This window comes from Carassius auratus, unplaced genomic scaffold, assembly GCF_003368295.1.
Source record: "Carassius auratus strain Wakin unplaced genomic scaffold, ASM336829v1 scaf_tig00017026, whole genome shotgun sequence".
Classification (NCBI taxonomy): domain Eukaryota; kingdom Metazoa; phylum Chordata; class Actinopteri; order Cypriniformes; family Cyprinidae; genus Carassius; species Carassius auratus.
The window spans coordinates 3,444-580,159 of record NW_020524730.1 but is presented as its reverse complement, the minus strand read 5'-3'; the positions used below and the strand labels follow the sequence as shown (position 1 = coordinate 580,159).

Genomic DNA, 576,716 nt, shown 5'->3' with positions numbered 1-576,716 from the left:
TCACATTGAGACCTCAGTGCACTCACAGGAGTAGGGTAAAACAACTTCAGTCACACTCCATTCTCTTTCGCTTTGTCTCACTTCCGCCCAGGGTTCACCGGGGTCAATTCGCGGATATAATACCTCTCTTTTTTCATCCCTGCCACAGATAGCCGCTCAGCTGCAGGTGCACAGAGGTGTGGAGATGTTCTCACATCTCTTTGATAAAGGGTAGTGCAGAACATTTAGCACGGTAGAGATACATGCAGATCCAGATAGCTTGCCTGTAGAGGAATCAGTCAGAGGGGTTACTAAATGATCTCGATTGATATGGAATGATGGGACATGATGTTTTTCCAAAGTGCTGATCACCAGACTTGCATCGGATTCTATTTGCTAGTATCATTTGTATACAGAAAAAAAAGAATGAAAAATTATGAACACACATCTTGCCAGTACATAGTAGAATAGCCTCAGAAGTTCAAGAGTGCAAACAATAACAGGTTTTCATCATATCTACCCAGCTGCCATTAAAGGGTTAGTTCACCCAAAAATGTTATCGAAATTTTACGAATCTCACTTACATTTTCTGTCATATGTGCGTGCACACCTGTGAAATATGCTAGTTTGTTTATGGGAGCAAAGGAAGCAAAGTTTCTATACTTTAGTAAAGGAAAACCAGTCTCCTCTTGGTTTATATTGAAATCCATTGACATTTTTCTTTGCAAATTCTCGGTTTGTACTTCTAACTCGTGACCAGCATTTTGTTTTGTTCTCTCTCCGCGTTCATCACTAATCATGCAATGGCCACGTACAACATACAACGACATCCGCCAGAACAGCTTCTGCATATGAAGTGAGATAAAAGTGAGATGAAAGTTATTAAGTTTGAAATATGGATATTTTTCTTACAAAAACACATGGATTCACTACAGAAGGCACATTTTATTAAGGCTGCATGAGCTTTATTTGATGACTTGTGGACTGTTCAACTGCAACACCCGCTGACTGCAATAATAGCGCTTGGAATGGTCAGGACAATTTTTAATATAACTCAGACTGGATTCATCTGACAGAAGAAAGTCATATACACCTAGAATGCTTTGCTTTCTCAGGCAAAATATAAATAAAAATAATAATTATCTTTTTTATAGCAGCATTTAAAGAACTCATGAACTAACTTTTTTTTTGTTTTTACTTTGTAATGTTCTCTGATATATATACTGTTATGAAGATTTTTACATAAAAAAACATCAAAATTTAGAAGTAATAGGCTATTTTCTGTACTGTTTTGACCCCCTTATTGGATCGCTCCATTTGAAAAGGGATTGTAGACTAGTAACTAAAGCCCCACTGCCTTGATTGGCTAACAGATGTGTATGTTTGACAGTCTACATTTAGGTTAAAAATGAATTAAATGAAAATGAAAATAAAAATCCTGCATCGAATTTTGTCTTATTTGTAATCAGATCCTCTGTAAAATGAAGTGAACAAAACATCAAGTTCTTACTGATTTGAGAAGACACCACACAATGTCTTGTCTTCTGAGCATCTTTATCGTTTGCTTTCTGCATAAACCTGCATTTGCCCCTCTTGTTATTTACATATATGTGTGAATCGGTGGGCGGGGCTAAACACACAGTGATGTAGTAGGCGTTGATCTTCTTCTGTGGAGGCAGTGTTTAGCCACACTATTACATCATAAAGTGGCACATTCCACAACCTGTCATTTTGGCAAATTGGCTTTATTAAAAGTTGTTTTTAGACTAAAATGAAAGTTTTGAGTTCTGAAATTACAGGATGTTTTGATAGTACAATGACCTCTCTTATATGTCAAAAGATCAAGGGAATTTAGATTTCCCAGTTCATCGCCCCTTTAAAATTTACTTATAGTTTGATACTTTTTACAGTTACTATACTCATTTATTATTATTTTGTATTATTTATTATGAATTACATATTTATGTATTCTTTTTAAGTATTTTTCCATATTTTATTTTATTTTCATGTCACTGTACTAACAAAGCAATGATAGGTTTTACCTTTATGGGCAATATAAAAAGTGCATAGTTGTGCCATGTCATCCGTAGCATTTAAGTTCAACATCCACAAACACTGAACAGGTTTTTGATATATTTTACCAATCATAATATAACCAATCATAAGGACTATGAAATGCAACTAGAAAAGGACAGTGTAATCTAACCAGACCAAAACCACTGTCCTCTCCTTTCATCCACTGTCTTTCAACTGGAGGCCATCTGATCCCTGGCCACAGCAAATTAAGGAAACCACTGGGGTGACCACAGATCCAAGCATTGTTTCCAAGGAAGAGATGTGGAGTTCTTCCATAGCAGGCTAATGAGGAGACGAGGGGGTATGTCTCAGGGAGATGGTTTATTTTATTTTAAGAAATGTTTCTTCTCATAGGATAGGAATTGGCCAGTCAGCCTTTTTGTTGCAAACAAAAAGTTTTAGTATCTTTATTTTGTTTTCCAATAAAACATCCGTTTTTTTATTTGTTTTTTAATATTGAGAAAAATATTTTGTTTTATTTTTATTATCTTTTTTTTTTTTATTATTCTATTTTATTAAAATGTGAGTTTATCATCTGAGTGGCCATGTTGTTACTCTCGGTGAGTGATACTTAAAGAGATAAAGTAGTTATAGTCAGAATTAAAAAAAATGCATGAGAAAGGTAACACATGGAGCAAAAGGCAAACCTGACCCAACAGGGATGAAAAAGAAAGATGAATATATGCCGAAATATTTCCAGACATATTTCCTCTAAGCTTCATTGTAAGATAAGCTGTTCTTTTCTCTGAAACGTGCACAGAGCTACTGTATTTCTAAAGAGAGAGGGGGGAAATTGCATAAAGAATGAGGGGAAGAGAAAAAAGCATGAGATATGTAGTCGTGTCTGCTACATAAAATATGAAGATCAAAAAGCCTAATCATACATTATGCAAAATACATTAAAAAAAAGAGTATTGTGAAGACTCATATTGCTTTTAGCAGGGACAGAAGAGGATGTGGAGTCTCATTGCCAACTGCCAGTGACTAAATATGAATGTTGCAAAGACAGAATTACGGAAAATCATGTTACTGCATGTCATTTTTGACCATTTTGAAGTTTGATGAGCTCCTAATAATATTTTCAAACTCATGGCTTACCAAGCTTTTGTGTGTGTGTGTGTGTGTGTGTGTGTGTGTGTGTATATATATCTTCCTGACTTCCTTTGAAACAGTGCCTCTCGGTGCCTTTCAACTTTGTCTATACGGTCAGCTGTACATTGCTCTTATAATCTCAAAGGAATGCAACTGTAATGCCATGAGAAATCACATACATTACACATAGACATATAGCTGTTCCTCCACTGAGTCTGTCACTTTAAATGACAAATGTGTCAAAATCCATCACATGCCAGACTTTTCTTTCTCATAGATTGTGCTTGGCTGCCATCAAGTGGTCTGTTAGGTCTCTGCCTGTGTCATTTTGCCTTTTTAAAATCATAAGATGTGGGTTTGTTTTCAATGAGCTATTTGACACGATTATTCACTTAGCTATCCCCTCTAACCCTCCTGCTTTGTTTTTTCCTGTCTCTTCCATCAGCCTGCAAAAACAATCATTCGTCTTTCAAGCCTTGGCCCTCAAAGCTAATGTCTTGTTCCTGGGCACCACTCCATCTTTTCCTTGGTAAAAAAGCTACATCAGGGTTGGATTCAGGCTACCGCATCAGTTTGTTTTGTGTCTGTGTGTGTGTGTGTGTGTGTGTGTTGTTTCTCACCGTAATGAATCATGCTAAACTCATAACTGTCAGAGTAGTCAGAGAAATTCATGAAATGGTAATCTGATCTCTAGGAATATGGAGAACTGATGAATGTGAGTCACAGGGTGCTGCTTCGAGTGTTATTTTATCCCCTCTGCATGCAAATATAGATTTGCTGGGGTGGGGGGTTCCTGAAATGTATGTTTGGATACCTGTCAACCTTATTTTAGAAATGCAATTAAACGTATTACTTAAAGTAAACGTCTTTTACACGTGGAGCAATACTGTTGGTATGCCAATTATTGTTCTCAAACGTAATATTGTCATCAAAAAAATTTAAATGTGTGTTAAACAAAAACTTCATCAAAAAATGTGATGTTCAATTAAAGCTAAAGTTAAGAAGCTTGAGTTCAACTAAATATGTACTTGTACCTCACGCATTAAAATGCATAGTGAGCATTATTTTAAAAATACTTGTAAAAAAAAAAAAACAATTCCAACCCAAAACCTTTGCATGATAGTGTATATCGCTGTACAGCAATATTCATTATAATAATGGCTTTTTATCCTGAAAATCCTGTAAATACAGTAATATTATACTAATAATCTCTATCCACCACTAAGGAGTCCTTGCCGACAAAAACTGTTTTTAAGTCCTGTTTGAAAGTACAATAATTTACTTAAATAATTCATCTTTATGAGCGGATCTAAATGAGTGATGAATGGTTTCATTGGTTTTGCTTCATAATCTACAGTAGATGAACATATGCATCCAGCACAGAGAGTTTGTATAGTGTATTTAAGATAGACTGTGCATCAAAGCAAGAACACCTTACCTTACCTGTGGTCATTGCTTGTTGAAATGACAATATGACTCATGGATCAGACAACTACAGCCCACAGCTGGCCACACTGTCTCTCTTTTAGCTGACGGTTGACTCGTCTCTCTCTGCCACTTGTCATGAATTGCTCTGGAGAACAGCTGAGCCTTCAGACACTGGACATATAACAAGAAGCAAAGTAAATTAAGCATTCAAGTGACAGAAACCGGACCACTCAAGCAACAATACCAAAACCGAAAGCAGATGTCATGCTCAGAATAAAGCTCTATTTCTGTCAGCGCTGGAAGTTGTTGTTGATGTTCGGGTTTTTTTTTTTGGGGGGGGGGGGGGCTCTCAATCAAATCTGAAAACATAATGTGAAAGAGATCTGCAAAAATGGATTAGGGTTTTTGTTGTTTGCTTAGGGTTTTTTTTTTTCAGCTGGGGACTCTTAAGAGCTCTCTCATGAATGCCGAATAGATGGGCGCTCATTGGAAAAGTGGTGTGCTTGTAAACAGATGCAGCACTTATGAGGCCTGGGCCAGGGAAGCGCAAAACGAGAAGTTACATGTCATTATGCAAAAGACGTCTCCTTAGGCTTTGAGCCTTCCCTCTCCTCTGGCTGCCAGCCGCTTAGTATCTGCTCTCTTATGTCTCTAGCATTCTCTCTCTCCTTCTATCTCTTTCTCTTAGCTCAGTGTCTTAAGTTCAGGGATGTTAGCTTCAGCTGTGTCCTCTTAATGTTGTTGGCTGCGCTTTATTTCGAGAAGCGGATGCCTTTCATCTCACCCACTCTAAAATGCCCTATGGGCTGAGAGGCGAATATAAAACATCATAAAAGCATATGTTAAATACATATTTTTTTATACATTCACAACTCAAAGACCATGTTATGCCTAAATAAAAATGATATGTGCAGCGTATGTTAACCTAAGCTGATGTAAGAAAATGGTAGTCAAAAGAACACCTGATGTGGAAATATTTACTGCCCTCTAGTTGTTGCAGAATGTATAGTCGTAGAGCAAAGAGCCTGGTTCACTGCCAATAATGCCCCTTGCAGTTTTTCTTTTTATGTGGTTGCTTAAATTTTACATTATAGGCAAAGTACAACAGATATAAAATCTCCCTTTAAAAACTGGACTTTTAAATTTACTGTATTTCGGCAAACACAATATACTTTCCTTTCAAATCGGCAGTTGCGGAAAACTGTCAGTTTTATCAATTTCAACAAAACTGAGAAACATAAACATGTCTTTTGGACAAATAAAACGTTACATCATTTGCTCACCAATGGATTTTTAGACTGAAGTGTGTGTGTGTGGTTTACTTGTGGACTATTGTGGTGTTTTTATCAGCTGTTTGAATGCTAATTCTGATTGCACACACTGCAGAGGATCCATTGGAGATATAATGCAACATTTCTTCAAATCTGTTCACATGAAGAAACAAACTCATATACAACTTTGATAGCCTGGGGCCTGATTCAATTTTTTAGCAAACTTTCATTTTTGGGTGAACTATTTCTTTTATGACTAAGACGCACTTTAAATAACGTTATTTGCTGTGATTGACATGCATTACAAAATTAAAACCTTATATGTCAAAATTAAAACCTTATATGTCAATCAGTTAATGTCCACAAATAAGGTACAAAACAAATGCTACTTTGGAACAGAGGAAAAAGTTTGAACATAAAAATGCCTGCTGTCTCAAAGACAGAATTACAGAATTACTTGCAAGCGACCCCTCTGTGAGGCTGTAGTAAGAACTAAACAGAGCTTGTGCAAACATTGCAATGTTTTATTTATTGATGTGTATATTACAGAACTGCTTACAGAAGGGCTTTAGTCTTGTGGGAATAGTGTGGCCAAGCAAACAAAAACATTTGTCTCTTGTCTCTTTTTTTTTGGCCCTCCACAGGGACCAAATGCCCCACTGTTGGTGGGACAATTCAAGCCACAAAGACTAAAGGAGTTTAAAGGGAGAGCAAATAAAAACAAAAAAGGTCAGGCTGGAGAAAAATATCCACACAAGGCATCAAGGTTTTACTCCCTCTTCCCACACAGAGGAACTTTACCCTCTAAAGGCAAGGAAAATAGGTAATCATCATCTCTGACTGAACCTATCTTGGCCACTATCCCCGTAGAACCATCACGAATGTCATATTTTTCAATAAACAATCAGTTTATATATAGAGTAACTTACTTTGTCAGATGAATTTCAAACAAAGGCACAGAAGAACTAACACACGTCTCTGTCCAACACAAAGCAGTGGTGTTTCATTCCTGAATGAACAGTTTTAGGGAATGATTCAGTGACTCACTCATAAAGGCAGTGGCTAAATGTGGAACAGTATAGTCTACTATCATAGTATTATTATTTTTCCGATGTAATATGTCAGAAGAGTTGTTATGCTTTTATGAATTTAGCCAGTCACTTTGCTTATGAATCTAGTGGTTTTGAACAAATTGGTTGAATGAGTGATTCAGTCTGGCGTGGCAATATAACCTGCAGAAAGTTTCATTGAAAAAACCCTACCACTAGATAAAATTCAATAAATCATTCAAAAACTAAATAAATTATAATAAGATTTAACTAAACTAATTTAAAGATAAATATTAAATAAATAAATAAATAAATAAATAAATAAAACATCTAAAAGTACAGTATTGCATTAACAAAAGAAACTAAATATTTTCCACATTTATAATATACATTTTTCAGACTATAAATTGGGTCTTTATACATAAAAATGTGTGACTTTTATGATTTGGAATGGGGTTCCGAGGGGATGAGGATGATATTTGGGGTCTAAAATATTGAAAAGCTTCATCCTAGATCAACTGTAATAATATTTAATTTTTAGGTTGACTGGTTTGCTTTATTCCATATTACTTATCTATGATATTTCTAAATATTATGCAATAACAGTTGCAGTGTCACTTTCAAGAAACAAGTAATCTTTTTTTTAAGATTTAAAGTTTGTGTGATGCTCTTTCTGAAGGGCTGAAGTCATTCAAATTACAGGCCAAACTTCCCGTCACAGAGTGGAAAGCAGAGGGATTGAATCTCATCTTGTGCTTCATTTTGTTTGTCTCTGAGGATTCTGAATAATGTGTCTCAACCCGTCCGCCTTACTGCATCACCAGGCCAAAATCCCACAGCTGCCGCTCCTCATCGTCTCCTCTCGTTCTCATCAAATGGAACTCATCTCAGAATCCAGAGCCAGACATCACTGGCTTCCATTTATAATTGGTTTTAAGCAGTTGGTCGAATCAAGTGAGAGGTTACATTTCAACAGGCAGACTGGATGTCTTGTGAGATGGGGAAGAGGGTCTTGTCTGAGCATGCAGATTGATGCTACATTTACATGATGTTCATTGACAGATGCAGTGATGGCGTAATCAATTATCGCTGACTAGAGCTGTGGATTGAAGTGTTCACACAGGCACAAGAAATGTGTTCCTGTTTCTCAAGATGATTATTTGAGCAGTGTTCCAATCATGTTTCTCAATATGTAAATAAATTTGGTGCGAGACTTCATTTGGTCCCAGACAGGTGCATCTAATCATTTTTTTTTTTTTTTTTTTTTTAAAGGTGTGTGTGTATATATATATATATATATATATATATATATATATATATATATATATCAACTACCATTTTCATTACTGAACCAAATTCTACTGTTTCCATAAAATGGATGGATGTATTTATACTTTTCTTTGACAAATCTACATTTAAGAATTTCTGATAAAGCCTTCAGAGAAGAAAGAACTAAGTATGCCAGAGGACGATAGATGAAAAGCTGGCAAAATCCTGGTAATTATTTGATAGCATTAATTTTTAAAGGTGTTACTACATTTGCTTATATTGCCAGTGCTATTATTGATGTTATAAGGTGACCTCTCCTCAGGCTGTGTTCAGTTTTCTGTGTTTTCTCTATCCACATTTGTAGCAGGCAGTTTTATCAGAGGCCCAGCTAGGCACTCCATGTCTGAGATAAGTTGCTCAAGCCCTGAGCCAATTTATGAAAAATTTCCAGTTCCAGACCTCAATGGTTTTACACCGGATTTCACTCAGTTTTCATCATACTCCAGATTTTAGGAGATTGTAATTGTCAAAAGGATTGAAATGATTTGATTGGAGGATTAGAGGATGGTGTTAGTCAGCTGCTTGAATTGAATACATTATGTGCACAATGTAATACATTTTTCACCCCAGAAAGGAATGTGACTGGTACCACAAACATGCCATTTAATCAAATCATAATCTAGTAAAATTTGCCTGATGACATCCCATGTGTTAGAAAACTGTTTGTGTAAGATATTGAAATTAGAACTTTCTGGTATATGTATATATACATAACTATGAGCTTATAGCTAGTTTTTGGTGGTCATCTCAAGCATCTTACTGATGTCTTCTACCTTTCTCTGCTAGATATTGTAGATTAAAATGGTATTTTGGAGGGACTCGAACTTGGTTCACTTGAAGCACCACTGCACTATATATCAAAGCATATATAAGAACCTTAAAAACCAGAAAAAACACCCTCAATGATGGTATGTATGTAACCTGGTGCAGAGGAATAACTGAAAATAAGTTTTTTGACCTGAAAAGTTTTATCTCTGTTCTCTGTGAGATTTTTATTTCTTTGCATTTAGATGAATTTGAAGTTTTGATTAGGAATCAAATTTTAAATCCTTTCTATGAAAGGCTTCACTTGTTTATTTTGAAGCTATGCCATCGACAGACTACCTGGAATTGTAAATATTTCAACCTATGATGTCTGGACTTTGCATCCCTGAACACCACATATACTAAAATAATCATTGGAAAAAAGGCTTCAGATGCCCAACACTGTGTGAATCTCAGTTCATGGTTTAATTATTAATTCTCTGTTCTGAACACTGGTATTTCTTCATTTTAAGTTGCTAATATCAAAAGAGGTGGCCTATCAATAAGGTACAAAACATTGAGTCAATGGGTTAGTTATGAATTAACATTAACTTAGATCAATAAATATTGCAGATATAAATACTGCATTATTATATTGTACGTCTTTTTTGTAAAGCTTGCAATATGCTTGGCCATGAAGCACAAGCAACATAAAATCCATTATACACCCACTGTGTATACTGCAAAAATCAAAGTGACGTTTTTATTGATTTCTCCAGTTTGAGCACTTGTTAAACATTAACAGTTAATCCGGATACATGTTTAGGTCTTGTGGGGTTTATAATTAAAAAAGAAAAACAGCAGCATTACTAACAGCAGTAAAGTCCCAACTGCAGCTGGTTTGTAATATTACAGCAGAGGTTTTTGAGTCTGTTACATGTGCAAGTTTTTTTCACGATTTGTAAGTTACCTGCTTTTGATTCTCTTACAGCTTATTGATAGAAGAAGACAGCTGGTGGAACAACATATTGCTTTTTCGAGATGAGCAAGGTATGTCGTCAAAAAATGTTCTTCATTTATCACCCAAAAAACATATCTTTTTTTATAGTTTATGTTTTGCTGGCCAGGTCATGGGGATTCATCACATCGTGATTCTGCTACTGGTCCTGTGTGCCTCACTGTCCACTTATGGTCAAACAGAAGAAGTAAAGGAGCGCTATAAGAAATTCCTCAGGCAGCATGTGTTTGGAGCCATGAATGTGCAGAGATGTGACAGTGAGATGCGTACGAGACGCATCACGGGATCCCCAAATGACAACAGCTGCAAAGAAGTCAACACTTTCATACTAGCAAATAACCACCAAGTTAGAGCAGTTTGTACCGGAGGAGGTACTCGACTCCCTGAAAACAGAGACTTGTATATGAGCAACAAGCCATTTCCTGTAGTTACATGTTCATTAATCAGTGGGGAGAGACACCCCAAATGTGAATACAGAGGACACAAGTCCACTCGAAAGATTGTTGTGGGGTGTGCAGGCGACTGGCCAACGCATTATGATGAAGGTGTCATTGTATAGATGTCATCCCAGGGAGCACATGTTAGGAGAAAATTGTTAGCTTAAATGCAATGTAAGTCGCTTTGGATAAAAGCGTCTGCTAAATGCATAAATTTAATTTTTAATTTTAATTTAAGTTGAACATATGCCTCTTATAGCTTCCTGTTAATTAATGTTCCTTTTAATAATTGTTAATTTTCAACAATGTTATTCATTTTACTGATAGTAATTTCTAGACATTAATGTTGAAATAGCTTATACATTGAACAGTAATGTAGCCTATATGAACTACGCTAAATAATTTTTTGACATAATTTGTTGAATTTATGTTATAGTAAAACAAAACTTTTAGCTATTTTTTTTCTGAGAAGCATATGCAGTAATAAAAATGGTTTGTTGTTTTTTTCTCCTTTTGTCAAACAGCACACATTTATATTTTATGAATGAAATACAATAAAATAAAATGTTGTCTTTGACTTTGAAATGTTATTCTTTATGTGAAGTAAACATTTGTGTTACCTGTAGAAAAAAGGTCCTCTAGCCTTAACTGTCTCCCTGACGGTCTTTAATCTTTCCTGACTCACCTTTAATTATTTTTACGTTATTTTTTCTGAAATGTAAAATATATTCCCTGTCATGAGCTAAACATTAAATCAAGTCCATTCGCACGTTATTCGAGTCTTTTATTTTGTAAGATAAAAATAAATCTGAACTTCCTGTTTGTGTTTGGAAAGCCAACGCTGGCTTCACGTCGCTACTGAACGCGGATCCAGACAGACAGCTGCTGCTGCTCACCTTCAAACTAACCAAAAATCGCACTTGTGAGCTCGTCTGAAAACCAGAAGAGATAAATGGACAGATTTCTGCTGAACGCGTCTTCTTAAAGGTCGTGTTACAGCACTGTTATGTATATATCTTTATAAAACAGTGGTGAGGTTGCTAACAGCTGATTGCTAGCTAGAGCTAGTAACGTTAGTGATCAGAACAGCACGAAACAGCATCACCATCATCATGATCTCCTCACATGCTGTGCTGATTATAGAACGGCTCAGCTCTTCTTCATTTGCGCTGTGATGCCTCTTAAATACGTTACCACTGTTAATATCATAACATAGATCTTACTAGCGCCTGTGAATGTTACAGCCAGTTTGGTTTAGATGTATGTCCATTGTCATTGGGGGCTTTTGTCAGTTTTACGTTAACGTTACCTCACTGAGCTGTTGTTTAGTTTTTTGACAGATGAGAAAATGGGCGTTTTGTATTATGATAGTTTACGTTAGATGGATTTACTTGTAACGTGAAAGTGACCCACTATTTCCTTGTCTTTATAGATGATGAATTGATGCATTTTTTTCATTAGGAAGGAGATGATGGTGATTGTGTGTTGATGCCCCAAACAAGAGGATCAGGACAGAGGGAGTGAGTTTATTGCCTTCCCTTGGTGGATATCTCACTGCTCTGGACATGATGGGCCCACGGCGAAAGGTCACCAGGACTCATAGTTTGGGCGGAGGAACATTTAGCTCTCTTGGACATGAGGAACCTAAAGACTATATCAACGAGCTCTCACATGAGGTGCTCTGCCACATATTCCGGTCAGTACAACACCACTAGTTAGTACAGAAGTTAGCAAATGTATTACCAGTGTGCTATGATTGTCAGTCCATTATCCTAAACATCTGTCTTAATTAGGATTCCAGAAATTTTTGACAGAACCTTCAAAGATCAACTCAACGGTGTATAGTTGGCTTGAATAATGATGCACAACTCCATCTCCCCACAGATACTTGCCCATGCAGGACATCATGTGTATGGAGTGTCTGTCACGGAAACTGCGGGAGGCGGTGACCCTGTACTTGCGGGTGGTGAAGGTTGTGGACCTTTGTGCCAGCCGGTGGTGGGAGTACATGCCCTCAGGTAGACAATATTCTTTATGCTCAAATTTTCAGATTTTTTTATAACTAAACCTGGTCTAAATGCATGGTCAGTAGGACAGAACTGCACCCGCTCAACGGATTTCACATCCCTCTACCCTGGAGACTTGTGTATTAAATGTTTTGATTAGACTTTCAGTGTACTACTCTCAGCTCTGTTTATGACTTATTACCTAGTACTATCCACTTCATTTAATACTTCTTACCATACTTAATCTAGTGGTTAAAAATGGTGTGTATATATATATATATATATATATATATATATATATATATATATATATATATATATATGTATAGAATGCTAGATGTCCGATACAGATTTATTTCTGTGATGACAAAGAGGAATTTTCAGCACCAATACTTTTAGTATCAAGACTAGAAATCATTCTAATAGGCTAATCAAGAAACATTTCTCATTATTATCAAAGTTGAAAACAGTTGTGATGCTTAATATTTTTGTAGAAACTGTTTTTTTTTTTTTTTTCAGGATACTTCCATGAATAGAAAGTTCAAAAGAACAGCATTTATTGAAACATAATTCTTTTGTAACATTATAAAGTCTTTACTGTCACTTTTTATTAATTTAATGCAAAAAAAAAAAAAAACTGACCCCAAGATTTTCAATAAGTGTATATTACCTGTATAAGAAGAATTTAGTGATGACAAAGGGGATGAACTATTTTATTTATATATATATATATATTAGTTGAAAACAGAAAGTGTTTATTACCCAGAGCTTTTGGTAGATATTTGCCAGTGCTAGTGATCTCTGGTTAGCCGATTAATAGGCATGGCATAGGGCTGGGTATTGATCCAGATGTCACGATTTCACTCCGATTTTGATTCACAAGCTCTCGATTTGATTCTCGGTTTATATATATATATATATATATATATATATATATATATATATATATATATATATATATATATATATATATATATAGATAGATAGATATATATATATTATTCTTTTTATACACATTCACTGAATATAGTTCTAATACAAATGCTATTCAGAAATGAACAGTTAATATCAGTTTACAATAATTCATTAAAAGAAAGGCCATAGGCCTATATTTTAAACCTTTCCTTTTTTGTTTTGTATAGGGTCCTTTTTTAAACCATCAAAAGGGCCATATAAAATGTTGTTCTTAATTTTTCTGGTAGTCAAATGAATGCATAAAACAATTTAATTTATCATACTCAAAAAAAAAAAAAAAAAAAAACTTATTTTTTGGCAAACAAAGTGCTGCACAACAGAGGTTTATTGTTAAAATAAAAAATAAAACAAATGTGATTATTCCTTTAATAATAAAGATTTGTTAATATTTATTAGTAGTATTAGTATATTAGTAGTTTATCCAAAAAATCATATTTGTTGTCCAGCTCCATATAATTGATCTACTCCTATGTAAACCTTTCTTGAAACAGTTTTGAAAGGTATTCCAAGTCACTGAATCAAATATTACCAGTCCTTAAGCTTTACAACACTTGACTCTGTCCTTTTTTTTTTTTTTTTTTTGGGCCTTAATTCAGTGGTGTGAATTGATGTGTGTAACTCAGGTTTCACAGACTCCAGTTTCCTCATGCTTATGAAGAAGATGCCTGATTTGGAGCAGCTCTATGGTCTTCATCCACGTTACCTTGAGAGAAGGAGGGTCAGAGGTTATGAGGCCTTCAGCATTCCTGGTGTTTTGGAGGCTCTACAGGCTTGTCCCAACCTTATAGTGAGTCTACGATATGAGATAGTTGTTTCAGTTTATAAAAATGTTTGTCAATGTCAACTAAGGTTGAAAATGAGGACAACATTTGCACTTCCAGGGTGTGGAGACATCTCATTTGGAGCTGGTGGAGGCGATATGGAACTACATGCCTCAGGTTCACATTCTAGGGAAGTTCAGGAACCGAAATGGAGCATTTCCTATTCCCTCAGAGAACAAGCTCACTATTCCAGCTGCAGCTAAAATCCAGACCCTCCATCTTGTTGGTGAGTGACAGTGCAAACCGTTTTCCACATCATCTTGGTCGTCTTGTCACAAACCTTTCTTTCTTCTAGGTGTCAATGTGCCGGAGATCCCTTGTCTGTCCATGCTCAGGCATCTGTACCTGAAATGGGTGCGCCTCACTAAGCCTCAGCCCTTCAAAGACTTTCTCTGTGTGAATTTGCGTACGTTTGTCATGAGGAACTGTGCCGGTCCCACTAATTCTCTGAAGTATGTGCCTCTCGTCACCGGTCTGGCCTCTGCCCGCAACCTTGAGCAGCTGGAGCTGGTCAGGGTGCCCTTCTTGGGTGGACTAGTTCAGCATGTTGTGGAGGATAGCTGGAGGTCAGGTGAGATGAACTTTTTGTCAGCTCCTTATAAATAGGAGTCATATTAAAACTGCTGAACTGAATACTGTAAAGTAAAATTTTTTTTTGGGACTGTTCAAGTTGTTCTTGCAATACCTATTTCTCATTGACTATGTGAATGTACGTATTTTGAACAAGAAAAAAAATTATGCAGCGGTGCACTACTAAAAGAAAGTTCCAGGTCTGTAGCGCATTGGCTAAAGTATGTCTCTTGTAGGAGGGTTCCGTAATTTGCACACAATTGTATTTGGTGCCTGTAAAAATGCACTTGAAGTGGATCTGGGCTACCTCATCATTACTGCTGCTCGCAGGTAAATCTGGGTTTAAACATTCAAAGGACATTCTAAACTTACATTGAATCCTTTATAGAATTAGAGATGTTGACAGAATCGACTCTGGTTCTCCAGGTTGCATGAAGTTCGAATCCAGCCTTCCTTAACCAAAGACGGGGTGTTCTCCGCACTGAAGATGGCTGAACTGGAGTTCCCCCAGTTTGAGACTTTGCACCTTGGATATGTCGATGAATTTCTGTTGCAGTGTAAGTCGTTGTTCGGAAAATGTCTGTCATTAATTACTCACCTTCATCTCATTCCAAACCTTTTGTTCATCTTCAAAACATATATTTTTTAATGAAACCTGAGCGATTTCTGTTCCTCCAATGACAGTCCATCTAAACCTTAAAGTTTCAGAAAGTTCACAAAGACCTCATGAAATTACATGTCAGGCAAGCTCGTTTGAGCATACATTTACCATATTTAATCTTCTTAATCTGAACTTTTTAAAGTGTTTTGGTTGAACAGACTTTCAATAGAGGAACAGATACCTTCTATATATATTCACTTGTGTTTCAAAGATGAACAACAGTCTTATGGGTTTGGGACAACATTAAGGTGAGTAAATGAGTAGACTTTAGATTTTTGGGTGAACTAACCCTTCATTTACCTGCAATAAAACATATTTCACACAGGTAACATGAGCCATGCTGAGTTAGTCAAATACGGTCTTGCTGATGTGATCGAGAATCCAGGAATCATCACAGACATAGGAATGAAGGCAGTTAATGAGGTGTTTACCTCCATCAAGTATCTGGTCATTTATAACTGTCCACATCTTCACAATCCACACAACTGGATCACAGGTAATATTAATGTATTTCCTGATTTCATAAAAGGGTAAAAAAAAAATTTCCATGAACTATTTCTATCAGCATTATCTGAAACATCTTCAAAAGTTGGCCGTTTTTTAATGCATGTTTTAGTACCAGATTTTAAATCTGACTAATTAGCTGCTCTTTGTTAAAGACCACTCCCGCTGGAGTCGATTGGTGGACCTCACTCTGGTGCGCTGTCATGCGATCAAGCTAGAGTCGTTCAGTCAGTTCATTGAGATGCTTCCCAGCCTGGAATTCATCTCTCTGGACCAGATGTTTCGTGAACCTCCCAAGGTAAGCTGTCGACCCATAAAAACAGAGCTGACGGAGTGATAGAAACTAGACCCCATCACTTATAGATATCTTTAACATTTGTAGTATACAGACAGTGAATTACACTGTGTACTTTTGAACAGTAAAGAAGCTGCGACATAAATTAATAAAAAGAAATAATAATAATATAGACTATAGGAGATGAAATGATGTGGAGCATGTTAACATTATTTGTTCTCCTCAGGGCTGTGCCCGTGTTGGACTCAGTGCAGGCACGGGTATCGGAGTATCGTCTGCCCTGGTCAGCAATCAGAATTCCAACAATGATAATGACAACAATAACAACAACAACCATCAGAACAATAATGATGCAAACATTCCACCAAATAACAACAACGACGAACAGGCTGAACATGTGCCTCAGCAGCACCACCATAGACCGGAGGGTACGTATATACATTACCATTCGATTTGGGGTCAGAAAGTTAAGGCTGGAGTAAAGGCTGCTGAAAAGTCTGCTTTGCCATCACAGGAATTAAATGACATTATAAAATATATTCGGATAGATGCAAATCAATGCAGCCTTGGTGCACACAAGAGATTACTTACAAAAACATTTACCAAAATCTAACCGACCACATACTTTTGAACGGTTGTGTACATCTAGTGTTTGACGGTTGTTTGGTTTACTGAAAGCATTGTGTTTACTTTTCTTCATGACTTCAATCAGAGATTCCTGATGTCGAGGGCATGGTGGCAGACAACATGGAGCCTGAGCCAGTTCTTGCGGCCTCCAACCCGGAGGAAGAGACCCAAGGTTCCAGCCAGGCTTCTAATCCTTCACTTGAACAGGATGAAGAACAGGCAGGTCAGAAGAAAGCTAGCAAATAATGGCAACAGATGGATTACGCCTGATGAGTAGCCATTACCAGTATTGCTCTTTCTTATGTGATTTAATTCAGGACCTAGTGGAGTTCAAACCGCAGTGAAGAAGCAATCGGTGGTGGTTTCAGACTCGGACAGTGAGGATGAGTATAGTCCAATCAGGACGCCAGCTGCCGCCCGCTCTCGAGGCCAGTACCCTGAGACGGAAGCCCAGGAGAAGAGCAGTACAGCTGTTAATCCACATGGTAGTTCACGTTTAAAATCTTCTGCATCAGTTCATAGTACATAAATGCGTTCAGGCACTTAAGGCTTTGTCTGCATGCTGATATGATTGTTACACTGTATTTTGGCAGGTAAAGGGAAAACTCCACTGCGTAGACGTGGACCGCAACCTCAGGAGCTCAGCTGTGAGAAAGGCTGCCAGGTGACCAGCGAGCAGATAAAGGCTGACATGAAGGCGGCCACTGAGACGGCTGAGCGTGGGGCCAGAGACAGAAACAGTGGGCCTGAGTCTGCTTCAGGCTACGATGCCGGTAGCTGTGTTTGCTCAATCCGCTGGAGGGAGGACTCGGCCAATCCGGATGACCAGGGTGGGATGGGTAGAGGGGAGGACGACATGGTGAGGACTCGCTGCACGTGCAGCAGGTCTCATCCCGGCTCTGAAAATAGGACTCGTGGTGGCCACAGCCTGCCAGTGGGAGGAGACAACCATAGATCAGAATGTCACAGCTCAGAGCAGAGAACAGGAGGAGAGGAGATGGAGGACAGGCACTCCGACGCTCCTCCCAGGACTCAGGGCTCATCTGAGGGACAAAGTGTAGAGTTTCCCAGGAGACCGGTCACTCGTGCCCGCAGCAGACTTTCCTCTGTGCCCCTGGTGTGTGAGTCAGGTAAGACGAGAGCAGAGGTTCCTCACAGTGGGATGTCAGCAATGGAAAAAAGGCACAATTGGACAAAGGCTGATCCTCGTGGTGTGGCATCTGTGCATAGTATAAAAGCAGTGTGAGGAATGCTGGGGGTCGTGATTATTTCACTGCTAGTCTATATTGGCAGTTATAGTGCAGTATATCTCCTTGTGATAAAGTGCCACCCCAATTTTTGACTCCTTGAATCTACAGTGCTGAGAAGATTAGCACATGTAGGAAATTAGACTCTTTCTAATGAGATGCATGTATGCATAAAACCACTAATCTTGTAGAATGTCTCATAAGTGTAGATTTGTTTATATCAGGAATCTCTAACCCTAATTAGAAAGACGCATTATTGAGTGTTGCAGCTTTAGTCTGAAGTATAAGGTGACTATTTTGTCTTGACTTGCTATATTGAATATTACAAATTACATACTTTAAAGTGCTTACATTGCATACTGCAGTTCAAAAGTATGGAATTGGTAAGATTTTTATTTAATGCTTTTGAAAGACTCTTATGCTCACCAAGGCTACAAAAATACATTAAAAACAGTAATGGAGTGAAAAAATGATTACAGTTTAAAATAACTGTTTTCAAATATAATGTATACATATTTTATTAATATTATCTATTCCTTTGTCAAAGCTGAATTTTGAACAGCTATTACTCAGGTCTTCGGTGTCACATAACACATCCTTCAGTCTCTAATATGTTGATTTGGTGATCAAGAAACATTTCTTATTATTATAAGTGTGGGAAATTGTGCTGTTTGATAGCTTTTAGTAGGATTCTTTAATTAATTAAAAAATAGCATTTATTTGAAAGGGACAACTTTGGTCTTTACTGTAAATTTAAACTGTCCTTACTTAATTATTATTATTTTTATTTTTTTTTACTTACTGACCCCAAACTTTTGAACGGGAATGTATTTACAAACTCCTATACTTTTGAAATTAATTTTAAATTATACTTGATAGAATTTTAATTTAGGGGTGAAATGTTATTTTATTATTTATGAACTGCGTGAGCTTCAAGCTTCAAAAGGGACTCAAAAGCACATAAGTGGTTCACCACCAGACCTTTGTGCTAAAACAGACAGAAATCTGTGTTGATGAGCACTGAGAATCTTGACATCCCTCATAACGCTTGTTTGTATTTTTGTGAGTACATAGCTATGTTCAATTCATGCACAAGTTCTTTTTTTGGAAGCAATAATCTATATTGCTTTGTTGCAAATTGTATGTTCATTTTTTTTCCTATGACAATCAGATAGTTAAATGAGATTTAACATAAAGATAAATTTGACCAATATTAAGACTTTTCATTTAATTTCTCATCACCTCTTGGTGTATCCAGAACTACCCAAAGCGAAACCTCGGGTTGTGGTTAAGAAGAAACGTATGGCAGACAAGTCCACCAGCACCAGTGACCCTGTGACTGAAGACGACCATGTGCAGGTGTCTTGTTCTTGTTCATGGTCTTGTTTCACTCAACTAAATGCTTTTTTAATGCACTTTCTTACAGATCAAAAATATTTTTCACATCATACAGGTGCTCGGCCTTAAATCTAAAAACCTAGTGGGAATCACACTTACAAACTGTGGCATCACAGACCTGGTCCTAAAGGAGTGCCCCAAAATGATGTTTGTCCATGGTGAGTTCATAGCAGGAAACGTTAACATAGACATAAGACTCAAACTGTATCACATCCTAATGTGTAATATGATCGTGTTTTCTCCAAGCGACGCGCTGTAGGGTGCTGAAACACTTGGTGGTTGAAAGTGCCCCCATAGTAAACCGCTTTGATTACGCACAATGTAAGAAGTTGGACATGAAGCAGGTGCTTGACCAGATCTTACGGATGCCGCCGGAGAGAAACCGTATCATCTACATGAGGCCTATGCAGCAGGTCAGCTGAGGTTGCCTTGGCAGCTACAATCAATTTGTTTCTGAATATTGTGTTGTGATAAAACCATTTCATGAGTATACAGCATTACTATTGATTGCATAAATACCACATTCAATAAAATATAGAAATGTGTTTATAATAAAGTTAGCTTTTCTTCCCATAATCAAGACAGGGCTCAACAGCAAAGCTGAATTTTTAAAAAAGATTGAAACTAAAAGACGATGCTTTGCAGAGTAACTGTTTTTATTATGTGGTCACTATTGCTTGGTCTGTTATTATTTTTGCTCAAGTAAATAAAAAAAAAAGAGACTAATTTAAAAAACCTTAAAAAATCTTACTGATCCCAAACTTATGAATGCAATATTATAAATGTATTGATCATACACATTTTTATGCTTTGCAAATGTGAACATTTAGATTATTATGATTTATTGTTTTAATTGTTTTAATAAATATGTAATCAAAATAACATTACCGTATTTTTCGGACTATAAGTCGCACCCGAGTATAAGTTGCATCTTTCAAAAAATACGTCATGATGAGGATAAAAACCTATAGAAGTCGCACTGGACTATAAGTTGGATTTATTTAGACCCAAGAACCAAGAGAAAACATTACCGTCTACAGCCACGAGAGGGCGCTCTATGTTTTCAGGGAGAGGCTACAGGAGCATTGAGCAGCATAGAGCGCCCTCTCGGGGCTGGAGACGGTAATGTTTTCTCTTGGTTAATTTATCTTGGTTCATGTCAAATAAATTTTGATAAATAAGTCGCACCTGTCTATAAGTCGCAGGACCAGCCAAACTATGAAAAAAAGTGTGACTTATAGTCCGGAAAATACGGAAGTTATCGATGGTGACAAGGATGAGGTTTTACAAAAAGGAAACTGCAAGAATAGTTTGTAAAGTAAAAATAAGTTGGAATGAAGAAGTCAATAATGTTTCACATCATGCATATGTTTTCCAGCAAACATGTGATTGGATTTATATATAGAGTTACATTACAGCTTTGTTTTTGAGCTGTGTAAATGGTATTTGAGGTATTTATAGCATGATATATTACAGTTACGTTCTTTTTAAACTCCAGATTGATTCTCTGGCTCTGGAAAAAAAGCTTTTCAGTGGACCGTATCCATACCATATTGCTATGATCCATGAGTTCAGCAACCCACCGAATGTCAGGAACAAAGTGCGCGTACGTAGCTGGATGGACACCATTGCCAACATTAGCCAGTGAGTGTACTACATTACCCATAATACATTACTGGTAAAACGAAGACTTCTCTAAACTTGTGTTTCTATCACTGTTCAGGAATACAAATATTTCTGTTTTACCGTTTGTTTTATTCTGATATATACTGGGAATACATTTTTTTAATGTTTATCGTCTTTATAATGCTATATTTAAAAAAGGAAGAATTTCAAAAAATATATATTTTTTGTGGCCTGTTACTTTACACTTACATAACAATCATGCCAGCTTTCTAAATGGCTCATCTGATTCCTGCTTTGTTCACCAGATGGCACTGTTTCATATCACTGTTAACCCAAAGACTCACAAGCTGTGTTTTTATCCTTTCACAAGAGAACTCATCAAGTATGAATTCTTTCCGGAGGCCACACGGACGGAACAGGATGTAAAGAAGTATCCCAGCTATCCCTGGGGCCGAGACATCTACACTTTAGAGGGTGAGAGGAAACAGATCAGGGTCCTTTGAGACTAGCTCCAAGTTCCCCTCACTTCCTCTGGAAACACAAATTATAGGATGTGTGAAAGAGAAGAGGGGGAAATTTACAGCATTTCCATTTCCCAAATCTCTTCCACAAAGTTAAATCGTCTTAAAGGATGAGAAAAGTTGCAGACTCCCATGATGTCGAATCCGTATATAAACGTTTACAAGATCCCTTTCAGTTTTAAAGGAATAATAAAATAATGGCATTCGATCTTTCCCACGCTCCTTTTTCTTTAGGAGTAATAGATGGGGCGCCGTATTCGATGATCACAGATTTCCCGTGGCTTCGCTCGTTACGCACAGCGGAGCCCAACAGTTATGCCCGATATGACTTTGAGGATGATGAAAGTAGTAAGTAACACACTTTCCATCATGAAAGAATAAAGTGCAGGTTTTAATATTCATCACAATACAATGAAATTCAAAAACAAATGCATCTTAGCTATAGGACAATTATAAACCCATGATTTTCCAATTATTTTCCGATTTATCTTTAGATTCTACAATTATATGAGTTATAGAATATATAATTTTTTTAGCTTGGTTAATATCATGTTTTTGAAAGAAGCTTGTTCACCAAGGCCGCGTTGATTTGTCAGAGTCTCTGAAATCGTTCTTTCTGTCAGCCACTATCTATGCACCGCGGCGTAAGGGACAGCTCTCGGCCGACATCTGCATGGAGACCATCGGTGAGGAGATCTCGGAGAGACGGCAGACACTTAAGGGTGTTTTCCAGCGTGTGGTGGTCGTTTTCATTCACTACTGCGATGTTCGGGGGGAACCGGTGGATGACGACTACATCTAGAACAAGTCCTGCTCAGCCGGAGGGCCTGGAGATGCTGGAGAGAAGTGTGGAGAGCTCTGCGACACTCTGCCAGCCTCTGACCACCTCTGTGTGAGAACAGAGAGGCATCTTAAACACAGCTTCAGTGTGGAATACCAAGGCTTTTCCAGTTGCCTTTATCTCTGAGTTGACTTGAAACCGAGAGTGATCGCTTTCGATCAGCCATCGTCTTTTTTTGGGAGTTGATTCTAGACGAATGAACTGAAGAGTAATGGTGTCACCGGGCTGCTTTGCTTGTGTTCATTACATGAAGGATGAATGGCGGCACACTTGCAGTAAAGGGGTTGATGGTGTCAGCAGTTGTTTTGTTGCACACATGGGAAAAGACTTGGAGAGCCTTGATAGGTGGCATATAAAATAACTTGTTTGATTTTTGGTGGAGACAGAAATATAGTTCTCGGTAGATTTTTGGTAGGCAGTAGAGTTGTTTTTGTTTTTCATACCTTTTGAGAACCCTTTGTTTTAATGATTTCATATTTTATTTGAGTTTTTCCCTCACCTTTTCCCCAGGCATTGGCCTATGTGTTTTTTGCTATTAACAGTGCTGTAAGTCAGTTTAACCCAGAACCTGGTGAAGAGATTAAATGTTTCTTGGCCCACGAGAGGAACGTGGCAGAATCGGTGAATAAATGTGGCTCGTTTTCCTCCCTGTGGTCTTCATAATGCTTAAAAAAAAAGTGGAACAAAGAATAGCTGAGAGTATTTTATGCACAAATATTTTTTTTGGTCTTTTCCCCTTAGTTGAACCCACTTTTTATTAAACTCCAGTAGAATAGTTTTTAATCAGAAGCACAGTGGATAAAGTTGCGAGGCATATCCCTTATTCATCTTTAGATGACTTGACGCACATGCTCTTTTCCTCACACACTCCCTCTCTTCATATGTTGAAGCATCTTCACAAATGCAGACCACAGACAACAATGTCAGCATTGCATGTTTCTGGATGGTTTCGTTCCTCTTCCTTACCTAATCCTTCACAAAGTTGCTTAACTGACAAAAAACCGACAAATGCAAATACTATAAAACTGCCTGCTTAGTGCAGAATAGAGTTCACCAACTTGTGTTTGTTATGAATGGTAAGGAAACTACTCTAATTAGAAGATCGCTGCTCTACTTTAAGTGTTTTTCTGGGTGACCCACTCTGCCATGTTCAAAAGCCAAGAAACTCCATGGATTGCATCTGCACCCAAGCTGAGCACTGCAGAAACTTCTCTACAAAGTGTGTGTACAGATATTCTGTATGTAAATGATTTGTTTTATATGTTTATATAAAAGAATAAATATTTCACTAAGACATTCTGTCATGACCGTTATTGTGTTTTTTTTTTCTTTTTTCTTGTATGTAGATAATAAACATGTATGTGTATATATTATATTTATTATAATACACAGACACATTATGTATATTTTACTTACACTATACATAACTGCAGTTCAAGCTTATAATAAACAGAACATTATGTCGCCTGCAGCTTTAAATGTTTGAGCTTTGGGTGGATTCTCCACTGGCAATGTTTTTATAGTTCATTAGGTAGAAATAATAATTTTTAGACTGATTTCAGTGATATTCTCAGTGTCCTTATAGCTGTGGACTCATTAAATTAGAACAATTGTTGAAATTGTAGTTGAAATTTCCAGCTTAAAAACTCTGATTGGCTTTCCATCTTAAAACTCTGAACACTTTAATGTTCATGTGAATGTTAATGTAGCTTTTGTTAGAGTAACGCAGTGAATAACTGAGTCATTCACTCAGTCCATTTGTTCAAAAACGGAGATAAATGGTATATTGAATGAACTAATAACAAAACTGAACATTTTAGTAACTAACCAGAATTGTATTAGGTTTAATAACAACAATTGTTATTGTTTACATGGTACAATTTCTGATAAGCTACTTTTTTATAGCTTGACACAAGTTTAATGATTTAAATTTAGTTCAGTGCTTGTGATTTGGTTCAATATTGACTCATTTGGATAAATATAGGTAGGCTACACAAGATAGGCATTCATTTTTCTCAAGACAAAACAAAAAAACGAATCAGGCCAGACATATAGGCTAATGTGTTTTTTTTATATATATTATAACAACAACAACAACTGTATTTAACATTGTTCATTAGCTAATAGCTGGAGATCATCCGTTTACGCGGTGCGTATGTATATACATTTTTCTACATTTTGAACACAAACAAAGTTGAGGACCGCAGCTCTGATTGGTTGTTTTCTTACCGGGAGCGGTCTGTAACTGCAAATGGAAATAGGGCCACTGGGAGGAGCCAGAGGAGCTTGAATTTTTCACAGATTATCTGTCTCATATTCTACTGTCAGGACATAATGACAGGTTTAACAAATATGTAAAAAATATATATTTACAAAAGTTACCTACTGCAGCTTTAATTGTGTTATTATTAAATTAAATTAAATTATATTAAATTATAGTAGTATAATTTGCAGCTGTTTGTCTGGATGTTACTCTGATTCCTCAGCCCTTTATTAAGATGACCTCCACCATGTTTTTATACAGAGCTCTATGTGGCTAATTATGAAAGTGAAGCAGCAGTCAGATTCAGAATTAGTCTGCAGTTATAGTGTGAGTCTCACATGCCTACAGTACAGCAGACTCGTGCATGTAAAATCCATTTCCATACTCAGACACGTGGCTGCGTTCAACAGCCCACAAGGCAAGAGAGGGGAGTTCGTCTATACACTTTTACTGTTGTATATGACCCATTCTGGATTTATTCTTGTCACATTGTTTACAGTGTGTCACTGACACCACAAAGGTGTTTAATGTTTCAGGTCATTTGTCGCTTAACACTGTATAAGCAGGAAGAAGAGAGATTTGTGGTTCGAGCAGAACCCCTCCTGTACTCAGTTCCTGTCTGAAGGGGCTGGCCAAACCTGCTTCATTTCCAAATGAAATCCGGCCAGTTTCACCAAGAGAAATCGATCTCAGTGGTGAAACAGACTTTTTCTTGTAGGACACATGTTAATCGGTCAATCAGAAACTGATTTTTTATTATACGTAATTAATTAATACCGATCGATCAGTTGATCCCTACAGGTGACAATATGTTTTTGTATTTTTCATTGTGCTACAAAAAATTCTTTATATTTCCTATATAATCAACATCTTTTAATCAGTAATCTTATATATTTTTCCATCATTTTATTTTGATTTCATTCGAAGTTAATAGGGTTGTAGTTCTTTCGTTCATTAAATCTAGTCTTGTAACTTCATCTTTTTGTAATATTGTGATTAATCTTTGTTGCAGGTTGGCTTGGTTCATAGCTTATAACTCTTTAAGAAAGACTCTTAAAAAAAAATCTCTAGTGGAAAAAATTAATAGGTAAAACATTTCCAGAACCAAGACAGCTGAAAAAGTGGACAGACACGTTTGCACACTATAGAACTAGATCTATTATCCTAAAGACAGATTCACCTATCAGAGAGGTCGCTGTTACCAAGGAAACAGAAATTGCAGCTGAAGAATGCTATGACAAATTGCAACATAATCAGGTCAGTCATCTTATATTCTCATAAAGCATATAATTACTTATTTGTACATACCTAAATCCTTAATTGCTTTGTTTTTAAATGTATAATCATCAAAGTCAATTTAAATTTGTAAAGCACCGTTTAAAATTATATTTTATCTTAGTTAATCTCCTGTCTGGAACCACACTTTTACTTTTGTCATCTTGTCCTTTGAATTGTCTCTTGTTGTTGTTCACAGTTCAAGTACACATCATTTGCTCCCTTTAAGACCCCCTAAAGCCCCTTACTCTATACCATACACTCTATTATATCTTGTAAAAGACAAGGGAGTTATTTTTACACTGTGACTTACTTCGATCATCTGTGCATGGATTGCATCTGGTCTCATTGAGTTTAATTTCCTGATGGAGTTTTCCCTCCTTTGTCCCGTTCCAACTAATTAAACTCCACTAAGATTTTTTTTTTTTTTTTTGCCAGCTTTGTTTGTTTTCCAGCCCTTCACATTCCTTCTCCTTCCTCGGTTAAGGGCAAAAGATGCAAGTGGTTGGTGACGTAATACATTCTCAAAGGGAGGACAAACATAGGGGTTAATGCACCGTGTTGAAATGTTAAGAGTCAAAGCCTTATAAAGAGAAAAAACTCCTCCAAGCTGAAAGCTTTATCATCTTCAGTGTGTTTGCAGATAGTTTTCAGAGAAAGAGAAGTGTAGCTAAGCTAGTCTTGTGTAAATAAAGGCCAAGTTGTAAATGTACAGTGGGATAAAAGTCAGACCACAATAAAAAGCTATCATTTTCATTGAAATCAGGAAATGCAGAATTTTAGGGGGGATTTTGAGTCCTTTAAAATGAAGCGAAGAGATATTTAACACTTTTGCTCTGTTTGGGCCTGAGAGATCCCAAGGACTTTTTTCAACAGTCCCAAAAAAATAAACATGAGGTATGCTTAATCTGACTTTTACTCATCTCCTGACAACTGCTTGTAAGTAACATTTCAATTTGATGATGTGCTTTAAATAGCTTCCATAAAATGTTTAGTGCCTTAGAGACCTCTAAAAACTAAAGCATGATGCAATTTTACGTAATAAAATTATCTGACTGGTGTACACACAGTAGAACAATAAAAAATCTCATTTTATTTTAACCCCCCAAGCTACGGTCGTTGTCTTTGGCTCATTTTAAATGTGTAATTTCTAGACCTGGAAAAAAAATCATGTAAGTGAATAAAATCTAAAAACTCCATGGGAATTTTTAGAATATATATATATATATATATATATATATATATATATATATATATATATATATATATATATATATATATATATATTCTTATTCAGTAAATCGTGAACAACTGGGAAAGTCATTGGAGTTTCAGAAATGGTTGTGAACACTTCTGTACATTTCTGCCAGATGCATTCAAATGATATGATGACATGATTAACCACTTACTCATCATATTTACATTTAATTAAATTGTATTAAATATATTTTTTAAAGTTAAAGGAAATGTATAGGAATTTAATCAAATTTGTGACAATTCATAAACCCATTTAACTGTAGGTAGTGCAAATAAATGTACAAGTGGTCTGAGACTTTTGAACCCACTGCACATAGAAACCCGTAAGATGCAGTGGTGTCCAATGTAGTGTAAACAGTGCTGCAGGACTACATGTAAAGAATGAGAACAGCCCACTGGTCTCCCTCAAACTCAGAGCACAGCTCCAGCTGTCAGACACTGGGAATCTATTGTTCTCCCTTTGCTGATACATCCTGCCATGTGTGCGCGCATGGCTTTTGTCATTTACCTCCCTGACTACGTGCTAAAGGATGTGCTGAACCTGCTCTGGTGGATATAAGTACAACCAAATGTGACAGGCCTGTTAAATTAGACACCTTGGCTGGCTCTTTTCCTTCAGGGCATGTGAAGGTAAAGCAAATGAATCTTGAGCGTGTAGAGATAATCCAATGTCTGTCATATGAGTATGGCCAAAGAACGGTGATCTACTGCAAGCTATTCCTGCGGTACAGAGAGGTCATTCAGAGGACAGCACCGGCATATGACTCTGATTGATAAACATGCATTTTGAACATTTAGCTTGACTTAAGGAAGGTTAATGTATACTTGATAGAAATGTCCATAAGGCAGTCAAAGTAATTAGCTTTCAGTGCATTTTTGCCAAATGTAAATGTAGATTTGAAATCTTATTTTGCGCTTCAATGCCCTTTTTGTTATCTCTGGGTCACTGCTTATGCACTAGCTTTCATAAATTGCCATCTAAGCATCAAAAGATACAAAAATAAACATGCATATTATGATAAAGACATGTCCTCTCTATCTATTTTGATTCAATGACTTGTTGTATCCTCTGAAGAGTGGATCATCCGACTCAGCTGAAATTTTTATGTTTGCAGTGGGCTCTGTGCCATCTCTCGAGATTGAAGTTGCTTGCCACTGAAATCTCACTGCCTTTTGTGATTACTTTGGGATAGTTTTGAAAAAATTAATTTATATTATGTAATATAATTATATAATCAATTGGTGGTTGCTAAAAAGTCTGACCCCGAACTTCTGAATGGTAGCCTATATATAATGTATATTGCCCACCAGGCAAAATCATTGTTATCTGAATATTACTTCGTATAACAAATGGTTCGGGATGAGTCACATGCTGAACCGCTTGCCTTAGCAAGGTCCACTAATTAAAGACACCAGGACATATTTTTCATGGAAATGGACTGTAAAATTGGTCTCAGAATTCCCAGTTGTTGCAATGGTTTCAAGATGTTTACTGTATTGTTAACTTCAAAGTTCAGAATCAGTCTGTCACAGTTTGTTAACTCGAGCAAGAGCCCCCTAAAAATACACATTAATGTAAACAATCTTGCAGACTGTATTCATCTTTGAGCTTTTTACGAGTCTCAACGAGTCATCTATCACTAGACCTAAACACATTGTTCTGTTCTTTGCTGTTTGGGATTAAAGTCCGTGGTGGAAAACAGCTTCAAAACAGAAACTTTTCTCAAAATTTATTTTCATTGTGTGTGTGTATATATATATATATATATATATATATATATATATATATATATATATATATATATATATGGAGTTAAAATTATGCATTTAGTTGCAAAAAGATAAAGCACTATAAAAAATAAGCTGTATTTAATTATACATTTTTCTTAACTCATGCCCTTTTTAAATGTATTTATTCAATTTTTATTCACTCGTCATTGTTTTATGTTTTTCAAAAACAAAAAAAAGAATTCAGACAACCAGGTTTGATATTTTAAAATGTTAGTGTGATAATGTATATTTGCTAATTGATAATGTAAAATGTAAAAATAGGGATTGCAAATTAATTGCTCACAAAAAAACAACAACATACATTGTTTACAACATACGTTATTTTTCAATAAAAAAAAACGTCTGCTTCTGCAGTACTTTTAGTTTTTTCAGCTATTTACATTATCATTTTGACTCCGTAAAGAGAATAAAACCCACACATGCATCCAGAGCTATTATTTAAATATCATAAAATAAATAAATCTAGCAAAGAGGGAAAATACACTGCTACGCTCCACTTGTATGACGCTCTTTATTTGGAGGAAAAGAACTCATCAGCCAGGCCATTAACGCTCAGGGCTGCCAAGCCACGAGGCACAGGTTGGCTGCTGTTTTTAAAAGCCCCCATTTCTCCAGATGTAAACAGAGAATCTTCCCCAAACATTGCCTTTTTAAGACTTCTCTGTGAGAGCTAAGGGGCGACCTCTTCTGCCACTCGCTGAAGCTAATGAAGGACTCACCGAACAATGGCTCTGACACCGTGTTGTCATGCAGTCCCCCCACCTCCTGTCTAAATTTAGTCTTTCCAGAGCATGGGTCTGGAGGAGACAGTCCCTCTAAACATTAGTCATTTGCAGCCTCCATTATGGACGAGGGTGAAAAGGGGCTCGAACCCTGATGGACATTTCACAGACAGACCTCCCTCTCTCTTTAGCCATATCCAATCTGCCTCTTTGACCTGTTGACCTCCTTGACTCGACGTGTCCAAGAGGAAAATTCATCTGGCGGTGAGCACGGCCCAAGGTCAAAGCTTTGTCTTGCTTTCCTTTATAATCGCTCTTATCTCTCCTCTCAGCAGATGTCTTGGTCCATTGATGCCGAGATGCGGTGTGAACAAATGTCTGGTTTGTGAAGGTCTGCTGCTTATATGTACACTTTTGCAATTAGAAAGGCGTCAGCATATGTAAGACAACACTGAGTATTACATTACAATTAAATAAATACAAAAACACACTGAAAGTATATCAGATCTGGCCATCTGAAAACCTCCACAGAAAAACACTAATTGGCTAATAGATTAATCATTAACACACACAGATTCCAGTTTATCCTTGTGGGTGTGTGATTTCATTAGCAAACGGTTTGTGTTGTCATTGGTCAGTGCAATGATGATCTCCAGAGCCGTATTATATTATTAGATTACAGTTTTCCCTAGGCCTGTTACACACAGAGTCCATCATCCTGAAGATGACCATTTCACTGCCATTAATCTTTGTTTCACAAAAGCAAAAACATACAGCAGCTTCATCTAAATATATATATATATATATATATATATATATATATATATTTTTTTTTTTTTTTTTTTTTTGTATAGATGAGCCCAGGATAAGGGTTCTGTCTTAGTAGGTTTTGAGTCAAAAGTCTAAATATGTGTTGCTCTAGCAGTGGTTTGGATGTTGGTTTTAAACTTTCTAAACTAGGATATTTATGGAAAAAAAATATATACATGAATTCTGTCCTCCAGACTAAAATGACAATACCAAATAATTTTTCAGTTACGAACTTGTATTGTTACAAATCCTTGATTTTGCAATGATGCCATAGAAGAACCTTTCAGTGAACACTTCCAAAAATGACCCATTCTTTACTTGAAGAACATTTTGATATAAAGAATCAGAATATAAAGTATGGATGTATGGATGGATGAAAAGGTGCCATGGATGTTAAAAGGTTATTGATGGAACCATTGATGCCTGTAAAGAAACTTTATTTTGTATTTGATAGACAAGTGAAAATAATTAAACTGACACTTGTGTTTTACATGTCCTGCTATTGGGGAATGAAAAGTTTAATTAACTGAAGGAAAAAAAAAAAGTATTTTTTTCTGGGCAATATCCATTGATATGTCCAATAGTGTTTTTAGAAATGATTTTAGGGTGTGTACAGTAATCAATAGAATAAAAACTGTGACATCTTGCTCTGGTTTTTAGTACACTGTGATATAATGTTTCAATTTTGGCTTGATATTTAGATTTTTCTAAATTTATTGTGACGTTTTATCTGGTTACAGATCGAACAGCCACCAACACAGAACGTCTTTGTGTGGAGACCCAGTTTTTGAGGCCAGCTGTGATTCTCCCTCTTTAAGGAAAGTAAACAAACCTCTTTCTTACTTTCTTTTTTTCTTCTTTTTTTTCTGTGACTTGTATGTGATTCCCAGCATTCTGTAAGCAAATGCTTTCCCATTTGGGGAAGCGCAGTGCTTTTGAGAGGAAGGTATTATCTTAAATAACTGTGTCTGTGCAGAGCCCGTGTGTTCCCAGGCAGGAATGGCAAGGAGCCGTCTGATGTTAATGGTTTCCACATGGACTCTCAGAGAGGCCGGCCAAGACTCCAGCACGGGCAGAAATCTCCAAATTTAGAAGAAATATGAAAATTGTCAAACGTGCCTTCCTTAGGCTGAGACGACGGGCCCGGCCCCCTAGCCTGAGCCCTCCCTCCCCATTACTTCTCATCCTCACACACCGCGGGTCACAGCTTGGGGTCACGGGGGCTGTTACACCAGCCAATCAGGGAGCTCGGGAGGTTTTCCCTGACATGCCGCTCTGATAGTAAGCCAGCCCCTTGCTTCATATAAGGAAAAAGAAAAGTCTTTGCTCCCCAAGCCGACCATGCTTCAAAAAGGAGCCTCGCACCGGGAACCCCCTTCAGATGGTGGAGCGCACGGCATCCATGGGAACAAAGCGGGGACCCCCTGTCGGCATCTCTGCCCATCCCGACCGACACCAAACATCCAGCACACTCCCACCCAATCAAATTGGCCAGGACCAGTGTGAACGATACTTCTTCTTCAAGACACAGACTGCGGTAAGTCTATCTCAACTTATCCTAAACATCCGACTCAGTTTGTGAAGTGAAATATACCTTACACAGCAAATTAATTTGTTGGTTGGTCATTGCTCATGTTGCTCATGAGATACTGAAAGATACAGTGCCAGGCTTTGACAGCAGGGTGACACTGAGATGATCCAGCTGGCTAAAAACGCTGATACAGTGACCGCTTCCCCTTCAGGTATTGAGAGCAATAGGGTGCCAGGAAACTATAATCAAATGTGGCTTTCCTGTAGGAGTGTACTTGTGAATCTAAGCTCAATCAAAGTCCTCTGATTAAGACAGGGTGGAATTACTCACGAAAACCCAGTTTTATGTTTTCAAACAGTATTGATGAATTGCAGATGACTTGCATTGTGTGCTGCAGGTTGAGGGTGTGCAAGGGAGTGTAACAGGAGAGTTCACCTGGGGATAGTGGGGAGAAATGTGAAATGACCTCACAGAGCACAGTCTCCAAAGCTTCATTGGGGAATGTGATCCGGCTGCTGATTAACTGGCCTTTGAACTTGACTTTGAACTTGAATTCTGTGAAATCAGATGATAAATTGATATAATCCAGACACTCAAGTCATTTTTGCTACATTTCATGTGCATTATTTGGCAAATATTATTTATGTTTAAAAAAAACAACTTAAATCTACTGCTTTCTGAAGGCAATGTCTCACTAAGTTCTTAGGCTACACCAAATGTCCACCATGTGCAGTGTTTCCTGTCGACCAAGCAGATGTGGCCAGCTGTTAGTAGGCTCAGGTCAGCGTTTAACTTTCCTAGTCCAGGGATGCCACTCCAGTGACCTACTGAAACACACTTTGTGTCTTTCACACACACACACACACATATACATTCCAACACACTCGAGCTGAATCTTAGCATGCCCATATAAAGTAAAAGACATGTTAATCTGCAACTTGAACACATCGCAGAAGTACTAATAGTTTGTTCCAATAACTTTAAAAGAACAGTTATGGCCCATCTTGGTATAACTTTAAGACTTTTTGATGACAGACTCTGAGAAAACTCAATATGGCTGCATTTAACAAACACTTGATTTTTCCATAATGTTTACAATAGCTGTGTGATTTAAAACCGGTAACCCTATTATCCGTCTAGACAACCCATTAGACCAAAAATGTGTCTGTGTGTGATGTTTCATGTTGCCACAGCTGAAATAAAATATGCAATACAATACAGTATATGTAATCGTATATAATACTTATTAAAATCTTAAAATTATATATTTACATACGATTGCATATATATAATTAGAACATTTATTAAATGTTTACTATAAAATACACAAGTAAACACACTCACTCTATCCATAATGTATTATTTGTACAAAAAAATGAATATTAATAATAAATAAAATAAAACAATATTATATATAATACACTTATAACTATTTATTGTAGCCCAAAATTGGAAAAACAATTCCTCATTAGCTATGAAACACTTCCTTTGTATTCACATTTGTTCACCTTATTGTTGCCCGTGCTGCTTATAGTCCAAAATATCATTACTATTCAGGATGGTTGAACTTATGTGTGTTGATGGACAGATGGACAGATTAGATAGAGGGATTGAGGGCCTTACTGAGCTGGGAGGGAAAGGAAGTGCATTATTTATTTTCTGAAGAGTCAAAAGTCTGGCAGCAACCAGAGCAGGGTGCGTTCACATGACCCTGTGGTGGCCTTGGTGCTTTGGCCTGTCCCTCGCATCACTTGCTCCCCTCCCCAAGACCCTGGGGACCCTAGTTCCCAGGGTCACTTTCACATGAACAGTGGGAAAAGGGAAAGAAGGGGGGTTAGGTGCTCACCAGGGACTACCCAAAGCCCATGTCCAACCTCTCATAAGGGTCCACACAGCCTCAGCCCCCTAAAAACACACAAGGAACCCCACAGTTAAGCTCTGAGGTGCTGATAGAGAGCGCTGTCCTGTCTGTCTGGGAGTGTTTTTCCACATATACACAACTCCACATTCCAATTACTTGTGTTTAAGGAATGCTTTAAGGGTTTGTCAGTTCCTTTTTGGGCCATAAAGCTCTCCTGCTGGGCCTTTGGCTTGTAAAAGGGGATGTTGGTTTTTATGATGTTTAGATGTACCTGAGAAATGCTAATGATCTCATATCTCTTGTCAAATGCAAATGTTTTCCCTTTCTTTTAACCTTGTCAAATGAATATTTCACATTTGTGGACGAAAGATGTGGCATATGAGAATAACATATCTTAGCAGAGAAAGTTTGTAGGTGAAGGCATCAGGCATAACACTGACCCAAGAAGTAACATGCTTGTTCGTCACAAACACAAAGCAATGCATAAATCGGCTTCTTTTGCTTTCTTCTCTTCTAAGTGCCACTACATACAGTAGCTAACATAATTTCTCAGAACTGAGTTTGAGAAATATGGCCTTGATATTCATGATATTTTGCATTTGATATAAAAAAAATAATAATAATAATAATACAAACCTGCAAACCTGTGACAGTAAAACTTAGTTAACTGTAAATTATTTTATCTAATATGAAAAAAATTACTGGACATCTATATAAAAGTCACTTTATTATTTACAGTAAAAACACATGTCCCTACATGACACATCACATTGAATTTTATTCAAATATTTATGTTTCTCCTTATTTATTTGATCAGTTATGTATATTAGTTTTTTTTTTTTTTTTTGTTACATTTTCTGCTATATTGTTCAAATTTGTTGCATTTATTTTATTTTATTTTATTTTGTGAGCTATTCTTCAAGAGGTGAAATAGTCTGCAAATTAATAATTATGGTGATTAATGTTGTCTCCATATTTTTTACAGTACATTTCTGGGAACAGCTGCAAATTTTTTCCCCTTTTCTTTTTTTTACAGTGTACATGAAATATTTATACATACATATATAGATAGATGAATGTTTGCATAGTTCATGTATAAGCCTGATCCTTGGAAGGGAGATTAGCTTTAAGAGCTAGACAGAGCAGAGAGAGGTAACAGGCGGGGTGCCCTCCCTCCCCTCCTTCACGTTTCCTGTCGTGATGATTTAAGGAGATGGGGAGAAATGAGAGGGAACCTTAAAAGGCAATGTTTAGGCATGCTCACTCTCTCCATTATCAAGCTGGAGTCTGAGTCTGTGTAAACACAGCATCTGCCTCATCTGTAGAGGTGAGCACTTTGGCACTAGTCTGGCCTGTCACTGTAATAACTCTCTCTTTCGCTCTTTTACCGTATCCCTCCTTCCCTCTCTCCTGATCACACACACACGTTTCCACAGATCACATGCCATTTCCATCAGCCCCACGATTCACTCTGATCCCACTGCATGGCTCACTGTTGTAGTATCTCAAGTGTGCTAGTATACCTTTGAATTTTTTATGTATTTAGTCATATTAAAAAAACTTCATTTATACACATTTAATATAAAAACTATTTTTTATCTATATTTATTTTATATTCATTTTTATTTATTTTAAATACTTCAGTAGCTACCAAGGCATTCTATCTTTTTGCCAGATTAAATGCCACAAGATGATTAATATTTTTTCTTAGAAAAGGTTTTGAGAAACCTGTCTCTGATAAATGTATTTTAAAAAAAACTATGGGGCTAACGGCTGGTTATTTGATTAACTGTAAATTACCATATACTGTTAAAGAGAGAGAGAGAGAAAGTTTTTTTCCCCGTTTCATGTTTAATCAGAGCAGGTTTTAAAGGTTCAGAAATGAACTGAATCCTAATAGTTCAATATTTTAGTTACTTTTGGAGTCTTTCAAAAAAAAAAAAAAAAAAAAAAAAAAAAATATATATATATATATATATATATACATATTTTATTGTATTTTGTTCCTGTGGCTCAGTGGTAGAACATTGCGTTAACAACACAAAAGGTTGTGGGTTCAATTCCCAGGAAACACACATACTGGTATAAATATATATGTATATATCTTTTTTTTACAAGTATATTAGCTTGTATTTTTATTTCAGTTACCAAAAATATATGTAGCGAACTAAAATGATATTAAAGATGTGTACACTATTAGTAATTTAAAGTGAACTTTAAAAAAAAAAACACATTCCCCTTTTTTTTTTTTTTTAAACAAAAAAAAAACAGCTGGCGTGCTGCGAAGTGTGTAAAGCTGTTAACACTTAGGCAATCTTAAGATCAGTACTGTAGACTTCTTCCTAAATGGCCAGGCTTTGTGTGTTTATCAGTGTTCATAGAAACTGAAGGCTATCTTGTGTGAGGTTCATCTCAGCATACAGCCAAACCCCCCAGAACTGCCTCATATAACACAGCATCCCAAGAAATCTGCGACAGCCTTTGCATGTCATATTAGAAATAACAGTTAACATACTTTGGGGGATTTTGAGAAAGTATCTTTACAAAAAAAATGAGGACATGTGGTACATGGGTTAACTATTGATTCACATATCCAGTCTTTTCCCATTGTAAGACAAATTTAACTCTTGGCTCCCAAGCAGAGCCTGAGAACTAGGATTTAACCAACAGGATGTGATGTTTATTATTGCGGTTAATTTAATAGGCAGTAGTTCAGTATGAGTTTCTCCATAAGCATAGAGCCTGGGAGGATGTGTCTGTTGAGTTTTCCTCACTTAGAATATTAACTGGCATATCCGGCTCCATAATATCTAACAGAAAGGATCACAACTGTCAAATATGAGACCCAAGGCCTCGGCTACACATACTCATGCAGATTTCCCTCAAAGTCATGATTGCCACTTAGTTTTCTGGCTTCTTCTGCACCTTTGGCTCCCTTTTGCCTTTTACGTCAGCCTCCCGCTGACTGTGACTAGAAAAGGGAATGTATGCAGGCAGAGCGACGGGGGGAGAGGAGGGCACACGGAGCGGTGACAAACTATCTGCTTCCACAATCACTGGCCGTAAGAGGCTGAAAGAGTGAATGTTTATCGAAAGCGCAGCTACATTTTCCATTATCCCAAAATAAAATCCCTTCAGAATTCCTTATATGGGCTGAGGGAGATTCCAGAAGGGGGATACGAGACAACCTAAAGCTCTCACTTGTTGGAAAAGACTCAGAAAAAGACTTAGGAATTTTCCCAATTTAAAAAAAAAAAAGACTTTCTGCTTTGATACTCCACAAATTCAGTTAAGCGGGATTTTTTGGCATTCTTAGCCTCCTAATCAAAGCCGCCTGAAGTCTTTTCACACAAAGTCAAATGAGAGATGTGTAGAAAATCTGTGACATTTTATCTCTTGGCTGAGCTATTCCATAGCATTGTTGCACATGACACTGGGATGTTAGAATTAGCAATCTGACATTATGCTGGAATTGCTGTTTATGAGATCCCATCTTTATTTCTCATTACAGAGTCTGCAGCGGGGAAACACAACATGCTGCAGGTGAGAAAATATTACCTTCCATATTACCCGTGAGATTTTATGTTATGGTAGCCCGTTTCCACTTTCAGTTTCTGCATAAAATATAATAATAATATAGAAATAAGATAATAATAATAACAACAACAAATGTAATTGCAACTTTCTATCTCAATATTTGATTTTCAATCTCGCCTTTATATTTCAAAATGTGACTTTATATCTCAAAAAAGTACATTTTATATCTCATTATTGTGACAGTATCTCACATTTGGGTATTTCACTATTTAATTTTTTTTTGTGACTGACAGTGCGACTTTATATCTCAAAAATTAAAACGTATAACTTCTTATTGTGATAATATCTCTCAATTGTGACTTTATATCTCACAATTATGATATCTTATACTATATACTATATCTTACAATGTGACTGTAAATCTTGCCGTCTGCCATCTCTGAATGTAAATTTTATGTTTCAATATTTTACATCTTGTAATTGTGACAATATCTGACATTTGTGGACTTTATGTCTCACAAATTTACTTTACATCTTGTAGTTGTGGCTATAACTGACTGTGTGGCTTTATCTTTTATATCAATATTCTTTTATATCTCAGAAATGTGACTATATCCCACAATTACATATTTTGTTACTTCCAATCTGCCAATTGTGACTTTATAGCTCATAATCTGACTTGTGACTACATCTCACAGTTGTGACTTCATATCTCACAACGTGACTATTTCTTATTTTCTTAAACTTCCCCTCACAATTAACATGTACTCTCAAATGGAAACAAGCCTCTATATAATCTACAGTACTTAAAAGAAAGACTGAGTGGAAGTTTTTCCTTTGTAGAACTCAGAAATAGGTCGCCGTGCTTCATTTCAGTCTATAAACAGCAACAAAGTGGAGCCAGACGTTCTTGTCAAGCGAGCCCTTGAGTGCTTTTCCAAAGGATTGTACTGTAAACTGTGAACAGTACCTCGTGGATAAGCTGCATATCTGTCTGTTAATGCTTGCTGCCCTCAACTCTCTCCATAAACCACAGCACTGCTGGAAAAGCCATTAGAGAGCTGTGTCAAAGAGAAGTGATGGAGAAGTGAAAACGATCCACAAAATATATAGAAAGAGCGCAAAGAGTTGCCTGTCTGTGAGAATGAGCTCAGCTCTGGGTGCCATAGAGTAGCATTTTGTGGTTTCCACACACCACAGCGTCAGACGGCAGCACATTCAGAGAGCTCACGGCACTGAAGCGATGACTTTCTGCTGTGCAGATGCCAGTGCGGTTTTTTTCAGATGATTGGGAAGGGTCCAGACTCTTTTAAACATATTCGAACCATGTCATCTGCTACTTTGAGAAGATAAAACACACACTGGGCTGGTTTCTGACGGGTTTATGAACCTTTTGCTACTTGAAGTATGTGTCAAATCAGCCTGTTTAACCACCTCTATTCAGTTGGGATTTTATAAGATGATGAAGGACGTCCCCTTGAAACCTGCGGACCGGTATGATTGAGACAGAGGAAGTGGTTGTGTATAAAGGGGTGTGGCCTCGCATTCTGCGGTACACTGTCTGGAGTGACTCAGGGGCACTATGGGAGACGGCTTCATTGATGTTGCCTTTGAACTTGAGTACAGATGTCCACTGCAGGAATAAACATCCTGTTCTGTAACCACCGATCTAGCAGAGCTAGTCTGTGCTGTATACCGCTGGGGGCAGAAAAGAGCTGGAAGTCGGAGCAAGTGTGCAGTTGTTTATTCAGTGGATTGGAGTCCCGCAGCTCCAAGGTTTTTCTTGGGTGCCGGCCACTTTCAGAGGCGAGAGCTCATGCTAAATATCCCGCTGTCAGGCTGGCAAGCTTATTTGTGTCTCAATCACTACATAAAGGCTTCCCGTTATCCTGGCTGGCATTTCAAAGCATAATGAATGGATTAAGACTAGAATAGAAGTGTGAGAGAACTAGAAAGGAGAAGCTGAGAGGTTTGTAGGGAGATCTGGGCATGTAGGTCAAAGCCATCGCCTGTACACCCACAACACGTTCCCAATCTCAAACATCCCATCAACTTGGGCCTAACAAATCCAGCCATCATATGAATTTCATCAATCTAAAAAGGGATAAAATACGAAATAAATACCATCTATGTGTAACTGAATATTCATCTTTTGCCCCTGATATTTAGGTTTAATAGCTGCAGGTCAGACAGGCTGGCTGGGTGACAAACTGAAGAATTCATTCAATCCTCCGGTTCTTTTTATGGGACTGAGTCACTTCCAATGTAATCAACAGGACGTAGGAGGTCACAGTCCATGTTGATCAAAGATGGTAAGATGGAACACACAAAAGGTGTCATGCATGATTCATCCCTGCCACAGTCCTCAGGCCCAAGGTGCAGTGCTGCATCTCTGGTCAACTGGGAGTCTGAGATGAAGCACTGTAGCTCGGGAGGAAGGACACTGCCTGCTAATAGACTGAACAAGATACCTTGTTTTTAACATAAAAAATTTGAGATTTCTATTTAATAAAATGCTCATTTATAATTAGTTGTAGATTAAGCATTATTCTTTAGCATTAGCATTATTTGATAGACCAGGTGTTGGTAATTCTAGGATTAAATGTACTTCTACTGTTGCCACTCTTCCGTCACAATGAATTCCATCATTTCCCCATTCCCGGGGTCCAGTTTTCCCAGGAATCCCTTGGGCAATCATAAGGGGGATTCCTGGAAATACTGTTCTTGGGGGTGGGGCTGGACAACTGAATTTATCAAATTATATTGTAGCTGTACTTTTAGCTGTAAGACATGTATTGCCATATACACTACCATTTTAAAGTTATTTTAATCGTTTTTTATGCTCTCCAATGCTACATTTATTGAATTAAAACAGTAATTTTGTAAAATATTATTACAATTTAAAATAACTGTTTTCTTCTCTAATATATTATTGTGATGGTAAAGCTGCATTTTCAGCAGCCATTACTAAAAGTCTTCAGTGTCACATGATCCTTCGTTCTTTTTAAAAATCATTCTAATATGCTTTTTTTGGTGCTACGGAAACACTTATTATTATCAGTGCTGAAAACAGCTGTGCCACTCAATATTTTTGTGAAATTGGTGATATATATATATTTTTTTTCAGGATCTTTGATTGACTAAAAAGTTCAAAAGCATTCACTTGACACTGAATTTTTTTGTCACATTATAAAAATCCTTACTGTCGCTTTTGATCAATTTAATGTTTATTTGCTGAATAAGATATAGTATATTTCTGCCCTTAACTTTGAATACTTATATTTCAAGTATGAGTTATAATTTACTTTACAGATTTAAATACAAATATTTTAAAGTGATCGTTTAAAAATAATAAATACATGAACCTCCTCCACAATGTTTCAATAAAAATATTGTTTATCACCTAAAAGTGTTGTAATTATTTATTCATCTAAAAGTGATGTTCTGACGATGATCTGTGTGTGTGTGTAAACTTTTTCCACTTTTATCATATGATATGAAAAAAGCAGAGTCACCACCTATTAGTGAAAATGTACAGAACATCAAACACTGTCCACAGGGGGGCGCCGTTTACATTGTAAGGCGGTTCAAAAGGAAACCGCTGCCCACACGTGGTGGCTCAGATTACAGGAATTTTACAGAAGTCTGACTGGAGCGATTTACATTTATCACATCAGACCTGCATTAGGAGAATATATGATAAACCTCAATCTGAGTGCATGTAAATGTTAACCAGAAGACAATTTGAACAGATAATCATCTGCAGAGAGAGCATTCATCAAGTAATACATTTTTGATAGTTTTATTATACCGTTATACTGTACTCAGATTTGAGCGACCGCCTGTATACACATGCTCCAGCGCAAATGTGCAGTGAGTCATTCAGGATTAAGTGGGCGGTGGATGCTCATACATTTACGTGAGATTTTTTTAAGTGTTCACCCATGCTGCTACTGAAATGTGTGACAGTCTGTGGGAGAAAAAGATCCACGCATTTTGACAAAGATCGAATGCAATTATATAGATTTTTAAGCAATAGTAAACAAGAAACAGTAAAGCGATTGTCATTCAAAACAACTCCCTCGTATGGGTCCTATCAAGGTATACTGAAATACATTAGTTGCATAAATGTTGATATGGTTTGCTTACATGCGAGGAGGGGGAAGGGAAAGGCACGAGGATCAGTGCTGAGCTGGACTGTGTCGTGTTCAGCCCAACAGCTGCCTGGTGGAATCCAGCCCTGTTGATTCTGAGCCTCTGAATCCACATCGACGGAGACGATGATACAAAGACAGCTGTGTGGGCTTCAGACAATAAGACTGTAAATAAGGGACAGCCTTTAACCATGTAGCTTTAAGGCTGAATCAAACTTTTCTGCATGTGTCTACATCAGCATTATTTTGGGTAACAGCACACTTGTATAAACCATAGCTACATAATCAAAAACAATAATAGATAGGACAGAAGTTAAAAAAAAAAAAAAAAAACACTAAGGAGAACAAAGAAATATGAATATGATTTTCTTATTATATGACTTTATGTTGTTTCCTTTTGGCCCAATATAGTGGATTGGCTGGGTATATTTGCTATTAATATAATAACTGAATATATACAATTATTTGGAGCAGTGTGTAAGTATTGTTTGCTTTATTTTACTTATGTATAATAACTGTTTTAGGAATTTAGGAATTATAAAAATAACTATAATATAGTTTATATCTGTTATTGTTATTTGTGGTTGGCAATGTAATATGTTTATTGTATAACAGTAAAAATGTCCTGTAAACATGCTGCTAAGGTCTTCTGTTTGTGGATTGCAGTTTAGCAATAAAAGTCTGACTCATGATTCTTTGCTCAAACAACCTGAAATTCCCAGAAGGCTAGTACACGTGACAAGAGAGCTTTAGAGGAATAATAAAAAAAATCCTGTTTCATAAATGATTATTGTGATCAGCATCAAGTATAGATCAGCGAATCTAATAGTTAAGCTGAGTGTAGCAAAATGTTTATAGATGATTTGGATGGAATGCCTCAATTTAATCAAACATCTAATCGGGTTATGGACAGATTTTGAAGGTGGAGTTTCATTACTTTCATGTGACCTGTTGTTGTATAAAACACTGACATGTGATTAAATAAGATTTATGGCTGTAAATGCTAGTACAAACTCTGACCTACAGTATGGTAATACAAATCTCTCCGTTCTGGCTCAGACTCGCACATATGACGCAGAGGAAGAGATCAGGGTGGAGAAACTTGTATGCCTGTCAATGCTGTGAAAATGTGACACACACACATTAACTGATTCATGTGATCATGGCTCACCGGGCATGCCAAGGTGTGTTCTTCCTGTTCCCTCCATTTTTTCTCATTCAAATGCCAACGTTCCCAGGGCCAAATGTCTTTCACCATCTGTTTAAACAAGACCACACACTGCCACTCCATTTGACATGAGAAATCCCATTCTGTGTGTATTTCTAGTGACACATAACAGAAAAAAAAATGCTGTTACGTTAAGAGGCAACCAATTGCCCAGCAAAAAAAAGAAAAAGAAAGAAAATTCCAGTTTCCATTATATGAAGTCAATGCTATTTATAGGCTAGTATGCTGATAAGCGTTCTTTTAATTGAATTTTCTTTCAATGCAACATTCTAGGAACGTTGATCTGTAACATTCCAAAAAAGTAAAAGTCCCAGGAAGCCATACTGAGAGAATGACCTCATCTCTACTACATGAAGACAAACTGGAAAAAACAAAACAAAAAAAAACATTCAACACGTCACTCTAAAAGCTGTGATGTTTAACTGGTTCACCATTAACCATTTTAGTTCATTTTACCCGTTCACACCAAGAGTGGTAACTATAAAGATAACTAAAGCCTAAATATAACGATATTAACATCCACACCAGCGAACGATATCTTCTGTAAACGCAAGCTCCTCTGTTTTTTTTGTTGTTTTTTTTTTTTTTTTTTTTTGTAATTCTCGCGCTCATAGCAGGATGGATTCCGATTGGCTGTCAATGTTCTTATCGTGATTCCAATCTTAAGTGATTCCAACGACATCATTTCTCTGTGCCTTTATTGTTATAGTTGTGGTGTGGACTCGGCTATTATTGAAAACGATTTTTTAGAACTATATCTTCATCGTTATCTTTATTTGTACTTTGTTAGAACGGGGCTTGACACTCACACTAGTCACTGCGGATATTCTGGAATTTAAATAGTATGTCATTATGAAAATTACACTGATTAACCACACAGTCGGGAAAAGTGAACAAAAAAAAAAAACACTTCACAGTCTGGTCCTTTCTTAGGGTCATTAAACAAGCCTAGGCTAGGGACTATCATGGGCCTTTCATTTTATGTATGATGAGTGGCTAATCCTTTAGCATGAATAATTCACACTCATTCAGCATTGTCTTCTGATGGTGTCTATGCAGTTGAAAGACAGTAACAATCTGCATGTTAAGTGTGCATTGCGAAATGTCAGTTTAAGATAGGGAGTGTCAGAAATGTGCGAGACTGTGAATGTCAGTGCCATATCTGTCTGAACGTGTCAAGGCGCCTACATTTCATTACAGTTTCACTAGACACACTAATTAAAACATTTTGACACCCTGTTCTTTATTTCTTTACCATTTTGTCTGCCAAAATAGCACTTTCTTCCTTTTTTGTGTGAATTAACTAACTGTATACCCTAAAGTGAAATAATGGTATTACAATGTTTGCTCTAATATTCTGAATTCTCCCTTTTCTCACAGCTCGAGTCTTTCCAGTAATTACATGTATTGTGAGCACCGGGGGTACCTGCAACACAATCCCTTCAGTCGGATAGCTCTGTGTTACAACACATTGATATTATTTCAGATGGATTGGCTTTCATTTACCCCTCGTAGTAAGCATACAATTACTGAACCCAGATCACCAGCTGACGCTCAAACAACAGGATGAAATGTGATCTTTTCCTGAAGATGTCTGTGTGTCACATAGGCTCATCGAAACCGGTGCAGTATCTCATTAATGCCACAAGGGGGCCACAAGGTTGACTAGGGAGGAACTATGTGTCACGTCGTTGCCTGAGGCGTTTACGGGATAAGCATAAGGCTATATATATTTATATATATGTTCTGAGCTGTCGCAGTTGGTTGTATGAACCAAATGTATAAACATATGGTGTAAAATATTAACAGTTTTGCATTATTGTGTCCCTCATGTAAATATTAACAATGTGACGTTTACGGTAATTGAAGACAAATCAACAAAAATCCAGAATAAACAAAAATTAATCTTGTATTGATTTAATGTGTGTCATTCTCGGTCACTAAAAAGCAGGAGTGTTTATTTTAAGGGTGTGTTCTCACTGATCAACAGGGTGCAGATGCCCTACAGGAGCCGTGTGTCATGCTGTATATGGACTGACCACTCCCAGCTCATCCAGTAGTTCTCAAGAGATTAATCTGATGTTTGGATGAGATTGAGTCTGTTGTAAATTCACCTCATGACACGCAGACATTTTCAAATCTTTATACGCTTACATTTACAGTAAGACATATAATTGTATCACTTATATCTGAAAAGGTTTGAGTGAGGTGATAGTAGAAATTTAGTTGTTACCCTAAATACAGAATATAAATTATTACATTCAGTGCTTTTTAAACGTTGATTTCATGATGCGTTCACAGTGGGATATTGAGGAACATTAGGAGAGCATAGATTACATCAGTACGGCCTGCGGTCACGTGACGCTTGACTCGTGCTGTGTAAGGACTCCACCTCCATAAAGGGAAGAGAAGCCTTCAGGCGAGCCTTCAGTGGGCAACAAGTCATTCATACTTTATGAACGAAGGCCGTCTTTGAATCAAGGCTATACAAATAGTTTAAATTAGGTATTAAGAATTTGCAGAATAAAAATTCGTACACGATCGTGTAAGGCAGTTAGGTTTAAATTTTGGGTTTGGACCTAAAAGGACTTTGACTAACATACTGGTGTTTGTGTTGAACAGGTTTGTTCTATGGGCCTTCCTACTCCCTCCCCCTGTGAGGCAGCAGCTGTTTTGTGCATGTGTTGATCTGAACTCCATTCCCTGCCCCCCTTTCCACTCATGTTCATTTCCCTCAAGTGTCCTATTTAAGTCTTTAGCCCTATTCTCAGCACATTTTAAACCACTTTGTCATTTAACTAAATAACAGGCAAGTTATGATTATGCTTTGATTTGAAACACCTACAGATGACTCGATAAGCAAAATAAAAATATAATTAAAATTCTTTATAATGTGTAATACATGAAAGGACTAATAATCCAGTGCTGAATATTTAAAAAGCATGTTTGAGGAAACTGAAGGAGCCATTTCTATGGTTTGTCAAAAAGAACAATCAATTTCCACAACTGCCATTTGAAGCCATTTTAATATTTACAGATATAAACCCTGGAAACTTAAAACACCACAAGCACCTAGAACTACCCACCAGCCCACACAAGAACTGCTTTCCTGGATGACAGCAATATCTTGAGATCATTTCCATAAAGATGTCCCTTTGAACACTTGAGACAAAAACATTCAAAGCTTTACATTTTTTGTGGAAAAAAAAAAAAAAAAAAATCTCGCCTTCTCATTTTAAAGCATTTTTTTAGATTTTTCAGTTTCAAAAACAAAAGTTTGATGCCTGGCCTGTTGTACTTCAACAATAAATGTGCAGACGAGACAGATACTTGAACAAATGGAAAGGGACGGGGGAAATCTTATCAGTAATTTAAGTTATTTGCATTCTTGTAAAATTAGAGACTGGGACAGCATTTCTGAGAAGACATTTTTAATTTATTCTGACATGCTAAAAGGGAATAAATTACACTTTTATAGAATGTCCAGCTGTAAAGTACTTGAAGCCGGTTCTGAGGGACAGTTTGGAGGCAAGGAAAACAACAAAAAGAAAAGAAAGCCAAGTTACTGGTGTGCATTTGTCCTGGCTAAAGGCTGAGGAAAACAAGGAAAATCAGATTTCTCTTGCCTCACAAGAACCAAAACTATATAGAAAAGAAACCCTCCAACATTTTCTTTCCAATAAAAAAAAAAAAAAGGAAAATGAGCAAAAAGACCGCTACCAAACAGCAGCGAAAAATTGTTGCAGAGAGAAAGTCCCAGAGATATTTTACACGAGGATCTGCTTCACCACAGGAAGCAGCGCAAAAAACAAAAAACACTTTCCCCAAACCGATTGATTCAATACAGGGAAAGACTATAAAAATGAAAAAAAGACATATACGCATAAAAAAAAATGGTAATGAGAATGGAGTGAGCACATTTTTCTCTCAAAAACAGAACATTAAGCCTATCATAGCAATTAATCGTACGAATGGTTACTTGCTCAATCAACATGAACATTTTTCCAAGAGAAAAAACCCAGATCAGATGCATACAATTTTCATCTAAGCAATTAACATACAGGTTTAGTTCAGAGTGATACCTAATTTGTAATGAATATGCTTCTGTGGAGTTTCTTTTATTTTTTAGACTTCAGAATACCAAGTACAATATAGTTAATGCAGCGTACTAAAGAGAAACCTAGTAGTCACTAGAATGTTTTTGTTTTTTTAAATCTTCACATTAGAAGCTCTCTAGCACATTCCAGCAGGCAGAATCGTAATTACCTTTTTAGAAAAGAAAAACAAAGCCCAATGTTTGCCTTTTTAATTATTTGGATACATTTGAAACAAAACAAAAAACATTTAATCTCAGTTGCTTCATTTTGCATTAGGAAAGAAAAAAAAAAAAAAAGATATTGAAGGACAAAAATCTGTCTCGGATGTCTCCATTCTGACAGAAGAGTGTCTGGGTTCGTGCCACGCTTGGTGATGAGAGGACGATGAGAAGGGAAAGGGGAACCAAAACTGCTCTGAAGGGCAACCGAGAATTCATGAAGGACCCCAAACAGCTTTCCTGAAGGAGAAAACTCGGGAAAATATTGGCATGTGCACAATTATATCCCCATTTTCTACGGTTTTCCATTTCAAAGGAGGAGGGGGGCGAAAAGTCTTTAGGGACAGGACAATAGAAAAGGCTACAGCTTCCAACTCCAAACCAAGCCTGCTCTCTGTGTGGATATAGTATATACATACCAATATATAGATATATGCAGAGCATCTTATCTATATATACCAATTACATATATAGTATATGGAACAAAAGTTCTTTAACAGGAAAAAGGTTGCCCACAGTGCCTGGCAGGTTCTGGTGAATTTGATCCTAGATGCCGGGGTGTGATTGGAAGGCAAATCCTGCTACGACCACTCTGCTCTGCTTCAATACATTGTCTTAATGCTTAGAAACCTGCAAGACAGGGAGACAGATAGATAGAGAGGAGAGGGTTAAAAGTTAGTGACACAGCTGAATGGGGTTGAGCTACTGTAATCAATGCGGCCAACCCCGTCAAAGCATTATTCAGTCCTGGAAGAGAGAAAGTGCAAAGTCATCAAGTCCCTCCCTGCGGTAAAGTCGAGACTTGCTGCAGAGAATCTCAGAAAAACATTCATGTCATCAAACTCATGGGGGCAGAGGGATAAATTCTTCATTACAACAGTCCAGGCTTACCATTTAGCTCACGACTGCATAAGCGCTGAACGGGTTTTCATGACAGCTAAGACTTGCCCTAGCCATGACTGATGAATGTACTCATTCAATTCTATAGCTGAATGACACCCTAACCAAGTCAACTGTTGCGTTAACAACCCCACGGTTAAATAAACCAAGGTCAGAGCAAAGAAGCTGTCCAAGAAGCCTTCATGTCAAAATAAATGTAAAGAACAAATAAAAGCATGACATGATTCACTTAAACTGTTTTTAAGGGTGATAGTGTCATCTACTAACTATTTAAAGGGATAGCTCATCCAAAAATTCTCTCACAGTACTTGGATGACACACATCAATCGGTCTAATCAGCGCTGCTTCAAGCTGTACACATGTAAGAAGTCTTCAGAGGAAGCATCAAGGCAGCACGTTACAGTGTTGCCAAGTCTGCGGTTTGAGTAACCCCTCCATAAAACATGTATTTTGCCCCCTGGAATACTGGTGGACCCCCTTTGAAACACGACTGGACTAGTTTTGAGTAGCAATTGGGTGAGTTTTCCGTGCTGGCAACCCAAGCACGGAAATGTTTGAAAGCATATAGAATATGAACAAACATTAAAACGGCACATTGAAATTACTCAAGCAGTAACAAGGTTAAGGTGCATTTTACTACTGAAGACTTCCACCTTAAAATAATACATAGGCCTATAATAAGGTAATATATATTCTTATTTACAGTCTTTCTAAAGCAGTGGTTCTCAAAGTGTGGGGTGCACAAGTACTGCAGGGGGCACGCGGGCCATCAGGAGAAAAAAATCAAAACCGTACACAGCTAAACGTAAATGGCTTCACTCACTGTGTCTTTACCGGGCACAACAGTTATCTCATCGTGCCGCAACAGCTGTACTTTACACTGGATGCAACAAAGCGACCATTGCAAATCATTGTAACTGTGTTAGTATGTCATAAATAGAACAAGGCATTGGTTTGGTCGTGTCGCTCCACACCACATCCAGTGTAGACAGCGTCATTGGTTCTACTGTATTTTGCTGCTCACGTCTGCTATATACATGGTGTTTAATGTCACTGGTGAGGAGAGAATCCTGTGTGTCCTATGCCTTAGCGGACCGCATGAAACCAACAATAAATCAATAAAAATTACATAACTTCTTTCTATGCTATTTTTCAATGTTTCAAGTAATCCAGATGTTTGTAGGTTTTTTTAAATAAAGCATTCATAATGTTTAGTGAAATTATTTGGCATGACCAAAAAAGTTTGACTAAACCACTGGTCTAAAGTTAACAGATGGTGTTTAAAAAGTGCAGTCCACATGTTTACATTGAATTTGAATGACCTGTAGTGTGGTAAAGCAACAGATTTGTTTTAATATTTCTACTTTAGCTTGTGTGATTTGTATATTAATGTTTACACCAGGCTTATTTGTCAATGCTTTATGTTGTCATGGAACATGCTTACAAATGTTGGAAGTTTAACAAATCAGTCTATATACTACTGTGATTGTAGCCGTTTCATAAAAATGTCATCCATATCAATTCATGCATTACCTAGTTTCATCGTAACATAGGCCTGGCCTACAGAAAAGGTCATTTTTATTTAATCTATCTAATATTGTGTTGGTCATACTATACAATGTTTTAGCTTGTCTTTGTTGAATAATACATAGCAAAGAGCTTAAATATTTTTTGCATATGTATAATAAAAAAATCAATTCGCAATTAGTTTTTCCAAAATCGTTTAGCCCTAGTTGTCACCCATTTATGTCACTGCTTGTGTCATAATGAAAAGATGATTCAAACTGGTTGCCAAGTAACCAGAGCTGACACTACTTCCAGAGTTACATTCATTTACCACAGCCTTGACATTTCTATGGACACTAATGGAACGTTTAAAAAGTAAAAAAAAAGAAAAAAACAAAAAAGGCAAGAAAACTAAATTAAATGCTTGACAAGTCTGCATTCACTGATCATGAGGACGTGTGCTGACGAAGCACTTTCAGGACAAATCTCACAATAATACAGCAGTGCAATCTCCAGACCTAACAAAGTTGCGCTGGCAACGAAGAAACCAACAATCCCAAGCAAATAAAGTTCTTTTAAGCTCAAACAATCCTGAGCGTCACCACTTAAATTCTTGGCTGTGGCTATTTAGCCCAAGGATTCTTAAAGGGATAGTACTGTATTTTTGAGCCAGTAAGATATGTAAATCTTTGAACGGGTGGAGTTCTCGCAATCCAAATGATTCAATCATATATCTGGTGCATCCTGGCTTTTGAAGGGGGGTGGGGGTGCAATCAAAATAAAACAGTGTGCACAAAGGATTAGGCCAATACCACCTCATCAGCAAATGCTATTCTTAGTCCAGCCACTTTTAACATCAGTTGTTCTCTGCCTTAATTCAGGATAAACCTTGAGTGTAAAACAGCCTTCCTGCTTTTCACAAAGCATTTGTGAACAAAGAACACGACTTGAACTATGGGATTGAAAAAAAGAAGAAAAAAAAAAAGCCATGTCTAACAGAGAGGAAACAGATTACAAAGCTCAGCTGGGAAAAGCTGCCTGTGTGGGTTGACGGCACAGTCCCTATATTAAACCCACTGTCCTCTGTGGCCATTTAGGCCTAAAGGGACAGAGAAAAAAATAAATCCTGTTCAGTTGATTAAATAGATGTTTACAGCATGACACTGCTTTAAATATCACAACTGTCAGAAATTTCAGGACTACTGTAAGCGCCAAAGGCAACCACTAGCTAGAATGATGTAGATGTTTAAAGCCACTGAGATGTATACCATTAATAATAAGAAACAAACAAAAAATGAAAAATGCTGTAGTCCAACTTTAACTGGGCACTGAAGCAAACGGCAGTGGAAGATTTACAGCAGCTTGTCCACTTAACTGTGCCCTTCTAAGTGTCAAGCCTGCACTGCATTAGATGCACAACAGATTTAGACTACATTAAAGCCTACACCATCTGACCAGGACTACTTATCGTTAATGTAGTGCAAAACAGACTCGATATGTTCGTTCCAACTCTACTCCAAGTCCATATACCTAGAATGGGCTATGCCTTTTGCTAGAAAGCAGATCCACAACTAGAATCACAAAAAACACATCACTGTTGAGTCAATGAACATAGAACAGTATTACAGTTCCCTCAACACCAAACACATAGAAAAGTACAGTAAGAGTCAATGAAGAGATGTGGAAATGGCATTGATCTTGGTTAGTCTTTTGTTAGAAATCACTCCCACGTATACATGTTTGTACTGAAGAGACCATTATAATCAAGACTAACAAGTGTTAGATCCAGGAATAATGATTGGGAGAAAACTGTCAAACAGAGCATCCCATTTAGAAAGGGGTTAATTAAAGGGATGGGTATCTGACATTCACAGAAATGATTATGAAGCCAACCCTTCGTCCCAGAGAAGAATAGACATCTTTTGGTAAAGTTAGTAGTCAAATTTCCCAAGGACGTCTTTGCTTTTGCAAGACATACCAATTGAATTTTTTTTTTTTTTTTTTGGGGTGCATCCTTGAACTAACACCGTTTCTTTGCATTTCATGAATGTTTTTGCGAGCAAATATTCCAAATCCACTATTGTTTTTACAAATGTAAGCAATTGGTGTCTCTGTTTTTGCACTGAAAACGTCGCTTGGCTGTTTGCTACTAACCTTTCATGTTACTCTTGGGTTTGTCAGTTTGCTTGCCTGTGGGGGTTTGTGCCGGTTGCCCCTGTCCCCCTGAGGAGGCCGCTTGCTGTGCTGCTTTCTGCTTCAGCATGGTCCAGTCAAATGTGTAGTCATACTGGTGGTTCAGAGTCCTGAAAGTGTTTAAGTGAGAGTGAGTATACCCATACAAATCAATTTATATATCACAAGTAATAAACAAGGTGTTCACAACTGACAAGATATGCCATTTTTTCCCTTCAGCCTCTACTAGTAAAACAAGTTGTGACTAGGGTGTGCCTATGCGATTCTGGGCCAGTTGGGAGTGTTGAGGTAACAAGAAACTGTCAGGCACCTGAAAAGAATGCGGAAAAGCTGACGCAGATACATGTAGTCAGGTGCCTCTTCAAACCGCAACCCACGGCAGTAGTTCAGGTACATGGCAAACTCTGCTGGGAAACCCTGGAGAAAGAGACAAATGCATGTAACGAAAGAACCAAATTACCAAGCTCCATAAATTTCATGTCAACCTGACCAATTTTTTAAAAATATATCATATAATAATGAATAGCACTAAGGAAAAAGGCTGTCTGAAATTTCAGTCTAGTAGGCTAGAAGCCAGGTGGATGATATACATATGATTAGAATTTCTTATAAGCAACTAGATGTTTGTACGTAGTTTATAAGCTGACAAACAAAATATAAACCTTTATACTCATTAAAAACACACAAAAGAATCTAAGTGGCTAAGCATCATATTGATAAAGTATTTTTAGCTGTACTGAATGCTCTGGAGATAACTAATGTGAATAATCATGGAGCCTAAGAACTGTACCATCACAACCTTTAAACGGAGCAGAGGTTTAGTAGCATGTATGCACATACGATGTATGAATGCAGACTTTTGAAAAGCCTTGCTGTGACGTGTAGAATTTCACATACCTTACACAACACCTCGACAGGGGTTGACATCTTTTTCTCACTAATCTTCTCATACTTCTGTTTCTTTGTGGCAGCCTGTGGGCAAAAATGAAAATGTTACACACTATGATCTGGTACTGGTTGTCCATCAGTCTGCAATCTCACAGTGCTAGCGGCCATAAATAACCCAGCTGAAAGCAGATTTAAATCACTTTTTTTAGGCACCACCTGTTATCCTGTTTTACACTGCCTACAGGGCTCCAGACAAAAATCAATTTAGGAGCCACTGGCTCCTATAAGAAACTAAATTAGACGGCAAATGATTTTTCTTAAGTACCACAGAATAAATGGGTTTAATTTATCCATTTAATTGTATTCAGTCAAACTGTCATGTGTTTATATCTCATCTTTTCTCATGTTAATTAGCATTTTAATAATAAACTATGGTTCACTTAAAGTGGAAACTAAACGTCTTTTACAACTTCAGAACAATATACAGTCAAAAATAATTGTTTATTACACAGAATCTGTACCAATATCACGGGCCATAATTATGTCTGCATCACTTGGTCATTGAGTATAGTTTGGGCTCCTCCTCAATACATCCTATATATGTTGTTACATGTCTTGCACACATCCAGACTGTTTATCTTCATTAATAACAGGCATTTATATAGGTGGTGTTAAATCTTATCTTTAGCTACTTGTATTCTTTCTTTATATTTTGGCAAAAGGTTTTTTTATTTTATTTTTTTTTCCTAGGTGACTAAAGAGCTCATGGACACCGTTAAATGTATTGTCCCCATGGCACTGTTTCCAAGCTTTACTAGTTTTCCAGAGCTTGAAACACGGATTACGTGAGATATTTCAGTAAGTTGTACTGTAGGCTCTTATTATATGCCTTTTGGTGTCCTTTCGTGTTTATTTCGTACTATAGTAGTAAACAGAAAGATATGATGGGTTCACGTGCTGCTTGAATTGAGGCGCTAAAGCGATCGCTCATGCCACATTAAAGAGCAACAAAAAGGAATTTGGCAGAATTTAAAAGTTGATACTTTGCCTATTAAAAGGTAAGTGCGCTACAAATAATAAGTTGTTCACGCATTAACAGAACACAGCATATGGACTAAAGATCTTGATGAGAAGCCATATCAGTATGGATTATAAACGAGAATTGTTAACGACATTGCTAACGTCCACACAGCTGACAGATTTACCTGTTGTAGTTTGTTCAAGTTGTACACGAAATAGACACTGCTTTTCTGCACTTTTACTTCACACGTCACAGTCATTTTCGATCTCTCTCACAACTGGAGCTTTAGCAGGTGTGCTGGTGTTCGGCAGAGATGAGGACGGTTTTTCCATTAAAACTTTGATGCGCATCGTCTCAGTTTATTACGTCAACATAAATGATGTGATCGCAAAACAGTCAAGAAAAAAGGCATTAAATGCAAATTTTTAAATCATTACATGTCAATTTGTAGTCGCCAGCTAAAATATCACTCGCAAATTAATATTTTCGATCGCAAATTTTAGGCACAGTCTGGAGCCCTGCTGCCAAGCAATTTTGGGTTCATTCTTTTAAGGTTTTTCCCTCCACAGTAATAAAAAGTTTGGTAATATTCATTAAGGAGGACGTTAAGGAGAATTCTCCTGCTCTAATTACATAAAGGCAGCATTTCTAAACATAATATAACCTACATTCAAACCACACAAAGTTGAAGTTACTGGCATGCTTAAAAAAAAAAAATCTATATATCAATGTTTCAAGAGCAAGTATGTTCAACGAAGCTGTCTCAGACATGCAGTGCGATCCCATCTAAAACCCAGCTATTATAAATAAACACCTACATTATCTGTACTGCTTACCTTCAGTCCCTGCCATGGCAGACTGGTTCTGTTGAAGTACATCAGCACATATCCTAGCGACTCCATGTCATCTCGGCGACTGTTAAGATGAAATAAAATGATTAAGAATCAAGACGGAAGGCTTTTAAACAAGTTTGAGGGCAACTTGTAAACCTTTAAAACGCAAAAATAGTGAATAGAAAATGAGCAGGGATGATTAAGTAAACGATTCCTGTATTTACTAGCTCACCACTGACATGCCACTCCTTTGTAAAGAGCAAGCAAACACAGCCCATCAATCACTTAATATTGCAAAATGTCACGATCAGGAATTTAAGGTGCTGCTTGTTATTCCAAAAGACTTCAGAGAGCTAAGGGGTCAGTAATTTTTATTTTAAGAAATTAAAACTTGCAAGTGTGCATTAAATTAAGTGAAAATACATTTTACAGAAAAATTCCAGTTTAATTTCAACAGCAAAAATGGTGTTCTTCTGAACGGTCAAAATATATGTTTTAAAACCATTACAAATTAGAGGTGGGAATCTTTAGGCACTTCATGATCCACTCCAATTCTGGAATTCATGATCTGATTCCAAAACTATTCTTGATCTTCATTTTTTCCTAATTAATGTTCTGTGCGAATAGAACTTTTGAACCAAAATAGCAGTTTCAATGCTTTGTGTTTATACCTGTAATCTCTATGTCAGTACTGCCATCTTAAAAATAGGCGTGTGAATCTTCACTGGTTTCACGATTTAATTACGATATTACTACGATATATTATTAACTCAATATCACACTGCGTCACATTTCTCGGTTTTCAATAGAACTGCACATGGCTACACTTTCATTTTATAATGAAATTTAATTAGTGCAAACTTTATTATATCAGCAGACTACTTTTTATTAACTATACTTATCTATTTCAAATAAACGTTCCAAATGTTTACAGACAATTGTCTAGTTATGGGGGTTTTCTTTTTTCCTCAGCATTACTGGTGACCTCATAGACAGCGGCAGCTTTAACAGTCTGCATTTACATTAATGCACAAATCCATTTCAATATCGGATGTTCTGTCCTGCTCTGAAAACATAACTGGCTGTATTTACAAGAATTTAATATAAAAGTATTTGGAGATGCAAGTGCATTTAACCGCAGCTGTGACTGAGCTTCAGGACAACCAAAAACAAAGTGCACGTGAAAGTCTGTCAGTGTGCGAGTTTCATGCATCTAATAGTACTGCATTCCAAATAACAAATTGTATATCTAGAGTAAACGTGGCGACTGGAAGCACACACTGTCAAGCAAATGCGCACGTCTCACAATACAAATTCTATGTAATGAAACCCACCTCTCTACCACGCACACATGCCATTTGTCAATTCAAATCAATTTAAACTTGAAGAATCGCGATGTAAACATATTTTTTCCCTCCCACCTCTATTTCAAATACTGCGAATAGAATAATTTGTCTGTAATTTGTAACATGGATTTGAGCACAATGGGCAAATTTTGAATAAATAGAGCAGGAGTGCTCACCTCTGCTCGATACCCAAGTGTGCGTTGATACTGGCATAGCGAGCTGTGCCTGTGAGATTTTTGTCTTCTCTGTAGGGTATGTGCTGTCGTGTCCTGTTGTCTCTGTATTTCTTGGCCAGACCAAAGTCGATGAGGAACAACTATACAAATAAATTGAAAAGAGAAGCACAAACAGACATTTAAATTTTAGAACGGACTTTAAACAAGAAACACACACACACTTGACTCCCAAAATTCATTTTTCATTTTCTTCCAACTTCCTCTTGTGAGTTGTCTGACCCATTACCTGGACCTAAGAACAAAAACTATACATTCAGTGGCTGTAATCAATGAAGCGATGGGGTCAGAGTCTACACAGAAAAATTAAGCTTACTGGGAAAGGGAACACCATATATATTCAAGCAGAGATGTAAGAGTCAGCTTTAAGAGCCTGCCAATGACTGAAATATCATTCTCATTAGTAGAACGCCACTCAGAACCTGTGTCCCACACACACACCTACAGGACTCAGCCCAGCGAAAGTGCGTCACCCAACCAGTTTTTCACTGAGGCAGCAGCCATATTGTAAAGTATCCACTCAGCCGTGCCACTGTTTTCTTGGCTCAACCAGGGATTTGAAACATATTTCCTCGTCAAGACAATTTGTTACGTCAACCATGCAAATTCCACTTCCATTAGAGGTCAAATCAGGAGAAAATACTAAAACCAAATCTTATTAGGCATTTACAAACATTTTATGATTTACCTCTTGCTCAATAACTTTAAAGTGTAAAAACAAAACCCTGAAGTGCTCCTTCCAGTACTGGAAAACAGCTGCGACAAATGTATCAAGAACCCACAATTTGAGATAAAGAGGCGTCTTAAAATGATGAAGAGTAAGCATTCAATAAGTGGCTTTCTGGCCAAACTGATTTAAACATTTTCAACTTATGTAAGAGCCCTTTCTCCTCTGAAATAGCCGGAGGTACAGGTACTTGTCCACCACTATAAAAACCCACACAAACATTTAATATTTTGCCATTTTAACTTCCTGTCAGTGCTCTGAAGAGGACTACAAATAGCAGTTTAAAAAAAACAGCTTAAAAGATCAACCCGGTCAATACCAAGCCACAATTTCCATGTGGCTTGTTGTGCAATTAGTTGCAGGCTAGCAACAATCTGCCAGTATGTTCCAACATTAGGTGGCTGATTCGGGAAAACAAGCCTTGGTGATACAAAGTGGTGTTGACAAATTGAAAAATGTGTGCTGCAAAAAGAACAATCACCCAATACAGTGTAACTAGGCCTGTACAGAGATCCCTTAAGCCATGTTTCCACCACAGGAACTTTACAGAGGAACTAGGGACTTTGGGCTGGTACTTTGTGTTTCCACCACAAGAGCCAGAAATTAAATAAAGAAAAAATGCCCCTCAGAAAGCCCCTGCTGGCGAGGTAGAACTTTTTCAAAGTTCTGGAACTTTCGGGGGCGGGACTTAGGTGCCAAATATGCTGATTGCGGGTAAATCCAAAACATGTGGGTAAATCTGACAGGTAATCTTTGGTGTCTATTCACTTTATCTATATGTTAAAATGAAAATAAAGAGAGGCAATTCATGTATTTTGTTTCATTTGTAATGGCTGTATATATATATATACACATTTCCCTGAACTAAGTACATCTCTGCAGCTATTAGGTTTAAATGAAAACTAAAGGAGGCAGTGGTATTTGATAGCCCATTTTTCCGGAAGTGTGCCGCGTGCACAAACTACATTGTAATCAATTGCTATCACGTCATTTGTGTGGAAGAGTATTTCGAAATCTGTGCGCAGAACACGGACAGTCGTTCAGCACTGGAAGTGCAGCGCTAAATGTCTGAAGCACAGATAGCAGGAAGCGATCAGCCGTTGTTGTACTGGCGCGCAAATAAGAGCACCTTTCCTGCGCGCACTAAAGCTGTGCTAGTGTATATGTATATATGTATATATATATATATATATATATTATATATATATATATATATATATATATATATATATATATATATATATATGTAAAACTTGCATGTACGTTTAAAAAAAGGCAGAAGTAAAACGTCAGGATGATTATTTTTATTTTACCTTAAAAATACATTTTAAAATCACCTGCTGTAGCACACTGAAAAAAGTGTTTCATTCATCCAAGTAAAACATTTTAGGTCACATCTATATTTTTTAACTTGAGACAATAGTTATTTATTTTCCATTGGCTCAAGTACAAAAATATAGATGTGAATCATTACCCTTTTTTTTTTTTTTTTTTTTTAATTGGATAAATGAAACACTTTGCATCTTTGTTTTATCCGCACCAACATTATTTGATTTTAACATTTTGGAATAATTTATTTATATAGCATAGCCTACATTATAATTCTCACTGGTAAAGCTTTTTTAATTTAAAACCAAATTTAAAAACTAAAACAAATACTGAATGCTGATTAAGAAACCTATTATTGAATGTGTGCTGATTGTGTTGTTTGGATTGTAGAACTATGCAGTTATATTGCCTTTAATTTCACATGGTTACAGTTGATCTTTTCATCTAAGGCCAGTTTTATGTAGTTTCATACCAATTCAAAAAACAAAAGCTAAATGTTGATGTCTATAAACATCTGTGTTTGTATTGAATGTAGGCTACTTAATGTGCAGTTACTGCCGTTAATTTCAGATGGTTACGGTTATTGTTTCAATAGCCAAAAGCCAGTTTGGCCTATTAAATACCAAATAAACATCTTGTTTATGCATACTTTCCTTCTTTCTTGTTTGTTACTTAAAAAAAAAAAAAAAAAAAAAAAAAACTGAAATCGGTATCGGCCATGAAAATCATGATCGTGCATCCCTAGTACATATACAGAAAGGGAAAATTGCAGTAGTCAAGGTGAGCTGACTGATGTCATCAAGTACTCTCCTGTTTGCAGAATTACCGGATTTGCATCGTCCCGGACATCACACTCCCGGGTCGAATGTGCAAAGTCTGAACTAACGAGGATGCAAGTGTGTACTTTGTATTGAGAAATGAGCGCAGACCTACTTCACCAGACTATCTGCCTAATCTTCACAGTACTTTAGACCGCGGTGGAAACGCAGAAAGCAACAGGTCTGGGGGGAAAATAGTTCCTGATGGAAAAAAAAGTTCCTGGTACAATTGTTCCGGGTAATTACGGTGAAAATGTGGCATTAAATCTGGATTAGAAGTTAAAAGGGTCACATGATGCAATTGAGCTTTCCTTTTTCTTTGGAGTGCTACAAGCTGTTAGGGCATAGATAAGATCCCTAAAATTGCAAAGACTAAAGTCTCAAACCCAAAGAGATATTCTTTATAAAAGTTCTCATCCATGGCCTCCTACAACGCCTCGTTTAATAACGCCTCCATGGAAAGATTTGCATAACATTGCCCAAATGTTCACGCAAAGAAAGGAACTTTGCTCTAGGCTAGTTAAGCCCCTTTCACACTGCCATTCTGGCAAATACAGGGGTAAAGTGTTCCGACAATTGTTCCTGGGTCGCTAGATTTTGCACTTTCACACTGCCAGTGATGACCCGGGATATGTGCATGCTTTCACACACAACCCGTAAAGATCCCGTAACGACACATGACATCAGGGCATGACGTGTAATGTACGAGTCGAAAACATTAGGCACGTTATACTTTCACTGAAGCAAGCGAATGATCTTGGCGTCAGCGCGGAAATTGAGGAACTAACTGATCTCTGCTTCATTACAGTTTGCACATTTTTTCATCGCGAACGTTGATCTTCCTTCAAAACAGCCGGTTAAAAGAGTTGCGCGATAACGCGCTTCATCACTTCGACACGGAATTAGATCTGGCTTTTGTTCACACAGCGCTCGTCCCGGGTTGAATCTGGCAATGTTACTAGTCCCCGACCCGGGTTCAAAGCGGGGAATCAATCCCGGGACGTGGTTGCTTTCACACAGAAGGCGACCCGGCAATATTCCGGCAATATGACGGGTCCGACGTGCAGTGTGAAAGGGGCTCTAGGTCCATGCAAAAACTTGTGAAGGATGCTATTATTGTGGCGTTCAACCATTTAGTGGCGTTTAGGCGATGCGTCATGCTTGTCATGTGACACAAAGCAGCCACAATAGATCTGTATGACACATGAATCGCTTTTATTTCGTTGTTCTTGTTTTTTTTTCCAAAATATTCACAAACAAGCTCATTGTATTATGAATGATATTCCGATTCTAAAATGTAAGTAAATCTATTTGGTAGCTTTAACACTTATATCGACCGTGTTAGTTGATCTATACAGGCTGATGGGTGCCCCCATGTTAGTTCACGCTAAATAGTAGCTATTCTAGTATTGGTACCTGGGCAAATTACAAATGGAAGTGATCATCCTTATCCCCTTGGAGTGGGGGACTTCGGAGTGAGCAGGGCACGTGCTTGCCATTAGGTAGTCGTTAGGAATGCACCTGGCAAAAGGAGTGACAAATTTCCACATCTTCAGCTGGGATGTTCACGTGACAAAAGCAATATACATTTTATTATTTTATTTGTTTTATATATATTAGTTTTATATATTATATAGTATTTTTAGTTTTACTTTTTAAAATATAAAACGTATGTTTATTTGCAACATTTATGACAGTAAAACAACGACATCTGCTGACGGACACATGCGTACCAAACCAAAAGACCTGTACCTAAACGGTTCGGTATGAATGTGTGTACCATTTGCACCCCAATTACTAATATAGAAGCAATCGTTATAATACTTTTCAATATACATTTTAATTCCTTTGTTTAATAGTTCTTTGATTATTAGACATATTCTGTCCATATATGACAGAACTGTTAATGACAACAGCGAACAAGGCGAATTATGAGCACTATGTGCTCAAGCACTGCCGTTCTCATAGCCGCCAAAAAAAAAAAAAAAAATCTCCTCAAACGCATCGGCCAAACAGAGAAACTTATTGCGCTTTTCAAAATATTGGTTGATGACTAATTATAAATCTGTAATTTTGTCCTCACTAGATGGAACAAATGCCTCATTTGTAATGGGTTTATTGGTTTTGCGTCGTTGCGCCGGGACACGGCATGACAGTATGGTAGGGCACGTAATATATTTCATCACACGCTTGAGGTATTTGCCCATCAAAATGCACTGGATAGCTGGCCAATGACACAAACCTCGCTTCTCAGAACGATGAGCATTTAAAAAAAAAACGCGTTTTAGAAAGGTGGGGCATAGAGGAGCAGTATGTGTGTGGAAAATAGTGGGGTTTTCTTTACCTTAAACCACAAACACATTGCATTACAGCAAATACACAAAATAAATGTTATTTTAAGCAACGTCATAAGACCCCTTTAAATCTTTAGTTCTGTTTAGCATGTGTGTCTGGTTTAATGCCAACAAACCCTAATGGTTATTGTTGAAAATCAAAATTAAAACGAAAAAAAAATTCCAAAAGGCAAAAAATAAAATAAAATCATCAAATCAAAAGAACTTTGGGCGATTATTAGGAGGTGGTTGTGGTTTCAGACCTGGTTTAATCCTGAGAAAGATGGGTCCTGAGAAGAACTAACAGCCAAGCTTCTTTTCCTCTTCCCCACTGGAGATTCTAAACACTGAACAGACAATAGAGGGTGCAGTGCATCAAACAGTATTGCTGACAACCGCACACGGCCAGCGCAGACAGGCAACACCAAGGCTCAGAAAAGAACGCGAGGAGCAGAGGGAGGGAAGAGAAAGCCTAAGGCAACCCTTCATCCAACAGCAAGCGTCCTAGCTCAAACTCAGAGGAGGCTCTGCTAATGGCAGACATCTTCCCATAAGCCCAGGATCAGATACTAGCCGATAGCTGTTGTTTTTTCAAACCATATATAATGCAGGGCCCACTTGCCTCATCTGTTCTCGAGCCATAGAGGCAAACTGTACATGGCACCTCTGGCCACCCAACCCAGTGATCTTTCTCTCATCTGTACTAATTGTTCCCAAGCCTGATTCTCTTTTTTGACTTTGCCAAGACTTTATCCATAAACATTCAGCTGCATTTAACACTAGCTGTGCCATACAGCATTTAACAGCTATGCCCACCTTAGCATGAGGTGAACTAGACAAATGGCACAACTAGGGTTAATTAAGAGCAAACTCTAAAGGTCATTCACTACAATGGGCACTAGTTTTAAAATTAGCTATGAGAAGCTTTGAGAACAAATGCAACCAACCAAAACTCAGCCCCACCCCTTTAAAACCCTGTGAAGGATAAATATTGCATTGTCTTTGACGGATCACTGGACCACCTACTTTGGCATGTAGAGAGGCCAAATCAGGTAGGGATGAAGCTCTGAAGAACAAAAAAAAAAGCATGCAGTTCAGGAGGTGAATGACTTAACCTGCATTTATTGCAAAAGCAGATTTAGTTTAGTTACAAAAGACAAGATGGGACATCTTCGGTGGAAGTGACATTTGAAACTTTAATATAGCAGCCAGGGTAAAGCAACAAACAAGCTATTAGTTAACAATGGTGCCAAGCTGAGTACAGTTATCCAGTGATAGAAGAGTGGGGGATTGTGCAAAAAGAATGTCAAGACTTTAAGTACGCTTCAAAACAAAGAATATCTGGGCCTGAACTTTAAAGTTCATCTAAGAAAATAATACTACAAGAAGAATTAACAATGGCTTCTCAAATTTCCATTTTTAGACTGACTCATGTGGAACTGATGTCACCTGTTGCCCTCCACCATTCATGGTAAAGACATCCACATGCTTTATTTTTTTCTCCAAGTTAAGATTGTTAATCTTGAAAAATGTTTTACTGGGGCTGGATTAAGAGTGGCAATGATCATACAAGAGATGTTAGCAGAGAGCAGTGAATAATGCGAGAGAATAGGCCTTTAATTACTCACTGAAAGAGAATCCCGAATCAGCAGAGCAACATCAAACAGAACTATCAAGGCTCTCAAGCCATGTTTTGTCCATGAGAAAGTCTCAATGTAACAGGAAACTTTAGTGATCTGCAGTCTTATTCGCAGTCAATCCTCCTTGTCACTTTTAAATCTTTAAAATGACTCTCTCTCACATAAATAGGGAAATGGTGAAAGTTTACCTTATTACAGTGACGGCCAATACCCATTAAAAAGTTGTCTGGCTTGATATCTCTGTGGATGAAATTTTTTGTGTGCACATACTCGATTCTGCTGATCATCTGTAAAAGCAAAACAACCAGGTTAAGATGGTGCCACAGCTCCATTCAATGTCTGTTAATAAAAGCCAGAGTTAACCATTAATTACCTGATCTGCAAGCATTAGGACAGTTTTCATTGTGAATCTGCGGGAACAGAAGTTAAAGAGATCCTCCAGACTTGGCCCCAGCAGGTCCATCACTAGGACATTATAGTCCTTTTCTTGGCCATACCACCTACAAGAAAAAAAACAAAAAAACAGCATCACATATCGATGAAAATCAACAGATGACAAGACTGCATGAAAATTATTACAAAAGCATGAAAAATTATGAACGCTATTCCTTTCAAAGAGCAGATCCTCAGTGATTCACAATACTGCTCAAGTGTACTAGATGAGATTTAGCGCAAGCAAATAATTAAATTAAAAACAGAGGTCGACCAATACCAATAGTGCTCAACCTTGACAGCAAACATACTACAGTCCTTTCCCTACTAATGCAGCATCTAGTCATGATATGAAAACATACATTATGAAATACTGTATACACACTATTCTGCTGTCGAAGTTTCAAATCCGCATTTGAAACATCCTGCTCCCTGGTTCTGTGCAGCTCGCAGCGTCACATGTAAAAAACAAGCAGCATTTGGCGTCAGTGATTCTGCCTCTAGAGGCTGCTCTCAGAATGTATAATGACAGCAGAAGCGGCAGCCGCTCAAGCACCGACCGGACCACAACCCAGAAAAAAAAAATGACTTTTCCGGACGATTAATCAGCTAAATTTATCAATCGGTCAACGTCTAATTAAAGCACCATTAAAAATGAAGAGAGCTGACTAAGTTATATTGAGTCAATAAAGCATGAATCTTATCAGTTAAGGAAGTGTTGCAGCTACATGGAACACCCCATGGATAATGGCATCGAATATATCCAGCTTAGTGACACGACTGCATTGTAGAGTCTGCAGTAACAACTATAACATGTTTCTTTTGTTGGCCGCTTCAGGCTATTGAGGCAGTGCTAAATTGTTAATGGTATTCAAAAAAATTAACTAGGTGGTTCTTACAAATACTTCAACTTTGACAACAAGGACTCAGATACACAACTTAGCAGGTGAAGGTTCAAAAGAGTTAGTTTAAGAATGAGCACACTGCTACACCAGTCGCCAACCTACCATCATGCTAGAGAGTCTCCTAAACAAAGAGCTATTGACAACACAAGGTGCAGCAGTAGAGTAGTGTTTGTTCAGTCATCTGTGCCAGCAAACCAACATCTACAATTTCACAAAGACAATAGAAAATGTACTTTGAACCACAGACTGCCTCCTAATCTTTGTGATGGTTATATCACAGAAGCAATGACATCCATGCTAACTGCCGGTATAAAAACTGAAAACTTTTGGTTTTGGGCTGCAGGGTGGTATGAATAATGATCTTTTGATTACATAAATTACAAGCCTCTCTGTGGGACACTCGTCCTCTTTTCAAAGCAAAACTAAGGGGAACGCTGAACAGTTTGCCTGAACATTTTAACTTTAATAAACTGCCTTGTATTTAACCACACAGAGGTAGGCCTATTGGTGTAAATATATATATATTTAGAGGGAGTAGACGCTTTCCTGTGATTGAGCTTACATAAAAGTCTTTTGAAGAATCCACAAAGCTCTTTTCTTTGATTAGCAAAGGCAGTGAGTGGTTTTGGGGAGAGAGGGGAGGGGATCTTGTATGGCAGGTTTTCCAAGATCTGGTAAACCAGCAACTGAAACAGTACTTTTATGCATATTTTCTACAGGAAACTTCAACTGATTCATTAAACCAGTTCAAGCCAAAGTGGCACAGAAAAAAATGTATAATAATTATAATGTATAATAATTATAATATATATATATATATATATATATATATATATATATATATATATATATATATATATATATATATATATATATATATATATATATATATATGCGTTCAATCCACATATTTTAGGAGGAGTAGATTTAATCTAAAAGAGAGTATAATATGGTATACTTTTAGTTGTAACTAATGGCTGCACCTGGACTTGTCCTTAAAGCGTTTGGTAAATCCATCCGTCCATGACAGGGGTTACCCAACTCTTAACCGCAGAGGGTTAAATAACTAGCTAAGGTCTAACGATTCAGACATCTGATCAGCCAAGGCTGCTGTCAGCATGAGATGCCATAGAAATGCACACCAAGTGCTATCTGTAATAGCAGTTCATTGATGGCAGAGGCAGGGCATTCACATGTATACAAATTACCTTCTGACAGCTGGATTAGTTTACTAAGTGATATATTACGATCTACAATGAAATTATAAACTAATGCGGCAACAAAATCATGGTTGATGAAGCATAGCATTTATTTTGCCTTTATGTAAAAAAGCAGATAAGAGCAAATTATTTGGTTTGAAATGTTGCGAGAAAATGAGGTGCAGTTACATTTACCGCTGTCCGGTGATATTTCACAGACAAATTCAAGTCATTTCAAAAGAAATACAAGCGATCAGGAATCTCACACGAGGACGAAACATTTCCCTGCTCAGGTTGGTCATGTGACTCAATATTGTGAAATAAATTAAATATGAATATGTAATACATATTATTAGAAACAAACTTTAATAGAAGTATTCACTAAATCAAATAGTGTTATTGATCATGTTATTTGTCACATTTAGTAGCCCAGACCCTTTTTGTGCCAGCAAGTAATGTAAGGCTTTTTCACCGTATGCAACCACATGTATATTTTAGACCTGTGGGCGAAACATTATACTTGTCATATAATGTAAAAAAATAAATAAATACAAAATGCATGATTGCCACAGTAATACAGGTTGAGCAGAGATGTGAGGGTCATGAGAGTTAAAAAAAAAAAAAAATGCAAGCTGATAGACTTATCTGTCAGGTTCTTTCCAGCTAATTAAAAATGAACTTATCTGACATTGCTTTTGGTTTCAATTCTACAGTTTAGATCTGCAATAAAAATAACATGTTGAAAGTTCAAGGGTTGGCAGCCTCTTTACAGCAAACTATCATGAAACTTATCCAAATGATATCCCAGAAAGAGGGTTAAAATGGTTGTTACATACCTGCACACTATCAATAGCATTTAATTATATTTAATACCATGCACACCACAAACACACAACACTACACGAGGAAATAGCAAAGACAAACCTACACACAAATACTGTAACACGTAGAGCACTTCTGCAGAATGTAAATAACGTCAAAAGTTTTACATTCAATGAGAACATGTAAAACATACGTGACAAACTCTACCTTTTCCGTGTCAAACGAAGACAGGGACTACGTTTTATTCAAATGTGCATCTAGAAACTGTTATTGGAAGCTACCGTATCAATTGTTAACTCGTTTATTAGTTATGTACTATAAAAACGACTCTTTAAAGATTTTTTGACAATAATAGCAGGCCTCGAATGGCTCAGTCACCTTGAGAGGAGAGCAGCAGCCCGCTAACGTTAGGCCCTGAAACTTGTTTTCCCTCATCCGCCATTTTCTGATCGAGAGGAGGACATGTTGAACAAACACAACAAAAGAGCAGCGGCCATTTCCCACTCGCTCCTTACTCAGTAGTCAGCAGCGCAGAAACACACATTTCGTGATCAAATCTCATTCATTACACTATGTTATACCACATAAGAGAGATCGCGTAACGTTTTTAAAGACATTATAAACGCCGATCTTCAGTCGACTCATAGAAAAGCCTAACGCTAATTAACGGGCTAACGTTAGTAGCCTGTCGACACGAGTGTTAAACTATATATATATATACCAGATCATACTAGTCCTGTTACCCCCAAATCAAATTCCATTATAATGTCACTTATAATCAGACGTCTGGACTCACCTTATGTGTGGGATTCCGACTCCTCCCTGGAGAATTTATACAACTTGCTTTCATACAGAAGTTGAGGATGTCTGGCTTTCTGTGATTCCAATTTCACAGCTACCTCCTGAAATATAAAAAAATAAGATCATTACTTATCTGCTACATATAGATGGTTTACAAAGCATTGGATGTTGGTTTAATATGTGATGGTACACTATCCTTTATAACTTGATCTGGGGAAACTATCTATTTCTATTAAAATCTGCAATAACATCGTGGATGTATAAACTGGACATATGTATAAGCCCTCAATATTTTTATCCCAGTTATTCAGCACATTCATTAAACACATTTCATCTTTACCTCTCCATTTGTGATGTTGATTGCCAAATAAATGTCACCAAAGGATCCCGATCCGATTTTCCGAACGAGCTTGTATTTCCCACCGACTATGAACTCGGCTTTAGAGCCACTGCTGCTGGCCATGTCCTAAAATCCGAGAAGTACTCTGAAACTGTGTGAACGGGGAGGTTTTCAGGCTGCCCTTTCTCTTCTTCAGTCCAACAGAAACAATGCTAGCTAGCCTAAAATCGGGTTATCCTCACTAGCGGTGTCCTTAACAACTCACAACGACGAAATTAAGGTGATAACGGACATTGGTTTCAATCATAGATTAGCAGTCTCGACATTTAAGGTAAAAAAACCAAAACAATTCCCCTGAGATTGTGGCTGTTTTTTCTCTCTTCAGCAATTCCCCGAATAGCTGACTAGCAGCTTAGCCCGAAAGGACACGGAGGAGTCGGTGTCCTCGACGCTCTCTTGGCTTTTAGAGGCGACTTTTCTTCTTAAAAACGCGCTTCCCAGCTTATTCGAACGTTCATCAAGGCAACCGGCGTTTTAACGTTGAAGAAATTGCGTGAGTCGCTGCTTTCTTTCTCAAAGCGCAACCCACTCAATTCGCCATCTTGTCCGTGTCGAGATGAACAGATTCTGCTGATCTGAAGAGAGGAGCGAGACCGCGCTAAAGCGCGCCGCCGGGGGCAGGGGAGGGGTTCACGCGTGATGTCAGTGGGGATGCGGGAACGCGCGACGAGAAACGCGAGGGTGCGCAGGGGAATTTGATGATGTTTATTGTGAAGTCAGTGTCCTAGTTATGTTATTTTAACTCAAAGTTTAATTTTTATACTCAAGGGCTATGACACCGAAATTATTGAAACAGTAATCATTTATTAGGTATTTTCTCACAGCATTTCCTTTATATTTGTATCACTCCACAGACTTGATATGTTCTCGCGATGATAGTGCACGGTAACGCGCGTCCTGAGCTCCATGGTTCACTGATGCCACCTAGTGAGACATAAAAGTTCAGCAGAAAAGTAAATTTAATCATCATGTGCTCCCCAGGATGATGTTTTTCTTCCAGAACACACATGATTTTAAAACAGAATTACATTTTATCTGTATGGAACAAAATATTGCATTAAAATAATAATGGTTACTAGATTTACCGCCCAAAATTTTGCCATGTCTTCAAAAAAAGACAACATCAGAGTGAGTAAATGATTTTGGAGGAACTATCCCTTTAAAGGTTTCCCTCATTCATGATATTGCACGCGTCCCTCTTAATTATAGTTTTAGTTCCTTTTGACTACTCTTCATAATTATTCGCTAATCTCTTGATGGAATGTGGACAACATAAGATTTAATGATCATGACTTCCTATAAAAACAACAAAAACATCCCAAACTGATAGGAGGCCATCAGTATATGGAGAGATTCATTAATATAATTAATCAAAAGCAGTGGTTTTCAAAGCGGTCCTGCGAGCACCCTCCAGCACTGCACAGTTTCTGTGTCTCCCAGTTTCTATCACAATATTAGAGACTGCAAAACCTGAAATGTCATATATAGGGAGACATACAAAATGTGAGGTGTTAGGGGTGCTTTTGCAGGACTGGTTTAACCACTAAAAATAATAGCAAATTAGCAATGATCAGTGCTTTTATACAGTCTATGAGCCCAACAAGGCATTTACTGACTAAAAACAATCCCAGGTAATGAGACATCATTTTCTGCAACAAACATTTTGCATTTAATAAAGACCTGTTAAAATGACATCTTTATTTATGGACAAGAGGTACTTTATTCTTTATGCAACAGCTTTCTATTGCTATTTCCGTTTAATAAAAAGCCAGTATAAATAGTAAGAAACAGAAGCAGTTTCTTTTTGAGTCACTTTATTGACAAAGTCGTCTCTAATCTAAAAACCATAACTAATGACCTTAGTCCCAACTGCCCTTAGTCATTTTTTGTGGACCACTGCATGAATGTCATCAGTCAGGTACTTTCTGGGTAGGCAAAAACAATGAGAGGGAGGGAGGAGTGTTGGTTGATTTCAAAAGCTATATAACTATAGATCCCTGGATACAAAGATACACCTGCTGAGTTTCCCCACTCTCAGCTCACATGACGACTGAGCAGTGGTTTTCAAAGCGGTCCTGCGAGCACCCTCCAGCACTGCACAGTTTCTGTGTCTCCCAGTTTCTATCACAATATTAGAGACTGCAAAACCTGAAATGTCAATATATAGGAGAGACATACAAAATGTGAGGTGTTAGGGGTGCTTTTGCAGGACTGGTTTAACAACTAAAAATAATAAGCAAATTAGCAATGATCAGTGCTTTTATACAGTCTATGAGCCCAACAAGGCATTTACTGACTAAAAACAATCCCAGGTAATGAGACATCATATTCTGCAACAAACATTTTGCACTTAATAAAAGACCTGTTAAAATGACATCTTTATTTATGGACAAGAGGTACTTTATTTCTTTATGCAACAGCTTTCTATTTGCTATTTCCGTTTAATAAAAAGCCATATTAAATAGTAAGAAACAGAAGCAGTTTCTTTTTGAGTCACTTTATTGACAAAGTCGTCTCTAATCTAAAACCACAAACTAATGACCTTAGTCCCAACTGCCCTTAGTCATTTTTGTGGACCACTGCATGAATGTCATCAGTCAGGTACTTTCTGTGTAGGCAAAAACAATGAGAGGGAGGGAGGGTGTTGGTTGATTTCAAAGCTATATAACTATAGATCCCTGGATACAAGATACACCTGCTGAGTTTCCCCACTCTCAGCTCACATGACGACTGACCATGAAAGTTGGCTATTCTGATCTGCGTTTCTGTTCTCATTTACCTCTCTGGTAAGTATCAAATTGGCATTTTATGTACATAAATATAATGAAATGTGAATATTGTGTATAATAATCTTAATTAAAACCAAATACAGATACACACTAGCAGACTACTATTGTTGATTAAAATACAGTACATCATGTGACACTTATTGAGAACTGAGATACTGTTAAGTGGGTCAGACTTTTCGCTGTTTTCAGAGAAAGAGAAAATACGGAGAGAAACAACCCAGATTCGATAAGTTGAATTGTTGTTATAAGGTTACTCTCCTTTATCCAGCCTGACCTTCTGACCAGAACCTATTATGAAGAATTGTAGGAACATATATCCCTTTAATCCATGCAAATACACCCAAGACATAAAAGAATGTTGAAATTACTTAAATGTGAATTTTTTAAAATTTTTATAAATATCATAAAAAGGAAAAAAAAGAGAAGCGTAAACGCGTAAAGGATATAAAATAGGTTGAAAAGAAAGTACAAAACTTACTTAACCGGGTTATTTTTTAAGACTTGTCTGGAATTTTAGCAGGCAACATTAGTGCCTTTCTTGCTTTATTTTTTCGAATATAATTTTGTCAATACTGTTTCCACAGTGGCAGAGGCACAACAGAGTGAGGTAAGTTAAAGGAACATTTTTTTTATTTTTTAAAGTTACCGGATTGCAGTAACTATTTTAAATTTTGAATGTCTTTGAAATAAGTCTCTTGTGCTCACCAAGGTTGCATTTATTTGATCAAAAATACAGTAAAAACATTAATATTACCATTACTCCAGTGTAAGATGATCAGTCAGAAATAATTCTAATATGCTGATGTTGTGCTCAAGAAATGTTTATTATTTTTTTATTAGTGTTAAAACAGTCATGCTGTGTAATATTTTTGTGGAAACCTTAATACAATGTTTTCAGGATTCTTCAATGAATATATATATATATATATATATATATATTTACATTTATTTGAAATATAATTTTTTTGTTACATAACTGTTTTACTGTCACGTTTGCTCAATTTAAAATGTCCTCGCTTAAAATCATTAATATCTTAAAAAATAAATCTTACTGACCCCAAACCTTTGAACAGTAGTGTATAATAAAGTAAGATGGTGGTAAAGTGTCATTATATATTTGGTTTGATCTTGGGAATCTCTCTGACATAATAGGACAACAATGTTCCTGATTTTGGATGTACTCGTGAGTACAATCCAGTGTGTGGAGATGATGGCGTCACATACTCCAATGAGTGCATGCTACACTGGGAGAACAAGTACGTGAACTGAACATTTGTGCTATGTAAATTCAACATTTTGAGAAGGGCTGGGGCAACAGATGTGAGAAATCTCAGGCTAAGCCCAGATGTCAGCTTTGAATCAATAACAAACCTCCCAAGGTTTAGTAAACAGCCCAGTTTTCATTATGAGGACAATGATCTATTATAAAAAAGCACAAGACAGTAAACATTCTTGACAGGAGTTCAAACAGAACTTATGCCTCTTTTTAACACGTCTTCTCTGTTTAGGATTCGTGGCAAGAATGTCAGCCTGAAGCACATAGGAAAGTGTGAGACTTCCTGAACTCACTGCTGTTACATCTATAGTATCCACAATGGCTTTTCATATAGATTACTGCAACAACCAGCATGATTTCCTATCATACATTAATCAGTATAATATGAAGACATATTCTATTGGAACCTTATCAGATATTGCTTTGCCTACATGTAATCACATGCAACTGAAGCATTTAAGAGCTCTATTTTATTAATACATGAATAAAAAAAGAATTTCAAATAAACCACATTCAATATCTAAATGTTCTTTCTTCTTTATGCTACATACAAATTATGGCTCTGTCCTGAAAAGGACAAAAGCAGAATTTTGTATGTGAGCAAACTTTTCCTGAAACTTAAGAAACCTAAAGATACTTAAAATATTTTATTATGTGGGTGAATGCGTTATTTAATTTTTTTTGCTTGCATCATTCAAAAATCCATTAAAATGCAATTTAAACATACACAGACTTGCACATATTTTCTATGATGTAACAGTTTTTGTTTTCTGAAATGAAATTAATTTGGACATTTTTGACCGACATAAAGTAAATATTGGAATGATACAACTGTCGTTATACTATAATCATCCGATCACAATTAGAATGTTTAAAAGCTGATTTAAAGTAAATAAAACCTGATAAATATGAAATAAAGAGAACACTTCTAAAGAAAACATTCTAGCACTGCAGCTGTAAAATTCTGATATTAATTTGGATTTAATGTTCCTGATTCAATTTTAAAATTATAGACATCTATAGCTTGGCTTCTTGATTGTTAATAGCAGGGTGAAGAAACTAAATGGCATGCCACATTCTTAATGGAGCAACCAGACAAAGCAATCATTCAGAACTCAATTATTTTATTAGTTCATTGTGTTCCAAAAAAGCAGCAACGGTTCCAAATTATACCAGTTGCATTTTTATCACCATAGAGTCCACAAGTGCCAGGATCTCCCCAAAGTAACCGTCCTGTTCCCCTAGGTCCTGCTCTGTGAGCACCAGTTCTTGGTACTGTTTTTGCAGTTCACTAAGAGAGGCTGTCAATGCGGGATTCTGTTTATATTGAGTCTGACATTGGGCCATCATGGCAAGCAGCGTGCGCAGAGCCTTCTCTCTGCAGTCATGCTCAGGTGATGCTAAAAGCTCAGGCACCAGGCTGCACCACCCCTGCTCCACCAACACGGGCAGCAGGGAAACTTCAGCATACTGCCGCAAACGTTCCTGGTGAGAGGAATCTGAAGTAAGGTCCATTCCCACCTGTGATATCAACTCCTACAACACAGAGTACAAGTGACTTTTAATGAGTTATTTATATACGGTATGAATTGTGAAATTAAAAATGGACTTGCATTTCAAACATGTTTTACCTTTTAAAAGTTTGGGGTTGGTAATATTTGTTAATGTTTCTTTTCTCGTATGCTTACTAAGGCTGCATTTGTGTGATCAAAAATACTGTTAAATATCACAATAATAAAAAAATTACTGTTACATAAAATTACTGTTTTCTGTCTCAATATAGAATTTCTTTATTGATGACAAAGCTGAATTTTCAGCAGCCATTACTCCAGTCTTCAGCATAACGCGATCCTTCAGAAATCATCCTCATAAGCTGATTTGGTGCTCGAGAAACATTTCTTCTTATTATTGCCAATGTTCAAAGTTCAAAATCTTTTGTAACATTATAAATGTCTTTACTATCACTGTTGATCACTTTTATGCATCATTGCTTCTTTTAAAAACAAAACACACACACACAAAAAAGAAAAAAAATCATACTGAATACAAACTTTTGAATGGTAGTGTAGCAAAGTATAAATTTGTAAACTAATATTAACCTTTTCAATGATCATATCATAGAGAACTGTGATGATTCTCACACGCAGGGATTCTGCCCCTGGTGTTTGAAACAGTTCGCTAAGCACCTGCACACCACCAAGCTTCAAAAAGTGACTTTGTGCAAATGGGAAGTGACGCAGCAATGAGGCCACAGCAAATAACACCTGTAATAAATCAGAATGTCATAGTTAATGATGCATTCATCTACATTAATATATGATAACGACAATTTAATTTACTATACATTACCAGCATAATGCCCATGGTTTCTGGTTGGTCATACCTTTTTCTTTACCATTGTTGGTCGCGGAGTTGCAAGCAATGTCAACAGTTTCTGTAAAGCGCCACCTTCTATTGCCTCAACTTGCACTGATGGATTACTAGAAAAATGTAGATGACAATAGATTGCGACGTCAATGTAAAGGTGCATTCACATTTCGCTAAATTTCACAGGCAAAAAAGGTCCATTGACTTGTACTCAATAGCCACTTTAAATCACGTGTAAGTAGCAGTTTTGATGAAGAAAATACCACTTACCTTGAAACAGCAGATCCAAGAACAAACGCAGCACTCATCTGGAGATGAATGTCTGTACTGTTTAAAGCATGTATAACCAGTTGCATTCCTCCCATGGACACCAAATTCTGGCCATTATCTACCTATCAGAAAAGATAAAATAAAATGGAATTCAGTGACTTTGAGATGCAGTGAAACGTATAAGACATTATGCTTCATAGTCGTAGCTGAGGCTTGACCTGATGCACAAGGTACTCCAATTCAAGGAGAGCAGTGACTTTTTCCTCAGTTGTGCTGTTAGTATTATTAAATTGGTTTAAAAGCCTTCTCATAGCTTGGACATCGGTCTCCATAAGCATGTCGAGTGCCTCCATGTCTTTTTTCAATTCTTCGATGGGGCGAAATTGGGCCCTCACTGCATCTTTGTCCTATAATCATACATCTTGATTAAATAAAATAATAAAAATAATAAATAGACAAAAAAGGAAAATGGTTAGAGAATAACTGAAATAAACATACTTGTTTTGTTTCCACAGGATCATCCATTCCTTCTTTAAACTTTTTCAAAGCCTCTTTTAACTCCTCAGCTGTAAATGAGGGGTTGTGTGTGTTCATCATCCCTTGCCTGCTCCACAGAGGAAAAATTAATCATAACTAGCTATATAATACATGCATTTATTTTAGAATAGCCTACTACATTCTTCTAAACAATATACCTATTTCCATCTCTCCAGTATTTGAGACCTTCCGCCTCTCCCATCTTGACCTCTCTTTGGCCAGTCTGAAGATTCAATCTGACATGAGAGCCTGCTGGAACTGCTTGACCTAAATTGAATTACAGATAACAAGGAATTGATCTGTTAATCATCTATTCATGCAAGGACACCTATGTCAGTCAGCGTGGGAATAAACACACCTGGTTTGAAAGTTTGCCACTTGTCTGTAGGTCTAAACACCTCCAGATCTTCAGAATCCTCATCCTCTAACAGTGTCTCTTCACCCTTGCTGTGATCATCAGAGCCCTCTTTGATAGATAGGGCTGTTGGTGACTGCGAAGCCAAATATAATAGTTATTAAAGTATACAATAATAAAATAAAAAAAATACTAAGATGCACGGCAGCAGCAGATCTCACCTTGTCATTGTGGGCACATATGAGATGAAGACCGACAAGCCAGAGAGCGATTGACAGTCCAAGTCGCCACTTCTTTTGTATATGTATGGGCATCATTATCTTGGATTTAGAAATCACAATATGCGCGCAGATAAATTATGAAAAACAATATGATAAACAATCACACGTCATCCAGCCGAAACTAAAATCCATTCCCAAACTTTTACGATACACGGTTGCTAAATTAATTCATCCTGGATTAGCCCGTTTATTTGTTATTTAAGTTGTTTACATGTCGAGTTTAACGACTGCACTATACGAAAAGAAACAACTAGAAACCAGCACGTGCATTTCCGCGGTCCATCTGGACGGAATACGTGAACCAATCAGAAAAATGCAAGTGTATGTTTTCGGAATACGTCATTCTTTCTGGTCGCGGTGATTGGCTAAAGGAAGACGTACCTTTTCATGACGCAATCAAAGGCAAATTAAACCTACCCCTTTTTTAAACAGAAATAAAGAGTCATTCAAATATTTTTTATATTACGTTTTTAAAATAGGACAGCTATAAATGTAATGTAAGCTTCTTGTTAATGATGTATATGTGGATTACACAAACAACAATAAAAATACTTTTTTTTCTGTTCATAGACAAATTAAGAAAAAAATAAATCAACGAGAAAATCATACACATAATATCTTAATGGTTATATAAACTAACCATTTTGCACAAATGGCTTATGTACTATAAATCAATCAGTCTCTTACAGTGAAAGGCAAAAACTGAAGACTATATCTGGTTCTTTTTGTTTGTTTGTAAACCACTATAAAACATAGAATAAGTACACAGCAAGCTGAGTACCAGCGGTTAATGAATTACTTATCAGGCTGCATTAATTTACTTTTTTTTTAACAGTCGAAAATAATTAATTAGATTTATAGACGTTATGAATACATGTATAAAGGTAAACTGTTTTACAAACCAGGTGCATAGACAGGACAAGCCACAAATCAAACAATGATGTAAATTATACACCTGTAAAATTCATACACAATATCTTTTTTTTTTTTTAAATATTACAAATATTGATAAAGGATTCACATTTTACAATAGCTGAACTACTGTTGAGCACACTCGTTCGCCATAGTTTTTTCTGAGTTAACATGAGTGGGTTGTTGGTACTTTTTTCCTCTTCCTTTCAGTTCTCCAGTTCTCCTCCTCGTCAATGCTTTGATGAGTTTGATCCTCATTCTTGCTATTGGAGTTGCTTACAGGAGACCTACAGGCAAATTATTCAGTTTGTGGTGGATCAAAATACAGAACTTAAGTGGTAAAATGTAAATGTCATAAACAACATTTAGTTAATTTTAACTACCATTATTGCTACGGTCACAGGAGTGTTTCTTTAAAAAGTAACATTTTAATTATTGCAAGTTAATGTAACTAAATAAAATTTAAAAAATGATTTATGAATTTAGCAGACGCTTCTATCCAAAGCCACTTAGAGTGCATTCAGGCTATACATTTTACCATGTGTTCCCAGGGAATCGAACCCCCAACCTTGCGCTTGTAACTAACATTACTACTGCAACATCGATTGATTCTTTAAAAATTTAAATTTTAATGTAACTGTCAAAAAGGTCTGACAGTTGAAGTGCAATAGGTTAACAACTATGTATTTATATTCCTTAAATATCAGGCTACATTTCACAATGAATTAACAGTCCTTAAACAGTTCTTAAAGTGTAGTCAATGAACTATTATCTCATGGGATTAAATGTCTTCGCGCTACAGGGTTCCTAAGAGGCAACGGTAGAGAGGGAAATGACGGTCGAGGAGTGAGTGTCTTCATAAAACCCAGGAAAAGGAAGATGGCAAAGACTGTAAAGTTGACACAGCGCAGCAGAAAGGAGAAGGGCTGGCATGCAGAGGTTGGCACTGACCTGGGCGCATCAGGAATGCAGACTGGGGGATCCTCAGAGATTCGGACAGACTTGTTTTCACGGGACATGACAGGGTTGAGTTCTGTGGGTTGTGCAGACTGCAGGGGGATCACAACCAGCTTCTTAATGGGATGACTAAGGGTTTTTTCTCTAGTATTTTCACTAGTGTCCATGGTTGCAATTTTCTCTTTGCTAGGTGCTGATTCTTCCTCTGGAACAGCTACGGGAAACTTCTCCCGGCGGCGTTTCTGTACTTGTGCTTTGTTCACCTCTGAATACATAACAATGGTATATTTATTAACAGTACATCATAGCAGCGCAAAGATGAATTACAGCAAGTATCCAATAGAGTGCAATAGTACCTGCCCACTTTTTCAGTGGCCTTGGTTCCAAAGTATTTTGCCCACATTTGTAAAAAGTGCATACACAAAGTACTAATATTTGTATTTTTCCCATGCAAAGTTTTAAGGAGTTATAGGACACAAAGCTGCTAACCATATCAGCTGAGCTAATCACATTACAACCTTTGATTTGAAGTGAAAAAAATAATAGAAAATTACAGACAAAAGAACAAGAACGTGTAATAAACATTTTTAATGAGGAATAAAAGTGTGTGTGTGTGTATATATATATATATACATATATATGTATATATAGTTTGACAGCACAGGCTAACTGACTACCACTTTTGCAATGTTTCATGTTTCATGGAAATGAGTGCTACTAGTTTTATTTTAGTAATTTGCTTGTCGTGATTGTAAATTGGTGGAGAGTTCTTTGCAGAATCATACCAATGATTAACATCCTAATAGATCACAGAAAGTCAGTCTTAGACTTAGATTTAAAAGGTTATTGTTAAAATCTATTTTTCTCTGGAGAAAGGGATTTTTTCTTACGGAACTGACTGTTGCACTCTACACAATTAACAGGTTTATGTAGAAAACTAAGGTTCAGAGATGGAGGGGAAAAAAATTACCATTAGGTGTATATTTCATCTTTAGTTCTTCAAGCTTGACTTTGTTTTAGTCACATTAGCATTAGTTAATAGTATTAATTTCTCAAACTGTAAAAATGTTTCATCTCTGTGATATGCTAAGCTCACCTTCGCTTTCTCCAGCTCTCTTACTTTCATCATCAAGCTTTCTATCTCATTGTTTTTGTCAGATAGCATGAATTGCAGTCGCTCAAGCTGTGCTGGGTCAGCCCTGTTGCCCTGGAGCTGCATAAGGGTGGCTATCTGCATCTAAAACAGCACACACAAGGAAAACGATAATGTGTAATTATTATTTTTTTACTTGGTGAGAGCATGCTGCTTTTGTAGAGACTCATGCTGTCGTTTCATGCTTTTCAGCTGCCGCTCCATCTCTGCTCTCTTGTCCTCTACCTGTGCAAATCCAAATATTTTGTGTCATGGCAAAAAAGCAATTTAAGTGTAACCTCTCAAAACATTTAGTAAATACAGTTTTATTATGAAGCACTACCGTGGAAATATTTGAGTAGCTTTCCAATATTAAAAACGTTTTTAGTTATTAAAAAAAAAGGTATTGCATTGGTATTATAAAACGTTATTCAGTTGCTCTTGAAATAAAGCTTTAGTTACAATGAAAACTCTTGGCAGACATAAATAGCCAAGTAGTAGAAATTATGCTTAATGCTGTACCTCAGAAAATAAAGAATTGCCTTTGCTGTTTGGATCTTGTGCCTGCTGCAACACCTGTTCCAGCTGGATTTGAAGGTCTTGGTTGGCTTCACAAGCTTTCTACATACAGCAGAATAAGAAATGTTAAAGGTGATGACGTCACGAAAATCTCACTTCCAGGTTTTAAGTGCTATATGAGGTCCCCGGTGCATCTACCAACCAATGAATGTGAAAAAGCTTAACCCAGTAACTTTGTTTTGGTAAGCCTTTTTCTGCAAGCGTCTCATAATAATATTACCGCAACTTAATCTGTAAGTTTGCACCCATGGCACCGTCATTCTGATTTCACAAGTGACAACGGTGGTACCAGTTCTAATGCCATGGTGAAAGTTTAAGCTAGACATCCTAATCATTCTGACTTTAGCTGCACAGACAAGCACAGAACACTGTTTGGAGTCCCAGCCTCAGAGGAGACAAGAGAGCAGAGGATTCATTGATTTATTTACTGTATATTGCTGCCTGCCACAAAGATCTAATATAAACATAGGATTTCTTTCCCAGCTGTTTACCTTCACTGACATAACCGACTGTTTTTGTAACTCCTGTGTAAATGAGAACTTAGTTTAGCACTCAGATGCTTGTGATGAATTGCATCGATTACAAAATTACAAAAACACATCAATTCACTACAGGAGGCATTTGTTAATCCCCCGGAGCCGTGTGAGATACTTTCTATTTGACTTCTTTGGACTGATGAACTGCAACACCCGCTGAGTGGCATTAAACAGCTTGAAAGATAAAGAAAATTTTTTATATAACTCCGACTGAATTTGTCTGAAAGAAGAAAGTCATATACACCTAGGATGACTTAAGGGTGAGTAAATTATGGCCTAATTTTCATTTTTAACCAAAATTGAAGGTTGTGATGACGATTTTGTTTCCTTACCATAATGTATTCTCTTCAAAATTCTTTATTTTCAATGAGTTGTGAATGTAAACTCCCATTAAGGAGTTTAACCATTTAAAGCGAATTTTATCTGAGAATATTATTAAATAAGGAAATCTATTCAGTGATTGGTCCATGCATATTTCGTCATCAAAATCTAATTTGTGGCACAGCGAAGTGTTGTGAATCAGCTCGAAGACAGACACTTAAGATTTAGTCCAAAACTTTGCTTAAATCATGACTGAGAAGCTTGATAACTAACTTTAAGAGCAGCTTTGAGCCAATTTTTTTTTTTTACACTTAATTTGATTCTTAGCTAGTCTCAGCCTCTGACTTCACCCCCACAGATCTTTGGCTGAACGTCTTATGCATATTGCACGCAAAAATACATCCGAGAGTTTTACACACCGGTCTGTTATTGTGAGAACATTTCCACGCCCCGAAGCGTGACCCTGAAATGAACGAACTGTGATTGGTTGTTTAACATGTCTGTCAAATGCCAAATGCCATACATTGCTACGCAAGGCTAATTCTTAGCAGGGATCTTGAGAGTGATTCTCAGAGGCTTGACAAATTCGTGCCCAGAATTCCATGCGTTCTACTTATCACTGCAAGACATAATTTTCAATATACAATACCATTCAAAAAATGTTTAGAGAAATTAATAATTATATCTGCACAAATGCATTAAATTGACCAAAATGTATCTAAAAATTGTTATGAAAAACAACGTGACACTGAAGACTGAAATAATGGCAGCTGAAAACTTTGCTGTCACAGGAATAAACTACATTTTAAAATATATTAAAATACAAAACAGTTATTTCAGTTGTTACAATATTTTACAATATTACTTTTTACTGTATTTTTTTAAATCAAATTAATGTAGCCTTGGTGAGCATAAGAGACTTTTTGTTTCATATTTTGTTTCATAAACATGTTTACTTGAAAATGCTTATAGACATGCCTCCAAAGCATTGTAGCAGGACACTGCCTCTCTCTCCCGCTCTTCCTTCTCCTCCGTTAGTCTCTCTAGTTGTCTCTGGAGGGTGGTGTTGCCCAAATGTAGTTGCTCTTCTTTGTATCGTGCCTCCTGAAGCTCCTGCTCCAAAGTCGCCTGCAAGACAAGGTCACTCTTCAGCACCAAGGGCACACTGACAGCACTGGGCGATAAAACGTTATCATATTCAGTCACAATAAAATTTAAGTCAATACCAATGACAAGCTCTAGACATTTTTACTCAACATGGATTAACTGATGCGAAGCGTCAATTCACAAGCTTTTCACAATTTAATTTGAGAAAAATATTAATAATGATAATATTTTTAAATAATATTATATAACCTAGGTAAAAAAAAAAAAATTACAGTTATTCATTCAATTACTTTTGTAAACATAAAACTAAATATTTTATTGTAAATTGTTTTCATTACATTTTAAAAGATTGATTATGGTAAACTGTTAAAGATGCATTAATTCATAATTAAAAAAAATTTTGAAGATACATTTTGTATTGAACCTTAAAACAGAATCCAGGAAAAAATAGAATGGAAAACGAAATTTAGATGAAAATAAAAAAAATGTCATGGGGCCCTAAAATAAAAGAAGCTATGTGGAGTTAAATTGTGGATAAATTATCATAGCAATAGCATTTTCTTCTCCTTTCCCCATTAATGGTAAATCAATTTTGTGATAAATATCGATATGATTGTGAGAATATTTTTGCCTATATTTCCCAGCCCTTCACACTGACATTCATTATTTCTTTGAAACCACTTTCTTCCATTCAAAATAAAAACTGGAAAGTACTCTACCATTGCTGATTCCATATCCATCTTCTGCATTTGCAGCTCAAGGATCTCGGAGGACATTGTTTCATGTGCACGTTCTGTGAGGACACGAAGTTCTTCAGTTCTGCTGTTCAGTGCTTCAGACTGCTGGTCCACCTTGTGTCTCATCTGCTTCTCAGCAAGTTGAGCCTCCTCTAAATTTGTCTTCGTTTTTTTCCAACTGCAAAGACATTTAATCAGCACCACAGATGAGATGAGATAACATTTTTTCAGGAAAATAAGATTATGCTGCAACCCAAGTTTTAGCTACTAGTGGTATCACCAAATGCAAAAATGTAAATTGTTTTCTAATAGGTTTCCCAAACACTCATTTCCAATTGTTAGAATTATTTGAACATTAAAAAAAATGATATATACCTGATAACTGATAAAACATGGAAGATGAATGTATTCTCTGGCAACTCCTGCTTTATACTGAAAACTAAACATAAAATTTCTGAACAGGAAAGTGGGCATATAAGCTGACCTTATTCTTTAAATCGCTGAGCTCAAGAGCATGGCTCCTCTCCAGCAGAGTTTGTTGCTGCTCCATTTTATGTTTCTGTCGGTTTCTGACGAGATCAAATTCTGATCGCAGGCTCTCCAGCATGCGGGCCTTTAGCTCAACATCCCTTTGTATTTCTCTTGTTCCAGGACCTGTTTTTGGAGAATTTTGCATATTTAAGGAATCATACACTGATTGACTGGACTGTCAGTCATCATACTGTGGAGATCAAACGCTGAAAACCAGTGCTGGATCGGTACCTCAATGACATTGGACATCTCGATTTGTTGTTCCTCCAATTTGTTGTGCAGATCCATTTTGTCATCCAAGAGTTGAAGTCCATACTGTCCAGCCCTCTGAAGAGTCTCTTCTCCTTCCTGCACCTTCAGCCGCAACACTTTAATCTCATCCTCTAGATCGACATCTGAATTCAGAGAGAGAGAGAAAATGTGATTATTAACCCATGTACAAGCATATGTAGACTTTTTCTCTCATATATGTATCTATTTGAGATCAGTAGAACTTTTAATCTGTGTAGTCTCTTTTGCTCATCATGGCTGTATTTATTTGATCAGAAATACAGAAAAAAAAAATGGTAACATTGTAAAATATCATATATTTTACAATTTCACATTATAAAAATAATGGTTTTCTATTTAATTATATAATTTATTTCTGTGGGGCAAAGCTGATTTTTCATCAACATTACTCCATCGGAAATCATTAAAATATGCTGATTTACTATAAATCCTTAAAATGCTTTTGGAACCTGTGACATTTTTCAGGATTATTTGATAAATAAAGATAAAAAGACCAGTGTTTATAAAAAAATAGTAAATAAAAAAATAAAAAATCTTTATAACAAGATTAGTCTTTTTCATAGTCTTTTTTTTTTAATCAATTTAACACATCCCTAAATGCTGTTCTTTTTAACTTTTATTCATCAAAGAACCTTGAAAAAAGTATCACAGGCTCAAAAATAAAATAATAATAATAAAATAATAATCATATGACACTGAAGACTTGAGGGATGGCTGATGAAATGCCAGCATTGTCATCACAGGAATGAATTACATTACAATATAAATTACATTATATTCAAATAGAAGACCATTATTTGAAATTGCCATAATAATTCACAAGATTACTGTATTTTTTCTGTATTTCTGATCAAATAAATACGGTCATGAAGAGAAATAAAAAAATAAAAAAAAAAACATTACAAATCTTCCTATCCCAAACTTTTGAGCAGCAGTGCGCGTGTGTATATATACAATGTATTTGTTTAAATAAAATAACCCCAGTCCAGCCCTATCTGTCAGCCTTCACTTTCATTGCGTCTTATTAGTCCAAAGAGTAGCACTGATTCTACTTTAGTTTTTTATTGAGGAAAGTCATAACTTACAGGTCTGGGATAACATGAAGGTGAGTAAAATATGATAGAATCTAATGTTTTGGTCAATAATAGCGTTAAACACATTAGTTGAGCTAACTGTGCAAACTTCGATCAAAAACATCGCGTGGCATTGGTAATAATAAGCATGGTTTTCTTAATGGAATGTCTAAGTGACAACTACTCAACAAAATACATGTTTAAATGTTTTTACCTTTAGATTAAAAAGTTGGCGATAGCAATGCTATATCTGAAGAATCTACTGCTTCCAATCGCTTTCTTGTTCGGGAACTCTCAAACGACTAGTTTGAATTCTGCAGCAGTCGTCAATCACGTATCGCGAGAAAACACGAGGCTTCCAATCCTTCAAAACACCCCGTCTCTGGTGCCACCCTGTGCTCGTACTGGTTATAACCAAACACTACAAAATATAAAAAGGATGTAAGGGAATGAAGTATTTATAATTACATCAACCATAGAACATTGAGAAAAAGAAGAAGATTGTTTTAAACTTCAGAAAGTATTGGGGTTGATGGAGTTACACATCAATAATCAACATCCAAGGGGATGGGGAGGTTGTCAACAGCTCTGAATTTATTGGCTTTCAGTTTCTGAATAAACTGAGTTTGCACTGAAAATGGCCCTGTGTACACCTAGTATTAACATCCCTCTCGGGCGGCCTGATCACAAACACTTAGCAGATTTGTAAAATATTAAATAGGTGTACCTTAGTGTCCCTACAGACAGTTAACCTAGTCATATTGCATATCTAAATTCTTTAGGTCAATTAAAAATATGCAAGTTAATATGAACAGCTTGAAATTCTCATCCCACACTTAGACGATGGTTGTGTTTTGCATATTAAAAGGTGAGAACACTCTCATACAAAGAAATTTTCTCCACCCATCAGTATTAAGGTGTAACCAAATATCTGTAAAGTGTTGTCTACAGACACTTCATCTGTTATGCAGATCTCGACTATCAGTTCCTTTTGCTCATGCTGAGTGGTAAGGTCATGCATCTGTCCCCTCAAAGAAAAACTGTTTTATTTTGCAAGCAAGTTTTGCATTGCGTTTTCACATTGACTGGAATATATATATATATATATATATTATGTATTTGTGTGCATTTAGGCCTGTAGCCTACATGAAAAATATAAAAAATGACAAGAAATAAATTCAGATTTGGTTTGTTTAACTATTTTATGTTACTACTATAATCAATAAAACATCATTTTCTTAGACAAATAAAGTTGCCATCACTGACTACTATATATTTAAATGACATTTAGTCAGTGCTAGAAATCAACCAGGTCTTGGGGCAAAATGTCAATAAGAGTTCGACAAATGCTCCAGGAAATGTCAAATGTAAATGCATAGTAAATCCCTGTCACATTTTTTTTGATGCATCCGAACCTCTAGTGACAGATATCTGTATTTGTTTTCTCAGAGGTCAGTGTTGTTGAATGTGCCATTTTCTAAACATGGGGCCCTTCAAAAAATAATTTGGGCTTTTACAAATGTCCGTGGTTAGCATTATGTGAAGAGACTATAACACATGGTCAAAATAATTTTACACAGCTGCTGCATACTAAAAGCTGTTTTATAGAAGACATAGACAAATATAAATATTTTAAAAGTTTATTTTGAAATAATTTTAACATTAAACATTTAATTTTACAGGTTAGAAAATCTAAAATTCAATGACATATGAATTTTTGACACACAAAGTCCCAAGAGCCCGCCTTTTTTTCCATCGATGGGGCGTGTCTTACTGCAGTAGAGATCATTGCGTCATGACGACAGTCGTTTTAAAAAAAAGGCCTTTTCTCAACAGTTGAGTCTTTACGGCGGTCCAGCACGGTATGTCAGGAATGGAGCAGCTTTGCAAACTTTTCGTTGGCGGCTTGAACGTCCAAACAACTAACGATGGCCTCCGTGCTCATTTTGAACAATACGGGTCACTGACGGACTGCGTGGTTGTCCAAAACGATCAACTTCAGCGGTCTCGTTGTTTCGGCTTCGTAACCTACTCCTCCGCAGAAGAGGCTGATGCAGCAATGGCCGCCAGGCCACATGTGGTAGACGGTAAAACCGTAGAGCTGAAGAGAGCCGTGGCTCGGGAAGACGCCGGGAAGCCCGAAGCTCTCGCCAAAGTCAAGAAGATATTCGTGGGGGGGCTAAAAGAAGACATCGAGGAGCAAACCCTCACCGATTATTTCTCTCAGTTCGGTATGATCGAGAAATCCGAGGTTATCACAGACAAAGACACCGGCAAGAAGCGTGGCTTCGGCTTCGTCCACTTCGAAGATAACGACTCGGCCGACAAAGCCGTCGTGCTCAAGTTCCACATGATCAACGGACACAAAGTGGAGGTGAAGAAAGCACTCACGAAACAAGAGATCCAGGCCGCCGGCGGAGCTCGGGGCGGCAGGGGGAGAGGAGGAGGAAGAGGTATGGGGCGGAATCAAAATGGCTTCGGTGGCGGGAGAGGAGGCTACGGCGGTGGCTATGGCGGAGGCTACGGCGGCAGTGATGGAGGCTACGGCGGTGGTGGCTATGGAAGCGGAGGCTATGGTGGAGGATACGGGGGCGGTTACGGAGGAGGCTACGGCGAACAGATGGGAGGCTATGGAGGTGGTAACGGTTACAGTGACTTTGGCAGCGGATACGGCCAGCAGTCCTCCGGCTACGGGCCCATGAAGAGTGGAAACACGTACGCCGGCAGAAGCGGAGCCCCTTACTCCCGTGGCGGCGGGGCTGGTTACGGCAGGGGTGGCTACGGAGGCTACTAAAGCGGGTTGGGAAAGACTCGGAAAGCTGTCCCCCTAGTATCTCTCTCGGTTTCCACGTTGGGCTCATTCACCCGGCCATGCAAGAGATGGCGGACACTGTGAAAAGCATACCTTAAAGACCTCAATTCTTCACAGGTAGGAAGAAGATCTCTTCCCAGAAACCTGACTTGCTCGACCAGCTTTAGTTTTAGGACGTGTTCTGTTATATAAATATATTGGATATCACTTTATTTTCCACGTTTTAGTCCATGCAGCAACGTTGGCCCTGGTTGTTTTCTTTTCTTTTTTCCTTTTTTTTTTTTTTTTTTTTTTTTTTTTTTTTAAGATGCGAATTTTTCGTAACCTATTTGTTTTAAAATTCAGTTTTGTTCAACAATGGCGATTTGTTGTCAACATGCATTCTCAGTAGACCTGTTTTCTATATAAACTGTTGCCTAGCATTGTCATGGGGGATTAACGCATGCAGTTCTGGAGTTTGTGTTCGTCTGTATTAACCCCAGCACGAGTTTTTCCAAACTAGTTTATCATGATGGGATAGATAAAGCCTACGTCATTTCTCTTTTGTAAACAAACCCAGCCCCACTCATCGAGTTCAATTCAACGCTGTATGAGCATCATTTACTTCAACATTCTCTTGTGTATTGTATATTATGTCATCAGATCAATCCAGTATTGTTTAACATTGATATGCAATTGTATGTTACTTTTTAAATAAAAGTTTCACAGCTTAATTATCCTTTCAGACGGCGTTTTGGCTGATAGACATTAACTACGTGGTTTCCATTACATCTGAGATAATAATAAAAGCCTTACACATGTAGTTGCATTATTAACAATTCCCCATATTCAGTGGTATATAAGCATATCTTTATAGTGTTCATGGTTTATTTACTTTTGATTCCCACATATAGGTGTTCTTTCAGTTATTCCAGTACTTCAAAATAGCTGTAGCAGTTTGTTTGTACAGGGAACCTGTTCAGTACCTGGGTTCGATTGTGATAGGACTGAAATATCTCATTAGGATATCATCCTGCGATCTAGGTATGTAATCAACCTGTCTTCACTACGTGTTGGTCAAGTATTGCAATTTTTAATAAATAGATTATATTTATTCCTTAAGTTGTCTTTTAAGTGGTCTTCATCCATAAGTCAAGAGGACTTTACATGAACGGGTGCGATTGAAGTTAGGTTTGTTACACCGCGGCTTATTAGGACCTTGTCTTGATTTGCCATTTAAAGGAATTTTTTTTTCTTTTTTTTTTTTTTTTTTTTTTTTTTTTTTTTTTTTTTTTGTTGTTGCATGACTAATCTGTTCTTTTCTTCCTTCTTCCCCAGGTGACCTTGGATGCTGGACTCTGCCCACATCAACTGTGGCCATGGAGTTTGGTTCTCCACGATCTACAGAGTAGTTATGATTAATAATGAAGGATTAGTGAAGTGGTCATGACATGGGATTTTTAATATCTTTTTTGTGTTTTATAAGTCTCTGTATACTTTTTAATAAAAATGTAGTTTAAATTACTGTGTGTGTGTGTGTGCGCCGTGAACGTTGACAGTGCGTTCTGAATGAAACGCCTACTTTACTACATTCAATCTGTTCGCGGTAGAAAAACAAACCACGCCCTCTGCTTTCCTCATTTTATACATACAAAGAAATACTATAATACTGAGTGTAACAAAGTATATTTTACTATAAAAATCGTTAATGGACTTAATCTTTTATTTTGTTTATCTTTTTATTCCCTAATGGGTTTATGTAGACTGCAGTTTTACTATATTTGTAGCCATTTCTAATGTTTAACACATCATGTGCATTGATTGTGTATTGATCACTACACTGACTAGTTTTTTTTACAATCGCGTTTTTTTCTGGGAGAGATGAAGAGACACCGTTAATACTTTTTTAAGTATGCGTATTATTAATATAGCAATTAACGTAATATTTAGGGTTAAAATAGAGAAAATGTAATGCCAAGGTTTAATCACTAGATGCATATGGCCGTTTATTAAATATAGCCTACATATATTTAGCTCTTCTGTAGTTGCTGTAAAGTGTTTTACAAGCCATGATAGCTTATTTTATTTTTTGCAGTGTATTTTAAGACATTATCAAACGCTTAATTTTTATAGGTTTTGCTTTTTATGTTGAATTTTAAAAAAGATTACTTGCATCCCATTATTATTTTATATATTTTTATTTTACATTTATGTAAGAAGTCAATATTAGTGAGTGTTAAAGAAGGCCAGCAAATACAGAATTTAACCCAATTAAAAATTTAAGTCTGCGTGAACTGGAAGTTGCTGCAAACTTTATTTCAGTGTAGTGCCATATTTCCATTTTCAACTGAATATTGAATAGAGGGCATGGATTTATTTTTGCGCTCCTCCCTTCTGTCTCTTAATCATAGCAACATTACGATTGAAGGGGTGTTTTTAAGGATATTCTGCTCAAGGCGTCAAACTGACGTCATCCATTCCAGAGCTGACGCGAATGTTCAGATTTTGATTAAAAATTATTAAAGATTATTAAAGATACTTTTTCAGCAGATTAATTTGCACGGATGAACTGATCACATCAAGACTTGCAATGTACGCTGGCAAAGTAAATAAAGTCAATTTTGATTTCATGCGGACTTTAAAATAAGTTTTTTTATTTTTTTTACTAAAAAGAACAAGGCAACCAACTGCATTCAGAGAAACTCTTGTATTCGTTTAATGGGAAGCCTTCACTGAAACTCATTCAACTTCCTACAGGGAGAGAAAGATTGCAGAAAGGCTAAAAACATAAAAATACTGACAACTAGCATCTGGTTATGATTATTAAGGTGTTTCTCATGTTATCTAAACTGCAAATAAAGCATAACTGCATATTATCTAAAACCTAAAAAAGACCTCTAACACTAGCTTGCGCTATTCTTTTTCTATTCTATCTTATTTATTTCTTTTTATTTATTATATTATTTAAAAGCCCTTGCTATGTGTACTGCTTTTAAGCTAACTGAGACTTGTTATTGCACTTGTATATAATTGCTCTCTTGTTGTTTTTGATTGCTTCCATTGTCCTCATTTGTAAGTCGCTTTGGATAAAAGCGTCTGCTAAATGATTAAATGTAAACATTAACTAGAAATGATATTTATTATAATTTAAAATTATTCTTTATAGAATATAACTACTGGTCAGAATTCCTAGAGGTAAACTAATGCGTTAAATTGCTATAACTGCTGTAATTTTCTTAACTTTTCGGCAAGTGTGCTTAAGAAATGAATGGGCTTCAATACTCGAACTATTGGCTGCTATACTTCCGCATTCCTCAGTCCCTATGGTGTCGCAACCTTTTTGTACAGTATGGTCGCAACTGTTTCTTAACGACTCTGGGTTTGATTTAAGTGCTTTACTTTGCAGCCAATCAGAGTTCACTACGTATGTGTTGACGCACACAAAAGGAACCGCCCCCGCGTTTCAAACACATTGAGTTCTTCCTTCCGTTGCATGTGATCTCAGTACGTCCATTGTAAGAAAATGACGAACCAGCTTTGTAAACTGTTTGTTGGAGGCCTTAACGTCCAAACGACCGACGAAGGCTTGCGGGCACATTTTGAACAGTATGGACAGCTGACCGACTGCGTCGTGGTGATGAACCAGCCGCTGCAGCGCTCTCGGTGTTTCGGCTTTGTTACGTACTCGAGCGTCGAGGAAGCGGATGCCGCCATGGCTGCTAGGCCTCATGTCGTAGACGGCAACAACGTGGATCTGAAGCGAGCGGTGGCACGGGAAGACGCAGGGAAACCAGAGGCACTAGCCAAGGTCAAGAAAATATTTGTTGGGGGACTGAGAGACGACATTGATGACGAACACCTCCAAGAGTATTTCTCCCAGTTCGGTACGCTCGAGAAGGCTCAGGTCATCACCGACAAAGACACCGGGAAAAAGCGAGGTTTCGGTTTCGTTTATTTTGAAGATAACGACTCCGCCGATAAAGCCGTCGTGATGAAGTTCCACGTGATCAGCGGACACAAAGTGGAGGTAAAGAAGGCGCTCACCAAGCAAGAGATGCAAGGTGCCGGCGGTCGTGGCGGCAGAGGAGGCCGAGGAATGGGCCGGGGAAGCGGCTACGGCGGCGGGGGAAGAGGAGGAGGTGGTTACTATGGTGACTACGGCTATCAGAACGGCGCATACGGTAATGATGGCAATTACGAAAACCAAAGTAGCTACGGAGGAGGCTATAGTGACCAGATGAGCGGTGGCTACGGCAACGGGAATGGCTACAGTGATTTCGGCGAGGGTTATGGACAGCAGGCTTCAGGTTATGGTGCTGTGAAAGCCGGCTATTCCAGCAGGAGCAGTGGGCCCTACCCACGCGGCGGTGGTGGTGGCGGCTTTGGAAGAGGTGGCTATGGTGGATATTAGAAGCACTAATGTGACTCTTTAAGCTGTGCGTCAACTTTTTATTTTTTTTTATTCTTTCGCGAACTATTTGGACACTGGACTTTCAAAACGAAATGTTTGGTATTGGGTTTAAATGAGTTGTTCTGTGCCATCACCAGTACCAGGCAGACATACATCGCATTGTTTTCCTTTGTTTAGGTCGAAGTGGTCATGTTTAAGCAAGTCAAGCCTGGTAAAACATCATGTAGGCTTCTGTTTGATTTTGTTCTAGGTTTATTGCCTGGCAATTGTTTGAGATGATACTCAGGGGTAAAGAAATTTAAGCAGCTCATTGTTTCACTTCATGTTTTTAAAATGTAACTTAATTTTTGTTTTATTGGTATTCCACTGTACCTATTGTAAAACTGTTTTTAAGTATTTAATTTTGACCCAGCAGTGGCCATTCAAGCCTTTTAACCATTAAAAGAGATCTTTCATAAATTTTGTCTGGTCCTTTTTGTGTCCAATTCTTGACGTTTATCATTTTTAAATGTGTCTTCTTGAGGTTTTGAGCTGTGTTTATAGCTCTTGGGCAAACAGGTTGTGTGTGTGTGTGTTTTTATTTTAACTATATGTAAGTCTGTAATGTGTGGGGAAAATTTAATCGACATGCAGTCATCAAGGAAACCCTTTTTTCTGTCATAAACCTTGATTTTTTACTCCGAATTAACCAAATTATTTTATTAGAACAGTGGGTCTGAATTCTCACAATATTTTTATTTATTTGCAGCCATGTTGAGTATGAGACCTCTTTCAAAAGTCTTGCCAATCCCAGACTTTTGGTAGTGTAGACAAGCACACAATTAGGTAGGTTAACATATGAGCTTTTCAGTGTGTTATGTTGGCTATGTGAATGAGAACTATTTTACAAATGAAATGTTTTCTCAAAATGGTCACCATTTTCTCCTAATGCCTTTTAGAATATCAGTTGTATTTTTGCATCTCAAAAGATGGTATTTCGAAACCAAGTTTAGCTGACAGCCAAACATTGATATAAATCCTCAATCTCATTTTATTAAACCCTATAGCTGAAGATGCAGATTAAAAGTGATTCTGAAATTCCTTGATAATTTGAGTGAAACTATGTAAAATAATAGCAGTTTAGTAAATGTTAAGCAGGAAAATATTTGCAAACAACACTACAATTTTGTAATCGTGTCAAATGCTCCATATCTTTGCAAATTAATTAATCTAAAGAGATGCTTTAACTTCACTTTAGCCTATTCACTAGCCTATTTTAAATGCAACTCATTTTAAGCCTTTGAAGAATTGACAAATTATGTCAATATAAATTTTTATGAAAAGTTTATTAAAAGAATATTGATGTCAGTACAGAAATAAAGAAAAGATCAACCACACAAAGACAAATGTATTTTATAAATGTAGACATGGTCTATGCACAAGTGCTTACCTGTGCATATCCACAGTTTTATTTTACATACATTTTGTAAGCACTATTGAAAGCAACTCTGAATCCAACTTTCCAAAAATGTAAAGGTAAGGGCAACAGTGTTTGACTATAAACATTTTTCATTTTACTTTTAGGTATCATAAATCTTTTTATAAGTTTTTATCTGACCCTGTTCCAATCAAATAATACCAGAGAAAAATCGCAGTGGTGGGGTACAACAATACAATGTACGAGAGATAAACAGCCTAATTAAGGGTTGTAATGTGTCGTTCTTTATCACTGGCAATAATACATGAACCCAGAGATATAACAAACCAAATATATACTTGTCATCACAAAATATTAATGTTGGGAGAAGAGTCAAATACATTTTGTTTTGTTTAGATTAGATTGGAACGGAGCTGTCATGTAGGGATATGAACACCTGATTAGCGCAGTGTTACTAGCTCCTCTGCGGACGTCGGGTGGATGGCAATGGTTCTGTCAAAGTCTTCTTTAGTAGCTCCCATGTTCACGGCCACAGCAAAACCCTGAAGCATCTCATCACAGCCAAAACCCTGCATATGGAGACCAACCACCTAAAAAGAAAAGTGACTCATTGAAAATGACTTAAATGTAACAGCAAACTGTTTATATAAAATTAAATATGACTCCAGATACTTCTTGATATTTTATGCTAATTTATGATCGATGGACTGATTAGGACCTCACCTTCTCATTTTTGCCAGCACAAACCAACTTCATGATGCACTGACTCTTTCGAGTGGTGATGGCATAATACATGGGGGTGAAAGAAGTGGTATAAACCTTCACACTCTCCTTTCCCCAGGTCTTGATCGCTTCATCTGCAAAACATGACATTTTTTAATATATATTTTGTAAGGGTAGCTCAAACTATTTGTTAAGTTGTCAGTCATTCTGTTTACTGAACAGACTTTAGGACATGTTCCATAAAGTCTTGGGGCCAAATTTACTAAAGATAAGCAGATAAGTGTCCACAATCCCATAAAAGCGCTGAGTGGAGTGTAAAGTTTTGACGGTGATAGAATGACAATTCACAAATTAAAGGATACAGATACAGCCAGATCAATTACATAATAAACAGTGAGATCTCTATGTAATCTACTTACAACACAGGTTCACAATGGGTTAAAATGGCTTTTTTTAGGTGTTAAATACCGTCATGGCACAAACATAAGTAAACTGACCACTGCAAACCTTTCTCAATCACCATGATTTATTTAAATACTCTCCTCCCATAAATTCTGCATCTGAAAGGGAAACACCTTCAAAAGCATATGCAATAATCAGCATATGCAGAAATACTTAGGTCCACACTTTTTCATCTCTAATGCTTTGTCAGCATGTCTAAAGTAAATCCTGACGGTAGTTTTTTTAAAAGCCAAACAAAGGTTTGTAAATCTGTCCCTTATTATCTTACATAAGAACTTATTGAATTATTATTTTATCATCAAAATGGCATCTAGGATATTTTAATCTAAAATGTTTTTGTCTGCAATTCCATGTGCCAATGCATATATACTATGGAAAATAAAGTAAATATGGGGAAGAGCTTGATAGAGCTAGATAGACAGACAGATAGATGTGGACCCCGTTGTAGCCAAATTTCTGTACGGAGAAAACATATCTGAAAACGGTAAATGTAAATTAGAAATGTTTCCTTGGCAACTGAAATAGTGTTTATGTTGAAGCTGAAAAAAAAAAATCAATATAGAAAGTAAAAAACAATATCAGATGGATATAGAAAAAAAAAATAAGTACAAAATCAAAAAACAAAAGTACAATCAAAATGGCAATCAAACTAAAAGATTAATACATAATATGAAGGTACTAAAATAATATAAATTATACTAAAATAATAATGCTACACATGGAGTCTGATCTTCAAGATATTGTAAGGAAGCATAATTCATACATAAGCTCACCTTCAGTTAGTCCCACTGTGCCAATAGGTGGGTGGCTGAACACAACAGTAGGGATATTATTATAATCGATTTTGGAGTCTGCTTTGCCCTCAAACAGCCGGTGAGCAAGCTTTCTGCCAGCAGCAATAGCAACTATCCATACAAACAAAAACAGGAAACAACAACAGCTTATGAGAAAAAAAAACTAAAAAACAAAACAGAATATACATTCACATTAAATGGTTGATAAACTATTATGTAATTAAAAAAGTGTGACAAATGGTAAGCATGTCCAATTTACTCTGACCAGTTGATGTCGCTAGAGTAACAAAAAATAAAAATGAAACTGCACAAAATCAACTTCCTCATGTGGGGATCGTCTGTTGTTTTAAACACAATGTGAAAGGTGTTATTTACATAAACAAACTGAATCACATGAAATTTGAATTGCACAACGCATCATGATCCTTTACATTTAATTAATAGTTTTAAGACCAAATCTCTTACTGAATGTGTGCTTATTGGATATTATGCCAAAAAAAGAGTACAGTGTGTAAAAATTTGCTGTTTTATTTGATGGATTCAACCAAAACACCCAGAAGATTTTAATGCATGTAAGAGCAAATTCTCCATAAGGATGTGATCCTGAAGTCATACCAGGTGTAAGAAGAGCTCTCCCGCAAACATCCCCAACTGCATAGACACCTGCACGAGTGGTGTTCTGGAACTCATCCACCACGATATGTCCCCTTTCATCAAGCTTCACACCCTGGATAGCAATACATCCAACTGTTATTCTTACTTTATCACCAACTGATACACTGTGAACAGAACACATGCATTAGTATCTGTGTAGCTTCTGCAGTTTAAAACAATATTCTGTTTTCAGTTGAACTTCATGAACAGCATCTGTGGCATGTTTCCATGATCCCTCAGTTTGTAAAAGGCAAAAATGGTGTACACAATGTGACAATGCATTACAGAGAGTTTTAAAAGCAGAAATGTACAGCTTTTTTTTTTTTTTTAAAGCATACTTAAATTTTTCTGTGCAAAAGGGGTAAAGAGTTGTCTAAATCTCCCAACCTTTCTAGGCACATAAACATCTAGTTATGCTTGAACAACAAATATTCAGATGTGTGCAGCACATTTTATGGAGGATTGTTTCCTGATCCTGGGAGAGAAGACTGAAATGCCGGCTGTTCTGACTCACAGTCTGTATGTACGTTTACATATTTAAAGGATTTAGCACTGATGATTCAAACTCTAGTTTTGAGCAAGCAGTGGTTCTCAATTCCCAGTCCACACGGCCCCCTGCTCTGCACATTTTTTATGTTTCTCTTATGCTTCGGACGTTTGTTCAATTCAAATGTAAGTGCCCTGCAAAGTGGACATCAAAGGATATTCCGCCATGATTCCAGTTTGAAACAAACGTATATTTTCCATTAAAAGTGCATTGAAGTGTGCGAGATCTGAATTTCAATTGTATTTATTTACAGAGGTATATGATGGGACACTGTGTGTGAAGATGTTGCACAGCGCAAATCTGTGAATTAATGTTCCGAAGTGAGATAATGATAAACTTAAACAGATTTTCCAGGGAGTAGTGAGCAATGAACAGTGTAAGGAAGGACCATGTCAATGGGAACACAGTTCATGCACAGAGCTCACTTCTAACGAGCTGATTATCTGAATTACATGTATTAACAAAGAGAGACATGCAAAATAGGGGGGTGCGAGGACTAAAATTGAGAACTGCTTCTGAAGAGTAGAGCTTGCTGTTTGTCGTTTCTCCGACCACAAATGCGGAAATGGTTTTATGTTTGCGCGATGTGATGCAACGCAACTCGTAAAAACACAGTATAAATCATTATAATACATAATTATGTCCCCACTGGATGTCTCTTTTTTTAATGGGTTTTACTGCATTTGTCTTGTAGTGCCGGTGTTATGACCAGGACACGCATCACAGTATGGTGAGGGGCGTAACATTTCCATCACACGACTGAGGCAATCGACAATTGCAAAGCACTGGATAGCTGGCCAATCAGAGCACACCTCGCTTTTCAGACCGATGAGCCTTGTAAAAAATTGCGGATTTCAGAAAGGCAGGGTAAAGAGGAGAAACAATAGTTTTTAAACAGTCTTTGAAAAATGTTATTTTTTACCTTAAAACACAGAAACACATTTCAATACACAAAATAATGTTATTTTTAGAAACATCATATGACCCCTTTTAATTCATAATCCTGTAATATTTCTTAAAGCTTCTTAGGTTTATTAATATTATTATTATTTTTTTACCAACAATATTTTACCAATCATATTACTAATGCTGATATTAATCATAAAAATAATTATATTAATCAAATTGAAATTAATTTTTACTATTGAACTGAGATTGAGGCCAGCGGTGTTGGGTTCCCTGCCAATAGCCCAGAGCAGACAGTCCACCTCAAGGATGGTGTCGCACTTCTCTTGTGCATCTTTGTCATCAGGATCTCTTGTCACCAGCTTAACAGAAAGGCCTTTATCAGTCTTCTGCACTGACTTAACCTGTGAAAACAGAATATTGGATATGCTGATAAAAAGGTGTGGTGGGGGGGGGTGGTATGCCAGCTACATAATATTACTCACTACTAGTTACCTGACTATTTTTCCGTAAGTCAATACCATGATTTTGCAATTCTTTGGTGCAATTTGAGCTTATCAAGGCATCAAAGTTCCTCAGTACCTTGAAAAGAAAGAACACAGACATTGCTTACTTTGGGATATATATGACAGTAGCATATAGCCAGGTGACAATAAACAGGGTTCTTACCCCTCCTTGTCGTATGATGATGGACGTTTTGGACCCAAGAGTGGAAAGGATACCAGCCATTTCCACAGCAATATATCCTGCCCCAACTATGACACTACGTCTAGATGGATACAGTGGTCGGTTATTTTAGGATAAGCTAAGAAAACACAATAATATAAGTAAAAATCAGCAATTAATCACTTACTTAGGGCAAGACTCAAGTTCAAAGAATCCATCACTGGTAATGCCTAAACTGGCTCCTGCAATAACATTGAAATTTACAAGATGTTTTAAGCAGATGCTGTCAAAGAAGTGATGAAAAAAAGTACAAAATCACATTAATACAAGTGCACTGAAAAGTAAAGCAGAATGAGGTAAAAAAAAAAAAAAATAATAATTGTTGTTGTAATGAACAAACATAAGATCACCTGGAACATCCTCCTCACTGACAATGGATGGGTGGCCGCCAGTGGCAATCAAGATATGAGGAGCTGTGAATTTCTTTCCATTAACTTCAACAGTAGGTTCAGGATCATCTGTGAACCTTGCATATCCATGAATGGACTCAATTTTGCCCTGTGTACAGCCATAAACCACTTTTAAAGGTCCTATTATGCATTTTCATTATGCTATTTAATTGTTCCCTCGAGGTCCAGTTAGTATAATCAGTTAGCAACATGCTTCTGGTGCTAATTTCTCCACACTGCTTCTGACAATTAAATATGACGTTTTCGTTTTTCATGCTTTTAAAATTTCTATGTAAAGCTTTCATAGTACAATGTAGAACTGGTACTATAAAGATCAAGAAAATGTAATTCATTATTTCAAAAAAAAATAATAATAAATCACATTTTGGTATAAAAGATTTTTTTACAAATTACTTCTCACTTCATATTTAATTTGCTGATTTAAATGTAACTTATTGCAACCTACCTTGTCAAGGTTGTTCCGGTAAATCTGATTCAGGCGACTAACGTAAGCATCCCTTTTGCGTTTAATGAGTCTGAAAATACACATACCCAAAGAGTGACCTCTGTTAATTTTAATTTAGCTTTATCATATCACTGAAATCCTGGTAGCTGAACTCTCTACAGCATAAACACACGTCTAGTCATGCAAACTATTCCACCTCGTGCCTTTGTGCCTGACAAAGCTTAAAGCAGTACTGATATTATATGCCACAAAAGGGAAGAAAAACAAATTCTGAAAGAGCCTGTGGGAACATGACTATCCTCAACTGTCACAAGAGTAAAAAAGTCCTTTCTGTAAAAAAAAACTACCACATCTCCTAACAGAAACAATAAACTCTATGGCAAGCTGTTATTACATGTATCCCTGTATCTTTACCGATGTTACCATTACTCACTTTTAATTACTATAAACTAACTTCTAGTAGAAAAAGAACTGGTACTTCTTTTTAATTATGATTATTCACTGGGATAATTTCTGGTAGAATAGGTACTTGAAATATGTAACATATTATAGAATAGGTAATAAAAATACATGCTAGTTAGAAGTGAATAGTTGATATGTAAAATTTTGAATACTTTGTTTTCAATGTGTATCTGTAGTAGGGCTGGCACGAATACCTTTTGTTGAGCTTCGAAGTTTTGGTAGTAATCAACACAGAATATTCAAAGCTTCGGTAGTAATCAACACCGAATATTCAAAGCTTCGGAGGGAGTGGCAGGACATATTCTTCTCTCTAATAAAGTCAGGAATCTCTGTGTATGTGTCTGTCTGTTTGCATTTATCATTATATCGAGAACCATTCATCCAAATGACGTCATGCAAGGCCGATGTGTTGCTGCGGACCCAAGGGAGTGAAGTGTCGCATCTTGGTGCAATATGGACATGCGACACGTTCAGATTTAATCACCTTTTAATAAACTACGGAATAGCGTGATCCAGAAACGGCATGCCTCACGTGATCAGGGCTTATATGCTCTGAAAACGGACACTGATTGGTTCATGAATTGGCAGCCAGTCTGCTTATCTTCAATGTGTTTATAACTAAACTATTAACATTTTGATGTGAACGAAATTTGGAAATAAATAATAAAATAATTAATGTAGAATATTTTTCCCCCCCATTTTGTTTAGATTTTGTGGTATTCACAAACATTGATTGTTTTAAAATGGAAAAACATTCAATGATTTAGAATCAGATTTAATAATAAATAATAACATAAGTTATAAATGGCTGCTAACTTAAAAATTGAGCAGTCAAATTGGCTTGGTTATATGAAAAGTACTAGTTACTATCAGAATCAAGAATATTATCTAATGAACCAACATCTGCAATAGCAGAGATATATTCTAGTCTATATTCTAGTCACTATTAAATTATAGTAGTTATACTAATAAATATACTAGCAATAAAAAAAGATACTAATTAATGCTATAAAATGCTATTTTTATTTAATAATTTGTTTATTTTAATAGAATACTTAATGTTGCAATGGCTTGCCATAATCCCACACACTCAACATTATACACAAAACCAAACAACTCAGAAGAAAACCCCCAAGAAAGTGTGATCTTACTTACTGCCAGTTGAAATGTGCTTTTGCTCCCTCAAATCCATAGTCTTCATGATCATGGAGATACTCTGCATGGGTGGATGTGTTCCACATAACCTGGAAGCATGCAAAATGAAAAACTTTATGAGCATTTATGGCAACACAACTCACATTATGCACATAACCAATTTAGTGTGTGTGTGTGTGGGGGGGGGGGGGGTGAATTACCTTTTTAGGAACACAACCGACATTCACCTGCACCAGAAGAGAAGTTGTTTAACACACCAAGTCAATAATATCACCAGACAAAAATGCACAGGTGCTGGTGTTGCATTAAACACGACACTTGCCAAAGCACCTCTGTTCATGTGACTAATGCAGTGGCCAATTACTGTATATAACTCGTCTAAAGAACACAATCTACATTGCTCTAAGGGGAATGTGGGTTTGCAGGAGCAGGATGATCTTTACTCACGCAGGTACCTCCGAGTTTGTGACTTTCGATCACGGCTGCAGTGGCACCGAGTTCAGCCGCCCTCCGCGCGCCGGCCAGCCCCCCGGATCCTCCGCCAATCACCAGGAAATCAAAGCGCGTTACGGATTCAGATGCCATGCTGCGAACGAAGAGTCTACGAGAAGATGACAGCGAACGTCCAAGAATAAGAAAAGACGCTACCAGTCGAGCCAGCGGGTTTAATATCTCCATAAGCCAACACCCCGTCCGACGCACTAGTTGAACTAATGGGAGGGACGTGAAAGCTTGTGCTTAGTCATTGTGAATTCACACAATAGTATGTAAATCCCAGAAGCAAGTTTGGACAATAGTCATCAGTTACCGATGTTTATTAATGTCCTTCACTATCAATCCCATCCCTAAACATCCCGGGTGCTGACCTTAATTTGAACTCACTTTGCGCCTAACCATGTTTAAACAGACAACAGTCTGCTTTATTTGATAATAGGAAATATTTCGCAAAAAGACATTACAGGTGAATTCACCAAACACTGAGAAACTCACCGATGAAGTGCAGCCGTTACATCTAACGTAGCGGAAAGCCTTGTGCATTACATTGTAAACATTACATATAACAAATTAAGTGTGGCTACTTGGAGGTGCTGAGTTCTAAACACGTTAGGCGTATCTCCTGCCCATCTTCGTATTCATACGGTGGTGTTCATAACGGATTGTGTCGGTGTAAACTGATTGCTGAAATCAGAATGAAAGCCACTAGACGCTGAGCTAAAATGCGCATGCGCGTTTCAACGTACTACGCTGCTGAACCTGTTTTTATACAGACTGAACAGAAAACACATGACAGAGGCGGCATTATATTAATACGCTGGAAGGGATAGAAATTAGTATACTGCTGAAAACCAGCTTTGCCAGCACAGGAATAAATTACTTTTAAAAATATATTTAAATAGAAGAAAAAAATATTTCACTGTGGTTTTGATAAAACAAATGCAGTATTGCCGAGTATGAGACTTCTTTCAGAAATGTAAAAAAATCTTACCGAGCATAAACATTTGAACAATCGTGTGTACTGTTAACTCTTTTAATGGGCACATCCAGAAAACATAACCATGTATTTGAATGCATGTATTTACAGTTTGTGGTTCCTTATGCCAATAATGAGAATGTTTAAGCTTTATAAAAACCTTTACCGGAAGACATCTGATGAATCAAAGAGAGTAAAGGAGGGAGGGAGAGCTTTCTGTACTGGCACTGATCATTCACATTGAAAGGCTTGAACACCCAATTTGTTAAACGTGAGAAGTCTTTACATGGCAGATAGCAGTCTTGCTCATAGTAGTGTTTAGCTATATATTATCATGTACAAAAACTCATCAGTTCACCAAAAAAAAAAGAAATCTCACTTTTCTCAAGTTCTTTTTTTCTCAAGAAAAGAACACAAAACTTGCCTTTACAAGTACCATGGTATCCACTAGTAGAAGCAAAACAAGAAGCCAGAAGACACTTGTATTTCTAATATTTATGATGACCGCTACAAATGAGAGAATAAATCTGAGTGATGTGTCATATTAAGGTACTTTATTAAACTGAATCAAAGTGGCAACAAGTCAGAAATCCTTTTTCTTTTCTTTTTTCTACTTAAATATTTTCTTTTGTTACACAAGGATCTTCAGCTGAGTGATATCACTGGTCATTTTCATAGTCTGCAAGATTCTTTCTTTTGCTCTGTTCATGAACACGATTGCCCCATGTGTAGGTCAGGTACATCAGAACCATGGCTGTAAATAGAGATACAGGTTTGTAGAAAAGGTTAGTCATACACAATATCTGCTTCAATTCATAGCTATAAAAAAAAATTATATATATATAAAAAAAAAAATTTGTAGTTTTTTTTTCAGACAGAGATGACTTACGTGGTGCAACCTTGAATACAGATGTTGTGAATCGTCTCCACACATTTGGGATTCCCTTAGAAAAGTAGTTGGGGAAAGCCCTCTGCTCAAAGGGAGAAATACTGTAGGTGATCACATGCCTTATCTTGGCCAAATCTCCGAAGTGACGACCCATTATGCCAAGAAAGCTGACCTGAAAGAAATTTAATTCAAGTTTCACTTTAGTAATGTTTTAAATAAAACATTAGACAACAGTAACATTTTACTGTCAGTAACTCAATCAATAAATGTAAAGAAATTTTATATTTGAACATTAAAATCGGCTGTATACGTTTTTAATAAAGTACAATAATAAATTAAATTGTTTATTTCTTATTTTAACAACACATAACAATATTACTGGTTTTACTATATTTTGGATTACGTTATCAAATATGTTACATTAACATTTTATAGCAATACACAGACATACTAATTAACACCAACAAGTATAATATCATGAAATTGAACAAAATATTATATTTCATACATTCAAAATATAAGCAAATTAATTACAGTTGATTTACAACCAAAGTTTATTTTTATCCTCTAAAATATTGATCCAAAAACAGTATAAAGTATCTATTATAATAATTAGTATGGTTGATTCTTTGTTGGATCCATTCAATAATTGAATTAATTAAAATACATGAATTGCAACAACATTTAGCTGCTGTAAGTTACATTAACAAATCCTGGCTTATGGTTAGACTATAAGAGTGTAAAATATCAAAAGTTACATAGAAACGTCCATTCAATTCAGTAAGTGGGAACAGCATAGATTAATAAAGCAGAACAGATAAATTCTGTTTTATTTCTCACGTCCCGTGGCTAGGCTAGCAGCTTTCTGTAAGACCTTGCTTGACATTGATCTCTTTCGTACTGTTTATGTTTACACATACATTTATACTGCACAAACATACATGCAATGGCTAAATTAAGATAACGTCAACATTTTTACCTCAACAAAGATAAAAATACAAGACAAAAAACGAAAAGATTTTCAGCTCACCAACCTCACTGCTCTTTTAACACCCTTGTAGCGCTGTGTGGATTCTAACCACTTCCGGGTGAAACCTGATGTCACATCCGTTTTCTCTTGGATTCATGTTTTCTCATTGGCGCGCCGCTGTACAGTTTCCTGGATATCGAGACACGTGAAGGTCAGCATAGCTCCAGAACAGCGTATATACAATAGTCAAATAGTACCGTTCAGTGATTCTCCCTAATGGATAATCAAGGAGTCACGGCAGACCCTCAGCTGCAGCAGTTTATCGCGGTCGAGTCTCAAAAGCAGCGGTTTCAGCAGTTAGTTCATCAGATGACAGAAGTGTGCTGGGTGAGTATGTATATGTGTGTGTGTGTGTGTGTGTGTGTATATGTATATGTATATGTGTGTGTATACATTACATTTACATTTATTCATTTAGCAGACGCTTTTATCCAAAGCGACTTACAGATGAAGACAGTGGAAGCAATCAAAAACAACAAAAAGAGCAATGATATATAAGTGCTATAACAAGTCTCAGTTAGGTTAACACAGTACATGTAGCATGGGATTTTAAATAATATAATAAATAAAAAGAAAACATAGAATAAAAAAAAGATTAGAGCAAGCTCTTTAGAGGTCTTTACACACACACACACACACATATATATATATTCATACTAAATGAAAAGAAAAATAGAATACAAAAATATTAGAAAGGTAGTTAGATTTTTAAAAAAATAGAATTAGAATATTGAGTGATAAAGTTAGAGGGTCAAATAAAGATGGAAGAGATGTGTTTTAAGCCGATTCTTGAAGATGGCTAAGGACTCAGCTGCTCGGATTGAGTTGGGAAGGTCATTCCACCAGGAGGGAACATTTAATTTAAAAGTCTGTAAAAGTTACTTTGTGTTTCTTTGGGATGGCACAATCAAGCAACATTCACTTGCAGAACGCAAGCTTCTAGAGGGCACATAAGTCTGAAGTAACAAATTTAGGTAAATGGGTGCAGAGCCAGTGGTAGTTTTGTAGGCAAACATCAATGCCTTGAATTTTATGCAAGCAGCTATTGGAAGCCAGTGCAAATTGATAAACAGAGGTGTGACGTGTATTCTTTTTGGCTCATTAAAAAATTAATCTTGCTGCCACGTTCTGAATTAATTGTAAAGGTTTGATAGAATTGGCTGGAAGATCTGCCAAGAGGGCATTGCAATAGTCCAGCCTGGACAGAACAAGAGCTTGATCTTCTTGATGTTGAATAAAGTAAATCTGCAGGATCGGACAGTTTTAGCAATGTGGTCTGAGAAAGTCAGCTGATCATCAATCATAACTCCAAGGCTTCTAGCTGTTTTTGAAGGAGTTATATATGTATATATATTTTTGAAATAGTTATTTACACACACAAACACACACAAAATACCTTTATCAGGGGTTGGTAAGATACACAGCTCACCAAATTTGGATATATTTGATCAGAAATGTATAAAAAAAAAAAAGAAATTTCAATGATGGCAAATTAACATTTTCAACAGCCATTACTCCTGTCTACAGTGTCACATGATCCTTCAGATAATATATATATATATATATATATATATATATATATATATATATATATATATATATATATATATATATGTGTATGTATATATATATATATATATATATATGTATATGTGTGTGTGTGTGTGTGTGTGTGTGTCATAGGATTTAACTTTGTAATAATTGGTATGAGATTGTATCCAGTTATGTACCTCAATCCAATCCAAAATGGATGAACCAGGTTACATGCCAGGTTACAATGCATCAAGCTCATCAGTTGTGGGTTTCTTTGGAGCTTAAAGTGTTTATCTTTGCAGGAGAAGTGCATGGATAAGCCTGGCCCGAAGCTTGACTCCAGGACAGAGGTGTGTTTTGTAAACTGTGTGGAACGATTCATCGATACAAGTCAATTCATCCTCAACAGACTAGAGCAAACTCAGAGGAGTAGAGGAACTTTCTCTGAGACCATGACAGACTAGTAGAACCACAACACCGCTTCATTCGGCCACTTACTGAGGCTTTGGCATGCCAACTTGAGAACTGTGAGGCAACGGATATCAACAGGATTCAGTTAATTTCTCAAAGATAAAGTGCCTCATTTTGCTTTTTTTATTATTATTGTAAAGTCCATATATTCAAAATCCAATGGATGCATGTTCTAGTCCAATAGCAAGCCCTGTTTACCGTCACCGTCGATATTGACATTTCCCAGTGCTAAGACTTTGGTATGAATTCAAGGAAACATCATGGAACATAATGTGAAAGGTCCCTTTGTACAGATCTGATCTGGAATTGAGGAGGTGGCTCTGCTTTCACTTTCTCTTCAACCTACAGAGCAAGTCAGCACTGCATTGTCTTACTTGGAAATCTTCAAGATCTGTAGCTTATTCAGTGTGTGTTGAAATGAGGACTTGAAATAAAATGATCAAATGCCTCCTGCAGTTCAATCATACGATATGTAAAATATCATAGGAGAAAGTGGAGTTAAAGTTAGATAACACTCAAGCTCCTTAAATACTAATGAAACCTCTTTAGTGTGCTATTTATAAAAAATTATACATATATGCACCACCTCAGAGGTCTAGCTGTTACTTTAGAAAAGATAAAGAAAGAAAATCACTTTCATCAAAACTTTTAAGTGGTAGAGTATAAGTAGTCAAGCAAAGTGTATAAAAAAACAGCTTTTATTGAACAGATGAAGCTTTAAATATTAACTTAATACATTCGAGATGCTTTATATGAATGTAATCCTATGTATATTCTAAACAAGGCTGGTTTAATCATAGAATAAATAATAAAACATTGATAAAGATGATGTAAAATAGGTTTTTAAACCGTATGCTGCTACTTCAAGGTTTTTTGTATTTACAAGAAGTGAATGGGCACAGCATTATTAGTGTGAAAATATCACCAATATAAAACTAACAGATGGAATGATAGAAATAGATATAACACCGTTACCTTCTATACTAAAAAAAACAAACTAATTCAAGTACTGTCACAGTATTGTTTTGCAAAGTATGCATGTACAGTACAGTATCAAATAGTAAAGCTGTATTACCCACAAGCATTATGTGTTTTTACTGATATAATGCTAGGTATTAAATGTGCCATTGCTCCTTTTGTCTGAACTCTCAGAAAAAAAGCTCTTTGCATTTCTTTCTTTAGTCAGTTTGCTCTCATCCATAGTAGTTCTCCCATCAGTTGGCAAAGCAATATATGGTTGGTTCCAAGTTCTTTCTTGAGGTCCATGGTGCAGATAGAAAGGTAGAGAGTCCAAGCTAAAGTTGATGTCCTTGAACGCATGAAGAAGAAAAATGCCAATGATGATGGTAAGAAAGCCACTAACAGTCCCAGCAGCCCCGTCAGCTGACATTTGAAGCCACTCTTTAAACAAGATGGCTGAACAAGCCATGACGGATGTGGTGAAGAAGACATAATAAATAGGTGTAACTAAAGAAGTGTTGAAGATGTCAAGGGCCTTATTAAGGTAGCTGATCTGGATACTGATGCAGATCACAAGGCATATGAGAAGGGCCCAGAACAGCGGTTCTTTCAGAACAGCCGTTCCAGCGAACAGCTCTTTGATCCCAATGCCGAGGCCTTTCACACAGGAAACAGACAACGAACCAATCACAGAGCAGATGAGGATGTACACTAGCACATTCTTCTGACCATAGCGAGGGGCGACAAACAAGATCAGGGCCAGGCTGCTGACAACAATGCAGACAGCAAAAGCGATGAATCCTGTGATACATGCAAATGAGACAACTCTAATGAAAAACAGCACATAACTCTCAGAATGCCTACTTTGTTTGTAAGTAAGACAGAAGAATACCTGGATCTTTGAGTTTCTCTGCCATTGCTGTCAAAGAAGCAACCTCTTCCTCTTGCGGAGCGTGGAGAACCATAACTGTGGAACCAAAGATGCACAGCAAACAGCCAATTTTCCCATGAATATTCAGCCGCTCACTCAGGAAGTATGATGAAAGCACAGCACTAACAACAAAAAATAAGGTTGTATATCCAGTCAGGTTTTAGACGAATAATTAATCTTCCTGTACAACCCTAAACATTAGATTTTTTAAAAAGATATTTACACTTATTTAGCAAGGATTAATTTATTTGATGGTAAAGACATTTATAATGTTGCTAAATATTTATATTTCAAATCCTGAAAAAAAAAGACATTTTCCACTATTGATAATAATATGAAATATGAAGGAATAATCAACATTGAGACTGGTGTAACGGCTGCTGAAAATTTAGTTTTTCCATCACATTAAAAAATATATTAATATAGAAAACAGTTGTTTTGAATAGAAATATTGTTTCACAGTTTTACTGTATTTTCGATCAAATAAGAGACCCCAAATGTTGTACACTGTGGTAAATTTACCTGACCAAAACGCTCAGTGCTCCCAGAGGTGTTACTAATGTGGCAGGAGCAAATGCATATGCTGCGAAATTTGCTATCTCACCTATTCCCACTGAGAAATCATATACATGACAAAGACAAAAGATTGTGCATATTATTGACATATTCAGATATTATTCAATATTTTCAATATTTTATTACTAAGATCTAATAATCATCATACACATCTGATTAATGTCAGTATTCTGTTTATGCCTTATAATTCAGTCCCACTAATTGCAAATAAATATATAAAATGATAATGTCATACTTGATATAAGCCCTGCCCACCACAACCATTCTTTCAGGTATGCATATCCACCTTGACCTGAATAATGAAGAGAACAGACCTGATTAGACTGCACATGAAAAAAACAGTCACAATGTCAAAGGCATATATATATATATATATATATATATATATATATATATATATATATATATATATATATATATATATATTAATCAATGCAATTCAAATACTGCCTATTAAAGTATTGTGGAATGGTAGGTTACTCTGCAAATTTTACTGACCCACCTGCTCTAGTAGAGCCCTTTTTGGACAGTCGTAAGAGGCCTTTCTTTTTCAGTATGAAACTGCCACCGATGAAGATTGTCGAGCTTACAGCAAGTGCCAAACCAATGTAGAAGTTAGAGCGGTTTGGAGCATCCATCTGAATAAAGTTGTCCATTAGACAAAAGTTACAGAAGTGGATATGTCTAAAAATCTAGTGAGCTGCCTACCTAGACGGCATTTTTTGGGCATCATAAGCGCAGCTGAGTAAGCTTACAATGCCCCAATATGATATCTATGTAGACAGCACAATCTACTTTAAAGCAGCCACAGAATAGAAAAGGAAGCGATTCAGATCATGTGATTCACGCCTGCCTTTCACATCGCCAGTTCTTCTAAACAATATTTTACTGTGGACTATTTCTCTATCTACGCTACGCATTTATAACTACAGGAAATACAGAATCATAACATTTTCAAAAAGGGAAAGCAAAAAAAAAAAAAAAAAAATTGGCTCTTTTTGATCGGCTCACTTAAGCTTTCATATATTTTACGCTAGCAAGTAGTGATGTTTCATGTTTCGGCACTTATTTACTTTAACATTAAAGACTACATTAAAGACTACATTAGCAATATACATTATATGAACACTAACAATGTAAATAATTGTTAAACTGAGTTACCTTGCATTCATATCGTCCTTCGGTGTCGTTTTAGTCTCGCGTAAACAAACTTCCTGGTGACTGTACCGCGGGTTGCCAGATGCTCTTGAATAACTTCAAACATTGTCAGTCCCCTGTCTGTCTGGACATTTTGGGGATGAAACTTTTGTTTATATGGTCCCTTCTTAAACAGATGCTACTTTATAGGTTTTTGTACATGATAACTAAATTGGAATTTGGTGGAACTGTGTAAAATTTCAGGTATATAAACATCAGTTGTCTCATTTGAAAAAAATCTGCAGTTTGTAATTTAAACAACAACAGTTATGTGATAATATAAATGTTGTAACGTGGAAATATGTGTTGAGATTAGTTTGGACCAGGCTAGGAGACCAGATGAGACTATTTTAGACTTTATTTAAAGTAGAGAACTTTGAATCAAAATAATGCTGGTTAATCAAACAAGTGTTTACTGACATCAATGTTGACAAATGCATGTAATTTTAAAGGAATATTAAAAGAGAGTGACAAAAAGCAGTGGAGCCAGAGGGATATTGAGAAACCACTCTCATTTTATTCAAGACACAGCTAGATTAAAAAGTGTAGTCTCTAATTAAATAGACATCAAATGTAAACCACAGAAGAGAAGGTGAAAAAAATATTTATATATATTTACACATCAAGACTGGAAGATTTCTTCTAGATCGTACTTTGTTTTACCTACGTTTACTTGATATATATATATATATATATATATATATATATATATATATATATATATATATATATATATATATATATACTCAATAAAAAAACAATACTCAGTCATTATTTATATGTACATGTAAATTACAGTCATCGATTTGTATTTGTATTTTTGTTGCTGCTGGTTATTATGAATAATTTTAATAATATTAAAGAGCAGCTATTTAGATATGAAATTTAGGAATTTCATAATATATCAAAGGTTTAAGGAAAATTTAAGTAGAGACATGAGACATGTTACATGAGAAATCACATTCCAATCTCCTTTTTTTTCTTGTAACATTGTAAACTCATACTAATTTATTTTATTGGGTTCCTTAGATGAAAGAATGTAAGTAGGTCATTCAAAACTGATAATGATAATGATTATTGCTATTCCATACACAAGACTATTGCATCTGAGGGGCTGGGTCCTTAATGTCCTTAAATGATGCACAGTAGTTGTGTCTATTACATATTGAAAAGCAAGTCCTTGATGGTCATGACCAGATCAATGAATGTGGGCCGCTCCTCTGGTCTCTACAACAAAAAACACAAAAAGAGAGAGAGAGAGTAGGCAAACTCTTTAATTATTTGACTTTTGTCATGTTTACACTGACAACATGTTTCAACATAGTATAAAACTGTGTACCTCGTGCCAACAGATGTTCATAATGGAATAAACTTTCTCATTGGCCAGTTGTGGGCGGTAAAGCCGATGACCTGCAGTAATTTTCTCTACTATCTCTGTGTTGTTCCACCGATCATATGGCATTCTGCCCAAAGTGTATACCTCCCACATCAAAACACCTGTCAGACAAACAATATAAGAGGAAATGAAACCATGATTTTGACAGAAGGTAAAGTTCTGCTGGAAATGCAGCGGTGACGCACCAAATGCCCAGATATCTGACTTGCTGCTGAACTTGCAGAAAAGGAGGACTTCAGGAGGTGACCAGCGAACTGGAAACTTTGAACCTACGGAGCTGGTGTATTCATCATCCAGAACATACCTGCAAGAAAAGCAGTCATTTTTATATAATAAGTCAGTGTATAGTAGTAGTAAGTTGTTCAAACACTGTTCTGGGCCATGCATAAAATTACCTGGACAATCCAAAATCAGTCACTTTAATGGTTCCATTTGAGTCTACTAAACAATTCCTGGCAGCCTATGAGCAAAAAATACAAATAAATTAAAATGACACATTTTACTGGTAAAATATCTCTTCCAGTTGGCAAGGAAGATTTTTGTGTCACACAAACCAGATCTCTGTGGATGTACTGATTGGCCTCCAAGTAGGCCATGCCCTCGCTGACATCTTTACACATCTCAAGGAGCAGAATACTCGATGGGTGCTGCAGAACATCCCGTAAGTAATTCAGCAGACATCCATTGGCGAGATATTCTGTGACTATGTAGATGGGCCTTTGTTTTGTGCAGACGCCATAGAGCTGCACCAGGTTTCCGTGACACAGTTTCCTAGTGTTGTACAGCAGAAAATAATAAATTATAGACATAAACATGATTGAAACAAATCAGAAATACAGTAAAAATGTAGTAATATTGTGAAATATTACAACAGTTTACTAACATTTCTGTTTGAATGTATTTTAAAATGTTGTGGCAAGGTTGAATTATCGGCAGCCATTCCTAAAGTCTTCAGTGTCACATAATCCTTCAAAAATCCTTCTAATATTAATTAATCTAATAATTTGGTGCCCAAGAAACACTTCTTATTATGATCAATGCTGAAAAAAAGTCATGCTACCCAATTTGTGGAAACCATGGCTCAATGTTTCAGGATTATTTGATGAATAGAAAGGTCAAAAGATCAGCATTTATGTGAACACTTCCTGTTTTTTTTTTGTTTTGTTTTTTTTACTGACACTTTTTTTTTCAACAATAGTGTATACTTACATCATGACCTTGGCCTCTTCGATGAAGTCATCTTCTGACATTGAGCCCTCTTTAACCATTTTGATGGCCACGTCATGACGGCCTTGCCATTTACCATATTTTACCACTCCAAACTGACCATTACCAAGCTCTCTGATAAATGTTAGCTGACGAGGATCGATCTCCCAACTTCCTGTAATGAAAAGTAGGAGACGAGGGCAATTTTAGCACACACTTTTAATCAAACCCATTTAGAGGGAACTGCCAGAAGCATACAGGCAAATATTTGCATTAAAATTTTTACATATGTGCATTTGGCAGATGCATTTATCACAAAACAACTTACACTGCATTCAAGGTATGCATTTTATCAGTTCATGCATTCCCTGGGAATCGAACCCATGATCATGACCAAACCCATGACAATTATAAACTCACCATAACCCAGACCAGCCGTACAGGGAGCATTCCGAGCCCGATCTGACACAATGTATTTTAGTCTGCTCACCAGACCTGAAACATATTTGATTTAATGAAATACTTTCACACCCATTTTACAGCCATTGTGTATTCACATGCAATCGGTTAAGGTGAGATTTACCTGCTGCATTATGCTGGTGGTAATTAATAAGTTCTGGGATACTGCTGAAATTGTGCTTCTCCGCTAAATAGAACTGGCCTTCTGCGGTGACGCATATGTTGTAGTGTCTGCAGCTGCCAGCAGTCTCCCTGGAGAGAGACAAGAAATGAAGTTCTCACAATAACTTAGGTTTCAATTGATATCTTCAATTGGTCTCACAGAAAACTTGAGAGACGAACAACACAGTGCCGTGACAATTTACACAGTGGGAAACCTGACCTGATAGGACTTATTCTAGTTTTGCATAGAGATTTACATCTCTCTTCCGTAGGGTCAGTTTTCCACTTTCATTTTGATAAGTTAACTGTGAAACAAATGTATAACTTGATCAGACTCACCCACCAGCCTTGGTGAACACAGAGACAGTGTATTTTCCAGTGAATCTGCCAGAGTCTCTCACCAAAAAACCACCATCTTTATTCTATTGTATATTAAACAGATATATAGAGTTAATTCAGGTCGGAAGTGTCAAAAATCATATATATATATATATATATATATATATATATATATATATATATATATATATATATATATATATATACACACACACACACACACACAGACACACAAAGTAACATAGATGCTTTTTTATAATCAAAGTGTTTATATACAGATTTTTATTTATTTATTTGTTTTGTGGATAAATTACATTGGGATTACAACCATGGCTCTATACTTACTTCTGTTCTCAGCAAATTCTCTGCCTGGCTGCGGTTTATGTTCTTACAGTACCAACTACAAGATAGAAAAACTGTTAAAATGTGGTTGAACTGTTTCTAAGGTTTAAAAAGTGTTCACCTCCTCAAAATAGCATAGACAGTAGTTGTCCATAATCTTGAATGAATACTTACTCATATTTCTCCAATCCGTTTAAGGCCTGAGCAATGTAGTTACTTGGGATGTATCCTTCATTTCTGTAAACAGTATAGGATATCAGTAATGCTTTTCATATCTGAAAGAACACAGCCCTGATTGCACAGCTAGTTCCACGTGACTAACTTTCGCCCACAGCCTCTAAAAGTTTCCCCAGATATGCAAATAATTCAACTTTGTTTTTATCAAATACATTCTCCAGTTGCACATTTAGACTATCTTAATGTCTACAATATATAGATCAAGCATTACTAATCATATGCTTAATCATTTTGCAGTCTCTTACCCATATTTATCTCTAGCTTTAAACCAATTGGGATCGCTGATTTCTAAGAGTGTGTATTCCTCATCCTTTCTCAGCTCCAAGTCTTGGGGAGTCATTGGTGCATACTCATATTCAGCTACAACAGTCATGCCCACACTGAAGTCTGGTGTGATCATGGGAGGCTGGGGGGGCAGAGGCCTGGGCGGCTTTTCCTAAAGCAGGAGAGTAACATAGATCAGTTTGACAGAGTAAATCGGATGGTATGTGATGCATATATTGTCAGGGATTGGATAGATTGGTAACTGACCTCCTCGGGTGTTGGTGGGAGAGGCTTCCTGAAATCACGATTCTTCGACCCCCTTTTGGAAAACCCTTTGAAGAAGGGTAAGAGACATTTATTGAAGAAATGCAAATGCTTTTTAAGTAGCATTAACTCTCAATACTGTGCCATACATAAGTGTTGAAATGATGAAGTAATGATACCTTTGTTGAATAGCGATGGAAATTTTAAAGAATCATGTGCCATTAACAATACTTTTTGCCCGTTTAGAGAATATATGTTTGAAAGAAAGACAATTCCATTTTGCAAAATGATGATGTTAATAAATACACTTTAGAAAAAACACACACAAAGCATACAGGTTTGGAGGGTGAGTAAATCGAGACTACCCCTTTAACTATAGATTAAAACAAAAACAAACCACAAAAATGTAGTAACATACTTAATACATAATACAACTCACAAAACACAGTAAAGTCCATTGTCAAAAAAGAACCGATTCATCAAAGTAATTTGTCCAGGAAACAGACTACGCAGATTGCAGTTATTATTTTTGAATCGCTTAAAAGAACCGACTCACACAGCTCACCAGACCCATCCATTCAGAAGTTAGTCCAAATTTGTTATATGTTTTTGAATCACCAAGAATAATTAGCTTGCAAGAGTCATTCATTAGGAATCGGAATGGACTGGTCACGCTGAGAAGTTTTTCTTTGTAGCTATATTCAGTGTGTGTTCCATCAAACATATATTGGAGGTAACAATGTGAGAGAACGTATGACATTTCAGAAAACTCAAATAATGAGAACGGAAATGAAAGGAACCAAATTTATTTTCACACTTAATATAACAGACCTCCATTTTTGGCCTCCAGCACCATGCAGCCCATTGCCTGCTTCATCTCCTGCTGGCAACACTTCCATATCCCATCCTCCCAGAAGCACGGGTGATACTTCTGCATAAGGTCCTTGTTGGATTGCACCACTTAAAGACAGGTACATTGGAAGTAATTTACATTGAATCATCACTTTGTTTTGCATAGGACTTGTATGGTGTGTTATGGGAAGCATTTATACTTGTCTTCTTATCTTTCCTATAATGTTAGCCCACATACAGTAGGCTTGTTAATTTGAATGGAATTTGTGATAATGACTTAAAACACATACTGACCATTTTTTAACTCGTTTATCCATTGCTTGCGAATTTGATCTGACTTAGCAAATACATAAAGAGGACCTTCATCATAGATTATCTGTGAGAGGGAAGAAAAATACATCACAATACAACGCTATATATGACGTTGGCCTATATATGGATCAACTTTTGCATTTCAAAGTAATCTACTATTGCCAAATGTTTCCTCTTTCTTTTGAAGTTTCATTTATTGGACAGTTTACAGTTTCTTTTTAGTGCAATTTTTGAAAGTTGCGAAGTTTGAACATATTTTCAATGCAAGTAATGTTATGTAAAGATTTATAAATACATATAGCTCACAATTTAAAAGTGTTAATTGTTTGAGAAACTGAAAACCACACATTTTTACTGTTTGATGTATTCATTTGCTGGTGCCCTTTCTTTTTGACAGTTGTCTTAGGATGGAAAACTCAAAGTAAAAAACAATATACGGTGCTTTTATCAGTCTGACAGTTTTACAGTGCCAGCACCTGTTTGTTAACATTTTTATAAGTTTTGTTGTTCCTTTGATTTTAGACTTTGAAGAGGAAAGGTTTCACTTCTGCTTCATTACTCTCAGCTTCTTTTCATGGTTGAAAGCCTGAGCAGTTTCTTCTTGCACTCTATCAGCCCAATCAGACATATTTCTACTAGCCTAAGTGATCTTGTTAGCCTATACTTACTAGTCAGCTAACGTTGAAACTTAGATACAGAGACACAGACTTCACTTCAACTTCACTTCAGCTCAACTTGAAAACTAAGACATGATGATGTACTGTACAATATATTAATAAGAGAAGTGGAAGTAACATGATAACTGTAAATACTGTACACCAACAATGCATAATAAATTGTTTAGAATTTTTCAAAAAGATCAAAGTTGAGTGTGTTCCCATTGAATTGGTGGAGAGGTATGATTTTGCTGAGACCCACCTGAAATGGATAAAGTCGGTCAGGAGGTGCGCTGTCTTCTGGTAAAACAACCTCCACACATCTGATCTTTTCAGTGTCCACATAACCTTTCAGGCCTTTCCTCTTCTAAACAGTCAGTAGGAGGATTATGTTATTAAAAGATGAAAATCACAAAATATTGGAAAAAACTTGTAAAGTATTGGAAATAACTTGCAATAGTAGTTTATATATATTAAAGGGTTAGTTTACCCAATAATCAAAATTATGTCATTAATAACTCACCCTCATGTTGTTTATCTTCGGAACACAGTTTTTAAGATATTTTAGATTTAGTCTGAGAGCTCTCAGTCCCTCCATTGAAGCTGTGTGTACGGTATACTGTCCATGTCCAGAAAGGTAAGAAAACATCATCAAAGTAGTCCATGTGACATCATAGGGTCAGTTAAAAAAATTTGAATCATTGAAAATACATTTTGGTCTAAAAATAGCAAAAACTATGACTTTATTCAGTATTGTTTTCTCTTCCGGTCTGTTGTGAGATTTTAAAACACATCCAATTTAGAGATATCCGGTTCGCAAACGAATCACTCGATGTAACCGGATCTTCTTGAACCAGTTCACCAAATCGAACTGAATCGTTTGAAACGGTTCACGTCTCCAATACGCATTAATCCACAAATGAATGAAGCTGTTAATTTTTTTTATGTGTAATGTGTAAAATAAACCAATATCCCGGAATAATTCATTTACTCAAACTGTACACTGACTGAATTGCTGTGAAGAGAGAACTGAAGATGAACACCGAGCTGAGCCAGATAACGACCAAAGACTGACTCGTTCTCGAGTCAAGAACCGTTTCTGTCAGACGTGTCTGATGCGAGAACCGTGGAGCTGATGATACTGCGCATGTGTGATTCAGCGTGAAGCAGACCGACACACAGAGCGTCTGAACTGAACTGATTCTTTTGGCGATTGATTCTGAACTGATTCTGTGCTATTGTTATGAGCGCGGGTAAACCGAAGGCTTGAATCAAGGGCAATCATCTCAAATGACATCATTACGTTGAGCGCAAAAGAACCGGTAAACCGTTTTCTTCAACCGGTTTATTGAATCGAACTGTCCGAAGAGCTACTGGTGATCCGAAAACCGATGCAACCGGTTCTTGACTCGAGAACGAGTCACCCTATTGTACGTTATCTAGCTTGGCTCGTTGTTCATCTTCATTTCTCTCTTCACAGCAGTTCAGTCAGTGTACTGTTTGAGTACATGCATTGCTCAGGGATATTGGTTTGTTTGAACTCAGAGGGAGTGTCAGCCACATTAAAAAAGTTAACAGCTTAAGACATTTGTGGATTAATGATTATTGGAGACGCGAAACGTTTTTAAACGATTCAGTTCGATTTGGTGAACTGGTTCAAGAAGATCCGGTTACATCGAATGATTCGTTCGCGAACAGGATATCACTAAATCGCATGTGTTTTGAAATCTCACAACAGACCGGAAGAGAAGACAATACTGAATAAAGTCGTAGTATTTGCCATTTTTGGACCAATTTTTTTTTTCAATGCTTCAAAAAATTCCAACTGACCCTCTGATGTCACATGGACTACTTTGATGATGTTTTTCTTACCTTTCTGGACATGGACAGTATACCGTACACACAGCTTCAATGGAGGGACTGAGAGCTCTCGGACTAAATCTAAAATATCTTAAACTGTGTTCCGAAGATGAACGGAGGTCTTACGGGTTTGGAACGACATGAGGGTGAGTTATTAATGACAGTATTTTGATTTTTGGGTGAACTAACCCTTTAAAGTAATGATGTAACACGGAGCAACAGATCTTTTCTTTGTATTGTGATGTACATTTGGGTGAAGTGGATTATCAGAGAAAAAAAAACAGTAGGACGGGGACTTTATTCTATCCATCAGGTTTTGATTGGACAGATGCAGATCTAAATGAGAGCTTGCAGTTGATTGTAGGAAATGGGCAGGGTTTAAGTAGATACATTTTTTTGAGAAATTAGAAACACATGCATGGCCAAATTATTCATTATAAATTCAATAAAATACATTTAGACAATAGGGTGAATTTCTAATACATGCCGACTTTAATGAATGCCTGCATCTATGTTATTTACCCAACATCTACTGTTAAGCTAAGAAAATGTCAAATTCATTCATACCCCTTTTTCAGCATCATAGTCGTAGTAGGATATCTTGTCCTGCGTGAGTACAAACAGCCTTTCTTTGAAGTTTAAAGGTGAGGTCTTCTTTTTCTGCTGGGACCGTTTTACAAAAATCTCCTCCAGAATGCTGTCTGGCATGTTCTTTTTTATCTGATGTGTACTAGAAGACAACCTTACATGTTAAACATGTTACATGTTTGATTTTGTTAGTTAACTTTGAGTGACTGGTTCGGGACTGAACTCTACATTGATATTGTTAAATATGGCATTCCTCTTTATGTTTAAAAAAAAAGCTGAAGGGAAATGATTTTTATATCCCCTGTAGTAAAACCAACTTCTATATCGAAATGTTAGTATCTAATGGTAGCGTGTTATGCTACATCCAGTTTTCCAACAGGTCTGATCTGGTCTAATGCTGAATATGGATCCATGCGGCTTTGCCTGATTAGGAATGGTTTGCATGAGTCCTGCTGTCAGTGTCAATGACGTCCTTTGTTGCCAATGTTTCCTCCTGTAGATCATCTGTTTCCTTTGAACACTTCTTCCTGCTCTTGTATATGATGTGAACCCACAACCTCACTCACCCTTTCTCTGCATATTAGCATCTCCCCATGTATCTTCACTATTTACATACCAAAACTGAATGTTCAAATCTTACTACCGAAAAGGCCTTAAAGGCCAAGGGGCCAAACGAACAATATCTTATCCAATAATGATACTGTAGGTTGAAATATATATGTAAACAATATTAAAAAAAAAGAAAAAAAATTTGGCCAAACAACACAAGGCCCCCACTGAATCCAGATAATTTATGAGAAAGAATGTGTTGAAGGGAAAAAAAAAAACATTTGTTAATCATTTAATGACTTTGTCAATGAATACGGCTTTTAGGTTTGTCTCTACAATACAAACCTAATGTAACTTCACACATTTACATGAATCAGTAAAGATTAGCTTACTAGGTTCCCTGTTTTTTGCTCAATATCTTCTTAATATACAAATACCTTTCTTGTATTCTGATTAAAATGTAAATATTAAAATACACGTTTTACTCCAGAGAAGCATTTGCTTAAGTTACCTGTATCTCAGTGTCCTTTAAAACACCATCTCAGTTAGTTCTGTTCCTCTTTACTTTCAGTGCCTCCGCAATAAGCTTCTCTCACATAGTCATTAAATGCTGAGTCGTCTGTGTTCTGTGGTAGAGAAACTGAACAGCCTATTTTAAACACCATGCAAGCATTTCCTGGTTTCTTCTTCTGCTACCAATGCCACTTGTGAACACCTTTAATAGCTTGTCGCAAAAAGTTCAACATGAAAACTGTGACAAGTATTAACATTATTGGCACAGTATGTTGCGACTGTCACTACCGTTTTAAACGTACACTTTTAAACACCAGGATGATAATGGTGTGGCTGTGGTATATCAGGACTGTTTTAGCAGCCTTGTTTACCATGAAAGCTCGACAGCTCATTCAAAGGGTAATGACTTATAAGACTTGACACAGGGAAGTTGCATCAATGTTGTACTGTGAGACAAAGGAAGGGGAAACACAGTTCGTATCGGCATCAGTAAGCAGTACGAGTCAGAAAATTACTGTTAAGGTTGTCTCTGTTTCACATCAGGGTTTCTTTCCAGGCAGATGTTGCACAAATGTAACAATTTGTTGATATATCAAATACTACCATAATGAAGAGCAAAACTTCCTATGATACTTAGTGGCAGGGCAGGTAGGTCTAAACCTTAGGCCAAATCGTAAAACATGTGGGTGTGACTGTTTTAAGCATGAAATAACTCATGCACACCCATTAATATACTCCCTGTGGTTAACAGATTATATAGTTGCTTAAATATTTGACTATTTGTGTTCATTGAAAGTAATGTTGAGCAACTGGAACCTTCTAGAGTGTCCTGTGTCTGTGTAAGGTTCCTGGATGATAATTATGTGAGTATCACTCATGTTTGGAGGTAGTGAACTCGGCAAAAGTTAGTCTGCCGCGTTAGACCACAATTTATCTATACCTCTGTGGTTTCTTACAAATGCATTTTTTTTCTCACTTGGCTAATATAAAGTCAAATGCAACAGTGCAAATATGTATTTCAGTATTTTAAGCAATATAATTCTTATTTTTAATTGTGCATAAGTTTTAACAAAGGAAAATCTAGAATAATATTTTCAACTTTAGTGTCAAACAGGAGTTAGCCTCCTAAATGCCACAGATGATGAGGAATATTACAGTAAATGTTATTCGATGGAATTTGAATTTGCATTACTTCACTGGGATCCACCAAAATGGACTCTTTTCATTGTGTGATGTACAAATGCAAAGCACTTTTTTCTGATTGTATCTTGTTGTGCATCCAGTCTTACAAACGTGATGTATACAAAGGTGTGTGTAGGAGTATGGACATTTGTTTAAATGTTTATACATGATCCAGTGTTAAAACAGGACTATAATCACCATAAACACTGAAGAGGACAGTTCCCTCAAATTATCAGAATATTTATTGTTAAATATGAGTTTTTAATGTCAGATTTCAAAACTTTTAAATGTATTCCATACATATCTTCCATGTTAGGTTACAATTCTAAAACACTGAACATTCTGGCTGAAAGAGGTGACATTGCTGCAGAATGTGTCTCGAAACTGAAAACTGTCTTATTCTTGTTCTTTTTGAAGCATCTGCTACATGAACTATAAATGCACTCTATATGTGACACTATTGAGTAAGTTAAATGAAAGTGTGAAGTAGACTACCCAGTGGAGAGGACAGTTTTCATGTGCAAATAGTTTCACTGTATGTTCATTATAAATTAATGCATATACACATAGACCTTTATTTCTCCCTTCTATGAGCCAGATTTGTATTTAGCATCAATCTAATCCAGTACAGCACTTTATGCAATTTATTAACAAATAATTAGTCATTTTATTGTAATAATCATATATTATTTTACTTATGCATTCTTATTTTTGTACATACATGTCTTTATGTTTGCTATTGTTAATATAACGTTGTCTATTTTGTGTTGTTCGTAGATAGTTTTACAAAATTTAATAAAAATAAAATGTCAAATGTTGGCATATTGATTTACCTGCATAACTGTAAATCAGGATGGCAAAACCGCATTTGTACAGACCAGAAACAGGAGCTTAAATTGATTAGTTTAGCCATTTATCATGGAGTCTCTCTTTCTCACTGTCACATTGTTAAAATCTCTATATAGCATGTTCCCATCTAGTAAATAACTTAAATTGTTTGCTTCATTTTGTCCCTTTGTATCTTTTAAGCAACAGCATTATTCTACATCACAGCTAATGGCAAATTACACTCTTAGTCCTTGACAGGGGATCCCCAGTCTTAAGTTATTAAAGAAATCTTACCTGAGGTCTGTTTCTTTCCGCTGTGACCTGGCACCACGATGAAACCAGTCTGACTGAGTGCAGGCTATTAAATTGTACTGTGAATGTGCTCAGCAGTGGTCAAAGCTCCACCCAACCACAGGACTCTTGTTACTCAGTTCCCCTTTTGCTTCCTGCTCATTTTCATACTGTCGTTCATGCATAGCTACTGTTAACAGTTTCACGCAACCTGGTAATACTCACATTTGCTGCCTGCAACTGACCTATTCTTACAGGTCAGTTTGGTATATTGTTTGAGAAGGCTGAATGTTTTTAATCCAAAGCCTACTCTACTCTTTTGATAAATATGACCATTACAGATGGTTTCTCAGTTGTTGTAGCACCAATTAAACCAACAAAATATAAAAACTTAATACACAACATTTGGATGTGATCAGTGTTGTTACGAATAAAATCAGTTTATTTACCTAATCAAAGGTTTGATTTCAGTGGACACCCTATTCATGCTTTCACATGCCAACCACTCCTATAAAACCCAAATACAAATACATTACTTACAAAATATGTAAAATGATGCAAAATTTAACAATGCCCAGATGGTTACTGGTTCAATTCATGTGACGAATGAAACCACTGACCAACAACGTAAACGAGTCATGTACCTCCAAAACAGATGATGGCGCTACTGCAATCTATTCAACAATGACTTTTTTTCTTTTTTTTAATAATACATGTCATAGTGAATCATATTTGTTATATTCATGACTCACTGTTATTAAAACAAACTCATAATTGAAAAGGCATTGTGCTACATTAATTATATATATATATATATATATATATATATATATATATATATATATATATATATATATATATATATATATATATATAGACACACACACACACACACACACACACACACACAGTTATATTTTAATTTTCTGAGATACTGAATTTGTGATTTTCCTTAGTTGTCAGTTATAATCATCAAAATTAAAAGAAATAAACATTTGAAATATATCAGTCTGTGTGTAATGAATGAATATAATATGCAAGTTTCACTTTTTGAATGGAATTAATAAAATAAATCAACTTAATGATAATTAGATTAATAGATAATTTGATGATAATTCGAATATCATCAAAAAGTTGATTTTATTAATTCCATTCAAAAAGTGAAACTTGCATATTATATTCATTCATTCATTACACACAGACTGATATATTTCAAATGTTTATTTCTTTTAATTTTGAGGATTATAACTGACAACTAAGGAAAATCACAAATTCAGTATCTCAGAAAATTTAAATATAACTTAAGACCAATACAAAGAAAGGATTCTTAGAAATCTTGGCCAACTGAAAAGTATGAACATGAAAAGTATGAGCATGTACAGCACTCGATACTTAGTTGGGGATCTTTTTGCCTGAATTACTGCAGCAATGCGGCGTGGCATGGAGTCGATCAGTCTGTGGCACTGCTCAGGTGTTATGAGAGCCCAGGTTGCTCTGATAGTGGCCTTCAGCTCTTCTGCATTGTTGGATCTAGCATATCACATTTTACCTTTCCCAATACCCCATAGATTTTCTATGGGGTTAAGGTCAGGCGAGTTTGTTGGCCAATTAAGAACAGGGATACCATGGTCCTTAAACCAGGTCCTGGAAGCTTTGACACTGTGTGCAGGTGCCAAGTCCTGTTGGAAAATGAAATCTGTATCTCCATAAAGTTGGTCAGCAGCAGGAAGCATGAAGTGCTCTAAAACTTCCTGGTATATGGCTGTGTTGACCTTGGACCTCAGAAAACACAGTGGACCAACACCAGCAGCTGACACGACACCGCAAGCCCATAACTGACTGTCGATACTTTACACTAGACCTCAAGCAATGTGGATTGTGTGCCTCTCCACTCTTCCTCCAGACTCTGGGACCCTGATTTCCAAAGGAAATGCAAAATTTACTTTCATCAGAGAACATAACTTTGGACTACTCAGCAGCAGTCCAGTCCTTTTTGAAGAGAGACGCTTCTGACGCTGTCTGTTGTTCAAGAGTGGCTTGACACAAGGAATCCGACAGCTGAAACCCATTTCTTGCATACATCTTTGTATAGTGGTTCTTGAAGCACTGACTCCAGCTGCAGGTTATCCCTAATGCTTGTAGAAAGAAAAGTGTACATCTTTTCCTTCCCTTTGCCCCTCTTTTAATGTACTTCGACACAGAGCTCTGTGAACAGCCAGCCTCTTTTGCAATGACCTTTTGTTTCTTGCCCTCCTTGTGCAAGGTGTCAATTGTCGTCTTTTAGACAACCGTCAATTCATTCTTCCCGATTGTGTAGCCTATAGAACTAGACTGAGAAACCATTTAAAGGCTTAGCAGGTGTTTTGAGTTAATTAACTGATTAGAGTGTGGCACCAGGTGTCTTCAATATTGAACCTTTTCACAATATTCTTATTTCCTGAGATACTGAATTTGGGATTTTCCTTAGTTGCCAGTTGTAAACATAAAAATTAAAAGAATTAAACATTTGAAATATATCAGTATGTGTGTAATGAATTAATATAATACACAAGTTTCACTTTTTGAATGGAATTAGTGAAATAAACCAGCTTTTTGATGATATTCTAATTATATGACCAGCACCTGTATATATCATTAAATGTTTTGTACTCGTTTGTGTCTATTTATCAAGATTGATTTCATTTCCACCACAGAATGTTTTCAAACACTATATAATTTGACATTTGTTGCTACAGAAAATCTTGTTATTGGTCAACTTGTGTTTAATGCCAATCTGAACAGTGTTTGTAAGAACAGGAGAAAGAGACTGAAGGGATGTATACATGAAATACAGCTTCAAAAGCATATTGATAAATAATGAGTGTAATGTGTCACATTGGGTCACATTATAGTAATGCAAAAGTAGCACGGATGCTTTATTTGATTTCAGATCAATTATATTCATTTCAGAACAAGACATAAGCTGCCAAATCTGTCAAATTCCTGAGGGTCTTTATGCATGTTAAAATAAGTTGTTTGGCAGTGCAACCTTTGAACACATTGAAAGTCTTCACTGTGAAGTGGACAGTTGATGGATGAATGTCATATGTTTCTGTAATACAATACACATTTAGTGAAATAAAAACATAGGTAATACAGGTGTGTAAAGTATGAACTAATTTCTTAGAGTTATAGTGCTTTGTGAAAGTTTTATGTACAGCAAAATTATATGTTACTACACATTTTGAATATTGATTCCTCAGCACTTAAAAAATAATAAACATAAAATACTATATATACACACATATATATATATATATATATATATATATATATATATATATATATATATATATATATATACTACAGCATTATTTAAAAGGAAAAAAAAGGTATTAACAAAAATATCATTAAGTTTAACTCTTAATTAGTGCAATAATACATTTCCCATTTCTTTGAAAAGTTTTGCTTTCCAAGTCATGTCAAAGGGTGTCATGAGGACTGCTCTTGATAGGGCTGACAGTGAGAAGTGTTGTGCCTGTAGGATTGACTTGTACCATCACCTCTGAAAACAGATTCTGGACACCTATTTCCTTGTACACAGGCAGGATCTGTGTTACATTGCACTTTGGGTTGCAGAGCTGCCAACTAGGCAGCATCGCTACAGAAATGATGAATCTGCGTGGACCACCAATCTCCTGTCTATTCATCACTGCCACGGCCAGCCTGTTGCCTGACAAGGGTCGTTCCCACACCTCAAAATTGTCACCCTGTGAACAAGATAAATATATTCCAGCTTGCTGACACGTACTGTAATGAAACAAAGGATAGGTTAAGACCGTCATTTGGAACTAAGTTGGGCTAAGATACTTTACCTTTAAGGTGCGATAGCCCTGCTTGCCCAGAGGATCCTGGTTGATGGCAATGATCTGTTTGTTTTGCAGCAGTTCTTTGGCTTTAGGACAAATGTTTCGCAGGTCGTTGGACATCAGAAGTGGGGCAGCCATGATAGCCCACAAGGCCATCTGAGTCTGCTGCTGATCGTGGCTCAGGCCGAAGTTCCCTATGATTAGCTTGAGGCGTCATAACCAGAAATATGATAAGATTAAAATCCATTCACATTAAGCTAATTTTAAATTACCCAGTGTGAACTTGCGATTTGAGAGTAAAATGATCAGATGAGATGCTTTATACCATGTCGGGATCATTCCATCCACCTGGTCCTGCCACAGGGACCAGGATCTTCTGATGATCAGCTGTCCAGTCCAGGATGCTCTTCACACTGCTCCACTGGTCGTAAATGTCTTCATAGCTACGCCAGTGGTTACAGGTCTTGCCAATTGCCTGATAGTCAGGCTGAAATATAAAATACACAAAACATATTTTAACTAAGCAACATTCAAGAAAACGATTTGTACTTTATAAACATTTTGTTTCCGAATTTTAATTGAAGGGATAGTACACCCAAAAATGAACATTCGGTCATTATTTACTTACCCATATTCTTCTGCTAAACACAACAGAAATATTTGTTTGTGTGCTAATAATACTCCGCACCAAAACATTCACTCTCACTTCCATTGTATAACCAAAAATACAATGCAGGTCAAAGGGATTTGAAAATGTTTGGTTACCAACATTGTTCTAAATATCTTTTTGTCTTTAAGAGTGAATGTTTTGGTGCTGAGTATTACACACCACACACACACACACATTTTTCTGTGTTCAGCAGGTTTGGAACAAAATAATGGTGAAAGAATATTACATTTTAGATGAACTATTCCTTTAACATAGCCATGTTGAATACGTCTCACCTGTTGATGTTGCCACTCATATAATGGCCATCCACAGGTGTAAACAATACTTCTGCCTGTCTGGTTTAGAGCTCTCGACATGTTTGTATAACCTGGGAAACATCAAAATAATGTAAAGCATTTCCTAGCAAAACTCAGCAAATCAAAACGTATCAGCATACTGCTGAGACTTGCATATTCACCTACCTTCACCCAGTTGATGCCAGTCAGGCATGAAGCATCCATCGAATTTTAACAGATCCACACCCCAGTCTGCAAACGTTTTAGCATCGATGTCATAGTAGCCCAAACTCCCAGGATAGCCTTCACATGTTCTTGTGCCAGAATCTGCATATATTCCCAGCTTCAGCCCTTTAGCATGGACCTTAGAGTACAATAAAACTTAAATATTCATTACAAGTGATATTACATTGGAACAGAATGTCGTTTTATTGTGATATCAGCACGACAACAGTAGGGGGCGCTATATAACTGACAAAAAGATTTGGAGAAGCCAAAATTATGACATATTTCTAAATGACAACAAAATATAATTTCTCAGTACTGTTATTGTTTGATGAAATGTTAAGTGTGTACTAATTTACATCTGAAATGAAAACACTTTCATTAAAGGAACAAAATGTACTGTACATAATCTTTTTTTCTTCTGCCATCGAACACAAAAATGAATTATTCAGTTACTCATTGACATTATTTAATTTAGTAATTATTTTAAATGTAATTTGGTAATTTAACTATTTATTTAATTTAGTAATTATTAAAAATATGTTTAACTGATTTAAATTATTAAATAAATTATTTATTTATTAACATTATTAATGATTAAAATATTTATATGGTTATTTTAATCATATGATTTAATATAGGTAAATTTTATTACTATTAATATATTTATCAAATTATTAGCAAAATATCAATCTTGCTTCTTTCCATACAGATAGTAACCAGAGCTATCAAGCCATTTTCTAAGATCACATGTTAGCTTTGTGTGAGGAATCCGTAAATTATTTTATTTTCCACTAAATATCATAAGGTATTCACATGACATGAGGGCTAGTACATGATGACAGAATTGTTTGGGAGAACAATCCTTTAAATTCTAGGCAATGCCACACATGAGCAAGCCTTTCGTGATGCCAACATATACTCACATAATCTGCCAGTTTTTTGATTCCACTAGGAAACCTCTTGGGATCAGCCTGTAGACGCCCCTGGGCGTCCCTCCTGTGTGAGGTCCAGCAATCATCAATGCACACAAACTCATATCCAGCATCCTTCCATCCTTCTTTTACCATCACATCTGCCATCTCCATGAATAGCTCCTCTCTGCCAGGACACACAAGGGCATGAGGAACAGGGCATCATGGTCGAACATCTGTCCACTGCACAGGGCAGATTGTCCGTGTGTGCAAGTGTGAAAAACAGCACTATACAAGACCCAAAAACGCCCTTTGCCCTCTTGCACACAGTATGAGAAGATCTCTATGTATGAAGAGAGAGACGCACGCTTTAGCAGTCACTGATTCAGGTGTATAGTTTTCTTCATCGCAAGCTTTAGCAGTCACTGATTCAGTTGTATAGTTTTCTTCTTCATCATTCTCTTACTTACCATGCCATTTTCTAATCTGACCATTTTCTGCATGAAAAGTTTTATGTAACTAGATTTTTGTAATTTTGACTCTATATACAACCATTTAGATTCTTATCCATACAACGTTTATTAGCATCACAGAAACATTTTTTAAATCCTAGTGGAAGCAACAATTATTTTTTGAATATGGATTTAGTTTAGTTTAGTTTTGTTGTTTCAGTCTCCAGGTCACGCGCTCACCTAATGCAGTTCTGAGGATCCGCGTCACAGTCGATGTTGCACATGAATCTCTCCCAGTGTAACCAGCCCATGGTGGGAGTTAAAGCCAGACCATTGTCCAGCGCCGAAGCTGGGACTAATGAAGACATAAACCAGATTAAGACTATATTTGAGACACTCATGTTTGTGCAGATGAATCAATGACTGAATCTGGGGCAACAAGTTGTTTCACTTCCGTGTTCACAGCATATCAGGCAGGCGCAAACATGCGCGCTCTTTGATCAGTGACGTCACGCGCACGCTCCAGTCAAAACAAATCCTAATCGTATCGTATGTATGATTTTACTGGCTGTATTTGTTGTTGATAGTGTTTTGTCTGGTAACGTTACATACTATGAGAAATGTATACATATGCGCGATTATGTGAGTAAACTAAGTATTGTACGCATTTCATCTGGACAGTGTAACGGTAACGTCCGTTTCCACGTGTTTCAAACTCGTGCAGTGTGCGCTTTTGGGATGTGTTATTGTAAAGTCTTATTGGGTTGCTTTTGGGTTGTGTTATTGTAAAGCTAAAAACATTTACGGTTTTTATTGTGGAAATCATATATATATATATATATATATATATATATATATATATATATATATATATATATATATATATATATATATATTGCATTTCTTTCCAAGCTTGGGCGTTAGGTAGAAATATAGACTGAAATGCTATTCACTCTGTGATTCACTCAGTCTTACCATAGTTTTATGCTGTGCACCTCCTCTTCTGATTTTGTTGAGTGCATTGAAAAGGTTGGCAGTTATAAAAGACAAAACTGACTGATCCTTATTACAGCGATAGCAGTTAAGAGTGAATACTTTACATCTTTGCTAATTTATTTTTCCAGCTATAATTTACCTTAATTTTTTTCACCGTAATCAGATTTTCAAAAATATATAGTTGTAGGAAAATAAAGATCTCTTGCAGAATGCACTTGTTATAGCATCTATGCAAAATGTATCACACAGTCCATAATCTGGCATGCCTTTAATATGAAATTCTGCATTTTCTTGCCGTCTGTGCCTGAAAATTAACTGTTTTGGGGAAACAAAGTCTGACCCTTTTTCCAGATGTCAAGAGTATAGGGCAGCAGTAATATCAACCTAAATGTTGTACCAAGTGGAGCAAGCATGGTAAAAACTATTTATCACTCACAGTAGTTTCTATCAAAGCCAAAGCAATGGTTCAAAGGCCTCCAAATGTCAGAGCTCAATTTTTCTTGGGCTTCTTGATGGATGGACCAGTCAGTGGGTCTGGTAACAAAACTGGTTTCAGTAGTGTGGCAGGATCCGGGTTTGCAACAGTGATAGATTCTCCCATTTTTTTGATGTTTGTTGTATTGCTTGGAAGCAACTGCCTATCTCCACCTCAGCTGTGTTTTTCAAAGGATGGATTGTGGTGGTCCACAGCCCGCTCATTTCTTCCTGGTGCACAAATGCCTATCCATCACATTCCATTTAGCCACTGCGCCATTTAATTGAACAGGTTGTCACCTCTGGCTTATGTATAGACATTTAATAAAATCACAGATAAAAATGGAAAGGAGTCAGGGATACCAGGAGGGATTGGTGGGAGGCTTTCCAGTCTGGTTTGTCATTTATTATCTTTTGTAAGATCACTTACCAGGATCTTTTGATAAAACAACCCGCCACAACTTTAGCAGATGAAATATATTTGATTTATTATGTTTGGGTGTAGAGAGCACTGGGAATTCCCAATTACCTTTTCAATGGCCTTTCCTGTGAATTTGTAATATTTCTGTGCTTGTTAAGCCATTAGTCTGGATGGAGCTGGTTATATCAAACTAATATTGGAATGGTTGCAATACCACCCCCCTCCGTAGTGCTCCTCTCCTTTATTAAGATGCCTGTCAAATGTGCAACTTGAGAAATTAATGTGTAACTTGAGAAATTATGGTCTTAATTATAATCTTAGTGTTGGGTTGCTTTGAAAAAAGTTTTCCAATAAATGTTTTGTTTTTTATTACTCTCAAACATAATTAACAATGATCTCATAGCAACTCCTTCATCTAGGAGTATGCAAGGCTGCGGTAAGAGAGCTTTAGTGTATTTTGAAAAAATCGATTTTAATATTGTGATCAATACATGATCCTGCTTGCAGTCCTCTAAAGCACTGTCTAGTGAGTGAAATGACCTTCTTGAACGGCATGATTACTACACTATAATAGTGTGGCCTTTTACAAACTTCTTTCTGTAAATGTATTGCTGCTTATTTGCTAAAAGTTTAGCTCTTTGTTGCATCACTTATATAATGTAGCTTTGTCTTAAAGGGATAGCTCACCCAAAAATGAAAATTCAGTCATTTACTCACTTCCATGTCATTGGGCCAAAAAGAGTGGAAACATCTTTCAAAATATCTTCAGTTTGGAACAATATGAGGGGGAATCAATGATGACAGAATTTTCATTTTTGGGGTAGAATAATTCCCTAATAGGTTTACTTACAGATTTGTTAAAAATTTATTTTTAAATAAGGTAATTCTGTATTTAATAATGTCTATCCAATTTCCAAATTTCCATTTTTATTTTATTTATTTTACTATGTTTAAGATGGGTATCTTTTCTTTTAGGATGGACCTCTTTAATGAAAATTGAAATTATAAACGCCATACTAAATGACCACAAAATAATCCTTCAGTTTATTGGTTTCTTAGACAATGGCCAATGCAAAATTTTTGAGAAAGTGTGAATTCCTCTCACCCCTGTCATGCAAAGATTTACACGGCACAGTTGACTTGTTAGATCAAATTGCCTAATCCAGGCTTCAGCATTCTGATGCTTTTCTCTTGTGCACTCCATTACTGATTGTCCATTACACAAAATGAAGCCAACACAATCTATTTCCTTTATGTTACACATGAGTGGCACACCTAGCAGCATGGGATCCACTTGCTGTTGGCTAAATTGGATCAAAATGAGTTTGCGTCCTGTTTGAACAAATCAATTAAGGGCATGTGTATGAAATGGCTCCTGCAGGACTTTATGCTGAAATAATTTTAAGTTCAAATTCGTAAAACCATAAAGCACTGCCTCTGAATGACTTTGGCACCAACATCTAATTATTGTTTTATAGGAACCATGGTTGTCATGTGCCTTGTAGGTTTTAGCAGAAAACCGTGGTGTGACCCGAAATGCTGACTGTGTGGGACTGCTAAATTCTTATTCTTATTATGTCACTTCTGCCGATAATTATGAGCAGCAATCTTGTGCAAAGTTGTCAGGGGAATTACCTACTTCTGGAAGTGTACGTCAACACAGCTTTTACCTTTTAGCTTCATTATGTGTTTTGCCTGATACAGTTTTCCTCACCTCAGACATTTACTGTCAAGATGCAGGAAACCTAATTAATCTAAAATCTAATTAAGTTTTGCCTAACATGATTATGGGATTTGTTCTGTTGTTTATGACCAAAACCTAGCTGCACACAAAAAGTAGACTAGATGTAGTGGAAATCTAATAATGAGAGCTGGGCAAATGCTTGACAGATAACTACCATATATTGTGTATTTATTTATTTACATTACAGAGCTGTGTCTGGAAAGACAAACCTAAGCTCTTCCGGCGTTTTTTTATGGCCAGCGGTTTAAATGAAACATTCCAGAGGGTTGTCAGGAATGCCTGTTTGGACAGCGTGCTGCTCTATGGGCGGCGAGCAGTAAATGATGGGGTGTAGGAACTCCTTCAGCTCGATGCTTCCCTCTGGATACGGCACGTCACTGGCCCCTGGACTGAAACGCCATCCGCCATGGGTGATGAGGCAAGCCTGAGCTGCTCCACCCCAGTTGTAATAAAGAGAGATGATGTGATTTTTATGATGGAGGCCCCAGCAAAGACAAATGTTGTTGATCGTGATAATGACAGCACTGGGAGTTGAGGGTGAAGGTGGAGAAATGGAGCATGAGCTCAATTCACTTGAGCCCCAGTTGTTCCTCCTTTCCATTTCTTTCCTCTATCTGCATCACATTCCTTCTCTCATCTATTTGCTTTCCTTTGGGTTTGGTATCTCCCTCCTCCACCCCTCTGCCACTCCCATAGGCTTACTACTTCCCCGTCCTTGATGGTCAACGGTTACCGTAGCAACAAGGGCTGTTCTGTCCCCATTAGAATATCAAAATTTTCTGTTAAATAAAGTAAAAAATGCAAATGATGGTATGCTGATGGTATGGATACACAAAACTGACTCTAGTTTGTGCAATACAGACATATATACCATATCTTCTGCCTGCTAATCATGGGTTTAGTACTAAGTATTATGTTTGGGTAAGTGATGAGATGGTGACTGCTTTGCACTTTTTATTTATTTTTTAATCATGAAAAGCTCAACAAATATTAGGGAAGCATGGTAAATATATAAATATATATATAGAGAGAGAGAGATTATTGACATCATCTAATGCTTATAAAGTTTATCTTTAAAGAACATTCATAATTTATAACCTTAATAATAATTTAATAAATGTCTATTTAGCAAAGCTAAATAAAATGATAAAACATGAACACTGTTTTAATGCCTAAATTCACTTGCATGTTCAAACTATTGATTTTAGTTTTTAGTGTTTTGTTAGTTTCAAATAATAAAATGAAAATAGTTCAAACAGAATTTTTACAGCAGTGCATGCCTAATCAATTCATATTTTCAAAACGTTGCAGAAACGTTGTTTCTCCTTAAAATATATTTGCACGCTCATCATGTCCAGCCATGTAAATCTGAATAACCAGCAAATTTCCAGTGCTCTTTTATTAAGGTTATGTTATATGATTATCCACTGAGAAACTGTTTTCTGTTGATATTGCAATAATCATGGTTTTAGTAAATTACCCCTGTTCAACAATGTGTTTTAATCATGTGTCTGAAATGCCTCTTTGAATGTAGAAAGTGCATTGTAAAGCTTCCCATAAATGATTCAGTCTGGTATTTTGTTTTTGTTGTAAAAATGATATATTGACATTTTGAGGGTACTTAAGACACTTTATGTGGCTTCTAGAACATTATTAAACATCATATTTCGACGTTATCTACCTACAACCGAAATGCAGTGTGCACTGTTGTGAAATGTAGTAAAAACATTTTATGATTGCTAGGCATCTTCCAGTCAAAATAGTATTCTGAAATGTATTGCTGTTGAGGAGATAAAAGCAGTATATCACAAACTGTGGTCTAAATCTCTGAACTGCCTCTGTTGTTGGTTTCTGCTTATTACCTAGATCTTGTGTATTGATTTTGTGCTGAAAAGCAAGGGAAATGCTCTGTAAGATTCCCTCAACACTATGAGTAAACAATGTCTGTCTGTTACTGAAGTAGCAAGCAAAGACAAAGTAAAAAACAAGCCTAACCTTAAGATGCATCAAAAATGGTCATTAATATGCTGCAGGTGACATTCTGAGAAATCCAATGTGATATTTAGCAGAAGGACTTACCCCTTTTAATTGCTATGGAGAAAGTGACCTTTTTATTTATCACTAGCCTGTTCTCTGTGGAGCCAATGGGGCAGCACAGAGGTTATTTCTTCTACAGACGTGTCCCTAGTAGACAGTGAAGACAACTTCACACTTGGCTTTTAGCATATGACATTATTTCAGACCTTGGAACAGGATATGATGTCACAAATATAAAAAATAGAAAAGTGTCAACAGGAATACATTTCTAGAATTTGTACCTAAAAATCAATTTTATTATTTTTCCATCTTTTTCTCTTTCTCTATTTCCTGCAATAAAAAAAAGATGTGGATACAAATTTCTCTCAGAAATTGTTAATAAATTTCATTTTTTTTTACAAAGAAACAGCAAATAGAACATTGAATTAAACTTGAAACTTTAAAATAGAAAGCTTGAAATATTTTCTTCTAACACTTACTCAAATGATCTTTGTTTTATTCACAATGTTGAAAAAATTCATCGAAGTAATTTTGTATCCTTTATAAATTCTACTTATTTTTTATTGACCTGTTATTTTTAACTGATACAATTACCTGCAAATCGTGCAGCTGTAAAGTTTAATAGAGCTACAAGGTCAATCTGTGACATTCAGGTGCTCCATTGGGTACATTTTTTATTTTTTTTTTTGCTCTACAAATTTGCAGGCCACCTGATGTCTTTGATCCAAGTTGCGTGAATTCATATGCATGCAAAGCGAATAGAGTGCAAAGTGAAGTCAGAGATTGTTTGCTTTTCGGAGGTGAGAGAGTCCGTATTACTAACTACTGGAGAAGGTGTTACAGTAAACTTGGATCACAAGTGCCTTAATAACAAGTCACATATAGCCTTGACATCACTGAATTTTATTCAGAGCTGTGCGACACTTAGTTGCCATTTACGGATACCATAGGAATAAATGAGAAGTGCCTTAAGCTGAATCCCAGCTGTCGCAAAAAGTCAGTTAATTCTCCTATAAAACAGTGTAAAAGTAATTAGCCAATAGGCTGTCGATTCATTAAATGCTAAGCTGTTTCCCTTTTAAAAACAATAGAGCCTCTCCTACATTGACATCCATTTAAATAAAGCGGCGTCTCCTTCTCTGCGTACTGCTAAAGCAGGAGTGTTAGCATTAGCCATTACGCTTTTTTGACTAAAGGTTGCAGGCTTGCCTTTGTGGCTTTGGTGTAGTGTGTGGCTGATAGATAGCTTCTTTTCACCATGATTTTTGTGGATAAAAGATACACATTAGACTCCTGCTCATCCATTGTCTTTTGTTTGTTTACACTGTGTGTGCGTGTGTGTGTGTGTGTGTGTGTGTGCATATATATAAAGTGGGATTTGCAGTAAGTATGTGTGCATGCCAGTTGTCATGGTGACAGACGGCCAGTGATGTCAGCTTGCAGTGCTGCACTGTGTGTTACAAGCAGATCCTGGCTTTACTTCGCCAACGGTAAAAAGTGAAAAGCTATTGCACTATAACCTGACTGCCTGTGAATCAGGAACATCAACCTCCTTCTCTCCACAGAAAGTCATTATTTCTCATCTCACACTGCTGACCTGCGGCACTGATTCAGTGTCAACACGGTGAAGGAATAGCACACATGTTGTCCTTTTCCAGCTGTCTCCAAGGCATTAAAGTGTGAAGGATGTCTAACGGGTGAGGAGAAAGAGCAAGGTGAAAAAAATCCTCTGCTTACCCTGAATGCATATGAAGAGAGGTTTTCTAAGGAGGAGTGAAGGAAAGGGAATAATTAAATGAATTATTCACCTAAATAAAACAAACACAAAAACACCACAGAATTTTTTTTCTTCATAAAACAGCAGTTCATAGTGATTAAAAGATGTAAATATCCTTCAAGGACAAAAACAAAAGCATTATAGAAGTAGTCCAAATGGTATGTTTTCTGAAGCTTTATGAGAAACAAACAACATGTGGTTTAAGTGATTATTTCCTGATAAAATTCCCCTCCAGCTCTCAAACCAAATATGGCAGTATGATACAAACTGGACGTCAGTAACTTTATACGTCATTGGTCTCATCAAATTTTGTTTGTTGTTGTTTGCCCTTTTTGGAGCTTGACAGCCTGTGGTCACAATAAACTGTTGTTTTGCTTTTTCTAAAAACCTATGTGAGGATACTTTCAAAACTTTTTTTGTTTATGTTCTGTGGAAATGACAGTGAGTACATAATAACAGATTTTTTTGTGTTTTGTGTCTTTTTTGCCTGTTCCTCCAGCTGAATGAACCAAAAAGATAAAGAAAAAAGAGGTTTGCAAAAGGCGCAATGGTCAGAGAGATAGCATTGTAAATGTTGCACACCTGAAGTGGAGGAAAACACTTCAAGTGGCAGAAGATGCATGCTTTCTTACTAGATATAGAAAGGAATCTCTACAGAAATGCACAAGGCAAAGCAATTAAAGAAATTGCCAGAGCCTCTTACTGTACTAACCGGTATATAATTTCCTATCATTTTCTCTGATAGCTCACCTCAGGCAGCCCCGCTTGAAATCATTAACACACAGGCAGAGAGAAAAGTTAGAGTGAAGGTAGAGATATAGAGAGAAAAGCAGGAATGGCATTAAGAGAGAAAGAAATGGTGAAGGGGAGGAGTAGTTGGCTCAGATCACTTAAAGCCACTCCACTTAATGTGAAGAAGACTTTTATGGGTGAACCGTTTTTTGTTTTATTTTCTCTGATCATTTATAACAGTTGTGTGAATTTGAAATGTCAACATGAATATGTGACGTTAAATATTATTCAAGTTACTGCTTTGGTTTTCTGTGTTTTTGCATTCCAGACACACTGTAAGCTATATTAGCAGGGCTATTAGCAGAGCTTTTTATTTTTATTTTTATTTTTTAATGAGTTGGCAAATCATTCATTCAACCAATTCGTTTAAATATGCTAATTCATTCATCGATGGATTTGTTTCTTACAAACATGCAGATGTTAAATGGTGGACTTTGGATTACTTGTGGATGTTTTTATCAGCTGTTTGGACTCTAAATCGGTTCTGATGAAGAAACTAATTGATCTACATCCTTGATGGCCTGAGAATGATTGTTTTTGGCAAAATTTAATTTTAGGGTGAACTATTCGTTAAATTTCATGTTTATTGAACTGTCTCACTCATAATTGTGCTGTTTTAATGAACATCAACACCAGTGTGTTTACTTGCCATGTGAAATATATATATATATATATATATATATATATATATATATATATATATATATATATATATATATATATATATATATATTGTCTGTTCCCCATCCCTCCTCTTCATCCTGCTACTTTCATTTTTAACAGGGCATAGTGTATTTTTAAAAATCTATATTCTATATCAAATATTGTCTTATTGTGTCCTCTGGGCTCCATCAATTACAGGGGCTTTTAAGGCACCCACCCTGGGGTTGGCTCTGACAGATGGGTGGCTGGCTGAGCAAGAAAAAAATACTTTCCTCTTTGTATACTTGATCTTGGACAACACCTGAAGCATACCTAGCTGTAGCTTCCAAAATTAGTTTTCATCTCCGTAATGGGGATGTCTCTTTCCCTGAAGACATGACTTGGCTCAAATAGTAAAAGTGAGAGCAGGAAAGAAACGGGAGGCTTGAATCAAACATCTTAAAATACTCTTTTACAGAATGTCATCACAGACTATGATTGCTTTTATATGTTTTTTATATAAGTGATAATATGCATGTTTTAACTTTGTATGGGTCGTAAAGCCTGTTGTTTTAATATAGATGTGACATTCACTGAGAAACAGACCTTGACAGAAGCCTTTATAAGGCTGTCAGGGGACATCTTAAGACAGAGTATCAGAGAAATAGGATCACTCCACAGCCCACACTGCACCCAGAGGCAAAGAAAGCCACATGACCACTTGTGAAAGGTACATTTCAATCCATTTTGACAAGCCTACTCATACAGAACACTTCACTTCATTCACTTCAAAAAACTACTCACAAAACTACTTGCAAATGCACTTTAAAAATGCTTTTCAAAAGTGGTTTGATGTAGTCTTTACTTGCTGATAATTGGACAATTGGTTTTATTTTTCTAATTTAATAAAATGGTGTTCATTAGAGATTTTATGCAGCATGACAATTTCATTGTAAAAAGTGAATTGAAGAATTAACATCAGATAATTTCAGAATGGCTTTGTATTTGTTTAGTGTAAAACCCAATGATCATGTTATCCAGCTGATTTGAGAAAGGTCCGCTTTACCAAAAGTAAGAATATCTGACCATCCAAAGGCTCACACGCTCAAAGCTCAAGTTTGCTTATTAATTAATTATTAATGGCTTTTTAAAAGTAATACAGTACCACAGATTTTCATCTTTTCTTTATTCGTGCACACCACTGTTCCAAGGTTTGGGGTTCCATTTCGAAAGAAATTAATACTTTACTCAGCAAGGACAAATTAAATTTATCACATTGTTGAATACATTTTATAATAATAAATAAGTAAAATGTATATTATACAGCATATTATTATAATCAGCATATTAGAATAATTTCTAAAGCATGTGAATGATTTAAAATTACATTTTAAAATATATTTGAAAAGAAAACAGTAATTTTAAATTGTACAATATTTCACAATATTGCTGTTTCTACTTGATCAAATAAATGCAGCCTTGGTGAGCATAGGAGACTTCTTTTGAAAACATTTTCTTTTGAAAACAAAAACCTTACCAACATTTGTTTGTTTACATTGCTTGGCTGTTATGTGTATTTAGGATCAAACATATTATTCAATCCCCCAAAATCTGATCTAGCTGAAAATGTAAATGAGAAAGTGCTTCCAACAATATTACTTTCCCCAAGGCTCTATTAACATTCTACTCAGATGTTGATTATTCCCTTGAGTTGGTGCAAGGACAGACCCAGGATAAGATCTGAACTTCCCATTCATCACTCCAACAGCCCTGCCCACTTCCCATGTTATTAACTGCTTACATGAAGATGAACAAGAAATGCAAAGACCTCAGTTGCTCTCCAGAGAATATGACTAATACGTTTGGCTTCTGCTTTGTGGCGATTTGAACTGCCTTCTTATAGGAGAGAGTGAGATGAACAGAATATTGTATTATTCATTTGTGGCCACACTTCCTTCATAACACCACATTTCGAATCAATAAATGTAGAGGAATATTGTTGCATTGATTTCTCTCAGGGATTTCCTTCATTGCATGTCTCACTGTTTTTCTGTCTCTCTTTCTCTTCATCCATCTCTCGTTTCCTCTCTTGCACACTCATTTTCCGAGGTCTCATTATTACCCGAAGTCTCAGGACACCTGCACAGATCAGATACGCAAGTTTGCAGAAGTAAATGATGTTAGCTTATGAATCCTTGGTGCTTATTGAGGGGAAGAGCCACGGAACAATCTCACGGCGGGTGTCTCTGTGAAATCCATTAGAGTTTCTGTATCTGTGATACAGGCAGCACTGGGGGAGATACACTGATTGAGGGGAGGGCAGGAGGAGTGTCATAAATCACAGACCTATTTTGTGTTTGTCAGTCATGGGCTGCAGATTTAGAAAATCTTCTTAAATCCTACAAAGGCACAGTTTGCCCCCTAAAAACCAAACCAAAGGTCTCCATTCAACAAAAGGGTTACAGCTGGAGGAAATGAAGAAAGTAGAAGGGTTGCTGCATGGGAAAAATATCCTTTCTTTATTTATCTTCTTTATTTCTTTCTTTCTCACTCATTCTATCCATCATGATCTGCGTGGACCCTCTCAGAGGCAGTAAATGCAGGTTCCCACCATGTTAACTCAGAAAGCCTCTCATGGAAAATGCACATTGTGACATACAATAGCCAATCTTTCTGACATTTGCCAATTGCCCCCAGATTTCCTCTTGGAAAAAAATCTACTTAAACTGTCAGCATGTGAGCAGGGCTTAAGCGAATATGTCAAGCCACCACATTCACTCAAACTGTGAAACCTTAAACTGTCCAAGGCTAGCTGCCATTTGAGTGGGGTGTTAGTTTGTATATGAATTAAAAAAAACATTCATATCATCAGGCTCACTTATGAGCGGAGGCTGAAATCTTGAAAGCAACACATTATAGCTTGATAGGACTCCTACATCTTTGCAGTTTGTGCAAAGCTGGATGGACTAGTTAGGAAGATTGGATTTCTGGACATTTTTAAACTGTGAAGTCAAGAAGAATACTGTTATATTTTTGCAATAGCTGTGAATTTCACCTATAACTATATTAACCATAGCAGAAAAAACAAATATCAAAGACAGGGAAATTTGTTAAACTCCATCTCCGGAGCTATATATAAAAAAAAAAGTTAAATGGAATTTTTTACATTTTAATTCTAGATATCTAACATTTACCAATGCATTGTTTGTGCATACATGGTTTTACCTTTATTTGGACTGGACAGGAGTTTAAGGAATTGGAAAGGACCATGAGCCATATCTGAATATCCAGTTGCATATCGTGATGTACAGATTGAACAAAAGTGAGAGTGATTACAAAAGAAAAATATGCAGGACATGAACTTTGTTCTGTTTACTGGTTGTTGATGGGATGTAGGCATATCTGAAAGTGAGCTTGCAGTTGGCTGAACAAATTGACCGGAAAAGACAGTCGTTTAACGGAAGATTGAGTTATGACATGACGTTCACAATAAGATCAATAAGACGCATTTAGAAAACAGGAAAGGGGAATGAAATAGGGTTGAATTTTTATTTCATGCTGACTTTAATGAGCATAATTGTCATTCTGTTTGGTCATTTGTGTTAGAAACCAGGGCAATCTGTTAACAAATGGGCCAGCATTAATCTGCATTTATCATTTCCTGCACAAAGCATTTTGTTTCCTTTTCCTCATGCTCGTCTGTACGTACGCTCACTTACCCATGGGAAACTAGTGTAGAGAGGACTAGATTAGTTACTCCTCAGACAAAGGGCTGTGCGCAGAGGTTGACGGCCTTAATTCATTGTCATTAGCAAAGAACGCAGAGTCTCTTTCAAACTCATTAGCTGATAAAAAACACCTTGTGATTCCTATTAAAATCCTCATCCATCCTTCTTCAGCACAACGGCTTTTCTCCTTCACCCTGCATCTCTGTGCATCCTCCAACAGTTCTCGGGACAGGATAATAAACGACTGCTTTTATGTTTGACTGAGGGACACATTTGAGGCAGGCAATAATCAAGAATGGCTGTGATGCGTGATACATGTCTCTGTTTGTTGACAATTAAAGCTCAGTGACAGAGCGTCACAAATCACCTGTTTCTTCCAGGCATTAGTTTAAGCAATTTAACACATGATGGAATGATTTGGATTTTCACATTTTCCAAATGGACTGATGAATGTTAATGAAAAATAACAGAAAGATTACCCTGAACAGAATTCGTAATCGGCCAATCCTGAAATAAATCCAAATGTAATACGTTTTTTTATGCTTTTGTGTGAAATTTGTCCAAAACAACTTCGACTTCCTGTTAGAATATCCATTTATTCAAATTCAAAAGACAGAAAGAAATACACATTTGTGCTGTCTGCAGTTAGTGAACAACTCTGCGTATATGTACACTTTATACAGTCATATATATTTAGAATCTCATTATTTACTAAAACAGTACACCGTTCCCCTGTAACTGTTCCCATGGATAATAAATCCCAGTCCTCCCCTTCACAGCCCATTAGTTTGGCATTTTAAGATGTAAAAAAACACATTTGTTTTGTGGTTTTGAAAAACATTCATTCAAGGATGCGCCTTGTGGTAAAATTCAAGTCAGTATATTCTATCCAACCGAGAATCTTTCAGCCAATAACTCAAACGAAGCCTATAAAGTGAGGACAGTAGCATTGGCTACTAGTGCAATCCACTCGAATGAAAATGTGAAAGTGAGGAGAGCCAGGTCCCCAACAGCAGCATTTGCATCTATGAGCCCTCTGTGCTCTGAGTGGGCACTTTAAAATCTTTTTGAAATCCAGAAGTCACACCTGAGCACATGGTTTTAGCACTGACGGTATTTCTTGGGTGAATGTGCCTTTGAAATACACTTCTAGTGTGAGTATGACAGCCAGTTTTGGGTTTAAATGAAGAGCTATAAGAAAAGAAAAGAAGCAGTAAGATGAACAAGTGGCGTAACCAGGAGAGGTGGAGTGATTACAGGCTGGCGTGGATGTCCTCATGTCGCAGCACTTTGTAGGTGATCCAGTAAAAGATGTTGAATATGAGGAAGCTGAGAGGAAAGACGGCTCTGGATATGGTGTCGATTCGCTTGGCTCGGTCCACAAAACGCTTCCGAATGGCCTCTCCGTCGTACAGCACTTGCACTGGGGGTGGAGGGGTGAATACGCTGGACCCATCCACAGTTGTCCCGTCTTTTGCTTGTAAGCAATGGCCCAGTCCGTACCCACGGAAGTAAAAGCCACGACTTTCCCGAACAAGATCTTCTTCCTTTAAGAAAAGAAAAGCATTTTTAGTGTTTTGCAGAGGCAGGCAACAAAGAAAATGTAATAACTACTACTCTTGCGGCACAATAAAGAGTGCCAGTCCATCACGGGAACTGCAGGGCACTTTTAAATAAAAGCACAAAAAAATGGTTGGCTCAGCTTTACTTATGCGTTTTAGAAAGCGCATACTGATTAAGATTTTATGGGGCAATATATTCCTAAATGCTGATACTGTATATAAAAAGTGTAATGTCAAGTGTACGTATAATATGCTTTCATGAAATTTAACAGTGCAGCTACATTTAGCCCCTTTTATGCAATATTTTAGATGTGATTTTCTTACTCTGAATTCTATCTTATTTCTGAGTACCAATATCTAAACATTGTTAAATCAAGATACATTTACTTACAAAGCAAAATTATATATTAAGTTTAGTTTTATCTATATTTGGTGAGTTTTTACTAAAAAAACAAAAACAAATCTGCCAATAGAGTAAGAAAACAGCAAGTTTATTTGTTTCTTAATTAAATGTTATTATCATACTCCATTGTTAGATTTTTTTTAAAGAATTAAAAATAAATTACTTATTTTTTAACTTAAAAATTACTTTAAAAAATTATTTTTGATATATATATTTTTTAATATCTTGTCATTTTTCTTCAAAAACACATTTATTTTAAATGAAGAATGTTTAGATGTTTGTACAAGAGAATATTTTTTTTTGCTGTGTAAAGGTTTTTTTTGTTTTTTTTTCTTTGCAGTAAGGGCTGTTCCCCTTACTTTGTAACACTTAGTCCTAGTTCTTTGCCTCTAAATCCATATAAATGAGTCATTTGGATCAGTTTATCTGTCAATCTATGACAAATTACCCCTTTCCTCAAGAGGATAAGAAGATTAAGTTCTCGTTTAGCTCTTCATTAAGTCCTCTGTTTGCACCTAAAAACAATCCGATCACGTGTCTAGGAATAATGATGTGTTTGGTTTTAGATAAAGACACCCTTTAAAGTGGCTGAATGTCATCTATGAACACTGTTTAGGTCAGTGCTTACCTTGAATAAATCTAAAAATGAATAATATTATAAATAATAATAAATTCATGTAAAATATGCAGTTAAACACTATTATATTTAAACTCTAAGAAAAAGAACAAGTGATCTTAGAATTTACAGTAAAATCCGTAAACTGACAATTCTGGAATTTTTATTTTATTTTCATTTTTTGTATGTATGTACATTATGATTTAGGTCACATCTTATGTTATTATTGTTTGTTGCATTATTTTAGTATCATTTGTATTACTGTGATGGTGTTTTGTATTTGTGGCCATCTTCCATATATTAGTATTTACCTTGAGGAAGGCTACTTGTGATGAACTTTATCATGTGGCTTTCTCTTTACCAGCTGTTTTTTGGTGGTTGTCACTGTATAATTAAGGGTAAAAACCAGAGTGTGGTAATACAGTAGGTTGGTATGTTACAGTCCAATAAGATAATTAAATATGCAATTTTTAACTGTAAATTTAGGTTCAATCTGTAAAAGCTATAATGATAAAGTGCTGGTAACCACAGCTGGAGGATTTTTTTTTTTTAACCTCACATTTTATAGATTATTTTGCTTGTGTATTTATTTGCTTCATTATTTCCATATTTGCTCAGGAGTAGGGGACCAACATCCGTAATTCATATGTGCTTAAAATAAAGGGGCTTGAATACATATATGCTGAAAGTCCAAGCTGTTTTTTACATAATAATGTGTTATTTAAATCTCTGTATGCATTTAAGGGCTATAAGGGAAGCGTGTGTACAGTAATGCCCCATTTTACACCTGGAATTAACATCCATTTCTATATTCAATCACAGCAGATGCGTTACTATCAGAAACCGATGACAATTTTAAGCAAACACTTGAAAAGTATGCTTATGTGAACTGGGCCAGTAGGACGGAGGCAGCTCTGGGTTTTTAGGACTCAGTGTTTGCCTGTGGGCAAATAAGATTGGGACACAGATGGTATTTTTACCCTGGCGCATGTGTTGCAATGCTGGTTGAATTTCTTGGAGCTGTTACCAGGAACCGTATAGAGTCAAAGCTTCCTGGCTACATTGCTCGATCCTTCATGAGGAAGAATGGCAGTGAGCATGGTGCATTGTGAAAGGTTTTGTTTCACAGATCCTGTTATATAATAGTTTGGAACATCTGTCTCGTTCTTTCTCTAAACTAACTTCTGGGGATCAATAGTGCACATCCATCTATCCATCAATCTGTCATTCTTATGTATCTTGCACAGTTCGGTGCATTTTCAAGCATCAAACAGTGCATAACACTTCTAGGCAGGCTGAGCAGACTAATTTTCATTAATATTGACAACTGTTTAAATACTTCAACAAGAATTTTAGAGACAACAGTTATCAAGCCGCTGCTCTCCAGCACCATCTTTGTTGCTAGGCAACACTGCTTGTGTGTGTGTATACTTCTTTGCAGGATGCTGAGGGACACTCCAATAAAGTGTACACTCAAGCTAAATCCAGCAATTATCTTTCAGACTCTTCAGAAAAACTTGATAAAGTTGTTAGACAAGTGGATAATGTTCCTGCTAATGTTTAAGACACATATATAGCTTAAAACTGAGTTGTGGATCAGGACGGTTAAATAATCAACTAGTTGCCCAGCAAAGGATTTGTCGATTATTGAGATCAGAGATCATCTATATATATATATATATATATATATATATATATATATATATATATATATATATATATATATTAGCAGTATATCTTTAGCTGTATATATATATATATATATATATATATATATATATATATATATATATATATATATATATATATATATATATATATATTAGCAGTATATCTTTAGCTGTTAGACAGTTTTCAAGGTAAAATTAGCATCTTTGCATTCCCTTTAAAGTGCTCCTACAGACTTACACAGCAGGATAGATGTCTTTTGCCATTGCGCCACATTTTGTTATTTTTTTAGGATGTGTGTCCAGTTAAAAATAGTTTTAACATCTTAAAAACACAAATAACACTAATATAATGGCAAAACCCTCTAAAGGCATTGCATGAATCTGAAACCAGTATAATTTTATGTCTAATAAGTGGAATAGTCATTCAGGCAACTGATTCATTTCCTGAAAATATGTGGTTTTGTGCACCCCTGAACCAGGCACCATCCTCTCAGCACCAATCTGTTTCTGTTTTCTTGAGCAGGAGCATGTGGCCTAATTTGTCTATAGTGTTATTAAGACAGGATAAAGCCAAGGATTTGTTGTATCGATTAATTCTGGCCAGTAGTTGGTCCATCAGCCTAACTGCTCTCTCAGCCAGTGACCCATGCATCGATACCACCCAGATTGATCATTCAGACCAAAGACTTTCTTGGCTGGAGAGAATAGGATGAAGAGTAAAGGCCGCCAGATCTCCAAGGCAGGAGGGGGAGGAGAACTCTTAAAGGCAGTTATTCTAATTTTTCTCTCATTATTGATTCAAATCTAATGAACACACTCGTAAATCTCCAGCACTGTGAGCTTGGACATGTGTATGTGTTTGACACACTTACTATTCTCTGCCTTCGATGCTTCTTGCGCAGCCTGATGAACTCCTTGTGTTGCCTTGAGACGAAGTTGACTGCTGCATACTCCAACAATGCAGCAAACACAAACAACAGACAAACGGCCATCCAGATGTCAATGGCCTTCACATAGGACACCTGAAAATCACAAGGTCAAACCAATATCAGTAGCTAATCAAATTGTTGACTGGATTTTTATATGATAGATATCATTTTATACCTTTTCACAGAAAACAACACACACCTTGAAGTGGACATTATTTAAATTGTTAAAGAATATTTCAAATTTCATACTTATAAGCAAATATATAATTATTAATTCATCTTTATTTATGTTCAATTTAATTAATGTTTAATTCATGCCTTATTTTTTTTCACTCAATGAGTCATCCTGTCATCGATCGCTGTGCTCTGCGTGTATTTGGTGCGTGCGCGTGCAAGTTGTTTGCGTCGGACATTAAGAGTGCCGCGAAATATAGAAGAATGCCGAAAGTTGGAACAGGGGTGTATTCCAAAAAGCAGGTTACTGTACAGTATGTGACATACAGTAACCTTGGCTTACCTTGTTGGTCTGATGCAGATCTTTTAATAGTGAAGATGTTTTGCTCTGGATTAGTACACTACAGACACTCAGCATTTGGTAGTATATAAATTATGTACAGTATGAAGAGCATGAAGAACCCAAGTATTTTTGTCTTTTTAATTTAAAGGAACAGTTCACCCAAAAATGAAAACCTTTGAATTATTAACCGAAATTGTCCTAAAATTGCATGACTATCTTGAAATTTGAAAGATTAATCCTGGCAACTCTTTACCACTAAAGTTAGGGCTGTTAAGCGCAAAATTTTGTTAAATTTTGTTCAATTTCACTAAACTGATGAGTCGTTCACGGGGCTTTTTGTGTAATTTTGCCAGACAACTTTGGCCAGTGTTGCCATCAATGGGCAACCAGGTGAGACACAGGGCACACGACCGATCTAAAGTATCCAGATAGAAATGTGTTACCCATTCTCAATGGGAAAGTGTCCAGTCAACATCGCTCAAAAAGTTGCCCTGTGTATCATCAGCCTAAGAATTGGTTTTATTTTTCATATATGACGTTGTGTTTAAGAACTGATTAATTTTGGTTATGTTACCTTGGGTAGAGAGGCTCGTGAACCGGAGCTTTGGGTGGTCATGGTCAGCACAGTAGTGATACCCAAGCCCACCCGAGCAGGGGCAGCATCCATGTTGATCCAGAAAGACACCCAAGACAAGATGACAATCAGCAGACTGGGGATGTACATCTGAATGAGATAGTAGCCCATCTGTCTCTCTAAGTGAAACTTCACCTCAATGCAGGTGAATTTACCTATGATATCACAAAGAGTTTCATAATAGATAAGTAAATATGTATGGCAATTTTTAATCCATTTTTTTTACACCTGATTAAGTACCTCTGGTTGGGAATTACTTCTGGAGTATATTTAATGATCATATTGCAGGTTTATGCTGTGGCGATAATTGATTCGCATGAAGGTCATAGTGAAACGTGTACCTGTGTTGTAGTGTTTAGTGCAGTATCCAAGATCTTTTTCCTCCTTTAGTAAAAACTGAGGAAGAGTCAAGTCATCCGCCACCTGCACAGGGCTATCAGAAAGCCACTCGAAGATCAGATCATTCATGGTGTAGCCAACTGTGAAAAAGAAAAGTGTGAATTGGCCCTGTCATGCTTTCTTTCTCATCCCATATTTTGTACACTGTGTAAAAGGTCATCTGGCAGACAACAAACCAAAGTGGTGGATGGATAGATTGTTGGTCTGATGCAGACCTTTTAATAGTGAAGATGTTTTGCTCTGGATTAGTACACTACAGACACTCAGCATTTGGTAGTATATAAATGATGTACAGTAAGACGAGCATGAAGAATTTAAGCAAATAAACTAACATATATATATATATATATATATATATATATATATATATATATATATATATATATATATATATATATATATATATATATATTATTGTTGTTGCTTTATTCATGCTACTTGCCTCAAGTTCTTCACATCCCCCATATCATTTCTAACAGCTCTGTAGTACACGGTGAGATTAGGGACCTATTAAAAATGCATGAGGCATGCAATAACAGTGTAGAATACTCGACAAATCTGAATAATATTGATGTCTATCAGAGACCCTTAGGGATTTACAAAGACATCTGTTATTCACAAACCTCCCGTCCCCTTTCGTCTTCAAAACAACAAACCCATGAAAAAAGGATGAAGACTGAAAGTCCTAGAATGTCATGGTGTCTTTGAAAAGTTTGGCGTGGTTCCGAACATTGTTTTCAAACTAGTATAAGGAATATGAATATTTTCTAAAAAGTGGATTTTTTTTTGTCTACTGCCTCAAATGTCTATATATATATAATATAAAATAAAATTTATATTTTAATTTATTTTTAAAACTTTATTTACTTTATTTTTAAAAATTTATTCATTCTAATTCTAATTTATTCATACTAATCTGTATGAATTAGCCACCTCGTAACATATGTATTTTGCTTTGAGATCGGGTTGGTTTAGCTCCAACCCTGAAAAAACCCTCACCATCTTACAGCCTTATGCTGTATCTCAGTGTGCCTACTTATACTATGCCATTAAAGTATCTACTCTTCTGGTGAAGAAAAAGTACATACTTTTGAGTGTTTAGTAGAAGATATCATACAAATGTGTCTTTAATGGACCACTCTGTCGCATAGTTACACTAAAGAATATTAGTATATAGAATACCCAAGACATGTCACTCACATAGTTTTGAATGGGGAAAAATGCAACGCTCAATATGGCCGCTCTAACGAAGAAAGCCCCGCCTTCTGAGTAAAAGAGCCAATCGCTAATCGGTAAAGTCATAGCGTCACTGCAGCTGCTGTTTGAAGTCCCAGTTGCTATAGAATGATGGTCTGAGATGTGCACTTAGGACTGCACATGCAAATTGGCTGGTCTAGCCTTAAAAATAAGCTTTTAATGCTATTAGAGCATAACATTTATGTTACAGTTGTTGTCAGATTTCACTAGTGATTTTCAAATCTGAAATTTAATCGTAAGCTTGGCGAACAGTTTTGGAGACTTTGATGTTTGCCCATTCATAGAGATGGGAGCTGCACATGCCCGAGAGTCATTTCAAAGATTGCCTCAGAGTTTGCCAAAGGGACTTTGGTTGCATGCACCCTGTAACTGTAAACTAGCCCTTCAGTCATCTTGTCACTGTTAGCATCCTCTAAAATGAAATATAACACAGATAACATAAAATATTTTTACCAGGTTAAATGTTGATTATTAGTACCTCAAACCCATTTATCTAAACATTGGTTGCGCACATCCGCCATGTTTTATTTTTATTTTTTTACACTTTTTATTTGTGTTTGAAAGTCTGAACCAAATCCTTCACCAAAGCACAATGGATTGTGGGCAATATTAGCCATTAAAGTGTGCATAGATCCACATTTCAAAAATCTACCTGAAATAGTAGACCATCTGGGGACAGCATACTATGCTTTGGGACACACTTATTTTAATCTAATACTATTTAGAATGGATAGTATGGACATTGAGACGCAGGGTTTGTAATCCTGAAGACATTGATTAGCTTGTTCAGTTGTGTTTGATTATAGCTGGAGCTAAACTCTGCAGCACAGCGGCTCTCTAGGCCTGAACTTGCCTACTATACCCCTGCTTTAATCTATACCTCTTGCCTTCAACTTCAGGGCTGCATCCGAAAACTCTAAAATGCTGCCTTCGGATGCAGCATTCCAAGGCAGAAAGGCATCAAGGTACATTCAAATCCAAGTTCTGCTTTACTTCCTGTCTTCGGAGGTACCTTCTTCTGATCAAATTTTGAAGGCAACATAGATGTATCCTTCGCTGCCTTTGATATCCCACAAATCTGTGTGTTCCATTCTGTGATGGTTGAGCTAAAGAAAAAAGATGGAGTCTGAAAGTTGCATTTGGTGGTCAGTTTTAACTAACTTTTTGCACTTTTGATGTTAGCTCTAGGGAGAAATCAGTATTTTAGGAATTAAATATTTGTTTAGTTAACACAAAAATTATTTATATTTCTTTGTAGATCATTTAAACCATAAAGCTGCCTCAGAAGTCTATCTGAAATCACGCTCATGATGTGCCTTCATGCAAAAACTCTGCCTGCAAAGTCATTGCCTCATACAAGGCAAGCCAGCTGCCTAAGTTTTCAGATGCAGCCCAGATTTCTGTACCAGGATGTGTCCTTTCCAGACAAGGTGATCCCACTCCTTAGCTGTGTCCTGACACTTGTCAAAACAGTTTTCAGTGGGCCCTTCTAAGCCCTAAAAAAGGTGCTCTTGTCTAATCAGAAATGATTATGCCCTCTGTAACTGCTTTGTTGGGCAGTAAACCTGCCTGTCTTCCTGTGTGTGTCACTTTCTGTCTGACCCTACTCCTTAGAGGAGGGCACTTTTAACTGCAGCCATGGAGGTGGGATTTTTCCACTCATATAATAATAAATTCTGTAGACATACAGAGGACACAGAAAGGACAGTAAAACACACTGTCTGGGTGTAGTACGCCCCCTAAATCTTTTAAAGCATATGAGTCACTGAATGTTGTATGAACATCAGGTACCGTCTGCCATCATGACACATAAATGGGGATTCAAATCAAATAATCCAACAACCAAATCCAGATGTCCAGCTAAGTGGCATCTGCAGTGCATTTCTGCATTACATGGATTCCTCATTTGGATCTTCTGATGGTTAGAAAGGGTTGTTCTTTTGTATCAGGGAGGTGGAATTAAAAGCCTCTCGGGCAGCTGAAGTGGGTCACATAATAAAGGTGAACAGAAAATGAAAGTTTCATTATTGATATCCTTTAAATTGGTCCCAGGAGTTAAGATGTTATCTGCTCTGAGGGCACTGGGGTGGTGAATAGTCTATTTCTTTTATCGAGGTAATAAGGAAAGACACTTTACGCACAATTTTAAAATGAGGATGCTGTGTGTCTACTTCCTCTTGCCGATTCTTCTTCGTTTTGTGCAGTGAAACATAGAAAACAGTTTTGAGTTATTCATTTTCTGCAGATTTATCATTTTTTTAAATACCATAATCCTTAAGGTTACCGGGTTTGTAAGTGGAAATAGACAAGTAGTGGATTGCAATTACCATATTAACAGAATTTGTTAATGGCATCTGTTCCTGGTATACACTAACATTCAGAAATAAAAAGGTAAAATTTAGCAGGGATGCATTAAATTGATCAAAAGTAAAAAATACATTTATATTATTACAAAAGTTATTTTGTTTTAAAGTATCGTTAAAGAAAACTAAAGTTGCGGTTTCCTTAAAGATATTAATTCATTTTAAAATATATTTGAAATTATATTACATTTTATGTACATTAAGTATATTTTTAAACACAAGTATTTTTGATCAAATAAATGCAGGCTTGATAAGCATAAGACATACACTTCTTTCAGAAACACTTCCGTTCCCAAAATGTGAAACTGTAATGTATATGTTCACCTTATGCAATCATTTTTAAGTATGTTAACTATTTTTCACCTTCATCGTGATTGCCATCAGTGCATACATTTAAACTCCATAGGCCCTATAATACACCCGGCGCAATGCGACGCAAGTGTGTTTGCTAGTTTCAGTCCGGTGCTGTTCGCATTTTCCCATCTAGCACCACGTCGTTTAATTAGCAAATGCATTTGCACCCATTTGTGCGCCCATGGGCGTGCTGGTCTAAAAAAGAGGTGTGTTCAGGCGCATTGCTATTTTAAGGAGCTGGAAATAAACTGCGCCATAGACCAACTCAAACCTGGTCTAAAATCTGGTGCAATGTGACTCTGATTGGTTTATTGCACATTATGCCCAAAAAACCCATTACTCATAAAGAGAATAGGGACAACCCGTTTAGACCATGCGCCCGGGCACGCCAATCATTTTTTCCTCATTAAAATAGCAAAAGTGGATTTGGACACGCCCTGAGTGCAACTGCGCTGTGCACTTTACACTTTGCATTTAGATTGTTAAAATAGGGCCCCATATCAGTGTCAGAAGAATTGAATTCTGCAAAGTGTGAAGAGGAAAAGGGCAAGGAAGAATAAGGGAAGGAGAGCGAGGAAGAGAAGTACAGAGTACTCACAACTTTCTAGCTGCATGGTACAGGTCTGAATGTCCATTGGGAAATTCTTCAAGTCCATGGGACAAGACAGGATGAGTGTTAGCCTGAGACGTAGAGCAAAACAGGAAAGCAGAAAGTGGGGAAGAATCAGAGTGAAACCAAAAAGGGCAAAAAAAAGCAGGTGTTAAATAGAGGATAGAGAAAGACCAAAGGAGTTTGCAAGGAAAAATCAAACATTTTAATTTGTCATTATTTACTATATCTCTATTTTTTAACAAATGTCTGACCAAGCTTTTTAATATAACTAAAGTGAATAAGAATGTGGCTATCAAGCTTCAAAATGACACAAAAACACTATAAAAATATCACAATAAATGGTCCATATGACTCATGCTTTATATTCCATGTATTCTCAAAGTCATTCAAGATTTTTATGGTTTGTTTATGAGCAAAGTGGTGATTTGTGAGAAAAAAAAAAAAAAAAATTCCTTTTGAGGGCAGAATTGTAATTTCAGAATGCACCAGTATTCAAAATCCCAATTTATGCTGTCTCTCTGAGAGTTCAGATCTGTATGGCTGGACACTTCATGCTTTTGATTTGTGATTGCAGAGTGAATCCCAAATGAGGCAGATCATTTCTGTTTCTGTTTTTGTATCATATGCCTTTTTGGTAATAGCCTAACTAACTAACTGCCCGGCAGTTTTTTTTTTTCTTTTATATTAATTTGTCATGCTGCTGACACATTAAGGAGTGGGAGGAGTATACACTATTAGAAAGTTTGGATAGAGGAAACAGTGTAATTACCTACTGTTATTAAGTGCCTCTGAGAAAGACAAAAGCCACGAGTGCTTTTTTGAAAAGCCAGTTTCTTTTGTGCTGTGATTACCCTAAATTCAATCCCCCAAATATCTATACTCACACACTGTGAGGTGGAGACCTTTTTAGGCTCAACACATGACATCTTTTTCCCCCATAGTTCCCAAAGAGCAGCCCTGGCATGTTTATTTGCAATTCCATCCATCCTTGGTATAAAATTAATAACATTTTAAATTCTTAGAACTTAGAACTAGAAAAAAGTTCTAGCTAGCTACACAATTCATCAAAATTAAATCGCAAAATCAACCGTCAAAATCACGATTATCAAGAAGCTGCTGTTGTCAAGCATATCTTTCAGTGAAGCACGGTTCTGTGATCAGTAGTATATTTTCATCCGAAGGCTAGAGGGCGCTTTCACTTGGAAACTACAAATACGCCTGCAGAAGAAATCAGGAAATCCCTACAGTGGTTGCTGAATAAATAGAAGATTTAACTGCTTTTATTAATTCAACATGAGTAACAAACACACAACTACGACAACATATGGTTTATCTGAATTTGTCTTATTACAATGTTTATTGTAATAAAGTATATAATAATGCAATGCTAATCGACATTTTTATGCAGCTTTTATCACTGCTTAGAATATTATGAAATATGTTGGGTGTTTTATTCGGTGTAAGAAGCCACTTCATCTCACTGAAGGATTTATTAAAAATACTCTGACAATGACGTTATGAAGTGAGTTTGGAGTAAAAACTTTATCAAATGTGGTATTTTCACATGATTTCAGATGAAACAGCATCTATTACACAGCCGTTCACTGAGAAGCTATGCAAACCACTTTCATAATCGTAGAATGACTTCTTCGATTTCATTATCGTGATCATATATCATCTGCGATTATGAACGTGATTTTGCATAGCTTGTCACTGAACTACGGCTCTGTATATTAAATGGTGCTCCATCTGAAAGCTGAGACCTACTACTGATTAGAGGTCTGCCACCCGGGTTCGGGTTAATGTTTAATGAATAGCTTCGGGTTCGGGTCGAGCTCGGGTTTATAGCTAAACTAAAACTATATGTGGTAGGCTGCACTGCTTTCACAACAATGACACCACAGCACGGAAACTTTTATTAGTAAAATAGGCTACTTACTCGCAAAGTTATATTTCTTTGCAATAAGGGGGTAAAAATGCTGTTTTTGAAGTAACTAAGCCTAATTGCTTGTATAAAGAGATGCTTAGACGCAGGTTCACACACAGGAAACTCTCTCTCTCTCTCTCTCTTTATTTCAAATAAATTATTTAAATAATTCAAATAAATGTGACAGTTTTATTTGTGACAGTTACAGTACTGCAGTACTCTGTCCAAATGCTAATGAGCTTTAACTGAGGAAATGACCATAATTTGCACGATGGAAGAATTATCGTCTTGTCGTATACAACCATTCACTTTAAATTATGTTACCAATGGACATGATGTTCATAAACTTTTATAACTGGTAAGTGTGATGGGGGGATTTCGGGGTTCGGGGTCTAAATTTAACCATGGCGCTTGGGTCGGGTCAGGTCGGGTCAGACGATCTTGGGTACGGGCCAGGTTTGGGTTTCAGTTTAAAGCCCATGCAGACCTCTTCTCCTGATTACAGAACTGGCTTTACTGACAAAATGTGCATGACAATCGCATTCGATTAATCATGCAAGCCTACTTAAAAGCTTGGCATTAATTGCCAAACCTTTTTAGTTTGTTTCTAGGCCACATGTCTCTCTTCTTACATACTGTAAATGTACTGTACTATGATTAATATTTGCTCAAACTCCATTGTGATCATTGTGCTATTAACCCCAACAGGCTGTGGCTTATGTCTTTAACATCAATTTTTGGAGGTATATTGTAATGCAAAAAATAAAAATCTATACCTCTTTTGCACTAATTCTTATAAATTCCCCTCTGTTCTCTTAAATATATGAGAGACTTCTCTGCTTACCTAATGCTGTATAGCACATTCCCATTCTGAAAGATCCTCAGCAGCTTGTTGTCTGTTGTGATTTCATGGAAGTTTGCACCTTTTTCATTAGCAAAGAACAAGTCAGGTTTCCATATGGAGTCCAGCATAGAAGGGTCCAGGTCTAGAGAAGCGTCAGGATATTCACTATAGGCCAGTCGAGGGTCATTCCACTGCTGGCGTAGAAAAACGTTAAGCCTATAATCCTGTAGGAAAAGAGGGGGGAAAAAAACCCTGTTCGGTTCTGAAATCTTAGGTCAGTTTCTGGATTCGATTATTATTAATGTACATTTTTTTTGTATTAGTTGTTATTTATAGTGTTTTAATTGCAAACCTTAGAGGCTGAATCAGATATGCTCTAAACATGCAAGTGAATAACTTGTTCTCCCTTGACATTAATTTCTGTTGGAAGTCCTCCATTTCCAATGTTCAAATCCCAGGTTAACGGACTAACAGACCATTAAAAATGGCAATTTGCAACGATCAACTGAAACATTCTGCTGACAGAGACATTTAGTGCTAAGCACAGGCTTTAGCGGATGGGTATATCACCTTTTAATTTTTTCCCCTTCAAGATCCTTGCCGTTCTCTCAATTTTTCGTTTTAATTGCATGTTGGACAGTTCATTATCAGCACATCAGCTGACCCACTGGACTCTAAACTTCTAAGTGATGAGCTCCTCGAGGCAAGGAGAAATCAAGAAACTGACTAAAATCCACTCAGTAATATAATTGTAACAGAGCATACTGCCTGAAAGAATAGAGAGAAAGAGAAGGAATTCTCCTCTGCATTTTTAGTTCAAGGTCCGAGTAGCCTAAAAAGATAAGTGCAATGCTGAATCTTTGATATGAAACAAAACTGAATCAGTGTGATTACATACCATAGTTGTCTCAGTAATGGATCCAAAGCTGTTGATGAAAATATTACAGGTGACATTTACTGGGGGTCCTGTTAAAATAAAAGAGAGAAGTTTCTTACGTTTGGACTAACATTTACGGTACTTTTGTATTGAGAAGTTTGGAGAAAGAGTGAAACATAGAGCAAAGGGGGATTTAAAGGGGTAGTTCACCCAAAAATAAAAAAAGGAAATTCCGTCATGATTTACCTATCCAGTTTTCTACCTACAAAAAGTAAAAATGTAGCTAAATGTTTACTCTTATCTTATTCATATAACAAAAGAAAATGCTGATGATCAATTGTCACTCTCAAAAAATTACAAAAAAGCACCATAAAAGCCAGGATAAAAGTAGTCCATGTGAATTCTGGGCTATATGCAAAGTCTTCAGAAAGCACATGCTAGGTTGTTGTGACGTTTTTTTGGAGGCTCTCCATGCTGCTTCGCCAAAGATAGGCGCCTCACCTATTTTTGATGGACACCGCATTCAAGCTGCACAGTACAGTATATACAAAATAAAAGTAAAAAAATTCAGTCAATTTCAAAATAAACACCCTGTGCAGACTCTCGATCATGTTTTACATCACTATATCCTTGCCAGGAGGCCAGAAATGGTATTTAAAATATAGATTTTAGACGACTATAGACAGCTACAAATCTTTTATCCTTGTCATTCATTAGTCCGGAATTTAGGTGTTCTTTTTGACAGTGATCTCAGGTTTGAGAGACAAATTTCTTCTGTCGTTAAGTCTTGTTTCTATAGTTGAAAGTGAAAACATTTCTGTCCACTCGTGATCTCGAAAAGCTCATTCATGCATTTATATTTACAAGACTAGATTACTGCAATGCGCTTTACGTCGGCATAAATAAGTCACTGATTAAACGTTTACAACTAGTTCAAAACGCCGCTGTGAGACTTTTGACGGGTACTCGTAAGCGAGACCATATTACCCCAGTATTGAGCTCTTTAAATTGGCTACCGATTGACTACAGAATACATTTTAAAATTTTAATTTATGTTCATAAATCACTGCATGGTATGGCTCCGTTGTACCTGGCAAATCTTATTGAGAAATATGCACCAAAATGGTCCTTGAGGTCAGTTGACCAGCTGATTTAACGACTCCTAGAACAATGCTGAGAAGTGGAGATCGAGCTTTTGTAGCGATAGCTCCTAAACTCTAGAATGATCTACCCCTTTCTATCAGATTGGAATGTATATTTACTGTTTTTAAACATAAGCTTAAAGAATACCTCCTGGCTCTAGCATTCAATGTGGTATAGTAGTTGCTTTTGTAGCTTATCAAACTGAGGGGTTTATTTCATTATTTATATATGGTGTTAATAATGTATGTTTTTATGATTGCTTATGTGTTTGTACAGCACTTTGTTCAATGACAAGTTGTGTAAAAGTGCTTAATAAATAAATAAGCGAAAATAAGGATAAGGCATAACTGGACTCTTAAGTGTTTTAACTTTAAATTCTACAGCACAACAAAGTAGGACATAAACACAACAATGAACAGAATTAAACCTGACAAAACATAAATATTTCGCCAACTTAGCCATGTTAAAAGACAAATAATCAAGACAATCAATGTCGAATAGGCAAATCATGTCGTCTCATGAAACTTGTCGCTTTGTATCTGAAATGCTCCTGGTGTGGTCCTGGCACTACATGGAGGACAGAACAAAACCTTGTCTGAGCTATAAAATGCTGCAGACACATGTAATGTACATAAGGGGTAACATCTCCTTTTGTTGTTCACAGAAAAACAAAATATATCAATATAAAACAGCAGTAAGTAAATTATGACAAAAGTTTTTGGATGAACTGCAGTTTCTCTTTAATAATAACAACAGAACACCTTTAGAAGAGCATTCCTGTTTTCCTTAATGTATTTGGAGTAATACACAGTCAGGTCACTGGGTTCTTTCTATTGTCACCTCATTTAAGTTTCCAGGTGCCACTACTGTCAAGCTGCTACCAGTTTCACAAGTTTTGTTGTACTATATATTCAGAGAAATCCTGTTTGTTTTAGTTCTGTCACACCTTTGAAGTTGGGTCTGATGCGAGCGTCATAGCCGGAGGTTCTTCCCATCAGCTTGTCCAGAAAGTCAGATGGGGACATTGGTTTCGGGGCTGGCCTGCTGGAGGACTTTATCTCCTCTTTACAGGAGCCCAGTCTGCCAGAGATATAAAAAAGTGAAGAAGAAGGGGAGTAAAAAAGAAGCAAGAAATAGAAAGGTGAGGAAAAGGACAACAGATACAGTCAGTGATATTGACAGAGAAGACTGTCATGAACGGTTTTTACACATCTTTCCACATCTTTAACTGGTGGAACTAGCACACCAATATCCTTATATATCTTATATTTGTGACCTGCAATACTGGTCTATTCATCAGGGAATACAGAAGCATAATGCATTAAACATATGTTCTTCATGCTGTGTTTTTACACAAGCCTGTCACAGTTATCATGGCAAAGAAAAACAGAAGCCCCTAAAATCCCTAGGCAGGGGGAAGCATTGTGTCTGACAGACTGATGGCTCAATTGAAATTCTGGGAATGTGACAGTTGAGGGAGATGACTTTGATTCCAGTTCCAGCGGGACTCAGACTGTGCCTGACAGACCTGCCAGGTCGGAGCAAGTGGATCCCAGAGGCTGGAGTCTTGAATTCAAAGGGATTTTTTTTTTTTTTTTTTTTTTTTTCAGAAGTGTTTTCTCCTTGACTCAGTTTTAAGCAGATCAGTCATAACCCCAGTCCCCAGCACGTGAGATAGAAGGGCTATCAGACTCCCTGTCTCTTCCCAATGATAAACTTTCTGGTCAGTGAGTCTTTCTCATAACTTTTACCACAGAAAATGTGGAGTGAATTTTAGTTGAAGTGTAGGTGGAGTGTAGAAGTGTAACCAGTTCTTTCCCAAAGCCCTAAAAGATACAAATCTCTCTTGGAGTGAGACAAAAGTCCAATATGGGGTTTAAATTTGCCTCACAGGCTCCAAGGCTTCCTCATCATCCAGTTTAGCTCTTGTTTATCCGAAATAGAGGAAAAAGACTGCTAAATGAATCACCCCCACTTTTTAAATGTGGTCCAACTGCCTCAGAAAATATGGCTTTTTGCCTACATTCCCACTTCAGCAGGGTTTATGACGAGATCGGGCTAGAACAGAACATGCATTTTTAAAGATTCGCAGGAGAGGGAGGCAGCAATCAAGTTTGTTTCTCAGCCTTGAGTGTCTGACTCACGTTTGCATCCAAGGACCATCAGCATCAGATTGTATTTATAAAGCCCACAGCCCCACGGCTGCTACAGCAACTGTGCCAAGTTCATATTCAAGTCTTTCTGAACTTTGGAAGCTTCATTCCACTGAGATCTTTACAGGTTTTCTCTTTCTTGCTTTTTCTTGCACTAGGAGAGAAACCATATGTTTTGCTTTATCTCTTCTTCTCTCTCTTTCTCTGTCTCACCTAAACAATCAATGTTCTTCTTAACACCACAGTGTATTACGGACAGTGGATTACATTCTAATCCCCAGTGAAATGGTTTATAAATATGTGGCTAAGGCTCACAAAACACATGGCACAGGTCCATTGCTTGTGTTGGGTGTAATCCATGGTTTCTGTTGTTTTGGTTATCTAGTATTAAGCACCACTTCAAATATTATGAAGAGATTATGCATTCACAATTGAAATGCACAAACTTGTCATTTCAGGCCAGTGTTAAAGGGGTCAATGGATGCTACATGCACTTTTGCAAGTTATTTGGACTTAAATGTGTGTTGGCAGTGTGTGTAGATGACCAACCTATAATAATAAAAACCACCCAGTGTTTTTTTTATCTACTAAAATCTTTACCCCTTTATCAAATCAAGCCGATCTTATATGCCTTTCTTTGTGACGTCACACAGACAGGCCCCTCCCATAGTTTGATTGACAGTAGCGTTTCAGCACAGACTGGACTGCCATTTTACCTTAAACTCACCCTGAAAAACCCGATAAAAATGTTTTTTTATACACTTGCATTGAGAAATTTAACCAAATTATGTTACAGACTTTTAATTAAGACCCTAAAGAATCATATCAATTTGTGGAAAATGGGCATCCGATGACACCTTTAAGACTGTCTATCAGGGGTGCCCAAACTCAGTCCTGGAGGGCCGGTGTCCTGCAGAGTTGAGATCCAACCCCAATTAGATACACCTGGACCAGCTAATCAAGCTCTTACTAGGCATATTATAAACATCCCGGTAGGTGTGTTGAGGCAAGTTAGAGCTAAACTTTGCAGGACACCAGCCCTCAAGCACAATTGTGAAGCTGTGGTGGGTGTAGTGGTATTATAGTATATATGCTCTCCATTTGCAATAGTAAAATGAAAGGTTTTAATTATGTAAAGTGGTACAGTCCAGATCCATCCATGGGCGAAAAGAAGCAGTTATGGCCAATATACATACCTTATTTATAGAGATCAAATGTATGTATGTGTGTGTGTGTGTATATATATATATATATATATATATATATATTTTTTTTTTTTTTACTAAGAGCATTCTTTTGTCAACAAAATTACAGAGGTGGTAAATTGGCAGTATATAAAACCATGAACATTATTTGACAAAAAAATTAATAAAAAATAGCTATGAATTATTAAATAAAGCATTTCCTCCAAATGGTTAATTTCTTCCAGGTACTGCAGGGTAAACCATCAATTTTAAACATTTTCCTTTATGGGTTATGACTTTATCATGTGCATCAAGATAAAACTTTAGAGTGGGATAGTGCATGATAATTTTATATATATATATATATATATATATATATATATATATATATATATATATATATATATATATATATATATATATATATTTTTTTTTTTTGCATGGGCATATATTTATATTTATATTTATTTATATTTGCAAGCATCCCGCTTACCCTTTGGCATGACACATAATGTGTGGCTATTTTGTTAGTCATGTTATTCTTCTCATTTTTGGTTGATAGCAGACTTCCTGAAATATAATTAGGAGGAATTTTTTTTATTTTATTTTATTTTTTGATGGAAGTAAAAAGTGGCACCACTTTCCCAACACTTTCTAATTATAATTTGAACTTTTTTATAAAATAATTTTGCATAAGTGTTTTATCAGTATTTTAAAATTAAAACAATGTTTCAATTATTTTGTTATAATTATAGTTGTCTTTGCATGCTCTGTAATGATTTGTCTGAAATATGATTTCCTCTGACAGCTTGGAAAAAAACATTCAGGGCTACATGTAGGGAAGAACACTGAAAGACAAATTCCTATGACAGTTATGCCTTTAGTCTGCATGAAATATTGACATAAAACAAAAAAAAAGATCTCATGTAACACAATTTCCCAGGTTGGCAATTATTTCTTGTATTGAATGAACATTTAACCGAATATGCTAGCTCAGACTGATAAAACAGAAAGTGGATGAGTTGATGTGAGTGGTGTAATAAAGCAGTCTGTCAACAGTGTTGAATTAAAAAGTAATTAATGATCTTCTATGATTGACTTGCTGCCCTGTGAAACTGTAATTGTATGAAGGTATTGCTTTGTTTGATTCTAGAGATGCACAGTGCCTGTCTGTTGAATCTTACACACTGTAGCTACTTTTACAATATTTTGTCTTTTTATTTTGTGGAAAGATTCATGACTGGATTTCTCCCCCCATGAGTTCTTAGTCATCAGAAACCGTTTCAGACGGTGAATACATCAGCATAATGTATCAAAGCATGCTTCATTTTTCAACGACAATGCAGAAAAGTTTTGAAGGTGGTACAGTTTAAGATGAGAATAAAATTCACCTCTCTGAACTTTTCAGAGGAGTATGGGAAATAACTGGGGGGATGTTAAATGAGACCGATCTAAGCTTGTTTCATTCTGGGCTGTTGACTTCAACTGGGTGATGACCACAACATTTTATTTGATTACTGTACGCCTCGAGACATGGCTGACCTCTTCTTCAGTCATCATGAATTTATAATAACTGCCTTATACCATTCCGCATCCATACCCATAAGACAGAACTGTTATCAGCGGAGCAATCAAGTCATGTGCATCTGTCAACTGTGCAGAAGCATGAGAGCTACTCATCAAAACATACATGAGTGGAGTGTTCCTGAGGTGTGGGATACAAATGTGAGGAAGTTGCTTAGGGGATTCCCAGGACAGCAGCTTATAAACACAGATCTGCTGTGGTAGAGATGACATTAGAACCTAGAAACATCAAGACGGAAACTTTTTTTAATCAAATAAATGGTCTGGAAAAAAAGCTAAAAATGAATGAGGAAAAAACAGCAATAAACTGAACATAATGTTAAGTGTTTGCCTCTCGTCTGACAGGGAACGGCATCTGTCGGCCTGCTCATAAGGCCATTGGGGTTGCTGGTAATGGTGCCACAGGATGCTTTACAGGGGTACAAGAGGCTTGTTTAATGAAAGCTTGGGCTTTTTCTTGGATCAATGAGATGCTAGTAAGGGACTTTTAATGAGCCTGACCTTTCAGGGCCCGATACCGCAGTCTGATCCCTGAGCCCCTGTCTGAGGAATGACAAGAATATTTATTCCTTGCTCAACACTAGCTCTGATATTTTCTCTTGTTTTATCACCATTCGGAAATTAATCATGCTATTGCTTCAAAATTACATTTAAAATGCTTTTGCCTTTTGACAGTTTTATGTTTCTAATGAAGAAACAAAAAAACAAAAAAAGCCATAAACTGTTTTTAAGCAGAAAACATTGACTTTGTCATGATTTCCAATGTGATCCATTTATTTGATTAAACAACACAAATTATATAACGGTTCTTTTGACATTATAATATGACAGATTTCTGTTTATTACAGACTTCTGTCAAGTTATTTCAATAAGGCTTGTGAAATTAATGTGCAGATTTTTATGTGAACTATCCCATTAACACGCAATATATATGAACACATTGAAAGTCCACTGATATTCATTTAAAGATTCATTGACCAGCTTTGTTATCTCATATGCCTGCAGATCTCAGACAGCCTGTAAAGTGAGTCAGGTTTGTAGCTTTAAGCCCACAGACAAAAGCAGCCCTACAGTTTCAAATTGAATTAATAAAATCATGGATACATTTAGGGTCAGTCCGAAAGGGCTGTCCATTAGAGCCAATAGGACATTATGAAGTTTATCCTTTCTCCATCTCACTCATTATGGTCCCAGAATTGTAAAAAGGATAGCAATAATATGAGGGTGAGTAGTGTATTTTTTAAACCAGTTTGTCATGGAAACAGGGACTTTTACAAAGATAACACTGCTGTAAACCACTGAAAAGATGTTAGGTTTAAGGTTTAATTGGAAACAGGTTTCATTGGGAAGTATTGAATCTGCTATGTTTTGCATTGCTATGCTGGTTCACCTGCCAAACCATACTATCCATTATGGGATTTAATTTCCTACTGCTACTCATGATAATCACAGTCCCAGCATATACTTTACACATGACTTGCAAACATGCTGCTAATTGCTTTTCATTAGGGAGCCAGTCATCAGAAAGCATATTAATTTTCAAGGTTGCCACCAAAAGCAGGGGAAATGATAGTCATTAGACACTCATGGATGGATGTCCATATTTTTAAAGCTATTAGCATAATATGAGATAGAGTTTAACAAGTCATGCAAGCTGCCATCAAAATAGACTTCTGATAATTTCCTTAAACACTTGAACTCAAGCATATTGTACACATTTGGATCTTCATGTTTTTAAGTGCTTTATTTCTGTAATTTCAAAAACACTCAATTTCAGTATCTCTATTTTATTTGGTACCCCCTCCTCCTTGCTTCATTATTAGTGTCTGTTGAAACGTCATTGTTCTAAACTAGATCTATGATGTGTGCAAAAGCAACTATACAAGTGGAAATGTATATTTCACAGGCTTATTTCAAGTATAAAACTCAGTTCATAACTTTATTAAAAGTCAAGCTCAGCTGAAACTCCTCAGCCCACAGATTACACATTTTAATTCATAATGCAGTCTTTAACCTTGGGGGAGGCTGTCTCTGACATCTCAGAAGAACCATTCGATTAGATCTTCTTTCAATGCTAAATTTATTCTCTGTTGATGAAAACCTTGAGAAATGCACTTAATGCCGTGATGGGCTCATTTTTTTATTTTTTTTATCTGATCTTCCACTTTGTCCCTAGCCACCTTTCTCACCAGAATCATGATTTGTTTAAAGTGTGGTTTAGTTGTAGCTTTCCCAAGTTTTTTTCCATATAAATAATAAATCTGTCTGTTGCAGCCTTTAATTTTCTCTTGTTGATCACAAAAAGGAAATAATGGGATGATTTGAATAGATATTTGAATGTGAAATTGAATGCACAATTCATCTTCAGTCTTAAAAAAAATATATATATACATAATTGGCGGTAAAGTACTGTATGTAGTGAAAAAAAGTCATCAGTGTTGCTTGGTTACATAAAGCCCCATAGTATCAATTAATAGAATAGGCTTTGCTGTGCAAGTAATTTCTGTGAAAACCACTCGTCTGATTGTTTATTCACCAAGGTTGTTATTTACATTAATTATAATCAAACAGTAACATGGCTAATTGGTACTTCATCTCACAAATGAGCCCACATGCTTTTCCAACTTAATTGGTAGACATACAAACAAACAAAGATACAAATACATTGCCATTTAGATACAGCACCATTAAAAAAGTAAAATGTAAAAGAAAAGTTCTAGGTATATATTGCCTTCTCAGCCTTCTGAGCCTTCTGATTCACAAAATCAGATTAACCCTTCCAAGAGGGTCCCACAGGGCCATCTTTCTCACCAGGGACCATGGATGACATTTCAGGATCGTCAATCTGCCATTCAGTATTTCAGACCTTTCCTTTTTCAGAGTGTTCATTACACATTTTTATTGAAACTGATGTTCTAGTTTAAAAAAATCAGACCCTTCTGAAAACGCCAGTGTTTGTTAGCTATGTTCTAAAACCTTGTTAGCAGCCCAGCTTCCAAATGCCATCTATCATTTATTAAGTTGTTTTGCAACCTTAAACAAGATCAGGTAAGACAGTATACTGTACACTATTATTCAAAATTTTGGATAAAAATGTATTTTTATTTTTGGAAAAATGCTTTTGAAAGAAGTCTCTTATGCTCAAAAAAGCCACATTTAATCTGAAATGCAGTAAAAACAGTAATATTGAGAAATATTCCAATTTAAAATAGCAATGTGAAAGTCTTTATTGTCAGTCTTTATTGTTCTGAAAAGTATTGATTTCTTTTAAAATAAGTTTAATTTCTGGGGGGAATTTTTTTTTTTAAACAACATGTATGTGCTATGCATTTACTAAGAATCTCAGAAAGTGCTTAATTTTTCTGAAACCTAAATGGAAACTGTTCCACTGTCTCCAATGCAAAGACGTCACCACAGAGAAGAAGGGACGTCACCCCAGAGGAACACTCCCGTGATTTTTCTCTGTGTGACCATTCAGGTTAATGAAATGAGAGTTCAGAGAAATTGGGCTGGAATTCAGAAGTGACAGGGAAATGAAGGCCAGGAAACTGACGCGTTTAATGAGTGAAGCTGAGTAGCAGCGCAGAGTCGCTCTCTGCTTCTATCCTCTTTGACAGACAATGCTGTTTCCTGCATATACCCAAAAACCCATCTCACATATGAACATATGTACAGTAATTGTCTAATTAGGACCTGCAGCATGCTAACAGAGGATGATAAATGTGGTCCATTAAATGCCTATGCTGTATGAATATGGATGGACATGTCAGTTCTCATCAGGTGCTGGAATATTTCCACAGACTTAAACCAGTCTCTAAACACCCGGTCTGCTTCTTGTTGTTTCACACATTTATCTGCTACACTCTGTAGCTTGCTCAAATAATGAGGCCCTCCCGTCTGTGCCCCTCAGGGGCTGTGGAGTGCTTGCAGTTGTGCTGGGTAGTTCACAGCTCTTCTTCCTGTTTTCACTAGCTCTCCCTCAGGTGGTCCTGACTCATTCTACCTTCACATGGCTTCAACAACACTCCACCTGTCTGTGAAGTCTGTACTAGGGGTCTGGTGCCGATTTGGGCAGAAAAGTGTGTGTAGAGGTCACTCACTGCATTTTAGAGCCTCCAGCTGTTCCTTCCCTCACTGTCAGTGTTTGCTTCTGCTTTGCATTAGAGAGATTGTGTGGGTTGTGTTTAGGCATACGGCTTCCATTCTATCTAGGAGTCTGGGAGAGTAACTCTTTGAGGTCCTGTAGTACGCTCAACATTGCTATTCAACATTTATTTCAAAAATATTTTTTTCCTTTTGAACATATGCATTGTAGATTTTCGATACTTTTGATACTGTATGGTAATATGATGATTGTTTTATATAAAAATAAAAGGGGGGACATTTTAAAATATAAATATATTGAGTATTTTTGCTGGGATCACATAAGTATAAATCCTTTGTCAACTCAAACGTTGAAAAATGCATGCAGTCACAAATATATTGCTCCTGATGCCTAACTTGCAGCCCTCATTCAAATGGAGCATGGTGCTTGCCAGCGGTAATGACATACAGTGAAACATCATTTGCTGGTATTTTACTCTAAATAAAAATACACCTGTTATTTAAGGTTTATTTGTTTATACATGTTCTTTAATTGTTATATAAAACAGTCTGATTATTTATAGGCTTATTAAATGGCTTTAAAATATATTCTTAAATGGTGGTAACTATTTAACATTTTCCAGTAGTAGAATCGATATCTGTGATATTGCGCTTAGTGCAATCAGTATTGCCCAGCCTTACTCTGTGAAGGAATGAATGGAAACAATAGCATTTTCTATTTAGTATCATTTTGATCTGACCTCTTATTCAGTTGATGCTTCCACAGTAGCATGTTCCTGATAGTGTCAGAAACGATTCAATCCTTATGTTTGCACATTCTTAGATTTCTGAAAGCTGCAAAAGAAGTAGATGTAGCACAGATGTACAGTAGCACAAGTCTGTATGCAATTTTGTGATAAACGATGACAAATGGTCAGAATTAGTTGCCAGATGTTAGGATGTTCATCTCACCTTTATGGAGTGAGACACATGAGGCTTTAGATAGTCTGCTTAAGCACCCTTGAAATAACACCTGAATAACTATGAATTTAATTGGAGCACTCTCCAATGCACCTTGCTAACACTGGCAGAGTGACAAATGTTTTTTTTTCAGGCACTGTTGACCCACTGCAAACAAGCACTGTACATTTTGGAGCTGGTTCATACAGGAAAAGCTGTGATTAATCTTTATGAACAGAGAGAGGTACTCTTGCTTCCCCTTAAGCTCATAGTGTGGGTGGTATGTCATACACAAGCATCCTAGAAGCACTTAGTTTGGGGGTAAAGTTTGGCCTCACTCCTAGAATCTCATCTATAAGTCTAAGCAACTAAGTGCAGAACAGCATTGCTTCTTACAAAATAAATAAATAAAAATAACACTATAGAGAGTAAAATTCCTTCACTTCTCATCTATAAGTCTAAGCAACTAAGTGCAGAACAGCATTGCTTCTTACAAAATAAATAAATAAAAATAACACTATATAGAGTAAAATTCCTTCACTTCTTATTCATTTATATATATAAAAAAATTCAGATATCTTTGATTGTTCCATTCCTCATAATTTGTTGTTTTCTTATGAAATCAATTAAAGTGGGTGAAATCAATTAAAACATAAAGCTGTTTTCACACTTGTTGCTTTTTTCCAAAGTTGAGTTTATTTCCACTACTGGTCACTACTGCAATTCTCAATTTCAAAACTCATATTTTGAGATTCTTATATAAAAAAAAAAAAAAACAGAAAACCTTTCACTTCAACTGAACTACTTTACCTTTAACAGAAGGCCTCAGATCACACCAAAAGCTCTAGTGTGAAGTGCTCTAAAAGGTTTGAATGTAGTGGTGTTTGAGAAACAGTCTTTCAGATGAAGTCACCATGCTGTAGGACTTGAATGGCTCTGCACTGATTTAACTGCTAATAGCTCTGTGTTCTTTCATGCTGTGTTCAAGCAGGGAATGTAGTCTCCAATCAAGAAGGTACACTGACAACACAACAGTCACAGGCAGAAATGTTTCATTTTGTGCACATTTTTTCTCTGACTTCCAGGAATCCTGCAGTGGAGCCATTAGTCAGTGCAAACAGTGTCTTATGTAGTCTGGCTTGGGTCAGGAAGATTGGTGGCCAGAATTCCTCTTCTTGGACATCTAGGTGAGGGTGAAAATAAAAGGGACTTAAAAGGGAAAACAGTGAAGCTATGTGGGAAGACCTGATGATCTGATAGTGGAGCGCTTGGGTAATAGATGATGCATGGGCTTGCAGCTGGTTGTGCAGGCAGAGATAAAGAGCAAGTTGGTATGGTCATGCATGTTTAATTCAACCTTTTGGCTCCAGCTCTAACCCCGGGCATTCAGAAGGGAGTGCGTGCAGGTTATATGCTATGTGTAATATCTCTTGCTTTTTTATGTGTTTTTTTACCTGGTTAAACTGGAATCTATACAACTGAGACTAGAGCGACTTGTCACATAGAGAAATTGTCAAAACAGCTACAGTAAGGATTTGAGTTAAAGTGAATTTACACAAATGCTTGATTAGCAGTGGATTTGTATAATATCCCATTTTAGTTCATAAACCTCTTAAGAATATTACAGAAAGTGAGACAACTAGCCCCGGTCTCTCCTATAGCATGCTATATTTATGTTCGTCATACATAATAGCATGGGTGGCATCCCACTCCCTTAATGAAACGATTAAATCAAGGGAAACCAAATGAGTCAATATTCTGGAAGCATAAGTATATAGAAAAATGTGATTGTTTTCATAATAAAAACAGCTACCTACAGTATATTAGGACAATGAGCATTTTATTGCTTCTTAGACTGATGCCATACAGACTAAAATGACCGTATGTCTATTTGTGTTAGAAAAATAGAAATAGTATTTTATGATATATACTGTACACTTAACTGAGACTCCATCTCAGTGGCTTCATCCTCATGACCTGTTGTACATATACCTTGTCAAGAAAGTCAGTCAATCAGTCATGCAAATGATTCTGAACCTATTTCTGATGCCTGTGTTATGACCTTATACTATTTGTATCCTCCTTCGCCACTGCTGTTTTGATCTTGAGAAACTGCAGCATTAGGAAAAAAGTCATGGTTAATGGATAAGGCCATAAGCTAAATAGATCAATAAACCAGAATTGTCCGGCGGAGCAAATCTCCAGCCGCTAGCATCTACGCTCTCGTAACTACTGTGACACCAGAAATATCAATAAACCCAACACTGGGTCAATGCGGCCCAGTTTCTGATCCCGTCTGGAGGTCAGAGCTTTAGTCAGGCATTTACTGAAAAACTGTGATTAGTACTGTTGAATTCAATTGTTCCTACAATAGTGGGCCGGAGTCAAGGGGTAATAGGGTTACAGAGGGTAATAATTTATTCAGCGTTGAGAGGAATTGCACAGCTCCAGTGTGCTTGTGTTGTGTTCTCATTTCGTATCGAAAAAAGTGTCGCCTCTCTCTCTGACATAGTGTTATCTGACAAGCACAGTTGTAATCCCCACTTCAACTTCCATCTCCCCCAACCACCTCCCAAAACTGCTTCACCAGCCATGCGTGACATGGGCTAGTGAATAGGAAAGTGGAGAAAAAGATAAAGAGAGAGACCGAGAGACTGATGTGTCCTGGTGGGTGTTGTTACATGTGTTTACTATCCACCCCTAAAGTAAATGACCTTGTCTCATGTAGCACAGTCTGGGGATGTGCTGTTTGCATGCTTCATTTTCCTGATCTGCAGGTATTGCACTCATTTATTCCCAATGGCCATGCAATTGTATTCTTTTTTTTTTCATTAGAAACAGCACCTCCTGCCAAGACCTCTGTTTAATTCCTATTATATTTTTGAAAGATCTCCCCTCAGGATTAGAGTAAAAACTGCCCAACTGTTATGAGGTCTTCCGCTTCAACCAAACAACTTTGTTCTGTGGATGTGACAATGTGACCAGCATGCACAGTGGCTAAACAAATGCAAATTAAATAAAATTGTGGATGTAATGTGGATGGAGACAATACCACAACTTAAAAAAAGTAGAGTAGAAGAACTTTAAAGTCCAGGTCGAAACAGTACAAATACTTTTTTTCAATTCTATTCAGTTTTCTTTTCTGAAAAACTGCTTGAAGGTTTTTTTTCTCTAACAGAGCACCAGAATGATGCATTTACCATTAAAATCGTCTTATTTTTTAACAACAACATTTTCTTATGACCCTAGAGGTTCCTATGACCATTCACCATTTTATTCATTTAAAACTAAAAAAAAGCTATTACAATAGTTTAGTGTAATAAAAAAATCCTCATATTTTACTATATTGGAGTGTGCTGCTTAATGCTATTTGAGCAGAGCAGAGACTTGCTGCCATGTAGAACAGTCCATATCAGTCACATGTTGAGACAGTCTTAGAAGAGAGATTCCAGTATAATGAGTTGCCTTTCATTGCATTTTGGAACAGTTTTCTATAGTTTTATAGATTTAGAGTATAGATTTCTTTAAACATTGATCTATCAGTTGTTCCATCTCCCCTTACACTAATTTGTTGGACGCAAACCTGATTTGCTGTCTATGAAGTAGTAACAACATAAAGACTCCTTTATGTGTTTTTAATTGCGCTGAAAGTAATAGCTCACTGTTGCAACCTCCAGTAGGGCTTTTCCAACAGGACTTCAGTCTGTCAGACCACGAACAGGATCAGAATCCCACAGGCCCTTTATTTAAATGAGGTACTTTGACCCAACCGCATTAGTTACAGTTCATGCTGTAGTGCTGTATGGGAGCTGGCAGTGGAAAGAAATTCATTTCACCACAGCCCACTGGCTATGTGCTCAGGCTCGAAATCAGTTTTGCCAGGTTAAGAGTCAAGTACCAAAAACCTAAGGGAATAGTTTAACAGATGTACTGGTTTCTTCATCACTGCTCAACTTTCAACAAGATCTCTCATCCTTTTAAAGCTTTTCAGAGTTTTCGAGTGACCACATGCCGTATACCTTTTTGTAAAAAGCGAAGGGCATGCACCATTCTCACACCACAATGGTAAGAGAAATTGGCAAGGAACAATCATTCAGACTTATGCACAGCAGTCTATCACCTCTGGGCTGTATGTTCATGCTCACATAGCTGAACCACTTGTGCTGCTTATACCCACAGTTTTGTTGCAAACGCTGGGTTAAATATGTCCCGCCATCTACGGCTCAGTATACTGTTGTATGCTCTCTTTGTTTTCACAGTAGAACTGCTGAGGTAGACAGACAAATATTTGTGGGAGAGGTGCAAGCACTGGTTTGTTGTGAGCAAAATGGGTGAATAACAATCAGAGTTGCTTGTTGAATCCATATGCAGATTTTTAAAATAACCCAGAAATGGGTAAAACTAGCTAACATTAGTTATCTTTTTTTTTTTTTATTATTTTTTTTTTTTACACAATATAATTGTTTATTAAAGAATGTTTATTAATACATACCACACAAAACTTTACCTTATTTGCTTGCAATATTATCCAATTAGAAATGCATGGTTTACAAATAAATGAAATATTGATTTGTGTTATTTTACAAAATTAATGTATTTGACTTTGTTACAAAAGATTTCTATTTCAAATAAATGCATTTTTGAAACTTTCAATTCATGAGAGAATACTGCAAAAATGTACCACAGTTTCCAAAAAGATATTAAGGCGCACAACTGTTGGCAACACTGACAATAATAATAAATGTTTCTTGAGCACCAGGCATATTATAAAGATTTCTGAAGGATCGAGTGATACTTAAAGAATGTACATTTTAAGACAGACATTTTAACATTTATTAAAATAGAAAGCAGTTATTCAAAATTGTAACAGTATTTAACAATATTAACTTTTTTACTTCTTTTTTCACTTAATCTTTGATCAAATAAATGCAGTATTGGTGAGCGTAAGAGGCTTCTTTCAAAAACATGAAAAAAAAATCTTACTAACTCCATATGGTAGTTTATATTAAATATAAAAAAAGTAACATGTTTGCATATATTAATATGTAAATATGCGAATATACCATCTATTATATTATATTACAATATATTAGATTATATATGTGTGTACATGTATAATTTACTAGATTTGAAAATAATTATTATGTAGAGACTGTGTGTTTCTCTGGACCTTGCTCATTATTCAGAAATATTTCCGATTCAGTCAGCCAGTCAGAATCAAGTATTCCAGAGATGTGCGCAGTGAATCTATATATAACAAGTGTTGTGCTCAGTGGCCCCTAACCTCTGCATTACTATTCCTGCTGTGAATTGTGCTGGTGTGACTTAGGGGTCAGATATGGTGCACACTCCTGATTGGTGGAAATTGTGTACTCTTGCTTGAAGTCTGTGTATCGGCCGACACTGAAAACTGTGTATTGCTTTGTTATTAATTAGAGACTAAGTTAGAGCTACACAAACCCCCTTTGGTTTTTTTAATTTCAGCATCTTTTATTTCCTTACAAATCCCACTGTTTCTGACTTGACAGATGTCTTTATTTCACACAGCGCCAGCTGCTCTTTGTCTCTTTTCTCGAGGTGATGTTCTTCCTATGTTTTCCCTGAGGTTATACTCTGTTCAAAACTTTCATAATGAAACTGAAAGATGTCTGTGAAAACATACAGTATAGCGACATTCTCATATTCATCTTCACTCGATCACAACACGGCTGACCTGTAGACTGCACAGACATGCTGAGGCTGTTCTGAGTCACTCTTCCTCCCAGTATGTTTTGTAAGTTCGTGCTGATGTGACCGGCCCTGTTGCTCCACGCTCATGACCTGTCTACCTGCTAATCAGCCACCTGCTGGATTTCTAGCCAAGTCTCTGCACGGCTCCATTCACAGCCATTCTCGCCCCCTCACCTCAAAGTCGGACAGCTCTGCCCAAGCAGGGCTCATCTCTGCCTCCATGTTCTGTCTGCTCTTAATCGCCCACACAGTGTCTGCAGGTTGACACAGTGAGCTGGTGAGCGCTATTGCTAAGGGATGTCCACAAGTCACACCACAGACCCTTCAGAGACACCGAAGCCTTTCTGTGCTCTCGTGTACATGTAACATGTGACATACCACAACTTCTACAACATGTTCATTTGCCAGTCACCCGTACCTGTCTGTCTCATGCACTGCTTTCACTACATTACATCATTACATCATCATGACTCCAAGCACTTTTTTCTGTAATTTCATCTAGAATGACTTCACTCCATCTTCTCTTTATCCCTCACTCTGATCCTTGATGGAGTTCCTATCAATACGGATGCTCGTCGTCTGACTCAGGCTTTGGGATTATGCTAATTGAACTCCAGCCTTTTCACACCTAGATGCAATGGGGCATGAAACAGGAAGTGCACTCGCTGCAAAACTTTTCACTTTTTTTGTATTCAGACAGAGAGAGGGAGGAAGTAAAGCATTTTACATTTTTAACAGTTAATGTATGTATCTTTAAATTGTAGATAAAAAAAAAAAACATGGTATGATTTAATATCACAGAGATTCAAAATCTTCAAAATCTTGCTTTGCTTGTGCATTAATAAAATATAGAGACAAAACCCTTACTGTGTGCTAATGAGTTTTGTGCTGTTGGATATTGTTTATGTAGTTTCTTAGGAACTCCAGGCTATAGTTTTTTTCTGCTGAACAAATTGGATCAAACTATATAAATAGTATAAAATAATGGGTAAAATATGTGTGTGTGTGTGTGTGTGTGTGTGTGTGTGTGTGTGTGTGTGTGTGTGTGTGTGTGTGTGTGTGTGTGTGTGTGTATAATGTTTTATTTTTTTTATTTTTTTTTTACAAAGACCTTATTTCAGCAGCGTCCAGCTTTACTTTTCACCAGTCAAAAATGTAGAAATTCTAAAAATAAACTAACAAAAACCTGCTCATCTTATATAAGCTTCAACTTACGTTTCCAGATACAACAGATAATTAGTTTACAGTCAGAGTTTTTTTTTTTTTTTTGCATGTTTGACCCAAAATCTCCCCCAACTATTACTCTTAAGAGAAAGAAAAGAAATCAGTATGACACATCTTACACTAATCACTGTGAAAAGAACCACACAACAAATATGCATGCTTTTAAAAACCACTGCATGTCTTACCTGATAAAGCCCCCTTGGAAAAAGAAAAAAGACAAGATGTATAAAATCCTTATGACCTGAGGGAGCATTCTCATGCTCAGTCTCTCTCTTTCTCTCTCTCAGACCGTTTAAAGAACTTACAGTCTACAGAATTACCAAATCCAAAGAGGAGCAGGTAAAACTCGACAGGAATGCATTGTCTTGCAGAGTGATCCAAGCCTGTCTGTGAAGAAACTTCTTTTTGCCTTCCTCCCTGCTCACTTCTGCTGGCTGGAAAATCCTCCACAGTGGCCCCCCACCCTCAGACGTCAGGGAGAATAGGTGAGAGAGCAAGCATGTCTGGGTTTGTGTTTTGAAGAGACTATGTGCTTTTCCCTTTCTTTCTCGATCTTTTTTTATGGCCAGCTGCTCGCTCCAGGAATTATAATGGAGAGGATTTAAAGGGCCAGCAGCGCATTTGAAGGCAGGGAGATGACGTGCTGTGAGCCCACTGAGAAGCGGAGCAGAAAGAGGAGGATCTAAGAGATCAGAAAGGGGGATGGAGGGTTTTTTTTCTGGCTTTGTTTATGTTAGTTATTTTATTTTTCTCTTTGTTTTAGTCAATGTGGAGGACTAACCACTTTAAGGCTTCGCTTCAATTTACAGATATGTGTGAACTTGGTGGAATGAAGCAGATTCAAAAACATGAAAGCAAGAGATGTGCTAATAACATATGTTAGCTTTCATATTAATTTTTAAAAGCTGGTTTATAATAAATACCATGGATCTTAATGTGATATACACTATATACGTGTACAGTTTATATATATAAATTGAAGCACTACAATATCTAAAACAATTAAAAATGTAAACACTGCAATATATGTTCCTCTAGCATTGCAAACGTTAAACAATGAATGCATTTGATTATGTTTGAACTAAATCTCAATAATTCAGACCAAACCTCCATAAACCATCTCAGACCAGCATGGAAATTCCATTCAGTAAGGTGCTAAAGAATTTGTAATGTGTAATTTTTTTATTTTTTATTTTTGGAATGGGGCTGTTTTTGCCTTTTAAACTCGAGATGAAAAGGCACCACATGAGAAATGTAATTCTGAATGAAAAATTACTTGTGGCTCCTGACCATCAAATTACCTCAGCTGGAGTCATTCATCTTCTCAGTGGATGACACCGGCAATACCACCGACTCCTAAGGAGATAAAAGTCTCGCTCTGTTTAATCTTTTCAGGGGAAAACATGTGAGATTAAACGTTCACCTCTTCAATTATCTCTCTGCTTCTGGTGTACTGCGCCTGGCTTATGAAAGATGGATTAGAGCCTGTTGAATCAGAAATGTGAAACTTGAAAACACGAGCAACCCCTCTTTATTTCTGTTCATTGTTATGACCTTGAAATTCATTGCCTCAGAAAACATCCCAGAGTGTATGAGAAAATTCAGCTGTATGAGATATTTCTCTTCCTATAAAAAAATCTATCTAGACAAATATCTGTCTGTGTATCTAGTGAGCAAGTATCTTGCAAGTAACACACTGAATTTAATAAGAATGTTGTAGTTTTTCAAAATAATTAAACCTCAATGCTTTTTAAGCTTTTGCCAAAATGGTCAAACAACACTTTAACATGGCAACACAGTCATTTTCAATTTATTTGAATTCTACTTGCAAATCTGTACATTTTTTTGGCTATTATATTATATTATATATTTTTGGCTATTCTATTATATTATATATATATATATATATATATATATATATATATATATATATATATATATATATATATATATATATATATATATATATATATTTGGGCTGTGTTTGTACCCCTCAGCACAGGGGTGTCAGTACTGCTGTAGCATCTTTATGCTGAGCTGACTTTCTGGTTTCCCTTGTGTATGGTGCTCACTTGGCTGTAGGGTGACACAAAGAGCCCTATAGGACTGCTGATATATGGAGCTGGAGATCCATCTTTCACCCTGATGGGACCAAACACCATGAAGGGGCATAGAAGTGGAAACCAAATATAGTCAGATATCAATTGCTGTGACATCTTTGCCCTATTGGCTGCTATGGCTTGGCCACAAATCAAGTTGTTAAGTCCCCCTATTGCACCCCTTGTCTGTTTCTGCTGTCCCTCACAGCTGTAGGAGTCCGGTTGCCTTCCTGGCTCACTCTACTGTAATGCTGCAGATCTCATTGACTCCATCAGCAGGTACCACTGAGCATTTATTCACAAATCTGTTCTGATCCGTACAATTTAGACGTGTCTTATGCATTTTACAAAATAATACACTGACTAATGTATTAATGCAATGTTTATTTTGTTGTTGCTTTTTGAGAATATGCATATCTGAGAAAAGCTCCCAGATGAAGATAATGAAAAGATATTACACTATTGTAATGCGTAAAAAAATATTTTAGTTCAGTTTTTTTTAAACCAATATAACAATCATTATTACAAGTAGGTTAAGTAAGTTAATTATTACTATTTAATACACTTAAAATTCCTTATATAATTATGTAGAAGTCTGGATGATTGATTGAATGCATATTTTTTTATCTTATTATTTAATAAATAATTAATTGTGCTATCTCAACATGCAATATTTAAATATTTGAGTGAAATGTAGTATAACGGTGATCAGACTGCAACATAAAATAATCATAAAAGCTGTGACAGACTAAATGGAGCGAAGTGTTTTACATCTTCACTCATTTGGTTCTCCGTGCAGATCACGCTCTCACTTTAAGAGAACGTCCCTATTTGAATATGGTGCACATGATTAAGCGTGATTGTCTGTTTTTCATTTCTGAATTACAGTCTCAAGTATCTGAGATGACCCTCTTCCTGATCCACGATAACTCACTAAAGAGCCAGCAAAGGTTTGCTATTTGTTTTTTTCAGTGGTATTTAAACAGTCCTTGTTTGAACTATTTCAGAATAGCAGTTTCATTGCATTTGAAATCATTTTGAGTGACAATTGTCTGCTGTTACATATCTAACCTTCAGATCAATAATCAGCCAAACCACAGATGACAAGAATGCCACAGTTAGTGATTTGATTTGATGTCAAGAGTCGGTGCTTATATAGATCCATATAGATTAGAAAGTCTACTTTTCATAGGTCCAAATCTTACATGGTCTTTAAAGTGTTCATATAACTCTGAATGCAGTTTTGGATGTCAGAGGGTTTTGTGAGGCTGTTGAGAGAATATGAATCTTTCCAGTATGTGCCTGCTCATATCTCTAGCTCTCATGCATAAAGATGCCACTCTACTCTTGAAATCCAATCTCTGTAGCCTTTATCTGCTCTCACACATGCATTTTTGTACTTGTGTGGAATTTCTTTTCCTTTGTGGTTAGACATACACTTTGCTCTGTTTGAATTGGTTACTGCTACTTCAGTGAAGTACGCTTTCATGAACATTAATGTTGTCAGACAGCACTTAAATCCTTCAGTACCATACTAAGTCAGTTAAGGGCAAGCATCAAAACCAACTTAGTTACAGGGGTGTTAGATTGGGCTTTAGAATTAGTGTGGGAGTGAAACTCTAAATACCACTTAAAATTTGAGGGTACAATTTCTATTGTACATGGCTAGTTCTGTCATGGCTAGATTGAATGGATGAAGCATTTTAAAGATTAAAATTGCTGATATAAAATAGTGTTTTTATTTTTATTAAAAATGCACAGGGTGCACAGGGTGTTGAGTATAAAGATGCATACATATATAATAACAATAATCCAGTTTTTATGTGTCATTTATTATCAGTAGAGTGATTATTGTTTGCGTATTATTTGCCGTTTTAGTAGATATGTACACCCATACTTATATTGATTACAGCAGTCCGTTTTGGCAGCCTGAAGTTGCACAAAATGATATGGCAAACCCCTCCAGCTCCCCTCAATTCCAGCAGTGGGGTTTCACATGCTATCTGGTCCATCGTAATAAACAATTGTGCAGGATAAGGCATCTCAGTACATTTGTCACTTCAGGTCTTTGTCATGATTTTACGTCTCAGTGTATTAAATAATGCTTCAAAGCTGCACATATTTCATTCTCGGTGGCTGATATTTCTTTCCTTTAGCTGACACATAATTACATTGTAATCTATGAGATTCAAGGAGGATGATAACCTTTGTAGAAAAGTCCCACCAATCCACCAATCCCACAGTGAAGATAAAAACTGAGGTTGCTGGGAATTCCTCTTTCAAAAAGCTGAATTCACCCCATTTTTCAATGCGAAAGTAAGCTAGTCCCGTAAATTTGGTTAATATAACTGAAAATATAATGCAGATTAAGGTCCTATAAACATTGTTCTTTTTGAAGATATCTTTATTTATAGTAAGTTAAATCAATTTTACTAAAAAAAAAAAAATACTTAAAAAAAACTTAAATAAATTAAATAAAGTTGTAAAAATACAAATTATAATCGTTTTGCATTGTCTGAATGTTTTCATTTAGAGAAAATTTTATTTTTGATTAGTAGTACAACAAAATGAACGGTTTGAATCAAACCAAACATATAATTTGAGGAAAATCTAATCAATTTGACTAACAAATTCAAGTGTATATTTTCAATTTAGGTAAATAACAGTATAAAATATTTGCAAAACTAAAATAATATGATAATATACCAGTTTGCAATATTGAGTACCATAGAGACTTTGTACAGATAAAATAACTGGAAATGGCTGATACTAGAAGATTTGCAAGGTAAAAATGGAAGTGCATGCCTTTACGTTAAAAATAAGGTTTATAGCATTGTATACAGGCCTTAACAGTCACAAAGTCACATGCCCTCACATGACTTTTCTGCCTTTGACCTCTTTGTTTCTTTCCTGCATGTCAGGCTCTGATGGAGCTTAGCAGCTGCGGTGTACAGTATATGAATGCTGAGAGCTTTGCCATTTGCATTAATAGCTGGACAAGCTCAACATGACAAGTAAAGGTCACAATGTAATGATGAAATAAGTTGCTCGGGGTTGCAAAGGTGGCTAAAGTCAGTAAGAGAACAGGCCCCACACCTATAGAAAGTTTAGGCAGAATTTTCAAAACTCAGAACAATTCAAGTTTTTTCAATTCAATTCAAGTTTATTTGTATAGCACTTTTTACAAAATAAATCGTTACAAAGCAACTTTACAGAAAATTATGTTTCTACAATATTTAGTAGTAGCTAGTAGTTTGTGCACATTTGACAGGATTTTAGAAAAAATTAAAATAATAATAATAATACAAGACGTAGTCAGCTAGACGATGAACTATCAATATTATTAATTAAGTTATTATATGATTCAGTCACACATTTAGCAATAATTGTTAGTTCTGTTTGTTGATTCAAGGTAGCATCATCTGGGGTCCTCTGAGGGTCAGCATCATCTCTTCTCAGGTGTTCTGGATCCAGACTGGAGCTTGTTTAAATCCTAGTTACCACGGGATGTGAATCCCGTGGCGAAACATAGAAACAAAATACAGACATCATTAGCATAGCTGCTGATCCAACAAAGTAAAATTAGTTTAACCCAAGTTAATGAATAAAAATGCACCTTTGAACAGATGCAACTACAGTCACAATTAAAAAGATACATTATTCGAATGCTTGGCGAAAGAGATGTGTTTTTAATCTAGATTTAAACAGAGAGAGTGTGTCTGAACCCCGAACATTATCAGGAAGGCTATTCCAGAGTTTGGGAGCCAAATGTGAGAAAGCTCTACCTCCTTTAGTGGACTTTGCTATCCTAGGAACGACCAAAAGTCCAGCGTTTTGTGACCTTAGGGTGCGTGATGGGTTGTAACGTGGTAGAAGGCTAGTTAGGTACGCTGGAGCTAAACCATTTAGGGCCTTATAGGTAAGTAATGATAATTTGTAACTGATACGGAACTTAATAGGTAGCCAGTGCAGAGACTGTAAAATTGGGGTAATATGATCATATTTTCTTGACCTGGTAAGGACTCTAGCTGCTGCATTTTGGACTACCTGTAGCTTGTTTATTGACGAAGCAGGACAACCACCTAGAAGTGCATTACAATAGTCCAGTCTAGAGGTCATGAATGCATGAACTAGCTTTTCTGCATCAGAAACAGATAACATGTTTCGTAGCTTGGCAATGTTTCTAAGATGGAAGAATGCAGTTTTTGTAACATTGGAAATATGATTTTCAAAAGACAAATTGCTGTCTAATATAACACCCAGATTTCTGACTGTAGAGGAAGTAACAGTACATCCGTCTAGTTGCAGATTGTAATCTACAAGATTCTGTGTAGTGTTTTTTGGTCCAATAATTAGTATCTCTGTCTTATCCGAATTTAATTGGAGAAAATTGTGTGTCATCCAATCTTTTACATTTTTAACACACTCTGTTAGCTTAGATAATTGGGAAGTTTCATCTGGTCTCGTTGATATATATAGCTGAGTATCATCAGCATAACAGTGGAAGCTAATTCCGTATTTTCTAATAATATTACCAAGGGGCAACATATATATTGAAAATAGAAGGGGACCTAGGTCGGATCCTTGTGGCACTCCATATTTTACTGATGATAAATGAGATGACTCCCCATTTAAGTAAACAAAATGGTAGCGATCGGACAGGTAGGATCTAAACCATCTTAGAGCCTGCCCTTGAATACCTGTATAGTTTTGTAATCGATCTATGAGTATGTCATGATCTATGGTGTCGAACGCAGCACTAAGATCAAGTAAGACTAGAAATGAGATGCAGCCTTGGTCTGACGCAAGGAGCAGGTCATTTGTAATTTTAACAAGTGCAGTTTCTGTGCTATGGTGGGGCCTAAAACCTGACTGAAATTCTTCATACAGATGATTTTTATGCAGGAAGGTGCTCAATTGAGCAGACACAACTTTCTCTAAAATTTTAGACATAAATGGAAGATTTGAAATAGGCCTATATTTTGCCAGTACACTAGGATCTAGTTTTGGTTTCTTAATAAGAGGCTTGATAACCGCCAGCTTGAATGGTTTTGGGACGTGTCCTAAAGTTAACGACGAGTTTATGATATTGAGAAGCGGTTCTTCGGCTACAGGTAACAGCTCTTTCAGTAATTTAATGGGTACAGGATCTAATAAACATGTTGTTGGTTTAGATACAGTGATAAGTTTATTTAGCTCTTCCTGTCCTATGGTTGTAAAGCACTGCAGTTTATCTTTGGGTGCGATGGATGAAACTGAAGTCTTAGACGCTGTAGAATCTACATTCGCTATTGTATTTCTAATGTTATCTATTTTATCAGTGAAGAAATTCATGAAGTCATTACTGTTTAACGTTGGTGGAATATTTGAATCAGGTGGCATCTGGTAATTTGTTAACTTAGCCACTGTGCTAAATAAAAACCTTGGATTGTTTTGGTTATTTTCAATGAGTTTGTGTATATGCTCTGCCCTAGCAGTTTTTAGAGGCTGTCTATAGCTGGACATACTGTTTTTCCATGCAGTTCTAAAAACTTCTAAGTTAGTTTTTCTCCATTTGCGTTCAAGACTACGAGTTAATTTCTTGAGAGAGTGAGTATTACTGTTATACCATGGTACAGTACGTTTTTCTCTAACTTTTTTCAATTTGATTGGGGCAACAGCTTCTAATGTATTAGAGAAAATAGTGCCCATGTTGTCAGTAATTTCGTCTAATTCGTGTGTATTTTTGGGTACAATTAGCAGTTGAGATAGATCAGGCAGGTTATTTGCAAATCTTTCTTTGGTGGCTGGAACAATAGTTCTGCCCAGACGGTAACGCTGCGACATATAGTTAATATCAGTTATACGCAGCATGCACGATACAAGGAAATGGTCTGTAATATCATCACTTTGAGGTACAATATCTATAGCAGTAAGATCGATTCCATGCGATATAATTAAATCTAGTGTATGATTAAAACGATGAGTGGGCCCGGTGACATTTTGCTTGACTCCAAAGGAGTTTATTAGGTCAGTAAACGCAAGTCCTAATGTATCATTTGCATTATCAACGTGAATATTAAAATCTCCCATGATTAGCGCCTTATCAACTGTAACTAGAAGGTCTGAGAGGAAATCTGCAAATTCTTTTAGGAATTCTGTATACGGCCCTGGTGGTCTATACACAGTAGCCAGAGCAAGAGATACATTAGATTTCTTTTGCATGTCTGACAGAGTAACATTTAGCAGAAGTATTTCAAAAGAGTTAAACCTGTATCCTGTTTTCTGGGTAACATTGAGAATATCACTATATATTGTTGCAACACCCCCGCCACGACCAGTCTGACGGGGCTCATGCTTATAACAGTAGTTTGGTGGAGTAGACTCATTTAGACCAAAATAATCATTTGGTTTTAGCCAGGTTTCAGTCAAGCAGAGTAAATCAAAACTATTATCTGTGATCATTTCATTTACAATAACTGCTTTTGGTGCGAGTGATCTAATATTTATGAGCCCAAACTTTAAAAATTGTTTTTGTTCATTTACTTTACATTTTTCTGGTTTAATTACGATAAGATTTTTTCTAGATCCTACATTATATTTATATTTTGACCTCACTATTCGGGGAACAGACACAGTCTTAATAGGTTTTACAGCGCAAGTACCTTTAGCATTTAAGCGGTTAGAACAAAACTCATCATAATGGTTATTTGAGAATTGTCTTACTAGTCACACGGAGCGAAGTGTCCTGGAGATGTTGTCAGAGAGAAGCTCCGCTCCAATTTTGCTGGGGTGTAATCCATCAGCGCGAAACTGTCTAGGACACTCCCAGAAAAGATTCCAGTTATTAACAAATAGCAGTTTCTGTTCTTTACACCATGACAACAACCATTCATTTAAAGCAAAAAGTCTACTGAACCTTTCGTGTCCTCGTCGATACGTGGGCAGTGGTCCTGACACGACGATCGTCGTCGCGGGCGTCGTGCTGCGAACCGTCGCGATCAGGCTCCTGAAGTCCCTCTTCAGCGTCTCCGTCTTCCGCAGCGTGGTGTCGTTAACCCCGGCGTGAAGCACGACCGCTCTGGGGCTCTCGGCGTCCTTCAGGATCGCGGGTATCTGCGCAGACAACACCAGGCAAACAATGAGTGTGCACTTTACCTTCGGCTAACGTAGCACTTACGTGTCGGACGATGGAGTCTCCGATGATCACAGTCTCGCGGAGGGGAGCGAAGCGGTTCTGGATGGAGATCTCGAAGGAAGGAGGGGGAGAAGTCGTCGCCCGGGACCCAGCTCGCGTCCTCCGCTGTGGATGCACCCAGGGTCCGTGGTGTCCCGGCGTCGCAGTGAAGGACATCTGGGAAGATCGCGTCCTGGGTGCACCGGGCCTGCGCAGAGAAACACACGGAGTAGACGTGGTGGGACTGTTAACAGCACGCTGTATACTTACCCCGGACTTGTGAGCGTCAGCCCGGGATGATTCCAGCGCGGCTCTCCGCTCTCTCAGCTGGGCCTGCTTCTGTTCCAGGTCGCGAATCTGCTTCCCCACGGCCTCGAGCTCGAGCTGCAAAGAGTGGAGACATTCATCCGCCATTAAAGCAAGTAACAGTGAGTACAGCAGTGGTAATGTGTGAGAATAGAGTATTAGCAATGTAAGCGCAGTTAGCAGCAACCACGCTTGCTGATGCTAACTGGCTAAAAGCTAATAGCGGACCCGGGAGATCAAAATAAAACTAGTGATAGCGAGGCGCTCTGATTGTTTTTGTTGTAGAATACAATAGAGGATATATTCACGCGTTATATAAACGGAAACAATGATGTGTAAAATTGATTTTTAAGTTAAAAATAGTCAATGAAAAGAATATAGTGACGGAGCTCAAACGTAGTACAGCCGTCAACAACAAACAGGAAGTGACGTACAGCACACAGAACAAATGTTACTGTGTTTTCATATCTGCTTTAAAAGTATTTCCATCTTGATGTCTCACTGGAATGTTGTGTCTTTCCCAGGACACAATCTTCCTGCTTGCAGGAGCTGCACTTGACAGTGGCATAAAGAAAGCCAGTGACTTTTTCCATGGCTAACAGATAGACACTAAATGTCTTTTCCTCACAGACGTTCCACTTTGCAATCTTCTTGTGGCTCGTTTTGTGACACTTGAGCATGTTTCTACACCTGATAATGCCGTCTTTCAAGTACAACTAGGCCAAGTTAGCTTGCCAATTCTGTGATCTCTGGCACCGTCAAGCTGTAGTCCCTTTACATTCTCTCCCGCTTTCCACTCGCTCAACAGTGTCCATTGTCATATTTGATTGAAAATGTTTAAAGAAATCATTGTGTGGCTTATGTATAAAGATAACCCTTCGCTCTTGTTTAAAGTAGCTGTTCCTCTCGCTGTACGTCTGCTTTCTGGCAGCTTGCTGGCACAACTTCAAGCACTAGGTGTGAGCAACTCTGAGCAGTTTTCTAATTGCTTGGTTCTCAGCATGTGTACATTTTTACAGCACTGGAAGACGAGTATAAATCAACCAGTGCTGTTCTTTTAAAAAAGCCCATTATCTCTCTGTTGCCTCCTTTTCAGTTCAACATACATACATAATCTTCAACTAACACCGCTATAATACTGCTAATATATTCCTGTCAACCAGCTTCCAGAAAACCAAAGACTTTTGTTTGTTAGTTTTATTCCAGATGTGTGGTACCTTTATAATTTTATAAAATCTAATATTATAAATCGATCTTCGCAAACATACATTTTTCATTAAACAGTGCCTCCAAGGTAGAACATATACAGTACATATAGAAACGTGTTTCAGGGTTACACAGAATGACATTAAAGAGCATCCCTGTCTTGTAAGAGATGTTGACTTTCCCTCAGTGTTTACGCTGCTGTTGTTCTTTATCGACTGTGTCATCTATTTGTATGAGTAAGGGTCTGTCGTGGAAAATAGCTGTCATGTTGTCATGTTTGTCAAGGAATGATGGTGTCCTTTTGCCATTTTAGATAAGGTCTCGCAACGGTTGATGCATGAGGAACGGGATTTGAAATAGGTTTACCACACTATACTGAAAGAGCAAGTGGCTCCAATGAAATGCAATGAAGTGATGTAGCAGCCAAACTTGGAGTGCCGCTGTGATTCTTTGTGGATACAGAACAGAGAAGTCTGCTCCTTCATTAAAACTATTGATTGATTGATTGATTGATTGCATTCATGATTCTCATGTCTTAGAAATGAAATGCACATTTTGTAAATGAAGCTGAATGAATAGAAGCAATCAACTGGGAAATTATGCCGAAGTATGTGGCCTGGTTAACACTGGGTTTATGGATTTTTGCATGGTCAGGAGCAATGAGGGGTTTAGAGTTCATTAGTTTTTCTCTGATTGTTGTTGATGGAGGAAAGGAATAGATGCACAAAAGTTGAAGAGCTGCTCCTGTAGAGAAATTCAATTGACACATGTAGGAATTACATGTGATTTCATAAATTAATTTGAATCATAATTTCCCCCAGCTGATAAATCTGTCATAAGGACAGGGCCAGAGCTGAAATGAAGCCAGATAACAAACCTCCGATAAAGGTGTCCATGGTCATGACTTTTGTTTTATCTAATGAACGATTCTCACATAACTTAGCATCATTCTTAGGTTTTCTGCTTCAGTTTCTGAAGGCTATCATGGGGGAATAGGCTTATAATAGTTGTCTTCCTGTATTTGAATGAGTACAGAACATATTTTCTTTTTGTAATTGTTGATGTTGATGTTTATGAATGTAGGTGTATGAAAAAGAACATTTTGCCTGTTAAAAGACAAATGAAACCCATGCTTTCAGATGCTGAGATGTGCTCATTAAAATATTAAATGCATTAAATGAAGTGATAATTTAATGTGTTTTCTCAGATACAAAGACAACAGGCTGTTTGCAGTCAAAATGTGTTTACTCCAAATATGACATTTCATTGTCAAGACGAGATAATAACTTCCAGACCTGCATAATATTAAGTTATACTGTCATAATGTATTCACCCTAATGTCATTCCAAACCCTAATTATGTTCTTTCTTTTGTGAAAATTCTGTTCCTTACACAAAGCTATGCTATGACAATGTTATTTATTGTCCTTTCAAATTGACTACATTTGTCCTCGCAAAATACTTTTTTTTTTTCTTTTGCATCCTTTGTGAAACTTGAAATCTTTAGTCTTCATTCTTTGTAACTGCATGGATAAAAACAACCAGAACTTTTCCTTTTGTGTTCCAGGGGAAAAAAAGAAGTTTAATGGTTTGGAACAACATAAGGGTGAGTAAATGATGACAGATTTTAATGTATGTGTTATTTAAAAGAAACCAAAATGTTTTCCATTTAGAAAACATTAAACAGCATATTGACCATTAAATGAGTCTGATTCTGAATCTAATGCACTTCTGGTTCTTAAATGAGCAGTGCTCAGATTCCCTTCTAAAGTTCAGATGCCATAAGCTATTGTTCCTTCAATGGCCTTTCTGAGACTGATCTGTCAAGGTACAAAAGGTAAGACCTCATCTGTACACCCTTGCTCTCTTGTGCACAGTCAGGTTAGCCCGTGGGGATTTCTTTCCTCAATCAGGGTTTTTAATGCTTTCAATGACATTTTTTCCTTCTCCCACCTGAGAACTGGTTACGTTGGAAAACACAGCTGCTGAAGCTTTCTCTTGGCTAGGTCTGTCCATCTTTTTCCATATTTTACCCATAGGGAGAATAAAGTTCAAAAGTAAAGTAAAATACGTTTCTTATGCTTTTCAAGGATGCATTATTTTGTTGTTGATAAAAATACAGTAAAAACAGTAATATTGCTAAATGTTATTACTGTTTAAAATAATCATTTTCTTTTAAAATGTAAATGTTAAAATTGTTCCTGTAATGGTAAAGCTGAATTTCCAGTCTTCAGTGTCACATGATTCATTTATTGACTTTTTTTAATGTAAACAGAAGTGTACAATTCTCACTCCTATATAATGAATACATTAGTTATCTGAACACAGCATTTGCATAAATAAATATATAAATGCAGAAATTGTCTATTTAGCACTTCATAAGCTAACAACAATGGTAGCAGAAATGGACCAGTTTTCTTTCTGCTATTTCCCCACAATCGGTTTGCTCCTTTCAGAAGAAAACAACTGCCTTGGCTTCATGCTGACAACTCTTTATTATACTGTATAGGTTTACAATATCTAATTTAATCACTTGCAAAATAACAAGGGCGGACAGTCGATCCTATCAGTTGGATTCGAGAAAAAGAAGCCAAAATCTGATAGCTAACACTCTTTCCTTTCACTAGCCACAGTATAGCGTTGAACTTTTATTAAACAAGCTGCTGTTCAGAGGCCCACAATGTGTCACTTTCTGGTATAAGTTGACTGCAGAAGCAAAGAGTGTTGCATCCTTTTTGACAGCTAGCAACGCATCTCAAACTAATGTAGGTTAATTGCTTCCCACCTTAGTTGGATAATTCATTAAGCCCTTTGACGTGCGTCTCCAACATAATACGTCTGGTGCTCCCAGGAGTGCACGACTCTTGGCATTGTGGAGTTTTGGTTTTAGTTACAGCAGCTGAGATTTCACTCCCACCAACATCAAAATGCTTGGACTGCATTGGTGAAGAGAGGGTGCAAGGATAGTAATGCATTTGCCTGCTGGATCACTGGAGAGAGAAGTATCAAAGAGTGCTGCTAATTGCAGTGCTCCCTTCATACATCACTGAGTCAAGTGGAAATAATTCAACATTGAATTCAGATTTGTTTTGTTAAAAGTTCCCCTGACGGGGGTGGAGAGAGATGCGTGTGGAGGAATTCTAGGCAGAACTGAGCTTAATGCAGATTTGGGTTTTCGTCTGCAAATTCATGAGGGAGGAGAGGTGGATGAAAATTAATGTAAACCTTGTTTAGCTTTCAAGTGTCTTTGATATTTGTCAGTATACAGATATAGAGTGATTGGAAGAAGCATTTGCGCACTTAAGCCACACTTCAAAAAATCTGAATTTCACTGCATTTTATAAGAAAATATCAAATCAAGTGGCATCTGCAAACAAATGAAGCTAAAGCTTTTCTCTAAACAAAATGCATTTTGTTCTTTTATTCGCCATTTTTTTAAAATTAATTTTAACCAAATGATCTCAAAATAAGTCTCTCATTAATTTTGTCATAAGTACATTTTAACATTTTAAGCTAGAAACTTACAAAGGTTTACAAATCCTTTTAGGTTCATAGAATACTGAATTCATGAATTAATGATGTACGGCTGTTTAGATGCTGTCTGTATTGTACATTAACTATGTCTGAATGTGAAGCTAGTCTAGACTATAACATTACATCAACAGACATATCTGTTCTGTTACCTACTGATGTAAAAAAGCCATTGAGAGCATCTGTTTGACGTAAAATAACAAAGATGATAATTAAAGTGTCTAACATAACGGTGTCCTATTACTTAATGTAAGCAATCATCTGTCTCAGGAGACTGTGTTTCTGAGGTTAATAATATTCAGAAATCAAAGCCCTGATTTGTTCTCCTTCATTTTAGCAGTTGTTGTACACATAATGGCATTTCAAAGTATCCGCATAGAATTCCAGCATTTCTCTGTCCTTCTCAAAGCGTTTCATACTTTTCACTTTCATCTCACTTTCAGGCCACTGGGACATCCTTGAGAAGCCGAAAACACCTCCAAAGACTCACTTTCACACTTACACTCACTTTACTCCCACAGGTATCACAGCATTGCTAGATCCCTCAACACACCATAGCCCCTTTCACACTGCACATAGGTCCCGGAAAATTTCAGGAACATTGCCAGATTGCCTTCTGTGTGAATGCGAACACATCCGCGCTGGAGCTGAGATCGTTCGCCAGTGAAAGTTAACGTGACATTGGGCGAAGTACACATCACATCCCGATGTCACATGTCCTTTACAGGTTGTGTGTGACAGCACGCACAGATTCCAGGAAAACACTGGCAGTGTGAATGAACCGAAATCTAACAATCTAGGAACAATTGCCTGGACACATTACCCGTGTATTATCCAGAATCTCAGTGTGAAAGGGGCTCATGAGAACTCCCCTTGAGACATATTCCTCACTTCACCTGAGCAGAATTTTCGATACTGCCATAACTGCTGCCTAATGCCTAGTGGAGCGGTTTCATTTATTAATATATCTGTTGGCTAATGACGAGTCAAGGCCTGTTCACACTGAGGACTATGAACTATGGTTTTAAAATAGTTTTGATTGAGTATCCACATCACAACCATAACAATAATGGCACAGAGGAACATTATCATTTTCAGAAAGTAACATACATTAAAGAGCTAGATTATTTAAAATGGCGGTGGACAGAATTGCAATGCAAACTGGTATGGTGTGGGTTCTAACAGTTATCTTTATAATTATTGTTCTTGATGTGCACAGGCCATTAGGTGGACATTTGGATTTATTTGTTTGTCCTAAAACTAACATTGAGAGTGTTTATGTCGGCATTCCTCAAATCTGGCCCACGAGAGCCACTTTCCTGCAAAGTTTAGCTCTAACCCTAATCAAACTCATCTGAGCATGCTAATCAATGCCTTCATCATTAGAAACTCTGCAGCACATTGGCCATTCAGGGCAAGATTTGAGGAGCCCTGGTTTACATACACCACAATCTGCTGATAAATATAAAAAACGTGCTATTCTAGAACATGTAAATGTGAAAAAAATTTTTTTTTTTACTTGAGATTTGAAATCTTTGGGGAGATGGATTTAATCCTTTTAATTAGACATAATGTCCATGTTCCACCCTGCTCTGGCTGGAGGATTGTGGGATGCAGTGTTTAATCGAGTGACAGATAAATAAAATGCAAATGATGGGTCTGTAATGGACCTGCACGCAAGGAGAAGGTACTATTTACAATCAAAACTAAAGTCACATAATGAAAATACTGGGATATAATGGAAGTAGATTTAAGATAGGATTTGGGACAACGTGTGTTTTAAAAGAGAGTGATAAGGCGGGAAGAGAAATTGAAATTAAAGGTTTCTCTAGCAGTTAATCTGTTGTAACAGTAATCATAAATATCTTCAGCTGGTTTCATGCACATTTACATGTTAGATGTTTGTAGTGAATTTGCCCATGACGAGGTTCTAAATATTCCCCAAACCATTCATTATGAACGAATGTATCTGAAAAATGAAGCACTTGTTCTGTGTGGCTGGCAATAATGACTTTTGTGTGAGCTCTACACGTTTCTACAAAACACATTTAGAATAATGACCTGATTGTAAAGCAGCTGGGGGCCATACTATCGTTCCTCTGGTCTCCAGAGTGAGGTATTGCATCAATAAATATAGGTAATGGGCGAACATGTCAGGACGGGGTAAAACACTTCAATAAGAGCAAGACTGAGGACGACAGCTGAGGGATCCATCAGAAGAGTGGAAAGAGTTTAAAGATGATTAAATAGCTTATTATTCATACACTGACTCATGACTGTTCATGTCTGAGGAAGGAACAAAGAGAGAAAAGAGCTCAAGATCGGTCTCATTTAGCATATTTTTGTCCGGTTCTAAGTGAAGTTGTTTTATAATATTATTTTTAGAGTTCAAAAAAGAATACATAGGCCTACATAGTGTTCATTGAAAGCATGCAGTGTATATAATTCGAGGGACAGCTTCAGATTTCTTAATTTGCAGCAGTTTTAGCTGTTCGCTGCCCACTGTATTGCTATGGCAACTGTAACCATCTCAGATGTTCATAAAGCCAGGAGTGGAATTTCACCCACAGCTGTGCGGGTGTTGAGGTGATGGACATGTGCGGAGCAGATTGAATGTGACTTGACTGATTGATTTTCAGTTGTTAGAGTGATGTGTGACACTGAAGGATGTGGGCCCCAGATGTGATCCTAGAATAGCTGACCCTGAGGACAGGGGGCTTTCTGTGGTTTATGAGGCTGTTAATTCTTACTCGGTGTTCCCCAAACTAGAGCTCCACACAGGCAATATCATATAGAATTTTCCCATTGGCCTACTGCTTTTTTATAGATTTTATTTTTTTTCTTGAAGCGGGAGTTAGAGTGAATGACGTTTTAAGATATGTCATATTATGTTTTTGTTTTTTTAGCAACATGATGTGCTAAAGAAGGTGTAAATCACACATTGAGAAATTACTGTCTAAATAAATACCTAACAATAATAAGAGCTGTAATTTTACAGCTGTAACAGATTTTCACATACCAATATTTATATGTGTGTTTGTGTGTGATTGTGAGAAATTATTAATATTGTTATATATATTTTTATATCATTGTCAGGTTACAGATAATATACCTTACATTATATTCTTATAAACTATGATTTACTATATTAGCAGTATATAAACAGTTTTTTACTGTAACATTATTGCATTCTATTTCTGTTTGAAATTCCAAGCATTATTTATAGTGCGCTGTGAGGATCTGTGTTTGCTCTGCAGTTTATTGTGATGTGCGTCTGTGGTATGAGGGTAGGTGGAGAGGCATTCTCCAAACAGCATTCTGGATGTCACACAGTGTTGACTTACAGTACCGCATTTGGCAAAAAGGTTTGACAGTTTGACTGCTTGTTTGATCTTAGACAAACACACACAAACACACACACACACAAAGACTTTTAAATATGAGCTCAAGACTGTATCAGATCAAAACTACTTCACACACATACAAGGATCTTTGATCAGAAAGAACAGAACATACAGGCCCTCTTGACTTTTCATCTCTTAAACAACTTTCACTATATCAGCATGTGGAAAACTGATGACGAGTATTTCAAATTCAAATTCAATTCCAAACAGGATTTTAAATTTGAATTTAATTACAAGATCTTATAACAAATATCTTGGTAACACTTTACAATTAGGTTCATTAGTTGACTTTAGTTTAGTTAACATGAACTAAGAATGAGCAATACTTCTACAGCATTTCTTAATCTTAGTTATAACATTACTAATGCATTATTAAAATCTAAAATTTTGCCTGTTAACATTAGTTAATGCACTGTGAATCAACACGAACTAACAATAAACAACTGTATTTTCATTAACTACTCTAACATTAACAAAGATTAATAAATACTGTAATAAATGTATTGTTCTTTGTTTGTTCGTGTTAGTAAATACATTTACTAATGGAACCTTATTGTAAAGTGATACCAATATGTTATCTTATACATTCTTTTTTTCCATCATGGAACAAAATTACATTTTCCAGAATGCTCTTCAAAGTCGCAACGTTTTTAAAATGCAGTCAACATGAAGCAGAATGGAAGATAGTTTCCATCAAGTTTTTTTCTTAGTTGTGTCCATTGTTGTGCTAGACTAAAAAGTCTTGGTTGTGTGACTGCTGAATTCATTTGAAATGCAATTCAGTAAATCCAATTGAGCATCCCTTATGATATGGCCACTTCTACTTCCAATTCATGAACTGAAAGGGAGCAGTTCTTAAATTCTGACTTCTTCCAACCCTTTAAAGAGTAAATAAATACCCTTGAGTGCTTTATTGAACAGAACTTCCACACATGCTTGGACTACCCCAGAGAGACGTGCTATACGTGTGGATTTGAGCTCTTTCTGTCAGGCTTTCCTTCGATTTATTAAGGGCAGAAGATAGGCAAGCTGTGTAGATCTGACATTTTCAATCTCATCAGAACAGGAGAATCCTTGTCAGCAGCTTGGGGAAAAAAATGCAATCATAAGCCATATTTCAGCTCTGCTCGTTCTTCTTCTGCTCCTTAGAAAGCAGAATGAAACCATCTCTGAGATGGATGTTTAATAAAAACCATGCTATAAACCTTTAGACATAGAAGGATACTCAGCATATAATAAATGACTGGGATAAGGACAAATGGCATATTCATCTTAAGTGATGCATGTACATTTGTGTTCTTGTGATTGAAATTTGAGTGCAGATCTAGTTAAATATCATGACTGAAATTGCTTTAACCCAATAACATGAACTTTGTAGGGCTGGACAAATTTACTTAGACATTTATACTTGTAGCATAATGAGATCTAATGTGCAGAATAAAAAGTAAGTATTGTGCTTCATCATTATTCATTGTTTAATATCACTCCATATTTCAGAATTAAGCTTTTGTAACCAACCTATTGTAAACTCAAATAAATTCTGATTTTAGGGAATGTGTGAACAGCATATAAATGTTCTTGAGTTATAGTTCAAAATGAGCCACTTCATTATGTATGCTTTCTTGCATTTACCATCCTTATGCACCCTAACTATGACAGCTGCATTTTGACTATTCTTTTGAAGACGACTCAATTTCAAGCAGGAGTGATATATTCAAGATGCAAAGTAGAACTTCAAAGTGCCACCGTGCAAATGAATGTATTTGTTTAGTGCTTTCTATGTCACCTCAGGCATAACTCACCCAATTCACACATCCTGAACTTGTTGGATATCTGCTACAATCTCCAGAACGCACCATAAAGCTTTCACAAGGCTCCTGCTGTCACAGTTTACAGGTTCACCTAAAGAACCCTTACCACTGGTTTTGTTAATACATGGCGTGAAGAACTTCAGGGGTCTTCAAAATGCGTTCTGGAATAGTTTATGAGGTTTGGTAGAGGTGCGATTCCATTTCTATTGCCACAGTTGTGCCTGGAGCGCTTCTTCTATTGTACGTATCCTCCACAGTCACCTCTCTCCCCCTCCTATTTGCTCTCTGTTCTTCTCTCCTTGACATGTTCCTTTTCCCCCACATCTAATTTAAAATTGTCTGGTCAGCACAGAACTGACCTCTCCATTACATAACTCATAATTGACTTCCTGGAGAATTTAAGTCATTTAAGTGTCTCTTTCTCAAATCAGCAAGTTAGCAGGCAGGTCACAGGGAATCTGAGGCTGCGAACAAGTGTAGGTGTCTCTCTGTGTATATGAAAAGCCTTTAATGCAATTTTCTCTGCATGCAAATTGACGTATCTTCGCAATGACGACTATATCCTGAAGTTATGCTTGTTGTAATCTTCACAAGCATGCATTTTCTGGAGAAGTGAATATCAGACTTCAAAGAAACATCGATGACTATGTGTGCTTCCAAAATAGGTGACTTTTGCAGCTGCGAAAACCTGCCGCAGACCCGCACTGATTGGCTTTGTGGGTTGGCCAGGTATGATGGGCTTAGACGGGCTTACTTAGGATAATCTGTGACATTGCATGGGGGGATTGTCCTCACATGTTGGCAATCCAGACAGCCTGCACTCCTTCTAGCATACCAATCAGTGGCTTGAAAAGCTCTTGGTTTATTCTCCTTATGCGATGCATCGGAAGTGCACATCAGTTTCAGGACAGTCAGGTAATTTTAAACTACCGTATTTTCCGGACTATAAGTCACACTTTTTTTCATAGTTTGGCTGGTCCTGCGACTTATAGTCAGGTGCGACTTATTTATCAAAATTAATTTGAATTTAACCGAAAGAAATTAACTAAGAGAAAACATTACCGTCTCTAGCCGCGAGAGGGCGCTCTATGCTGCTCAGTGCTTCTGTAGTCTACACTAAGCAGCATAGAGCGCCCTCTCGCGGCTGTAGACGGTAATGTTTTCTCTTGGTTCTTGGCTCTAAATAAATGCGACTTATAGTCCAGTGCAACTTATATTTTTTTTTCCCTCGTCATGATGTATTTTTGGACTGATGCGACTTATAGTCCGAAAAATACGGTATTTTACTTTTTTTATGTTAAAGTTCTCAAACACTCTGCTTTTGCTATGGATACTACATCAGGGTAAATAATACAGATGATTTTCAATGAAATATGATGATCATGAATAATATAATTAGTATGTTTAAATCTGTAAATGATATTAAAGAACTATTTCTAAAATGAACTAAATAATATATAATTACTCGTATAACATAAGACTTTTAAGACTCTCCAAACTTTGGAGGGGTTCAAGCCTAAATGAAGTGATCCAAAACCCCAATTTTTTTAAACACCTTATGTCAACACAACCGGAACAGTGTTTCCACTTCAGCAAGGTAACAGAAGATACACAGGATCTCACAACCAACTGACAGAAATCAAGATAAAAAGTTTTTTTTTTTATTCACAGAATACAGCAAGTTAATCAACACCCACTGCAGAGCATCTCTGTGAATAAATCTCTCTTGATTGGGGATATTTTTACTCCGTTTTGTAAATGCATATGCCATTCCCAACATGTCCTAAGGTGATGATGAGAATATGATAAACCTACAGAATGAACAGAAATTTCAATTAGGAAACAGCTAACAATGTCTTTTTTTAATACATTACTAGGATTGGAAGTCTAAAGTCATTATTCAACCACTAATAGGATGAAAAATGTATCAATTACTTGCATTTTATTCCTGAAAGGGTCTAATACGTTATTGAACTGCAACCAAAATGTCTAGATTTTCTGAATAATACTTTTTCTTTTTAATTGACATTCTGCTCTTTATATTTAGGGAAATACCATGGGAGCGTTTCTGTTTGTGCAATTATAATTGCATAACGATCACAGAGTGGACACTGCAAATGGAGAGACCTTTTTTCTTGACAGGATGATGGGGTGTCGGCCAGCTCAGGTGCATGTAAATGAAAAGGCGTCTAGCTGGAGCGCGGTGCGATGGAGAAGTAAAATGGGGTCTGACAGTGACAGATGGGGTGTGTCTTCAGCTATCGGCCTGGACTCCGCCTCCACACCACGTTGCACTGCCCTTTGAAGGGTGCCAGAAAGATGTGCCCTATAACTCAACAGCAAATTTGGGCATAAGCGGACGGAGCACGAGAGCTGGCCGCTGCTGATAAAGCCTTGCCCTTGAGAGGTGAGTATAAGGGACGGGAAAGGTGAAGAGAGGACAGACATTTACTTGGACATTTACCAGCAGCTCCGAAGATTAATTCAACATGCACCTGCAATCCCATAATTCCCAGAGCTCATCATGATTAGAGAGTGCTCCTTTCACATGCGCCAGCAACGGAAATTACTGTAGTTTGGGAAATGATTATATTTAAAGAGTGATGAGGAAGGCCAAGCTGTGAGAGTCAGGAATAGACAAAAGCTGTGGTGGTGATGAACAGAAATCTTAATGAAGATCATGAAACAAAAACAAAAACAGCATAAACCAGCCTATAAGGCGATTAGCTGGTCTGTATTACTGGTTTGAAGAAGTGTTATGAACCTGTCATCTGGTCAGGATGGGAAATCACTTTGCTGACTGGCTAAACCTGTTTGACCCAACTGAGAGACCAGCTTAAACACAGTCTTATACTGTGCGTATATATACAGTATATAATTCCTAATGGTACAAATTAGCATGCAATATGTAATGTTATACAAGAGTTATTGAATATGTCAATAACTGTCTGAAATTTGCAGACATGCAACATTTTCAATCACTTCAGGCAGCTCATTTTTTAGGTATATTTTTACCTTGACCCTGCAGGCCCCTTCAGTTTCCATTTTTATGTCTTCTTATTGTTTGATGGATGATGTTGCACTGTTGACATATTTTAGCAATGTTTTGTTTGTTCTATAGAGGAAAATCAGTGCAAAAACTAATGGGGACAGAAAGGAGACCTGGCAATTGTGTGTAAATGAAATTAATCTATAATCATGCTCAAGAAAAAATAACAAAAGGATTTACTTTTTTATCACCACTTCTCATTAAGAGGGACATTTTACATCTGTGGGTTTACAAAGTGGCTGTCTGTAGTGCAGTGGGAGCCACTGTAGTTAAGCCACTGTAGTTACCTAACTGCTCATACTGTAGGTCAACCTATATAGCTCACATTGCTCACATGGTTAAAGAATAATTGTTAACTAATAGAAAACTCTAGCATCTGTTTAGCTTTTTATCTGATTGGACCCAAAGAAGGACTACCGTAATGAAAAAAGCTGTCCTAAAGCTGAAGACCGAATTAAGGAAGATTCATAAGGACTGGATGTCTAACAGCTCAACAACTTCATTCATTGACTTTCTGAATGAATTCTAGAGATGAGTACAATCTCTTCATTTCTCAGTCGAAGAGATTTGAAGGGGGCAGTCCTGATCTAATGGATAATGAGTCAGACTTGTAACCCGAAGGTCACAACTAAGATAGATAGATAGATAGATAGATAGATAGATAGATAGATAGATAGATAGATAGATAGATAGATAGATAGATAGATAGATAGATAGATAGATAGATAGATAGCTTGATTGATTGATTGATAGACTATTTGTTTGAATTTCATCTTGCTCTGAAGGGCAAACATTGATTTTCCTGTCTCGTGGAGAAAGATGTGCTATTTCTTTGCCAGACATGCAGTGAAAACAATGAGTTATGTATCAGTTTATGTAACCAATTTATCACAAGCCCTATCTTTGAGAAAATAATTTTGCTATTTTGGTTGTTATCACTGAAGCTGAAATTGACAACAGGAAATAGGACGAAATGTATCCATTACTGTATGCAGGCTGAACATTTCTCTAGAGTGAAGCAGACCAAAATAATTACTGCTGTAACAGAAATGCTTAACAATAAAGAGAATCCGTATACAGCAAATAACTTTACTTTGGAAAAGTTAAGTTTAATCAAGAAAGAACAAACTTAGTATTAAATGATCAAAATGTAATAATAGTGTCTTATAATGTTAAATGAATAAAAACAAATCTTCAATATTGCCCTTTATCCAGTATGTTGCAGATATATCATCCATCCTTCATCATAGCTTTTGCTTTATTAGTTTGGTCCTTTCTAATTGTTGCATTCTACAAATCACTGCAGACATGTAAACACTCAAATCCCTCCAATACTTTCTCAGTCTAAATTAGAGCTCTTGATTTCCCATGAGGCTTATTTTGAATGCTTTGAGAACATGTCCCTTTAATTAGCACAGCACTAATATCCATTGAAGATCTATTGTATTTTGCAGAAAGCTCCAACTGACTGTTTTATTCTTACATTTTCTCTAACACTCCATTTCTTCTAAGGTCTTGAGAAAAAGTAACCTGCTATAATCGATATGTGTATAACATAGTTATATCACCGATCCAGTTAAATAAAGTTTTTTTTTCAAGGTCTCACCTTAAGCAGAGGGAGCCTAACTTCAGTGAGGTGCAATGTGTTCTGCTGTCAAATCCATTTGACTTTCAAAAAGACACCTTCGCATATACCGAGGAGGTGTCAAATGTACCAGGAGGCAGCACTTGATTAATATAGTGTGAATTAGTGCAGACATCACTGTCTTCGCTGTCTCTGAGTGCTGGGATTGTGGTCTGCTGCAAGTGAAATATTATATTCCATGTGTTTAATATTCTGTGGAGTGAATCACTTTTTGGAGGAAACCAAATCTGGAGGGGTCAGTTTTAGATGTGATGATAAATATTCAATGTCTTCTTGCTTAGGATGCTGTGCACCGTCTCTAGATGAATGGTGAGGCAGGTTGCAGCTATATGCCATGAAGGATGTTGGTTTATTCCTTTAAACGTCAGCGGTTTTGCACGTTGAAGAGGGATGATTGAAATACGCAGGTTTGTGACATCATGCTATCATAACAACATAACTCAGTTCTTTTTTTAGAAAGAGAAGACCAAAGTTTTCCAGCACAGACTGTGTGTTAGCAACAAAGGACATAAAAACTGAAGACAAGAAAAATGGAGAAGTAATAAAAGGAGAGCATATTGTAAAGATGGATCTGATGGAAAATGTGTGGAGCATTACATAATGCACCGTTCACCACACTGCTCTTAATCAGTTTTTTTTAAATCTTGATTTCTGGCAGTAAAAATCTAAAAAAAAATCTTTATCTTTGTAGTAAATTAGGATTCTGTCATAATTTACTCAACTCACGTTGTTTATACCCCACATTGGTTTTTTAAAGCACAAAAGGGGAAGGTTTTGAAGAATTACCTGGACTTTTCAATGCAATTACATTTAAACTTTAAGGATTTAGGAAAAAGCACACTAAGTATCATGCAACTTGTGTTCCAAATCTTATGAAACCACAATAACTTTGTAGGATGATCGTGACTGCTTGAATCAGCTGATTCAAATTACAGTACTTCAAAAAATGTCTTGTAATTTTTTCACAAAAGAAAGAAAATCACTTTGGAATGACACGGGGGTGAGTAAATGATGAAATTTAGCAATGTTCATGTTTGGATCAACTATTACTGCAAGACGTGAAATAGTGTATAATTTTATTAAATATTTCAAAGAATCTTTTCGGAGAAAGTCTGTTTTCTCTTATGTTTTTCAGTATAAATTTAGCCAAATATGGTGAAAATTATGCTTAAAATAAATTTGCAACAAGGTAACAAAAAATATAATTCAAGATGTATTGTTTTAAAACAAATCTTCTGCAATGTTCTTATGCAGTCTTGTTTTCAGGAGGTTAACATACAACATTTGTAGCAACACAATGTCGTTTGTTTTGTGCGGAGTAATTTTTTGTTACTTGAATAATAGCTTGTAGGTATTTTACCATCTATGAGGACAGGGCAACACATTTTTACAGCTAATACTGTGACATAATTTTTTTGTGGGCAGCGATTAGAACAAAAACTATAGAATGCTTCCACATTTGGCCTGTTTCTGTCCTCACAAGTGCCACTAACTGAGTTCTTCCTTGTGTGACCCTGGTAATAAAGTCACTAACAAAAACCGAAGAGCGAAGAGGCTGACATTAATTAAGTTTAATTGTATCTTGGTCCTCCGCCATCTGTCTGCTTTAGAAGCACAAACTGTCAGCTGTAGAACTAAGAGCATAGTAGGTCAGGGAACATAAGGTGTTTGATTCGTTTGTCTGAGGCCGGAAGATGCTGAGCAAGAGTGTCGTAATTGTTGCGAAAACTCACTGTTTCCATCATCTAAACAAATTAACCAGACATTAAAAGCTCACTTGTCCCTGCATGTTTGAAGCTGTTTTACATCTCACTTCGGTATATTTTTCATAGCGGGCCCTTAAGTGCAGCGGTGCTCTCGTTTGGATCGTTTGGAATGTTTTAACCATCAGCTCTGTGCATGTTGCTTCTCTTGAAAATCTTTGCTTTTTGTACATCAAATGCTTGTCTTTTGCTTTTCTGAGTGTTGGAATTGTTTCGCACTTCCTAATTAGGCATTTCCTCAGAGATGCACAGCTGCACAGAGCTGCAAAAGACCGTTTTACGTTGCTGGTTTGATGACTTGTTTTAAGCTTTATCATAGATAAGTACAGTATGATTCTAAGTGACTATAATTCTTATAATTCTTTCTTATGTAGAACACAAAATAATATTTATTTCTATATTAAATATGCTGTTTAGGATCCAATTGACAAAACCTAAAATGAGGACAGAATTCCTATTTGGGATGAACTACTTGTATTCCTTCAATCTTGTTTTCCAAGACCCTCATAATAGATCATAAAATGCTACAAATTCCTACCAGTTTTATATTATGCATTTAGCATAACGTAATATTGTACTGTATGTTGCATATCCTTAATCTGATCATATTCCCTTGGACTTCCTTAAATCTGCCCACCTTTTTTATGCCATGACTAGAAAAGTGTTTATATCCTGGCTTCAGAGTAAAGCAAACATATGATACAGGATTACTAGAGAGAGTGTCCCTTGGCCCTCGTTCTCAATCTCATTACGGAGGAATGGAGGAGAGTCTCTCCCCTGGGAGCTGAGGTGATGAGGTTTAGAAGAGAGAGGAGGAACTCTGACCCGTGATCCATACCTGTGACAGTATGATGAATAAGTCTGCTCTGCCTTTAGCTCAGTGCTAATGGATCTCTAAACAATGTTTTTTTGCTGTTTACAAACACATTTTCTATGCAGGAACCTCTCAGTTATGTCAACCAAAACATTAATGACAGTTTACCTCTGTTAAAATAATGAAAACAAGACTGAGGGCCAAATTCAATACACCTGTGCTACTTTGTACACAATATTTAAGTGCGAAAGCCTGTGTTTTATGTCAGTTATATTTAAATTAATCCATTATATACTGTATGTTCACATCCACTAATCCTCATAGATCCAAATTAATCCAACCTGATTTCAGATTCTGAATATTCGGTTTATGTGAAGACTAAATTTGGCAATCTTATTCACATATTCTTTTTACATGAATTATATTATTCCAAACAAAACGTAACATCAGCAGTATTTAATTATTTGTCATTTGTTGACTTGATGAAATATCTAAAAACAAAATGACATTTATGTTAGAAGAGCTTTTTAAGTCAATATTTAGTAATTATTCTCCTCCACTGACCAATTTATTAGACCTTAATAAACATATAAATGTTCATAAGTTGTAAAACGCATGCTAACATTAGAAGAGGAGGACAGGAAATCGATAACCTGGCACTCCACTCTTCTTTTGGCTTATTTTAGAAACTCTGAGCACAGGTGTTAATTAATGAGTCGATCGTGTCATTAATCAACGCTGGAACCCCAGGAGGCTTAGACAGGTAGCAGCTCTCTTGTGTGAGATAAGCAGCAGTTTATGTGTGAGTACATGTACTATATGTGGGAAGGGATGAAACATTGAAGGGAATGTGAGTGTCAAGGTCTTATCCGTTCTATTTTACACACTTTAGGAGTGTTAAATACATCTGTTGCTGTGCGGGTGGGGGAACAAAGTGTAATGTTTTGAGTGCTGGTGGTTTCTGCCTTACTGGTGCGATCCTTCATGGACCCCAATGACACTTATCTACTTAGGGATAGAAAGAAGCACTCTTGGGTGGTCCATTATGCAGGTGCCTACACTGTAACATTTTTATAATTTCAACATTAACATTACAACCAAAAATTTGGATAATCATCCATGAGATGCTATTCTTTTCTCCACAAATCTGACTACATATCTTACAGTTGTGACTTTAGTCATCAAAATCTAGATGGCACAGTTAATGTTGTTAATATAACTGATGATATTTAGAGTTAAATGACTTGGTACAAGCCGACTGGTTCCTGCTGTATATGCAGCCAATAAGCTTACATTTATATGGCTGGCTAGCATTCACTAGAGATTCCTGCAGCACACTTTTCAGAGTTTCTCTGTAATCCTCCACCTTCCCCAGCTCCACCTGTATGGATCTGCTATGGGTTATTTTATATGCAATTTGTGCTGCAACAGTATGTCTTACATACTCACAGCACCATATTACCATATGCATCTGCATTAGCAAGTTCCTGTACTTGCTTGCAGCGGCAGCAGCAGCAAGAATCTACAACTACAGCAATGACTACCAGCAGCAGCAATTCAGCAGCAGCACAGCAATCTTACAAGGGTTGTCATGATTACCACTGGCTACTAGTAGCTGCTTGCATCCAATTCAAGGTACTGATGCAAGACGACCACTGGCACGGCACAAATATACCTAAACTCACTAGTTCAAACTTATGCGCCCTCCAGAAGTTTGCATTTTGCAAGTGAACAACGCCTTGTAGTGCCATCCCAAAGAGGTTCAAAATCACTCTCACGGACCTTTTCCTGGACTGTGCCCAGCTGGTGAAATGACCTCCCAATCTCAATTCGAACATTTTTTCAAAAAACATCTAAAGACCCATCTTTTTGGCCAGCACTTAACCAGCTTATACTAGCACTTACCTTTTATTGTCTATCATATTCTTGAAAAAAAAAAAAAAAAACCTGGCTACGTGTTCTTTGCTGGACTAACTGAGACTTGACACTTGTATACTGTTGTTGTTCACTTGCTGGTCTGATTGCTTCTATTGTTCTCCTTTGCAAGTCGCTTTGGATAAAAGCGTCTGCTAAATTATTAAATGTAAATGATTAAACTATTTCTCAGTTGGACTACAGATCACAATGTGACTTAATATAGTCAAAAAAAGTGTATTAAAGATGTTTAAAGTGAGTTAGATTGAGTACTCTTACAGGCGTAAGAATTCCTTGCTACTAATAGTTCAACAAATACTTTTACCCTCTGGGAACATTTCATTATTATAATCATTATAATCAATCTCCAATCTGATATATTTGTTTAATCGCCAACACACACCTTTGTTCTAAAATGTATATTATCAATGTTAATTTAACCATTTCAGCAATTACATGCTAAATTGTTCTTCAGGGTAATTGAGCAGTAATGACGACCCATTTCTCAGGGTTACAAAAGTCCTGCTTGACTGAATGCTCTCTGAGGATTAATAAGGCCTTCAAGACTGCTGTCAGCCCTCAGCAATCAATGGACATATTTCACAGTCTCCCATTTCAGTGATATATGACCATTATGTCCACCTTTATGTGCAGCATACTACAGTGAACATATTAGGGGTGATCTGAGTGACATTCACGCTTGGAAATAGACTAGGTCAACCTGTTCAAATTATGTGGGAAGACGATTATAAATGTAGACTAGGTAATGGTGGCAACAAGCTGCTAATGCCAGAGATAAAAGCAGGAAGTTACTTATATTGATACTGATTCTACATGCTTCTGCATTCATGCATAAAAATCCTTTCAATCCATATGATTTTATTTTATATTATTTTAAATTTCACATGAATATAGCTGACCATCTGATGCATATTGCACAAAAAATGGCAAGCACTGTTAAAATCCCAGCCAGGAAACCATTGAACCAATGCCATTGAGATGAATGGGAATGCTAGTCAGAATACTATGTGATATTTTTGCACAAATCAAATATCTGACTTCAGGAGACTAGGGTTAAAAGTTCAGCAGGATAGCTGTGACTTACTTAAAAAATATATTTACATATTTACTTATATTTTACACTTCAAAGCTTGATCGTTCCTGGCATAGCTGGAGAATATTGCTGAGGAATGGAAAGGTATTATTGGTAAATACTGTATAAAAAGTTGAATTTACTTCATGAAAGTGCTATAAGTTTGTTATTTGGAGGTGTGATTCTTACCTGAGGGTGTGCCTAGCACTTCTTCTCTCTTTGCTTATGTGGCATCTCTCATTTTCTTTGCCATATAGAAGAAATTGAGCAATGCAGTGCAATTCTCCTGCCATGTCTGAGTAACATAGATCTCTCTTTGATCAAAGTGATTGAGCATGGGTGACTGCGTACATCATGGCCTGGAGCGAAGTATTATAAAGCCATGTGAACAGTATTTCCTGCCCTTTCCGTTTGATCTACAGACATGTAGAATTTTCTTGTGGAGAATTGAAAGCTTTCAAAAAAGGAGGTAGAAAAACAATAAATGCCTCAAATGCAAAACTCAATACTGTTTATTTGCAAGCTAGTCACCTGCATGAGCTAAATAATAGTCTTAGGTTGGCATCAAAGAAAAGAAAGCCATAACTTGACAGGAAGAAACAGATAAAAGTTTAGAAAAGAAAACATCTCTGGTGTTGTGTAGATTGAGGACTCCCTCTGTGTATGTGTTTGTATTCAAACAGCTCGAAGTGTCACATCATCAGTTACATTTGAATCGCTGATAAAGGATGGACCTGGTTTATTATTGTTGGAGCTGACGGCTCCTGCACACTTGAGAAATACAGTTGTCTCAAAATTCATCTGACAGGCTGCTGAGAGAGTTCATTAAGCTTGCCCACCAGAGGTGTAACAAATGACTTCATATCAATGTATCTTCACCAGACTGGGGAGAAACGGTTGTTTCTTGTTTTCCACAAAACTGAAAAAATTGAGGGGAACTACTCTCAGATGTATATGCCTTTCCTATATTGTCAAAGTCAAACAGGAACACAAAGGAAGAAAAGTGAGGGGGAAAAATCATAGTAATTTGTATAGAATGAGCTAATGCACAAGCCTCTAAAAGCACCATGTCCTCACCTGGGCTTCTTAATGGAATGATATTTATTTTTAGTCTGCCCCAACCAAAGGTCATTTATTGACATTCCATAAGAATTCTAATTTAGTTTAAAGTGACATTGAGTGGAGGAACGCCACAGAAATAGACTTGTTGTTTATGTCAATAAAGGATAGACAGGCTGTGTCAGCAATGTGGAATTCTTCACTTGAGGTTTCAGATTCAATTTCAGTTCAATTCAATCGCACTTCTCACTATAAATAGTGTTTACAAAAATAGCACCTATATCGTTTTTTTAAGTTGTTTGTTTTTTAGTTACTTTATTAGATGATATATATTATTTATTTATATATACACTACCGTTCAAATGTTCGATTTTTTATTAGAAGGTCAGATTGCAGCAAGTATGCATAAAACGAAACCAATTTTGATCACTTTTGAAAACAACTGTTTTCAACATTGATGTGATAAGAAATATTTCTCAAAAATCACATAATAATTTCTGAACAATCGTGTGACAATGAAGAATAAGCTTTTTGCATTAAATTTCTAAATCACATTCTAACATGTAATATTTCATAATCTATCTGATAAATACACTAAATAGCAATCATTTTCCATTTATGTGTTTTTCCTATGGAAAGTGTGAGGGTGAGTTTTAAGCCTGAACACCGTATCATTTCAGGGTGACTTTGAAATGAATGAAAACCATGGATGGCTAATCCCTCTATTTTTTTAAGTTAATTTGCAGTTACTTGGCTTAACAGCAAGTATACACAGCTTTGTTTATTTATTTAAATATTTATTTTACACTTTGTGTTGGCTTGAAACTGTTGCTCCTGTACTCCGAGCATTGTTATGTAAATGGGATGCAGATTTCCTCTTCCTCGCTCTGCTGAAGTGAAAAGGTAAATATTTGCATAATGTCTTCTCAGGTTGCTACGCCCTGTGTCATATCATTCTATTATCCCAAGTCATCAAGCTCACCAGCACTGTTTTACTAATCAGCTTACAGGCAAGCGGCCAAAATGAAAGTGATGGCACATAGCAGAGTTAACTATCAGTACCTTACCTCATTAATCTAGACTTAAACATCTGGGCTGATGAAATATGTTTTCTTCTGCTTTTTTCCTGTGCATGCATAATGAGGTCACCCTTTAGTGTTGAGACATACTGTACCCAGTTATTATTGTAGCCATAAGTTTGTACCTGTTTGCAAACTTTGAAAAACTTGAGAGAGTAAAAGAGAGCAGCTAACTTTCTTTATGAAATAAATCAATGTGTTGTTATAAATGTGTCTTTTAAATTAATGTGTTTCTTGCCAATTATTAATGACATTTAATAGCAATTTCCAAATGAAATTTGAATCTACACCATTTATTTTTCATTGTGGGGTGACAGACCATTGAAATGCATTAGAACGTAATATTAGCAAATAGTTGATGCAGGTATAAGAGCATGCTGGGAAATTAGCCCTCAAAATGGACAATGAACAGACACACCACTGCGCCTATACCACAATAAAATGCACATCAACCCAAGTCTTTTGACATTGATTTGGTCTTTTTACAGCGCTGTGAACCAATTGACCGAGAAAGCCATCACACTGGGCTTTGTGTTTATCCAAGTGGAAATGTTCTACGTTCACATTAAGACACAACATTTCACAGCTCTATGAACTTATTGACTGAGTTTAAAATGGGCCTGGTTTTTACATTGTGGTGGAAATTGACTCCTGCCTAATGACTGTATTTCATTAACATCTGATATGAAGAGATGCTGGCACTCAGTATTCCACAATGCATGATGAACTGTAAATGATAAACACTGTATTGACACATCCATCTGGAAATGATATGGGCTGGAAGGATGAGGTATTTACTTTTGTGTACAGTAGAAATCATCATTATGCATTTGCCATATCTTCTTTATGTTGTATAAGAATGAAGCTAAATAAATCAACTGATCCATGTTCTTTTGACATATTGACATTTTATGTGTCAACTGAATATGACTAAAGGAATAGGTCACTGAAAAAAGAAAGAAAGAAAGTTTACTCAGTTATGTGACTGGATCTTTAAGAACTGAAAATTTTTTTGCTGATTCACTGAAAATATTTGGTTCAAAAGAATGTTTTCTTCACAAATCGGCCATCGCTACTTCTTTCTCACACTCATGAATTTTCAGTGATTAATGATTAAAATTTCGGTCTTCCAAAGGCTTAAAATGTAGCATTCACCATAGAAAATACTGACCAGTTTTGTGAAAATTCTATAACATTTTTGAATGTTGCATTCCACAGAGGTTCTAGTTTTGGGTCAAATAAACGCTTAGTAAATGATGACAGTTTCAATTTTGGGGGGTGAACTATTAAATTAATGCCAAACTGAAGAGAAAATGCATATAATAAAAGACCTTAAACAACATAAATAGTATTGAAATATGCAGCTCAGCTTGTCTTCCCTTGAATAAAAATTAGTTTGACACTTTGAAACCTAGACATTCCCAAAATATTGTTTTTCTTTTCCTTTGTGGAACCTTTGCTTTATTATTAATTAACACCTTCACTGTGTGGAGAAAATATGTATGCAATATTAAATGTACATATTCATTCTGAATAGTTTTTTCTGACTACATAAATGATGCCCTTCCATGCTCTGTTACATGTACAGTATAACTGTATAACTGATGAAGCTGTTAAGGCCTTTCTAAATTGAAATGTGTTTCAGTGCACGCTGCAGGCGGCTGAATAAAGAAATTACATTTCACAGCATTGAAGGCCCCTTTCGTTCTATGCATCAAATGACTTCAGGGAAGCGTGAATTGAACATTGAGAATGCAGCCAATGGACTGGCTTATTTGTCTTCATATTTACATATGTGAAGGAGAGAGAAGTTTCCTTCTAAGTTTCAATACTTTGGATATGGTTTTGCAGTGGAGTTTTATCAATATGGGGTCACAATACGTGTGTTGCAATTACGTTTGGCTTAACAATTAAATTTCATTGCATGCTTTATTTAACTATTTTGTTTTCTGTGCAGCACTGTAAAATCAAAGTGAATTCACACAATGTTAATTTAGATTAGCATAATCAAATTTGTTCAGGCATGCTATGTTTATTTTTAATTTTTTGACAGTGACGATTTTCATACTGCTTATAATACAAGAACATTCAACTAAACTGTCTACTGCATATTTCCATGGTCTTATTGCAGACAATGTGTTCTCATCCATCCCAACTCTACATTTTTATGAGTTAATGAGACATTCATACTTTTTCTTCCAGTCTATCCTGCACAACTTTACTTTCTGTAGGAGATGAGTGGTATCTCTTCTCTATGCACTCTGTACAGATAACAGATAACATTCTGCCCAGGAGAACTAGGAGTTCTTGGAATGAGTTTTGTGTTAAAAGTAAAAGCTGGACAAAGACTAAAGCTTAAAATATACACATTTCATCATCATAAAAAATAAAATAAAAATTAAATTAATAATTAAATTAAATTGATTAAAAGTAACAGTACAGAACTTTACACTGTTACAAAAAATGTCATCAGATTTTAATTTTAATTTTAATCAGAGAACCCTGGAAAAATGTATCACAGTTTCTACAAAAATATTAAGTAACATAATGGTTTTCAACTGTGATGATACTAAGAAATGTTTCCTGAGCACCAAATCAGCATATTACAGTGATTAGTTTAGGATCAGGTGTTACTGAAAACGGATACATGGCTGCTGAAAATTCAGCTTTTTAGACATCACAGGAATACATTGAACGGAATTGAATAAATTAAAAAATAAAATCTGAATATGAATCTACAGAATCTACCAGCAGGGCCTAAATGAACTATGGTAACACTGACCTCACGATTCAGTGTTTCAACGTGATCTCATGCGAATACGTGTGTATTTTTACGTTAAATGTGGTTCTAACACACGTACATTTACTTACGTTTTCATGCACATAAAAACGTACAAAACTCATTATCATTTGAACTACTTTAGGACCACTTTAGATATTTTTCCGCAAAAATGATTAACATTATGTTTGTTTGTCTGTTATTTGTTTATTTATAACAGTAACGTTATGTAGTTTTAAGAAACGGTTATGGGTAGGTTTAGGGTTAGGTTAACGTTAGTGGCTCAAAATAACGTTTTAATGTTATATTTCTACTAAAATTGTGTTTTATTCTTTTAACATTCTGTATAAAATGGGTAGGTTTAGGTTCGGGTGAGGTATAGGGATCTTACATTTATCAAAAAAAAAAAATTTACAAAAAGGGAAAATATACATAAATATAAAAAAAAATTCATCAGATACGCATTGAAAAGCAGCTTCATGAGCAAATTTCTATGGATAACTGACTGGACAGAGAACACGTTCTATTTGTACGTATTTGAGGTTGTTTTTACGTAAATTTCGATACGTATCGAACCTGTAATTACGTCCAGATACTACGTAAATGACACTGTAAATACGTAATGGCACATACGTATTGGACAGTATTAATTTACGTCTAAATATGTACGTTTTGATTGTGAGATCAGGCTGAGTGTTTGCATACACAACCCATACTAACATAACTCATGTTACTGTAACTCTACACATTCATTAGATCTTTGCTATGCATCATGTATATTACGGGCCTGAATAATCAACGTGTTTCTAAATGTTCCTGTACCTAAAGCCACATTTTACTGCATATTTTATTTCTCCTCAGTTGTGCATGGAGGAACAGTTTAAAATGTGTGTAACTCCTCAGTGCCAAGAACCACAACAAGGACTCGCTCAAAGAATATGCACACAGCCAGCAGATTCGGCTCTGCTTTGTTAATCTGCTGCTCTGAAAAAATGGAACGAGCAGGAAGCGGAATCAAAATGAAGATTTATTTAAATTTTTTAAACAGTAGGGTGGGTAGAGACTGCCAACCGGAGAAAATGAGCCGGGAAATAATCTTAATAGTTGCCTGAACTTTCTTGTGGCTTTTACTTTGACCTTGTTCCTTGCCAGCTGCCATTAAACATTGAGAGGGAGATGGCGGCATGTGACCCAGTTTGCTCCACACAGGGATGCCCTTTGCGCTAATTGAAACAATGCCAAAGGCATAAGGTACAATCCAAAGACAATGAGATAAAAGAGGTGAATGCTTAAGCTCTGCTTTTTATGCTGCCCTGCCTGAGCATCCCTTTCAGAAGAACAGTCTCTGGAGACAAAGCCTGAGGTTACATTGTCCTACTACAGGCTAATGTTCACTTGTTCGCCTTTGAACATTGTTCCTTTGCCCCTTGTGGTCCCACCAGCAGCTCATTACAGATTAGATTCCAGACAGGCTGATCATAACAGGGGTGGATGGGAATTGCAAGTCTGTATTTGAAGGTGCCTGTCCTTGCATATGGTTAAGTGATTCCTGTGACCATATAAATACTAAATATGTACATAGAGTACATCGATATTTGCATTGATGTTCTACTATCTGTAGTGATTTATGGGAGACTCTTGTTACCCCTGTGTTAGAGGTTTCGTATTGTATGTTTTCCTTTCAGATATTGGTCTATATGGTTACATATCTGTTAACATACACCAAAAAAATGTAATGTTTAAACTCAAAAATTGACCTTTAAAGTCTTGTTTGTTAAAGTAGTCTTTCTCTGTGTTTTGACCTTGGCCATGACTGTATAGCAAGCCCAGCATCTTCAGTGAATAGCTGATAAATGTAAAATATCACCCAGTACCTGGATACGAATGGACTGTTTTGCATGGCTGCTCACTGTATCAGTCCTCTCAAGTGAAAAGACAAAATGCAAGGGCAACATAACCTCTTCAAATGGGGAGTGAAGTAGTGTGTGTGTGTGTGTGTGTGTGTGTGTGTGTGTATATATATATATATATATATATATATATATGTGTGTGTGTGTGTGTGTGTGTGTGTGTGTGTGTGTGTGTCTTAAGTCACTAGGGTATATTTGTAGCAATAGCCAAAAATACATTGTATGGGTCAAAATTATAGATTTTTCTTTTATGCCAAAAATCATTATATATTAAGTAAAGATCATGTTCCATGAAGATATTTTGTAAATTCCTACTGTAAATATATCAAAACCTAATTTTTGATTAGTAATGTGTATTGCTAAGAACTTCATTTTGACAAATTTAAATGTGATTTTCTCAGTATTTCGATTTTTTTTCTCCCTCAGATTCCAGATGTTCAAATAGTCGTATCTCAACCAAATACTGTCCTATCTCCAATTTAGAAAAATTGACACTTAAGACTGGTTTTTGGTCAATATATATATATATATATATATATATATATATATATATATATATATATATATATATATATAATATCACTAAATATTTATGTTATATGTCTAGGCAAATTTGACATGGAGGTATATGGAGGGCTATATATAATACTAGAACTGGAACACTTTTTTTCATAGATATTGTAAATGAAAAATAAATCAATAAGAGTTCACCTGTGGGATCCTGCGAGAGATGCAGTCACCAGGGCTAATGATGAGGGCTCGGAGCTGCCCTAAACATCAGGGTTGCCCTTTGCTCCCATCACTCCTCTGTTCCAGCTAATTCTCTAGACTTACACTGCCCTGAAATGTTTAAAAGGAGGCTCAGGGACAGCTATGCAATTCCAAGTAAGACTGGAGCAGGTGTTACGCCAGACAACTCACTTTTACAGACATTGCTGATGCAATAGGTGCTGTCAGACCTAACACAACACATCAACCATAGAATCTAGTATCCATACCTGGCCTCTCTCTTTCTGACTTTACTTTCAGCTTCTGTCATACGGTAGTCAAAAGTCACTCTCAGACAGATGGTGTCACTGTCTGTATATAGTCAGCTATAAGGACGAAATGTTCAACCCAAACCTGAAGCTCAGCTGTGCTTTGGACATTGCAATGGACTATTGGACCATGCCAAAACCCTAAAAGTAATTTCCTTCAACTGGACTCTGGGGATCGTTGTTAATACACCATGTCCATCAACTATAAGCTAGTGTGTGTGTGTAAAAGATGCCAGTTGGCTGCTTTGAGGCTAGACACTTATTAGGGCCCACCGTATGTAAGGTGCATGTCTGCTTCGCATCGTGCCTAACAATGCCCCTTAACTGTTATAAATTCACTGTAAACCACGGCTTCTTAGGGCTTATTGCTTTATTATAAATCAGATAGTTCTGGTCCTTGATTCTGATTGGTTGAGCCGCATCGAAGCTGTTCTAAATTACACCACAACATACACCTTTGTTTACTTCTGTGTGTTGTTTATTAATAGAACTATTTTGTTATAGTGGTCTTTTAGAAGCATTTCCTTCCTTCCAGAAGGCTTACTTCAGAGAAATCCTTCTCTGTGAATTGTCTAAATAAATACATAACTCATTGAATTCATTAATATTTATCTGAACGAGATGATAAATAAGTAATGCAAAAATGATATCGTAAAATAATATAGTTGTCACGGTTTACGCTGCCTGAAGGAATACGGAGTCGAGGATAAACGGAATAAGGCTTTTAATATATACAACTCAAGGAGCACAGCGATAGACACACGTAAGAGAATGATTTAGTAGCAAGTGAGGAGACCCGACAAAACAGAACTGAAAGGACAAGGCTTATGTACAAAAGGATAATTGGGGAAACACAGGTGGATGGCATGACTAAATTAACAGGGACATGGAACACATGAGGAATAGAATAGACACACCTGGGAACTAATCAAACCAAACACGGAAAGACTGGGTCACGGGCAAAAACACACTAAATGAGTCCAGGTGTGACAATAGTACAATCATATTTCATGTTCAGAGAGTTCTGACTTTGTAAGCAATTAACACTTATTTGGGCATTAAAACTTGCTACTATTTATTTGTCGAGTTAAACCACAAAATGCACCGTGAAAGGACACAGCATTTTCCCAGAGTTCTCCACACCACAACAGTTAAAGACACTGAATGATGTCAGTTTCTGCACATTATTATGGCAAGGTTTATGCATGGCAGAACGGTGCTGCTCAGCCGAGTTCTCTGGATTTGACATCAAATGTCAGCCACATTTTTCAGGCTGTAGCATAGTTTGATTAGTCTTTTTAGGGTTGTGTTATGGCCATGACCAGATGCTTCCCGCTTTCAGCTTTTACAGAGTGTTGTTCTGATAAGGTTTTCCTTTTTTTTTTTTTTTTTTTTGACATTTACAGATTCAGGTGTGATTGCTGCTGCTCTGCACCAGCTGTGCCCAGAGGTTTGTAAATGGTCAGAACCATTGGGGTCCACTGCATGATTGATTACTGTTTTATTCTGCTCATGGGGAGTGACCAATGTTTCTCTTGTCGTTTCACATGCTTCAAACATACAGTATATATGGCAGAACTTTCATTTTTGGATGAGCTACCCTTTTAACATCTAAAAAGTTTTAGAACACTGACACACTTACAAAATTTACATGAATATAAACTCCTATAATTTCGTATGAATTCAATTGCGATTCTTTCATAATTAGCTCATATGCTGTTGAATTCTGATTAAAAAAGGAAGAATGCTACTGCTTTGCTGCACTATATGGGCTTGAAAAACAGAAATCATGTTTTCCAGGGCTTGAACGTGAGCGTGCACTGTTTTCTTTTATGTCTGTATTGGCATGTTTGACTGTGGTCAAAAGGGATTGTACTTTCTGTTAGCATGTTGTTCGGTTTGACCCTCTGTGCTTAAAGACTGGAGAAGAAATCCCCTTCCGTCATGCCTCGTCTCTTTCTCCTCTGTGTCTCTCTGTCTAGCATGAGGAAAGGCTTGATAGGTCTGAATGGTAAATACTCTGGGTGTTAGAGCAATCAGAGGAGCTTAGAGCCACGAAGTCCTCCTGCTGTTATCAGCCACAGCCTGTTGGGAGCTGACACTAGACCTAATGTGATTCACAGCTCTCCTTAAAAGCCAATTAAAGCTGATTTTCCTTTTCCCTTCATTGATTCGGTCTTGTGACCTTTTTGTTTTTCATTTCCATTACACATGCATGGCAGATTATTGTATACAAGCTCTTTTAGGATGTTCAAGAAATTCACAATGTTGGTCAAACGCATAGTTTTCTAGCAAGTATGTATGTATATAGTGCTTTTGTTTCAGCATAGAATGATGTACTGTATTTTGCCTCAGATCCAGATTTTTATGGTCTTTTGTATTTTTAGCTACAGCCAACTGAACACACTAATTTTCTTGGTGAGGATTTCAAATACACTATATATCTTCTTTCTTTCTATCGCATGTCCACTGACATTAAACAGTATGAAACTCTATGCGTCATTACTCTAATAAGCTACAAACGACATCTAAGTTGTCGCATCTGCAGCTTCAATTTAAATAATTGCTTCTGCATGGTAGAGCGTCCAGTTGACCATATTCCTATATTATCCTATGCTTTAAGACATTCATTTGTATTGTAATTTTGACAGGGAAGGTCAATAGAGATATCTATAATAAGCCACAGTGCTTACAAACGAGCTGCTTCACAGCAGATTTCAGTGTGAACACATTATGAATACATTTGTCCTGTGAAGATTTACTGTATGTATCAAAACTAAATTGTTCCTTCAGACAGCACTTAGTGGATTATAATGGAGCTGCAATTGTGTGCCTAAATGGCTATTTTTATTGCTTTCTGATGGCACTGACTGTAAATAAGCCTTCATAATGCATAACATCTCGCTCATGTCCAATAGAGGAAGTGGGCCTAATACTGATGCTGGTTTGTTGTTATCTATGTTGTTTTATGTTCCTTGCTAATTTGAATAGCATACAGTGTTGAGTCGTGCATTCATAAATGCATGAGCAGCAAGTATTTTATCATACGTAAGAGGATTAGAGTTGTTATGATTGTAGTGAATCATATAAAACAGAGAGTTAGGAAACCATCACAGTTGATTTCCGACTTCGTTCAATAAGGTATTTGAGCTTGTTATTCTCTATGACCATATCTCACATATATATATATATATATATATATATATATATATATATATATATATATATATATATATATATATATTTTTTTTTTTTTTTTTTTTTTTTTTACCTGTGTAGAAGCTAGTCCACCATGTGAGAATTTCAATGTACCAAGTACTTTCAGTGTTATTTCTTTTCTATTTTTCGGATGCTCCTTATGACAAGGCCTGCAGGGCAGACTTCCTGAGTTTGACTTGTTTTTGTACAGAGGAATGTGAGGGATTTATCCCTGCTGTTACACAAACACACAAAGGCCTCAGGGTTTTAGTCTGTAGGGATGAGCTACTCTATCTCATCTCCTGTTAACACAAGCTTAAACCATCGGAGAACTCTGAAGGAACGCTAGAGAAGACGTATACATGCGCACACTGTCAAACTGTCATGCAGATGCAGTGTTACTGTTCATTAACCTTTTACCTGGAAATTACACGCTATACACAAACCTAATTATACAGACATTTAAACAAACAACTGTGTTATGTGGTGTCAGGAACACTTTAGTTGAAATGTCTTGAATATTACTTTTATTACAAGGCTGTGTGCAGTACTTGATTGTGATTGGTCAGTCGCTGTATTCAACGCTCAGATATTTCCAAAATATTTGCTGTCGTCCATGGCAACAAGGTATATCAGACTGAGCCCATATAAATAACTGATACCGGCACTACTTTCATTTTTGTATCTCACTGCAGACTGGTTCTTGCTTGTTTTAAACGCAACTGGCGTCATCTTGCATATCAGTTACAGATTGCAGTAAAAATGGCCTTGGAGCACTTCAGGTTTAATATTACTGTAATTTTGTTGCAGTGTTTATCTTGTTGCTAGTCAGATTGTTTTACATGCAACTCTTGATTGCAATGAACATTAGCTATAAGTATTTAATCTTGGTGTAAAAAGGCAGTTTGAAAGAGTATGTGATCAATTGAGTCCTTGCAGTGCACCTGTTCCAATGTCAATCTCAAAGTTAAGATGCACAAAGTATGTTAAACAGCGAAGACAAAACCCCTTGGAGTACATCAGAGACATGCTAACAAAACCCCTTGGGCCAAAAGCTTCAGCTCAGCTCTTTACCATGACCAGCCCCTGGAGATAAATATTCTCATTAAAGCGCCTTCATAATTGGAGAGGAACCTCAGGGCAGAAGATCAGTGGTCCCATGCTTGCCTTTAAAGAGTACACCGAGGCATCAAACAGAGAGAAAAAGAAAAAAAAGGGTTGAGATATTGATCTCCACACTGCCACAAACAACACTGAAGATATGAGAGAACCTAAGGGAGTAAAATCATTCATCATTTGAGTTTTGACAGCACTTGTTTTGCTCTGTAACAATGTAACTGAGTAAACATACAACTGTGTTCTAGATGTTTCTGATATTTTAGCTGCGACTTATACAGGGCTTTAGCTAAACTGAAGAAAAATATTGCCATGCTGTTGTGCATGTGACCTACTGCCTCCTATATGTCTCTCAATGATACTTTTAATGAAAGCAACCTTTATTTTTCCCAGCGGTGTCCTTCAACTGTCCTTTTTTTCATTGTCGAATGCTTCAGTGTGGCCTTTTCATGTTTCACATAGTGTTTTCGTCTCATCAGATGTTTGTGGAAATGCATTGATGGATGAATAATGTGCAGTGGGATGTGCTGAGGAAATATGTAAGCCAGTTTTGAATTTCCAAATGTGACTTTGGAAACTCTCCAACTCATTTTGCTCATTTAAATTCAGAAAAAGCAAGTGCTGTTTGTTGCATGACCTTTACCAGGCCAGGGAGGCACATGGGATGCAAACACTGGCAACTGAGGCCTTCCAGATAAGAGGACACAGAGCAGAGAAACATTCAAAGATACCCCCATGAGCACTGCTTCTTCAGTATATGGCTGCCAGACTGTTTATGGGACAGAGATGACCAGGCAGGGTAAAACATCATTTCTTTCTTTCTTTCTTTCTTTCTTTCTTTCTTTCTTTCTTTCTTTCTTTCGTATTCAATTATTATAAAATTTGAAACACTGTTATAAGCAATGCACCAGTATTAAATGTGTGGCCAGTGAAAAGCTCTTAATTCTCAAAGTTTTTTAGGAGAGTATTAAATAGTGTAAAAAAATTAATAATAAAAAAAAAAAAAATATATATATATATATATATATATATATATATATATATATATATATATATATATATTAGTACAAATACTATGCAATTCTGACATTACAATCATTATTTTCAGGTTATCGGTTGAAACCGATAAATTGTAGATATTGAAATGATATAAAGATCTCTCTCTCTCTCTCTCTCTCTCTATATATAGAATATACAGTATGAAAAATATATATTCATAGGTATGAAAAATAAAAAAAGAACAACAGTGTTATTAAACTATCAGTGCTTTCACAGATTAATAAAAGTGAACATTAGATGATTGCAAAGATAATCTAAAATTAAAAGTAGAGGAAGTAATCATGAACAATTACAAAATGTAAAAGACAAATTAAAAACACTAATCACTAAGGACTGTTATGGTACCACTACTCTATGTCATACTGGTAGCAATATCCCGATAATCTCTATTATGGAAATGTTCGGTCCAATAGGATGTGAAAGTCATGTGTATTGTAGGTTAATAGTGATAAATTGAATGCTTGCTGTACAAAGTAATATATAGCTGAATGGCTAGTTCTGATACTAACAGTAGAGAGAAAATTCACAGCTGAGCTAGAAGTACAGCTGAGCCCTCTAGAGGCAAACAGATGTTTGACTGCAACTGACTAGCAAGTCTGTCTCTTTCTTTCTGAAATCTCAAACCTATATTTCTCTTCTCTCACTGGCCTGTAATAGACGTAGGCCACCAAATGTCTAATAACCAGTGAACTGCATCCCCTAACCCCCTGCCCTACTCCTAGAGGCCAAATCATTGCAGAGGAAAGGAAGTAGATCTAATGTGAAAATGATGTGACTCCACCAATCAGAATATAGCAATCCAAGCTCTTCCTGAAGGAAGTATATATAATAAGATAAATGTAATGTATTGCAAGTTATTTATTGCATTGGTTTGAATGTGTTAAACATATGTTTGTGTTTTATCTTTGTATGTTCAGGCCAATCTCATTCTACTGCTAGTGGAAGCAAAGAGAAGATTGTTAATAGTGCAAAAAAAAAAAAACATTGAGCAATTATGAGGAAGAAATTCTACATTACTGTGGTACAATTGATAAATTGTAATAATTTTAAAGTTGCTATCTGCAGATGAAGGAAATCAATATTCTATGGCCGTGAGCTGCTTAATGTGAGTATCGTACATTAGGCTTTTCTGTAATGATCAAATCGAACTGTCTCGGTTCAGCCAGCCTTGAAAACCCAGCACTTGGGCTGTATCAGTTTTTCAGGTATAAAGGTATAAAATGAACCCCTATCTTATTTTCTAAATGAGAAAAATTCTAGAGGAGCATGTAAAGCATCTATTTTAATCAGACAGGAAACACTTATGTGCAGTTTTACTCAGGTGCTTTGTTATTATCTCATTAAGTACTTCACAATAAAAGACACGCAGAAAAGCTGTTTTTTTTTTTTTTTTTTACTTTTGCCCAATCTTCTGCCCAACTAAAAGACATACACAGGCATCTGTTATAATAAAGGAGGATGTGGAAGTGAGGGGCATGTTACACAGTGGACACCGTGTCACAGAAATGAAGGAATTTAACTGTGATGTGACTCACAGTCGTGTAAAGTCCCTTCACAGGAAAATAGGTCAGGCTGAATGAAAGTGTGTTTTAAAGTCTGTTATGTCTTTTGTGATTGTTCCAAGCTGTCTGTGACAAGAATACTGTATGTGTCCCTGAACTCATAAATGTTTTATAATCTGTATTAAATGTGTGCTTACCAATTCTTTTCTTCAATATGCAAGCATGCAGAATTTGTACATTATCATTACTAATTTCAACTTTCAACTTTTTTTTTTTTTTTTTTTCACACATTTTAGGTATTTTATAGTGGGTAAACATGGATTGGTTTTCTACATTGGCTGTATATGATGTTTGCAACTATCAGGATGCAATAGCAGGTGTGTGGAACGGGCTTTTCCTCTCTGGAATCTCAAAAGCGCTACATCTCTGGCATTCTTTTGCAGAAAATAGGACAGATGGATGTCGCAGCTTCCCAGTGTAACAGAGCCAATTGATTCAGCCCATGTGAAACAGCAACAGAGATCCTCATGTCCTTCCACCCCATGAATAATTGATTAATGTTTCATATGTGCCATGTTTAACAGTTACAAATATTAATCCACCCAATTTTTTTTTAATAAGAAGTCTTGATTCGAATCAGAGCCCTATTTCAAACATTTGCTTTGTTGTGATTACCTGCCATGTGTTGTGCCTGGCACTACTGCACTGTTGGCAACAAAACATCCATTGCCTGAGGAGAGTTTTGCTGGTAATAGCTAAAAATGGCAAAAACGAGAAAGCACATTGGAGAATGTAACAAAAATCGAGTCATTTTTTTAAGAAAATAGGCATACACTATAATTTTATAATTATGATTTAAACTATCTTGATTTACTATCAAAACTTGTTCTTCCCGAGTCTTCCTGACAGTCGGTGTAATAATAATAGAAAGTCTGCCATCTAATGGTGGAACATCAGAAATAATTTGAAATTAAGTTGCTTCATTTATTAACCACTTTTAGTAATTAGGTTGCATAAATGCTTCATATTATGTACTGAATGTGAGGAAGAACTTCCTTCCGCATCTTGACCTTTAATATGTTCTGAAGACAACAGTAATAATCTGTGCAAGTATGTAGATCCACATATATTATCTGTCATATTGCCAGTGTCCTTTGAACCTTGTATTGTTTGACCCTTGACAAGTGTTGGGGGTAGGGCAAGTTAAGTTTTCAAATTACTGTTTTCAAGTGACTAAAGTAATGCATTACACTTTAACTATATATATATATATATATATATATATATATATATATATATATTATATGTTTGTTACTTTTTCAGAGATATTTTTTCCCATATATTGACTGACAGCCCTACATTTGTAGAGCGATGTGGATCTGCGGTTTGCCAAATTTTTTACAATATAATTACATCGCTGAGAAAATTGATGCTAAATGAAAAACATTTCACGCCAAAAGTCGCAATAATCAGTAATCAGTATTAATTTCACTTAATATTTATACACACACGTTTACTGTTTCATGAAACTATCTTTAATAATGAACCTCAAGATCCTCCTACAGGCCTATTATGAAAAGTGTATGCTTGCGAAAGGATTTTATTACATTCCAATTATTGATAGTTTGATAAGAAATCCTTCTAATATGCTGATTTATTTATTTATTATTTATTATCATATATTTCTTATGTTTTTGTTACCTGTGATTCTTTTTGGGGGTTCATTGATAAACCAAAAGTTCAAAAGAACAGCATTTATTCAAAACAGAGATGTTTTCTAACAATATCAATCTTTACTATCACTGTTTCTATCAATTTAACAAATCCTTGCTGAATAAAAACGGTATCACAGGATTACAATATGGATAATAAATCAGCATTGCATAAAATGTATTTTAATATAAATTTTAATAAATGTAGACTAGATGACCATAAGTTACTTCTAACTTTTGACCTATCTTTTTTTTTTTTTTTACATGGCCCTTATTTTACATTTGCGCCTCTGCCCCTGAGAAACTGTCTGCAGGTCCCTGTATAACTGTAATTTTGTGTGCTTCAGAGAAGTGAAGAATATTCAGCCCATCCACAAATTAATAACTTGAAATACATCGGGACTACAGAAATATTGACGGATTTATTACGCATTCATGTAGTAGGCTTCATGGGAAAACCGTCTCAAAAGTTTTGCCAGGGAACCACAAGGTGGCACTGTGACACAGGAAGCAGCATTATTCCAATTTTTTTTTTTTTTTTTTTTTTTCTGTCTGTCCACTTTGTTTTGAGAACTGGAAAAGATATGAGAAGACCTTTGCATGTATGTTTATGCACCAACCTAATCTGCAAGTAAACTTTAGTTCTCTTTTCGAATGTATCATATGAAATCCATTCAGCTTGTTTATTACTTCATCAGACCGCCATTGAATAAATATTCAATTTAATTATAGAGAACATGTACAAAAAATAAAAAATTATAAAATTGCTGCTTGATAAATAAATAAAATTAGCAAATCTGGACCCTTTGGTGTCTCATTAGAGGCAGTTTTTTTCCTTTTCTTTCTTTTACATTTTTTGAGACCTTAATATGGGGATTTTGGCCTGTTCTCCAGAGATCTTGACCATCTTTGCTGTATCAAGCAATTAAAATCACATCTTAATTTTGACAATCAATTTAATATTTATTTTTCTTATTTAAATGATCAAACTGTATGTGCTTTATTTTATATGCAATCTGTTACTTAAATGTAGTTCAACTAATAATATAAACATTATTATATACCCCTTGAGCTACAGGAATTCTTTTATAGCATTTTATTTTATATATATATATATATATATATATATATATTCCAGATTTTGGAATTATTGCAAAAATATCAAACCCTATAGAAAATGAGAATAAAATACAATTTAGTTTGAACTACTGACAATCATAATTTTAATGTTAAGCAGCACAAAAAGTGACTGAAAAGGGCTAAATGATTCAAGACAGAAAACCCTCAGGTCGCTGTGATTTTTCTACGTAAGACATGTTCCTTGATCAACATCTTTTCATGATCCTGGATCAACATTACTATCCAGGGATGCTGATCCAGGAACATGTTGTACTTTATCAAATCACGCTCACCGGGAGAGTAAGGGCAAAATGCACAAGATATTTTACTTTCAGGGCTCTGTAGTTAGTGATATCACTTCTTTTGTAGCAGAAATAAACTCCTGCAGAAAAAACTAGGTGCCATACAAAATGTGATCTGTAATTGTAATGTGTAAAGTGTAGCTACAGATGCTTATTCAAAAGTGTAGTGAAGTAGAAAGTAAAAGTTGCCAATGCCTTTGATACTGTATACAGTAATTAATTACATTTACTCAAATACTTTACACCTCTGTTTACATCACAGATTAACTGTGAAAACAGAGCCACAAATACATAATTGCAATTCTTTTTAAACAGGAGTAATCATCTTTAGAGCTGAAACAACAATGTTTGACACTCATTGAAAGGGATGTCCTCTTAGGTTTCTAAGGGGCCATGAAAGAGATTACTTAGATTTTTACAAATAAAGAAAACTGATGACCAGCTGAGATGACCTTGATTTTATTGACTTCTTGAGCAGGACATAAATGATAATAATGTCTTATAAATGGTTCTGATTCTCTGTCATTTCTTATAATGACATTGAAAAGCATTTTATGTGCAGACCTTGTCTTTTAGCAGAACTGTAGGGTGGGCCGTGGTAGCCCCCACCCAAACAACAACAACAACAACTTAAAATACCTGCACATAATGGCAGCCTGTCAAGCATGAGCCACAACTTAGTTCATACAAATAAACCTAGGCAAACTCAAACTCAAAAAAAAAAAAAAAAAAAAAAAAAATATATATTAATATATATATATATATATATATATATATATATATATATATATATATATATATATATATATATATATATAATATATATTAAAGGTAACAGTATTGAGAGTGACTGGTGGAACCAGGCGATTACATATTTTACAGGCATTGATATGACAAGCACAATAATGGAGGTTAATTTATTTCCATTTATTTATGTTTGATAAAATGAATATTTCCAGCAAATAGGCTCTAAGTCAGATGTCAGATGTTGTGTTCAAAGGTGAATTTATGGCTTGGCAGGCAGCTGCTCCATTATGGCCCCTGTCAGCTCTCTCTCGCTCTTTGTCCGACTCTCTCATGCTCTCACGTTATAGCTTTCTCATGTGTCAAAGCAGACTTTCCCCCTTCTGAGCTGCTCATGAAGGCATTAATTGGATAAGGGAACACAAATCAATACCCAGCAAAGATCTTAGTCATATATATTAATCAAAGCTAGATTTCTCAGTTCAGACATCTCCACAAGATGATTGCAAGTCTGTGGGGGCACAAAATTCTCCTCTGCATAATAAACAAAAGCATCGAACTGTCAATGGAAAAAGTCATTTAGAAATGTTAATTATCTAGTAAGGCATGCATCAAGAGCTCCGGTTGCACTTTGGTTTGCTTTCCAATATCTCGGGTGTAATTTCTTTTCTGTATATTTTACCTTATAATCCCATGTTTACTGCCTGCAGCCTTTATTTATAATTCAGCACAGATTCTCACTTCTGAGTTTGCAGATGTCAGAAGCTCGGCAGGGGCTCCCCCTCGCTCGCTCGTGGTCTCTTGTGTTGATGCATCGAGCTCACAAACAAACACTGGCGGGTGGGAGGATAATTTCAACTTTTACACCCCTCCTTTCAGCGCCGCACGTCAAATATTGATTTCCCCCCTACTTCAGCTGGATGTGAAACGCTGATCATCTGTGCTTTTCTTAGAGTGGCTGATAAAAGTAATGGGTAGTTGGGTTGGACTGAATGAGACCCCTCCCGTTGCTGTTTCCTCTCATCTGGATGGCCTTTGAAAACTTGATCCAAGCTAAAATGTAATAATTGATGTTTGGTGGAGGCTGTGAATCTGGGAGCTGCTTGGCTTCAGTTCTGAGAGCCTGGTGAGAATTTTAGAGTATGTAAATTTAGGTTGAGTTATTGCCTGGCTGCTCCGAGCCAGGGGTAGCAGTCCAAGGCCTCTCTCTGCTGCAATTATCATTCATTTCCATCACTACTACAATGGGTGAAATGCTGGGCAAAAAAAAAACATTCAGATCAGCTACATCATGTCTGGCCCACTGAAGGAACATTTTCCCTGGTGTGCTCTGTTGGTAGCAAACTGTTTCTGCTTCTTAAAAAAATACAAAATAAAAAATAAAATAAACTATGGCAGAGTGAGCATGATTATGAAGTTTAGACCAGGGGTTTTCAAACCAGGGGCTCCAGGAGGGACCTTGGAAAATAGATATATTTTTAATATATAAATTGTATATAGTATATGCACACTAACATTTGGAAGATTATGGTTTTAAAGAAATTCATATGTTTATGTGGCAAGTATTCATTAAATTGATTAAATGTGACAGTAAACACGATTATAATGTTACGAAAGAGTTCTCTTTCAAATAAATGTTCTTTTGAACTTTTGAACTTTCTGTTCATCAAAGAATCCTGTATTTTGAAAAATATTATGCAGCACAACAGTTTTCAACCGTGATGATAATTAACAGGCAGCAAACTGGCATATTAAAATGATTTCTGAATTTTCATGTGAATTAAAGACTGGAAAAACGGCTGCTGAAAATTCAGCTTTGTCATCGCAGATAAATGTAATGTAAAATGGAATTTGTAACATTCCTTTGATGGCAAAGCTGAATTCTCAGCAGCCATTACTCCACTCTTACATTTTGAAAAATGACCTATATATATATATATATATATATATATATATATATATATATATATATATATATATATATATATATATATATATATGTTAGTGTTTATATTTTTTTATTAAATAATAAAGTATATATTTTCGGCCTGTCAGAATTAAGTTTAAAACTGATCTGTTATAATAGCTTCTTTAAAAAATAATAGCTTCTATATTTTAGTTTGAAAACCAGACCATTTCAGCTGTCTTGTGAATTATTGTGTCATCAGCCATTATGTGAGCAGAGCATCCCTGTTCATCTCACAGGTTGTTAGACTTAGTCTTCTCTGCTCCTTAATGAAAGCACTCCTTCACACTTTTTCAAGTCCCGGCTTCAAGTCCTGGCTTGTGTTCCACCCAAGAAGTTCTGGCAGATGCACCGATTCAGCTCCGGAATGAGGGAAAGAGCCATCTCCGTCCTTTATTGCCCTACAACTCCGGCTTCTCCACACGTGGAAGTGAAGCGCACCCATTTCTCGGCAGAGCTGACCATTGTCATTTCCCAGCCTGCATCAGAGGGGCCATGAAAAGCCTGTGAGGTCTGGGTAATAACCTTCAGAAAGGCTGTGATTGCACTTCAATTCTCCACAGAGACCCAGGGGCCATAACCATCAAGACGGACTAGCGAATGAGAGTGAATGGCGATGAAGATGGGGGTTTGTTCCAAAAGGGGAGATTAAAGTATATAGCTAAGGGGTTTATGTGTACGTGTGAATTTTTGTGGGGTCTTGGCTCTATTTAGACCCTGGTGGTGGCACCTGAAGCCATTAGTGACAGTTTATCTGGGGCTGGGATTAGCCATCCAGTGTAGAAACTGCTGACAGGTGCAAAGAAAGGAAACGATTGAAAAAACTGAGATAGACAGAGATCTAATCCTAATGGACCGGCACAGACTCTCAACTCCTCTAATATCGTAAAGGAAAGTAAACATTAAATGTGCTAAAGCTCCCACCCAGACCAACTAACAGGAGCCGCGGCTCCCCTGCACTGATAACTCCTCACTGACAGAAACCAGACACAAGCTCTCCTAAAGGAACTGCTCTGTGTCACATCTCAGGCACTTTAAAATCAATGAGAGCGGCTAATGGTATTAAAACACTGCAATAAAGCTTTGTTTTGCCAGCTTATTAGTTAGCCCTAGAGAGCAATGAATGCATACACTATTAAATTACATTGTCATAGATCTAATGCAGAGGGAATTTACTTATTACTATGGCTTCAAGTCATTCCACAAGCCTGTTGATGTCTTATATTTTTGGCAATGCTCATGTAATGCCTAAAGTTTTCCTAGTAAAAAGTTTGTCCAGTCTTAGAAGAGACTGTTGACCTCACAAAGGTTAAACGCTGTAATTTGCAGTCGAATGGTTGCCATTTGGCTGGATGTGGCTCATGTAGCTGGTTGGTGTATTATTTCTAGCCTGGGAGAGAAGGCCACTGATCGGTGCTTTATTGTAGTGTGTGACTAAGTGGGTGGGTTGAGACTGCACAGTTAATGGGCTTATAGAATCCATGTTCCATGGCCGACGCTCTCCCTGCTACAGTGCCAGATGAGTGCATTGGCACAAAAATAGCCTGAAAGCAAATAAAACGACAATTAAATTAAGTTAAATAATAAGTTTTGAAAAATAAAATAAATTCTGTTAAATAAGTATACTATATAAATATTGCAAGCATATGTACATGTGATAATGAACAAGCAAACGGCTTTCTGAATTTTAGACTGGTGTGGACAAGGTGCTATTTCAATTTTATCCTCAAAGAGGCGCTGTAACATAATCAATCTTTTAAACAACAGATGAAGACTGAGATTATTTCATTTGCAATAATATGTCCGAATCTCTGTAATTCATTATTTTATATAATTTAATGTTACTTCTCCTCTAATTATATATACATATATAAAAAATGAATAATAATTGGTCATTGACAGTCCACTATTTGTGTTGCCAGTATATTTGGATTTGACAATATTCCTGGCAACGTAATCAGCATGGAGTTAATGCACTTAATGCACTTACTGCTGTTATTGTTTCTCCGCAAATATTGAAGCCTGTGAAATAAACTGTGATAATATACTGTAATGTGCATGGATTTCACGTTATTGAAAGATTAACACTAATTTTCTCATGAATTGTGTTTTTTTTTTTTCACTTATATGCTCAATTAAGATAGCTTTCGTTTTTCCCATGTGTTTTATAGGTGGCATCACTCACAAAATGTTTTTACAGTGTTTGTACACAGTTTTTTTCTCCTCTTTCATGTAGTGAGACACTTACATTGAATCATACAGACAGAGATCAATGTCATAATCAATAAATTCTCCTATCTGTGACCAATTGGAATAGGTGTGCAAGGGTAGCAGTGTAGGGGGAAACTCTGTAATGGGGCTGCAATAAAAAAAAATTTTTACCAGCACTCACTCAGCCAGACACCCCTCTCTCCGTAGCCCTCTAAAACACACAATCTGCACAACCTATTAACCATGTTAAAATCCTTTTAAAGGTATTTCAGTATTTCAGATTGACACACATGATTTAATGGCTGTTATACATAACAACAGAGTCAGAATTAGATTGAGTTTGCTAAGACAATACCAAATAGTGTCCGATCACATAAGAGTGCACTAGAGACAATTTCTGCACAGTTTTACTCATAAATAAATGAATAGCACTTTTGAAAAACGTTTAAAAGCCATACCAGTGGTCTAATAAAACCTGCCCATTTTTGAGCTCACATAACCAGCCGGATATTACCTTATATGCCTAATTCATTCACAGCTAGCACATGGGTATAGATATTTTGCACATAACTAGCATGTTGACCCTATGTTGTTAACATTATATTGACATGTTAGTTATAGTAATGCCCCCCCCCCCCCCCCCCCCCATTCAAAAAAAAAAAAAAACATAACAGAATCGGTTTTACAAAGTTCATGAGCTTCCTCAGACAACTGGAGCCAAAGCAGTAAGAGAAAGAGTGAATAGCAGAATAGCGGAATCTGCAAATCAATACCTACACAGGTGATAGTCTATGTTATCAGATTAACTCCCAAGCCATCTGTAGACTACTGAAAGCTAACATTGTCCAGCTTCCAGGGAAGTTTCATTCACTGCAGTGGATTGCTTTAACGGGCATTATGAATGCAGGAAGCATCGTGAATGTAGGTGGGAGGTCAATAGAAGGACCAGTCAGAAAGAGACAGCACTGTTTTGATGGGAAATGAGTGAAAGAGAGGGACGAGAGACCCACAGAGAATGAGAGCAATGAGGAAAGAGCAAGACACTACGCAATGGGGGCTGGTCTTTTAGGGCAATGGTTTTGCTTCAGGATTCCGATTTTTGCATTGGACATCAAGCGGTCACCCAACACCAACACTGCATAGACCAAACAATATGCTTTATTATCAAAAGCATGTTGTAGAAGTATTGTCATCAAATATACAGTACACATATGCTCAGTATGGTTAGTTGCTATTTATTACTGCACTTAGAACAGTTTTTCCAGCTGAGACCACAGGAGAACTAATGGTTACTGGGTAAACATAAACCACTCCTAAAGATTTTTTTTATACTACAATTTTATTTTCTTTGATTAGCAGTCTACCAATTAGAAGACCATTTAGAACATCAGTTTGGATGCTCGCAACATGAAATTAAATCAAAATCTTCAGGTACACATTGGAGCACTCTGCAGAGCAATTTGACAGAGCCTCATTATCTTGTTATTGCACAAATGAGAGTAGATCACTAATGCAATCACATGTATTGAGTATGATTACCAACAGTGATTTCCTGCAAAGGCTTTTAGATCCACTTTCAAATCCTCATTAATAATGAACCCCAGACTGAGGTATGACATTATGGAGCCATGGATGAATTACAAAACCTGAGCAGTTCAAATGATCTGTAAAAGTCTTTAAAAGCGTGTGTGAAAGTGTTTTACTTGGGTTAGCTTGGTCAAGAAGAGAGAGAGACAGAGTTTAAGTGCCAGCAGACACGGTGCTGTCTTCCTGTTGAACTTTGCCCACTTCTCTAAAACCAAGAGCCCATGTTCCCTTCCTGTTCATGTTTTTCTTAACTGCCCTAAAATCTTTTGAAATTTTGAAGGTGGATATCTATGGATTTTTTTTTATATTTGATAAATAGATCTCTTTACAAAACAATTCCTTTTCTTAACATTAGAACTAAATGTGTTAAAGCATAAATAAATGCTTCAATTAATGCATTTCATAATTTAGTTGAATTAATGTTAATTTCAACATGAATTATCGTTGAACAGTTGTATTTTTATTGACTACCATTAGCAATGATGAATAAATACTATAACAGATGTATTGCTCATAGTTCATGTTAGTTAGTGCATTAACTAATGTTAACAAATTGGACCTTATTGTAAAGTGTTACCGAAAAATTATAAATAAACATTTTCTATCTTCTGTTCTTCATTTTTTGTATCTGAGTTTAATTCAAGATACAGTATGCCCATTTCTTTGCATTATATTTGCCAAATAGTAATATTTCTCATTCATGCAGAAAACGTGTTATGATCTGAAGTAAATTCATATGGATGCATGGAGTGGGTAAACTAGACACACAGTATTAGAGTAAATATTTACACATATCTGCTCTCTGAAATCTGTATAGCAGGAAACTGCTGTGGAACCCGTGCACCCCCCCCCACAGCTGTTTCATGTTGTGTCATGAACATATGTAAACTGTGTAAACCATATGCTTATCAACATGTGTTTATCAGTATATTATAGTAAGTAATGTGTATGATTTGCCTCAGATTACATCAGTAATTGACAGTCTAGCAGGCCTCCGTTCATTTCTATACGTTGTCAGAATCAATGCTTTCAGAGATCAGAGCAATAGGGAACTTAATGGGTCTTTTTGAAACATTTATTTCACCGCGGGATCTGTGTCTTTCATTTAGGACATAAGTTTTCTGATTTGAACTGATGTCAATCTGAGGTCTTCGTCCCTCTGTGATCATGATCAGACGAATGAGATGAAACTCACTCATTCTTATTCTGTCCTTATGTGTCCTTTGAGAAGCACTTTATCTATCTATCTCTCTGTCTGTCTGTCTTTCAGTCCGTCTGCCCATATACCAACCCGTCCATATACCCACCCACCAATCCAACCATCCATCCATCCATCCATCCATCTGTCCAAGCAATCCAATCAAATCCATTTATCCAAGCAATCTAATCAAACAAATCAGACTGTTCAAGTTCAAGCTCATTTTTATCTCCGTGCATTTAACACCAATCCTATATTAACATGGCAATATATTTCCAAGATTTTGCTGAAATATTTAGAATGCATAGAGAAAAAGTAGAGACAATATATTCATGAAACCCTGAAGCAATTTGCTTTTGTCTGTCTTTGAGACAAAAGCCTCCATAATTCATTTGGGCCCGTTCTTCAACACAGTGCTGTGGTAATACTGTGCGAACTACGAGGAGTGCATGGAGCATGTATTTCTGGAGAATGTCCATAAATGAAACCATCCTCTGGTGCAACAGAAACTTTATTAGCAACAATTATACAGACCCTAAATTTGCATTTTAATTAAAACTTTTTGATTGCAATCATGTCAAGCATTAAGTGATTTCTAATTAAGAGGTGCACTGGTGCAGTTTTTTGCCCAGGAAAATACAGTTTGAGTAGTTTTCTCTGTTCTACTTGTAAATAAATGCAGCAGTGTGGTGTTTCCTTTGTAAACTCCTCAGAGCACAGAGACTAATGACTTCCACACCAAACTTGGTGAGATTTAACTAATTAGAAACAACAGCTGAGGCCTCTTCCCTGGATACTGTCATCGCACGATACACCGGAATTATAAGTTGCAACATACATCCTTTTCAAGCTTTTCTCGTCAGGACAATATAATAATTGTGTGAGGTGTGTCTGTGTAGCCTGTGTTGAAAGCTCTGTAAGTCAGGGCATCCTGCTCAAACTGAGCCCAACCTAAACAACAGGGACACTTTAAAACACAGCCAGGAGACCGTTTTCTTTTAGGTGGTTTATGCAGCATGGGAGGAAACTCAGCTCCCTAAGAGGAGTTTCCAATTTTAAGGAACTATATTTTAATCATCTGTGGTGTGTAAACAACATACTGTAACACAAACATAATGCCCACAAACACTTGCAACACTAACTTTGTGTTTCCGAAACTTATTCTCAAAAGTCAAGAGGTGTTATTTTCAGAAATTATGAATAGTACCATAGCATGAGATGATATAGCACTTCTCTAAGAGGAGTTTCCTTTTTTAAGTATAATAAGTCTTTATCTAGGCATGTTGACTAGCAAAGCTAAATGAAATGTCATCCTACCGCATGAAGCAATCATGTAATTCAATGAATTATAGCATTTGCCGTACTAATCTTTGTTGCTAGTAGAAGCTAGTAGATTAATTTACAGTTTAGCTGTTCGCTGTAAATGGTAATCTGCTGTTCAAATCTCTCTTCTCTTTCACGTGCACACACTGCTCAAGGAAAAGTGGCCTAGAGGAGAATCCTTAAGTAGCCGGGTACCATGGCAACTCGTAGACCTGATTCTTGCTGAGGTACAGCACATAAGTATCTGTGGGCAGTTGATTATAACCTTATAAAGCATTTCTTAAGCTGAGAGCGTTAGCTAGCACTTCATGATTACAAAAATTAGCTGATATTAATACTAATACAAAGTCAGCTGGTGAATGAGAGGTATAAAATATGTTCTCTACAGCACCTTTTTTTTGTATTCTTGACACTAAAGTAAGATTTTTTTTTATAATGCAAACAAAGGCTGCATATGTTTTATCAAAAATGGAATGAACAGTGATATATTGAAATATTATTATAGCTGATAATTTAAATTTTATTTATATTTTAAAATGTAATTAATTGCAAATGCAAAGCTGTTTTTAAGGACTTTTTGATGAATAGTAGCATTTTACCCAGTATGAGTAATCTATGCTCTTTTTCCCAGTATGAGTAAGGTCCACTGGTGATTAACACGGTAAACAACTGACCGTTTGTGGTGCTTAATGAACATATTAACGCTCAACTCACGCCTGTTTTTGTAAAAACAAAACAAATTCCCACAACTCAGGTGTTGATGTTTCAGCAGCTACTGATAGTACCTTCAACTATTGCAGTGACAAGTCTGTGAAAGAGTAATTTACCACTTTTCTAAATTTGGTGTATTGACCCACCTCCAATATTCTGGGTGTTGAGTATACATTATAAAAAATGGAGTAAAGGGTTAAATGTTTCTGAGTCATCTCCTTGGAAAGGTGAAACACTAAAAAAGTTTTAAATGTCTGCTGTCTGCAAATGTTACAAGAGGTTCAGGTTCTCTCAAAAAGCCAGCCACTGGAGTCAATGGTTCTTCAATGAAGTTTGATGGAAAGGCAATAAATAATGTAGCACTATATTTCTTTTTATCTCCCGAGTCTAAACACTAAGCTTACAACAAGGCCTGAAGCAGATTAACACATCTACAACCCTAAAAAGGTGCAGCTTCTAACGCTGGATGGCAACCAGTGGACAGACGTAAGTTCCTAGTGCTCTGTAGGTTGAATGCTAGCTGGAAAACTTTGAGGAACATTTCATGAACGAAAACAGTGGACCAAAAAACTCTGTTTGTAGTACATTTCTGGAGCGATCAAACTATTGATCGTGTATTGTGTAATAATTGAAGGCAACTGACAAGGTGTTTTCTTGTTTTGATCAGGAGTTATAAACACAGAAATGTTTCGGGTCTGTGTTCTAGTACTTCCAAGTATTCAATAATGTGAGAAATAGGTCCAGATCAATACAGTTTGCACACATACTACAGAAGGCTATCATCACACTTCAGTAATCAGAGTAGACATTCATATAATTATAAGTCAGAAGTCAGGTTTACTGTTCATCTCTTGTAAATGGAACTTCATTGTCTTGCCCTGTGTGTCTATGAATCACTCGACAGGGCCTAGTGAACAGAAATGAGAACTGAAAGCAATAGTCTCATATGGGCAGGACTGAGTTAATTGACGAAAGCAAACAATGGGAATCGCTGTCCATAACGGAAAAGTAGCCTTGGTATCTAATTATAGACATGGAATGAGGATGCTGAATGCATAAACCACTCAAGTAAACAAACAGAGGAGAATTTATATTTTATTACTACAGTATCAGTGCAACACAGCTTGATTTTATACAGTAAATCATCTATTTCATGAAGAAATGGCTCTTGGTGGATGTTTGAGCCCTCTTTTTCTGTAAAGTTTTGTAAAAGTTATTTTATTTGAATAAAAGCATAAACATTGATGTTAAAGAACAATTGAAGAAGTTCAGCTGAACATAAACATAGGAAGTGGCATAATGTTGGCAGGTGCCACAGATGATAACCAGACTGTCAAGTTTATGCATGTTGTGGTTACACCCTTAAACCGCACTGTGAAATACTGAGAATATTTTTTTTTTTTGACATAGATAACATGAAATTAGAATTTAGAAAAATCATACCAAATAATTCAAATTATTTAAATCAATCAAATGAATAAATAACTAATAAAACAAAATACATAATGTCTACTTTCAATGTATATTGTTGTATGATAAACTTAACAAGCACATTTATGATGTATTTGCAATAATTGTCCTGACCCCATCATTTTTTTGTAAATAATATGTCTAATGCAAGGCCCAGGGTATTTTAATGGCAGTTAATGTGAACATTGAAGATAAAGTGAGTGGCTGAAATAAAAGCACACCCTTAAAATTTTTTATCATACTGTAAACTGTGATGGGGACAGCACACAATAGCCATGTTTCCACTGTCAGGCTGAAACCGGGCGTGCTAATGCGTGCCAGGGCCAGTCGTGTTTCCACTAGCCGCGTTTCCACTGTCGGGCCAGTGCGAGCCAGGGCTTAAAACAGGCCGGGCGGGGCTAATAGCCTTGGGGCAGTAGCAGCGAGGCCAGAATAGCGCAGCGATCACAAAGCGAACATGATAAAATTACTAATAAATAATAAATAGATTTATTTGTGTGATTAATTTTGAGTCCTGATAAATTAATTCATTATGATCAATGTATCACGTATTCTATAGTAAAAAATCGATGCTTTTGAATTTAAATATTTAACAAAGCTTGCAAACAAACGGCCACTCATGTATCATGTTCGTTTTGTGACCGCGCTAGTTCCAGTGACTTATTTCTTAGTTTTCTGATAACTTCTCTTAGTTACTGAAATGATGGTGTTTCGTGACGTTGTTCTGAGAGGCGTGTAAAGGGCGTGTTTTAGTGACACGCAGAGTACTTCAGGCCCTGACTGTGGCAACGCTGTGCTATTCTGGCCTTGGTGCTACTGGCCCGAGACTATTAGCCCCACCTGGCCAGTTTTAAGTCCTGGCTCGCACTTGGCCCGACAGTGGAAATGCGGCTAATGTGTGAAGCCAGTGCTCCCTACTGTTGCTCTACACCTCCCCCTTTCTCTTTACTTCATTACACTCTTTTTGTGACCAAATAAACTTTGACCAATTTCCATTTTCACATTTAGTGCTATTCAGCTACTGTTCAGGTGAGAGCTAAAGTGATTTTGACACACATATCCCGACTGTGACTTTGCATTGTGCCTCTTCACCACAACATTTGCCCTCATATTATTGCATGATGTGTAATTTATATAGATGCTCTGCATCCACTCCAGAGGACAGTAGTTGAGAAAGCAACTGGATAGAAGCCTTGCTTAGAGAAAGTGAGAACAAGAAAGAGAGAGTGTGAGAAGTGAGCACCTAATAAAGATTTGGACAGCAGTAACCTTTGTATTAATGCAATTAAAACTGAATTGAAATTGCCTGTGTGGGCAATATGTATTGTATAAAGTAAGTATGAATTCTTGCCAGTGAATTACCACGACAGTGAATATTATGTAAATGCACAACAAGTTGCAACCAGGCAGTTCAAAATCAACACTGTATGCAAATGTAAATTCTATTTACAAATTATGTAATATATAAAAAAATTATTGTTTGACAAAAATGAAGTTGATAAGCACAGGTGTGAGTGAGTGAAGTGATGTGTGGCCTAGTATGGTGACCCATACTCGCAATTTGTGCTCTGCATTTAACCAATCCAAGTGCATACACACACACACACACACACACACACACCATAAACACACCAGGAGCAGTGGGCATCCAGGGGAGCAGTTAGGGGAAACGGTGCCTTGCTCAAGGGTCTCACCTCAGTCGTGGTGTTGAGGGTGATAGAGAGCTCTGATGTTGTTGTTGTTTTGTATTAGTGCAATAACATTTTAAGAATATGTCCAGTGTCACTTCATGTTCTTTCTTACTTTCTTTCTTTCTTTCTTGCTTCTTCTTTTTTTTTAATTAGGGCAATTCCAAATACATCACATTTACCCTTATTTTGCAGGATAAACACATTAAAATAGAAAGACATTAAAATGATTAAAGGTATAGATCACTCAAAAAAAAAAAAAAAAACTTTAATAATTTACTTACCCTCAAGCTATTCCAAAATTAATAAAACTTATTAATGTCATAGGTGAAACATAATTCAAATAAATATTACACCTACTATAATATCTTATTTATACATCTTCTTTACTCCAGTGCACTGATTTGCGCTGCTTTGCAAATGCTATTGACTTTCCACTGATTGAAGCCTATCCATATACACAGTAGTCAGTTCTCTATTATAGCCATAGAAAGCGGTCTCCTCCCCCACGAGTAATGAAACCCCCTCCCTCGTCAAGCTGTAACATTCAAGTGACCAATCAGTGCTGAAATCTTTCTACCATGTGACCATTCACCAGTATTGGGAACCGTCCATAGGCGGGGACAATAGTGGGCCTGTCTCGTGCGTTTCGTTGTGTAGGTAAGCCTTGGATGAGATTTTGTGACTTTTCTACATTAATACTTGACTATCTGTCTGTTTAATATGAATTCGCTATGTCCATGTAAGCATACTTAGCGTTTAGAACCAATGTCTTTATTGTACACTTTTACTTTAAGCCTCACAGCGCTGGAATAACAGTTTCCTGTGTGAAAGTAACGTTAACCGCCTGGACAACAGCGGTCATTTCTCCTTTGAATAAAATCAGTTAGGCTATGTGTTCATTTGATAAAATATCATGCCATTCGGTATAAAACTCTCAGACCTCATTTGGCTTTTACAAGTCTCTGAAACATCTTTATATTTTACTAGACTTGCTATTTAATTGAGTGGGAAATTCCGAATTTATTAAACGCATTGTTAAACTGACTACTAAATGACAAAAGTGTTTCCTCAGATGATTGTTATAATGTTACACCGATGTATTAAGATCGACAAAAGTTCACAAGCTCTTGACTGACAGTGTGTATATGGCTTTATATCATTTATTGTAGTTATTCAATGTGCTTTCATATAGTTTACATGACAAAACACTTCCGAAATGTAATTTATAACATGTTTGTTATTTCCCCCTCAGACTCTGGGTAATTTAGCTGTTTTGGACTGACTTTCACCCCACTTTATTTTATTTTGGACAGCTTCATACACAGACGTTATATCATATTCCGCTGGATAACGTTACTTACATGGAATAGTTCTGGATCCAACTCACATTTTTGTTTGTTTCTTTATGGATGGCATGGCTTTTGAAGGAACGTGATTTTTCATAAGTGTTTACAAACTCGTGGGAAATTCCAAACAAAGTTACTGTTCAAGAGAAGTTTAATTCCGAAGATGGATCAGCAGGCTGCTGGAGGGGAGGACCCAAATAAACCCCCCAAAAAGAAATCCAGTGAGGATGAGAGCAAAAACAAAAAACTGGTATGTATTATATTTCCAGGATTCATTTTGTTGGTGTTATGTAAAATTAAGTGTGAGATTTTTCAGCAACATAAGTGTCGCCTGTGTTTGTAGAAGAAAATAATACATTTAAAACAAGCTGACACCAACTTCAGCAAAAACAAAGTAATGCCAAATGCCTATAACAACTCATTGTAGATGTCGGTGTCAGCTTGTAATTGTTAAAGTCATTGTATAAACACATTCATGAGGGACACAAAAGGCTCCCTTTTTGTGCAGTGACCATCACAAACAAATTTCCACACACTGCTTGGCTTTTCTACCTCTAGAGTCCATTCAGATACGTTTAGCAGTGAAGAATCTGGCCACTTTTGTTATATCGATCAACAAAGTTTCTCTCAAACTTGGAGCTTGTTTTCACTGCAAAAGGTTTAACAGCCCAGTCAGCACTCTCTGATGGAGCTGTTGAACCTATCGGTGTATTACGTTACAGGACCCTGAACCTCGTGATAATGTGCTGCTGTCGAAACACTGAGTTTCAGTAGGGTCTGGAGCCATGTTTGTGATAGTGCTGAGCCTTATGGATGGTTACACTTATCTCAAAAGCTTAGAAATAGTGAAACTAGAACTGTTTGTTTCAGTTCTTGCTGGCTGCCTTTTTGAAAGTTTTCTAATGTTGTTGAAAGTTTGCTGACTTGATGACCTCAGGGCAAAGAAAGGCCCATGTGATACATGATGAAGTATTTTGTCTGTTGTGTTTTGTTATTGTCCAGCCTCAAGCTTATCAGCAGCGTCATGTGATTTTTAAGAAATAAAATGTTTAACTGTCAGTACTAGTAACGGAACAGTATGTTGGTAAGTGCATGTCAGCTGTTTGATATAGAGCCAAGTATTTTAATATTACTGTACTTTGTCATACCTGTCTTGCACAGCCTTCTCATATCTCATGCCACTTTTAGTGACCTAGGATTCGTTTGCTTTTCTAAATATGTAATGCTGGTTGCTGGATGTAGGACAGTCTATTTCAAGGTGCCTCTTCATGCATGGATTAATTACTTGACAAGACTGCTCACTTCCCAAAAGTTGTGGCCTTGCCTGCTGACTTAACAAAGCTGTCTGAAGATCATTTAATGATCTTGTTAGGTCTTGGGCAGAGCATATTTTTATAGCAGGGTACCAGATCAAGCGAGGTGAATGAGTGTCTGTGTAATCTGCATAGTCATAGTAACTTTTCTAAACCGCTTGTCTCCAGTTAAATGTCCTGTACCAGCTTCATAATGACAGCGCTCATTTGGGAGCTGCAGGAATCCATCCTTTTATGAGCTCCATTTGCTTTGTGGAATGTAAACCTTCGGAAGCCAGATGGAGACTTTCTGATTACCGTAGTTGAAGCTGTAGTTGAACGGTGCCCTAAAAGTAGTCTGGTAGGGATACCACAAACTAACTTTTGGTGACCCAGATTCTGAGGAATATGGGTATGTTCTAATACTTTATGATAAGTTGGTGTTTAGATCTGGCTGGGAAGTCTCCATGAGTGGAGCAGTTGAAAACACCCCACATTTTGTCTACTAATGAATGAAAGTGAAATACAGCCAAGTATGGTGACCCATACTCCGAATTTGTGCTCTGCATTTAAACAGCAACTCATTTTTATTTAAGAACCATGTTTTCACACTCTTGGAAAACCTGTATGCCTGGATTTATGTATTTTAATATTCACTTTATAAAAGTTTGGGTATGGAAAGTGAATTGTAATTAACTAATTTATTTATTTATTTGAAATAAAAGTCTCTTACATTAAGTAAGGCTGCATTTGATAAAAAAACTGTAATAACAGTTAGTAATATTATGAAAAATAATTTTTAATATCTAGTTTCGCTTTTACTATTTTTAAATATTATTTATTTATGTGATGATGAATCTTCATATTATTATTCTAATATGATGATTTGGTTGATCAATGTTGAAAACAGTATTTTACTGTCACTTTTAATCAATTTTTATGCATACTTAGTGAAAAAAAAGTATTAATTTATTTTCAAAAATACTTCACACTTTTGAACATTAGTGTAAGTGTAGTTATATTGAGGTCTACGATGAGCTCTAAAAAATAGTGAGTGGAAATCACTGAGAAATTGCTATTTGTGAGTGGAAATATACATTTATAAATACATTTACAAATAAATATCATAATCATAATCATTTTAAAATATATTGTCTCAGTTGGCTGCAAACAAGAAATATCGGTTGTCAAAAAGGAAAAAAAAAAACATTAGCGGATGTTGAGGCTTCCACACACTCACCCCACGTACTCGGGCCTTAACATTGATGTCACTCTCTGTTATACTAGTGATCTCACAGTTGCCCACCCTGTGGCTGATTTAGTGCCAGGCATGTTCTCTGTTGCTTAACATTTCTGCATACATGAGAAATCCAAAACATTTGCTGTTGCACAATGGCTTTCGGCAAAATTGAGGAAGTCATCGACCATAAGGGTGGTCAAGTTTAAAATGATCCAGGCTTTTTAGCTTTTTCTGAGCAGCAAATAATTTCCCAGAATCTATTATGGTAAAAGGCAGGGAATGCATGTGTTTGTTGAGTACAGTAGATGTATAACAGTGACATTGACATATTTGTGGTTTATTGTATGATTTCATTGGAAAGTATAGTATTTGTAAGAGAAAATGGAGTTCACATATGACAGCTTTAAGTAGGGTTGCACTTAAATGACAGGAGGGAAAGATAATACTTAATGTTACAAAGTTTAATGATTGGCAAGAGGAGATTCAGAGTGAAATAACTCCCTCTCTCTCTCTCTATGCTGTATTTTTTTAAAAACAAAACAAGTTGTGGCTTGTTAAATTAGAATGATACACTCTAGATATTTAAGCAGTGAACTAAAGTCACACTTACAGTAACTTGTATCCACAAAGCAACCAGAAGTCATTCATTTTCAATGGGAGTTGGCAATTTGAATGACCGCTTTTGTTTGTAACAGAATGTAGGTGTGCCTAACAAGTCAACGATGCTGGGACAAGTAATTTTGCTGTTTTGTGTGATTTTTTTTTTTTTTTTTTTTTTCAGACATAATAAATGGTGTATGGAAAATCATGTTAGAAATTGTCAGCAGTACAAGCGAGTATGTGTTCTTGGTAATACTGTTTTCATACACTGTCAGTTGGGTGCACACAGGATAGTTCACTGGACATGCACAAGCGAGCAATTTAAAATTTGTTATTTCAAATTATGCTGTGCTATATTGTTCACTTTGTCATATTCATTCTATCTTCATTATGTACTGCATGTAAAATTGGAACTTCCTGGGCTTTATTGGAGAAAATATGATTTCCATTAAACTAGGGCTGGGCGATATGGCAAAAAAAAAAAAAAAAAAAAAGTTTGATTACATTTTTAGGTCAACTTGAAAATGTAACTACAACATGATTAAATTAACTTTTTCTTTATTAACCCTCTAGGTAAAACAATTTTGTCAACATGATGTAAATGTTAAAAAATTCACTTTCACGTTAAATATTTGGTAAAAAAGATGCATGATCTTGTACAAACTTGTCTTATAATAGGGGTGCAATATATATCGGCCGATGATTAATGCGCATCTAGTCAGTACAGCCGGTTATCTTATCAGCGGTAAATTTCATCAGGTGCATGATTTCACATACAGCAGCTGTTACTACACAGAGCCGTTGTTAACTGACAAGCTGCACAAATCCAAGCTGATAATGAAAGTGGATTTGTGCAGCTTGTCAGTTAACAACGGCTCCGTGTAGTAACAGCTGCTCTATGTCATGGAATAACAATGAATATATTACTTTTTTTTTTAGTCTTAAAAAGTGAAAGGTGTATGTAGGCAAAACAGACAGTTATCTTTTCTTGTAAAAAGTGACAAGATTGCTAATTCAAAGGTGAAAGCACCCAAAACCCAGATTATAATGCAAAAGAGGAACTCCCTCTCACAAAGTTCAAATCACAAATAATCAGCCACTGATTAAAAATAACGGGTTAAATGTTAACCACTGTCGTTTTAATATAGCTTACTATGATAAAGCATGCATTGATTAATCCCAAGTTGTAGCGTAAAAAAATAAAAAAAATCCAACCAAAACATGTGATCGTGCGACCAACTGAGAAAGTTAGTTGCAAAAGAGCGACCAGTGGGAAGAATGAGTCTGGAGCCCTGATTATTGTCAATGTGTCTAATTATAGCATTTGGTTATATATTTCTAATTCCCAATGATTTTTTAATTTATAAAAAAATAAATCATGGCAAAATGAATCGATAAAATCGCCCAGTCCTACAGAAAACACAAACTTGTTTACTGAGTGTGCTGTTGGTTACAGTGTTTATTTGATTTTTGTTCATGTTAGGGGAAGTCGTGGCCTTATGGTTAGAGAGTCGGACTTGCAATCGAAGGGTTGTGAGTTTGAGTCTCGGGCCGGCAGGAATTGTAGGTGGGGGGAGTGCATGTACAGTGCTCTCTCCACCTTCTGCTCCCCGGGCGCCGCAGCATAAATGGCTCCCCACTGCTCCGGCCGTGTGTTCACGGTGTGTGTGTGTTCACTGCTGTGTGTGTGTGTGTGCACTTTGGATGGGTTAAAAGCAAAGCACAAATTTTTAGTATGGGTCACCATACTTGGCCGTATGTCATGTCACTTTCACTTTCTTTAGCAATTTCTTTATTTGTGAAAAATACTACAATACTCAATACTACCTGGACTCAATTTATGGACAACTTTTGTGTTTCCAATATATTCCAGTATTGAATATGTATGTTTGATAGATTGAGAGCCATCACTGGTCTTATGATAAATCTGTCCTGAGATGGATTAGAGGAAGGTTAGAACCCCTGGAGCTGTATCACAGAATGTTAGATTTCAGAGAGAGAAACGAGGCAAGAGAAGGGACTAAGAATGCAGCATTTGTTTACAACTTTCAGATTGTGAGGGGTATCATGTATCCTCTGTTTGATACACAGCTTGGTACAAATAAAGACAAACACAGTTTGGGCACTTCAAGTTCTGCAGTATTTTTCCTACTCAATCTCGACGCTCTAAAGTTTGTTATTCTGTTAGTTGATTCTTTTTATGCACCCAAATTGCAGTGTGGAATAATGTGACTTTTGCGTTTATGGTCTTTACTACTCTTCTAGCTGGGTCTTGGTGTACCGTGTGAAGTCATGGAAGTGGAATTCGCATTTTCTCAAAAGGCATTCCTGAGCAAAGACTGAATGGAAGTTTATTAAATTCCATTGCAAATGAATGAAACTCTTGAATATAAGCCTGGCTGCTGTTATGTAAGATATCATAACGGAGCACAGATTAGTGCAGATGATCAGAGCAGCATTTCCTCATGCAGTCACGCTGTAAGTGACTAAAGAGAAGAACACTGTGTTTGTTGTGAAAGCCAGTGACCCTGACAGGTGGTACCTGTTTTAATAAAGGAAGCACATAAAAAAATATGGGGGGTCTTGACTTTTTGTTTAAATAACTTGTGCTTTTTTCTCATGAGAAAGTGAGATTTGCATAAAGATTAAAATAAATTTTACACACACACACACACACACACACACACACACACACACACACACACACACATATATATATATATACACAGTACAGTGCAGACCAAAAGTTTGGACACACCTTCTCATTCAAAGAGTTTTCTTTATTTTCATGACTATGAAAATAGTAGATTCACACTGAAGGCATCAAAACTATGAATTAACACGTGGAATTATATACATAACAAAAAAGTGTGTAACAACTGAAAATATGTCATATTCTAGGTTCTTCAAAGTAGCCACCTTTTGCTTTGATTACTGCTTTGCACACTCTTGGCATTCTCTTGATGAGCTTCAAGAGGTAGTCACCTGAAATGGTCTTGCAACAGTCTTGAAGGAGTTCCCCGAGAGATGCTTAGCACTTGTTGGCCCTTTTGACTTCTGTCTGCGGTCCAGCTCACCCCTAAACCATCTCGATTGGGTTCAGGTCCGGTGACTGTGGAGGCCAGGTCTTCTGGCGCAGCACCACATCACTCTCCTTCTTGGTCAAATAGCCCTTGATGCCTTCAGTGTGACTCTTCTTCAGTGGTGGCTACTTTGAAGAACCTAGAATGACATATTTTCAGTTGTTTATTAATGATCTTCAGTCTTCACGGACCTTCGCGGGGTTTAACCAGATGGTTACACGGGCTCCACCAATCAGATGCATCACTGTGGGATTGTTCAGGATTGTGGGTAATGAAGTACTTATCAATCAATCAATCAATCACCTTTATTTATATAGTGCTTTAAACAAAATACATTGCGCCAAAGCACTGAACAACATTCATTTGGAAAACAGTGTCTCAATAATGCAAAATGATAGTTAAAGGCAGTTCATCATTGAATTCAGTTATATCATCTCTGTTCAGTTGAAATAGTGTCTGTTTTAATTTGCAATCAAGTCAATGATATCGCTGTAGATGAAGTGAACCCAACTAAGCAAGCCAGAGGCGACAGCGGCAAGGAACCGAAACTCCATCGGTGACAGAATGTAGAAAAAAACCTTGGGAGAAACCAGGCTCAGTTGGGGGGCCAGTTCTCCTCTGACCAGACGAAACCAGTAGTTCAATTCCAGGCTGCAGCAAAGTCAGATTGTGCAGAAGAATCATCGGTTTCCTGTGGTCTTGTCCTGGTGCTCCTCTGAGACAAGGTCTTTGCAGGGGATCTGTATCTGGGGCTCTAGTTGTCCTGGTCTCCGCTGTCTGTTATCCAAGACATCGTGTATAAAAGGTATATAACTCAAAACAAGGTTAGTGCCCCATGAACCTTTGGCGTTTATTTGAGCATATACTATCGCTTAGTACTGCCGTAGCTGGTTTTAAGTATACCATGTATGGTTACGTTTTTATGGCTTATACCCCAAATTTCAATGCAGAAATTGTATTTAATTTTTACTTTCTGCACTGGCTGTGGGCGGTACTGTGATGCTCTATAGTATCATAAAGTGGGTTGCGGTTTGATGACCACGGGAAAATGTGGCCAAACCATAACAAAAGTAACAACTCACTTTTGGGATTTTTTGCCAGCCAGTTCTCCCGAGCCAAATTAAAAACACTGACTAGTGTTTGTTTGGCCGTGACTTGTCAGTATGGCTGAAACGATTAGTCGACATTGTCGAGAACATTGACAATAAAAATAATTGTTGACGCATATTTTTGTTGTCAAGTAGTCATTTGAGCTCATTTGACCAAATATAGAGCCTGCAATAATGCAGTTTGACCAGTGTGCCACTGTAGCACAAGACTGTAATACAGACTTACCCAATGCAATTCAAGAGAAGAAGACAAAGCACTTCAGAGCAAACGCAAAGCCACTAGAAGGCAAGTCTGCAACCTTTAGCCAAAAATGTGTAATGGCTAATGCTAATGATAAAGGAGACCAGAGCCCATTTTTTATGGATGTGGGCTTCACTATGCCGAATAAACAGCTTTTTATAGGAAACAGTTTATCATTTAATGAATCAACAGCATATCAGCTAATCTCCAACATGTTTTACACTAAGTAATACTTTTGGATTGGACTGCTTTTAGAGTTTACAACGTAAAGTATGGCGTTTCATAAGAGAAGTCGCTGACTCTTTGTGACCGGTGGGATACAGGCGATTGAGTGTTGCATGATTCTGACTGAAATTCAGTGATGTCAAGGCTGTACTGTGATTGGTTATTAAGACACTCGTGATCCAAGTTGACAGTTACACTTTCTCCAATAGTAAGTTATACAGACTCTCGTATCTCCCTATATTAAGACAATCTCTGGCAAACAGAGCAGAACCAGGCAGCAACCTTCAGGTCTCTTTCTTGAAACCAACACAGATGTGACTTAATCTGCAGTTTATCGACTGGCTGCTAGAGACTGGCTCCAAAAGGGAGTCAATCGAATAGACCCCCCATGTTAAAATTCTCAAATTTAAAGCAGAGAAAACAATTTTTACAGCCTGTTACAAATATTGGTTTTAGTTTTTTTTTTGTTGCCATTTGATTAATTAATTTTGTATATATTTGCATTTCAATCTCTTATAGCACTTGCTATTAAATTCTCTATATTATTATTTTTTTATAATTCGCTATGTAGTTGTTCTCCTTCACAATTAATTATTGTCCTAATGTATTCATTAGCTGCAGCAGAGCACTTCATGTCTGATGTGTGACCCATTTAACAAAGTGCACTAAACTGTAAATCAAAAGTTTAACAAGAATTACATGTTAAGGGCACTATGAAATGTTTTATTTATTTTCACCATATGTTTTATTGTTACCAAATTCTGTTTTAGCATGTCTAATTATTTGAATGCATAAAACAACATTAATTTCAATTATCTTTTAATTGCTGAAAATTAAGTAAACTTTATTTATTTTTTATTTTTTATTTTTTAGCAAAAAAAAAAGGGGATTTGCTATTAAAATTAAAACATGGAAGAAATGTTATATGATTATTCCTTAAAAAATAAAGTTTTTTTCATTTTAGTTGAAGTAGGCTTTGTACATTCTACTGATAAATAGCTTTCAAATCAAACCAGACTTTTATTTTGACGGGTTGCAGTGAATACATTTACAGTTCTGTGTATGTGATGTGACGATAGTTTTACTCAAATCAAATGGTCAGATGCTCATGAGGGAGATGTTGTTCATGTGTTAACATCCTCTTTATGGAGACGGCAGATGCTGAAATCACCACGAGTGTCACGTGCTCCTCTGCACCATTCATTAACAGAGTCACGCAGAACATGCAGGATTCGTATTTAAATTTACTTTTGCGGCTTAATAGTTACAGATACTAGTCCATATCGCAATTTGATTTAAGTGTAATGACTTAGTTTTGATTAATTAATTCAAAATATGACACATTCCGTGAATTCTGTTTTTATGACTGGATTCCACAATTCCGTTCGCATTTTCAGCATCAGAGGAATCATAGGGCCCTAAACATAGTATTGGGGTTGTTTTTATTCAGACCAATGTGAAAATCAACCCATGTTTTTACCCTGCAAACTGGTGGATCAAAAAGAAGATAATGCAGAAAAACGGATCAAAAATCAGAAATCAGAAATACTTCTTATACGTTTTAAGAATTTGTCATACCATAACTTTGAAATCTTAGAAATCCCAAAACTTTACTTCTGGTTTTAAATTAGAATTCCATTATAATATTCCCTGCTGAAAACAAACAAACAATAGAGCCCCTCCCAAAGCACAATAGAAAATGTTATTGATTTAAGGGTTATAATGGGAATTATATTGGCTTTAATGTAAACTATAATGGTGTCTAATGGTGTTTAATGTGAACTGATCTAATCTGAGTCTATGTAACCTGACAGATGAGAAACAATAGAACAACAGTAATTCCTATCGGAATAATGCTCCAAAAACAAACAACAAAAAGGAATTTTGTAATTGTTTTAATGGAAACCATAATCGTTTCTGTGATTGGTTTCTATTGTCTTTTTTTCAGCAGGTTACGATACCTATACTGTGCTGCACACTATTGACAATGTTCAAGCTGAAGGTTGACTTTGCAAGACAAAAATTGCAAATCAAATCGCAATCACAATATCTGTAAAAAAAAAAAAAAAAAAATGGGGGATATTTTCCCCAAATTGCACAGCCCTAGTGTTGGGGATCTCAGAGAAACTAACAGGAAGTGGAACACATGTTAAGTGTCTCTGGACTCACAGGAAGCGAGGAAGGGGAAGTGCTTTAGTTACACTGGGGGAAGCACAGCCTGATCATTCTGACATCACCCTGTCAAACAGATGATTCTGGCAACACTTCAGCACTCACTTCATAATGCTCACATTGTCATATGACATGAGGCAGCCATATCAGTTCTTCTCCAAAGAAAGCTGCTACCAAAGCTCACACTACCAATATTTCAGAGAAACATCAACATTGGCTCAGCTTTCCTGCATGAAATAACCACAACACCAAAGATTTTCCCACGTATAGCTCTTGGAAAGGGTTATTTCATGAGGACCCCTCCAGTATTTTGAAGCAGTGCTGCACGATATTGGGAAAAAATGACATAGCGATAGTTTATTTTTCAGCGATATATATTGCGATATGAAGTCTAATCAAATTTTTTCTTAAAAACAAAAATGTTTTTTTTTAATGATTTTAATGATTTAAACATCGACACCATCGTGTCAATTGATTAATATGCGCGAGGGAGAGAGAGCAAGACAGCACTCGTGTTGTTTGAAGACGTGTAAGACAAGACAGCACTCGTGTTGTTCTCTCTCTCTCTCCCTTTCGCGCACTCTCCACGAATCACATTCGTCAAGGGCCGGGGAGCAGCTGGCCCGTACAGTTAATGAATAACGGATCAACTACGACAGCCTACATCGCACATTCTGCGATGTGACTATCGTGGATTCGTATATCGTGATATCAATGCTTAAACTACACATCATGCAGCCCTATTTTGAAGTCATCAGTCATTTCTTGGTTGTGCTGCACAAAATAGGCATTTCCTCTGGATTATTTTTTTTTCAGATGCTAGCATGTTCACGTCATTCAAATGATTCTGTTTGTTTACATGTTAAGAACAGTGGAGCATTGTTTGATTGCTCCATTCTCATATAAAAACTAACTTCTCACAGTTTTAGACTGATAAAATCAAGTTCTTCCTTACATTATCTCATTGAATATCTTGTTTCACTCAGGAACCAGTTTACAGAATTAAAATGATTTGTGGACTGTTTAATTTTGACTCTAAAATGTGGAATAGCACAAACCGTTTTGCCAGATGCATGTTTCAATGATGAAGAAAGAGATGAGACATAATTTTTTGAGGTTCAGGATCAGGACAACATTTATTATCTTGAAACATTGATCAGTCCATTAGCAAGTTGAAATCAAGCTCACTTTTCTTGTTTAAGAGGAAGGATCAAATAGGCCTACCTCTGTTTAGCATGCATTTTTCTTTCAATAATTTACTGTAAAAGTATTGTTGTTCCTTTAAGGGTATTATAATAACACTGAATATGATTACCTTCCTCCCACATATAATTATTTGTGCATTCATCAAACCGCATTCGCCCTTAATTAATGGTGATTTTTGTTTTTATTGTATGGATTTCCCAAAGCAGCAGTGTGATTTCTGTCATTTTTTTATGTCTGATGTTTGAGGTTAAAATGTCAGTGTGTCTCATGCGGTTTGTAGCTTGATTCAACAGGTTCATTGTGCTACATGCTTTGCAATAGTCAGTGATTTACACAAAAATTGTTGACAAGTTCCTATGACACATAAAGAGTGACCTTGGTTGGTCATGTGATGTGGTGAGAGGACAGCTCGGCACATAATATAGTCCTTGTTTTAACAGCAAAGTTATCTTTCATCTCTAGAGTCTATTCAGCTTTAGTCACTCTGCACATTTCTAAATTAAATCTAAGCTTAAGCCACAAGGCACACCAGAAACGATTACATTATCTGCGATGATGAAACCAGTTATACACCGTTGACATCAGAACTAGAAATTGCAATCTTTTTCAGGAATATTCAGGACAAAGTGCAGCACGTAAGTCATGTTGTAATGTGATAGTTCAGGGTATCCTAAATTGGGTTTTGTGAGGGAACTGCAGAGAGTTTGTGAGCTGGTAAAGCTTATTATTAATTAAATCATATAAAATGTAAAACCGTAAAAAAAAAAAAAAGAACTCCTAAATATGAAATATTTTATGTTAGCCAGTGAGGTTCCATAAGATGTTTGTATAGTGGAGGGAAAAACTCATCATCCTCTGACATTTCCATCAATGTTTAAAAGATATAGTTATATAATATGCATAACATATGATAGTTACACAGATACGGTTTCTATTGTAGCATAGAGCTAAGTAAAAAATTCCCTTAAAAAAATTCACTCTGTGTTCATTTGAAAAATAAATTAATGTGGGTCTGGAGTGACCTGAGGGTATTTAAAGACAGACTTTTAATTTTTAGTTGAACATTAAAACTAGGGATGTCCCGATCCGATCCACGTCATCGGTATCGTGCAGATATGAGTATCAGAGTTAGCTAACTTACAGAATAGCCATGTCACCGGTGTGGAAGTATTTTAACCCAAAAGAGGAAAAAAGTCCAATGGTCGAATGCCAAATTTGCAACGCAATGAGTGGAAGAGGTGTGTGGTATGGATAATTTTTAATCGTGGACGATAAAAATGTCTACACGATCTACTTTTGAATAAAGTTTGTGTAATATGCTGCAGCACACATTCTATCAGCTGCAGTTCTGGTGCCATGGAATGATTTTACTGCAACAGTGGACATATCCAGAACCATAGACATAGGTATTTGTGTCTATGTCCAGTAGCGCCGCTCCCACATCGAGGATGCAGTAGGACACCAACTCCCAGGGGGGCACCATACCAGTTGCTCAAAAAAAAAAAAAAAACCTTTTGTTTTATATGTATATTAAAATGCGTTTCACGGTGAAGACAGTAGACAGGCGAAGCACACGTGACGCGCCATTTCCGCATCTGCGCTCGCGGTGTTGCCAACTTCTTTCAATTGAAAGTAGCTTAACCCCAGCAGAAAAGTCGCTAAATGTCGCTAGATGACTTCATACGCTAATTAGCATATTCATGTCATAAGTGCGTCGCATTGTCTTGCCTCCCTGTGCTCACGTTATGCATTTTTAATGCAGCCAAATTCTCAATAAAACTGTTATTATTATATTTTAATGTTTCTGTAGTCAGACAATGGAATGAATATTATAATGACTGAAAGGCGGTCCATTAAGACTATATAACCAGCTCTCAAAATTTTTTAATCTGCACTAAAATACTATTTACGACATTGTCTAATGAAATCAAATACACATACGATTAAGACAATGGTTGTGCTGTGATTTCGGCCATAGTAGCATTTAAAATAGAATTAGAAGTAACAGAATATCTTTTTTATTTATTTATTATTTAATTATTCCAACACCAAACAAAAAGAGAAAAATCACTCAATACTCTGGGATCAATGTACATTGTGTTTTCTTTTTACTCGTTCATTAATTTTTTTAATGCTCCTGCTAAATACTATTGTACCTGAAAATAAAACACTGTTTATTTTTATTTGTGTATTATATTTGTAATGTGTATCTTTGTTAGAATTTTTTTTATTTAATTTGTTTATAACAAAGATATTTATCTTCTCCCATTTTGGCCTAAATATCCACACTATCCATACTGCCATACCTTTTCATATTTTGTTACCTTAATGTAACAAGCTTTGTCTTTTTTCTAGGGATATTAGTTTGGCTATAACGCTCAAGCAGATTCCAAAATAGAAAAACTAACATGACAAATAATCATGATAAAATCATGATATTTATAAACTTTTTTTTTTTTTTTTTTTTTTGTCATTTTTGCCATATCGCCCACCCGAGCAAACAAATACACCCTACCCATCCCCCCAACCATCGCCAAACCATGCTGCTGTTGTTTAAATTGTTTTAACTTTGACCTGTTGGTAGCTTTAAGTACTGAAGTACCTGTATTTTTATTTCTTTTTATTTCTTTTTGTAATGTTTGAATAAAGCGTGGGAAGTTTTTCTTAATCAACTGTTGTTGTGGACTACTGGAGAAGAATTTGTTCTCCATTTGAGTGAGATATTTTTAGGATGTTTTTAAAATAAATGCATTTATTTTATTATTAGTAGTAGTATTAGTTCAAGAAAAAAAAAATATCGGTTTGATATCGGAATCGGCAAATAGCCAAAGCTGCGGCATCGGTATCAGTATCGGAAGTGAAAAAGTGGTATCGGGACATCCCTAATTAAAACTTTCAGATCAAGGTTTTTCAAATCATGGGAAACAAGTTTAGTCTAAGTGTGTCTAAACTCGTGACTGGCGGTGTACATGAGTGTTCTATTAATACAGAATTTAAAGCTAATACTTGACTATGACATTATCATACACAGGAACTCATGTATAGGAACAGGATATTGGTTATGGTGGCTCCAACCAATGGTGGCCTCAGATCACGGTTTATAACTGGGGCACTATATGATAATGGTCTGATTAACTCTAAATGTTTATAACTTAACTACATGCAATAGTGAAGCAAGTTGTCATTCTAGAGACCAGTAACAGGATAGAAAAAGACATGGACAAAGGTTGAAAGAAAACGGGGAGGAGACCGAAAAGAGAAAGTGACTTGAGGGTGGTTGAGTGCATCGGATTGTTATTTCACATGAATTTGAGTTGCACACCAACAATGACATCACCGTTTCACTTACTGAAGTGAAAGAGCGAGTTGATGCAGACTCTGTGTCTGTTTAGGGTAGAACCACAGAAAGCCAAACACCGGAAAGAGCTTAAGTCTGTATATCATTAGACAGATTACATCTGCAGGCCCTGCCTTATCTGGCCATGCTCAGATAAGCTACGGATTGAAAATGAAGTCAAAGAGTCACCACCCCTTCTGCTGGATGTTCCCACTTTGCTCATTGCGAAAATGATGATGTACTGTAGTCGCAAACACAGATCTATGAGGCCTGCTGCAGTATCTCTGAAGAGATGCGAACAGACTCATCTGGCATCACGCCAGACTCCCCAGCAGGGCCGACACAGTGCCAGCCTCTGCAAACTATGTTGTGCTGCCTTCTCACGGAAAATTGATGGCCGTTTGTCAATTTCATATTAGCTAATATGCGTTGGAGATAACATCACAGCTAAATGTGCATTTCAGCATACTAATGCCAACGTTTAAAGCAGGGGGATTGGATTACAGTTGTTTTCCATGGCCATTTTCACTTAAGTGAGCTCTCAGTACAGGGATATTGCACATCAGTAAGCATCAGGCTTAGATGTACATCTAATGTAAATGAATAAGTAAAGGGGGGGGGGGGATGCACCAATAATATAAAAGACATATAAATAATTAAGTTTATTATTTCTAATAGACTTGGATAGTGGAAATTGTGGCATTAAATGATCCTGTCAGGGATAGATGCAGTCATTTAAACAGGTTGCACTGTGTACTTCTGCCATAAATATGTTTATTAAATCCTTAGATCATTATGCAGTTATTTACAAATGATTCATCATTTATGATATTTGTCTGCTCCTTGGTCGCTATAAATGAATGATTCACCTGACGTGTCCCATAGCCACTCCCTTTGTTTTAGTACCATTGTCTTTCTTCCCATCAGGCTTTTGTTTGGCATCCTGTTGGCCTGTACTCTCACTCTGTTGGCAAATACAACCAACAGTCAGTGTTGATTCTGGTAGGGTAGTGGTCAAAGCTTTTATGAGCACCGCATAGTACAAGAGCAGCGCAGATATATAATCAAAAGTGGTCTGGGTTTTACTGTACTGCAGGATTATCTACATAACCAAGGTTTATGGCCAGTTTGAAACCCATTCTTTTTAATATCTTGATTCTGGCGGTGAAATTTGTGTACATCTATTATAGGGTTTGGCACACTCTTCCCGGCTCTATTTAATTAAAACATTCCCGTGTGAAGAGTGTGAAAGAGCGGAGCCGCTGGCCACTGAAAACTCCGTTGTCGAGACGGAGTGAATGCGAGTTGCCAAGAACTGTTGGTTTCAAGCAATCCATTGTTTGATTACAATTAAGACCAATTAAAATAACCCAATTTCCCAGAAAGCATCTGCAACAGCTTTTTGTTGCTATCCCCATCTTCTATGGTTGTTTTCTCAATGTAAGAATGGCCAGTGAAACAGGTGGTGACAGCTAGAAGCTCTTTTCTCCTCTCCAAAGTGTTGAACGTGTTTGTAAACCTTTTAATGCTTAGAATGGCTTTTGTAATGCATTGATTGAGCAGCTGAACGTGTTTAATGGTGTGTGCCATCTAGTGGTGGATCATAATAGCACCATTTGCACTTCCGCTGACAAGTGAGCCTTACATCAGGACTCTTCTAACCCAACCCAGGCTGTTCTCTCCTCTCAAGTGTTTCCAGTTAGCTAACTTAAGAGTTTACTTGGCCTGAGTAGCTGTGTAATGTGTTGACCTGTTTGCCTGCAATTTATGTCGCTCTTTATGGAGGAGCTGGGGGCTGCATTAATACTGCTATTGTGGGGGTTTGGGAATTTCCTTTAATGAATAAAGCTTTATTTTGATAAAGAATTTAATAAAGTTCTGTTTCCCTCAAGGTGTGTCGTTAAATCATAATGCAATATTGGGCCTGGTTGACTGCCTGATGTGTTGTCGGGCTGCAATATTAATGGCCAACCCTAGAGTCAAAACACAATTATGCAAAGTTGTTAAATGGTTTTTAATTAGATTTTAAGATTTTAATTACTTTCAATAACAAATGCACATCCGTGTTATACAGGGCCTTACACTATGAAGCCACTTCAGGCTGTTGGATCTGTAATACAATAATCCCAATTCAGTCCTTATTATTTTAACAATATCTTTCCATAAAAGTCTTGGCTGGCAAGTCTGGTTTGGGCTTTGCACCGAGAACTTTATGACCCCTTTAAAGCATTAAAACATTTTTGTTATTAAAGGTTTGTGTATTATTAAAGATAAATCACTCCCATGACACGCCTCTTTTCATATCAGACCTCCCCTTCCATCCCAACTGTTGCAAAAAGCAGTGTGCAGCCTGCAGCCCTGGGGCAGTGCTATAATGGCTGGGTAAGTGCAGGACCAGGAGGCTGAGAGATTTACTGTAGAGTGAGGAAACCTGCGGGAAGTTCTGCATTATGCCAGCTTCTCCGTGGTGCTCTGCTCGTAACACCTATCCCGCTCCGCACAGCATATGGAGACCCATCTCTCCCCCTGCGTGCTCCATCTCATAAACGCCTATCCCTGCTGTAGCCAAAAAGATAAAGCACATCTGTTGGGAAGTGAGTGAAGGCGGAGAAGAGAAGTAGTGTTTTTTTTTATTTGTGTTTGAGGTCAATACAGTCAGACTGATCAGGTTTAAAGATGTATCTAATGGGTTGCTTCATGAAGAGCAGAATTGACAGTGAGATTCAGCAGACCCTGTTGGATAGACCAGCATGTGTTGGGTTTCGGATTCTGGTAACCAGCATGGGATTGCCTTTTTATTGGTGTCACTGTTCGGTTGATTGATGAGATCAGCCAGCAAGACTACACTGGTACAACATCCTTACCAGAAAAGTCAAAGACATCTCTGTGTTAGTTCATAATGTTTTGTGCAGTTCTGGAATCTTGACTTGCAGCAGTTTTCATGCATGAAATTCTGTTGTTGTAGCAATTCATTTGGTCGAAAAGGTCATTTAGTTCAAATATGTGGATATTAAAGCTGTATGTATAGTGATTATATAATAATTTGAATTTTGCTAGTGAACTATGTGAATATTCTGGTTAATCTGGTTGTCCAATCGGTAAAACCAGTCTTTTCAGCAGGGCTTACTAGCTATGTTTAGCCTACCAGCATCTTAATAATTAATTTGTTTAATCAGAACAAATGCCTTTTTTTAATGCAGTACATTTGAAATTGTTTTCTTTTTTCAATTGATTTAATTTGTTTATTTGTATATTTTTATAATACATTTTACAAAATGTAATCAGATTTCAGAGTTTAAGGTAAATGCAAACTTTTATCTTGCAGTCACATTAAATGTAATTAGGAATAGCTGAAATGTGTATGTAAACATAGTCAGCCTGTTCATTCTGACGAATCAACACATGGAGCTCAAAGGAAACAGACTTGGACCAAAGATCCTTGGCAAACTTTTGCTGTTTCCTAAATAAATTTCCTCAGTGGTCTGTCTCCACTTCCTGTGTTGTCTCTGCTGGGTAGAACGTGTCTGTTTATAGTTTTGCCTTGTTTATTAAAGCTTTATTTCTGTTTTAGTAAGGCCAGCTGATGTGCAGTGATGTGCTTAAAGAATTTCTCTTCATTAGTCCTGCTGTCATATAAACAAAGATTTGTTCATGTTGTAAATGAAATGTAACAGAGATTAAATTATTTCTATTCAAATGATTTGTACTACAGTAGCAATGGGTTCAACTTTCTCTGCTGCAGTTGGTTGTTTGCTTTATGATCTGATTTTATTTATTTATTTATTTATTTATATATTATATATATTGTTTTGTTTGTTTGTTTGCTTGCTGTATAAATCTGTCATTAACTGCATGTGGTCGTGGGTTCTCCCATGCACAAAGACATAGAAGTGTTTCCATTGGACCTCAATTCTATGTTGTCCCTTCCCTTCAACAGAACATACACATAAAAACATTGGCTGATGACATGGTAAGGTGTCTGTTTCTTTTATTTTGTGTGTCTTTCTTTATCTTTTTCTCATCTTGGCCATGACTCCCAGAGCATTGTTAAAGTGAAGTGATTGACAAAGAGAGCTCAAAGACAAAAAAAAGCAAAGCAAATTTTTTTTTTCTCGGTTCCATCAAAATCAATCAGTCTAAAGTTCACTCCCTGGTCAGGAAGCTGGAGTTCAAGCAGAAACATGGTAACTTGATGCAATCATTCAAGATGAGTTGCCAGACCTTGGCTTCATTTTGACTTTGGTCTCTCCTCGAACACTTGCATTTTACAACTGAGTGCGTTTTGAATTCATCCATATATGCATGTTGCCATTGTTTTCACTGACAGACTAACAGTGACTATTAGTGCATGGTCTGTTTTCACCCTCTCTGAGCCAGTAACCCATGACTGGCAGAAGTCGCTCACATCTCTTTCTAATTAGAAACCTTAAACACGTCATAGTCACATCTTGCTGTCTAATATAGTGCAGAATGCTGTCTGTGATATTGTTTCTGTATTCATTATGAATGTAAAGTGAAAATGAACAAGTGGAAAGATGACACAGGTAACATCCGCTCATGCTTTTAAAAGTACAGCTTGAAAAGGTAAAGTAAAAAGGGAGCAGGTAAGTCAAATGTCAAGCTATGAACTTTAAACCACATTTTAAATCTTTACAATCAGTTACCAAACTGTTTTGTATTAATTTAAAAAGACCCCTGTGAAATTGTAAGGGGAGATTTGTGTTTTTAGTCCATGTGTCTTTTAAAGCCATTTATTTGCTAGTATACACTTGAATGTTTCAAATTCACACTACTGTTAAAAAAGAAATGGTTTAGGAAAGATTTATTTGTAATTTTTTTTAACAGTTTATGTTCAGCAAGTTTGCAATTGTTTGATCAAAAATACAATAAAAACGTAATATTGTGAAATATTATTGCATTTTAAAATGAACGTTTCCTATTTTAATACATTTTTTAAATGTAATTTATTCCTGTGATGTCACGCTGAATTTTAAGCAGTCATTACTCCAGTCTCTTCAGTGTCACATGATCCTTCAGAAATCATTCTAATGCTGATTTGTTGCTCAAGAAACTTCTTCTTCTTCTTCTTCTTATTATTATTATTATCAATGTTGAAAACAGTTGTGCTGCTTAATATTTTTGTCTGATGAATGAAATGCAAAAATACAGCATTGGCAACAATTAAAATTTGTACTGTCACTTTTGATCAATTTATTGCATCCTTTCTGATTAAAAGTTTTTTTTTTTTTTTTGACTCATATTGCAGTTCACATTTTTGTCTTATCAAATGAGAATGTCCTTTCCCTTGCAAAAAAGGTACAAACCCTCTCCTAAACTTAATAAAAAATACATAAACAGAGGTATTTCATAGGGTCATAAATGTTAAACCGTTTATTTTTTCTTGCAGAGTATTAGCATTTCCACTGTCAGATATCTGTGCTGTGTTTATATGTTTTGACACATGAACCAGTTATTTACTTCACTTTACCTCAACTGTCTTTCCAGCGTGACAGAATCACCAGTTTTCGAAAGCAAGGCACGAAGAAGGAGAAGCTTCTTATCCAGCACCCCACAGACCCTATCTCCTTCCAGACCGAGCTGCCTGTGCCCCAGCCGCTCTTCGACGATCGCTCCATGAACCTGTCAGAGAAAGAGATCGTGGACTTGTTTGAGAAGATGATGGTAAGTTTGTTTTACACCCTGGGATTTGCAGTGTGCTCCAGGCACTGTATGACTTCACATGCCCTTTTTCACTGATACATATCAAAGCATGGAGCTGATCTTAAGGATGTCAATTTGGCCATCAGAACCAGACCTCTCTGTGACATTTCGCCTCTCGCACACAGAGTTTAGCAAGGATTTCGCTGGAGTTTACAATGCTTTGAGTTTGCAAAGCCCTTGTGGAAAAGCAGCACGATTTATAAAGGATTATTGAACTTAACCACATTTCAAAACCAATAGGCTTAATAATGAAATTACATATTAAGAACCCACTTAAATGGGTCAAAAAAGCACTTTAAAGATCAGTTGTCAGAAAACATTACATTCAATTTTTACTGAAGCTTATTCTTTTTAAATTATATTGTTTTTGTAATAGGTAAGTACCTTTTTATTTAATAAAATGTGCTAAAGTGTACTTAGTCTGTTTTAGTCAGTTGTATGATGGTCTGTTCCATACCTGGGATTGAAACCAAAGATCTGTGGTGACTCATCACATCATGTTTCCTGATGTTTCTCTAGCAAAGTCACGTTTATGATTCATAGATCGTCAAAGACACTTTATCTTCCCTCATCTCTCTTCTGCTGTCAATCACGAGTGGAGAATGGGCCTTGAGAGCTTTGCACTCTCCACCGACAGGTTACATTAACTGAGCATTGGCTAGACTTGTCACTTGTTCGTTTTCCCCTCTGGGAGAGAATATACATTAGCTACCGAGCTTTTATATGCATGACTTTTCTCGCTAATTCTGTCATTAAGTGTGATATGTTGACAGCTGTCAATAGAGCATCCGCCACATAGGATAGAACAAGCTACTGTTACGGATGGGGAGAAGCAGCGCATTGTTGTCTAAACAGTTTTATTTTGCTTGCAGTATGGGCTGAATGCAGTCTTCACCCTACCTGTGAAGTTCCCTCTCTGTTTATCTGTACATAGACACACACTCCCTTCAATCCCCAAGATACCAAAACCGACAGGGCTGCGGCATACACTGGGCTCAATTGAACTCGTGCTTGTTTGTGCCTAGACAAATTAAATAACAAAATCTGTCTGCAGAACAATGGAAGGATTATTTCCAAGACAAGAAAAATGTTTGCTTTGTATTAGTTTTTTTGGGGTCAGAGCGCTCCCCAATCTGTGTCTGTCACAGCAGAGTCTGTCTTTTATTATTTGACTGTTTCTGTGGATTTATTGTCTGTAGATCTGAAAATCTGCCAATTTCGCAGCACCTGAGCAGAACTGATCTTCAGCGCCCATTTTATGTACTCTAAACTGCCTTCCAGGCTCCACAGTGAATAGTACACCTCATTAGGTTGATAGCATGCACATTGATGATTGACCTGTACTTGCGTCAAAGGGCGAAAGATTACTGGACTCCCCACCAGCAAAATTCTTTGGCCGATTTTTTCAAAAGAGGCAGCATTTATGTGAGGAAATGGACTGCTTACCATCTGTGTGGTGAACAAGCTCTGTTTTCTTATGGGTGGTGCTCGCAATGGAATTCTATTGATATTGATGTTTTTAATCTCAATAAAAGAGACAAATTAAAATTTAATGACAGGTGCTTGATATATTATGGTTTGGTGGACAATTAGGAATTTTTTTAAATATCAAATATATTTAGTCAAATTGAACACAACAACAAAAAAAAAAAAAAAGAAAAAAAAAAAAAACATTGATTACATTACCTTCAAAAGTTTGGGGTCTTCAAGATTAAAAAAAGAGCTTTTTGAAAGAAGTTATACTCAACAAGGCTGCATTTATCTGATTAAAATACAATGAAACAATGATATTCTGAAATATTATTACAATTTTAAATGCAGTTCATTACTGGTAATGTATAGCAAAGCCAGTCAGTGGCCATTATTCCAGTATTTAGTGTCACATGACCCTTTAGAAATCATTCTAGAATGCTGTTTTGTAACAGGTTTTGATCATAATCTCTTTTTAAAAACGTCATATTAACTAAAAATCTTTGAATGCTAGCTTATGTTGTTATTTTTTCTTTGTGAATGAGAAAACTAGAAATTGAGAGAGGTGTAGAAGAAATGTTGTCCATTTGACTTCTGTGCTAAATTATTTTCTGAAGCAGGTGACAAATAGACAAAATTTAGGTCATCATTTAAAAACAAAAATGTATTATGTGATGGTAGAACCCTGGTGTCTAATTTTGCCTTTGTGCTTAATTTCCATTAATGTTATTGCATTTAGGCAGATAGCGTGTCTTTTTTTTTAAGCTTTAAAATGTAAGCCCTATATCTATTTTCACCTGTTTTCGAAAGTATTGTGCTAGTGACCATGTGGCCTGGTCATATGTACATCTGAGGCCTGTCCACACTAACACGGTTATTTTCAAAACTGCAGCTTTTTCATGTGGTTTGGCCATTTGGCACATTATGTCGGTGTACCTTCTTTTAATAACTTACAAGAAAATACAACAGGGTTTGTTAACTCTGCTTATAGAAAATGAAGGGCAAAGAATTTGCATCAGGTGTGTTTTGCAGTTTAAATTTTTTTCAAATAATTTATGAAGCCACTTTAATCTGTATTGCATAAATACTTATTGTTATATTGCAATCCTGTCTATCAATTTCAACTAAAAAATTACCTTCAACAACAGACAAAAGACGTTGCAATTCAGGCGTCTGATTGGCCAACATGTCTTTATGGTTAAGATTATATTGCCACCTGTTGGTTTGGCATGCTCTTGACAGTGCTTCATAGCATGCGTTTGCGTTTTCACAAAGAGTATAGAAGACCACTAGGTGGTTCTTTGGTAGCGTGGTCGCCATTTTGGGGTGAAAATTCCAACTGGACAAAAGCACAGATACACAGAAATAGACAGAATAACAATGAAAGAGAGATCAAAGTGGAATAAAAGAACACAATGTTGGGCAATCCACTGCAAAAACTATCAGTGTGAACTATCAGTGCGAACATGATGATCTAGATTTGAACATGATGCATTGCTGAGTCTTTGTCATAATTAAACAATTTTGGAGAAAGTGGCTGTCAGAAATTTAATTTCATATGTTGGTATTAATTCAGTGTTTATATGCTAACACTTGAAATTAAAACATTTTCAACTGAAACTAACATCGTTTCTAGAAAGAAAAAGGTTTTGTGAAAAAAGGGAAGAGTTTAAAAGAAAGTCCTTAAAATAAACCAATTAAAAGGATTTGATGATCACTAGACTAGTGAATGTACAATATTGTTTTCATCGTTAAGGTTATTTTTCAGCTTTAATGTACAATGTTTTTTTTTTAAACAAAGCAGCTGATATTTGCCATAGCGACAGCTAGAATCTAATGGAGTGCCGAGTCACGTTCTCCCCAAAGTGGCAGAAGCGCAGGGATGCTGTTGGGTGCCGCTGGTGGAATGGAACATTCTACAGAGTTTCGTCTACACTCTTTGGTTTTCATGTGGACGGAGATTTTTGAGAAACGGATGAAGGAAAAACTCCCGTGTATGTGTGGACATGGCTTGAGTCATACAGCATGATTTCTGTAATTACCCAGCATTCTCTGACATGATGGGCTATAATCAGTTTGATTTGTTCATTTGTTTCAAATGTTTGCACCAATCTTGCACCCCCCAGAGACTCTCGGTCCTCCATATTTTTTTGTTGCGTTAGTTACTGCCTGTCATTCACATAACCTCCCAATTGCTGTTTTTGTTCTCAGTAAAGCGGAACATTACACCTGGGCTTCAGTTTGCTGCTTGACAAGCCAGACAGGTTTACAGGCCTGAAACATGTTGTACAGAGCAGAATTTGCTTTTTTTTTTTATTTGTATTGAAAAAGAATAATAATCATAATGTAGCAACTGAGGGAAAAAAGCTTTGGTCTTCCAGCCGCCATTGACATTGAGGTTATAGATCAGCTAGTCACTTGGTCTCCATATAGAAATGATTCATGAGCCACAAAACAAAACCACATTCAGCCTAATATATGAAGCCGTGGGAGATCTTTCATACTCGCGTTCCCCTCCTGCATGCTCATGGCGCACATAGCAATCGATTCACATCATCTGTGTAAAGGCTAAATTTGAGATTTTTCTTCAATATACAAACTTGAAGAATTGACCGAATGCAAATAAATGAGCCCTCCCCAAACACAATTTAATGCAGGTGGGCAGATCTCTGAGATTGCAGTGCAGCGCATGGCTCTGTGCAAGAAAAGTAAGGGTGCACTAATGTGGTCAGTCATCAAAGGGCTTGGGTAAACACAGGAGCTCTTCGACAAATGAAAACCCCAGCTCTTTGATGAAGGGGGTTAGTGGCTGTGGCACTAAGCATATGATAGTCTCGCCTTAATGCATGCATGAAGAGAGAGAGCCAGTGTCGCTGTCCTTGCAATTGTGTGTGCGCATGTGTGCAGCTGGATTTGAGGCCTGATAGAAATGCACAGCAGTAAATCCTTTCATGAGCTGGGTGACGGCGTGTTAAGACACGGGTGAGGGCTCTTAACATGCCTCTCGTGCTGAGAAACAGCGCTGGCAGTATGTGACATGCCTGCTCCTCCGGTTTGCATCATCATTCAGGCTAACCTCCAGCACCATTAACATTCAGATAGACAGAGATGCGCCTGGTCTGGAGAAGGACTTTGGGATTGATGAGGTCAGACCGTTACCCCTGCAGTTGCAATCACGTCCCCAACTGCTTCTCATCCGCTCTTTCCAAACTGTACTTGGGGAGCATTTGGTCAGCACACTCAGATGCCATTTCTTCACTGTTCTAGCTTTTTTGGGGACTTTTGCCTAGAATGTACTTTAGTTATTTAGTAAATACGCTAGATGCACTTAAATATAAGTGGCAGCATAATTGTGACAATCCTGTTGTCTTCTGGATTGACAGGGAAATAGCTTCTCCTTCAACTTTTGGCTTTGTATATGCCGCTGGACTCTCAAAAAGTACATTTGGCTTATTTTGATGTATGGCACTTTGATTGATAAGTGCTCTTCCGGCTGTCCTTGCAAACCTAAGCCGATGGCTTCTATTTTGGAGAATTCCTCAGTAGCCCACCACAAAATAACCCAATTGACTAAGATCAAACATGAAAAATTATGCCTTTTTTTCTCTGGGGAAACTTGGCCACTCTCTGCAACAATTTAATGTAAAAGATAGATCTACTGATTTCCATTTCCTGGCACTCCTCCTTTGTGCCCTTGGGAGATCAGACTTGCTTGCCGTACACATTGTATTGTCTTATTTTTAATGGTCTTTATAGGTAGTTTTATTGTTCCCATGGATAACTTAACAAAGTTTCCTTGCCACTGAGATTCGAGTTGGAGTATGATGTAACCATTCTCAAATTGTAGCTGAAGAGGAAAAAGGCACTTATTTATACCTTTGCCTCAGTGGATTCAGATGTTTCCATAAAAGGAACGAATTATGCCAGTCCTGGCCTTTGATTTAATAATTCCAAGATTTGAGGACATAATTAATTCTGATGGGTAAATCATACTGGAGAGCGGGAACTGGATTAAGGAGCAAATTAAGATACCACATCAACAGGGCACGCTGATTCATTAAAAGCCTTGTTTTACATGAGGGGAGAGCAGAGAGACAGTGGCTTGATGTAAAACTTGAAATGTTCATCTTTGAAAAGATGTCCTTCGCTTTAACACCAATTCAGTGAATGTGCTGTTTGCTAGATGTAGCAAATGCACAGAGTAACTGTTTTCAAAAGTGGCTTTTTTAAGTGGCACCTTCAATTAAAAAAAAATAAAGATTGGGTGAATAGATGTGCAAGTAGCTTTGAAATCACCAACCCTCACCCTTTCCTCCTTAAGTCATTGTTTGTCATTTAAGTTTTTCTTCTTTTCAGACACCCACACACTCACAGGACTTGAACGGATAAAAAGATTCCCTTTTCTCTTCACCAGAGGGCAGCATGGCTCCATAGCAATACAGCTTGGGTGTATCTCAGGAGAAAGACTCTTATGTGCATTCAACATCTCCTTGACTTGTCATGAAATAGATAAACATATATCAAGGATTCATTACTCTGTCTAACCTTGGCTCTATAGGACAGTGTCCTTACTGTGGTCATGAATGTACAGCGAGAACAATTTTTAGAGAGTTTATTTCCAAAAAAGAAGAAAAAGTACTGTTACATTGAAATATTTTAAATTAAATTGTTATATTTAATGTAATATATTTGTAATAATATATATTAAATGCATTTTTGTTTGTTTCTACAGGAGGACATGAACCTGAATGAAGAGCGTAAGGCCCCCCTGCGAGGAAAGGACCTGAGCACTAAACGGGAGATGGTGGTCCAGTACATTTCTGCTACAGCCAAATCTGTAAGTGCGCCACAAAACACAGGGTGGCCGGTCTTAGAAAGAAAGAAACAGACAGAGGAGAGAGCGGGGATGAACCACATGACGAGACACTATGGAATACTGAGCTTAACCTGATCTGCTTTCTGCCTAAAGCCCCAAATCTTTGATTGCTGCCTCTTTTTTTATTATTTATTCTTATTTATTTATTTTGTATTTTTTTCCCCTGGGTGCTTATCGGGCTGCTTTTGTTGTATTGCACTTTCCAAAAGCTTCATATTGCTAGGGATCGAGTTTTCATTAGAATTTGGTACGCATCACTGTCTCTGCTCCGTAAGCTGAAACATGGCTCTTTCATCACCGCAGATGAATACAAGCTAGAACGCCACAGCCTCGTGGGGTAATCCAAGGCTTTTGGGGCGAATTCTCTTCATTCCTTTTACGAAGTAGGTCCTGCTGAGGTTAGACTCCATGTAAACCCCACAATCCCCTTCAACCACTCCACTGCTGGCTCCTCTGGCTGGCCTTCAGCATCCGTTTTCATTAGCTTTCCTCCCGGCTATGATAATTAATCAGCATTATTAATAATGATGATAATCAGAGATGATTGAATTCTGCGGCAGGCTCATTGTCAGCCCTGCGAGCCTGGCATGTGTTGTGAAATATGATTCACATATTAGTATTGTAATCTCAAAGCAGGAAGGGGGAGGGGGTTCCTTTCTCTCTGCACCCCTGAAGCCCCCTCAGCACCACCAGAGGCACTCACCGTCACCGTGCATGTCACTGTGGAAGCTACAGTATACACAGAGCTCACAACAAGGACGAGGTTTGGAACGTGCGCTCTGCATTCTAGGGAAGAGATGTGCTTTTATGTGATAAGAGATGTTTACCACAGGCACAACACACTTTTGCCTGTATTGCTCAACTCTAGTACCCAGAGATCTCCTCCTTTTTTAAACATTCAGTTCAAGCTACTAACCAAGCTGCATAATATATCTGCATACTGCCGATTTTGTGCAAATATTCAGCCTTTTTAAAATTATATTATTGTTTTTATAATATTGTTGAATATGGCACATGTATTTAACTTTAAGCATCAGTGCTATTATAGGTGGAGAAAAGTAATCTCTGATTAATTCAAAAGTGCCCTTTTCTTTTATTATTTTTGATATTTATCAATCAAAGAGCGTTCTTTCTGCTGACGAACATTTGCAATCAATGTGAAACAGTATATGTATCCACAAATTATTTTGGAGTGAAATGGAAATGAAAACCAGTAGGATTGCCTCTATCCATCTCATTTTTTTTCATCATAACTGGTTGGAGGGGAGAGATTGAAAAATTGCTGATGTTAAGAATTAAATTTGAAAAATGCTTTTCAGGGTTTCCACACTCATTCAAATACAAATTACACTGTAATTTTTCTTTTCCAGGCCTGAAAGTTTTTTTTTCTTTTTTAATAAAGATGGGACATTTTGGTTATGATTTTTTTTCTAGCTGCACTCAGCTCATTATTCAGAAAGCACAGAAAAATATTGGACATTAGTTTAAATTTGACGTTGGACATTAGTTTAAAATGGACATTAGATTTAAAAAGAGTGGAAACCCTGGTTATTTTACTAAAAGATCACAAACAACATTGTTGTTTATTTTAGTTTATTAATATTTAGTGAGGAAACAAATGGATTTTGATTCCATATTGACTTATGTAATGTTTAAAAATATCATAGCTGTCAGAAGAATGAGATGACAGGGTCTTTTTTTTGCAAACAAATGTTTTTTTCACTTGGCCACAGTAAAAAAAAAAAAAAAAACACGTCATATTCTGTTTACCTCCCAGAGATCACTCTCGGAATCATTGTGCAAATGCACTTTCTTTGTATGTCGAGTAGCTACCAAGGGTGTTTTTGAGTTGCGACTTGCACAGACTAATGCTGCACACACACTGACACACTTCCAGAGAAAGTCCCTCCTGTGCTGTCCGTCTCAGTGTCCTCTCTTTGGTTGGCGAGTGGGAGTAATTAAGTGGTGGTCTGGCGTTAGAGGAGGCCCATGGTCTGCGCTTGAGCCACTGCAGGTGTAATTTAGCAGGGGTGAAAGGGGCCAAGAGCAGACAGCACAGAGACGTCCTCTGCACACCTATACATTAATAACCAAAACCCGTCAAAATAAAAGAAGGGAGAGCAGAGTCCATCCATCCCACTTAATCTGCTGCTATCTCTCTGAGTGTGCCGATCTGCCTACAGTAGATTGTGTTTCAGCACACAGCTTTACAGAGCAAATATTAGTGGGAAAACAAACCCATCCGATCCACTCCTGTTGCAGCCTGCCTTCCTGCCTGTCTGTGTGCGGCAGACTCCCACAGCTCCTTCCTGGCAGGAGGGCAGAGTGATGAAATAAAAGAAGGACAGAAGAATAGAGAAGTTTCACACCAGTCCTCTTTGATAGCTCAGATATTATTGCTTGCTTGACAGAAACTTGCAGCTCCCATGGTTCACAGCTCCTTTTATTATTTACAGCCAACACCTCTTTCCTTGCAACACTTTTGTGCATGCTTTCATCATATTATGTGATCACACCTTTTTTTGTTTGTTCACACTGAACATTTTTGAATAGCTATTTGCCAAAGAAAAATAATATATAAAATGCATATTTATCAGTCATTAAGTCCTTTGCATGGCTTTTTTTTTTTTTTGAGAAAATCATTTTCTTGGAGGCATCCATTTGAGTCCTTCAGCATGCAACACTACGAGCCCTCATCACACTTTACAGGGGGTATCAGTAGGATACTTTTAAATGACTGCCTCCACAAACAATAATGTCTTTTTAAGGGAAGATGCCTTTGCATTTAATTACTCAAATATATATGAAATAATATTTTAATACATAGTCCTCTCAAAAACTTGTTATTTTTTTAAAAAATAAGTAAAAAATGCATTAATTTTTTAATTAGTACATCACGCATGAAGCTGTTTGACATAACAAATATTTACATAATTCCACAAAAAAAATAAATGCATTTTTTTTTTTTTTGATCCTGTGTAATCAGCCTTTGCTTGTGGAGGTGGCATACAATATAAAGAATCCAGGGTGTCTTGCTTTAACATAATAATTTATGTAATTTTGTTATTAAATGTTATTTATTATTATTATTTGAATGTGTATCTTTTTTGTAAGTTTCATTTTCATGTCATTTTAAAAATGCTAAATGCCATTTGATAAATGATTTTGCAGGGAGCATGTAACCTGAGCATAACTGTAAGCCACATGCAGTGAAAACCAATGTTGCCTTGATCCTCTGCGGACGTCCTTGACCGTTAGCTTTTCATGAAATGCTTTCTCTCTTTTTCAGTCTCTGATAGGTGTGTCGTTGTCCTCATGAGTGTCAAAGCATGCCTGCAACTAACACAGTCATTTCCCTCTCGCTCTGTCAGTGTAATGAAAAGCTTTGACTTTGCTTAACTGTAAAAACCAATGTTTTAACTTAAATGAAATGATTAATGTGAGGAACAGAATGTATCTTGCCAGGGTCTTTGAGGGGGAAGGAAAATAAGTCTTACCCAGGATAGTCACCTGAGCATTGTCAATACTGTGGTATAACAGAGATTTTGCAATGGAAAGGAAACTTAATTACAGCACAAGTTCTAGTAATCGTTTCGGAGCGATGATCTGATCCTGTCTATGATACAGGAGCTAATAAATAAATAACTAAATGAATAGATTTGTATCCTGGAGTATTTGATGGTCATGAGAAGAGCTGGAGCAGGATATAAATACCTGTCTCTTGATATGATGACATTTCTTCAGAAGTTTGTTTACAGGAGCTACTTCATAATTACCATAATAAATGACTGCCTTATTCTGCATTTCCATCATCTGGTTTAAGTTTTATTTTATTTTATTTTTTTCTTCACATCCCAGCATTAATACCACAGTAAAGTGACAATGAGGTGTTGTTTTGTGAAGTTTGTGTAAATTGATGTTAGCAGCAGCTTTTCCCCTCAGGCTCCTCCCTCACAGTTCTTTATGTGGTTTCAAGATAATGTCTGTTCTTTTGATCAAGCTGCAGTAAAAATACAACATTCATCAAGCCCAGCCAAACAGGGCACAGTGCTAACAATATTTGGCAGCTGTCCAGCACGTCTGGTGATAGCAAAAGCAGGTGACTTTTTCTTTGCTTTGAGTCAAAACCCAAACCCTTAACGATTAATTTGAGCATATTTTCTTGGGATGTGTAAAATTGGACTCGAAAGTAGCACTCTATTGATCAAGAGGTTACACTGACTTTATTATAGTCATAAACCTTGATTTTAAAAATGTAATTCTGTGAGTTTGTTAAAAACAAAGGCCAGCTAAGTTAAAACAAAAAGAGCAGATCAGATTTAGAAACTGAATTTAGAAATGCATTCGGTTAAGTGTTGAGGTAAATTTGCTCTTGCATCAATTTCCGTTGAAAACACTATTCTTCTCTCAAAGTGAGAAAGAGAGTGATAAAACAAACAAAAAAACTAAATATTCATCCTAATAATTATCATCATGCCATGGTCAAGAATAACAAAAAAACCATGCTGACTTCATTAATCTCTGAGCTGTGATGTATAATTTGACACTTGAAAGAAACTAGCAGTGACATTTGATAGATTTTTGGGCTATGGAGGCATTTTAGTAGACCATCTGCTCATGAATAAAATACCACGTTTGGGTTCATTTTGTACAAAAAATTTATTAAATTCTTATAAAATTTTGAGTGATGATTATTTGAGGACATTTGTATTGCTTGTAAAAAATTCCCTTAATATAGAAAGTAGACTAAATGAAGTAGACAAAATGTTAGAAACAATGTTAAGAAACATGTTGAGAACATAGAAACATGTTGAGATGGGGCATTATGTTTAGGGCTGGGCGATATAGCTAACGATATGATCATGCGGATCTTTTCTAGTACTGACAAGCTACGCAATATCGCATTCATTATCGCCTTTGACGAATACGCAATATGAACGTGATATTGCGTAGTTTGTCAGTGATCTGCGGCTCTGTCTGTCGATTTAGCCCTAATCACGGAACTGGATTTACTGACTAGATGCGCATGATCATATCGTTAGATGTATAGCCCAGCCCTAATTATGTTATATCCTTTAAAACATGAAAATTTTGCTTCAATCATTTCATCAGATGTTTTTTTTTTTTTTAGTCGTTATGCAAAACCAGTTAGAGACCAGAGAGCCACTATTAAAAACTCAATTGGAGATAAATTCATCATGATCCGTATGTTCTAAGCAATGATCAGAATGGCAGACATTGTCTTTAGTGTTCATTTAAACCCTCTCTCTCCACCCTGTTAAGTTGTGTAATTCTCAGATGAGTAGGCAGCGTAGCAGAGAGGGCCAGTGTGCCAGCCATATAAGTATAAGATTGTGGCCTACTAATGATTGTGCTGTTTGTGTCTTTTTGTTCATTAACTACCCTCCGCTGACCACTGCATGCAGATAACTGGGAGCAAAGTTGCGGTAAGTAGCAAAATTATTTATTCGCTTTTGATTTATTGTTGTGCATTCTCTCTGTTTTAGCTGTATCTATCTCTATCATCTTCTTCCTTTTTTACTTTTCTTTTTTTATATCTAGAAAAATAATCTCTATGGCCATTGATTTCTATTTTATTGTCAGCATTAGTTTAGTTTATAGGGTATCATTTGAAAAAGTTCCTTTTTTTCTTCTCCCAATCTCTGCATGTAAATTGCACATTTAGAAATGAGTGATTTCTCAGTTGCGCTCTCTGAGAATAAACCAGGACCCTTTTTGTTAGTTTAAGCAGTTTTTCTTTGAAATGGATCACTGCCTAACAGATATTAGCATTTAAATATTGTAACACCAGGGATGAGCAATAGTTTTTAGGCAAATAATCATAATCTGTGATCTAATCTGTTTATTCTAATGTTCTGTATCTAAATGGGTTTCATTGTGTTCATTCTTCCCCCCAGACAGCGTTCTGAGAATGTATTACTTAATTAGATTTTCCCACACACACACACGTATCATGTTGATTGAGTGGCAGAAAAGATATTGAGTGCACCCCCACCCCCCCATCCTTTAAATATGTTCCATTTTGCAGTGCAGTTGGACGTTCGGCACAACCCATTTGCAAAACCATGTCTTTGTCCCAGTCACATTACAGCGTGTCACTATTGTTTCTGAAATGTTCATAGCTGCTCATGTTGTTATTGTCACTTACTTTTGCCCCTTGTCCCCCACTTTCTCCAAAATGACGGTAATAATCTTTATAAATGTATACTGTCTGGGCTATGGCAATGTTTCCTCATTTCACAGCTCCGTGATGCTGTAATTGCAGACTGGCTTCTACTATTTCTCATGTAGTGCAGTCCCATAGCCCATATGAGGCTGCTTGTTATTTGTTTTATTTTATTTATTTAGAGGGGCTCCGTTATTGCTTCTGCAAGTGTCACTTGTCATTTAAAATGCCGTTTTATTGTGCTATGAGAAAGGCCTGTAGATGTACATGAGGAAGCTTCAGGATAAGGTAGCGCAGGTAAATGTTGTTATTTACAATACAGCAATAAGCTGCCGCAACAGACTCATTTATTTTTTAGCGAAATGGCCCGTTCAATCAATGCTGTCATGCCGCTTGGCATAGAATTGCGTGTGGAGTGATTTTTCTATAAGCTGTCAGCAGCAAAACATGCTTGATGCTGATGAGCATGGAAGTATGTTTCTAATGTTGCATCACTTTTTAGGATCGAGCAGGAAGCTTACTCTGGGATTGTTTCTATCGAAGAACTGTCTGACAGTGTGCACCACAAACAAGTCCTCTTATTTAGAAGTCTCTCACAGTTCAGAGGTGCCCGCACTTCCTGCCATTTGTTCTGACTTTTGCATGCACTTCCTACAGATGGGAGAGTGTGAGGGCTTGCAGGGAAGCTGTCAGCGCTTTCCTTCTCCTTGTTTCTGTTTCTCTCTTTCCCAATATCCCACCTTTATTGGGTTTTATTGTGGAAACTACATTGAGTGGGGGCAAGATGATGGCCTCTCACTGGGCAGATTGCTATTTCCACGCTGTCAGTGCAGTTTGGAGGCAGACCGACCTGCCTGAGCCACATCTCCCTCAGGGATGAAATCTCTCCAGCACACTCTCACAGGGCTCAAATTCACTGGTCAGTGTGTCCGCATGCTGCTGAGGCACATGCGCTTCAGCAGTTTTGTATCAGTGCAGATTGTTGGTGGTGATGATGGTGACCCCAGGGGGCATAGGCATACCTACTGCCCCTCTGCGATGTCCGATTGATCGGAGATGTTGGTGCTTTGATTGTCAGGCTAAGGATAATAGATTGGGAGACAAAATGCCCATGGTTTACCGGCATGAAATTGATGAGCTCCTCTGTGAGTAAATGGAAGACTGCGTCTCCCTTTACTTAAATAAAACACAACCAACACACAGATAACCCAGACAGGGTTTGGCCCTGAAGACTGTTGCGCCGTTACCTGTTAAGGTCACATGTCTTGACCTGCAAAGCCTCTCTAGACCTCAGGAGGAGATCAATAACCACACAGCCAGCCCAGCAGTTAAGAAAAACTGCCTGTTTCCACGGAAACTTGGCGACACGTTCAAAGTTATGGGCAGAGAGAGAGAGAGAGAGAGAGAGAGAGGATTCGCTGAGACCTCAGGGACTGGAGTCCGCTAGGGCTGTTAGAGTTCAGCCACTCTCCGAGAATCCCTGGTATTGTCAGCGAAAGAATAATGGACAAAGCTTGTATTTTAGAAATGATTTAGCTTCTTTTCACATGGGACAAAGACTTGGCCATTTCTCGGGTGAAATGGCATGGATCTTACAGTCATGTTAAAGTTTGTTGTACTTAAATACTTTCTTTGGAACCAAAGGGTCTTGAAAATAATATGTGAAAAAGAGCAAAACCCTGGCGAAGAAAGATGACTTTCAGATATTGGTTTCCATCACAAGTGTTTTTATTTTGCACAAAACAATTTTGGTCATTTAGTGTACAGGATTTTTGTAGAGTCTTATATGATGTGTATTTAAATTGTTATGATGTGTATTTAAATTGCAGGTGTGTTCAAGTCTTGTTGGAGGGGTCATATTTATGAGTTTAAGGCACATGAATGTCACCACAAAGCTGTTACATTACAATTGGGAAAACACAATAGATGCAGCATCTGTGTTGGTTAAATTAATTGAAATGCAACAAATAAAACTTGCAAAAAGTCAGATTTACATAATAATACAATAGTTTTGTTCATATATGAAAACTAACGATTCAGTTAACAGTGTCTTCAAAATCAAAAACATCTGATTTGTTATAATTTTATAATTATAAATATATATTTATAATATATAATTATAATATACTTCAAATGAAGTTCGAAAAGGCTGAGCAGGTTAGAGTAAGTATCATGTTTGCAATACAAAGTAACCATTCCATAATCCTTTAAGGGAAGTGTGAATGTTTCATAGTCTGAAAACTGTAGCATAATGTGGGAAAAAAAAAATATTGGAGTCAGTTTGAGAAACGAAGCAGGTAAAAATAATAATAATTGTGCGTCAAAGAAGGTGGAGTTTCAGAACACACCCACCGACTGACTGACTGCCATGGACCCCAATGGAAATTCAAATGTGTTTAGGAGCCAAAACGAATTGCCCCAGAAAGTTTGTCTTGGTCAGATGGTTTGAACTGCCAAAACAAACTCAATACAAACCTTGTCTCAGCCAGATTATGTTCGAAATGACGTCATTTTCTTTTGTAGAAAAGGTACACCTTGCTCTGACCAAAGTGATTGAGCTCTATTATGAAGGTTTTCCATTGTACTGAATGTAATGATTTACCTTCTTGGTATTAAAATGGCCAAAGAAAGCTTGTTTTTGTGAGAATACAACTTTCCTTCAAATAATTTCTTAACTGTGTTTGTGTCTATTATCTTTACTGAGTGTAGCATTATGGGTAACGTTGAATATCCTATACAGGCTCTCCAAGGCTTTTGTTGGAGGCAGTACAGTTCTCATTTAGACTGACTTCTCTCTCTCTCCCATCGCCTCTCTTTCCTCATGCTTTTTTTTCCCTTCGCTTCTGTATAGTCCACAGAATTTGTATTCCCAGGCAAATGAATATCCTTGGCATTTGTGTGTGGGCTCAACTTGTTTCATCAGTAGACTTCATATCCAGAATATTCCTGTTCCAAAGCTCATCTCTACCATGGCCATACAGGCTCATTATAAGCATCATTTCTGCAGTCAGGGTGCAGTCACCATGTCTTTTTTTACTCGCTCTGGAGAGTGCCCCTTTTAACTATGCTAAGTTTGAATAAAATCAAGGACAGCCCATCCTACCACCTACTACGCCCGAGTCTGAAAGGGTCTCTTTGTTTCAGTTTGCCATTAATGGCGATTGTGTACTGGAGGCTGAACTGATTTGATAGGAAGTCTTTTAAAGCAGCAAGGTTGTGTGCCCTATGGAAAAAAAATTAATCGGAAAAAACCCTCATCATCTTTATAGATAGATGTTAATTAGGATGAAGGAACTGTATTGAAAGAATATATGTTCTATGTGATTGTTTTGTCTTAGTTGATTTTTATTTGGGTTTTTTTGTTTAAAGAACGTGTCAGTAAATATTCATTAGTGCAAGGACACTGATGACGCGTGTGATTTTACAGCAGGTTTTACTAATAATTTTTCAATTACTGTTCTGTGAAGTGTTGTTTTACTATTAATTTACTGTGCTTTATAACTATATAAACCTTTATTATATTTTCAGTTTATTTTAATTCCAGTTTGACTAATTTTGTGCTTTTGTCATTTGTATATTTCTTCAATTAAAATTTTTATTTTATAACTTTTATTTATATATTTTATATATTTCATTTATCAAAACATTTTTTTTCCATAGTTTTAGTTATAGCACCATTGAATCTGTGTGTTTTTATTTACCCTATTATCTGCTATTGCAGTCTTGATAACTGTTTGAATACACAATGCTGGCTGTTTAATATATGTATTGGTTATGTATTTATGGTTGCTAAGGCATTATGAATTGTTGTTAATGTATTGTTAAATGGTTTCTGGGTGGTTAGGTGATTGCACAACAAAGCCCAAGCCGTACAAGAGTCCAAGACAGTGATTTTCTGCTTTGTAGATATAGCTTGTCTCTCCTTTTTGTGCAAGTCTGTGAGTTTTTTCCCCAACAGTTTTATAATCCTCTAGGTGAAGTTTGTAAGTCTGATTTCTTAGAAAAGTAATTGCACACCTCTCCCCAACAGGCTATGTGATTTTGAGGTATCATTCATGGCTGCAGCACAAACACTGGGGGGATGAGTTATGAAGTTTAATTCTTAGCAGTATAATCATTTTTCTTTGTAGTAGTTTACTTTATTATAGTTTACTTTACCAAACACCAGTAATAATGTGCTGGTAGAAACAAATTTGCAGTGAAAACGGAGGTAGAAGTCAAAATAGTTTTCTGCAGTAATTGAGACAGATGCTGTCAAAAGACCTTAACATTAAAATTCCTTGAAGACAATTTAATGGAATAGAAGCAGAGATGTTAGTAATTGACCTATAAGGTTGAGCCATGTTATAATACCTTCTCATGCTACATAAAGGTCTTTTATTTCTGCCTCTTCTGGCTCAGTTTCATCACAGAAGCCGCTCAGACTCTGCATCTAAGAGACCGAGTTGGTCCTGTGGCTGTATCGCAGGGATCAACTCCGAGACCAAATGAAATTCTGTTTTGTTTGCGTCTCCCAGCTCGGGCATATTGAAGTTTCTAGCACAATATTCATCGCAACACCTAACCTCATCTCCTGTGGGGTCTTGACTGATGCTTCAGTTGCTTGCTTTGTACAACCACAACCTCGCATACAATTTTAATGCCATTCGGTCAAGTGCTAATATACAAATGTCAAATACGAAACGATTGATTTACCTTTAATACTACGTCCAGTACTTTCTGGGAATTGTTTGTATTTCACCGACCCTGTCTAGGTTTGTTGATTTCATATGGGAAACGCAGGATTTAAAGGTTGCGTTTATTTGATCAAAACGTAATGTAAAGTAGGCCTACATTTTTTATTTTTATAAAGCTACTCTTCATGATAGCAGACACTAATATATGCGCCTCCAACATCAGTCAGACAGTTTGATATGCTCTCTCTCTCCGTACAACGTTATATCGCACACAAGCTCTCAGAAGTCTTTTGTAAGTCATGGCAGGGATTGCATACGCACCAGAAGGACAAATGTCTTATCATATAGGACACGCAGTCTAGAAAGTGTGTAAAGAATTGCGACTTGATAGACTGGCGGCGTATGTCAATACCAGCTCCCAACAGTGACAGAAAAGGTCTCATTGCCTGCTGACTGACTGCTGCATAATGCCACGTGGCCTTCCTTTCAATGGGAAACAAACAGTCAGTGCTCCAGCCTTCAAAAGAGGGGAGCGGGATCTCATTATGATGTAGAGAAGATGAAAGGGAGCCAAGAGTGGACATGGTGTTCTTATATTAAAGGAAAAAGAGATGTGCCCCCGTTTGTGTGTAGGTGTGTGTGCGCTTGATTGTATGCCTCTTCTGAATGAGAGGAGCCCATTTGGTGTTCGTCTTTGCGACTCTAGTACAATATATTCCCTTGTCCTGCCTCCATTGTCTCTCTTTTTTCATACCAGCGGTCAATCAGATCACCCTCCATTCACCTAGATGTAATTAGTTTCCTTCGTCCTGCTCTCAGCTCTGAACGCGAGATGGGACTGTATGTTCGCACGTCGTTTTGAGGTCAGAAGATCTGGTAATGGTTTGTCCCGTCACTCTCCTTGACCACCTTTCAACACCGTTTTCCTCACGTTCTTGCCCTTTTCAAGCCTTAGATGTGATGTATTTATAGCACATAGCATATTTTTACCACAGCCTTAGCGAAGACATCAGTGTCATCACTTTAGCTGTACGAGCCCTGCTTTTCTTTTTTAGATTTAATGAAAGTTAGGAGTTTTGTGGTGTGTTTTTCTTTCTCAAAGTTACCTCGTTAACTTTGGGCATTTAGGTACATGCTCCATGGTTTCTGGACAGCTCTTTTCTTACAAATTAGGGTGTTCAGCTAGATCATTTCTTTTGAACCATAAAGCCATGAACACAGTATGGACACATTTAACAGTAAACGCAGAGAACTGCGTGCACTTGGAGAACAATGTGTTTGACTGCTCACAACTTTCTCATTAGCTTATTGGGTAGGAGTCAAAGAGATCATTTTACCTGGTTGATTATATCAGTACAGTTTCCCCTTGCTTAAAACCCCGCTGTCTCCTTCCGAAACTCCATGCGGCCCCGTCGGCAAATCACAGCACTAATAAGGTGTGGCGGTTGTCTTGTGGCTGTACATTTTATGGTCGTCATTCTTGGACGCTCAGCCGTAAGCCGCCATTATCTGCTCATCAAACACACTTTAAGCACTTCCCCAAATGGCCAAAGCTAACGATTTGTGGTTTGATCAAGGATGGGTCACAAACCGTTTAAACTGCCTTGTTCTGTTTCTCAAGGGGGCTCTGGAGAAATAAACCCTTCAAAATGGCTGATTTCAGTTTTATTTGTTCTTGATTGTGTTCCCTGAATGTCAGCTTTTCCTGGTTGTTTTTCTTCTTGCTTTGTTCAGTGTATTTATAGCGGACCCTGTGTTTGCATATTTTCAGATATGTCTAGTCATGCTCTGTATGAATCCATATGATTTACTATTCATTGGCAGAGAGACTAAAAGTTGGAGGAGACCAAGATGGTGCCTTGAGAAAATCCCAATGTCCACTAGATGGCAGTCAGTATCTTTACAACTAAGTTCCACAGCAGTTTGTGTGTGTGTGTGTGTGTGTGTGTGTGAGATGGAGAAAGACGACACGTTGTTGCCATGGAATTGACCTAATGGGTTTCTCTCAGACCTGCACCGCACAGTTTCTGGCTACAATGCCATTTGTTAGAGGTTTGATCTTTAAAGAGGGGAAGTAACTGAAACCTACCAACAGTATTCATACGGACTTTGCCTAGATCGATTAATTTTTTTTTGTCTCCAATTTACATTGCGTTTTTTCCCCTTCAAGCTCCTGGTATCGGCGATGGACGCTTGGTGGCTCAAGCTGCCTCGCTCCACATCGACAGTCTGCTTATGCAATCACATCTGAATAATTTATACTGGCGCCTCTGGTCTCATCATGTCATAAAACATGCTGCTGACAACACACTGTCAAGCTAATTCCATTCAACTAGTTCTTCTTGAGTAACATGTGTTCATGCAAAGTCTAACTCTAATGTTGGCAAGTCTCTTCTCTTCTCATCTTGTCTCTTACCTTGTATTTTGTGACATTTTGCGTGTATTTTAAAAGTGTTTCATACTTTTTCTCTCTCGTCTACATACTGTACAGTCCCCGTCCACCTTTCCGTAGTTCAGGTGCTCTCTGTGCACATCCATTTTTAAACCTAGCCATATACTATCACTTCTTTCTTTGGGTGACTTTGCCAAATGTTACTGAAACAAATAAGGACACATATCAATTAAAAATATGAATACAGAGTTTCCCTCACACAGATCTGTAGATGGACAACTTGTGAGATGAGACAGAATTTCATTGAAAACATGGTTCGTGCACACTGATTCTGTGGATATAACTGATGGTTGCTATAAGATCGACCGTCTGATGAGCTGTTACTATGCTGTGTTTGAAGACGAACCGAGGACTTTAGTTACTTGGATGTTGCTGTAAATTAACCTGAGGTCGTTTCAGTTTAACATTTGTCATTTTACTCCCGTTATTGTTTTGAACTTTATGCAAAAATGTCTCTATGTGATTTACCTGGTGCCTGTTTTACTCTGGAAAGATTTCAGGTGTACTTTTCTTCATCTGTTTTTGGATGTTGGCCATTCTCATAGTCTATATCCTACCAGTAGAACAAAAGAGAAAGCAATTACATTCAAACCATATTCAACTTGCTGTTATAAATGAGCTAAGGCTGCTAAAATTGTCATTTGAATTATGCCTTTCATCTCCCTATGGCTTTTATTTAAGCAGATCAGTTCAAGCCTCCAGTGACTGTTTTTTTCTTTCCTGTTTGCACTTCTGAACATGCAGCACAACGGTAATGAATTCCACCATTTTAAAACCAATTACAGTAGTTGGGCTTTTTTTACACTCTTTGTCACGGTCTCTGTGGAAAAGGGTTGTTGGAGTGTCGACTACAGATGATCTGGAATCTTTTTTTAGCTATTCCCAAAATTCAGCATGCTAATGCCATTCTTTTTTAGCATTACCATAATTTTTACTTTTATTTTTTTTTACCTGGAATTTTTGTGTTTTAGTTTTTCAGTTTGGCATTTCTACAGATTGCTTATGTAAAAATATGAAGAATCTTTAAAACTACTAATATATATATATATTTTAAACAACTAAACACTTCCAATGATGTCAAACAAAAGTAAAGTGAGCAGAATGTCAAATCTGTGATTGAATGTGTGAGTGAGAAAATAAATGCCCCTGTTGTGCTGAGAAAAAGGACTTGCTTGGAAGAGAAGAAGAAGAAGAAAAACAGGATTAAGGGTTTAGTTTTCCCTGTCCTTATATCTTCTTTTATTAGATGTAATAAATGGTTTGTGATAATAAAATTGGATCTTTGTCTGTTCGGCTGACATTACACCATTGAGTTTAATTGTTTGGTGTTATTATATTTATTAATGATCACCAAAGACCTACAGAGATAGCTAATGACCATGTTTTTCTGTCTCCATTTTTTTTCCGTTCGTGTTTATTTTTCCTAGATGTTTTGTAGGGAGTCTTCAGGAGATCATTATTACAAAAAGTAGTTCCTGAAATATTTTCTTTAAAATGCATTTATGTAGTTTCTTAATTAGTTATGATTAATATAGTGCACAGAAACCCACATTCAGTGATTCAGTTGCAACTGTTGATATATTTAAAATGCAATTTATTTCTGTATTGTCAAAGTTGAATTTTTAGCAGCCATGGCTTCAGTCTTCATCTTCTTTGTGTCACACAAACCTTCAAAAATTATGTTAATGTTTATTTGGTGCTCAAGAAACGATTGAATATCAATTGATCTAATGTTTTGTAACTTAATATTTTTACTAATGCGAATAATTAACATATAATATTAACTTTCTATTCTTCAAAGAATCGTGATTAAAAAAAGGACCAAATTGTTCACCCAAAAATATTAAGCAGTACAACTATTTTCAACATTGATAATAAATGGAAATGTTTCTTGAGCAGCAAATTAGCATGTTAGAATGATTTCTGAAGGATCATATGACGCTCAAGAATGGCTGCTAAAATTTTACATTGACATTACAGGAATAAATTACACTCTTTTATTATTACAGTTGGGTTTGTTGTTAGAAGATTCTCTTAATGTAATATTCGATATACCTGTAAAGTCTCGTCCTCAACAGGCCACTTACACAGTTCACTGACACTTTCAAAGTCTGCCTCAGGCTTTTTAGTAGACCTAGTCACTAGCGTCTCTTCCAGCCTTCTACAAATCAATACGAGCTGGTGATGCCCAATTTCTGCTGTCTTCTTTCTAACTTTGGCCAGTCTGATCACACAGATGCTTTTCCGACTGTCCTGTCCGAGCTCATTTGTACCTTGTTGCTGTGTTTATTAAGGCCCCAGTCAGCTTTTGTTGTACTTAATGGACCCCATCTTTAAAGCGTAATATATATTATGGATTATATGAATTATGTAACCAACATGATTATGTTGAACAGGCTTAATTTAATAGACTCTTTGAGTCATATTACAAATAGTAAGAATTATTCACTTATTTGATTAACAATTAATTAAAAGTTGTTAAAAGCTAGCTTTTAATGACACTGTCCACTCCAGTTGTATCAGTGGCTCACTAATTGCAGTCAATCCACTCGGCAGCTGTTGGATATTAGAGGTCTTTGTTCCAGATGTTGTGTCATTATAATGGACTTGATCATCATAATGGCTTCTGAAAGATGATTGGCTGTCATGTCTCGGCCTGATAATGCTGCCATTGCGCTTTCTGCAAAGTATCCTTTGTGGTAAACTGTGTATGCACTGCAGTGTAATAAAATATATGCTATTGAAATGACAAAGGTTACGAGACGCAGAGCAATTTCCTATGTAATGTTCGTGCTTCAAAGCACAAATGGAAGTGAATGCATGTGTCACAATGGGCAATCTTTATGTCAGTGGATCTCTGTGATATAGAATCTGAAAATTGTTGCTGTCTCTTAAGAACATAAAGAAATGGCTTGGTTATTTGCTATGTGTTCGAGAGGAAACGTCCTTTAGGCATGGATTGCTCAAATTGTATTATGGCATAATGATGTGCGGTGTTCTGAGACCCAGCATCTGTGGCAGCGAAAAGGAAATGTGTGTGTGTGTGCGTGTGCGTGTGTGCATGTGAGGTGGAGAGGGAATTTAAGTGCCCTACTAGCTGCGTTTGGGTATGACTCCATGGAGAGTGGCAGTGATAAGAGAAGGCTGGGTGTAATGAGCCATATCCCATGCCCCTGCTTCCTGCCTTCAGGCCTACAGATGGGAAGAGGAATGCCCTGCACTCCTGTCTGTCTGCTTTGCCCTTCCACTCCCTCCCCTTCTTGTGAACTCGACCACTCTTGAGTTTTTCATCCCTCGCTTTATTTTTCTGCCTGGCCTCCAGACCTTGCTGCATAGTAATGTGCTGCATTGGCCAAGCGTGTATGTTCTGTTCTTATAGCTTGCACTTCCTGTTACTCAGCACTTAATGCACATGTGTTAGGATGCTTCTTTTCTAAATGGACTAATCTTTTGTATAGGTTTCTATATAAGCATCCATAAATGGGTCATGATGGTCAACAAGGTATAGTTTTATGTAGTTGCATAGTTTTTGTGAGATTTTTTATTATTATTCAATGTATTTGTTTATTATGCTATATGAATATGTAATATATCTTAATAATTAAGATCTGAAAAATAGTAATGTCTCTTTTATATATTTTTTTGTATTTGAATGTATTCATCAACCTGACTGACCAGTTGTTGATAATCATAACCCATTTCTGCTTTTAACAAGGTTTATTTATTTATCAGCAGAAAAGCATGGATTTATTAATTTATCAGGACTCTCCAACCGTCTTAATTTGATTTGGTTCTCCCAAAAAATTTCTTTCATGTGTGGCATCACTTTAATTCTAGTGTACTTGGCTGGTATTTGGGTGAATTGTGTTATTCTGGGCTGATGAATTTTTCATCAGCTTGTTATTAACATTTTGCTGTCTTAAGCCCAATGTTTAGGAAGAATTGTTGAAATGAAAGGCAGTGAATTAAACCTGCTGCTCATTCAGTCCAACTCCTCCAACCCACAAATAATTTTCTGCATGAGAGAGGGAAAACAATGGGATTTGTGGGCTCAGATGTGAAGTGGATGATGTAATTGTTTTTAGGTGGACCTTTCTTTGTGATCCTTGTTTAAAACCGCTTAGCTTCGCCTAAGATGATGAATTTACCTTGTGTTCGGGAAGTATTACACCATGGTTTTGGTCAGCTGATGTCAAATGGATGCTCTGTAGACATCTTGAAGTCTGCAGCATGTGTCTGTTTGATTGTAGGAGTTCAGGGAGTGGCTAAATCTCTTGATTACATCGAGAGCTTTAGCGCTCTGAGTGTTAGTCTCTTTGGGTCCTTGTTATGCTTGCCCACAGCTTGAACCCGCTGCGTTTGGCAGCTGTGAGCCTCTTCTCTTCGAAACAATGAAAACAGGATATCAAAGGAACATAATGATGTGGATACCGCCATTGGCTTTTATCCACAGAACAGTGGTGTGGGTTTATTGCATTTTATGGATGGAGGAGCTGATCGCTCATTTTAAATGCAAGTCAGTAAATGAATCGGATCGTGGAGGTGCGGTTAAGACAATTATTTTTGCCTTTTGTGGCAAGTATTCGGTCTTTTTTACTACAGTTATAATAACACTGCCCAAACATTTGCCCAAACATTTTAGCACATCACTAAGGATGAAAGAGGACAAGCAAGGTGTTGTCTTGCTTCGTCAATGAAATAATAATTAGCCAGACGAATGGGTCTCTGAATTTAGATAAGCCCATTATCATGCATTGTTGCTGTTCGTGTTTCAAGGACTTCTTCTGGAGCTGGAATCTGTCGTTCCCCAAAACACGAAAATGCTGTCATGTTCTCTCTCGAAGACACCCCATCCTCTGACTCAAATGAAATATTTTTACCAGAGTCAAAATACAATTCTCAGACTGCGGCATGTGGTGTTAGGGGCTACACACAAGAGGGATGAATTGAATAGCTATAGCGCTTATTTTTCTTGTGGATGTTTATGCTAGACAAATTGGCGTGTGAAGGTTCTTGTAAGTGTGGCATTGATCATTAGTGCAGTCTTGATATATGGCAGAAATATCCTTAGATTTTCTGGTGAAGCTAAGGACACATAAGTCACAAGAATATTATGAGTAGCTTATCTACTGAATAACCCATGCTACCATAAACAATGTATGCAGTTTACTTTCTGTGTAGTCAATGATGACATTTTAATCCCCGCTATTTCTCATGTTAATGTCATCACAAAGTAAATTTAGCACATTGTTTGTATTCTCCTGTGCTGAAATGTACATTTGCATTAACAAAGTTCTAGGAAAAAAGCAAACTAGAGCTCGCATGTTTTCCTCAAGTGTAATTATGTGAAAAGGATTTGTAGTAGGAGCTTCATCTTATTCATGCATTCAAAGCCTCAGAAGCTCAGTTTTTCTTTTTTCTTCTCTGAATAGGTATGTTTGAATAGGATGGAGTGCTCTTAATAATAAACAGATGCTATTGGTCTGTCTAAAGATTTGGGCTTTTGTGGAGGGGAGAGGCAAGAGAATCTGGGATATATTTTTGCTGACCCTCATAGTTTGAAAACTGCTGATGTCCTCAGGTTGTTTTATGCATCTTCAAAACTTTGCCACACTGACTGATACACTGTGGAATATCCAGCTTAATTTTCATTCGAAAGCTTGCACAATTTTCTCCAACACGAGAGACACATTGAGCCATTACAGACAGGAAAAAGCTCGGCTTGGAAAAAGATAATCATGTGTTTGTTTGCTTCTTTTTTTCATTCTCTCTCCCCACTTCTCTGCATTTCATTAATGAAAATCTCTTTTTGCAGTGACAGGAAATGAATTATAAGGGCAGTTATTTATTAAATGTGTTTGGAGGGCACAGAAGTGTGGAGGATCTTTAACGCTTAACAGATCGGTCAACATTCCGATTTTTTTGATGTTCGAAGTACACTTTTATCAGTCAGTGCCATCAAATTCTCATCCATGAAAGGATGCTCGATAGTTATCACTTCTGAATAATGTGTTTGAAGACCAGAGGTAGGGATCTTAATACAAATGTGCTGTTTGTTTGTTCCCTTAGCACAGTGCCTTTAACATTCATATTTAATCATAGGCAGGCTTTCTTTGCGTTAAGTCTGCACTACTCAGTTGATTAATTCTGTTTTTGTCGTGGGAGGTGTGTGTCTCTCATAGTCCTTCAATGTCTCTCTTGTGTAGAGCATTGCCCAATTCGCACTGTCTAGGCTCCCTCCAGCATCTGTATGGGGACTAAACCCACCATAGCAGACCCAAGTCATCCGTAATTAGTTAAGCTGGACCGTTTTTACAGCTGTAGAAGAAAAAAATGTAGAGTGGGCGGAGAATGTAAAGAGAGAGATGGGAGTTTGCAGGTGGTTCTCACCGTTTCTAATCTCCTCACATCACTCCACTAGTCACAGGCTGCTTTTCGACGGTCTTGTGTCCCCAGTGCTTGTATGCTTGTAAACTGACATCAGTGACAGTCAGACACCTGTAAATCCAGGTGTGTTATGAGCTGCGCTGCTGTGTCTGTGATTTCTGAGCTGCCAAAAGGGAGCTCGCAACACTCTACTCCGACGGCCGTTTGCTGTTAGGAATTTTTACAAAGCTATAAACCCACCTAAAAATGTTCCATATGCCTTTTATTAAAAGGGGGCAATGAAGATTCAACAGTCGGGAAACCTTACTCTTAAAATTAGAACAAAAAAAACAAACAAAAAAACAAAAACAAAGAGAAGATCATTTTATTGTCCTTAAAGAAATATTTGTTCATCTATTGAGAAAAGTGCACATTCTGCTCCAATGCCAGTGGACCACTTCCTGTATGAGCTCTGTCTCTGCTGAAGGTTTGAAGTAGCACTCTGGTGTATTGATACAAAATACTACACACTCTCTTTTAACTGTCAATCTTTAAAATATCTTGCTCTCTCTCGTCTTTCACCGTTTAGCTCTAGATGAACACTGCCATTACTGTTTGCACGTCTTTTAATACAGACAACCTTCTCCTTTTGTCCCGGTTCTGTCTGCCATGTCCTTGTCTCATTATTGACTGGAGCAGTAATGATTATTTTTCCATTGGTGTGAACTGAATATGAAATGGCCCTGACTTTACTCTTGGGGCCAGTGGCATTGGCATTGAACCATCCAGCAATATTAAAGAAATAGCCTTGGACTGTAGAGTTCTAAAAATTGAATGGGCACCTCATAATTCAACCAAATAGAAAATAACAAATTAATACAGTGTTGCAAACAGCCCAGGAAATGTGCATATGCAGGCATGACATCCATTGTGAATATATAACGTGGCGGTTGAATCGTACCTGCACATGGATTACAGGTCTGCAAATGTGGGAGTGAATTAAAACTCAAATCTCCAGTCAGCCAGTGTACGCCCACAGCGTCTTCAAAATGAATGTGTTAAAAGTCATTAAACAGCACTCAACTTAATCATTCTTTTACTTTTCATAATTAGGACCCTGGGCTACTGTCGGCTCTGGCACTGTTCACATTTGGCTTTCGGCCACAAGTTGACTAAAGTTAAATTAGGCAAGATGACTTCTTTATTAATGCATTTGCAGCGTAAATGACAAGCGTGCTATATATCCAACCATTATGAGATATTTACAGCTCTAAATGTAGCAGCACGTTACATTTGCCATATTTGTTGTTTTTCTCTCTCACTTGGTTTTTATTTTTTATTTGCAACCACCAGACATTGTGATTGAACATACACTGTGTGGGATAATAGATATAGATATAGATGCTTTTAAAATACAGCTCTATCATACATACTCTGTTTATTGGCTTCTTGCATTTATGTATTGCATTGCTGTATCTGATTGACTGCATGAGAAAAACAAAACAAAAATTCTAAACATGAGGCAAGAATAGTTGAAGCCTGAATCACATTTCAGGGTGAGTGCAACAATTTTTCAGTGTTTTCTTAACCTTCTGAGAAGAGATTACGTAAAAAAAAACAAAGTAATATGGATACTTTGAATGTACCTTAGATCAGTTATTTAATATTATTTCTTCATGAATGTTTGCTATCAGCCCATGTTGTATAAGGGACATTCTCCTTATTATGTTGGCAAATGAAAATAATATCAATGTTGTTATAGATTATTGGACATTACTATTTTTGAAGCAGTTTGGAAATTAAACATTTTTTTACAAACACAAATGAGTTTGTTAATATAGATGCATGAATTTACAATCCCAAGGACTTTGCTTCCTCAGATGACTGCTTAATGGCTGTATATTTGGCTCCTTGAGCACACGGCATGTCTATTTGTTTTAGGTCAGACAATTCACCTTTTTGGCTATCCAGCTGCATGGCTCTAAAATAATTATGAATTTCCTGTAAACAGGAGGACCCTAAAGGAGTTTGCCCAGAGGGCCTTATAAGTGCACCCTGGCGTGATGGTGATTATAATTTATTAAAGTTGTGATCATCTCTAACTGACCTGCAGTGAGCAGCTCTGGTTTGCTGTTCCTGGGATCTGTGGTGTTTAGTTAGGTTGTGGGTTTGGTAGTGGATTGCTGTCACAAGCATCTCTTCAGTCCCTCCTCTGTAAATAAAGAACACTCTTCTCTCCACTGTAACGGAAGGAGCCAACGACAGACACAGTGGCTTTTGTTAACAGAAAATAAAACAAAAGGAGGGAATGAAAGTGGCCAAAGGGGGAGAGTGTCCAAAATAAACAGGAGATCTGGTGTTCTTGTCGTGCTGCGGGGTTCGTGTGGGTCGGGCAGTGTTCATGGAGGAAGGGTCCAGGTAAGGGGCGGAGTCCGCCGAGGGGCGGCAGCTTCCTCTAACGGCCGCATCACTCTTGTTGGCCGCGATGCTGGCAGGGGATGGACGGCCCGGCATTCTGGCCCGTCGGCTGTGTAAACGAGTGCGGTTCTCGTCCGGGCTGTGGGTCTGGCAGCTCACGTATCTGGTGGCACGGGAGTCCCTCAACGCATCTTTCCTGGACCCACGATGACACCAGTGTGCACGGGGAAGAGACCAGTCTCCCAATGTGTGATGAGGCTCCATTTCCAACAGGTGTGCCCCATCACACGCCGCCAGCCCTGGCTCATCTAGTCCCCCTCCTCTCTCACACCCACTACTGTCAGGAGCCTGGTGAAGGGCGGCGATTTAGGACGGGGTGCCGATGATAACCAGGGAGGAGGCAGCTGTCTCGTCACACCATGCTGCAATTCCTGGGGGGAATTTTCCTCACAACATCATCCTCTTTTGCTAGTGTCACTCTACTGTCAGCTTGCCTATCCATTGTTCTATTCATCCTTCCATCCATTTGAAACATTAGCGCTATAGTCTAATGTGTCTTGACATGCATTACCCCCAGCCCCACCTTCCTGTGCAGTACACATACACACACACCTTTGTGTACTTGTGATATGTACATACCAGTAACTCTCAGCTTCCCATACTGTATTCAGTTATAAAAGCATTTAGAGCTATATTTCTGAGTGCAGAGTTTTAATTCTAAACTCTGTTCAAAAAGATGCATAATATCTGAGCTGTTCTCCCTGTAATTTGGTTTTATATTCAGTGTTGGCGTAATCTGCGAGAATTAAGTCTTCTTTTAAGTCAAACACCGATATCAGTCAAGCTCTCATGCATTTGTAGTGTATAATGCACATTTATAGTATGATTTAGCGTGTTTGGGAGGTGTGTGCTGGAGGGTGTCAGATGCAATTTGAATTTGGCTTGAGGGGCGGGGGGAAATCAGATGCTTACTCACACAGACTCCATCAAAGACCAACAGAGAAACTTCAATATTCGCCTTGCAGCTGTCATCCAGAGTCAGAGAGCATCAACCAGTGAGACTTTAAACCAGCATTCACCCACTGAGTGACAGGTGCAGGGCTAAATGATGGCTCTTTGGAGCTTCCATCGAATCCGCTCCCAAAAAGAAAGCGAATGAGATGCGAGGAACATTGAGTCTCGACAGCCCGAAGATCTGATCAGCATCCCTCACCTCAAAAGACGGAAAATGCCACTGCAGCATTCATAGACGTTTCTGGAGCGAGCTTTAGGATTTGATGCAAACATGCTGCTTCTGGGGAGTTTAAAATAGAACTTGTACATTCTTTCCATGGACTATCAGAGGATGTCACGGTTTTTCAAAGAATAGAAATGGAAGTGGAGAGAAACGGGCACAGTCTGCTTGACGTAGTGACCCTTTGTTGACCTTTCTTTTGAAATTGCATTGTTCCCTCACACTCATTGGGTATTCATCTCACCCTGTATCTTTTAACTGCTGTCTGCATAGATGTTTCCTCGAATGTGTAGAGCCTCTGGCTGTAATATATTTAAATGGTATAAAGTACCTCATTTTCCCAAGGATATGCCCTGGTTCGCTGTTCCCATAAACAAGCACTTAGAATACAAATGGCAGAAATCTGGGCAAATACCTCTGAAAACATCATTCGTTTCCCTCCTTATGAAGCCATTCGTTTTCTCACTGAGGGGTGGAGAGTTGCGAGTTAACTCGATTGTACGTGAAAATCTAAATAATGTGCATTGCCGGGGATGGCCTCAAAAATAATTGCTATCAAGCTGGATGTGAGAGTGGGAGAGGCGACGAGATGAGCTCGTCAGAGAGAAGAGCCATTTAGCAGAAGTGACAGAAGACAAGATGTTCTCCCGTGGGTGTTTTTGCCACACTCGGAGACCTTCACTTCTAGGGGTCCAGTAATTACAACAATTAAGATGGATATCTCTCATGTCATCTTAATCGGGATGTAGGCACTGATTCATCATTGTCATGACAAATTTGGCTTTTTTTAATTCATAGACTTCCTTTTGCAGGTTTCGCAGCTTTTTTGTCCCCCACAACATGTTTAATTGCCCCAGAAATTTATATGCTGCTACTTTGAAGGAAATGCAGCTGGGCTCCAAAGCTGATAAGCATTTCAAAAGTGCAGTGTCCTCGCACCTCAAGTTAGTTATTTCAATAGTTTTTATTGTGCTGTAGAAAGGCTTTATTGTTATTTCTTTGTGAAACACTTTGAAAAGAGCCCCTGAAGTTGCGGACTCCTTTGTTTTCTCAGATTAATTCGATGTAAAACTTTATAGAATGAGATGAGCAGCTGAAGGTAGTTGCTCTCAATTTCTCCGTAACAACCTTTTGCACCCCCACTTTGTCTTATCGAGCTAATTGTTTGAACAATGACTTGCGATGAGCAGTGACTGGAGTGAGAAGGAGGGCGAAGAGAAAGTAATGACAGAAGCTTTTTCAAGCCTAGCCAAGACAATGGAGACAACAGCATCAATAAAGAGTAAACATTCCTCCACCTCTCCACACAGTCTTTAATGGAGTTCCCAGCTTTTGGCGGAGATAGATGAGGGCTCATTCAGAGCAGCGAGTAGTTAGATGTGTGCTCTCTCAAGCTAACTAGCTATTGGTTTGGAGAGGAGAGTCAGAGACCGTACAGCATTAAAAGGTGCGTGATTAAGGACTACGTTTGATGGAAAACCGAGCCCTATTGACAAGCCTTTGTCTCCTCTTCCCATAAGTCCCTCTGGGCTGCGCTATGCGAGGAATGGTTGCAAGTGGATTCAGAAAAGTTAAGGTGATTGATTGCTTTGCAGCAGTTTCTGTGCCTGCCATTGATTTCAGTTGAAGTCTTACATTTATATTACTGCTACAGTAATCATTATTCCCTTGGCACTTTGATAAGAGCAATAGGTGATTAAGATGCCAGTACATAATTAATTTGCACTGGCAGATAGGTTATAATTTTGGCCGCCTTTCTTTTACCTTTTCTTTGGCACTACACCTTTTAATTTACTTTCTACCTTTATTGTCCCTGAATACACATTCATTCACGCCACATCTTCATGTTGCAGTCATATAAATGCATAGATGTATACAAGCTGTACACGTGTTAGCAGCAGCGCAAGTGTACATTAAACTCGGTTACAGCGGTTGTGTGCTGTTCCGATTTTAAAGTCTCAGATGTGCTGTCAGAGTGACTGGTCTTCTCATCAGCGCTCTGATCTTCTGACACTTCAGAGGTTCACTTTACATACCTGTCATCTCTTAATGCTCTCTTCCTCGTGCCCGCCAGAGCTCCGTCACAGACTTATGCTCTTTGGAGATGGAATGTTTCTCTCTTCCACCACATTTAATTCAGTAAGTGGTATTGAGTGAAAAGACTTCTCAATGCACAGTTTAAAGATGAGTAGTGAAACTCTTGCGGTTGAGGCATTGGAGGGCAGAGTTTGAAATAAAGGACTGTTTCGCCTACAAATGCTTGTCAGCGTCTTTGTTCTAAATTCTCCAAAGACACAGGTGAGCAGAATCCCGGATGAGTGTTCTCCTGCAATGCTGTCTGTTAATAATAATAATAATAATAATAATAATAATAATAATATTCTACTAAGAATAATACATGTTCATAATGTTAGAATTCTTAATATTAAATGTGTAGTTTATAATATAATTTATAATATTAGATATGTATTATAAATTATATATTCAAATTAATATGATTTTAGTTTTGAGTCAGATTGGAAAATTTACATGAGTTGTGGGATATTTTAGAATCTTGTGCTCGGAAATCTATTGAAGACGTTTTTCCACAGGCTAAGGATCACAAATCGACACTTTTGTAGTGTGGACTGTTATTTATATTTCTTGTTCATATTTTTCTGTCATTTCCAGGTTTAATTTAGGCCACATCCACAAGAAGCCAGAGCTTTCCCTATCCAATCTTTTGTTTTTCTTCGTTCTAAAAACATGGCGTTGTCTCAAAAAATATTTGCGTACACGCAAAACCACTGAAACTAACGCAAAACGATGTAGTATACATGCCAGGCCAGTATGTGGCGGTGTAATTCTGCCACAGATATACACTACAACGGAAAAGAATACTTGGAGCATGCGCATAAACCTTGCGCACTGTATACAAAATTTTTGCTTTAGTAATTTGCTTCATATTTTTGTTTAGTAAAGTTAATAGGCTCAGTAGCTTTTGCAGCACGAACACAATCATGTAGTCTGCCGTTGTTGCTGTCACATGGTGTAGCGGTGTCTGAATAGGGGCAAGATGAGTGATGACATCATCGTTTCACAAAATTAGGGGTGCACAATATTTATCGAACGATGATTAATACGCATCTCATCAGTAAAGCCGGTTATCTAATCAGCAGTAAATATCATCAGGTGCGTGATTTCACATGGAGCAGCTGTTACTACACAGAGCCATTGTTAACTGACAAGCTGCACAAATCCACTTTCATTATCACCATTGATTTGCGGTGAACACCTGATGGCATAAATCATCGGCCGATATATATCGGTGCACCGCTACACAAAATATACAGATTGGCTGTATACATGAAAACCCAAGGGTTTTGTTTTTAGAAATATCCACTCTGGGACCCAGTTTAAAAAAATATTAATTTCAGGCTCCCAAAACGCCAGATCTGTCTGGATGAAACGCCAATATGATACAAAATGTTTACATATATAGCTAAATGCGTCTCCGTGAGGACGGGTTCTTAGATATTATTTTGATTTTTGAACCCCATTGTATATACAACAACAGAAATAAGAAATGTAAATGTCATAAAGCAGCATATTTTTCACATTTACTGCTTTAGGCTCTGAAAAACAATGTAAAAAATAAATAATAATTGTGCAATTGTTTACAACAGCAAAGAGGAGAAGCACTGAGTAAACATACTCAGTCCTGCAAGGGCTCTACTTTAATTGCATCATGTAAGGAGCAGTGCTGTGATTGCTGAGCTGTGTAGCTGTGTATGTGCCTGCGTGCCTGGGGCCTCCATGTGCTTTCGTGAGTGTGCGTACACCCACACTCACAGACAAACACAGTGTGGGATGCTTGGAACCTGCTCAAAGGGAAAACATACACAGTATAGGAACAAGGAACAAGTTTCTTCCATGTTTGTTCTTGGGTGTTTGTGGATTTGTGATGGTTCTGTGAGTGAGTGAGTTAGTGAACCCAAGCTCTTGGTTCAGATGCTCATCTGCATGCACATGTATGTGTGTGTTTGAGCGACGTGTGAATTGGCAAGGGATTCAGTGAAAGCGTCCTGTGTGTGGTGCTGTATTATCTGGGCAGCACCTCCACAGCTGGCTGACTGTCAGCTTGGCTGCCTCAGCGGAGGGATCCTCTGTCTCCCATGTCTGAGCTATCATAAGGCAATGTGGTATTTACGCGGCCTCGCTTGTTTACTCTGGCAACTTGAGAGAGGAGGAGGAGAGGGGCTGGCTATGGCATGGGATTCCTCCAGCACTGGAGTAAAACACACACACACACCAACACCTGGAATCTGAATGCTCCAGCCAGGGTGGGCTATGGTGGATGATTGTGCCAGCACTTGCCCTTCTGTGAAGATCACACTGGGACTTACTCTCTTTTTATATTCTGATTACACTGTCAGGTCTCAACAGAATTTAAGTTAAGGTTGAAAAAGTAATCAAGTTACATTTCTTGGTTTTCCAGGTGTTTGAACAGAAACCTCTACTTTAAGAATCCTAAAACAGAAACATAAATAAACTGCACGTGTATTGATCAAGCTTTAAATGTTTTCTTTAAGTAAATGCTGGCTGATGATGGTATCTTTTAGTTTGTCACATTAAATGATAAATTTGCTTAATCTAATGTGTGAAGAGTTTAGAGAACGCTCATTTTGTCCACAGTAACCTGCCATATTTTTCAGTTTACATGTGTGTTTCCTAGTTATGCATGCACAGTGTGTGCCATAACTAAAATATTTAACAAAAATATAATGCACATTTATGTTTACATGTTTTTGTGTAATCTATAGGCCTCTTGAATATAACCTTAGTAATAAAAAGTGCTTCACATTCTCAAACAGATTTCACAAATGCACATTTCTGCCCTCTGCATTACAAATAATTTTGAGGTCTTTGCTTTTGATACTCTGCATAAATAGTGCGTCTGAAGTAAGATATTTGCCTTGAATAGTTAGTTTGAAGTCGTTATGGCATTGATCAACACTGGCACATGCATAAGTACACTCTTTGTGTGTGTGTGTGTGTGTGTGTGTGTGTGCATGAGCTATATTTAAAATATTTATATATATTTATATTTAAAATTGAAGTTGAGTTGTAGATGTTAAGTCTCACCAATTGAATGAAGAAGTTAGTGTAATGGCTTGTGTAATCAAACAAATATAATAACATTAATATAAATATTTAAATTTTAGATGTAAAATAATTAATTTGGTTTTTGCTTTAATTTTTGGTCTGAAATTCCATTATCAGTTCATTGCATTGAGAAGTTATATAGAAATTGTGATCTCATAAATTTGATCTGAGTTTTAGAGCATTAATAACATGCATAACAAGCATATGACAATGTGTTTCTCAGTAATGAGATTATCCTTAAATGTTAAGAAAAGAATGTTAATGTCTTTTAACTGTATGCTGACTTATCTTATTTTATATTTATTTTATTTTTGCATGGTGGAAATTACCTTTTGATTGAGCTAATGAATTGTGCATGTCAAATAATTGGGGTTTTTGTGTACACCTTTTTTTTCTTTTTTCTTTTTTTTACTTTTTTGGGATTTAATCTTAGAGAGAGAGCAAGTCTCTTTGATTTATTGGTTTTATCCATATGCAGATAAGCCATATTGAAATCTGTATGTGCGACGGTGCAGGATTCTGAAGTGGTGTTCAGAAACTTCTGCTAAAAGAAACTTTACTTTATTATCAGAAAGTGAATTTAATATTCCCCGGGGTTATGCTAACATTAAATGAGATTTTCTTTTGGTATTTTTATGCTGGTCACTATTTAAATTGGATCCGCTGACCGTTTAAATTAGATGAAAAAAAAAAAAAACAGTTGGGAACATTTATCTTCATGGTAAACAACCTACATCCTTTGAGACCAGTTTTTTTCCCTTTCTGGTCCTTTTCTTCAACTTTCATTTTGCGCCTAAACTGATTCCTTTCATTTCACTTTGTGTGCAGTATTATGGTACCTATTTTTTCTTAACCTTATCCCTTGATAAAGTGATCTCTGTGTTGTATCATTATACAGAAGGAACTAAGGGTGGGAGATGCAGGACTTTATGAGAAGGCATGAATCTTGTCTCAAGGTTTGCAGAATACAGATGACAGGTGCTACAGATGTCGTAGATTCTGTAGATAAAGTAGACTTTAGTATTCTGAATTACCATAGCTATAGCTGTAACATCCTTCAAGCGGCCCCACCAACCTATCGATTCTGTGCTGGTTTCGGGAACATAAGAAATCGATCGTTGGGACAGATAGATTTTTTTTAAGTAGCAGATTTTGTATGTGCTGGTTTTTAATGGTTGCCTTTGATGGATGTTAAGGAATATAGTGGTCAGAGTGCTGGAGACGTCCACGGCAGCTTAGACAGGATCTGCCGGAATGATTTATGCATTCCTCCCTGTGATCACAGCATTATGGATAGTAAGAAATGGTGCAAATGAAAGCTTCATTTACTTCTGCATTTCAGCATGAACTGACAGTGGGTGGATGTTTGCTTTCTGAACTGCACCAATTGTGTTACATAAAACAAATTTGTACTTTGTCCTTGAATATGTTTTCTAAAACTGCCTTTTTTTTCTGTTAATTTCCTCTTGCGCTTCCCAGATCATCACTCTGTCTTACAGCTGACAATTGTTAAGCAATTTTCCTCACTTTAACTTTCTTTCTGTTTTTAATTTTAGTTTGATGAATTACAGTTGTCTATTTTGGGGTGTTTGTTTGCGGTGATAGACAAACATAAAGTGCCCAGGCAAAAAACAATTTCCTCACACCATGTTTCAGTCACTTAAATACCCATCATTTCAGCCAGACAACTTAATGTTTTGTTTCCCTGTTTATGGAGCATCATGTGGGCACAACGTGTAAATGATTGTCACTGTTGTCAGAGCTATTAAGTTGCCCACGATTCTCTGTTATTAGTGCTCTCCTAATTCTGTCAGCTCCACGGCCGTCTCCAGCCTTCAATATCACCCGCTGTTGTTTATTGGAATCCTTTCCAGAATTTGATCAAATTAAGACCCTGATTATTTTATTTGCCGGATGAGGACTTGTTAATGATCTTTCAACAAATTAAATAACCTTGGGCCATGCTAGGATTAATTAGATAATAAGAATCACATCTCTTTTTATCTTTTTTCCCCCTCCACTAAATGCATTATGTCTTGATGGTACTAAGATCTAAATTGGTTTTCATTTTAAGGGCAGATCCTAAAACCAGCTACTCTCAGTCTCGGAAACTAAACTCGTTCGCAGCTTTCAAAAAAGGAAATGGCTAGGGGTTAGTTAAAGAGTGGTCTGTTCCTTCATCACACTCACATCACATCCGTCTTGTCCGAGACTGAAACTGATTTATTGCACCTTTTATTTAAGGAGGCATTTGCCAATGGTTTGTGATGATGAGAATGTATCTCCAGCCATGTTTCACTGCGTTCCCCAGAGCAGTAAAGTTTGACGCTTGCACCCCAAATTAAAGTCAGGAAGAGCAGCGCTAAAATCGAAAATTGTGTGAGCCTTCCGTTACATATGGGAATTTTCATGTAAAAGTTTTTCTGTAGTAACTAAAGAACAGGAAGAGAAGACTCCCTCTTGGTTATTTCTGGATTGACAGAGCCCTTTTTCAGGCTACTGACACCAATTAACTTGATACTCGAAAAGGGTTGCAGTTTTACTGAAAAGTCGAAGAGGCGATCGGGCCTCATCCGTCACTTCAAGCAGTGCTTGTTTATTTACTGTAGGTCAATATAGAACAAAGACACACAGTTTTGACCGGGTCTAGATCCAGACGTAATGTAAGATGAACTAAAACAGTGAGAAATAAAGCTTTCACTGAAATAGAATAAGCAGTAGAAATTACATTAGGAGCTGGACACCCAACCAACACTGTAATGTATCTGCTTGTCCTTTTATTTACATATATAATACATGTGAATACATATTAATCATTATATAGTTAAGTTAGACACTCTGCTAGAAGTATCCTATGTTTTGTTGTTATTTTTCTTATTTAATTTTTTTATACTTTTATTTCTACTTCAAATGTATTTATTTTTTAGATATGTAGAGACTTCACACGACATGCACACACATAAATGAAAACAACAGTTGTAACAATGTGAAATTATGTCTTCATGTTCAATCATTTACAGCAATCCTGTGGAAGGCCATCCACAAAGCACTGCCTTGGATGTGTTTCTATGGCCTTTTTTCTGTTGACTTCTTTTGAAGTATACTTTCTGTTCTTCTTCCGCCTCTCTGCAGCCCACGGCAGTGTACTGGCACCTGTTCTTTCAGGTGAAGCTGGTGTGGATAGGGTTTGAATGTAAGAACTGTGTCTGAGATAAACAGGAGAGTTTAAAGACTGGCTGTATGCGCCAGTACAATTCAAATGAGCAGCACATAAATCCTATTAGATAAGTGACAGAGAATTAACAGGAAGAAAGAATATGAAGAATGTCTGACCGGTATTTATTAGACTCCGTCAGAGGGAACTAAGGAGATTTGGGAAGCTTGTATCAATCACGGGCAGTCTGCAAAGATAAACCCATTACTAGTAAGTTAGCAAAGGGCTGCAGAAAATTACAGCTGCTCCCATTGGTGCAAAGCTGTTCGACAAATTGTTCACAGATTCCCAACACCCCGTTCCTGAAAGACGATTAAGTCAGATTTTAATACTGGCACGCCTGCTTCAGTAAATGAGCCAAGTTAGTTGTTCTTTTATTTAGCTGTACCTTCAGTGAAGTGGTACTTAATTTTGCCTCCACTTTGATTCTTATTTCTGTATTCCTTATTTCTGTTTCTCTGTGTTCTTCTGCTCTCTCCCTCACATGTTCTGATTTCGTGCTACTTTGGTATCGAGGCCTGTTGAATCTATATTTATTTTCTGTTATGTTACTAAATGAGACCTTATGGATGTGCAGTGCAAACGGGAAACAATGGGGACCTAGTGGCAGCAGACAATTTTTAAATCACGTGACATTGCCCCTCACTTTGACTGGCCAGTGTCCCTGAGGTGTGGTCTCATTAGATTCGGCCACTTGTTCATTGATCAGGGTGGAACTTTGAGCATCCACTCACCAGCCCTTAACCTCTGAACAATGGTAAGCTAGCAACTGTAGTTTGTATATAGTTTTGGCTGGCAATCTTGAAAAAAAATAACTGATACAGCAAGCGTCTCTTTCTGCTGTTTTCATATTGCTTAGCATTTGTATTTTTTAGGAAATGTCAGTGGATAGTTTCCTGGACATTTCAGCATTACAAAATAAATCACAGTTTTAACCTTTGTCCACAATGGATTCGTTTTGATCGCTCCGACAAAGTGGTACCTAATCACAGCAGTAGACTGTTTTAGGCTTATGGTGCTTTAAACCATTTGTCTTCAGAATTAAACCCCCGAGGCTCACATACTAATCGGCCTTTGCGATGCTTGCTGAATCCCACATTGGCTCATCAGTATAATACTTCCCATTTAATTGCAGAAGTAAGAATGAAATTGGCTGTGTTCATGTTAAAAATGTCTGGGGTTGAATGAGAACGGGAGACTGGGTAATCCACTGAGGAAAACGGTTGGAGAAGTTGCCACTGAGTTGCAAGGAAGTGTCCCAATCCTGATAATTAAGTGTTCAGTGAAACAGTGTGTACTCTCCTGATCCTCTGACAAGAGCAGGAAACAGTCCGGTAACTTGTGTTAATGACCTCTTTGCTGAAAGTGTTATTTATTAATTGCATTAGGTCGGAAATATCCCCCATCTCCAGTCTGCTTTATCCACCTCTTGGGATATGATTTCTTATAGCCACTTACAGTAAAGGGAAGGCATTGGGTTTCATCATAGATCGCTTGTCTGACAAAAGCATCTGTTTCGACCGCCGTTTTCCTTTCGACTAAATTACACAGTCCCGTACATTGATTTTTATTATTTATTTTTATTTCAAATTAATAACTTCAGGTACTTAATCAATTGTAATTTTAGAAGTAGCAATTTATGTCCGGGTTTAGCCAATCCTTTTGAATTAAACATATGGCTTTACGCAATTGTGTTTTTTTATGTTAAATGTTCCACAAGAGAAACTGAAATAATTACAAAAATTGCATCATTACATTTGCTTGCCAACTCCAATTAAAGGCATTTACATACACAATGAGCTTTTGGATAGCTTTGCCACAGAGTTAGGTACAACCAGCGGCTACAGCTTGACATGTAATTCATTTGGGCTCTGAGGAGTCCTGTAGGCAAAAGTTAATTTCCTAAAATTAAACTTACCATATTAGCTGAAAAGATTAATGGTAATCTGAACGGTAGGTCTCGGCAGCGTCATATTGCTACAACGCTCATGGGTGAAGAGTGAACGCTAAGAGACTGGGGGTATGTCAGGTTTGGCCTGCCTATTATTAACAGCTAAAAAAGAAAAAAAATGTTTGACTCTAGTGGGTTTATCTGGCAGGTTGCCCATCGTTCTGTGGAGGAATTTGACCTTTCATGGCTTTTTGAATTTGTTAGGAGTGTAGGACTTTTACTCAATACCTGAAGCTGGAAAGGTATAGTTTTTGGTGTTTTTAGATAGTACTGACTGCCTGTTGTTCCAAGTGTATGCGTCTATATCAGGGCTCTTATACTACTGTTTCAGCTATTAAAATAAGTTCAGTTTTGTATTTAATAGCAAAGTGATTATATTTACTTTCATGTTTTTTTTATTAAGTTTATTTAGAAAGAAAAAAATATCTTTCAACTAATGCAAGATAAAATATAAATGAGTCAATAATATTATAATATACAAACACCTATACTCAAAAACATTTTTTGTAATATTAGTTTTAATACTTACTTAAATTATGTAATTATATATATATTATGTATAATATATTATAGGATAATGTTGATATTTGGCAAAATGCTCCTCTCTAGAGTAAATGTTTCTAGCTAAATAATGAGCTCATGGTCACTGAATATGTTCTTCTGTGGTAAATGTGATGTTATGTGACATTGTTTACAAACTATTGTTGTCTTTCCATGGATGAAAAACTAATCAAGTGATTACATGATACGGATACGGATTTCAGGTAGTTGTATTCTTTGTTTGAACATACCTCCAGATGTACATTCATGTTTATTTCATGCTGTAACTGCTATTAAAGCAGAGATGATCAGTTTGACTGCCGCTTCTCTTGAACTGGGGCAGAACAGCAGTCTGTCACTCCACATCAGACTGTGCTAAAACGGCATTTAATATTTACAAAAATGGACAGAATTTGAAATGTGAGACTTTGTTTCATATCAAAAGTAACAAATCATAAAGCTAATTGCATGTTACTGGATAGGAAGCACGCTAAAATGTTCCTTTCATTATGTAACAGGCTGGACTAATCTAATCTTGGAAGTTATCAATTTGTGTCGTTTCATATAAATGAGAATCGATTAAAATTGAGAATTTAAAATTATTATTATTATTTTTTTTTTTTTTTAACCCAGCTCTATTATAGGTTGAGATGCCCAAGGCGGAGCACTGAGGTTTGGTGAGAGTGGATGGGGTTGGAGCTGTTGCAGTCAGCTGAGACTCCAGGCAGCATTAACTAGCCGAAGGCAGTGGAGCTGAAATCTTGGGGCTCGGCCCACCACTGGCCCCTCCGCTGGTCACCCTACACAGTGGGGTGGACCGCAGACATCACCCATCCACCTCAGTCTGACGGCCCGCCTCAACTCTGGGCTCTCATGGTTGCTAACAGCCTCAACAACTTTTCTGTCTTATTGACAGTTGTGTTTGCACGGACCTGCAGGGCTTTGAAAGATTTATAATACTTTTGCACAAATATCATGCTTTGGGAATGTTAAAAGGCCCTGAAATAGCACGGTCCCCAGCGAACATACTCCTTTAATAAGAAAACAGCCAGTGGAGCAGAGAGAGAAGACAAAAGCTGCAAAGCAGACAGGACATTTGTTAGAAGCAGCAGCAAGAGCAGACAGCGAACTGGAATCTTTCGCAGAAAGAGCTGTTGCTTAAAAGCTGTGACTGCGCAATGCTCGTCCAAAGTAGTCATCTTTGCTGTGGGAAAGTGTGATAGTGGGAGTGTGGCATCCGTTATCATGCTTGTCTCCTGACATCCCCTTCCGTATGATCCTGCCTTTTGTGTGCATCGATGTCAGGAGGGTGTGATGGAGCAGCGTCAAAACAGAATCAACAACTTCTGCCGACAAGAAAGAAATCATTTCCCCCTCTACATGCCTCACATCTGAAAACAAATACATTTGCTCCCTTGTGCCTCATAGGGAATGTTTGATATGCACAATATGTAATAGAACAAGTGACAGAGGAAAAGGATAAAAAAACACACTAATTTGGGTGATGTTTTCTCTTGTTGTTTATGGATATTTTCTCCTTTGAAATGTGAGAATGAACTGTCAATCTGTGGCATGTGAAGTTGAGAGACTTTTGTCTTTGGGAAGATTCCTCCTTTTCGTCATGGTAAAGTGATCTGCTAAAGTGTGTTAATGTGGCTTCCTCAAACTGACAATTGTTCAACACAAGAAACCTTTGCTTACTCCTCTCTCTCTCTCTCTCTCTGTCTCTGTCTCTCTCTCTCTCTCGCGTGCGCTTACTCGGATGCACTATCATAATGTAGAATGATAATGTAAATAAAAAGCTTGCATACTGAGAGATCGATCAGTTTGAAGCAGACATGGGGACTTGTGACTTGGTGACTTGGACTCGAGTCGACTCGAGTTGCTATTTTTAGGACTTGAGACTTGACTCGGACTTGGAAGTTAAAGACTCGGGACTTGACTTGACTTGAGACACGATGACTTGAATGACTTGAGTGTTAATTACATCATGTTTTCAGTTTGAATATAAAATATATAAATTATTTTTTAAAATAAAGTTGATTACTCAGCTGGAGCGCAGGCTGAGAATAGCGTCGTGACTGGATCAGGACACTATCATCAGTCATGCCCTCTCTACCTTACACACACCACGCCCACTTAAATCAGATATCACATCACATCAACATGTCAGCCTGAGAGGTACCGAGGGTCATCGCTTTTGTCTTCAATAGTTCGCGCCTAAAAACGCGTGGAAAACGCTAGTCGCGCCGCTTTCTACTTCTTTCCAAAGCGCTCAGGCAGAAGTGCTCCTGGCCCAGATAGCAATGAGTCGGCGGACCGCCGGCGGCGCTCCGGCGGCAGTAGAAGCGTCAGAATAGCGTAATCGCAAACACGTTTGACGGTGCACCGCCGGCGGCAGCCGCTTTTTAGAAGCGGCAGCCGCCTTCCTACAGCCTTCGTTCCGCGGCCGGCCCGCGGGCCAACCGCCGTCCCGCCGCCGTTATATCAAAGGCGACCCTTCCGCGGCCCGTCGGAGGCAAACGCTATTTTCGAGCGATCGGTCGCCGCTTATTTATTTATTTATATATATATTATATATTATATATATAATGCAGTTTATCAAGAATAATGATTGATCAAACCAGACAAATTTCCATTTGACGTTTTAATTCCACATTTCAAAGTACAGTAACTGTCATTGAAACATGATGTCAGATCCCTGAAAATATAAATAACAGAAAAAAAGAGAAAAAAATAAAATAAATACACACACACACACACACACACGCAGGTTTCCAATTAAATTGTTAAAAAAAAAAAAAACAGCCTTAGCTTACAAGCAAATTATAACACTTACAATAATTGTTAATAATATAAAGAGGTCAGCTCTGGCATGAAAAGAATTACCAGTAAACATAAGTAATGAGTATATCTGGTACCAAAGAATGTGCAGGACACCAAAAAAAATTCAGGTATAACATCACATTTACAAGCCATTTCTAACAATAAGATAAGTGGTAATAATTTAGAATAAAGCTCTGGAGTAGAATAGACCATTATAATGGCATTGCTGACCTGGGGTACAAGATGTCTCTTGTATCTGTGATAAACATCTTCAAATATATATAAAAAATACTGAGGTAAAAAAAGTAGTAGAACAGATATAACTGCAATGCTGACCTGTGGCACAAGGATTTACAAGCTATATTTAACAATATAATAAGTTAAGCACTATGATAATATCCACAGTGAACAGTGTGGATTGGGGAGTGCAGTCTGACACTTCTGGCTTCTTTAGGGGTCTTGATGTTACTGACTGCAGGATAAAGAAAGGGTTCCAGTTGTCAGTGATGCTGGGATGTCAGTAGTCAGCCTAGGTTTAAGGGGTCGGCTGTGGGTCCCTCTCAGCTGTGCGGCGCCTTTTTCCGCCTTCACGGTCAGATGCTCCTTTCAGGTAACGCGTAACGTTAACCTGGATGGCTTCATCAGTGGCATCCTGTGTTGCCGGGTTCTTCCGGATGGCTCCTGTAGAAAATACAGATCTGTCATTCCATTTGAATGGCATAATGCCATACACATCTACTAAACATTTTTTTTTTTTTTTTTTTTTTTTTTACATCCAACTTACTTTGAACAATGGTCTTCAGGAACATGTCTCTAAAACATGCTTTATCCCCAACTCCAGTCCAGGTTGTATTGATGGAAAGGTGATTAGAGAAGATACTTTGAAGCATCCGCCAGACGGTTGTCTTTAGGTCCCTCCCACATTTGATTGCCAAAAACCGAAGCTGAAAATCCAAAAAAAGTGTTACAAATTACATTTCTCTGAAGCTTATCATACATAAATATAAAATGTGACAGGCTATGGATTCAGACTGTAGAATATGCAGTGTACAATCTTAATTCTACTTTTTACATTACCCTATGGAGTTATAAACGAAATCAGCACACTTACAAATCGTTCCTGGAGCTCTTTATCCTGCCTCAAACTGTTGTCAAGCAACGCCAAATCTTCCTGGGTGTCTAGGGGGAGTAACAGATCCCCTGGCAGGGATAACTCTCCAACAGACACATTGGCACTGAAATGTTGCAGCATAGTGTCCATTTTGTTGTCCATGCTACGCACAACATCGCCAAACTCTCCAAGACGTCGCAGCATTAAGGTCTGATCTGCACCTACAGGGGTTAAATAAAATAATAGTCAGTCCTGGTCCCTCAACTACTAAACTATGAAATTTATATCTAGGTCTACTACATGTATAGGTGGCCCCAGTGGGAATTAAACCAACAACCACAGGTGTTGTTTGCAAGTTGTACCTGATTGCCCAGTGCGAGCAAACATCTTCAACATTGTCCCAACTTGCTTCACCTGTTCTTGAAGTGAGCCGCTGTCATCCGAAGCTACAAAATGAAAGGCATATGGTAATTTTGTACATACATCACATACTCTTTCCTAAGTTTGACTTTTTTGTGCATGTTCTTACCTGCTCGTGCAGTGCTTTCCCTCAGAGCTTGGTTCTCCTCCCTCAGAGCTTGGTTCTCCTCCCTCAGAGCTTGGTTCTCCTCCCTCAGAGCTTGGTTCTCCTCCCTAAGGGCTTGGTTCTCCTCCATCACGGCTTGTTTTTCATTCTGGAGTCTCTGGAAATCTACATTAAAAAACAAAACAACAACAAAAAAAAAAACACCTAAAAGGCACTATTTTCAATGCTTTTAAAACACTGGACACTAAGACATAGGCCTAAAATATACCTTCATAGCTGAAAACTTCATGCTGTACACGAGATGCCAGGGGAGTCCAAGGGCCAATTACAGAGCAATGACTTTCTCCTATTGATAATCATTGACGTAAAAATATGTTTGAAGTTATTGCATACATTTAATGAATTGGACTTAAAATGGAACACTTAGTTTAGCGCAACATATTACATACCTCCAGCGTTTTCACCCATATGCTGCCAGGGTAAATTTGCTGCTGGGGGTGTAAAGCTTAGTACTTGACGAGCTGGAAGAGCAAACATAACAGCTTTAACTTCAGTGCAGAGTATTGCATATTCAGTAATGAAACTATAATTGAACTGTGCAATGCTAATGGAATGTACAACACACCTCGACACCTTTCATCCAGAAACTGCTGCGGCGAGTAACCAGTCAAGTGTCCTAATGAAAAACAGATTATGATTAAAGGATTCCTTATCTTAAATAGAAGCAATAGTTTCCAAGACAAAAAAACGTCACAAATAACATCACTTACTTGTACTCAAACTCTTGGCTCTGTGAAGTGGAGTCTGAATTTCTGGGGAGAAACCTGGTTCTGAGAAAGAGGAAACAGAAATTTGAAAATCTAACAAAGGGTATAGTTTAGTGGCAGGATCACAAATCAAGCGTCACAGCAATTTTACATACCACCTCTGAAGTCTACAGATGGTACAACATTTTCCTGGTTTTCTGGAATCGATGCAACTTCTGGAGCATCGGGCAGCACTGAAACCTTGTTACCAGGAACAATGTTTTCAAAGCTCAAAAGAGGTTGTCCAAACGACAGCACTGCTGGTGCATCTGGAAGACTAGACTCCTCTTCATCAGAAGAGGCCTGGGGTCTGTACTTGGAATTTGAGATTCTCTTTCTCTTTCTCTTCTTGTCATCGTCCGTCGTTTCAACGCTAGAACCTGTTTGGAAGCGCACCAAATATCTCATCGCCTCTTGCCAACATTCTAGAGCAGGGAATAATGAATGAAAGTCAGTTATCCACCATAAACAGACAAAGAAAATACACAGATGAAATGCAGGAAAATCAAATGCATAAGTCAGAACCATTTACCTGCTCCCTTCATAAACTTAAAATGATGTTTCTCCCAGGTGCTGTGTGGAGGCGTGCAGCGGATGGCTAAATTGTTGCCTTTGTCTTTTTTGCGGAGGTTAAATGGGGGCCAATAGCACATGCCCTCGCTGAGCCACACTTGCGGAACCACTGCAAATGGCTGATCCTCCTCATCAATAAACTGAACAATGGCAAACAGCATCTAAAATAGAAGAAAAACGTGCATAAAGTAAAAATTGATTAATTTCCAGGCAAAATAAATTAAATTCTCACCCCTTCAAAAAAAGCAGTCATTTTTACAAGTGGATCAACGGAAAACCAGCCTTTCCATCCAGGCAAGGAAGAAGATAATATTTCTTCTGCACATTTGCTATATGGGTAAAGCGGAGTGTTTCTGACAGGCCAGATAAATGAAAAATGCCTAGCTTGGAAGATTCCACAGGGTAAGTGAAGAAATCGACCATGTTCCGGAACCTCTTGTAGATGAGCAAAGTGTTGTCCATTTCATCAACTACGACATTCTGTATAACAACTATGTCTTTATTTTCCAACAGGACACAGTTGTCTCCCTCTGAACGTTTCACAACAAAGTCTTGAAAGTAACACTCCTCATACTGCTTTTTCACAGAAAGACCGTTGAGAAGTGGTCCATGGTTGTGCTCTCTCAAGGACCTTGTTTTGGAGATGTTTGTTCTTCTGTGCTGACTTCTCTCTGACAATCGGCGAACAACCTGCTCCAGTGGTTGTGCAGGCTTGCGCAACAGTTTCTTCAGACACCCAAGGAAGTTTTCAAATGGGAAGCATGATATGTTATCAAGGACGCCATACTTTTTGGCATCTTGGCTCAGGTGCACCAATCCATGCATGTTGTATGTCACATGTTCTTTTCCATAAAGCTTGCTGCAGTGATCAACAAAGAGAACCAATATTCTGTGTGCATAGTCTGCAAGGTCAGCACACAGGGACACATTCAGTAGGATGGTGATGCCAACTGAAAGCAGCATGAAGTTGTTGTACACTTGAGTTGGTACAAGGCCTTTTAAGCTGACTGGTCCAGTGTACAAGAGGAACTGCCTGAATTCTGTAGCTTTCCAACGCTCAACATCTTCCATGGATCGTTGCTTCCTGTTGAACTCGCACGGAACATGAGGTGTGAAGGTCAGGAGTACTCTGGAGAGCTCTTTTACCATGCTGGGCGAAAATCTTGTCAGCCGCCGTCCCTTTAGCCAAAGATGCAACAACTTTCTTGTCACTCCAAGGCATACCAGATGCATATAATCCAGTGGGAACTGGGTGACCAAACCAACAGACAACAATGCCAATGGCGTTTCTCCACACTGATGACTGTCATCAGAAAGTTCATCACGGACTGCATGGTCTAATCTTGGAGCAGAATCTGTTTGAGGAAAGGTCATCCTGTTCTCGTAGTGGACCCCCTTTTGAACACACTTGTCACACCCATAATATCCACTGTGACCTTTCACATTTCGAACAAGTGCACGAGCAGGGGCGTCACAGATAAATGTTGATATTTTGAAAGGAAGTGCTCTCCTTTCAAACAGAACTCCTTCCGCTTCAAGTCGCTGTGCCTCTTCTACAAAAGGATTCAAAAAGTGAAGGCTGCTTGGCTTCTTCTTCCCATAATAGAGACCAATGACAAATGGAAGTTTGTTTTGTTGGACATTACACACGTATTGCTCAATTAAACCAAGAACTGGCCAGAACTGGGCATTTGAGCTTTTGAAAAGTGGAAGTCCATCAACATTAACTTGCATTGAAACTGACGTCAACTTCTGCAATTCAGGAGACACTAAAAACTGTGATAGTATTCCACTTTCAATTCCAGAGTGATGGTATACACCACCTGAGAGTTCTGTTGTTTTAACACAAGTCACTGTTTTCAGAAGGGTTCTTGGGTCTTTAGGAAGGGTTGGATGATCCTTGGACAAAATGGTTAAAAGCTTACCCAGTGCCACATGGGGGATCATGTTGTCAATAGCCCACCCTGCCAATTGTGTCCTTAGGCAATCCTCTTCCTCCTCACTATCTTCTGTGCTTGAGGAAAAAATTTCACTAGGTTCATACACCTCATCAACAGTTATTTCCTGTGCTTCAGGGGTTACAGTTTGTCCATGGCTTGTTGAAGCCATTCCATGTTGATGTTCATTTACAGGAGGATTTACTTGGTCAAAGTCAGGAATAACAGCAAGTAGAGCATCGTTTGCAGCTGCAATTTCCTGTTTGTCCCTCTCAACTCCTTTCAATATTCGTCTCCTTTTGGCCCAGTAACTAGACATTGTAACTAACAATGCATTTACCTTTAAAGCCAAAACGATTGTCCAACAGTAGGTCTCTTGTGTGAAGTTAACCAGTTATGCTCCGGTCAAGGTATCTGCAAGAAAATGTGAACAAAACCACATTGTTAACGTTAGGAATATACAGTAGCTATGCTGTAGAAAAAAAAACAAAAAAAAAAAGATCAGCCAAACGTGGAACAGTGAAATTGTTAAAAAATAAAATGTACTCATTCAGTGTAGTGATTCAAGTGAACAGCACTGTCCTCAAACATAAAAAGTACAGCACTTCAGATAAATAACTCATCATAATCCCCTTAAATCCTAGAAGTACAGTAGCAACAGCACGTGCTAGCGAACACTTGCTAGTCACTGTAGATACATTGTGAACTGAACTAGCAGCATACTTTGATCTGACAAACAAAATAATTTAAACAACCATCATTCTGCTTTGTTAGAAAACACCAAATAATTTAAGTTATACTGAAGTCTTTCTAGATGTAAAGCTTTGGATACCTACTGTAGCTAGTTACATTTCTACATGTAATGTAACTAGCAACATTGCTTAACCTCAGTGTGTAAGTTACTGTAACAAAGGCACAACAGCATGTGTTAGCTAACAATTGCTAGCCACTCTAGCTACTGGACTAGCAGCTACTTGTTCAGACAAACAAAATCATTTAAACAACCTATATACAACGTTAGTTTTGTAAGAAAACACTAGATGTAAAGCTTTTGCTACGTACTGAAGCTATACACATTTCAACATGCTTGAACAGTGTAAAAAAGGCGAAACAGCATGTGTTAGCTAACACTCTGAACTAGACTAGCAGCGTGCGTGTCGGAACAAACAAATGAAAACAACCTAACGTTACTGGTATCATCATTCGGTTTAGTTAGAAAACAATACAAGTTATACTGATCAGTCTTGTCGTAGATTTTGCTACCTACTGCTGGAACCACATTACCACATGGGCGGCGGCATAATTGTCCATACAAGTAACTGTAGTTAATTCGACTGACCAAAACTAACTTAAAACACATACGTACTCACACTCGTATAAACATACGTATCTTAGAAGAAAAGAAAAACTCAACGCCTGGAAGAAACAAAGTAGCTATTACAGAAAGTTAAAGGAACACTCCACCGTTTTTGGAAATAGGGCTTATTCACATTATTTCCTACATTTAGATAGGTGGGCAAATGCATTTTTGTGTCAGTGCATGCATTGTTTTAGTTTGACTGGGTCGGCGTTAGCTTAGCTTAGCACAATGAATGGAATCCTTTGTTGCCAGCTAGCATGGCCTGAGTAAAAGTGATCAAAAAAATAAAAAAACCCCACCTAATTACTTCTTGTGGCCTGCGTATCCACAACGAGTACAAATAGCGATCCAGATTAACACTAGGCGATTTCCTATGCAGATATTGACTTGGGACTATATTATGGGGAAGCACAGGCGAAGCACTGCTACTTCGGCGCAGAGATATCACGCAACACATGAAAACATCAACTCTATGTGAATACAGGTATAATATGGGTCGATCTATACATGCGTCATGATTAAAATAATCACTTACTCTGTGGACAGCTGTCCATTTGGTCCATTCGGCGTGGGGCGTTTTTTCCAGTTCACTTTGTCACACCGGAAAAAAAATCGAGTACTGCAGAATGGATCAGCGCCGTGAAATCCTCTGTAGATGTGACACAACTTCGGGCACGCTCATCTTGATCTGACTTGTTGAGCCTGGTCATCAACTCTCTACAGCACAGACACTCTATTTCCGTCGGCATAGATTGGCATATTCCCCCACATTCACACCACCAGTTCATGTTGGCTCTCATCCTCACGTCCTCAGGCTGTTGAGCGATCGCAACTAATACACGCGCATATAAATTTCACTCGCGGCTGGCTTGACGGTGTTTTTCTGAAGTGCGGCTGGCTTGACCGCAGTCTCCTACTGTCGTTCTATTTCCAAAGCACGCAGCTCGTCTTCTGTAAACTCTGGTTCAAATAGGTATGGTTCTGGTTCTTGACTGTCTGAGAAGTCACCCTCTTCGTCTCTCTCAAAATCAGCCATGTTCATCGCCATTCGTGTACTGTAAGGAAAATAGCCAGGCAGCTACTATTCATGCCGGTATGTTGACGGAAGTCGTGGGATTTCATGTGTTGCGTGATATCTCTGCGCCGAAGTAGCAGTGCTTCGCCTAAGCAGCAGTGCTTCGCCTGTGCTTCCACATAATATAGTCCCAAGACAATATCTGCCTAGGAAATCGCCTAGTGTTAATCTGGATCGCTATTTGTACTCGTTGTGAATACGCAGTCCACAAGAAGTAATTAGGTGGTTTTTTTTATTTTTTTGATCACTTTTACTCAGGCCATGCTAGCTGGCAACAAAGGATTCCATTCATTTTGCTAAGCTAAGCTAACGCCGACCCAGTCAAACTAAAACAATGCATGCACTGACACAAAAATGCATTTGCCCACCTATCTAAATGTAGGAAATAATGTGAATAAGCCCTATTTCAAATAACAACATGTTTTTTTTGTAACATGGCGGCAACTTTGTAAACAAGGCTAACTTACTTTAGCCTTACTTTAGCTTGACTAGTAAGGCATGAACAAAGATGACTACAGATTTTACAAAGATAAACTAAAAACAATGTAAACATAATATTGCGTTAAGGAAACATGTACTTACTTAAACGATGGTAGTCCACAGAAACTCGCGATTGAACGGCGAACTGACGCGAATGTGTGCTCTAGTTATGTTGTTTGGGGAGGGGCCAGGAGCTCAGTGGCTCCAGTGCGTCATCGAGCCACCGTTTTAGCTCCGCCCCAAAAAAAATCCTGAACACAGCAATGGTGAAAACCTATACTTTCTAACATTTATAATGTGTTTACATTTTTTTAAGTGTTTTACTGTCTTAAACATTTGTACAGGTCGCAATTGCAAATTAATCCCTTATACATGTAAAAAGTCAAAAAAAAAAAAAAAAAAAATCGAGGTTGGAAAAAAATGAAAGACATAAATGACATTTCCTGGAATGGCAGAAAGACGAAATATTTCTAAATATTTCATAAATCTGCCAGTGCAGCTGTGAAACCAGAGGAGCTTTTAGATTTTAGTTTATCCTTCTGATCAGGTCAAAACAGAGATTTTCCTGTTTATGATAGGCTATTACCATGGTTGCAAATTAATAAAAAATTATAAAGTATAGACCTACCCAAGATTTTGGCCATGTTGCAGATGTCTTTCACTGTTCACTGATGTAGCCAGGCATTAGTGAAAAGTCTAACTTCATCAATTTATTCAGCTAAATTGTTCATACCATGAATTAAATATCTATTTTAAAACCTAATCAGAATCAGAAAGATATTTATTGCCAAGTAAGTTTTACAAAAGGAATTATTTTTGGTTTATGCATGTCTCAATTGTGCATAAATCAAAGAAATGTAAACAATTTTCACCTAAGTGCATAAAATAATTTTACATATAGCCTATTAGGCTACTCTATCGCTTCAGAGTTTCAAAGTAATTTAAATGTAATTTCCTAAACCGTACCTTATCATGGAATCAAGAGTCAAGAATAAACCCTAATGGCTTAAAAAAAAAAAAAATAATAATAATAATATGGGATTTAATTCACATATAGGCTATTATGATTTTATAATCGCTTCAGATGTGAAAAGTAGTTAAAATGCTGTCAGTTCCACTTCCATTCTAACTCCCAACATGCTAAACATAGCCTTGGCTGCTGGTCGATTTTAGTAGAAATCCTTGCATTTCAAAGCGGCTTGCCGCCAGCCGGCCGCGGTCCATTAGACGGAGGCAACCGCCAAAGAAAATGAAGCAGTCGGCCCGCCGGCTTTTCGCCGGCGGCATCTCGCAAGAAATGGGAGTGACGTATTCGGCGGCAAACGTTTCATCCCCGCCAGCGGGACGCACCTATAGCCGACAGCTTAGGGCCGGCGGCAAAAAGAAGCCGTGCGGATATTTTTTGCTAGCTGGGGGGGCGTCTGTCGTTGCTAAGCATCCATGACACGCTCTCTCTCAATGAAAACGCGGAAATTTCAGCAAAGGATAAATGGATTTGCAGCACTAAAAATCGCTCGCAGTAGCTCTGCTACTAAATTCATTTCAAAATGGCAATCCATATACAGCTATGAACAGCTGTTCCTTCATCTTAGCTGAGCTTTCAACGTTGATACGAGAAAGGATGAAGCTGATTGGTTAGTTATTGTCACATGACCTGCGGTGCGCTTGCGGCATTCTGAAAAGTTTAGATGTTGAGCGCGTTGCTTCCATTATGAGCGCGCATACCGCGCGCCTACATTGGAAATAACGAACTTGCGCGGAAAGAAGACGTGATGTGAACAGCCCCTAATGATCCGCCAGCAGGCCTTCAAAAAAACGCATTCCAGGGGCGGCGCTAGGGTTGGGCTAAGGGGGCATAAGCCCCGAATATTTTATTACCTTGTCTTTCTCATAGATCAAAACAATTAATCAGAAAAAACAAATGTAGCTGCCGCGATTACCCAATCATGACAAGTGCATATTACATATATATATATATATATATATATATATATATATATATATATACAGTACAGAATATAAATATGACGTATTTTCAGTTGTTTCATACTTTTTTGTTATGTACAGTACAGACCAAAAGTTTGGACACACCTTCTCATTCAAAGAGTTTTCTTTATTTTCATGACTATTGACTATTGTAGAGTCACACTGAAGGCATCAAGGGCTATTTGAGCAAGAAGGAGAGTGATGGGGTGCTGTGCCAGATGACCTGTCCTCCTCAGTCACCGGACCTGAACCCAATCCAGATGGTTTAGGGGTGAGCTGGACCGCAGACAGAAGGCAAAAGATCCAACAAGTGCTAAGCATCTCTCGGGGAACTCCTTCAAGACTGTTGGAAGACCATTTCAGGTGACGACCTCTTGAAGCTCATCAAGAGAAAGCCAAGAGTGTGCAAAGCAGTAATCAAAGCAAAAGGTGGCTACTTTGAAGAACTAAGAATATTACATATTTTCGGTTGTTTCACACTTTGTTATGTATATAATTCCACATGTGTTAATTCATAGTTTTGATGCCTTCAGTGTGAATCTACAATTTTCATAGTCATGAAAATAAAGAAAACTCTTTGAATGAGAAGGTGTGTCCAAACTTTTGGTCTGTACTGTAAGTTACAAGTTACAATTTTGTTTGATTCCATGATGTATTTTACTGAACATGTGTATTTACAATGCAAATCCAAATTATTTTAATTTACTGACAGTTACTTATATCTTGTCTTTTAACTTTATTAAGATCAGATTCTGCAGGTAAAATAACAATATTAAGGTGACTTGACTTGGACTTGACTTGACATAGCTTGTGACTTGACTTGACTTGACTTGCCCAAGAAAAAAATACTTGGGACTTACTTGAGACTTGAAAGTTAAGACTTGAGACTTACTTGAGACTTGCACATGTGTGACTTGGTCCCATCTCTGGTTTGAAGTTACGTCCTAGCAGGCATATGCACCCGAGAGAGGCAAACAAAGAGAGAGGACGGAGGTTTAACTTAGCTGTAGATTTATTCCACATTCAGAGGGCCATTACAGTTGACCTTGCATTGCCAGGGAAAGCTTGTGTAAACCAAGACCTAATAAATCAACTTTAACAAGCTCACTCCCGGCTGGCAGAGCAGCCATGCAATGCAGAACTGACCCTGTGCATTAATTTCATTCTTTCCACTGAGGATACCTGTAGATTCAGTTTCCTGATTGCATTCCATGAGACAGTAACACTATTTAATTGTTCTGCAGAAAGCATCTCATCACTGTTCCTTTAGCTATACACATACGTTTACTGAGAAACCTAATGACAGTATTCCATAGACATCTATTCTTATTATATAAAGCTAATTAGTACATAAACAAATATTAATAATATCACTATGAATTTTAAGTAAAGCTAAGGACAATTATTTTATTTTTATACATCATTTTATACAACTATATTTACAGTTTATAAGTTGTTAGGGGTAAGATGTTTTTATTGGTGAGCAGAAAAAAACGATAAAAAAATAAATATTTTATTCTATTGTTTTTTTTCTCCTCACCAGTTATTTTAAATTAAATATTTAGTTAAAATGATTATTGTTAAATATAATTACGGTTTTAAGCAGCTGATTTCTATTTTAATATATTTGAAAATATTATTTATTTCTGTGAAGGCAAAGTTTCAGCCGTATAATACATGTATATTTAATATGGCTATTTATTTATTTATTTTCTTTTTCAGATATAGCTGACAAAATAGACTTTTTTGTACACACACACTTAATCACACAAACACACTTAATCACACTTTTCATTTGTATTTTATTGTTATTGTTTTGTTTTTGTGTTCAGATGTCTGGGTTATGTCTGAAGGAAGAGATAGTATAGGTGATGGTTTTAAACACAGACCCTTCATTTTTTTCCCCTTCTCCACAAAATCTAGTAAAGGTAAAGTCTATAGTCTTGCCTTGAGAACAGTAATGAAATGAATGCATATTGCCATTTACAGATCGGTTTGTAAAAGTTGTAGTATTACACATTTATTTATTCATGTTCTTTTTTAGTAATGTTTTATTTAGCTCAATATGAAGCTCATTTACATGATATATTATAAATTATGAATTACTGTCAAATTGCACTGTGAGATTTTTGATACTCTTGTTGAGAAAAAAGAAAGCAAGATGCAGGGATATAGAGAGCAGAAAGAGAGAGTATTTTTCTTTCCCTGTGCACGTCAGTGATTTTAGCAGCTGAATAACCTGAAACCGTAATTGTGGGAGAGAGTGAGGTTTTTTTTTTTTTTTTTTTTTTTTGGTTGCAGGTTTACCGGCCTTATTCTGACAGCCAGTCACTCATACACAGAAAAAAAGTATCTGACAGGTGATCTAAGATTGACTTGCAGACAGACAGAAAAAACAAGTGAAGATGCTTAATGAATCTCAAACGTGTTAAAGTGATGCATGATGCCTCTAACTGCTGAGAGAAAACATCTGATAGCACTCCATGCCAGTTTATTTAATTAAATCATCTTTTACTGGCATGGTTATCTTTTGAAAGAGCGATTTCCTTTCATTTTCATCCTTGTTAGTAGTATGAGCATAGTGTGATGTTATGTGATTTCTTAATTTGAATTTGAACTATCTGCACTACAAGTTTACTTTCAGACCCTTTTAGCAACTCTTTTTCCATAAAAGGTACACTCTGACAAACCTAGCGATGTTTTTGATAAACCTTAGCTATCGTTCAGTTGGAAGATTTCATCAGTCCTGGCCTGCGAGCGTAAAGACTGACTTTCTCGTTGCAGTATCACCTCTCTCTGCGTTTATTCTACACAGTGAGCTGTAGCAAAGAAACAGCACATTAATTTGGCTATTCGCAGCCGACTCGGCAATAAATGGATATAAAACAGCATTTCAAGCACCTGTTTGGGCTATGAAATATTTCGATGCAGGCAGTGCACTGCATGAGACTTAAAAAGTAATATAGACGAAACCACTGCATATAGTTGTTCTTTAGTGTAGTTGTATGTTGATTTAATCAGACGTTGTCACGATTATAAATCAAGATTGATTAAGAGTGACTCCTGGTTAACGTAGTATTAATGAGTTGTATTACAGTATGTGACGGTTCAGAGAGTTAAACAGATCTGAAGTGCCAAAACTTCTCTCAATGCAAACCCGATGCATGATGTCATAAATATGCTAATTAATATGTGATGTCACCTGCATCACATATTGTGTATATATATATAGGGGTGGGCGATATGACCAAAATCATATTTTTTTTACATTTTATTTAACAGTAACAATGAATATCACGATATAGTTATTTTTACTTCAAGTAAGGTCTTTATCGTGTCAAAATGTTTGATATCACTTATATTTAGTGCTGTCACATCCATATCACACACACACAAAAAAAAAAAACTAATACTAGCCTAAAATAAAAATCAATCTCACTCAAGACAAGTAAGCAGGGATTAATTAAACAAGAATAAGAGACTAATTACAAGCAAAAGGACAGAAAAAAAAGCTGCAGTAGAACAAATAAATAAGAAATGATACATACATTGTATAAAGAGATCAAAAGTATAAAAACACTGCATATTCTTAACAGTGTAAAACAAATATTTATTTCTTATGAATTTTACAAACGTGATTTAGTAGAGCAGTGAGAGATTTTCTCGTTTGTGATTGATTAACATGAATGTACAGACAGCAGAAATATTAGACTTCTGTGACTTTAAGTGCTGCCCGGATATATCCAATATGCTGTTGTATATGGCTGCTGTTGACAGGTGGTCTGTGGAGGATGGGGGATCACACACACACACACACACACACACCTTCCTCTAAGCTTCAGCCCATCACCCAACCTACTGTAACCCATTCATTATCGCACCTTGGCCCTGTGACCAATCTTGAGGACAGGGGTTTGGCATAAGAATATGTGTGTGTGCTAGGAATCCAGCACAGAATGCACAAGGTGAAGTTATCCAGATGTCACATTGTGGGGTTTTGAAGCGCAGCACAGCACAGCCGAGGACGCCGAACCTCAATGTGTGTGGTGTGCTGGTGACGGGGAGCAGAGTTGACACGCTGTCACCGAGTGATGAAAAGCACTGTAAGGTGATGTGGCGGCACTCCTCCCAGTGTCCATGCGGAAAGGAGAGATGGGATGGAGCTAGGTGAACTTTATACACTAGACAAGTGCTGCTTAGAGGCCAACGTCCCACATGCCCAGCCTATGTTACACCATCGCTCCATCAGCAAGGACCAGAGCCTGCTTGCATACTGTTGGCTCCCTAGAAGAGAGAAGGGATGGGGGGGATGTGAAAGAGAAAGCGCAATGGTTCCTGGAGACAATGTGATGCAAAGAGACAGAGATTGAGCAGAAGCTTTTTTCACCTTCAAGCTGGTGGTTGCGCAGAGTGAGCAGGCAGGAGGGAGTCAGGAAGGGTTTAAGGCTAGCTGCTTTTACCCTTTCTGCGATGTCTATGACTGTGACCTGCCGGCTGTCTCCAGAAAAGCTTTCCTAATGTACTGTTTTCCCTAAGGACACACCAGAATCAGTGCTGGCCACTTGCTCCACTCTTTCCATCCATCCCTCCATCCATTTCTCTTTTAAATTATTAAACCAAGGACATTCAGACAGGGGGCAGGCTGAACCCTGTGTTTTCAAGCAAACTGCTCACACACTAGAATAGATTTAGGCAGCAGCGCTTGCGTTTGAGATGCTTATATAACTGCAGCATCATGGAAAAACCATGTTTCACGCAAGCACAGTAGCTGCATTGATGAACAAAACACCTGATTCACAAGCTTGTATGCTGCACATAATCTAAGCTCAGTACAAATTCATGCCTGCTCAAAGAGAGTGGGGTCAACATGAGGCCACTAGTACTGTGGAACAATGACGGAATGATTCCTGAGCAGGTCAGCTGACTTGCGCACTGCAAGCTCAGGGGATTGAACTAGTGACCTTCTTGGTAGTTCTCACTCCTCTGCCGCCTTGGCTACTGCCGTCAAAGATGAAGTACAGTAAATCAAGCACAGGAGATGCAGTGAACCGTGTTATAGAAGGCATGAAAATAAGTACAGTGCTTGGTAATGGGCTTCCTGAACTATGTGAACTCTTAAGTGCAAAGCATTGTTGACTCAGTGCTTAAGACATCTAGAGAGGCATGCAGCTTGTTAAGTGTGTGTCAGTTTGTGTCTGCCTGTGTGTGTCTGGCAAATACAAATATTGTTAAAAATAAAAATAAAAGAACGATAGACAGAAAAATAAATTTTCAAATACACCAAATTAAAAGAAAACATACATTTCTATTTACATATTTACATCGATAGACTGACTATATGTAAATTCTCTCTGCATATATAATGCAGATCTTTTAATAATTTGAAAAAGTCACCATTGCTGGATTTATTTGGTCAAATATACAGTAAAAGTAGTAATATTGTGAAAAATTTAATGTAAAAGATTATTGTTGAAATCAGTTTTTGCTGTTTATTATTTTTATGGAAACTGTGCTTTTTTCAGGATTTCTTGATGAACAAAGTTCAGAGGAGAATCATTTATTTTAAATGGAAATCCTTGTATTATAAATGTGTTTACTGTCACTTTTTTGATCAATGTGTCCTTGCTGAATAAAAGTATTATAATTATGATTTACGATTTTAAAACTCTTTTACTTCATCCAACTTTAAAATGGTAAAAAAAATCAAATAACTAAATACATTCTATTTGTCCTATTACCTTTTGAAAACACTTGATGATTTCTATATGGATGGATCTTGTGTAAATACTTTCAAGTGAATCTGCAACGTGTCAAGTCAAGGATTTTTACCTGACCAGCTGTGTCTGTAATCTGAAGTGTGATTCACTGTGGTTGCAGTCATGAAGATTTTGATACTAACTTAGTTGAGGAGGCCTTCTTTGATCAAATAGTCTCATTGAAGTCCTTTTCTCCAGATGTTTGCAGTATGCAGAATGAATGCTTATCGTTATAAAGAGAATCTTTAGAACATGTCAGTCCTTTTGAAATTTAAAATAAGCTCAACCACATTGTCTTTTCACACTGCAGCTTTCTGATGAACTGTTGTTTGCTTTTTGTGTGACTAATTATGAGCACAATAATAGTCTGGCTCAACCAGATTTCTGTGAAGAGCACTGCTTTGCATCAGCGTGTGTCTCTCTCAGAGCTTAATGAGGGCCACCGTTTGGAGAGCGACTGACTTTACCTCTCTATTAACCAGCTACAACCAGCATCCTCCTGTTGTCACGTCCACTGGTAATGAATACATCTCACTGTCAAAGACATTGCATTAATATACCCAGATGTCTCATGGAAAACAACAGAAAATGGCATGAAATCATACCGCAAGTCATAATGAGAGAACTGCAAGAGTTCGTGCTGAATTATATATTGCATTCATGTGATAGGATAAGGTGAGGCCACTAGAACTCAGACTTAATAATTTAGGGGTTGCATTACTGGGGAGATGATTGTGTGGGCAGGATAACATTTGTTTATTGGTTGCAAGGAAGGTAAACAGAGTGCCACCGGAGGGTATAATGTCTCGAATGAGACTCCGTGGCATACTGTGAGAGGGAAAAAAAGGCAAGTTGCAAATTACAAAGTTTAAATTCATTTTTTTAAGTGCTGCAGGTCATAAAGGAATAGTTTACCCCAAAATGAAAACTGTCATTTGTGACCAGCTACATCATTTTGAATACATTTGACCTAGAAAAAGCATTAAGTATAATGAAAAAAAAAAAAAAATGAATGTCAATTTTCTAATGTTAGAATTATTTTTGTACTCCAAACCATTGTTGACTGTCACACCTGTTATTTGGGGTAATGGACTCTCTCTCTCTCTCTCTCTCTTTCTCTCTCTTCCCCTCTTTTCTTCTTTCACTCTCTCATACTTTTTCGGTGTTTTTTCCGAAAAAAAAAATAATATTAAGGAATATTCTGTACTGATTTCACAGTTGTTTTACCAATATTTTGAATTATGCTTTGCACTGTGTTGTGTTTTAGGGTTAAAGAAAACCAGTACCTTATTGGTATTGGCATGCGATTCATCTGCGATTATGTCGTGGTATTGCGTAACTCGTCAGCGAACTACAGCTCTGTGCAGTAAGTGCCGCTCCATCTGAAAACAGGTGATGGATATTTAGCACTAATCACAGAACCAGCTTTACTGACGAGACACGCATGACAATCGCATGCGATTAATCGCGCAGCCCTAATAGAAAGTCATATTAGTGAGGGTGAGTAAATGATGACAGATTTTTAATTTTTGTGTTTCCTATTCCTTTAAGCCTCTGCAGTCTGTCAGAAAAGTAATTAGTGGTGCATGGATTTTGTAGAATTAGCTCAAAGAATTTGAGGACTGAATGCTGAGTGACACTCCGCATCCCCATGGCAACAGCACATGGACTCCCCAAACGGAAATGGCTCCATTCACCCCTTCCTCATTTAGAGATTTAGCGCTCGTTGGGGGCTGATGCTTTAGCCCATAAATCTGCAGCCTCCTCTACTATGAGTACATAAGCACACACATCACTTTGGCTTTTCTCAGTGCGCACAAACATGCCAGCTAGGTTCCACATTCATTACTGCACTGTATGTGTGTGTGTATTTGTGCATGGGAGTTTGTGTGTGTGTCTTGGCGCACTTGAGTGTGAGTGGAATGGACATGGGTGGACGGAATAGTGTATGTGTGCTGTCCAGTCAGGTCCCAGGGGCCGCTCTTCATGCATGGGAAAGCATGCTGGAGTGTGTGATTGTGCGTGCTGAGAGTCCACATCTGTTAGCGTGGCACACATTGCTTTCCCTCAGACAGCGCTACTGAGAGACTCTGGCACGGAGTCGTGATGGAACAAGCTTATTATACCAAACCCTCCCTCCTTCTCCCAGTAACTCACAAGAAGTGGGCCGTGTGTGTGTGTGTGTGTATGTCTCAGAGGCTGGCCTGTCATACGTGTGTGTGTTTCTACATGTCATAGACAGATTGCTTCTCCACCAGACCCTAATACAGAATGGCACGCAGTTAAGTTGGGCGTGCAATCGTCCATTTGAAAGGTGTGTTTTTCTCTCTATCATGTCCTCTGAACACATGCCTCTCCATCGCCGAGCTAAGAAGCAGAGGCAGGGAGGTGAGAGGAACTTTTTATCTAGTTCAATAGTAAGAGAATTAAGCATGAAATGACAGAGAGCTGGATAACAGCGAGAGAGCCGGCTCGGCTCGAGTTTTTGGCCTTAGAAAGTGAGACCAAAGACAGTTTTTAGATGAGTGCCCATTACTTCCACAGCCAGCTTGGACTCGTAGAGGAAGGTTCTGCTGCACGGCTAAGGACTGGGTAGTAATGTGAAGGTGATTTCTTTCATTATAGGGCAGGATGACCATTGATTTTTTTTTTTTCTAGGAAATCGAAAAGACTAATGTTATTCATTGAAATGATCTTTCTATCTTTGCTGTATGCCTCCATTGATTGGCCCGTTCTTGTACATGAACAGCGTCTGTTTAGGTGCAAATGAAATCTGAATCTGTTCCATAGAACCACATGATTCCATAATCATGTTCACTATTGATTATTTTACCGCCAAGTTATTAGATAAGACTGTATTGCTAAGCTTTTTCCTTTACAAATCCTTGTAAACATTGTAAGTCAGGCTAACGTCCTATTCATGAGCACATCTTTAGCGTGTTTATCACGATTGGAACCCTAAAGAGAGCGGGCATAACAAAGCTGTAACCCACAAAGACATGCCTATGGAGCTTATTTGTGTCTTGTCTGTTTCACTAACTTTAAAAAACAAAATAATGAGGCTATGCTTCACAGATGATAATAAGAAAGCCCAAAAAAATAAGGAGAAAAAAGAGAGATTGGGAGGAGGGGGGTGGGAAGGAGGAAGAAAGATGTTATTGCTCGAAAAGACGAGAATAATCTGCCACACAGGTTTAAACGAGCTAATGAGAACTTCTCATGCAAAACTAAAGAGATGTTTGGTACTCAATGAAGGATTTTCACTGCCATATTTCCACTGCACATTCTCCTAATAACGCACACGCTCAGGCAAAACATTTTGTGAGGCTGTAACCTAGAAATACAAATAGGAGAATTTGCAAAAGTATCTCCATTAACACATTCCAGGTCACAGTCAGCTGCTTTTATTATGTAGGTGCTCAAAACGGTCTCAAATGAGCTTGTGGGGTTTCATCTGACCCTCTCGTGGAATTATTTGAGACTATTCAATGAGTGGAAGCCGGATATAAAATGTTTATCTTCTGGACAATACTTCTACAGCATCTATTCATCTTAGTTAATGCTAATTTCAACATTTTATAATGCATTATTAAAATCTAAATTTGTGCTTTTTAACATTAATTAATGAGCTGTGAATTAACATGATACCAATGAATGACTGTAGGAGTGACCCCGAATAGTCGACGAATCGATGCTTTGATTCGAGGAGTCTGATTCGACTACCAATCTAACAGTCAAATATTCATGGGGTGTTATTGATTATGCCATTTTGACTATATGGGGAACTCAAATGTCTGATTTTATATAGAACTACCGGTTTTATCCCAAAGTTAATATACAGCCTATTATGCTAGAGCTGTAAGAATCTGAAAAGAAAGAAGCTTCAAATTAATATTTTAAAGTCTGTGAATAAATCCAACCACCCCTATAGATTTACGTTTCACTTTCCATAATCCGTGACCGACAGAGGAGCATCTTGTACTGTACTGTATATGTAATTAAATGTATAATTTATAATCTTTCTCAGCAGTTTTCTGTAACAATCAATGTACACTTTGAAGTAATCGAAATATATTAATATTCTTCTATTTTATTCATTTATTTTTGTTTTTAGTGACCGTTGTGATGCGGTAGTCATCATTGAAGTTTGAATTTGAAACCACCAATTTGAATTATGTCCTGTTTTTCAGGCTCGGGTGATATAAAGCCTGACTTTGCACGGTGTTTGAGCACCGGTGCTTGCGCTTGTCGACTAGTTGGCCAAAGGCTTGTGACTTTTTCCCCCCAGCATGACAGACAGCTCTGTCCAGCTTCAGTCCGGTTTTAATTAGGACAACCCATCTGAGATTAGAAGGCGTGGGACCCCAGGGGCTCCTGTTTCCAGCCTGTTTGAATGTTTCTCCCAGATGTGAGTGCAGCACAGTGCCAGACCCATATCTTTAGTCTCAGCACGCTCCAAACAGCAGCAAGCTCTCCCTCAACACCTTCCTCCCTTAAAATAACCCGTGCAACTCTCTCAAGCAACTTATTAATGGAAATGGGGCTAGGCCGGTTGGTAATGGAGTTCGACTGTGGTTCCTAGGTTCCACCACACTCTCTCTGTGGTGAAATTAAGAGAACTGTCACTTGTAATTGGGTTGCTCTCTGAGCCTCAGTGTAATCTTTTCTCACACTCTCAAGAGCTGCGCCATCTTGAGCCTAACTGGGCCAGACTTTGCACAATAGTCCTTCAGAATCTCTTTGGAGGATCTGAAATAAAACAGAACAAGGGGGCAGAGCCATGCCTTGGGTGGAGATTATTTCGCTTTTGTCAGTGTCTTGCAGAAAAGTCATCTTCCTTTTCTTTGTCTTTCTGCAATGAGTGTATGACTGACATGCAAAGCTGTATTGTTGTTACAAAGTAGGATGGCTTGAGATATCTGCAACCCAGACACAAGTGTTAACTGCTCTAGAGATGAAGAGATATGCTCTTTTTGTTTGAGGATGGATTTCGCTTCAACTTCTCTCAATCTTTTTGCTCTTGATCCACCCCCTTGCCTTTAATCTTAAAACATAACACAGTTATTGCTTTATTTATTCCCTTCCTGTGTGGAGAGATTGATATATTTTTTTTTAACCTTTTCTTCTTCTTTTCTAATAGAGAAAGCGATCTTTTCCTTCCCTAAGGCCAGTGGCTTGTTTTTGGCTCATGCATGGATTAAGTCTACGTTTTAAATATTATGCATTAAAATTATATATTTTTTAATCTTCCCTTTATACCAAACAAAGAGCCTAATAAGAGAGCAATTACCTTATTATTATCATTTATTTATTTTATTTATTAAATATGCATATTTTTATCCTTACGAATGACAAACTAAAACCAATTTTTACTCTCAATTTTGCACCTTGGGTCTGCCGCCTTTACTTCATTTTCTTCGGTTCTGATGCAGGGATGTACCTAACCACACAAAATGTACTGTGGAGTGTATAAAGGAAGTAAGACTCTGATCGGATCAGGGACGCTTTTTGGAATTGCTTGGTTAGATGGATGCCATTGCCTATTTGAAACAGGAATGTCAGAATGGGTTTCCTCCACTCGCTCCTTCCTGTCACTGCAGAGCTGATTAAGAAAAGATGGGCTACTGCTTGAATGAACCACACACACAGCCCTGATGCGCAACACGCGACAGGCTCAACTCAATTCCCCACTTCTAGTGCCGCAACATCCTGTCCGTAAGAGATTTCTTTAGCAGCGGATTGAGCTGTAATTTCTTTACCCGAGTCACAGTGGTTGACTTTGCACTGTACTTTGTTGTCAAAATGTATACAAGTGTCTTTTGACACGATGCTAGAGTGGGAACATTCCACAGACTTTTTATTTTTCACATAATGCATGCACATCTTATATAGAGCAAGTTCATTCGAACTAAACAAATTAAGTGTTTTTTAATGATCTTACGGGATAAAACGTATAGATGTAGCATATATAGAAATATATGTGTGTGTTCATAAATCTATTGCATTGATAATATTAAAGTAATAATAGTAATATTAAAATATTTTCTTTTTATTTATATATATATTTTTTAAAAATTTCACTTGAATGCAAAGCTGAATTCCAGTCATGAGTTTTACATGATCCTTCACAAATTATAAATCTGACAAAAACATCTACTAACCACAAAGTTTTGAATTTTAGTGTATGCACGTACTCTGATTCAATGACAGAAAGCAGAAAAAACTGGTCGGACCTATAGTTACAGCTTGCGAATCACTATCAACGCCCATGGAGACTTAATAGGATCCTGGTGAAAGTCTGTAGTCCCAGCGGCGTTTTTTTTCTAAGGCACTGTTGTATGCTTGAGCAACTGCTCTGATGTTTATTGATATGTCTTGCTCATTGATTCGTCTACTCCCAGGACAATTACAGCTTCAGTTTTCTCAACACGCTTAAAAGGAGGAGCACTGAAACATGAGGCCCATTTGTCACGCCTGGTTTCTCTGTTCTGTTGCAATAGTTAAGCATAGATTTGATTTATTTAACCATTTTGAATAATTGTCTATATATATATATATATATATATATATATATATATATATATATATATATATATATATATATATATATATATATATATATATATATATATAATATTGAGCCGAATGGCTTTTTTGTCTCCCGTCACATTTGAAGGCTTCTGAAATATTTCAAGTGAGCGAGCATTAGAAGTGTGCAGGATCGATGCTCTCTTAAGGGACCAGATATTTCAATCCAACATTATGACGGTGCATTAGAAGATTAAAAGAAATGTCTGAACGTGTGTGCCTCTGCTTAATTGATTCTCGGGCTCCTGCTAGACGAGGTGTCGCCATCGATCCGCTTTGCCAATTTCTTGATTGCAAATCCTGATGTCAAAGAATCTGGCCTAATGCTATAATCATACACTTGTGACGACGAGGAAGTTGTTTCTAATCAAACACCGCAGGCTATGCCAGTAGTTGTTTTTTAGCGGCACATTCAGTCTGTTAACAGCAGTACTCAGAAGCTTCCTTTAGTCTGTTGTCTCTGAAACACTATTGCATTATTGAAAAATCCTGTCATTGCCCCCCTTCGTTTTGAATGATTTCCTAATTGTTGTTTACATCCAGGATTAGTTTGCTTGCATCCCTCAAGAGTTCATCCACATAAAGATTTAGTTGATCTTGGCTATCACTGCTTTAGCAAACAGTTGCCCAAGGAATAATCATTAAAGAAAGAACGTGTACATGCGTTTTTATATTACTTCACTTTTCACTTTATTGATCCTCATTCAAAGGAAGGAAACGTATAGCATTTTGGTCAGGCCGTCTTAAATCCCAGCTCCAGCCAGAAGCTCTAAGGTTAGCATTGCTGAATTGTGCTGTTTTCCATTCATGGCCTCATATGCAGAGAAGTGGGTTAAATTGGTATCAGCACAGTAGTTTATTAAGTGTGAAAACACGCCGGTTTGATAGCAGGAGGCAGTCTCTTCCTGGTGCTCCTCTAGAGCTCTGTTTTAATAAGGAGAGTGTGCTTTTTAATTGTTGAGTGAGACCATAACGGATGCTTCACTTCCATATTAATGGAGAACCGGGAAGCTGGTGTTATGGGGGTGGCAGCTAACTGTATTAGATAAACCGAGTGAACTAGCGCAAAGTGGGTGAAATTTGAAGGAAAATCATGTGGAAAAAGACTCCTTCATTAGTTTGTTTTTCTCGTCCTGTTCTCCTCAGCAGATGATGTTATCTGAGTTTGTACTGACTTTGCAAATTAGGATGCAGTGGCAAGCTTTTCCAGCCAATATAACCCTGCCAATCACATTTGAAATGCAATCGAGAGGGTGTTGATGTTCCTCGCCTTTCCCCTCGCTCCAACCTGTCGGGAACAGTAAATAATGCTGATAGTTTAGGGAAACGCAACATGATGAGAGTTATCCCAGTGTGAGGGGCCAGGGAAATGGCTCTGATTATGTTTGCATATTAACTGACAGCATCGAAAATGTCCAAATTGGCTGTCATTTAAGCTTATGAAATGGATATGGTTTTCCAAAATGAAATAAACATCATTGGCGTTATTGCAGCATTTCAATTTTTTTCCTTTTGTATTGATGGACAAACTAAATTTTTCTGTCAATGCTTAGCGCTCATCATGTTTGGTTATGAGGTTCCTGTCACAGACACCTGCAGGCAAAGAAAACATTTTTCATCCATCTCTCTGTTTATTCGAGTTAGTACAAGTCACAGCATTTAAAAATAAATGAAATAAACATTTCATTCTGCAGACGTGTTCGTCTTGATGAATTTCAGTTAGGTTGGCCGTCAGAAAATGAATGCAATCAATAAAAGTTCTTTATTAAACAGGAAGCTGTGGAAGTGTCCTTTCTGCTTGTGTTTGGTCTGGACTGCACGGGAGCGGTTCTCGGCTCTGATGCCTATTGACTGCTCTTCAATCTTGTTGATTTTGTTGCCAAACAGGACACAGACAAAGGCTTTTTTTTTCATCTGGTTTGATGGTGACTGACGCAACTGGAGAGTCACTGGAGAGGTTGTCCTTGCAACTGCCCTGACATTTGCAGACTTTTTCTCTGACCTTTCTGTAGTGCCAAAATTAATCCAGTCCGCCTACACCGTTGATCGAGTGGATGGATGTGAGTTTTGTGCACAGAGACCATAACAGGATGAGGAGCACCGCCGTCTTGCATTTGAGATGTTTTGATATAAACGGTCACCCTGAACTGTCCTTTTGCTCTTTTTCTCACTTTCATTTTTGGTTCTGTTCTTTATCTTGATTTCTCTCCCTCTCTCTCTCTCTCTCTCTCTCACCTTCTCCACCTGCAGTTCATGCCAGTGTCCTGCAGAGGGCAATCCGTGACTACGCTTGACCGTGATCTCTTCAGTTGCTGAGCTATATCGGAGAGCTATGTGTTTTGGATTGTTGTATAAACTATGATATATCTGATGAGGAAATAACAAGCTGTGGCAGCTAGCGGCCCTGCGTCCTTGCCCTGAGACTTTGTGGCTGTTGAAGTCTGCGTGTCTATCGCAGGTGTACAGGATAAGGGAGCTGACGGATCAGGAATTGAAAAAGCACAATACATGATTTCTGGCTTGTACTAATGGGATTTATTATTAACTGCTTGTCAGCACAGATGCACATTGATCCTGTTTTCACGGCTGCAGCTGCGGGCGGGGGATATTTGGGTGTTTTTGCTCAAAAAAACACATGCCTGCGCTCTGAAAGCCAGGTATCTAACATGATCTGGAATGGGGCCTGAGCTACGTATGTGAAGTGCAGGTGGAAGAGCATTGATTTATACCAGCAGGTTTTCCAGGGTTTTATAGGATTGGCTAAATGTCATTACTCTGCTGGTGGCAAGGTGATGAACTGTAATAAACTTTGATGTGGGTGGGTGGGTGTCAGTCACTCGTAAAACTTAGAAGCATGACAGATTTTGAATGAGTGTTTAAAAAGTGTTCCCCAGCTGGCACTTTGTTTGAAATGTGTGCTTTTTATTTTGTTGGTATTAAGTTGTATAGAGACTTCCATTCAGACGTTTGAGATAAGTAAGAATAAAAAATAATAATAAATATACATACATTGATCAAAGAACCCTAAAAAAAAAACATTAAGCACTGTTTTCAGCATTGGCAATTTAAGAAATTATCCTTTAGCAACAAATCAGCATATTATAATGATTCATGAAGGATTATGTGACGCTGAAAACTGGAGTAATAACGGCAGAAAATTCAGTTTAAGGGTTCGAACGTGGAGCTGACAGTCTTCCTCTGTCTAGTTGCTTGTCCTAATCCTCCACCCTTCCTCTCATCCCACACAGAGATCTGATTAATTCATTCTTTCCCTTCTAATCTCACATCAGCTAATGTGTTGCAGTCTTTATCAGCATAGGGGTGTGTTGTTGTGCACATTGAAGGTCAAGTCCCTGCCTCTAATTAATTGCTTTTTGGTAATATTCTCAAGCCAGGGATACAGATAAGCCAGCGTTTAATATTCAAAGAGTCGGTTTATTTTTTACTGTATTAGTGTTGTTATTTCTGTTGCTACTCCACCTTCATGTTTTCGACAAAATGTTCGCATCGATTATTTGGTCTTTCTGGAAGGCTCCATGTGGCTGTTGTCAATTAGTCTTCATTAGGGTACCAGGGTGCGTCTGCTGGACAGACTGCAATGGCACTCAAATGTGTGGCCATCAGGGGAAATCTACAGCGATACTCACCTAGATGAGGGGAAATCGATAGAATATATCATATTAATGGCGTCAGTGCGGAACTCAAGCAGAGACATTTGAAATTGCACATTTTAAAGGACTGTTTGTATCTTTCACACGGTTTTCTTAATTCTTGACACTTTAATTATCCAATTTCTTTCTCTCGCATTGTATTTTTCTCATTTATCTCTTTCCACTTCTTTATTTGTTATATTTAGTTTTACTTCATTTATTGAGCTCCTTATTTGCACAAAGGATATATTTATACCTTTGTGCATCCGTGTCTTTAACTTTCATTCACCGAATACACAATTGGCTGCATTTGCAATTCGATAAACTCTTTTTGCCTGGACACTAACCAGCTTTGCTTCTCCAAAACATTTTATGGACTTTATACAGGCCAATTTAATGTGCTGCTTGGCCCATTGTTGAATGAGAGTGTGATGCTTGTCTTACCCTGAATGAGATAATGTTAGTCCTCCTCTGAATGGGCTGAATGCTCTTTGTGTTCAGGTGATTAAATTCCAGGGAATTTGTGTCCATGGAGGGGGGACATCATTGTCGTCAATGGTGCATAGCAAGCAGCAGACAAACCTTTTTGCATGTTAATCTCAGAGCTCTGCTTTAGTGTACAAAGGCACAATCTGAATTGGCCCAAATACAAAGAGACACGGAGATCATTTTACCAGCACTTAAGGGAGAAGTATGAACGGCGTAACTGAATTTACACAAAGCCTGGTAATTTGCTGTAAGAGTTATCAGATTTCATATTCAAGATTGCTTGCATGTTTGGATAAAGATGTGAGGATGACTTCATTACAGACTAGAGTGGCTTTCAGTTTTTGAGCCTAGATAAGATCCACGGCAGTCGTCTTTTTTTTTGTATAATGATATTTTGTCTAAAAAATATCTTCATTTGCTGATGATACATAAACATACAATAATACATTACCTATGAACCTTGTGACTAAAGGAGAAAATGGGGTAAAAAAAACCCATCCAAATGTAACTGAAATCTTTCTAGACAAGGGGTGTTTTTGTTCTGGTTTCGATGGAGTATGAAGAAAACAACAAGCAACAGGCTTTTCTTCAAATGTGTCAGTGTCAATACAGATTAAATAATCCAGGTGATGTTAATAAGTATAGTGAGACATGAAAGCGTGTCATGCCACCTCTGATACTTCCTCCGCCTCCACACTCTTTCTGAAAAAGGTTTTAGCAGCTGCGGTGGCAGACGAGTCCTCGTCAATGTCTTTAGTAAACGCTGCCTCCCGCGCAGCCTGTCACAGCAGAGGTTACCGCGATCATCCCTGCCGTTCACTAGTGACGCGTCGCCTGTAAACACTGCTCCCCGCTCTCGGCTGGGGGTGGTATGTGTGTGTGTGGATGTGTTTGTGGTTATTAGTGAGTTGGGAACGGGGTTGGTGAGTACAACAAACAAAAGGGGGTGGCATTTTTTCCAGACAGTAGCACAGAGCTGATGAGATATTGGGACAGGGAAAAACTTGTATTAGTATTTGTGGCAATTGATCGATGGTTTCCGTAATATAATTTCCTCATTCGTTCTCCTCTTTGCAAATATTAGAGGTAACAGGCAAGCAGTGACCAATATAAATCCTTTTTTTCCCGCAATCATAATTTGACTTGGGTGTCGGCCCGGAGCTGTAAAGCTCTCTAGCTCAGAGGGCTTTATGGTTGGCATTGGGTAGCTTCTGCGTTTCACTTTACCCTTGTCAGTCTTTGGTGTACATGAGCACAGCCTGTGCAGAAAAGCCATAAAACACCCGGCCCTGGCAGGAGGCAAATTTAGAAACGTAATTCTCATATCAAAACTTAAAGTCAACATGACATTAATAGAGTTGAATATAATCTTTCATCAAAATATAATAACTTGGTTTGCCCTTTTTTTTGGGGGGGGGGGGGGGGGGTTGCATCACATTATGGATGCTAAATAAGCCAGTTAAAGGTTTCTCGTTAGATTTCAAGTTAATACTTTTGAATGGAAGTGTGTATATCTAAAAATTGAAAGAAAATTGAAAATAATTTGAAAAAATAAGTAAATAATAAATAATCAACTGAAATTTATTCAGTTTTAATATATTTTAATACTTCATTAATTCCTGTGCTTACCATTATTCCAGTCGTTACTTCAGTCTTCAGTCATGTGATCCAATCATTTTAGCTTCAGCATGTTTTGTTTACAAATGTAATGGCACGAAACACCTGAAATCTTCTCCTCAAGATCATTTCCATGTACAGATCTGTAAAAGATGAATTATTTATAGCCATTACACCGAACATGTTCTGTGAGTTTTTGTGAGCCTGTGTTGATTTGCATGGTCGTAAGTGCATCTGTATCTCACGCTGCCATAAAGGAACTCACCTGCTGCTGGAACCCTGAAACATCTGCTCCCGCTTCATTACAGCCAACTTCCTGTCATACATTTTGAGCATCCTACTTGCTGTCCTCCTCTCTTTCACTCTCTAGTTGTGCTTTGGGTAGCGAGGCTGAGGGGGGGGAAAAAGAAAACCGAATGATAAACAGATCAGCAACAATAGTGTGAAATGCCAGCCCTCATTTGCTTGCACAAAGGAACACGCTTGTGTATTCCCTCTTGTCCTGTGCCGTTTCTGTGTCTCTCCATTGTCTCCGGATCTGAATCAAGCTGTGCTGGATCTCAAGATGCTCAGAAAACCCCGGCAGGCCTTGCCGCCCCAGGAGAACGTGCTCTAAATGAGCATCCTTCAAACACAACATCTTCCATTCCACTACACAAAAAATGCCAGGACACAAGTGGAGAAGTCAAGTCAGACTCCACTTTGAAGCTTCTGTTCCCAGGGCCGTCTATTTGAAACCAAAGCACAATTCTCTCAAAGCACTTTACCCCCTGCAACTCCTAGACCTCCAGCCTCAGCTTAACCAGTGCAAACACGCCAACAGGAGATGAAACACACAGATTGATGGTGTGCAGGGCCTCAGAAAATCACAGTTAACCAAGCATTGAGGTTTGCTTCGTCAACAGTTCGCTTGTTGTTACCTCCGTGGATTGTGTGACTCGTTTTGAAGGTGGCGTAGGATATTATGGCTGTATTTTAGTGCAAATGTGGCCTAATCTTTTATGGCATGTGACTAGCAAAAGACTGTAAGTACTTAGGGTTTGATGAAGTAAATGCGAAGAGAAGGCCCTCAGGGTACCTTCAGTTCAACTTACGATAGAGAAGAGTATGTAGTGTATATTTCAGATACTTCCCCCTCCCCTTGGCACTCGGTCTATTGTTTCTATTTGTTGTTTTCTCTTGTTGGTATTTTTATGTAGTCATAGCACAAACACAATTGATATTCCACAAAGAATCTCAAAGAAGAGAAAACAAAGCCCAGTGGGATCAGTGCATCCCTATTGTCAATAGTGTTGTCAAAGGTTTATGAATCTCTGGTAACATACAGCTTGAGATAGTTTGTGTAGGGGGGCAATTAGTGCCGTCTAGCGAAAACTGAAGTTGTCTCTGTTTTGTTTGTATTGGAGCCTCTGAAGTGTTGTGTTTTCCACCCACTATGTCTCTGCTGGCAGACTTTGCGTGTTCCTGGACATCCCTCATTAGCATGTTTTCAGGCGCCAAACAAAATCAGCTATAGTGAACCTTCAGACTTTGAAATTTCTCCTAAAGTTCTCTTTGAGTCTTTGATTACCGATACATGATAGACTAACAGGAAAGCAGATGAATTGTATTGATCTAGCAGTACATTATTGATCTGCCTAGTCTATATTGTTAGTGCGTGTATGTATAATTTCAATCCTTAAGTAAACTGAGTATGGATAATTCATTCTAATGTTCTAATGTTGTGATGCTTAATTTCACACAAGCTCTTTTTTATTTGTTTTAAGAAAATAATATAGAATTCTAATACAGGCCAAAGAGAAAAAACTCCATCAAGAAAAAAGATGCAACACTGGAATGAATGAAGTGATGTGCAGCGTTGTGGATTTCAGGCACTGTTGTTGTGTAGAGAAACCAATGCTTAGAAAGTCGTCTTAAAAATAGTGCCCCAGTGCAGTTAACTTTTGCCCTCTTGCTCAAACTAATTCCTCCGTGGCGATTCAGAATCAACAGAGGGTGGGGTAAATGGGGACACACCATTGCCTAGTGTACCTGTGGGCCTGGACTGCCGTCACTGAGGTTAACTGGTTTTGGTTGCTCAACTCCAGTTGGCATGGCTACCGTCTCCAGGGGTAGCAGCCTTCCTCCTGCTCTCGGTCCCCATGAGCCTCAGTTGCTTTGTGTTAAAAGACAACCCCACTTTTGATACTGCCCAACTCGGAGTGGAGCTGAAAACAAAAAGCCAGTAAACACAGTACCAGTGGGACAGGGTTTGTGGTCCTTAGATTTGGCGTGGTTTTTGTGTGTATAGAATATTTTACATGATACAAAACACAGCAGGCTGGTCGCTGGCAATGATCTTTCACTCTATCCTTGATGAATGATTCTATCTGAAGGCATTAGGTGATCTATTTTTCATGCGAGTCCTGTAGTCGCGCCGTGTAGCTCGAGGTGGCATGGGGTCCTGTGTGCAAGTGCATATCCCTGCATCTGAAGTCTGCATGGAGACGAGAGGGGTGGAAAGGAAGATGGTCTTAGAGTGAAGAAAGAAGCACTGGTTGTTGAAAGGTCACACCTGTCATTTCTTAGAAGCTGAGTGGAAGATCACCTGCAGGCCTCTGCATGAAAGACTATAACACTCTTGTCTCACCAATGTAAAAAAAGAGCCCACGCTCATACCTAAACGCGCAAATTCTCTCCCTACAGAGCTGTACTACTAAAGAAAGACAGTGATATTTGCCCTCCTACTCCGCAACAAGCCTTTCTTTGCTATCTTGTAATCTCATAGTAGATAAATGTGTGCAATGTGTATGTAACATAATTTTCCACCCAGCCCTGACATACTTTTACATAGCCAACTCAAATGGACGTTCTATTTAAAGCACTAGTAAATTAACAGCAGTTTGCAGATTTGATGTGGTGGGTGCCTCGTTCGTATCCTTCTTCTCATTTGTTAACAAATCGCCCAGCACCTTAACAAAGAGTTATTGCCTGTTTCCACTTAGCCAGGCAGCTCAGCCTCTCCAAACAAGCACCTCCATCTTATTTCGGCGTGTCCTACTTGAGGAACCGAGCTAAGCCGAGAGCGACACGGTGGAGCTCCCCAACCTCGCCGCAAATCCACAGGAGGTCCCAAAGCCACCCGGCACCGGCTGTAGTACAGGCAAATTGCCACAGCTGAGACAAGTCTCCATTCAACAGGCTAATTAATCTTGCTTTGTAAGAGTAGTCATGCCAGAGCCTCCCCGGGCCTGGCTGCTGATGCAGGCCTTCTGAAGTTTGGAGGCTTCGTTTATGGGCAGTTAAAGATCTTTGCATCTGTTATTAGGTTTGAGCGGGAAGAGTGGCTATGATTAATAGGTATTTCTACTGCTATTGAATGCACAAAGAAGTAAGGTAGAAGCGATTTAATGGTGCGGATGTTGAGGAGAAACAGCTTGTGTTTGTCTAGATCTTAGGCTGAATGAAGCCAAAAACACTGATTAGGACACTGGGCCTTTAGAGAGACGCAGAAAGCCACCCCATCGCTTGCTGTTGCTTGCTGCCTGTGCGGTTCATACTGTCAAAATTGTTCTCTGAGGAGCCTCGGAGGTGATGATGAATATCTGGTCTTTAATAGCTGTTGCGTTTTTTTTTTTCTAACTTGACACCTCTTTAACATTTTAAATTGATTTCTCTCTGTGGAAAACAGTAGTGAGACCAAACAAACATGACCCTCTTTGGGTATGCGAGATAAATAGTGCCGTCTACCCCGGCGTAATTAAGGTAGGCTTTAAAGATTTTGTGTGCCACTAGTTTGTGTATGTGGTAATATAAGTTGTTTGTACACACGACTGCAAACGTAGCTTCGATTTCTGTGTGTGAGACAAAGACCTAAGCATCCAGATTCTAGTAGCTTTATTGGCATGCCTTTTATATTGCCAAACATGAAGTATACGTAAACATTTACATACGTATAAACAAATTTGAATTTATTACAATATGAATTTAAAAAAAAAAATGTATTTTAAAAAAAAATCTAATTTATAAAAGAACGATACAGCTTTACAATTCTCTCTCTATAATATAATGTAATGTAATACAATACAATACAATATAATATAATATAATATAATATAATATAATATAATATAATATAATATAATATAAAACAATATCATATATCATATATCATATCATATATCATATCATATATCTCATATCATATATCATATCATATCATATAGTACGCCACTGCTGGTTGAAGCATCACCTGCTCAGCGGTGGTGTCATTAAGCACTGCTTTTCTCTTCCCTGAGCACTACAGCAGCCAGAAGTCAGGTCAGTGTCTGGGTCTGCATGACGGACACATCTCATCCCAGCAGGAATACCACCTCGGCTGTTAGCAGCTAACTCAAGGGGCCCTGTTTAGCCCTCACTAAAAGTTCCCCAAGTTCACTACAACTACAGCCTTTTCTGTTACTTTTTGTCTCTCTTTGTCTCTTTATGTCTTTCCTCCATCTCTGCACCAATTCTCTTGGGCACCTTGGCCGCTGTGCTGTCAATTTTTTAGAGATGGACTCTAAACTTAGTTAAAGTCCTACTTCAACTTTGTCTATCAGACTTCCCATTGAATCTGAAATCTGCAGCTTCCACTTATTTGCGGTAAACAAAACATGAGGACTTGGATGGGCCAGTCTGTTTGTTAAGTGTAGATTACACTTCATTTTGACAATCCACAGGAGGAGAAAATAATAAAACATAAGGGGGAGGGAAGGAGAAGACAACATCAGACACCAGTACTCATTTATTTCTTCACTCTTGTCTTTCTACCCAGTAAGGGTGTTTGGGTGCAGCTACCCCTCCACTGTCTGCAAAGGAGCCAGTTCATTAGACCCATATGCTACAATCAATTCAGCAGAGACTCCGGCTGAGCCCAAATGAGATCCGCTGTGATTTGCCTTTTAAATGGGCCTCTTGTTTACCAGTCTGTGACACCGTGTGAATGTACTAAAAAGAGCAGCTTGCCTTGATTGGGCTCTGGTGTCCTTCAGGGTGCTACCAAAGTTACCAGTCAACCTGCCTATATTCTCCTTTATGCTTATTGAATCGGGAAGTCCACACAGACCTTTTAAGACTATGAGCTCGATTGACTGCCCTTTCAATTGATTGACCAAAGGATGGAATAAACACTTCGCTACACCGTGCAGCAGATCACCTTGAAAGCCTGTTCTTCCCTACCTATGCACGAAGGAAGCCACATTGGATGATAAATTTAGCAGTAATAGAAATTCGTGTCAGCCCTTTTGTGCTCTAATGCAGAATTTTAGCTCAGTTTGGGTGGTTTTCTCAGGTGTCTTAGTATCTCAGCTGGTCTCCTTCCCAAAAAATATTTTTGATCTGAAAAAAACTGACTAAATAAGGTAATTTACTTTTCTTTTTTGGTCCAGGAAATGCAAGTCAGTGAAGTGTACTGTGGAACTGTACTTAGATTTTTCTTTTAAGGAAATGTTGGCTCCCGAAGAGGCATATGGTTAAATGTTTAAAACAACTTCAGAAATCCTGGACTGTCTCTGTTCTTCGACATCAGTGAATTGCTTTTGTAAACATCTAAAACTGCATTCACAAGCCTGCTTATATTTGAAATCAGCTGATTGAGTTTGTAATCTACAGCACATCTTCATCTCACAAGCATCCCCTGAATGCTAGTACTCTTTGATGTGTAATGCGTAGCCGAGTAGAACCGCAGTGATTTTTCTCAGCCAACAGACCGTCTTTAGTATTTGCTTTGCTTTTTTTCTAAGGTTTATGATGGGTGGCAGAGCTTCTAACATTATCTTAATGCTGTTTTCATGCATTAAGATGCAGGATAGGCAATAACAGACATTTAGAAATATTGTTATATGGTCTTTTCGGCTGAGTTGACTCAGTTTCCTGCTCTTCCTTTGTCTCAGTGAGGTAATAGTTAGACAGTGACTCATAGAGTCTACCTGATCCTCAAAGTGACAGTCATCCCTCCTATTTGGTATTAATTAGTTTCTAATTGACAAGGTTGATTAAAATGCATTAAAGCCTGTTTATGAGCTTTAAACATTCCCAGAACCACTGAGCCAATGAGAGCTGGACATGATTAGAGAAAACGGGATAGAAGGGGAAAAAAATTGCTCCCTGCCTCAGACTTGCTCAACCACAGCTAACTGCTTTATGGGAGCTTGTTTTTCCACTGTAAAATTAGAACATTTTAAAAATGTAATACAGAGAAGGGAAAACAATGTCAGTTCTTTGCATAAGTTAAAGCAATATTTTATTTTTAAGGTATTGTCTTAAAACCCTTAACAGTGCGACAATATTTTATTTTCATTTCAGCATAATGTGTTTAAAGCAAGTAATTGTATTTATTTATTTATTTTCTGGAGCGCTGTCTTTGATGTCCAAATATTTTATTAATGTATTCATTTGCCATGCTTATTGAGGCAGCCCTCATCTCCGGAATTTTATTTTATTTATCAGTAAACAGCCTCGAGTTGTTTGGAACAGGTTGGTTTTGTCCTCTCATCTTTCCATGAATTTCAGAGTTGCACAGAGAGGTGTTTAGATATATCTCTGGCTTCAGTAATGTTTTATTGATAGCTTCATATTTTTGGATTAAAAAAATAAATAAAAGCTGTGTTTTTTCCTCAAAATCCATTTAGCATGGGATGAAATGTTTTTAACTTGCTTTCCTCCTCCTCATCCCCTGCCTTATCTTAAGAGGAGGTAAAAAAATGGCCTAATTTCATCTACAAACTCCAGCCTGACTTTGTCCACACTTGACTTGACTTCTAAATCATCTTCTGTGAAGGGCATCTCCTTCAGTAATCTGCTGCCTAAACTGAAAATAAAGCATTGCACTTTCTGCACCGCAGATGTCTCATACAATCAGATCTTTAAGAGAATGTGTTTGCACAATAACTGGTTACCACCTCCAAATACAAATGTAAGAAACTATTTGCTCTTGATACTCAGTTGAGGTAACTGAGATAACTACTAAGACATGCTTATTTTTAACTTTGCTTTTTTCCCAGCCTTCAGCATAGCCTGTGTATTTTGGTAAAGATTCATGATATTAATCAATAAATTGATCAATATTCAGTAAAGCAATAAAGTTCTACACTATTTTGTATAAATATTACAAATAAATCAATAAAAACTATTAAATCAGGCATTTTGAATGCTTGTGAAAACTGACATCAAAATATAATGTGCAGCATGGAATAAATTTATTTTTAATTTGCTAAAATTGAAATGTTAATACATTTTTCATGTTTTGGTATCTACTGATAAATGCTTTTTAATTTATAATATATATTGTCCGTATGTGACTTCCAAAACTTGCTAAATGTCTACAGATATTTATTTTGTACTTCCCTAGATTTTGGGTGTTGAAAATAATTTGCGGACTAATTGTTTTGGTTCAGTAGAAAGCGATCTGGTTATTGTGTATTTAAATTCCGTTTAAATGGGAATTATAGATTATTTTGTTCTACTCCATGCAAAAAGCTGAACGAGTGCAGCTGTATGGCAGGAATCTTTGTTGTGGTCAGGGCTCTGGACCGGTTCAAGGAACGAAACAAACAAAATTTTGACAGGAACAGAACCAGAAACAGAAACTAAATCGATTTTTATTGTTTCAACAGATTTGAAAATTTGAAATGGCCATTAACCGGTTAATAACTTTATTTTATCGTTCCATTTAATATTTGAAATTTGCTGTCAACCAATCAAGAATTCCAGTAGTACGGCCTATGCAAATGTGACGCTGAAGCCAACGAGTGAAATGTCCGCTCAGCTGTGAACTCGTGATAGGTAAGTCACAATGGCAAAGCACCGCCCTTAAGAGTTTATCTGAGGATAGTGTGAGATGAATTCAACAGATCACATGCACCTGCAGCACTTCTGTGAAAGGAGAAAAACTGAAAAACTATAGACTTACATAAAAAGGAATATAGGCACATACACTAAATATATTTCACTTAAATCATACTGACAGATTAACGGAAACAAAAGAAAAATGTGCTAAATTATGGTTCATTATGACACGTTCCAAAGTTTTCGGAAAGGAAAACGAAACCGCAGAGAGTAGTTTTCTTTATTTTGCAAAAGCTTTACAGTTTTCATTATTTAGCAAAAGCTTGACAGCTTTGAATAATGTCTTGCTTCTGTATAACCAGCATTGGTATGACCATCGCGCCGATGCCTTATGTGCACATACAACATAATTTTGCTTATTTATTATTTTTTTTTATTTTTTTTACAATGCAGCAAACATTTTTAAATATCTTAAAAATACTTTTATTTATTTATTTTTATTTTTATTTTTACAATGCAGCAAACATTTTTAAATATCTTAAAAATACTTTGATGTTAGATTGTTGAATTTTTTTTTATTTTTTTTTTACATTTGGCCAAAATCTAGAAAAGATGATGCTGTATTGGCTGTGACTAAGCGCAGCGGGTTATTGGCTAACGTTAGATCAATATTGTTTCCTTTTCTTTTTGAGTAAAAAAAAAATGCTGCACTTTATTATTATTATCATTAGGCAAATTATAGGCAAAGAATATTGTTTTTAAAAAATAACGTTATTAACCATGTATTTCTTCCACCCGAACCGGTTTCGGAATGGTAATAATATCAGAGGAACGCAGGAACAGAAACGTTAAAATATCGATTCTGCTCTAAGTGAACGGATTTAATTTTTTTTTTCGTTTTCAAGCCCTGGTTGTGGTGTGTGTGTGCTTGTGTGTGTCTTTGTCAGGATCAAACGACGGACAAGACAGTTTATAAAGTCCTGCTAAAGTGAGCAACCACGCGCTTTCAAGGTATTTTCCAAAAAGATTGATACCAGTATTGGGTGATAATATTGCATAATAAGAGATTAATAGCCTATTTTTTGTAGGCCGGTTATTTTTGCTGGAGAACACCACAAGTGTAACAAGGTTGAATAAAATGTTTAACGAAAATTAAAAAAATTTCAGGTGGAAGTTATTATTACCCTGTGTAAACAAAGTCAGTAAATCTTAGTCCAATGCGATGACATCAAGTAACATTTTCTGGAGAAAGAATATTCTCTCCGGATCAAAATGACCCGGACACAACCTTAGGGTTAAAAAACTGCCACCAGGCTGAACATGTCCTTTTGGCCTCTGTTCTGTTGCTTTGAAAAGCTTTTATTGACCGGTAGGCCAAGAGAAAAAAAAAAGCCCGTACATCACTAAGTCGTGAGAATGATAAATCAAAACCGGTTTATTGAGGACTGCAGTACAGAGGTTAATGCATACTCTGATCTCTGAAACATTCTAATCTTTTGTCAATTATTTTCCAGCATAATTTGCTTCCTGTTATTTGAGATAGCACAAGGTTGTTCTATAGAATCTTATAGTGTACAATTTGACTAAATTGCTAAGTTCATGACGTTCCAGTCAATAATAACTTTTTTCTGGCCAGACCTTTGCTGACCCTTGGGTAGTCTTGGGTCAGCTGTCCTTCTTTGACCTACCATTCTTTTGCATTCTGCCTGTCTTGGTCCCTGAAGCCTTGGTAAATAAGGGCCTATTAAACTGAATATACAGGGTATTAGAATCTGTGTTTGCATTGGAATGATGGGAGAAAGGCTTTCTAATACTGTAATCTCATCACTCTGTGCCACCTGCTGTTGCATGAAGCCTTTCAGGGATCCTTCTTTTATCAACACGTAGCCGTTACTTTGTTTTGCCATCCTCAAATAACTTAACTTCATGCCTGAGACCCGTGTTTCCCTTCAACAGAGAATTGTGATTCAGTTTTGTAAGTGCTGTGCTTTTGCATTGTTTTTATCTAGGTCTTACTCACCTGCCTGTGCTTTACTATGTGCTTTCAACTTAGTGAGCATCAGTGCTGTAATGTGCAGGCGGAGGATGCGAAGTGATTTGCTGTCGGGTGGTTTCCATTTTAAAGTGACACAACACACTGGTAGTGTTGAGTCAGCTAAGTGGTTAAGACCAGGTGAAATGCTGCATGACTGGAGCTCAAAGCAGATGCATCCCGGTATCCTAGGTTCAACAGAAATTTGCAGTATCTTTGTCATGTTATCTTGTTCTGTAATTTAAAAGAGTAAAAAACAACAACCTTTATTCAGTGCAATATCTTGTCCCACAGGCATTCAATATAAAGCGCATTACAAGAAGGTTAATCAAAATCTTACAGCATAACCAGTGTAGTCTGTTTCATGATCTTTTATAAACTGGTTATTTTTGTAAATCATAAATATGCAGAGCAACTGGCACAGTGTGATTCATGAACAAATGACTCTTATGAACCAGTGCGTTTTAGTAAATCAGAAATTATATAGTGAGAATAGCATAGTACAATTTAATGATCAAATGACTCTTATGAACCTTTTCATTTTAGTGAAAAATAAAATAAAATAAAACCCCGCTTGATCAGTGTATTATGATTAATGAATGTACAAATACCTATTATTAACTGGTACGTTTTAGTGAATTATAAATATAGTGTGTCTACCATAGTTCGATTCTTGATTAGATGACTCTTATGAACTCACTTTTTTTAGTGAATCAACTCTTATGAACGAATTATTTTAATGCATAGTTAAAACTAAAAGATTTTGTGATACATGTCGTGAAATGATGCAAGTACGTACTGAGTGGTTGGTTGTTCATGCAACACATAATACACATTTGTATTATTTATTTTTTAGGTATTTGTCTTACCGAGTCAAAAGCATGAACTGCTCAAACAAATCATGTTGCAGATGCTGCGGTAATTTGCTTAATCTGCCACTCCTTTGTGTTCTTTAAGAAGAGGAAAAGTGCAGCGCTGCATGTCTTGATGGGAAATATCCCAGCGAGTGCAGCTCCCTGGACACATCAAAAGACTTATCACTGAGTAGCAGGGGATGTCCTTAGGGTCTTTCTATGGGTGCTATTGTCAGTGCATCTCAACTGATGCAGCATTCAGCTAACCTTTAACACCAGAGAGACTATGGAAACTTCAGAGAGTGGGATGCTTTTTTGTTAAGGTGTGTGTGTTTTCCTTGTGAGCTCCTGTTTTGTAGGTTTTACTATGGAGAATGTGCTGGCTCCCCCTCTGTAAAGCTGTCAGTCATGCAATTATGAACAGTAAATTATGGAATAAAACATTTGCAACCACTTGGTTTGATACGGCTTCATGTGTACTAATTGCAACCATTATATCTGTATTATTTTTCCAAAAGATCAGTGGGGCACTTCAGTAATTTTCATTAATCATGTACAAAGAAGAGGTAATTAAAAACCCCATTATCACCAATCATTTTGGGTGTTTATGGAGGGATCGGAATATTAATATAATTTAATTCACACAAGACATTGAATGCACAAAGGATCATTTCAAGGCCCCGCTGTTTCATAGTGTGCATACCGGCTCTCTCCATGGAGTTTTGGTGTAGTCGTTTTTTGCTGTTTGAGATGTTAAGTCACATCCTGTTATTGTGTGTACACCTGACGGTCATGCTCATGGTTGCATGCTGATGATAACCGCTTCTCTTACTCTGATGGTCCCTTACTGCTGTCACTGAGATATCCGACAAGGTCATGCGAAAGTGTGGAAAGAGATAAAGTCATGGGGGTATCGGCAGCAGGTTATCTGTTTACTCCCTATTAAAATGACACTCTCTTAAGAACCATAATTTAATAGAATTATTCCGCTGCGGTGACCTAACACAGAGATAAATTACATCCACAATGTGTGACGCACTGCTATCGCACTTCTCCATCAGCTCGTAATCATGCTCTCTCCGTGGATATCTGACTGCAAACAGATGTGCATCTGCTGATCTAGATCCAGATCTGGACCCAGATTACTCTGGAGCATCCTGTGCACACAGAGCGAGATAATGTCATAATTTAGAAATAGAAATAGGAAAGAACAGTGGATTAGCAGTGTTGCAAAATATTCTACTTCAAAAAAATGCTTTTGACCTTTCTATTAATCAGATAATCCTGAAAAAAGTGTCAATGTCCCCCTTATAATAAACAGATGTTTGTGCCAGCATGTGGTGCCCAGTGGCTGGTCCCCATGCAGCCTGTCAGTTTGCTGCGGTCTCATTATCAATGGGTGTAGGATGCGTCTGTGCAGGGAAACGCAGCAGGCCTGTCCTCTCCTTTTGCGATAGTTGCACTCACTCACATTAGATTGTGCCAAGGCCGTATCACAGTCAGGAAAAAGCACACAAACACACACATGCACACTCCTAGCCAGCCTGTGTCCCTGTACCACAGTACAATTGACAGGGCCACTGGAGTAATTGTTCCCTGCACTATAGTTTCTGTCAGGAAATGCTGTTATTGACAAATAAGGATTCAATAAGACTCGGAGATGAACACTTTGGGCTTGGTCAGAGGACTGTATTGGTCTTTTCAGTGAGCTCTGATTCTCTCTCCTGTCTCAAGTCTATGTGTTTTTCTTCTCTTTATCTCTCCAGCACTCAACCCATCTGCTGGTCAGTCTCTCCTCCTTATCTCTCTCTCTCTCTTTCTCTCTTCCTATGTGCTGAGTGCCCACACACACACACCATTCTCCCATGTTCTCTTCAGCCAACAGCAGAAACCCAATTACAGTGAACCAGTGGATGTGGCTGTCTGCATGATTAGTGCGGTCTGGTGTAATGTTGATATCATCCCAACGGATTGAGCTGGCCAGGGTCATTAAGCAGCATATTATGGCCTGTCTTTGGTTTCCAGTGGTAAAGGTCAATGGATAGTGAAACCAGAGTCTTCCTTTCTAGAGTGGGTTAGATTGAGTGTTCTGCTTGTTTTTTTTTTCAAGGAAAGACATGCAGAGAACACTTTCGCCTCTGTTTTTCATCATTTAATTTTTATAGCAAACTTAATCTGCTTGTAATACTCAAAACCCCAAGGATTGACACAACATTTTAGAGTGGCGTTTTTGATGCAATAGGGTGCTGTGCTCAGGCAGGACCTTTGCCATGTGGTTGCTAAGTTGTTCTGGGAAATTTCTAGGCCATTGCTATCTCAAAAAATAAATCGATATCTGTTCTGGTTTTTAATTGTGTGTGATCAGCCATAAAATGAAAAAAAAAATGGTAAAGAAAAGGAATATTGGTGCATCAGGGATGAGTATTAGCCAAAGTATTATATTTTATATTATGGATTTGCATAACCCTTAACAAGAGGAACATGTTATAGAGAACTGCAAAAGTTACAGGTGCCTTTTGCTTTTCAACCCAAGGATATTCTGAATATTATAAAGATAGTCATAGTTGCACAGCCATCATGTGGTTCCTCTCATATTGAGACTGAGAGCAGCTCTGCCTGTGGTTCAGTGGATCTGCGATAGCTGTCTGCAGCGGGTCTGGAAAGAGCCAGGGGCAACTAGAGTTACTACAGACAGTAATGAGAGAAGTAATAACCTCTCTCGCGCACACACAGCATTACTTCTATCAGGCAGGTATAAGAATACCAGTCATATCTGGTCTCTTGGATTCCCTCATCTGAACTGTAGAGGCAGATGAAATGAGTGATCTTACGTTGGATTCAGATCAAGACAAATTCAAGTACGAGGACCCGCTTGAGAAGAAAGAGCCGAATCGCTTCAACCTAAACGCCTCAGATGTGTTTGGGGAAAAAGAGTCAGTCTTATCCTCCCTCAGATAGATAGATTGAGAGAGAGAGAGTGTGAGTGAGTGAAAATGGACTAAGTGAGTTCGCATCAATTCAAAGAGAAGTTAGATCTCACTTTTTTTTAAGAACATGCAAGAAATCTGCAGAGCATAGCTTCTTTTTGAACATCATATTCACACAAATGATGGTACCATGATACACAAGGTCAGTGCAGATTCACAGCTGCCCGTCAACATCAAGGCTGCTTTTATTGCAACAACAACCCGTCATGTCGTTCTAAACCACCGCCTACGTATTACAAACTGCTTAAAACCTGATACTAACACTGATACCTGCTGATCGCACCAGAGTAAATCACTGCGCTGTCTGCTATGTTTACACGTTCTGCAGACTCAACACGTACAGTGTCTGCCCATTGCAACCCCTGCTTGCCTATAGTAATGGCTCATTTATTTTTCTGTTGCTATATCAACCAGCGCTGCTGCCCGTGTCGGAGTTTCTTCACTACGCCGCGACAGAGCAGAAATAGGACTCCGTCACAAAGATGCCCTGTTTATTCCTCCAAGACTGCCTATTAGTGCAGCTTGCCTGCTGGGGAAGCCACATCCTGGGACGATGACATTAAAGCACATCCGTACATGGGAAGAAACTGCTAATACTCCCTCCGTACTACCCTACATACTTCTCCGTCTACACTAATTCATCCCTGCATCTACACGGGTGACTTTGACAGCCCACCCTGCGCTCCGCCGCCCTCTGCTTTTTCCTCTGCCTCGTTTGGCAGGTTGTTGTTTTCAGAACATACAGATGGAAAACAGCTTCAAAAGAAAGAGAAATACATGGATGACTTGGATAAGAGAAAACACAACTGTGAAAAATCCAAAAAATCTATAAAAATAAAATAAACCCAAGTTAAACGACAAGAATAATAGTAATGTGGTATATCAAAAATGGAAACCCTGGCACACTTTCGATTCTTTTGCCAAAGGGGTGCAGCGGAGGTAACAGATTGAAAATCTTAACTCTTTATGTCTAACGCAGGAGAGTAAAGATAGTAGTCATAAAAACCCAAGAGCTTGGCGGCTTGCTCAGAAATTGATTTTGGTATGCACTAGCGTCATGAAAAAATCCACCTAGGCCTAGTTGTACAGGTGGAAGTGGATGGTAAGACATCACACCTGTCACTAAATTGATTTGTTCTTAGTATTTGATCTGTTTCCTGTTTATAATGATTTTTTATTTTACATGCCTGTGCTTGTTTAAAGCCTCTCATCTGTACAAACAATTGAATCACAAAGGAAAGTAGTAATAAGGCAATAGAAATGTAGCATATGTATGTGCAAAGGTTTACTCATAAGTGAGGGATTGTGGATAGAGCAGTATTACGGTGGGGTATGAGATGTGCACACACTCGGTGAATAGCATAGTTTCCTGTGCATACAGCAACATACAGTACATGAGTGGATCAAACACATTTATGGAGAGTAAGTCATTCCCTTCTCATAGTAGTTTTGAGAAACTATATGCTAAATAAATGTACATTTTTAATTAATTTTGAATTAATTTTTTAATTTAATATTTATTTATTTTGTTTTCCTTTGATTTGGTACATAATGTTACCAAATCAAAGTAATTTATTTTACATATTAATTCTGGTCATTCTAAAATGAATAGTAACTGAAGATGTTACAGTAATAGGGAATGCTTCGGAGAAATGTTAAGAACCATTTTACAGTGTTTACACACATTGATGATGTTTGTAACTGCTTTCAAATGAGACTTTTCTTTTTTCAGTTTACTGTGTGAAACATTTGATTGGATTCTTTGGATTCTGATTCACAGTCTCTGTGGTTTTAAATCAATTAATCTGTTTTTAATAACTTTTTAATCAAAATAGGGTCACATTTCATTTGAACTTATGTGCAAATGATTGCCGTCGGTCAATTTTTACCATGTTATGAGCCCATTTCACAAAAGCATGCAGTTAATTCATATGGGTTGTTCTTTACAGCTTTACTGATTTAACAGCAGTAACGAATTTACTTTATCTAACACGGTTGTCCCTCTTCATAAAAGAAACAGTATATGAACACACATGAAATATATTTAGCTCTCCAAAATGACCGACAGCTGTATTCTGCTACAGTTTTGCGAAAATAGCCATTGAGTGCCCAACTCCTGAAGCTCAACAATACCATATCAGCACAATAATAAAGTGTTTTAATAAGCACTCTTATGCTGCTGTTTTTATATTGTGTGTGGGAGCATTTCCCATTACTGTGTGTAGAATTAGCATGAGGCAGCTCCTGCTGACTAGTCTAGCTGGTAGCACTGTGTCAGTTGCTGCTGTGGGTGGGCAGTCTGCTGATTTAGGGAGGAAGTGAGTCTGCAGTTATGGAGTGTTAGTAATCATTCTCACCTGCTGGAGACTGGGATACAGCTGGGAGCATAGGGGCGCTGCAACATCCGCAAATCGGGTGTTGGTAACTACTTCCCCCTTTTACTTTTTTTTATGCCTCTTTACAAATAATTAGGATTCCAATGCTTTTGCTCATTTATTGTCAATGTAAGGATGAAGCCGTTTGAAGTCATTGATATCAAGTAGCAGCGGAAAGAGCTCCAGCGATGATCAAGTCTAATACAGATGTTGTAATTAATGTGTGACAGGCTTAACAGGGTGTAAAGCGCAGCGGTGCAGTGGCTGATCCCTTAATGTGTCTTGTTCCCGCAGGGTGGACTGAGGAACAGCAAGCACGAGTGTACTCTCTCGTCACAGGAGTACGTGCACGAGCTGCGCTCAGGCATCTCCGAAGACAAACTGCTCATCTGCCTGGAGTCCCTGCGCGTGTCCTTGACCAGCAACCCCGTCAGGTCAGTCAGTCATTTCTCACAGACTCTGTCCACAGCACTAACCATTCCAGTCTCTCCTTCTACAACCAGGTTTTGACGAGAAACTTGACACATCAACACTTATTCCAGCCACCTCCAACCACATCCTCGCTGTGAAACGAAAAGTTAAACCTCATTTTTCTGTCTGCACATGGCAATCTTGGTGGATTTCTTTTAGGATACTAATTGGAAATCTGTCAATGAGTCTTTTAACCTTCAGTCTGTATGGATCCCAGTTCTGGTTAAATGAGCATAGCCCATAGTATGGGATGGCTAAATGAGTGTATCCACCAGCCACTTTAAACCCGGCCCTGTCATCTCCTCCTCTCTATCTATTAAGCTCTAATAGATAGGAAATCCTTTTTTTTTTTACACTTCAGACAGCCAGCCATTCTCGGAAATGTTAATAAGCACACCAACCACCACTACAAGACCAGACGCCTTCACTTTCAAGTCGTTCCACTAAAGTCTGTATCCTGTTGTTTCCTGCTTGCTTTTTCTGTTTTAATCATGCCTAATGTAATACTTAAAATGTAATGTAAGGGAAGTGTATATAAATAATTATAATTAATTGCAATTACTTATATCAGCTGCCAGTAGTAACTGTTGCAGAATTAATATTTAACAAATAAGGATTTATTAACTAAACACTAACATAAAACTAGTATTACAAACATGCACGCACACTTATACATACATTCAAAGGGGAGTTAAAGTGGATGAATGAAACCAGAGAATGTAGCTGTGGAAAATGAATCAGTAAACCTCTTGAGTAGAAACCATTACTGCCATTTTACAACGGTGTCTACAGTAGGGCTGTGTGTTGTCAACAAAGTCACAATACAATGTGTATCCCGATAGAGTCAGGGTGTCATTCACAGTCTGTTTGTTGGGTGAGGGGGTCTGTTGGATTATTTGTTAAATATAACGAATAATTGTGTGTCTGTTTTATCCAGGCGTTATACATTCATTCATTCATAAAAAGGGCCAGGCTGCTCTCCCAGAAAGTCTTATCACCTCCCCTCTCATGGACAGGATTTTCAAATTAAATTCGGTCCCAGTAGCGCAGAGGAACACTATATGACAGCAGACTCTCTCAATTATTTACAAGAGCAGTGTCTGAGAGATGGCTCTTAATGTGAATCAATGAGTGCAGCATATAAAGTGGTCATCACACAATTGGCAGGCAGACGATCTCTTTAGGTCCACCGTTGCGCAGTGGGAGAAAGGACCGGAGCAGAACCACCATTTGATCCAATGGCATTATGCGTTGTGCCCTCAACAGATGTGTTTTGCACTGGAAAGCAATTGATAGACGCCCCTGCCCTTCTCCCTAGATGGAGGTACAGTGCAGTGAGTCAAAGGAAAACCAACACCAGAATGACTTTGCTATTGTTTTCCTGTCACGGAACATATCATCTAGAATGTGAGTTGTAGAACATTGCGCCTCAAGGTAATCTCTTGTTATTGCCCTAATTAAATGAAGGGATGGCTTTTCGTTCCGTTGTCTTTATCAGATCATAACAGTGTGGCGTCAGGGCCCCGTGCATCCAATTATTTACTCCATGGTTTGCCATTAATCATGGGAAAAGGATACCGTGCATTGTTCTTTGAGAAGCCCACACCTCTTACCCCCATGAGGACAGGCTGTTTGTAAAGATCAGACTTGCTGGCTGAAGACGAGTGGCGTCAGCACTTCCTCTCGGTAAAAGGGCAGTTTGTGCTGAGGGGCCAGCGAGGCCAGGACCACCCTCCGGGCTTTTGCGAATGGCTGAACTTGAGAGTACGCAGTCAGAGAAGAGGTGTCTAGTGGTGTCTCACTCACCCACTGAAGGTCATGTCTTGCTCAGACAGAAGCACCCTGGGGTGATGGAATGCATGGAGATGTTCAGCGTGCTGGTATCATTCACCTTTTACCCCAGTGTATCCTTTTTTTTGTCTTTTAACCACACTGAGGGAATAGTCAAGCTTCTCACCAGCGTGCTTACGTTACAGTTAATATGAGTGGAGCTTGATCACAAAACACAATATCTGCCCGTGTGCCGAATACTGTATGTTAATGTAACCTTTACAGTGTTCTGAGTTTATGTCGTTGAGGCATTCACAATAACTTCATGCACTGCTGTATAAGTGGACCGTTTCATGTGCAGTTTCAGCTTTATTACATTTGTAAGAGATGGGGTATTGCATACTGTAAAAGTAGTTTCTTTAGATCAAGAATCAACCCACACAGAAGAGAGAAAGATAGGTTAAATAAATTGTTGTTCTGTTTGGATCACCCTCTGTTCATATTTCAAGTTTCCATTCCTATCTTTTTGTGAAATTTGGGATATACTGAAGTAGTATATATATTTAAAAAATCTGATTGGTAAAAACACATACGATATGAATGTGCAAAAAGAAAGTCATGTGGCACAGGCTGCTATTATCTCTCAGATTTGTGTCCTTGAATATTAGAAAAGAATATCCTGTGATCAATTCAAGTTAAGGCGACATACAAATGAATAAAGTATGCTTGTCACCATGACAATGCAATGGCATAAACCCTAGCACTCTAAAATGACTGTAAAATAATTACAGCTTTATTCATACACAATATATAACTGAATTAATGTACAGGAAGTGCTTTTATAAAAGTTTCACATTTCTGATTTTAACTTCCCAGATGATGATGATGATGATGATTATTATTGTGTAATCAAAATTATAACAGATATGCTGTCAGCTTACCCCAACTTGTACAAAATATCCTTTTAAAATAATCCTTAATTTTAGACAATTTAGTAATCAAAGATGTTTTGTAGATTGATCAAACAGATTATAGGTGTGAGTAAGAAGAGCTGAGCTCCTGTCACTGTCTGCTTATCTCTTTTCATTGGTTGGCCTGTGTTTAATGTAATTGTTTAATTGTCTGGGCTGAGCACCTGTTTGGCTGTCCAGGTGGCTGTTGGGCTGGAGAAGACTCTCATCTCCCAGTAGTCCCTCACAGGTGTGGCGCTCACAGCCTCACACATCTCTACACAGATGGCTGGGCTTGGGGCGGATACAGCGTCTTCCTTCAACAATTCATTTTTCTTCCCCACCCCACTTCACCTCATTTATATATATATATATATATATTCCCCCATTCCTCCACAGCTTATTTTGGTAGACTAAAATCACTTCATCTTCTGGCTTTTCCTCAGTATATATCCATCATTCTCTCACACTGCTAGTCTTGTTTCATTAGCTCTGAATTCTTAGACTTCGCCAAGATGCAGACTAACAGATAATCATTGGGTCTTATTTCCTCATTTATGGAGAGTTAATATGCACTGTAACTGATGGCAGCCGTTTTCTCTCTCATGCTTTCGTTCCCTCTGTTTTTATTTCTTTCTGATACAGCTGTACAAACAATGCCACAGGCGTGCAATGTAGTGCAGAAACAATATTACAATGCAAGAAGTAATGCAGAACTTTCTTAACACCCACTCGTGCATAAAACCCTCCAGCTTTGTCATCCATTCCAACAGCTCCGATGGCTCAAGCAATGAGAGATCTCCAGTGGCACACAGACTATGCTGATTCTTCATCAATGCACCGCCGATAGGAATTCGCTTTGTCAGCGACATGGCCCCATTGCACTCTCCTGAACATCTTAAGGCCTTGACTTTTCACTTTCGTGTGCTAAACCCTCGGTATTACACTCTTCGCTTTTACACTCCACCTTAAATCCCAGCTGTGACTTCCGTGTTGAATCTGCAGGCTCAAAGATATGCAGCGGAACAATTCAGACAAACCTGAACTTGGCTCCAACTTTTCATTATGTCTAAATCTTTATGGTGGAGCTGCTGTATTTTTCCCTAGAGGTTTTTTTTTTTTTTTTTTTTTTTAGTAGTAGTAGTAGTGCTTATTTATTTATTTTGCAGTGTAGGGTTTGAATGTAGGCTAGCCTTGTGTTGTAGTTAGCAGTGTAGGACATGAGCCTGAGGAAGCAGAGATGTGGATTGGTGTGAAGATGTGCTGACACTAGCAGCCGCCCTACAGAGCCTGTGAATCCATCATTCTGCCTATGCGGCCGTCCTTCGCTGAGTGCCCGTGGACACATGTGCAGGAGGTAATGGGCTTATTAGTGCCTTTGAAGATTTGATGCTCCTTAACAGGAATCCGTTCAGCCTCAAATCCTGAAGGCTATAGCCCTACCGAGCGGCAACCTCCCGCTCTCTCTCGTGAAGACAATAAGGAAGTGACTAAAACTGCAATTCATCGACTGGCCACTTGAGGCTGGCTGCAGAAGAGAGTCAGTCCCATAGACTCCCCATGTTAAAATGCCCAACTTTACAGCAGAAAAAAACATGTTTACAGCCTGGTTCAAAAAATGATTTTGGTCTATATTGCTAATTTTGCCCTTCATGACAACTGTGAGGGGGGTGAATTTTTTTTATAACTCATCCGTTAAAATTATATTAAGCCTTAAAGTTCTGCATAATTAAGGGCGTGACCACTTGAGTGACAGGTGGATTGGCGCTGCTGACAATGCAGTCGCGCTAGGTGGGTGTGGCTTCAGCAATCAGCTCCCGCCTTTTTGCCCATTTTCGATTATCCGGGAGAGTCGCGCGGTGACGCGCTTCCAAGATGGCGATGGCCCGCTCTGCACACTTTAGGCTTCAAACCCTCTATTGAGGAGTCTATGGGTGACATCACGGACACTACGTCCATATTTTTTTACAGTCTATGAGCCCTACTCAAGTTTTTGAAAGAGCACCGAATGGTAGACTTTGAAAAAATTACGCTCCAGGTGTCACGATTTGTTTTCTTTTAAGCACCAGACTGCTTAGAAGTGCACATCCACATGTATTGCCACTTTGTATGATGAATCTATTGCTATGAATCAATTGCTCTGTTCCAAAATCTAGTGAATGTGTAAGGATGCAGCATTTAAGGCATCAGGGCTTCTGTCCATTCCAAAAGGTAAGCATCTTAATTATGCTGCTTCCATAGAGGCGAGGAGGCAACATAATAAATTAGGCAAAATGCATCCTTGTTAGGCAGTCCCATAATGCACTGTGTGTGTGTGTGTGTGTATAAAAGATGGTGGATGAGGAGAGAGAAATAGCTATGATCCAGTGCCTGCCAAAAGTTTGGAAATGCCCTAGGCAATGTTGGGTTTTTCACAATGTCAGCATAAATCTTTATAATTTTATGGATTGCATAAGGGACAACACAAACTATGAATTTTTCTTTTTTTATATATAAATAATAAAAACAAAGTATGCATCGAAGCCTTCTCTAAACTTTGTTCTAATTCATCTGTTGTGTGCTAACCTTAATTAGCTATCACTCAGTGGTATTTTAGTACTATTAATATACAGTACTTTTGAATTAGCTTTTGATTTTATCCTTTTGCTGTTTGTGTTTGTAATTTTTCCCCTCATATTTCTATTTAGCTTTGATTTATACTTATTTCAGTTCTAGTAATTTTAGAATGTATTTTATTTGAACTTATGTAAAAAAAAATATTTGTATTTTATTTCAACTTTAATGAATTAATGAAAACATATTTGTATAATTTTATAGTAATTATAATTATATAATAGTCCTATAGTAATTATTTAACAATAACAGAACTACTGTTTATCAGTTAATCTATAAAGACATGCTAACCCAATCATCTAAATTCTGGAAAACCTATTCTCTAATAATCAGGCATCACAGTTGCAAATGGTTTAATATTGATATTATGATGTTTGTTTGCATTTTTTGATTTGGGCATTTAGAACCTTTGGAGGGCACTATAATGAATTATATATAGTATTATTTTTTTTAATTTTTTTATATAGGAACGTTTAAACAAGGAATGGTTTGTGTGTGTAAGTGCTTGTTGGCGTATGTTTGGCTGAGACTGTTTAGAGCAGGGGCATCAGAAGACAACTTTGATTAATAGTGTATAAGTATTGGGAAATAACTGTCTGGATGATGTCTGTTGATCATATTTTACTTTGTGGGCCTGAGATGTACTTTCCTCACCGTCAAGGTCAGAGGAGTTGAAGCAGACAGGCTGCAGTATTTTGAGGTAAAACATTGAATATCTTTAGAGCTGCTGTATGTTGAGTTAACCCAAGAAAGTTATCAAAACTTCATCTGTTGTTCCGTGAAATAAATTGTCTACACCGTCTTGGCACCAGAGTGAGGCAGAGTTTGCAGCGCTCTGCTAAGGTTTTACATTTTTCCTGTGCTGTGCGACTAGTTTCTGCTCTCTCCTCTCCCTCTCTCTCTCTCTCTCTCCACTGCAAATGTTATTAGAAACCTAGTTCTGGCCCTTAGGCTCTGGATCAGCTCCCCTGATCCAGTCCGTGTCAAGGAGAAATAAAGGACTGAAGTCGGACAAATGATCAATTCGTACTTGCACGGCTACAGTGTGAGATTTGATCTGTTCAGCTCATTCATTGTGGCCTAGTGAAGAAAGTAACACTTTTTAACAACCGTTTTCTTCTGTTTTTATTTTAATATGTTCTTAAGTGAAGTTATTTCTGGCTGTCATTTGTGCAAATATACGCTACTTACTAATTATGTTGTTTAGCACTATGCAAGACCCAGAGTTTGATTTTGCGTACTTGTTCTTATACTGTGGCTAAGCTGTTTGTAAAAATAGATGCTGTGTTTTTCGTGAAGATTATTGATCACGCATCATAGCCGTCATAGCCCTGCACGCCCTGTCAATGTTTTTGTGTTTATGCGAGCCAGTGTACCTGAGACTGTGTTATATAGGGTCTAATAGAAGCAGTGGTCACATCTGCCACTACAGAAGAGCTTTTTCCAAAGCAGTAAAGGAACCCACCAATCCTGATGTCCTTGGTGACTGGGTATATTTTAAGCGGGATGCCCATTTCATTTTATGCCACCATCTGTTAACCTCACAGCTAGCTGTATCTGCGGAGCCCTGCAGCAAGCCATACATAATTCAGATATCTGATTTGAATTCCATATTGATTTAAGTGAGAAATGGTATTGCACAGGTACATGGGGGAAAATTAGTATTCTGCCATGCTAAATTCAATATCTTTGGGCTGTCTTTGATTTTCACCGCATCCTTAATTGTTTTGTCAAGCCTTCTCGGTTTTTAGGGGCTTGTCTTACACTGAAATTACATACTACGATATCTGACTAATATGGATTTCTTTTGTCTTTTTTATTTTATTTTCAGTGCAATTCTGCAATTCCGTGACAGTGTGATATAGATGGATAGATTATATAAGTTAGTGCTCCATATTACTCCTCTAGCACTCTGTGTATCTGATGTTTTGAGTTATTTGGGTCTTCAGGAGATTGAGGAGCAGGTGACCTACTTGTTTCTGAGTGACAGCCCACATCAGTCCTTTGCTGTGAGCACACACACAAACACGCCGCCATTGACTTCTGAACGAGGGAATCGCTAATCCATTAGAATGCGAGGTGACTGTCATGACTGATTGCCTTGTCCCTGTCCGCCCGCTCTCTGACATACTTCACCACCAGATCAATAATTCCAGATGTTTGAACTGAAGTCTAAAATATTTATGGGCTCTGGTGAATTAAGTTAAACTGTCCCGAGTGGCTCGGATCACGTCAGCTACACTATAGCTAAAGCGAACGTTTTAGCACGCAGGAAATGAAGCTCTGATTTGATTCGCGCTAACACTAAAATGATTAAAATGGTCATTAAAATGATTGCACATTAACGTGAGAAAGTGTTGAAGGAAGACCGGGAGACATGGACAAGGAGGTTTTTAATATCTGGAGAAAGCTATCCGTTTGCATTAGCGACAATCCTGAGCTGTTACATTAAAGGCAGCAGACAAGAAAAAGTCAATTTACAACAAAACAATAAAATGTATGTATTTTTTTTTTTTTTTTTACAATTTTTAAATATGTTTGTATTTACTTTTTCTATGTCACCCTTTTAAGATTTTTTTTTGCACATACTGCTTTCTGGAAATCTGCTATCAATGAAGCCTTCCTAAACATTGTATTTAGTTAATGCAGTTGATCATTCATCACTTAAGCAGATTCCAAATGACTTTAAATGCGTTTAATCCTGCTACAGCTCCCTCCTTTCTCATGTACTCACACATTGCTACCTTGCGCTTTTTCTTTGTTATCATGACCCTATATTCACAGCCTACACTTCCAGAGAGAAGTGGAGCTGGCATTGATGTGGTTTGATGTGCAGTCATTGTGGCTGTATTGAGACTTCTGCTGGGATCCAAATGCCATTAGAGGGAACAGCGGCTCTTTTAAATGGAGCAGGTTCTTGCCCCGGTGCCTTCCTTCTAAAGTGTCTGGCAGGCACATCACAGAACGCTGACACCAGGGATATTGTTCTTCGAGCGTGCCACTGGGTTCAGTCCCCGTTTAACGCTCCAAAACCCAGTATCTGTCATGCGTCTGCAAAAACCTCTGTGAGAACACAGGCCGCTCGTGTCTGTCCACATCACAATTGTGATGAAATCAGCCAAGCATCTTTTTTCATTCCATTTTTATCTCTCTATCACTCACTACCCAGCGCAGGTAATTACGACTTTTCTCTGGCATATTCATTTGAAGAGACAGATCACGACGGAGGGAGGGGAGTGATAAGCACACTTTTGACTTGTCATCCTAATAACAGTCATGGGATAAACAGCAGAGCAGAAAATAATGTCTTCATTAGAGCAGAATGCAGGACTGTCTGGAAACATTCCAAAAATTGTATCAATTTGAAATCTTGTGGTTACTAAGTAGGTAGCTCAAACTTGGGATCTTTTGTTCTATTTATTGTTTTTTTTTTTTTATTACGCTGTTGATTAAAATGTGTTGCTCTTTTTTCAGTCTAATCTTTGTTGCATGCTTATGTTGACCTTTCATCTGGTTCTTGGAGTAGGTCATGGCCTTTAAGCATGAATGTGCCATATCCATGATAGATCTCACAGTTAACAGAAAACACTATATAATGAATATCCCGCCGTCTGTTTTATGTTTTACTCACTCACTCTTACCGTGGAAGTCAATCTCTTCTCAGCCTTGCCTTGAGCCTGCCTGTGATTTCAGCATCACTCAGAGTCATGGACATTGTCATGAACAGCATAAAGGCATCAGTTGCAATATTTAGTCAGTGCCTAACTGTTCTGGTGCTCGGTGGTGGGTTGAAATGTTGAGAGCAATTTGTTGCTAGGAGCAGAGGGCCTCAAGTGGAATAGAGCAGTGCTGAATAGGCCACGAGCAGCCCAATCAGAGGGTCCATGGCTTAGCTCTAATACAATTTGAAAGGCATTGCTCTCATAGAGTGTTCTCACTGACGCGTGTCACTCTAAAGCTTCTTCAAGTGCAATAACAATGTCAGCCAGGCTTTTGGTTGACATTAGAGGGTTCTGGAAATAAAGGCACGGGGTCAGAGGAATAACCTGTGGTAATCGTAAGGCAGTTAACTGACTTTTAGAGCATCAAGAGGTGTTATACAATACACTCGTTCGTTAATGATTTTTCACATGCATTTGCAATTTATTATGTGATGTTCAAGATAGCAGTATAATGTCTCTGTGATTGCAAATTGAATGTCAAACCTAATTACAATTGCACTACAACTTGTATTGCCATAACTGTTGCCTTTTTTCCCATTTGATTTAATTGGCAATAATATTTTGTCATTGCTAAAGTAAACACAATATTTCACCATCAAAGAGACAGGTGTTATGCTCTGAATGGTTAAGCGTTGTCAGTTTATTGATTGTTTAGCAGTATGTGTATGGAAAAGCTGTTAAATATGTATACTTTAACAGCCATGCATGTTTCATTTAACCCAGAAAATGTATTTGCTCATGTCAGGTAACTCTGCTGGCTTTGTTGCCGCTTAACTCCAGGATTATACCAATCAATATTTCATGAATAAGTCTACATCAAATTGTTGGATCCACGCCACAGAGTGTGAGTAGATCACTGATGAGCTGATTTGACAGGAAATGATGCATTGTTTACTCAGGGGTTTACAGGAAAAGCTGACAGGTGATCTAAGATTGACTTGCAGACAGACAGGCGGACAAGTAAAGATGCTTAATGAATCTCGAACGTGTTAAAATGATGCATGATGCCTCTAACTGCTGAGAGAAAACATCTGATAGCACTCCATGCTGGTGTCTTTAATTCAATCATCTTTTACTGGCATGGTTATCTTTTGAAAGAGCGATTTCCTTTCATTTTCATCCTTGTTAGTGGTACAGTATGAGCATAGCTTTATGTGATTTTCTTAATTTGAATTTGAATTATCTGCGCTACAAGTTTATAGAGCTGTTCAATTTGTAGTCCTAAAACCTGGAGGAGAATGAGTGTTTCGAGCCATAAGTTCCATCAGGAATTTTTAAAGAGTTTTCAGAATAACAATTTTTGATTTATTAATTCAATTTGGTTAACAATTCTTGAAGAGACTTTCATGATCATTTCCGCAATAGAAAAATAAATCAAAATCTCTACCGGTTGACAAATTTCTACCGGTCAATTGTGTTTACTGGTATATCACCCACCCTTTATATATGTATACGTGTGTGTGTGTGTGTGTGTGTGTGTGTATATATATATATATATATATATGTGTGTGTGTGTGTGTGTGTGTGTGTGTGTGTGTGTGTATACTGCACATTATAATGTTTTGATTGTATTAATTAATACATTAATTTTAAAAGTAGTTTATAGTACCATAATATCGACCATAATATAAAAATTATTATTGCCAATAATTTTATTATTTGTGCATCATATTTGTGTTAAGTGCATATCCTATATGACTCAGAAATGTAAAACCAATGCTTGGTTAAAATTGCCTGAATAGCAATATTCCGTGTTTACTGCAATGCATAACTTGCACTGTGAGCTGGTGGCTCATCTCCCTATAAAATCTTGTTTGCTCTGTAATTTAGGTTGAGTGTAGTTAGAGTTTTGTTGAGTGACATGACCGCAGTAGTACAGCGTCAGTGCTGGCTAAGATTTCACTGGGTCTTACCACACTACCTCAACAACACTCATCTGCTGCAGACTGAAACCATAACCCACACTGTTGTTATAAGTGAATTAGATACACTCAACCATGTTTTTGTTAAGTCCCTCATTTCTACTGGCCTCCTCCACAGCGGCGGCACTGCTTTTATATTTCAAGGCTAGGTAAGGTTGCTCACGAAGTTCTCATTTTTCATCAAAGACCTCAAACTGTGCTTTTTCTTATAAGAGACAGTTGAAAAGCGATGAGACAAAATTGGAAACAATAAACGACAAGCCCCCTGTAAACAGATGGGTACAAATTTTGCACATTATACTGTTATGTTTTATTAACAAATCAGGCCATTATAATGCACTGTACAGCAAATGGTAATAAGTTTCAAATTGAGTTTGGTGGGTCGCTAATGAATTTTGAGTAATGGCATGGTGAGCCTCAGTCTTTGTAATTTTAGACTAATTTAATTGCAGATCTGTAAAAAAGTGCATTTTAGCCGCCTTAAACTGCCCTAGGCTGCAGGCATCACCCCTAATTGAGGGTCTTGTGTGACCATATGGGTTTATACAAATGACTTTAATATGCATGTTGCATTGTGCACTATGATTATCAAAAAGAAAGGAATAACTCATTGACGTATGGTCCTTTATTGCAACAAATTGCCCCATGTATTTGGGTTTATTGACAATCTGGAGCTAAGAACAAGCGATGTTAATGGCGTACTCTAAATGCGATCACATGCTGCTTAGCTCTCTCACTCTATCTTTCTCTCTCCCTATTCTTACCCCCCCCCCCACCCCCAGATCATGTAATGTCTCCAGATACATTGTGTTTTATAGCCAATTATCTAACACAATCCATTATCAGTTTTACTGTTATCTCCCATGCAATGCTTTATCTTCCTGTTGGAGTGCATGGCCTGCACAAGTTGCCTTAAGGCGGCACACACAAAGAGTTTTTTCGTTTGCATTTGCCTTCACTTCATTTCCAATGTGGCATTCTTAGGTGAATCTGTTTGCAGAGGTGTGTTAATCACATGAATTACAGGGCTCAGAATCTTTAAAAAGTGGCAAATGTAAGTGTTGACAACTGTGAGTGTTTTAGTACAAAGACATACAAATTGTCTTCCAAAGAAAACTGTTTTAATTACTTTTAATTCAGTGAAATAATTCAGCTAAATATCTCCTCTAGGATGCATAAATATTTTATTCTTTCCTCCAGATTTCCATCTGTTCATACATATGTGGAAAATCCTTCGCATTAAGCCACCAGCAGAAATGTGAGGAACGGAACAATGCAATTTTTTCATGTTCTTGTCACGTGGCATTTTGTGAGAGATCGAGAATGACTCATTTTGTGTATGATGCTGCAGGTGCCACAATGACCTGTTCAGTTTGTCAGTAATATTGATGTGGGGGGAAAAAAGCTGAAGAAATCTCACTGTTTCCAGAGTTGAGAAACAATGGAGTGGTGGGACTCAGCTCATCTTCAAAACCAAACTTTTCGAACCTGTAATGAACTTATTCGTGGGTTTATGTATTCTAATGCAGTTCTTTGCCTGTCTCTTCTTATTTTTAGCTGGGTGAATAACTTTGGCTATGAAGGTCTCGGGCTGCTTTTGGATGTGCTGGAGAGGCTTCTTGACAAGAAACAGTAAGTTACGCTGGACTTTCTGACGTCGTCATCTTAAGAAATTCCCCGTTTCTTCAGTGCTTCTGGATTGCTCATTCACAAACTGTTATCTTTCTCTTTACTCACTGATTTTCTTTCCCTCAGGCAAGAGAACATTGACAAGAAGAACCAGCATAAACTCATTCAGTGCCTCAAGGCCTTCATGAACAATAAGGTGTGTTTAGAATTTAAAAGCTCCAACATGAGTAGTTTATATCATTTTGCGTCCCACACGTGCCGAGTGAAAAAAATAAATAAAAAATCTGCTACGCAACATATCAAAGAAAATAAAATCATGCCAGCTCTCTATTTGTCCTTGAGAATGAATACATTTCTTATTGAAATCCTGCTGCTTTATTAAACACAAATGAAGCTTGTTCAACTCTAGATAATCATCAGATTCAATAATTTCTAAAGCTGCTTTCATGCTTAAATGGTAATGACATTGTTCAGTTTATACCTCAGCCGTGTTAAATATGAATGCTATTTTATTCCAAACACTTTACTGTAAATGTTTTTTTTATTTAATTTATTCTCCCCCAAGTGAATGCATTCTGCATTTTGCACAAAGTGTGGTCAAGTGCAGTGCATTACGCTCTGCGAGGAAGACAAAGATGCAGGAATATGATTATTTGTCCCATTTAAATTATTTTTTCCTAAAACATATCTACACCTGCCTAATTGGCTCTTTCAGGAAAGAAAGCCTAAATTTGTCCATACACAAGGGGTTCATAGTGTTTGCTTGAAGTTTAAAGGAATTAACCATTGCAAAATGTTTACATTTTTACAAGTTGTAGTAAAATGAGATGTCTCTGTTTCCAGTTTGGCCTCCAACGGATCTTGGGGGATGAACGAAGCCTCCTCCTCCTCGCAAGGGCGATCGATCCTAAGCAGACTAATATGATGACTGAGATTGTCAAGATTCTGTCAGCTGTTTGTATCATCGGAGAGGAGAACATGTAAGATCATTAGCACAGTGGCTTGAGAATCTACTTTTAAATACGCTATATGAAATACTAATACAAATTATATATATATTTATATATATCCTGACCAGAAACTGATATTTCTTAGCAGGCGCCCATTACAGTGCAATAAGGTTACACGTTACTATGCCGGTCTCAAATTAGCCTGCTAGAAAGCCCCCCGGCTAAGCGTATGCGTGCTGTGTTAGTTTTGTAGTTGAATAATTAAAAAGCTGAGTTTGCAACTGATCATTTTTATCTGGCGATCAGTACCTTCAGCGCTGGGATCTGTTTCAGTAAACACACGCAGACAGACTGCACTTATGCTAAGTGAATCGGTGTGTGGTAGATGAGTAGATTAGTGTTTTTTACAGGAATGTAGGTGATCAGAGATTTGTGTGACAGCTGTAAAAATTCTGATACCTCACTTAGCGCTGAAACTAGCTCCTTCCGCCTAAAACGCTGTGCAGTGACACTGACTTATGTTTAGTGCTGTCACATCAAAGCCCTCTTTAGGAGTTGAGCAGGTGTAGCTTATTCTGAAGCCATGTTTGAACCAGCATGAAAGACTCTGTACAGCCCTCTCACAACTACAACTTAATCATCCGGATCACAAAACACGGATCTTACACCTAGCTTGACAAAACTCATCTCCGCTGTTTCTTCAACAAAGGAAGCAAAGCAAACCGATATTGGGTTAATGAGACATGTGAGAGTAAACTTAACATCTGGTGTAGATCCCTGGTATGTCCTAGGATTTTTCAAATTAAATTGATCAAAAGTGACAGTAAATGCATTTGTGTTGCACCATGAATTCTGGAGAATCATGACATTGAGTAGAGTAATGGGTATTGAAAATTCCGCTTTGCTATTAAAGGAATAAATCACATGAAATCCAAAATGAGGGATTTTCTTTTCCTAACCTGATAAGAGCAAGACTAGTTATATACACTGTTAAGACACAACTGTGATGTGTTTTTTTTTTTTTGAAGGGGTTGTTTTTACACCGGCAATGATTCGTTCTGAAGTTTTTATTTTGTCTATGATACTTTCTGTTATTCTTTTACCTTGGACTGCAATCCACCAGTGCTTAAGTCAGCAAAACAGACATGGGACCTTGTGAAGTCCTTAATTTGCTTACTCACGAACACTCCTTGTACTCCCTTACGAAACGAAAATATATTTACCAATATATTTCTTAAAATATATTGTGATATATTGTAATATATTATTTACCCTTTTTATTTTCTAATATTTTATATTTTTGAATACATTTAATAATATATTGATGATACATATATTATATAATATATTGCAAAATATACAAATGATTGCCGCTTTCAATATATTGCAATATATTGGAAAAAAATAAATATATATAACAATATATGCTAATATATTACATTATATTTTCCAATATACTGCAATATATTTTTGTTTCATAAGGGCTTTTATCCAAACGCATCTCTTTGGTTCTCTTATGTTGCTGCTTCGGACACAGCGTCACATAGTGTAGACTAGATGGATTCTCTTATTAATATTGAGAACATTAGGCTTCCTTTGGTGTTTTATATTCCTAGTGAGTTCTAAATCTCCATAAAAGTCTGTGGCTTTGTTCCAGTTCCAGTTTGTAAACGTCTGAGACTGAGATTACGATCTTAGACCAACTCGGGTGAACATTCTAAACCAATGTCACGATCGTGTCTCGATAAAAAGCTTGTTTACCTAAACACACCGATTTTTTTTGTCGTCTTGTTTTCCTTTAGTCTGGATAAGATCCTGGCAGCCATGACCATTGCTGCGGAGAGGAATAATAAGGAGAGGTTTGCTCCGATAGTGGAGGGGCTGGAGAACCACGAAGCCCAGCAGCTACAGGTCAGTGTTGGTGCCCTTTGCCAAAAATGCTGCCCTTATTACCCAACTTATTACCCAACTTATACATTTTTTTTTAATTTTCATGGTATTACATTTTCATTGTATTACATTAGTTTTGTATTATTTTTTATTTTAATATTTTGTTATTTTATATTGCTGTTTTATTAATTCAATTTAATTTTATTTGAGGTATGTTTATATCTTTGGGCATGTTCTTTAGACTGAGTCTGAATCTATTTATGATGTTTCTGTTATTCTCTTGAACGAGCAAGGAATATTCAAGTAGAACACACATCAGCATCATATTTTTTGTTTTAATTTTTTAAAACGGTGTATGTCCTCATGTTTTATTTAACTTATTTCAAATAATTCGTAGAATTCAGCTTGCCCAGGGCAGCAGATATAGATCTGCTCTGTTTAGTGTCAGTCAGTGTGTGAGGCCTCTTCACTCCCAATGCTCTTTTTGATGCTGGAGCCAGGTAGAAATTGGCACATCTGTCACTCAAAGCTCTTCTGCAACCCGGCTCGGTTTGACATGTAAACAAGTCCCCGTATCCCTTTTCTCACTGTGTTTTGTGGTCGTCTGTCAACCCTGCCACCTCCACCACAAGATTGAAGCTAGCTGCTGGCTATTCTAATGGAACGGGAGGTGCATTCTAAAGCCTAATAAGCCCCATCCAGGTCACGCAAAGAACTTGGAGCTCCGGAAACTAGCGACAACAACTAGCAAAATAAATAAATAAATAAATAAATAAAACAACCTCTTCTTGAGAGATGGTTAATTTATCATCTTCCCTTCTTACTTTTTCCTCTGCATTCTCCAGGCTGGTCTCAGAGGAACCGAATCAAAAGGGCAAGGATGCAGCACCACACCTGTATTTATCATTCTCTGCTTCTCCACAGCCTGCGGTGATCTGTGACCAAGCACAACAAGCCACTCTCACACATTCATTAACCAAATCCCTAATCTTTGTGTAGCTGTTGAGAGAGCAATGAAGAAGGTGAAATGACACCGGGCTAGCATGAGGAGAAGGGGGGAATGAATCCCTTTGATTTGGTGCCTTGTTTTCCTCCTTAAAAAAAGGCTTTTAATGAAAAGAACCGCCGCTAATTGTGAAGTAAATTAAAACACCTCACCAATGCTGGCGGTTAAAAGAAAAGAACACTTTTAAAGCCTGCGATGGGCTGCAGAGCCTGACTTAATTTATTAAAATGTGTTTTGCCGTTACGCCATCTCAGTGACGCAAGCAAGCAAACTTAAAACCGTCCCAGCAGTACTGTTTTTTAATTACACTGCTGGAATTCACCTCAGGCACTGTGCTGCAGAAGAGCATCATTGCAAATGCAATCCATAAATGAAAATAAGTATCGCAACCTGCACCAGCACCCTTTCTGCAACATCGTTCCAAATGTGTTGATGATGAAATGCATTTGCCCTCGGGAGAACTCGATGAAAGATCTAGATTCACTCAGTGGGCCTCTTCAATGATTCAAATTGAAATAATTGCTCAAATGGGAATACGAGAAGGTTTAAGAATTTTGGGGATTTTGGGGCATAATGTTGCACGATGGGAGCAAAGTGGGCCTCATTGCGTTCGCCTGCTGCAGCCTCTGGGTAGCTGGGACTTTGAGAGAAGGAATCAAGAATAATGCTTTGGTTCAGGCTGCTCCTGAACCCAAGAAAACTGCTGTGGAAAGCAGCATTTTTCAATTCATTTTTTGTTTCATTTTACTGTCACCCAGCCCTGTTTTACAGTTTTTTTTTTTTTATTCATCTGTATTTTTACATTTTAGGCCTGCCCATTTAATGCAATGGAATAATATATATATATATATATATATATATATATATATATATATATATATATATATATATATATATAAAATAAAATCAGCAAATTTTATTATTATTTTTAGTTTTTCTCCACTGAATTAATTCAAGCTTTCTTCCTAACATCCCCTGTAAAAAAAAAAAAAAGTAAATAGTAAAGTAAAAGTAAATCAAACTTATGCATCTCCTCCAAATGGCTGTCATGTCATTAATGTTGTATTAAGCAGTGTCTTTTCCTTGACTCAGATAAGGTTTCTGTTTTTGTGGCCAGACAAAGGCAGAACAAGCAAGAGTCCGAATGATGGAGCTGCTCCTGACAGATAAAATCATGCAGGAGAATAAAACATGTAGGCCAACAGCAACTCCAAAAGCCCAGGCCAAGGCTGGTGAACGTATAAGAAGACTGTTCACATGTCCGTCAAGAATGATCTTTCTACTCTGCATTGATCAACCAAGCGAAGAGCATTCCTTCTCATCCTGGCCGGCTCCCTGGAGCCACCTTATAGCCTGTTAAGAACCATCAGCACTCCTCCCTGCCCACTGCCCTGATCTGATAAATCAATTAAAAATACACAACTGTTCAGCCTGGCCTGCTCCCTCCTTCCTCTGGACAGCTTTAATAATCCACTTGCTTCTTTTCCCTTCATTTTTAGCATTTTTTCTCTCCCAGTCCTTCACAGCAGCAACTGCCTCATTCCATCCTTATGAATTCATTTTATGTAATGTGATATAGATTTTTTTTTCTTTAAGGTGGCAGTAGTAATAAGAGGGTGATGCAGAGTACTACATTTTAATCATTTATCACTGAAAGGATGATTCTAAGAATTTGCTTGCATTAAATGGTGGTGTGTGTGTGTGTGTGAATACAGGAGGCCTGCATGCAGCTGATCAATGCCCTCGTTACATCGCCAGATGATTTAGACTTCAGGATACACTTACGAAATGAGTTTCTGCGCTGCGGCCTCAAGAAGATCCTACCAGTGAGTAGAACTTTTGCTTTATCATTTCATTCACCATTTATACTTTTTTTGTACTTCGTTACAATCATTATTTATTCGATTTTAGTGCTGTTTATAATATATTATTTTTTATAATATAATTAATATAATATATGCTCAATAGGCTTTCTTTTGTGGTAAAGGTAAGTTAGTAGATACATGGAAAGATGCTTAAACTACAGATGTACAATAGGATTTTTGTAATCAAATGACAGATTTTGGGATTAAAACATCAGTGAAAGCTAAAAAAAATATGTAGTTTGAAAAATCGCTTTATGGAACAAATAAAAACTTTTGAACAAATGAACAAAACTAACAGCTAAAATGTGCCCTGGTTTGGTGTCCTTCTCCCGTAATGGTACAGCTCACCCCCGCACACATCATTATCAATCACAAAGCCCACAACCAGGCCAGCACATCACTCACCATCTCATTTATGTGGACATTTCGTCACTCTTAATAAGTCATTTTGACTGCTCCCCTTATTATTACTGCAATTATTATAATTATCTCAATCTACCCCTGCATATGATGAGCTTATCGTAATTTATGAATAATGTATTTGAAAGTTTAATAGGACAATTAAATATGACATTGTTCTCTAATTGTGAATAATGAGGTTCCAGGTTTTAGTATCCTCAAAATGGCAAATGCAAAGGGAAAGAAACAAAGTGAAATGACAAATGAGATGCACTAAATCCTCAAGGAGAGATAGAAAATGGTGTCTGATGAAATGAAAATACACATTTCAGGAGATGGATGTGTGTGTGTGTGTGTGTGCGAGACTTAGTCCTGCCTCCTACTGCGGCATAGCAAGCTCTCTTTCTCTCTGATTGGCTGTTCCTTTAAGACAGATGGCATGCCTGAAGTATAGTCCACTGATTGATAACTACAGAAATTGGGTTACATTTGGCTTTTCACCATCCATAAACTACACCAGCAGTGATTCATAGTGGAGTTGTAAAGCACACCTATTTTATCCTCTCTTTCTTTATCTCTCCCTCTCTCTAAACCCTTTAGATCTATCACCTATGTTACTGGTACATAGCAAGACAATCTGTGTAACATAGAAAAACAGATAGAGTCTCAGCGCTATACAACAATGATCAGACTTATGGTTTTAATTAGCACCTGAGTTTTGAATAACTTGACAAACACAGCTTTCTCAAAGATGTCCCTATTATTATGGAGAGATACCAACTTCTGCGTACCTTGATAACCAATCACATCATATCCTTGATGTCATTAAATTGCTGGCAGAGTTGTATGACAGACGCTATATAAATGAATGAGATGTTACGCTGTTTTTGACCAGTGGCAAACTTATTTAAAATTAGCGAATAGGCTGTCGATTCATTATTAGCATACTGTAGCCACTCCTCAATTGGCATCCATTCATCACTTTTTTTTTTTTTGTATTTCCTTCTTAAACAGGAAGTTTGGGCAAGACATGCATTTAGTCATGTTTCCATTTGCGCTTCTTGTTTTAAATATATTAATGTCTGTAAACTGTAAATTTTGAATGCAGTTTTGAACTGGTCAACATTTAAGCCCCTTACACTGCCATTCCGGCAAATACATGGGTAAAGTGTTCCGGCAATTGTTCCCGGGTCGCTAGATTTTGCACTTTCACACTGCCAGTGATTACTCGTGATATGTGCGTGCTTTCACACACAACCAGTAAAGGTCCCGTAATGACATGTAACATCAGGGCGTGACGTGTAATGTACGAGTCGAAAACGTTAGGCACGTTATACTTTCACTGAAGTAAGCGAACGATCTCGGCGTCTCTGCTTCATTACAGTTGTCACATATTTTTTCATTGCAAACATTGATCTTCCTTCAAAACAGCTGGTAAAATATTTGCGCGATAACGCGCGTCATCACTTCGACACGTCATTGGATCTGGCTTTTGTTCACACATCACTTGTCCTGGGTTGAACCCGGCAATGTTACTAGGTCCCCGACCCGGGTTCAATGCTGGAATCAATCCCGGGACGTGTATGCTTTCACACAGAAGGCGACCCGGCAATGTTCCGGCAATTTGCCGAGTCCGACGTGCAGTGTGAAAGGGGCTTTAGAAGTACACTAGCATGGCCTAAACTAGCAAAGAGCATATAAAAGCCACAAAACTCAAATCGGGTCAATCCAAGGCCTTATAAAAATTGTTTAAATGTCCAAAAACAGACTTTTTCATCCTGTTGTATTATCAATGTTATATGATGACCCATCATCAGTCACTCATTCCTCTCATGTCAACCTCTGTAATCACAGGAGCTGAAGGAGACAGAGGAGCTCGACATTCAACTGAAGGTGTTTAATGAAAATAAGGAGGAGGATTCCATCGAACTGTCTCACCGACTGGATGACATCCGCGCAGAAATGGAATATCCTTTTTACCACTGCCTTGTGTGTGCATGCAGCCGCAAGGGCGCCCGGTGTGGCTCATAGGTCTAAAGCCAAGACCTCCAGTTCATTCGGAAGGGATTTGAGAATCAGGTTTTTATTTATTTTTTATTTTTTTCAATTCCAGTCCAGCCTCTGGCAACTCTGGTGGTAAACAAACCTCTTCACATCAACACCACACACATATCCCAGCATCCTTCTCTGGCACAGAGCTCATTATACTGACATTCCAGAGACACAGAGAGCAACCTCTACGCTCACCTCTCCTCTGTTTCATTCCCCCTCAAATCTGCGGATAGATTATGCCACACGGCTATGGAAATCCGTACACACTTATTTTCTCCCTGTTTATACATCTGCATCTGACCCTTCAGGCCACAGCTGCGTACGTGGCAGCCATATGCAGTAGCTTCTGGATTTGTGTGTAACCTCACGGTCCCGTTATAAAGTAGCTTGAAGCCATTCGCTGAATTTGAAAAATGGCAAAGCATATTTTTTTAGTGATGATTTTTTGATGGTTTTTATCGTTTGGGTCTCTTTCCATAAGCTCTCAGAGGGAAAGCTTTACTGAAATGATGTACAAGCCAGCGTTTTAGTTCAGGCTGTCTGGACTAATGATTTTCGTGAGCAGCCAACTGTGTAAGAGACACAACATTTGTCTCTAAGGACAATTTGGCATTGATCTGTAAGTGCCTTGTGTAATATGCGTGTCTAAGCAACGGTCTCTGTCTTTCTCAGTTCTTTCCTCCCTCTATTCTTTCGAAACATCAAACGTTCTCCAGTCCCACTCTGCTCGTTTTCTGTCAGGTTGCTTTATGAATATTTACCTGTAGAAATTGTACATATATATGTGACCCTTGACCACAAAACCAGTCATAAGGGAAAGCTCTGAAAGCCTATAAATAAGCTTTGCATTGATGTATGGTTTGTTAGGATAGGACAATATTTGGCCGAGAAACAAACTTTTTATGTATCTGGAATCTGAGGGTGCAAAAAAAAAATCTAATTCTGCCGCAGAAATACATTACAAATGGAGAAGACGACGTGGACTGTGTGCATAAACCTTGTGCGCGGTATACAAACGAACATGGAACTATACATTTATTCATCCGTGTTAATAATCCGTGTTAATGTTAATTATTAAAAAGATCTATGTGGACGAAATCCCTCTTTACATTTATGCAGTTAGCAGATACTTTTATCCAAAGCAACTAACAGTGCATTCAGGCAATGCTTTTTGTGTGTGTGTGTTCCTTGGGAATTGAACCCACAACCTTTTGCGCTGCTAACACAATGCTCTACTCACTGAGCCACAGGAACACCTATATGATACAAAATGTATGCATATACAGCAAATCATGCCTCTGTGTGAAAGGGGCCTTAGACTATTGCTAAAAATATACGCAAGCGACTTGAGGCTGGTTTTGTGTTCCAGGGTCACATATTATATGAATTTAAACTTTCAAAAAAGTATTTATTATTATTATTATTATTATTATTATTATTATTATTATTATTATTATTATTATTATTTCCAATTTCACTAACTTTTCAAGTTTTCGCTCAGGCTGCTTCATGTAATTATTATTATTATTATTATTATTATTATTATTATTATTATTATTATTTTTATTATTATTATTATTATTATTATTACAAATTAATATTTTTATGAATGTTTACATGTATTACCTATACAATTTTGTTTGTATTATTATATTTTTATGTATTTATTTTTATAATAGCTACCAGCCATTGTTTTACTTGCACTTGAGTGTCTGCTTAATAAACCCGCTAACACTTTATTTTGATGGCCCCCTAACAAACAGACTATATCTTTGCATGCACATGTAAATTTATTCTACTAATCCTAATAATAGTATATGAGAGTTAGTTGAGATGTGCAAAGTTACTTTCTCCACTTTATAAGTTATACTGTAGAAATAAAGTGGCGTGACGTGTGGCCAAGTATACTGTCCCATATTCGGAATTTGTGCTCCGCATTTATCTCATCCAAGTGCACACACACACACCCACCCACACACACACTCCCACACACCGTGAACGCTCATCCAGAGCAAAAAAAAAAAATTGTTACACATTACAATAATTATTTTAGTTAGTGGTAGTAGTAGTATAAATATAGCACTTCTGGTTTAGTTCTGGGCACTATAGTGACTTCAGGAAGCTGTTGAATATATTATATATGAATCGAAAATTGGGCAGTGTGATTGATTGACCCTCCCTCTCTGTCTTTTGTATTGCTCAGTTCCATACAGATACAGCTCATGTTTATGCATCACCTACCCCACCGGTACATTACTGCAAACATGTGCGAAATACAAATATGCACAGACAGTGGTTTGTCTGTGTGCACACTCGTGTTCCTGCTTAATAGAGAGAATTGCTTTCTGGTGCATTTTGTTGTTTTGAAGTGTGGAGAAAATAATTCACTTAAGCAGATCACCTGGGTTATCAGCAATATTGCTCTGAAGATGCTTGTATTCTCACATTGAGTTGGCTGAACATGGGGTGCACTCACAACCGTATGAATAACTGAAATGATATGAGTTAATTATAAAATGTACATCAGTGTTGGTCCAGTGCTGGTTTGCTGCAAGGGCAGATTTTAAAGTGCAGTGGCTGGAAGGCTTAATGTTCTGTTTTATTATTGCTCCATAAATATATAGTGTTACACATACACTATACATAAAGTTGATATGATTTATAGTTAATATTATTTTAAAGAATATATAATTCTCTAACCTGAGACAGATTTTATTTAAATCGAAACAGACTTGCTGTACGTAAAAAAAAAAAAAAAAAATGCATCTAAATATTGAGGCTCCACATCTTTTTGATTTCTATCCCAGTGGAGGGGAAGGAGTGATTGTGGAGGCTCAAGAAAGTGTGCTCCAGTCCAGCTAGTGCATCACCCTGTGGTTAGTGTTTAAATATTTCAAAAGACATTGTCAAAACCTAGAGTACATGTAAAGACAAATATACACACAGTTCCTTAAACCATTTTAGCCCATATTTTCAAAGATTGTTATTTTCTTTTATTAGACATTTCTTTTTACTTTATATATATATATATATATATATATATATATATATATATATATATATATATATATATATATATATATATATATATATATATATATTTAAGTGAGCATTGTTATATTAATTCCATTGTGGGACTGTTAGTAGAAACAAATAATAAGCTGCTACTGTTAATCATTATATGTTGCCACTATTGAAAATAGATTGCCGCTCATTTATTTAATTTTAGTGGACAGCAGAGAGGGTTGGAACATTAGTTTTTGATATAATAATAATAATAATAATAATAATAATAATAATAATAATAATAACAATAATAATTATAATAATAATTATAATAATACTAAGACCATCTGTTCTTACATCTGTTTTAGTCATGGAAAGCCACTGCCCATTCTCCTCAGAGAGGGAGATGTTTTACATTTAATCAATACTCAGCAAGTTTAAGAGTACATTTCTTCTGTTTTGGAGACAACCAAGACAAAATGAAGATATAAATAGGAAGGGACTTATCCATATTTTATTGCTTTAAATAATCAACTAAAATATTTGTCATTTGATTCATGTTCAGAGCCAGGGTATAAGAAGAGCCACTTTTCTTCAATACCTTGTATTTGCATACATTAGTAAATTAGATCCCTAAAGATATTTTACAATGTAGTAAGATGGCATTAGTTCTGGTTAGACTCATACTTTGACTTAGCCCTCCATCTGAATTAAGAGAAGCAAGCAAATTCCAGTGAATGATGGCCATTCACCTTTAGTTGTATTTCCTGCATTTTATTGTTCATTCTCATCTTAGAATTGTACTGCTGCACTTCATATTGCAATCAGTCTAGTGCATATGAACTGTAGCAAATTAGCTCAAAAGGGAAATGAATTGTGGTGAATTTTCGTGCTGCGGGGAAATGTTGAAGTTGGGGCAGTGTTCGAGAAGGAAGGGTCCAGCGGCCGCATGTGCTCCACTCTCTGGTCTGGTCCAGGGCGCGAGGGGCGGTGGCTTCTTCTGAGCGACTTCGTCCTCCTTGGCCCACGGTGTGGTTCTTGTCCGGACCATGGGTCCGGCAGCTCGTGACTTTGGAAGCATGGAGATCCCTCAATACTCCCTTCCTGGACCCACGAGGACACCAGCGTGCATGCACAGGGGAAGAGACCACTCGGCATTTTAACTGTGGAGGTGATGAAGCTCCATTCCCCTTCAGGTGTGCCTCATCACATGCCACCAGACCTGGATGATTCTGCGCCCCTCCTCTTTCACACGCACACACTCCTGTCAGGAGCCTGGTGAAGGGCGGTGATTAAGGGATGGGGTGATAATTCGGGGGGAGACATATGCCATAGAAAATAACATTCTTACAGTACTAGTGTATTAGAGCATGTAACAAGATCGGATCATTAATGGAACGTTATCCACAAGCAGGGATAGAATCAGAAACTAAATTAAAAATTAAATTAAATTAAATTTATGCAGTTAGCAGACGCTTTTATCCAAAGCTTGTATTGTCTTGGCCGCTGAACGATCGTCTTGATGCAGTCTCGGATAAAAGTCTCGATGGTTTGGTGGTGTTGATGTTGTGATTACATTTTTCTGGGTTGAAGAATGACAACTTCAAAGAAGTTGTCCTGACTCAGTTGTGGTCGGGAGAGTTTTCTCCCAGATGAAAAGTTGCACCATGGCTTGCTGCAACTTTGATGTCCTGCCGGCGCGGCGGAGCTCCGATGGATCGCAGTTGAAATGGATGTCTAAGAGGCAAAAGGGTAAGAGCCAAAGAAGAGAGAAGAGGCAACTCTGACAGTGCCTTTTTACTTCTGTGGGGGTCACACCTCCAAGTGGTCAGTGAGATAAGGGTAACTTGAACTTTCCAAGGGAAAGTTTACGACTCTGTGTTCAAGCATGTAACTGGATTGGTTGTTGACGTAAAAACTATTAAAGATTCCTAGAACAATCATATGATGCATGGGTATCAATCGTATACACTCTCATTTAGATTATCAAAATACAAATTTTTAGATACCAAACATGCTATATGTGAGGTTACATTAACCAATGGTTCCATCATAAGCATGGATAAAAAAAGTATACAATACAAAAGTCAATGTATGATATGATATGCATAGTCATTTATAGAAAATATTTGGCTATGAATTAATGAAATAATCCTTTCCAGTGGGCAGTATGTGTCTGTTTCAAAGTGAATTATGTAGGGGGGATATTCTTTCTACATACTGCACTTTTAAGTCATAAAGTTATCTGGTTTGGCTGAGGTTTCCTGGTTGCAATGGTAGCCAGGGGCCTGGGTTATTGTTCACAGACATCTTGGAACCCACTGTGGTTGTTGGGTGAGGGGTTCTGTTGGATTATTTGTTAAATAATAATACAAACAAATAATAATTTGCCTGATTTATCCAGCCGTTACAGTCTTATATACAATTTTATATCCATACGTATTGAAATGGCATGTTTAGATGAACATTGTTTTATGTGGCAAGCAGTGTGTGCAGTTGTGTCCTTAACCATCTATGCACTGATATGGGTGAAGTGTACCATCTCCTGTCCAACATGGTGAAAGACACAGGCTCAGAACCTTACTTCCTGTCCATCCTCCAGCACCTGCTGCTCATCCGGAATGATTATTATATCAGGTGAGTGCTATCATGTATTTTATTTAATATCCATTCCATTGTACGATGATAACAAGGTTGCACATATCTGTTCATATTTTATTTTATTTTATTTTATCAAGCATTCTTCAGATTTCACAGATGAGAAAAAAAAAAAAATAAAAAAAAAATAATATATATATATATATATATATATATATATATATATATATATATATATATATATATATATATATATATATATGTGTGTGTGTGTGTGTGTGTGTGTGTGTGTGTGTGCGTGTGTGTGTGTGTGTATTTCGGTGTAATTTCAACAACAATATTTGTATTCTGGTGTATAGCTGTGCTGTTGCAGTATTATAAAATTACTTATATCGTGATATAAGATTTCAGTCTTGAATGATAATTTATTCAAAAGATAGTTATTTTGCATGTTCAGCCGCACTCAGAGTTTGTGCGTATGTCAGAAAGTGAAGAAATGATACTGATCATTTCAGTTCACTGTTGCATCAGACCTGTTGCTGAGGTAAAATATTTAATAAAGAGGGAAGAGCGAAGCGATGAAAGGGAGGGAATTTACCATGGACATGTTGCTGCTCACTTTGAGCCATGAATAATGTATTGCCTGGCTTGTTGGAAAAAGCGAGAAATAGAAAACACATTAACCAAGTAGTATGGCAGATTCTCGTTCAGTGCCATCCCTCCCGCCCCTCTGTCTCTAACTCTGATGGCAGAAAACAGGATCACTACAAACGCTGATTAAAAATGTATGTCCTTATTAAAGATTCTCTCCCTTGGGAAAGAAAAAATACCACATGGAATCTATTTAACATCTCCAATTGTTTCTTTAAGACACCAATGAGATTAAATGACAAGAAAATTAAGTCTCCTGCCTCTCAGATTTTTCTCCTAAGAAAAAAAAAAAAAAGGACCAAATAAATCAGACATTTGAATATCAACTCAAATATTTATCTTTCTTTTTTTTCCGGTTTAAAAAAATGATGAGAAACAGCGATGTTTGAGCCATGAGACTTTTATCTGCATTAAAACATATTTCTTAAGCTTAGCATCTAAAGAAGGATGCACAGTTTTGTTTGTCTTACATCCATCTGCATCGCATGGTCAATCTATAAAGTTCTCGTCACTGATGTCTTTGGTTGCTTTTGAACATGGCGAGTCGTTTTATGTAGATTGGATTGGCTGGTTGGAAAATTGTATGGCTATAATTTTAGATTAAAGGAACCCCTTGAGATCAGTCTGTGCTTTGATGGCTGAGTCTTCAAGGAGAGGGAGGGAAGAATAGGCTGGTGGCATCTCTCTACTTCAGTCCGCATCAGTCGACAACGTTGCTCTTGTTCATAGGTGTTGCGACATACTCTGGTGATCAAAGCCAGCCATAAAGGAGAGCTGTCTGCGCCAATAGATCACACTTTTTGATTTAAAACCATTCTTTAATTCCGGCAAAACAACCAGACATCTTTATCCTCATTTCACTTTGTGTTCTCAACTCTGTCCTTGGTTATCTGAATGAAAACTTCTCCCTCAATTTGTTTAATAACCTTTTTTAAAATGAAATAAAGTAAACAGAATGATTTAATAACAGTTACTGATGTCCTTCAGCCCTACAGCCTCCAGTTTTACTGCTTTTTAGAGCAGTGGAAGATGTTGGGCAGTAACTCTCCAAGACTCTCTAACAGAAGGTAGATCAGAGGGAGTGTATATGGAGCACATCTTCTACTTTTGGCCATGACTGATGTGAAGATTAGATGGGCAGTGTGGAGCAGGGTTTGGATGGGAGATGAGAGGCAGACAGCGAAGGTGCCAGATTGAGAGAGAAGGAAAGAGCGGCTCCGATGTGTGGGACATATGCCGTCTCCTCTGGTGGGGTGTGACAGTTCTGGGTCAGTCGTCTCCTTCCTGGTTCTATCCAGCATGCGGCAGTGGTGGTAGCCAGGATGTTGAGAAAATAGGGCGGCTTATTGAGATAATGATACGGTGTAGATCAGTGACAGGCGTAAGCTTCGGGCCTTGCCACTAAGCCAGGCTCAGTGACACTCTCAGCCCTATCAGTTCCAGCCACCCCGTCCGCCCCCTCTGCACGCTTATTACACATCGCTGCCGTGTCTCTTACAACAAGGTTTTAAATTGGAAAATTGTATGAATATGATAATTTGTTTGGTTGAGTATGTTATTTGTCATTGAGCTAGGAGAGATATTCAATTATAGTTAATGCCTTGAATTGTATACTGTATAAACATTTGTTGCCTTGGCAACTAACTGAAGTAAAATTATAATATATTTATTTATTTATTTATTTATTTATTTATTTATTTTATATTATATTATATTATATTATATTATATTTTTGGAGAATTCTAATAGCTTTCTGACCCGGTGTAGATGCACAGAACAACTGAATGAACAACTGAAACATTCCTAAGCCCAGAAACATTAAATGACATCAGTGGTTCAACCGTTATGTTTTAAATAATAATAATAATACCTTACATTCATATAGACCTTTTCTAGGCACTCAAAGTGCTTTACGTAGTCAGGGGTTATCTCCTCATCCACCACCAGTGTGCAGCATCCACCTGGATGATGCGATGGCAGCCATAGTGCGCCAGAACGCCCACCACACACCAGCTTACTGGTCGAGAGGAGACCGAGTGATGAAGCCAATCAGCCGATATGGGGATTGTTAGGAGGCCACAGTGGTCAGAGGCCAATGGGCGAATTTAGCCAGGATGCCGTCACACCTCATCCGCACCCCATGCAGGCCTCACTATCACATCTTCCAGCAGCAGGAGGTCTCCCATCCAGGTACTGACCAGGCTCAGCCCTGCTTAGCTTCAGTGGGAAACCGGTCTTGGGCTCCAGGGTGATATGGCTGCCCAAAAGTTTTGAAGGTAGGAGAAGACTGTTTATGTGCAAAGAAAACAATATTAATGACTTTATTTAACAATTCCTTCACGGGCTCCTGCATCAGCTCGTGAATGGTGGCAGAGACTGTCAAGGAAGAGAAGAAATTGTTGAATAAAGTAAATATTTTTGCTTGCTTTTTCACACACACGCACACACACACACAAACCTCTCGTAGCTTCATAACATTACATTATTACCATTTTAACAATGTCCTTACTATGTTTCTGGGCCTGGAAACGTTTCAGTTGCATTGCTGTCTATACAGGTTCAAAAAGCTCTCAGATTTCACCAAAACATATCATAATTTATGTTCTGAAGACGAACAAAGGTCTTAATGGTTTGGAATGACATGAAGGTGAGTAATTAATGACAGAATTTTACTTTTTTGGTGAACTAACACTTTAATACTTCCATCAATGATAAGAGAGCATCTGAATGATTGCATGTATTATTATTTTATTATGTGTTTGTGTATTATTATCTAAAATATTAAATGTGCCACTTTCTGTGGCTGAATTTAGGGGATATCTTGATTTTTCTTTATAGCGGCACACAGACCATAAGAGCAGCAAATAAATCTGAAATATGAATCAGAAGGAGACATAAGTGCAAATACACCCCTGTTGTGTAATTTATTACTTTGGGTCAAACAACTCTGCCTTTCATCCATTGGCTTATCTATATTCCCCCCGCAAATATTGCTTATCAAACAAGAATGTTTAGAGATTAAAAAATGTAATGCTCTAGAATTAAGTGGCTTTACCTATGAGTTGTGGTGCAATTATTTAGCACGGAGACATTTTTAAAGTCATGCTTGTTCATTAGAATTCGAAAGCTTGTTTTGTTGGGAGAAGGGGTCGAAAAATTTCTGGGAGGAAAATTGAGTACCTACATAAGACATTCAAGGTCATGCTTGGAACATAATTATTTGCCACTACAGAGCTCAGCTTAAGTCGACATTGTATTTGTTAAATGTCACTAGCAATTAAATTTGGTAATATAACTCAGAAAAGGTCACACACTAAGCGCCGTGGCAGTGTCTAGTCCCAGACCCATTTACTCCCCGTCCCGTCATTGTCAATGCTCCAAACACAAGACCGTGTTTTCCCTGCCATTGTGCAACTAATTACACAGATTACACTGATTAGATTTGCGTCTCAGGTTTTATTGCTGCCCTTAATAGCCAAAGATGATTGCAAATTAGAGAGGGAAGAATGGAGGCCCGGATGTGGGTTTGTCTTCACCTTGAATGGACAAAGTCACCCAAGCGCTCTCCGGCTGCACACTTTGCCGTTAGTGATTTCATTATGTACCAAAGGAAGCCTTAATTCAATGCTGTAAAATACCATTAAAAGATATGTCTTACCTGATGATTTATGAAGAGCTGTCCTCGCAGGAACGCACAAGGCAGGTATTTCATATGAACTTAACGGCTTTGTCTCTTGTCATACTCTGTCCCCTCACTCTCGCTGAACTCCTTTTTATCCCAGGCCTCAGTATTACAAGGTGATCGAGGAGTGTGTGTCCCAGATCGTCCTCCACCGCAATGGGATGGACCCTGATTTCGCCTACAGGGAGCGACTAGAGGTGGACTTCAGCCTTCTCGTCGGTAAGTCTGAGATTACAGTAGGTCTTCTGAGTCTTCAAGGAAACGTCTTTGTGTCGAACACCACGCTAGACCTCAGTGCAGTTCCTTTTAGCTTATTATTTATTGGTACAATTCAGTTTTCCAGACTATTAAATTCTGTCTTGAACAGTATGGTCAATTTGATAAAGTGGCCAGAACATTTCGGAATGAATAAAAAGGAGTTTCAGGTTTCGGTAACCAGCTTTAGGTAAAAGCGTATTGAGAGCAGTATTGAGTTATACCACTTCAATGAAATCCGCCAGAAAGATTTTTGGGGCTTAATGGGACGTCTGGAGTATGATTATAACAATCCTGCACTGGTTGACACTACATTCTGTCTAACATAACTGTGAAATCACACTGCACTAAGGGAGGTGCAACTGCAGTTGATAGAAGTTTGCGATTTCCTGGAGTAGATCTAATTATCATTTCCCGGTCCCCATGAGAGCCCTGTCTGAAACACCTGCACTCACCTGACATGTAAGATAAGGTACACTCATTATGCATAAATAAAACATTATCTGCAAAACCTGGCTGGCATGTCATGTCTTATAAACGCAACACGACTTCAGCTGTACCGGCTTTATTTGCAGTCCTGGACTTTTTTTCATTTGTTTTATGATTAAATGTTGGTGTGTTGTGATTAAATGTTGGGGGGGTGCTTTCTTGCCAATTGTTTTGTCTTCCAGGTTCTTGGACACCAAAGGAATTAATAAAATAAGGGTGATGTAAATTCCCCCCCCATTCTCTTTGTGATTTGTCACTAGCACTTTCATAACTTTCCAACAAAGACTCATTAAAAGTTTTCAGACCCATCTGCAGAATTTTTTTTTTTTTTTTTTTTGATTTTCTCACTTCTTGCCTTACTTTAATGAGTTGAAAACAGATTTTGTGGGGCCCCGTTTTTAAATTTGCATCTCAAACCTCCAGAACAGAATACAAATCTCCAGAGGGGAGGGGGGGAATGAGACACTGACAGGTTCATTGTATTCTGTTTGCTTTTTTGTTCTTTTGATTGTCTTCATTCTGTGTCTGATGTAGAATCTTAAGCATCGTGTTAACATTGCACCTTGCAATTTACATACACTCGTGTGTTTTGTGCGCTTTCATGTACCCGGCTGTTTGTGTATGACAGATCAGTGTGTGGATAAAGCCAAAGTGGAAGAGAGCGAGCAGAGAGCGGCTGAATTCTCCAAAAAGGTGAGTCTATTAATCACCCTGGGTGCTTCTCTTGGTATGCAACCAGGCTGCTGTCACCAAACTTTTCTCCCATGAGCGGTGAGACAGCACATCGATTGTTCTCGTCTGATCAATAGCTGGCAGCAGAGCAACATGATGTGTATCAGTGCAAGCAGAATCAATGTTGATGCTCCAATCTGCAAGCTTGTTTGTGCCATACTGGGAGCACTATTTACAGGCATCATTTCAAATAGTGTTAAAGGCCCCAATGAACAATATTGTTTTTTTTTTTTTTTTTGTTAAAACATTGGAGGTTCATAATGAAGCCAAGAGCTGTATCCCATGATGCTTTGAGAGTGTTTCCATCCGCTTCCTGCCCAAGTCTGACAAATGTAACAGAAATCAGGACGGAAAATAGCCTATTACTTCTGAATTATGTTTTTTTTCTTATAACATTATAAGTAAATATCAGTAAACAAAAAAGGGACTTCATGACCGTGCTAATGCATCCTTGCTAAATAATTAATGACCCCAAATTTCTAAACAGTGGGGTAAATGTAAATAATTTAGATTATTTAGTTCCATATTCATCAACATTATTCAAAAATTGGTGTGAAAACTCGAACACACATAAGTGAATGACGCTCAGCCACCAGTTGCGACTTCCTAGCCTGGATCAAGATGTTGATGATGATAATGAAGGTGGAGAGACTTGCTGAATTGTTGATATGTCCTGTGGTTGATGGATCCCGCATAGTTACGTCAATGATTTTGTATGTGCCATATTGTCTTCAGTTCGACGAGGAGTTCAGCGCACGGCAGGAAGCGCAGGCTGAGCTGCAGAAGCAGGAGGAGAAAATCAAAGAGCTCGAGTCTCAGATCAACACCCTGCAGGCCCAGGTAACAACACTTGCACAGTAACCTACAGTACACACTCTTCTCTCCCTCATCTCCACTTGCAGCCCCATAGATATGACCAATTCAGCTATTCTGCGCTCTCTATCCAAGGGTATCAAACGCAGGTAAATGCTAATGGGAGCTACCACCAATGCCGTGGCCTATGCGCTCACCTTTAACATGCATAGTTTACCCTTCAATTGACACTGATTATACCACAGAACCGACATGTGCTTTGTTGTACTCTCAGAGGCTTCAAATCTACTGAGGTTTCTCTTATCTTCCCTCATGAGAGCTTTGTGGTTCGCTTTGCCTTAGAAGAGCCCTTTATCCTACAGATCTGTGAAGCAACACGCCTACTTTTTTTTTGGTTTCCAGACTGCCTTTCTTCACCTTACAGTATTCCCCCATGGCTATTTACCAGGCATTAAAATATTTGTCTCCATCATAAAACCTTCTTGACACTCAAAGACCTGAAAATGAGCTATACATCAAATGCCCTGAAAATGAGCTTTACAAGCGCATTAGGATCACTAGTACTTATTTTCTGTGTTGTGAGGTCATATAAAGCAGTTTTTCTATGTCTGCTCCGAATGGTAATGCAGCTTCTAATGTGGCGGCAAAGGGAAAGACTCTGTTAATTCGGTCAAACTAAAACCTTTTTATCTTTTACCGTGAATGCAGTGTAGCTCTAAGTGGGTATTTTAAGACTTGGGGGGATTGTATGATTTAATAAAAGGCCAATATCCCCCTTCAAATCGTTGGATTTGATTTTTCTCAATTGCTCCATTGCAGCCTGTTCCTAGCTATTGTATCAACGCTATGAGGGATTGCGTTACGTCTTTGGCTCTCACATCATCGTTCCTGTCAAGAAAAAACCCTTAGTTCTTCTCCGGCAAAATGACTGCTATTTCAAACCAAACCCAATTTGAAACATTTTAGATTTTAGTGCTGTCTTGGGACAAAATAAGTAGCTTGCTTGCTAGCTTATGGAGTTTAATAGGAAGTGGAAAAAATCTCACCATTTGTGAAGAGCAATCCACAGTGTAAATAGTTTTCCAGAAACCAAACATATTGCAGTCGGAAAAGCCAGCACTTTGTCTTTTGTTTACTTTACCTCTAAATACTTCCAAGCCCTTTTGCCCCCAGCTTCTCCCAGCAAGATCCTGCCCACCTTCAACCGTTATGAGCTGCTGTCATTAGGGACCCTGACAGCTTGGATCACCATTCATTCTCACATATTTACCAAATGGGCGCATAAGTGGAGGTGGAGCTGGAATGGGTTCCTCCCCATGCAAAGCAGAGCTTCTCAGAGCCTGGCACTTCATTTGTGTGCAGTCCTCACCCCTGCACTTCATCTGCCTCAGGAACCGAATCAAGGCATGTTAGCCACTCTTGACTCCCTCCCTCCCTCCATCTGCCTCATCTATCACTTTCTCAACTCTTACACATATTCATGAGCCCAGGCCTTTCTGTGGTCTGCTCCTCATCAGTCACCATCATCCCTCCTTTTCTAGACTTATTCATCCCAAGCCATATTGCGTGCACCCAATGTGTCCCTCCTCACGGACGCCGCAACCCCACTAATGACTGCTCACCTGGTCTCCTGTTTTGCTTTCCTGGACCACAGTGTCATTCAGCTATTGTTTTTCCCTGGGTGTCCTTCAGTCTTACCCCAGTGCAATCTTCTTCTCTTTGAAACTCAGTCATCTCTAGCATATTAACAGGTAGAGGAGTGAAGCGGAGCCCTAGGGATGCATACTCCTTCCAAATGTGCGCTCTGATGGCACGTTCAAAGCTTTGGCTCCAGAACATTCTCACATCAACAGACTTATGGTAGAGAACATATAATGCTCTCACTAAAGAAGCACCGGGATATTAGCATGAGAGTGTTGCACATATCCTGTGGGTGTTTTGGTACATCTGAAAGGGATATAAACTCATAGGTTGACATGTGCAAAGCTGAGAAATTGTACCCTTTATTAGACAACCAGTGTACACTCTTCTCCTACTACAGTTTCAGTGTTGTCAGGTTGTGGGTGCACAACACATCACCATGAAAACTGACTACTCTCACCCACACTTGAACCCACTTGCTGACTACTTCTTCTTTGGTCGTCTGGTACAGATGGGTAGTAAAACTTGGTTTCTAAACACATTGTACTGTGTTGTAAGGTAATTTAAATGAATTATTATAATCATTTTTATATTATTTTTATTATATTTTATAATAACAGAATCATAAAACTGCAACCATGCACTGAAACGTGAAGTGATCTCTTCAAAAATACTGTCTCCATATTTTACTTCTTTATGGTAATCATTGTCTCTAAATTAAGGCTTTTTGCAGCAGTTTGAGCATGATGTACATTTCAAGACTTTTGAGTTGAATAGCATAAATAGCAGCCATTTCCACATTATTTTGTGCCATTAGGGTGACCAAGGTTTAAGGATGACAAAGAGATGACAGCAAAGACAGCTTATCAACAGATTTGCCTTTAACACATAATTGAAAAGAGCCATTATTCAGACGAACCAACACAACAGCTCATGCGAAAATAATAGTCGGATGAGCTCATGAAAGCTGAAAAATTTCAGACAGACTGAATGTGAAATGGAAAGAATAAAATAATAAAAGAGCTTCACACTTTTAATTCATGTACTTTTTTTTTTTGAGTTAATGAGAGTACATGCATTATTAGGCCTCTTGAAAGGGTCCCTTGTCTTTTCTTTCATGGAAATTCAACAGAAAAGAGAATACAATGGCTATAGAAAAGAATCACCCCCTTTAAAATAATCACATTTTGTTGCTTTACAGCCTGAAATGAAGACAGACAGTTTGTCTTTTATCCAGCTGCATTTACTCAGTGCAACTTAAAATATCCAAATGAAAGATATAACACCAACGTGTAAGAGAGAGAGAGAGAGAGAAAAAACAGATTCACTGAGTTGGAAAAAGGATCACCTTCCCTCCTAAAACTTGTAAATTCAATCAGGTGTATCTAATCACCTTCTCAATGACACACAAAGCCATTTGACTTTAAACTGTGTTTATTTTGATTAGCTCAGCACGAAAAGATCTTTCCTGGAGCATTTCAGTCCTTGGTAGTGTAACTTAAGCAAACTATTAACTATGGGTGGCAAGGCACTGTCAAAAGATCTGCAGGAAAAAGTTGTGGACAGGCACGGGTACAAAAAAAAAAAATCCAAAGGCTTTATCATTGCCTAGAAGCACAGCGAATTCTATTATTAAGAAGTGGAAAATATTTGGTACAACACAGACCCTCCTTGGATCAGGACGTTGCTCCAAACTGAATGAAAGAGCCAGGAGGAAACTGGTCAGAGAGGCGACCAAGAGGACTACAGCTACTTTGAAGCAGCTGCAGGAATTTATGACAAAGAGTGGTCATTGTGTGCATGTGACAGCAATATCACAAATTCCCCATAAACGTGGCTTGTATGGGAGAGTTGCAAGAAAAAAGCCACTCCTCAAGAAAGGCCTCATCCAGTCACGGCTGAGCTTTGCCACAACACACCTTGAAGATTTTGAGGCAGATGAGACTAAAAATTTAATTATTTGGCCTCAACAAACATCCAATACAGTTCACCATCCAAACAACAGCATTCCTACAGTAAAGTATAGATAATAATATCCTGTTATGAGGTGTTTCTCTGCAGCAGGGACTGGATCAAGTCAGGATAGAAGGAAAAATGGATGGGGCAAAATACAATAACATTTTTGTGGAAAATCTACCACCCTTTGCCACACACAGCAAAACTGATCACGGTGTTTAAAAGAGAAAAAGGTGAATGTCCTTGCATGGCCTAGTCAGAGCCTAGACTTAAACCCAACTGAAAATCTGTGGAATGACTTTAAGAATGCAGTCTATAAATGATTACCATCAAATTGAACTGAACTTGAGCAGTTCTGCAAATAAGAATGGGCAAATATCGCAACGTCTAGATGTGCAAAGTTAGTAGAGAGATATCCCAACAGACTAAAGGCTGTAATTAGGGCTTTTCGCACCGCTTTAGTTCCAGAACTAAATGTACAGTACTAAAATACTTGGAAGATTTTGCGCAAACTATTTCCCAGTACCATTTAAAGGGTTGTATTCACACCGACAGTGTGTACTATGACATGATATAAGCCGGTCGACAGCAATGCCATTTGTGTACGGCGTTCAAGAACGTTAACAAAGAAGAACAATGTTAACAACAGGAGGATGGAGGATGCTGTGATCAGAGCTCTTTTTGCTGTGTCTCAAGGGTTTCACAATAATGGACATGGAATGTCGACATATATGTAAAGCGATTTAAAGAATGAAAAGGAGGAGTAAGAATCTCCAACGACAACTAGCAGTGCTACATTTGCTACAACTTAGAAGTGCCTGTTTCCGTACATTTATGGCTGTTCATCATACTTGCGAAATAAGTTGAAATCATGGTGGGTGAGGTGGTTTACAAAGGCGTCTAGCCAATCAATGTCTACTTACATCACGGGTAGTACCAGTTGTGCGGGTTAGACCCTGCTCCAGTGTTGGAGCTAATTTGGTTCTACAAAAAGGCAATCCGGTACTACAGTTGCTCCTAGTTCCTGCGGTGCGAAAATGCCCATAAGTGCCCTATTAAAGCAAAAGGCGTTTCGACAAAATACTGACACAACTGGGTAATTCTTTTTCCAACTCTGTAGTACTGGGTTTTTATTTATTTTAACTTTTTTCTGACGTGTTGGTGTTTTGTCTTTTACTTGGATGTTATAAGTTGCAGTGATCAAATGTAAAAGGATTAGGGGTGTCCATGGTTAACCGGTTAACCGATTAACCGTTAAAAGTTGTGTAACCGAGTGAAACATTTTGCTCGGTTAAGTGACGTCAATGGCGTGAATTGAATTTAGTTGTAATACATTTTTGCACCACCAGAGACCGCCAGAGCGCTCCCAGACATTTGTAATGTCCACAAGAAGAAGTCATTTTTCTAATATGAAGCGGGCTAATACGAGTGACGGGGCAAAATGCAAGTATTGCAATACAGTGCTTAGATATACTTCAAGTACAACCTCGTTGTTGTAATCTCAACAGCCAACACCCGGGCATCATTAGGCCGGTCAGGACACACTGGATGCGTGGCGTGTCTGTTTTTAATTCGGTTCCCATGTTAACAGGTTAGAGCTTGCCGACTGCCTGCGTGAGACGCGCGGCTCAGGCGCGGCTCGACGCGTGCATGCTAGAAATAGAACCGACGCCTTGTTGGAAGCGTTTTCAGGCAAAGTATAATAGGAAAATATGTTTATATGTCATTTTGTACAAAAATACATATTAATTCATGACATTTTGATATTTGAAAGTCTATAGGTTGACATAAATTCAGATATAAATGTAATTTAAATAAATAAATAAATAATTATCGATTTTCAAATGTTGTACGTGTCAAACATAGTCATAGTCATAGCCTTAGCGAGGCGGCCGCGGAGTCTGCTTGTTACCTTTTGCCTTATACATTTTAGGCTTATTCTCAAATTCAGATTGTGTTAATGGGCGGCATTATTAGGCAGTTTTAATAGGACAATTTGACCGGAGAGATTAAATTTTGTCGGACATTCCTTTTTTTTTTTTTTCGGCCAATGTCCGGAAATTACTATGGTTATGGTTACTATGGCACACTATGGTTAACCGAGTATTAACCGCTAAGGGCCTCGGTTAACGGTTAATGAAAAACTTGAGAACGTGCAGCCCTAAAAAGGATAAAACAAAAACTGTGTCCGCCTTCATTTCAGGCTGCAAAGCAACAAAATGTGATTATTTTAAAGGGGGGTGATTCTTTTCTATACCCACTGTAGAGTCAAAGGTGCAGAATCAAATGGTAGCTTGCTTAATAATTCAGAACCCAAGCGATATTGAGGAAGAAATCTTTTGCAGCCACCTCATGATTATCAGAAAGCTTTGTGGTCAGCTGTCTGGACCAACATGGGACTCGTAACATTGCGGTGCAGTGCAGGGCTGGACTCATGTCTTATTGCCACTGCCAGGATGAATTTGGCAAAAAGTCTGGCAGTAATGATGCCGATAAGGACAGCACTTCGCATCGAATCATAGAGCTGGTTGCCATGTGCCCTGCACTGTTGCCATGTTCAGTAACAGGGGACACAGCTTGTCCATTCAGCTTTACAGGCTGATTCGTTTGAGATGCAGTGCATGTGTGCCATCCCTCTTTCGCTTTGTCTTTGAGGAAATGATCACAAGGAATATGAAGATGCTGCTGTTCTTCTTGACAGTTTTCAGTGTGTTGACTGCTGTTATGCCCTTTATATTCTCAAAAATAAAGATTAAAAAACAAACAAAAAACAAAGCTTACTTAACACTACGAACAAGGACAGCATTTCAAATGTGATCAAAGTTTTTCCACAGTCTTCACCTTTGAAATATCCATCTTCTTATCCATTACATGTCTTTAATATTTGATTGTGCCCTACATGCAGTATGGGGAATCTGCACCTTATAAGTGTACAGTATTTTAGAGGCAGTTAAGTATGCTAAGTATGCAGTTAAGTATGAAAAAATAGGCTGTTAAGATGTTATTTTTCCCCTTTTCTTTTTTCTTTTTTTTAAAGAGGCTGCTTATAGCAAGGTCAAATCGGGAGTAAAGCATCACTGAATCTAAATGCTTGCGCTAAATTCACTGAGCGTGTCATTAGGCATTGAAATGATGGGAAAGACTTGAAAGAACAGGATTCCAGAAGCAACTCTAAAAGATGCACAACAACCAATTTACTTCATTCCCTACTCTTGTGCCTTGAACTTTCCTTTGAATTGTACATTATTGGAGCAAAAGCATCATGGAAATGAATCGAGCCAATAGAACGCAACAGTCGGGTTCCAGAAGTAAAAATCATAGTCATTTCCTCCATAGGGGAACTGATTTTTAGTAATAACTTAAAAAAAAAAAACCTTTAAAGAATTTGTAGTTAAAGTTTTTTTTGGAAGCCATGAGCCTGCATTATTTAAACATTTTCACACTTGACATCAGTTAATAGCAGAATTACTAGTGAAAAACTGCATTACCCATGATTCTGCCAAAACATTTTATAAATAGATCCTTTAGTCAGAGAATTAAAACAATTAAATTGAGACAAAAGTTTTGGCACCAAACTATTTCCATAAAGCACTTTTAAATCTTAAAGACTTTTTAAAAATGTCTACGGGCAAAATAATTCCAGAACCAGGTCTGCTGAAAATGTGGGCGGCACTGTTGCACTCAATTTTGTCTGGAACTGGAACTGTGTGAGGGTGTTTAATGGTTTTCTTAATTTATGAATTCACTCCTGCAAAGCACACAACAACGGCTAATGAAATCCCGTATTACTTCATTAGTAGGCAAACAAGTCGGCTACTTGCATTCAATTTCTTGCTGTCCCCAAGTTTTATTGCCATGTGAACTTAAGTAAAGTTGGCAATTGGCTTTTGCTTGATTCTTCTCTTCCAGCTATAAAATCTCTGTCTTTGCCTTACCGTTGCTCTGTTTCTCTATGTGTCTGTCTGTCTGTCCCTCAATTGTCCAGTTGATTAGTGAGAGAGACAAGCTAAGGGAGGCAGAAAAAAGCATCAGCGAAAGAAACAGCAAGGTGGGTGTCCTCCCAACCATTCCCTCCGCCTTCCCAGCATGCTCAATGCAGCCGCCCGCCAGCATCATTGAAAATCAGCATTTTTTATACCTTCTAACAGGTTGCTCAAAGCTGTTACCTCTCACTGATCATCCAGAGCCTTGATTTTCTGTATTGTCTCCAGACTTTCAACAGATGCTGTGCAATCATTCATTACAAATGCATGCTACAGAATTAGGCCATAATCCTTTCCACATATCCAGCATATAAACAGCTTGTGATGGTGAATCTTGTCAAACACAATCTCTATACTCTGAATACTTCCAGTTCTTAAAAGCTAGAAAGTATATGAAGCAAGCAGTCTATCTGTTCCCTGGGAAGCGAACCCTTAGTTTTGGGTTGCTTTTATCGTTCTTTTCCACGTTAGCTACAGGAACACAATGGAACAGGCTCCCAGCGCCACTTCCAGCTGGAAGTGAAGATGAGACCCCGTCTTTCCATTTAACTAGAGTATTGTAACCCTCAGTAGTAACCAAGACTAATTGAATTTGCCTCTTGCTCATCAGAGATGAGATTGAGATGGTTTAATTTTGTGTTAGCCCTAGTTAATTACCCAAACTGTGACTGTTTCTACCAAGAGTGCCCTCCCACCCGTTGAGACTGTAAATGGATGCTTGTCTTCTTGATATTGTCCTGTCCATTTCTAACAGATACATTTTAGACATGCTGACTGCTAATTAGTGCAGCTGAATGTTATGGGAGACGGCCAGAAAATTCAGGTCTATGGCCAGCTTAGACCTCTATCAAAACAGACTGTCTGGTTGTAAATTGCATTTTAAAGCAAGATAAGAAGCCAAAATGAAAACAGAGGGGGAAAGGAGCCTTAAATGAAACATTTTCCTGTGTAAAATGGGTTTTGGTTGTAAAATTGGACTAAATGATGGATATTGTTTAAAGAGAACAAGGGCTCATAAAGAGTATAGCTAGAGAAAATTGAGTGCTGGAGGCTGATTAGCATTCCAGAACCGTGGCTGGAGGGTCTGCAGCACGCCACAAGCTGCCACAGAGGGCCAAAGCAATGCGGAAATGACTGTGCTCTAATTTAGCAGCTAATTTGCTTGCCATTCTCTTGTATTAAACTTAAAAGAGAAAATGGGTCACAACGGGCTGGAGATTGACAGACGCATAATCATGGGACAGGGTACTCGTCAAGGGACCTCGGCTTCCTGCATGATGCTCCTACACCTTTTTAATTTCCTCTCTAATAAACAATCCACTGCCTGAATTGTGTAATCAAACACTCGGTAATGCATATAAAAATGTGGCTTGACACATATCATTCTCCTAATCAACTGAACTGAGACTGGAGCGCAGAGAGGGGAATTGCTTAAGAAAAAAAAAAAAAAAACTTTTTCTTTATGCAGTGATGAGGCACAAAGTTAGATTTAAGAAAATGGTGTGTGGGGTGGGGGGTGATGAAAGAGAAGAATGGTTTGTAATCATCCAAAGGTCAAGTCGTATCTGGTCTATTGGGAGTCTTAATTGAAGCATTTGCATATCATTTGTTGCTAAAGAGACTTGGCCACCCTTTATGAATGATTCAGAATACCTGTTTATTCTGTTGCAAGCAGAGCAAGATTGATTTGTCAGGACATTTAATGCCTTCAGTCTTATCACTTAATGGATGAATTGAGACCTGACTCCTCCATAATGGCTTCTTTTCCTGGAGACCATCTTGTGATCTTCAGTTACTAGGAAAGTCAGGGAAGGAAATAAAATGGACCAATAAAGAAAAACCCTGTGGATTGTGGCTCAAGGTTAAAGATCTAGAGCATGGAGCAGAGAGGTCGACTGCGTGCCACCACCAGTTGCATGAGCAGTCAAGCCAGATTACTCTTCTCATTACTGCTAAAGGTTCAGGTGGCTGCATCCTATTCATATGCTCAATCTATTACCAAATTACAGAAGCAATTTACATGTTAATCAAGTCTAATGGTTTACTCTCATCTGATATGCTTTATGATTAAACGCAATGAATCAGTCTACACAAAGCGCTTTTCATTTTTCATCCGCAAACGAATATCAATACTGTCATCTTGTCATTCGGTGTAATCACAAGTTAAGTATGTTCCGTATGGAATGAATGAACGCTTACGTTGTTACGTCTTTAAAACAATAAAGATGATCATCATAAACTTCACCATGTTTGTTTCTTTTGAGTTACGCCCACAGTGTCAGTCACTTTTTCATACTCTGCCTCTAATCTGAAACTGAAATGGCTTTTAAATTGTGTGTGTGTGTGTGTGTGTGTGTGTCAAGCTTACAGAAACCCTACGAGGCCCATAGAAATGGGTTATGCTATGCTGCTCTATAAATCCTGATGTTACCCAGAGTTAAGCTTCATCTCGTCTTCTTTATCTCAGTATTCTGCATTGAAGAAGGGTCCACAATTAACTCTCGCTCAACATAATCTAAATTGTGGATTCTTTTTTGTTTTTGTTTTCTATAGTTATGTAATAGTTATATAATATTTACATCTAAATAATAATAATTGTGTTCAAATGTAAATTTGAGGAATGTATTCTTTAGTAGAATTAATTTTTTCCATTGCATTTGACTTTGTACAGTTTCTAACATTTTAATTGCTCACCAATTCCAATTTGTACATGCGTTTGGCACCAGGCGAGTGTTACTTTTGCACTCTGTTCTATGGGATACACTGGATAAAAAAAAAATAATAATAAAAAAAAATAAAAAGTCCAGTCTCCACCAAGATAACTCTTCCATCACTTACCCATGGTAGACTCGCACACATTCACTTTATCACACGTGCAACACTTCTCAAATCTTCTGAGAGCCCATACACCTGACAGGTGTGTACATTCCAGAAGAGTCTACCAGTCACATCGACCGACCTGCCGTTTATTTATTTACATATTCAATGTGACTACCTGCCCCTCAGGAATTTCCATGTCCCAGTTTCCCCAGTTAGAGGATTGGGCGGTGGGCTCAGGCTCCTCTGAGCGCTGACCCCTACTTGGCTCTGAGGAGGCGGTGCATTGCACACTAGACAGACAGATGCTCAGTGCTGCTGAGGGAACCAGCGCCCGGAGGGAAGGCCACAGCAGCTCCAAGTCATCCATCTGCTTTTATCAACTCTTATTTAATGCATGCGAGGAGCCCCTTCACCCCTATCTCTCCACTCTCTTTCTCACTTTCTCTGATTTTTAGACTTGTTTTAATGCACTCTCCTAAAATTGAAAAGTCAGCTGCTGTAAACACTGTCTTTTATCCTCCACTGTCCTTTGCCCTTGTCTCACCCACTAGTTCTGATGGGGTCGAACATGTAATGGTGATAAAAGCATGGGCCTTTGGGTGTAGAGGCTGAACGGGAGTGGTTGAGGTGAATGTTTGGGTCACAGTGCTCTCTTAAGATTGCCATTTCTTGTCTCTTGACTCTTTTTGATCCCTTCACAGGTTGCAGCAGGACCTGGAGCAGCCGGTGCTGTTCCTCCAGCACCACCACCACCACCAGGAGGAATTGCACCTCCGCCTCCTCCACCACCTCCTCCTTGTCCTGCATCTCTAGGACCTCCACCTCCTCCACCACCTCCACCCGGCTGTGGGCCGCCACCACCGCCTCCACCTCCTGGAGGAGGCCCTCCCCCACCACCTGGTATGCCTTTGGCTCCTCCTCCGCTCGTTGCACAGCTGCCTTACGGGCTGGTGCCCAAGAAGACCTACAAACCTGACAGCGTCATGAAGAGGGTGAACTGGTCCAAGGTAAGACAGTGAACGTCACTAGGGCTTAAATGGTTTAAAAACACGTGTTCTGAGAACAGCATAACACACTCCAAGGTCAGCAGTAAATTGCAAATAGTGGCAGTAATCTAGCCTTCCCAGTGTGTAAGAGGAAGACAAAATGAAAGGGCGAAAAAGAGAGTGTAACTTTTTCGGTGGGAGTTGATGGTCCAAAGCCTACGAGTACACGCAGCTTATTAAAAAGAGCGTCGAGCCATGAGACTCACGATTCGCCACTCTGCCTTCCTTTCAAGAAATCGGGTTGTAAACCATTTCATTAACTTAAGTGCCCTTGCACACACATTCTGGCTGTAATTGAATACATTTTTGAGTTGAAATGAAACAAAACACAAATATATAAAACAATGTTGTGTAATCTTCCAATGCGATTTCTATGGGTTAACCTTTTCACTTCGTCTTTTTGCTTTTAAGTCTCATTCATTAATTTACCCATCGCCCTGGGGACTTTTTAACAGTCTGAAAACTGGATTCATTTATTTATACTTTTTCATGCTTCTGCTTGACCTTGCCTTTAACTTCTTTATGCAACATTCAGAGTCTAATGGAGGAAAATAAAATAAAATAAAACTCTTTGCAAGAAACTCATTTAGCAAGCAAAAATGGTATAAATCAGGGCTAATCAATGTTCAAAAGCTAAAGAACCACAAAGAAGGATCCATTTGGCCTCAAGGGCAACACGCCTTGTTTTTGTAGTAATTCTTATAAGTGTTCTTTGTGTGGTATGGAGATTGAGCAAATTACAGTCAGTAATATTGTACTGTATATTTTCCATGATTTATTACATTTTTTATATGCTAAAATAAATGTTTGTGGAGGCAGCATTTATTTGATAAAAATGTAAAATTATTACATTCTAAAATAACTCTTGTCCATTTTAATATATTTTAAAATATAATTTATTCCTAAATGACGAAGGTAGATTTTCAACAGGCATTACTTCAGTTTTGAGTGTCACATGATCCTTCTCAAGAAACATTTCTTATCACATTTGAAATGGTCATGCTACATATTTTTGTTCCCTTGAGGATGAATTTACATTGTTTAAAATTAAACTATTAAATAAACTAACTATTAAGCCAGCCACCCCAAACAATTAATAAAAAAAGACTGATTCCCTATAGTTGGATGCAATTAGTTAAATACTTTAATCAATACAAAAATCATTTGTAATTTTGTTGATGATTTTTATTATTTGCTTGTTTTTATTTTGAACTTGATAGACTAGCCAAAAATGTGATTATTATTATTAACAAATTAATGAATAAATTTGGCATCGGCACAGAAACGGTTTTACATATTGTAATACAGTTCTTATATCAAAACACATAGTGAACTAAATATGTTACGGTTAGCCAGGTTTGAAGCAGTGACAAAATGTCTGAGCTGATAAAATATTAAAGTATTGAAAATTGAAGTATTAGCAGCTTATTTACTGACAAATATGTTTCCTCTGTCTTTTATACTCTTGCATGCTTGGTAATGCTGAGATCTCTCAAGTGTCTTTATGCTGTGTAACGGTGATGGAGAGAGTGAAAGAGGATGAAAATGAGAATGCTAATCAGTTTGATTCTTGCTATTTTAAATCACCCACCGGAGACCCCCTCCATCTCTCACAACAGAGCAAGATAACAGTCAGACAGTGAATGTAGCCAGCAGCGGTGAAGTGAAACACTCCAGCCCCTGCACTCCTCCCGATCTTTCCCTAAAGCATGTAACGAACTTTCAAATAGCCACATCGGAGATTGTTGCCTAAAGGTGCTGCAATGTAATTTCTCCAACCGTTAGAACACCCACACAGGGGAGCCGCATTACCTTATGGGAAAGTAAATGATTGCTCGCATCTGCTGCTAAGACCGTTTGGAGCTGGTCACTTTCTGCCCAGAGATGGGTGTAGCTGCCCAAGGCGAGAGGAAGCTACAGTATTTCTTTCTGCTGCTTGAGCATGAACAAGGTCACTCTGGCTGAGACTCATGTTAATTACTCTGTTTGGAGGAGTCAAGGTTTGTTTTTTCATTTATTTTTCACAAGTGCCCTTATGAGGCAGCACACTAATGAGACTGTTCGTTTTTCACTCGGTCAGTCCCTTGTATTTTCACCGTTCCACTCTGACTTAGTAAATGCGATCTGAAACCGTCCAGTAATGTGGATCATGTCGAGAAAATGCTGCAAAGTAGGCTCCAGGATGAACAACTAAATTAAATGTAGTTGAATGACTACCATTACATACAATGACACAACATACGATGACATGCACCAGTCACTTTGTGCAGCATTGGTCTGCCTACTACCTCATTCTACTACCTCATCATTTTGTTTAAACAAAAGAACTGCTCTTTTAGCCCTTTGTCACTTTAATGAGACTGAATAAGCTTTTTTTGCACTACATTCTTTTTTTCTTTATATCTGCACTGTTTGTTAACTTCACTGGTTTGCACTCTATCTGCCATGTGCCTCGTGCTGCTTTATTTAACTTTATTTTTATTTTTATAATTTTATTTACATGCCCTTATTGTATAGTTGTATTTTATATTTGATCTAGATTTTTTAGGCTCTACTATTAAGTGTTATCTGTATCCACCAAGGGTCTGAGAGTAACGCAATTTAAATTCTCTGTATGTATGTACTGTACATGTGGAAGAATTGACAATAAAGCAGACTTGATTTGACTTGACTTGATTACCATTACCAGAGTGTTTCACCATGTTAGACATGCATATTCATAACCCTCAAAACTTACTACACATTATGAAGAAATAATTATATCTTACCTCAACAAATCAAATCACATTAAATACTGAAATGATCATGTAACACTGTAAATTAATTTAAATTATGCAAAATGATGCTTACTCAGCCGTATAATTTTCTTTACATTATTATTGAGGTTGAGGGAATGACCATTTCTCATTTATAACAAAAATAGAATGCAAATTGTTTTTATTCATAAATCTAGTAATTCTTAGTGATGCCGACAGTTTCCCAGTCTATTTTATTCAGATTCTAATTATACCCCACAGAGTTCTTGGAAATATGTGATATGTATATACTGTTGAATATACTTTTCTTGTTGTCTATCTATCATAGAGCCACCTCTCTCCACTAGTTTACATCACTTTGATCCTAATTCTAACCCCACAAATAAAGACACACACAAACAAAGGATGTGCACATATTTTCTAGAATAAGAACAACATATTTTCACAGTATATTTGATGGGTTGTGTGGGCAATTAGTGACTCATCAATTGTGAGGAATTCCTCTATAATGACTTTTAACTTAAAAGTCCAACACTTAAGGCATGTAATTAAAAAAAGAAAAATACAATACTATGTGCACTACCAATTAAAAGTTTAGGGTAGGTAAAAGTCATACTTTTATTCAGCAAGTATGCATTAAATTAATTAAAGTTACCTTAGTAACATAGTGTGAACTGCATCTTGCTACCAACTTTAATATTGTGATTTAAAACTGAATTGAAATATTGAATATAGGGTGTGTTTTCATTTTAGCGCTCCTCCTCACCATCTCTCATTCGCAGCTAACTAACAGTTAGAAGGGAGTAGTTAAGGATATTATGTCCAAGCTGTCAATCCGATGTCATCAGAGAAGAAATTCCATTCCATTCCAAATTTATTACAAAGACACACAATTTATTTTTCCAGTGGATGAACTTGGTTTAATTGTTCATCTCAATGCTATCAGTATGCTCTTAACAAAGCAAATAGTGTACATTTTGATTTCATGTGGACTTTAAAGACTGTTACATTGTTGCAAAAAACAAAACGAAAAAACTTATTAAACAAATGCTTTAAAAAAAGTTGCAACTTTCTGTTCATCAAATAATTCTGAATAAATTCTCAAAATTCTTAAGCAGCCCAACTCTTTTCAGCATTGATATTAAGCGTTTCTTGACCACCATATCAGCAAATTAGAACGATTTCTGAAAGATTGTGTCACTAAAACTGGAGTAATGTAAGCATCAGGTATTCATGCTTTATGTGTGTGTGCTTAAGTGTGCAATGGTGCTTGCTTACTCTATTCCTGCTGGTGTTTGATGGAGTTTTTCTGTGCTTGCAGATAGTGCCTCAGGAGATGGCGGAAAATTGCTTTTGGCTCAAAGTCAAAGAAGAGCGGTTTGAGAGCCCGGACATGTTCAGCCAGCTTTCACTGTCCTTCTCTTCTAAATCCAGAGGTAAGGACAACCTGCTTTGCCTCTCCCAATAATCACATAGGCACACGTCGTTTCAGCTACCCTGATACCTACTTTTATCTGTCCTAACATTCGGAAACCAATCGTCTCTGTGAAATGTTAATTATCTTTATAAAACTGCCTCAGTTTCCACCTACTTCCCTTTTTTTTATATTGTCTCTACAATCAGATTAAGTAAGCGTTTAGCTCTGTGCCAATTAGCAGAGCTGCAGAGTTGGAAGCGTACTTTACATGTCAGCAGTGTCAGTTTACAAAGCATCCCTCTTCCTTCACGGGAACCGTTATTTAAGCGGCTGTGGGTTTCGATAGGAGCAGAGGACAGACATGCTTGGTTAGCTTGGCTGCCTTTCCGCTTCACTGGATGCCCCCTGAGAAACAGTGAGGAAGAAAGAACGAGAGAGAAAGTTACAGTACAGAGAGTTTCACTCTTGTTTTGGCCAGTTTGTTTCTCTGTTTGCTTCCCTTGTTTATTCACACTGCTGGAGAAGGATAGTGGATGTTTCCTTCGGCAAGGCAGTAAGTTGAACCTTTGACAGTGAGTGGCCTCGGTAGATTTTAATGCCCGTTTCATGAAGGGGCATTGAGGAGGGCCTGTCAGACATTGAGCACAATTGAAGAGTCTGCTCATGTGTGCAGCGGCGGTCAGATGATCAGTTATTGAAGGGAACTGATCTGAGAGCAGATTGACCGCGGTCTTTGGAGTTTGCTAGCATTAGCCCACTGGCAGAGCTCCAGATAACTCCTCTTATCCTCCAGTATCGACATTATATTGGCCTGTTAAACTTCATCCAGCAACACTTTAAGTATAAGATGTGGTTTTAGATGTGCAGAAGTGCCTATGTGACTCTTGAATACTATAATGCTGATTGCTACTGGGGTTTGTACTTCCTCTTCTGAGACACTGACAGAAACACAGCCTATTCCTGTGAAGCCAAGTACTTTTTTTTTTTTTTTTTTTATATAATTGTGTTTAGGTTTCAGTCGTCTACACTTTGTATTGTTTCTGTAGTTTTTCTCTGCAAAGGTGTAGGTTTTATAAGTAAGAGTTGAGGAGTTCCTCAGGGACCCATCTTTGGCTCAGTTCCTATCAATTACGCCTGAAGCGTACCCACTGACTCGACTCTCCCCAGGTCTGTTTCTGAACCCTAACTGAACGTCTTCATGAATGAAATATGCTTCTTTGTGTTTGATAGTTGCAGCAGTTCTTTTAAGCTGAAGCTACGATTCTGCGACTCAAGCTTTGAAGTGAGTAAGATGTGATTTGGACCCATTCTGGGAACTTTCACCCAGTGAATAGAATCTCACTTCCTCGTACCACTTTTAATTCAAAGATTATTAACCAGTGGTAAACCTTGCCACTGAAAGAGAGTGGAAGGGAAGAGAGAGTGATCTTATACCATTGGTAATCGTACTGACTTTGAACTGTCTGCCATCTGATGAGTGAGTCTTAGTGTACTGTTAAGACTGCATCTCAGAAATATACTTTTACAGCACCAGTTGGAGGAGGAGGTGGTAGGTGGTGTCTTCACCCTGTCTCCAGCATTTTTGGAGTTGGCAATCTCCAGGGATGAATTACTTTATAAGGCTTCACAGATGCTCAGTTTTGCCTCGCACTATAAATCCTCATAGCAGAGCTGGCAGAGCAGTCATTGGTCAAGCTTTGCTTCATTTGTCTGAACAACTGCTGCTTTATGTAGTGCTGAGTGTGGTCTGCTTGGAAGGGCCAGGGAAAAGCGCTCTCTACAACTCGCTTATAGCTAAAGCGTTTATCTGGAGACTGCCAAGTAATAAACAATGAGTCAAAGAGGTGTAAATGTGTTCTTGCCCTCTGTAAAGTATACAGTATATAATAAGTATATAAAACAGGCATCTGTTATCTAGTTTTCCCCCAGAGTGTAAGTCTTACTGGTGTTTGAGTATTGGTATAGATAGCTGCTCCATTTCACTTTCCTCTTTTTCTGCTACACTACAGAATCTCTTTCTCCTCCACTGCTCAAAGGCCCTGGTGTTAAATAGCTTTTAACGAAACAAGGGTTTAGTGATCAACAGGGGTTTTAGATCTATGTCTTTCAAAACCTCCAGACTCCTACTGTATTAAAAAGTAGTCTGTTTGAGCTTCTGAGGAATGCGGCCAAATTGCAGACAGAATGCAAGTTTAAACGGTCTTCATTTTGTAATAAAATTATGGAAGTGATATTATCACCTCAGCATTTATTTATTTAACTATTTATTTATTTATTTATTTGTGTGGTATATAAATAATGAAATGTTTTATGTCCTGTAGTTGCAACGAATCATGGGGCTGCAAGGCATTTTTTTTTCACACAATAATTGTAAAATTTCTAAATCTGTGTTTGCATCATTTTGAAACCTGCTTCAAATGTTGCAATCTATTGAAATATTTGGTAAGTTGGCAAGTTTCGGAAGCTATGCAAATTTAATCTAAAACTTCTTTCATCAGTGTAAAAACATTTGGAACTACTCTGTCAGACTGGTTTAATTATTGATAACATTGTGAATCCAGTAAAAGGCAGACCACTTTTTGAGCTTGTCTTCAGGAAATTCTCATTCATCTAAAGGCTCACAGGCTTTGAAGTGAAATGGAATAATATTTTTTGTTGTGCTTGACCTTTTGAGAAAAAAAATCCCAAATCCCTAGTGTTCTGTGCCCTTTCATCCCAAATCGTACTCTTGGAGGTTAGCATGATTGTCGACAGTTACCATTTGTCAATGCATGCTTTAGAAGCAGTGTGAGCTTTTTCAGAAATGCAGTTTAGACCTCATTAAAAAAAATGCAGTTTAGACCTCTCTCACACTCTTATTCCCTATTTCCCCCAGACTCCCTTCACTTGGTGGTATCAATCAATGGTTCTGCTTGTGTTTCTGCTTGGGGGATCAAATCGGATACAATGGTGGATTGAGTGTGTGGCATGGCCTACTGCATTTGAAAAGCAATTCAATGCCTCTGCTTTTATGTGCCACTGAAATAAGGTGGATGCTGACAAAACTTGCTCCTCCTCTTGCCCTAATAGGTTGTTCTTCACCGCTGACATCCACTCTCAAGAAAATAGAAGTCTGACTCTTCGGCGCTGTGATGACATGCATTGCTTTTTGCTTTTGAAACATAAACCACATCAGCACCACCATTTTCGTTAAATGGTGCATCATATGAATTCTTACCGAAATTTGAACTCACAGCAGCACCTGAACACTTCACTGATATTCTCTGTGATCGCAAGCACTCCTCCCTTTTTCTGCTTTGTGAGGAAAGCTGTGTATTTTTGCATTGGTTTGAAGTGCAAATTGATGTTGGATGAAGTCGTATGGTAGCTTTTTTTCTTCTTTGCTCTAGACTAGCAGTAAACCGAATTGAAGGAGCTTTTTTGGGAGGCACTGCTCAGCCCTGGTCATGTTGGTGCTTTGAGTGGCTCAGGCAATAGATGAGTTTGATCTTGGTAAATTAAGTGCAATGGGTGGTGAAGATGGCTCCTGGCTGCTCCACAGATGGGGCTCTGAAGCGAGATCTAATGAAGATGTATTTTAATAATTGGTGTCAATGCTGAAGTAATTCATGGAGAAGGAGGAGCCCAGGGCAGCACTTGACCTCTAAAAGGAGGGCTGCCATAATTTTTGTCTGTTAATGACCGGCGAGCGTATGATGAGAGAGAAAGAGAGAGAAAAAGCAATTGAGTGTCAGGTTGTGGAGTTCCATATATCTCTCACAGAATCAGTGGTGAAGATTAAAGCAGTGCCCTGTGTGATAGTACAGCAAATGCAAGAATGATAGCTGTCAAGTGACTAAACATTTTGTTCCGATTATATGCAAAATAATCAAATTAATTATGATTAAGTTAAGATGCCCTTATGAAACAAAAATATATTGCAGTATATTGGAAAATATCATGTAATATATTAGGCATATATTCTTATATATATATATATATATATATATATATATATATATATATATATATATATATATATATATATATATATATATATATATATATAAATATATTGCAATATATTGAAAAAAACAATTATATATATATATATATATATTTTTTTTTTTTCAATATATTGCAATATATTGAAAGTGGCAATCATTTGTATATTTTGCAATATATTATATAATATATGTATCATTAATATATTATTAAATGTATTCAATTATATAATATATTAGAAAATAAAAAGGGAAAATAATATATTACAATATATGACAATATATTTTAAGAAATATATTGGTAAATATATTTTCCTTTAGTATGGGTGTGTAAAGCACCGAGCAGACTCTACAAGTTTATTTAGATGAAAGTATATTGATTTCATTCATTTTGCTATCAAGTTTGTAAATCTGTTTTACAGACTTGTGGACTGTTAGCATAAGTAGCATTTATGAGTTTTGTGTGTGCTATTTTTTTTAGTTGGTCAGCATCTTACCATGTTCAAATAAATAGATTTAGGTCAACATTTTGAGTGTGGCTTTGTCAGAGTACATTCCCTGCAGTAGTAGATGGCTACACTGAATACATATATCAGGACCTCAGCTTCCTTGCAAGCGGCCTGACATGATCCCCATTTTTGAGCCAAAATTGAATCAAATTCTCTCTGAACTCTCTGAACAACTGTTTCTTCTCCTCCCTCTTCCTCAGTACCCCAACATTCCTTGTGTGATCCTGCCAAGGCTTAATTCTTGGGCTATGGAGGGTCCTGAAATGACCTGGACACTTTCCCCCATAATGATGGAATCAGACTTAACCTTTTTGTGATCAAAGGCATTAGATATGAGGCCTACTATTCTTCTTCTATACTGAGAGCTCTTGCACCAGGTTTTTGAGAAATCAGAAATGCTCACTCAAATCCTTGCCCAGACTGTTAGATATAAGACAGAAGCAAGATCCCCTAAAAGACTTTTGAGCTTGAAATGCCTTGTTGTCAGTTTCAAGCCTGTAATCTGTAATGACAGCAGTATTATGTCTTTGAAAAAGGACATATAGGCATTACTGTGAATAGATGCAAATGTATTTTATGTAGCATGACAGATCCCAGTATCAAAGAAAACCGGAATCCTTGAGGTTTTATAATACAGGACCACCACCTGATTAGAATTATGTTCATTTCCATACCAGCAAATCCCGTTACGTCCTGCGGCAGGTGAATGGAGGGCGCAATGGAATTGTTCTCCAGTCTGGCTCATATTAACAGCTTGGTCTTAATGCCACAGTAAAATAATAAAGGAAGCTTTTGATAAGCAGCATGCTAAAGCGCTTTGAACAGGGGGCTAGATCATTCCACTTGTCTCCCCTAAGGACAGAGCTGTTTATTGCTGATGCTGTTTATTGCGAATGGAAGCATCTGCCAGTGCAGCTCTGTCCACATGACTCTGGCCCTCTCCCTCATCTCTCTCTCTTTTTCTCTCTTTCATCACTCCAGAAAATCACTCATCCTCGGATGTCAACATGTCCATCTGGACCCAAGGCTACCCAGTCTTGCACTAAAAACTCCAGTACACACAACATGCACAAACTATTTTTCTCAACAAACACTCGTTTGATGGCTTGCTCTTTCTAGCATCAGATAACTATTGGTTTTGGCACTTGCTCTTTTATAAAATCAGCTTTTTCCCCAGCAAGTGTTTGTAGCAGAATTTGCTTCAGAGACCGTATTGGAGAAGGAGATGTGCTACTGCGTAAAATCGTAAATTCATGGAGCTATCATTGTATTAATGTTATGAAATGTTATTGAAACTTGGTTTTCTTCAGTGTATTTAGAAAATAGCTGCCTGGGATGCCAAAGATGCACTATCAATGAACCAGCTTGCATTAAAGTGACATTGATTGGCTTCTTTCTGACCTTGAAGCTAGACTCTCTAGAATTCTACTCAGCTGACAGCAAATGGCTTTATCGACTTCGTGTTCATACCAAAAATAGAGAGTTGCTTTCTGGTGGCATGCTTCTAAAAAGAAAGTGATTTTTCTAATTGCTCTAATACACAGAGCCAATTTGTCTCAATAAATCCAACGTGGCCCGTGCTCATTTTTCTTTGTTTGCCCACTGTGCTCCGCCTCAGCCTAGTCTCACAGGCTCGTTCATTTTTTGCCATTCTCTAATAAATCACATATGCAGGAAAATGAGAGTTAATTATTAATGGGTTGCAATGAGTTTATTGTGCTTTTGGGAGGCAACGGGGGTGGGGGGGAGGTGACCTGGTTAAAGGAGTCTGCATTTTGAGGAGGATACCCCACCGTTCTTTGCTCATATCACTACACTTGGATGTCCCACTGACTTTAATCATCTTATCTCAGAGGGGAGCAATTTGGACAACTACTGCACTTAACAGCAGCCCATTTTCAAAAGGCCACCACACTGTGCTACATGTCTCGAAGAAACTCTAAAACTTTCAATGAAATCTTTGCCTCCTCATTTGGGGGTTGTTTAAGTGCAAGTTTTTGATTGTTGAATATATATATACCGTGGACTTTTGAGAAGGCAGCCAAAGTTAGTCTACTTGATTTCTCCTGTGGAAGTTTAAGAATAGTTAAAAGATGACATTGTTGTATGCTACTGCATGATGTATGCTAGCTTTTAAATATATCATATACCGTATTTTCCAGACTATAAGTCGCACTTTTTGTCATAGTTTGGCTGGTCCTGCGACAAGTCAGGTGCGACTTATATATCAAAATTAATTTGACATTAACCAAGATAAATGAACTAAGAGAAAACATTACCATCTACAGCCACAAGAGGGCGCTCTATGGTGCTCATTGCTCCTGTAGCCTACACTGAGCAGCATAGAGCGCTCTCTCGCGGCTGTAGACGGTAATGTTTTCTCTTGGTTCTTGGTTCTAAATAAATGCGACTTCTAGTCCAGTGCGACTTATATATGTTTTTTTTTTCCTCGTCATGACATATTTTTGGACTGATGCGACTTTTACTTAGGTGCGACTTATAGTCCGAAAAATATGGTAACTTCTCTCATCCAAATCTGTTAAGCCTGAGATGAATGAAAGTTTTCAGGTGCAAGATCTTTACGCTAAACAAGTTGTATTATTTTAGCAAGTACTCACTTTAGGACAAGTATTTTGGTTTAATTTCCCAGGGAATGGAAAAGTAGACTTTAGTGAAGACATTCTGAGTTATACATTCATATTCATGGGCTTAATCTCTGTGTCACCATTCTAGTTTTACATTTGTTGATGATCTCATGTTGAGGACAGTAGTGTGACATGATTGGACGGGCTAAGACAGAGATTAATAGGCCCTTCTTCACCTGATCATTTGTAGTATTCCTGTCAATATGGGGTACATGAATAAATATTTTTTTTTTTTAAATACTGAAGTGTGGTCTCCACATGCAGCCTAAAGGGAGTGAAAACAAGACCAAAATAAGAAAACAAAAGCAACGACACATTACAGAGGCACACAGTCTCCTCAGCAGACAAGTAGAGGAGGGAGGAGCTTTATTTTCATTCTGCCGTGTGGTTTGACAGTGAGACACGATGTATTTAGAGTGGAGTCACATCCTCTCAGGCCCTGGGGGGGTCTGCATCAAACTAATTCCACAATGAGGCATCCCAGACGTGGGCATGGGGACTCTTAAGTACCCCAGAGATATGTGCCCCATTCACAGTGTGGTGATGGGCATGTTTCTTTTGCTTGTTTTTCCATTAAAATATTCAGGTTTGCATATTTTAATGTAACTAGTTCCTCAGTGTTTCTTATGTAGGCAAGCTTATGTGCAAATAAATATGAGTACTTGTAAATATGTACTTGAATATACTAATATTTGCTAATCTTTCTTAATCAGTTCTCTCAGTCACAAAGTTGTGTGTAGTTTCATACTTAAATCAATATTTTGCAATATTATAAGCGACATATGTTGCATATAAGAAGTTATTGTGTTTTAAATCACTTTAATTTAAGGACCAATTCTCACTATTAAATAATTGCTCATTAGCATGCCTATTTTTAAAATATTGTCTGTTTCTTATTACTTTTGAAGCACATATTCTGCATGACCATATTCTACATCCCCAATCCTACCTAACCTTAACAACTACTTACTATTAATAAGCAGCAAAGTAGGAGTTTATTGAGGAGAAAATTAATAATTAATGGTTTGTTGATAGCAATAATTCAACCTTAAAAATAAAGTGTGACCACCTAATCAAAAAAAATAATAAAAATAAATAAAAATGAACTAAAAGTTGTGAGTAAATTGATTAAACTGTATAGTAAACACAATTTTTTTTTTTTCATAATCCTTATTCTCTGTTTTTGCAGCAACATTCAAATTTACATTTACATTTTATTTACTTTCCACACACTTTGTTGTTGGGGGGGGGGGGGGGGGTCATGTTATCAGTGGTAATGGCCACCGTAGTCTCTTATCTAAACGTTACATTTCCCAGACTGCAACTTTATTGGCTGTTCAAGCAGTTTGACTCCTAATTTCCATACAAATCAAAAATGTTGCAGAGGCCACATCTCAGTGTGATCCTCTTCCACCTGCTCTCTAGGCCTGTGTGGTGACGTCTTATCATGTTTAATTTGTCCCCGAGACTCTGAGGTGGAATTGGTTCAGGGCACTGAGAGAGTGCAGAGAGAGGTCTGAAGAGTAGAGGGGATGACACGCTCACTCTCCCCCTGTCGCCTCCCCTCGCCTGCCTGTCGAGTAAACAATCCCGGTGCTGCGTGCTCAAGATGGAGCCTTGCTGAATATCAACAACACACTCAGCAGCGTGAAAAGCCTCTTCTCCATGGAAAGCTGAGCTGAGAGCCCAAACAACCAAACAGCAGCCCTCGCCCTGATTGGAGACCAGTGTTACAAGACAGTTTGGGGAAAAGAGAGTGAATTTTGGAGGGGATTGAAAAAAGTAAGGGAGGGGTGGGCTATCGTGGACAGCAGATGATAGAGGTAAAAAAAGCAGCATTGAAAGCAACTCAAAGATGGAAGAAAGGTGTAGTGAGACTTGAAGTGATAGTTCATCCGAAAAGGTCCAAATGTTTGTTCCATCTAACACAAAAGGTGAAATCTTGCATCTGTTTCCTGTGCTCTTTTACAAACACTCAAAATGAATAGGGACCTACGCATTCACTTCAAAAAGAGTACAAAAGCAGTATAAAAGTATCATAAAGTGGTCCATTCAACTTGTGTTTTATATTCCAAATCTTCAGACATCATAAATCAGCCTATTATGAGACTGTTTGGAGAGATGATTCACTTAACTGGATCATTCTGGTTACAAACAAATCATTCAAACCATTTTTATGTATTGATTCATTGATAAGATCTGTATCAAACAAATGACTCGTTAATTGTCTCTTGACATTGTTGACATGATTAATTCATGAGGTTAATACTTCACTTGTATTGAATGGTTTCAGACTATAGATCATTCTCGCTCAACCTCAATCTTTCTTGCTCAATCACATTCCAGTCCTCCTCTTCTTTGAATGCTTTTGAGAGTTTGCGTGACCTCTTACCAGCAAAGGTCAGCTTTTGAGGTCTTCACTTGATGTCTGAGAGCCAAATGGTCTGACAGCTCGACTCTCTCTCTCTGACATGTTGTCTTATTTGTTTCTGCTCTCCTGATCTCTGACCTCATGTGTGTCTTGACCAACTCTAAGCAATGCTCATTTGATAGGGATCAAAAAAGGAAAGAAGAAGGGTCTCTTTATTTTCAACATAAACCATGACTGACTTAAGGAAACATTACATATAAACAATCTGTTTTTTTTCTTTCCCTCTGAATTTAAATGTTTTATTAAAAGGTATTTTAGTAGCATTCAGTAGATATTCTGAGGAGTGTGGTGATGCAGTGTTCTTATTTTGTGCATACCTGACAACTGTTTGGTTGGATTTCAAACAGGTTAGAAATTTGTCGTAGTATCTAGTCTCTCACATTAGTTGATGATGAGCACACTGTGAATTGACTACAATCTGAGGCTTTTTATGCAGTCTTAAACCATAAAAGAGTGACAAGCTTCTATCTTGTAACATACCCTTTGATTTACCAAGATTCCCAAATAGGAGAACAGTAGATACTGTACCTGTTTATGCTTTGTCTCTCTATCTGCCTCTCTCTTCCTCTACTTTTTCTCTTTCCAATTTTCTAAGGTGTTGGTCAAGCCTTGGCAGTGGCTTGGTGGAAATCGTTTGTGTCTGTGTTGTGCTGCTTAGATGCTGATACAAGCCTCCAACCTGGCACATTTCCCCCCCTCGTCTTGTCACTAAATCCATTCGCAAAGAGCCACAGGGTGCAATATAGAAAGCATTTCATCATTTGTGACTCTGAATGGGATTGACTCCAAACTTTGATCCAGCAGCTAATTTTCAACTTTACAGCAGGGAAAATGCAGGGACAGAAAATATAGTTGCTCAAACAAGTAAACTTCAAAATGTATGGATGCTTTTGGACGATCAAACAAGAAATCAAATCAACTGGCATTTATCTGAATACATTTAAATGTATAGGTTTATTAAATGTGTTTGTTTGTTTATTTGACTATTTATTTTAATTAGGTTTTACAATGAATCATTTAACTTCATGTATGGTTCCTCTGCTGGAGCACCTGTGTGGACTGGTGTTATTCTATTATTATTATTTAATATGTTTTACTATTATATATTAGTATATTAAGTAATATTTATTAATATTTTGAATTAGCATTTATTTTCATTTATTTTAGTTTATTCATTTTTCTGTTTTCATATTTATAGCTTTGAGTTTTAGTTTAAAAATGAGCTGCCATGACAGAAGTTTTCATCTGATATTTATATTTTATTTCAGCTATTTTAGTTCAAAATTTCAAATAGTTTTAGTTAATAATAAAAACCTTGCTTGAGAAAGGCTCCAGATTTCAGATGCTCTTTGATTTGATATTTTGCTTTTCATGCAATAACATTAATGCATTTTTAAGTGTGACTTAAGCATCCGAAACCATTTTGCACCCAATGTGTTAGGATTGTTTTCTTCGTAAGGGTTTCCGGGGATGAGGCAGAAAGAGCAGATGTTCTGGATAGATGTGACCATTGCTGTATGTGCTCTTCTGAATTTGCATTAAATGGGTGTCCTCTACCTCTTCTCTCCTTCCTCCGCCGTTTCGGCCGAGGTGAGGCAACTTATTAACCTTTCTGAAGCCACGGGCATCTCAGGGATTGAAAGCACACTTTTGGCACGGCATGTTAATACAAGTTAACCTCACACGATTTATATGCCTTGATTCAGTTTTAATCACATTTCACACCATCAACGTCAGAGTACTTCAGCTTACACAACCTTGTATTACATTTTCTCATCAGTTCTCTGATATTTGATTAGAGACATTGGCGTGACACGCCAGAGTCAAACCACCGTCCAGTTAAACTCCCCATCCCCCGCTTTATTGTATGTGTAGTTCACTCACTGTTGGTGTCATGGTGATGTTGTGTGACATTATATGGGCAAGACCTTGAGGTGCACCAATCCTCCTCCCCCTATAATAACTATTGAGTTGAACTGATTTGCCTGCATGCGCCTCAATGCAGTTTTTCCAGTGGCGTGCATCATTCGGCATCCTGTAACGCATGTTTGCCACGTTGATGGCGGATCTAATGGTCTATGTCATGTCAAAGACACTATTGACACCTTTTCAACCTCTTCCAATGCTGACGCTAGTGAAGCAAGTGTAACTCTCCCATAATGCCACAGTCCATTAGCCAACAGTTACATAACTATCATGAAGGTGTTCTGCAGTGATAGAGGGTCTTTCAGCCCCTTTGGCTGTTTAAACCCATTCACTCTGTCTGAAATCCAGTCAAAACGTATCTCTCTCCCTTTCTCTGTCTCATGTGTTCTCAGTCTTGTCTAAACCAACTAGTGCCGTAATTGACTGGAGGGGGAGAGAGTTCGGGCTCCCCTGCGGCACAATTAAAGAACCCACGGCTGGGACCGGGCCCAGCTGCTAGTGGAGAGGGTCACCTGCCAGCCCATCACTCTGGTCCAGAAGCCAAGCTGACTGCCATGAGGGTGCAATGTACCCTTCCCAGTGGCCCTTTCCCCATCTCTAGGCAGTCATAGATTGGGAATGAAGAACAAATTTGCTTGTGGTTATAACCCTAGGTGTGTGTGAGCTATGTGGCTGGGTTTCCATGGTGAGAGGTCAGCGGATGGCAGGCAGTAATGAGGGCTGGTCTCAAGCAGGGTGAGGCAGGGAGGAACAGGTTATATGAGGATGGAGGGAAAGAGACCCAGAGCACTGGAGTTAATCGTGTGAACATTAGCTGCAGACCCATCTGGCTATTTTGGCACTGGGTTAGTAGTAATGTGATGGGTGTTTTGGATGTGGAAGAGCCAAACGGTGCCACTGTAGACGACGTGGTGTGATGGTACACATGCTGTGTGTGCATTTGAAGTGTTAAGTGGGTTAGATGAGAGCGTGATCGGGGCTATGTCAGTATATCATTATTCTGTCACTACTTTAGATCCTTGTGCACATTTATTTTAGTTGATGTCTTTGTGTGCATACACTACTGTTCAAATGTTTGTGGTTGATGAGTTTTTCTTTTTTTTCTAAAATACAGTACAATTGTAAAGTAATGCAGTCATTTTGTGAAATATTGTTGCAATATAAACATATAACAGTTTCTTACTTTTAAACTGTTATTTATGCCTGCCAAATGTATGGGTGAAGCTGAAGTCACATGATCCCTCAGAAATCATTCTCATATGCTGACTAGCTTCACTGTCACCGTCCCACCTATGGGATGCTTGGCACTCTTGTTATTGTCTTTTCCTCTATAAAATCTTTTATTAATCATCATAAATCATATATCATTTGAAAGCTTAGAAGCACAAGATTCATCCTGTGAAAACCATTTTGAAATCGGACATTGCTTTACCATGGAAATGGTACTTTAAAATCTAATGTAAAATCTAATCTTAAAATCTTTAAAATCTAATCTTAAAATCGCATATTATTTACAGTACATTTAAACTTCTATAACTTTTTGATACTTCAATTGTTTGTAAAAATTCCACTTATGCCAAAATCTGCTAATTTTCTTCTTTAAAAAGAGACCAACCTTATGTTTATATTCCAAAGTGTTCATAAATTACAACAATTTTAGTTTGGTTAGTGCACTTTAATGCCTATTTAAAAATTTAAAAAAATGGGGGGGGGGGGGGGGTGACAGTTAAAGGGTTAAAATTATTATTATTGTCAATGTTGAAAACAGTTGCACTGCTTAAATTTGTGGAAATTGTGCTAGTGAATCTTAGTGTACATTTAGTGACCATTTTTTTTTGTGAATAGAAGCTTTAAAAAGTCTTATCAGTTTAATGCACATTTCTGAATAAAAACATAAATTTATTTGAGGTGAGTCAATAAGTAAATAGAATAAATAAATACATATAACACATAACAGAACACATATAACAGAACACTTCACCCTGCTATATAAATACAATGTTTGTTTTTTTTCCCTTTTCTGCCAATTACAATCCAATCATGATGCATCACAATGCCTCACACCTATATCTTAGTGAGTGAAGTGACATTCAGCCAAGTATGGTGACCCATACTCAGAATTTGTGCTCTGCATTTAACCCATCCGAAATGCACACACACAGAGCAGTGAACACACACACACACACACTGTGAGCACACACCCGGAGCAGTGGGCAGCCATTTATGCTGCGGCGCCCGGGGAGCAGTTGGGGGTTCGATGCCTTGCTCAAGGGCACCTAAGTCGTGGTATTGAAGGTGGAGAGAGAACTGTACATGCACTACCCCCACCCACAATTCCGTCCGGCCCGAGACTAGAACTCACAACCCTTTGATTGGGAGTCCGACCCTCTAACCATTAGGCCACGACTCCCCATATCATGTTGTATATCATGTTTGCCAATACCTTTTTCTTGTGTCGGTGATGTCTATGTGTTTAAATAATGATGTAGTTTGTTTGTGTTTAAACTGCATTACATTAAGCCATGTCGGTTTTTCATCCTTAGATGTACACATTAGTAAACAATGTGTGCTCGTGTTGTGCATGCCCATGTTTGATAACGCATGTCAGTGAACTTCTGCATGTCTATTTGCATGTGTGTTTGTGTTAATGAATGCTCCTGGCGGTGTGTAATTAACACAACAGCAAATGTCCCCAAAGGGTGAGATTAACACTGAATTCATGAGACACAATGCAACCCATGAGAGTAAAGAATAACGTTGCCCTGGCTCCCAGGGCTTCCTGGGTCTTGCCGCTGTCCCCTCGGATTATTCTGGACCCCCTATCACACTGATAGCTGCCTGTCTGACTTCTCTCTCCACCCCTCTGGTCCAGTTGCCCATCATATCATGGTTCAACACTCACAAACACATGCTGCTTTGACTGGTAGAATGCCAGTGTGGGCTGGTAGCCATCCCATATTTACATTATGAGACAAAACAAATCCGTAATACCCAGAAAAGATCTGACTCTGGCAGATGAAATTGTTAATCAATAACTCCCATGGTTTTGGCAAATTATCTTACATTTCTCTGGTAAGGCTTTTTTGTAAATGAATTTACAGTTGAGCAACATGCATCTTTTTTGTGGCTGATGCTGATATTTCAGTGCATTCAGTTCAGTTCTGGATGTGTAAAATAGCAAAATGTCATTGTGTGGGTTCATTTGCATTAATGAAGACTACTGTAGGTTCGTTTAGAGTTTTCTCCTCAAGACACTGATACACAGATACATATTTTAGGCATAGGATACTGATTACCATCAAGTTTATCTAGGCTTCCTGTGTTGTGTGGGATATGAAATATAATATTCATGCGGAATAGTCCTCACACTAAAACAAAATTATGAGCGACAAAATCACAGCGCGCCCCCACGTTTTTATGACAGGTGACATTCATTCTAAAGAGAACGAGACTAGAGACCTGCAAAACTGTGAGTGACGCAATAACTTGTGCTTGAAAAAAAAAGGAAAATCGGACAAAAAAATGATCACACCTGGCATTTTTTATTTAGTTTTTTTTTTTTAAACAATATTTTTCTTTATTTTGTTTTGTGGCTGTGTTGTGTTTTTATTGTCAGGTGTATGAACAAGTTGACACTGAACCTATGACTATATGTCCATACCTATGATTATAGAGATTTGACTTCATTTAGAGATTACATTTCATTAAGAGTTTGACCTCATCTAGATGAATTTGTTGCCAAGCACATTTGAACATTAGCGCAAGAGTAAGTACTAATGAAGGGTCAGGATGCAGGAAAACGGTTTCTCCAAATGCATTGGATACACATGTTTTTTGTAAAACTATCATTATACCTTACATGGAATCTCACACACCTCCGTTTTGTAGGTGTGAGAGCGGTGATTGGAAGGTTTTTTTTTTCTCTTTTCCTCTTTTCTCTCTCACATGGTTATTAGTGAGCAGCTGACAATTGTAGTTTCTCTGTTGTTTTAAAAATAATTCATCTCTACTATCTCTCACCTTGATATATGAGACAGAATAGGAGGGTTATGCAAAATGTATTGTGAATGTGTAAGAGATGGAAAGTCAAAGTCACTTGCTCTACCTCCAGGCTTGACCACGTGTTGACCCTTTTCTCCTGCGGGCTGTGCTGTGATTGGCCAATCAGACAGCAGTATGAGAGTTTTCATGCTCTCTGCTGTTCCACGACACTTGTTCGTCATGAGCACGATCTGTGTGATGCGCTCCTATAACACACAACATTCCACTCGTGCGAACACACACACACACATCAGCTGTGCACGCAACTGTCCCCATGGCAACCAGCCTTTACTAGTCTTTGAGCTGAAAGTGAATGCCACAAGTGTGTGTGCGCTCGCGTGTGTGCTGTCGAGGGGTGTAGGAGGTATCAAGCTAAAATGGAACCTTGCCTAGTTGTTGCAGCATGGCTTTATATATATATATATATATATATATATATATATATATATATATATATATATATATATATATATATATATATTTACAGTACAAACCAAAATTTTGGACACACCTTCTCATTCAAAGAGTTTACTTTATTTTCATGACTATGTAAATTGTAGATTCACACTGAAGGCATCAAACCTATGAATTAACACGTGGAATTATATACATAACAAAAAAGTGTGTAACAACTGAAAATATGTCATATTCTAGGTTCTTCAAAGTAGCCACCTTTTGCTTTGATTACTGCTTTGCACACTCTTGGCATTCTCTTGATGAGCTTCAAGAGGTAGTCACCTGAAATGGTCTTCCAACAGTCTTGAAGGAGTTCCCCGAGAGATGCTTAGCACTTGTTGGCCCTTTTGACTTCTGTCTGCGGTCCAGCTCACCCCTAAACCATCTCGATTGGGTTCAGGTCCGGTATATATAACTCACTATAACTCATAGTCATGAAAATAAAGAAAACTCTTTGAATGAGAAGGTGTGTCCAAACTTTTGGTCTGTACTGTATATATATATATGTATATATATATATATATATATATATATATATATATATATATATATATATGAGCAAAAGAGACTTATTTATTCCTGTAATGTCAACTGAATTTTCAGCAGCCGTTATTTCAGTCTTCAGTTATAAAATGGTTTTTATAGTTCAATTGTAAAGTTTTTGCTGCTAAATATTTTTTTATTTTTTTATTTTTTTATTTTTTTATTTATTTATTTATTTATTTATTTATTTATTTTTTTATTTTTTGTGTGGAAAACATACTTTTTTTCTCCAGGATTCTTTGAAGAATGAAAAAGTTCAAAAGAACAGAAGGTTATTTTTCTTTGAAATTTAAATCTTTTGAAAATTATAGATGTCTCTACTGTGACTTTTTGTCACATGCCTAACAAGAATGCAGTTCTGAATCACCAAATCCACACAGAACCTAACCCACACGGGTAGCTGCTTTGATCACTGTGTTTCTACACCCTGTAGTTCCTGCAGGTGGTTGTTATCAGTGGCTCCAGTGGGTGGCGCTCTTGAACAGGGCAGGGTTTTTGATAACACTTCAGCCTCTGTGAACTTGAACTCTGAATGTACATACACTCCTGTGCGGCTGCATTTGCTCTGGCCGTCAGCCAGCTTCCACTCTCATTGTTCTGTCTGTAATAATTAAGGAAACCCTATGGTGAGGCACGAGAGTGCGGGAGCAGCGTGGCTGGATGGGCTGTGGCGATAATGGGAATAAGACTTGATTTCAAGCTCCTGTGGTTTGAACAAATCTGCTCTCTTACAAACTGAGCTAAATTAATTGAGTGCATTATCAGAAATGTGAATAGTTCCTTGCCAGCAATTACACAATTCAACTGCAATGGTGGTGATGGCGACAGATTGATAGTGGCAGGTTAAGTGAACCAGGGGTGGTTGGACGTGACCGCATCTTCGCTGTCTGTAAAGGGCCCTGAACATGGAGATGATTTTTTCTTTCAGACTTTTACTAGTTTTCAGTGCAGAGCATGGGAATGGTGTCTTGTCTGCATTAACACTTTCTCTTCGCAGTCACATGTTGTCGATACACTGCTCTTTGCTTCTCCCCGGGCCGCTGTAACTCGTCCCTGCTGTTGCATAGGTGACAGTGCAAATGGCCCAGTTTTTAAACCCTAGTGGCACACTTGGTAGAATGATTCCTTTTAGGACTGTCGCTGTGGGACAGCTTTTAGTCGAAGGATGTCTTGCGCTGAAGGAAGGGTGGAGCAGTCTAATGTGTTTTTTTGAGCGTGTTGGTACTAATGTTTAAAGGGAGTTGGGTATTAATGTGTGTTACGGGGCCTAAACCCCTGGGATCAGGGAAGAAAAAAAGAAAAGCTCAGGAGTCATGACCTCTAACACTTCTGCATAAAGCTTCTGAACTGACCTTCTCAGTATGAGATAACTCAGTCCTGGTTTCCCTTCGTTTCTTTGTTACACTCTCTGTTCTGATTGTATTTTTATTTTTATTTTTCGGTTTGTTATTTGATATTTCACTTCACACAGAATTACCTGTCATGTGCACTGAAATATTCATGTGAGGCGTACAACCTGCAATACTCTGTCATGCTCCCCCTGTATTTATATTCCTTTTTTCCCTTATTCTTTGACACATTCTCTCTCTCTCTCTCTCTCTCTCTCTCTCTCTCTCTCTCTCTCTCTCTCTCTCTCTCTCTCTCTATCTCTCACGCTCTCTCTCTCTCTCTCTCTCTTATATTGGCAGGATTTATTATTATTTCTAATACTGTTGTTGTTATTTTGCATTTAAATGTATTATTTCATTATTTTTTGTTGATATTAATTTTATCAGCATTTTGTGTCTGCTTTGGCAACAAAAAAAAAAGGATAAAATAAAATGATATAAGATTAAAGGTCTGCAATTGTTGTATTCATTAAAAAAGGTTTACACAAATCAACAGTAAATTTGTTAAAATCATGTGTAATGATGACTCAAAACATATTATCAGCCAAAATAAACCTGTTTTATTTCATGTGCAGTGCATCGCCTAGATATTTCCCCAAAACTTCAGTAAAAGTGACTAAAAATACAATAACGACACAAATAAAATGTAAATAAAAGAATACAATTATGTCATGTCATAATGAACGTTAAATGTTCATATACATTTTACGCAAAGAACATCTTCGCTGTCTGTAAAGGGCCCTGAACATGGAGATGAATTTTTTCTTTCAGACTTTTACTAGTTTTTGAGTGTACCTTTAAGAACATTCTGCTGTACAAATATATCCAGCAGCTATTGAATATGCTGATCAAAACGGTTTTTGGCTTTTGAGTATGTACACACAAAAATATTTCCTACAACAGATACATTACATAACACTATTAGCCACATTTGACACTTTTCACTGTCTCTCTCTCTCTCCTCTCTCTCTTTGACTGTCTGCCCATATATTCTGCATCATTCATGATTGATAAAAGGCTATCATTACCATCATAATGAACTAGACCTAATGTTACCGCAGGAGTGTCAGTGCTTTACAGCCAGGTGGTACACTGTGTTCATAACTCACCCCAGACTTGTCCTCTATCGTACGGCGGGTCTGAGTCTCATTGGAGAGGCCGGGAGGGAGGGAGGGACTGAGAGATAGTATATTGTGTCTGATCCTGTGAGGTGATAGCTTGTCAGTCAGTGTGCATTGGAGAGCTCTCTCAGACCGTGCGCCGCTGATGAGAGTTTTTGGCCGTCACACAGCACAGCCAGCCTATTTGACTCTACCTTATTGATCCGTGCCTGAGAGCTATCTTCTGCTACTGCAATGCTCACGCTTTCCATGTGTGAGAGTATTTATATCCACAAATGCATACTTATTGCCTTTTTTGGGTCCCATGAGGCAGTATACACTTAAATCTTGCATAAATGATGCAGTTACGGCCGTGTACTTTTTGTTTTTTTGAGAAATAATACACAGGAGAGACCAAAGAAACTATTTAAACCACCAGACATCACCCGTAGCCTACACAACTAAGAATGTATTTGCATCACAATGTGCATGTTTCACTTAATGTGCGATTTATTCAGTTATTTTTCAATAGCACAACGGCTACTGTGACCTCTTATAGATTTAGACAGTAGGGGGCACTCAGACCTCAGTAACATTTCCAGCGCTCTTGCTTTGTAATGGTGGGGGGCTGGTGGGGAGGGATGCAGTTTCTTTCTCCATGTTGCACCAGCTGTACTCACACAAGGCTATTTCATATAACCCCACCTTCCTGGCAATGTAACCATCACAGAGAGAGTAATTTATAGGTGACGACAGCCACAAATGCTTCTAAACGACAAGTGAACTGTTCGATTTAGAATCAATTACCTGTCTTTTTAGTTCTTTTTTTGGCCTTATTCCAGAGTATTAATTTTCACACATGTGATGTCCCTAAAGAGGGTATGTGTTTCAATACCAGGGGCGAATGGTCTTTGGCTGGTAATGGTGTCTGTCAGTAGTGCTTTAACGGTTTCCCAGGCGTGCGCACTGCCTTGCCATTGTGTAACGTTAGATGTCGTTCAGAGGATTAAACGAGTTTGCCGATGGATTTTGCCAGTTTCTTTATGCAGAGGGACTGTTCACAAACAAGCTCTGGAGGAAAGGTCAGCAGCGTTCTTTCAAAACCCATTCCTGTAATTTCAGTCTCATTTTGACTGTAAGAGAATGTAGGGAAACAGTCACTGATATTCTAAAACAAGTTATTGATCATTATAATGCACATATATGCAGTATATATTATGTTAATCAATATGTACTGTATTTCTCTCCTATCAGTGTTAGACTTTCCAATTGTTTTTCCAAACCCCTTTAGCAATGAGTTAGAAATAAGCTATTAATTCACAAATTAACCTAGTTGTTTATAGTATACAGCACAATGGAGAACAAAGTTTGTATCATTCCCATGCATTTTTATTAATTAGGTTTTTACTGCATGATATACAGCGGTGAGTTTGTCAAATGTCGCATTTCATCTAGCCGATGTGCACATATTAAAAACACCAAGACAGAATCACATTAGCATTAGATGCATCATTGTAGAGTAATCTGATAGAGTGCTGTATTGTAAGTAGAACACGCCACTCATTTCAATTAGATTGCCCAGGCAGTTTTGATTGACAGCTGAGAAGAGAATCATTCATTTCAGGATTTTCATTTTCTCTCTCTCAAACCTTAACCTAATTTTAGAAGATCTTCTATGCATCATCATTTATTGCCTTCTTTGTCTTATGCATCTTCCTTATTTCATCGTGCCCAGATTCCTCATTTATCTCGAGCCCGTTTGAGGTATGGGTTCCATCGTTTGGGGTTATTAAGAGCTCAGTCATGTCTGTAGATGAGGGAAGCAGAGGCTTGCATAGATTTCTTGCGTGCTGTAGGTGGCTGAAGACCAAGCCCACAGCATCCTGTCATAACATCCTCCTCCCAGACTCCCCCCTCTCTTCCCCTCTTCTACACAAGTCTGCGATGTGTCTGGATATTTAAAGAGGGGAATCCTGTCATGTTTTGCCACATCTGCACTCTGAATTATACACAGAAAACACATAGATCCATTATAGTGGAGGATGAACATTGTTCTGTTAAGTATTTATTAGAAATTATAATGTTCTTAATTGTGATCTAGCTGAGTTGAGAGTTTGAACTATATTCCACTGTGGTTTGTTGATGTAAGGATCATCCCCCCCCTCAGCTACTGTTCAATTAGTTTTTTTTTTTTTTCTTCATCCATACTCACGCACGCGCGCACACACACACACATACACAGACCGATGAGATGTCAATAACCTGTAAAGGAAATTGCAACCCTCTCCAACATTGCTTCAGACAGCATTACAGCATCCTCACAGGAGAAGTTAAAACAGATTTTCTTAGGAATGTGCATTTATGAAGGGCATATGTGAAATATCCAGCCCAGTCTGACCATTTGAGACATTTTACACCATTACAGAGAGCTATATGATATATTATTTCACATGTAACCTTCATCAGATCATTGTGTTTCTGTGTGTAAGTATATAGATGTCAAATACATTTCAATGACATTTAAATGACATTTAAATCATTTTTACAATAAATAAATTAAGATTTTCGTTTATTTTTCTATCAAAGAATCCTGAAAAAAATGCATCAGGGTTTCCACGAACAGTATTAAGCAGCACAGCTGTTTTTAAAAATGTTTTTTGAGCACCAAATCAGTATTTTAGAATGATTTCTGAAGGATCATGATGTGACACTGAAGACTGAAGTAATGGCTGCTGAAAACTCAGCTTAGCCATCACTGTAAATAATTACATTATACATAAACATAAAAATATGATATTTTTAATTATAATATTTCAAAATATTACAAATTTTACTGTATTTTTGATTATATAAATGTAGCCTTGGTTAGCTTAAGAGTCTTCTTTCACTTGACGTTAGAGTTATGTAGTATAATGCCTTAAAATAATAAATAATGCTTGCATTAAATACTGGAATTTCAGCAGAGTGCTGTGTTTGATTCTACAAAAGCACAAGTTTATTTAAAATGAGTTATGTGCTTTCTTTTAATGACTATAAAAAAGACTATAACTGAAACAAACAACTGTGTAAAAATTAGCACCGCCTGCCCTGTTGTTTTTTACGTTTCTCACCTACAGTTATGCTAACATCCCTATAATGAAAAAGCAGCCACCGAAGGTGCTGATAATCTTATAAAATGTTACTGAAGGCTTCTGGTGGGATTTCCAATTAAGACACGACCTGCTATCTTCTCAGATGACTAACAAGCTCAACAAAGCAATGAAAAGACCCCATGGATTTCCTTTTCAGGCCACTTGAAATAACAGTCACCCTCTATATGATATACAGCCAATATTCTTGCAGTGTTGTCTTTTTATTATCGGGAAGGAATGCAGCTCGGTTTAATGATGAATCCATTAATGCAGGTTCCTCATCGCGATGTACTCTGCAGGTAGGCCCCAACCCGCTTTGCAGATGATGAGGGACTTTTCTATAGTTAGTGTGGTCGGTTTTCATGCGAATTGACGCATGAATTACAGAAGATCCTTGGATAATGAGGGATACAGCAGGCCTTTCTGTATGGGAACAGACGTATAGACCACAATGCACCGCTCGGCTTACCGTGACCTTTATTATCACACAAACCCAATTACAATGTGAAGAGGGCATAGAAAAGGATTTAGAAAACAGAATCAAGGAAGGATAAAATATATTTGTGCTTTTTCCTCCTTCATTGATACTTTGTAATTGGTATTGATGGCAGAAAGACAATACGTGTGACCTCCAGTTGGGCAGCTGGCAAATGAAACCATCAGGAATGAGACCCATTTTTATTTTTATTTTCTGGCTATCAAAGGCCTCTGCCACTCCAGATCCTGATAAAGTCACAGTGGGCATTGTTTTATATGTGTGCCGTCTGTGTTTCGTCGAGCAGGTGTAATGTCAGTGTCTGTAGAAGGATATATGGGTGTCCTCCAGAGCTGCTAGGGGGGTGATAGGTACATGCACATAGAACCAATGCCAAATAAAGTAAGAGAAACAGGCCTTGCCTTCGGGAGATGTGGCACTGCATGCAATTCCTCACTTCGCTACCAAAACATCAAGAGGGAGAGCAGTTTGAGAACTTTGTGTGTGTTCCCATCTGTTGGCACAATAGTAAGTGCTTTGTACTTGTGTGTGTGTGTACATGTTTTTATGACATATCAGGACACAACTTTGTATAATAATATGGGTATGACACAGGTATTACAAGGAGAGGGTGACTTATGAGGACATAACCCATGTCCCCAGTTTTCAAAACGCTTATAAATCATACAGAATGAGTTTTTTTGAGAAAGTAAAAATGCACAAAGTTTCCTGTGAGGGTTAGGGTTAGTTGTAGGGTTGGTGAATGGCCATATAACATACAGTTTGTTCAGTATAAAAACCATTACGCCTATGGGATGAACCCACTTTTCACAAAAACAAATGTGTGTGTGTGTATACACACACTATGAGACATGTTATAAAGGTGTCTGCACATTGTACTACTAAGAAGCGAGAAAGACGTACCGTCACCATGACATATGTCTCAGGTGTACCAAAGGCCTTTGTTTGCAGGCTGCAAAAAAAGGTTAGCGCATCTCCTAAACAACGAGCCTGTGTTTAATTAGGACCCGCTCTGTTTCCCTGTGAAAATCGTGCTCATAATTTGACACCATTTTTAAATGTCACAAGCGAGTGGTGTGGTTTGAAATGAATGTTCATTATTTATTTTGTGTCATTGTGTCGGTCTCCGTCTCGCTCTGGTATTACACGGTGATGCCTGTGTACTTGTGTAATGGATGCCTGTAAAAACAGTGATAGAGAGAAAATGGCATGAATATATAAAAAAGTCAATGAGTTAATTAATAGGGAAACAATGCAATTTCTGTATCGACAGCCTGTACAGTGACCCAATGGTGCTGCGTACATTAGTCTTATATATATATATATATATATATATATATATATATATATATATATATATATATATATATATATGTATATATCTCATTACTGTCTAATGAAAGAAACAAGTGGTTGTGTGTGGGAGAACTGAAACATTAGAGTGATATTTACTGTGGATAAGTACGTTATGATTCACTTCAATGCATTAAATACACAGACAGGCAAATACATTAGCTGCTCATAACTGTAAACATGTACAAACCATTAGATGTGTGTATCTGTAGCTTTGTGTGTTTGGTTCAAGCTGGTGGATGGTGGTAAGCTCTGAGAATATTTGCTCAAAGGAGGGATTTTTTCCTCTTTCAAGCAGAAGCAAGCCGGGACTGAGTTTGCTGTGATGTTTGTGTTTGGCCAATGGCGATGTTTCTTCACACACTAGGTCCTTAGACCCTAAACTGCCAGTCTTGATATGTTATCTGTGATCGTAATTCTTCACTACGGTATAAATAAAACATCTTTACAGAAATTGATTTTTTATTTTATTTTATTTGTACTTTTAGTTTAATAGACTGAAAGCATTAATTTCCAATTTCGATGACATGCACTCTTTAATATACATATAGATTCACTCAACAGGCAGATGATGAACTGCTGTGAAGATGGACAAAGGAAATTACTTCATCAGTCTCTCACTATTTATTAAAGTCTCCTTGGTGTTGCTGATCAAAATACTCGGTCGACAGATGACATGTATTTTATTAGATATACTAGATACTAGACTAGATGATGGGAATTTCTTTTAATTTATTTATTTAATTTCCCCATAAAAAGCACATTTTGTGTTGATTCCTTTGTTTTATATGGATGGGTGGCTATTGTTCGTGTGGAGTCTTAGGTCTTCACTGGCAGCGGACACTTCCAGAAATAATCTGTCTTTGCCTTTACCTCTCCAACTAGCATACAGACAGGCCACCTGCCAGAGTAAAGTGATCAATCGCACTTTACAGCCTCAAATATTTCATCATCCCTAACCCTGTCATTCACAGGACAGCGAGGTAGGCTTTTGGGGAGACATAAAAATGTCCTGGATTACAGATCACTTATTTTCAGATATAGTACAGTAAAATGAAAGAGTGCTGAATACGTTTTCTTAGTAAATATTTAGGCTTTTTTCCCTTAGATGGTACAGTGAAGAATTTCTGTAATGCCTGCTTGAAATTAGATTTCTTCTGCTATGAAGGCCAAGCACTGTGAGCACTGAAACTGGACTAATTTCCATCCAGTTGTGTGTGTTTCAATCTGGATCAGACTGGGTTTGGTGTGTCTGGTGTCACGTAATCTAACCTTCTTCCACTGTCTTTGATGTTCTAGCATCCATCAGGGATAGCCACTATAGCCAGGGAATGGCATGACCCCATGGCACAGTGACACCGGGCCTTCAGTCTGAATTGTTTCTCTACACCTTCTCTCCAAAGTCAAAGGGACTTTGTTGAAATTTTAATGTCTCTGACCTAGATTCGGCATTGAAGCAGCATTTGTGTGTGTGTGTGTGTGTGTGAAACGTGTGTTCATGTGTAGGTGCGTGCGGGTGTGATATATGTCAGACTTTCTGCTGTCAGCTGAGGAAACAGAGCTTCGATTGATGGAGTGGATAAGAGCGAGAGACACTATGTGAACAAAAGCACGTCTTGTATGTTTTTTTTTCCGTTTTTTTTTCTCCATTGTTCATTTTTTTATTGGAAGGGAAGCAGTGGGGGTTGTAAAAAACAGAAGAAGAAGAAGAAGAAAAAAGATGCATCTAAAAAGAGACGTGCAACTAGAGTTTTTTTTTTTTTTTTTTTGAGGATAATTTCTAAATCCATTTTTAGAAGGACACTTGGTCTCGGTCTAAAATAAACTAAAAATAAATGAATATAATAAATAAAATAATAAAACAGTGAGAATAGAAAGTTTGCCTTCCTTTGTGGCCAAATGGTTAAAGAGTTGAACTTGTAACCCGAAGGTCACAGGATCGAGTCTCGGTGCTGGCAGGAGTTGGAGGGGGGGTGAATGAACAGTGCTCTCTTTCACCCTCAATACCCATGGGTGAAGTGGCCTTGAGCAAGGCACTGAACCCCCAGTTGGAAAAAATAGCTGCCCACTGCTCCGAGTGTGTTCACGGTGTGTGTGTTCCCTACTCACTGCTGTGTGTGTGCACTTGGATAGGTTAAATACAGAGCACCAGTTCCGAGTATGGGTTAACATTAGTTATAACTTGTCATTGTTAGTTTTTTTATTAGCACAGGTCCATTAATTCACATTAATAGATACATCTTTTGATTTTAATAATGATTATTGAATGTAGGAATCAACTTCAATAAATGCTTTAGGATTATTTTTCATTGGTATTTTATTTTACGTAATATAGTTAACTAACCAATGATTATTATTATTATTATTATTATTATTATTATTATTATTATTATTCCTTTTTTGAAGCAACAACAATAATGTTAATAATAATGCAATTATTAATATTACTACTTATCCTGCAAAAATGACAAAATATATTTTTTTTCCAGCCCTCTGGTTTCCTTCCAATTAAAGAATAGAAATAGATTTTAAATCAATCAATTGATATGAAGACTCTATGCCATTTGCTATTTAGTTGCAGTAATTTTTTATTGTGCTTGCTTTTGGCTTCTGGTGTCTCAATCATTAGGGTCTACTTGACCACAGCCAAAAGTCTTAGAGGTACAGAAGGTACAAAAGTGGTCCTGTTCTAATTACTGTACACTCTCTGCGCTCTTCTCAGGTCAAAGGCCAGCCCACCTCCACAAACAAAGCATTGTGTAATTAGTAAAGTTCCAGTCAGGTCCCTCGCTCTCTAGAGTTAGGATTAGGGGGATGATGGTGGAAAGAGGGATAGTGAGGCAAACGAGAAGAATAAGATTGGTCCTGAAGAATGATTGGTCCTGAAGAATGAGGAAAGTCAGGATTACTCATTGGTGATTAAAAATAACCTTTACCACAGCAAAGAAGCTGTTGGCTTTGCCCTTTCATTCCTGCAAATGCCGTCTCTGACTAGCCTCTAATGATGCTACATAGCTTTCAAGGCAGTTGCACTAGCTACTCTCAATCGATCCCAAAGCAATGGATGCAGGGGATATTCTGGCCCCACAGTATGGGCACACTAGGCCTGAAGTCTCATCCAGGCTCATTAGCCACAAAAACAGCTGCAGGCTGGGCCAGGCGTGATGCATTGTGGGACCAGAGCCTTTTTCACTCTGCTGGGACTGTGTTGTCCCTTGCTGCTTGTACTGGGAAGATGTGTTTTTACCTTCACAAATAAAAAGGCCTGCTTGCTTTGGCAGGACAGATGTTAGCCCACAGCTTTGGCTGGCGTGTTGTTCAGTAGAGCAGCAGATAAACCAAGTGCCATTCCTGTATCTGTGGAAGGGCCATCCGCCAACTTAGTTCCCCTCACTGCCTACAGTACTGAAAATACTTAATTCAGTGCCTAATAGATCCATCCATCCATCATATATATTGCACTATTATAGTGTTTGTTTTGAATTAACATTTATTTTAAATGTATTTTCACTTAATTTTAGTACTTCTGCTTATGCCTTTTTGATTTCAATTAGCTGCCAAGGCAACATTTCCAATTTTCATTTAAGTTTTTGTCTAATATTTAGTTGTTTGATATTTTTATTTTTAAGGATGGCGTATCATCCATGAGATAATACACTGTACACTCCACAACAAACATGTGGACAGACAGTTGCCCAAAATGATTGCACATCTGGCTGTTTTTATATTGTTTTATTGGCAGATTGTACAGGTTCGAGTAGCAACGGGCTTCTTCACACAACCTGCGCATGTGCAATGGTGCTTTTGAAGCACGCAGTCGGCATGCGGTTGGCAGGTGATCATCCGCTCAGAGCCTCTGCGAACACACACACTCTCCTATGACGATTTTTACATCACGACCACCATCGAGGTCCCTAGAAAACCTGCAGACGACTCGCAGATGTGGAAAGTATAACACAGGCTTAATTGGTGCATACATCCACCCAAGAATCTGCTTTGGGAAAGATTGCTCTAGAGAAATACAATCTTCTCAAGTCTCTACCACACTCAGGGTTTTCATTTACCTTGTGTGACTACCCTTTGCGCTTATCACCTTGTTGACTGGAACTCCCACCCAGGCAGTCACCATCGACCAATTAGCAGCGCAGTGCTCCTTGACTTTTCCTGCATATTTTGCTTGCTCTTTACTGTAAGATTTCACTCAGCGATTTCATGACAGCCTTGAGTACTGTTGTGTTTTCATCATACCGAGGTGTACAGATCGTGAGTGCAGGGTAATTTACCCCTTGAAAGTACATGGAATAGCAGCGCTTGCACTGATCTACAGTGACAGAGCAAGAGCCACTGTTTGTGTCGAGGTATGCGAGTCGGTGTATTAAAGAGCATGTTTTTGAAATACAGCCCTCAGATGTTGCTGCCGCTATCTCGGAGGCGATGCCGCTCTGAATATCCTCTTTGGAGAAAAGTGCTGTAATTGAATTTAACATGAAGCTAGGTCAAAGCAAAGGGCCTTTTGAAAAGGAGCACTCTGCTCAGCTCTAATTTGTTGCCGGCAAAGCATTTGATTCTACACTTTTTATTCTTTTTTTTTTTTTTTTTTTTCTGGCACTGCTTCTTGAAAAGGTGTCTAAGGGAAGCACCTTAGACACTGCAAAAACCGCCTTGCCTTTTCCAACTTTGAGATTTGCTGAGTTGGGGGAGTCTGCCTGGAAAAAGTGGGCCAGTATCGATATCTTACATGCACACTTGCAAACATTAAAGCCATCTTCTGGTGGGAAGTTACATGCTCTGATGTTTGTTCAAGCGGTGCTCTTCAGCATTCTTCTCCCCATGGTTCTGTAACCTTAATTCATTCTTAGAGCTCCAGCGTGGGCCACCTCTTTCCAAAGCAGATTCAAGCTAGCTTGAGTGTTACACACATATACACACTATATATCATGGTTGTGATGTACAGTGGGAACAAGATATTCTGCCATCTCAGCAAACAAGCTCAGCCATGGTTTTTGCTTTTGAGTCAAGAAGAATTTGCTTAATTGAAGCATGGATAAGTCAGTAATGGGGTTTTTGCTAGGGAGATGTAGCTTGACTTCGTTTGTCTGAACAGTTTAAACAAGGCCATGATGATACAATCGTGTATGTATTGCTAATTCTTTCATGTCTATATGATGTTTGTATTATTTGGTGCTTTGGATCATTGTATGTTTAAATATGTGATGTTAGTTCTGAAAAAAAAGGTCTTGCATTTGTTTACCAATACTGTTTAGTTGGATGTTTTGTTTCAAACGAAATGCAATTGGTGAAAAAAACTGTCAAAATGTATTCAGATTCTTTGTGCCAATGTGCATGTCACCGTCAAGTAGCTGGCGATATCTAGCTTTACTCTTAAAATCAGAATATTCTGCTGCATGTCTATTTGAGTATCGTAGAGATATGCCTCTGTTCCCTTTCCACTCTCGTCTTTTGCTACTCCCCATCAGCGCTGCCATGACAGTCCAGCCTGGTTGGGCAGATGGCCTCTGAGGCTTTTTTTTTTTTCTTTCACTTTAATCTGTCAAGATTTCATCACTCATTTATTCAGCACCTGATGTATTGCCTCATTTGGAGAGGGGAAGTGGCTTGATTTCAGCATGCACAGTGCCTTGGTGAACTTAGGTGACAGGGAGCTGTGCTCTTACCCCTGAGCAGTTCCAAGGCCCTGTCTGCCCATCTGCCACAGATCTCTGGCCAGAAATAAGCAGGGCAACAGACTGAGATGGACTATGTGCCCTCTGTCTCTGACAGAACATGGGCTTGCTCAGAGTGGAGACGCACAAGAGTCACCAAAGGACTGGCGTGCATGATGATAACATCTCACTTATGATGTGCTGGGAGATATTTGATCCTCTATTTAAAATTCATAGGCATGTTCTAATTATTTGGCATAATTAACAAGCATGACTGTTGTGAAGTGAGGGCATGATGGATAGGTGTTCATTTAACATAATCTTTCCTGTCTGGAAACACTCAAAATGGCAAGGGAATACACCATTTGTTTGTGTGGGTTTGACACAAGCATACTTTTTATATGGCTTTGGTGTGAAGCATCCACATTGAGTTTTCTGAAGACCAAACTGCATCCCATGATAGCTTGCTTTCTTAAGACTTGTTCAGATTGTGGCAGGGAGAAACACAGATGCAAGATGTTGACATGCGGCACTTTTAAGCCCTGAATAGAAACCTACATGGTGCTCAAGTCAGATGTCTTTGTTTGCTATCTCCCGTATCCCTGTCAGTCCCAATTTGCCTCAAGTTGTGGCAGCACTTTGTGCATTTTTCCTTTCTCATGAATGCAGTAATGCTCAAACTTACTGAAGATGTTAACTCTTCCATCACACACCATTGGACATGCCCTCAATCTCTCACACATACATCATCCTCTTTTGCCAGAACGAATGCATTAAGTTTAGTTTTACCTATCTGGTTCTTGACGTTTATTACTGTGATTGATCGGCCTGAACTTGGGGCATGTTGTACTCAGGTTTCACTTCTCACTTCTCTCTTTCCTGTTTTCCACCCCCAGGGCCCGGGGACAGGGGCTGATACAGAAATAAACTGCTTGCAACAACATTAATCTCCTTCTTTATTGAAGTTGGAGTCAGAGTAATATCCCAGGGAAGGGTTTATAGCCTGCTAAAAGTCATCGTGCAAATGCCCAGGAATAGTTGTGCACTCATCAGCTCCAGGTGTGCTGTATTTACTCAACGAAATGCCCCTTAATGTTCAAGCCAAAGAGAGTAGAGTCATCCTATGATCTCTATAAACTTCTCTAAAACTGATTTGTAGGCAGTTCACACGTGAAAAGAAAAGAAGCCAATTTACAAGACTGCAGAGCTGATGGGAAACTCATTTTCTGATGTTTTTTTTTTTTCTTTCTTTCTTTGCTTGCTTGATCAAAGATTGCATTCAGATGCAAATTGCTAGCAAACATATGAATTAACACACACATTTTTTTTGTGTTTCTGTAAATGACTGTAAATGTCTTAAGATTGTATTTACTACAATTTACTAAAAATACAGAGATTGTATGTTAAGCACATAGCTTATAGAATTTTTTATTTTATTTTTTATTATTTGTTTTATTTTTTATTGTATTTTTTTTAGCTTCAAAAAGCTATCTTTTTCTAAAATAAAAGTGGTCCATATATGACTTGTGCTCTGTATTCCAAGTCTATGTATATATATATATATATATATATATATATACTGTAAGTAGTAGTCACTATCTGGTGTGACCAGAAGCTGCTTTATGTAGCACACTCTTCCACCAAGACACATGGTTATACATGGATTTGACCAAAAGTATTTTCAAAATACAGTATCCTGAAAAAGGGATGTTTCTTTTTTGGCAGAGTTTATAATAGTATCACAATGATAATAATAATAATAATAAAAAAACACCTCTTAGCTCCACTTGTAAATGGACTGGAAAGAGTGACAAGCACAACATCATAATTTCTCTTTTTTGTTTTTCACGGGTTTGGAATGGCATGAGGGTGAGTAATGCCAGACATGTTTGTGAAAGCTACTTCTTTAAGATTGTCAAAATAAGATGATAAGTTAAAAGTGTCATTACATATTTGTTTCACAATTATAGATTCACATGCTTAAATGAGTAGCATTATTGTCCCTCGATTCTACTTACTTCTATTTCCTTCATGCTCTCGCTCTCTCTCTCTCTGACTCTGTTTTGACATTTTCCAGTAATATCTTGATCTGTATGTTTTGCAACACTGTTTACTTGTCTGTTCCAGCATGCTTGAATACACAAGTTTCTGGATAAAAGCTTGCTTTACATACAGGAGAGAAAGACAAGTTTTTTTTGGGGGGGGTCAGTAGTTCACTGTCTACATGCATCTGTTTTTGAAGACAGAGTAAGATGTATCTCTATTATATAGATTCTGAATGATGGGAGCTTTGATGATGTTAGTACTTGTCATCTCCATGATCAGCACGAGCTCCTTCTTTGCATCTTAGTGCAGAGCTATCTTTATGCACTGCTTTAAAACAAATGACCCATAAAAAAGCCAAAGCTAATGCATACAGCCTCTCAGGATGTTTTCGTATAAAGGCACAATCTGTAATGGGGAAACGGTCCCAATTTCTGCAGGCTATCCCGGTCCACGTGGATGAACATGCTCATGCTTTACGGCACACATAAAAACAGACAAAAAGCCTGTGCCTTATTTTAGCTAGCTTTTTATTGGTGCATCCTGTGGGGCAGCTCCGTTTGAGTGTATACAAATCTCCCAAAATGCTTTGCAGGGCCATTAACAAATCCAGAGGGAGGGATTGCATTAGGACCACCACGTTGAGCATAGAAGCCCAGGGCTCAAACACCACAGATGCTCCTGTCCCCCTGTGCTGGATCAGGAACATATCATTTCATTTCTATGTAAAGACCAGAATACTAACATATATACGATCAAATAGAGTAGTACCTCTGTATAATGGGTCTCATGCAGGTATGACTGCTGGGATTTCTTACCAGGACTCTATGTATTTATGTGCATGTGAGCATTCCGGACCGATGCTAAGAGAGAGAACGGTATCTGCTGTGCTCTGCTGTCATCCAAGCCTCATTGTACAACTCAAACATGGTCTAAATCGCTTCTAGAAATGTGATCTGACTTAGTTCCCCCGAGTGACTTTTCCCATCAAAATCGTCTTACTTATGCTAACATGCTTAGCATTGCTTCCTCCAAAATAGCTGCAGAAACAAGTTCTGTGCCAGCCTCTTAATGCGTTTGAGAGGCATGAAGTGACATCCCCATTTTCAAAGTCAGGCCCACTGTGTCAACAGCTTTGTCAGATGAATAGAACAAAAAAATAAATAATGAATGCCCAAGCTATAACCACATTAATAAATTGAGAAATACATGCAAATAACACTTTGAAACGCACATTTATTGGTGGGATACTGTTAGAAATGTTTATACAAATATAATGATTTGCTGCTCAAGAATCATTTATTATGATCCATGTTGAAAACTGTTTTTACTGATTTTTTGTGTGGAATGGATGTTTTGTGTGTGTGTGTGTAAATCATGATATAATGCCAGTCAAACATTTTGGGTAGGTAAAGTTGAATGAACGAATGAATGAATGCATGTCTTAACTAAATCGCTGTGCACTGTGTTGCCGCAAAAATCATTGTTTGGATTTCTCAAAGTTATTAGTATGTGAATATCCTTCTTCTGAAACAAGATCTCCTCACTGGGCTTTATTTCCATTATTTAATCAGCAAGGATTTATTGTATAGTGGTGCTAAACTGAGATTTGAAAATGAAAACTCCTCAATTAGCAGTGCAGTTGAAATGGCACAATCAATCTACAGAGCAGTTAATTATCTTTTCTAGCGGCTGCTTTTGGATTTTCATCACATCCTTCAGTGACAGCAGAAATTAATTTCAGCAAAAAAAAAAAAGCAAAAAAAAAAAGTTTTGAGGAGTATCTCAGGGGTCTTCTCATCGGAGAGCAGGTTGATGCTCTGCCAGAGATCTGTCTCATGTCTAAACTTGTGAAATGATCCATTCATCCCTTGAAGCCAAGAGTAAAAATCTGAGCTATTCTCTCTTTTCTGATATATAGTAAGCCCAAATCATTCACAGCTGGAAAGGTTTTAATTATGTTTTCATGATTAGGGCATTAGGGCCTCAAGCTAATGCATGCTATTATATCTAAAGATTACTCTATCAATGTGGTATCCGACTGCTCTTATTTTTCCCTCACTATCCATTGACTCTTTCACATGGCTTTTCTGTAGATGATTTATCATAAGCCACAATGTCAGGGCAGAGATGACTTGTGTATCCCAGCATGCTGTTCTTCCTCTGTAGCCTGTGGCGAGACCAGAGAGTGTCAGTGTCAACTGATGGGTTTTGCTGCAGGGAGAAGGTGGAGGGAATACCAATCTACCACACTGACTGTCTAAATCAGCAGGGCAGGTTTTGATGGACAGCGTGGAACAGAGCACAAGGTCCCACAGTCGTTCCCCTGGTAAAAGAGAGTGTGCTGCCTTAGGACCAAAGTCCAAAGTTAATTGACTAGCGGTGGGAGAAAAAAATCAATTATCGGATGCATCGCGATTCTCTTTTCAACGATTTTGAACATTTCAGAATTGATACTGAACTTTTTTTTTTTTTTTGCTCATACAATGACATTTTATTTTAAATTTAAATGAAAATGTATTCATGTGCAGTAATATTGAGAACTGAAAAATGTGACACACTATGATATTTAGTTGTTTAAAAATAATGATGGTTGTAATTTAATTGAATTGTGAAACCAGTTTAGATTCACACCCCTATTTTTTAAGATGGCAGTACTGACATACAAAGATTCCAATTATAAACAAAAAGCATAGAAACTGCAATTTTGGTTCAAATGTAAAGATGTATTTGCACAGAAGAATAATTAATTAGTAAAAATGTAGATCAAGATTCCCAACCCTATCATTGACAGTCCCTTCCAGAACCACTATTCACACCCTGCTGGCGCTCTCTCTGGAAACATTCAAGCCAGTTTGCAGATGCAAATGTCCAACATGTTTGTGGAGGTATTCATGATGCTACAGTTACAATTACTACAGTTTACTGCATAGTGTTCCATTCTGTGTACTGTAGATGCATTCTGACCTCTGCTAATCTTCTTCCTGGCCAAGCATATCAAGGTTTGCTTCAGGCTACAGCATTTTTCATGGACTTACTGCAGGATCATTGACTGTTGTTACTAGAATAAAATGGGCTAAGATGTTTATTTTTCATGTTGACCAGTACATCTCATCTCAACACATTTGCCAAATGGCTACTATTACTTTTCATCTGAGCATCAATATATGTGATATTTATTATTTTTTATTATTATTGTTTTAATGATAGTAAAAGTTTTGTCTTTATGATGACAGGGAATTTGATTGCAATGATGGCATTTGGATATTTAGAAGGCAATATAATAAATGAAAGATGGATGGATGGATATTCATTTCAATACCTTAATTTACAAATGTCTACATACAATTAGGAATGAATGCTTATTTCCTCATCTTCCCCTAGTATGCACTGCTTTCTCCAGAAACTTATAGACATGGATTATAGAATCAAAGAGAATATCCTTTGAGAACACATGATTGACCTATAGAAGAGTTCAATTTAAAGGATGGGTAAACTTTTTTTAAAAAAATGCTTTAGAAACCTATTTCGTGCTGAGTAGCAAAACAAACTTGTAGCCAATGAGCAGTAAGCGGCGTGTTTACTCATGTTGTGGAGGAGAGAGCATTTAGTCTATAGGATGAACATTAGTCAAGCGACAGAAAGTGAATAAAACAAAAAATTATGACTTTATTCAACAATTTGTCAACAGTCTTCTCTGTGTCTCTCCACATCACTCAAACTGCCTACGCTCTTTTGTGTCAGCCACGCCACATGGATACGCTGTTTTCTTTCAAATCAAAACATAAATACACTTAGCGCATCAGCTAAGCATCCTTGATCCGTTTCGATGGTCTTGAGTGGGGGAGAGAGAGATTGGGCAAGAGAAAGAAAGCCTTTGTACTCTCAAAATTAGTTACCTGTCAATCAATATCAGCCTAAAATTATTTTTAGACATACATGCTTTCACTCCTAGTCTCCATGAGGCTTTTATTTTGGCTTGGTCCTTTTGCTGCAACTTATACTGATACAAGCCACCCAACAGAACCTGCACTTTCTTTTAAGCTCTTCCATTCATTCGATATCCTTTCACTCGAACACAGACAGAAGACCCACGTAGATTGTTTTCACAAACAACAACAAAAACCTGGTTTCTAAGACCTCCCAGTTTTGAGAAATATTTGCTAAATCTTCAGTGACAGGCATGACATTGACGAAAATGGCAGGTTGTCAGGCTTTGGCAGATATTTTTCTTGTTTACTCTTCAAGGTGGTGAGAGCCATAACTATACATATTAAAAGCTGATTTCTTATTTGCAGTGAAAAAACTGTACCTTAGGTTATTGGTTTTCTGGGCTCTGTGTGGTGGGCAGATGCTGCAATAGGAATTGGAGGTAAGCTTTGTGGAATGAGACATGAGAGCAGGAAGTGGACTGAGCTAAAATCAATGCTCTGGCATCCTTTCACCAAGCCTCAGCTTTTCTCAAACTTTTGGCCCTCTAGACAGATAGAGATTAGAAGTAAATCTTTATTGTCCTCCAGAGAGGAATCACCAGTTTTGTTACACTGAATTAGATTCACAAATTTAATAGGCAGCAACTAGGCATGATGTGATCATTTGTTTTATGTAAGGGTGGACATTTATAGAGTTTTTCAAATAGGGATGGGAATTGTAAAAAACTTAATTTCTCTTAATGGGGCTTTTTCACACCGCTTTAGTTCCAGAACTAAATATACAGTACTAAAGAACTGGGAAGATTTTGCGCAAACTATTTCCCGGGACCATTTAAAGGGTTGCATTAAGACCGACAGTGTGTACTAGAAAATAACATAAGCCGGTCGACAGCGATGTCATTTGAGTGTGGCGTTCAACAACGTTAACAAAGAAGAATAACATTAACAACAATAGGATGGAGGACGCAGGAAGCTGTGATCATAGCAGTGTTTTTGTTGTGTCTCGCGGGTTTCACAATAATGGACATGGAATGTCTACGTATACGTAAAGCAATTGCAAGAACGGAAAGGAGGAGTAAGAATCTCCAACAACAGCTAGCAGTGCTACATTTGCTGCAAGTGCCTGGACTTCAACGTCCTTATATTTATCGCTGTTCATCATACTTGTGAAATAAGTTGACAAAATGTTTACAGTATGTTACACAGCATTTTAAATCATGGCGGGTGAGGGAGTTTACGAACTCGTCTGGCCAATCAATGTCTACTTACGTCACGGTTTGGCACCACTTGTGCTGGTTTGACCCTGCTCCAGAGTAGGAGCTAATTTGGTTCTCGAAAAAGGCAGTCCGGTAGTAAAATTGCACCTAGATCATGCGTTGCGAAAAAAGTGGGTAGTTCCACAATTAGTTCTGGCACTATGAAAAGGTTCCTGCGAAAGGCCATATTGATTACAAGTCCTTACGAGTTCCATTGATGCTTTATTTTGTACTTGAAGCAAAAAAAAAAAAAAGAAGAGGCATGAATGAAGTAATATTAATCAGTTCTTGCTTTCATTCTTTTTAATGAATTTTCACATGTATATTTTGTAAAATTCTACTGATAAAACTGCACATCATATGAACAGCCAGTCAGGCAGTCATCAATATATTTAAGTCTCCTAACTCATAAATACAACATATTGTATTTTCTTTTAAGCTGTACTATATATAGTATATTAGTTTTTCAGAGAACTGGCCATATTCCTAGCCATAGTCCAGACCCCATACTTCAGGTTGCTGTGTGTTTTGGCTGTTCCGCTGTGCTGTAGTGCTATTGCATTGTGTTAAATAGTAGTGCAGTAGGGAGTTGTACACCTGTGTTTTAATGAGCTTCACCTGCATCTTATTTTATATATATATAAATTTATTTTTACAACGACAACAGCAAAAAGCATCCTTCCCTTGATTGAGGAATTAATATGTTTTGATGATGCAGTTGTTTATGTTCAGTGGCCCATGTTTTAAAGTGTGAGATAATTGTCTTTGTTTGTGACCCTTTTAGGTAGATTTAACCCAGCACTAGTAAAAGGGAAACAAAGGGAGACTGCATCGAGGTGCACTCTTGACCTCTGAAATGGCTCTCTGTAATGTGTCTAGGCAATTGCAGCACATACAATGATTTGGCACTGGTGGGATCGGCGGGGATGGAGGAGTGTAGCGGCTGCAGGATTTATCTGGGTGGCGTGAAGCACCAATAAAAACTGTTTCCCCTTTTATTTTGCAGTTAGTGTGTCACAGAAACCGCTGTGCAAATATTGGCTACCCCTTGCACCTGCTGCCATGACGTACTCTTCCTCCCCTCTGCTGGTCTATTGCTAGTCTCTTTATTTTCCTCTTTGCCAAAGAAAGTGTCCAAACAATAGGGCCGCATTCCAGTAGCGCCCTGCATGTCTCTACCGCCCATGCCGTCGGTAAACACAGGAGGGGTCTGCCCCTGTTTATATGGGGGCCTAAGTTGCAAAAGCAGCACAAGATTACTGGACTATCTAGACAGCGCTCATGCAACAGAAACCATATAAACCCCACCCCAGGGTCAGCGCTTCCCTCTCATTACCATATTTTGAGTTCCCCAGCAACACTAGAGAATGCTATGAATGGGATTAACTCAAGCGTCCCTTTCACTGTCTCGACCGCGCTCTCGCATTAATTCATGCACTCATTTGTCCCTCTTCACCAACTTTAAATCCTTTTAATTCTTATTTTCGCATCCATATCAGTTTTCCTTGCAGCATCAGCTGTTTTCTAGATGGTTAAGGTAGCTGAAAAAGCAAAATAAAACAAAATGCGGAGACACTAAGGAAGTAGGATTAAGAACTTTCTTTTTTCTTACTTATTTTTTTTTTTTTTTTTTTTTTTTTTTTAATTTATTTGACCACAAGAGCAAATTTTTTAAACAAATTAAGTGGCAGTTGTTAATGTCTGATGTTAAGATATTTAGTTTCAATCTGAAAAAAAAAATTAAAAAGTCATCATTTACTTACTGTCATGTTGTTTCAAACCTGAAGGACTTTATTCTTTCTTGAAACATAGGGACTAAAGGTGAAATGGTACCTTCAGTCATAGAACAAAATCAATGAAGTTCCCTAACATCATGTTGTCCCAAAACCGCATAACAATTTTTTTTTTGTAACATAAAAGATTAAGTAAATGGCAGAATGCTCTTTTTTTGTTGTTCTGTACACTGGACCACATGTCAGACAGATTTAAGTTGTTATTGTCTGATTTAATGACTATGTGAACTAGAGTACAAATTCAGATATGTAATTGTGTTTTTACTATTCCTCAATAAATACAAATTGCCAACAAACACACTGCAAATTCTTGGAGGTCTACTTTTGCATGGAATTCTTCTTGACCTTCTTGAAGGTTCTTCTCTGACCTGTGCTGACACTAACAGATGAGTGTTTGATAAAGAAACCCACCTTATCAAAGCCTAAGGAGGTAAAGGTAGGAAACATCCCAAAACATAAAAAACGCTTGCTGAGGGAAGAGAGATGAATTAACATTTCAAGGGTAACCTGAAAAGTGTTAATCTATCCGACAATGTGTGTCATACAGAGAAAAGTAGCTTGAGGAAAGTTGTGGGAAGGGACAGAGAGTGTGTTACTCAGTTCTGCATGAAAACACTTCATTAAAGCATTTTATTTTATTTTATTCTTCACAAACTGGCTTCAGCAGACTTCAAATATAGTGCACAGATAATAGAAAATACTTTTATTATTCTTTTATGGTTCTTTTTTATCAAATGAAGGAAACAAATATAAAATTTTAGGAAACATCTGAGGGTAGATATATCAAGACAAAAAAAATTAAAATAGAAAAGGCTAATTCTGTTATATGATTCCTCATTACTGCTATATTAATTATTTTTATTAAATTAAATAAGTAAAATATGATAAATACTGTATTTTGGGCAGTCAATACACACAAATGTTGTTTTTAGTATTATGCCTTAAATTAAGATTTAAATAGGTGTGGAGAATCGCAATCTCTCTTGATATATACAGACAGTGGCCTTTTTATTTTCTTTATTTCAGGATGTTATATTTTGTAATCCTTGAAAGATGTTTAAGGCCTCCGCAAACCAATAGACGATTACATCTCTCACCGCCGTGCACCGCAAAACAAAGCAGCACTTGTGCTCCAGCAACATCAATTAATTGGCCACAAATCTCCCCCTAAAATAAGCCATTAAGGAGGCAAATTGCTTTATATAATTAATTAATAAAGTGAGTGATGAAATGGAGACTTATCAAACAAGCTCAGCTCCCATTAAAGAAGGCTCTCACTAGGCTAGCTTATTAAATTTGGTCCCGAAACAGTGTTTACAGCGTCATGAAAAAGCCATAGAAATGCAGAGGCATTGAGAAAAAGAAATGAGTTCGTATAATTAGGGTCTATTAGAAGCTTTTAATTCAACAGAGAGAGGGTGGGATGAGTGTGCTGTGCACCGGGTGAGCTTTAAAGGTAGTATCGCCCGCCGCTTGTTTTCTCCTGAAGGGAACCATTGTGAACCCAAAAGCACACGTCTAATAAAGACAGTGTCCCCCTTACCTCACAAAAAAATGGAAAGAAAGCTTCCCTGGTAATTGCTTTGCACCCTCCCAGGCTTGATCCTGAAGCTAACAGGCCGTATTGTGGAAACGTCAGCTCTACGCTGTGAGATTTTCATATAAGGGAATTGCCTGCAGCCCTCCGGCTGATGTCTCTTCAGAAGGAACGTTGCTCTTGAACGATTATTGGCGTCGTACTTCCGTCCAAAGAGCCAGAGGTTCACCGTGGGTCTTGTCAGGACATCACATGCTTAATAGTTAATTAAACCCCACCCCAGCGTCCCTCACATCCCTTTTCGCAGACAGACAGAAATGAAAGAGACAGCTCCTCTGGTGCTTCGTTTTTACTGCACAGTAGGACGAAGGAAGTGAAGGAAAGTTTCTCGAAGTGTCTCGTCAGAATTACATCTGCATAGCTCCCATATGCCAAGTTTACAGGAAATCTAAAGTGGAGCTCATGCATACAGTTAAGAGCTTATTATCCTTTGCTGCTAATCTGGCCATTTCTATGCTGGAGGCAGATGCCATGCTCTGATATGGAGTGGATTAAGTTCAGCGTCTAATAGCCAATTTTGCTGTTGTGTCTTCCACTGACTGCCAACTTCCTTCTCTGGCCCCCGACCGCTCCATCCGCCTTTCTTTCCCCTGCCTAATTGAAGCTTTCGAGTGAACAATTTTGCCCTCACAAATAGTCTCATCCCTGCAGTGTAAGAGCGTAGTTTAGACCCTCATCAGACCAGAATCTTATAATTAGATGCAAAACTAGAGCAAAAGCAGTGATGGGAGGAGAGGTTCTGGCGTAAAGGTGAGTGGATTTGTAGTTTGTGTGAGCATGTAGTATGAATAAAAATTTGTATCTGGCCAGACACAGTGATATTTTTAGGAACAGAGTGATGTCATCTCGTCTCTGGCTGGTCCTTAGAGGACAGTAACGTCTGTAATGGAGTGAGGTTGGTTCTCGTGGGCTCGAGCGAATGAGAAAACGAGTGCGAAAGCACGAGGGAGGCGTTCACTTTGAATCTCTTTCCATTATTCCATCACTCTCGTGTCTGCTGTTTTTTAAAGGGATAGTTGAGGCAAAAATGAAAATTCTCTCATCATTTGCATACCCTCATGTAGTTCCAACATCCATGTGACTTTTTTTTCTCTCCTGTAGACCATGGAAAGGAAAAATTGTAAGATTTTTCTGGTTGTTGTTGTTGTTGTTTTATTTTTATTTTTATCTGTGCAATTGCAATGAATAGGAACTGGACCCTCAACATTGACTCAAATGCAATCTAAATGTTACACATAGAAAAATCACTATTGCTTTCATAATTTTCTGTCAATTACTTTATAGTAATTTACAGTTCACAGTTCCATCTCCAAATTCCATTGGAATTCCACAGTGCTTCTTTGCAGGAAGGGTTGTAGAGTTTGAAATTAGGTGAGACACTGGAATATCACAGTGAGGTCTCCTTTTTTTGGGAAGATTGCCAAAGACACCCTGGGGTGCGCAAATGTTTTCATACGTCTGGAGCACTGATTACATCTCAAGTAACTCGAGTAAGCAGCTGAGCATCCTCTGGATCTCTAAGCATCGTGTCATCTTCCATCGAGAGCCTGTGCATTGCGCTGGAATGAAGGGGTGATTTGTTGTCATTTCGGTAAAGCGTTTGCTATTTTCATTTCTAGGGTCCATGTACATAAACAGAAATATGTGCTTGGCTCTTTGGTCTCTCCATAATCGTTATGTGTTTTCATTTCCGAGCCATCAGAAGGTGGCATTTGGTGGCCCATCCTGAGATGCGCATGATGCTGTAGATGTTGACAACCATGTGCCATTAGTCTGACATGCTAAATGGGAACCGTTTGGCCTTTGTAAGAAGAACGAAATCGAGAGAGAGGCAAACTGAGACAAGCGAGGAAGAGAGTAAAGAGAGTGTTGAAGAGATATACAGTGATCTTCACTGTAGGACTGCAGCTGCTGGGTAGCAATGATGATACACTCTCCGCGACACACTGTAATAGCTTAAGCTGGATTGACAGGGGGAATATTGTTCCATTTAAATAGATGCTTTATGCACCGTGCTTTGCTTGTCTGTATAAGCAAGCATTCGCAATGCTCTCCTGTTGTGCACGGAATTTGATTTCCTCGGGGTGTCAGGAAACGCCACTCTTTTGTTAGCTGGTGTTCTGATGTTGGACTGCAGTGTTTCCCAAAAATAATATTTGTAGTATGTGAATATATTTGTAATATTTGTAAAATACATTGTGTGTGTGTATGCTATTTGTAAAATCCTATATATAACACATTATTATAATGCTATTTGTTATTTATAGTATATATTATTAATATAATATTTATTGATGTATGCATTTATTTAAACTTTTTTTGTAATAAATACATTATTATCATTATTATGTATTGATTTATTGTTCATTTTAACTGTAGTATTTACAACAAAAAAAAAAATTAAATATCAGTTTCAAAATATACATTTTTTATATATTCATATTTTATTTATTTTATAATTAACAAAGCTGAATTTGAATATTCTTATGTACTTTTGTACCACCTTGAAGTTGTGGAGTGGTTATCCCTGCTTGGAAGTTTTAGTGGATGTTTGCTAAAGTAGATCATACATACCCAAGACGTTTCGTACAGTGAGCTTGTACAGCACAGATTAATTCAGTGTGACATGGGGGAATTGTAAGTTATGAAACATGTTTGTGTGGACCTCTGGATGGTGCTATAGGGAACCTTGTTATCCTCTTTCCTGGGGGAGCAGACAGCACCTGTTACTTTGCTCAGTGTTTGTAATTACTGTGCTTTAACTGCATAATCTAAAGTGGACTGGACTAAAACTGTGCCATGTTCATTCCTATTAGTTCACAATCGCATTGCTATTGATTTTTTTTTCCCTCTGCACCATGCCTCATAGTGCCAAACATATTGCCATGCCTGGCAAAATGAGGCAGACTCACTTTGACTAATTCACCCCTGTTAACGGCACATGGAAGAGATGTTCCTAAGCATTCATTAGTGTGAGATATACTGTGTGAACTTTGAGAGTGAAATGTTACATAGATTTTGAGATCTGATCATCTTATGATAACGTTTCTTTTGGGAGGAATTATAATTATAATGACACGTTTGCTTTGCAGTCAGTGACCCTTAAGATAATATTGTCTTTGTTTTGTTGAATTGAATAGCTGTATCACTTAGTATACAAATATTTAAGCAATCATTTCTTCTTCTTTTTTTGGCACATTTTAATGCTTAAAATAAAAATCCTTCATAATCACACAGTTTGCATGCAATACCACAAGTATACTTTCATAATTGACATGAATTTGGATGTGACTGCTGATCTGATAATCATGCAATCCAACCCAGACTAAATCCTTCACTGATCATGGAATGGTGCATTATCATAACCTCATCAATTCTAGAGCACTTGAAATGTGCCATATAAATAAGTAATTATTCCATAGTACAGTATCATAGTGAAACCGTCATTGTGGCTTCATCTTGACACCTAATTTGTTATATATGGTTTGTATGACTAGATTAAGTTAATGCGCAAGGAAATGCCTGCGGACATTCTGTGGCATCTCATACTTTGTCCTTGACTGTAATGAGGAGAAAGCAAGGTGTCTGTTTTTTTCCCTCACCTTTGTTTCTTTTAAGTTTACTGGGAAACACATTAAATGAGAGCCCCAAGTCACAATAACCCTGAGAAGTAGTAACAACAACCCTGTAGTAACAATTGAGTCTCCATAGGAAGGTTACAAGGAAACCTTGAATCCACAAGGGAAGAAAAAGACTAAGGAGAAATGCATGGCACAATGGACAGCTCAGATATTGAATTAGCTTAATAGCACTGAGGCTAAACATAAATCATAGTCTAGAAGGGTCACATGGCTAATTTGGGCTGAGATTTGGATATGGAGAGGGGATATTCAAAAATGACATCTGTTTAAACTCCTCATGCCGTGATGTAGACCTCAGCCTGAAGCGTCAGGGAAAGGTCGACCGATGCTCATCCTTCTCGTCAGATGGAAATTGTCTGTCAGGAAAAGAGTTCTGTCTTATTCTGATGCCCTACTTTAAAAGAGTATTACTTGAGCATCGGAAAATGGAAAGCCAGTACAGTACTTAATATGTGTGGCTATCTGCAATAAGGCAAGTTGGCACATTGGCATATTGAGTGGAATCCTAACAGTTTGCCCTGCTCCCTGAATTTTCAAAAAGATCAGCAAGGGGCCTAGAGAATGTTTGAAGTCCCACTAGGGGTTTATGATTGTGGGCAGGAGGGAAGGCGCAGGTCCTTAACAGACCTCCAACCTGGATGAATCTCAATAAATGCTGTGTGAAATTACTTCCCTTGTGAAAGTGAAGACTGACTGCTCTCTCAGGTTTGAAGTCGGTTGCTGTTTGAGCTACTGTAAAATGTTAAAAACGATCACTTCATTTATTTGTAATTTTGTTTAATATTATTAATATCTAAATTTATTTCATTTTATTAAATTTTTAAATAATTTATTAACTATTATTATATATATATATACTTTTTTCTCTTACTCCATACACTCTGTTGCTTTTAGGAATTAACAGTGGGAGTGAGGTGAAGTAAGAATTTGCACTGTATTCCATCACTGATTCTGTTTCAACATAAGCTGTCTTTCAAGCCCCATGAAGTGCCCATATGAGCCAGTGTAAGAATTTGCCAGAACTGGGTGAGGCAGATTAAAGACTCCTTCTGCTTTGGCTCTGTTTGATGTTGCCGTGGTGGTTTTGTTCGTTTAGGCATTTTCTGACAAATATCATTACCACTTTGCTCCTATAGTTCTACGCACAGCATCTTCAGGGCGAATCGCCCACACACACAGAGCTGCTGGTCCAGATAAGACTCGGGAGGGCAGGAAGGCTGGTATGAAACTTTGCTTCCAGACAGCTGGACTTATTAATAATGGAACAGCAACGGTAGTCCATTTTCTTTTCAATATCATCTATACCTGGGATGTGTCATCCTTCTTGCTGCTGTTTGAACTTTAAAACTTTAAATTTCATATATCTTAAACCGATCAGTCTGAATCCGCTACTAATGAGATAACTCAGTTTAACTTCTTTGTGTGTCAAATCAATGTAATCAACTTACATGTAATAATATATCATAAAATAAACAAATCAGGTACAGGTTATGTGGATATATTTATTATCATTTATTAAAAAGAGATGCATAGATAAGATTGAGCATTGCTATGACTAGTGATGTCAGACTTTTGGACCACACTGTAGATTTGGTCATTCATGGTTCATTCAGGTGAGCAGGATGGGAAACAAATTCTTGTGATTTGCCAGCAACCAAAGTGTACTTGTGTTCGTTCTGAGACAGATCTGTTACTATCAGTGCCTGTGTATTAGTGTGCATTTTTAGAGGCTTCACATTGAGCAGTTTGCACAAGTTGAAACAGAAAGGAGTTCAAAGCTGAGAGGAGCGTTTAAAGAGATGGCAGCTGTAAGCATTTAAGTGGTAAAGTGCTGGAAAATGTTGTACTTACATGTTGGAGCTATGGTGTGGGATTGCATTTCTTCGCCTCTTTATGACTCGTAATGGCCATATTCTGGCCACAGTGTTTTAACACAATTGCGTGGTGAAAGCATATCATCATCATCACCATCATCATCTCTCGCCTGTCTTTCTATATGGAATCATTCGTTTGCTACCACGCTACATTAAGCTACATTAAGTCGTCTGTTTTCAAGCCTCACTTTCAAATGAGACTTTACGCTTAATCTATCTCTCATTTTTTCTTCTCATTTTCTGGTTGTCCTTCTCTCTCTCCCCTTTCCTCCCTCCCTGCTTTGGTATTCTTCTGTTTGTTGTTTTATAAGCAAACCAAGACAGCCATCAGCTTGCATATCACCCTGGAAGATAATTATGGTTATTTTCGTCAAGTCTCTGATGTTTTGTACCCATTTCTTTTTTCTTCAAATGTTGCACACCTTGCTGAGATCCACAAAGTGTGTGTCAGTCAAGGGCGCATTACTTCTCTCTCAAGTGGACATCTGTTGAATTCTCTTCCATATCACCCTGAAAGCCAAGCGTATGAATGACATGAATTGTGCGTGCTGAGAGAGAATGCATAGACCTGAATGTTACAGACAAATCCAGACTAGACTCTTCTGAATAGATCAAGAGTGAGCCAAGAGCTGGAGAGGATCATGAACCTGTTGTAGAGTTTGACAGGCTTAGTAAATAAAGCAAAGATACCCTGTTTTTGTGTTTTTGTGCATGGATACACACACAGTCTGACTCCCTGCCAGCCTTACTTCAGCCCTGTGAAACTGAGGGAAAAAGTAGAAGAAAAGCTTCAAACAGCACAAAGCACTTGACTTTCTGGTCAGACCTGAACCAAAAAAGAATGATTTTTCTGTCCCTTTAACCCTCTTGATCTTTAATGTTGTGTTGTTGAGATCTTAATGTCTTGAATCAATGATTTATGTATAAAAATAACAGCAATTATTTCAAAAGTAATCTATTTTTTTTTTTAGGTTTCTCTAATTAGCCCATTTGGCAGATGTAAATTTTATTTTATTTTATTTTATTTTATTTTTAGGAGCTGCATTCAAAACCACTTGACCCAAGAATCCAGTTTGAATAGGCATGGCTCTTCTGATGTCACAAATGGAGTTAAGAGCCATTTGATGTGAACCTAGCCTTAGAAGGATGTGTCATTGTGTAGGGCCAAAGGAAAAGAGACGGAGTAAGAGATAACCACACATCTGTCTGATGATAAATGGTGTCTTTTCAGTCACAAGCTTTCACCTCTGTAATTCACATTTAATTTAGTCTGGCTTTGATTGAGAGCAGAGATCCGGTTAGATCACAGAGCGCCTACTTACAGCGCCACCGTTTAACCATGGCCACACTCATCCTCTTATCAACCCTGACTGCCTTCAAAGAATTCTGTGCGATTCCGAGATCATATTACATGGGCTTTAGAAGTGCACTACTTCTCCTTTTCTCTACCAGAATGGTAGGGGAGATCTCAAATATATATCTGTTTGGGTTGAATTCTTTCCTGAGCGGAGTCAATAGCTACATTTCCTCTCCTGGAACCGAGAGACCCTAAGGCTTGCTTGTAAAGGTCCGGCTGTAATTTGATGTTGTTTATAGATTTGTTTACTTCAGTATGTGCTCCACTCTTGTATCTAGAAAGCCACCATCACCGTGCACTACAAAAGCATTTTTGTGCTTTTATTCAATACAATTTCTTAATGTTACACTATTGGAAAAAAGGATGACAAGAAAGTTGAAAAATCCTTATCTCTGTGGAATATTTTAGGGAACAACTTGTCGTGCACTGTTCGCATGCCGTGAAAATCTCAGATCTTAGAGAAGGTGTGTGTTTTTGCTCGGTGAACATCACAGTCATGCTAATATTTTTTACATACTATTATAATATTTCAATTTATCTTTCACAAATTCTGTAAAAGTACCCGGCTATCTCTCTGTGCTCTCAAGCTACTCTTTCACAAAACAAACAAGAGCAGGTAGTTATGAGTGTAAAGCCTCATAACTACATTTACTGCCATGGTTTATACACAATCCAGTCCCTGTGTAATCCAGACTGTAGTTAACAGCGGGTCCCATAAACCATCTCATAATCCAGTCGGCCAGGGAAGCAGTTGAGCAAGCAGATTGGACACTGTGTGCGTGGACACAATCATTTCAAAGTGCAGCAGGTCACACCTTACACTTTAAAGTCCTGTCAGCCCACTAATCAAAATCTGAATCAAACCTAAGATGGCACACAAAGACGCTACTAGAACGAATGCTCACCCCACGCTCTTTCATTATAACTCATTATGCTTGACTAGCTTTTGTCATTAAAGCAAACATTGAGGGCTGTAATCAAAGATGGAGTCTAAAGGATGTAACAGAGGGGTCCGGCTTTTCAGGGAGGCAGATCAGAAGTAATTGGCTGTTAGGGAAGAGTGCTTTCTCTAAGCTATGCTTACAGATGCTTTATCTGTATAGAGATTTCCTGTTTACTATTATTTGTGTTTCTGCATCCACACAAATAGTTTTGTTTTTCAAGAATCCTCCATTTTTAAGGCTTATTGGGCAAACAGAAGTTTTGAGATGGAAGGATCCAAGGTTTGGCTTGAGTCAGATGCTCCTCTGACCACCTTGAGCATCTGGACCGGGGTCATCCCATGCAGTGTGAGCCTGAGCCAATGGAGGGTTTGCAAAAACAACAAGCTGCTCTCCTTCATTCCTAGGGCTGCGATCCCTGGCTCTCCCTCACATGAAACTGTTTTCATAGTTGGTTCTGTTCCTCCTGCCCTAGTCTTTCCCTTCCCCTCCCTGGATCACCATGCAACTGTCCCGGCTCTTTGATCTATTGCGTATAATGAAACAGATGAGCACGGACTCGCATAATCAACCTGGTGAAATGAAGTACAGAGGGTGCATTAGGATGCCATTCATGACTGGGATATTTCTGTATGTATCACCTGTTCATGTTGAATGTGAAATATAAATAGTGGGGGGAACTATGAAAAACTTATAAAACCACACACATGCATTCATTGCCTGTCAGGAATTGTTTACGGCTGACAAGTGGATATATAGGTCTGTGAAGAGTGGCAATGCAAGCATTTCAGTGGTGACTGTACAAAGCGATTGGATTGTAATAATAAGAAAGTTTATTTTATAAAGCGCCTTTAAAAGCAGCTTCTCAAAGTTCTGAACACAATATAATCAATACTATAAATGATTTTGAAATACACTCTTAATCTGACTGGGAGCCAGAGCAAGGATTCTAACACTGGAGTAATATGCCTGCCAATCCTAGTTCCAGTTAAAATCCCAGCGGCTGAATTCTGTACATATTGCAACTTATTAAGTGTAGATTAAGCAGCTTCAGCTAAAAGAGAATTACAATAGTCTAACAGCAAGACGACAAAGGAATCTATAGCATTTCCATGACTGCAAAATTTAATTTAACATAGGATGCAATCTTGCGAGGTGAGGTGGAAAGAGATGGAAAAAGGGTTTAACAGTGCTCTGGACAAAAGAATCAAAAGAAGTTTTGCATCAAAAATAACTCCTACTAAGGTTCCTCACTTGACTCTGGATTTCCAAAATAGAGCCGTTGTTCTGTCGATTTGTCCTACCCTGTCAGATTTTGCTACCTCCAATTAAAACAGTGTGTAGTACAATTTGACAATGAAAAATGCTACCTGTAAAGTTATGGTTTATTAACGTCTACACCTACCACAACCCTAAACCTAGCCTTACAGTAATGCAAATACAGTAATTTTTGGTTATATTCACTGTTGTAGCTAGAAGGGATACAGCTACAGGAAAACAAAAATAAATATTTTTTTCTACCTATAAGATTATGTTTATATTTAGATTATATTAAGAGATATGTTTTATTAAAGCCTACACCTACCCCAATGCTAAACCTACCCTTACAGTAATGCAGATACATATATTTTTGTTCAGCATGAGAAAAATAATGTGATATTGATGTGTGCATGCACAGTAAACCCTGGTAGGATAAAATATAAAATCTGATGGGTGGGATAAAATGCCAGGACACCGTCAAGAGTCAGGGGCAGACAACCAGCAATTGTACGATTTCACTGTTCATGCCCTCTGTGTATTTGTTTCCAAAAGAGAATTCTGTCTTGTACTAACAAATGTAATGCCAGGCTGTCTTGAAGGAGAAGCCATTTTATTTATTCTTCTTTATTTTCTTCCTTTTATTTTCTTCTTTTTTTATTGTTATCGTACAGGCAAACTTTGACATTTGCACTCACAACACTTGGGAGTATTTTAAAAGGCCTCTTAACACAAGGCCAAACAAATTGGATCAACTTGTCAGTCAACCTTCAAGATAGAAAGAATTATACCCAGCCACATGTTAAATAAATAAATAAATAAATAAATAAAAATTGTATAATGGGTTCTTGTTTCTTATTTTCTCCAGTACAACCAACACACACACACACACACACACCTGTCAGATGCTATAGCTAGCCTTTAAAAGCCTCCCCAGCCAGACTAATAACTACAACACAACATAGTGGCTGGTCTCAAGGCCACAGATCTCTATCAGAGAAGGCAAACACAGCCACACAACCTCAGCAGCCAGCCTGTGACCACAGGGAAGTCATAAGAGGCAATGAGCCCAGCATTGCTCCTGTATTACTGACAATATCTCAGCACTGCCATTAATAAATAAATGAATTATATATATATATATAATATAGTGTGTGTGTGTGTTCCTGTGGCACAGTGGTTGTGCATCACATTAGACACATGCAGTGCGTAAAAAGACAGTATAAGTCATTATAAAGTTATTATGTCCCCACTGGATGCAACAAATGCCTCTTTTGTAATGGGTTTTACTGTTTTTGTCTTGTAGCGCCGGTGTTCTGACCGGGACACAAACATAACAGTATGTTAAGGGGCGTAATATTTCGGTCACACACTTGAGGTATTCAGCCAATTACACAGAATAATGTTCTTTTTAGCAGCGTCATATGGCCCCATTTATATGAGATAACCTGTTATCGGTTTTGCCCACTGCAGCACCATAGGTGAGAGATGGTAGTGCTGCTTTGCCACATTACTGTATGAATGTGCATGCTAAATGAGCTCTAACCAATGAAAGAATTCATGCTTGAGCAAGTCCCGCTTCACACCCCACAAAAAACCCTTGCGAAAAGGTCCCAGAGGTTACAGAATTACTTTGAAATTTTGCCTAAATCCATTGGATGCTTCATGATATGAGGATATTTGCTCAAAAAGATTGCTGCACTTTGCGTTTCCCAGGACCACAGAGGTTATGGAAAACAAAAGTTTTCTGACATGAAGAGAAGGAACAGGGCTTGGCAACCCTCCCTGAGCTCTTATCCAAGTTCAGCTGTTAGTTTCTCAGTCTCTGTGTGTTTCTCACTCATAATGAAACTGTTAGAGAGCCAGTTGTTATTGGGTCAGTCTGTGACCTTTCTAGCCTCTTCTCCACTTAGTCTCCACAGGCTACCAGGAGAACCCAGGGTAAGAATCAGGAGTGTATTAGTGACCCCTGCACCTGGTCATGCTTTAAAAGACTCTCGGGCATATCACATCGTCCTCTCAGGGAATGAAGCTTTACCTGCTGTCCCATCACAATTATCATTAGCGCTAACCTCCCCCTTTTCCCTTGTTATCATTAAAGATGATGATAATTGCATGGATGGGAGAGCATGGCCCTCTCCCCCAGCTGTTTTTCTGTGCTGTTCACCTTGAGGCTAGACTGCTTTGCCTGAGCTCCCCAGCTCTGTGAAGGTCAAGACTGAGGTAAAGGGGTAAGTCATTATAGGAAAGATGCCTCCTTATAACCTGACATCAGAAATCTGTCAGAGAGAGGTTGAATTCTACTCATTCAGACAAGCTTCCCTTGTATTTATGGCCCACAGACTCTTGACATCAACAGACTCTCGGGTACTTGAGTAAAACAGCTTGAATCACTTCACTAATGCAAATGAATAGCTCCGGACACTAATGTTCCGCCGCAGAATCTCTGTCCTAAATTTAGAGTGTATATGCCAGAATCTTCGTTATGCTCTGCTCAGATTCAATTTGTGTGAATTTTTTTCCTTATCGATCGGCCTCATCCAATCAATGTAGGTTCACTTGAATGAGTGAAAAAGATTTGTCCCTAAATTCTTTTTTTTTTTTTTTTGATAATGTGAGCGTGCATTTGAGAGGCTAGATGGTGAGAACACTGTGGCTGGCTAATATCCAGGCAATAAATTGTTTGCAGGGTTGAGAAAGAGACCTTTCTTTAGCCTTAGTCACTGGCAGAAATAATCACAGCTGCAATTGCCCAATAAAATAGTGTTTTCGCAACTCAATTGTGTGTTTGAGACATCTTGTAGATTTGGCTGAGGATGTGGAGAAATTAAAAAATGATTCTCTTTTTCTGATTTTACTCTTCTTTCACACCAATACTCTGTAGCTTCATTTTATACCCACTGTCCAATTGTTTGTATCTGCGTGTTTCTAGTTTTGGAACAACATGAGGGTGAGTACAATGATGACAGAAACTTTGTTTCAGACTAAACTTTCTTTTTTACCATACTGTGATTTTTGAAGTGTTTTTCACTCAGACTTGATTCAATTCCTGAAAGAATCCGTCTCATATTTATTGGCATTGTTCAAGTTTGGACAGTCAGTTTTGCGGAGGTAGATGAGTCAGATTCTTCCAGACAGATTGCGCGTTCCGGCAGCACTCTTCCCAGCGGACAGTCATACTCCACATTGTCTGCTTCGTCTGATGCTTTGCCGGGACATTGAACACATTTTAAGAGGACCTGTCATCAGTGTTTTCAGTTCTCTGCTCACCATATCTAGCTTTATGTGTCTGCGACTGCTCTTGGGTAAATCATTTCAGTCCGGAAGCGAACATGTGGTAGTGTTTAGCTTGCTAATGCTCAAGGCTTTGGCTGCCTGGGGGGAGATACCACATGGACAGCTCCCAGCAGAAGGATTCAAGTCCAGTAAACAATCTCTACGCCCAAATGTGAAGAACTTTGGAAATGAGGAGCTCCCATGGGCTGCCCTCTGTCCAAAAATCACAGAAAGGGCTTGTGTGAACTTGAGTGTGTTTTTCTGTTGCCTTTTTTATTGCTTTTCTTATTGTAAGTTACTCTGTTATTGCTATTGCATTTCAACCTTCGTTGCCGCCAAAAGCTGTTCTCTCTTCCCTACATATAACCATGTCTGTGGACTCAACACACATGTATGTGATTACATTGGCAGGAGCAATCTTGTACTGCTAATCTTTTACTAACATTTTGAAACCACCTTCCCCCTCAATACCTCTCAGCTTTATGTTTTCTTTCTAATGGATCATTACTCTAAAATACTGCTGTTTGTATTGCACTGAAATGCCCCAAACATAATCAGTCCTTCACACTTTATAACGAAAACCACCTGGCTTTTTCTTCATCAGTAGTTGGCCCACTTGTTCAGTTATTTATTACATTTTCTCGTATTCATTCATGTTATTTATGTCCTCCATGTACACAACATGTCTTGAATTAACTTTAATTTCTTTGTGTAAATGTGGTTCTCCATAAAATCTTAACGAGCCATCTGTATTTGTTTCACGATACGCAGACGCTGCCTTTATCCTCGTAACGCTGCGAGTCCCAGTTTATTTTTTCTCTATTTAACACAAAACTAACAAAGAATGTTTCATCTACATCTAAATAAAACTTTATTTCTCTAGCGCTTCATTATGGTGTTTTAGGGAAGCACTTGAATGTAGATATTGGTTTCTTTTTTGTCATTCATCTGTGTTGATAAATTAATTTATATCCTTTTAACTGTAGGCTGTTTCATCTGTAGAAAAAAAAGGAATAAATTTTAAAGAATATTTTGCAAAGGTTATCCATATAAAAGGCAGGAACCATGTAATCAAAGGAACCCAAAGGATAATTAGAATGTGTGTCTTTAATGGCTTTCTACATATCACATAAAAAAATCCAGTTTTGACATGAATAAAAGCTCAGCAAATGGAGAAGGTTTTGCCTCTTTGAGAGGTGGCAAATACATACTGCTTTGTGAGTCTTGCTTATATCAATATTCTAAGCATATTCTAGTGGGTAGATCAAGAGACTTTGCTTACTTGGCTGTTGGCAGAAGTCCTGTTCCCATCATCAGTGATGGACAGATGGAGGAACTGTTGTCTATTATGCACTAATGATTTGTCTTAGAAACAGTGATGTGTCCTGCTCTTCTCTTGTTATTCTGTTGCAAGATCACACTTTTTGAATCACTACAAAATGGTCCAAGCCTGCAGATACAATCCAATGTCATAAATATGTGGGATGGAGTGTAATTCAATCAGCAAATCTGCTGCAAATACAAAACTCCCTCCCAAACTGCCCTTTTCCACCATGAGTGGAAGTAGCAATGGGCTGAGCTGTGTCTTTTTCTCATTAATCCAGCACCTCTCGGACTGAGGAGGTGTGGGCCTGGCGGGCTGTGGATCTCTAACAGCTGAAGAGCCTGAGGATGTGTTGAGAGCATCCTGCTGAGAGCGTGGGCTACCCAGGTGGGAGAGCCAGCTGGTGGAAGGGTGTGACAATGCGCCTAAGGGGGTGGTTGGGGTATCTTGAGCTCCACAATATGGCTGAAAGCTGTTCCCTCACCTGCAGCCCTTCCCCTAAATAAATTAAGATCCTTCAGGAGCCCTGTTTTCAGATATTTAGTTTTTTTTCCTGGTATTCAGGTTTCTCAGATTGTAGCTGTTTTCTGAGTGCATTGCTGACTCTCTCGAGTGGAACCTATGTATCTATAGGCATCTTTTTGTCTAAAATATGTTGTAGTACTGCAATAGAGTAAAATATAAGCACAGCCTTGACATTTATCCTGCTTGAGTTCTTTGTAAATAACAAAGCTACTTCATAAGTAGGCTAAACTAAACTTGCTTCTGTGGATATGAATTATTTAAACTACAATGTCTTTCATAGATTTTCCGCTGACTCTAGCCATCTAATGTAACCCATTGGCAAGGCAAAGCCCCCTGCTATTTGCCAAAATGCAAAAATGCGCTTTGATACATTCGCTTGGTAACTTGTGGTTAAAGCACTACTCAGGTTAAAAGCTGCAAATGCATTTTGCAAAAACGGCAATACCTGCGGTGGTCTCTATTGTTTTTCTGTCTGTATCTACCATTCTGTGAATTGGAATTTGTGAATTAGTTACGTTATGTGGCGTGTGGCCAAGTATGGTGACCCATATTCAGAATTTGTGCTCTTCATTTAACCCATCCAAGTGCACATACACATGAAAGGGACGTGACATTCAGCCAAGTATGGTGACCCATACTCAGAATTTGTCTGGGAGCAGTTGGGGGTTCAATGCCTTGCTCATGGGCACCTAAGTCGTGGTATTGAAGGTGGAGAGAGCACTGTACATGCACTCCCCCCACCCACAATTCCTGCCGGCCCGGGACTCGAACTCACAACCTTTCAATTGGGAGTCCGATTCTCTAACCATTGGGCCACGACTTCCCACAAATTAGTGAATACACACCATGAACATAGACCCGGAGCATTGGGCAGCCATGTGCTTCGGTGCCTGGGGAGCCATTGGGGGTTCGGTGGCTTACTCAAGGGTCACACCTCAGTTGTGGTATTGAGGGTGGAAGACAGCACAGGTTATTCACCCCCCCCCCCCATATCCATTTAGTCTGAGCACACCTGAGCTTTTAGCAGCAAATTAAATAAATAAAACTTACAAAAGATTAAACTCACTGAGTAGGCTTAGTAGTGTCACCAACACTTCCAGTCCAAAACAGACATTCATCAGAACCAGAGTGCTATTAACACAACAGCAAATGGCCTGTAGCCAGCAGCAAATCCACCTGCTTAGGAGATGTTCCTGCTTTGATAGCTCCTTCACACATGCAGATTTCTTGGGAGAGGCTTGTTTGTATTCGAGTTCCTGGGAGACTTCCATCTTGGGCTTAAATAAATAGCAGAGTTGTGATGATTAGCGCTGAGGTGCTCTCCTACTCCCACAAGCAATCTGCCTTTCTTCTGTCTTTGTTTTTACCCAGAATCTCTCTCTCCCTCTTTCTCTCCCCCGGGTTAGTCCCAGAGCTGTGGCCTTGATTGTGCTCTAATTTAGTTAGTTGGTAGTTGACTGTGACAATGGTTCAGCCAAGGATTTTGCTGACACATTATGTCACTCAGGGAGAGGCTGTTTTCAAGCAGGCCTCAAAGGGAGCTGGTCCCTTGAATGCAAGTCACACACGTACGGCATTAATGTTGGTTTGGGGCTGTTCCAAGCTGCTGTTCTCGCTGCTCTCTAGGATTACAGAAATAACACAATTATCTCCGTGGCTTTGAGCCGTTGACAGAGCAAGCCCTATGTTTGTCAATGGCTGGCCCACACAATCTCCCTCCAATATACAGAAGCGACGCCGATGGTCTCTTTAGCACATTGTCTCTGTACATCTGTCTATCTTGCTGTTTTTCTCTCTTACCTGTCTCTCTCTGTTCCTTTTCCAATTTATCCTACCTTCTTTTTTGTCTTCTCTTTCTTCCCTCCCTACTTTTCTTTCTTTTTTTTTTTCGTTAAATGTTGTGCTATAAAAAGGAAGTCTGACATGCATCAGTGTCTTGGTTTAACCGTGACACATCTGCCATGATCTAGCGTTTCTCTGTGCTTATGCTTTCCACCTTGGATCTGTTATCGAGGTGCCATGTGTATAATTACCTTATAGAGAGGAACATATGTCATTTTTATTGCTACAGTGGGAGCTCATAAAAAGTGTGGTCCAAAGCGTACGAGTCATGCTTTTCATTTTGGTTAGCAGTATGACAAAACCACATTCATAATAATACAATCCAGTTCATCTGATAGAATGTTTGTTTCGGTCTTGTTATTTGTTAATAGCGATGATTGCTAAAGTGGGCACTACCTCTGCTTTTCCTAAAATGTATGACTTAGATGAGTATCTGATTTGGCAATTCTGGTTTTATTGAACACATCCTTATTTCATTCCAAATTGATGGATTTTTGTGGAGCGCAAATTATATTTTGCAGTTTTGTTAATTCACCTTTGAAATACAAAAAGGACATAAAGGTAGTTTGAAACCGGTCATTCTGTCTATGACTGATGTCTTTAATTTGGAAACTTTAAGTGTGTATTCATGCCAACCAACCCCCCCCCCCCCCCCCCCCAAAAAAAAAAAGCAAAAATAAAATAAAACATGAAAAGTAAAGATAAATAGATAATACAATTAAAAAAAAAAATTGAGCAGATTAATTTACTGGTTTTAATAATTAATGCTTACCCTCTGATTCTGTCTTTCTGCTTTCAGTGAAAAAGGACGTGGAAGAAACAGATGACAGGAAAACGCAATTCAAGAAAAAAGCGAAAGAGCTGCGAATTCTGGATGCCAAGACAGCCCAGAATCTGTGTAAGTTATCATCATTCCATATCATCTGTGTCCCCACATACCCAGCCAAGAGCCTCCAGATCTGTGTTTTTGGTCTTCCTTTCAAAGAAGTTACATTTGTATTAGTCTGTAAAGATTTGTTTTCATTATGATGATGATGATTATTATTATTTTATTTGTATTTATTTTAGAGAAGTCCTAAGTATTTCTTGGTCCATACTGAAAAATATGAAGCTAAACAACTTTCTCTGTACTGAAAGCAGTTCATGCTGCTGAATCTATAGCCACAATGTTGTCAGGCTTTGACTGACACTTTTCCTCTGTTCTCTTCTATTTGTTTGTTTTCTTGTTCCTACTGTACGTATCATATCAACTTTGAAATTCCTCTTATCCTCTTGTATTGTCAAGCAGCATTTGTCAGTATTTGTTCTTCCTGCAACAGGTTTTGGGGATGAGGTTTTTTTTTTGTTTTGATAATGGATTCCTATGAAATCAGATGTACCATAAACACATACTATAGGATGATAACAGGAAAAATCTTAATCAAAAAGGCAAAACCAAATAGTCCTCCAAACCAAGAGTACTTCCATTTATGAAATTAATAATGGAACCAAGTCTGGGAGATAGATCACTTTAAATGACTGATTGATTCAATCTTATCCTACACTTAAAATAAGATACAATGGTCAGTAGAATGAATTAACAAACGAACAAATTAATAAATTCATGTATTTATTTGTTTAAACACAATACATTTATCAAAATTTGTTCTATTTGTATTTGGCCATTTTTATAGTCAAGTTGTTCTAACTTGTACTTTGTCTTTGATATCACAGTTTGGACTGAACACATCTTGCTTTGTGGCCTTTATTGATCAGTCTACCAGACCCTTGTTGTCATGTCTCTTTCTCTCTTCCACTGCCACGCTTTCAACCCTCCTGAATCTTCAGGGAGTGTTTGTGTGTGTGTGTGTGTGTGTGTGTGTGCGTGTGAATTCATTGTGTTCTCAAGAGGGCCTGGCGACTCTTTGGACATTGATTGATGAAAGCAGCATGAGAATGTGATTTAATTTTTTTTTGGACATGTTGACTTCTTTGTCTTGGAGAGGAGAACACCTTAGATATACAATATCACACTTCATGAAATATTCATAGCAAAAGCTAAAATAACCAGCCACCTGAGTATATGTCTTACCCATGCTTGTTTTCATCCTAGCCGGAAGAGTACTTGGTTTCCAATTGAATATATCAATGCAATTTGAATGTGCAAATAGAGTAAGATGACGCTCAGTCTGGCTGCACTGCTGCTGTTGAAGAACATCATTTTAAGTCACATTATCCCAAGTTTGGTGTAACATGGATAATAAAATTATAACTACAGTAGGTGTGTGCTTGCTCTTCTCTATACTGATTTGAGGGTATTCTGAGTGATTTCCAGGGCACTGCAATGCAGTTACTAGGGTTTTATATGGAAGGGGTTGTTGACTGGCCCATGGTTTTCTGGTTCCTAGATATGGCTTGGATATATCAATTGGATATATCAAACATGGCTTTGTTTGTCAGACAAGAATTGTGAGTCTCATTGCTTAGAACAATTTTAACACACTTCTTTTTTAACAAGCTGCACAGTAGGATGCATCAGTCATATCATGTAATGAATTATGCACTGAAGTTTTTAATACAGAATGTAGTGGTAGAAGAACACTTACCATGAGCAATAATAGAGATGCTTGTGTCAGTCAGTACTAATAATGCAACAAAAGAGGTGGCATTTTCATTAATCATATAACATGCTCCATTACTGTGCCTGAAGGGTAAATGACATTGAGGTCAGGTTTGTGTGTGTGTCTGTGTGTTCTTTTTTCCTTGTCTGCTTTTCTTCTTCATTTAGAGCTGGAGCAGATGGAAATGGCCCATCAGAAAAGATGCCAGTGACATTTCTCTCTTCCCCTCATTCACTCACTTTCACATTGTCATTCTCTGTCTCTTTTCTGCTAGTTCTTTAGCCCGCTTTTGATGCAACACACATGCATAGACACACCACTTCAGGCTTCAGAGTAACTAATGCCAGAACACGAGTGGGAGTGCTGTTACACATTCACTTCAGCCACAAATCTGTCATCTTTCACAGAGAAAGGAAAGAGGCGGTGGGACAGGAAAGCAGAAAGAGTGAGTGTAAAAGAATCTTAAAAGTTGAACATTATTATTATTATTATTATTTGATAGGGGCCCCAAAGACAAGACCGTGTTGTTCCAGGGTTGTGGAAATGACCAGGATCAACTCATTTCTGCTCTTTACTTTAACAAGGGAGCATTACTCATACCCCCAGGTATCTATTGCTGTCTTCCCCTCATGCTGAGAGTACAGTCTGTGGGCTGACTGGACAATGCCCACACTTTCATTTTTTGGCCATGAAATTCTCTGGATTGGAAAACTTGCTGAGTTCATTGATCCTGGGGGCCTCTGAGCAAATCCCACACAGACATGATCCCACACATCATCATGAGTGTAAAGAGAAGCTGGATATTTGCTCGGCTACTTTGGACCTTGGGCTTGGATGTGGCTCTGTGCACAGCTGAAACAATAATGCAGATGTGACGAACAGGCTGTGAATCTCATGAGTACAGTTAATGTGGGAGGAACCGAGCAAAGCAGGCAACTGCTACATAAGATACCCAGCAGAGCTCTGTGGTCCGTTAGCATGTTTAACAATCCCAGCATTCTGTTCCCTTCCTTGGTCCAGCTCCAGAAGAATCACGGGGACCCTCCGTCAGCATTCCTTTTTTTTTTTTAAACAAAGTGATATTTGCTATAAATGATGCCAGTGTGTGGAGGTGGTTTAGTACAGATAAAATTTTTATATACAGGGTGGAAGTGCTCTCTTTGCTTAAATGCTTGCAATTTGATGGACTTGCAGGGTTTGCGGTGTAAAAAAAAAAAAATGCCTAGGCAGATTAGTATGAGTGGATATGAACGGAAATGAATTATGGGATGCATCTGTCATGGACAAACTTGTTAGAAGAAAACTCTGGATAATGAACTTGCTGTGAATGTGTAAATTATGCTAATGAATCAACAGATGAGGCGAAAGCATTTGTCGTCCAATTAAATTTTTTTTTTTTTTTTTTTTTGCAGCAAATATGATAAGTCCTGACTGGGGGTTGTTAAACTCACCACATTCAGTGACTAACCATTTGTTTGTTTATTGGCATGTGATACTCTTGATGATTGGCTCATCATGCTACTGATGGATGCTTCATTAGCATATCCCTATAGCCAGGCTGTATTGTGTTGTTAGGCTAGTTTTAAAACCTCGTTGTGCATTTTGGCACACCAAAGCTACAATATGAATTTCTTCCCATGCCATTGTGTCCGGATTTTGCCAGATGAGCCCACTGTTTTGAAACGCCGCTGTGTTCACTCTACCTTCATCTCTCTAATAAAAAAATGCACAGAACTCTCTTTCCTCTGAAGAAATCGGCATATTGTGACACGCAGATGGCCGACTAATGAATTGCAGAAAATAGAGCATAGTTTCACAGAGACTTAGTCAATCAGCTGGTTGGTTATTAAATCACTGTTCATCAGAAGTTGGAACTCATTCACCTGCACACCAGAGAGCTGGATGGTGGGGTGAGGCAGAAGGGCCTTCACATTCATTGGCTGATGCAATTCAGAGAGCGATAGTGGAATCTAACCAAATAAATACTTATTTCAGAGAACAAACTATCAGATATCATCTTCAGTATATCCACTCAGCCATGCATTCCCATCAAACATCTGCTGAAATAGCTTAGAGGTAGGTGGTACAAAACAAGAGCAACCTCATGAATGCTTTCTGTACTGCGATGATTTCCCAGAACAAACACAGGTTCTGCTTGGCATTGTTTCCACACACTACTGGAAAACTCTATGTAAATGTTAAGGTAATTTTAAACTCAATGCAGTGACTGCTTCAGACAGAAATGTACAATTATGTTCGGTCCCCCGCTGATGGCACTTTAAACTGCGCACTATAAGCTATATGCTATAATTACAGACTATTCTTTCTTCAGAAGCAGTTATCAAATTCAGCTGCCGGGTAAATTGCACCTGTGGTCCTCTGCGTTTCAACCTGGGTGAAAGTTTAAGATGTTGAGTCATTATCTGGTGATAGGGCCCCAAATCTGAGGTTATTTGAGCTGTTTTTATTGTTGCCAGAAAATTGTGTTGCTTTTTTGCTTCCAATTGCCCCGCAGTGGAACAAACACTATACAATATACCTGAGAAGTTACTTCTGAGGGAGGCCCTGTTGAACATGCTGACACTCCAAAATATAGGGCCAGAAAATGACTCCATTTTTCTTTTTCTTTTTTCTTTCCAAACAGCAATTTTCCTGGGTTCATTCCGGCTGCCTTATGAAGAGATACGGGATATCGTGCTGCAGGTGGATGAGGAGAGGCTAAGTGAAGCACTAATCCAGGTGAGTTGTGTGTGCATAGGCATTTTCACATAATGCAGCTTGATCCCCTGTTTGAAACCTTTATCTGCTTACAGGGCAATGTATGAAATGCAAACACATCCTGTTTAAAATCCAGTTCAGGTCCTGCTGGGGTCATTATATCTATCTATCTATCTATCTATCTATCTATCTGTCTGTCTGTACTGAATCAAATTATAAACGCAACAGTTTTGTTTTTGCCCCCATTTTCATTAGCTCAACTCAAAGACTTAAGACTTTTTCTGTGTACAGAAAAGGCCTATGTCTCTCAAATATTGTTCACAAATCTGTCTAAATCTGTGTTAGTGAGCACTTCTCCTTTGCCGAGATAATCCCTCCACCTCACAGGTGTGGCATATCAAGATGCTGATTAGCCTTTTGTTCAGTTTTGTGCTGCTAAATACAGTGAATGTGAACTTTTGACATGTATAAACATGCCAAACCACTAAACAGATAAATCTGTTTTTCAATATGCCAGACATGAGAGAATTTTCTGAAGAGCATTTGTAAAAACGCCCTACGTTTGTCTTTGCTCAGAGATTCGTCATGCCTACAGATGACTGTGTATATTTGAAAGGCTTCATTAAAGAGATGTCTTTGATGCCAGGCAGCGCTTCGTGTACAATACTCTGTCTGCTTTCATTCACCAAGCCAGTGGAAGCTCCACTTTCACACTCTCATAATAGCAGCTTTGGGACAGGACTTGGCAAAACTCCTGCCGCCCCACCCTCCCTCCCACTGCCCTTTGTCTTACAGGCAAGATTGATGATCATTCAGGAAGCACTTCACGCCCTGACTGTCTCAATGGTTTTTGTTCATCTTAAACGTGGTAATTGCAAATGGCATGTGTTTCCTGAACTAAAGATACCTCAGCTGTCTGTGAAAGAGTGGATCTCATTTACATTAGACCACCCTTTGCCTCTAACCCTCTTGTGGCTTTTTCACCATTGTTAATTAGATGAATTTGAAAGAGTCAACTCTGCTTCACAACTGACAGTTTGACGTTTTTCTCAGAGACCACTAGGTGGATTGGTGACTTTTATTTTAGCTGCTGCTTCTGAAGTGGTTGGGGCATGTCCAAGTGGCAGAATTCATCTGCATTTTTTTCCCCTCCATAAAGATGAGGGATTTTAGTTGTTTTCTGTCTGTATTTCTTCTTTCAAAGCTGGAGAAAGGTAGAGGAGATAAGGAATATTTAGATGTCCTGGTCCACAGTGGCCCTTCCTGGTTGTAACTGGGAGCAGAGATGACCTTTAATTGCCAGGTGGTTTGGGTTGGGTGTGTGGAAGCCTGAACTGAGGTGACAGCCCTGTCGCTCTTTACAGAAGCAGAAGAGCTAAAACGATGACCTTTTCCCGCATTCAGCTGTGCTTTATAGAGGAGATTCAACTGTCAGGTCTGCATACCTCCTTCCCTTGTCTCTATTCTCAGTTTCATCCTTCATCCATCTTTCTCTCTATCCCTCTCCCTCAAACCCGTCCCCTCACATTTATCACCTGCATCACCCTATCTTCATCCCTGGAGCTCAAATAGCCGTGGCATGATATCCTCATCCTTGAGCGGGAAGTAATGCACAGGTCCAGTTTTATGTCCTTAAATGGTAATGGTATGGGCTTTTAGTGGCTCTCTGGCAGGATGTTAATGCCTCAGTCGTGCCGACGGCATGTTTGGCAGAGGTTTGTGGGTGAGCTTGAAACCACACGCAGACGTGCCTCCAAACCACTCAGTATGGACAGAGAGACTTCTGGGTATTGTTCCTTTTTATTTTTATTTCTCCTATGGTGAGGATATGGCGATTGCTTGACATCATTCACACTGCGTCAAGGAAATGTCACATCTCAAAATAGGAAAGACGCCAGATGAGTGTAAATATCCCAGTGGTCACACTGCAGACTGACTGTTAGTTTGGATGCACGTGAAAGAAATGTGCATGGTCTCGTTAATAATAGAATGAGAATAGCTGTTCTATATTTCTTGAAAATATACATGAATTCTGTTCTATTGACTTAGTACTTAATAGGATAGTTACGACTGAACCATGTGGTGCAAATTATAAAATGGACAGGTGTTTGAGTTTTTTCTAATGTGGAACACAGAAGTGACTTCCTTTTAATTGATTAGTTGGATCCAATCCATCAATATATTTTTGCTATTTCTATTCAAATTATAATTTAAAAGACTTCTAATCTACATCAGAGTTCTGTTCTCAACCTGTGCTTACATAACAGTGTCACTTTCACAAACCCGTGTATTCTCCCCCTACATCGACACAATGCAAATTTGCCAATTAAATAAAAGCATTCTGTGACCCAGCATGAACTTGTAGAGGTTGCCATCAAAAGAAGAAAATGCTGTTTTTCTCTGAATTTGATGTGAAATATAAATTGTCTCCATGAAGGCAGAAAGTGTTACTAAACAATCACCTACATTTGTGTTGGAGCTGATTGGTTCAGTGTACTCCATCCTACACATACAGTACTCCTCTAGCTCCATTGGATCATCCTAGCAATGCACAGATCTGTAAACCCCAGCAGGCTTGCCAGGGTCTAGCATCCATACAGTAGGCGTGTGAAGCCCCTCATCTAACGCTTGCCTGCAAAGCCAAGCACTCAAACACTTACTTTCCATTGTCTGGAGAAAAACGCAATGCCTCACTCAGACACACTCTCTCGTTTTCTTTCTTTCTTTGACAGGAATGAGGCTTAGCTGCTCTCTTTTATTTTTATTTTTGACTCTGTCCCTCTTTTCTTCTTGCTCTGTGGATGTCATTTCACATTTTCTCATCACGCAAGCAAAGAACCGTTATCCCACTGACAACAAAGGGCTTACAAAACAATCAGATAAAAATTATTATAGTCTCTGGTCCAGGCAAAGGTCCCCATAAAAAGCAGACATGCTCACAAAGACTCTCTGCCTATTGTAGATGTGTGACAGAGACAGAAGAGAAAGAGACTGAAGACTGGGCACGTGCAAAAGCGAACAAGGTCCGCATGGCACCATTGTGTTCACACCCCTTGTTTTCGTCTTTCAGAACGCCTTCTTCACAACCCAAAAGAAGCTAGGCTCAGCCATGCTCTGATTTGTTCAATCCACCAATGAGGCCACAACCTTAAATCTTCCACCCAGGCAAATCTCCGTCACTATTCATCGTGGTTTTATATTAAAACACATCCATTTCTGTCACATGCAACTGAGTTCGGTAGCAGCGGGACCCCATATAAAATGTGTGAAGATAAAACTTTACAGCACTTTTTTGATACTGCTAAATCTCTGTAATCAGTTTAGACGATAATTAGAAGAACAAACCCCAGGATTTCTCATTCAATGCCAGGGAGGCAGTATCTTAAGTTTGCGTTCTCTAGTGGTGTCTTAATCTCTCAAAGAACCCTCCCGCAGCCCTCTGGGAAGGCTTTAATGTGGGGATAGTGGTTTTTGGTTCAATGCCCTTGTACTGCTGATGCCAAAAGCGCAGTAAAGCCAAAAGCCAGAACAATGCAGATACCATTAATAAGCTCTCAAAGGCTCTGGCCCTCTCTGAAATAATGCACCGGTAGCATTATAGTATGCTGAGAATAGGACAATAGATGAACAGACCACACTCCGATGCAATGCAGTATGATGATAAACAAAGTAACAGGTTAGTCTTGATAAAGGAAGGGAACGGCAAGGGATAAACAAAAATTTGTCAGCAGTTTTCTCAGGAGAGGAGTTTTAAAGAACAAGCTTGCTTCCAATCGCTACTTTCACATGGATGGATGTTTCTTATTCTTTCTCTCTCGCTCATTCCCTATATTAGGGTTGTACTGAGGCACTGTGCAGGCCTGGAGCAAAACTTTATCTTGGAATTCTAACAAGCTTTTCTGTCTACATCATATTCAAGATGGACTCAACCTTTGTACTCTTTGTATAGTGCTATCAACAGGGAGCTGTGTAATGAACACTAATAGCTTTCATTTGAAAATGACCCACTGCACGTCTCTCTTCTTAGCTCACATGTTCTCATTATGGCAGGGCTAACCTCAGTACAGCTCAGTTAATGTGATCAGTGAAATGCCAGTTATTCACAGGAAATAGTACTGTGGGCTTTGATACTCCTGCTGTGGTTTTGTGTGATCATCTTTTTCGAACTTCACACTGAACTAAAAATATCAGCGTATCTATAATTGGCCAATTTGTTTAATATTACGTTTAAGTCGTGGCCTGATAAAGTGCTGTTAATTGCTATCCAGGTTTATACTCTCATTAGGTTCACAGATGCAAACTTGCTTCATGCATGCATTGGATATTGAGCCATCTAACAGCCATATAGAAGCAGTTTTAATTTGCATCACCTTGATGGGTATTAGAAAGAAATATACCTGGATGAAGATACATTTAAGAACAAATCATTTATTAAATTAAAAAATATTGTGTAAATGTTATATTGTACTGTATATAGAACATCAGATTTTAAACATCCATGACAGTTTTTGCAATTTAAAACATCTATATTGTAGATCATTTAATCATATTTAAAAACCATCTGATAATATCAAGAACATTCATTTATTCAGTTATACAGTCCCCAAACTGTTTATTTACATTTTATTTTATTGTATTATTATTATTTTTATTATTATTATTATTATATTTTTTTTTCAGTTTTATCAGTTTTTTATTAATTTATTTTTAAAGTGCTCAATGTTTTTTCTTCTTCTTTTTTTCTTGTTATTCTTTTCATCAACAGAACAACAGATCAAAGTGAAAATCTTTCTACAAATCAGTCAAAATCGACCTGTTATTAAAGGAGAGAAAAAAAGTGTTTGCACACCTTTTCACATTTATTATTTAGCAGTTGATTATTCCATTGATATAAATGTAAGTGTGTTCTGTGTTTACTTATTATATTAACTGACATTAAGGGCTCTCAATGGCAGAAAGGCCAGATCCACAAATCCACAGTGATCCGATGCTGTTAGACATTAAAACTAGAAAAAGTCCAAACGAGTGAGCACTTTTGGCACTATATGTGGTCATACACTTGATCTGAACATGTTAGATCTCAGCCTAGTGCTGTGAGTCAGTGAGATGGCCCTGTCAACAAAGACTGCAGACACCCAAGAGGTTCTCACAGTTCACTCTTAACACTGCCTGTGACTGGTCAGTCTGCACTGTTTCATGTACTGATCTTTATTAGTGCTCTGTCTGCCAGTCACTGTGGAAAGTCCTCTCCCCTCACAAGCAGGGTTTTCAAGCATATAAGAAAGTCTGTAGCATGACTGATTTATGTTCATTACGGTGTATGTTGAGGGGAGCACGTCACACAACCTCAGTTGTGTATTTGACGTCAACACTACGACATATGTCTTTGCATCGACTCTACCGCAAAGCGGTGTCCCTGTAATTATATAATTAAAAATGCTCTTTTTTGAGAGACATTCCTCACCACATTAGTATGCTCCTGCAGTACCTTCTACTTGTTATGAATTATGCCAATAATTCCTTAGGATTCATCCCTATTGACCGCTCGACTACTGCAAAGGAAATGTACTAATGTAACATGTACCCTTGTGCAATTCAGTATTCAAAGGAACGCCATACTTCCCATTTTTCTCATTTTAGCACCTCATGTATTTTTGATTCCTGAGTTGATAAGATGGAAATGTGCAACGCTCAATCCTGTTTCACTCTTTCCTTGCGAAGTATGCTTTATGAGTCCCTTTGGTCTGAATACTTTCCAAACTGCATATTTTTCATTCATACACCTATGCTTTACTGCATAACTTAAGGTCCTGTTTAAGCTTCAACTGCATTCAGTAGTAATATTAAAACATAGTAAATCATGACAAAATATTAGTGCTATCCTATGATTTGTGATGTTAATCTAATAATATAGTAGACTCATTAAAGGTGACACTTTTTATGTTAAGGTTCACCCAAACATAAAAATTCTGTCACCATTTACTGACTTTTACCCGCATGTCAGGTATTAAAGGGGTCATATAATGTGATTTCAATTTTTCCTTTCTCTTTGGACTGTTACAAGCTCTTAGTGCATGAATAAGATCTGTAAAGTTGCAGAGACTAAAGTCTCAAATCCAAAGAGATATTCTTTATAAAAGACTTGTTGATACCCACTAAAGCAGCTTGTTTAAGCACGCCCCAAATCTCTACATCACTTCGTGGGAAGATTTGCAAAATGCGGCCCAAAGAAAGAAGGCATACCTTTTATTGTTGCTGTTGTCTCCAGCGCCCTTTTGTAGAGAAGCTATGTTTCTCATTGTGAATGTGAAACTACTTCGTTTGGCCTTCCAAAAGAGGACCATATCAGCTGATCCATAATGGTCGCTGAGGAAATACGTCAATTTCGCACTATGGATCGCCAGATCGGCTTTCACCGTGGATGAAGTGGAGTCCACCCCCAGGCTTCCTTCATCGAATCTGCCAGCTATTCCTCACTCTTTGCAAGGACAGTCTGGCGCTTCTGATTCATGGTATGTAAGTAGGTTTACATACATAAAGGATTTGCCACTGATTCTCCGATAATAAATACAGACATGGTTTTATGTTTACGTGGCGCGATATGCAATGCAACGCGTAAAAAGACAATATAATCAATAATTATGTTCCCACTGGATGCAACAACTGCCTCATTTGTAACTGGTTTTATTGTTTTTGTGCTGTCATGCCAGTGTTCTGACCGGGGCACGCCATAACAGTATATGTTGAGGGGCGTTAACATTTGGCCAATCACTAAGCACTGGATAGCTGGCCAATCAGAGCACACCTCGCTTTTCAGAACGATGAGCCTTGTAAAGATGGACGCGTTTCAGTAGGCGGGGCATAGAAGAGAAACAATAATGTACAGTATGTGGAATATAATGTTTAACTTTAAAATGGCATAAACACATTTCATTTCACCAAATACACAAAATAAGGTTCTTTTTAGCAACATCATATGACCCCTATAAAAGATTTTAAAAAATGTATTTGTTCATTTATTTGTTTTAGTTTAATTTGAAAATTGTTTCAGACCTGCATAGCGACTTTGATTTGACATAAATGTTTGATTCAAAAAACTTCACCATAAAATAAAAGAAAGAAAACAGTTTTAAATCAGGCTCTGATTATAATTCAATCGTCTATCCTTGCAGTCTCTTTCCGTCCCACTCTAAGCATCATAATGGCAACTAATAAAGCAAGTAGCGCAATACATAATGTGTAACGATGAAAAATAACCACACTCTCTGTCTTGCATGATACAGCACCACAGCATTAGAGATGACAGTATCGTAGTCTCGAGTCCTTAGTAATCTGGCATCACATTAATAGCTTATAAGGGTGATGTAAGGTGGTGTCCTTGACTGAAATCTTCGTAGCATTTTCTGAGAAGCCCGTTGTTCATCCTGACATATGCCGTGTCCGCTCTCCCTCCCACTGTTCCTCACCTGAGTGCAGCAATGGCCTTCTCAGCATGCTTGTGGATAGTCGTGCCTGTTAGGAGTTTAGTGTTTGCCCTTGCTTGTTATTATTGTTTATCTTGTTTGTCAATCATCTGGATCATGTGCCATTTCTGCTTTGCCTTCATACATATTCATGGGCCCTCATTACCTGGCTCGCTGGTTGGTTGCAGGGCAGGGTGACGGTGCCTGCCTTTGTTCTCAAGGCTAACAACAGGTGACTGGAGCAGCCTGGTGTATCGTTACCTGTCGTTTGAATATTGTGAAAAGTGCGTTCAGGACAGGACGAGAAGTACAGAGGTGTGCAAGCTTCCAGATTAATGTCTAAGGGAGAAAGACTTCTCACGCCCATGAGCTTAATTGAGCATAGCGCTGGTAGGCTCCTCTGCATTAAATGCAAATTTAGGAGCAACATTGTGTAATGCTAAACAAGTGAGTAATTGAATGTAGATATGCATGCATGTATCTATATATAGAGGAAAAAAAATGTAAAAGACAACACCGGTGTTCGAGCTCTCCATATCCTGAAAATAAAAGTCCTTAGAAAGACAAAATGAATGTCATGGCAGGTCTGTCAACTTTGCCAGCTCTATCCCTCACCAACCCATTTTTTTTTTTTTTTTCATTTAGTTTAATGCGATTTTGGAATCTGTCATCCCACTCCTGAGTGGCTGTGGATGTGAGTTTCCTAGTGCTTTCAAACGATTAATCGCGATTAATTGGTTCCAGAATAAAATTAATACATGTGTGTGCTGTGTATATTTATTATGTATATACTGTATAAAAACACAGACATGCATGTATATATTTAAGATTTGTTAAATTTATTTATATATATATATATATATATAAATAAAATTAATATTTATATAATAATTTTGGATACGATTATTCATTTGACAGCAGTAGTATTTTCTGTTTGTCTTTAAGTCCGCTGCTGTTTAGGTCTTCACACCTCACCTTAAGTGGCAATTGGTTGTTATTCCTGTTTAATTATAACTTTGTCTCCAATATGTATATGTTCTTATAAAATAGTCATGGTTGGTGCAAGTTCACTGGAAGTGTGTGATTACACTGGCAATTGGAGTGCTGTGTTATTAAATCGAGAGACACAGCTGGGATAAAATTAGGACTTAATTTCGTAGACCAATGCCATATTGGACCCTAATTGGATAGAAGCTGTTTGCATTGATGGTGTCATGATAATTACCCTGCTTATGTATTTCTTTATTCTTTCCTGTAAGTTTGATAAGGACCGCATGTGTACTAGGTTTCTGAAGGATAAGGTGACTAACTCATCAAACATGTGCAACTCTGATGTCGGGCTGAATCATGCGCTCTACATTACACGGAAGAACAGATTTGCTCTAATCTCGAGCCATTTATTGCTGTGGCAACACATTGTGTCATTTATGTTGCATGATACATAAGCTTTCTTCAAGGAGATCAAAGTATTCTTGTCAAAATAAGGTCATTGTGTGCACGAGTAAACTATTTACTGAGAGAAACAAATATACCTGTCATGAATTAATATTTTGTGCCTGTCTGGGTATGTTTCAGAGTTCTCCGGTATTGATTTAAACAGAGGTCCCAGAAACGATTTACCGAAAGCTGTGCCGAGACCTGCTGAGACGGCACGGCAGGAAGGCGACTGTATAATGTTTCACATGTGTGCCTGGCCAAGAGAAATACTGAACTGCATGTGGTAATGCGTCCCCAAAAAATTAAGAATAGATAATTTGGAAAAAAAAAAGGTGATGGATTGATAATCACATCTGTCAGTCCTATACACAACAGTCCTGACTGGTTCAGACGAGGAGTTCTGTGTTTGGCATCACATACAGGCAAGGTTACAGCCCCCTGTACACCCCCCTTTTGTGAATTCTTTCAGTTTAATAAAGAGTTTATTGCTAGGAGAACATTTTTATTGATTGTGCTGTCCCTGGGAGGGTAATTTGAGATTTGTTGATCTTCCCTCGTTTCTGACTTTACCGTTGGGCATATGCTCTGCTGAGCCGAGGAGAGACGTCCGTGGGAGTAATTTATTTCCATCTACACGAGCATGGTGTGCTGTTGTAATGGCTGTTCTCTTTCTCTCCGCCTGCACAGTGCAGGCCGTCTCGCTTGTTGGGCTAACAAACACTTTACTGATGGTTATTCAGATAATGGTAAAAGCACAACTTATAACCTGTGTTTTGAATGTATTTGTCTGTCTGTCATGACTTTTTAGTTTCAATCTGGGTCATTTAAATGTTAACGTTTAATAATGGATGCTCATTTTTACATTTAAATTACTTTTGTCATCATCTACTGCTCATTTAAAGTTAATCTTTAATAACACAATGAAGTGTAATCATTTGCAGATCTGAAATGAAAATTCATCTTACATTCTTCCAATAATATTGTGAAAACTATATTTCATTTATTGGGTACTGGGTATAACATCGCAATTATATTATAAACTTTTTGTTATCGGGCTGAGGTTTGATATTGGTCCCTACTGTGTGTGTGTTTTTGTGTACTTTACCATATTTTCCCCCTTAATCAATAATTATCGGTATAAAAACAAGTCTTTACATTATCCCCATTTAGATAGTTGGGTGTGTGTGTGTAATACATCTTAACTTTTGGCAGTTATATTTGTCAAAAAAAAAAGTATATATATATATATATATATATATATATATATATATATATATATATATATATATATATATATATATATATATACAGTACAGACCAAAAGTTTGGACACACCTTCTCATTCAAAGAGTTTTCTTTATTTTCATTTTCAAATTGTAGATTCACACTCAAGGCATCAAAAATATGAATTAACACATGTGGAATTATATACATAACAAAAAAGTGTGAAACAACTGAAAATATGTCATATTGTAGGTTCTTCAAAGTAGCCACCTTTTGCTTTGATTACTGCTTTGCACACTCTTGGCATTCTCTTGATGAGCTTCAAGAGGTAGTCACCTGAAATGGTTTTCACTTCACAGGTGTACCCTGCCAGGTGTGATTTCTTGCCTTATAAATGGGGTTGGGAATTTGTATTATGGCAAGAAAAAAAGCAGGTAAGTACAGGAAAACGAGTGTCCATCATTACTTTAAGAAATGAAGGTCAGTCAGTCCGAAAAATTGGGAAAACTTTGAAAGTGTCCCAGAGTGCAGTCACAAAAACCATCAAGCGCTACAAAGAAACTGGCTCACATGCGGACCGCCCCAGGAAAGGAAGACCAAGAGTCACCTCTGCTGTGGAGGATAAGTTCATCCGAGTCACCAGCCTCAGAAATCGCAGGTTAACAGCAACTCAGATTAGAGACCAGGTCAATGGCATACGGAGTTCTAGCAGCAGACACATCTCTAGAACCACTGTTAAGAGGAGACTGTGTGAATCAGGCCTTCATGGTAGAATATCTGCTAGGAAACCACTGCTAAAGAAAGGCAACAAGCAGAAGAGACTTGTTTGGGCTAAAGAACATAAGGAATGGACATTAGACCAGTGGAAATCTGTGCTTTGGTCTGATGAGTCCAAATTAGAGATCTTTGGTTCCAACCACAGTGTCTTTGTACGATGCAGAAAAGGTGAACGGATGGTCTCTACATGCCTGGTTCCCACAGTGAAGCATGGAGGAGGAGGTGTAATGGTGTGGGGGTGCTTTGCTGGTGACACTGTTGAGGATTTATTCAAAATTGAAGGCATACTGAACCAGCATGGCTACCACAGCATCTTGCAGCAGCATGCTATTACATCCGGTTTGCGTTTAGTTGGACCATTTATTTTTCAACAGGACAATGACCCCAAACACACCTCCAGGCTGTATAAGGGCTATTTGACCAAGAAGGAGAGTGATGGGGTGCTGCGCCAGATGACCTGGCCTCCACAGTCACCGGACCTGAACCCAATCGAGATGGTTTAAGGGTGAGCTGGACCGCAGACTGAAGGCAAAAGGGCCAACAAGTGCTAAGAATCTCTCGGGGAACTCCTTCAAGACTGTTGCAAGACCATTTCAGGTGACTACCTCTTGAAGCTCATCAAGAGAATGCCAAGAGTGTGCAAAGCAGTAATCAAAGCAAAAGGTGGCTACTTTGAAGAACCTAGAATATGACATATTTTCAGTTGTTACACACTTTTTTTGTTATGTATATAATTCCATATATACTTCCACATGTGTTTATTCATAGTTTTGATGCCTTCAGTGTGAATCTACAATTTTCATAGTCATGAAAATAAAGAAAACTCTTTGAATGAGAAGGTGTGTCCAAACTTTTGGTCTGTACTGTGTATATATATTAATCGCACTGGAAAAGCAAGGTAGAATTGTAAGATACAGTGTTTCATGCAGTACACTTTGTTTAATATCGCAGATTTAGGCAAATGTCTTCAGGGTATTCTAAGCATACAGACAACTGACATACTAGACATGGTATTCATACAATACTATATTCTGCTGAACTTGTAAGAGTAGTATGGTAATATGCTAATCTGAACATACCCAGGGTGTCTGTTCTGACTGAAGGCTTAGTTGTTAATTTGGCAGAGGTTGATTGTGCGACTGGAACATGTCAGCATCAAAGCATACTGCTGGAAGCCTTACATATATTGTCATCAGTCAAAATGTTTATGGATTCTAAACCTTCTCTGTGTTGTTTCCTTCTCTGTATCCTCTTCCAGCGCTGAATTAATTATTGTATCATTTAAGAACTTGGCAGTCATTACACTTGTAGACTCTCCTTGTTTTAACTGTTACATGGAAACGTACCAAAGCACAAGTAATTGCACCTTAGTACGGTGCTGCACTCAGCATTGAAATTAAAGTTTCCTACTTGCATTCAGACACATGCATTGCTCAGTTTATGCAAATTCCCATTTATTGATGAATATATTTTTGTTTTTAAAATCGTTTAAACACTTTAAAAGTAATGTGATCATTTTTAAACAAGCTTGTTTCTGTTAATCTTTGTTTCTTTTTATTATGACAATGAATACAGCATATACTGTGTGTGTGTGTATGTGTGTGTGTGTGTGTTATTATCATATATTATTGATTATAGGGGTCATATGACATTGCTAAAAAGAACATTATTTTGTGTATTTGGAGTAATTTAATGTGTTTATGTGGTTTAAGGTAAAAAAAAACAAAACAAAACAAAATAAACTTATTTTCCATATAATGTAAATTATTGTTTCACCTGTATGCTCCGCCTCTCTGAAATGCGTCAGTTTTTACAAAGCTCATTGATCTGAAAAAAATGAGGTGTGCTCTGATTGGCCAGCTATCCAGTGCATTGTGAATGGCCGAATGCCTCAAACATGTGATGGAAATGTTACGCCCATTAACAAACTGTCATACTCGAACTGTCTCCCAGCAGGACGAGACTCAGTCCAACTGCTCTGCTCATGAACATCCTATCATCGGTTCTCTTTTAGCAGTCAATGTACTGTTAGGATAAACTGAATAACTCGGGATATTGGTTTATTTAGCATCAGAGTGTCAGACACGTTTATAAACCAAGTAACTTAAGTAATTTTTGATTAGTGCGTACTTGAGAAGTGAACACTTTCAAACGATTCAGTTTGATTTGTTAAACTGGTTCGACCGGTTAAATAGAATGATAAGTTTGTGATCCGGACATCACTTGACGAGGCAAAGCCAATAAAACCCATTACAAATGAGGCATTTGTTGCATCCAGTGGGGACTGATTATAATTATTAATTGACATAATTACTGATTATAATGACTTGTACTTTCTTTTTGCACTTTGCGTATTGTGCACCATGCTGTTTAAACATAAAACCATGTCTGCATTTGTAATTAGAGAAACAACAAGTCTACTCTACACTGCTCGAAACTTGCATTTGGTTCATCATTGGCAAATTATTTAAAGAGAAAGGAACATTTAAATTGCATCATCTGACACCTTTAATGGAAGATACATGTTACCAGAATTAAGTTATAAAAAAGTGATTATTTTAATAATAAATGCATTTATTTATTTAAAGTTATTTATTAGAAGTAGTATATAAACTGCTGTCTAGCTGTTGATTTACATATTTTTTTTAAAGTGGAAAAGGACAGTTGTTCCAGAGAAAGAGAACCTTGAATGTTGATTAAAGAATACAGTGGCACACTTTATCTTACAAATAACAGATTCTAATAAATCTCGCTAAGATCAGGCATAGCATTGTGGAAGTAAATAAGGTCATAAAGTCTGAAACGACATTGAGACAAGCAACATTATTTAGAATAAAGCATGACAGCATGCATATATCTGGTCCTGCGGTGAGATTCTAAATGGCTGGATTATTACCATAGCATGCCTTGCCTACTAGGACCCATGCTCCAAAACCCCCCTCCCAGAATCAGATTGAGCCTAGAGTCCTGGAGAGAGCGGACTGATTCATTCAGGGTACAACCGCCTCTTACCTACCCTCCCATATAGCTCTGCTTGCGTGTCATTTACTCAATATGCGGGACTCCGATAATTATGTAAACCATAGACAGGCGTATTAACAATTAACCATGCTCTCGCTCATTTGTCTTTAGCCCCATTCTCCATCTCTTCTCCATTTGGCAGGTTGTCCTATAGATGCCTTTGGAAAAGAGGCAACGGCGAACCCTAATTGCTTGTCTCGTCTCTGCAAGTGGCAATGGAGAAATGCAACTCCAATAATGAGATTTGGCGGCACATTAGCAATGATGATTGCTGTGGCTGAATGGTGTGCTGCTGTGTTGTTGCGCTTCATTCAAAATCAATGATACATTGTTTAGGGGAGCTTTGTTCCTCAGCCGAACGGCTGGACTAATGTTCCTCAGACTCTTTCAGACGAGAGAAAGACTGTTTTACCGTAATTCCTCCCCCTAGCGTAGCTGATCTTTGCTGCTCGATTGCAGGCTTTAAAATAAAAAAAATCAAAGCCTCTCAGCACATTTATTTCATTTAACATCTGAGATGATGGAGTCAACTGTCAGTTTTATCTCATTGTCCAGACAATTACAGGCTTCTGACACGTTTTTATTTTAGACTAGATTTGCTTTGAACCTTGCTTTGAACACCCCAAAAAATATAGTTTTGCTTATGCATATATTTATCTTTTCCAGAAAGAACAAAGCTAATGATTATCTCATCAAAAGCAAGAACATGTCCTGCGAAGAAAAAAAAAGAAGAAAAAATTACAATGCTGTCTGAGTTTACCATTGAGAATAGTACCAAACTCAGTGGAGTTTAAAGGCCTAGTTTATAGTAATATCACATTTCTCTTTCTCTTACTCGCTCTCTGAACATTTCTTTGTACGTGAGAGATTCTTATCCATTATTTATTTGAGTAAAGTTCATAAAAATCTTGAGGTGCTAGGAATACTCCATTTTGTTCAAGATCCAGGTGTCTGTGCATTGGCTTTGTGTTGCGTCAGACTTATTATTGTCAGCAGGACTGTTGAAGTTAATTTCAGAGAGAGACCACATAAAAGCATTTAACCGGGTTTATGACATGCTTCCAACTGAGAGGACAAGAAAGGCAGTTATTGTTAATGTTTCAGTTGTGTACTTACAGTATATTGAAGATATGACACGTGTTCCAACCCTCTAATCGGTTGGAGTTTGTAATATGTTGGTAATCCAGCTGGAGTGTTTTTGTCCAGCCATGTGCCTACAAGTATGCTTGCTTATGCCAACCAAAGTAGAATCTAACTATGAAAAGGGCACCTATTTTTTAGGGTAAAAAGAGTTTCCATGCTTCTTTTCATTTACTCATTTGACCTTTATGACCACAATTAGCATTTGGAAAAAATGAAGGTTCTCTCACTCGCCCACACCTACACCTACAGCATGCTTTTACTCTTAGAGGTAATTGCAAAGTTGAACAAGCAATATTAAACTTTTTTAGGAAAAGGGAGGCAATAGAGTTCCTGACATATGTAAAGCGGCAAATTTTTAGTAGAAAACTTATCTCAAATATGCTCTTCCTTCATGAATTGTCTGAAAGGAAAAGAAAGACATAAACACCAGGGACATTTCAGTGACATATTAAATGATGTGGGGGTGAGGGTGGTATTTACTCCCTCATTTCTCATTCACCTTGAACGTCATTTGCTCAGCACTGTAAAATTTTGAACTTCGGCTGAGCTCCAAGAGTAATGCTGTGCCGGGGTGAATTTTCCTTGGAGAGTGCTGACTCTATCCACCAACATGGTAGAAAGCTGATGAAAACAAAGATGGAGTCAAGATCAACATGAATATTTCCCCTTGAATTGAGCTGCCATAGATTTTTATAGCCCAATCAGGCCATGCTTGCTTAAAGAAGGTTCTTTTCTTCTTCTACGCTTTCTCTTCAATCTGAGATTGGCAGTGTGCAGTAATTGGGAAAGATGTGAACATTAGGGAGTCTCTATGTGAATCACAAGTGTATTTCAGACCACGAGCACGAGGCACAATAGAATATAAAGCTGTGGCCTCATTTAAACCATGCTGTACTGTCACTCATATCCCTGCGATGGTTCACCAAATGAGCAGGCAGCAGGTGTTTTCTCCTGTGGCACTGATGGGTGTGTTTGTACATTTTCTTTGCAGAACCTGATCAAAAACCTTCCGGAGCAGAAGGAGCTGAGCAATCTGGCCGAGCTAAAGAATGAATACGAGGAGCTTTGTGAATCAGAGCAGTTTGGAATTGTGGTGAGTACTGAGATTGTAGTCCTTAAAATCACTAGCACAACACCAGCAGATTTTAGGGCTCCAGAATAAATTTTTAACAAATGAGGAAAAGTGTACAAAATACATTTGTATTAGTGTTATTTTGTTTAAATTAGTATTATATGAAAGTTTTTAGTTAAAGATGACCATTAAAAACAGAGTTTTGATGTAATAAATGGTACTGCAGTTGTGAGGTGGAATCGATAAGCAAGATCTGTGATGCAGGGCAAGACTATAAGGTGGGTGTCATGCTGGAGCCATAATAAAGTCTATGTTTATCTTGACTTTTTTTCTTCCCAAAAAGACAGAAATACTGTTACAGAATGAAATTTATGTGGCACAAATACTGTTCTGGATCATTAGAGGAACAGCATGAAATTGGAAAACAAAATTAAAGTAATTGATATAACAGAATTGAAAACACAGCACTAAATACCAGTGCCTCATTTTATTTTGAATCCATTACAAAAATGAGCATAATGGTTTGCAGAAATTTCTGGAACCACTTCTGAGTCAGTGCCCTTTCACTGCATCCAATAAACTGAAATGCGTATTTAGTGCATGTTGGTATTTGTACAGTGTTTGTCTAAGTTACTTTCCAAAAGTAATGAATTACTCATTATTAATCACTTCTTTTGAGTATTTAAATCATTGATTACATCTTAAAATCCCTATAAACCTTAAAGCATAGACAATAGAAATTAAACTCTGTTCTTTTAATTTGAGTCAAAATTGAAATAGTTTAGCCATTTAGTTTTAAAGCAACTTTCAGTTTGAGTCAAACTTGGAATAGTTTAGCCGTTTAGTTTTAAAACCACTGTAATACTTAAACATTTAAAAAAAAAATTGTAACCTCCCTTGGTTATCAAATAGAATTACTCTGCAAAATATCTGAATAACAAAAAGAAGAGTACCATATTTCATAGAAACAAAAAAAAAGTTGTGTATATATGTACATTTATATCATATATGTACATTTATATCATATTTCAACATATTTTACTCACTTTTCAGTATGGCAAGATGTTTAGGACAAGCCCAACTAGTAAAATCTGTACAAGTTTATGCTAAAATAACACGTTAATTAACTAATGTGAGTAAGAATAAATGGTATAGTCTGCTGAATAAAGCCACGTCAGATTGCACTGTTCTTCTGAGGTAAATTCTGGCATATTCCTCATAACAGGTCTTCTTCCAAAAACGATCAAAAGTGGATGAATCTTGATCTTTATTATTAACTTTTTTATCTAGATGATGAGGGCAGGTATGACTGCAGATTATTAGCTCAGAGACGGGAAAGTCTGTACTTTACTTTGAATTCATACAGATTACATGATATTATTCAATTTACATTTGAATTGGTTAATTTAAAAGTAGACATTTCAAGTTTTCTATAGACATATTTCTCACTTCTGTGTGTGAAGAATTTACTGAGTTTGATTCATTTTTGTGATTTCGTTTCAGAAGGAAGTTCACGGAGACCGAGACAATAGAAAGCTCACCCTGTTTATTTTGTTAATTTGACAAAAGCACAGTGTTGTGTTGATACTGTCAGTGTACAGAAATAAAAATAGACCCTTTATAGATTTGATTGATTTTAGTCTTATCTGTATCTGGGTATTTTAGATTATTGTCTCTGTTATTGAGAAAAACTGCAGGTAAACACGCCGGCACACAGAGGGTTAAAGACGCTGCATTCAGTTTACTTTTAGATGTAGATTTTTAATTTAATATTGATTTTAGAACTGCACCATAATCTTCTGCAACTGTTCCACACACTAGCTGATTTTTGGATTCTAATAATTAATCAGTAGATGAATATAGATGACACCATGAGCAACCATCTGTTTCGAGCAATTCTGTAAACTAAAAAAAATGGAATTTGGTCCCTGAAAGTTTTGTTATTGGTCAGTGTTTTATTCCGGGTGCAGCTATTTCCACGGTGCAGGTGCCAGACCCAGTGCCCAGTTTGGCATCATTCCATGCATTTCTGTTAACGAAATTACAACATCAGAGGCCAAACAAAACAGTTACACAAAACGTGTTCTCTTAACATTATAATCAACATCCAAACACACTGGGCTTGGCACAAGCACCAATAATTTACTGAAAAAGAGGGAATCTCACACTAAAAAGCATTTCAATTGCCTATCGATTTTATCCTTCTAATTTTCTTAGTCTTTTCTTCCCCTCTTCCACTTTCAGTCTCTGGCTCTGATTCACTATTTCCCCTCTACTTTTCGACACACTCCAGAGCATAACCCTTCACACATCTCTGTTCCACTTCTGCCTATTTCTCTCCTCCACTCTCTTTCTCTCTCACTCTAATACCAAAATCACCCTCCTTTCCATTTCTGTTGTTGTTCACACCAATAGCTCTCTACTTCCTTGTGAAGGATTTTGAGCTGAAAAGCAGAATGCGGGGCAGCGGGAAATTGGGCACAGAGAGAGAGAGCGTGCAGGAGAAAGAAGACTGCCTTCAGGCTCAATGCAGGATCAGCGCTATTCAATATATAAAGAGACTTAGTAATGTATAATTAAAAGGCCAAGAATATAAAGGGCATTTTTTATGACAAGTCAAATCTAGTAGCCTGGTTGTGACTGACGGAAGCTATGATTTTGATGAATAATAAAAAGTAAGGCAGAGCTTTATTTAACTACAGAGCGTGATTAGGTCCTGAGTTCTTAGACTTCTTCCTATATTGACAAATCCCATTAACCTTGGCCTTTGTCTTGACTCGGTCAAGACAAAGACAAAATATTTAAGTGTCTCTCTACATCACTTAGTTGTGCACAGTGCAAAGGTCTACATTTGATGTGATTCACACCTGGATTAAAGGAATAGTTCATCAAAAAGTGAAAATTCTGTTATCATTCAATCACTTTTGTGTCCTTCCAAACCCACCATGACTTAAGGGGGTCGCACACCGGACGAGAAGCGCAGCGCCGCGTCGCGCCACGTCTTTAAAATTCGAACACATTATTCTCTATGTGAGTACACACACCGGCGGCGCCATTCGGCGTCTGTCCGCGGCGCCCAGCTACGACTCAGAACGCTGTTCAAATTTCTGCCGCGCCACAGAGCGCCATCTGCATAGTTTTATATTAAAAAAACCAGATATTATAAACTGAAACTGAAATTAAAATAAAGTACACTTGTTTCATTCAAATAAAACATTACAAAAAGTGTTTGGTTACGTTTTCAGCTGCACAGTTGCCTAGACAACAGATACAACAAAACAATAACAGACTTATTATAATAACACAGATTCTTTTCATTAATTAACATTCAAAACTCAGCTTTTATCAATTAAAATCATATATTTAAAATAATAATAATAGATGAAGTTAAAACTCTCTTAAAACTATCTTGCTGCGAAATTGAGATCACGCATATAGAATGTGCGCGTCCAGTGTGCGATACCTTGAGTTGTCCTACATGTGGCGCGACGCGACGCGGCGCTTCTCGTCCGGTGTGCGACCGCCTTTACTGTATTCCATGGGACACAAACATATTTATTAAATTATAGCCAATTAAAATGAGCTTTTACCTCCTTTGCTCATCGGTGCCAGTGTATGCTGACAAATATATCAGTGAATTGAGGACTCTGTTTGTTTGTTTTGTATATAGGTTTATTTTCTTTTTTTTTCTTTTCTTGATTTCTTTTTTAAAGGTGTTATATGATGCGACTTAATTTTTCTTTCTCTTTGGACTGGTACAAGCTCTTGGTGCATAAAGAAGATCTGTAAAGTTGCCAAGACTAAAGTCTCAAATCCAAAGAGATATTCTTTATAAAAGTTAATACTCGTCCACACCCCCTAAAACGGCTCGTTCTAACCCCCCCCCCCCCTTCTTTACGTCACTATGTGGGAAGATTTGCATAACGCCGCCCAGATGTTCACTCAAAGAAAGAATGCATACCTTTTATTCTGGTTGTAGTATTGTTGTTGCCGCCGTCGCCAGGTCTTATATATGTATTTATTTGTTTCCTTGATTGATTTGCTCTTTTGTAAGGCAACTACAAAAGAAAGGTGCTATTTAAAGAAAACAATAATAATTCCTTAATTCAACAGTGGGTTTCCTTTAGTACGGATCTCATAGGTGCGGCGTCCATAAACTTTTTTGTTGTCATGACAACTGGTGCCCATTTGGTTTTCTGTGAGTTTTGAACAAGAATATAATATATAACAGTAATATAACTAATAAATCAACTTATTTCAGGCACAGCAGAGTTTCTATATTTGGAGCTGATGCATTCGTTCATTGTAAAGAGAAGAGCATTCCATGTAACATTAGGAGGAGCGAATGATGACAGAATTTTCTACATGAGAACTCTACAGTTGCAGTCAGATGTAGTCTTGTTATGCACAGGTTGATGCATACGCATCTTCTCTGATATTATGGCACATCTGACAAACCTGCCTTTGACAGCTGATTCACATAGGAATCAATTCAGAGCAGGGTAACAGAACAGCCCTCTCACTCTCTCTCTCTGTTGTGTCTTTCACTACCTGAGTCTTTGGAGGGTGTAATGAAGCACGTTGTGACAGTCTCCTCCTGTGACTGAGCTCAAGGCGGGTAATATACAGGCAGGCTGTGGAAGCACCTCATCAACACCACCTCGCACTGCTCCTTGGGGAAATAAGTCACTCTCAGCTTGTCTTCCGTCAGAGCTGTCACCAACTCACCCTCTTTTATTGTGATTTCCTCTTATACAGAGAAATCAAATCTGGATGTGCAGGGAGGAGGTGGGGCTGGGCTGTGAACGGGGGCGTGGGGCAGACTCAGGGTTTTTTGATTGGCAACTTGCTCATAAAGATGAATAAATGTGAGTGGTAATGGTACACCCAGACTCGTCTCTGGTCTGCCTGTGAGCGTCGGATTATGCAGAAATCTAGAGCGAGAGTGTCTGAGGTCGCCCTCCAACAAGCAGCTCCTGTAGGATCCATGTTGTTGTTGTTTTGTCTCCTTGCTTCTTCCTTTCCTCCTCCTCCTCGCTGTCTTTTAACTGAAATGTCATCTCACTCCAGCACCAAACCAGTTATATTGTTGCTGTCATTACGGTTAAATGTAATTATAGGTGAAAGGCAGAATCTGACATTTATTTTTTACAAGATTTGTAGCAAAATGTCTGTTTACTGTGTTAACAATTGGACGGTTAACTTCTTAATTTTGTTTATGGGCTTTTTTTTGTTACTGTGCCACAGCTTTTTTCAGCTTTTTTAACCTTGTTTCTGGTTTTATTGCGAGTGATTCATCTTGTGTGCAGTTTTATAAAAAAAAGAAGAAAGGTTTAGTTAGGTTTAATCAAAATGCAGTAACTTGCTGTTCCTTTTGTGCTTTAGGCCAAGCTAAATAGCTATTTAGTCATCAAATGAATACAATAACCAATTCCATATTCCAAAAGCAATATTTGTGTGTTTTGTGATAGCTGAAATCTTTCTCCATTTCAGATGAGCTCAGTCAAGATGTTGCGTCCACGACTGAACGGTATCATCTTCAAGCTGACGTTTGAGGAGCAGGTAAACAACATCCGGCCTGACATCATGAATGTGACATTCGCATGCGAGGAGGTGAAGAAGAGCGAAGGTTTCAGCATGATCCTGGAACTGGTGCTGCTGATCGGAAATTACATGAACTCTGGCTCCAGAAATGCTCAGACATTCGGCTTCAACATCAGCTTCCTCTGCAAGGTACCAAACAGAATCCCTTATATTTTATTTCTAAAAGTACTCCTAATTCCAATTATAAGTTCTACACTGTGTTAGCAATAACATCCTAGAGAACTTTGATTACCTCATGAATCATCCCACAAAGGGTTTGAACCTACAATCTTTTGGGCACCAGACCAGAAAGCTTCTACTTTACCATTTGCCATTTAGAAGATTCTTTTATCCAAAGCAACTTGGAGTGCTCATCTTGCAGGCAAAGTAACCCTGGAGTAACAGAGTGTTGATGGATCATGGATCATCCATTGTGGGTCTGGAACCTACAACGTTCTGGGTACAAACCCATAACTACTGAGCAGAGTACATGCATACTTAACCTCAGGTTAAAAGCATCTGCTAAATGACAAGTAGAAAAGTAGCTACCTGTTTATGTGGCAGATTTACATTAAGCTGAAAGTGTCATTAAAAAAAAAACATGCCTATTAGCTGCAATAGCCATCTTGGATTTAGTGATTGGTGTCAGTTATAGACAAACGTGACAGTTCCATCCCAAAAGACCAAAATACAAGTGTGTGTTTCTGTGTTTATTTATAGAGCTGGCAGGTAGGCCTCCCTACTGAGATCATTGTAACTGTTACCAGAATGTGTATGAATGCTGTAACTGCTGTTGTTGTGTATGTAAGACGGATGTCTGGCTGTGTGTTGTACAAGCTGATTTGGATGGTCGAGCCATTTGGTCCCACTATGAAAGACAGCCGCCCCCCTGCCAGTGTTCCCAGGCAGCCAGAACTACAGCGTCACTCTTAGTTATGTCTCTTTGCTGGCCTTGTCATCTGTTCAGAGTCATACCAGATGCTGCTGGGACACAGGTGTCCCATCCACAGTGGTTTAAGCTGGAGCCAGTTGTGGCATATCTGAATGGTTGTTCTTTTTTTATTTACTTTTGAGCACAGACAAACCTTTTTCCAAAGGCCACTGAATTAAAGTTTGACACTAAGGAATATATATATATATATATATATATATATATATATATATATATATATATATATATATGTATAAATAAATAAAAAAAGCTGTGGCAGTTAAATTTAAGAGTTTTATAGTGTGATTTTTAATCAAGGTTCGCTGTTGCACTACTCTCTAAAACACCTCAGTACCACCACAAGCTTGAGCTCATAAACATATGAGCTATTGATGAACATATTACTTTCTCTTAAAGGGCTAGTTCACCCAGATAGCAAAATTATGTAATTAATAACTTAACTTCATGTTGTTCCAAACCTGTAAGACCTCAGTTTATCTTTGGATAAAGTCTGGGAGCTCTCAGTCCCTCCATTGAAGCTGTGTGTATGGTATACTGTCCATGTCCAGAAAGGTAAGAAAAACATCATCAAAGTAGTCCATGTGACATCAGAGGGTCAGTTAGAATTTTTTGAAGCATCAAAAATACATTTTGGTCCAAAAATAGCAAAAACGACAACTTTATTCAGCATTTAGTTAGTATCCCTTTAAAGGGGTCCTATTATGCTTTTTCAGCTTTAGCTAGTCTGTAATGTTGCTGTTTGAGCATAAAATATACCTGCAAAGTAACAAAGTTGCAAATCCACTTCAAAAGGAGATATTTTATTCAACAGAAAACACTTTTTAAAAAAGTACATTAAACGACTCGTTTGGACTACAACACATATTTCACGGAATTTGTGATATCACAAAGATCGAGGATTGGGACGGGACCTTGTTGAGCTTTACTAGAGAAGGCGACATGTTTTATCACTATGTTGCAGACACTTTCTCAAAGGAGAAAAAATTAGAGTGGTTATAATCATCCGGGTTTTAATCGCGCTCAAATTTATTTGATTTTGATGCAATATTTACAACGAAGCTGGCAGGCGGCTATGGTAATGGACGTGACATTTCCCGACCAGGCGCCAAGTACTACCAATCACAACACACACTGGCCCAGCTAACCAATCACAGAACATTTTGTATTTCAGAAGGTGGGCCTTTATTTGATACATTTGATAACTATTCCAGCCCTTCATGCCAGACTGGCATTTTTTTTTTTTTTTTTTTTGTGAGAAAATGTTCTAGTACACCCCCAAAACAACATCAAAACTTTGTAAAAGAGCATAATAGGACCCATTTAGAGTGTGCTTGCATGGAAATTGTCACTTAATTAAAAATGAGGATGAAGTATATGGTGAAAAACTGTCATGAAAATGCATTTTCATGAGGAAGTCCTTCACCTCTTTCTTTCAGCTCCTCTTTTATATTTTTGTTCATCAATGCACTTAAGTAGTTCCAGCATGTGTTTGGTCCTTGGCTGGCATTTGAGTGGGCTTAATGCCAAATCAGTTAGTTTTCTCACTGAGATGTTTAAGTATGGGGGGTTTCAGAGGTGACATGGACATTAGGTGGTTGTGTTTTTCTCTGTCTCTCTCTCTCTTTTTCATGTTTGTGTTGGGTTGTGTTGTGGCCCAGAGGGAGGACACCACTGATGGGTGACCCTGCCCCAAGCATGGGCAGTTGAGCGAGAGAGGATCCAGTGGCCATCAGAGCTCAATGCTTGGAGGTATTTTCTCTGACCTTCAGTGTAAAGCATGTCCTTGGGTCTCGTAGTAGTGGACTAACACACTGAGCAGAGTCATCAGGTGCCAGCAGGGAAGACATCTATATAGCTCTTATCAGCTGTGCTCTGACTCCACATTGTGCTCCATAAAACTTCCCCATGTGCACCAGGTTAAGCATAATGATAGCATCTTTATATGTTGAGACAGACATTTTGGGTCTGTCCTTCCTGATGTAACCAATGTCTTCTTCCCTTCCCTTCTGTCCTTTCTTTTATTTTGGGCTTTCATTCACTATTTTTCATAATACGAGCAGTTTTATGAATCAGTTTTGGATTCCTTCCTTCCTTTCTTGCTTTTTCTGTTCTTTAGACTTTTATTCTTTCATGTTCTTCGTTCTGTTGATGTATTGTTTGAGCAATTACATTCATTCTTTCATTATTTTCATCCTTTCATCTTTTCTTTCTCTGACCCATTCTTTCTTTTGTTATTTCTTTATCTGACCTGTCAAATGATTCAGTGTTACTGCATTCACATTGGTCAGACTCACATTTACGGAACATTAGTGAAGTGCCTGCAGTGCAGACAGCTTTCCGCTTGAGCACTGATTGGGCAGTTATTGATGGACAAAGGGAAATGCCCACATTCTCAATCAGTCCAGTCAAGTAAATGGCCCCCTACGTGGCAGACCTCAGCCTGCTAACGAGCTCATCAGGGAGGGCAGATCGTGGGCTGACCCGTGATCCGTGACTCGCACAGTCACACTTTGGACCAGCTGTAGATCTCATTTGCATATTCCTGAAGCTTTTTACAGGTTAACATAGTTGTTAACTGAAAAACGACTGCTGTGTTTAAGTTCTTCTGCTTTTCTTTAAACATCTGGTGTTATTAAAGTAACAGCCAACTATAGTCACTGCCACCAGTGAACTTAGCAGTTTGTGGTGTGTTTTTGGACCGAGAAGCTTGGTTTTCTCACTGCTTATTATACAAACACTGATCTTTCAATTTTTAGGCAGTAGTAAACCGTCAACTGACTCCTGCAGTTCTAATCACAGGACTCACCATAATCAGACACAATGACAATAAAAATAATAATGAAAATAAATAAACTGCGCTAGATCTAAACTTGTTTTGTAAAGGGCTGTCAATCAATTAAAATGTTTAATCTAACAGTTACATGATGTGGCAATTAATTAATCTAATTAATTGGAAATTAAATGTGGCTGTGAAATACCCTCCAAAATATTTAATATCATTATTGTGTTAAATTAGAAAAGTATCAAGTATCAAGCAGCTTTAGTTAGAAACATTTAATTTGATTCAACATAACATTTATTACATTAACATTTAGGCTTTAATGGCCTAACATAAACTATGGATCATAAATGAAATGAAAGTGTACAATGTACAATAAAAAGTTATTCTTGGTTGCCAACATTCTTCTTTTCTTCTGGTTACCAACATTCTTCATTATCTTATTTTATGTTCCATAAAAGAATGTACGTTATACAGGATATAAATATATATGTATGTGGTGGTAATGTTGTTATAAGTAATTGAGCCATTCATTTATTTGATTCTTTCAAACTGTTAATTCATTTAGGGATGAACTAAATAGCTCTCTTTATGAAATGGCCATTGAATAATTTGTTCACTCGATTCATTTAAAACATGGATTCATTCAGAAATGAATCACAGCTGTTTGCTGCTCTGAGATGCACAACAGTTCTGCTGTAGCTTTGTAGGTAATAGTTTTGTTGGCAAAAACAGAGAATATTGTAGCCTATCTAAAATATTCAATATATAACAATATTTAATATATATATATATATATATATAAATATTTAATTAATTATATGAATGCACTTAAATTACAGCCCTTTTATATGTAATCCAGCGTCATACCTGGATGTTTTCTATGATCTCTTCAACATTTAATCACCCTAAATACTGGATATGTGGTTACATGCACTTTTTGAGACAGTATATCAAGGACAAATTTTGTACATAACCTGATCCATGTCTTTTTTTTTTTTCTGGTGGGGGGGGGATGGGAGGCTGTCGTATATGAGTGAAACGTGTTTTCATCTATGGAGATCCAGTAGCTTTGACCATCATCTCAAAAGGATGAGACACATAAGGCATTTCGTTCTTTTAAGCTTCAGTTAACTTTAATCTTACAGAAGTTTGTGTGACTGTAGAAAGTAACCTTCTGTTGTGGATTCTTGACTCCCTGTCATATACTTTTCAAAAAAGTAGCTTCTGTAGCGAACATTTGACATATTTCAGGAAAGGTAGACTCAGAGGAATGCACACAAAGATTATGGCAACTTCAAATGAAATCAACCATGTGGGAAAAGGCTTACTCCACAGCAAAGCCCCTTTCAAAGCTACAAGCATGAAAAGGTGTTAAATTACAGATAATATTCATTAAATCTGGATTTGTTCTTTGCTTTTGGGTTTGTTTAAGCATGATACTTTCCAGTAGAGATGTCAGGAGAGTTTACAAAGAGGGAATCTTTATTTTGCCTTTTTTTTTGTGTAAAAAAATAAAAAGTATTTTATAATCTTTCCACAGCAGATCATATTTCTTCAGTCGGCATTGCTTTGTAGTTTCAATCTGTATTAGGGCTGTCAGGATATTAGATTTTTCATATCACGGTTATTGTGGCCATAATAATTCACAATTTCGATATATTGTGATATCTATAGAAACCTTGGGGGGAAATTTACATCAGTCAAATGATTTTTACTTTGTTTATTGAGTTTTTATTTAGCCTCGTTTCCTACAAAATTACCCAGAACAATTATACCATTAACTTTTTTTCATAGGAACTTTTATCTCCCAGATTTGTTGCTTTCTGTGTTTCCACCGCCGTCTAAATTACCATAAAGATTAGACAAATTGTCTGGTTAAGAAGGTCTGTGCGAATTTCTTAATAGAAAGTATGAACATTTTGGACTTGCATCCTTGGTAGTTTGACTTTGCCAGTTTGACATGGAAGTGTGAACCCCCTCGGACGGGATGGCGCAATAAGTCGCATTTATTTAGAACCCAGAACCAAGAGAAAACATTACCATCTACAGCCGCGAGAGGGCGCTCTATGTTTTCAGGGAGAGGCTACAGGAGCATTGAGCAGCATAGAGTGCCTCTCGTGGCTGTAGATGGTAATGTTTTCTCTTGATCCATGTCTCTTGGTTCATGTCAAATTAATTTTGATAAATAAGTCGCACCTGACTATAAGTCGCAAGACCAGCCAAACTATGAAAATAAGTGTGACTTAAAGTCTGGAAAATACGGTAATTGAATAAAGACCAAAGATCAACTGTAAGATTGATCCAAAACATTATATTTTATGTTTAACCACTAAAGAGACATCATAGCAAGCGGCAAATGTCAGAAGGGCTAGCCATGGTGAGACTGCTCTCGTCTGTAAACATGAGCAGTGAGCTCCCTCTGATCACATGGAGCTGATTGTCACCGAAATCAGCTAAACGCATTTTTAAATAGTTGCTATATTTATAAATATAACCGCAGATTTTAGTTTTAAACGACTACAATCTCGCCTAAAATACTTTTAAAACTGCACTCCATGACACAATAACAGTAATATTTTGAAAATTCTCCAAATAAATGGTTGAAATCACAATGCAGTGTGAACTCAACCAATCAGCATGTTTAGTTAAGCTGGAGTATTTACATGTGGTGTTATCATAAGAGAACTGTTCATTTTAAATATTGTGGTTATCGCTAATACCGGTATGTCGTCTAAATTAACACAATATCGATAGTTATTGCTTTAAATATCATGGTTATCGTCAATACTGGTATGTCGCAACACCCGTAGTCTGTATGTTGGCATCTTGTAGATTGAAGAGATGAAATATTCTAGGTTGGGAAGAACACTGTTGTCCCTCGTATATGTTCATTTCTCAGCTTGTTAGAGATTCTCCCAGTGCCGGTTGTCTTTCTCACAGATCTGGCATGGATGGTAAGCTCACGGACAAATGAACTCCCTGAGCTACCTCACTCCCCACCCCAAAACTGCTAGAGGTGTAGCCTGGGGCTCTCTGATTTCCACTTGTCATTCTTACTAAGCAAACTTGCCTCATGGCAGGCTCTGAGCTTTTAGATTAGTCTATTGGCTACTGTTCCAGCCCAGGCTGTCTGCCATTGGTAGGAAAAATATGCCAGTTGCCAGCAGCGTCTCAATATCTCTTTCTTCTGCCATGCCCCTCAGCTGCTGTGTGCTGAAGTGTGACTTTCCCATAGTTTTCATGACTGAAAAACACAAATTACTGCTGCGAAGATCTATGCACAATCAATGCCTGTAAACTGGAGGTCCTTTGGCAAAATGTGTAATTGAGCAATCTGAGATGACAGTCCTTTAGGTGGTCTGAGATTCCTTTGTCCCCGTTGTCTCTCATGTCTGTTATTAGCTAATTGTTCTTGAGGATTTATGTCTTTTGAATGTCTCGATGGAGGGTGATTGTTATTCTGTGGAACTCCTCAACATGCTTCAACGAATATTGAAATGGGTACTTTCAAGTATACTAAGTAGACAGGCCATCTTTCTCTATTTCTCTATCACTTTCCCTTTTTATATCTTTGTTAAGTGTAAAGTTTGAAATGACTGACATTGTGCCTCGATGGAAAAAGAAAAAGAATTTCAGACATTAACTTTGACAGTATCCTCATAAAGAGATTCTTCTGAAACATTGACCGAATACAAATTGTAGTATCAGTACAGAAAAGCCACTTTGCATTATCACAGTAAGGGAACAATTCAATTAGGAATGTAATAGCTTTAACACAATGGATATTTCGAAGGCTATAACTCACCATGCTTATCCTGACAACAGTGTGGGCTGTGCTTGTAAATGAAGTTTCCAAATCAGTCACCTAGGCTTTCCTATTGGCAACCCAAGTCCAGACTCGTGAAAGAAATGGTTGGCCAAGTGGTAACACAACAAGCCTCACTGGTAGCATGTGATGAGAAGCACCTGATGCCTCATCGCTTCTGCCATAATCCAGCATCACATCTCTGCTTTGCTAAGACTGATCTTCCCCCATGCACAATGTTCAAAGCCAGGCCTCCGCAATACAGTGACTGCCTGGATCTTCCACTCTTGATAATTCAACCTGATATTGATACACCGATTATCAGCAGGTTTTTGTGTCTGCCTAGTTTATGTTCGTTCCTAGCATTTCAAGTTCCAAAACCTACATTAGCATTTTTTTTACAATTAATTTAGCAATCTATATACAATAAAATATTATATTACAGTTCATATGTAAAAAAATAAATAAAAAAAATGCAATTGCTATTTACATATTTCATATTATAAATAACAAATTAATTGTTTAAAAATAAGTACTCTATATAGTAAATTATTATTATATGATATTTATTTGCTTGTTAAATCTAATAAGCTAATAAATAAATAAATAAACAAACAAACACCTTTCGTTTTTAAATGCTGTTATTACTCAGATAATTTGAATGATCCAAGGTCACTTTTTCTCTATGATGTGAATGATGGACCTATACAATTTCCAGAAAAATCTGTCCTGACAGCCCTGCAATTAGAAAAATTATTCTAGGGCTATTGAAGTAAAGTATAGAGACATGGTTTGGAAGATAGATTTTTTTAAATTATTATTTAATTTTTTATTATTTTTTTTATATGTTTTTGTTTATTTAAATCTTATTTATGGAGGGTTTCAGAGGACCTCTATAAGTGCGCTGCAAGATGCTCTTGTGAATTCCAACTAGCCATATGTAAAGCAGTAAGCTCATTGGCTGCATATGCAACATGAACAAATCAGCTTGTGCAAATAAGTTTAATGCTATAAAAACAATTAGTTAGCATTGATGATCCATCAGCCTGCATCAACTTTTCATGACATAACTTGGTATTTTGATATCAGCCAACCATTCAAATTTAACCTCAGTTCCTCCTTCAGATCTATATGTCCCTTTGTGTTTCACATTCTTCCTTGGATGCTTTTGTCCTTTTTTGTATAGGTATTTTTTTTTTTTCAAATAGAAGCCTCTCTAAGGTGTCTCACTTTTGTTCACTCTATCTTTTCCCTCGCCACTCCTCTGAAAGAACCCTTCTGGAAACCAGTATTGTTGAGAGAAATCCCTGATTCATCAATGGCTGGACTCTGTGGAAAAAAGTAACAAACATCTGCGCAATCACAGAGACACAGAAGAACAAGAGGAAAGAGGCATGGGAGTAACAAAATGGAAGCATCTTGACTGGAAAATTAGTGGAACATCATTATTTAAAGCAAATTAGATTATTCAATTCCAAACAAGATAACCAGATAAAATGACTTAACTGATGTGGTACGTGCCAAAGAATGTCTGCTTCACTAATTTGATAAAAAAAATCTCTCTCTCTCTTTCTTCCTTTCTTTTAACGGAACTCCATACTGTGTTGTCCACTGTTTGCAGAATTGTTGGCTGCAAATCTGCCCACCCTGTGCTCTGCTTCTATTATGTCAACAGGGTTCACCTTACAGTGCTAATCAGCTCACCGTTAGTGTCAGATAGAATTAATGACTGCTTAATCACCTTAAACCTATGTGTTTCACCACTTAAAGGGTCAATGCTTTTTTGCCCTCAATATTCCTCTTATTCACCCTCACTGTCTTACAGGATAAAATAAGACACATATGCTTTTTTTCAGAACCTAAAGAGCTGGATGCAAAATATAACAGCTATTATAAAGTTTTAATATGAATTATTTTTGTGGCGCACAACTCACAAATCATTTCAGTAGTTTGATGTTTGTATGTTACTAAGGTAACGGCATGATACTCTAATAAGTGCAAGAATCCATGGCACACACATGTGTAAATGAATTATTCTTTAAATAAAAGTAATACTTTAATACCTGCAGTACTCATAATCAACATTTCTTTCTATTTATCCAAAAAGAGTATCTTTGTAGGCAGTATAATTAAGTTGCCTACCTTCTGGGTCACTTTGCATCAGAAGAGTTCCTGTCTTGATATCCTGTTTCTTTAAGCAGCTCATTGTTTTGGCACAGAGCATTTGTTTAGGTCATTTTCCAATGAGCTGAATCATACAAACCTTAGACCTCAGATGCCTGCTCCTTCGCGGCATAGAGAAAGAACCAAGATAGTTCATCTCTTTCCCTCTGCATAGTGCTGATCTTACTTGGCAGATGAAAACAAACATGCACAGTAGCGGCTTTCTGTAATGACAGTTTGGGGCATAATAATAAACAAATTAAAATTTGAAATGCATGAAATTAAATTGTGATTACCCAATGTGAGCAGATGATTGATCCCCATCTAATGAAAGTGTGAGCGTGCTGCGTCCTCACACGTGTGAAGGGGATGTGGGGAAGCTTGGCTGCGGGGTGTGTGAGGGGGAACGGACACAGTGTGGAGAGAGAGGCCGTGCTAATTAGCTCTCTCAGCATGCATCTCCAGCAGCAGTGCAGTCGCAGTGGGGAATGATTACAGAACAAGTTGCCGGTGCACTGACGTGGAGACACCGGCAGACGCTCACACTTGCCCTCCCACTCTATTCCCTTTCAACCCACCCATCCCTTGGTAATTCTTCACATGACATTTATTTAACATGCCCCTGTCATTCATTCCCGTATACTTCTTTTGTGTGGTATTTGTCACATGGTTTCAAACGGTGAGTGGCAGCTGTTTAAACTGGCATACTGTTGCAGAAGTTACTCTTGCCAACCTTGTTCTAATCCACAGTGAGCTCCTTTGCTCCACAGGAGGCGGAAAAGCCATTGTCCAGAACAACAAGTGCCACTGAGGTGTCTTTATTCTCAAATTATGAAGACTAGAGGTCCAGCTGAAGCCAATAAATATCAGAACCTTTAAAGATGTTATTCACAGAAAGATTGCGCGTCAGTGGAATATGCCATTCATGGAAACTTGGTCGTGGATGCATTTTCAGGATATTCGGGCTCTCGTGAAATGAACCTTGCAATTGCATGTCCATTGAAAATGAGCCCCATATAATGTTCCTCGCATGTCCATGTCAATTATTGCTAACTCAGATTTCGCAGCAGTCATTACATATTCGCCCTCATTTGGTATTCCCTTCACTGGCCATTAGGCTGATGTGATTAGCACTGAAAGTCTGGCAATAATAACTGCCGCTTGAATCTTTCAACATCACTGGAGGTCTGTCATAATGCACAGATTTAATGTGAAAAACAGCAATATACATCGGAACAGTGGGCACCAAAGAGTTCAGTAATTCACTTTAGTGACTTGAAATATAAATAACTAATGTAACAAAAAAAAAAAAAAAAAAAACATCTTTGCAGAGGTTGAGGATGAGCCTGAAACTGAATTTAATTTGTTTCCCCCAGATACGTACAGGTACGCAGCATTAGTCTGGAAGTTACATTTGTCATGATGTAGTAAAAATGACCTCCTAAAAAGAAACTCCTTTTATTTTAAGTGTTCCAGTTTCAGGCATGAACAATTTAGTTTAATAACTTGAGAAATATATTCTTGTCAATATTTTCTTATATTCTTGTCAAGATTTTCTTGCATTTTCTTAGCAACATAAAGCATATTTTAAATGTGTAAAATGTGTCTAAATAAATAATAATAATAATAATAATAATAATAATAATATTAATTCTGGCAGTGCTAAAAGGAGTTGTGCAAAATGTTTTTTTTTATGCAAATGGTTAACGTGATAATTAGTGTAAATAACAAATAAATATTTTCCTTTTCTGATTACTGTTGACTGAAATAGAAAAAAAGAAAAGAAATAAAAATGTTAAACTCTTTAATGTGCTACTTATATAATAACCGAGATTGAGCCAGGGTTATTATAGTTGACCGAAACTAAAACAAACTAACTTTTTTTTTTTTTTACATTTTTAATATTTAATATTTAAAAAAAAAAAAAAAAAACTTTTTCAGCTAATTTGAACCATTTATTATTTTGAATTGATGTGCTGAAAAAGAAAATTATAAAAATTAACTAACCACTAAAAGTTAAAAAAAATAAATTGAAGGCATGAAGACAGTGAAAATTTTGCATCATTATGGTATAATATACAGCTTCAAATAGAAATCGATGAAAACTAGCACAAAGTTAGTTAACGTGTTGAAAGTTTGAAGGAAGTGTTTTTATTCTAAGGTTTAGTTTTTTTCCCTCTTTTAAAAGACATACTGTGCGAGGCTTGTTTTCTCTGATAGTTGTGGAAATCAGAGGAGGCAGGCATGCAGTACGCATGCTGAGGTCGTCAGCATCGGATGGCAAAGCCTTTAAAGTGCATTATCTCTCCGCCTGCTCTGTCGCTGTTCTACGCGTTAGCGGCTCAGTGCTGGATGATTGGTAAACACCCCGTGGCTGAGTGGGTGCAAAACTTAATTCTGTTTAAATAAAGAAAACAACATTAGGATTCAGAAGCAGTGTCGGCAATGTAAGAGTAACAGGTCCTGTTTTGATATCTGCACCGGAGTATTCACAGTTACTTCCACCTGAACTATTGCTAGTGTTTTTAATTCACACGTAGGAAGGCGTCGGTAGATCAAACTGCATATCATTTGCAAAGGCACTGACTTTAAATTCAGCCCATATTTATTGTGAATGTGCACACACGACTAGTCAGAGGAGCTTCCACAGCAACCGCAGCAAACATTGTGCTCCTCACAGAGGGCGTGCGAACTCTGCATGAATTCGGTCTCTGTTAAAGTGAAAAGAAAGACCACCATGTTTGTTTGCTTGGATTTTTTGTTGTTTTCCGGTACTCTGTTTTTTTGTTCCAATCCTTGTAAACCAATATTGATTTTAGACAGCCAGCTGCGTGGAAGAGAAAGGGTCATTCCAGAAGAAAATAAACCAGCATTTAGGATCTGGTTTTGTTCGTTTTTTTTATCCTTTCATTTGTTTTCCTTGTTTCATCTTTAGCAGCGAGACTCTGTGAGGTGCTGCGTGTGTCGTATTATGTCGGAGATTGCAGCTGAGGCATGTCTCTATGTCTGTTCTCATTTATTACCAATCTCTCAGGGAGAAATTGGAAGCGATTTATCTAATGGATGCTGGAACACAGTGGCTTTTTCAAATGAAAACACTCCGCAGGAAATTCCGATAATAATTCACGGATTATTTGCTGGACTTTTTGCTAGGATTCCTCGAGTGTGGCCGATGTGGAGAAAGTGTGCAGTCGTGCTCTCTGATAATTAGATAAATACCATTAAACAGGCTTTAAATCAAGGGGGCTAAATTGTGCCTAAGTCTGAGCTCCCAGCAATTCATCCTACCTGGAAACAGTTGCGTTATAATCTCAGCAAGGCTTTCTCACTTTGAAAAGGATACAAAGCCCTTGAAAGGCTGAAATATTAATTGATATCTGAGACCTCTTTGAATACGTGATTATGCATCACAATGTGCTTAGATTAATATATGTCCTTTGTTTGCATATTAAAAATCGATAAATGAATCCTACTTTTACAAACAAAACTGTAAGCACTTCTCAATCCGGCAAGCTTTTAGATGATTGGTGGATTATGAAATATTGTCTTTGGATGCACAGATTATTACAGATGATTACTTTTTGATTTCTGATCATACTCTGTAAGAATTGTACTCATATTATTTTGAAAAGCTACCACAATTATTATTATTATTATTATTATTATTATTATTATTATTATTATTATTATTATTATTATTTGGGGTATTATTGAATTAAACAGTTTATTTAAAACATAAAAACTCATTCGAAAATTAAACAGTTTATTTAAAACATAAAAACTCATTCGAAATATATGTATACGTTATATATTTTGACAGTTTGTAAATTGTCTTCTATGGACTGGGGAATCTTTGCATTGTGAAAAGCCATCTATTTTCCATCACGTCACCTTTAAATGATCACACATGTGATTCGTGTTATAGAAATGCCTGATATTTGTTTTCTTTTGACTTTTATATTACATTTGGTCCGATGCTCTTGTCTCATTTGTTTAAGACAAACACACCCATTACGATTTATGAGAGAAGAGGTAAAAGTCTGCATCCATTTATTAATTTACCTCATTGTACCTGCCACATTTTTCCAGCGGAAAACCCATTCCTCACCTCGCTATCCGCCGAGACATTTTAGAAGAGAAAATCTATGGGAGACATTATGTGTTGTGGGGAAATGTGCCAGCTGTCGCAAGTTTGCCATCAGTTTGTGTAAAGGTTAATATCACATCTGCTGTGCAGTCCAGCTTGAGGATTCATTTTGCCTCTGCTGCGGGACTCGGCAGCCATCTTCTGTGCAAAACAGCCTTCCTGGAGTCTAGGCTTGACAGCAAACAATCTGTTTGAGTCTGAGAGGGTGAAGAGGTCACCCAGCCCCAGTGCACTGCTTAATGTGGGCCTGCAGCCATGGCCCTCCAAATGGAGAAGAGAGGAAGAGCAAGAGCAACATCGCTCCATGTTTGGTTTATCATGTCTCTAGCTTTCAAGCAACAGATTTAGGTCACCAAGGGAACTTGGTTCTTGCTTTATAAAAACAATATTTCCCTTTTTCCTGGGAATCGGTTTCTACCACACGCTTAAAAAATCTAAGCTGTGGTGTTCTAATCAAAAGAGTTTCATTTCAGTGGTGCAGTTTAATTTGATTTAACTATCTTGGTTGGTAGAGGTTGTTTAGTTCTGGTCCAGTTTGTCTGATACTTGATATGGATTGATGTTAAGAAGAAATTCTGACATTTTATTGCGTACACTATAGCAGCCCGAAGCAAGAGTGTGAGCCGTGTGTATTGATCTAAATATTTCATTTCTTTCATGTCACCTTAATCTTGTAGAAAGAACGGTTGTGGTTTGGGAGAGAAAGATCCTTTTCAAATTAAACGTGGTAAATAAGTAAACGGGGGAAATATGCCTCTGTGCATTCTGCTCCAACCAATTTCAACTTTATTGACACAGCTGTTTGTCAGCTTTCTGTGAAAAATACCTTGAAGTGCTGTTGATGCATACATTTATGAAGTGATCCTGGTTAGACCCAGCCTAAAACATGTTTCTCTGTGGATATAACATGCCTTCATTCTGTTGAAAAATTATATTCCTTTTTTATTTCATTTCATCATGTGCATCTGTGCATATCATTCTATCTTTCTACCCTACCTCACATTGTGTCGTTCTACCTATTTAATCATCATTCTATCTGTAATTCTAAGACTTTTTTATTTTTCTTCATTTTATGTTCTTGTGTGTTTGAATTAGCTGAATAAACATATAAGTATCTGTTTATGTGCATGAATAGTTTATTCAAAGTCCTGGTTCGTTTTAAATGTTTCATCATTAAAATTACTGTATTAACTACTGTATTAATTATGCAATTTCATGACTCATTTCAGAATCTTTAATCTCTTCTTTGCAGCTTCGTGACACCAAGTCGACAGACCAGAATACAACTCTTCTGCACTTTCTGGCTGAAAAATGTGAAGAAAAGTATCCTGAGATCCTGAAGTTCCCTGATGAGCTTGAGCATGTTGAATGTGCTAGCAAGGGTAAGAAGATGGATATATATATATATATATATATATATATATATAGAACAGAGGATTATTTTATTTTTTTACAGTAAAGTTCATGATGTCCACTACAATAACTGTACTTCAGTTAAATATAAAGGGTCCATTCAGCACAGACAGGTCCTGTTGATAGAAAATAAAATGTGTGTGTATGTGTGTGTGTATATATATATATATATATATATATATATATATATATATATATATATATATATATATATATATATATATATATATATATATATATATAATATCAGGAATTCAATTCAACTTTTTAGTCAGCTTGCTGCTAAGGAACAATGTAATATTTCAGTAAAATGTCTTAATTTCTTGGCATGTTTGTGATGGCGTTATTAGTGTCAGTTTAGCTGGATGTTTGTTTCAAGCTAGATAAAGATGTGCTTTATTTTGATCCAGAAGTCTCTCCTCTTATTTCTTCCCACCCATAAGCTGTTATCGTGTTCAATCAAATAGAATGCCCTTTAAATGTGTAAAGCCTGGTTAATTGAACAACTAGCTTTGATTTGTGAAAACATTATTACCCCTGATTGGTAGACATCAGCTGCATCCTTCGTGAAAAATATGAGGCTCTGTCAGGTGTGACCTTGAGACATTTACCCTCATCTCTATACGTCATTCCGTCTACCTGGTTTATGGTGTTCAGCAAATCCTTTATTGGTTTTCTCCTGCGGTCTTCTTTTAAGCCATGAGCTTTGAGGCTTTTTATGGCTTTGAATTAGATGAACTAATGTTACAGAGATCAACCCAGGAGTCTGGACACAATTGGCCCCGCAGACTATAATTAGAGCTTTTGCAGAGAATGAAATAAAAGTAGTTAATGGCCAAAGAGCCTTTCTTAATCCTTTGCTATGTGTAAATCCAGCCGTTTCCATCGCTATGAATAGACAAGTTTCATTAGAGTGGTCTAGCGCAGTCCTGAGGGTTGATGAAGGAACTATAATGAAGCGCAAGGGGCCCATATGCTTCACAGTATGACCGACAGGAAAGGTTAACAGTCCAAATGGGGAGGTAGCTTAGCAGGGATGGTGGCGGAGTCTCACACAGCCTTTCTGACATTGTGGAATGGATTCTTATTATGGCTTGCAGTGATTAAGAGCTTTAGAGCTTCCGGTTATGCTGAGGGAGATTTCGGTGAATTTAAATATCTGGTTTCTTAACTCTCATTCATTTCTAACAGATTTGGAAAATGAAGACCCTCAGTGAATGCAATAATCTCCCGTATTATTGTCACATGAAATGTCTGTCTCAGTTCATCTCTGTCAGGGGGAAAAATACAGGCATGCATATCCCAGCAGTGGCATAATTTCTCATGTCAATAAGCTAATTTGTCTTTAATTCCATTTGGAACAGTTTGGTTGAAACCCTTGAGCTTTATTTACTTTGTTAGTTACCTAATTGCTTATCTAATTGAATAAAAGTAATTTAGTGCTTTGTTGTGAATGATGCGGTCACTGTTGAATAGACCAGCTGCATCTTTGTCAAGGTACAGTAGATGGCTGAATGAACGCACAAAACTAATTCTTCGAAAAGAGACATTTCAGAGACAATAGGTTTTTTGTTTTGTTTTGTTTTGTAAATGGTCTTTATCTAATTTGGAATGATGGTTGAGCAGTTTGTGGCTCTGATTTAGTTCATTAGAGTGAATGCCAGTGGAAGCCAGTGTCAGTTCAGGATCTCACAGCAAGAAATGCCATATATATTTATATATATATATATAAAATAACTGTGTTAATTCTTAAAATTCTTACTACGAATTGTATGCATTATATTTTAAAGAATGTCAGAGTATTATTTATATATAACTTAATGTATTTATTTTAAAGGTTGAATTAATATAAAATTATTATTTTAATTGTATATAACACAATGAGTTATGTATTACACAATGTGTTAATTGATTGCTGTACACTGTAAATATTAGCTTTTGACCATTACATCAAAGATAATTATGCTTAATGGCAAACAAGTGCTGAAAATTAAATACTGTTTAAAAATATATCATATGTAGCATTTTTAAGACTATTTTAGGCCCTGACTGGCGGTCTTACATGCAATGGATACAGCTAGCCCACCGGGTTAAGTGTTGAAGCAGTCATGAATGAATAATTCAGATTTAGCTAATGATCTTTTTTGAGACCTTTCTGTTCATGTCAGTGGCGAGAGAACATGAATCCGTTTTTTTTTTTTTTTTTTTTACATAGTAGCACATATTACTTTAACCCTGAGCCACATTCAAACACCACCTCTCATGCTCTGTAATTCCTGTCACCTCTCTTTTCTTATGTTCTTGTCTTTTCTTTTCCACCCTCCTCTCTACTGCTCAGAGCTAACCTTTGGGCTTTCCATCTCTTTTTTTTGTCTCTCACTCCATATTTCTCACAAAGTATAGTGCATTTTTGTCTCTTAAGAATAATACTTCCTCCACTTTATCCCTGTCTCCCCATCAAAGCGGCTTTTTTTTAGGCGGGCAGAGTTACACACCAGAACACAAGAGCCCTGCAAACCCTATCCTGTCCCAGTCTGCCTGTGCCCACAGGAGCACACAGCTATACACCCTGCTGATCTCTGCTGTTGGAGCTTTGTGGAAAGCCCAGACACTCTGATCTACACCAGGATCTTCTCATGCTTCTCTTAATGCATGTAGTTCTGATAAGCTTCCCATCACATGTCCCATGTTTTTGTCAGATCTCTGTGTTCGGGGAGTTTACTTTGCCCCCGACACACATGAGTGCAAACCAAAGCAGGTGATATCTTCCTGTTGCATCAAGATCTGTTCCAAAAGGTTGCGCACACACATTCAATCATCACATATCCATCTGCAAATGTTGGAACTGGCACTCTTAATAGACTTGATTGAAAAGAGCAATCAGTTCTGCCTGATTTACTTAAGACAGTTATTGTCTCCCTTCAGTTCTTCCTTGATTGGTGACTGCAGAATACATTTCCCTCAGTCCCAAGCCTTCAAATCTCCACAAAGACAATGGAACAGAAAAAGTCCAGGAAAGGAAGTCAGAGTGTTTTCCCCTGCTGGTAGATTTTTACACACACACACGCACACACACACTTAGAGACACACACCCGTGTGAATATGATTATGAATAAATACACACATACATAAACTTGGGAATTATACAGCTATGACAGCTGGAAATTGATGGCATTGCAAAATATTACTGATTGTTTTATAATTTTCAGTGCATTCTAAATGACACATTCTGATGATGACTGTCACAAGTCATTATTGCCATTTCAACAAAACCTAATTATGTTTGCCAGCTTGGTAACATTACCTTGGAGACGAGATTAAAGCAGTAATTTGCAGCAGCAATGTTCAGTATATCAGAGAAAACCAAACATTTACCAAATGTATGATGTAGAGCAATGCAACACTGGCCAAATAGGGCATGTAACCGTCCTGTCAACTGGCTGTGGGTCAGCAGAGGATCATTGTTATGCTAATTCCGAATTCTGTCCTGACAGATTTCAATTGAAACTGCAACTGCTTGCTAATCAATCATAATTGCATCAACCCTTGTATCCTTAAAGCGGCGTCATAATGTGGCATTTGCTTCAGTCTGTTAATGTGATTCAGAAGGATGTTTGTCTAACATGCTTTTACTATCTTCGTCTGGTTTTATTTTCTCCAGTTTCCTACTGTATGAAACCTATCCATTGCTCAAGGGGTGCAATATCCATTTTGATTTGACCTGACATTTTCCTACAAGATAATCATGATGACAATTCTTCATTTATCCTGGCAGCACAGAGCCACATAAGGGGTTTTGTTTATAATGTATTAAATATTTGATGCACTCTCAGCAACATAATCTTGGTTTTTGCTTTAAAAAAAAAAAAAAAAAAAAAATCAGTTTGGATAGGTATGGATAGATACTGTATGTGCTAGCAATTCCATGTTGACTGGCCACTGCTTCCTGACACACATGATTACATCCCTTAATATCTCTGTTCCAGCCGGCCTGTAAAAAAATCTGTTGCCCAGGTAAAGGTCAGAAGCGGTCATGGCCTGCCTCCCCAGGCTGAGCTACTCCTCTGGGCAGAGGAGCTCTCGACTTTCTGTCTCATCCATTAACATCCACCTCCATCAAGGGCGGTGTTAATTAGAATGTGTTTTGATCATCCTGGGAAGACAGGAAGAAATGTGCTGAGTCTCAAGGAAGGGCTGGGACATGGGGAGCGACCATGAAATCAGAGTGGCATTGTACTTTCCCCTTTACTAATTCATGACGCTCATCCCTCCTGGGCTGCTCCGTTACACCTCCCTGCCTACAAAAAAAGCAGAGGATGAACGCTTGTAGCAGTTCTGCCTGTTATATTACATCACAAACCTGCAGATGGTTCAAAATTCTAAATTTTAAAGAGAGTTATATATACATACATGCATACGGTGGAGGTTAAAATTAGAGAACCCCAGCTAGGTTTTGAGTTAGGGCTATTTCAGGTTAGCCTCCTCCTAAAACACCCTGACCGCTGCCTAGCAACAACCTATCTTCACAATAAATAAATAAGTTTGCAGAGCGCACAGTATGGAAATACATGGCTTCCCCTTTATATATATTCCTAGCCTCATAACAGAAGTGTTCCCATAACATTAATCATGGCCTGCATATGGAAAATGAATCAGTGTAATTGTTCCGGTGCTGGCTCTTTTTCGTTCTATTTGTCTTGTCCGTAATGTAAATGGCCGTGTCTTGTTTAGTAACTTTGTGTGCTTGTAATTCATTGAAGTCGAAGCTAGGACAAGAAGAGGAGGAGAGAGGGAACTCTAAGAGCAGAGAGGGTGTCCTGGTGTTGAGCTGCCACATGAATCAGTTGGCGTTCTGTATCGGTTGTTCTTCATTCTAGAGTGAACTGGAGCACAGCAGTCATAAAGCATGCGATTTGATGATTGTGGTCAAGACCTTGTTTGTGAAGTGCAAACTGTATGTCAACAGAAAATTCAGTATGCAATAATGCTCTTGCGAAAGTCCGCCTTCACTCGTCAAGCCTTTGTTATGTCTTTCGTTTGATCGCTTGTGCTGTTGCTCGTCTTCTTCGTAGTTGTGCAACAGAAAATGTTAGGGCAGAAAAAGAAGAAAAGAACCTGCTATGTTAAGTTTTGCCGTTCTTTTCAGTCTTTCATTCTTCAGAAAGGGAGGCTATAAAGCTTCTCTCTAGTGACTGTCACCATTTTTTTCTAAGTGCTCTCTTGACACGCTACTTCAGCCCAGAACAATTGGGGCATTCACTCAGTTTATAATACTTCTGCAAAGACATTTCATAGTTTTCGTGAAATTACATTTATATTATATTTTTTGTGGTAAATGAAGCTTCCAATGCACACATTCAAAAGCATCAAGACGACGCATAATAAAATACATGAAGATGTATAAAGACACAGGTTGAGGCAGAATAAACAGCTGTACAGTATTTGCAGCTTTTGTTAGGTAGATCGGGTAATGCAATGTACTGAACCAGTAGCAGTGTGTATTGAAAACATGAATAAACTTGATTTATTGTTTGTTTGTATACATGAAAGTAGGCTAGCAAGTTCATACTTTGATTTATTTGATAAGTAGTCATATAATAAACCCCTTTCTACTGGATGCAAGGCACCATCATCCTCTTGGTGTTTTTTTTTTATTTTTTGAATATGACTGGCTGACTGTACATTATCCTTTATGCTGTATGACCCATGCTACCGAAACCAGTCTTGTTCTAGGTAAGTGCTAAATCCTGACCATTTTCAAACCTTTTGAGGAATCAAACAAGTGCTTTTACGCGCACAGACATTCTTACATCCTCAAGTGCAGCCGGACCTTCACTCTCGCAAGGTCACATTGAACTGCACATCCTCAAAGCCATCTGTAGAAAAGAAATAGATTACAAGAAAAAAGTGTTTTGCTTTATGATACAATCCTTTAGTTCAAGGACACCCTGCAAATGTAAGTATGTGAGTGTATCTCAACATGCCCAACGTTTTATCTGCCCGTCAGTGCTGAGTGGTCCGTTTTGGGAATACCATCTCTGCCACCATGGTTCCCCACCCTTTTGCTTGGTGCTGGGCCTGGATAATTAAAGATTGATAATTTCCCTGGGGACAGAAAGAACAAGCAGGGATCAGGAGTTCAGCCGCATGTCTCTGCGAGGGGGAACACACTGAAAATATATCTGCTGTTAGTTAAGCCTTAAATGGGGTCAGGTTGAATGTTGCTCTGGGCGCTCTCTGTTCCCTGACTGATGTAGGATGATAGAGTCTCAGTGAGAGGAATACTCGCCTCTCGTTCAGCTGATATCTCTCATTACCTGACTGACATATAAGAGTGGCCTTGATTTATCCTGTCATCTCGCCGAATAGTGCTGTTAAATTGCGTTTGTGTCAATAAAGGCAGCTTGCGTTTATAGGCATAAAGTGTATATTGCGGATGAACTGAGATGGCCGTATCAATCCATCCACAGTGTAGATATTGCCTCACAATTTCCTGCTTAATGCAGTCCCTTCCACGAGCAGGCAGTCAGTAATGATGATGCCATTGTGATCGAGAATGGGTGCTTCTTGATGTTGGTGTTTTTGCACCTCTGACTTTTGCTAATAGAGCTGAGGAAGTCTGGAGTTTAAACCCACCCTCTACACCCCTCTAAAGAAGGGGCCACCAACTTTCTGCCTTGAGCCACTATTGTGACTCCATGCCAAGGCAGACTGACAATCCAAGGGTGCAATATAACAAATGTGCTCATAAATCAATTCAGTATATGGCACAGCCACAAACAAACTAGTTTGTTGTCCAAGCAAAGGAAAAAATTAATTCCTTATCATAATATATATTATATATATATATATATATATATATATATATATATATATATATATATATATATATATATATATATATATATATATATATATATATATATATATATATATAGGGTAGAATGTGGACATAAACTATTTTTATAAACACAGACATTAATTAAAACATTAATTTTGGCAGTTATTTTAATAGTTTGTCATATTTATTTATTAACTTAAGTTCTGTGGCTTTATTATAATGCCATATGTCAAAAATGTATGCTTGCAATGTGAAAACATATCCATGTAATGGATGATTTTGATTGTTCCTGCATGAATCACTGATTTTGAACAGTCATTTGCAGCCACCTTATGATGTAGTGAAAAACAACCAGTGCACACATTGACGGCTATATGCAACTCTATAAAATGTGGGTTAATATTTATTTAAACATATAATATTGTTTATTGCTAATACATGTTTGGCCTTAATACATTCATGTTAATTTATACTTGAATTGTTACAAAATGTTACACACATTCTATAATCTTTTCAGACTCTAATGAGGTGATTTTTTTTTTCTTCCTCCTGTCACACCTACAAAATACATTCCCCCTGCAGATCAATCCATGGAGGTGTGCCCTACATTTGCTGCTTTGGCTCAGCTCTCCAAAAATGCTGGTCTTATCTGCACCACACATACATGCATGCCAAACATGTTTGGATTAAGATGCTGAGGGCAGCACACTTACACATAACACACACACACATATACATAGATAGATTCTGGCACTTTAGATCAAAAGCAAAGTGCACATGTGGGGGGTTGGTTACCATTTACAGAATCTGTACAGATCCTGTTCTCTTGGAGGACATCAGAAACTTCCAAGTATATTGCCATCTGTCTATTTATATATCTGTTGTTGTTTATTTTTGTTTTTTTGCTATATTTGCTATGCATATTAATTTCCTCGTAGCCCTATATTTTCAAACCAAGACTTTTCACGCTTTCATTTTGTTGCATTAGCCATCCGCCATCTTCTGTTATGTCTGACTTTGGAAGCCTACTTATGATGTGATGACCACTTGATGTCCAATGAAGCTGGCTACTCTTCTTGTATTTGTTTTGCAGCTGAGGTGAGGCTGACTCTTTAGGGCAGGAAGTCCTCTTTGCGACAGGCTGGCCGGGAGAGTAGACAGTCTGTCATAGGGCACATCAGGAGCAGAAAGCAGGCCTGTCTGCCCCAGCTGTCCCTTTTTTTCCATTTTTTGCCTGTTAGAATATCGGAGAGATGTGGCATTTTGTACCCCCCCCTTCCCCAACCCATTCACTGTCTGGCTGTGCAGGTACGCAGACATGGATGGACACGTGCAGAGAGGCTGACTGCCCTGCTTAGAAATACTGACAGCACTTCTGGATGAGAGTCGACAATGCAGCAGAAAATGAAAATAATGCTGTTTGCCAGGCAAGAAATATGCCCTGTCACTGTCAACCCCTCAGTATGCTGGGATTGTTGGACAGGTTGAGGCCAGCTTTTATTTTATTTATTTTTTGTCTTGAAAGCACTTTAATGTGGCTCCTCTCCCCTTACCAAGCTCTCCATGGGTGTGAAGGAGCATGTCTCATTATTGACTCCCCTACATCCCTCTGCCCCCTCCACCTACTTCTTCCCATTTCGTATTTCCACCTTGTAGCCTGATAGACCTTTTGAGTCCGACCTGTCAGAAGCTGTCAGAATCAAATAGGTTTGAAACAACTCTGAATATCCAGCTACAATGTTTCTTTTTCACCGAATCTCTCTGAATGCTGCAGTGAACAAACAAGTAGTGTTGAATTAGAGTGTTTACCAGATGTGACAAATCTCAGAGAGGCTTTATCAGGGGGACATCTGGAGGCAAAACAATACAGAGAAACAAAAATGGATTGATGAATGAAAAGATAATGCTGTAGTTCTTCAGATGACATGCATGACTAAACCATACCAACGTCAAACAATTTCCTTGGAGGTTATTTCCAAGACAAAACAATCTCATCCTGACAACTTTCTGCAATGCTCCTTAAATAGCTTGCAGTAATAGTGTGGTATGCTTTCCTTTCATAAATTTGACTTCACACTTTAGGGGATTCAACACTTTGGTTCCTTGTTTTTAATTAAGTAAATTAATTAATAATTTCTAAAAAGTGACTGTTACTGCAACAATAAAATAATAATAAGAAGAAAAAGAAAAAGAATACGGGCTTCAGCCTCACAGTAAAAAAAAGTCACAAGACTCGTTTTCTGGAGGGGTGTTGTCCTGTAAAATCAACTACAAACTTGCATCATGGTCTGGTTTTATTTAGCACACACTTTTCCCAATCTTTAACAATTGTCAGTGGATAAAATCCCACTATAGAGTCCCAGCCTACATTTTTATCTCTTTGAACAAACCGTTTCACTCAATGTGACACATTATGGAAGTAAATTGGGTTCTGGGTGCTGTTTTATTTTCACTTAAAGGTGAAACCAGTTTTAACTTGTTGAGGACTGATTTGGTGGTGCTCCAATTAAGTTCCAGTGGTCCATGAAAGCACACTTTTGCTGTTGTTCATGGTGACCCCATTTCTTTTGGAATAACAAGAATGCAATAATGAATGCATCCGTTGTGCCAGGCTTTCAGTACGGAGCAAAACAAAGCAGTCATATGTATACAGACTTAGTGTTTTTGTTGTTGTTGTTGTTGTTGTTTTTAAAAACACACATTCTTACTAAAATCACTTATTTCTGGTAGTGACTGTTTTCCTCCCTTTTTCCCAGCTTTTGAAGAGATGTTGATTCAAGTTGGTAAGCTTCCACAAATTAAGCCATCGGGAGATATTGGAAAAAGCTTAATATTAATGACTTTGCCTAAACAATGTTGACAGTCTTTTCATTATTATTATTTTTATTTTATTTTATTTTATTTTTTACATGTGGACAGATGCCTTATTTACTCATCTGGTTTTTGAATCCTGGTCCTTTAGTCAGTAAATGCCTGTTTGAATGGGTGGACAGGTTTTTGTCTCTTTTAAAATCAATGAGAGTTATGCTCATATAAAGGGAACTGACAAACAACAGTTTTCCTCCTTACTTTTTCAAAAGCCACTTCCATCCAATGAAAAATATCGGTCTCTCAGAAGAAACAAGACAAAGATGCCTTTCTGGATGCACGACAATGGCAATGGCCATGCAAAACATCACAATTTAGACTCATCATGGATGTCTTGGCCCCTTTTAATCCCAACTGTTTTATGTTCTGTCACTCATTTCTATGAGAGCAACTAGATTAGAGTGGATGATGGCAATTTCCAGACTGTCTGTTGTTTGCAGACAGGCAGAGGTGAGAGACAGCCAAAGAAAAGCATACCTCATACAAGAGATGACCTGGATTTGGCTCGAGCTGTGAAAGGAAACCGAATTACAGCTTGTCTGTGCTTGAGTGCTTTCTATTGGCCACTAACAAAAGCATTTACAGGCCCAATTCTATCTTATTTTGTCCCCCCGCTTCTTTTTTCTTTACTGTTAGACTTCACAATTTACGTTCTTCTTAAAATGTTTCGAAGTTTCTGTGAGCCGCATGATGCCTCCGCTTGCCCTTTATTTTAATGGCTTTGCAGAAACATCCATGATACTTTTTTTAATGTTTTGAAAAATGATCCTTTAATGAGCAATATCATTTTTACTGTTATTTGTTGTGTGCTCGTTAAGTGTCAGTGATAAACATGGTGTCTAACCACCTACAGCGTCTTATCTCGCAGCAATATTTGTCTCCACATTGGTAGAGTTATTAAAATCTCGCTCTGTGTGGGGGAAATGTATTGCAAGCCACCTCTGTTTAACACTGTTGTTTCCCAATAACATCCCACAGTGCAGCACTCAGCTGCTGTTGCAATGAGAAACAGGCCTTAACTGAGCCATGATTAACCACAACTAAAGAAGTCACTCCGAACACAATTAAATGACTGAAGTACCTAATAATGATTGAAAAAAACAAAAACAATGAATCTAATAAAAGTAATATCCGGCACTTTATATGTAAAATCAGCTATCCCCAACAGAATTCCCAAGCTAACGATGCACTGGCTTGCCTTAAATTCCACAATTACTTTAGTGATTACAGCCTTACCAGCTAAATACTGTTTATGTAATTGTAGGCACTGTGGTTAGTGGCTAGTACACATGTGAGCTTGAAGGGTTTTAGGGAAGTGGCTGGAGATGGGAGATGTTTTGACATTGTTGCATCTTGATGATTGTAACGTCAAACAGTCCTAACTTGACATTACATAGGCTTCTGAACAAGATACGCCAGATATTGAGTTGTGCTCTGCACAATCTTCCAAATACATGTTTGTGACCACCCATGTAGTTAGTAGAACATCTTGCCTCCATTGAAAGCCATGGATTTTTATAGTGTGTAGCACAAAGCATGGACTCTCATTGAACTCTCACTGAAAACTCTCAATGAAAATGCTAATTAATCAATGTAAATGTTTGTGCCAATGGTAAGATTGGCAGAGCCAGTAGAAATCTGAAATACTGGCTTGATCCTTACTGTTAAGCCTTGTTCAAACAACTGACAGTTGGTTGGACAATGAGTCAATGGAGTCAAATGTACATGCTTGTAAATATCCTTTCTGCCTACCTCTCTTTGATTCTCTCAGGCTGCCTTAGACGCCACCTCACCTACTGCACTGCGCTCCAGCGGAGCCCTGCTTCACAGATCAGCCTTTTTATATACTGTAATTATCTTATGGTGTAAGTAGCAGCTTGCACTAGTTAAAACAGATGGCGGATCATTTCAAATCCCATTTTTCATGTTTGCCGCGGATATCAATAAGACGGCAGTCCCCAAACCTGCTCTGACCTTTGCGGCTGGTGGCGCATGTCATCTGCAAAATTGAGATCAGGCGCGTGACATTTTTCAGATCACAGGATAGGGAGAGAAAGGTCCTTATCAAGGCTGTCAATCATGACTTAGTGTATTCCCTCACGCCCCACACGCACAAATCAAATCATCTCCGGTAGGGATCACACAACACACAAGGGCTGCTGTTGATGCTGTAAGCTCGAATCATTTACCAAGTTGAAGGAGGTCTAGTCACACTTCGGTGGCTGGGTTCTTTATTTGTATTTTTTTTCACACCGTTTGGTTTATATTTGTGCACTCATATTGAGTTGCTGCATTGCCAGCTGAAATGCCACGATGACAATTTAAGCTGCTCCTTTCATCCCAGCTACTTCCTGTGTGAATTGATAATAGATAAATCGATCGATTATACTTTATTAATGGTTGTTGTGCCAATGTGTAATTCTGAGATTGCATTGGGGTTTTATTATTATTATTATTATTTTATATTGTAAAGATTTGGCAAAGAGGTACATGGATACATTTCAGCAGTTTTTATATTTATTGATTTATTTTTATGTTGTAACGTGTGAAATGGTCTATCTTGATAGGAGGTGAAAGGAATCACTCCAGTCATCAGCCAGCTGTGAGAATCCATTAGTCTTTGTGAGACAGACCTTAAGGACACTATCAGGGAAGTCAAAATCTTGAGCTTCATTACATTTATAGTTTGTTAGGGTATATTGGGGTAAGCTGTGCCATTTTTGCTTAAAGTTGTCCTCTAGGCAAGGAGAAATTAGATTGCTGGAAAACTGATGCTCTTAATTTTATTTCAGGATAGAATAACTGTTATCAAATTAATTTAGAGAAAAATGTTTTATCAACATAGTGCCAAAGAAAATAAATGAGTGGTCCAGTGACAACTTGCCAGGAAAATCATAGTAAACTAAAACTATAATTAAAAATAAAATAAAAATCTTTACTTGAAATAATTGTTGAGTGTTTATTATGTATATACAGTATATATAATTTACATAATATAAAAAGCTAGTTTCCAAGGCAGCAGTTCACCGTTTTATTTAGCTTAACTCTATGTGTAAAAAAAAAAAAAAACTAAAACTGAATTAAAATGAATAAAAGCTGTATTTTAAAATATCTTTAAAAACATCAAAAATGTATAAAAAAAAAAAAAAAAAAAAAAGACGATTAAAATGTCCAAAACTTGAACTAAATTTAACATTCAAGCAGAACATATAATAACAAAATCTGATTCAAAATTCAACTAAAACTATAATGGTATATCAATGATAATAAAATAACACTGTGACTTACATGTTACACATGTAAGTCAAGTGATAAGTTGGATCATTGGTGATTCAGTTTTAAACTAAAGATATGAACAAATATTTTGTAGTATGTGTGACTGAATATATGTATATTATAGTATATGTACAGTATCAAGATTCAACAATATATGATGATCTCTTTCTCAATAAATGCCCACATGGCCATAATTGCTAGAACAGTTACCTATTGACACATCTTACCCCACTCCAATTTATGAAGCAGACTTTTTGAGCAGATTATGTACATGATTCACCAACTTATTTCGCACCAGGACAAGTTTATTATATTTAGATGTGACCTTTCCCTATACATTTAGGTGATTTGCATTTTATTTTCCTCCTTGTTTTGTTCCGTGATATGGAACGGCGCAGTGTGATCCATATTCAAATATATTAAAATGAGTAGCAGTGTGTTTGCATGTGAAATTAAGAAACAGAGTTGGGGTTCAAAGCCTGGTCCTGTGCATGCTGATAAGTAAGGGGAGGGCCAGTCTCAGCAGGAAGCCTTGTTCTACTTTGCAAATGAAGTGGGAAAGGGCAAAAAAAATAAAATAATAATAGCATGATGACCATGGCACGGTTTTGTGCAATGAGCAGCCAGGCATCACTTTGTGACTTTGATACGCGTCTCCGAGCAACAGGTTGAATGCTATAATCAGAAATATCAGGAATGTAAGTCCTGCTATGAAATTTTAATTGCATTGTCATGTGAAGCCTTGTCTTCTCAAAGTTAGGAGAACAGAGACAGACAGAAAGAGCGAGATGGGGAAAGAGAGAGAGAATCGATTGTTGCTGGCTAAATTGATGCTGCGTTTGTCTGCGAGCTCACAGCAGATAAAGCGAGGGCTGCTGTGTTTGTCTTCAGGTGGCCTTTTCTACGTGTGCCACATTGCCATTTTGATGTGTTAAGTTATAATGGGTGTCTGCCATTCTCTGCTAGAGCTGCCAAAAAAATCTCAGGAGGAGGGGATTAGGTGTTGGTGCTGCTATGGCTCTGCTCCCATCCACCCTGTCCTCCTTTCAGACTTATTTCTCTTAGTCACCTAAGGCCAGCATGTTAAAGCAGAGGAGCGGAGGAGGTCAGCCATCACTCTTCAAGTAAACACATCGGGAGAGCAAAGGATTCCATGTCCTTCCCTGTTTAAGGGTGTAGTTCACCCAATAATAAAAAAACTTGTTATTATTTACTCTCCCTCATGTCGCTCCAAACCTGCATACTTTTCTATTTATTTATTTTCTATTTATTTCTATACTTTTTTATTTAGTGAGAGTGTGCATCCTACAGTGTTTATAGTGAAATCGGCCACAAATCTTCAAAAAGAACAAACACAGAGCCTAAATTGGCTTCATATTTGAAATATTTATATTTGTTTCTCATTTGATTCACTTAAATGCATGTGTGCAGACTGTAAAATATATTTAGGAGCATTTATGCGAATAAAACAAGTAAAATATTTTAAATGTTGAAATTGTAAAGTATATTTAAACGGTAAAACGAACGTCTTTATCATTTTAAGAGGTAATTCTTATCATTGATTGAATTACATAATTATGATAAAAAGTTTCAAATTTCATTGCGCCCCTAAAGTTCTTTAATGCATTTCTAAATATTTCAACTTAAGTGTCGAGGCCTAAAACACCAGTAATTAATTAAAACATTGTTCCCCCTCACAATCAGCTATCATATGGCTTCAGTTGTATGAAGCAGTTTTTGTGATACTTATATGGTGTTTAAGTCCCTTTTAGAGTTTGACAGAGTGTTGTATAGACAAGAACCCTGTGAATATTCTTCAGTTCTTCAAGCACACGAGGATGAGTGAATAATGACAGACTTTTATTTTTGGATGAATTATTCCTTTACCGTCTTCAGAGGTCCACCAGACTGTGAAATAGACCACGATTGTCTCTCTTCACATGCTATGAGAAGACATGTTCAGAAGGTTTAGTGAACCTTAATCCGATTGTTTCATAAACGGCAATAACAAAGTGTTACGCACATATCTTAAACTTTCTTTTAAATAATCGTAAGTGAAGTCCTTTTAATGAGTCACATACAGCTTTCTTATTGATTGTCTCTCTCTAAAGAAAGAATTGCCAGAAAGTGCAGACATTATTTCATGACTTATTGATGCGTTAAAAGGCAGCAAGCTAATAACACTCTCGGTTCGCTCGCCTCTCTCTCTTTTTTGTATCTTCTACTTAGCATTAGGGTACTATTAAGCTTTAAAGATGGGGTATGCAAGAAGAAAGCCTTATGGACATGCAGCTTGTGCTGTTAGTTATCTGGTTATGCCAAGAGTCACAGAGCTCCTTAGGTAATGGCTATTTAATTGAGTCGAAACATAGAAGCCACCTAGAGACGCCAAGACTTTAGAAAGGCAAACACTACTCCACCCCATAGCCATTTGGCTGAGAAGGCTTGGAATGGGTGTTACAACAAACAGCTCACAGGTTCATTGTGTTTTTGACTAAATGTCTCATTTTCTATTCAGAAAATGAGAGATTCTACAATATCGATCTATTTATTTAAGGTGGTAATGCAGTTTAAGATGTTCAAAAGGATGTTTTCACTATGTAGTATCAGTGTTTGTCAGATGTAGAATGTTAAAGATGTAGTTTAAAAGAACAGCTAATCAAAAAACCATCACAGCCTTACATATATACAACATAGTCAAAAACATTTACTTCAATATTACATTTGTAAACTTTAAGTGTGCTGATGCTGACACAGCTGGTTTTCAAGGATGTATTTCTTTAAGTTTCGAGAGAAATTATTCAGATCTACAAACAAATTTAGACTGTGTGGGAGTTGATTCCACTGTTTAATTGTTTTAAATGAGAAGGCTGTGACCTTCCTATAGATACTATTTCTGCCTTTAAATTTTACCAGCGAATATGTTATACCTGGATAAATGGAAAATAGAAATATAAAAACAATATGCACTCTTAATTTGTTTATTATACTATTGTGAATATCAGATAAAATGAAATAATGCGTGGTCTGACTTTTCAGTTTGCTTCTCATCTGTAGGGATTCTGCCAGTCAGAAAATAAATAAATAAATAGAAAGAAATAAAAAGGAGGCAGTTAATTCATCTCCCTGCTTGAAAGTGTCATAAAAACGCAGATGAATTTAAGGATTGCTTGAGGTAGAGAGCGAGCAAGTGACAGTGTCTTCTTTATAGCTCTGCAATTTAATCCTCGAGGCTATGCATCTGCTGGGTGCAAAACAAAAAGCAAATGGGCAATCCAATCTCCAATCAATACAAGGCACTTTCCCTTTTAAACACATCATGAATATACACTTACTTGTACATGTGTTTGCCATGCAGATGTCACGGTTAATGACGTCTGCACGCGACCACGCTAAATGAAGACAGAGCTTGCAGGTGTGGGAATTGATCTGACCTTTTTCATTGGTGGCGGGATATAAATCACTTTGTATGGACTTGATTACGCTGTTAAGGGGGGACACCGGGTATCCTAATTTCAGTAGTAATGTTGGGCCTCAGTACCAACACTAGCAGAAGGTCAAACACTGTGAGAACAATCTATTTTAATAGACACCGGAGTTGGCAGCATTGCCAGGAATGGTGTGTGCACGGTTTCCCCCGTGTCGATTTAACTGACAGCATAGAGTTGATCTAAAAGAGCTGTTTGCAGCCTGGTGCTTCACTATGAAAGTGCATATGGAGTGGCCTCTTCAACTTGCTTAAATTCCTTGGAAGACTCAAAATCTTTGCGCATCATAGATACCGAGCGCTCAATGAAAACGGACTTGCGCCGCTCAGTGCAAATGGATTTCTTGCAGATCAGTCAGATTCACAGTCTCTTCAGTCTCTAGTGCTTTAGATTTAAAATAGGCTATTTTAATCATCTTCTAGTTTCATCTTGCCTTAATTTCTCAAAGAACCACTGTACCATTTCTAGAAGAACTCTCACAGAGATGCTTAAACCATCTGCATGTCATGTTCTCACTAAGGGCCCGTTTTGCTGGTGTTTTAAGATCACAAGACTGTGAGTGAAGATGCTGTCTGTGATTCACTTTGGTTTATCATCAGCGTGAGCTGCAGGGGGGCTGTGAATCAGCGGCGTGTCGATAGCTGCATTCAGACCACAAAGCAGACAGAGTTGACTGCACTCTCCGTTTAATTTTAGATTAGAGTCAGACGGCCTTTACCCCACTCACCCACAAAAGTAGAGAGTCTGAATGGGGCCCACTAATGTCCTTGAAGCTGCCTTAAATTGCACTTCCATCGCAGCTCTTTTGCTTTTGCACATGAGCTGTATCACCGGTGGTGTGCGTGGAGAGATATCCCCTCCTTAATGGCGCACCTCTCCAGCTCTCCAGCATGGCTCCTTGGCCTGTGCAGACAGTCAATCAAGACTGCAGACTGCCTCACACCTCCGATGAATAGATCATTTTCATTTCCAATCCACCATTAATCAAGCTAGAGTCGCAGCAATCAGCAGGCCTTAGCACAGGCCAGACTGCAGTGCATGTGGCACCGCACGGAGATGCATTGGGACTGGATAGTGAATAGGCACGCAAAGTGCAAAGGCACGACTGTAATTTCTCTCCCCAGTACCTCCAGGGCTGCGAGTCTCAGAGCTCCCCATGTAGAGAAAGAATGGTCAGAGGCAGCAATTGGCGTCGTTTCATGAGAAAAAAAAAGTCATGAAACACGAAGCCAACTATTTTTGAAGCAAAACAACTTAGCATTCCACTGCCTATCTGTCTGTCCTGCATTACTGAATGCACACTGTTACTTATATAGAGGAGTTTGTATATAGAAAATGTATTAAAGAAACAACATTTCATTGTTATTATATTTCAATAACCAGATTCATTCATTTTCATCCTTGAGTCAGAATTTAGGTATGAGGTTAATATTATTGCTGCACAGTGATAAACAGGTGTCATATTGTGTATTTTACTATGACTGGAGCGCTGTTTCAAAATTCAAGACCAGAAGGATCTGTTTAATAATATCTAATAGTTAGTCTAATTTACCATGTATGGTGCTTTTGATAATAACAGTCATAATTTGTTAATGGTCAGCTTTGATGATGCATCCACTTGCATGTGTTTTTGGGGCTCTTTCATTCATCTAAAAATAACTCTTGGGTTTCACCCAGCCCTGTATCCAGAACAAAGCCAGTGTGACCGATCATCTAAAAGCCTCTTTCCAAATGTACAAAAGTCATCATTACAAAGCATTATTGATTATCTATGGCGGTCATTTATGCAGCGAGAGCACTAGAGGCTGTGTATTTTCAATGCCTTGCATTTATTTGAATTAACTGTGTAGATGAACTGAGGCATTATTCAGCCTTAAATCAAAGCTAGGATGTGGTCTATGAGGTCGGGTGTGTCTTTACAGTGTATTGTTTCACATAATGTGCGATCCATGAAACGGCTCAAATCAGCTGTGCACTTACACTTCCAAGCCAAAAAAAAGTTTGTTTCCTGAAGCTGATTAGAATGTAATTCATATATGAATATCTGTAGTGTTTCTTTCGACCAAAAAGGAAACTATCAGTTAACTTCCTATTAAATGTGCCCAAAGAAGGGCAGATGTGCTCTCTCAGGTCATGATGTTTCTAACAGAGGGAGCTGTTGAGCTAAAAATAAGAGCAGTGACAAAATTGCTGCTGATAATCATGCACAATAAGTTCACAATATACACACATACGCATGAAAATGATATTTTTTAAGCAAACGACAGTTTGAAACATTCCAAATTGTATGCCATCCCTCTGCATGTTTTGTCTTCATTTCTAAAACATTCTTAAAAAAGAATATCTAAATAAGACCTTTATATTTGTGTAATGCTGAAAAATTGTTTAAGAACATTAACAATTTTTTAGCGACTGATTCTGGCAATTACTAGCCGCCTCCCCCCACCCCCAAAAATCCAAAGGTGTTTAACTAGGTTCAGTGTGAATGTCACAGAAATTTCTATTTTATTCATGGACTTGCCTTCCTGCATTGCATCATCGAAACTGTCCACATGCTTATCATCCTAACAAACAGAGCTGAAGCTTTTCTCTGCACTGAAATGTGACTCAGCTGATGGAATGTGCCCATTTAAGACCTGTTGCATGCACCATGTGATAGCAAATGACTTTGAAGCGGTGAATGAGTGTGAAGACACAAGTCAAACCTCTAACATTCTCTCACCTAGAGCCGTTTTAGTTAGCCTCTGGTTCTTTCTCATGTATCCCAGTGCACTTTGCTCCTGTACTGCAGTGAAAGAATTCCCTTACGAGATATTACTGTACCATGGTATTCGTTAGCCTGAGTTTGAGAGGTGATATTAAACAGTAAGTTGATGTTCAAACATTGATGGATGTGTCTGCCCTCCTTGCTCTGTCTGTATCAGACTTTATGAATACTGATCCACAATTCCCCTCAAATAAGCTAATCTGTGAACTAACTCCCACTCTACAATTTCTGCGACAATTTCAAACTCTCACATTCTTACCTCCCCTTAAGATTCAAAGATGTAATTTCCTTTGTACATTAGAGATGTAGAGAGACAAATATAAAGTGATTGAAGAATGAATAATAGTTTAGTATTGTGTGTTGGGTTCTGATTTTTTCATAAGAATCTATTTGTCTCTTGTTCTACTGTGTGTGTGTACATCCAAGTGAAAGATATAACACCAACATGTCACAAATATTAAATAAATGATAATAAAGAATTAAAACAGAATCAATGAGTTGGAAAAATTATCATCTAAAAATGACTTTCACCTTCAAAAATCACCTTCTGAATGATGCACAAAGCCTATTGACTTTCAACTGATCAGCTGTGGTCATTTTGATTAGCTCAGCATAACAAGAGCTTTCTTGGAGCATTTCTGTTCTTGGTAGTTCAACTGAAGCAAACAATCAACTATGGCTTTCAAGGCACTGACAATAGATCTCCAGGATAAAGTTGTGGACAGGCACTAGGCAAAAGTTGGATACAAAAACATTTCAAAGGCTTTATCAATTCCTAGAAGCATGGTTAAGTCTATTATTAAGTAGTGGAAGGCATTTGGAACAATACATACCCTCCCTGGATCGGGACGTTGCTCCAAACTGGATGAAAGAGCCAGGAGGAAACTGCTCAGAGAGGCGACCAAGAGGACTACAGCTACTCTGAAGCATCTGCAGGAATTTATCTCAAAGAGTGGTCATTGTGTGCATGTGACAGCTATGCAACAATTTCACCACAGATGTGGCTTGTATGGGAAGGCTGCAGTAAAAAAAAAAAAAAAAAAAAAAAAAATACACTTTTTCAAGAAAGGCCACATGCAGTCAAAAGTGAGACTTGCCAAAACGCACCTTGAAGATTCTGAGGCAGATTAGACTTAAATTGAATTATTTGGCCATGAAATTATACATCTGGTGGAGATCCAATACAGCTCACCATCCAAATAACACCATTCCTACAGTAAAGCATGGAGGTGGTGATATCATGTTATTGTATGTTTCTCTGCAGCAGGGACTGGAGCTTTTCAGGATAGAAGGAAAAATGAATGGGGCAAAATACAAAATTCTTGAGGAAAATCTGCTGCCCTCTGCCAGAAAGTTGTTGATTGGAAGAAGGTTAACCTTCCAACATGACAATGACAAAAAACATACAGCAAAACTGATCCCACAGCGGTTAAAGAAGAAAAAGTTGAATGTCCTTGCATGGCCTAGTCAGAGCCTAGACTTACACCCCACTGAAAATCTGTGGAATGACTTGAAGTTTGCAGACCGCAAACGCTCACCATCAAATTGAACTGAACTTGAGCGGTTTTGCAAAGAAGAGTGGGCCACTATGGCAAAGTCTAGATGTGCAAAGTTAGTAGAGACACATCCCAACAGACTAAAGACTGTAAAGCAAAAGATGGTTCAACAAAATACTGACACAAGTGGGTGATCCTCTTTCCATCTCAGTGATTCTGTTATTTTTATTTATTTACTTTATTTCTCCTGACATGTTGGTGTTATATCTTTCACTTGGATGTTATAAGTTTCACTGAGTAAATGAAGCTGGGTAAAACAAAAACTGTCCATCTTCATTTCAGGCTGCAAAGCAAACACAATGTCTGTCTATATATATATAGTCACTCTGTATTTTCAGTCTAACCCAGCTCTTTCCAGACTCTCAAGATGTGTCTTACACTTCCTTCAGAGCTTAGTATGCTAGTGCTTAGCATGCTTAGTAGGGGCACTATCACACAAGGGCATGTTGGTAGTGAAGCAGTGGAGGACAAAGGTGTGTGTTTACCTATAAATATCCCCCAGCTCCACAATCTGGTCACCGGTATTCATAACATATAAACATAGCCCACCCACACCCTTTACCCACTGCACCTGCACAGCCCAGACTTCCCTCAGTGTCCCCTGAGGCCCCTGGCCGACAGACCCTGCTCAAGGTGTATTTCTTTATCAGTGGCTCGTTCCTTTCTATTTACCCTCTGTGAATCTCTGGAGCTACTCAGGTAGTTGTTTATTTGGGCTGTCTTGAGCCAGGCGACCAATGTGACTGGTATCACTCGCACCTCGTTAGACAGTTTAGCGATTCTGCCCTGTGGCGTGTTGTAAAAGAACTACAAGTCACGAATGTGTGTAACTTACAAGGTTTTTGGCCTTTTTTCTTTTCTAGAGGGCAAAGATCGATAGGCCTGTGCACCGTTCTTTACTGCTTGCTCTCTGTACGTCTTTCCCTTTTTCCCTGTGCGAGTCTGATTTCTTCCCCGCTCCCAAGGAATTGTCAGCACCTTGGGTTGATGTCTATACTTTCTCATATATCAAAATGCATTATAATTGGCTCCATTTGTGTGTCTCTCTGAGTTGGTGCGTCAGCTATCTGTTGTCAAAGTGGCTGCCAAAAGCAATATGTTTTGTAAAGTGTATGAGTGCAATTCCATATGTGTTGTATATAGCTATCTGCCCCCTATATATATATATTTCTTCCACATTTTATCTTTCATCTCTATTTGCAGTTTGAGCTAAGTAATTGAATCCAATCCAGGTCCTTTTAGAGCCTCAGTTGTGAAGGGATGTCACTGAACCAAGAAGCTTCTCACAATAGAGTGGCGTTATCGCCCGGCCAGCGCTGTTTACAGGATCCTAAGGGAAGCTGAGGAGAGAAAGAACACTTTTATTTCCAGCCTCACCGCTCCTGTATGGCAAATCCTCTCCTCCAAAATGGGCATCCATTAAGGAGAGCGGACAGAGGCTGACGATTCTCCATCACACGCTTGATGGCCAGCGGCCAGCATAGATAGACCTCACCAGTATTTGTATTTCATGAGGTGTGCTGTTGATGTGATGTGAATGATGCATTGCTCATCTCATTCCAAAGGGAAATGGGATTTGCTTATGGTTTTAGGGTTCTGCTGTTTGATCCTTTTTCTTAAAAATTTCAGATGTTAGAAGTAGTTTGCAATGAATCATGTTGGTGTGAGATTGTTTATATTTCACTAACAATGGATTCAGTGGTATTAGTGTCCCTCCTCATGGAGCCCTTGGTGTCTTTGTTTTATCCCTTTTTATTTACTTTTAACGATCCAGAAATATTTATATTTCATCAGCTGGGATCTCCTGTGGCTCATTTTGAAGCATATTTCAACCATATGGTTTATAAATACAAAAGCTCTCAAAATTATCAAATCAGTCAACAAAGTGAGGGATTTAATGTGAGGAAAACACATATTAAAATAATAAATGAAACAAACATAAAAGGATCCCCCCCCCCATCCGATTGGCATCAGCCTATTGATGGTGTCTAGTAATTATGTTCAGCACATTGAAATTAATTGATTTCTGCATAAGGTATACCCGTTTGGTTTCAGTATTTACTGATATTAATGTTTGCATTTATTATTATTACCCGTCTTCACCAGTAATATTTTTTTTTTTCACGTTTTTCTTTTGCTTCAAGAATAAATAAATAAATAAAATAAAAATTCAGCATTTAGTCATAAGATAGCAATTGCATCGCTTTGTCACGACAAGCATATCATCTTTATGCATTTTGATCTGAGCTCTTTTGTTCTACCTGAAAGGCCCTTGTGTAGAAATGTAGATATGCTTTTGTCTTTTTGTACTGCTAAAGTATATAAGCCAAGTATATGCAATAACTGTGCTGTCTGTTTCCTATTACCTTTACTCATTCTTAAGTGCCAAAGGAGTGCTGACAGATGCACCAATGTTTCCTAAACAAACTGAAAAGATTTCACTTTCAATTAATTAAATAGAAAAGCCACAAATTGCATCTCTCAGTTCAGTGCTTTACAAGTAGCTTGCTTGTTTAGAGGATATTATTGAATGTTAAGATCAACAATCCTCAAATGCGCTTCAGTGAGGATGTAGTGTTTTTAAGTACGTTTTAAAGTCTGACGTTTCTCGTCCGTTCATGGTTATCCAATGAGAGGCATGTTTTCGTTGTGAAGAGACATTATTGGAAGAACTACATTTTACCTTCTAAAGCTAATAAGGTAGAATTGGAGAGGGGATGCTTTGGGTATCTGTAACGTCTTTATTTTAAGGGTCTCTTGAGCCTCCAACTCATTACATACTAAATTAAAAGACGTAATATGGCTGTACCCTTTTCTGCTTCCTTCTCCGCATCAAACTTTATTTGTACAGGATGAATGCAGTGAACGCCAGTCTAATTGGAGTTTAATGAAAGTTTCCCCAATTTCCTGCCAATTATCGGTGTATATATGTCAAGTGATGGACCATAGCTTTCATGCATAGACCTCTTTAGGTACCTCATCATCTCTCTCTCTCTCTCTCGCTCACTCACACACTCTTCCTCTGAGTCTTGTTCATACACATTCACATTCATTTAATGGATGCATACTGATCGTTGGTCCATGCATTAACTCCGTTGTGTGATTAAAATCCTAGCGTGCAGGAAGATAAAGAAGCAATAATTCTATTGTAAACCACTTAATGGTTGTTCACGGGTGACCTTGTCTTTTGTTATATGCTTTGTTTGCCTTTGTCGATGTACTGTCGATTATTTAAATCTTAAACGCCTTATGCTACACCAGGGCATCCTACTCGGAAATAAATCTCAATTCGCATTGTATCATCCAGAGCATCGCAGCTACAGCAATGAGATATTGATACGCCTTATCCATAAATCTCACATGGAAATGGTGCCCTCCAACAAATGGCTGACAGTAACGCTGACACCTTGGCATTACAGCTGATGATTTGGTATTTTGCAAACTGCATCTTTCTTTCTTTTTTATGACAAGCGACGTTTGCTTCATGGCAGTTTATGGCGAGAGGAGACGGGAAGGGGCTTAATGAAATAGTCCTCGTCTGTCCCCTGGCTCTGAGAATGAATATCGCACAGAGCAAGCCCTAGCAGAAGGGCAGGACTCACAGGCACTAAACCCTGATTGTAAATCTTTAAGAAGCCAGCTAGCAAGGAGTTTGTCTTATTGTGTAATGTCATCACAATGGGCACTAATGCTGTCGAGTCCTTGATCTTTAAATTCACTCAAATCTCAGCTCATGCTGTGACCGTATTCGCATGCAGTTTGTATGTGATTTGAGATGAAGAAACACTTTTTTTGTGATACCGGTTTAGTTGAGTGAACCGACTGGCCTTGAAGAGACTATACATAGACTAAAAAAGAATAAAAAAATAAAAAGCACAGATGGAACACAAGAATGTGCCTTAAAGAGGGGGTGAAATGCTCGTTTTCACTCAATATCCTGTTAATCTTGAGTACCTATAGAGTAGTACTGCATCCTTCATAACTCAAAAAAGTCTTTAGTTTTATTATATTCATAAGAGAAAGATAGTCTGTACCGATTTTTCCCGGAAAAACACAACCGGCTGGAGGCATGACGTGTGGGCGGAGCTAAGAATCACGATCGTGAGTAAGCTTTTGCGTTGAGAGCGTTTGGAAGCTGTGACATTACCGTGAGGAAAAAAACATCCAAAACAAACCATGGCTAACAGTCAGATTCAGCGTATATTTATGATCCAGAGTCAGAATACAGAGGCTGAAATTTAACAAGAGCAGCATCATCAGCAACGACGTCTCTATGTGGCATGTACTGAAACTGTATATATTTGCTTAGCGGTTTTGAGTGCAGTTTGATGACAACATCCATGTTGTTTACTTGATGTGCTTACGCGCCGATAGCTAAGTTAACAACACAGAGATATTTGAAGCAGTTTTACTCACCGCATGCGGTTCCAACACACGATCGTGACCCTTTTTCGTTGGGACTGCATTATCCTTAAAAAATAAACTATGTGTAAATCCAGCGTCAAACTGGGCCTTGTTTGTAAAACAAGCATCTTCGAAATGCAGGGAAACAAACAAAATCACTTGCACAACTCCGCTGATGCTCTGTAAAAATAAACTCCATCCACTGGTCCCTTAATGCTGTTTTTTTTCTTGGGTAATCTGTGCAGGGTTGTCTTGCCCTTGCAACCAAAAACACACTTCTTTTGTGACTTTTCACGACGCTCTCGCTCTGATCAGTGAAGTCTGTTGTGCTCTCAGTGCTCTGCTATACGGGAGCGCGCGCTCTTCCGGCAGACGTGCCCTCAGGACCCATATAAGGAAATTCCGCTCCATCTAACGTCACACAGAGCCATACTCGAAAAAAAAACTTTCAGAAACTTGTGACAAACCGGAAGGAGTATTTTGGGAACAAAAATACTCCTTCAAATGTACAACTTAATTTTTGAAACTTTGTCCATGTTTAGCATGGGAATCCAACTCTTTAACAGTGTAAAAAAACTCAGTATGCATGAAATAGCATTTCACCCCCCCCCCCCCCCCCCCCTTTAAAGTGAACCTAGTGCAATAAAGTGAAAATTGTGTGCAGTTTGAATCTTTGGTAATGAAAAATAGCCAATAGCCTAAATATTTGTTAATCTGAGGAGGTGACGGATGTTCCAGGACACACTTTTAGTGGGTGTTATGGAATCACACAGACATCAGTCATTAGTTTAAATTGTTATGTCCCAGAAATTGTTTCTGTGAATAAGACACAGAATCTTTTTCAGGGTTATCTTTTCCCCCTCCCCTCCAGATCATGTGAAATGAGCATGTTCAAGTTATTAATGCGGCAGTACTGGCCCCCTGTAAACAGTGTTATTTCGTTGTTAATCTTACTAATGACATCCCAAAAGGATGCCTGTTTTATTCAGCTTGGGCTTCCAGCAGGGCTCTCTATTAAGAAGAGGAAAGCTGCTTCTGAGACAAATTCATTGCTGAAAAGCAGGAAACTGACCCATAACGAGCCCATACTTTCAGAGGAACATCAAAAGAAATATTAACATTTTACTCTTCTATTAATTTTCACGCACAGTGCCACACACTGTTGCCACTCCAACATTTTTTATAGCTATAATAACATTCAAAATCCTGATTGTACTGGACACCGTGGCATTATCCTATTTATTGTAGTAATTAAACTAAGCAATTAAATTCCTAAGTGCTCACATTGGGAAATGAAGTATCGGTTCATGGATTCTCTAGTTTGTGTGATCCTAAACTACTTTTGTGGTAAACAAGGAGTCTGCGCCAGACCCTAGAGAGCTTCCTAAAGTACATAGGGAGCTGCTTTCTAAGTCAGTATCCTAACAGGTATTAAGCCTCAGAAACGATTGATTCAGTCAAATGTTTTTAATCTTGACTGCATTTATTTGAAGAAACACATAATTCATTACTGTGACGTCAATGCTTGTCAATTTTGCCCGTTACCTCCAAAAGATACATGCTCGAGCTGAGAACTTTACCAGTTCCCTGGTGTGAAGGTTTCATCAGTGGCGAAGCTTGTGAGTCAGTTGCTGTTATTAGCTGAACTCAGAGCTGGCTTTTTCCTCACCCTTGCTCCTCCCATAATACCACGTCCAGAGAGGCACACACAGCGCTATCTTTCCTATCCATCTCCATCATTCTGTCTGCCCACAATTCTCTCGATCCCCCTCTATAAAAATCATGCCATCAGAGTATTTTAAACCAACATTGTTTAAGCTTTTAAAGCCATCCTGACAAGCGTGTAGCATCATTGAAAAAGTGTAAACTTGTACCCTTGCCCTCTTGCTCGATTTTCTCTCTGTTGATTCTGTGCTCTCACAAGACCTGTCCTCAGACAGAGTGTTAACCTCGGCTTTGTAAGCTTTGATTAGGGGACAGTAAATCCCCAGTTGTGGGTTTCCTCCAGCATGCTACTAATGACACAGTGTCTACCCTTTATACTGTTGTTAGTGCTTTGAGTAGATTTGTTGCTACTGCCCAATGTCCTCCTGTTTTGGTTTTATTGTCGAGTAGGAAAAGTTAAAGCAGATGTTATCAGCACTGACCTTGGGAAATAACAAGAGACTGAATCCTGGAGCTAGACTAATGAGAAAGAGAAACAACAACAACAACAACAACAAAAGAAAATAAGGAAATAAAAAGGAATAAAAAAATCTCTTAAGCTCACCAAAAAAAAAAAAAAAAAAAAAAAAAATATATATATATATATATATATATATATATATATATATATATATATATATATATATATATATATATATACAGCATTTATTTAAAATAGAAAAGTTTTGTAACATTATTACAAATAACTGTCTGTTCTGTCAGTTTTGATTATTTTTTTAATGCACCTTTGGTAAATAAGCATTTAATTTTCTTATTTGCCCCAAACAGTTGTGCAAACATTATCAGCTGTCTATATGTCATGTAGAGTGTATATACTGCTGACATTATTGTTTTAACTGATGATACTTTTGCACCCCTGCATTAGATATAATTCAATAATAAATATATGAGCTGGAATCTGCCCCTGGTATGCATACTTGTCCTCACAGCAACCCTCTTGAAGAGTGTTTGTCCAGTATAAGACCCGTACAAAGCCTTTCATGTCTCTGTGACCCTCTATGACCCTCTCAGACAGACATTCTTGTGTCCTGATCATTCGTAACCGTGTGTATCAAAACAGCTAAAGCCATACACCAATCACAAAACGGCCCACGATTGCGTCCACATCCCCACTGATCCCCCAAGACACTGCCGGCACTTTGAAGTCCAGACTTGAAAGAACTACAGTGAGTGCAGAGAGAGATAAAGAGCAGTAAACAGTGATTATGTGGAGATTAATGAAGCTGAACCCATGCTGACGCCACTCAGCCTCAGGACAGCAACTCCAGCATCACTTCAGTGCACCTGTCCACCTGAGCACACCTGCAAGATTTACGGCATAGGCCGGCCAATATATGCTTGAGTACACGGTGATAAGGAAAAATAAGACAGAAAATCCTTTTGAATAATTGGAAAGGGAGATTAAATGTATTAGTTAAACCTAAAGTGGTTGTTGGTTGTAAATCATCTGCATAGTCAAATTTATTTATGTCCTTTTTTTTTTTTTTTTTTTTTACATAAATGAAAATGCATGTGCTTTTATATATTTTATATATATATATATATATATATATATATATATACAATATCATCCAGACTCAAAGAATAATTAAAATATTTATGGTTTTATATTACATTAGATCTATTTAAATATGCATAGATCATTTCATGTGCACACTGCTTTATTATTATTATTATTATTGTTGTTATTATTATTATTATTATTATTATTATTATTATTATTATAATCCAACATACTTTATCAAAGCTTTAAATGACAGATAATTAAAACTGAAGTTGCATCACTTTTCCTGTATGTTTCATGCTTGATTATTTATCAATATTAAATGCTTTGCCTCAAGTAATAGTCACTGATCAGAGTCTCCAGAGTTTAAAAGTTGATATAGAAACCCTTTGACAGTAACTTGAGTGCAGTGTTTAACAGACTTCATATCCATATATTTCTGGATTTAATATGTTGCTTGTCAAGATGTTGAATTGTACTGTAAATAAGAGCACCGGAGTTCATTAAACAGTATGAATTAGACGGAACACAATGTCTTTCTTTGTACACAAACTAAGCAGCATAAGCATAACCCATTGTCTGTGTCTTTTCTATCTGCCTTTAACAGTATCTGCCCAGATCCTGAAAGCCAGCCTGGACACAATGGAACGGCATATTCAGAGGCTGGAGAACGACATCGAGAACTTCCCCAAGACTGAAGACAAGCAGGATAAGTTTGTTGAAAAAATGTCAATATCCTTTGAGTACACAATATCCTACTGTGTCCTGTGCTAAAACATTTAGGCTTCTGTGCAGGAATGGGGTGCTGAGGTCCTTCTCACAGTGAGCTATGAAAAATAATTAATAATTCTTAATCAACATTTTTGTTTTGTTTTTTCATTTTCTAACTACAAACATTTCAAGTTTTCTATTTTAATATATTTTAAAATGAAAATTTATTCCTATGAAGCCAAAGCTGAATTTACAGCTGCCAATATATCATTTCTCAGTTTCACATAATCCTTTAGAAATCATTCAGTTTATTTAATGCTCAGGAATCATTTCTTATTACTATAGAAATTAAAAGAAAAATCTATTTCTTTTTTATAATTTATAGTTTTATTGTAGTTTATAATATGTAAAAACAATTATAATTTTACAAATGTTATGCAAAATATATTTTATATATTTTGATTTTAATTTAATAATAAATAAAGCAAGACATATTAGGTTCATAAAACAAGAAAAAAAAGGGGAAAAAAATAAATCTGAAATCCCTGAAAACAAGGCTTATTTTCACACAGTTGGGTTTAAGTAAATGTATCTTGTTTTGCAGATGGTTAAATGTTATAACTGGAAAACAAGACAAAAATGCTGCATAGGCTTGGATAAGCTGTCTCGAAGTGAGATGTTTATCAGTGTTCTCCTCGTCTCTCAAGCTCTCCAAAGGGAGTTCAGCTTGGGAGCTATTTATACTGCACAACTTTCTCCCCATGGACTCTAATGGAAGTCTTCTTAGCCTTCTATACTTATAACCCCTTGCTGATTTCATCTGCTGACCAGCCACAGCCCCCTTCTCTCCAAATATCTGAGGGGCTATCCGCTCTCAAAGCACCTCTCCCATTTCTGTAACAGAAACACAAGAGATCGCTGCTCTCAAATTGAATTAGATGCCACAGCACAGTGAAGAAGTTAGACACTTGTTTGACTTTAACTTTCTGACATGTGAATGTTTATGCAAGCCAAAACGGATCTGCTGCAAAACGGTGCTGATTTAGGGAAAGTTGACTTTTGTGCTGGTTCTGAGCGGCGGCCTGATTTTTATATTCCCGCTGCGATTCTTGCCGTTCCTCAGCGGTGTTATTAACTACCAGTAAGAACCATTAATCAATGACTTATCAAGTCTGAGAGTCTTCCCATATGTTCCCCAAGCACAGGAAAGACAGCAGTTAACCTTATTTTAGCTCTTTGTTCACGAGCTTAACGCCGAGATTTATGGAGGCTTACGCAGCACTTTGGGTGGCATAAGAGTAATAGCCCCAGCACACATTAAAAATCTGCTCTGAGTCAAAGAGGGCTGCTTAGGTTTGTATGATTAAGAACAATGAGCTGCTCTCGCCTGCAGTGCGTCACAAAAACAAGCCAGAATTCCTCTGTGGCCTTAGTGACAGTATGGATTAGCAGGACTCGGGGAGGATTGGAACTTGAGTGAGGGGAAATGGAGATGCGTAGATCCACTGCGGCAGCGCCGGGGCCTTCTGCCGTCCCCGAGGGATTGTAAAACCAACCGGGCCCCGAGTGCAAACGCAGCTGCATCTCATTCCTGGCTCACCTGATCTTTCATCACAGCCGGCACGCAGCCGAAGCTGAATACAGTCACGTCCATTTGATGTTTTGAGAGAGTTTTTTAGTAGCTGAGAAAGAAAAAGCCAGGGAGAGAGCCGTGGCTGAAAGGGAACGGCTCCACCCTTATTGTGCACCAGTCGCGATTTGTTTTCAGAGGCATCGGAGCCCGGCTGTGGAGATGCTGACTGACAGCACGTTCTAACACAGCTGCGCCAGCTCTTTTGCGGATGACAGGGCAGACATTGTCACTGAGCTAAAAGAGGCCGAAAGCTGTTTTACTCGGCTATTGTGGACAGCAGGCTAGATGTTATAAAGGGAGTGATTGAATTTGTGAACGCGGAGGTGGTGTGTGTGTGTGTGTGTGCACGCGCTTTCTGCTAGATGCACTCCATTGCTCGCCATAGCAACAGGCTTCTTGCGCTCTCCATTATGAGTTTGACCTGGACGTGACCTTGACAAATGACTACGGTGTAGAGACACTGTTTTAGAGTCGTAGTGCGGGAAGTGTTTTAGAAACGTGCTTTTTAGCCTGCCGGTTAGGGGTTTGTTTAAACGGGGTGGGAAAGGAAATTAGCGTGAATGAGGAAAAGGACTGATGCTACCTTATTTAGTGTTTTCTTTGCCTGTAGATACTCTAAATCTAAATCACACTACTCCAGGTGGGCATAATCTACAGATTTATTCCTTTTTTATGAACTGTAGCCTTGAGATCCATGTGATTTAATCTACCCTGAAATCACACTATCCGTGTATTTTTTGTTTGTTGTTGTTGTTGTTTTATACTCTCTGCTGCCCCAGGGACCCAACACAATATGATTATGGCATTTCATATGCAGAACATTTGTTTCTTTTCAGTTTTCATGGCAGCTCAAACGGCAGATTTAGAGCCCTGCCAGCGAGATGGGAGGAGAGAATGAACTACTATGTACCAAATTTTATGAGATAAAAAGCCTTTAACTAGAGAGAGGCCATGTGAGAGCGGTAGAGTGATTTTGCCTACAGTAGGTAGGAGTCAACTGTTTTTGGATGTAATAATAGCGGTATACATTTCACACCCCTCTGAAACTGTAGAGGTGACATTTTGCAATATTAAAAAATCGCACCAAAATGGCGATATCACATTAGATTCACATTAAGGTGCTTAAGACTCTGGAACAAATATGCATTTATTAGCTTACCTGGCGATGCACCGTTGATAGATTGATCCATTAAATAGAAATGATTGTGGCAGCAAATCAATGCCAGTTTAAAAATGCACCGAACAAACTGTTGCGAGAGAGAAATAAACTCCTGATATGCATAAGGGTTAGTTTTTATAGTAAAATAAAGGGTTTATTACTGCCTGCTCAACATTCCCTCTTGCAATATGAACATGTATATGTATGAGCATGTCTGTCTAAAGTATTAGCTCAGATAGTAGTTGCAGATGTATTATGGGTATATGGAAGAATGAAATAGACTCCCACTGCCTTCTATACATTATTTAAACTATTATTAGTACTAAAGATCCCTGTGCATCACAATTCACGCTACCTGGTAATATTTAATGTTTTTCTTTTCTTCCTTTTTTTTTAGCTTTGGAGGATGTGTTGTTTGTATTGCTGGAATGTCCTCATAAATTCATTCAGAGTTAGGATTTACATAAATGCATTTCATACATACAAGATACACCAGCATACATTAAAGCCGTATAGTTATTACAGTCCGCTGCTTTAAACCGATCTAAATAAGTGGTGAAATGCTGGCAGAGTAGCTCATACGCACAGCTCTTATCAGTAGGAATGCTTTATTTTTTCCACCATTACTGTAATGTATGCAAATGACTGAGTAGGATGTTTGTTCAGCAGTTTAGTGATATCTATCTGTCAGAATTAATGGCACCCCACAAAAGCTTTTAAATGAACAAGCGTCCCCAGGAGGGCTGTAACTCAGCAGAGGGACAGTGCTGGCAGTGGCCTGCCTGGGGACCTGGCGTACTGGGAACTTAATGGAGAGCGAAAGGGTTGCAGCGGTGTTTGGCATTCACACTGAGTTTTGACAGATGAGGGGGTCTGTCTAATAGATCTCGCTCTGCTATAATTCAGTGTGCTGGTATTTAACTTAACCTTTGTTCTCTCTAGGGACTGAAAAACACCAATCAGCCGGCCAATTTCTCTCTCTGCCACCTCTCTAATAACAACGCGCATACATGGACAGAAAAGTTCCAATAAATACAGTGACACAGGAAAGGAAATTTTAAATATAGATAGTTCTGAATCTTAATTAGGTTTAGATAAGCTATGTTTAAAGTCATTAAATACTGATAAATGTATGCCTGTGACCATAATCATTTAGTCTTCAGTTAGGATAATCAACTATTTAATTATATAGTTGATTTCATTATACCTGTTATTTAAGGTAATTATTAATAATAAGTGCATGTCGAACACAGATATGTCATTGTGTTATAGGTGCCACAAGGAAACCAATCAAGCCACTTAAACTTATTGGTACATGGCTTCTCTTTATCTCTGGTAAAATATCTGTGTGACTTCATTAAAATATTTAAGATTTTTCATGAGATATTTCATGCTTTTATTTAAAATCATTGTTTTTTTATTTTTTTTATACAAGTATATGCATTTATGAAAATTAGGATGCATATATGTAGTTAATTCATTTAAATATTTATGGACAGCAGCTTTAATTATCAGAATTAATGTAATAGTCTAATACAGCTGTGTATAAATAATTAAAAATGTTGTTGTTTTCTTTAGTTTTTTTCCACATTTCTGCACGGCTATCCTTTCCACCGTAAACCATAAACAAGCCATAAACATACCATTTAGATGAGAGGGTGCAGTTTCTTTAAAGATTCCCTTAAGCTTTGGACTTTATTGTGGCTCTCTTTAAAATACCTATAAACAAATCATCTCTCGTAGCTCCAGAATACAATGCCTCGTTAGGCAGAGGAAATCACCCACTGAGGGAAGTGCTAGAGCAGTCAGACTGGTCATTTTATAAGCAAGGAGGAGCATGCATTCGGCAGACCTGGACTCATTGGCATAAACAATCATTCTTCGAGAGAGAAATATCTGAGGCCATTGTTCTATTGTGCACTGGGCATTTCTTTTTGAAAGGCTGTGGTTTCCATCTTGTCAGCCAGTGCTCAGCAGGTAACCCTAACACTTGATATACCCGGCATAGCACCTTTTACGCATTGTAGTATTCTGGCTCACATTCTCGCTATGTTTTAATACCTGCTGTGGAGAATGGAGATGCAGTAGCTTTAGGCAGCAATGTTTGATGGGTTGAGAGAAGCAGAAATACACAGAATGCTGTGGGAGAACATTTTGTCCACCCGATGTAAATCACAAGTCATATAGGGTTTCTTAGAAAGCTTGGCTTGTGCGACTTTCTTCACATCTGAGCATTACAGATTGCTCCCGAAGATCTAGGTAAGGAATCATCAGCGGCGATTATTATATTACCTCTGGGTACAAAGTCTCTAATGGATTGATGAAGATGTGTTTGCAGCAGCCTGCACAGTATTTCCAGCTCCTCTCTGTGAATATGCCTCTGCTAAGTCTCAAACCTCTGTTAATTATGGAATTAGGTCAGCGGAATGTAGTGGCATCCTGTGCTAGTTATGTTTACCTCACAATAACTCTCAGCATCTGCCTATACTTCTGGAGAAATTTGCTTGAAAAAAGAGTGAGTGCATCGCAATTTGCATCGCAGTTCTTTGATTAACTGACTCTGAACCGGACTGAAGTAAACAGATGATGAGATGATTCAGGCCATATCTTTGACTGACTTCCTTTCCATGGCCTTTTTGTTTATTCCGGTACTCTATTGTCTACAGGGGACGGCATTGTTTAACAACAGTGGCTAACTTTAATTTACCGCGTGTTGCAGGAGACATTAAGATTTTAATTAACCAATTCTAATTGGTCCTAAACAGAATAAACAAAAGTGCGACCAAATAATAATTGCAATTCCAGTAATGATAGTCATAAAGAAAGCAAAGGCCGGAGTCTGAGCACAAAACCAACTTGGCGCTCGCCTCTGTGATTATGTTGCCGGCGTGCACAGATTCGGGTTTATTGGGAAATGGCATCCAAACCATGTGTTTTGTGTGATAGGATTTTGCATATGCTAATGCACTTGATTGCCTTGATGTGTGGTTGGGTGGGGGAGTCTCAGAACGAACCAGAGAGGCTCGATAACGGCCTCTTCAAATCCCATCCTCAAATGCTTCCGTCATTCAGCCCGGCCCTCCGCGCTTTGGGAGGAGGCTGCGTTTGTAAAGCCATGATTAGAAGGGTATTTAATGGAACATCAGTGCCACTGGTGCAGAATGATGCTGATTGTTAAAGTGCTGTTTTGCTTTGGCCAATCGTGGTATTATTGGCGTGTTAAATTGATTGAATTGACATTTGGGAGTGTGTTTTCTAAGGATAAGTCTAGCAGAAACTGGAACCATTGGGTGGGGGAGGAATAATAATAATACCAATATACCGTCAGTTTTCCTAGGAAGACTTTTCGTTTTGCAGTTGAGTATATCTCCCATTTGCCTCTTTTAGATATTTGTACTGTGTATTCTTTGCAAGACAACAGACTCCCAGTAGTGGCTGGGTATGGTACTCATTTACCAAACGACAGCTACATTTACTCCCACTGAGGCCCCGTCTTCATCAGACCCTCAGATAGTTCATCTTCCTCGATCATATAACATTCCCTAAAGCACAGCCAAACAGTTGAAATCATCCGCTCTGTACTTTGGCTGTCGTCACACACAACCGTTTGTCTGAGCTTTGCCCTCCAGAGACACATATCAGCTCTGTACTTTCCTCTAATGAAAATGACACTTTGAAAGAGACTGACCATATTTCTGCTATCGTATTTCATAAATCAAATTTTCGTGATTCCCTGACCTGATTTTTCATAGTTGTTCGGTCTCAGTCAGTCATGGAAACGTCCCTATGCGAGTTATCATTATGCGTGCAAATTCTCTGGAAATTCCACAATCAGGGTCTCATTAGGAGGGGGGAAAACTAGGGTGATTTGGCAGGTCCATTGAGCCAGAGCTCAGGGCTGACATGGCCACTAAGACTGAGGCTGAAAGGCATACTACTCCCAGGGTGGAGATGAAAGCCATTGGTCGTCTCTCTCTATCTATCTCTCCTTCATTCCTTCATTTCCAGAAAATAGAAAGTAGAGGGAGTCTGTGTAGATTTACATGTGAAGCACTGCCCAATTCCATCCGAAAGGTGGTGATCAGTAATAGGCTACATTCCATTTCATGCTTGGCATATTAGGTGTAGGGCAAGATGACAAGGAATATATAAAGGCCGATCCCACTGAAGGGCTCTCAAAGTGGCATGTGGTCGCCACATGCTCCTGAAGAAATGTATTTTCTGAGTCATAGATGATAGGATTTGCCGCTGTATCTTCTTTCAGTCCATCGGTTTTTGAATTATACTTCATATCTGCTACATTCCCAATGTCAGAATTCACATCTCCTGGAACATGATTAATCAAAAAACACATTTAGCCTGATGGCAGTATGACTTCACACATCAAATATGGAATCTGAGCCTGTCATATTAGTCTCTAAATGGCAGTCATGTTTTATATAAAAATGTGTCCTTTATAGTGTTCTATCTGGGTCATTTGGTTCTGTTCTCATTTCTGTCATTAGTCCTGTAATACCAATTAAATGGCCAGTTAAATGCCTCAATAAGTGAGCGACACACATTCAGTGTACATCTGACTCTATATTCTTTGCTGTCATGCTAATTGTGGCTCTGTCATCTTGTGTTTACAGTAAACTCCCTGCAGGCAAGTCAGTTCACTCAGCAGCCATCTTGGTAATGCCTCCGGGCAGCTGTTTTCTCTATAGGGTAATAGGAATGCAACTGCAGCTCCTGTTTACTAGGGTTGGGCAAAATTAAGAATTGAAAGATTGCCTACCTTTCATTTTGTGAGTTTGACTTGAATTTTGTTGGAAGTTGAAATTGCACTCTATGATATTATATTATTATTGACTTTGTTATTCTAGTACATTTGTATCATTCTGTGTATTGAATTAGTTATTATTATTTTATATTTTGTCAGCCATCAAGTGCACCCCTCCAAATTATCATTTAAATTTAAATTAATATTTATTCTACTCTCAGGTTGATTTAACTCTCAGGTTAATTGTATTACTCTCAGGTTGATTTCTACTCTCAGGTTAATTGCAATTGTGCATCAGGTTTACCACATCAATTAAAATTCAGGAACTTAAAAGGCGTTTTTTTTTCTTGATTGAAATATGGAATCTGTTTGTCAGTATTTTAGTAACAGCATTTCGAACCCATTCGAATTTCTTCCCATTCAGTTCGCCCTGTCTCCAGATCATTTCTCTGATTTATAATGACATCAGGTTTCCCTGTTCTCCCTGAGGGATTAAGAAACAGTCCTAGAATGGTACACCACCATCCTGAACTTTTGTTACTTAGAGAGAACGAAAAGTAGTATATCTAGTTAGCATACTTGAATGCACTCAATCTGAGAGGGAGGTAGACAAAGAGGGAGCTACAGAGAGCGTGTCCCTGTTGTCTTGAGGGCTTTGGCGAGGATCCACAGAGAGCACTCATCCTCTGGAACTTTCTGCTTTTGCTCCAGTCTGTACTTCATTATAACCCCTGAAGACTCTGGCTTAATGCCGGGTAATAGGCGCAGAGCTTCTTCTGCTCATTTGTCATGGGCCCGTGGGTTTGATGCAAAGCACTCAGCACTTGTTGCTCCGTGTTAATTCCACTGTAGACACTGACTCGCTCTTCTGTGCTTTTTCAACTCACCCGCCGTCATGGCTTGTAATTTCACTTTCATTTGATGTTTTAATGGAAATCCCAGCCACTCGCCACTGAATTGCACCATTGTCGCGAAATTACTTTATCAAATGAAATTTGGAATGTAAAAGAGAGAAGAAACGTACTGTTGTGTTATTCGCTTCTAAAGAAACCTCTGTTTGCGTATGTATTTCTTTTAGAACAAGGCGGCATGCAGGAGAATCAGAGCTGTGCATTGGGCATGTTTTATGGAAGGATTGTGTTTTCGGAAACAACAAAGATAAACATGGCCTCGGAGAGCCTCCAATGTGCAAACCACTCTTTATTTCTGTCTGCAAAAATGATTGTTATCTTCATATCTCAGCAGAAATGACTGTAAGGCACTTATATAACAACTGATGCCTCAGTGATTTCTTAAATGGAAAGTTGAAGTGTACTTAGTCCGCACTGAAGATATACGGTGTTGGATGGTTGCCGATTATTTAACAAATTTTCACCACTGCTACTATTTATTGTCCTTTAGTGCAAATAAGAAGTACAAGGCTGAATAGAAAGCACCCTGGGGTGTGGGGTGATGAAAAGGCCCTATGTATCATTAATGGACCTTCCGTGTCACCAGATCAGGGTAAGACCAAAATATACACACCACCAAGCGGATGGGGGTCATGCTTGTAACAGTAGCTTGATATTTGTATCATTTAAGTGGTTAGAACAAAAGCCATCACAGATGTTATGTGAGTTTTGACTTACTAGTCATCTGGAGAGTAGCGTCCTGGAGATGTTGTCCGACAGGAGTTCCGCTCCGAATCTGCTGGGGTGCAAGCCTTTATCACGAAAAAGATGCAGAGGTTATTGCCTAGGGACTGGCTCACATCTTTTACTGCTGGTGCCCCAAGGGTATGTGGTCTCCCGGCAACTGGAGTAAAGGAGGCCTGGGAACATTGCATCCTGGGTGCACAGGGCCTGTTCAGAGAAACACACTGAGATGCTGGGAGTGTTAACATTGTGCCGTAAACTTATCTCGGACTCGTGAGCATCAGCCCGGGATGTTTCCAGTGCAGCTCTCCATTCTCGCAGCTGGGCCTGCTTCACCAATAAACCGTGGATCTGCTTTTCCACAGCCTCTAGCTCAAGCTGCACAGAGTGTTCGTGCCTGCACACAAAAGTAGACACATATTTGCCATTAGAGCAAGGAACTGAGTAAAAACAATGATAATGTGTATGAATAGAGTGTAAGCAATGTAAGATTAGCAGCAACCACGCTGGCAAACCTAATGGGCTTTTAGCTAGTAGCGGCTTCGGGAAATTAAAATACAACTAGTGATAGCTAGGCACTCTGATTGTTTTTGTTGTAGAATATGATGATATTTCCACATGTTATATAAACAAAAATGATGGGGTATAAAAGTTTACTTGATGGCGCTCCAAACTCAAACCACGTAGCAGCTTAGAAGCACTTTCGTTCAGTGTGTTTATATATGTGTGTTTGTGTAAATATATATATATATTTATATATATATATAGTAGAAAGATCAGATGTAGCAAGTAGTAAATCGCACCTCAAGGCTGTGATGTAACTGAACCCTATTGGCTATTGGAAACAATAAACAGAAAAAAGAAATGATCCTTTGAAAATGTCTTATCGAAACGTCCTATTTCAATATCAAATCACAATCAACACTACTCTCATCAAGCAATGTCCTGGGGTCTTTAATGTCTAAACATTTTCACTTAATGCCTAATGACTTCCTTGAAAGAACAGCATACAATTTGACGTACATCTCTCCTCTATTAGATTTAGCCCCAAAGCATTTCCGTCCTGCTCCCTGTCTGTTCATATATGTGAACTCAGATGTGCCATTAGCCTGATATATCAACTGCATTCGCCTGTTATGAACCAATTAGCGGGTTCATTATGTAAATACAGCCTGCTAATTATCTTGTGCGTTCAAATTAATTATGATGTATAATGTCAGCATAAGCATGAAGTCCAGCCCAGGTGAGCACTCTTGAATCTCAGCAAAAAGGCGAAATGAAGTGTACGGTGGACCTGCGATCCATTCTTAGCCGTGTCCTGATGTGGATCAGCAGATCTGGTAGCTGATAGAGGAGTACAGCGAGGAGACTTCTAATTAAAATTAATTTCTGACAGACTGGCACACTTACAGTTACAAACTGCAATCTGATGTTAATCAACAGGGGTTTCTTCATTAATTGACAAAATTAGCCTCATCAATCACACAGAGGGGGGCGGTGGGGTTGTTCAGAGCTGCTGTGTCTTGTCACTGCATGCTTGTGTTCTGAAATCTCTGAGAAATGAGTCATTTTTGTTTTATGACGATGCCATGATATTGCAAAACCAGTGTTGGATCTTTGTGTTCAGTGAAGACGAAAACAAAAAACCTCTCTGTTCAACATTTGTGTTGTGTTCGTGAAATGCTTTTATCAGGTGCTTTCACCCAACAATGTGTGAGGCCTTTTTTGCCTCATTAAAAATAAGCCCAAACACAACAAATTGCCCTCAGTGAAAAGTGAGTGCATATTAAGAAATACACACAGCCTTCCCTGAGCGTTCAGCACAGTTCACTTCTTTGGATGTCTCAGGCGTCTTTCACACTGTTTAGCATTCTATTTATAGTCCTGACCCTGTAGACGTACCCAGATGCAAACAGCATCCTCTTGAGTGCTTTCTCGCACATTTCTCTGAATCTGAGGGAAATAATGAATGCTGTGGGTCTCAATATTACACATCTGCAATCTCCCTTTATGCTCTTCAAATGGTCTGTTGTGCTCTCTGCACATTAATGTTGGTATTATAATTGTCAGTTTCTCAGTTAAGTCCCATAGGAAGAAGGTGGGATCTTTTTGACACCTATATATATATATATATATATATATATATATATATATATATGTATATGTATATATATGTATATATATGTGTGTGTGTGTGTGTTTGATCATTAAATATAAATACAAACTAAGCAGAAATGATAACTGAATAATATATCTTTCCTTCTGTTATTTAGAATTATATAATATATATATATATATATATATATATATATATATATATATATATATATATATATATTTTTTTTTTTTTATATTTATTATATTATTATAATTATTTATTATTATTATTAGCCTTAATGCACTGTAAGTCGCTTTGGATATAAGCGTCTGCTTAATGCATACATTTAAATTAATTTTTTTTTTAAATCAAATGCTTTAAAAGAATGAGATTGTGGCTGTTTTGAGTAAATTCCTAGTGCAGTGATTTACTGCTTTTTTGATAGCTATGATCAGTGGACCATTGCCGTTTCCGTTGCCACTCATTCAACTTCACCCGCCTCGTCTCACTGCGTGTAGCCTTGATTTGGTAGCCTAATAGTTACACCGCCTGATCTTCAAGGCTCATTTACTTGTGCACATTAAAGATGCACACAATTGTATACCACTTAAATAGCAGAGTTATAATGGCATAACAGTAATAGCATTCTGTAGCAACACTGCACATTTAATCTCTCTCTCTCAGCATTGTAACCACCATGGTGGTGAGGATCTGTCAAAACAAGAGTGTAATCTCCTCACATATCTAACAACAGCATATAATAAGTCCTTAATTATAGCCATAAGACTTGTATAATGTGCTTACTGTAGCTCTGAGTCGCATATTTCGTGGAGGCTGGTGATATTTCAGTACACACCGTCTTGGATTGACACAGGTATGGTATGCCTCATCATTTAGGTGACGCTTGGGAGACAGACACACTGCTGATGCTTGAACCGAGCCACGACCTTGGATTGACTCTTAGTGATGAAGACTTACAGTTGATCCTGGATTTTAGCTACCCTTCCTCGCCATTGGTTAGGACCTAGGTAGGCCATCAGAAAGTACTGAAAGACAGAAAGTGGAAAACATTTGACATCTCAGATGTGTTAGCAATGATCTTTGTACTTTTGTACTCGTCAGTGTGTGACAGCTATCACACTCTGGCTCTGGTTTTCAGACAGTTTCTACACAAGATCCATTCAGCCAGACAAAACAGATTTCTACTATTATTGGCATTAGATGTATCTACATTACAATCACTCAGTGAGTCATGTGGAACTGTGCCACAGTTTAAGTTAAGGACACCTATTTCTATTTTGCATGTTCGGTCCCACTTTATATTAAGTGGCCTTGACTATACATCCAAAAATAAGTACAATATACTTATTGTGTTCATATAGTATTGCAAAACACTTTTGCTGATTATGAGGTGGGGTACGGGTAAGGTTAAGGACAGGTTTGGTGGTAAGGGTGGGTTAAGGTGTAGGAGATGGGTCAACAGTGTAATTATAAATGTAGTTACAGAAATGAATTACAGATGTAATTACATGCAGATATTTTTTTTCGATATGATACGATCATTTATCAATATAATAAAAAATATGTGTATTTTTATTTGCATAAGTGAATATAGTCAATTCATTGATTCAACCTCTCTAACACTCACTCCTATTCATCCAAACACCGCTGAGATCTTTATGTGATAATGTGGAACAAAAGAAGCTCTTTTGTTCCGTATAAATGATTAATTTAATTGAGAGCAGTGCAGTGCAGTCCTGGTGTCTCAGGTGGCTGTGCTGTTGGCCTGCGCTTGCATCATCGCTCTGGAAAGGCTGCTAGTGTTCAGCACACCGCCTCTGTGCTGCAGGAAGCAGATGCTGAACCTACATTCTCAAACTAGGCCCCCTCGAAAAGGGCAGAAGAGTCAAAATTAGGAATCTTCCTCCAATCTTCCACCATCTGTTAGCTGTGACTCTTATATCTTGGCCACGTGTGTGTGTGTGTGTGTGTGTGTGTGTGTGTTTGCGAGAGTGAGTCTGTCACACGGAGATGCAGGGAGAGCTGCCAGAAGGCAGCCCAAAAATGATAACCATGAACAAGGCATTTTCCAATGTAGTGATTAAAATGATTGAGGACAGTGGCGATCTCATTCATCTCACAGCAAGGTGATGGGGGACGGTAGGGTGTGTGTGTGTGTCTGTGTGTGGTGCTGGGCAGATCTAGAGAGGACTGTGAAATGGGACTGGCATGTGGAGAGAGGAAGAGAGATGCAGGAGAGCATTGCCCACAGGGGTGCTGCTCTTTTGACTGTTTGTGAAAAAGACAGGGAAAGTTTCAGGCTGTTTTTCCTGAGACACCATCTGACCTTCTTAAATACTATAGAGACCCTGAGAAAGATATGTATTCTTTTGTTTCATTTTCTTTGCTATTTACCATTTTTAAGCTCCTATTGGTGAATAATAATCCATTATCATTTGGTCTGTGTGCAAAATGTGGCCTTCATTTTGGGATCATTTTAATTTTGTCCTGAGCTCTGAAAGCGTTTCCCTATAATTATATTTCTTGTACTGTGACACAAGGTTGGCAGAGGTACTGTAACTGTGTATGCTATCAATGTAGACGCCAACTACTTGTTATTACATCACCGTTCCCTTTCACCAAAAACAGGAAGTCATTAGTCCACCTCCACTTGTTTTTTATAAGGGCCCACTTAGGTTTATTTTGAGTGAAAGAGCAGTGGTTCTAACTGAAATCCTTGATTATTTTTTCCTCCTTCTGTTTGAAACCACACAGCAAGAGACACACTTAACCCAGTCTGTTTCTCCTAAATTTGATCTCATGTGCCCCTGAAATGTCTTTCAAAGTGGCCCCAAAAAGTATTTGGACAAGTAGGGTTACTTTTAAAAATGACTGAATATTATTGGATGAGATAACAAAATGTCAAACCAAATGGCATATGGTTTAAAGACAGCACAAGTAGACTTTTTAAGCAAAAGATTGAACAAAAAGATGTTTGTTGGGTTTAAATGACAAAGCAACAGATGTATTTCTTGGTGAATGGTTTTTAATGGTGAATTAAGCATATTTAACTGCGTTCCGTGAGGTCTGCTTAATGACACAGACCATCAGTGAGCATCTTTGTGAGCAAGAATATATAGTGTTAATATATAATTAGGATGTTAATGGCAAATTCTGCCAAATTTTGGTGCACAGATGGCATAGCCTCTTAAAGCTGAGCATAGAGATAGGAAGCATTTTAATAAATGACACTGCTGCTCTTGTTAACCTGCCACCGTGGGAGTTAACCTACAGTCATGACCCGTTATATTTTAAGCCCGACCCCTAGTTTCATTTGCTTACTCTCTGTGCCCCTCACATACATCGTTTACAGCCCAGAAGCTGTTATCTATTAAGCACTGTATCTGTGTTTTTAATGAGCTTCTCTGTGTGTCTGTGGTCATGTGATTTCACAGTTGAAGGTGAACAGAGAATTAAATGTTAAATAATACAGAATCTAATCTTGTTTGATGTTGTGCATGTATTGCAAAAAGTCTTTTGCACTTTTCAGTATTATATACAAATGATATATTTGTACAGTATTATATACAAAGTTTGGGAAACCCTTGCAGAATCTGTGAAAATGTGAATCATTTTAACAAAATAAGAGAGATACTACTAATAGTATTACTAATAATACATGCTAAATGCCTGTTATTTTTTTATTTAGCACTGTCCTGAATAAGATATTGTACATAACATATGTTTACATTTAGTCCACAGCACAAAAAAAATGCTGAAATTATTAAAATAACCCCATTCCAAACGTTTGGTAACCCTTGGTTCTTAATACCGTGTGTCGTTACCTGGATGATTTTTTTTTTTTTTTTTTTTTTTTTTTGTGATGGTTGTTCATGAGTCCCCTTGTTTGTTCTGAACAATTAAACTGAGAACTGTTCTAAAGAAAAATCCTTCAGGTCCTACAGATTCTTCAGTTATTCAGCTCCTTTCGCATATTTGAACCCTTTCCAGCAGTGACTGTGTGATTTTGAGATACATCTTTTCACACTGAGGAAAATTGAGGGACTATTTAACTATTTAAAAAGATTCAAACGTTCACTGATGCTCCAGAAGGAAACGAGAAAACTTTTGAACACAAAGATGTCCAAATTTGTCTTATTTTATTGAAATATAATTTTTTTCCCATTTAGTTCTGCTCTTTATAAGCAACAGAAGATACTTTTATGTTTCCCGGTACACAAATTAAGTACAATTTACCTTGATCTTCAAATTCCAAAAGTTTTCACCCCCCAACTCTTAATGCATCTTGTTTCCTTCTGGAGCATCAGTGAATGTTTGAACCCTTTTTTAATATTTGGTGTTTGAGTCCATCAGTTTTCCTCAGTGTAAAAAAATAGATCTCAAAATCATACAGTCACTGCTGGAAAGGGTTCAAAGATGCTGGAAAACTGAAGAATCTGCAGGACCTTAAGGATTTTTCTGAAGAACAGTTTAACTGTCCAGAACAAACAAGGGACTCATGCACAACCAAAACAGAAAGACAGTAGTGAATCATCCAGGTAACAGCACACATTATTAAGAACTAAGGGGTTACCAAAACTTTTGAATGGGGTTATTTTAATAATTAAAAAAATAATAATTGTCTTGTGGACTATATGCAAAAATCTTTTATGTAATATATCTTACTCAGGATTGAGATTGACAACATTGACTAGTTCATATTTCTGCCTTTTAATGCCTGAATACACCGAGTTCTTGTTTTGTTCTTAATGATATAGAGGTAGATTGACTCCAGAGAGACAGTGACAGTGACTCCAGAGTAGAGCCTCTAATGGCAACTTTTTAAAGACCACAGTGCTGTAAGAAATCGCTCCTCCGGTCTCATCCACCACTGAGTTGTAATTGCCACACATGCTGCTCTGTCAGAGCCTATTTGCCTCTCACACACTGCAAAGTTTTTTTTTTTTTCTTCCTCTGTTGTTCATTTTTATGACACTTCTCCAATTATAAATTACATTAGTCTGTGTACAGGTTGAGCATCTGTTTCAGCCCTGTTTGGTTCGTCTCGTAGGGAAAAGGACTGACCTGCTCAGAGGTGCTTCAGAATTCAGATCACCAGCTGGTCTCCATATAGCGTCTAATAAGGGCGTTGTGTTGTCTGGCACAGCAATGTGTTGCTTGCATGAATTCTTAGCTCTAGCAGAAGCCGAGTGTGAGCGTCTGTTTGTGTGTGTGTGTGTGTGTGTGTGATATCTGCTCAGTGGTAACAATGCTATCATTGTGTCTCTTTATCAATCGTGCATATTTGCCAGGATTCTCATGTATCAACCAGCTTAGTCCTCTTTGATAACTTAATCCCTTCACAATATCTCCTTATCTTCCATCAGTTAAGAGTATCTTCACTACTATCTAATGTTATAGTCTCTTTCTTTCTTTTGTGGAAATATTCAAATGCCTTTGCTTTCCCATGTTTGAGGATCTTAGCTTCCATATAGCTTGTTAGCTTTATTTCACACGAATGGCTTTGTAGCTGCCATTTGATTAAAACACATAAATAGAACAATACATAATAGGAGTTTTATTTCATATGCTTTTTGCCGATATAATTCATTTAGTAGAATAAATTTCTCTCCATTGCAAACTGAAATGTTGTGTTATGCAAGTCAACATATAAGAAAATGCTAGCACTTATTCAGCGTATAAAGGGCCATGCAGTTTCTGTCACATACTTGCATCTCAGTAACACAAGGATCACAGGAAGAAGCTTGTCAGTTCCAAGTTACAATTTGCGCTAAAAGTATATCGCAGAGATTTGCTCTAACACCATATCTGCCTAGTGCCTAGCTTTTCATCGAGACAGAGGGGATGTAAGGAGATAAGATTTTCTCTTCCTCTAATTCCCTTATTCACTTTGACTATGTCTTAAAGTGGATTGTTAACTCTTTCTTACGCTTCAGAGTAAAAGAGAAAGTAGAGACGGTGAGCATTCTCAGAGGGAGGCTTTCAACTGCTGCCGTGCCACAGGTTCAGCTGCTGCTCTCCTGGGAATGCAACAATACTTTCATTTTCCAAATTTACTTCATGAAACATTGCAGCAATTATAACATAGGCTCTGCTTTGCTAGCTAACGATAAAAGACACAGTTGTAAACGTCACGATTTCCATAAGTCTAAGGAATGCAAAGCACTAAAACAGCAGCAAAGTTCCCGGTCAGTATTGTTTGATATAGCTCCCATTCATTGTAGGTACTAATTCCAAATGATTGTTCCAAATATAGGCTTCATATTGGGGCGTGTGATCGTTTGAGGCCCCCGCACCTCCCCTCCCTTTTTTAAATTGGATTTTGAAAATTGAAGAGCAGACATAAAACAGCAGTTATGGCTAATCTCGCATGGCAGCGTGAGGCCTTTCTCGGGATCATCCTGGTGAGGATATATATGAGCTAATCAAGCAGGCCTGTACACGTGTGAGCACATACCGGCTGATGAGGCATTATCAGTTCCTTTTGGGATCGTTTCTGTTCAATGGTGCTCTGGTGTTCCAGCTTACCTCACCCAGAAATCTAATTAAAGGTAAAAAAGAATGCATCTTACTGCTGCATTTATCAAATTGTAATTATTTAAAATGCAATGGCATTTACTATTTAGTTACTATTTAGTTACTATTTGTTGCTTTAATGGTGATGAACACACTTCTCACATTCTCAGTTTTTTTTTTTTTTTTTTAATGTTACCTTTAGGTAGATAACAGCTTGAAAAATTACACCTTTGCGCTTTCCTTAAGCATTCATAACAGTACCATAAGAGTACATATTACTACCCTAAGGGTACATATTTCTACACTAAGGCACTAATATGCACTCTTAGGGGAGAAAAAGGTGTCCCTTTGGGGATACTGCCCCAGTGACAAGCTGTTGTACCCTTAAGGTACAATTTTGACACATTTTTTTCTGACAGTACAACAATCTCATTTCAGTCCCTCCAGAAAAACGTGGATTATTTTTGTGATTGTTGCGGGCAAAAATCCTTGATTTTGTGGCAGGTTTTCTTAAAAAAATCGATGGAATATGCGGGATATGTTTGCTATCTTATGCGATGAAATTGCCGGAACTTGCAAAAACTGCGGTTTGATGAAAAAGAGAAAAAAGGTCCTTCACCCTGGTTTCACCGCGGGCTTCACAGATGAAGTTCACGTCGCGCAATTACGTCACTTCATAAGGTTCCCATTGTGAGATAATGGCGATTTACTTGTGTGAAGTAAACGCAAAATGATGTATGTGACTTTTTTGCAACGAAAATTATTTTTATTATAAATTAATGCTACCTCCGCATATTTTGCTTCCTGAAATCGGCAATTTATGCGGCGAAAGCGCGGCATATTTGAAAAAATGCGACCCCCGCATAAATATGCGGCCCTTGGCTGATTATGCATTAAATCAGGCGGTCGCATAATCACGTTTTTCTGGAGGGACTGTCATTTGTACCCATGAAGGGACAACTTTGTGCCTTATGTTGCTTTTTCACTAGATGGTATGGCTTGGGTCGGCTTAGTTTGCGTTCTCACTGCAGTTTAGTACCGCTTTAGAGTGGATGTAATTAAATACATGTTGCTATAGTTGCTACGCCTCTACTGCCTTTAAAAATTCTGCGTCATCCTATCTGACAATCAATGAGAGGAATGTCTGTACTGCCTCAACAGACCACAAAACAGACATTATTATTATTATTCTTTTTTTTTTTTTTTTTTAAGAGCTTGTCCGAAACTGTTGCGTTCGTTCAAAAAAAAAAATAGTTGTGTTTAATCCTTGTAAGTTCAATGACGCAGGTAGTGACAATTATCTCCGATAATCAGTGATCAGCACATCACATTTTGTTAATGGTATGGCTCGCTTGGAAGCTTAGCCAAGGTGGTACTTAAAAAGTACCAGGTACTGTACACAGTGGAAAACCACCCCCAAAGTGAGCCGTGCCACACCATGCAGTGGAAAAGCACTGCAATATACCCCTAAACATGCACATTAGAATAGAAATATATACCTTAAGGTATATGTGAAACATAAAAAAAAAGTACAAAGATGCTCCTTTAAGTAGTGATGCAGCGAGACGTTGTTGTACCTCTAAATGAATTTTTTTTTTGCTTTTTATTTTATTATACATTATATGGGTTTATTACAGTATATCATTGTGACTTGTAGTTATATTGAAACACTGTCAAAACTGGTTGTTTTGACAAATGTTGGTGTAATTTTCCTTCTCTTTCTCTACTTTTTGTAAGCTTTAATCAGCACTCAAATTAATAAGTTCAGAGCTCATATCTGTTACTTTTGCAATACCAAGATAAATGTGAAAATGAAATGCAAATATGTTCTGGTTTATTTCTGGTGTTTTTGTTTCCAGTGCATATTGTTATTTGATCAATGCAATGAGATGTGAGGAGAATGTTTTGTGTAATTACTGTCAGCAGAGAGACTGTTAAACTGCAGTCTCTTGCTCTGGCTGATTTATTCATGGAAAGAAGCCATTTTCTTTGTATGTTTACTAGTTACAACGAAGAGAATGCATATGATTTAGACAGTTAAGTACCTAATTATGAGTAACCAAAGAGCAAAGCTTTTTTCTCAGTTCATATCTTCTCTTATTTTGCTATAGTAAATGACACAAGCAGGATGAACGAGTGCTTTGGCATTCGCAGGGATTTGCTGAAGTCAATGCAGTCTGCTAAAGGAACTGAAGAAATGAACCCGTCTAGTTTGAGATTTTACATGTTTCTACTGCAGAACTAGTATGAAGCACTTATCTTTTATAACATGCAATTTATGTATATAATACCATTTATCTCTTAATTTTTTCCCCAGTCTCTATTCATGACAATCTAATTCCTGTCACGTATGAAATAAAAACCTATGTTGCCCTTGGATACAGGTCTGTATCACATCTGATTATGAATGCTTCTTTTGTATTGAAGCTACTAAACCTGTAAGTAATTCATTACAGAGATGCGTCTTTGCTAAAACATTGAAATGAATCTATTCAGCCCTTCAAGCATCTTTGGAAGAGTTTACTCATAAATACATTTTTTTTTGTACATTTTTCCATGTCTTTCACAGAGCGTATGTAATGAATGGAAGGCTCGCTAAGTAACCTCTCTCAGGTCAACTGGAAAGTAGATAATAAAAAGCAGAGGAAAGGTAATTAGGAAAGTAAGTGGGTTAATGCGCTTTGGCTCTGAATTGCAGCGGTTAATGTTAATGAGAGGAGCCGGAGAGACTCGAAGATCCCTCATTGCGCAAATGAATGTCACCAAGTGCACAAAATGGCTGCCTCGAATGGAAATGGGGTTTGCTTATTTTCTTCCTACAGCTCAGTTCTTCACCAGCACCTGCAGAAGGTGCCGAGCTCCATTTAGATTAATGCGGCTCCCATGCTGGTGGCATCTGGAGCGGCTCTTCCTGTGTAAACAACCCCAAGTAGCTCCGGACTGCGCGTCCAATCAATCTCCCTTTTTCCCGATGATCTCTGCGGACGAAACATGTCGACTTTCACATCTCTTCCGCGTCTCTTCTTTTAAAATCCTCCGTTTTCACACGGCTCGCAGACCTCTGCTAGTTACATAAATAAATGTGCTGAAAGTCTAGGTGTTTGCGGGCTACTGCTATCATTTTCGATCCTTTGAAAGCATTTGAAGCGTCTCTCTCAGATGCGTGTTTGGAGAATAGACGTGAGTGTTCTTTTGTGCAGGTTGAAGACAGGACTTTTCAAATGTCTGTTTACTGGGCAGGCATCAAGCTTGCCGGCGTGCGCTATGGCTCTCCCTGCAGGGGCTTGATGATATATTTATGGATTTTTTACTCTTTTTCCCTGGCCTTAATCAAAGTGCAGGCATTGAACATGTCAAGGTTGTGTCAAACCTTTTCACCGCTGAGACACTGCCTTGTCAGAGAGAGGTTTTAGCTGATCCATAGCACTCTGGATGAGCATAATGAGAGCCGATTCGTTAGTGCCAAGATGCTCGAGTAGTTCTTGCAGTTTTTTTTTTTTTTATTTCAGGGAGAAAATGTCTTATGTAGTTGATACTACCACTGTCAGCCTGTGCTGAAGAATACAGTTATGGTAAGTGGATAGATTTATCCGTTTGTTAGTGTTTTTCTCTGTTCAGTCGACGGGGGCTACAGTTAGGAGGGAAGCCACATTTAGCTGCGGCATCGATTTCATAAAAGGTTGCACAGTGGGAAGCAGGTAGCCTGTCAACCTACGTTCTCGCCATCTCAAGAGCCAAAGTAATTGAGCTTCCCTAGACATTTAGTTATTGTAAAGGACACAATAGTCGAGTCCGTCCAGCCAGTTACATATCCGTCATCTGAAGCATTTTACCACCACAAGCTTGCTTGTTTTCCTTCTCTGTCTTGTATTGAAAAGGAGTTGCTATTTGTGTGTAAACTATGTGGCTTGTGAAAGGCTTGTTTTTTTATATTGAAAGCAGCTGTCAGACAGATGATGCCTGGGCGCAATCCACATTTTCATTTGTACTTGTGTCTCTCTGCAGCTCTCTGGCACCGAGAAGGTACAGGTTTTTGAAATTAGATATCAACTTCCCCAGAGCCGGGTTAGAAACGCGGGAGCAAGAAATTAAGTGACAGTGAGATAGACAGATTGACGGGTTGATATAGTTTGCTTGACAGATGGTTCTACATGAATATGCCAGTGGAACAATGTTTAAAGAGGGAAGAGGAGGAGATGAGCGATGGATGGATGGATGGAAGAGTGAGAGAATCTAGAATTTTGAGAGAATTATGGGGAACTGGTTGTAAGACACTTTGATACTCACAGGTATAAACACATGGCTTTGGGCGATTCATCAGCTGTCAGTGCCCAGCCGGCTGGTGTGCAGTTATCTAGGGCATAAAGGCCCTTCGCTTTCCCTCTTTTTTTTTTTCTTTTCACTTAATGGGCACAAAGCCAGCAGGGAAAAAAGCATTAATTTTCCACAATGTTGCCACATCATTACAGTAGGCACTTTCCATTAATTGCAAAATATATATTTGTAATGCATTAAAGCCACAAGTGTTTTTTTTTTTTTTAAATCAGAATTATGTAACATAAAATTCACTTAGCATGGAAAGTAACTAGTTTTGAATGCTGAGTGTCTTATGCATTAACTCCACACACCTCCCTAAAGTGGTGAAGTGGCTATATCCAAAAAAGGAATTTGTGTAATCAATATAGTATATCAATATGCTGTATTCAGTATGTGATATTTATATTCTATTTCCTTATGCAAAGTTTTGATTTTGATTATATATATATATATATATATATATATATATATATATATATATATATATATATATAAAATTGTTAATTAAATCTGAAACATATTCATATTTTTCGTTTATGTTTGAAAATATTTCTTAATTTCATATATGTTAAGCTTATATAATATTTTGTGTGACCTCATTCTAAGGTTGAAAGTATAAATTTTTCTGAAAGTTATGTGCGTCCTTTCATTGGCCTTTTGTCTGAATGGCTTCATTGACTTCATTCTGTTTGTGGAAAGTTTTTTTTTTTTTTTTTAAAGCATCACCTCAGGGTTTCTCATGTCTTTAGTTTAATAGAAATCCACAACCTTGGATCAGCAGCATTATATCCTTGCATATCCTCAACTTTGTGTGAAGTCGTCACTCTCTCACAACATCATATAAAATTAGCAAAGGCCAGTGCCATGTGCAGGGCATGTGCTGTCACCAATACTCAAGCATTGCCTTCAGTTACATTTAAACTCAAATGTTTTGGCCTTGAGAATCTGTTATGTGAGGATTCTTTTACTGTTAGGTGCTGAATACTGTAGGAAAGACCAAATAAATGCATCGCTTCCATCACTGTCAGAACTATCCAGCATCCAGCAGCACTCAAAGTTCCCATCCAAACGGAGAAGCGTTTCACTGTATACGCATACAATTTGTATCGTATAAGCGTTTCATCCCAGAGTGGATAAATCTGAAAACGCCGCCCTTGCGTTTTCGTCTGGACAGCGAATCTGTATATTTTACCCCAGCCCACATCTCATGCCTAGTTAGACACCGCTACATGACGTAACAGAAACAAAAACATCAACAAACACTGAACGATTATCTTTTTTATTAACTAACATTAACACAGATTAATAAATATATTGTTATATGTTCATTTGTATACCGAGCGCAAGGTTTATGTGCATAGTCCAAGTCTTCTTCTGCTTTTTTAGTGTACCTCTGTGGCAGAATTACAGCGCCACGTACTGGTCTGGCATGTATACTACATTATTTTGTGGTTTCGTGTAGAGACATTTTTCTTGAGACGAGTGAAAAAAAAGACAGGATAGGGAAAGCTCTGGCTTCGTGTGGACATAGCCTAAAACATTTCACATAACTCTGTCCGCTGTAAAACACCTCTGTGCTGGAGGGATATTCACACTCTCTAAAAGTGTTTGTGTGAAGGAGCGACATGTTTCTGATCAGCCCCGGCTGGGGCAGACAGCTTTTTCACATCCCCTCTGTTATGTCACAAACAAACATTGTGTGGGCGCCAGTTTCCTGTCACTCATTAGACATTAATGATTTGCAAATCCACTTGCCTTCAGGATACGAGTCTCATTCTCCTTGTCAGTTCAACATCCTTATAAAGCTCCTCAGCTTTTGCTGGAGAAACTGAGAGATCATTCTATCTCACACTTGATTGCCAGATAATTATCAGTTAATTATTCAGAGCCTTAAATTAATTTGCTAAAAATAGTGGCTGTGCTTTCTTGTCTCCAGTGGAGACTGTTCCATTATTCCAGCGCGCTCTCCTCTCCCCAGACTTGACACGGGTCGGGTGTAGATGTATGACGGGGTACCGTAAATATGATTTTCATTTGTATCATGTCTGCACTTAATCTAATCAGAGAGAGCCCGCACACAAGAGAAATGTCCCTTTTATAGCCAGCAGGGTGCATGCAGAACTCTATACTTAAATTAGCTGATTATTACTCATTGGACCAGCTGTGAACATGAGCCTTTATAGATTGCTACAGCCTTTATTCACAATACACTGTATGCATTGCATCATGAGCTATTATGTTGTCGTCATCATGTTGTGCTGCCAAAATTAGCATGGAGAGATCAAGAGAGCAGGGGGACTGTTGACAACTAATAATCATATATGTATTACTTATCTAATGAAATGTAATTATTTATATTTATATAAACACAACATGTATTAGCCATTTTATATTATTATATATTATTGCTGCTGAAAATTCAGCTTTGCCATCAAAGGAATACATTACTTTAAAAAGATATTAAAATAGAAAGCAGTCAAATATTACTGTTTTACTATATTTTTGATTATATAAATGTGGCCTCAGTGAGCATAAGAGACATTTATTTCAAAAGCATATGATAAAAGAGGGGGTCAAATCAGATCGGTCAGTGTTCATTTGCAGATAATTAGAATAGCCAAATATTGGGCATTTAGTTGCCGGACTGATGCATCACGATTATGTAAGTAGTTCAAGGTCCACCTAGCTCTACACAGGTTCTTCAGTAGATTTCTTTTTTGTGGACACTTCATTAAGCTGAAAATCCTGCGAACAAAGAAATGTTTTAGTGTTCCTTTAATGGAATTCGTTGGCTTGAGGAATCGAAATGTTCCTTCAGCTCTTCACACTGGTGTGACCCGCTGTTAGGCTGAAGACTGGGAGGATGATAAGGATATTGAATGGAGCTGTTGCCTGTCAAAGCACCCTGCTGCTTCAACAGGAAGAGACTGATCAATACTACACTCTCTCTCTCTCTCTCTCTCTCTCTCTCTCTCTCGGTGTGTGCACATGTAACAATCTCACAGAGGCTGGCAAACATCCTGAGGATGAGTTGCCCAGCCTATCCAAATAGTTGTTCATTTGAAAGTGTCGGAATTGATTTCCTTGGAATAAATAAATAGGCTCTCATTAAAGTAATAACGACCACAATATCAGGAATGAAATGAAATAAAATAGAAAACAAAAAGGAGAAAGGTTCGCTTTGCAGTAAAAGTGCTCAGCATCGATCCAATTTGTGCAGAGCTAAAAGCATTTGAGTGCTTAGACCAGCTATTTGTACAGAAGTTTTATATGTTCAAATTAAAAAAAAAAAAAGAGAGAGAGACAACCTTCAATTCTACTGACATTTAAAACACTTAGTTGTCTGGAGGCGTACTTCAGAGTCAGCTCAGCATGGAATCCATCAGAACAATCCTACAAGTCTTGATTACAGGCATGCTCAGGAAATATATTAAACACCCTCCTGAGTAACACTCGCATGCTCATTTGAACCACAATCACTGATGGAAAGGTAAAATGGGGGGTATACCTTATTAGACTATTGCTTTTTACCAGCTAGGCAAGCTTGTGCTACCATTAACGTGCTTAAACCCACACATTTCTTCTTTTTCTTCTGTCTTTCTCCCCTTCTGTCTCGGTGATTTACCTCACATTATTACTATCTCTCTCTCTCTCTCAAAGCAGCCTGGTGTATGCCAATGTGGTTTTCAATTAAAATGAAGAAGCCTGCAATTGTTCTCATTTCAGTAAGCTGTATGATAGCAATCGCTGAATCCAGTTGCGTAATTCGTGTAATCACATAGCAGTTTGTTAGCGGTGATAAACTGCTAGCAGGTGAAGGCATGCTGAGAGATACACTGAGAGGAGGCACCTATAGCATAACCAGCATCTTGCTTGAGGGATTCTATCAGGTGCACATGGTACATGGCTATAGGATAGAGTTGTCACAATCTGTAAAACAGCACCTGTTACAGATCTAGAGTAGTATGCATTAGTTGTGCCTCTGAAGGACACAGAAGGTAGTGTCATTTCAATGGTAGTATTCAGTTGTATAACTTCATGAAAGATGTTTCTAAAATCTATAATTTAAAAAAAATATATATTTCTATAACGCCAAGGATGCATTAAAGGACTTCTTTCAAAAACATCATCAACCCCAAACTTTTGAACTTTATAATCAGGAGTGTCATGTCCTTGTGATTAAGTTTGAGCCATTATCGTTTTGAGTAAAATTTGAGCGAAATGGATAAAATGAGAATTTCTCAATATGAGTCCTTTGGCGCACGACAGAAAATCATCAACAACAACAGTAATCTTAGTAGTATTTATTGCTGTTGTACACCCAAGAACTATCAGGAAAAAAAAAAAATTACATATTTTCATTTTTGTTTCTTTATATATATTCCATTTATTTTGCTCCTCCTTCAAAAGCTTACACGGATGACTAGTAATGGGACAGGGCTCCGCTGATGCGCATTACAAATAGAGCATATATGATAGAATAAAATAATGCTTCCGCTGATGTCTTTTTTCTGTAAGTATAGTTAATCAACACATAGCGTTATATTTGGTTTCTGTATGTGCCGAGCCACAGACATGCTGTGAGTTCACCTGTAGGCATGGGATGCTGAAATCTATTCAGAGTTTTTTCAAACCTCTCTTTCCTTCTGCTTTTCACTTGGGCTTGTACCTCATACTCACCGTTTGCTCCATCCTGCAGTTTTGATGATTGTTTAGACAGCTGTCCACAAGCTCCACTTCACATGCATCTGGAAACTGGCACGAGAAGCATCAGAGACCTGTCTCACAGATCCATAAATATTTCATTTGCAGAGATGCAGAATAAATTGACAGTGAAATTGACTCTGAATCCTGCTTTTAATTTTTCAAATGAAGAGGAAGAGAGGGCCTCTCAGTGCTGATGGGACAGGGAGCGTTATGTGAGAAGAGGTCCAAGACCTCACCGGCAAGGCAAGGAAGGAGGAAGGAATTCACTTATCCACAGCCTTGCTGTTACCATCGACACATCACATTCTGATTATTGCCGGGGGCCGAGGCTTTAATTACTAGCCTGTGTGTGGAGGTGAAATTAGACCTCCAGCACTGTAGGTTAATGCGGGAGTGTAGAACACACAGCCTGCAGGAGGAGACTTGTGCTGATGCAACACATCTGATCTGCATGCAGAATTCCCTCTCAGCTGTCAGCTCCACTCACTGATAAGAGAACTGAGAGAGTCTGAGTGCCAGTGAAGGTGTGGTGTTAATATACCTAATTTCCATTTGTTTCGTGTCTGTTTGTTTGTGCCTGCTGACGCATGTCTGCGGGCCTGTGTGAGCTCTCACTTTTAGGTGTGTACTGCCACGCAGAATACGTTAACATTCGTTTTGGTTATAAACAAGTCTGGCGACTGTATTCTAGAACTGAACTTAGAGTGAACCTAGGCTATGTCAGGGGTTTTCAGACTGAGGGGCTACAATGGGGTCTGTAGAACATAAAGATTTTAAAGTATGTGTTTTAAGGCCTGCTTGATATTTTATTTAATTTAATGTATTAAACTATTTGCATAATTATTTGAAGATATTCACTGTCAAATAGAAAGTAAATATTCAAAGATAAATTTACTTTAGCACAAGGTTTATAGCATAAAATACAAGTTGAAATATTACTGTACATGCATTTAAAGTAGTTGTATAAATTATTTTTAAATTACTGTATTTTTTATATCTCCATTTATAAAGTGAAAAGTAGCTAAATAAACTCATATTTTGATTTAGGCATGATTCAAAATATTTTATTATACAGAGAATAAAGAATGTAAGACCAGTTTGGAATGACATTGGGATGAGTAAGTGATGACAGAATTTTCTATTTTAATCCTAACTATACTCTTAAGATTCTTTGTACACGTTAGAAAGACCCAGAAGCAAAGGCAAGTCAAACTTGCAAGTCAAACTTTTTTCAAGTCAAACTTTTATTGTCCACAACAAACTAACTCAGGCAGTCAGCCTTTCACTGGCCATATCAGGTGGTTGCAGATCTGGACATTAAAGGGCTCATATGACATTGCTAAAAATAACATTATTTGGTGTAATGCAATGCATTTATGCGCTTTAAGAAAAAAAAAAAAATCCACATAATATACATTATTGTTGCTCCTCTATGACCCAGCTTTCTGAAACGTGTATATTTTTTTTACAAAGCTCATCGTACTGAAAAGCATGGTGTACGCTGATTTGCCATCTATCCAGTGCATTTTAATTGGCTGAATACCTCAAGCATGTGATCAATCAATCAATCACCTTTATTTATATAGTGCTTTAAACAAAATACATTGCGTCAAAGCACTGAACAACATTCATTTGGAAAACAGTGTCTCAATAATGCAAAATGATAGTTTAAGGCAGTTCATCATTGAATTCAGTTATGTCATCTCTGTTCAGTTGAAATAGTGTCTGTTTTTATTTGCAATCAAGTAAACGATATCGCTGTAGATGAAGTGACCCCAACTAAGCAAGCCATCTACAGCGATATCGTTTACTTGATTGCAAATAAAAACAGACACTATTTCAACTGGGATGTGATGGAAATTTTACGCCCCTTACTATACTGTGATGCCATCTCCCAGCACGATGAAACAAAACCAATAAAACCACATTACAAACGAGGCATTTGTTGCATCCAATGGGGACATAATTACTGATTATCATGACTTATACGAACTTATTATAAGTAATGACAAACAAGCGCTATTCTACACTGCTCAAAACCGAGTGGCAACCTCCCACTCTCTCTTGTAAAGCCAACACGGAAGTGACTGAAACTGTAATTCATCGACTGGCCGCTTGAGGCTGGCTGCAAAAGGGAGTCAGTTCCATGGTACAGGCTATGCGCAAAACTTGCGTTTGAATCATCAGTAGCAAATTCTTCAAATATGTAAACGTACTTACAGGCTGTGAGTCAGAAGCATCAGACTGTCCTTACAAAGTTGGAACTGCCCCACTTTATAGAAACAGCCTTTGTGCACTGAAGTATTGTAAGCTACAGGTTCAGGAAACAGTCCTCGTCCTGTAAAATGTGCTGCATTTTACAGGACGAATCTGTAAAATATTTGAATATTTTGGTTGAACTGTTCTGGGGAAAAAAAGTGTTGCAAATAGTACTTAACCACTGATTTCTAGTTTCTAGCCAAACAAAGTAGTCTCACTTTCACACACAAAAAAACACAGCGTCTCCACAACATGGCAGCAGCGGCAACATTGAGAATAAAACGTACGCCTCTTTTTTCGTAAACATTTGGGCAGCATTGTGCAAATCGTCCCACTTCATGATGTAAACATGGCATGTTTAAATGAGGTGTTTACCTCTCAGACTGTACGGGCCAGAGGACAGCGTCCAGAGAAGACGCTGGCAGCTAGTAACTGGGAGACTGGGTCGACTAGATCACACAGTTGACAGAGTAGAGTAGCCAAGAGACTGACATCAAAGCACAATAATCTGGCAAAATACATCGTAACACGCAGAGAAAAATAGAGAGGAAAATCAGTGTAAAGAGGGAACAGGTGCAGTCCCAATCAGTGCGAGCGCTGATTGTGAGCGCGAACAGATGAGCATATGAAAGCACAGCAAGAAATAGAAAAGAAAAGCAAACTAGAGTCAAACCAGGCTCATGACATTAACAGTCATTTTTAAATAAAAATTATAATAATAGTTGTATACAGTATATTTTAGGAAGGGAGTTCTCAATATGAGATCTTCATATTTTCATATAGTCCTTTTGAGTTTGAAATCCCCTTTCCTATGTGATGGTGTTTTTGTCAGATACATCTAAAAAGCTACCAAGCACAACTAAAAAATATTTTTAACATATCTGGCCGTGAAGTGAATGCGACATTATCTAAGACAAGCAGTCGTCTGTCTACACCGTTGCGCAAAGGCCTCTATTTCATTTCAATTTCAGAGAGAATAATCAATGTGCCTCCCTATCTTGTGTACAATCCAGAACAGGTGAATCAGCAGAAGTATGTACCGTTCTTTTCTTTTCTGCTCAGATATTCCACAGCCACACAAAGTGAGTCATCACAATCTCTATACTCATCAGCTGCATTACTGCCTGAGCAATTACCTACTTTTCCCCTTGTAAAGAATTAGTTTCAGTCATGGCTGTTCTCATACTGTTCAAATCACTGCATTCTAGGCTTGAGTTTCTGTCAATAATATACCATTAATCAGTAGCGTACTCTCCAAATTTTCCAGAGGTACCCTAACAGGGTCTGAGCGAAGGTTTTGATTGAGTTCAGATGCTTGATTGCACGTACAGCTGCACAATATGCCATAATTAGGCATGGAAGAGGCGGCAGAGATACTATCTGACAGCCGTGGTTGTGTTGCCAGCTTTTAAGAGCAGACAGGACTGCGATGGTAGCGTCCTGGAAAGACATGTGGCGGGAAGCTTGTCCGAGGTATTTTGTTGAGCTCCATCCAAGGTGTTGTGCTAATTACTTTGGATGCTGTCCAGAAACCCTCAAAGAATTCAGAGAACTGTGACATTCAATTTGGTACAATTCAAATATTTTTCATGGTTTACAGTGAACCAAACTTTTTTTTTTCTTCTCCAGTGTTTCCATGCAACAGATAAAAACTCTTTGGTTCATGAGGTATGGGCTTCTATTATTTTTATTCATGTTTGCCTGAAGGGAAGTATCATTATTTGGCACTCCGATTGTTTCATGGAGATGAATGTTAATGAGGCAGTCCATTATTTTTACTCCATAATCTATTGAATACTAGGGATGGGTACCGAACTCTGTACTTTTAAGGGTACCGACCGAATTGCGTCTGTACTACAGAGTACCAATTCATGTTAAATCAATCAGTGCCAAATTTCATTACCTAAGAATGCATCTGGGCGCAAATGCTACAGAGAGAGAAAGAGAGAAACCTGTGATGTGATGTCACCCCTGCAACTTCTTCAAACAACTCACAAAGCAAGCTAAAATATTCTGAAGTGTGGTTAAATTTCTAGGCCCATACGGTTTCTGAAAAAAAGTGGACGGGATCGTGGGCGGGATCTCCAGAGCTGCTGTGAGAGTCACTTCTTGAGAATTTTACGGTTTCATTTGAGAAAACTAGCATTGTCATACTGCAGGGTCCCACACTAGGGGGACCGCGGGCCAGAGGAAGATGTTTGGCCCATGCTAATTTCAAATAATATGTCATGAAAATTCAAACGCAGCTCTATGCCTATCACGGTGTGAGGCAACAAAATACAATATAACTTATTATAATCAGTGATACCATCTGATACCAGTGGCCCTTGGCTTGGTATTGTTGGCAATATGGTTTATGAAATGTAAATAAAACATTTAAATGATAAAAATAAATATTACTACCAGATGTATCACTTAATTGTAGGGAAAAATATAATACAATTATTAGCCTATTAAAAATGTTTTAAAGGAATATTCACACCATTTTCATTACATGTATTAATTTCAACAGTAAACCTCAGTTTATTTGCAAAAAAAAAAAAAAAAAAAAAATCTGGGAAAAAGAAAGAAAGAAATAGTTTGCAGGGCCCTATTGTTCAAAATGTTGAAATTGAGAAATAAATGTTTTTGTAATTCACAGAGAGTAAAGTAGTGAAAAAAGATACGGTTGGGTACCTGTACCAAATTTCAGTTACCTGTACTGGTTAAAAAGTGATTTAAGAGTTATTCAGTCAGGGTGGCACTGTTCATTTTCTTGTCATAAATGATGCAAGTACACAGTAAGTGCCATTCAATGATTTAAAGAGATAGTTTACCACAAAATAAAAATTCTCTCACAGTTTATTTACCATATTTATTTACCAACACAAAACTGTCATATGGCATTATATGCCGAAACGTTTTAATTTTTGACTGAACTTCAAGGCTTGATTGATGTATGTGTGTGTGTGTTTGTGTATATATATATATATATATATATATATATATATATATATATATATATATATATATATATGTATATGTATATTAGGGCTGTAACGATATGCAATATGAAATCAAATTGCCATACGCAGGTCCACGAACCTGTATCGCGATGTGAGAAGGCACAATCGCGACACACCCCTCCTAGAGTTATCCTTCCTGTCCAGATCCAATCCAATCCACATTTTTTAATTACTATAAGTATTATTTGAAGTTAACATTATAAAATACGTTTGAAGGAGTCTTTCTTGTAACCTTTCCCTCTCAGTGACACTTACTGAACGGCTCAATATGCAGCTCATTATGCAGGCCTTTGTCTTCTCAGGTGTAAATCACAATGATAATTCATAATAGTTGACGCCTACTCTCATATGACTTTTACCAACAAAAAATGTCTTTATATCAATATATTGTTTTCTGTGAGTGAGTAAACAAGATGATATTCACATAATTTAGAAAGAAAAATTCTAGGCTACAAGCTCCAGTTCTCAAAAATCCCGGGAACCAGCTCTTAATGTTTTTTTTTTAATTTATTTATTTTTTTGCCTTATTCAAGTGTTTTAACATTTTTAGTTTTTCACTAACCACGCATAACATTTTTTTGTTCTCAAAAACACAATCATGTACATACATGCATTTCACATTATTATAGCCCAGTTTGTGCTGATTACAGTAAGATTAGACTTTACCCATTTACATATTTATAAGAAACTGAAAAAAGCACATATGTCAGGGCATGACAAAACTTCTCCAGACCCCAAAAAAAATACCCTTAGACTCCAGAGGGTTAATAAATTTTTTTTGTTTTTTTTCCTCAAAATATCTTTTGAATTGTTTTGTCAAAGCCCATACATATATACATATATATGTGTGTGTGTGTATATATATACACACATGCCATTAGTTGTCCATAAAAAAGAAAAAAGGATGCTTTTCCACCCCATTCTGCTTGGCCGAGTGCTCTAAAGCCATGAATGCAGTCCCTGTTGCTGTCCTGGTGAGATTCGGTCATCTTCCACTCCAAGCTAAGGTGGGATGCATATAGTTTGGCTGTGGGGCTTGAGGGGGAAAGACAATCCACACTAAAAGCTTAGTTGCTGCCTTTCAGCATAGAGCCAGGAGGCACATAGAAAAGCATTAAATAAACATTAATGGAAGTGGGTTAGGGGAGATTTATTAAGGGGGCTTTTTGGCCTTGCCTAAGGGAGCCATGCACCATTTTATTCACTCATACAAGCACACAGGTAAACAAACAAGGTAATTTATTGCAGTCTTCAGCGCTGGTAGTGTTCGGAATCTACTTTCTGGTCATTTTTTAGAATAAGACAATTGTTTTCTCAATGTTTCACAGAATTTTAAACATTTATCATACTGAATGGATGATGTGCAGAATCTCTTCTCCAGGCTTCTCTGTTGGAATTTCATTAAAGTAGTTTTATAACGTAAAATACGAAAGAGGATTGGGTCCAAGCAGTAATAAAAAAATAAAACCATCTCAAGATGAATGTCATTGTAATGTGAGATTAAACTCAGTAAATTTAAAAATAAAATAATGCTGCAAAAGAAAATCATGTTTCGAGAAAAAACTTGTTAAATTTAGAGGAAACAAAACTCTAAAATGTTGAGAATAAACTAATTAAATTACGAGAAAATTGTATTTTGAGAAAAACTCATTCAACTTTGATGAAAAATCAAAATAAAATGTTGAGAATAAGCTAATTAAATTTCATTAATGAAGTGTAAATAAAATGTTGAATATTTCAAGAGTAAAGTCTAAATAAAAAGTTGAAAATAAACACATTTGTGTCATGTTCTTTTGAATGTTTCAATAATTGTCTGCAGTGGCATTGGAGCTCCTGAAAGTAGTCTGACATGATCAACTAGAGTTTGAGTCTCATTTTTATGAATTCACTTGCTATTTAGGATCTTTTTCTATTTTACATAGAACGAAAAGAATGTAGCTATCTGTACTGCCATTAATGGCAATGCTGTATGGTTTTAGTTCAGGGCCCGAGCTGTTTGCACTGAGTGAAAATAGCAGAAGATATTGTTTACACTATAAGTACATTAGCCATAGAGGCTATTTTACACTAAGTGAAAAATGTGATTCTATTTATTCTATGTAAATTAGCAGATCTTTGCAATAGCATAAATAGTCATTAGATGCTCTTTATTTTTATAAATTGTGACAGATACTATTTGCACCTCAGTATTTTTGTACATTTACAGGATGCAATAAAACAGAGTGTAAATTATTTTATTTATTAAAATGATATAATAGACACTAACTTATTGGGACAACAAGTCCTCCCTATTTTCTACCTACCCAATTAATAAATCATTATTAAACACTCGTTAGCCAATTGATAACTCAAAAAAACAGAGAGTTTAATCTTGTTTTATTATGACTTTAATCTCGAGATGGTTTTATTTTTCTTATATGGCTTGGCCCTAATCCTCTTCCTTGATGAGGTAATGAGGTTAAAGGGAGTTTTTACACTTTTTGCTATCCGTTCTGTATAGAGAAATATGGGATGTTGCTGGGGAAACTTGTGTTTCTGGAGAGAGAGAGACAGAGAGAGAACCAACAGACGGCGAATAATGTTTTATCCAGGAACTTCACTCCACCCCAGCATGTGAAGCAGAGGTGACATAGGTGACAAAGAAGTGTGAAGATTGTACTTTGAAAGTTCTTACAGAGGTAACAGAAAAGAGCGAGATTGAGGCAAAGAAAAAGCAAGAAAAAGAGTTGAAAGAATTGCTTTTGGAGGAGAAGCCGGGACTGATATTGGACTGTGCATGTCAGCCTTTGTCAATGTGACAAAATCTATGATGTGGAAATAATAGCCAGTGAGGGCTTGGCCCAGTCCAGTGGAACTATGTAAGACTGTGATGAGCTGTTGTCAAACACACCCACATATACTCAAAAACTTTCTTTCAGGTACAGGCAGTATTTTTGTCACTGTATCCAATTGAGACTAAACCACAAAGCTCTGTTGCTTTGATTTTGCTATATCCACATTCCTCATCTTAAGCAGAGCTTGCTCAAATACAAGATATTAAAGTATGTGGGGCTGAAAACATTACACAACCTGTTGAGGATTTTTGCTTCATTTTTCGGCTTGAAAGAAATAGGAAGTCATTTTGCACTTGTCAAAAGAGCTCATAAAACTCAGCCCCAAGGACAAGGATGTGTGCACATTCAGAAACTATTGCAGGTATTCAGACTCAAACACAGTTTCCACTTGGGCTTTTAGGGCTCCCGCGGTGAATGGCTGGGATTGTGAGAATAGAGTACAGTTTGTGTAAGCCGTAGCAATATAATAGGTCAGCACTGAGTATACACTATCCCTTATATTTGTCTCATGCTCTTCTTATTGTAATCTTTACTCACCATCACAGGCACATATGGCACATATAATTATTTTTAACGGATGGGTGAAATGGAATGATAAAATGGGTTAAATGAGGTAATACAATGATAATTACCCCAGCAATCAATGTAATTTATTTATTGTTTTATTATTATTTTATTTTTTTTACTACGAAGTTATGAAAATTTCATACATTTTGAAATCTGTTGAATTAAATTTTTTTGTTGAAATGTTAATTTTTATGTAAAATATTAAGGAGAGTCACAGAAGATTGATGCATTTATATCCAAATTAGGTTTACATTTTATCGTGCAATAACTGTTACATTTTCAAATTTACAATTTTCTGCTTAACACCTTAATATATCGCATAAAAGTCCTTATATGCATGTTGAACAAGAATTCAACCTTTTTTACTGCACTTGATGAAACCTCAATAATTTAGCTCTTTACAGGCTGAAATGATGTTTTTGCACCTCTAGTGTCACCAAATGCATTTGTAATGATAAATAATGATCATTTTCATGCAGGTTTCCTGAACTCTCTGCCCATCTGCTATTAGTTGGACAAACAGATAGTCCATCCCCAGATTAAGTGTTTCGGTCTTGGCATGGTGGTCAAACTCAAACAAACAGAACAATATTTTGATAGTGTTGCAGAGCCACAGTATTTATACTTTATGGGGAAATTAATCTACAACTGGCATTTTTGACTCTACATATTCTTTATAAGGGAAACACTTCAGCTTTAATGATAAGGCAAATCCTTTCCTTTGAGTTCAATTCCTCATCAGAAAACAAGAAGAATAGAATTTGATGGTTCCATTCAACCTGTTGTAGAGAGATGTTTTGGGGACAGTATTCCTATCCTATAATGACTGTTAAACAATCTGACTCACATCTGAGCGGTTGATATGAACTGCTTGAATAAAATGCCATGCATGGCTTTTATATAGCTTCTCTGTTCCTTCAAAAGGCCAGACTCTGGCCATCAGCACTACTTTGAATCCAGGAAACACAATCGCCTGGAAATGGGGGCTGAATACGTGCAGCTAAATCACAGAAAGCGAGGCTCTATTGACACATTCTACCTGTTTGTTTGTCTATGTGTGTGCGGTTCATGAGAGCTGCAAGATAGCACATCCCCGACAGGAGCTGTCAATAGCCATTCACTGAGAGAATGTGCCTTCATCTGCTCTTTAAATTACAGAGCGCAACTCTCATAGGGGTTCAGCTCTCGCTGACCCCCACTCTTCTTTTGAAAAACAATGAAACAATGACTGCAATCAGCTATTCCCTCCAGCATCTGTGTTAGTCCCCCAGACTGTGAAACGCTCCTCTATCACTCCTGCACCTGTGCTAATAGCTCAGTGCGCCAATGACTCCAAATTTAGATGGAGAGGTTATTGAATGCCTCTGTTCGTCTCGCTTGACCTCTGCAGAGAAGTGGTGGTTTTTCTCAATTTTCCTGCAGGTGACCTCTTTGTTGAAGGATTGCGGGCAGGATTTGGAGGGCAGCTAGTTGCTTTGTTTGTCGTTGTTTATCCATCACTGTACAAGCCCTTGTGTTTTAACATTTTAACTCTTATCCTTCCTTAACCGTATCCTTCCCACGGCTTCTCCAAGCATTCGCGAGAGCAGTATGAGAAGCTCTCCACCATGCACAAGAATATGCAGAAGCTCTACGAGAGCCTAGGGAGCTACTTTGCCTTCGACCCCCACACCGTCAGCATCGAGGACTTCTTCGGAGACCTGGCTAGCTTCCGCAACCTCTTCATGGTGAGTACAGCAGCACTGTCACTTATTTATCCTCAGAAGAGTGCTTTTTATTCTTCTGCTCTTTGCACTCCTCAAGGCTGAAGAGAGTTGAATATTTTGTTCTTTCTCTAATGCGTATAAATCTGACTTTCCAAAAGAGTCCTCGAGAGCAGGTGCAGATAATATTCTAGTTAATACTGCCAATGCTTTCTCCACAGCTAGACAGAACAGGTCAGGGTTGCTGGATGGCTGTCTGATTAGGTTTTGGATTGCTTTGGCAACTTCTATCACTTGGAATGTGAGAGCGCAATTCTCTTTCTAACTTCATCACTTTCTCTTCTTCATATATGTAAACAGTTTTTATCAGTACATAGTTTAAAGTAAGAGCATACTACTCCAAACTAAAGCTGCTGGCCTTGTCTTAAGTGCTTATTTATCACATTTGATAAAGACATTTTCCTCATGGGGTGAGGAGATGGAAGGACAGGCTTACTGGGCAGATTAAAGCATACATAAACTGTGCTGAGAATGGAATGTATAATGCATTACCAAACGTGTGGCTCCTATGCAGATAAAAGAGTCTCAGAAGCGTCTTATCCTTTCAGAGTTTATTAGCTTCTGTATTTGGCGGATATCAAGGCAACGCCTCCTTCCTGTCACCAAAAAAAAAATAAACTTAAACCTGCTTGGGGTTTAGGCAGGTAGGACTAGGTTATTGCTGATAGGATGGGATTTATCAAGACTGAGTGTGAAACCAAGGGAGGCGTTTCAAGTACTTCTCACTGTACAAAGAAGATAGGAGATTTTCAGCTAATTGATATTTAGGTACTTAGAGCCCGGCTTGTATTTGCTTATTACCTACATGGGTTTTAGGGATTATACAAATGAAACTTTATGAAAAATGTTATGCAGAATATTTGCAGAATATAAGCTTTTATACAGAATATAAACTTTACAGGAAATGAGTCTTGACTTGTGGGTGTAAAATTGTTATTTCTATTTGTTATTTAATTATAAATATGTTTTTTCACAAAACTAATATTTTAAAAAGAGTATTTCAAACTTGTATGTAAAATATTTATTTTAGTATACATTTTATAATACTTGAATATTGATATTTCATAATAATTTATACAATAGCTGTTAATATTATAATAATAAATTTAATTAGTAATTTGTATGTGCACTAGTAGTTTTCACCCAGAAATTAAAAGTAAACTAGAAAATAAGTTTTTAATATATTGATTTATTTTGCTGCACATGCTGAGGATTTCTATTGAATGGAGAACATTACATGAAACTCCAGTTGCAGTCCAGTTCAAAGAACATGTCCACTCTCTCTATATATTTGAATTAATTTCTTGGGTAATTTCTTAATATTGGCTTGAGTAGGAGAGCACAACGCCTCAACACAAAACAGTGTTTCTCTTGCTTCTGCCTATATTTCTCTTGCTTCTTTTGCTTAAGGGATAACATGATGTCCAGAAGGTGTGCTCAAAGTCTCCAAAACCCATTACAGTGAATGGCAAGATCTCCTTGTCTGTGGCTTCTCGCTCACCCCCTCTCACAAGCAAATATAAAAACCAACTTTCATTCGCCCAGATCAAAGTCTAGCAACACATGACACGTTGCTTGAATGCTGGGAAGAGCAGAGCTGGTGGAGAACACAAACATGGCTGGATATCCAGTGGCACCTTCCCTTTGTGGATTTTTTACTCCTCCTGAATGGAAATGACTCTTTCTTTCTTTCTTTCTTTCTTTGTCATGTCAAAAATCCATATACATTAGTAAGAGCTGAGGGCTGGTAAGGTTATATTGTGTTATCACATGATAAACTGACAAGCTATAAAAGTTGTTGGCTGTAACTGGCCAATCAGAAAATTTTTTTCACTCGCTTGGTTTTGCTGGGAAGGCCATTTGGAACCGCTGGTCCAAAAGCCTGCTGCTCATAACTCTACAATAAACCGCAAATATGGCTAGATCCATTAAATTGCTTGTCACATCACGTTGCCTTATGACATGATGTTAACCACATATTTCCAAATGTACTTTGTGACTGTTTTTGAAAGAGAAAGGTTATTAAATGTATTTCTATTCATGATAGAGCCTTCCACATAAAATACATTCCACCATAGCATATTTATGGCACCTCTTAGTTTTATCAACATTTATCCTCAGCAATGACCCGCATTGCTGTATGTTAAATTGCTGTATGAGTGACACATTCATTTGGTAGGACAAAAACAGCGCCCGCCTGCCAGTTCTCATGAAGCGCTCCCTCTCAGATAAAAGAATCTGTTAGCTCAATTTCTTTTCAGGGTCAATAGAAATTATATTTGATTTCAGCATGTGAAATTTGTTTCAGATCGTCCTATCAGTTTATCCAGTGCGCTGCCAGATTTGAACTAGAGAGAGAGTGAGAGAAACTCCCACTGCGTCGTCATCTTCTGTATGTAATCCTGACTAGCGGCTGTGGATGAATATCAGTATATTAATGCCTTATCAGAGCACAGCAGATGGTGGTGAACTAACATTCTCACTTGTTAATTGAGTGAACCACTGATTACACCAATTAAGTCAGCAGAGGTTGAGCCACAGTGATGGTGCATGACAAGCGTGACTCAGCTAATCAATAGAGAGCATGTGTGTGCATTGGTGAGCGTGCATATCTGTCCGAATACGTGCTGCTGGCACAAAACAGTCATCGAGGGCCATTGGCTTTATCTATTATGTCAGCTCTGGAAATAATGATAATTCTAGTAATGGAGATTGTGATATAGTGTGATGTCATCACTGCTGCTTTTTCATTTCCACGGCACAGCTACTGCAAGTAATCACAATCAAACCCAATGGAGTGTCCCTTCAGATTAGTCTAATATTTGAGTCAACACACACAACATCGGCCACTTTTCACTCTTGGCAATTTTGTTGGCCTCTCACAGCCTGTTGAAAACTAATGGGGGATATGATCCAATAAATAAATAACTAACTCAAAAATCATCAAATGTGGTTCAGTTAGTGTACATTTTGTGTTGGCCAAATAAGCCCATCTGTGGTGTGGATTTTTGTCCTCCATTTCACTCACTCTCTTTCTTTCGCTTTCCGGAAGCCAAGTGTGAATGCATTGCATGTAGGGCAATGCATATATGATGATTCCAACCCCAAAAAAAGAAAACCGAATATGAATTATAGACGCCCTGGCAGTGGGATGAGCCACCCTTTTTTGTCCATGTGTGGAAGACAAGGCTATTCAGATATTCTATTCTGAAGCTGGGCAAACAGGAGAGACTACAAAGCCACCTCCACAACACAGGATTGCAGCAAGAGCGTGCTTCCTTAGTGTCACTCTAGTGCAGATGTACCCAGCGAATATATTTACAAAGACATCTAGTCCTCAGTGGCTGCCTGGAAGGACACCATCCTATCCTGTGCTTGCCAGCATGCATAAACACACCCGTGGTAGATGGAGTCCATATTGGCAAATTCAATTCCACAGCAATCCCTCTCCTGGAGTAGTGCAAACACTACTGTGGAAAGCCGAGCATTGCCTTACCAATCTAGAGATTGCACAACAACGTTTTTCCATGAAATGTGCTTCTGCCAGGCGTGTTGATTGGTGTTAGATGTAAATTGCTTGTTTATCATCGTCTTTCATATTGGCAGATAGTTAGTGATTCATCCAGCTGAAACTTGAAATCCTCCCACATTTCTTCACTCAAAGATGGATGTATTTATAAATTGTTAATATTTTGTGTGTCTGGTTTTATTCATATGAATCCTTCTACTAACTTAGGGGTTTAAAAAAAAAAAAAAATTCAATCAAATATGAAAACTCACCCTCATGTCGTTCCAAACCTGTATGACTTCTTTTCTTCTTCAGAATACAAAAGAAGAACTCTTTTTGTCCAGACAAATTTTTGTTCTATTTCTTGGTTCCACAAAATAAACAAAGTCATACAGGTTTGAAAAGGCATGAGTGTGAATAAATAGTTTTTTTTTTGCTACGACGTACTTTTAAAGACAGACAGATTGAGCGCCGTCTCTCTCATTTTTAAATAACCCATCATGAGTACTCCAATTAACCAAAAGACTTTTAAGGAAGACTTCTTCCCCTGTAATCAGCTTTCTTAATGACTTTGGATTATTTCGTGTGCAAACACAATTATCCGGCCTAATTTGCCTTAACATATTGATTGGTGGCCACCACTGACAACCACAGGACTTCTTGTGGATTCCAATCCTTCCTGTTTACTTCTATCTATCTTTTTCTTTTTAAACTAACCTTCACCTTTCGTTTGTAAAGAGCATATCTGCAGCCGTGAGATATCAGCTTTCCTAGGCAGGGAGGACCGATGGGGATGCGATTTGAATTAGCAACAGTCAGAGGCACTGTGACCACAAGAAACACATTTCCGTGAGACCGTGCGGCTCGGATGAATGCTTTCCAGGGCCATCCATGAGCAAGAACATGATAATGGGCTAAATTGTGCATTTTATTCTCTTAAGCAAACGTATATGCTGCATGTAGAAACACATCCCACCATCATTCTTGCTTTATTCTAATACGATTCTGTCCTTTGTAGTCAATAGTGGGATCGTTTTGCGCTATGAGAATAAAATTCAGAAGCACTCCCTCTGGGTGTTGTTTATCTCATGTAAAGCTTCTTAATACCTAAAACACAATTAAGAAAATTGATAAAATCATAAATACTGCCCCAGGCTAATTGGATGAGGAAAAGGGTTGAAAGCATGTTTGTTGCCATGATAATTAGGGTTTTTGCATGTTTGATGAGAGTAAGATAATTATCTTGTGTAATCGTGTTTGCAGTCAGAATTGTTTGTTTGTTTATGAAAAACTTTTGCCAGCAGGAATTATTTTTGTCGCTATGAATAAATGATTTTTCAATTAAGGATTCCAGCGCTTGACGACGAGTTTGATGCTATCTCCAATTACAAGACTGAGATTGAGCTGTCAGTTTTGGAGACCCATAATCCAGTGGCTTCATAATGCTCTGTTTGAAAATGCGAAATCACAATAACAGGAAGAATTGTTTATGCTAATGTTTGTTGTCACACCGTGTCATGAATAGATGAATATAGAATTCTTTTTCGCACTCTTTGAATAGACGGCCATATGCATGCTGACTCAATTAGTTTTTTATTAGAACAAGTATTGTGTTTATTCATCGCTGACTTATAGTTTTGTAGCATAATGCAAATTTGGAACAGTTGCTTCTCTCTCTCTCTCTCTTTCATATGTTCATCCTTGATCTTGTCGTCTCAAGAAAAGACGGTGAGCATGTGGATTGTATTTTCCTGTTCTCGGGTTTGACGGCAATTCCACTATTGACCTCCATGATTAGCTGTACTTTTCTCCTCCCACACTGTACCCATGATCCTTGTGTCTCAACACCAAACACAACACACACGTCGGAAACCCTAAGGGAGTCTGAAAGGGCCAGACTGTCGACACTCATTATATCATACCAAGAAAGAACAAGACACACATACATATACGCATACACAAAACACTCATTCCTGCCTTTAAGGCAAGGCCTGTCAGGTTAGTGGTGCAGGCTTGGGGTGAAGAGACCTTTGCTGTGCTGGAAAGGTTATGTAGAAGAGGCTTATTCTCTCTTCTCTGCTGTGTTTCCGTGCCCTCTGAGCGTCTCCGTCCAGATCTCTCGCCGTCTTTATACTGCCTGACACCTCTATGGCATTTACAGAGGAAGAGAGGAGAAGGACGATATCTCTGTGTCTCTGTAAACAGGCCTCTCTCCCACTCACTGATGCCCTGCCAGCATTGCCGGAGCAACATCCTGGCATTCAGTCGCTGGAAATATGCCGGATGGACGCCGTGTTATCTGCTTCCATATTAATGCGTATGGATATTGTAGCTCAGTGGGGACAACTGCAGTATCAGGAGCCATCTTGATGTTCAATTAGACAATGTCTGTCTGCTTCCTCTTCTCAACACTCATTGTTTCTTTTGCTGTAAGCACAAAGGCTGCAACTGTGTCCCTTTAACTCAAGAGCAGATGAAATCTGGGAACTTTCTTTTCAATTTCCTTGCAGATTTGGGAATTAAAATTTGGTAAAATGAAGTTGAAAGTGAGTGAAGTGTGTGTGTATGTGTGCACTTTTTTATTTATTTGTATCTTGGGACCAAATTTGTAATCAGAAATGAGCCAAATCTGATTAAGCCACCCAAATCAAATTTAGGGGACATCCATATGCTTATTTGTTTATAAAGAAAGAAAGAAAGAAAGAAAGAAAGAAAGAAAGAAAGAAAGAAAGAAAGAAAGAAAGAAAGAAAGAAAGAAAGAAAGAAAGAAAGAAAGAAAGAAAGAAATTCTTCTCATTTGTAAAAATTTAGAAAGTTTTCTGTTATTGTATTTAGACCTTTTTTCTATCTATCTATCTATCTATCTATCTATCTATCTATCTATCTATCTATCTATCTATCTATCTATCTATCTATCTATCTATCTATCTATCTATCTATCTATCTATCTATCTATCTATCTATCTATCTATCTATCTATCTATCTGTTTCTCTCTCTCTTTCGTGCGCATGCGTGGGCGTCTGTTGAGCGAGACTGGAGAGCGCGTGGTGAATGTAAGCTGGTTTTTTGCCCGCTGTGGCAAAAACGTTTGTTTTTCTTTCTCTTTTCTTTTCTTTTCTTTTCTTTTCTTTCGGTTTGGTTGTTTTTTTTTTTTTTTTTTTTTTTTTTTTTTTTTTTTTTTTTCCTCTCTGTCGGAGTACATGAACTGAGCGTGGTAAGGGTGACTGCATCGTGCTTTTGTATTTGGAGCTGTGTGTTTGTTTGTATGTTTTGTTGTGTTTGGATCGGTTAGAGTTAAAAGCTTTTTTTCCGTCTGCAACCAGCGTTGCGCTGGGAGGCATGACGAACCAAAACACGATGAGTTTTAAAGATTTAACCCGCCGACATGGAGTGAAGGTGGAGTCTAAGATTAACGTGGAGCAGGTATGTTTAGCCGTGGGAGAGATTGTGGGACATGATTATATTGTCTCTGCATCGCGAATGAATAGTGCAATTGTTATCTTTTTTAAATCAATTGAGAAGGCAAATGAAGTTGTCCAAAGTGGCGTTGTGTTGAACGGTTCACTCGTGAGTGTTTTACCGTTGAGTAGCCCGTCCAAAAAGGTCATTCTGTCCAACGTGCCTCCGTTTATTAATGACGATATACTGGTGCAAGAGTTATCTCGGTATGGAAAACTGGTTTCATCAATAAAGAAAATTCCTCTTGGGTGCAAATCACCTTTGGTGAAACATTTAGTCTCGTTTAGAAGACAAGTTTTCATGGTGTTGAAAAACGGAATTGATGAGATTGATCTGGTGTTCAAGTTCAAAATTGATGGTTTCGATTATACAGTGTTTGCAACATCTGATACTACGATTAAATGTTTTAATTGCAGTAAGATTGGACATCTTGTTCGTGATTGTCCGAATAAAAAGGAAAATGCAGCTGTGAACACAAGCACTGAAATGGGGGTGTCTGTTGTTCCGCTGGCTGAGATCGTAAATGACACTGACATTGCTGGTGTGTCAGTGGTCGAAGCCGGTGAGCTTGGGCCGGTTGCAGTTGTGGCTGCTGAGTTAAGATCTGATAAAACTGAGTCTGAGATTGTTACCATGTCTAGTAAAAATGATGAATTCGCTAGGCCTTATGAGCAGGCTGAACCTTCTGAGAACGTTTGCATAACAGATGTTGTTGAAATGGATATGCAAGAAAATGCTGTAGTTTTTGAGAATGAAGCAAAATCTGTTTTCAAGATCCCAGTTAAAAGAAAGAAAAAAAGTGGTGGAAAAGAAAAGTTACTTAAACAAGTAAAGAAAGATGAGGGTGGTGAAGAGAGTGTGGCATCAGATAGTGATGGAGATTCCTCTGATTCCAATATATCTCAATGTTCAAATCTGTCTCTAAGTTCCCAAAATGAAACCTTGATCTGCTTGTATAGTGCTAATGATATTAGCAAATTTCTGCAAGAAACAAAAGGAGTAAAAGGAGTGCAAGTAGAAGATTTCTTCCCTGATAGTAAGCAATTTATTAATGATGTAAGGTATCTAATAAAAGAGGGAGCTTTTCAAGATGTGGAGATTTATCGTCTTAGAAAATTGGTGAACAAACTGAAAAAAAAATGTAATAAAGATGAAGCTGTCAACTTCTAAAATTTTGCCAAAAATAGTTTTTTTGGCAACTTTTTTATTTTTTTTTCTTGTCTCTAAAATAAATATGACAAATTTTAAAATTGGAACTTTAAATTTAAATGGTGCCAGAGATGGTTATAAAAGAATGATGTTATATGAATTTAGTAGACAAAAGCAAATTGATATTTTGTTTTTACAAGAAACACACAGTGATTTTAAAAATGAGAACGACTGGAAAAGAGAATGGGATGGACAGATTGTCCTAAGTCATAAATCCTCTGTTAGTGGAGGTGTTGCTGTTTTGTTTTCAAAACACATTTTACCTTTGTCTTGTGAAGTTGAAGAAATAATTGGTGGTCGTTTGTTAAAGATCAAAGTAAAATATGAGAAAGTTACCATGGTGCTTTTGAATTTATATGCTCCTACAAAGGGGTTAGAAAGAGTTTTGTTTTTTGATAAGGTGGATGCTGTCTTAAAAGACTTAAATCCAGATGATATGTTATTTATAGGTGGGGATTTTAATTGTACCGCAAATTCTAAGTTAGATAGAAATCATATAGAACCACATGCTGCTTCTCAGAAAATACTTATACAATTAATTGAAACACATGATTTATGTGATATTTGGAGAAATATGAATCAAGATGTTAGACAGTATACTTGGGCTCATAGTACTGAAAATTATATATCCTTAGCAAGGCTTGACAGAATATATAGTGTTCAACATCAACGAAATCTTTTTAAGTTCTGTAAAATTATTCCAGTGGGTTTTTCTGACCACAGCTTAGTTCTGTGTAGTGTTTTGTTTAAATGTGTTAAGTATAAAAGTGCTTATTGGATTTTTAATACTTCATTGCTGAATGATGAAAAATTCTTAGAAAATTTTAGTTTTTTTTGGAAAACTTTTAAGCAGCAAAAACATTTTTATGTATCTTTATCGCAATGGTGGGATTGTGGAAAAGTTCTTATTAGAGATTTTTGTCAAAAGTACACTCTTAATGTTACTCGAGACCTAGCCCAGTCAATGAAGATTTTAGAGACGGAAATTACTGTTTTACAAGATTTATTAGCATCAAAAAAAAACAACAGAAAACATATTGATGATCTGAAAGAAAAGAAATCTATTTTGGTAGACCTGTTGGGAGTTAAAGCAAAGGGAGCTTTAGTCCGGTCACGGTTTCAAACTGTGGCACAAATGGATGCTCCCTCAAAATTCTTTTTTAATTTAGAAATTAAAAAAGGTCAAAGTAAAATGATCCATACTTTACGCTCAGCTACAGGACAAGAACTAACTGAGCCTGCTGACATACGTTGCTGTGCTGTAGAGTTTTTTTCTGACCTTTATAAATCTGAACTGAGGAAATGGGGTGCAGAGGCTGATCATTTTCTTGAAGGACTGCCAAAGGTGGATGAAGAGTCTAACAATGATCTACAACAGACGTTGTCATTGAAAGAGCTTTATACTGCCATGATGAGCTTGGATAATGGTAAATCTCCAGGAATTGATGGGCTGCCTGTTGAGTTCTATAAGACTCTATGGCCCGTCATAGGAGAAGATCTGCTGACAGTTTTTAATGACAGTCTGAAAAGAGGACTATTGCCTCTAAGCTGCAGAAGAGCAGTCATTACACTGTTACCCAAAAAAGGGGATCTTCAGTATATCAGCAATTGGCGCCCTGTTTCACTTTTATGTTCAGAGTACAAAATTTTGTCCAAAACTTTAGCTATGAGACTTAGTAAAATTATAAGCAAATTGATACACTGTGATCAGACTTACTGTATTCCCAACAGGTCTATTTTTGATAATATTGCTTTAATAAGAGATGTTTTTGATGCTTCTAAACTCCTGGGAATTAACTCTGGAATGATTTCTCTTGATCAAGAGAAAGCATTCGACAGAGTTGAACATTTGTTTCTATGGAGTACTTTAAAGGCTTTTGGGTTTAACGATACGTTTATATCAATGATAAAGGCTGTGTACTGTAACATTGAGAGTGTTCTTAAAATTAATGGTGGTTTGTGTGCTCCTTTTAAAGTTGAAAGGGGGGTCAGGCAGGGATGTCCTATGTCTGGTATGTTGTACTCCCTGGCAATTGAACCCTTACTGCAAAAACTACGAATTCATTTAAAAGGTTTGAGTTTTCCTGATTGTAATAATTCTTTACACCTTTCTGCATATGCTGATGATGTTATTGTTTTTGTAAATGAGAAGGAAGATGTTATTAAGCTAGAAAAAATTGTAAATGATTTTAAACTAGTTTCCTCTGCCAAAGTAAATTGGAGGAAAAGTGAAGCTATAATGGTGGGAAGTTGGAGTGGAGATCTTCCTGCTTTACCTGGAGGACTGATTTGGAAAAGAGGAGGTTTAAAATACCTTGGTGTCTATCTAGGAAATGAAAACTTTATTAGGAAAAATTGGGAAGGTTTAATAGAGAAAATAAAAGGTCGATTGGAAAAGTGGAAATGGTTGCTGCCTCAGATATCTTATAGAGGACGTATTCTTATAATTAATAATCTTGTGGCATCCTCACTATGGCATAAACTTGCTTGTGTTGACCCTCCAAACGGACTCCTTGTTAATATTCAAAGAGAACTGGTGAACTTTTTTTGGGACAAGTATCATTGGACTCCTCAAAGCATTCTCTTTTTGCCCAAAGAGGAAGGAGGTCAAGGTCTTGTAAATCTCGCTTGTAGAAGAGCCACTTACCGTCTCCAATATATACAGAAACTTATGATGGGACCTTATTCATTGGTGTGGAGACCACTGGCCTTAAGTATCTTGAGAAGAGTTGGCAATATGGAAGTGGATTTAACATTGTTTCTAATGGACCATAAAAGATTGACTTTTAATGAAATTCCTTCTTTCTATCAAAATCTGTTCAAAGTGTGGGGTTTCTTTAAACATCGCTGGATGGAACCAGCAACTTCTCTTCATTGGTTATTGGAAGAACCAGTTGTTTTTGGAGCTAGGTTTGATACTTCGGCAGAAGATTTTCCTGGTTTAACAGATTTATTATGTAATAAAAAGGTTTTTAAACTAAAACACATTATAAATGAATCAGGTTATAATTTACTGAGAGCTGAAAAAGTAGCTAACCTATTAGGAGTTCGATCAATACGGTTTGTAAAAAAATTTCTAGAAAAAATAACTATGATTTTAACTGATGAAGAGAAGATACTTTTACAAGAGTTTTGGTGCAGGGACTTTAAGCCCTGATAGTAAAGATCTTTTTCCTGAACTTGAAATTTTCCCTGTAATAGATGAGTTTTGTTTTAATAGCCCCCTGTTCAATTTTGGAAGTAATGATTATATTGATTTTTGTACAGTAGAAGGGAAAATATTATATAAATGCATTGTTAAAGTTACTCATCAGCAAAATTTAAGTACTAAAACAGATACAGTATGGAGAGAAAAATTAGGAATCAATTCTGAAACTAAACCTGTCTGGCGAGCACTTTACAAACCACCATTAAAAAAGAATATTGGTGATTTGCAGTGGCGGATTTTACATGGAGCCATTGCTGTAAATGCATTTGTGTCTATTTTAAACCCCACTGTAAGCGACAAATGTCCTTTTTGTTCAGAACGAGAGACTATTTTTCATTGCTTCATGTATTGTAAGCGACTAAACCCTCTTTTTGACTTATTAAGTGTTTTTTTAGATTATTTTAATACTAGTTTTTCAAAACAAAATTATATTTTGGGTTTTTTTTACAATTCAAAACAAAAGTTCAAATGTCAAGTCATCAATTTTATTGTGGGACAAGCAAAATATGCTGTTTATATCACTAGGAGAAATAAGATTGAAGAGAAGTCAGGACAAGATGTTGTTTTAGTTTTTAAAAATATGGTAAAATCAAGAATACTTATTGATTTTAATTTTCATAAATTGATGAGTACGTTAAAGGTTTTTGAAACTCAGTGGTGTTGTAATTATGCTCTGGTTTCAGTTGAAAATGAAGAAATTGTCTTTGCAAGAGATTTAATGTAATATATATATAATTTTTTTTTTTTTTTTTTTTTTTTTTTTTTTTTTTTTTTTTTTTTTTTTTTTCCAAGTGTGTGTAAAGTGTTATATTAAAAATTTTATAATAAATTGATTGTGAAAATCAAAAAAAATCTCTCTTTATTTTCTTTCTCTCTCTCTCTCTCTTTATATATATATATATATATATATATATGTGTGTGTGTGTGTGTGTGTGTGTGTAATATGTTTTATACACTTTAAAAAACAAGGCAGCGCTTTGCAATCTCTTATGGCAAAAAAAAAATTGCTCTGAATTTGCAAAATTCTTGACACTTTTGTATTTTATTATTATTATTTTTTTTTTTCTTTTTTTTTTTTCTAGCAAATACTTTTCACTAAAGTGTATCAAATGATGTGTTGTTTTCGTGTTAAAATGTAAGGCATCCACCTCAGGCATATTTTCCCTTTCATAAATAACAAGACGTTTGGATTGTGTGGAGTTCAGCAGGTGTAGATTCAGTGTGTGCCTGCAGCTTAGCATTGTCCTCAGTGTGTGTGGATTCACCTTTATTACTAGTGCTGTCTATACTTTTTGTTCAGCGATAGAATTGTGCTGGAATTTTCCTCTCTACTCAATTGCCATCTAATTTCATTGTTTCTCTCTCTCTCTGACACTTCAGGATGCTGTGCGGGAGAACCACAAGAAGAGGGAGATGGAGGAGAAGATCAAGAGAGCCAAGCTGGCAAAAGAGAAAGCTGAGCGAGAGAAGCTAGAGCGACAGCAGAAGAAGAAACAGCTGATTGACATGAACAAAGGTACGTCGCTACTGCCCCGCCGGGGCCCGACTGCAGCCTGGATCACGATTTCACACGGTGCTAGGCACTGCAGGGGTGGTGATGGTGATGGAGGTACAGGGCCACACTTCATCTGTGAAAAATCTCACTCTTTTCCGCCCGTTCGCTCGTACTAAATGTACAGGCACATTAGATGTGGCTGAGAATGTTTTAATGAAAAGTCTCTATTTAGTAGTCGTGACACAGTTTAAGAAAGTGACAGGAATATGAATCTGTCAAGTAAATGTTGATAACAATGATGGTAATTTTCAGTGCCAAACACAACAGTGTGAAATCGAGCTAGAACCAAAGGGATTTCAGCAGCGATAACCATTACAACTGTTACGAGAAAGTATCAAATAAATCAATTATATGACTGTGCCTAAAACGACATTTTGCCACACCTGCCAAAGGCGGGTATCTTTAAAAGAATTACACGCCATAAATATTTTTTTTTACCAGCCATAAACCTTCATTTGCATTATTTAGTTAAAAACATGCAAAATAAACTGGGCAAACACATTTAATTGCTTTTATTATTGTTGTTTTTTAATTTATAAAATTATTGAGATTGAACAAACCAATGACGATTGTTAATTGTAGGCCTTGTGTGTATGTGTTTTGTTAGCTAGAGCATTTGTAGCATTGCTACATGTAGTTGTAGTTCAACTCAGCAGTATGAGGCTGTGCTGCTGATAGGCCCCCAGAGAAGATATAGGTCACATGTAAAGATGAGCATCTAAGGTTCACTGATTTTGTAGAGCAGACAGATAATGGATTGGCAGATTGCCATTTGCCTAGTAAATGGAGATGAGAGTTAACTATTAAGTTTTTGCAAGCTTGCTCAGTTTATTTCTGAAATGAAAAGAGACCATGAACAATATCTTAATTCCGTTTAGATTACAACAAAACTGGTTGGATGTGAAGAACAAATTGTTCTCTGTGCACCATATTTCAATATGTACGTGCATAAAAACATGAAAATTGTGTGTTTTGAAAAGAAATGTGCAGTTTAGTTGAAAGGGTCTGAAATCTACAGTGTCAAGATGTCTCACGCAGCTTGCAAATTCAGGGCAAATTCTTGCCATGAGAGATATGAAGTACTTACTGCACTGCACTATTCTAATCCTTACAATGAGACAGAAATTCCTGCCTCTGGCCAAAAGCCTTTTTCACGAGCTCCAACTTAAAATGTCATACTGAGCCCGGCACTTACATTTGAGAAAATGACATGTAGAACTTCGTCTCTGTGTGCTTCTGCGGGATGACTGATACATGCTACTGTAGTTTCCTAAGAAGTGACCGCATTGAATGCTGAGCTCGTAATAATGCGGATGAAAAGATAGTGGATAACAAACCCTCCAGTGCAGTCAAGAATACCTTATCTTTAGTTAGCTTTTCTCTCTGTCAGAGCCTATAAAAAACGTTATCATTGAACTGCTGTAGTCATCACTAGATTTAAAGAGTGACTGTCAGTGAGTTCCGTGGTGCATTTGGCTCTGTAGACATTCAGATGCATTATGTAATGATTAACAGATCAGCCTTTCTTTTGCAGTCAAATATGAATATAAAACTATGGCGCCGATACTATTGATATTGAAGGTTCTTTTTCTTTTTTTAAGTCTATTATGCTCATATTATGTGTCAGTAGGAAATATCAGTTTACATTTCCAAACATTATTTTTGCTATTAATTGTAATAACCCTGTGTGATTTTGGTGTAGTAGTCTGACAGCAGCCAGTGCTCCACACAGAGATCTGATCTCACCATCATCCAGTCTGTCTGGAAAAACATGAAGAAACAGAATATATTGAGACAGACTCAATCCAGAAGAACTGTGGCAGTGTCTCCAAAACTGATATTTACTACTGATACACTGCGGCAAAAGATAGAAATAACTGACTTAAAACCATTTTTTGTTGATGGAAATACCAGAAATACTTTTACAAAGAACTGTATATATTGTTATTCCAATCAATCCAGCCTTGATTGATAATGCCATATCATAGCTTTGTGTTCAGAAGCATTCAGAAATGTTTTATTAGACAGATAAAACATTAATTAATCCAATAACATTATAATTAAACATCATTCAGCAGCTCCGTTGGGCAGAAAATAAAACATAAACAGTAAAAATAGTGCAAATAATGTTCTGTTGTGTTGCATGTTCTCTCCATGTATATGTGAAGGGCAGAAGATATCAATTTGCAAAATAACTTTAAAAATCTCTTTATGATTTACCCTGATGAAAGGGGGTTGTGTGCCAAAAATAAAGAGGATATTATATACTGTATATAAACAGTACAGACCAAAAGTTTGGAAACATTACTATTTTTAATGTTTTTGAAAGAAGTTTCTTCTGCTCATCAAGTCTGCATTTATTTGATCAAAAATACAGAAAAAAATGTAATATTGTGATATATTATTAATTTAATATATTATTTATTTAATTTAAAATAATTGTTTATAAATGTATTATACTTTAAATGATCATTTATTACTGTGATGCAAAGCTGAATTTTAAGGATCATTATCACATGATCCTTTAGAAATCATTATAATATGATGATTCATTATCAAAGCTGGAAACAGTTCTGCTGCTTAATATTTTTCAGGACATGTGATACTTTTTTAGGATACTTTGATGAATATAAAAAAGAAGCTATGTTTTTAAAATATAAATATTTTGTAAAAACAATATACACTACTGGTCAGTAATTTGGGGTCAGTATTTTTTTCTTCTTCTTTTTAAATAAAATCAATACTTTTATTCAGCAAGGATGTGTTAAATTGATAAAAAGTGATAGTAAAGAAAATATATTATTAGAATATATATTATTAGAATTTTTTTATTTATTATTATTATTTTTTTTATAAATGCAGTTCTTTTTAACCGTTTATTCATCAAATATATTAGACAGCAGAACTGTTTCCAACACTCATAATAAATCAGAATATTAGAATGATTTCTAAGTTATCATTTGATAGCCTTGATAGTACATGTGACACTGAAGGCTGGAGTAATGATGCTTAGAATTCAGCTTTGAATCACAGGAATAAATTATTTTTTGTAAGTATATTAAAATAGAAAACTATCATTTTAAGTTGTAATAATATTTTACAATATTACTGTTTTTTCTGTATTTTTGGTCATATAAATGCAGGCTTGATGAGCAGAAGAAACTTCTTTCAAAAACATTAAAAATAGTAATATTTCCAAACTTTTGGTCTGTACTGTATATATATATATATATATATATATATATATATATATATATATATATATATATATATATATATATATATATATATATATATAATATGAACACAACCCCCTTTCGTCAGGGTAAATCATAAAGAGATTTTTGAAGTCATTTAGCAAATTGATATCTTCTGCCCTTCACATGCACATGATTTACAATGAGATCCATATTTAATGAAGGTTTATGGATAAGAGGATGTGTTCGACAGGACTGTGGAGCCACGCAAATGAATTTCTGTACCATTTTCATTTTTTTTTTTTCACACAGTCACACAGACAGTGTTTGGAAATGTGTCCTTGCAAGGTTTTACAAGCAATTTTGAGTGCCATGTGACTGATGTGTATGGCAAGTGGGGTAAAATCCGTTTTCCTTGTAACGTATTAGAAATCCTAATATGGGAGATTGCTCATGAAATCATTACCCGGACCCCCATTTGTTTTAATTTCCTCTAAATGGATTTCTATATTCTTTCAGACTGACCAGATGTTCAGCATTCACCACATTGCTTAACCCACTGAAAGTAAATGTGGAATGATGTAAAATAGGCTTAAATCCTCATAATCCTTCCAACTTTATTATAAAAATCTATTTTGTCCTAGTGGGGCAGCCATTTTGCCGTAGGATATGTTGTGTACAGGATGTCTTACTCATTGCAAAACATCACTGAGGGATGATGTGACTTCCTGTGTGCATGTCTATCCTGTCTCTCAGCCTCTGGCTGTTTCAGGGTCACAGTAGCGGGTCACTACAAGTGTTTGTGGCCACATGTGGCATTTGAGATGAAAGAGGTGAGGCGTAAGGGCTTCCATAAAACACAGGAATCCTTCTTGCCATATTTTTAATGAAGTGTAGCTTCTTTATATCCCAAAACCCTGTGTGGGTTTGACCCTTCCTACTCTTGGATAAACCCCTACACTGAATGTGAGTGCTACCCTCCAACATTTACCCAGCTGTTTCAAGTCTTTTTATACAGATATAATGTTACAGATTTGGCTCAGTCGAGACATGTTTTGACTGAGCACAAAAATAGACATGACCCTGTCCAATAATTCTGTTCATCTGACCCAGTTCAGTAACAAACACGATACAGGCAGAGGAGAAAGTCTGTCCCCTCATTCTGTTCGATTACTGGCCTCTAAAAATCTTCTGAAGTTCTTGTCGTGTTGAATGTTGTCATTTTTCCCCATTGCTGGTGTTTCAAATCTATAGGTCAATTTGAAAACGGAGAAAGTTGTTTTTGTTGTTTGCGGTCACTTTCTGAGTCATCGTAAATAACATCTTTCATGCGCCATATAAAAACCAGACGGTACAATAAATGATGTTGTTAAATAAGACTGGCACACATCTGCTAGTCAGGAAGAAAGTAGCTTCACTTTCAAGGATGACAGTACAAATGATCCCTTTAAAGGTTTAGAAAAAGAAAAAAATAGTGTAGGATTAAAGGGCTAAAAGGAAGATTAGTGTGTTCTTTTGAATATTTTTTTCTTTATGTGATGATAGCTGTCATTATCTATGTGGTTGAGCTCAGTTTTGTAAGGTCTGTCCGCCAGTGGGTTTCAGAATGAATACAGCTCTTTATCTCTGAATATTTTCTATAACCCATTACTATTCATTCAATTCTTTCTGTGCGTAGATTTGTGTTCACCTTTATTTTTAGGCATCTTAATATAGTTATATAAATGTGAAGTGTAATTTTTTGCACCAACAAAGGTACCAGATTGTTAGGAGAATGTTTTCAGACATATTTGAAACACCTCCTCACAACTAATCAGATTTGATTGTCCTGTCCAAATCTTACAACATTGGTTGAGGCAATGTTTAGCCAGTTGAGTCACCCAAAAAACAAATTAAACCTCATAACAGACTTTGAGTAATTCCGTCAAATACATTTATTTATAAAAAAAAAATCAGATTTATTAAGGAAACAATTTAGCTATGTACACATTCAACATCCAAATGTTCGGGAGGTTTTTTTTTTTTTTTTTTTTTTTTTTAATAAAATACCTTTTTAAGAGAGAAAAACATTGAAAAATATTTTAACTTAAGTGTATGCTGAAAAATAAATATCCCTAAAATGAAGACAATTCAGAAAGCTCATATATATGACAATACACATATGTCAGTCAGCAGGTGACTATGTGCAGGTCTCCTGGCAGAAAGGTCATTCTGATAAAGTTCTTGACTTTAGAATATGTCAATCTGTGTGACGCAAACAGAGAACCATGAGAAGTCACACACCCCACTCTCTCTCCTCTAATTATCATTACACTTTTTAATTAGTCATTGAGATATTCCATCTACCTCGTTGGTCATTATGAATAAGTGGACCAGATAAGTACTGTTGCATAATGCTGAGCCGACTATGGCATGTCATTATCTGTATTTTAACTATCATATTAAATCTGGGCTGTCTGCAAGCTTCAGGGTCGGTACTGAGAAATGAGTGTCTGTCCTATATGCATATCAGCTCTCCCCATCAGCTCTTCAATGTTATTTACACCCACTGTCAAGGAGCTCAATCCTCTTTTTAAAGAATGCCATGTTACATTCCAAAGCCTGCTGGTTCCCAAGCATAAGCAAATTCAACTCAGGAAATCTTGGAGCATGCGACTGCTGGCATTGTGATTTTTTTTTTTTTTTCATTACCTTGAAAGACGCCAAGAAGGGCGCCAAGCTTATCTGCTGTAGTGCATCAATTCTAATAAATAACCGCATATTCGCTTGTGCCATATCAGCAGCCAGATGCCCGTGTGCCTTAAGGCGATGATAGCATGGCGAATTTTGCCATCAGTCTGGCCAGAGACGTGTTAGCCGTCTCTAAATATCTAATGTGTGAGGAGTAAAGTCATTGATTTACGGAGATAAGCATCTGTGTAAGTCATGGTGACATCCAGGAAACCCAACATATTCCCATTAATATGTTCCCGTCTGACTCCACGTTCTGAAAAGAACAGATACACAGGCCATGATTATTCCATGATAATATGTTCATTTTCATCTCCCTGACTATTTCCATCTTCAAATATATGTATTTTTTTCCCCTTTTTTTTTCTCCTTTTTTTAATGCTGTTTTGGGCAACCATCCCTAATTAGGGTAACACTTAATGTCCTAATCACTTTAAGCCTCTTTAACTTAATTTAGCCCACTCTCCCTCAGGTCATAGCAGAAATGAGCGAATACATCTGAGAATCCCTCCACCGCCAGCACCCTCCCACTCTCCGAGCGCACATTTGCGCTGTTGCATGTCATTAATTTACAGCCATGGGTGGTCTACATTCTGATAATTCCTCGTCAAGAGTTTGGACCTGGAGAGCCACTCCACAGTCACTCAAAAATAATTAAGCATGCAGCACTGAGCCCGGACATCGCATTTTCAAAGCCTAAATCCTCAGAGAAGAAAACTAATGACAGATTTTGGAAAGGACGACAACAGTGCTTGAAACACAGGTGTTTTGTTTGTCATACATGGGGATTACACTATAGTGAGAAAGGCAGTGATCTCTTTGTCTCGTTCCTTATGAGATACAGTAAGTGTCCGACTCGCTGGATGATTTATGAAGTGTATTTTCAGATAAGCCTGGCTCATGTGGTCTGTGATCTCAGCAAGCAGATGGCAAGGAGAGCAGGGAACAATCACTAAGCATCACCAACCTGATAAACCACTGCAGAGATTCATTAGCATACGGAAGATGGCAAGAAAAATGTGGAGCACGTACAACAGATCTCAGCTATCTTATATATCTCCTTGTGAGCTGAATATGCAAATGACTTGGCCTCTCAAAAGCCAGACCTGTTGTATGATAGTCTATTCCTGTAGTTTACACTCTAGCCTTTCTCTCTGCTCTGTCATTTTCCTGCTCCCAAACCAAACATGGCTGACTTCCTCTAATTCAGAGCCATACAGCATCCGTCCACTTTATTTTGTTTTCCTTTCTTCATGTATGCATTTAGATTTCTGGGGCATTGTAGCTGTACTTTCTGTCTCTGTGATGCAT

The 576,716-nt window shown here is 37.6% G+C and overlaps 15 protein-coding genes and 2 pseudogenes across 32 annotated transcripts; 7 read left to right on the top strand and 10 right to left on the bottom strand.

The window, feature by feature from the left end:
* Positions 1 to 9,781: 9,781 nt before the first annotated feature.
* On the top strand, positions 9,782 to 11,187 carry LOC113075402 (ribonuclease-like 3). Its single transcript, XM_026248120.1, has 3 exons — positions 9,782 to 9,867; positions 9,960 to 10,018; positions 10,096 to 11,187. The coding sequence occupies exons 2-3, from the start codon at positions 10,010 to 10,012 to the stop codon at positions 10,543 to 10,545; spliced, it is 459 nt and encodes a 152-aa protein (XP_026103905.1). The 5' UTR covers positions 9,782 to 9,867; positions 9,960 to 10,009; the 3' UTR covers positions 10,546 to 11,187.
* Positions 11,188 to 11,248: 61 nt separating this feature from the next.
* LOC113075400 (F-box only protein 38-like) lies at positions 11,249 to 23,814 on the top strand. The gene is made up of 21 exons (XM_026248119.1): positions 11,249 to 11,410; positions 11,885 to 12,119; positions 12,308 to 12,441; positions 14,028 to 14,191; positions 14,286 to 14,451; positions 14,521 to 14,796; positions 15,032 to 15,125; positions 15,222 to 15,352; positions 15,782 to 15,952; positions 16,116 to 16,258; positions 16,482 to 16,683; positions 16,968 to 17,105; positions 17,200 to 17,367; positions 17,476 to 18,012; positions 19,388 to 19,488; positions 19,583 to 19,685; positions 19,774 to 19,940; positions 21,026 to 21,171; positions 21,524 to 21,627; positions 21,909 to 22,022; positions 22,298 to 23,814. Exons 2-21 carry the CDS (start codon positions 11,989 to 11,991, stop codon positions 22,474 to 22,476), a joined length of 3,369 nt encoding a protein of 1,122 aa, XP_026103904.1. The 5' UTR covers positions 11,249 to 11,410; positions 11,885 to 11,988; the 3' UTR covers positions 22,477 to 23,814.
* Positions 23,815 to 46,589: 22,775 nt separating this feature from the next.
* Positions 46,590 to 68,110, bottom strand: LOC113075399 (casein kinase I-like; annotated as a pseudogene).
* A 2,058-nt stretch (positions 68,111 to 70,168) lies between these two features.
* LOC113075405 (serine protease inhibitor Kazal-type 1-like) lies at positions 70,169 to 71,975 on the top strand. Its single transcript, XM_026248124.1, has 5 exons — positions 70,169 to 70,186; positions 70,329 to 70,371; positions 70,959 to 70,981; positions 71,527 to 71,630; positions 71,883 to 71,975. Exons 1-5 carry the CDS (start codon positions 70,169 to 70,171, stop codon positions 71,935 to 71,937), a joined length of 243 nt encoding a protein of 80 aa, XP_026103909.1. The 3' UTR covers positions 71,938 to 71,975.
* Positions 71,976 to 72,754: 779 nt separating this feature from the next.
* Positions 72,755 to 75,755, bottom strand: LOC113075398 (nucleotide exchange factor SIL1-like). Its single transcript, XM_026248118.1, has 9 exons — positions 75,401 to 75,755; positions 75,183 to 75,315; positions 74,983 to 75,091; positions 74,786 to 74,891; positions 74,506 to 74,694; positions 74,288 to 74,409; positions 74,034 to 74,130; positions 73,750 to 73,914; positions 72,755 to 73,186 (listed from the first exon to the last, which is right to left on the bottom strand). Exons 1-9 carry the CDS (start codon positions 75,494 to 75,496, stop codon positions 72,818 to 72,820), a joined length of 1,386 nt encoding a protein of 461 aa, XP_026103903.1. The 5' UTR covers positions 75,497 to 75,755; the 3' UTR covers positions 72,755 to 72,817.
* A 1,573-nt stretch (positions 75,756 to 77,328) lies between these two features.
* Positions 77,329 to 83,664, bottom strand: LOC113075404 (protein Spindly-like; annotated as a pseudogene).
* Positions 83,665 to 85,427: 1,763 nt separating this feature from the next.
* Positions 85,428 to 87,543, top strand: LOC113075396 (heterogeneous nuclear ribonucleoprotein A0-like). The gene has a single exon (XM_026248116.1). The coding sequence runs from the start codon at positions 85,501 to 85,503 to the stop codon at positions 86,428 to 86,430; it is 930 nt and encodes a 309-aa protein (XP_026103901.1). The 5' UTR covers positions 85,428 to 85,500; the 3' UTR covers positions 86,431 to 87,543.
* A 2,343-nt stretch (positions 87,544 to 89,886) lies between these two features.
* Positions 89,887 to 91,297, top strand: LOC113075397 (heterogeneous nuclear ribonucleoprotein A0-like). Its single transcript, XM_026248117.1, has one exon. The coding sequence runs from the start codon at positions 89,951 to 89,953 to the stop codon at positions 90,836 to 90,838; it is 888 nt and encodes a 295-aa protein (XP_026103902.1). The 5' UTR covers positions 89,887 to 89,950; the 3' UTR covers positions 90,839 to 91,297.
* Positions 91,298 to 92,214: 917 nt separating this feature from the next.
* Positions 92,215 to 100,757, bottom strand: LOC113075392 (glutathione reductase, mitochondrial-like). Of its 3 annotated transcripts, XM_026248110.1 has the most exons (14): positions 100,530 to 100,757; positions 99,987 to 100,140; positions 99,740 to 99,766; positions 99,540 to 99,628; positions 97,923 to 97,992; positions 97,418 to 97,565; positions 97,195 to 97,249; positions 97,011 to 97,110; positions 96,837 to 96,923; positions 96,578 to 96,745; positions 94,850 to 94,961; positions 94,214 to 94,345; positions 92,979 to 93,112; positions 92,215 to 92,845 (listed from the first exon to the last, which is right to left on the bottom strand). In XM_026248110.1, the coding sequence occupies exons 2-14, from the start codon at positions 100,122 to 100,124 to the stop codon at positions 92,696 to 92,698; spliced, it is 1,410 nt and encodes a 469-aa protein (XP_026103895.1). In that variant the 5' UTR covers positions 100,125 to 100,140; positions 100,530 to 100,757; the 3' UTR covers positions 92,215 to 92,695. The 3 variants fall into 3 exon arrangements, with proteins under 3 accessions (XP_026103895.1, XP_026103894.1, XP_026103896.1); XM_026248109.1 differs by lacking the exon at positions 100,530 to 100,757 and having other exon boundaries at positions 99,987 to 100,248; XM_026248111.1 differs by lacking the exon at positions 100,530 to 100,757 and having other exon boundaries at positions 99,995 to 100,134.
* Positions 100,758 to 101,542: 785 nt separating this feature from the next.
* On the bottom strand, positions 101,543 to 103,061 carry LOC113075395 (cytochrome b-c1 complex subunit 8-like). The gene is made up of 3 exons (XM_026248115.1): positions 102,934 to 103,061; positions 101,900 to 102,071; positions 101,543 to 101,764 (listed from the first exon to the last, which is right to left on the bottom strand). Exons 2-3 carry the CDS (start codon positions 102,051 to 102,053, stop codon positions 101,670 to 101,672), a joined length of 249 nt encoding a protein of 82 aa, XP_026103900.1. The 5' UTR covers positions 102,054 to 102,071; positions 102,934 to 103,061; the 3' UTR covers positions 101,543 to 101,669.
* Positions 103,062 to 103,113: 52 nt separating this feature from the next.
* On the top strand, positions 103,114 to 105,381 carry LOC113075394 (mitochondrial import inner membrane translocase subunit Tim8 A-like). Its single transcript, XM_026248114.1, has 2 exons — positions 103,114 to 103,256; positions 104,765 to 105,381. Exons 1-2 carry the CDS (start codon positions 103,146 to 103,148, stop codon positions 104,924 to 104,926), a joined length of 273 nt encoding a protein of 90 aa, XP_026103899.1. The 5' UTR covers positions 103,114 to 103,145; the 3' UTR covers positions 104,927 to 105,381.
* Positions 105,382 to 105,613: 232 nt separating this feature from the next.
* Positions 105,614 to 108,662, bottom strand: LOC113075393 (magnesium transporter NIPA2-like). The gene is made up of 6 exons (XM_026248112.1): positions 108,562 to 108,662; positions 107,903 to 108,038; positions 107,636 to 107,692; positions 107,347 to 107,437; positions 106,786 to 106,946; positions 105,614 to 106,694 (listed from the first exon to the last, which is right to left on the bottom strand). The coding sequence occupies exons 2-6, from the start codon at positions 108,036 to 108,038 to the stop codon at positions 106,042 to 106,044; spliced, it is 1,098 nt and encodes a 365-aa protein (XP_026103897.1). The 5' UTR covers positions 108,562 to 108,662; the 3' UTR covers positions 105,614 to 106,041.
* A 731-nt stretch (positions 108,663 to 109,393) lies between these two features.
* Positions 109,394 to 120,977, bottom strand: LOC113075391 (tyrosine-protein kinase BTK-like). Of its 3 annotated transcripts, none has more exons than XM_026248106.1 (18): positions 118,595 to 120,963; positions 117,514 to 117,676; positions 115,349 to 115,453; positions 114,413 to 114,494; positions 114,098 to 114,226; positions 113,270 to 113,334; positions 112,984 to 113,174; positions 112,676 to 112,738; positions 112,505 to 112,559; positions 112,160 to 112,242; positions 111,783 to 111,910; positions 111,620 to 111,694; positions 111,203 to 111,374; positions 110,548 to 110,764; positions 110,389 to 110,453; positions 110,179 to 110,297; positions 109,937 to 110,094; positions 109,394 to 109,824 (listed from the first exon to the last, which is right to left on the bottom strand). In XM_026248106.1, the coding sequence occupies exons 2-18, from the start codon at positions 117,652 to 117,654 to the stop codon at positions 109,756 to 109,758; spliced, it is 1,917 nt and encodes a 638-aa protein (XP_026103891.1). In that variant the 5' UTR covers positions 117,655 to 117,676; positions 118,595 to 120,963; the 3' UTR covers positions 109,394 to 109,755. The 3 variants fall into 3 exon arrangements, with proteins under 3 accessions (XP_026103891.1, XP_026103892.1, XP_026103893.1); XM_026248107.1 differs by having other exon boundaries at positions 117,514 to 118,723; positions 120,901 to 120,957; XM_026248108.1 differs by having other exon boundaries at positions 109,395 to 109,824; positions 120,901 to 120,977.
* Positions 120,978 to 124,228: 3,251 nt separating this feature from the next.
* Positions 124,229 to 127,773, bottom strand: LOC113075390 (alpha-galactosidase A-like). Its single transcript, XM_026248105.1, has 7 exons — positions 127,522 to 127,773; positions 126,842 to 127,016; positions 125,877 to 126,054; positions 125,691 to 125,782; positions 125,071 to 125,232; positions 124,752 to 124,949; positions 124,229 to 124,646 (listed from the first exon to the last, which is right to left on the bottom strand). The coding sequence occupies exons 1-7, from the start codon at positions 127,680 to 127,682 to the stop codon at positions 124,359 to 124,361; spliced, it is 1,254 nt and encodes a 417-aa protein (XP_026103890.1). The 5' UTR covers positions 127,683 to 127,773; the 3' UTR covers positions 124,229 to 124,358.
* Positions 127,774 to 140,476: 12,703 nt separating this feature from the next.
* LOC113075389 (glycine receptor subunit alpha-4-like) lies at positions 140,477 to 173,668 on the bottom strand. Its single transcript, XM_026248103.1, has 9 exons — positions 173,104 to 173,668; positions 156,947 to 157,080; positions 154,879 to 154,946; positions 153,981 to 154,204; positions 151,195 to 151,277; positions 146,565 to 146,702; positions 146,164 to 146,378; positions 145,016 to 145,165; positions 140,477 to 141,439 (listed from the first exon to the last, which is right to left on the bottom strand). Exons 1-9 carry the CDS (start codon positions 173,175 to 173,177, stop codon positions 141,146 to 141,148), a joined length of 1,380 nt encoding a protein of 459 aa, XP_026103888.1. The 5' UTR covers positions 173,178 to 173,668; the 3' UTR covers positions 140,477 to 141,145.
* A 60,410-nt stretch (positions 173,669 to 234,078) lies between these two features.
* LOC113075386 (protein diaphanous homolog 2-like) lies at positions 234,079 to 569,893 on the top strand. 6 transcript variants are annotated; one of them, XM_026248086.1, is made up of 28 exons: positions 234,079 to 234,138; positions 234,734 to 235,077; positions 253,270 to 253,302; positions 254,838 to 255,014; positions 261,256 to 261,360; positions 266,826 to 266,846; positions 342,711 to 342,850; positions 355,422 to 355,496; positions 355,620 to 355,689; positions 356,337 to 356,473; positions 358,246 to 358,354; positions 361,055 to 361,165; positions 363,458 to 363,570; positions 369,182 to 369,298; positions 373,693 to 373,811; positions 374,965 to 375,029; positions 375,804 to 375,908; positions 383,464 to 383,526; positions 386,983 to 387,288; positions 391,405 to 391,519; positions 448,623 to 448,721; positions 453,068 to 453,162; positions 469,198 to 469,299; positions 474,772 to 475,011; positions 489,963 to 490,092; positions 519,160 to 519,284; positions 556,338 to 556,502; positions 569,304 to 569,893. In XM_026248086.1, exons 2-28 carry the CDS (start codon positions 234,991 to 234,993, stop codon positions 569,592 to 569,594), a joined length of 3,315 nt encoding a protein of 1,104 aa, XP_026103871.1. In that variant the 5' UTR covers positions 234,079 to 234,138; positions 234,734 to 234,990; the 3' UTR covers positions 569,595 to 569,893. The 6 variants fall into 6 exon arrangements, with proteins under 6 accessions (XP_026103871.1, XP_026103874.1, XP_026103875.1 ...); XM_026248087.1 differs by having other exon boundaries at positions 234,116 to 234,134; XM_026248089.1 differs by lacking the exon at positions 266,826 to 266,846.
* On the bottom strand, positions 298,536 to 307,689 carry LOC113075387 (uncharacterized). Of its 9 annotated transcripts, none has more exons than XM_026248097.1 (13): positions 306,379 to 306,531; positions 303,545 to 303,775; positions 301,384 to 301,428; positions 300,968 to 301,276; positions 300,816 to 300,875; positions 300,671 to 300,721; positions 300,495 to 300,566; positions 300,314 to 300,391; positions 300,049 to 300,210; positions 299,882 to 299,965; positions 299,520 to 299,740; positions 299,193 to 299,352; positions 298,869 to 299,089 (listed from the first exon to the last, which is right to left on the bottom strand). In XM_026248097.1, the coding sequence occupies exons 2-13, from the start codon at positions 303,678 to 303,680 to the stop codon at positions 298,944 to 298,946; spliced, it is 1,524 nt and encodes a 507-aa protein (XP_026103882.1). In that variant the 5' UTR covers positions 303,681 to 303,775; positions 306,379 to 306,531; the 3' UTR covers positions 298,869 to 298,943. The 9 variants fall into 9 exon arrangements, with proteins under 9 accessions (XP_026103879.1, XP_026103882.1, XP_026103880.1 ...); XM_026248095.1 differs by having other exon boundaries at positions 301,384 to 301,585; positions 303,702 to 303,775; positions 306,379 to 306,529; XM_026248094.1 differs by lacking the exons at positions 303,545 to 303,775; positions 306,379 to 306,531 and adding an exon at positions 301,657 to 301,776 and having other exon boundaries at positions 298,536 to 299,089; positions 301,384 to 301,585.
* Positions 569,894 to 576,716: the final 6,823 nt, after the last annotated feature.

Excerpts from the sequence above, each read along its gene's own strand:
- LOC113075400 (XM_026248119.1), top strand. The coding sequence starts at position 11,989 with ATGATGGGCCCACGGCGAAAGGTCACCAGGACTCATAGTTTGGGCGGA. Across the intron at positions 15,126-15,221 it reads ATCATTACTGCTGCTCGCAG|GTTGCATGAAGTTCGAATCC; the intron begins GTAAATCTGGGT and ends CTGGTTCTCCAG. Across the intron at positions 19,941-21,025 it reads ACATGAGGCCTATGCAGCAG|ATTGATTCTCTGGCTCTGGA; the intron begins GTCAGCTGAGGT and ends TTTAAACTCCAG.
- LOC113075405 (XM_026248124.1), top strand. Across the intron at positions 70,372-70,958 it reads TGTTCTCATTTACCTCTCTG|TGGCAGAGGCACAACAGAGT; the intron begins GTAAGTATCAAA and ends CTGTTTCCACAG. Across the intron at positions 71,631-71,882 it reads ATGCTACACTGGGAGAACAA|GATTCGTGGCAAGAATGTCA; the intron begins GTACGTGAACTG and ends TTCTCTGTTTAG.
- LOC113075398 (XM_026248118.1), bottom strand. The coding sequence starts at position 75,496 with ATGATGCCCATACATATACAAAAGAAGTGGCGACTTGGACTGTCAATC. Across the intron at positions 74,695-74,785 it reads ATCCTGTGGAAACAAAACAA|GACAAAGATGCAGTGAGGGC; the intron begins GTATGTTTATTT and ends GTATGATTATAG. Across the intron at positions 73,187-73,749 it reads ATGATATGATCATTGAAAAG|GAGTTGATATCACAGGTGGG; the intron begins GTTAATATTAGT and ends TCTGTGTTGTAG.
- LOC113075396 (XM_026248116.1), top strand. The coding sequence starts at position 85,501 with ATGTCAGGAATGGAGCAGCTTTGCAAACTTTTCGTTGGCGGCTTGAAC.
- LOC113075397 (XM_026248117.1), top strand. The coding sequence starts at position 89,951 with ATGACGAACCAGCTTTGTAAACTGTTTGTTGGAGGCCTTAACGTCCAA.
- LOC113075392 (XM_026248109.1), bottom strand. The coding sequence starts at position 100,217 with ATGGAGATATTAAACCCGCTGGCTCGACTGGTAGCGTCTTTTCTTATT. Across the intron at positions 97,993-99,539 it reads AAAGCACATTTCAACTGGCA|ACTCATTAAACGCAAAAGGG; the intron begins GTAAGTAAGATC and ends GTGTATTTTCAG. Across the intron at positions 93,113-94,213 it reads CACAGTGGGACTAACTGAAG|ATGAAGCGATCAAGACCTGG; the intron begins GTGAGCTTATGT and ends CATGTTTTGCAG.
- LOC113075395 (XM_026248115.1), bottom strand. The coding sequence starts at position 102,053 with ATGGGTCGTCACTTCGGAGATTTGGCCAAGATAAGGCATGTGATCACC. Across the intron at positions 101,765-101,899 it reads TGTATTCAAGGTTGCACCAC|CCATGGTTCTGATGTACCTG; the intron begins GTAAGTCATCTC and ends CTCTATTTACAG.
- LOC113075394 (XM_026248114.1), top strand. The coding sequence starts at position 103,146 with ATGGATAATCAAGGAGTCACGGCAGACCCTCAGCTGCAGCAGTTTATC. Across the intron at positions 103,257-104,764 it reads AGATGACAGAAGTGTGCTGG|GAGAAGTGCATGGATAAGCC; the intron begins GTGAGTATGTAT and ends TTATCTTTGCAG.
- LOC113075393 (XM_026248112.1), bottom strand. The coding sequence starts at position 108,038 with ATGGATGCTCCAAACCGCTCTAACTTCTACATTGGTTTGGCACTTGCT. Across the intron at positions 107,693-107,902 it reads AAAGGGCTCTACTAGAGCAG|GTCAAGGTGGATATGCATAC; the intron begins GTGGGTCAGTAA and ends TTCATTATTCAG. Across the intron at positions 107,438-107,635 it reads GTGGGCAGGGCTTATATCAA|TGGGAATAGGTGAGATAGCA; the intron begins GTATGACATTAT and ends ATGATTTCTCAG.
- LOC113075391 (XM_026248108.1), bottom strand. The coding sequence starts at position 117,654 with ATGCCAGACAGCATTCTGGAGGAGATTTTTGTAAAACGGTCCCAGCAG. Across the intron at positions 115,454-117,513 it reads ACTATGATGCTGAAAAAGGG|AAGAGGAAAGGCCTGAAAGG; the intron begins GTATGAATGAAT and ends CTGACTGTTTAG. Across the intron at positions 110,095-110,178 it reads GTCAGATATCTGGGCATTTG|GTGTTTTGATGTGGGAGGTA; the intron begins GTGCGTCACCGC and ends TTTGTCTGACAG.
- LOC113075390 (XM_026248105.1), bottom strand. The coding sequence starts at position 127,682 with ATGAGTGTCTCAAATATAGTCTTAATCTGGTTTATGTCTTCATTAGTC. Across the intron at positions 126,055-126,841 it reads TCAAAAAACTGGCAGATTAT|GTCCATGCTAAAGGGCTGAA; the intron begins GTGAGTATATGT and ends TTGTACTCTAAG. Across the intron at positions 124,647-124,751 it reads AGGGCTATCGCACCTTAAAG|GGTGACAATTTTGAGGTGTG; the intron begins GTAAAGTATCTT and ends TCTTGTTCACAG.
- LOC113075389 (XM_026248103.1), bottom strand. The coding sequence starts at position 173,177 with ATGAGAATGCTCCCTCAGGTCATAAGGATTTTATACATCTTGTCTTTT. Across the intron at positions 146,379-146,564 it reads CACTAAACACTACAACACAG|GTAAATTCACCTGCATTGAG; the intron begins GTACACGTTTCA and ends GTGATATCATAG. Across the intron at positions 141,440-145,015 it reads AGCATCGAAGGCAGAGAATA|GAAGAAGATCTTGTTCGGGA; the intron begins GTAAGTGTGTCA and ends CTTTTCTTAAAG.
- LOC113075386 (XM_026248086.1), top strand. The coding sequence starts at position 234,991 with ATGGATCAGCAGGCTGCTGGAGGGGAGGACCCAAATAAACCCCCCAAA. Across the intron at positions 342,851-355,421 it reads TTGACCAGCAACCCCGTCAG|CTGGGTGAATAACTTTGGCT; the intron begins GTCAGTCAGTCA and ends TCTTATTTTTAG. Across the intron at positions 375,030-375,803 it reads CGGCTGAATTCTCCAAAAAG|TTCGACGAGGAGTTCAGCGC; the intron begins GTGAGTCTATTA and ends TATTGTCTTCAG.
- LOC113075387 (XM_026248093.1), bottom strand. The coding sequence starts at position 303,371 with ATGATCCCCCATGTGGCACTGGGTAAGCTTTTAACCATTTTGTCCAAG.